Source organism: Papio anubis, chromosome 10, assembly GCF_008728515.1.
Source record: "Papio anubis isolate 15944 chromosome 10, Panubis1.0, whole genome shotgun sequence".
Classification (NCBI taxonomy): domain Eukaryota; kingdom Metazoa; phylum Chordata; class Mammalia; order Primates; family Cercopithecidae; genus Papio; species Papio anubis.
Window position 1 is genome coordinate 84,634,107 of NC_044985.1, and position 576,716 is coordinate 85,210,822.

General features: G+C 40.9%; 11 protein-coding genes, 3 non-coding genes and 4 pseudogenes across 78 annotated transcripts in view; 8 read left to right on the plus strand and 10 right to left on the minus strand.

Annotated features, from left to right (window-relative positions):
• Nucleotides 1–864: 864 nt before the first annotated feature.
• PPIL3 (peptidylprolyl isomerase like 3) lies at nucleotides 865–20,423 on the minus strand. 3 transcript variants are annotated; one of them, XM_003907792.4, is made up of 7 exons: nucleotides 20,311–20,423; nucleotides 18,453–18,527; nucleotides 16,549–16,623; nucleotides 12,698–12,791; nucleotides 11,779–11,846; nucleotides 6,949–7,067; nucleotides 865–1,444 (listed from the first exon to the last, which is right to left on the minus strand). In XM_003907792.4, exons 2-7 carry the CDS (start codon nucleotides 18,453–18,455, stop codon nucleotides 1,318–1,320), a joined length of 486 nt encoding a protein of 161 aa, XP_003907841.1. In that variant the 5' UTR covers nucleotides 18,456–18,527; nucleotides 20,311–20,423; the 3' UTR covers nucleotides 865–1,317. The 3 variants fall into 3 exon arrangements, with proteins under 3 accessions (XP_003907841.1, XP_009181001.1, XP_009181000.1); XM_009182737.4 differs by lacking the exon at nucleotides 20,311–20,423 and adding an exon at nucleotides 19,984–20,132; XM_009182736.3 differs by lacking the exon at nucleotides 20,311–20,423 and adding an exon at nucleotides 19,728–19,841.
• Nucleotides 12,071–12,177, minus strand: LOC116269376. The gene has a single exon (XR_004176837.1). It is a non-coding gene; the product is annotated as a U6 spliceosomal RNA (small nuclear RNA).
• On the plus strand, nucleotides 20,351–78,571 carry NIF3L1 (NGG1 interacting factor 3 like 1). 14 transcript variants are annotated; one of them, XR_002516225.2, is made up of 9 exons: nucleotides 20,465–23,419; nucleotides 24,285–24,447; nucleotides 27,452–27,578; nucleotides 29,227–29,365; nucleotides 31,599–31,682; nucleotides 42,670–42,754; nucleotides 61,054–61,182; nucleotides 66,795–66,903; nucleotides 78,515–78,571. XR_002516225.2 is itself a non-coding variant. In XM_009182724.3 (7 exons), the coding sequence occupies exons 2-7, from the start codon at nucleotides 22,984–22,986 to the stop codon at nucleotides 35,902–35,904; spliced, it is 1,134 nt and encodes a 377-aa protein (XP_009180988.1). In that variant the 5' UTR covers nucleotides 20,351–20,458; nucleotides 22,958–22,983; the 3' UTR covers nucleotides 35,905–36,047. The 14 variants fall into 14 exon arrangements, 10 of the variants coding, with proteins under 10 accessions (XP_009180988.1, XP_009180989.1, XP_021779555.1 ...); XR_004176709.1 differs by lacking the exon at nucleotides 61,054–61,182; XM_009182724.3 differs by lacking the exons at nucleotides 42,670–42,754; nucleotides 61,054–61,182; nucleotides 66,795–66,903; nucleotides 78,515–78,571 and adding exons at nucleotides 20,351–20,458; nucleotides 35,720–36,047 and having other exon boundaries at nucleotides 22,958–23,419.
• On the plus strand, nucleotides 31,234–31,335 carry LOC116269274. Its single transcript, XR_004176754.1, has one exon. It is a non-coding gene; the product is annotated as a U6 spliceosomal RNA (small nuclear RNA).
• On the minus strand, nucleotides 42,571–103,400 carry ORC2 (origin recognition complex subunit 2). 6 transcript variants are annotated; one of them, XM_021923854.2, is made up of 19 exons: nucleotides 102,869–103,398; nucleotides 101,540–101,578; nucleotides 98,707–98,755; nucleotides 97,320–97,423; nucleotides 96,676–96,819; nucleotides 82,728–82,817; nucleotides 73,946–74,038; nucleotides 72,535–72,566; nucleotides 68,693–68,753; nucleotides 66,198–66,391; nucleotides 64,398–64,496; nucleotides 61,853–61,962; nucleotides 57,396–57,528; nucleotides 56,466–56,562; nucleotides 52,851–52,997; nucleotides 52,086–52,257; nucleotides 46,397–46,458; nucleotides 45,759–45,877; nucleotides 42,571–43,865 (listed from the first exon to the last, which is right to left on the minus strand). In XM_021923854.2, the coding sequence occupies exons 4-19, from the start codon at nucleotides 97,411–97,413 to the stop codon at nucleotides 43,779–43,781; spliced, it is 1,734 nt and encodes a 577-aa protein (XP_021779546.1). In that variant the 5' UTR covers nucleotides 97,414–97,423; nucleotides 98,707–98,755; nucleotides 101,540–101,578; nucleotides 102,869–103,398; the 3' UTR covers nucleotides 42,571–43,778. The 6 variants fall into 6 exon arrangements, with proteins under 6 accessions (XP_021779546.1, XP_021779545.1, XP_021779548.1 ...); XM_021923853.2 differs by lacking the exon at nucleotides 101,540–101,578; XM_021923856.2 differs by lacking the exon at nucleotides 101,540–101,578 and having other exon boundaries at nucleotides 102,597–102,869.
• A 15,494-nt stretch (nucleotides 103,401–118,894) lies between these two features.
• Nucleotides 118,895–202,910, minus strand: FAM126B (family with sequence similarity 126 member B). Of its 12 annotated transcripts, none has more exons than XM_009182751.4 (14): nucleotides 202,834–202,910; nucleotides 181,212–181,309; nucleotides 165,309–165,389; nucleotides 164,204–164,305; nucleotides 163,439–163,494; nucleotides 157,718–157,897; nucleotides 152,161–152,241; nucleotides 149,456–149,571; nucleotides 137,541–137,636; nucleotides 132,967–133,083; nucleotides 132,366–132,453; nucleotides 128,046–128,205; nucleotides 127,158–127,325; nucleotides 118,895–121,690 (listed from the first exon to the last, which is right to left on the minus strand). In XM_009182751.4, the coding sequence occupies exons 6-14, from the start codon at nucleotides 157,802–157,804 to the stop codon at nucleotides 121,089–121,091; spliced, it is 1,515 nt and encodes a 504-aa protein (XP_009181015.3). In that variant the 5' UTR covers nucleotides 157,805–157,897; nucleotides 163,439–163,494; nucleotides 164,204–164,305; nucleotides 165,309–165,389; nucleotides 181,212–181,309; nucleotides 202,834–202,910; the 3' UTR covers nucleotides 118,895–121,088. The 12 variants fall into 12 exon arrangements, with proteins under 12 accessions (XP_009181015.3, XP_009181014.3, XP_031507745.1 ...); XM_009182750.4 differs by having other exon boundaries at nucleotides 202,678–202,876; XM_031651885.1 differs by lacking the exon at nucleotides 202,834–202,910 and adding an exon at nucleotides 186,868–186,967.
• A 57-nt stretch (nucleotides 202,911–202,967) lies between these two features.
• On the plus strand, nucleotides 202,968–216,142 carry NDUFB3 (NADH:ubiquinone oxidoreductase subunit B3). 3 transcript variants are annotated; one of them, XM_031651886.1, is made up of 4 exons: nucleotides 202,973–203,283; nucleotides 204,340–204,383; nucleotides 210,075–210,216; nucleotides 215,861–216,142. In XM_031651886.1, the coding sequence occupies exons 3-4, from the start codon at nucleotides 210,077–210,079 to the stop codon at nucleotides 216,015–216,017; spliced, it is 297 nt and encodes a 98-aa protein (XP_031507746.1). In that variant the 5' UTR covers nucleotides 202,973–203,283; nucleotides 204,340–204,383; nucleotides 210,075–210,076; the 3' UTR covers nucleotides 216,018–216,142. The 3 variants fall into 3 exon arrangements, with proteins under 3 accessions (XP_009181017.1, XP_031507746.1, XP_021779561.1); XM_009182753.2 differs by lacking the exon at nucleotides 204,340–204,383 and having other exon boundaries at nucleotides 202,968–203,283; XM_021923869.2 differs by lacking the exon at nucleotides 202,973–203,283 and having other exon boundaries at nucleotides 204,325–204,383.
• Nucleotides 216,143–244,186: 28,044 nt separating this feature from the next.
• CFLAR (CASP8 and FADD like apoptosis regulator) lies at nucleotides 244,187–308,765 on the plus strand. 12 transcript variants are annotated; one of them, XM_003907797.5, is made up of 10 exons: nucleotides 244,193–244,608; nucleotides 257,716–258,139; nucleotides 260,984–261,089; nucleotides 263,881–264,016; nucleotides 267,280–267,362; nucleotides 272,948–273,002; nucleotides 276,688–276,737; nucleotides 277,447–277,528; nucleotides 287,906–288,416; nucleotides 291,318–292,070. In XM_003907797.5, exons 2-10 carry the CDS (start codon nucleotides 257,859–257,861, stop codon nucleotides 291,454–291,456), a joined length of 1,443 nt encoding a protein of 480 aa, XP_003907846.1. In that variant the 5' UTR covers nucleotides 244,193–244,608; nucleotides 257,716–257,858; the 3' UTR covers nucleotides 291,457–292,070. The 12 variants fall into 12 exon arrangements, with proteins under 12 accessions (XP_021779563.1, XP_003907846.1, XP_009181018.1 ...); XM_009182754.4 differs by having other exon boundaries at nucleotides 244,193–244,375; XM_009182755.3 differs by lacking the exon at nucleotides 244,193–244,608 and adding an exon at nucleotides 244,698–245,807.
• On the minus strand, nucleotides 265,149–266,948 carry LOC103876442 (annotated as a pseudogene).
• On the plus strand, nucleotides 268,805–268,867 carry LOC116269279. The gene has a single exon (XR_004176759.1). It is a non-coding gene; the product is annotated as a U7 small nuclear RNA (small nuclear RNA).
• LOC103876443 lies at nucleotides 289,964–290,151 on the minus strand (annotated as a pseudogene).
• A 1,792-nt stretch (nucleotides 308,766–310,557) lies between the features above and the next one.
• CASP10 (caspase 10) lies at nucleotides 310,558–349,712 on the plus strand. 3 transcript variants are annotated; one of them, XM_017946777.3, is made up of 10 exons: nucleotides 310,563–311,078; nucleotides 313,113–313,454; nucleotides 315,064–315,157; nucleotides 321,024–321,159; nucleotides 325,455–325,564; nucleotides 333,466–333,505; nucleotides 335,596–335,687; nucleotides 337,668–337,776; nucleotides 338,671–339,163; nucleotides 347,160–349,712. In XM_017946777.3, the coding sequence occupies exons 2-10, from the start codon at nucleotides 313,120–313,122 to the stop codon at nucleotides 347,311–347,313; spliced, it is 1,563 nt and encodes a 520-aa protein (XP_017802266.2). In that variant the 5' UTR covers nucleotides 310,563–311,078; nucleotides 313,113–313,119; the 3' UTR covers nucleotides 347,314–349,712. The 3 variants fall into 3 exon arrangements, with proteins under 3 accessions (XP_021779566.1, XP_021779567.1, XP_017802266.2); XM_021923874.2 differs by lacking the exons at nucleotides 335,596–335,687; nucleotides 347,160–349,712 and having other exon boundaries at nucleotides 310,558–311,078; nucleotides 338,671–338,783; XM_021923875.2 differs by lacking the exons at nucleotides 335,596–335,687; nucleotides 337,668–337,776; nucleotides 338,671–339,163; nucleotides 347,160–349,712 and adding an exon at nucleotides 334,849–334,977 and having other exon boundaries at nucleotides 310,558–311,078.
• Nucleotides 349,713–363,686: 13,974 nt separating this feature from the next.
• CASP8 (caspase 8) lies at nucleotides 363,687–422,178 on the plus strand. Of its 11 annotated transcripts, none has more exons than XM_009182771.1 (10): nucleotides 363,687–363,798; nucleotides 364,260–364,356; nucleotides 403,870–404,200; nucleotides 408,929–409,034; nucleotides 410,135–410,273; nucleotides 410,395–410,439; nucleotides 412,419–412,483; nucleotides 414,349–414,490; nucleotides 419,967–420,468; nucleotides 421,612–422,178. In XM_009182771.1, exons 3-10 carry the CDS (start codon nucleotides 403,896–403,898, stop codon nucleotides 421,745–421,747), a joined length of 1,440 nt encoding a protein of 479 aa, XP_009181035.1. In that variant the 5' UTR covers nucleotides 363,687–363,798; nucleotides 364,260–364,356; nucleotides 403,870–403,895; the 3' UTR covers nucleotides 421,748–422,178. The 11 variants fall into 11 exon arrangements, 8 of the variants coding, with proteins under 8 accessions (XP_009181035.1, XP_009181036.1, XP_017802268.1 ...); XM_009182772.2 differs by having other exon boundaries at nucleotides 363,715–363,866; XM_017946779.3 differs by having other exon boundaries at nucleotides 363,743–363,987.
• LOC110740926 lies at nucleotides 388,298–389,287 on the minus strand (annotated as a pseudogene). Its single transcript, XR_002516234.2, has one exon. The product of XR_002516234.2 is annotated as a protein shisa-5 pseudogene (transcript).
• A 788-nt stretch (nucleotides 422,179–422,966) lies between the features above and the next one.
• FLACC1 (flagellum associated containing coiled-coil domains 1) lies at nucleotides 422,967–482,285 on the minus strand. 5 transcript variants are annotated; one of them, XM_009182776.4, is made up of 15 exons: nucleotides 481,376–482,247; nucleotides 475,669–475,828; nucleotides 475,089–475,160; nucleotides 472,677–472,725; nucleotides 471,100–471,233; nucleotides 468,756–468,849; nucleotides 468,164–468,225; nucleotides 456,065–456,162; nucleotides 455,799–455,851; nucleotides 438,535–438,670; nucleotides 436,841–436,944; nucleotides 428,552–428,614; nucleotides 424,824–424,913; nucleotides 424,586–424,695; nucleotides 422,967–423,948 (listed from the first exon to the last, which is right to left on the minus strand). In XM_009182776.4, the coding sequence occupies exons 2-15, from the start codon at nucleotides 475,779–475,781 to the stop codon at nucleotides 423,822–423,824; spliced, it is 1,305 nt and encodes a 434-aa protein (XP_009181040.1). In that variant the 5' UTR covers nucleotides 475,782–475,828; nucleotides 481,376–482,247; the 3' UTR covers nucleotides 422,967–423,821. The 5 variants fall into 5 exon arrangements, with proteins under 5 accessions (XP_009181040.1, XP_003907852.1, XP_017802269.1 ...); XM_003907803.5 differs by having other exon boundaries at nucleotides 438,535–438,634; nucleotides 481,376–482,234; XM_017946780.3 differs by having other exon boundaries at nucleotides 423,860–423,948; nucleotides 424,526–424,695; nucleotides 481,376–482,284.
• A 15,448-nt stretch (nucleotides 482,286–497,733) lies between these two features.
• On the minus strand, nucleotides 497,734–575,043 carry TRAK2 (trafficking kinesin protein 2). Of its 4 annotated transcripts, none has more exons than XM_017946782.3 (17): nucleotides 574,787–575,043; nucleotides 544,712–545,001; nucleotides 531,174–531,368; nucleotides 523,642–523,718; nucleotides 522,007–522,123; nucleotides 520,463–520,672; nucleotides 519,857–519,935; nucleotides 517,666–517,796; nucleotides 516,839–516,913; nucleotides 515,007–515,144; nucleotides 511,600–511,679; nucleotides 510,132–510,335; nucleotides 508,231–508,529; nucleotides 506,736–507,002; nucleotides 506,128–506,205; nucleotides 504,621–504,726; nucleotides 497,734–501,751 (listed from the first exon to the last, which is right to left on the minus strand). In XM_017946782.3, exons 2-17 carry the CDS (start codon nucleotides 544,800–544,802, stop codon nucleotides 501,076–501,078), a joined length of 2,823 nt encoding a protein of 940 aa, XP_017802271.1. In that variant the 5' UTR covers nucleotides 544,803–545,001; nucleotides 574,787–575,043; the 3' UTR covers nucleotides 497,734–501,075. The 4 variants fall into 4 exon arrangements, with proteins under 4 accessions (XP_017802271.1, XP_017802272.1, XP_003907855.1 ...); XM_017946783.3 differs by lacking the exon at nucleotides 574,787–575,043 and adding an exon at nucleotides 557,287–558,636; XM_003907806.4 differs by lacking the exon at nucleotides 506,128–506,205.
• On the minus strand, nucleotides 534,499–539,587 carry LOC103876444 (annotated as a pseudogene).
• A 58-nt stretch (nucleotides 575,044–575,101) lies between the features above and the next one.
• STRADB (STE20 related adaptor beta) overlaps nucleotides 575,102–576,716 on the plus strand; it is a 29,541-nt gene continuing 27,926 nt past the window's right edge. Inside the window, exon 1 of the mRNA XM_003907807.4 lies at nucleotides 575,102–575,375. The gene's annotated coding sequence lies outside the window, so the exon portion shown is untranslated. The remainder of the gene's footprint in view (nucleotides 575,376–576,716) is intronic.

Genomic DNA, 576,716 nt, shown 5'->3' on the forward strand with positions numbered 1-576,716 from the left:
ACTGTCGCCCAGGCTGGAGTGCAATGGCTCGATCTCAGCTCACTGCAACCTCTGCATCCCAGGTTCAAGCGATTCTCCTGCCTCAGCCTCCCAAGTAGCTGGGATTACAGGCGCCCACCACCACGCCCAGCTAATTTTTTATATTTTCAGTAGAGACAGGGTTTCACCGTGTTAGCCAGGATGGTCTTGATCTCCCGACCTTGTGATCCACCCATCTTGGCCTCCCAAAGTGTTGGGATTACAGGTGTCAGCCACCGCACTCGGCCTCCAGGACTTCTTAGAGAGCCTTTACTGTAAATCCAAAGATCACACCTGTAATCCCAGCACTTTGGGAGGCCAAGGTGGGCAGATCACAAGGTCAAGAGATCAAGACCTTCCTGGCCAAAATGGTCTCTGTAAACCCTGTCTCTACTGGAAAAAAATACAAAAAGTAGCTGGGTGTGGTGGCGTGCACCTGTAGTCCCAGCTACTTGGGAGGCTGAGGCAGGAGAATCGCTTGAACCTGGGAGGCAGGTGTTGCAGCGAGCGAGACTGCGCCACTGCACTCCAGCCTAGGTAAAAGAGCAGACTCCGTCTCAAAAAGGAAAAAAAAAAAATCACAGAAAATAGCAGACGAATTGGCTGGCCTTTCCAGACTAACTTTTTATCCTGTCCCTCCTCTTTCTGACTGTATCAAGTGAATAATTAATGGCAGAGCTCTTACCATTGGTATCAGTTTCAGGAATACCCAAATTTTCAGATTTGGGGATACTTGCATATACATAGTAAGATATCTTGGAGATGAGACCCAAATTTAAACATGAAGTTCATTTACGTTTCATATATACCTTATAGCCTGAAGGTAATTTTACACAATACTTTAAATTAATTTGTCCTCCAATTTAATTCCTTAAAACATTTTTAATTTTATTATAAAGTAACACTTCCAGGATATGGACTTGCTGTGGTAGGAATACGTAATCAGGCCGCTCAAAAATGCCTGCACTTGAGGCTCAGCATTTAAAAATGAATGTTTATATGTAACAAAAATTAAATGATGTATTTTTTGTATTAAAATTAAAGAAATATGTTGGATAATCGTTACAATAAAGACTATGCTCTAAGAATGGGGATAAAAGCTGTTGGGTGCCCCTTGGTATCATCATTTCGTAGAAGATCATAGTTGTAAACAAGCAGAAGGATGATGTAATCTCTGAAAAATTTAGAGATGAATCTCTAAAAAATTTTTAGATTCAGGGGGTACATAATTAAAACCGGGTAAACCACAATAAGTGTGTTCCAGCAATTTGTCAAGTTATTTGTCCAGGTCTATTACAGCTACTGAGCAAATGGGTTGGCATGAATAGTTATGTCCTTAATGTGTACATCATTAAGAGGTCGATAAGTCTTCTCATTTACTGGCAACTTCTCCAACTCATCTAGAGTTTCCAGACCATCTATTACCCTGAAAGAGAAACAATATAACATATGAAAATTTCCTTAAATTGAAACATGATATCCATATCTATGACAATTACAGTCTCCTTAAAAGAAATCAAGTCTTACAGATCTCTGAATTCTCTAGTTGAATGTACAACAAAATATTGATTTTCCATCATAGATACGGATCAAAATTCAGAAATAATTTACTTTTATGCCCTTAATTAACAATACAAAAGGTAGGAATATTTCCACCATAGTACCTAAAAGTATATTCTACCCCATTCATACACTGACACAGAACAGCTACCAATGGGACTAATATAACCAGTGAAAGGGACAACAAACTGTTTTTCTACACTTTCACACTTCCAACACCAAATGTGTGGGTTTTCCCAATTCTCCAATTCTCTGGGTATCCCACAACTTAATTATTTTTTCAAAATTTTATTTATTTTTTTAAAGACAGGGTCTCACTGGGACTACAAGTGCATGCCCCCACACCTGGCCCTACAATTTAATCGTGACACTAACTACAAAGAGTGAACAGAGACGCCGGTTAATCCCACAAGACAGCCCCTACTACTTCGGATGCCAGTTCCAAGTCCCGGTTGTGATCTGTACTATCTGACTAACCAGATATGCTTTGGGATTTTTCATGCCCCCCGGCTCTGTTCAACAATTTTCTAAAATGGCTCATAGAACTTAGGAAAGCACTTTATTTATTATCGGCTATTATACAGGTTACAACTCAGGAACAACCAAATGGAGGAGATGCATAGGGCAAAGTCTGAGAGGGGGACACAGCGCTTCCATGCTCTTCTCAGGGTGTGTTACCCTCTCAGTATCTACTTGTGTTCACCAACCTGGAAGCTCTGAAACCCTGTTTAGGGTTTTTACGGAGGGCACATTAGGTAGGCACGATTAATTAAATCACTGGCCACTGGTGACTGGAACTCAATCTCCAGCCCTTCTCTCCTTCCCAGAGGTCAAGAATAGGAGGTCACTGAATGTTCCAGCCCTCTAAAAATACATGGCTGATTCCTCTGGCAACCAGCCCTCCATTCTGAAGCTATCCAGAACCCCACCAAGAGTCACCTCATTAGCATAAACTCAGGTATGGTTGAATGGGGCTTATTATGAACAATAAAATATTCCTTTCACTCCTGTCACTCAGGAAATTGCAAGGTTTTTAAAAGAACCATGCTAGAAACAAGGGATGAAGTCCAAATATGTATTTCTTATTACAACACACTAGTCATAAAGATTTCTGTGTTACAGGAAATAGCTGGAGAAAGCTAGTAGATGACACTATTATCAATATTGCCCTACAATGAGAGTCCTGAAGTAGGTGACCACTCCACTTTGTCCTTGTTTTTGTTTTTATTTTTTATTTTTTGTGAGATGAAGTCTCACTCTTGTACCCCAGACTGGAGTGCAATGGCGTGATCTCGGCTCACTGCAACCTCCGCCTCCCGGTTTCAAGCGATTCTCCTGCCTCAGCCTCCCGAGTAGCTGGGATTACAGGAGCCTGCCACCATGCTCGGCTAATTTTTGTATTTTTAGTAGAGATGGGGTTTCAGCATGTTGGCCAGGCTGGTCTTGAGCTCCTGACCTCAGGTGATCCGCCCACCTTGGCCTCCCAAAGTGTTGGGATTATAGGCGTGAGCCACCGCGCCCGGCAGTTAATTGTTTATTTATAGTATTTCTTTCTTTTTTTTTCCGGAGATGGAGTCGCACTCCCCTTGCCCAGATTGGAGTGCAGTGGTACTATCTCGACTCATTGTAGCCTCTTCCTCCAGGTTCGAGCAATTCTGCATCAGCCTCCCAAGCAGCTGGCACTACAGGCACATGCCCCCATGCCCAGCTAATTTTTGTATTTTTAGTAGAGATGGGATTTCACCACGTTGGCCAGGGTGGTCTCAAACTCTTGACCTCAAGTGATCTGCCCACTTCAGCCTCCCAAAGTGCTGGGGTTATAAGCATGAGCCACCGTGCCTGGCCTGATTATGGTATTTCTACTTTTTGCTTCTGGGTAACAATAAGAAGTAATAAAAATAGGAGAAGAGAAGACTAACAGTTAACTCAGCCTCTAGCAATCCCACTTCATGTTACCACCAAGAAAAAATATATTGAGAGCTATTCTTCAAATACAAGTTCTGGAAATTTCAGTCTAAAACATTTACTAAGAAAGAGTGGCTTTTGGCCAGGCACGGTGGCTCACGCCTGTAATCCTAGCACTTTGGGAGGCCAAGGCGGGTGGATCACAAGGTCAGGAGATTGAGACCATCCTGGCTAACACGGTGAAACTCCGTCTCTACTAAAAATATAATAATAAAAATTAGCCAGGCATGTGGTGGTGGGCGCCTGTAGTCCCAGCTACTTGGAAGGCTGAGGCAGGAGAATGGCGTGAACCCAGGAGGCGGAGCTTGCAGTGAGCCAAGATCACACCACTGCACTCCAGCCTGGATGACAGAGCGAGACTCTGTCTCAAAAAAAAAAAAAAAAAAAAAAATTAACAGATTTGCATTTTATCTTGCATTTTCACAAAAAGGGCACTTCAACCAAAACATTTTGATTTTACCCCTAAATGTAGACATTTAAGTCTTTAAATTATAAGTCCTTAAAAGCTTTCTCACCTTCTGTGTCAGTAAGAGAAACAGAGAATATAGAAAACATAGGTTTCAGGTAAAAAGTTAAAAAAACCCGGCAGGTAGAACTGAGGCAGTTTAAGTAGAGTCAAGTATCTGGGAAACGGACCCCTTGGAGAACTAGAGGAAAGTTACTGGATCATCTTCCCAGAAAAATCTGTGTGCATCTGTATACAACAAACAAGGAATTAATGAACCTAAGGTTAATCTTTGTTCTAAACTCTACAGTTTTGTCACAAATCCAGTAAAATGAGTCCTGGTAATAACTGAACAATAATTTTTTTTTTTTTTTTTTTTTTGAGACAGAGTCTGGCTCTGTCACCCAGGCTGGAGTCCAGTGGCCGGATCTCAGCTCACTGCAAGCTCCGCCTCCCGGGTTTACGCCATTCTCCTGCCTCAGCCTCCCGAGTAGCTGGGACTACAGGCACCCGCCACCTCGCCCGGCTAGTTTTTTTGTATTTTTTAGTAGAGACGGGGTTTCACCGTGTTAGCCAGGATGGTCTCGATCTCCTGACCTTGTGATCCGCCCGTCTCGGCCTCCCAAAGTGCTGGGATTACAGGCTTGAGCCACCGCGCCCGGCTTGAACAATAATTTTGAATGATGGGTTAAGGGATAAAATAAGAGGGAAACTGGGTTATTTACAAACAAAAAAAACAAACTACTAGGTGTTGTAATATTTTTTTCCTTGATTATTATTGTGTAAATTAGACACATGTATATGGAATGAAAAAGAAAAGATCTGTCTAGATCTCACTGCAGCCTTGACTCCCTGAGCTCAAGCAATCCTCCCACTTCAGCCTCCCAAGTAGCTGGGAACATAGGTGTGAGCCACCACACCTGGATAATTTTTAAACTTTTTTGTGGAGACTGGGTTTTGCTGTGTTGCCTAGGCTGGGAGTCCTCTATTTTTAATTAACCTAACTTGGCATCCAAACTATTAAATAGAACAAACTCTAGAATTGTGCCTTGGTTTATTAAGCATGATAATTATTTGTTGAATGAACAGACAAATTGACTTCCCACTGATTTATAAAAGGAACTCCCATATATAGTACTTTTAACAGATACCCTGGCAGAAAGTGCAAAACACCTTCCTAGGAGCCATTCTTCTTACTCAGAGAAATCTAATTTTAGTAAGGGTGGCAATGTGGCTGAAATACATTTTCTACCCTCCACTGTAGGTAAGGAGTGGTCACATTACTAAGTTCTGGGTCTTCCGGGAAAGTTCTTTTTTTTTTTTTTTTTTTTTTTTTGGAGACAGAGTCTCACTCTGTCACCAGGCTGGAGTGCAGTGGCGCAATCTTGGCTCACTGCAATCTCCGCCTCCGGGTGCAAGCCATTCTCCTGCCTCAGCTTCCTGAGTAGCTGGGATTATAGGCGCACGCCACCGCACCCAGTTAATTTTTGTATTTTTAGTAGAGACGGAGTTTCACCATGTTGGCCAGGATGGTCTCGATCTCCTGACCTCATGATCCACCCTCCTTGGCCTCCCAAAGTGCTGGGATTACAGGCGTGCGCCACTGCACCGGATTTTTTTTTTTTTTTTTTTTAAGAGATAGGGTATCATTCTGTTGCCCACGCTGGAGTACAGTGGTGTGATCTCAGCTCATGCAGCCTTAAATTCCTGGGCTCCAGTGATTCTCCCACCTCAGCCTCCTGAGTAGTTGGGATTACAGTTGTCTGTCACCACACCTGGCTAATTTTTAAACTGTTTTATAGAGATGGGTTCTCATTACGTTGCACAGGCTGGTCTTGAACTCCTGACCTCAAGTGATCCTCCTGTCTCAGCCTCCCAGAGCACTGGGATTACAGGCCTGGGAAAGTTCTGTTAATTAAAAAAGCTGAATCAGCTAGCAAGCACCTTTTGTCTTTCCTCCTCTTTCCTGCCTGATACACAGAAGTTTTGGTAAGAGCTGTGCTGCCAATATTATGACAGAGGAGACTAGAACACTGGTAACAAAATGGAACCACCATGCTAGTCCATCTTGTTTAAGCCACTATTTTTCAGATCTGTTAGTTGCTGTGAAATGCTATTATTAATGAAAATAGACCAGCCTGGGCAACACCGTGAGATCCTGTCTCTACAAAAAAGCGTGTTTTTTTTTGTTTTTTTTTAAAGTAGCTGTGCATGATGGTACACATTTGTGGTTCCAGTTACTAAGGAGGCTAAGGTGGGAGGATCACTTGAGACCGGGAGGTTGAGGCTGCAATGAGCCATGATTGTGCTACTGCACCACACTCCAGCCTGGCAAGAGAGCCTTTCGTCTCAAAAAGAAAAAGAAAAAGAAAATAGATATACTATGTTAATTTGCATAACAATGTTGAAAAAATTACTGGCCTCTTTTATAAAAATAAGGAAAATAAGGCTCAGGGAGATTATAACTTTCCCAAGGCCACAGGGTTGCTAAGCAGTACACTTAAACTCCAGGTACATTTAGCTCTCACACTCTCACACCACTCTTCTTTTTTTTCTTTTCTTTTTCTTTCTTTTTTTTTTTTTGAGGCAGTCTTACTCTGTCACCCAGGCTGGAGTGCCACGGCATGATCGTGGCTTACTATAATTTCCGTCTCCCAGGTTCAAGCAATTCTCCTGCCTCAGCCTCCTGAGTAGCTGGGCTACAGGTGTATGCCACCACACCCGACTAATTTTTTAAAAATATTTTTAGTAGAGATGGAGTTTCGCCACATTGGCCAGGCTGGTCTCGAACTCCTGACCTCAGACAATCTGCCCACCTTGGCCTCCCAAAGTGCTGGGATTACAGGTGTGAGACATTGCGCTCTGCGTCACTCTTTTCAATATTAGTTATGCTACTATCACAGCTGAGCATATGCACCTGCGTTTAAATGCTAAAAGAAAACCATAATCAGAATACTCACTTCCCAAATACGGTGTATTTCATGTCCAAATGTGGCTGTTTGCCATAGGTGATGAAGAACTGAGATCCATTGGTGTTCGGGCCATTATTAGCCATAGATACAACACCTCTAACACTGTGCTGAAAAAGACACATCAAAGTATTAACTGTGCTTTTATATAACCATCCCAAATATAGTATTGAAAGAAGACAGGCACACCTTTGTTTTCTTTTTTAAAAATATTTTGAGATGGGGGTCTCACTATGTTGCTCAGGCTGGTCTCTAACTCCTAGGCTCAAGTGATCCGCCTGCCTTAGCTTCCAAAGTGTTGGGATTACAGGTGTGAATCGCCACTCCAGCCAAGACATTCACTCTTTGCCTTCACAATATTTAAGGGAGCAAGAAAACATTTAACCAACTTTTATTAGGGGTAATCCAAATGTTCCCTTTCTACTTTTTCTGTATACTTGAAAACTTGTATGTAAAAGGTTAATATATCAAATCATATTTCTCAATTAATTTCATTTTCACTTTGAAGAAATACAGCCATGGACGCTTTTTGCAACACCAACAAATAATATAAATAATCCTTACATTTATATTAAGGAATAGTGTGCTGGAATGAAACGATGAGGTAGGCAACAAAACCAATTTGCCCACAATCTCTTCTCACATATAATGGACTCTTGCTAGTTTCTTTATCTGTAAAACAAGGGAGGTTGGACTAGTTCAAGGGTCTATTCATAATTCAGATGCTCACAAGGGTCAAGCAGATAAACTGACAATTGGGAAGAATGTAAACATTAAAGAGAGATGAAGTCTGGCAAAATGAATAGGCTATCTCTTAACTAATGGCATTAAATATATTTTTTTAAACTAATGGGCCATAGAAAATGCATCTGTGGGCGTTCCACTCATGGGCAGTCAGTTTATAACCCCAGGACTGAACAATCTAAGAAAGGTCTCACCTAGCTCTACTATCATATTTGTTTACCAGAGACTGTGTAGAGAAATTAAAAGGACCTTACTGATAAGAATGAAGATATAACTGTGAACTATGTTACAGGGAGGTGCCTGTAATACACTACAAGTAACTCCACCAATTACTCTAGCTTTAGCTATTCATTGGGTGATGCTAGTAAGTCATAGAGATGCACCTATATAAAAATATTAATGCTTGTTTCCCTAAAAGGTGTTTACCACTCAAATGTAATATTTAATACATATACATGTAATATTTAATACATACACATGTAATACTTAACACATACACAAAAATATAGTTAATAAAAATATAAGTTAATAAAATAAGCACCCATTAACGTATTTCCCAGCTTTCAGAGTTAAAATTTACCAATTCATTGGATAATGGGAGCTCAAGAAAAAATAAAAGTTACCAATTAATTACATATATCTATGTGCTCCTCTCCATCTATTACCTCAGCCTCTACAAGAGGTAACCACTATTCTAATACTTTTTTTTTCATTTTTTCATTTTTTTTTTTTTAGAGACAGGGTCTCGCTCTGTCACCCAGGTTAGAGTACAGTGGTGCAATCACAGCTCACTGTAGCCTTGACCTCCTAGGCTCAAGCAATCCTTCCACCTTAGCCTCCTGAGTAGCTGAGACTACAGATGTACACCACCATACCTGGCTAATTTTTTGACTTTTAGTAGAGACAAGGGCTCAATATGTTGCCCAGGCTGATCTCAAGCTCCTGGCCTCAAGTGGTCCTCTCACCTGGGCCCCCTAAAGTGCTGGGATTATAGGAGTGAACCACTGTGCCCAGCCCTAACACATTACACATGCCTAAACAACACATTCTTTCCTTTTCCTTCTGAATATAATTACATCCTAACATTTTAGTCTCCTGGGAAATGCTCTCTACAAATAACACTGTTACAGTTCTAAGGTCATACATGTACACATAGCCATAGTTTATTACTGATTTTTTACTGATATTTCACTGATGAATGTACTGCAATTTATCCACAATCTACATGGTGATTTATCTACAATCAAGGGACATTTGGGTTGTTTCTAGACTTTTGCTATTACAAACACTATATCAGAACACTCCTGTACACATCTCTTGGTGCATACTTACAAGTTTCCCTTGAGTAAACATTTGGGAATGGATTCCTGGGTCAGAAGATATGAACAGTCAATACATATCTATAACCTTGGTGTATAAGGTGTATAATACATAATGGTTCTTTTTTTTTTTTTTAGACAGAGTCTTGGTCTGTCGCCCAGGCTGGAGTGCAGCAGCACGATCTCGGCTCAGTGCAAGCGTTGCCTCCCGGGTTCATGCCATTCTCCTGCTTCAGCCTCCCAAGTAGCTGGGACTACAGGCACCCACCACCACACCCGGCTAATTTTTTGTATTTTTTGCTAGAGATGGGGTTTCACTGTGTTAGCCAAGATGGTCTTGATTCCTGACCTCGTGATCTGCCCACCTCAGCCTCCCAAAGTGCTGGGATTACAGGCGAGCCACTGCACCAGGCATGTAATGGTCGTTAACTCTGCCTGCAAAAGAATCATCTAGGAACCTTAAAATATAGTCTCAGTCCTAACCAGCCCTACTGACTGTTTATTTTTAGGAGGGCAAGGCTGTGATCTGTTATACTTTTAAAACTTCCAGCCAATTGCAGTGGCTCATTCCTGGAATCCCAACAGTTTGGGAGGCCAAGACATGAGGATCATCTGAGTCCAGGAGTTTCAGACCAGACTGGGCAACAGAGCGAGACCTCGTCTCTACAAAAAAATCAGAAATTAGCTGGGCATGGTGGTGCACTCATGTGGTCCAGCTACTTGAGAGGCTGATGCAGGAGAAACTGCTTGAGCTCAGGAGGTCAAGGCTGCAGTGAACCGTGATCAGGCCACTGCACTCAGCTTAGGCAACAGAGTGAGACTCAGTCTCAAAAACAAACAACAAAGTTTCACAGGTGATTCTGTCATAGCCAGTCTCTGGTTTTCAACTGGTATATGGAAGCAGTCATTAATGTAGTAATTAATACCTAAAAAATTGTTTAGTTATTCATTCAGGAAAAAGTTGACTTTTCAAAAAGTTTATCACCTCCCAGCCTCAACTCCTGTAACAAAACTAATATATTTCCTTACAATAGAAAAGTAAAAGAAACCAGCTTGGGCAACATAGTGAGACACCATCTGTACAAAAAATACAAACATTAGCTGGGCATGGTGGCATGCACCTGTAGTCCCAGCTATTCTGGGGGCTGAGGTGGGAAGATCATCCGAGCCCAGAAAATTTAGGCTGCAGTGAGCCAAGACTGCATCACTACACTCCAGCCTGGGGGACAGAGTAAGACCCTGCCTCTAAAAAAAGGTTTTAAAAAAAGCAAAATGAAAAGAAATTATTCCTAGTCTCATCATCCAGAGATAAACACTGCAATGAATTTTTTTTCAGAATTTTTGTGGGTACATTTTAATGTAATGTAAATATAATAATACACTTAAGCTGCATATTTTGATTGAATAGACTTTTTTTTTTGAGACGGGGTCTTGTTCTGTGCATGATCTTGGCTCACTGCAGCCTTCATCTCCTGGGCTCAAGCAATCCCCACACCTCAGCCTCTTGAGTAGCTGGGACTGCAGGCACATGCCATTACAACAGGCTAATATTTGTATTTTTTTTGTAGAGATGGGGGTCTCACTATGTTGCACTGGCTGGTTTCAAACTCTTGGCCCCAAATAATCCTCCTTACTGGGCCTCTCAAAGTGCTGGGATTACTGTACCCGGCCCTGATTGAGGATACTTCATCGCTCTTTTTCTAGTCGTAAAGTTGTCATTCTATGGAGATACAAAGTTTGAAAGACCACATAGTAAGTCATCAGCTGAAGGCATCTCTGGGAAGTGGAATTGATTTTTAAAACTAGGCATGCACTAGTTTTTTATTTTAGACAAAAAAAAAAAAAAAAAAAAAATGACTCCACAGAGGTTTGAAAAACACACAAAAATATAACAAAGAAAATTAAAAATCCCTAATTTTACCATGGTAAAGACTATTTATATGCACTTCTCTTTAACCTAGTTGTGATCTACCACAGGTATTAAGTCAGATTAATACAGGGATATTCAAACATCTAACAGAAGATGATAAAAGCTGGGTACTGATAATGGGCAACATTGCAACCAGAAGTTTGATAGTCTTTCCTCCCCACTCTCAAAAAAGGCCACTGTTTCATGTCATTCAATATGAATTTTATGGTGAGATATTAAGCCTCTTTGGTACACTACTAGTTAAACTCAGGTTAGATTCAAAGATGAACTCAATATCAAGAGCCATGTGGTAGTGGGATTCCATTATACGTCAGGCTAGGACCACCATTTATCAAGTCTCCCCGACATCATTTGTCAAATGTACAAAAACTATAAAAAAGTCTACTCATTTTGCAATGATGTTAACTTGTATTACTATAACACGTGTATCAAAGTTTCCATGCATAACCAAGGCATGAAAAAACAGATTTTTGGTCGGGTGTGGTGGCTCACACCTGTAATCCCAGCACTTTGGGAGGCCAAGGCAGGCGGATCACCTGAGGTCAGGAGTTTGAGACCAGTCTGACCAACATGGTGAAACCCCATCCCTACTAAAAATACAAAAAAAATTAGCCAGGTGTTGTGGCATATGCCTGTAATCCCAGCTGCTCGGGAGGCTGAGGCAGAAGAATCACTTGAACCCGGGAGGCAGAGGTTGCAGTGAGCCGAGATCTCGCCACTGCACTCCAGCCTAGGCGACAAGAGTGAAACTCCGTCTCAAAAAAAAAAAAAAAATTTTTTTTCAAAAATATTTTCAAAAAATAGATTTTTAAAGCATTGAGGATTTACCTTAAGATATTCACTGTATTCATCCTCAAACTTCTTGCCCCATATACTGCTGCCGCCTCTTCCAGTTCCTATATTACAAGAGAAGCAAATCGAAAGAAGTATTTAATTAAAATTGATAACAAGTTCATTTCCCAAAACTTAAGGAATAGAGTTTGACTGCTTAAATATAAACACAATTTGATATGGCCTCTCCTAATTCCCCAAATTTAACTTCACAGACCTGAAGATTAAAACAGACCTACAAAAAACAAAACAGAATAACCCTTCTTGTAAATATTGTTCATACATATATTGTAGCATGAAAAGCTTCACAAATTTGCGTCTTATCCTTGTGCAGGGGCCACGCTAATCTTCTCGGTATTGTTCAAATTTTAGTATATGTGCTGCCAAAGTGAGCACAATATTGTTCATATTTTAGGTGTAGGTGCTAATAATTTCTGCTTTAAAATTACACCATGGAATACTATGCAGCCGTAAAAAGGAATGAGATAATGTCCTTCGTAGGGACATGGATGCAGCTGGAAGCCATCATTCTTAGCAAATTAACACGGGAACAGAAAACCAAACACCGCATGATCTCACTCATAAGTGGGAGTTGATCAATGAGATCACATGGACACAAGGAGGGGAACAACACACAGCGGGGCTAGTTTGGGGGTGGGGAGCAAGGGGAAGGAGAGCATTAGGACGAATAGCTAATGCATGCTGGGCTTAAAACCTAGATGACAGGCTGATAGGTGCAGCAAACCACCATAGCACACATATACCTATATAACAAACCTACATGTTCTGCACTTGTAGAACAGAACTTATTAAACAAAACAAAACAAAAACTCCACGTTTTTAATTCCTCTTCTTTTACCCAGTTCTTCATACTATACGTTCAGTTCCTTAGATCTTAGTTAATGGAATAACTTACCTGTTGGATCTCCTGTTTGAACCATGAAACCCTTGATATTCCTATGAAATATACATCCATTGTAGTAATTACTGGCACAAAGAGCCAAGAAATTCTGAAAAGAGTAAAAATAATGATTGAGAAATGATGCAGCAGAAACCTAGTTAAGACAAAGAACCAATCATATTTACTGAAAACCTGATAGCAGCATATTTAAACTATGACTTTTGGCATTACTTTGGATGTCATTTCCCTGCCTAGAACACTTCAATAGCTTCCTTCTCCTTTTGGAATAAAATACAAAATCTTCGGCCAGGCATGGTGGCTCACTCCTGTAATCCCAGCACTTTGGGAGGCCGAGGTGGGTGGATTACCAGGTTAGAAGATCGAGACCATCCTGGCTGCGGTGAAACCCCGTCTCTACTAAAAATACAAAAAAATTAGCTGGGTGTGGTGGCAGGCGCCTATAGTCCCAGCTACTCTGGAGGCTGAGGCAGGAGAATGGCGTGAACCCGGGAGGCGGAGGTTGCAGTGAGCCGAGATCACACCACTGCACTCCAGCCTGGGCGACAAAAACAAAACAAAACAAAACAAAATCATCAGCAGGGCCTAACAAGCCCTGCAGTACCTGGCTTATCTCCTCATCACATATACTAAGAACTGCTTTCTTATTGTTTACTACCTAAACCCCATCAGCATTCTGACAATTAATCCAAAAGGGGCAGCTTTTCTTTTTTTTTTTTTTTTTTTTTTTTTTTTTTTACGGGGGGTTTCCTCTTTTCCAGGTGGGAGTGCAGTGGCCAGATCTCAGCTCACTGCAAGCTCCGCCTCCCGGGTTCCCGCTATTCTCCTGCCTCAGCCTCCCGAGTAGCTGGGACCACAGGCGCCGCCACCTCGCCCGGCTAATTTTTTGTGTTTTTAGTAGAGACGGGGTTTCGCCGTGTTAGCCAGGATGGTCTCGATGTCCTGACCTTGTGATCCGCCCATCTCGGCCTCCCAAAGTGCTGGGATTACAGGCTTGAGCCACCGCGCCCGGCCTAGGGCAGCTTTTCTTACCTGGGGGACTTTATACCTGATATTTCTATACCTGGAATGTTCTTTTTTTTTTTTTTGTACAGACAATGTCTCTCTATGTTGCCCAGGTTGGTCTTGAACTCCCGGGCTCAAATGATCCTCCTGCCTCAGCCACCCAAAAAGTTGGAATTACAGGTGTGAGCCACTGTGCCTCACCTTGGAATTTTTTAAAATTTTATTTCACAACCTTTTCTGAATCTGAATAGCTGGAATATTATTTTTATACCTCTTTCCAGAGATGCCCTCATACCTTTGCATTTAGTTTAAGTATTAGTTTATTGGCTACGTCTGCCCTCACCTTCTTCCTTTCCCATTAATCTCTATCTTAACACTTAATTTTTTTCAAGGCATTATCACCTTTTAGAATTACTTAATTTTAGGCCAGGCACAGCAGCTCACACCTGTAATCCCAGTACTCTGGGAGGCGGGAAGATCACCTGAGTCCAGGAGTTCAAGACCAGCCTGGGCAACATAGTAAGACCTCATCTCTATCTTTAAAATAAATAAATAAATAAAAATAATTTCTTAAAAATATAATTACTTAATTTTCCTGCCCTGCTTATTTTCACAACTAAAATATTGGCTCCATGAGGGTAAGGAACGTCTGTTGCTCATCACTGTATCTCCAGACTCTGGGGTAAGATAGCCTTTCACAAATAATGGTTTTTTTGTTTTGTTTTGAGACAGGGTCTTGCTCTGTCACGTAGGCTGGAGTGTAGCCATGTGATCAGAGCTCACTATAGCCTTGACCTCCTAGGCTTAAGCAATCCTCCCACCTTGGCCTCCCTTGTAGCTGGGATAACAGGCTCATACCACCATACCTGGCTAATTTTTGTATTTTTTTTAGAGATGGGGGTCTCACTGTGTTGCCTAGGTAGGTCTAGAACTTCTGAGCTTACCTTAGCCTCCCGAAGTGCTGAAATTATAGATGTGAGCCACCATGCCCAGCCATAAATAATCGTTGAATAAATGAATATATACAGGTGACTCTTCTTCCTTCCATCCTTGTCATTTAAACAGGTGAAACAGGCCGGGCGCGGTGGCTCATGCCTGTAAACCCAGCACTTTGGGCAGCCAAGACGGGTGGATCACCTGAGTTCAGGAGTTTGAGACCAGCCTGATCAACATGGTGAAACCCCATTGCTACTAAAAATACAAAATTAGCCGGGCATGGTGGCTGGCACCTATAGTCCCAGCTACTCAGGAGGATGAGGCAGGAGAATCCCTTGGACCTGGGAGGCGGAGGTTGCAGTGACCCGAGACTGTGCCACTGCACTCCAGCCTGGGCAACAAGAGCAGAACTCTGTCTCAAAAATAAATAAATAAATAAATATATATAAACAAACAGGCAAAATAATGTATAGAACAGGTTAGGCATGGTGGCTCACGCCTGTAAGCCCAACGCTTCAGGAAGCTGAGGTGGGGAGGATGGCTGGAGATCAGGAGTTCGAGACTAGCTTGGGCAACATAGTGAGACCTCATCTCTATAAAAAATTAAAAAAAATTAGCCTGGCATGGTGGCACACACCTGTAGTCCTATCTACTTGGGAGGCCAAGGTGGGAGGATTGCTTGAGACCAGGAGGTTGAGACTGCAATGAGCCGTGATTGCACCACTGCATTCCAGTCTGGGCGACACAGCAAGACCCTGTCTCAAAAAATATATATATATACAACAATTCTTTAATATAATATTCTGCCGGGCACAGAGGCTCATGCCTATAATCCCAGCACTTTTGGGAGGCTGAGGCAGGCAGATTACCTGAGGTCAGAAGTTTGAGACCAGTCTGGTCAACATGGTGAAACCCCGTCTCTACTAAAAAAATACAAAAATGGCCAGGCGCGGTGGCTCACGCCTGTAATCCCAGCACTTTGGGAGGCCGAGGCAGGCGAATGGCGTGAACCCGGGAGGCGGAGCTTGCAGTGAGCCGAGATCGCGCCACTGCACTCCAGCCTGGGCGACTAAGCGAGACTCTGTCTCAAAAAAAAAAAATAAAAAAAAATAAAAAAATAAAAATAAAAATAAAAAAATACAAAAATTAGCTGGGCATGGTGGTGGGTGCCTGTAATCCCAGGTACTTGGGAGGCTGAGGCAGGAGAATTGTTTGAACTCCAGAGGCGGAGGTTGCAGTGAGCCAAGATCATGCCACTGTACTCCAGCCTGGGCGACAGAGCCAGACTCTGTCTTGAAAAAATAGAAAAAAGGCCGGGTGCGGTGGCTCATGCCTGTAATCCCAGCACTTTAGGAGGCTGAGGTGCATGGATCACCTGAGGTCAGAAGTTTGAGACCAGCCTGGCCAACATGGTGAAATCCTGTCTCTACTAAAAATACAAAAATTAGCCAGGCATGGTGGTGCACGCCTGTAATCCCACTTACTTGGGAGGCTGAGGCAGAAGAATTGCTTGAACCTGGGAGGCGGAGGTTGCAGTGAGCCGAGATCGCACCATTGTACTCCAGCCTGGGGGACACAGCAAGACTTTGTCTCAAAAATAAATAAATAAATAAAAAATAAAGAAAGAAAAAAAGTAATATAATGTCCTAATGATTATGTTTCCCGAGGAAAATCAGTCAAAAGAAAAAGATACTGGCTACTCTTATCGTTACCGAAAAATTATCTACCTTCTCTTTGATCCACATTTGAACAAACAAGTGGAAATCAGGCCAGAAGTTATGATGGCTGGTTTTCCTTAACAATGGTTTTACAGAAAGTTTTGTTGTTGTTATTTAGGTTAGATTATTCAATTCCAAAGTGGTTATCTTGTTGTATTAACTGAAGTTGAATATGTAAATGGTACTTACCTCACATGTTTTGGGTGTCCTCTCACAGAAGACTTCAATTTTAATATCACCTACATCTGTATGCAGTGTCACAGACTAAAAAGGAGAGAAAATGTGAGAACAAATGAAATTTCTTTAGGTGACTTTATGCATTGTTTATTTCCCTATGTGGATATTCAAGATGATAATCTGAATAAAAACAGACAGAAATACTGCTTCAGAGATGACTCGTCCACAAAGCAGCTCTTAGAGCTAAGTTGTATTTTTTCCTCAAAATTGATCTCAACATAGAGAAAAAACTCCAGAATATAAATGTTAGGGTTAAGTAGTATCCATGATAAAAATTTGGAAGTAAATATTTTGATGGAAAGATTTTAACTTTGAATTTTATCAAGAAAAATAAAAACAATTGTTATGTATTATTGATGTACATGGCAATTCACCAACATCCTTATTTATAGAAAAATGATGAGAAAATGATCTTTCAAAACATAATTTCCACCATTTTCCTTAGGTAATTTAATTCTGAGAAATAAGGTTAAAAAATAATTCCTTTCTCGACTAACAAAAATATAACAAGTGTCAGTGTTCCTAAAATCCTAAATGCTCAGAGATAACCACAGTGCTTTCTTGCTTGCTTTTTGTTTTTGTTGTACCTGTTTTTCTGTAACCTGTATACCCCTTGATGTAATACTGTATTCCAGAGAGGGAGAAAACAATTTGGAGGGTTCCTTTTTCATTTCTCCATTTTTTTTTTTTTTTTGAGATGGAGTCTTGCTCTGTCACCCACGCTGGAGTGCAGTGGTGTGATCTCTGCTCACTACAATTTCTACCTCCTGGGTTCAAGCAATTCTCTTGCCTCAGCCTCCCAAGTAGCTGGGATTACTGGCATATGCCACAACACCCAGCTAATTTTTGTATTTTTAGTAGAGACAGGGTTTCACCATGTTGGTCAGGCTGGTCTCGAACTTCTGACCTCAAGTGATCCACCTGCCTAGGCCTCCCAAAGTGCTGGGATTACAGGTGTGAGCCACTGCGCCCAGCCTTCTTCTTCTTAAATAGTATGTAGCAGTTAGAGAATATGACCAGGTTAAAGATGTGTGAGGGAGAAGCAGGGCACTATTCTCATTGCTTTTTCTACTTCAGGTTCTAGTTGCCCACTTTATTTTATTTTTTTAAAGTAGAGACAGGGTTCTCACTATGTTGCTCAAACTGGTGTTGAACTCCTGGGATCAAGCAATCATCTCACCTCAGCCTCCCAAAGTGCTGGGATCACAGGTGTGAGCCACTGCGCCCAGCTTACTTGCCCACTTTAGATCTAGAGCAAAATAATCCAATTAAAATTGTCAGACCTGTCTATTCTCTTCTGCTCCTTCAACTCTCCCTTTCCATTTCTATCTATCTTGTAATCAGCCTTTCTCCATAAAAGGTAAATTCTGGCCGGGCGTGGTGGCTCACGCCTGTAATCCCAACACTTTGGGAGGCCAAGGCGGGCAGATCATTTGAGGTCAGGAGTTCGAGACCAGCTTGCCCAACATGGCGAAACCCTGTCTCTACTAAAAATACAAAAAATTAGCTGGGCGTGCTGGCAGGTGCCTGTAATCTCAGCTACTCGGGAGGCTGAGGCAGGAGAATCACTTTAACCCAGGGGGCAGAGGCTGCAGTGAGCCGAGATTACGCCACTGCACTCCAGCCTGGGCAACAAGAGCGAAACTAAATTCTGTGCATTTTAAGTGACAATATTAAAGAATTTTAAAGTAATTTTGTGTATTTTTTAAAAGAATTATTCCATATTAAGTGGAATAATGGTATACAATTTCTCTATCTTGCCACTGCAATTTCCACTGCACTTTTATTGCCCTTGACTGAATTTCTAAAAATTACTTACAATGAAAGACATTTCATAAAAATTGTTCAAAACTTACCATTTTTCCTCTTAGTGATTTCAGGAAGGACTACGTAATTTCTCAGAGCCTTACAGCCAGTTTAAAAATAAGTCTCTAGTCCCAAAAGAAAAAAAGAATTATGCTCATTTTTCTGTCTTAACTCACACACGCTCATCTTTACTGCACATTTTAAATAAAAATCCTCGCCGGGCGCGGTGGCTCACGCCTATAATTCTAACACTTTGGGAGGCCGAGGCGGGTGGATCACCTGAGGTCAGGAGTTCGATACCAGCCTGGCCAACATAGCGAAACCCCATCTCTACTAAAAACACAAAAATTAGCCAGGTGTGGTGGCACACACCTGTAGTCCCAGATACTCGGGAGGCTGAGGCAGGAGAATCACTTGAACCCGGGAGGCGGAGGCTGCAGTGAGCCAAGATTGTGCCACTGCACTCCAGTCTGGGTGACAGAGCGAGACTCCGTCAAAAAAATAAAAAATAAAAATAAAACAAATACTCTAATGGCAACCTCTACGTAATAAAAACCCAGCTACAGAAGTAATGACGAGAGATCCTACCCGATTCAAGCCTCCCCATCTCCTACTTGCCCTGCTTGCTCTTCTTCAAGAGCCTCCTTGCAAGTCCCCCAATAACCCAGATACTCTTAGGGTCTAGGCATTGGGTGTCCCTTTTGCCTGGAATTCTTACACTCGAACATCTCTACGGCTGATTTCCTCACCTCCACATTTCTGGTTAAATGTCAAGTTTAACTGACCTGATAATCCTACATAAAACTGCGTTAGCCCTTTAGCCCTAGGACATTCCTATTTCCTTCTCCCACAGCACTTATCACTAATATACTACGAACTTCTTCTTTTTTTTTTTTTTTTTCATTTTGAGACGGACTCTCGCTCTGTCGCCAGGCTGGAGTGCACTGTGGCACGATCTCGGCTCACTGCAACCTCCGCCTCCGCCTCCCGGGTTCAAGTGATTGTCGTGCCCCAGCCTCCCGAGTAGGTGGGACTACAGGCGCACACTACCACGCACGACTAATTTTTGTATTTTTAGTACAGACAGGGTTTCGCCGTGTTGGCCAGGCTGGTCTCGAACTCCTGACCTTAAGTGATCCTCCCGCCTCGGCCTCCCAAAGTACTGGGATTACAGGCGTGAGCCACCATGCAGGGCCCTTCTTTTAACAACAGCCTCGCCGCCCAACTGTTCACTCGCAGTATTCCAAGAACTAAACCAGTAGCAACACAAAACTCAGCAAGCATTCGAATAAGTGAATGAAAAAATTAATGACGTTACTCCATACTTGGGCTTCACCACTTTGTCTAGCACAGCCGTTGTTTTTTTGTTGTTGTTGTTGAGACGGAGTCTCGCTCTGTCCCCCAGGCTGGAGTGCAGTGGCGCGATCTTGGCTCACTGCAAGCTCCGCCTCCCGGGTTCACGCCATTCTCCTGCCTCAGCCTCCAGAGTAGCTGGGACAACAGGCGCCCGCGACAGCGCCCGGCTAATTTTTTGTATTTTTTAGTAGAGACGGGGTTTCACCGTGGTCTCGATCTCCTGACCTTGTGATCCGCCCGCCTCAGCCTTCCAAAGTGCTGGGATTACAGGCGTGAGCCACCGCGCCCGGCACAGCCGTTGTTAAAACAGGAAAAATGTAATCGCAGATGCCAGCATAGGTCTGTTAGTTCAAAATCATAGTTTCTTTGGGCCAGCGGAAGTTGGGCGCGGGACCCAAGAGAGAGAACGCCCCTTACCGCCTCACCTCCTCCTTCCCCTCTCCTTCCTATCTCAAACCAAAACGACAATGTAATTTATCCCCAACTGGAAATTTGAAAGTGAAACGGAGCTCTACTAATGCACGGGGAAGAGAAATGTAAGGCGAGAACTACCTGGCCAACCTCAAGCAATACTTTACACTCGGCTGCCAAACGGAAAGGACCACTTCCGCCCAGCTCTCTCGCTACGGGGAGCCCATTGCCACAGCGCCCGGAGCGCCAACGCAGGACCGGAAGTGACGCAGCGAAGTTTCCGGGACTGGTGAGTAGTGGGCGATTTAAAAACCCGCGAGTGTAGTTGTGACCGTCGCGGTAGGTGCCGGTTGGGGTCGGCTGTGATTGTTGTGTTGGTGCTGCAGAGCAGAAGAGGTTGGGTCAGAAAACTGCCCTGCCGCACGAGAGCACAGCGCACTAGTGGGTCAGGGGTCCTGACTCAGACTTACTGGCTGTGTCTCGTGGTTTTTCACTGCCCTGGAAAAGGCCTGAAGTGGCGCTGAAATGAGGCATAGATGAGGTAACGTTGAGGGAGCGGTTTGCAACTTGCAAAGGGGCCCTACTGATGCTACTTAGTAGTAAACAGTGCTTACTTTAGGACAGGAGCTGTTTGCAGCTTTACATATAAATCTCGCGATATTGTGGCCTGGGCACTACTTCCTTTTAGGAGGAAAATGCATAGGTAAGTCATTTACCTGTTGTTGCACAGCTCTGGCTCTCGGATTCAGACTGGCTTCAGAGTCGGTGCTCTTAACCACCATACTATCCTGCCTCCTGTTGTCGTTGTTGACTGTGGCCATGTAGCCTCGCAGTTTCCTCATCTGTTGCAGTAAATAACTCAAAACCTGAATGGTGGCCCACTAGGGTTTCACTTTCGAGCTTGCCAGATGTAGAAGATGCTGGAGAACGGAGTACTATGAGGACCATTAGAAGATCTTCCAAGGCCGGACGCGGTGACTCACGCCTGTAATCCCAGCACTCTTGGAGGCCGAGGCAGGTGGATCACTTGAGTGCAGGAGTTTGAGACCAGCCTGGGCAACATCGTGAATCTCTATCTCTACTAAAAATACAAAAATTAGCCAGGTGTGGTGTTCCGCGCCAGTAGTCCGAGCTACTCAGGAGGCTGAGGTGGGAGGATCTGCTTGAGCTCAGGAAGTCGAGGCTGCAGTGAGCAGAGATCACGCCCCTGCACTGCAGCCTAGTCAACTAGTGAAACCCTGTCTCAAAAAGAAAACAAAAACAAACTTACAAGACCTCGAGTGGTTTTTGGAGACCCCGTATCACTTCAAATAATGTATTAAATAAGCATCCTCATCTCATTAAATAGAAACGTTGAAAAATTGCTTTTGGAATAATTGGCTTATGGATATTTCATCAAATTTACAGTTGGCTATGCTTTCTTATTGTGCATACTATGAAATGCTTTTCTTCAAACAGTTTATAAGTGGTAGGTTTAAGAATGGGGTTGACAGCATTATCTTTTGTGGTTATTTGATTAAACATTTACTAATTGTGCATATTTTGGAGCCAGCAGTTTTTTTCTACCTTTCCATTGCCCTCCCACCTTTCCTCTTTTGCCAGCCTTTTCAGTTCCTTGTTGGATGTAGATATTTAGAAGGCTTACAGGCTACATGGGAAAAGTACCCTATACCTTACCCTCTTCCACCTCTTGAGCCTGGCCTTTGTGTAGCAAATGTTGCTTAAGGGGCAGTGGCTTCTCCCTTCTTCTGCCTTGACCCTGCCCATTTGTAGAGTGACCTGCCTGTGTATTCCTTGATTCTTGATTCTGATAAAGCACTTGACATTTTAAACATTCTTTTTTTTTTGAGACGGAGTCTCACTCTGTTGCCCAGGCCATAGTGCTGTGGCACGATCTTGGCTCACTGCAACCTCCACCTCCCCGGTTCAAGCGATTCTCCTGCCTCAGCCTCCCAAGTAGCTGGTACTACAGGTGCATACCACCATGCCCAGCTAATTTTTGTATTTTTAGTAGAGACGGGGTTTCACCATGTTGGCCAGGATGGTCTTTATCTCTTGATCTCGTGATCCTCCTGCCTTGGCCTCCCAAAGTGCTGGGATTACAGGCGCCCCGCCACATTATTCTGTTTTTTGGTAAAGCACATTGTAATGTCAGTATATACCACCCCAACTCCAAATTCTGTTGCAATCAGGGGAGGTGAGCAGTGTCATTCTATGCAGTAAGCAGTTAGTGCTGGCTTATATTAGCGATACTGAGATTTATTAAAGATAGTTCCTATTCCATAGTAGCTTTAGCATAATGGGCACACACAATAATGAGAATACTGAGGGGTTGGGAGCCTTGGGAAGGATGCTGAAAAGGGAGGTCAAGAAAAGTTTTATTTAAGAAGTTGAAGGGGGTTTGGGAAAAGGAAGGGTAATATTTAGAGAAATGGATTAGGGAGGAGGTTGGTTGAAGCAAGGGTAGGGAGAATAAGAACAAGGGTGTGTGAGGCAGGAGATGGGATGGACGTTTGTGTATTATGTACCAGGCTTTGCTAGGTTACACAATTCATTTGCTCCTCTGGATGGCCTGTGAGGTGGGCTATAGTATCTCCGTTTCGTAGGTGAGAAAACAAGATTGGAGAGGTTAAATGGTTTACCTAAGTTACTGTGTGCTGGTAAGTGGCAGAGCCACTATTTGAACCCAGATCTCTATGATGACAGTTCTTTTGCCCATATGCTTTGATACCTCAAAGATCCAGGCCTAAAGTGTACCTGTGTACCATTTTCTTTGTTTTGACTTCAGAAACTTGAACTTTACCTGATTTCTGTATGTTGTCATCTTGTGTACGCCCGGTCCCCACGACAGTCCGGTTTGTAGATTCTCTGATCTGCGGTTCTTCCCGTTCCTTCATGGATTTGAAGGCTCTCCTTTCTTCCTTGAATGACTTTGCATCCCTCTCCTTTGCTGAGAGTTGGGACAATGTTGGATTACTGGTGGAACCAAGCCCACCACATACTGTAAATACGCTCTTCCTGACCAATGACCTGACTGAGGAAGTGATGGAGGAGGGGCTGCAAAAGAAGGCAGACCTCATTCTCTCCTACCATCCGCCTATCTTCCGACCCATGAAGCGCATAACCTGGAACACCTGGAAGGAGCGCCTGGTGATCCAGGCTCTGGAGAACAGAGTCGGTATCTACTCTCCTCACACAGCCTATGATGCCGCACCCCAGGGCGTCAACAACTGGTTGGCTAAAGGGCTTGGTGAGAAGCTTCTTTCATATTTGATATTTTCCCTGCAAATACTTTGAAACCTTAGAATGTCTTTCCAGTAAAGTTTTAACTGCTTTAGGGTTGGGGAGGGTATGATTCCATTTTTGTATAATACATTTAAAATAATGTTGCTGAAATTTGGCAGTTAAATTGCGTTTGAAAAAGGAAACATTTTTAATTCTTATGGAGTTAGGAGAGCAGAAGTCTTCCTTACTGGGCTGAACTTCGTGACTCCTCACTTTTGTGGCACAATGCCTGTCACCCGGGCACTTGAAACATGCTTGTTGAATTGAAAGCTCAGGTCTCTCCAGAATACACTTGATTGATAAATCAGGCAAATAGACATCTGGGTTTTAGTGAATGTTTTTAGTGAATGTTTACTTATGCCTAGGGAATGATGTATGGATTTTAGCTTTACTTTAGTAAGTCTTTTGTTTACTCATTTTGGGCTGAAGCTTTTATGATGATATCTGGATTAATGTGGTCAAATAAAGTATGAGCATTTGCAACCTGAATGATGGTTTACATGTGTAGATTTACCAAACAGTAGACCATTCTGTGTATTATCTGAAAATGTATGAATCAGTCTTTCTTGTCCAAGTTTTTCAGAGATTTAAGAATCTTTTGGAAAATAATTCTGAAATAATTTGATTTTGTACATCCATACCAAAGCCCTAGGGGACTGGTGATGTATATCTAAAGGATATATGTATGTGTGTGTATGTCATATAAGCATGAGAATGAATCTTTTTAAAAAGTCATTTCTTAGAAATTTTGCCTATAGTAGTTTATCTTACTTTTAAATGTTAACCTCTAACCCCCCAAAACTCCCATTTTCCCACAATATTTTCTCTAGGAGCTTGTACCTCCAGGCCCATACATCCTTCCAAAGCTCCCAACTACCCTACAGAGGGAAACCACCGAGTAGAATTCAACGTTAGCCACACCCAAGCCCTGGACAAAGTCATGTCTGCAGTGAAAGGAATTGATGATGTTTCTGTCACTTCTTTTTCTGCTAGGTACAATTTATTTTTCTCTTTTTTTTGTGTGTATTTATTTGTAAGCATCTTCCTTACAAAGTCTGTAACCCTGGTATTTAGGCTTGAAACAAATAATTTTCTCTGGAGTTGGTTTACAAAGCAGCATACTCCTCATTTGTCTGTGGGTCCTGGAGACCTATGGAATTTTTTCAAAACAATAAAAACAATAAGTAACACTTATTAAGTATTTTCTATGTCAGGGGACTATACTATGCATTTTATATACAGTATTTCTAATCCTGGTGATGTTCAAAGATAGTTGTTTTCACTTTAGAGAACACAGATAGATCCTAGTGATGTGGTGATGAGGCTTTTATTGGTTCCCAGCAAATCAGTGATTTCCAAGCACTTTCTTTTTTATATTTATCTTTACATTTTAAATATATATTTTCATAAATCAGTTTTTTAATTTAACATCATGGGAAATACTTTTCTGAATAATCTTTGTTTGTTTGTTTTAAGAGACTCCCAGGCTGGGCGCAGTGGCTCACACCTATAATCCCAGCACTTTGGGAGGCCAAGGCTGGTGGATCACCTGAGGTCAGGAGTTCGAGACCAGCCTGACCAACATGGAGAAACCCCGTCTCTACTAAAAATACAAAATTAGCTGGGTTTGGTGGCGCATGCCTGTAATCCCAGCTACTCGGGAGGCTGAGGCAGGCGAATCACTTGAACCCAGGAGGCGGAGGTTGCAGCGAGCCGAGATCACTCCATTGCACTCCAGCCTGGGCAACAAGAGTGAGACTCCATCTCAAAAAAAAAAAAAAAAAAAGCGATTCCCATGCTGGAGTGCAGTGGTATGATCGTAGCTTGCCATGGCTTTAAGCTGCTGGTCTCAAGCAGTCTTCCCACCTCAGCCTCTTAATTAGCTGGGACTATAGGTGCCAAGCACTTCAAGTGAAAAATACATTAAGTGCCTCTTTATAAGGTCAATCATTATTTAGGGCAGATATAGGAGTTTTTTTGGTTTGTTTATTATTTATTATTATTTTTGAGATGAAGTCTAGGTCTGTCACCCAGGTTGGAGTGCAGTGGCACAATCTTGGCTCACTGCAACCTCCGCCTCCCTGGTTCAAGCGCCCGCCACCATGCCTGGCTAATTTTTTTTTGTATTTTTGGTAGAGATGGGGTTTCATCATGTTGGGTGGGTTGGTCTTGAACTCCTGACCTCGTGATCTGCCTGCCTCAGCCTCCCAAAGTGCTGGGATTATAGGCGTGAGCCATGGTGCCCAGCTGTTTTTTTATTTTTTATTTTTGAGAGACAAGGTCTCACTTCATCACCCAGGCTGCAGTGCAGTGGCATGATCACAGCCCATTGCAGCCTTGACCTCACAGGCTCAAGCCATCCTCCCACCTCAGCCTCCCTAATAGCTGGGACTATAGTTATAACTTGCCACCATGCCTGGCTAATTTTTGTATCTTTTGTAGAGACAGGGTTTTGACTTGTTGTCTAGGCTGGTGTCAAACTCCTGGGCTCAAGCCATGTGTCCACCTTGATTTCCCAAAGTGCTGGGATTACAGGCATGAGCCACTGCCCCCAGCCTAACCTCTCATTATTTTTAATTGCTTGTAGTGTTTCTTATTATGGATGAACGATAGTTTCTTTAAGCATTCCTCTTCCTACTGATGGACTTTTTAGTTCGATTCCAGTTTTTCCATATTGTAGATAATATCTGAGTTTTACCACTAGATAGGGACCAAGGCATTGGTTTTCTTTCTTTTTTAAAAATTTCACAGATGATTGCAGAGTTTATAATTAATGCTTCCAGATTATCTTTAAAGGTGTCCTTTAGTTCTAGAATTTTATGATTATATTTAGAATTTATGGTTAAATGTGAAACTTTCTTGATGCCAATAATTTTGGAGAGGCTCTGGAGGGTGATCCAAGGACCCCCTGCATGATTGTTAATGAGGTGCTTATTTAAAATGCAGATTTTTGTATTCATCTCAGATCTTGTAATTAGAATGGAGTTTGCCTGAGAATCTGTCCAAGACATTCTCAAATTCAGTGTTTTAAAATTATCTCTAAGGCTTTAAAAAAATTCAGTTTGCCCCAGCCCCATTCGTAGATGTTCTCTTTCACTGGTTCTGTGGAAGGATCCAGCACCTGTTATTTTAAGAAGCTAGAAGGAATTTTTTTTTTTTTTTTAAGACAGTGTCTTACTCTGTTGCCCAGATTGGAGTGCAGTGGCGTAATCTCGGCTCACTGTAACCTCTGCCTCCCAGGTCCAAGTGATTCTCCTGCCTCAGCCACTGGGGAGTGGCTGGGACTACAGGCACCCCCCACCACGCCCAGCTAATTTTTTTTTTGTATTTTTGGTGGAGATGGGGTTTCACCATGTTGGCCAGGCTGGTCTTGAACTCCTGATCTCAGGTGATCCACCTACCTCGGCCTCCCAAAGTGCTGGGATTACAGGTGTGAACCACTGTGCCTGGCTTTTTTTTTTTTTTACCTTTAATTTTTTAATAAAAAAATAAAATGGGGTCCTGCTATGTTGCCCAGGCTGGTCTTGAACTCCTGGGCTCAAGTGATCCGCCCACCTTGGCCTCCCAAAATGCTGGGATTACAGGTGTGAGCCACCGCGCCCGGCCAGGAAATTTCTGATGCACAATCGGGATTGAGAACAGTTCTTGAACAGTGGTTTCAAAGTGAGGTCTCTGGAACAGCAATATCAGCATCACCTGGAACTTGTTAGAAAGGTAAACTCTCAGACCCCCACTTAGATATAATGAATCAGAAACTCCAGGGGTAGGACCCAGCAATCTGTGTTTTAATAATCCTCCAGGTGATTCTGATGCATAGTAGACTTAGAGAAATGCTATTCTAGAAAATGCATTAGTTTCAGATTAAATGGGTTCTGTTGGTTAAATCCTTAGTTCTACATAAATCTAATCTCCTATTATAGTAAGTTTGTAAACTGTGGATTATGTAAAATACATTTTGGCTATATTTGGCCTAAATGGAGTGATTTTTCCCCCCTAGGATTGATAATGAGGAACAAACACGGATTAGTCTGAATTGTACTCAGAAGGCTTTGATGCAGGTGGTAGATTTTCTTTCTCAGAACAAACAACTTTATCAGAAGACAGAAATTCTGTCGCTGGAGAAGGTAATAAAAATATTTTGTGTTTGATCTTAAAATACTGTGCATTTTCAGCTTTATTGAAGTATAACTGATATACTCAGAATTGTACATATTTGATGTGTACAGTTTGATAAGTATCATTACTTTGTATTTTTCTTCAGCAAATTCATTTGTAAATTATTAGATCAACAGGCCATTCACTGTTACCTAAAGTACAAAATGGCAATGAGAGCATAATATTCTCTAGGAAGTAATTGAGAAAGGGAGACATTCCAGGAATAGGAAAATAGTGGTACTTCTTCAGGGTTACAGATTTGGTTACAGGTTTGCTCTCTCTTTATTTTATACCCTCTGCCTGGACCATGTCATTCACTCTTTCACTTGATAGCCATTTGTATGATGATGATTCCTATCTTTACTTTTTGGCTTAGAATGCTTTCTTAAGGGAAAAAATGACAAGAATCCATATTTTCAACTACTTTCTGGATGTTTTGCCCTTACAGAGCCCACAAGTATTTCAAATTCAATATATCCAAATACTTTATCCCTGTGCCACCCCCCCTTTTTTTTAATATATATTTCATATTTCAGTATCATTATCTACTTTAGTTTCCAAGTTTTCGTACTCCTCCTTGACTCCAAGCCCTGCTGATTCTGGCCTCATATCTATACAGTGTTTCTCCTCTGTATTGGCTCTGCCACCACAGGAGTTGAAACTCTCATTTTCTGTGATGAGAGTTGTCTCACCGAGCACCTAGGAGGCAGTCCAGGCTCTTTAGCATGGTGTCGGAAGCCCTTAATGATCTGCTACAGCCTGGGCCTCCAGCCTCCTCTCCTTCCACAGCACGTGCTCTGCACAGTAGCCATACTGTCTTCGTTTGGATCTACCCCCACAGTGTGTTCTCTCAAGTCTTTGGCACCTTTGTCCATGTTCTCTCTGTTTAGAGTGCCTTTCTTCATCTCATCGTACCTCTGTCCTGCCACACTGCACTTGACATCACCGCCCTTTCAAACTTTTTTATTTCCCCCTTTTTAACTCTTTTAGGGTTTTCTCTAAGACCTGAGTCCTTCCTCCAAGTACTCCCCAAGCCTCCCAAGTCACAGCTCATTTAGTTTGTCATTCCTTGTGCTGCTGCAACTGTAGAACCTACCTTGAATTTAAACAGTTTTATTATTTTGTTTAATTAATTAATTTATTTTTGAGGCAGGGTCTGGCTCTGTCCCCAGGCTGGAGTGTGGTGGTATAATCTCAGCTCACCTCTGCCTCTTGGGTAGCTCAAGCCCACTTCCCATTCAGCCTCCCAAGAAGCTGGGAGTGCGGGTGCACGCCACCATGCCTGGCTAATTTTTGGATTTTTTAATGGAGATGAAGTCTCACTATGTTGCCCAGGCTGGTCTCAAACTCCTGAGCTCAAACAATCCACCCACCTCAGCCTCCCAAAGTGCTAGGATTATAGGCATGAGCCATCGTGCCTGGCCTGATTATTGATTTAAACATCTGCCTTCCTAGGAAACTGTGAGCTCCTAGAAGAATGATTTTGTCAGGTTTGTGTCCCCACATTTAGCCTGGAGCTTGCTGTAGTAACCTCACAGTGTGCATACTGATTGATTTTAGCATTTGTTGTTTTAGGACTGACAGTGGACACCGTTTCTAACTTCTGTTTCTCCTCAGCCTTTGCTTCTACATACTGGAATGGGACGCTTATGCACACTGGATGAATCTGTCTCCCTGGCAACCATGATTGATCGAATCAAAAGACACCTAAAACTATCTCATATTCGCTTAGCCCTTGGGGTGGGGAGAACCTTAGGTAAATATTGCTCCTTCATTTATCCAGTATGCCTACTGTTAACATTGGACAAAGGTTGAAACTCTTGATTGTATTAATATGTGATAGAGAATGTGTTAGCAGCTCATAGGAGATCATTGGTTTACTTTATTGATTAGGGTAGGCCAGGTCCTGCTGTGGAATACATCTCATTGGCCTAATAAATGAGATTTATTTCTCTGTCATGCTATGTGTTCATTTCAAGTTGGTTATTTTAGGAAGTCTGGCCATTGTAGACTGGTGGTTGTTGCAGAGGGAGAGAGTTTTGCAGGGTCTTAAACCATCAGTTCAAAATTCCAGGAAACATGTTCATTTCTGCTCAACTTATTTTCCAGAATTAGTCATGTTATCCAATACAACCAAGGGAGGCATAAAGTGCAGTCTTACCATATGTCAGGAGGAGAGCTGGAATCACGATTGCTACAATTACAACATAAATTTTGCACTTACAAGACTGGTAATATTTTCTAGTGAGGTGCCACTGAGTGATCTGATCCATTGCAGTTTCTAAGTCTTGCATTTTTTCTTCTGGCCTTTCCCCGTACTTTTGAGAACAAAAAGAGTGAACAGACATTTGTTCAACACCTGCAGTGAACCTAGCACTGTACTGATTGTCTGTCCTGAGTGTGTGAGCTCCCACTGGCAAAAGCAGTGGGGCACAGTGGTTATAGGTATAGATTCTGAGCTCAGACAACCTGGCTTCAGATTTGTCTGTCCTGTGTGTTTGCTGCATGTCTTTGACAAGTTGTTTATGCCCTCTGTGTCCCAGTAGTCTCATTGGTAAAAACTGCATTAATAATAAAACCTAACTCAGAGGGTGGTAGTATAATCCATGTGACATGGCACAGTGACTGGCTCACATTAAGTATAGTTAAAGTGCTAGCTGTTGTTAGCTTTGTGGTTGGTACTATTTCTCCTATGTCATAGGTGAACAGTTTTGGTTCAGAGAGATAAGTAACTGTATTAGTTCGTTCTCACACTGTGAAGAAATGCCCAAGTCTGGGTAATTTATAAAGAAAAGAGGTTTAATTGACTCTTTAATTTATAAAGAAAAGAGGTTTAATTTATAAAGAAAAGAGGTTTAATTGTTCTGCATGGCTCGGGAGGCCACAGAAAACTTACAATCATGGTGGAAGGCACCTCTTCTCAGGGTGGCAGAAGAGAGAATGAGTGCAAGTGAGGGAAATGCCAGACGCTTATGAAACCATCACATCTCATAAGACTCACGCGTTATCACGAGAACAGCATGGGGGAACTGCCCCCATGACCCAATTACCTCCACCTGGTCCTGCCCTGGACCCGTGGGAATTATGGGGATTACTGTTCAAGGTAAGGTTTGGATGGGGACACAGAGCCAAACCATATGAGTAACTTATGCAAAAGTCCAGTTAGATCAAACAACCCAAGGGAGTTAAGTGTCCAAAGAAAATGGATAGCAGAGGTGGGATTTGACTTCCAAAATAACTCCAAAGCCCCATCTTTGAGATACCATGCTGCTGAACTGGAGTGACCACTGAAGAAGTGTCCATTTTAGAAACCCAAGTGCTAAATACTTGGATTTTGGTTCAAAAGTTGCGGTTATTTCACTTTTCAGAGGATGCTTTTTGAGAATAAATAGTATATTTAAAAATATGTGCCAACTCCATTCGTAGCATTCCTCTTTCTCACTAGTCCTTTTAGTTCCTTAACTTCCTCCCCTGAGAATAGAGATAGTACTTGCCTACCTCTCACTGTTGTCTGAAGACCCAGGTGAGATTACTTTACCCAGCAACGTTGCAGTACTGCCTGGAGCTGCACCATTAGTACTATTCAGTGGTTTGTGAGTGTGCAGCCATGTCAAAGGAATAACGGTACTCCCTTCAGCAGCACATATACTAAAAATTGGATGATATAGATTAGCATGGCGCCTATGCAAAGATTACACGCAAATTTGTGCATTGTTCCATATTTTGTGCAATTCACAAAGGTTGTTAGTTAAAAAAAAAAAAAGGAATAATAACTGTACCTTGGGTTAGCTATGCAATATCAAAAGAATGACCTGTTTGCTTATATTAAAACATGTTTTTTTTTTTTACATGCAGAAAGGACAATTCGTATACTCGTGATGAGACCAGGAGTAAAATCTGTATTATGTTTAGGATTCTTGGTATAAATTATAATAGTAAAAAGAAAGGGAATTGTAAAGTATTGGTCTCTTGTTTCCTTTGTCTTGAAGAGTCTCAAGTCAAAGTTGTGGCCCTGTGTGCTGGTTCTGGGAGCAGCGTTCTGCAGGGTGTCAAGGCTGACCTTTACCTCACAGGTAGGACAGACTTTGGATCTCTCTTGGTTTATTTTTTGCAAAATCAAAAATGGCAGATTTTAGGACAGTACCTGGCACATAGATGATACCTAATTAATGTTTTGTAAACTTGAACTAAACAGAAACTACAACAGAACTGGGACATACTGCGTTCTTTGTGGAGGGATGAAATCATTGAACAATTTATTATCTCAAAAATTAATGGTCAGCATTTATTTTACCTACATTCTTCCTAAACTGTCCCAAACCTCTCAGATTTCACATCAGTGGGATACTTTCTACCCTGTCACCTTAGCTAGGAAATGGTTCCTCTTAGCCTAAAGCCAATCATCAATTCCTATCAATTCAAGCTCCCAAATCTTTCTAGAATCTTCCCCCTTATCTGTCCAGGCAGTGTCTCCTACTTGAAGTACAGCATCAACCCTCTAATGTTATCTTCCATATATTCTCCTGAAATTAACTTTTCACAGTGCGTATTTGATGGTCTTGACTAAAAAGACTTCAGTGATTTCCTTCATCTGTCTGGTAGAGCCTGAACATTGCATCCTCTTTCTTGTACCCTTTGCATATGCTGTTTTCTTTGGTTAGAATGCCTTTTCCTTGTTCTCCTCATGATAAGTGAGCACCCCCTCTGAGAAGCCTTCTCTGACACTGTCCTGCTTCTGCCTCTTGTGGGTCCCTATCACTTTGTCCTTGATCTCCAGTGTGCACTTCTGTTGGACAGTAATTGGCTCCTGGGCCTTACACTCTCTCCTTAAGGATACTACCTAATAGGTCCTGGCTAATTTTTATTGAAAGAATTACTTCACGCAGTTACTACTCAGGAATGTGACCAAACATGGCCCATTATACCTGCAAAGGATTTGAAGACATTTTAATGGGTTGCCAGTTTGTTTACCTCCTCCTTCTTAGGGTTAGGAGAGAATGAGTTAAAGAATTACTTTTCCACTTCGAGGACCAGGCTCTAGACTCTTAGCCCTCTGGCCATTCCTTTGGCTACTTCCATGCTTCCCTTGCCTCCCACACCCATGCCTTGTTGTGTAGCACACTCTCTTACAAAGGCTGCTGCACTGAAAGCATTGTCACATCCCGAAGTACCAAGGAGCAGCATCTGAGAAAGCCTGATGGAACTGCTCTAAACCAATAAATTGATTTAAAAAAAAAAAAACATGTATGTGACTATTACCTGTTTTCCATTCTTCTGAAGATAAAAGATTTTTTTAAGTCCTTAAATTTCTACCAGATTAAAGTGAAATTTCAATATGAATATCTTACAGCATTGTGTCTGGCTATTTTAAAATTCATTTTAGCATTTTACTTAGAAGGAATTTCAGACCTATGCAAAAGTTGTAAGAATAGTCCAATGAACTCCTATATGCTCTTCACCTTGGTTACTAATGGTTATATTCTGCCATATTTGTACATTCTTTATGTACATATTATATATGTGTCTGTATACATTTGTGTGTGCATATATAGATATATAATATACAAGTTAAAAATTTTTTATATATATATATATATATATATAGATGTATTTCCCCCAGGACCATTTTAGAAATCGATTGCAGACATGACAATTTCTTTACCTCTCAATACTTCAGTGTATAGTCTTCTAAGAACAAAGACATTCTAAGTCTATAGAACAATTATCAAATGAGGGAATTTAATATTGTTAAAACATTTACTTGATATACAGTCCATATTCACATTTTTCCAGTTGATAAAAGTTTATAGCATTTCTTTTTCTGATCCATATCCAGCCCATGATCTCACATTGCATTTAGTTGTTGTTAGTCCCCTTCAGTCTGGAATAGTTCCTCAGCTTTGTCTTCATAACATTGACATTTTTAAAAGAGTATAGGCTCTTTGTTTTATGCTTCTCGCTCAATTTGGGGTATCTATTTCCTCATAAATACTTTTTTAAAAACTAGTTTTTAAAAAAAGTGATAAAATATAATGATATGTTCATAAAATAAATTCAGGCAGTTCCAAAATGTTAAAATGTCCTTCCTATCTCGCTGTGGGGAGAAATAGAAAATATTACCTGGCTAGCATTAGATGTCTCTGGTCTGTGAGGCATTGCTTTTGAGTGTAACTTCAGAGATGCGAAGCCCCTCCTAAAGGACCTCTGCTGAACTTCATCACGCTTCCTGTGAGCCTGAGGCCGTGTTCTCGTTGTATTAGGTTGTTAAGGGTAACACCCTGTAAGACCAGCAGATGGGGAGCCTGCTCCTTGCAAATGTAAGTTCTCTCATTTGTCGTTTCATTCTCCATTTGCTTTTCCTTTCCCAAGCTGCCATCCTGGGCCAAGCTTTTCTTTCCATTGGCTTCAGCAATTATTGCAGGGTCTTCACAGATTTCCCCCCTTTCATGCCTTCTCCGGCCAATGAGTTTGTCACAGTACAGGCAGCCAGACTTATCTTTCCTAAAACAAGGCTTCCAACTGGGTCATCTTAGTGTCTTTTTCTTGCTTTTTACTTTTACTATTATAGATTAAGATGTTTTAAAAGGTGCTTGAATAAAAACTATTCCTTATAATGAGATGACACTTATTAGAAGAGTGTGGGGAACTGAAAAATTCTGGAATTAAGAAAACTTATTTTTTACCTACAGATGTTTTCTTGTGGGAAAATTAGAGAAAAAACTCAATTTTTTTTCTAAGAACCTTTTTTTTCTTAAATTTGTATGCCCTTCTGTCTCTAAATACAGTTCAAAATTGTACTTTCTAAAGAACAAACCAAATTGTACACAGTGCAGTTTTGCTCTTAAATTACAAGTCATCAAATTCACAAACTGCATTTTTAAAAATTCAGAATATTAGGCTGGACACGGTGGCTCACACCTGTAATCCCAGCACTTTGGGAGGCCGAGGCGGGCAGATCACTTGAGCCCAGGAGTTCGAGACCAGCCTGGCCAACATGGCAAAACCCCGTCTCTACTAAAAATACAAAAATTAGCCAGGCTTGGTGGTGGGTGCCTGTAATTCCAGCTGCTCGAGAGGCTGAGGCAGGAGAATCACTTGAACCCAGGAGGCAGAGGTTGCAGTGAGCTGAGATTATGCTATTGCACTCCAGCCTGGGCGATAGAGCAAAACTCCATCTAAAAAAATAAATACAAATATAAATAAATTAAAAATTCAGAATATTTGAGTTTTCCCCAAATCTTTTCACAACAGATGAGATTCCCTCCAGAGTTTCTAGGGATTTTGCTTAAGTCAAAGAAAAATACTTTGTTTTAATCTGGAAATAATCTTAAATTCATTTCATCCTTGTATATTAGACTAAGTTGACGACAGAAATACAGGTGCTTACAAAGCCTAAGTCTGCTGGGCAGTATACACAGAATGTCCTCCAGAGGTATTTATTACATAAGAGGCAGATTTTCTGAAGGCCTCATTTTACTTGGCAGTGGTCATTCTTTTTACGGTGGAAACACAGTAAAATGGGTGTTTACAGATCTGGTTCTGGCCAGATATGTTGGATTGGACAATTGCCTTGGGGTCTGCCAAGGAAAAAGAAGTTGAAATTCTCAATGGGATGGCTTTTATTTTTATTTTATTATATTTTCAAGACAGAGTCTTGCTCTGTCACCCAGGTTGAAGTGCAGTGGTGCAATCTCGGCTCACTGCAACCTCCAGCCCCCATACTGAAGCAATTCACCCGCCTCAGCCTCCTGAGTAGCTGGGATTACAGGCGCACGCCAGCACACCCAGCTAATTTTTGTGTTTTTAGTACAGATGGAGTTTCACCATGTTGGCTAGGCTGGTCTGGAACTCCTTAGCTCAGGTGACCCCCCTGCCTAGGCTTCCCAAAGTGCTGGGATTACAGGCGTGAACCACCGTGCCCAGACTTTTCTCTGTTTTTAAGTTGGAGGACATAAAAGAAAACTGTACAGTACTTTCTAGATTTATAACAGTTCTGCTGTATTACATTCACTTTATATAGAATATAAACTTGGTATTTCTGCTTTTGTGTTTCCTCATTCCACAGATTCCATATCTAGCATTTAAGAATTTGCTGTTTCCTTTTTGGTAGGTGAGATGTCCCATCATGATATTTTGGATGCTGCTTCCCAAGGAATAAATGTCATCCTCTGTGAACATAGCAACACTGAACGAGGCTTTCTTTCTGACCTTCGAGATATGCTGGGTTCTCACTTGGAGAATAAGATAAATATTATCCTATCAGAGACTGACAGGGACCCTCTTCAGGTGGTATAATTGCAGAAACATCAGGATAACACATTGTACAAATTAGTTGGATGCCAACTTGAATTTGTAACATGAGTCAGTGGGACTAGTGTGCTTCTAGAAGAGTGTCTTAGAGGGTATGATCATTTCCGGTTTGTTAATCTGATTCACCATTCTTTTTTTTTCCTTTTTTTTTTTTTGAGATGGAGTCTCGCTCTGTCACCAGGCTGGAGTGCAGTGGCGCGATCTTGGTTCATTGCAACCTCTGCCTCCCAGGTTCAAGCAGTTCTTCTGCCTCAGCCTCCTGAGCAGCTGGGACTACAGGTGTGTGCCACCGCACCCAGCTAATTTTTGTATTTTTAGTAGAGACGGGGTTTCACCATGTTGGTCAGGATGGTCTGGATCTCTTGACCTCGTGATCCACCCGCCTCGGCCACCCGAAGTGCTGGGATTACAGGCGTGAGCCACCACGCCCGGCAGATTCACTAAATGTTCTATCGCTCATACAGTAAAACTGTAATGTAACTACCACATTAAATAACAAGTATTCATATAAAATCTAGGAAAGATTGAATAAAATCTGTTTACTTAACATTCTTTGGAAGGAGCTCAAGTGATTCTCTCCTTAGTTTAATTGTAGATGGGATGGGATGGATCCATTTGGGTATCTTTGCCCTTGCTTAGTTTAACATTATGCTTGAAAAACTTGGGCTTGAATACTTCTTTCTAGGTAGTAGCCTCTTTGCAATGATAAGGTCTGTTTGTCCCTGTTCCTAGTTCTGCCTACGATCTAGTCTCTCACCTAAATTTCAGAATCAGAATGAGATTTATCAGGATGTTGTTTTAAAAATATATATACACAATCATTATTCATATTACTATTACTTTATTGCTTTTTAGATGACTTACTTGTAATTTTTTTTTTCTTCCACAGTCCTTTGTTCCCAATTTCTGCTCTGTCACTTCCCTCTCTTGGCAATGAACTTGGCTGACACAGGCAGGGGGCAGGGCCAGGGAGTGAAATTCCAGAGCAGAAAGAACGAAGTCAGATATCTCAAAATAATCATCCTGCCCCATTTAATCTGGGCCCTTTCTCCATGTGGATGCCCTTTTCTAAACAGCGCCCGCACTGGGCTGCGAGGCCCCTGCCTGCCTCCACTGGTTGGGCAGGGCAGATACACCTTTCTCCACCCGTTTTCAGATAATCTGGCTAAAGCAATATTCCCTCCAGTTTAGGCATTCTTGGATTGCCTTTATGATTTGTGCTGTTTTACCATACCACATATAATTTTTACTTCATGCTTTTGTGTAAAGCAACTTTTTCTCTTTTTATTTTTTATTGTGGTAAAATTCACATAACATAAAATTCACCATTTTCCTGCCCCTCCCCCCAATTCACCATTTTATTTAAAGTATATAATTCCGTAGCTTTTAGTACATTTACAGTGTTGTGGTACCGTTACCACTACAGTTCCAAAACATTTTTCATCACCACAAAGGGAAGCCCCATTAAGTAATAACTCCCTCCTCCCATCCCCTGAATCCTATTTCTATGGAGTTGTCTATTCTGGATATTTTCTATAAGTGGAATCATAAACACGTGGTCCCTTGTGTCCGGCATCTTTCACTTATGTTTTCTCCATTACTGCCGCCTTTTGTGTTTTTTCCCTTGTATTTTGACTCCCTTATTTCCTTATATATATATATTCTTACCTATCTTTAAAGGAAATTTTATGTCACATCCATTATAACTTAAATATTTACTTAATCTGTATTAAATACAGGATTATTAAAATACAAAGGAACATTGCTCAAAAGAAATGTCATTTTTAAAAAAATATCTTTTTTTTTTTTTTTGGAGACATAGTCTCACTCTGTTGCCCAGGCTGGAGAGCAGTGGCATGATTACAGCTCCCTGCAACCTCTGCCTCCTGGGTTCAAGCGATTCTCCTGCCTCAACATTCCAAGTAGCTGGGATTACAGGCACCCGTCAGCATTCCCAGCTAATTTTTGTATTTTTAGTAGAGACAAGGTTTCATCGTGTTGGTCAGGCTGGTCTCCAACTGCTAGGCTCAAGTGATCCGCCCACCTCAGCCTCCCAAAGTGCTGGGATTACAGGTGTGAGCCACTGTGCCTGGCCTGAAATGCCATTTTTTTTTTTTTATTGAGACAGAGTCTTGCTCTGTCGCCCAGGCTGGAGTGCTGTGGCCGGATCTCAGCTCACTGCAAGCTCCGCCTCCCGGGTTCCCGCCATTCTCCTGCCTCAGCCTCCCGAGTAGCTGGGACTACAGGCGCCCGCCACCTCGCCCGGCTAGTTTTTTGTATTTTTTAGTAGAGACGGGGTTTCACCATGTTAGCCAGGATGGTCTCGATCTCCTGACCTCGTGATCCGCCCGTCTCGGCCTCCCAAAGTGCTGGGATTACAGGCTTGAGCCACCGCGCCCGGCCCTCTGAAATGCCATTTTTAAGCTTAGTGTCTAATGACATGTTTTGTGCTGTTTTGCTGATTTAATAAATAAGGCCACATACTGACATGAAATAGTGGTTTAGTAATCCCTTGTCTACTCCTGAAAGCTGAAGGCTGAGGAAGGACATGCACATTCTCTCACAGGCGTCACATGAAAAATCTTCCCCATCCTGTAGGACTTACAAGGTCGCTTTGGATGCCCAAATGGATGGTACATTCCAGGTGGAAGGTTGCAGATTGTAGGGAACAGTGTCATCACCTTTGTTGTGCATCCACGACACCTTATATAATCTTTTGTGCACATGTATTGGAGGGTGCTGCATACCAATCTAGATCAGGATCCAAATCAGACACTAGCGCAGGAAAGCAGCAGCTGGCCAGGAGGTGGCAGCAACAGTTCAGCTCAAGGCAACTGCTGCTGAGCAGAATGAAGGTCCAGCGTGGCCAAGTCTTCCTGATCTTTCAGGGGCACAGGAAATCTGGATTTTTAATGTGTGGTGGTAAAATATACATATATTATCATATATAAAACATACATATATAGGTGTTTCTGTACAGTTCCTGGCTTACAACTCCCCTAGCCCTTGTTACAGTCTTTTGGGTGTGTTAAGCCTCAGGGGCAGGCCTCAGGAAACAATCTCTCAGAGTTCTCCTGCCCTTCCTTCACCCCCAAGGCAAAATCCTAATCTTCTCCCTCCCTTTTCTTTTTTAGAGACAGGGTCTTGCTCTGTCACCCAGGCTGGAGTTCAGTGGTGTGATCATAGCTCACTGCAGCTCCGAACTCCTGGGCTCAAGTGACCCTCCCTCAGTTTCCTGGGTAACTGGGACTATAGGCACCTGCCACCACCCATCCCCTACTAATTTTTTCAAATTAAAATTTTTACTTTTGTAAAGACAGGGTTTTGCTACACTGCTTAGGCTGGTCTTGAGCTCCTGAGCTCAGGGAATCCTCCTGCCTTGGCCTCCCAAAGTGCTGGGATTACAGGCGTGAGCCACTGAGCGTGGCTTTTTTTTTTTTTTTTTTTTTTTGAGACAAGAGTTTCACTCTTGTTGCCCAGGCTGGAGTGCAATGGCGTGATCTCGGCTCACCACAACCTCCGCCTCCTAGGTTCAAGTGATTTTCGTGCCTTAGCCTCCTGAGTAGCTGGGATATTAGGCCCAGCTAATTTTGCATTTTTAGTAGAGATAGGGTTTCTCCATGTTGGGCAGGCTGGTTTCGAACTCCTGACCTCAGGTGATCCGCCCACCTCAGCCTCCCTAAGTGCTGAGATTACAGGCGTGAGCCACCGCACCTGGCCTTATTTTTATTTTTTTGAGACAAGAGTCTCACTCTGTCACCCAGGCTGGAGTGCAGTGGCACGATCTCTGCTCACTACAACCTCTGCCTCCCAGGTTGAAGCAATTCTCCAGCCTCAGCCTCCCAAGTAGCTGGGATTACAGGCGCTCGCCACAATGCCCAGCTAATTTTGTATTTTTAGTAGAGACAGGGTTTTACCATGTTGGCCAGGGTAGTCTAGAACTCCTGACCTCAAGTGATCCACCTGCCTCAGCCTCCCAAAGTGCTGGGATTACAGGAATGAGCCACCGTGCCATGCAAATGCTGCCATTTTAAGGCCTACACTTTGGGTAGCAAAAGTAAAGATGTTGACCCTAAATACTTGAGAGGCCTGGGGCCAGTGATAAATATAAAAATGGTTACAAAAGTTTAGGAATGAGCTTTGTATTGTACTATGTTTAAAGTTATCCATAGCATCAGTCTTTTGAAATTTGCTTTATTCAACACATTAAGGATGCTATAACTTATGCTATTAAAACCTCATAGGCTGGGTGAGGTGGCTCACATCTGTTAATCCCAGCACTTTGGGAGACCCGAGTGGGTGGATCACTTGAGCCCAGAAGTTCAAGAGCAGCCTAAGTAACATGGTGAAACCCCATCTCTACAGAAAAAGAAAAGAAAAAAAAAAGCTGGGTGTGGTGTGTGCCTCCTGTAGTACCAGCTGCTCGGGAGGATAAGGTGGGTGGATCACTTGAGCCCAGGAGGTCAAGGCTGCAGTGAGCTGAGACGGCACCACTGCACTCTAGCCTGGATGACAAGAGACCCTGTCAAAAACAAACACTTAACAGACATTTCATATTTCATCTTCATATCCTCACAACTACTGCCTTTTGTGTAGTAAGTGTTCAAATTTAGGCTATTCAGGATTATGCTGGAAGAGTAATTTCACCTCACAGAATGTAAAAAGTACATTCTGAACAATGCTACTGCCTCCACATTTGAATTAGCTGGAACAAAAAGAGTGAACTTCTAAAGTTAGTCATTTTGTTTAAAAGTTAGGCAAAATCTATTAATCAGCCCCCAAACCAACTGATCTTTTATTTTGAGACAGGGTCTCACTCTGTTACCCACCAGGCTGGAATGCAGTGGCATGATCACAGCTCACTGCAGCCTCAGCTTTCCTGGGCTCAGATGATCGAGCCACCTAAGCCTTCTGAGTAGCTGGGATCACATGGTGGGTGCCACCACGCCCGGCTAATTTTTTGTATTTTTAGTAGAGAGAGGGTTTCGCCATGTTAACCAGGCTGGTCTTGAACTCCTGGTCTCGAGATTGGCCTGCCTTGGCCTCCCAAAGTGCTGTGAGCTACTGCACCTGTTTACACTGATCTTTTATATGAGTGAAGTGATCATGTATTAAAATAACAAATGATGCTAAGAAAGTCTAGTTTCAGGACTACTGTGAGGACTAATTTAGCAGTCCTTTCACAATAAATTCAGCACTGTGGTAAACTTATAAACAATAAATGTTTGACATCTCCTGTGCCTTTTTTTTTTTTGGTAATTTTATTAAGAGTACCCAGAAAACCTTTCAAGGTTTCAGTAGGTCTGTTCAATCTTGCCAGAAGCAAGTTAACACAGTAGAAGAAATTAGAGCCTTAGCAGTCAAGACATAACTGCTAGAGCCTGAGGGACACCGATGCGGACACAAGTCAACAAACAGCATACAATAATATGCCAAGATCTTCACCAGATCTGTAAGATGCACTCATAAAACTTCTTTTGAAGAACTTACAAATATTCTTAGTAAAAAAGTAGCACTACAAATTTACAAAGTGATTCTATCCAAATTGGCTTTTTATTTATTAATAATAAAGTCTACTGACAGATACTGCTTGCAAATAGTATAGACACAAAAATTATAAAAATAAACCAGTAGATATTTAGGGCAGATGCAAAAATTTGCACATTAGATCATTATAAACTAGATAGCTTAAGCAAAAAAAGCAAGGTGCAAACCAGCAAGTATATTACCAATTGTGTTTTTAAAAGGAGAGAGACAGATACTTTTACATATGCATAGGCTATATCTGGAAGAATACTTAAGAAAATGCTATTAGTGGTTGCCTAAAGAACTGGGTGGATCAGGGAGTGGGCAGGAAACTCACTTTCACTGAATATCCTGTGGTACTATTAAAACAATTTTTAAAATCACATTCATGTACACATTTGTTTAAACATTTTGACTAGAGGTTATATTTAAGACTAAGCCCTTGGCCAGGCGCAGTGGCTCACCCCTGATCCCAGCACTTTGGGAGGCCGAGGTGGGATCACTTGAGATCAGAAATTCGAGACCAGCTTGGCCAATATGGTGAAACCCCATCTCTGCTAAAAATACAAAAATTAGCCAGGCATGGTGGCGTGTGCCTATAGTCCTAGCTAAGGAGGCTGAGGCACAAGAATCGCTTGAACCTGGGAGGCAGAGGCTGCAGTGAGCTTAGATCACACCACTGCACTCTAGACTGGGCGACAGTGCAATTCCATCTTAAAAAAAAAAAAAAAAAAAAAAAGACTAAGCCCATGGACTTAACATAAAATTACTTTTTAAAAAAATGCCTTTAAAAAAATAAAAGTAAAAAAAGACAAGGTCTTGCTCTGCCACCCGTACTGGAGTGCAATGGCACAATCATAGCTCACTGTGATCTTGAACCCCTGGGTTCAAGCGATCCTCCTGCCTCAGCCTCCACAGCAGCTAGGACAACAGGCATGGGCCACCATGCCCGGATGATGTTTTAAATTTTTTGTAGAGACAAGGTCTCACTATGTTGTCCAGGCTGTTCTTAAACTTCTGGGCTCCAGAGATCCTCCTGCCTTGGCCTCCTAAAGTGTTGGGATTACAGGCATAAGCCATTATGCCTAGCCAAAATTACTTAAGTATAAACCACAAGAAAAATTATTTTAAAATTCCAAGGATTTTTGGAAATATTTTAATGAAAGAGGTTTACAAGATAAGAAATGAGTGAGAAATGCTGATGTAGTACATATTTTATTGCAGTGATATTTTCAGGAAGAACTTCATTTCCAAGTGTCGGATATTTCAGGGGGTATGTGACGACTGTAAGCTGACAACAGTAGCCAAGGTGAGCCTTTTCTTCTTTCCTAAGAAAAAAGTCTCGTGCAAATATTTAGGAGGCTTGAAATCATCATTTTAAGGAAAAAACTGAAATATCTTACAGTGAGTTTTAGGTCTACTTGACAGAGGAATCAAGATTAAATTTACAGCCAGCCATTAATATGCTACTCACCTGCATGTTATTCAGGAAAAGAAAAATATGTCAATATACAAGAATAATGAAATGTTTTATTTTTTGTGTCTTGAAAACAATTACTAAAATGTAATTCAGGATTTTATTTCTCTAGCCTGGCTTCTCACTGGTATCATGAAGGTCATGGCACAGACATTAACTGTTCCAAATATATGACGTATTGTTCTGTGCTTTCTAGGCTGGGTAGATACCCTATATACTCTTTGTTTTTCCCACTATCCCAACTGAATAGTAGTATAATATATTCCCTCCCCTGCCCCCACCAAGTACATAGCCTCAATCCAAAAGGAGAAAGCTGGATCACCCACCTCTTCCCAATCTATACCTTTTAAGTTGTTTTAGAAACAGTAAGAGATGACCTGCCTTCTCCATTACACTCGTTGGTTCTGACACACAGAATAGCAAACAAAGCCAATTTACGTGATGCCCATGTCTTGATACTTCCACACTCTGGAACAAACACACTTGCAAACAATCAGCTCGGGGAGTGTTAAAAGGCCCTCAAAAAATTCAGAATATCTCTAAGTATAAAATATTTCAAAAACATCCAGTTCCAAATAGTCCCTGAGCACACTGTTCATTCCAGCAAGAAGTCTCCAGAGAGGTAATGAATGAAAGGCACATTTTCTCCAACTTGAGGACCGCTGCATAGTACTAGACGGTACCAGCCAGGCCGATCAAAAGTTCTAATTGAGGACATCCCCCACCCCTTCCCAAATTTAAATCTTGTACGCTGGAAAAATAATTTAATGTCAGATGTAAACACAACACTTTCAACTAGAGGAGTGGCAGCTGGGGTACAACCCTTCCATGGGAGGTTCAAGAATAAAGGAAAGCTTCAAGCCTCCTCTTCTTCCTTTTCCAAGAAATCAGTCAATGTTCCATTATCAACAGGAATTAATAAATACTCTACTCCATCAGTTCCCTGAAAGATTTAAGAATACCTGTACGTTAGTCATTCATAAGAGGTATATGAACTCTTCTACTGTAAAGGCTAAAGAAAAAATGAATTTATTTCTTTGATGTAATATTTTAAATATATAAGTATAAAAATTAAAGCAAAAGGGCACACAGTCATATATACTTAAATATATGGAGTTACAGTTAAACAGCCTTATAGTGGAAAAGACAACTAATTAGAGGGTGGGTATTGTGCTTTAGATCATTTTTCACTTTCCTGCCCTGTCCGGAATCTAACACTATTGATGTCTCTATCCTTTCTTCCTCCTTTCAACAAGATCCTTCCCTTTGGCTTTTCAATATTTAATACATTTAAGTATGTCCAATTTTTCAGTAACCCTCACTAGACATCTTCATTCCTCTCCATCTATCACATTATCTCTGCACTTCTCCAGGCAAGTTGGCTATGATGGCAGTCTCCATTTCCACACCTCATTCAACACAGTTCAACTGAGCTACTGCTCCCATTATCACATCGTTTGCTTAGACCATCAGGAATTTTATATTCCTAAATCTCACAGACATTCTCAGTCTTCATCTTTTTGGCCTCTCAGCAGCATCTGACACTGCTGACTATTTTCTCTGCATTAAAACATGCTTCTGTTGGCTTCTGTGACATCACATCCTGGTTTTCTTCCTAGTTCTCTGGCTGTTTCTCTCACCTTATCCTTTACTTGGCTTGTTAAATGTCAGACTTCTGGTCTTACCTCCTAGCTCTCTATTCTCACTAAATGTCCTCCCTTTAGGTAGTACCCCCAATGCCTGGTTTCAGTTATAATCTAAATACATAAGAATCATAATCTTCTCTCTCCAACCCAGATCTTTCCTCTGGTTTCTTGTCCTAGGTATCCAACTGCATAGTTGACATTTCCATCTGGAAATCTCAAAGGAACCTCAAACAGAGTTGTCTAAACTGATTAAGATCATGAACTCATCATCTGTCTCCCTAAAATGCCGCTCTTTCTCTGTGTGTGTGTTGTTCTTTTTGAAATAGGGTTTCACTCTTGCCCAAGCTGGAGTGCAGTGGTGTGATCATGGCTTACTGCAGCCTTCATCTCCCAGGCTCAAGTGATCCTCCTACCTCAGCCTCTTGGGCAGCTGGGATTACAGGTGTGTGCCATCACAACCAGCTCTTTTTTTTTTTTTTCCCCCCCCCGTAGACAGGGTCTCGCTGTGTTGCCAGGCTGGTCTCGAACTCCTGGGCTCAAATGATCTACCCACCTTGGCCTCCCAAAGTGCTGGGATCACAGGCGTGAGCCACCACGTCTGGCCTCCTAGTCTTCCTTTAGATCTCAGCTCAGTGGTCTCTTCTGATATCTATCCATAAATAGGTCAAATCCACCTATTTAAATAAACTCTTTCAGAACTGTACTTTCTAATCATAGGACTTCCTTACAGTTAAAATTTTATGTATGTGATTACTTGACTAATGTCCATCTCCCCCATTAGACTTTAAGCTCCATAAGAAAAGCAATCAGGTTTTTGCTTACTACTGTATCCTAATACTTAGTACAATATCTATGCAGTTAATACTCAATAAATATAGACCAAATTAATGAATGAGCAATAGGGAAAAAACCAAAGAACAGAATTATTTGACTCATACCATGTTTCTAATTGCCTATTACTCTGGACTAGAACATATGAGGAGTTTTCTGCTCTGCTCTGCTCTGCTCTGAAGCAGGGTACTTCTACCACGGCTCTTTCTACAAACTCAAATGGCATATCCCCTAAATGAATCTGCGACCCAACATGGGACGTCAGTTTCAAAATCAGGTCTGAGTCAAAGGTATACTTGTCCTTAAGTAAATGATATAGACTATTCCTGGCATACAATGCTACAACAGTGGAGTCTTACCTTCTTTGTTCTTATAAGCTTGTGGTCCCTAAATTCAGTTAACTGGGCCCGGAGTGTCAGCTCACTATTGACGAGGAATGCCTCCCGACACTGCTGGTAAAAATCTTGAAAAGAAAGGCCTGGCAAGTTCAAAAGGATATGAACATAAGTCAGCACTTAAGACATGACCCAATATACAAACACCCATACAAAAGAACACAGAATAAAAGTGCTATTTGCATGTTATCCCAGAGCAGTGAACAAGTATTGATAGGACTTTTAAAGAAGGAACAAGTCAGTCATGAGAGCAGAACAATTATTAAAATGTTTGTTGAAATCATTTCTGCCAAAGGGGAAGACAATCTCCTAAGATGCCTAGAATATGAAAAATATGTAATTGGCAGATACACATCCATAGTTAGCACAGAACATTTTTAAAGTAAGCTGGGTTTGTCTTTCAATTTGTGTTGGCAAACACCTTGCTCAGCAGTGGATCTGTAGAGCTGCTTGAAAATTTGCTCTGTGGCAGACATACCCATCATGAGTGACCACTTACTCACTGCTGTGAAAAACTGCACTTCTGTCATTAAATTCCAGAGAAAGGAAATGTATGGGGTAAAACAAAAATTACACAATTGAATGTCATAAATATTGGATACCAGTGTAAGAAGGGTTATCCTGGTTGTCCAGCTGGTACTTTATTAGTAGCCTGAAAATTCCCCTAAAAACAAAAAATAAGAATTTAAATCCAAAACGTTAACATCAAAAGGTAACATACTAATACCAAAATACACAAAGAAAATGTCAAATACTTGGCCTATCTGCATTATCTTCTGTTCCTCCAAGGAATATCATATCCTTGCCTACTTAAACAGAAAGCTTTTTTATTTCTTCTAAAGAAAAATATAGGCTGAGTGTGGTGCCTCACACCTATAATCTCAGCACTTTGGGAGACGGAGGTGGGAGAACTGCTTGAGCCCAGGAGTTTGAGACCACCCTGGGCAACACAGTGAGACTCTGTCTCTATAAAAAATTTAAAAATCAGCCAGGCATAGTGGTATGCGCCCATGGTCTCAGCTACTCGGGAGGCTGAGGTGCAAAGATCACTTGAGCCTGGGAGCTTGAGGCTGTACTTGAGCGACAGACACCCTGTCTCAAAACAAATATGAAAATATTTTTTTCTTACTTTTTAGGTTAGCCTTGGTAGAAAAGTTGGAATACAGAATAACATCTGAAGAGAAAAATATCAATCCAATATCCATTAACACTTGGTATTGAGATCATATGGGGTATGCTGTTGTCTCAAATCTTTGTGGAATGAAGCGGGTGGAAACAACATAAATTCATACATTTATATACTGCATATAGCACTTTATACCTTGCTGCTTCACTTTTTGATTTTTCCCACGTCTTTAAAACTTCTCCTAAACAAGTTTTTCTTTTTTTTTGGCCATATGTAAGAAGAACTTAAGGAAGTTTTAACAGCTGCTTATCTACCATGTACCATAAACTTACCATTTCCCTATTGGTTTGGATGTTTACATTATTTCTAATTTTAGATTAAAAATAACTCTTAATGGATGACTGGATACAGAAGAAATAATTCTGCACTAAATAAAACTGTACCTATTTCTTCATATTCTGAATTATTTCCATAGGAGAGTGAACCAGGTAGAATTATGGGATTGGAAGCAGTGTTACACAAACGAAGACTCCCATCAGTCCTTGAGTATGCCAAAAATTCAAAACTTATATGCATTTTCATTTTTATGCAGGTCCAGAAAACAATGACTATAGTCATATTTTGGATCGTCTCAATGAACACTTTTTTTTTTTTGAGACAGGATCTCGCTCTGTTGCCCAGGTTGGAGTGCAGTGGTGCAATCTTGGCTCACTGCCATCTTGGCCTCCCAGGTTCAAGCGATTTTCATGCCTCAGACTCCTGAGTAGTTGGGATTACAGGTGGACACCACCACACCCAGCTAAATTTTTATACTTTTAGTAGAGATGAGGTTTTACCATGTTGGCCAGGCTGGTCTTAAACTCCTGGCCTCCAGTGATCCGCCTACTTCAGCCTCCCAAAGTGCTAGGATTATAGGAGTGAGCCACCGCATCCCGCCCTCAATGACTACTTTTTAACTAGGTACTACTACTAACTCCAGAGCTGAATTTTGGTTAAAATTTTTATTCAATCACATACCAAGTAAAGTCTAAATGATACTGGTGTTTGCAGAATCAAGCAAAATTTCAAAATAGTTCAAATAAGAAAATGCTGAGGTCAGCACACAGACACTGAGGCATGCCAAACTAAAAAATACTTGCATTAGACTGGGCATGGTGGCTCATGCCTGTAATCCCAGCACTTTGGGGGTCAAGGTGGGTGGATCACTTGAGGTCAAGAGTTCAAGACCAGCCTGCCCAACATGGTGAAACTCCATCTCTACTAAAAATACAAAAGTTAGCCAGGTGTGGTGGTGCATACCTCTAGTCCCAGCTACTTGTAGGACGCTGAGGCATGAAAATGCCTTAAAACCTGGAGAGGGAGGTTGCAATGAGCTGAGATCTCGCCACTGCACTCCAGCTTTGGCGACACCATGAGACTCCATCTCAAAAAAAAGCTTGCATTAGAGTAGCCATTGCCATATTTAATGTTGTGAGTTCTCACAATGCATGGACCCTCAACTTTACACACAATAACTTCCAACAGTCCTTCAGCAATTAAGGACTTTTATTATTAGTAATAACAAAACTGAATGAAGACTTTGTCCCCAATTCCATCAAAAAATTTCATTAGATAACCATTTAATGCCTATTTCAATTTTTATTTTATTTTTTTGAGACGGAGTCTCGCTCTGTCACCCAGGCTGGAGTGCAGTGGTGCGATTTCGGCTCACTGCAAGCTCCGCCTCCCGGGTTCACGCCATTCTCCTGCGTCAGCCTCCCAAGTAGCTGGGACCACAGGTGCCCACCACCACGCCTGGCTAATTTTTTGGTAGAGACGGGGTTTCACCGTGTTAGCCAAGATGGTCTTGATCTCCTGACCTCGTGATCCACCCACGTCGGCCTCCCAGAGTGCTGGGATTACAGGTGTGGGCCACCGCGCCCGGCCTTTTTTTTTTTTTTTTTTTAAAGACAGAGTCTCACTCTGTTGCACAGGCTGGAGTGCAGTGGTGTGATCTTAGCTCAGTGCAACCTTTACCTCCTGGGTTCAAGCGATTCTCCCTCCTCAGCCTCCCAAGTAGTTGGGTTACAGGCATGCACCACCATGCCGGGCTAATTTTTGTATTTTTAGTAGAGACGGGGTGTCACCATGTTGGCCAGGCTGATCTCGAACTCCTGACCTCAAATGATCTGCCTGCTTCAGCGTCTCAAAGTGCTGAGATTACACACATGAGCCACCGCACCCAGCCTGCATATTTCAATATTAATGCAAGGCTTTATTTTTATTTTTTGTAGAGATGGGGTCTCACTATGTTGCCCAGGTTTGTCTCAAACTCCTGGCCTCATGCAATCTTCCCTCCTCAGGCTCCCAAAGTAGTAAAATTATGGGGTGAGCCACTATGCCCGGCCGAGTTCAATGCTAATCTTATCTTCAGTGTTCAAATCAGCTTTATAGAGTAACAACATTCATTAAAATTAGCATTTGAGGGTCAACATTTGAGTCTTGTGGTGATGGTACAGCTGTATACATGAAGGTAGTTATACAAGGCTACAGGTAACAAAACTGCACAGAAATTTATACACACACACACACACACACATGTGCAGCATGTATAATAGCAAAATCCAAATAAGCTTGATGGATGGGATTACAATAATGTCAGTTTCTTGGTTCTGATACTGTACTGTGGTTATATGAGATGGTGGTGGTTGGTGGAAGTTGGTGCTTTGGGAGGAGGGTACATGAGACTTCCCAGCATGTATTTTTGTAGCTTCTTCTGAATCTATAATCATCTCACAACAAAAAGTTAATCCCCCCACCACAAACACACAAGTAAAAGAAAAATAAATTGCGGGGAGGGTTAAAGAAAAAGATATCCCCAAAGTTCCTGTGTACACCATCCTCTATCTATTCCCCTTTATTCTTCTCCAGGGTTAGTACCTAATTTTTTTTAATCATTTTTAGTACCTAAAAATACCTAATTATTCTGAATTAGGTATTTTTCATTTCCATGCACATTTAAAACTTTTATTCATATTGATATATACATTTGAACACTATATGTTTTATATGGTTTTATTTCTACACCGAACATCTGTTCAGTTCAGCATTTGTCCTAAATGAAAATATCTGGTTTAGGCAATATATATCATCACACTACTATCATCCCATATAAGTCAAAATCCTGGCTGCCAATGCCGCTTCTAAACCTAGAATGCAGCTGTGCTGTGGCTTCAACTCTGCTCACTGATTTATCATTCTGTTGCATTGAGATGTTTCTATTTTTGAGCCAGGGTATTTATTTTTAAATTTTGTCTATTATGCTGTGTGTTTGGAACAAGAGGGGATGAAAGGAAAGAGTGAAAAGTATTATGCCATCTTGACCACAAGTGTCCCTTTGTTGCTCTTTAAAAACAAAAAAAGAAATTGTCTCTGCTAGACTTGCTTGTTTCTTCTTCTTTTTTTTTTTGAGACAGAGGCTCACTCTGTCACCCAGGCTGGAGTGCAGTGGTGCCATCTTGGCTCACCACAACCTCTGCCTCCTGGGTTTAAGCGATTCTCCTGCTTCAGTCTCCCAAGTAGCTGGGATTACAGGTGTGCGCCACTAAGTCTGGCTAATTTTTGTGTTTTTAGTAGAGGCAGGGTTTCACCATGTTGACCAGGCTGGTCTCGAGTTCTTGACTTCAAGTGATCCACCCGCTTCGGCCTCCCAAAGTGCTGGGATTACAGGTGTGAGCTACCACACCCAGCCGACTGTTTATTCTTTAGGAAACTAAATTTTCTTTCAAATTTAAAATAAAAAAATTCATTTACATTTTGATTAATTTATAGATCTAATACCTATTTTTTGGAGACAGGGTCTTGCTCTGTCACCCAGGCTAGAGTGCAATGGCGTGATGTTGGCTCCCTTCAGCCTCCCCAGCTGAGACTATGGGTGTACACCACCACACTCAATTAATTTTTAAAACTTTTTGTGGAGATGGAGTGTCCCTATGTTGCCCAGGCTGGTCTCAGGCTCCCAGCTGGAGCAATCCTCCTGCCTTAGCCTCCCATAGTGTTGGGATTACAGGCTTGAGCCACTGTGCCTGGCAAGTCTAACACATTTCTAACATGGAAAGAATTTCTACTCTTATAATAGTTAATCTGTCCACCCAAGAACACAATATTTCTTTTCGTCTATCCAGCTCTTAATTATCTATTCTCAGCAAGAATTATCTATTCTCAGTGTTGTTATTTTTCAACACTTCATCTTGTTAAATATAATTCTATAATTTTATGCTTTTGTCAGGGGGTAAAGTTTGTTACTAAAAGCTTCTTTCAACAGGCTAATTATGCAATTTCTTTCTTTATTATTTTTTTGAGACAGAGTCTCACTCTGTTGCCCAGGCTGGAGTGCAGTTGTGCAATCTCAGCTCACTGCCACCTCTGTCTCCTGGGTTCAAGCAATTCTCCGGCCTCAGTCTCTTGAGTAGCTGGGACTACAGGTGCGTGCCACCACACCTGGCTAATTTTTATATTTTTGGTAGAGATGGGGTTTCACCACGTCAGCCAGGCTGGTCTCGAACTCCTAACCTCAAGTGACTTGCCTGCCTTGGCCTCCCAAAGTGCTGGTATTACAGGCATGGGCCACTAAGTCCAGCTAATTATGCAATTTACTTTTTGCTGGCTTATGCTATAATCAGCTTGTGTTTATTAATTCAGATATGCCTCTTGGTTAGGCTGCTGTAAGGGCTTGACTGGAGACATCATACAGTGATGTTTTGGAGCTGACATATCTGGATCAAAGTCTTTGTGCTACTGACTATCCACCTTAGGATCAAATGTGGTATTGCATATAAAGTACTCAGTGTCTGGATCAGAATATTCAATATGTAATGAAAAATAACCATAAAATTTAAGTAAAAGTCATGAAAAGTCTGCTTTTTCTCCATTATGACCACTCAGGTGCTCATATTCCGAAATATATTAAGAAATAAAGTTGGTACTCTCACTTTATTACTGAGCAATATGACAGACTGCTGTTGACTTATCTGCCTACCCCATAATCCAGTACTGGTAACTATTATTACTATAATTTCTCTTAATCCTTCAAACTAACTAGGGACTTCAGTATCACCATTAAAACCTAGTAGTACATATCTTAAAATGTATAGTTTTTAAAAAAGAAATATGGTTTTCATCCTTACCTTGCATTAGGGGTAAGGCTTCGTAAGACATGAGTAAGGGAGCTAAGTGGCAGGGATCCAGACTGCTTCACCAGAAGAGAGTTCTCATAGGAGGTTTCTTCAGTATAAGGACTATATGTGGTAGTTTCATACCAGAGCCAGTTAAAAAGACTCTGCTTTGCATGATCCCACACTAGCACATGATCAAAGAAAACAAGAATTACAAATTATTTTCATATTGTCATGATACTAGATTCTACTTTACAAAAGAATGAGAAAGGATTAAATAAAAATGAATCCCCAAGTTTTTCATTTTTGCCACTTCCATATCTAAATCAGTAACTCACAATCTAATTTCATTTTCAACCAACATCTGAACCTTTATTTTTATATTAAGCATAAATTAAAAGCATTGCCAATGCATTCTTTTTAAAAAATTAGAAATGTTTTAACATTTTCTTCTACAGGATTATCAGAAAGTCTATACATTAAGTTCATAAAATAAATGCTGCAATATTACAAGAAGAGAAGGAGACCAAAATAATAGTTGGGTCTTTTCTCTCCATTTAACTTTAGACTAAAACATCCTTATTTAGTATCTGAATTTTTATTTCCAAAAAATATGTTCTAAATTAGATTGAGAACACATTTTTGGCAACCTGTGTTTTTAAACATGTAAAAGGGGGAAAAGCATTCTAAAAACAGTAAAAATTTTCTGATTTACATTAATACTATGTTTTGTAAGACTGATATCTCTAGAAGGAAAAATAGTAACACTTAACTTACTGAGAGGAGCGTTGAGGTGGTCAATGGATGCTATAAGGTAAATGTTATGCAAAGATGACAACTGACCAATGATTTGCTGGCTCTTCTCTCCTCTCAACATCTGGCTATCCAAATTGTGGATGAGAAGGAAGAGTTCTAAAGAAGAATCTAAAAAGAAAAGAAATCCAATTATTATTATTATTTTTAGAGGGTCTCACTCTGTTGCCTAGGCTAGAGTGCAGTGGTACAATCATAGCTCACTGCAGCCTCCAACTCCTGGGCTCAAGCAATCCTCCCACCTCAGCCTCCCGAGTACCTGGAACTACAGGCGCACACCACCATGCCTGGCTAATTGTTTTTTTGGTAGAGACGGGGTCTCACTAAGTTGCCCAGGTTGGTCTTGAACTCCTGGACTCAATTTGGCTTCCCAAAGTGCTAGGATCACAGACGTGAGCCGCCATGTCCAGCCGCAATTGTTATTTTTAGTGATATTTCAGTGATTATTTCCTCTACCACACACAATGCCTAGGTATTAAAAAATATATTAAAGTAGTATAGGATAAAATAATGATTGCTTAGGGGTATGTAATTTATTTGAGAAGATATGTCATTTACTCATAAAATAGACAAGACATGATTAGCACTGAAGTCAGGCCCTACAGAAAGCAGCTTTTTGTGTGTGTGTGTTTTTTGAGACAAGTTCTGGCTCTGCTGTCCAGGCTAGAGTGCAGTGGCAAGATCCCAACTCACTGCAACCTCGACATTCCAGGGCTCAAGCCATCCTCCCACCTTAGCCTCTCGAGTAGCTGGGACTATAGGCGTGTACCACCACACCTAGCTGATTTTTATATTTTTTGTTGAGATGAGGTTTCACCATGTTGCCCAGGCTGGTCTGAAACTCGTGACCTCAAGTGATCTGCCCGCTTCGGCCTCCCAAAGTGCTGGGATTACATGTTTAAAGGCAATTTTATTTTTATTTATTTATTTTTTTGGAGACAGAGTCTCGCTCTGTTGCCCAGGCTGGAGTGTAGTGGTGTGATCTTGGCTCACTGCAACCTCCAACTCCCAGGTTCAAGCGATTCTCCTACCTCAGCTTCCTGACTAGCTGGGATTACAGATGCACACCACCAGGACTGACTAATTTTTTGTATTTTTTGTTGAGACAGGGTTTCGCCATGTTGCCCAGGCTGGTCTCAAACTCCTAACCTCAAGTGATCCACCTGCCTCGGCCTCCCAAAGTGCTGGGATTACAGGTGTGAGCCACCGCGCCTGGCTTTTAAGGGCAACTTTATTTTTAAGGTACACTGTTGATCCATTAACACGGAACCCACAGTCAAGAACACTATAACTCGTAACTGAAGGAAGTTTATATACACAGGCATTTTTTCCCCAAGGCACATCACAGCCTTCTTGTGCTTGGGAACACTAGATAGCATTCTAACACTATGCTTGGGGGCCATTTTAAACAGCCAAATCACCGACACAAAAGCAGAAAAATGTGAAAAACATAGCACTGAACGGACTGCGAAAAGGATGCTTGTTTATAGTATGAGAGTTGAAACAAGACGGCAAAGCATTGCCTTGTTTGACCTCTGCTTAGAATGTGTACATTGGGCAATGCAAACTTTTTGCCACTCTGTGCATGTTTCACTTTGCAAAAGTGCCAAGAGTATTGATTTTGGGATTATAAATAAATGTTAGCAAGCAGGAAAATTTGTTATTATAGAATTTGTGAATAATGAGAATCAACTCTACCTGTTTTCAAATGTGTACAGTTGGTATAAAAATGTATATTGTCTGGCTGGGCTCATGTCTGTTAATCCCAGCACTTTGGAAGGCCCAGACAGGCGGATCCCTTGAGGCCTAGGAGTTTGAGACCAGCCTGGGCAACACAGTGAGACTCCATCTCTACAAAAAATTTTAACAATAGCCAGGCAGATGGTGTGTGCCTGTAGTCCCAGCTAATGGGGAGGCTGAGTTGGGAGGATCACTTGGGCCCAGGAGGTTTAGGATGTAGTGAAATGTGTTTGTGCCACTGGATCCCAGCCTGGGTGAGAGAGAAAGACTGTGTTAAAAAAAAACCAAAAACAAAAAAGTATACTGTACATTTCTATAAAGAACTGTGGGTAAAATGGGTGTAGAAGTGTGAAAGGAAATTTGGGACAGAAAGCTTTTCAGGTTGGAAACAAAATGAAGACAAAACTAAAGAGCATGCTAGAATATTGACAAGATAAAAGTACTATGGAAACAGAGCTAGGATTATTGACATTATCAATAAAATTATCCATCAAAGCAGTTAGGCATTCTCACGTACTTCTCTTAATTTAGTCATTATTAAATGGCAATTAACTATCAGAGACTATATAATGCTATTTCCAATTTTCTGACATACTCACATAACCAAAACATTCACACCAAAAGAATCAGAGATCTTAGTATATAAAATTATCCCAATGTAATGATATATACACAGAATAAAGAAATAATGTTTTATTTATTTATTTATTTTTAGATAGAGTCTCACTCTATTGCCCAGGCTGGAGTGCAGTGGTATGATCTTGGCTCACTGCAACCTCTGCCTCCCAGGCTCAAGCACTTCTCCTGCCTCAGCCTCCCAAGTAGCTGGGACTACAGGCACGTGCTACCATGCCTGGCTAATTTTTTTTGTATTTTTGTAGAGACGGGGTTTCACCATATTGGCCAGGCTGGTCTTGAACTCCTGACCTCAGGTGACCCACCCAGCTTGGCCTCCCAAAGTGCTGGGATTACAGGCGTCAGCCACTGTGTCCAGCCAAGAAATAATGTTTTATAAAAACATTAAACAATATAAAAATATCAGACAAAGATGTAACGCTCAAGTGGAGGCACTTTACACAAGCAAAACAAAACCTGAAAATTATTCTGAAATAAATTAGCTGGGCTTGGTGGTGCACGCCTGTAATCCCAGCTACTTGGGAGGCTGAGGCAGGAGAATTGCTTAAACCCGGGAGGCGGAGGTTGCAGTGAGCCAAAATTGCGCCACTGCACTTCTGGGGTGTTTTATAAACAGAAAAAGGCTTTTGGATATACAAACTTAAGAAAGTGGGACTAACATTTTTCTTCCCTGTTAAGTTCACAGAAAAGGTTCATAGAAAAAGGTCAAATTATTTTAGAGCACCAAGATAAGTGCCATTATTAAAATAATCTTTTTGGGCCAGGTGTGGTGGCTCACACCTATAATCTCAGCCCTTTGGGAGGCCAAGACAGGAGGACTGCTTGAGCCCAGAAGTTCCAGACTATCCTGGGCAACATAGCGAGACCTCATCTCTACAAATAATACAAAATTAGCTGAAAACAGTGGCACACGCCTGTGATCTCAGCTACCTGGGAGGCTGAGGTGGGAGAACTGCTTGAGCCCAGAAGGTCAAGGCTGCAGTGGGCCATGATGGTGCCACTACACTCCAGCCTGGGCAACAGAGAGACTGTCTCAAAAAATATATATATATAAAATAATAATAATAATACTGTATGTGTATGTATGTATATAATACATATAATATGTATGTATAACTGTACTGTATGTATATAAATACATGAATAAGTAGAAGTATATGCTTAACTTTACCCTAAAACTACAGAGCATCTACTTCATGTTACCTTCTTTAAATCTCTTTACTATCCAGTCTAGCTGATCCAGTATACTGCGGAAAGTACCCATATGATCGAGGACTTCTTCTGTTATAGAATTCAGGACCTATATCATGAATGTGCAAGAGGTGCCACATTAATTACAATTTATTGTCATATACAACTAGAAAATCAAACCTTTTTTATAAATTAATAATGAATTTGGATTTCCCAAAAGTTTTAAAAAATCACTTTTAAAAATTCTACTGGTACTCGATGAATTATATCTAATTCATTGTTTTTTGCCTAAGTTGTGGCTAAAAGAAAATAGAAAAGAATAGCAAAGATATCAACGTAATAGGTAATATAAGAGGGCAGCAAAAACAAATGAAAAAGCTCCCAAGAACATGAGAAACATTAGAAAACTACAGTTCTATCAAAGGAAACAGGACACAAACACTATAGACACTTTTAAAAAGGAATACTACATGACTCAATATCCAGCACCCAAAAGATTTCATGTTCAAATGAGGAAGAGATATTAAGCATTTGAAATAAAAATGATCTATGATAAATGTATTGTAAAACTATAGTCTTCACATCCTGTTGCATTTTAAAGCATTTTCACAGCATGTAGTTTTTGCCTAATAAAGCATTTTCATAGTTTATAACAAAACTGAAGACCCCATAATTCCCTTCTTCAGAAGTACCACTGATACTCAGTGTAGTAAACAAAACTAACATATTTTCCTAGGTTTTAATACATGTCAGTTACAACGTAGGACATTCAAAGATGATTTCAAAGCTAGATTCTTCTGAGTCCGAACACATGGTATTAAGCACTATACAATCCTACTACCGTGAAGACTAAAACAAAATTCTTTAATACTCCATCCTCATTTATATGGAGGCATGAATTGGCAGAGGATATGTTTTTCCCTTTAACATTTTGAAACTTACTGATTTCACACTGATTCCGGGAAAGAAGCCATTGATGACAACGTGAATGGAATCTTGCAGCATAGTGGTTCGAAACCTTTCTAGTAAATCTCTCTTAGAACCCAAACCATAAAGCACAATGTTGAACCCAAGGCTGTTAGGAAAGACAGTATTCATGCAATTAAACTTCAATACCTCTTATTACCAATTTTATTATCAACCAGTTTCCTTAAATTAAGCTTATAAAAAATACAGGAAAGGGGTAAGGCACATTGGCTCAAGCCTGTAATCCCAGAATTTTGGGAAGGCAAATGCAAAAAAGTTTTTCATATATGTATATATACTTTTTTTTTTTTTTTTGAGACAGATCACTCTGTCACCCAGACTGGAGTCCAGTGGCACTCTTGGCTCACTGCAACCTCAGCCTCCCAGGTTGAAGTGACTCTTCTGAGTCAGTCTCCCAAGAAACTGGGGCTATAGCTGTGCTCCACCACACCTGGCTAATTTTTGTATTTTTAGTAGAGATGGGTTTTTGTCATATTGCCCAGGCTGGTCTTGAACTCCTGGGCTCAAGTAATCCACCCGCCTTGGCCCCCAAAATTGCTGGGACTACAGGTATAAGCCACCACGTCTGGTCAAAAATATTTTTATTTAAAAAAAAAACAATTAAAAAATTATCTGGGTGTGGTGGCAGGTGCCTATAGTTCCAGCTACTCAGGAGGTTGAGCTGGGAGGATCACTTAAGCCAAGGAGTTTGAGGCTGCACTGAGCTATGATGGTGACACTGCACTCCTGCCAGGGCAACAGAGCAAGACAGTGTCTGTAAAAAAAAAATTAACTAAAATTTTTTTTCAAGATGGAGTCTCGCTCTGTTGCCCAGGCTGGCGTGTAATGGCACCATCACAGCTCACTGCAACCTCCGCCTCCCGGGTTCAAGTGATTCTCCTGCCTCAGCCGCCCCAGCAGCTGGATTACAGGCACCTGCCACCAGGCCCAGCTATTTTTTATATTTTTAGTCGAGACGGGGTTTCACCATGTTGGTCTCGAACTCTTGACCTCAGGTGATCTGCCTGCCTTGGCCTCTCAAAATGCTGGGATTACAGGCATGAGCCACCGTGCAAGGCCAGGAATCAATATTTAGTGATTTAGCTATCCCAGTTCTTCCTCTTCCTTCCTAAAAAAAAAAAAAGTATTCTTTTCAAAAATTATTATTGGCCGGGCATGATGGCTCACGCCTGTAATCCCAGCACTTTGGGAGGTCGAGGCCGGTGGATCACTTGAGGCCAGGAGTTCGAGACCAGCCTGGCCAACATGGTGAAACCCCGTCTCTACTAAAAATACAAAAATTAGCCTGGCTTGGTGGCAGGCACCTGTAATTCCAGCTACTTGGGAGGCTGAGGGAGAAGAATTGCTTAAACCTGGGAGGTGGAGGTTGCAGTGAGCTGAGATCGCATCACTGCACTCCAGCCTGGGCAACAGAGTGAGACTCCATCTTAAATAATAAATATTTTTTCCAAACTCATACAAGGTAAAGGCACAATTTTATTATCTGTATACCAATTTGTTCAGTAGCTTCACTGTAGCTTCTATTACTTTTCAGATGACAGATGACTGGAGGCAAGGGAGACCATTGCCAATAAAAGCCCTAAAAAGGCCGGGCACGGTGGCTCACGCCTGTAATTCCAGCACTTTGGGAGGCTGAGGTGGGCAGATCACGAGGTCAGGAGATCGAGACCACCCTGGCTAACACGGTGAAACCCCATCTCTACTAAAAATACAAAAAATTTAGCTGGGCATGGTGGTGGGTGCCTGTAGTCCCAGCTAATTGGGAGGCTGAGGCAGGAGGATGGCGTGAACTCGGGAGGCGGAGCCTGCAGTGAGCCGAGATCACACCACTGCACTCCAGCCTGGGCGACACAGCGAGACTGTCTCAAAAAAAAAAAAAAGTCCTAAAAATTTTACAGGCTGAAGCAGAGTTGAAATTGATAGATTAAATTGAAAAGGTAAGCAGAGGTCAAGTAACAAAGGCCTTGTTAAGTCATACTAAACCATTAATTCACTAATTCCAAGGAGAATGAGCATTTATTTATTTTGAGATGAAGTCCTGCTCTATTACCCAGGCTGGAGTGCAGTGGCGTGATTTTGGCTCACTGCAACCTCCGCCTCCTGGGTTCAAGCAATTCTCCTGCCTCACCTTCCCAAGTAGCTGAGATTACAGGTGTGCACCACCAAGCCTGGCTAATTTTGTATTTTTAGTAGAGACGGGATTTCACTATGTTGGTCAGGCTGGTCTCGAACTCCTGACCTCAGGTGATCCGCCCACCTTGGCCTCCCAAAGTGCTGGGATTACATAGATGTGAGCCACCGTGCCCGGCCAAGAATGAGCATTTAAAAGTAACTAATGAGGGGTTAACAGAAAGGTTTTAAGTAAGAAAGTAACATGTTCTTTTCAGAAAGATCACATTGGCTATGTTTGGGGAATGGATAGGAAGGAACAAAACTGGAAGATTAATTTAGCTGTCATGGAGAAAAATGTAAACATGTCAAGAACTTTATAGTCAAGCCAATAAGATTTGGAGACTGATTAGATGTGGAGACTGAGTAAAAGAATACTTAAGAATGGCTCAGTGCTGGGCGCGGTGGCTCATGCCTGTAATCCCAGCAGTTTTAGAAGCCAAGGCAGGAGAACTGCTTGTGCCCAGGAGTTTGAGACCAGCCTAGGCAAGATGGTGAGAGATGGTGAGACCTCATCTCTACACAATAAAAAATTTAAAAAATGAGCCCAGGTATGGTGGCGCACGTCTGTGGACCCAGCTATTCAGGAGGCTGAGATGGGAGGATTGCTTGAGCCCAGGAGGTTGGGGCTCCTTGAGCTGTGTTCACACCATTCTGGGTGACAGAGTGAGACTCTGTCTCTTAAAATGAAAAAAAAAAAAAAAAAAAAAAGAAGAATGATTCAGTTTTCTGCCATAGGCAACTACACAAATGGAGTGACTAACATTCACTCATTCACTCTGCTGGATAGCAGGGGCAGGTGGGAACAGTGGACTTCAGATGAGCTTAATTTTATGTATGTTGAATTATTTACAGGACATCCAAGTAGAAACTGCTAATATACATTCAGATATCCAGGTCTGCTACTGAGAGTGAGGTATGGGTTGGAGGTTAACTGTTACATGAGTCATTCATATACAGAAACCAACTGAAGCCAGAAGAGTGAATGAGCCCACCCAGAACACCAAGCACTAGAGGTCAAGCTAAAGTCCAACTCCATGACTGTTTACGAAGGTCAAGCAGAAACAGTATTTATGTGATGCTCTCTGGCAATGCAGGATAACCTAGAAATGGAAGAACAGAAAAGAGGTAACCTCCAAAGGTAGAGATTACAAGGTCAAAGCACAAAAATAAAGAGGCAAGGAATTCAGAGAGCTAGCAGTTCCAATGAACTTGCTGACTATAAGGTCTCACCTGAGAAGCAAAGCAAATTAAGTTATCTTAAGTTGACATACTGGGAGAAAAAAATAATGATGGGCTAGAGATGGGATTAGAGTGAAGAGCTTACAAATTTATAATGCACAGATCCATAATTAGTTATTGAGAGAAGCCGAGGTTCTTGCAGAAAAGTTAATCATTCCCTTCCTAGCATAACTTTTTTTTTTTTTTTTTTTTTTTGAGACAGAGTCTCTCAAACCCCCGGGCTCAAGCAATCCTCCTGCCTTGGCCTCCCAAAGCACTGGGATTATGGGTATGGGTCACAGTGCCTGGCCCATGGATCTACCTTCTTATTTACCTCAGTGACAATGTAACTGTGAGTGTGCATGTATATTCACATTCATGTACATTTTAAGCACTTCCTTATGTTCAAGTCTTTTTAACTGCAAGGATAAAAGTAATTATCATAAAAAGAAAATACTATGTTTTGATTTCACTCATTCTTCTAGGCATTTTAATGGAAATTTAAAATTTAATCTGAGGTGTGTGAAAATAATAAAAGTGAAAAAATATTCTAGGAAATAATGTTAAAATAGTAAATTAATGCTTATAGAACAAATCTGCTCATAAAATTCTGAAAGTCTGTAGTACACAAACATAAGATTAAAGTAAATATTATCCTTTCATTTAAAGAACTATGCTGTGGAAAACTGGATTAAAATCTAATTGGTATATTTATTAATCTTGACAAATTAAATATACAGGTTTTTTAAATCAGTAACATAATTCTAAGAAATGCTATTTATCTTATCAATGGCTGTCAAGTCTGATAAACACAAATTTCTTAAAAACTGTAGAATTTCTGGGAAGAGTCATACAATAAAGTGACATTTCTATATGAGTCATAATGTCTATTTTTACATTTATTTTTATATATGACTAAATATATCAAACTCATTGTAAAAAGAAAAATGTTAACTTACTTTAACATATTCATGTAAATATGTATTATTCTTTATTTTACAAGAGTTTGTAATAATACTTACTGTAATTGCAGCATCCATTTATGAAATAATTTTTCATACTGTTGATTTAGTTGTTTAAGTTCGGCAGAAAAGGAAGGGGAAACCTTGCTCAATAAGTTACGCAATGTTTGCTTTAAAAAAAGGAGGAGGGGAAAAAAGTCATTCTCAAACCACAGATAGCAGATCAATCCAAACAATTTCCTTAGAAGTCGAGCTTAGAAGAAGCCAATTGGGATATTACTTTAATCTGGTTTGGCAATGAGTGTATCAACTGATAAACACAATTCTTAAAAAATAATTTGTTTTCTTAAAACTGTTAACATTCTTTTTAGTAATAACAGCAAAGAATTTGGTAAGTTTTGTCCAGAACCATTTAAATGATTATAAACTCCAAGAATAAGGTTTTAATTTAATTCTCAGAAAACATTAAAGGTTCTTTATAATTTATTTACCATTATCATTAGTAAAATAAATCTGTATCACTGCTCCTCTTCCAAAAGCTGTTTCTAACAAATCCTTTATCTTTGATAAGTATTGCAAATTTTTAAAAACAATAACATAAATAAACTGAGGAAAGTGCATTGCCCTGTACCCCAAACTTGGAAAGTCATGCTGATGAATTAGAGATCATTTTTTGAAATGAAAACTCCAGCAAAAAGCTGCACATGGGTCTTCACTCTGGCACTACCATGTTTTCATGATTCCACCACCTTTCAAGTAAAATATTCTTTAAATACTGAAGATTAGAGTTGCGATAAATATTTCAGGTACTCTGGCTTGTACAGTGTTTATTTAGTCACAGTTAAAGCAAAACAGGACTACCTTTAAGTAAAATTGTTAACTAGGTTGCTAAAAAAAAAAAAAAAAAAAAAACTCTCTTATCTCTTCTGAGTTCAGAGCCCTGAAAAAGCAGAGAAAGCACTAGTATCTTTTCCAGCAGTCATTTACACTGGATTATCTGATCATATTCACACTTGAGTGTGAACTCTAGAATGTTATCTCATGTATGTACTTTCATTTCAAACTTTTTTTTTTTTTGAGACAGAGTCTTGCTCTGTCACCCAGCCTGGAGTACAGTGGCACTCCAGGAGGTTGCTCACTGCAACCTCCACCTCCCAGGTTCAAGTGATTCTCCTGCCTCAGCCTCCTGAGTAGCTGGGATTACAGGTACATGCCACCATGCCTGGCTAATTTTTGTAGTTTTAGTAGAGATGGGGTTTCGCCATGTTGGGCAGGCTGGTCTCAAACTCCTGACCTCGTGATCCTCCCGCCTTGGCCTCCCAAAGTGCTGGTATTATAGACGTGAGCCTCCGTGCCCGGCCTCATTTCAAACTTTAATTAATATTCATGGAAAACTGCACTTTTGACCCCAATATCCAGCTGTACTAGAATGAGGCAGAACTGGCAATCTAGTTTTGAGCCTGGGCTTTAACAGACTGTTTTCCCACTTTTTCTCTTATGCCTCTGCCATTGTCATGAGGATAACATGCCTCAGCTAGCCTGCTGGTCCAATGAGGAAGAGAAACATGGAGCAAATCCTAGATCAGCCAACCTCTGACTGACTTGCAGACATGAAAAATAAATGCTTATTGTCACATGCTACTGAAGACTGTATTGATTAGCTATGCTATGTTTATGATCAATGAAAGGCTTTCCTCTCCCTCACTGACAGGTGTTTCTTTCATCCCCCTAGAGATCTTTTTGCCTCTAAGTATGATGAAGTCCTATTGTGAGCCTAGACTCATGTGTCCTTCTCCCACGTTGCTTATATTCTCTGATCCGAGTCTCAATACCAATGAGCCAGGACTTAGATTATCAATTGAAATTACTACTGGCAAAGACTTTCTCACTCAGATGGTTCTGTCTCCTCTCTTAGAGAAGTAAAACCCCAGCAAATATAACTGTATGGTTTTTTTTTTTTTTTTTTTTTTTTGTAAAATGAGCTACTGGAACCATAGTACATGGTATGTAGTACATGGTAATCTTGTTACCACACTGGGCAGGTTTTCCATAATATCCTCAAGTAGAATATCCTCTACTTTTTGCAAAGTTTGTAACTGAGAGAAAGTCAGGTTGCAGTCACTGTTTTATGACCAGTGTGAGGTTTAGTAAATACATATAGGTTAAATGAATAACAGAGATTAATGGCAAATGGATATCAAGGACTATGACCCTGATGATTATCATAGATCCTGAAGAAATAATAAACAAATAAGAGGGGGAAAATGCATAATTACAGTCCAATCCAGTAAATTATTTATTTATTTATTTAAATTTTAGTAACAACGAGGTCTCCCTATGTTGCCCAGGCTGGTCTCAAACTCCTGTGTTCACATAATCCTCCTCCCTTGGCCTCCCAAGGTGCTGAGATTACAGGTGTGAGCCATGTGTGCCCAGCCTATTTACTATTTGTATAACAAAAGAAGTAATAATCACATTAACTTGTGTTTCATTTGATCAGGACAATAATTCTACTTGTGTATACTTTTCAAATCTATTGCTTATGTAGCATATTTTTCAGGACAGAGTAAAAAAAAATTTAGAAGTAACATTCCTTGCAACATACCTGATCCAGTTTAGCTCTCCTTAGCTTCTGCAGTGTTCTATCTGAGGTTAAAACTTTTGAACTGCTGTGAGCTTCAAAATACTCTTCCACTAAGTCACTCTGAAAGTGAACAGAGTAGTCAGTCCTTAGTAGCTTCAGATATCTGTCTTATATCAAAATTAGACAGTAATATTAATGTAAAATAGGACATGTGAAATTCTTTACTTGGTAGTCTTTTTAAAGCAACAGTACCAGTTAAGGCCAAGCATATTTAATTTCAATAATAAAACTGAGTAATTACTAGGATCATATAAGTTAAAGAAATGACTAGATGAAGTAGTAGTCTGTTCCTAAAAATGATTCCTAAGTTACAATATGTAATTTCCATTTAGACTAAAAAAAGAGAGATGATTTTACATATCAAGATCTTTCTTTCTCCTCAAGTAAATCTTTTTTTTTTTTTTTTCCTTTCTTTATTGAGGAAGGGTCTCACTCTGTCACCCAGGCTGGAGTGTAGCGGTGCAAATACGGCTCACTGTACCCCCAACCTCCTGGGCACAAGGGATCCTCCCACCTCAGCCTTCCAAGTAGATGGGAAGGCAGGCATGCACCACTACACCTGACTAATTTAAAAAAATTTTTTTTTTTGCAGAGACAGGGTCTTACGTTATCCAGGCTGGTTTCAAACTCCTGGCCTCAAGCAATCCTCCCACCTTGCTCTCCCCAAGTGCTGGGAAACAGGCATGATGCCTGGCCTCAAATAGTCTTAGCAAATTCTTTAATATTAGTATAGCTGAAGTACTGTGAAAATGAGGAGGAAATCAACTGCAAGGTAATAAAAGAAAAAAACCACAAACAAACCAAAAAACTTGCCTACTATTCCAGTCAAGTGGAATTTTCTTCTCACACTATTTGTTCTTCTTATTTTGGGCAGGACTAAACTCTAGGGTGGTAAGGAAGGGACAGAAAGCTATTTAAGCAGTAGGCTCCTCAATTGCTCTGAACCTTTAGATGCAGCACCAGGATAATTAGCCTTTTCTAAAACCAGGGTGCCTGCAGTATTCTTCCAAATGACTCAGCATGGGTCCCTAGCCACATCATTCATTACACTGACTTAAATACATCAACAATGGTACAAAAACAAGATACACTGAGAACTCATGACTCCAACTGTCCAATCAATATTTACTTAAAAGTTCAGTTTTTTCTTTTTGTTATTTTTCATTCTAATCCTATAGCATATTTTAAAAATTATTTATTTATTTATTTTTGAGACAGAGTTTCACTCTCGTTGCCCAGGCTAGAGTGCAATGGCATGATCTCGGCTCACTGCAACCTCCGCCTCCTGGGTTCCAGCAATTCTCCTGCCTCAGCCTCCCAGGTAGCTGGGATTACAGGCACACACCACCACACCTGGCTAATTTTTGTGTTTTCAGTAGAGATGGGGTTTCACCATGTTGGCCAGGCTGGTCTCGAACTCCTGACCTCAGGTGATCCACCCGCCTTGGCCTCCCAAAGTGCTGGGATTACAGGCATGAGCCACCGTGCCTGGCCTAAAAAGTTCATTTTTATACAACATGTCACTTTTAAGATGTACTATTTAGCATATACTATGGTATTAATTCATGAATATGTAGACAGGCCAGAACAGAAAGTCAAGAAGTAGAAACTGATATATGTGGGAATTTATGTGGAAGGCTGAGAAAATATAGAAAAGTGAAGAAAAAATATTATTTTGAGAGATGTGGATCTCTTAGGGTAGCCTATCTTTGAGATATTACACAATTTTTCTTTAAGGTTAAAGTCTCTCTCTTCACTTACTGTTTTATCTCTTTTCATTCTCTTAGAAGGTGTTTCTTTGCACACAGGAGCTGAAACTACTCTATTCTGAGCTGGAATCTTTTGGCTGAATATGACTGCATTAGTGTCCTCTTCATGTTCCTGTGCAACCCCTTCATCATCCTCTGAGTTGGAAGCAGAATATTCGCTTTCACTGTCAGAATGAGACCTTGGAACTGTGGGGGGAAAAATAGCAATTTGGACAATTTCATGGTTTGACAAGAGAGGCATTGTGGGGTAAAGGAAAGAGTGGGGGCTCTGAAGTAAGAGTCTGAATTCTGGTTTTGTCATTACCTGCTCATGATTTCACCAGAGCTAATTAATAAATTCTCTCAGTACTGGTTTACTTATCAAATTAACAGTACATAATTTTAATAAACCATTAGGAAGATTACACTGAAATGTATATAAAGCCACTAATAATGCCTGACACTCAGGAACTGTGATAGAAATTGTTAATCATACCTAACACCATTCTCCTTCCCTCTTCCTTGCTAACAGAGCTCTAATTTTACAAAATATGGCAATGTGCCCCATCCTAGGGGATGATTCATGGTAACTGCATTTTTCTTCTTCTAGGTACCTGCTTTCCCAGCCTCTGCTCCAACTATGGTTGACTATGTGACCCCTGGACCAATGAATTGAGGGAAAATAGCTGGCAGTTCTGAGAAAGATTTTCATCAATTATGTAAGAAAAACCCCTATTTATACCCATCGTTTAAAGCTATGAAAGCCATTTTGCAACATGAAGTATCAAACCTAAAGATGAAAAATGCTGGTGGCAGAGTAAAAAGATAGGAACAATCTGGGTCCTTAATGACACTGTTGAGTCACATCAACCATGGAACTTGCATCTCCATATTTGTTTTGATGTGAGATACCTAAATGTCTATGGCTTAAACTACTATTATAGAATTTTCTGTTGCTGCCTATTGACAATGTCATTCTAACTAATATAGCACTCAATAAATGGTACTTATGATTATAATTATTACTAATACATATACATACACCATCCCAGAGTTGATTCAAGAATCATCTTTTTAGACAAACCACAACCTCACCTGTACAACTCCCCAGAAATAATATAGCTAGTTTTACACTTATTAAATAAGAATAAAGCCAGTTTCACAATCAACAGGCATAAAACTGGTTTTAAAAGCTAACTTCCAAAATATGAGTGAAAAAACTTTTTTTTTTTTTTTTTTTTTGAGACGGAGTCTTGCTCTGTGCCCCAGGCTGGAGTGCAGTGGCGCGATCTCGGCTCACTGCAAGCTCCGCCCCCCCGGGTTCACGCCATTCTCCTGCCTCAGCCTCCCAAGTAGCTGGGACTACAGGCGCCCACCACCTCGCCCAGCTAATTTTCTTGTATTTTTAGTAGAGACGGGGTTTCACCGTGTTAGCCAGGATGGTCTCGATCTCCTGACCTCGTGATCCGCCCGTCTCGGCCTCCCAAAGTGCTGGGATTACAGGCTTGAGCCACCGCGCCCGGCCGAGTGAAAAAACTTTATACTGCAGAGGATTATCCCAAGTCAGAATGTAACAAACGTAAATATTAAAAAAAAAAAAAAAAAAAAGGCTTAATTTTGTAAGCACATATAGCTTAGCAGATTCAAATGTGCACTGACTGCTGCTCATGGTATATGCACAGCTTAGAAGTGGTGGCAGGTAGCAGAAAGTGTCTCTACCTTCTTTACATGTATGCTTCCTCCATGTAGGTATATATGTTTTGTGGTGATTAAGAAGGAAGAGGGAAGTTCACCTTCTCTCTAAAAAACAACCCATCTTTGGGATAAGGAGAAAACACAAGACATGGGATATAGTTGACATGAAATAACAATCACAACTATACAGACCTTTTACTGCTTTAATATACCAAATCATTTAGCATTACCAATTTTATGGTGATTAAAAATACAGTTTTAACAATTCTATGAAATCCGTACCTTGAAAAGAAAGGGCTATGAAGTTATAAAGCCCTGATGTTAGGCTGAATTTAACAATGTTGGCTAATACTACTCTTGTCAAGGATCAGCATTATGAAAGGTATTGACATTTTCCTGATATATAAAGGTCCAGTCATTTGCCCCAAAGTTAAATATTCAAAAATCTGAAACGATTTTTAATTTCCTAGAAGGCAGGAGCCATGTCTGTTCACTTGATTTTGTTTAGCATTCAGTACAACTATGAATATTTAATATTATTTCATTATAAAATTTCCAAATAAATCAATAGAATAATTTCCAAACTGTCTCAAAACTGTCTTAAAAGGCATGTTATTTCTTTGGAAAGACCTTTTAGCTGACTTCAATATACACTGACTACAATGTGAAAGACATGGTGCTAAGCGTTGCAGCTAAAAGCCAAAGATTCAAAACACCAAGCAGTCTAAGTCTAGAACCTATATACTTAACTACCATTGCCTGTTGTTTAGATGTTGCTTTTTATAAAAATGTCATTTAAAAAGAAATACGTACCTATTAATCTTTTTCTTAGACTACGAGGTGCTGTTGACAGAAATTCACTTTTGTCATTGTTCTGTTTAAAAACAGGAAAAGCATTAAATAACAACATAGAAGTTAATGACTGATCTGAGTGAAAGAGGCTAGAAAAGAAAAATATTTTGCTTTCAATAGACTGCATTAGAGCTAGATGAGCTTACTTCCTAGAACTAGAAGATAATGACAAATGAATTATTTGGAACAAAACAAGGGTATAACAAAAGAAACAAATTCCAAAGGATTACTAGAGTGATTCTAGAAATTGAATTCTATATTATTTGTAAAGTATATATATACTTCTATTATGTACAGAAAAAATATGAGTATATCAGCCTTTTGAACTACTTTCACCTATCAGATTAGTAGAACATATATACACACACACACACACACACACACACACACACACACACACACTTTTTTCTGAGACAGAGTCTTGCTGCATCACCCAAGCTGGAGTGTAGTGGCGTGATTTCGGCTCACTCCACCTCACTGCAACCTCTGCCTCCCGGGTTCAAACCATTCTCCTGCCTCAGACTCCCAAGTAGCTGTGATTATAGGCATGTGCCACCACGCCCAACTAATTTTCGTATTTTTAGCAGAGACAGGGTTTCACCATATTGGCCAGGCTGGTCTCAAAACTCCTGAACTCAAGTGAACTGCCCACATTAGCCTCCCAAAGTACTGGGATTATGGGCATGAGCCACTGTGCCCAGCCCAATAGAGTATTTTTTTAAAAGATAGTATTATGTAGCAATCGTAAGTATGAAAGGGAATGGGCACTCCTATGTATATGGCAATGGGTCTTTTAATGTGCTAGAAATTTACTGGTGTTAAAGTATTACATTCTTTAAGGAGAGAAATAGAGATTTACACTTTCTTACTTTCTGTAAGAAATTTAAAAATTGTAATTTTTAATTTAACAGAAATAAATAAATTTGTTACGATTAAAAAATTGTAACTTTTTATAGAAGTACAAAGAATTGTTTTATAGAATACTTTACTACCATAAGTTGTTAGCACATTAAAATATCCACTGTTATATACATGTAAATTTCTAACAGTATTGATAAAAAAGTTAAGGTACCCTGTGATTTTATCAACATGAAAATATGACAAAAAAAATTTAAGTTTATTGTGTTGTGATAGATTGTTGGTGTCATTAAAATCTGATTTGGGATATTAAGAAATGTACTCTAGGCCAGGCGCAGTGGCTCATCCCAGCACTTTGGGAGGCAGAGGCGGGCAGATCACCTGAGGTCGGGAGTTCGAGACCAGCCTGACCAACATGGAGAAATCCCGTCTCTACTAAAAATACAAAATTAGCCGGGCATGCTGGTGCATACCTGTAATCCCAGCTACTTGGGAGGCTGAGGCAGGACAGCTGCTTGAACCTGGGAGGTGGAGGTTGTGTTGAGCCGAGGTCATGCCATTGGACTCCAACCTGGGCAACAGAGTAAAACTCTGCCTCAGGAAAAAAAAAAAAAAAAAAAGAATAGTAATCTAATAACTGAGCTAATCCCTTACCGATGGAATTACAGTATGTCTCAAACTTTTTTGATCAAGATCCTCAAAAATTTTTACATTTTGTCATCTTGACCCAGTACATGTATATATATAAACCAAAAAAATTATAAAACAGAGATTTAAAATTCTGTTCTACTTCATTTGTTAAAAATGCAGTTTATGTCTTATTAAACTGATTTCATGATTGAGTATTGAGATAACTTATATAATATATACACAGCTTAAGTCTGAGAATTCACAACACCAGTGTCAAAATAACCATTGCAGAAAATTCCTGCTCAAAAAGACAAGACTAATAAATAATTTCCCTACTTGCTATAGAAAATTTCTGCAAACTAATCTCTCTTGACGGTTTGCTCATTTGGGCAAACTGTTCTCCTTTCAGGACAACAGATTACTCCCAGGACAAATAGCTTATCTTATCAACAGTTTAGTTATCAAGATACACTTTAAGACACGATCTTCACTGTGTCTACCAATCCTAAAATATCATGTTCCCAATTCTGCCCAATACCAATCAGTTTACCATCTTGAAAAACCTGCCTTAAGCCACTTAAGCCCAGGATCCCCAAGCCCTATACATATTTTCTCTTGAACTTGCTTTTCTAAGACAGTACACTAAGATTCTGTCACAACGATGTTGTCTCTTATTGTAATAGGTAGCTCTGTTTCATCAACAGGTTTTTCTGGTCTTTTGGGAGAGTTGACAATATCTACTAATGGGTTATAATCTATAACTTGAGAAAGAATAATCTAAATTCTTGATTGGATTATGGCAATGAGCTTTTTTTCCTTTTATAGTGATACAACACACAAGACATAATATAGGAAAAAAGCATTATTAAAGACAATTGAAATTCTGGCATGTCTAATCCCATACACAGACTTGTCTAAATAGGACATTCCTGCACAGGCCATAAGCATGGCCTTAAATGACGCATAAGAAGCACTTGAACCTGGGAGGTGGAGGTTTCAGTGAGCTGAGATCGCTACCACTGTACTCCAGCCTGTACTCTATACTGACTGTGGAGGCAAAAGTGACTCCATCTTGGATGCTAATCCATCATGTTAACTTCTGATTAGCCCCAGACTCATGAATGCCTCCTGATTCCTACTTTATTTACTGTCTTCTGTGAAAGAACATGTCAACCTTGATATTATCACACAAATTACTGGCTACAATGCATATAGCATTCTTGCCGTCTTGACAATTAAAGAGGGTTGCCTTTAATTATCTTGCTGGAACATGTATACCCTTTCCTTATGCTATGTAAGCCATGGCTCTGGGGAGTAACAGTGAAGAGAGCTACCCTGTCTTGTGGCTGCCCAAGACCATGCTCCTGTCTCTAATAAAATACCCTTTACTGACAAACTAAACTTGTCTGCCTTCTCCTTTGGTTTCTTGGCTCCTTTGGCATTTGGGGGATGCTTTGCATATATGGCCCTTTCATGGAACACTCAACACTCGAAAAGGCATAATGAGAAAATTATACCACAAAAACACAAAGGAGGCCAGGCGTGGTGGATCACTTGAGGTCAGGAGTTCAAGACCAGCCTGGCCAACATGGTGAAGCCTTGCCTCTACTAAAAATACAAAAATTAGCTGGGTGTGGTGGTTCGCACTTGTAATCCCAGCTACTCAGAAGCCTGACGCATAAGAATCACTTGAACCCGGGAGGTGGAGGTTTCAGTGAGCCGAGATTGCCACCACTGTACTCCGGCCTAGGTGACAGAGTAGGACTCCGTCTCAAAAACAAACAAACAAACAAAGAAAAAACCCCACAAAGGAGGAGATAAAAATTGTCAATTCCTTTTAATTACTCTGGAATGGATTTGCCTAAGCCAGCCTAAGTTTTCAAATGTAAATTATAAAAGGATAGAATAATGGATCTAATGTATCTTGGGATCAAACTGCACAACACTGCCCCCTTCCCCCTGCAAATGAAATAGAACATGACATATAAAAGCAAAACCCCCAAAATTTTCAGGCCCGCTACACACAGCAGAAAAAGCACAACAGTTGGGTCTGGGAGGCCTGGCTTCATTTTCTAGCTGTTCTCCTTCCAGTCAACTGAACTCACACAAGTCACTTCACCTCTCTGAACCTCCAATTCTCCATCTATAAGTTAGATATTTAACTGCCAAATATCTGTAAATTACAAAGCACTATATAAATTAAGAGATCAATTTTTTCATTGAATTTCTGATAATTTTTCATCGAATTTCTGACGATTTTTCATCATGTCTTACTTTGTAACACTAAGGCTTTTGCTTTTTAGTCAATCACTTACCTTCGGCTGAACCTTGTCTGAAGCAGAATGGCCTAAAGAATGAAACAAAAAGCCATGACTTACTACGGACACTTTACTTTTCATTGTGGTCTAGTTTCATCAAAAGTAGTTTCCAGGCATGGTGGCTCACACCTGTAATCCCAGCACTTTGGGAGGCAAGGCAGGAAGATTGCTTGAGGCTAGGAGTTCAAAACCAGCCTGGGCAACATAGCGTGATCCTGTGTCTATTCAAAAAATTAAAAATTAAAAAAAAAAAAAAAAAAAGCAAAGCTGCAGCTTCTACATAGAAGCCACCACATTATTACTGAATTATAAATTAATTCCCTCTCCACTGGAGGATTATCACTATTCATTTCATGATCACTCACATTATTAACAGCTACTTCCTGCATTTCTGTAGCATTCTAACAAGAAAAATGGAGCCCTTTTAAATTTTGATTATTGAAAGGTACAACTGTCCAGGAGCAGTGGCTCACGCCTATAATCCCAGCACTTTGGGAGGCCAAGGCAGGAGGATCGCTTGAGGTCAGGAGTTAGAAAACAGCCTGACCTACAGGGTGAAACCTCATTTCTACTAAAAATACAAAAATTAGCTGGGTGTGGTGGCAGGTGCCTGTAATCCCAGCTACTCGGGAGTATGAGGCAGGAGAATTGCTTGAACCCGGAAGGCAGAGGCTGCAATGAGCCAAGATCACACCACTGCACTCCAGCCTAGGTGACAGAGTGAGACTCCTTCTCAAAAAAAAAAAAAAGTACAATAGAGCCAGACACAATGGTGCTTATAGGCCCTGTTACACGAGAGGCTGAGGCTAGAGGATCACTTGAGCCCAGGAGTTCAAGGCTTTAATAGTGTGCTTTAATTGTGCCCGTGAATAGCCAATGCACTTCAGCCTGGGCAACATAGCGAGATGCCATCTCTAAAATATGAAAAAATAGAAATATCAGCAAGTGACATTGGTGTTCAAAAACCAAAAGAAAAATATAAATAAAGAGAAACACAATGTATACTTTTTAATCTAGTTAGAAGGGATCATTCAAAAATAGCCGCTCCACAATCTGTAAGACTTCCAAACTCCAAACGCCTTATTTCATATAGTATTTCCCAAAGTCAAATCTTCTATAAATAATTGGCTAACTCAAGCAAATGACAACAGGATTTAAAGACTATTTCTGGTTAGCCCTGTCAATTTGCACAACTTCAGTTAGCACAGATATTTTTCCCTCTTATTGACTGCTAAACATGAGTATACTAAGTTACATGAGTTGAAATATTAATTGCATTTTGTTGAATGAATTTTCAGAATAGAAAAGAAGAAAATATATAAAAATGCACAAACAAGGGAAAAAGTAACATGCTCTATCTTGAAGCAACTATGAAAACTCTTTTCAAAGAACTAATGTAGTGTCTTACCCTTGCTACTTTGAGGAACGTTTATCATAATCTCAGGATCATTCTTCAAACTGAATGAAACACTTTTTTTTGGTGTTTTTGCTAGTTCTGAAGCTGTAAACAAAGAAATATATAAAAACCTTTTAAAGGACAACAGTAGATAAAGAGGGAAATAAACTTATTTCGCTTACAAAAGTTCTTTAAAAACCTTTGCTACTTTTTTTTTTTTTTTTTTTTTTTTGAGACTGAGTCTGGCTCTGTCGCCCAGGCTGGAGTGCGGTGGCCGGATCTCAGCTCACTGCAAGCTCCGCCTCCCGGGTTCACGCCATTCTCCTGCCTCAGCCTCCCGAGTAGCTGGGACCACAGGCGCCCGCCACTTCGCCCGGCTAGTTTTTTGTATTTTTTAGTAGAGACGGGGTTTCACCGTGTTAGCCAGGATGGTCTCGATCTCCTGACCTCGTGATCCGCCCGTCTCGGCCTCCCAAAGTGCTGGGATTACAGGCTTGAGCCACCGCGCCCGGCCACCTTTGCTACTTTTATCAGAAAAATAATCCTGTCCATATTAGTAGTACTAATTTCACCTTTATTAGCTGTCTTCCCAGCATCTTCAAATTTTCCTTCATATTACCCACAGATTTCTTAAAAAAAAAAAACAAAAAAACAAATAACTTTGACCTTGCTGCTTTCTCTAATTACCATACTCTCCTCTCCATCAACCACTTATGTTCCTTTCACTTCTTACCATATATAGTTGAGGCACATCTTTGATGGGGGGTGAGAAAGAAGGGCCAGAAAGTGAGATCTAAACTCAAGGGAAAACTGTGCAGAGTTAAAATTATACTTTAAAATCTTTTAAATCTTCCATAAAGTGTGGAACAGTTTATTTTGTGCCAAAAATTCTATAATACGTATAAATAATGCATAAAATAGAGTGTTGAACAGATGGCCATTTCTTCAACTGAGAATAAATGAAATAGTGGTCTTTTGTTTAGGGGCCATTTTATTTTTACTTTAACAATTTTCTGGCCGGGCGCGGTGGCTCAAGCCTGTAATCCCAGCACTTTGGGAGGCCGAGACGGGCGGATCACGAGGTCAGGAGATCAAGACCATCCTGGCTGACACGGTGAAACCCCGTCTCTACTAAAAAATACAAAAAACTAGCCGGGCGAGGTGGCGGGTGCCTGTAGTCCCAGCTACTCGGGAGGCTGAGGCAGGAGAATGGCGTAAACCCGGGAGGCGGAGCTTGCAGCGAGCTGAGATCCGGCCACTGCACTCCAGCCTGAGCGGCAAAGCGAGACTCCATCTCAAAAAAAAAAACAAACAAAAAAACAAAAAAACAATTTTCTTTCCCTCATTTTTTTTTTTTTTTCTAAAGACCAAAGACCAAATCGCTTGTAATAGGGGCCATTTAAAATAAAAAAATATAATCGTTATCTTTAATGATGCTCTCACACTCACACCATGAGAGGCATGTGGAAAATGAACCCAAATAAAGAAATAGATTTACATTTTCCAAGTTAACTCTCACACTGGGACACTGTTCACTGAGAAAAAGGGCACATACCAAATTAACTGCTTTTTTTCTTTTTTCTCTAAATGGAGAAGGTGTAGTTAAATTTGTACAAGTGAAAGCCATTTTACTGGCTCCTAAACCTTTCTAACCTGCCCCCATTTTTATCCTCCAATCTTGAAACTGACCCAAGTCATAACAATCTCTACAAATGAATTGGCTGCTTCTTTTTTCTTAATCTCTTTGGCATTCTATATGATTCACTAGGTTTTGTTGTTGTTGTTGTTTTGCTTTTTTTTTTTTTTAAATCTCCCTTGGTATTATTCCTCCATTTGAGTCTTAGGACATTATCCTGGTTCCCAAGCTACCGGTGGCGGTTAGTCCATCTCTTCTTCACTGTCCTCAGCCTCCTCAACATTCTAGGCATACTTAAGGCTCAGTCCTTGCTCTTCTCTTTATGTCATTTTTGGATTAAAGGCTGATTCACAGGATAGGGAAAAAACTTCATATGAAAAGAAGCAACAAAAGCAACTTAGCTGAGATCATTCTGGTTTTATACTGAAACATAAAAATGCTCCACCTGATTTTAAATAACTATAAAACTACAAAGGAGTCAGGGAGAAAAGAAGAAAAAGAAAGAATTGAAGAGGAATAAGAACAAGATAGTCTTTTTTTTTTTTTTTCTTTGAGATAGAGTCTTGCTCTGTTGCCCAGGCTGGAGTACAGTGGTGCGATCTCAGCTCACTGCAACCTCTGCCTCCCAGATTCAAGCAATTCTCCAGCCTCAGCCTCCCAAGTAGCTGGGATTACAGGTGTGCACCACCATGCCCAGCTAATTTCCTGTATTTTTAGTAGAGACAGGTTTTCACCATGCTGGCCAGGCTAGTCGCAAACTCCTGACCTCATGATCCGCCTGCCTTGGCCTCACAAAGTGCTGGGATAACAGGTGTGAGCCACGATGCCCGGCCAAGATAGTCATTTTTGTGAGTACACAGAGATAGGCAGACATTCCAACACCTCTTGGATGACTCAACATGTCTAATAAGCACCAGGCACAATGCCTAGTACAACTACCTGTCACCCAGGAGTGCAGTGGTGTGATCATGGCTCACTGCAGCCTTGACCTCCTGGGCCCAAGCCATCCTCCCACCTCAAACTCCCAAATAGCTGGGACCACAGGGGTGCACCACCATGCCTATCTAATTTTTAAATTTTTGTAGAGACAGGGTCTTCCTATGTTGCTCAGGCTGGTCTCAAACTCCTGGCCTCAAGTGCTCCTCCCACCTCGGCCTCTCAAAGTGTTAAGATTACAAGCATGAGTCATCACGCCCAGCGGTGAACCACTATTTAACACATAACTTTTTGTTTAGTTATGACTGTGAATGGCAAAAAGTTACAGTGTTTCTTTACGTCAGGGGTCAGCAAGCTATAAGTCTATGGGCCAAACCCAGACTTTCCACTTGTTTTAAGTACAGTTTTATTGGAACATAGCCACACCATCCATATGTATTGTTTGTGGCTGCTTTTCAGCTATAACAGCCAAGTTCAGTAGTCACAACAGAGACTGTCTAGCTCACAGAGCTGAAAATATTTACTGTCTGGCCCTTTACAGAAAAAGCTGGCTGACTTTTGCTCTGTATTAATCATCTGCATGCACACTTTCAATGCGTGTGTACAGTTTTTATCATTCTTTTCTTGCTCCTGTGTCATATTTGTTTTCGATGATATTAAATGAAATGTAATGGCATGGCTGTTGACTCTATTAATACAAAATTAGGCCTGGACATGGTGGCTCAAGCCTATAATCCCAGCACTTTGGAAGACAGAGGTGGGTGGATCACTTGAGTCTAGGAGTTCGAGACCAGACTGGACAACATGAAGAAACCCTGTCTCTACAAAAGAACAGAAAAATTAGCCAGGTGTGGTGGCGTGTGACTTTAGTCCAAGTTACTTGGGAAGCTGAGGTAGGAAGATTGCTTGAGTCCAGCACATGGAAGTTGCAGCGAGCCAAGATTACACCACACATTCCAGCCTGGGCAATATAGAGAGACCCTTAAAAAAAAATGATGTTACTTGTGGGCTTGTAAAAAAAAAAAAATAGGGCATAAATTTTGTATCTTTATATTCATTATTCTAATAATTCATCTATATTGTCTTTTACACAATAAACTGGTCTCTAATGATAGCTTTAGATCAGTCTGTTATCTGGTCCTATCTAACCAATCCATTTTCTTCTTTTTTTAAAAAAGATACTTATTTTCTTTTACCTCATTTATATTTATCTGCTCATCTGTTGATGAACATATAGGTTGATTCCATATCCTGGGTATTGTGAAATAATACTGCAATGAACACGGGCGTGCAGATATCTCTTCGACATACTGATTTCATACCCTTTGGGTATATATCCAGTAGTGGGATTGCTGGATCTCAAACTATTTTTAATTTTCCCATTTACTTCTCCAGCCTGATTGAACTCCTCACTTTCTTCTCTACCTGGTAATTCTACTTTTGCTCTTTTGTTTACATTTATTTTCTTACCCTAGATACATTCTCTGTATTTTACAAAGCCTTCCTATCTAACCTATAGTCTATTTCTAGCCCTATATCTTGGTTAGCCCAATTATATGAAAATCTTTTTCTTTTTTTAAATTTTTTTTATAGAGATAAGGTCTCACTATGTTGCGCAGGCTAGTCTCAAACTCCTGGGCTTAAGTGATCCTCTTGCCTTGTCCTCTCAAAGTGTTGTGATTATAGGCGTGAGCCACTATACCTGGTCAAAATAATCATTTATACTCAGAATAACATGATTTTCTGGCAGATCATGTTATTTATTAAATATTAAGGCATTCTATTTTACTGATATATTTAGATGTAAACACAATTAGCAACAATACTTAATGAGTCAATGAAATTCATTAAAGAGCATCGTAACTAAACATGGGTTGTAACTAAACAAAGATTTTAGAAGTCTGATCAGTCTGTCAAACTGTGTTCCTGAAATTTCATGGTCATAATAATAAAAACTAAATATCTATAAAATTATCTTCTCATGACTTTAAAATGTGTATTTGTTTCAGATGTGATGACAGAAATGCACAGAATGAAGACAATATTCCAGTTTTAAGCAGCGCTTACAAATACAACACATTATCATCTTTAAGTTATGAGCATGCTGATTCTCCAAATGGAGAACTACTACTTGATTACTCCTGTGAGTTCTATTTCACTTCACAATAATAATTCTCCTCTTTCTCCAGTGGTATTTTTTTGTCCTGCACCATTGTTCTAGGGTTTCATTTTGGTCTTGGTGTCTATTTTATCTTTCTTCTAATAATTACATCAGCATTTCTCTGGTTTCTCAGTGCTCCTATACAGGATTCAGTCATTTTTATAGATTTAAACAACCTTCATGTTCTGGGTTCAAGTGATTCTCCTGCCTCAGCCTCCCAGGTAGCCAGAATTACAGGTGCGCACCACCACATCCAGCTCATTTTTGTATTTTTAGTAGAGATGAGTTTCACCATGTGGGCCAGGCTGGTTTTGAACTCCCGATCTCAAGTGATCCACCTACCTCGGCCTCCCAAAGTGCTGGGATTATAGGAGTGAGCCACTGCGCCCAACCAAAAAAACTTAATTTCTTGATGTAGATAAATATATACTAAGAAACACATCAATTAATGTAAATTATTGTATGTACCATGTTATGTTCAAAATCAGTAATGTATTTAATGTTACAACTTTTAGAAAAACTAAACTGATTTTGTCAATTGATTAACTTATATTCAGAAATACAGGTTTTATAATTACTTCTCATATATTCCTCATCAGTGTCAACATTTAACATATTTCATTTTTACTTGACCCTGAATGTTTACATGTGTCATTGGCTACAGTGATTGAATAAAAACAAACCACTGAAGAAATATCCATAGGTGTTTTATACTTATACATTGTAAGCCCTCTTTTTCAACTATTAGATTTACCAGGTGGATAATAATTATTCTCTTGTTCCTGACTTTTTGGTATTTCCAAACCTTATATTTATATACCTTTATAATTTTCAAAGTACTTTCACATATATTACTTTCCTTCCTTACTGCTTTCAAAAATGATGACCCCCTCATACCACAAGATCGAAATACAGTGCCATCTGATTCTTTTGTTTGTTTTTGTTTTTTTGAGACAGGGTTTCACTCTGTCACCCAGGCTGGAGTGTAGTGGTGTGATCGTGGCTCACCGTAACCTTGAACCCCTAGGCTCAAGCGATCCTCCTGCTTCAGCCTCCCAAGAAGCTGGGATTACAGGAATGCACCACCATGCCTGGCTAATTTTTTAATTTTCTGTAGAGACAGGGTTTCGCTATGTTGCCCAGGCTGGTATTGAACTACTGACCTCAAGCTATCCTCCTGGCTTGGCCACCCAAAGTGCTGGGATTACAGGTGTGAGCTACCACGCCTGGCCTGAATTTTAAAAAATAATTGACAGTTTAATTTTAAGGTTATATGTAATTTATTATAGCTTAGTTCTCTGAAAATCAGCAATTGAAGTGTAATTGGTATAGGCGGTAACTCAAGTAAGAAAAATGTTAGAAGACTATTCCTAATAATTTTATGTAAGCATTTTTCTGTAATATAAACAACATTTTTCCATATACAGGGTAAAACTCTGTGGGTTTTTTTTGGTTTTTTTTTTTTTGAGATGGAGTCTTGCTCTGTCACCCAGGCTGGCATGCAGTGGCACAATCTCGGCTCACTGCAAGCTCTGCCTCCCAGGTTCAAGTGATTCTCCTGCCTCAGCTGCCTGGATAGCTGGGACTATAGGCACGCACCACCATGTAGAGATGGGGTTTTACCATGTTGGCCAGGCTGGTCTCAAACTCTTGACCTCAAGGGATCTGCCTGCTTCCTGCCTCAGCCTCCCAAAGTGCTAGGATTGTCCAGCAAAACTCTTATTTAATCATTAATTCAGAATAGCTCTATGTGACTCTCACTTGTTACTTCAAAAAAGTTTGTGAAGAGACTAAGCTATGGCTGGGCATGGTGGCTCATGCTTGTAATCCTAGCACTTTGGGAGGTTGAGGCGGGTGAATCACTTGAGGTTGGGAGTTTGATACCAACCTGGTCAACATGGTGAAACCCCTTCTCTACTAAAAATACAAAAAAATTGGGATTGGGTGCCAAGATGGCCAAATAGGAACAGCTCCAGCCTTCAGCTCCCAGCGTGAGTGACACTGAAGACAGGTGATTTCTGCATTTTCAACTGAGGTACCAGGTTCATCTCACTGGGGCGTGTTGAACAGTCAGTACAGGACAGTGGGTGCAGCCCAATGAGTGAGAGCAGAAGCAGGGCGAGACATCGCCTCACCCGGGAAGCACAAAGGGGAAGGGAATTCCTTTCCCTAGCCAAGGGAAACTGTGACACACAACACCTGGAAAATCGGGTCACTCCCACCCTAATATTGCGCTTTACCAAGGGTCTTAGCAAATGGCACACCAGGAGATTGTATCCTGCGCCTGGCTCTGAGGGTCGCATGCCCAGAGAGCCTCCCTTATTGCTAGCGCAGCAGTCTGAGATCTAACTGCAAGGTGGCAGCGAGGGTGGGGGAGGGGTGCCCGCCATTGCTGAGGCTTGAGTAGGTAAACAAAGGGGCCTGGAAGCTCGAACTGGGTGGAGCCCACCACAGCTCAAGGAGGCCTTCCTGCCTCTGTAGACTCCACCTCTGGGTTCAGGGCACAGCTAAACAAAAAGCAGCAGAAACCTCTGCAGATGTAAATGTCCCTGTCTGACAGCTTTGAAGAGAGTAGTGATTCTCCCTGCGTGGAGTCTGAGATCTGAGAACGGACAGACTGCTTGCTCAAGTGAGTCCCTGACCCCCAAGTAGCCTAACTGCGAGACACCCCCAACTAGGGGCAGACTGACACCTAACACCTCACACGGCTGGGTATACCTCTGAGACGAAGCATCCAGAGGAACAATCAGACAGCAACACTTGCTGTTCAGCAATATTCACTCTTCTGCAGCCTCCGCTGCTGATACCCAGGCAAACAGGGTCTGAAGTGGACCTCAAGCAAACTCCAACAGACCTGCAGCTGAGGGTCCTGACTGTTAGAGGGAAAACTAACAGACAGAAAGGACATCCACACCAAAACCCCATCTGTACATCACCATCATCAAAGACCAAAGGTAGATAAAACCACAAAGATGGGGAAAAAGCAGTGCAGAAAAGCTGAAAATTCAAAAAATCAGAGCACCTCTCCCCCTCCAAAGGAACACAGCTACTTGCCAGCAACGGAACAAAGCTGGACGGAGAATGACTTTGACAAGTTGAGAGATGAAGGCTTCAGACGATCAAACTTCTCAGAGCTAAATGAGGAACTATGAACCCAGCACAAAGAAACTAAAAACCTTGAAAAAAGATTTGACAAATGGATAACTAGAATAACCAATGCAGAGAAGTCCACAAACGACCTGATAGAGATGAAAACCATGACACGAGAACTACGTGACAAATGCACAAGCTTCAGTAATTGACTCGATCAACTGGAAGAAAGGGTATCAGTGATTGAAGATCAAATGAATGAAATGAAGTGAGAAGAGAAGTTTAGAGAAAAAAGAATAAAAAGAAATGAACAAAGCCTCCAAGAAATATGGGATTATGTGAAAAGACCAAAAGCATTAGGAGATATACCTAATGTAAATAACAAGTTAATGGGTGCAGCACACCAACATGGCACATGTATACATATGAAACAAACCTACACGTTGTGCACATGTACCCTAGAACATAAAGTATAATAAAAAAAAAATACAAAAAAGTTAGCCAGGTGTGGTGGCACACACCTGTAGTCTCAGCTACTTAGAAGGCTGAGGCAGGAGAATCACTTGAACCTGGGAGGTGGAGGTTGCAGTGAGCCGAGATTGCACCACTGCACTCCAGCTTGGGCAACAGAGTGAGACTCCACCTTTGAAAAAAAAAAAAAAAAAGAAAGAAAAAGAAACTAAGCTACATATTTTGGAGAGGACTAAAGAAAAACAGACTGTGCTCATACTACAAGAAGCTTATAATCTAGCTGAAAACAGAAGACATCTGAGCATGTAAAAAACCAAATGAACTTAATTGTGCTTAATATAACATCCTTCTTTTAGGGAATGTCTCATTATTCCCTAAACCATAGGGAATCTGTCTTCATTCCTATAGGAAATACAGTAGTATGATAATCATGGGGAATGTGGTTAAATCTACCTTAGGAAAGATGAATAATAGTTACAGAAATCAGAAAAGCAACATACCTAATTTAGCCATCTTTTCAGAGTGTTTTCTATTCTGAAAAGAATAAACTTTATTTCCACCACCTGTAGCAGAGCCATTTTTCAATGATTCTGAAAGAAAAAATGCAACATACATTTAGGAAAAAAGAACAAAATTAACAGAAAAAAAATTTTTGACAAAAAACTAAAGATCTGTACCCCTCACAGCCTTGCATAAAGGTTTAACTATATTTATATATAAAATATTTAGAAATACACTGTAAAGAAAACAGGCTATGGAACTGTTTTTATAGGTTTTAACATGCTATTCAAAGATACACAGACATCTATGTAAAAATACAAAAACATGGCAAAACCCCAGATTAGAGGGATATGCATTCAATTCATAACAACAGTTGCCCCTGGGGAGGGAGGACTAAAAGGACTTTATTGGTTATATTTATTTTCTGAAGCAAAGATGAAAAGTACAATTGTTGAGGTTGAGATTTAAACAGCTGTTTTATGGTAGAAGCTTTCTTGGCCGGGCCCGGTGGCTCACACCTATAATCCCAGCACTTTGGGAGGCTGAGCCAGGTGACCATGAGGTCAGGAGATCGAGAACATCCTGGCTAACACGGTGAAACCCCGTCTCTACTAAAAATACAAAAAATTCAGCTGGGCATGGGGGCACACGCCTGCAGTCCCAGCTACTCAGGAGGCTGAGGCAGGAGAACTGCTTGAACCCAGGAGGCGGAGGTTGCGGTGAGCAGAGATTATGCCACTGCACTCTAGCCTGGGCGATAAAGTGAGACTCCAACAAAAAAAAAAAAAAAAAAAAAAAAGCTTTCTTAACAGATGCTGACTTAACTGACATTCTTCAGTCTCCTCTTTAAATATCAACTGCTACCTACAACACAGTGAACATTCATTTCTAGTATCCTACTCCCTAACACAGCAATTTCCAACATGTGGCCTGAGGGTTGCTAGGATCCCTGAGGTCAAAATTACTTCTTAATAATACTAAGACATTAATTACCTTTTGATTCTCAATCAAGAGTGTACAGTGAGGTATGCCAGAGACAACATGACGTGATAACAAGTTATCATATTGACTAATGGAATGTGTGAAGCAGGTAAGAAAATCCAGTTGCCTTCAGTGAAGCCAGAAATTAAAAATATAAAACAATGCCCTCCTCATTACGTTTTTGAAACCGTTGTTTTTCATTTAAATATGTGATGTATTATCAATACTTAATTAATTTATTAGAAAATAGTGTCAAACTTTCCAAAATGTGTGCTCATCCTCCTTATTGCTTAAGCTTTCCTAGTGATCTATATTCCTACTAACTTGGTTTTATCCAAATTCCTTAATCTTTGTCAAACAATGGGTATAAACTGAATCTCATGAAAAGAGGTGTCTTAATTTGTGTTTCCTTAATCATTACTGACACAGAACATTTTTTTACAGGTATCTTCTCAGAAAAAAAACCTTCTTTACACTGTGGCTTGTCTTTACACTCTTTTTATGGTGTCATTTGAAGGAAAGTGCTGGTTTCTTATAAAATAGACTTTACACTAGTCTTTTTACTGTCACCATAGTTTTGCATTTTCCAGAATGTCATATAGTTGGAATCATACAGTATGTAGCCTTTTCAGACTGGCTTCTTTCACTTAGTAACATACTTTTAAGGTCTTTTCATGTCTTGTTCATAGCTTGATAGCTTTTTCATTTAAGTGCTGAATACTCCATGCTCAGGATGTGCCAGTTTGTTCATTCATTCATCTACTGAACGACCTCTTTGTTGCTTCCAAGTTTTGGCCATTATGAATGAAATTGCTATAAAGGTCCACCTGCAGGTTTTTGTGTGGACATGTTTTCAACTCATTTGGGTAAATACTAAGGAGCATAACTGCTGAATTATATGGTTAGAGTATGTTGAATTTTGTAAGCAGCAGCACAGCTGTTTTTCCTGGGGCTGTACCATTTTGCATTAACTACAGATAAATGAGTTCTTGTTGCTCCACATCCTAACCAGTATTTGGTGGTATTGGTGCTTTGGATTTTGGCTATTCTAATAGGTGTATAGTGGTATCTCATTTTGTTTAAATTTGCAATTCCTTAATGATATGATATTGAGCATATTTTCATATGCTTATTGGCCATCTGTTTATTTTCCTTGATAATAAAGAATAAAAATAGATGGCAAATACACATATAGTATCTGTTCAAATACCTATTTGCCTATTTTTAATTGTTTTCTTATTGCTGAATTTTAAGAACTCTTTGTATATTTTGGATTAAAAGTCCTTTATCAGACATGTCTTTTGCAACATTTTGTTCTAGTCTGTAGTCTTCTCATTTTCTTGAGAAACAATGAATGGTAATTAGTTGATTTTGTCAATCTTTTCTTTTGATTACATATTTTGTAAGAAAACTTTCTATAATCAAGACCAAAACCACATTCTATTTTCATCTAAAAGCATTTACAATTTGCTTTTCATGTTTAAATAATCAAGGTATTTAATCTGTTTATAAAGGGAGGTAGAGGGTCTTTTTTTTAAAAGGGAATATACAATTGTCCCATCACCATTTACTGACCAAGTTCATCCCTACCCCAGTGATCTGCAATGCTACTCCTATAGCATATCTAGTTTTCATATATGCACAAGTCTATTTATGGAGAACTTGTTACTACAATTATAGAACTACAACTAGAATATATAATTAGAATACAGAATGTATAACTATATTTATATTATTTATTTTTTTATGTATTATACTTTATGTTCTAGGGTACATGTGCACAACGTGCAGGTTTGTTACATGTGTATACATGTGCCATGTTGGTATGCTGCACCGATTTACTCATCATTTACATTAGGTGTATCTCCTAATGTTATCCCACCCCACTCCCCACACCCCACAACAGGCCCCGGTGTGTGATGTTCCCCTTCCTGTGTCCAAGTGTTCTCATTGTTCAGTTCCCACCTATGAGTGAGAACATGCGGTGCTTGGTTTTCTGTTTTTGTGATAGTTTTTGAGAATGATGGTTTCCAGCTGCATCCATGTCCCTACAAAGGACATGAACTCATCCTTTTTTATGGTTACATAGTATTCCATGGTGTATATGTGCCACATTTTCTTAATCCAGTCTGTCATTGATGGACATGTGGGTTGGTTCCAAGTCTTTGCTATTGTGAATAGTGCCTCAATAAATATAAGTGTACATGTGTCTTTATAGCAGCATGATTTATAATCCTTTGGGTATATACCCAGTAATGGGATGGCTGGGTCAAATGGTATTTCTAGTTCTAGATCCTTGAGAAATTGCCACACTGTCTTCCACAATGGTTGAACTAGTTTACAGTCCCACCAACAGTGTCAAAGTGTTCCTCTTTCTCCACATCCTCTCCAGCACCTGTTGTTTCCTGACATTTTAATGATCACCATTCTAACTGGTATGAGATGGTATCTCATTGTGGTTTTGATTTGCATTTCTCTGATGGCTAGTGATGATGAGCATTTTTTCATGTGTCTGTTGGCTGCATAAATGTCTTCTTTTGAGAAGTGTCTGTTCATATTCTTTGCCCACTTTTTGATGGGGTTGGTTTTTTTCTTGTAAATTTGTTTGAGTTCTTTGTAGGTTCTGGATATTAGCCCTTTGTCAGATGAGTAGATTGCAAAAATTTTCTCCCATTCTGTAGGTTGCCTGTTCACTCTGATGGTAGTTTCTTTTGCTGTGCAGAAGCTCTTTAATTAGATCCCATTTGTCAATTTTGGCTTTTGATGCCATTGCTTTTGGTGTTTCAGACATGAAGTCCTTGCCCATGCCTATGTCCTGAATGGTATTGCCTAGGTTTTCTTCTAGGGTTTTTATGATTTTAGGTCTAATATTTAAGTCTCTAATCCATTTTGAATTAATTTTTGTATAAGGTGTAATGAAGGGATCCTGTTTCAGCTTTCTACTTAAGGCTAGCTAGTTTTCCCAGCACCATTTATTAAATAGGGAATCCTTTCCCCATTTCTTGTTTTTGTCAGGTTTGTCAAAGATCAGATGGTTGCAGATGTGTGGTATTATTTCTGAGCGCTCTGTTCTGTTCCATTGGTCTACGTCTCTGTTTCGGTACCAGTACCATGCTGTTTTGGTTACTGTAGCCTTGTAGTATAGTGTGAAGTCAGGTGGCGTGATGCCTCCAGCTTTGTTCTTTTGGCTTAGGATTGTCTTGGCAATGCGGGCTCTTTTTTGGTTCCATATGAACTTTAAAGCAGTTTTTTCCAATTCTGTGAAGAAAGTCATTGGTAGCTTGATGGGGATGGCATTGAATCTATAATACCTTGGGCAGTATGGCCATTTTCACGATACTGATTCTTCCTATCCATGAGCATGGAATGTTCTTCCATTTGTTTGTGTCCTCTTTTATTTCGTTGAGCAGTGGTTTGTAGTTCTCCTTAAAGAGGTCCTTCACATACCTTGTAAGTTGGATTCCTAGGTATTTTATTTTCTTTGAAGAAATTGTAAATGGGAGTTCACTCATGATTTGGCTGTCTGTTTGTCTGTTATTGGTGTATAGGAATGCTTGTGATTTTTGCACATTGATTTTGTATGCTGAGACTTCGCTGAAGTTGCTTATCAGCTTAAGGAGATTTTGGTCTGAGACGATGGGGTTTTCTAAATATACAATCATGTCATCTGCAAACAGGGACAATCTGACTTCATTGTTTCCTAACTGAATACCCTTTATTTCTTTCTCTTGCTTGATTGCCCTGGCCAGAACTTCCAACACTATGTTGAATAGGAGTGGTGAGAGAGGGCATCCCTGTCTTGTGCCAGTTTTCAAAGGGAATGCTTCCAGGTTTTGCCCATACAGTATGATATTGGCTGTGGGTTTGTCATAAATAGCTCTTATTATTTTGAGATACGTTCCATCAATACCGAATTTATTGAGAGTTTTTAGCATGAAGGGCTGTTGAATTTTGTCAAAGGTCTTTTCTGCATCTATTGAGATAATCATGTGGTTTTTGTCTTTGGTTCTGTTTATATGCTGGATTACGTGTATTGATTTGCGTATATTGAACCAGCCTTGCATCCCAGGGATGAAGCCCACTTACTCATGGTGGTAAGCTTTTTGATGTGCTGTTGGATTCAGTGTGCCAGTATTTCATTGAGGATTTTTGCATCGATGTTCATCAGGGATATTGGTCTAAAATTCTCTTTTTTTGTTGTGTCTCTGCCAGGCTTTGGTATCAGGATGATGTTGGCCTCATGAAATGAGTTAGGGAGGATTCCTTCTTTTTCTATTGATTGGAATAGTTTCAGAAGGAATGGTACCAGCTCCTCTTTGTACCTCTGGTAGAATTCGGCTGTGAATCCGTCTGGTCCTGGACTTTTTTTGGTTGGTAGGCTCTTAATTATTGCCTCAATTTCAGGGCCTGTTATTGGTCTATTCAGGGATTCAACTTCTTCCTGGTTTAGTCTTGGGAGAGTGTATGTGTCCAGGAATGTATCCATTTCTTCTAGGTTTTCTAGTTTATTTACATAGAGGTGTTTATAGTATTCTCTGATGGTAGTTTATATTTCTGTGGGGTCGGTGGTGATATCCCCTTTATCATTTTTTATTGCATCTATTTGATTCTTTTCTATTTTCTTCTGTATTAGTCTTGCTAGCGGTCTATCAATTTTGTTGATCTTTTCAAAAAACCAGCTCCTGGATTCACCGATTTTTTGAAGGGTTCTTTGTGTCTCTATCTCCTCCAGTTCTGCTCTGATCTTAGTTATTTCTTGCCTTCTGATAGCTTTTGAATGTGTTTGCTCCTGCTTCTCTAGTTCTTTTAATTGTGATGTTAGGGTGTCAATTTTAGATCTTTCCTGCTTTCTCTTGTGGGCATTTAGTGCTATAAATTTCCCTCTACACACTACTTTAAATCTGTCCCAGGGATGCTGGTATGTTGTCTTTGTTCTCATTGGTTTCAAAGAACATCTTTATTTCTGCCTTCATTTCGTTATGTACCCAGTAGTCACTCAGGAGCAGGTTGTTCAGTTTCCATGTAGTTGAGTGGTTTTGAGTGAGTTTCTTAATCCTGAGTTCTAGTTTGATTGCACTGTGGTCTGAGAGACAGTTTGTTATAATTTGTGTTCTTGTACATTTGCTGAGGAGTGCTTTACTTCCAACTATGTGGTCAATTTTGGAATAAGTGCGATGTGGTTCTGAGAAGAATGTATATTCTGTTGATTTGGGGTGGAGAGTTCTCTAGATGTCTATTAGGTCCGCTTGGTGCAGAGCTGAGTTCAATTCCTGGATATGCTTGTTAACTTTCTGTCTTGTTGATCTGTCTAATGTTGACAGTGGGGTGTTAAAGTCTCCCATTATTATTGTATGGGAGTCTAAGTCTCTTTGTACGTCTCTAAGGACTTGCTTTATGAATCTGGGTGTTTCTGTAATGGCTGCATATATATTTAGGTTAGCTCTTCTTGTTGAATTGACCCCTTTACCATTATGTAATGGCCTTCTTTGTCTCTTTTGATCTTTGTTGGTTTAAAATCTGTTTTATCAGAGACTAGGATTGCAACCCCTGCCTTTTTTCGTTTTTCATTTGCTTGGTAGATCTTCCTCCATCCCTTTATTTTGAGCCTATGTATGTCTCTGCACGTGAGATGGGGTCTCTGAATACAGCACACTGATGCATCTTGACTCTTTATCCAATTTGCCAGTCTTTGTCTTTTAATTGAAGCATTTAGCCCATTTACATTTAAGGTTAATATTGTTATCTGTAAACTCGATCCTGTCATTATGATGACAAATGACATTATTTGTCATTATTACAAAATAACCTGTTAGCTGGTTATTTTGTTCATTAGTTGATGCAGTTTCTTCCTAGCATCAATGGTCTTTACATTTTGGCATGTTTTTGCAGTGGCTGGTACCGGTTGTTCCTTTCCGTGTTTAGCGCTTCCTTCAGGAGCTCTTGTAGGGCAGGCCTGGTGGTGACAAAAAATCTCTCAGCATTTGCTTGTCTGTAAAGGATTTTATTTCTCCTTCACTTATGAAACTTAGTTTGGCTGGACATGAATTTCTGGGTTGAAAATTCTTTAAGGATGTTGAATAGTGGCCCCCACTCTCTTCTGGCTTGTAGAGTTTCTGCCAAGAGATCTGCTGGTAGTCTGATGGGCTTCCCTTTATGGGTAACCCGAGCTTTCTCTCTGGCTGCCCTTAACATTTTTCCTTCATTTCAACTTTGGTGAATCTGACAATTATGTGTCTTGGAGTTGCTCTTCTCGAGGAGTATTTTTGTGGCGTTCTCTGTATTTCCTGAATTTGAATGTTGGCCTGACTTGCTAGGTTGGGGAAGTTCTCCTGGATAATATCCTGCAGAATGTTTTCCAAATTGGTTCCATTCTCCCTGTCACTTCCAGAAACACCAATCAGACATATATTTGGTCTTTTCACATAGTCCCATATTTCTTGGAGGGTTTGTTCGTTTTTTACTCTTTTTTCTCTAAACTTCTCTTCTCGCTTCATTTCATTCATTTGATCTTCAATCACTGATACCCTTTCTTCCAGTTGATCAAATTGGTTACTGAAGCTTGTGCATTTGTCATGTAGTTCTCATGCCATGGTTTTCAGCTCTATCAGGTCATTTAAGGACTTCTCTACATTGGTTATTCTAGTTAGCTATTCATCTAATCTTTTTTCAAGGTTTTTAGCTTCTTTGCGATGGGTTCAAACTTCCTCCTTTAGCTCGGAGAAATTTGATTGTCTGAAGCCTTCTTCTCTCAACTCGTTAAAGTCATTCTCCATCCAGCTTTGTTTCAGCTTTGTTCTATTGCTGGCGAAGAGCTGCATTCCTTTGGAGGGGGAGAGGCGCTCTGATTTTTTGAATTTTCAGCTTTTCTGCTCTGTTTTTTCCCCATCTTTGTGGTTTTATCTACCCTTGGTCTTTGATGATGGTGACATACAGATGGGGTTTTGGTGTGGATGTCCTTTCTGTTTGTTAGTTTTCCTTCTAACAGTCAGGACCCTCAGCTGGAGGGTTGGAGTTTGCTGGAGTTCCACTCCAGATCCTGTTTGCCTTGGTATCCGCAGTGGAGGCTGCAGAAGAGTGAATATTGCTGAACAGCAAATGTTGCTGCCTGGTCGTTCCTCTGGAAGCTTCATCTCAGAGGGGTACCCGGCTGTGTGAGGTATGAGGTGTCAGTCTGCCCCTAGTAGGGGGTGCCTCCCAGTTAGGCTATTCAGGGGTCAGGGACCCACTTGAGCAGGCAGTCTGTCCGTTCTCAGATCTCAAACTCCATGCTAGGAGAACTACTACTCTCTTCAAAGCTGACAGACAGGGACATTTAAATCTGCAGAGGTTTCTGCTGCCTGTTGTTTGGCTATGCCTTGTCCCCAGAGGTGGAGTCTACAGAGGCAGAAAGGCCTCCTTGAGCTGCGGTGGGCTCCACCCAGTCTGAACTTCCCAGCTGCTCTGTTTACCTACTCAAGCCTCAGCAATGGCGGGCGCCCCTCCCCCAGCCTTGCTGCTGCCTTGCAGTTAGATCTCAGACTCCTGCGCTAGCAATGAGGGAGGCTCCATGGGTGTGCGACCCTTGGAGCCAGGTGTGGGATATAATCTCCCGGTGTGTTGTTTGCTAAAACCCTTGGTAAAGTGCAGTATTAGGGTGGGAGTAACCCGATTTTCCAGGTGTTGTGTCACAGTTTCACTTGGCTAGGAAAGGGAATTTCCTTCCCCCTTGCACTTCCTGGGCGATGCCTCACCCGGCTTCAGTTCTTGCTTGGTGGACTGCACCCACTGTCCTGCACCGACTGTTCGACACGCCCCAGTGAGATGAACCCAGTACCTCAATTGGAAATGCAGAAATCACCTGTCTTCTGTGTCGCTCATGCTGGGAGCTGGAGGCTGGAGCTGTTACTATTCGGCCATCTTGGAAGCACCCTTCTTATTATTTTTGAGACAGAGTCTCACTCACTCTGTCGCCCAGGCTGGAGTACAATGGCACGATCTAGGCTCACTGCAAGCTCCGCCTCCTAGATTCATGCCATTCTCCTGCCTCAGCCTCCTGAGTAGCTGGGACCACAGGCGCCCACCACCATACCCAGCTAATTTTTTTTTTGTATTTTTAGTAGAGACGGGGTTTCACCATGTTAGCCAGGATGGTCTCGATCTCCTAACCTCATGATCTGCCCACCTCGTCCTCCCAAAGTGCTGGAATTACAGGCGTGAGCCACCGCGCCTGGCCTATATAATTTATTTTTGTCTCTATGTCAAATATAGACAAAATATAAACTTGAAAAAGTTATTAACTAAAACGACTGGTTTTAAGGTACGAATGAGAAACTAAAAGATTTAAGAGAAAATTTGAGAAACATGAAAGCCTACTACACTCAGATAGCATTAAAAGTATCATTAAGTTATCAGTTTATTGGAGGAAAATGAAACTGGAAAATTCCAGTTGATGCATTATGGATATGCTATCTTAAAAATTAAAAAAAAAAAAAAAAAAAAAAAAGCAGGCTGGGCGTAATGGCTCACGCCTGCAATCTCAGCACGTTGGATAGGCCAAGGCTGGCAGATCACTTGAGCCCAGGAGTTTGAGACCAGCCTGGTCAACATGGTGAGACTCCACCTCTACAAAATATACAAAAACTAGCCAGGCACGGTGGTGCGCACCTGTAGTTGCAGCTACTCAGGAGGCTTAGGTGGGAGGATCACCTGAGCCCAGGGAGACTAAAGTTGTAGTGAGCCTTGATTGTGCCACTGCACTCCAGCCTAGGTGACACAGTGAGACCCTGTCTCAAAAAAAAAAAAAAAAAAAGGCAATACTGTTCAACCAGGTGATCTCCAGCAAACTTACATTCAAAGACTCAAGTCTGACATCAAAATCAATCACTACTGCATTAGTTACACTAATAAAAAGTTAGAAACAATCCAAAAGTATAATATAGAAAACCCTATATTGTTTATATATTAGAATGCAATACTACTAGCTATTACAGTTCTTTTTGTCTGAAGACTTATCTCTGAGAATTTCAAAATATGTTAAATTTAAAAGAAAATAAAATCATTGCCTCATATCCATTAAAAGGGCTACTTTTTTGTTGGTAAGAATGTGGAGAAATTGAAACCCTTGTACACTGTAGGTTGATATGTAAAATGGTGCAGCTACTGTGCAAAAAGTGTGGTGGTTCCTTAAAAAATTAAAAATAGAATTAGTACATGATCCAGCATTTCCACTTACGGGTATATACCCAAAAGAATTGAATGCAGGGTCCCAAAGAGGTATTTGTACACCCATGTTCACAGCTAGCATTATTCGCAATACCCAAAAGGTGGAAGCAACCCAACTGACCATCTACAGATGAATACATTTCACTTTTGTACAATGAGAAAAATTTGGGAGATTGGTTACAAACAGTGTGAATGTACCTAATGCCACTGAACCATACACTTAAAAATGGTTCAGATGCTAAACGTTTTTGTGTGTGTATGAGACAAATTCTTGCTGTCACCCACGCTAGAGTGCAATGGTGTGACTGTGGCTCACTGCAGCCTCACCCTCCTGGGCTCAAGTCATCCTCCCACTTCAGTCTTCTGAGCAGCTAGGACTACAGGCGCATGCCACCACACACAGCTAATTTTTGTATTTTTTTGTAGAGACGGGATTTGGGATTTCTTTTTTTTTTGTTTTGAGACAGATTTTCACTCTTTTTGCCCAGGCTGGAGTGCAATGGCGTCATCTTGGCTCATTGCAACCTCCGCCTCCCGGGTTCAAGCGATTCTCCTGCCTCTGCCTCCCAAGTAAATGAGACTACAGGTGCCCACCACCACGCCCAGCTAATTTTTTGTATTTTTAGTAAAGATGGGGTTTTGCCATGTTGGCCAGGCTGGTTTTGAACTCCCGTCCTCAGGCGATCCAACCTCCTTGGCCTCCCAAAGTGCTGGGATTACAGGCGTGAGCCACTGCACCTGGCCAAAACCAAGTCTTTAGGAAGATGTAACTATGATTAAATAGTGTAATCTGTATAAACTTTAGGAGGATATTTGGCAATATATTTCAAAACTCTTATTGTGGAAGAATGTCTAATGACAGAGTAATGTATATATGATACATTATTAACCGCAAAAAGCCTATTTATAAATAAACATAATGGTGCAAGCTTATGTGTGCCCATGCATGTATGAACAGACAGAAGATACACACTGAAATGTTAACGGTTCCATGTTCTGTAAAGCAGGCATTCTTGACAGGTACAATACTTCTCCCAATTGGGTAAAACTGGATCTTGGTACAGGGGGGAGTGTGGAAAAAAGACTTTGACATTATTAATATAATAGTCTGCGGCCCTCCAAAGGGTCACAGTAGATAAACAAATATACAGCATATATATAGTACTGAAATTTTACGGGTGGGAAAAAGTGATTAGGAGAAAATGTCTAAAAAGGCTAATTAAGGGACAATAATTTTAAAAAGGTTGAAAAACACAGGGCATGATGCCAAAAAATAAGGCAAAGCTCCCCAATCAGTGTGAGGAATGAATGAATGAATAAATAAGCAAATAAATAAATAAATAAAAGGTATGGATTTCATATGTGCTGAGTACTGATTCTCTCAGGCCTTTGAGGATGCCAGTCAAGGCCAGTAGCAGGGGTAGGACCCTGGGGTATTTGTCCTTGGTCTGTAGCATCCTCCTCTATTTATTCCATTGTGCCTCCAAATATCATTTGCTGTGAGTGCTGTTATGTGAGAAAGGTTCGTAAGCACTGAATTTCTACATCTAACATACCGCTTTTTAAAGAAATGATATTTATGGTAAAAGTTTCATTTTTGGAATACTGTTTCAATCTCTTCTTAGGCCTGGCATAATAGGGAGTCAAGAACACCAAGTTTTATTTAGAATATCCTCAAAAAATGTCAACTGTCTAGCTGTGGATAGTTGATAGGAGACCCTACCCAGCCCACTAAATCTGTTGAGGAGCAGTGGTCATTTTTTGTGTAACTCTATACAGGGAGTATATGATTCTACCCCCATAGTTAATGAACTAAGTAATAGGCACAGATAACTCAACTATGATTCATCTGTGGATATTCCAATTATATGCTATTTCTATGTCGAGATTTTAAAAATGAATTGAGCTAAATCGACTCTTGAGAATCTAGAATGAGAGAACTGAAAAACCAAATTATTTAACACTGGGAACTTGATGTACATTTATAAGTATGCGAGAATAAAGCACATGTACATGAAGAAAGTAAGTGGCATAGAGAAATCAGAACAGATGTACAGAGATGACACAGGGAGACCCGGAGACTCATGAAAGCACAGTTCCTCAGTTTTTAACACTGTCCCAGTTCCAACTCTCCTAGTGCCCAACAATATTGATTTCTTTCCTTGTCATTATTTTTTTAAGCTAGGTTGTGGGGATCTGTGTTCCCTGTACCCAGGAAAAACCTAACTAAAATATAATTCAAGCCTAAAAAATGTTTTATGTTAAGAATAATCTTGCAGGAATCTGGCTTCGATATAAAAATTAAAGCCACACACACAATACCAGCATCCCTGGGTTAGAACACTACTTCTTGAAATGCTCCTCCTAGTTCTGTAAAGATCAAGGTAAAAATAAAGTAACTTGCTTTAGAAAGTTATTTTAAATAAGTTAGAAACATATTTTTTTATTTTGTTTTGACCTAGGATCTTGATTTGTCACCCAAGCTGAGTATAGTGGTGCAATCACAGCTCACTGTAGCCTCAACCTCCTGGGCTCAAGCAATCCTGTGCCTTAGCCTCCCAAGTAACTGGGACTATAGAGACACACCACCATGCTCAGATAATTTTTTTTTTTTTTGAGACAGGGTCTCACTTGCCCACACTGGAGTGCAGTGGTATGATCACGGCTCACTGCTGCCTCAACCTCCCAGGCTCAAGTGATCCGCCCACCTCAGCCTCCCTGGTAGCTGGGACCACAGGTGTGTGCCACCACGCCAGGCTAGTCTCAAACCCTTGTACTCAAGCGATCAGTCTGCTTTGGCCTCCCAATTGTGCTGAGATTACAGACATAAGCCACCACACATCCAGCTTCCAGCTAATTAAAAACATTTTTTTTTTTTTTTGTAGAAACGGGATCTTACTATGTTGCCCAGGATGGTTACAAACTCCTGGGGCCCAAGCAGTCCTCCTGCCACAGTCTCCCAATGTGCTGGGAGTACAGGCGTGAGCCACCAAGCCGGGCCATAAATAAATAAATATCTTAAAAATAGTACTAGCTACTCAGGTGGCTAAGCTGGGAGATCTCTTGAACCCAGAAGTTGGAGGCTACAGTGAGCTGTTTTTGCCATGGCATCACGACAGAGACCCTGTCTCATAAATAAATAAATAAATATCCTGAAAATCACTTTAGGAGTACTATGCAGCCATAAAAAGGAATGAGATCATATCCTTTGCAGGGACATGGATGAAGCTGGAAGCCATCATCCTCAGCAGACTAACACAGGAACATAAAACCAAACACTGCATGTTCTCACTCATAAGTGGGAGTTGAAAAATGAGAACACATGGACACAGGAGGGGAACACACGCCACAGCCTGTGAGTGGGTGGAGGGAGGGAGAGCATCAGGACAGACAGCTAATGCATGTAAGGCTGAAAACTTAAATGACGGGTTGAAAGGTGCAGCAAACCACCATGGCACATGTATACCTATTTAACAAACCTGCACATTCTGCACATGTATCCCGGCAAAATTCAAAAAATAAAGTAAAAAGAAAATAACTTTAGAAAGGTTGGTCTATAGATTCCTTCTTACTGAAAACTATGTGCAGGACTGGTTGTTAAAAAAAAAAAAAGAACTGTGGAGAAATTGAAGCAAATGCTTTTTAAATGCGAAACACGATAATATAGAACACCACTGTTTAACCTACCAGACTACTTTTGTGTATCCTATAAAGCAATTTTGCTACTAGCAGAAACATGAATGCATATTTCACCCCCTCAAATACCTTGAACATCTCTTCCCATAATTTCCACATAGTTCTGATCTTTTAAGACCTCCTGGTCATCTTCCTCCAAATCATATTCTGGCTTCTTTATTATTTTTTTGGGGTTGACCAAAAGCTGAGCTCGCTCCTTCTTTAATTTAGCTCCTATAAGAACATCCAAAGAATTAGAGCCTGACAGGTATAAATTCTTTCTAAACATTACATTTAAATAAGTAAAGAAATTATAATATTTATATTGTCATTACTTAAAAGCTGGGAAAAAAGTTTTCTCTTTGATTAAAACTGACCACTCTTCCACAGTTTATACAGTTAAAAAAACAAAAAACAAAAACAAAAAAACCCCCACAATCTCGAAAGTGTGTATTTTTAGGGTTCAAAATAAGCACATATTTTAAATTACAATGGGTAGTTATCAATGACTACCACTACTGAGCATTTCATTTTAGATTAGGCTTTATTGAACATTTTCAATTAAAGTTTGAAAGAATTAAACTAAAAATTAAAGCAGTTTTTATTTAGTTTTACTAACCAGATCAATCCTTTGTGCTATATTTTCAAAATAAAATGTTAAAAGTTTTAAAAGTGAAATAATCCTTAAACATTATATAATAAGCATCTCTTCAAATTGTACAATCACTTAGTACCTCCTTCTCTATCAAGAATGTGATTAAGAACATCATCATCTCCCACAAAATGAACCTCCAGCATCTTGTCTTCCTTTAATTCTGGTTTACTCATTGTTGCCAACCTAAACAAAAACAGTAAGTTACTCAAAAGTGATGAAGAATTCATGTCAACCACCAAATTAAACATTCACATAATGAATACATGTCTTTATCTAGTATTTTTAAAGTCTTTTTAAGTATAAAAAATATATTATGCATTACTATATTACTATATATTCGACTGTTGGTAACTCAATTCTTTATCTAAAAAATTGGGGAGGGAAAGAGATGTCTGAGATTTGAGAAGAGCTAAATCCTATCAAGGTAGCTAAAATATACTCAGAAAAAAATAAAATATACTCAGAAAAACAATTCAAGTTTTAATGAATGCTCCAACCAATCTAGATAAGCACATTAACAGAAATGGGGTGGTTAATACATGAGTGTTTAGAAAAGTGATAGCCAAACAAAGAATAACGGTTTGGTGGATTATATTATCTGTTCACTAGAAAGCTATAGTCAATTGTGGGGAGACTGTTAAAATTCATTTATGTCCTAAACCTGGATTAAAAACCCTCAAGCACCTCCCTTTACTTTTATGGAATGCTTACCAAATAACTTTACAAATATGAATATGGCTTTCTAGGTATCTTGGTAACTAAATAGTAAACACAAATCTTTTGAACACTTAACACTCAGTTCCTCACTGAACAAACCTCCAGAGTTTGGCAAGCAAAAGTTTGATCAACTGTGACTAGTCTGACAAAATGTACTTTCAGAACTTATTATGCTACTGACCTGAAAATAACTAATGATGATTTTAACTGTTGCCAGCTAATCAGTTTACCCAAAAAATGTAAACTAAGATTCAGTGTTCTTGGTGTCTTAGTGATTTATTTTCTCTTTTCTCTTTCTTACAATCTTGTTTTCACCTTTTCTTTTGGCAGGAGAAACTATTGACTGTGTCTCTCTTTCCTCCCTCCCTCCCTCCCTTTCTTTTTTTTTTTTTTTGAGACAGGGTCTCACTGTGTTGCCTTAGTCTCAACTACTTGGGCTCAAGCAATCCTCCTATCTCAACCTCTGAAGTAGCTGCGATTATAGGCACATGCCACCATGCTAGGCAGGTTTTCCTCTTTTTGTAGAGACAGAGTCTCACTATGTTGCCCAGGCTGGTTTTGAGCTCTTGGAATTAAGCAATCTTCCCACCTCACCCTCCCAAACTGCTGGGATTACAGGCACGGGCCACCACAACTAGCCATTTATCTCTTCTGAGTTCATTATCTGCAGGAAGAGAACTAATTCAATGTTACCAAGTTTTATTTTGACAAGCAACATGCTTAAATGACTTGTTTCACTTTTCATTTACCTTTTAAGGTACTACACATTCTGCAGCTGCAAAATTCAGATAGAGTCACCTGTAATTGGAAAAAGAACTCAGTCAGGGTCAGCTAACAGAAAAATGAAAGCAATGGGGCAAAAACAAGTTCCACAAGTTTTGACAAGCATGATAAATAGATAACATGTAGACCTTACAAAGCTAAAGCTGTTGTAATGGTATAGTAAAGGACAAAAAGACCATTACCAATTTGGCCAGGAAGTCCTAGATACTGAGAACATCTGGATGGAGTGGGAAGATAGGAGGACAAAATTTGAGTACTTACAATGTGCTAGACATAGTTTTGAGTACTCCATATGTATTCTCATTTAATCTGCACAACTCTATGAGGTTCATACTTTGTGTACAAAGATAATAAATACTGGGCTGGGTGCAGTGGCTCATGCCTATAATCTCTGCTTTGGGAGGCTGAGGCCAGGAGCTGAAGACAAGCCTGGTAACATAGTAAGGCCCTGCCTCTATCAAAAAAAAACAAAAAAAAAAAACAATTAGCTGGGAGTGGTGGCATGTGCCTATAGTCTACTTGGAGGCTGAAGTGGGAGGATTCCTTGAGCCCCAGAGTTCGAGATTACATTGAGCTACGATCACATTGCTGCACTCGAGCTTGGACGACAGAGTAAGACCCTGTCTCTAATTTTTTTTTTCTTTTTTTTGAGACAGGGTCCGGGCTCTGCCACCTAGAGCAGTGGTACGCTCTTGGCTCACCACAACTCCGACCTGGGCTCAGGTGATCTGTCCACCTCAGCCTCCCATATAGCTGGGCCTACCGGCTTGTGCCACCACACCCCCGGCTAACTTCTGTGTTTTTTGTAGAAATGAGGTTTCACCATGTTGCCTAGGCTTGTCTCAAACCTCTGGGCTCAAGCGGTCTACCTACCTCTACCTCCCAAAGTGCTGGAATGATAGGAGTGAGCCACCACACCAGGTCAAAAAAATTTGTTTAAACAAAAAATAAAAAATTGTGGACTTAGCTATGATATGAAGGAAAAATTTTAGACATAAAAATAAAAAATAAAGATAATAAATACTTCATCTATAACTTATGACCACTGCTTGTAAAACATGTCCTCTTGGGCCTTCTTTCTAGTCATGATACTGCTTCCTATTATGGGGAATCTGGGTATATTAGAGAAAAAGTTTAATCCATTTACATATTTGTATAAAATAAACAGGTTTTTTGAGGGCACTGTTTGTGAGGCACTGTATTAGGCACATTTATGTACACCAGCTCATTAAATCCTCAGATTCTCTCACATAGGTATTTTGCATCTCTCTCTTTATATATATAATGTCCCCAATTTACAAATGAGTAGACTGAGGCTAACTCATTAAATATTAATAACTCATTAAATTATTAATGCCAATACACACAATTATAAAGTCTATTAGGGTTGAAATCCAGGTCTGACTGATCCTAACTTCTTCTTTTTTTTCCTTCTTTTTTTTTTTTTTTAAGACAGAGTCTTGCTGTGTCCCAGGCTGGAGTGCAGAGGCTCAATCTCAGCTCACTGCAACCTCCGCCTCCCGGGTTCAAGAGATTCTCCTGCCTCAGCCTCCCGAGTAGCTGGGACTACAGGTGTACACCACCACACCCAGCTAATTTTTGCACTTTTAGTAGAGATGGGGTTTCACCATGTTGGCCAGGATGGTCTCGATCTCTTGACCTCATGATCGGCCCGCCTTGGCCTCCCAAAGTGTTGGGATTACAGGTGTAAGCCACTGTACCTGGCAGATTACTAACTTCCTGACCACTCTATTACACCACATACCTCTCCTGCCATCAAATAAAAATGTTATCCTAAATGCTTGGTTTTTTTGTTGTTCTGGGTTGTTTTTGTGGGGGGTTTTTTGTTTGTTTTTTGAAACAGGGTCATTCATCTCTGTCACCCAGGCTGGAGTGCAGTGGTGTGATCTCAGCTCACTGCAACACCTCACCTCAGCCTCCTGAGTAGGTGGGACTACAGGTGTGCAATGCCAAGCCTCGCTAATTTTTGTATTTTTTTGTAGAGACGGGGTTTCCCCATGTTGCCCAGGGTGGCCTGAGCTCAAGCGATCTGCCCACCTCAGCCTCCCCAAGTGCTGGGACTGCAGGTGTGAACTACTGTGCTGAATGCTAAATGCTTGTTTTGACCTCTGAAAACCATTCATAATAGGTCTAGTTATTTCTCTACATGTCAGTTAGGGTTAGGGTATTCTATAGCCCGTAACTATAGAATGTCCAAAGAATTCTATAGTTTCTCTAACTTTCCAGTTCATTGGGTGAAACATTACTAGTTCTATCAAGCATACTTCAAAGAGCATGGCCAGAGTCAGCATAATCCACATTATTTTACTTAATTATATGCTGCCATGTACTACAAAGGATTTGAAGCAATGACAAGGATCAAATGTGATAAAACAAATTATAAATTATAAATGCTAATAGGGAGTCTGCATCAGAAAAAATATAAAGGAAAGCAGAAAATAAAATCACAAAACGAATTTTTGGCTCTGAGCTTCCTGGTAATTAAAGGAAAAAGCAAGTAAAGGTCTGTTACATAATTCTTATTGGCCAAAGTTTAGTTGTTCTTGGGGATGGGGGGGACGAGATTTTCCAGGAAAATTTAAAAACAAATATTCTAGGCAACTGAGTATTGTCCTAGGCAATTTCCCTATGGTATTCTATATAAGAATTGCCTGGACAGAGGCAGCCTCAGTCTTGTTTGTAGCCAAGTGCATTTATACAAACATTTCCTTTTCTAATTTTGGAGCATCTTACTAAATAGTACAAAATCACCAAATTAAAGAAAATGTCCACAAAGACCTCATGAGAAACGTTTCCTTCTTTCCTTTCCAACAGTTCCTGAAAAACAAACAAACAAAAAACCTAACAATCACACAATAAAATGCAATATTTAGTGACCATTATGACCCTTCAAGGCATTGCCTTGGTGCTCACTGGTCAACCCCTCTCAAGGAGTTAACTTCAAGGCAATTCAGCAGCACCAAGTGTTAGCAACACACTCTCCTTTGAAAGCAAATGAAAGATTTGCTGTAATTTTAAAAAACATAATCCTTTGAAAAAGGTTGGATAGATTAGTGGTTAAGCACCAATTTTAATATCAGAGAAACATGAGTTCCAATCTCCACTCCATACTTTATAACTGTGTGACTTTGTCCAAAGTCCTGACGATTAAATGAAATTATGTGCCTGATGTATAAAAGAGCATCACTGAATGCTCCCAATTATCGGTAATTTTTTCTTTAACCTTTTTCTTTTTTAGCTCCTTACTGCAGTACACACAGATATTTTTACTTTAAACTTCAACTTCACTATGCAGATCTCTTGTACCTAACTCATTCAACATCTAACAGAAAAACTGCTCAATAAGTGATAATGCCCGTTTAACGTGCAGTGCCCTTATATAACGGTGTAGGACCGTGCTATTTTTCTTCAGATTGCAATTTAACTGGGGAAAAGTGTAACGATTCTATTAGGATTTCAATTGTAAAATGAAAAGTAACGTCTCAACATCTTTTTGATTAAAAAGCTCTACCAAAAGGGCCTGGCTTATCAACATTTTACAGCCAAGCGTGGCTCCAAGGTGACCGATCAGTTAGTTAGCAGGACACATGGGTGCCTCCAGGCTGGGATGACATCAAAGGTTCTAGCTACAGTGGTTCTGGGACGCGATCTCTTCCTCTTCATATCTCACAGGGCACTTTACCACTTTCGTTACAGATCTTCACAGTTCTCCTTTTCCAACCAGAGGGCTTCGTAAGCTGGGAATCAGGTATGTTAATATTAGGCGTCCCGTTCACAAAAGGCTTTTAACTGCTGGGCAGACTAACGAAAGGTCCTCCCAGAGCGAGCCTCTCACCTCAAGTATTAAAGGACTTTGGCCTGCGCCTCCAACCTCTGGCCAGTTGGCTGCGCTCCACCAGCAAAGGGTTCTCGAGCCCCCGGGCAGCCTGCGGGGGGCAGCGAGGCGCAGAGACCATGCCCCGAGTGCCGAGGGAAAGCCCTGAGATGCGCGACGTGGGACGCTGGGGGCCAAGCTCCGACGCGGGGCTGTCTGCACCTGGACGCGCCTCACAAGCCGCGAGCTAAGCAGAAAAGGGAGGCAGGCTGCCCCGACACCCCACTACTCACCGCTAGGTTTCCGCCTGGCGCAGATCCGGCCGGCGTGGAACGACACCCCGCTGAGTCGCCGCCGCAGGGAAAGCACCTTCGGCACCAACGGGAGAAGCCAATTTCTAGTAATTCGCGCCCGACGACGGCGGAGGTAAGGAGCCCTGCAGGCCAGCTGGGGGATGGGAAGCCTGCGTGCGGCACACCGAATCTCCCGCCCTGTTCAGGGGGCGGTGCCCGGGGAAGCCAATAGGAAGAGGAGTCGGCCAAGAGCGACGGCTCTGCCGGCCAGTCGGCGCCGGCCACTCGGCCCCGCCCATCAGGAAACCTGAGGAAAACGGATCCTTAGGCCCTGAGTTGTGGGCCTTATCTTTCCTTTCCTCTTTCCGTTTCCGGGGAAGGGAGAAGGAAGTGTTGTGTGGATGCGAGGAAGTTTGCGGAATAGCTGGCTGAGTGGTGGCTGTGTACTTGGGGTCGGGCGCAGTGGCTCACGCCTCTAATCCCAGCACTTTGGGAGGTCGAGGCGGGCGAATCACCTGAAGTCAGGAGCTCGAGACCAGTCCGACTGACATGGAGAAACCCCGTCTCTAGTGAAAATACAAAATTAGCCGGGCGAGGTGGCGGGCGCCTGTAATCCCAGCTACTCGGGAGGCTGAGGCAGGAGAATCGCTTGAACCCGGGAGGCAGAGGTTGCAGTGAGCCGAGATCGCGCCATTGCACTCCAGCCTGGGCAACAAGAGCGAAACTCCGTCTCAAAAAAAAAGTGTTCGTTGGTTTCGCCAGGTACCTTTTGAAGAAAAAGGTAATGGAAATTGATTCGTGTTTCTTTTTTAAATATTTTCTTCATTTGGCGTGAAAGGTAGGATCTTGTACATCTCCAGGGTTTGGAGTAGGGAAAAGAGACGTTAGGAGAAGCACTGAATTATGGAGATGGGATCGGACGGCTAGTGGGATGAAGAGGCTGGGGAAATAGAATGAATAGACAGAGAAAATGATTGACTTCAACTATCCAAAATATAAAAAAGGCAAGACAGAGAAAATGAGGAAGAAAAGGAATGAACCTGGATGGGATCCATACAGTATTAAGAACAGGGTACTATTTCATTTGGATTCACTGACTCAAAACAAAACAAAACTACAGAGTACTCTGCGAATCAGAAGATAAGGATTCAGTATCTAGCGAGACACCTACAATCTCTGCATTCACTATAGTTACCTAGCACGTGAAGATATTGAACGGACAATATTGAGAAAAATGCTATTATATGGGAAGTGCATTGGAGCGCATGGTAGGAGTATCTAATTAAAAGTCCAGAAGGAGTCAGGAACAATTTTCTTGGAGGAAGGGATGTTTAAACTGAAACCTGAGTGTTGAATAGATTTAAAACTGGTCAAGAGGGGTGACATTTTCCAGGTAGAAGGTCCAAATCCGTGTAACAGCTGTGTAAAATGCCAAGCGTTGGGTCTGTTATTATGAAGGGCTTAGTTGGCCGTTAGGGCACTGGTCAGATTTGTATTGAAAGATCTTTGGATAAAGGAGGTAGGATTGGGAGGGAAGATATAGAGTCACGAGATTTGGAAGCTGTTTAGGAAATCCAGTTGAGAAAGAAATGATCGTAGCCTTGATACCTCATTATTCTATTTTGGCTAGGTGGAGTTAAGAAAACAGAAGAGAAAGGCAATTTTTTGTGCATTGTAAATAAAAAGAATTTGGGGAGTGACTAGAGACAGAAGATAAAGAGAACATAGCTTAACAGTTAACAACGATGTGCTTGAAGAGTGTTTAGAAATGTGAAGATGACTATCTAGCCCAGCATACACACCTGTAATCCCAGCTACTTGTGAGGCTGAGAAAAAGAAGATTGTTTGCATCCCAGAATTCCAGGATGCAGCGAGCAGTGATCTTACCTGTGACTAGCCACTGCACTCCAGCCTGGGCAACACATTGAGACCCCATTTCTCAAAAAAGAAAAATTTGAAAAAAAAGATGAAGATCTAGGAATGTTGAATAGATATGTTCTACTTATGTGTCTTTTATATATATATAATTTTTTTTTTTTTTTTTGAGATGCGGTCTCCCTCTGCCTGCCCAGGCTGGAGTGCAGTGGCTACGTCACAGTTCACTGCAGCCTGGACTATCTATTCTCTTTTTTTTTTTTTTTTTTTTTTTTTGAGACAGAGTCTTGCGCTGTGTCACCCAGGCTGGAGTGCAGTGGCGCGATCTCGGCTCACTGCAAGCTCCGCCTCTCAGGTTCACGCCATTCTCCTGCCTCAGCCTCCGAGTAGCTGGGACTACAGGCGCCCGCCACCACGCCCGGCTAGTTTTTTGTATTTTTAGTAGAGACGGGGTTTCACCATGTTAGCCAGGATGGTCTCGATCTCCTGACCTCGTGATCCACCCGCCTCGGCCTCCCAAAGTGCTGGGATTACAGGCTTGAGCCACCGCGCCCGGCCAGGACTATCTATTCTCAACCAGACCTCCCACCTCAGCTTCCTGAGTAGCTGTGACTGCAGGCACACGCCACCATGTCCGGCTAATTTTTGTATTTTTTGTAGAGAGGGGGTTTCACCATATTGCCCTGGTTGGTCTCCAACTCCAGAGCTCAAGTAATCCACCCTCCTGGGCTTCCCAAAGTTTTGGGATTACAGGAGTAAGCCACTGCACCTGGCTGTTTTTTTGTATTTCTATGATGTCAGTAAACTCCCCTTCATTCCTCTTCTTTCCACATCTTGAAAAAAGGCTTCTACAGACCACAGAGGCCTTGGTGTGAGTGGTGGGTTTGGATGTAGTTTTTATGGTATATGTGTGGAAAATAGAGGGAAGGAGCTGAGTTTTGCATTTAGATTGATACTAAGATAAAAACAAAGAGCCATACCTTCAGAATGGAGACACAGGATTTAGGAGCAGCAGGAAGTTGAAGTCAGAGGGGACCATAAAATGGCAACTCACCATGTATTCATGGAAATTTTGCATAGGGCAGTAGACTGTTCCAAAGGGGGAAATAGAAGCTCAATATTGTAAGGGGTAGAGGCACAAGCAGTTAATTGGGTAATAGTTTGAAATTTAGGGACTGGCTTTAAAAAATCTCTAATCTATGAAACAGGGTGAAGACCTTCTAAATACCACTAAAATAACAATCAGAATTTTTTATTGAAGTATAAACATAAAATTAACAAACTAGAAAAACAGGTTAACGTAAGTTGGTTAGCTGGAATCCAGGCCTGCAGAGGGGGAAGCCAGTAATAAGCCTATTCGTGTCACAGAACTGCAGGTGGTAGTCTCAACAGCATGGGTCTGGTTCAGTGGCTCATGCCTGTAATCCCAGCACTTTAGGAGGCCAAGGCAGGTGGATCACTTGAGGTCAGGAGTGCAAGACCAACCTGACCAACATGGTGAAACTCCGTTTCTACTAAAAATAGAAAATTAGCCAGGTGTGGTGGTGCATGCCTGTAATCTCAGTTACTTGGGAGGCTGAGGCAGGAGAATCGCTTGAACCTGGGAGGCAGAGGTTGCAGTGAGCCGAGATCGTGCCATTGCACTCCAGCCTGGGCAACTAGAGCGAAACTCTGTCTCAAAAAAAAAAATAAATAAAATAAAAAAAAGCATGAAGCTGAGACTGGAGGATTGGTTGGGGGAAAAAAAAAAGGAGTATGAAGCTGAGACTGGAAGATCGGTTGGAAGTCTTGAAACAGTTAGATGCTAGATCTCCTGTCATACTTTGTGGAGGACCAGGAGATTACTAGGTGAACCGACAGGATCTAGACTCTACCACTAGGCACAACTGAGAGTAGAAATGAGGTCATACTGAAATGGGGAGGACAAGCTTAGGACCTTGTCTTACTTGGCTCCCAGAACGCTGGCAATGAGTCATATATCCCCTGAGCATTAAATTTAAAGACTTTTTCAGGCAAGCTAATCAGAAAAGACAGGAGGCCCCAACTGAAAAAGCCAGTTTATCAATATAGACCTACACTGACACCTACTAGCTGATAAGCCCTGCCCCTGCACGCTGAGCTTCTGATCAATTTTAGCATTACCAAACTTTGGGATAAAGTCTCAGCTCTGAAAAAGAAAAAAATAAAGTAGGAGCAAACATTCTATGTAGAACCCAGAAGAAAATTTACTCAAAATTGTAATAAACTCTTGACGTTTTATATCTATTAAAAAAGGAATGTAAAAAGGAATGTGAGTCATCAAATTTAGATTCTTTAAGGAGAAAATAATTCTTAAAGTTTTAATTTTTACATAGACTGCAGAATCAAGATGGTATCAGCTTATATTTTTTCTTCACCAGTGATCTCATCTGTCAGCACACTGAAGAAAATCAGAATCTTTATATTCTTCTTCAAGATGACTGAGTTAAAAAATGAAATCTTTTTTTAAGTTCATTTTTATGTTCAAACAAGGTTTTTTACCCAAACCATATTTTACTTGATCAAATTCAAGAATATGATCTCAGTTCATATCTTCCAAATGGAAATATAACCTAAATAGCTGTATAGGTATCAGTGAGAGATCTAGATTAAGCAACCAGAACCAAGCAGGTCTTATGAACAACTTAAGATACATTTATATTGGTCCCTAAGTTTGGGAAACTCAGTTAACTTTTGTCTTTGCCAGTATTGTGAAAAGCATTATATTGATGCTATTGCTCCTTGAAAAAATCCATTTTCTCCCTGGGTCTTTAAATAGTTTACTTAATAAAATTTTTGAGCCCCTAACTCTACCAGGGGCATAATGCCCAGGTATGGCCCTTACCCTTAAGGAATTTAGATTTTAGTTCAGTAGAAAGAATCAGGTAATTTCGACACAAAAGGGTGTAGGCTGGGCCCAGTGGCTGACACCTGTAGTCCCAACACCGTGGGAGGGTGAGGTGAGAGGATCATTGGAGCCCAGGAGTTCGAGGTCACTCTGAGCACATAGGGAGACCCCATCTGTACCAAAAAAAAAAAAAAAAATTCAAAAAGGTGTACTAAGAACTACAAGGACAACGGCCATTTAGCTTAATTTAGGGGTTGGGTTGGGGGATAGCAGAGGAACAGCCAATCCAATTTCAAAAGACAAGTAGACTTAAGCAAAAGAGAAAGTACTAGAGAAGACATTTCAGTAAGGGTACAAACTGGGTGTAGTAGTACAAAGGACAAAGGATGTGATTGTACAAATGAGTGTGGTAGTACAAAGGACTTTGTTGTTACTTAAGAATGATAGGAGATGGGGTAGAAGTAGGCCACAGGGCCTTGTATGCAGGCTAAATAACATGGAATTTATCCCCTATATTGGAACCACTGGATAATTTTAACCAGGGTACTGATAAGCATTTAATATCCATCACTAAGGAGGATAAATTTACAGGCAAGGAGTCTAGTTAGGAGGCTATTGAAGCAGTCGATATGAAGAGGATATGAGTCTGTGCTTTAGTAGTAAAGGTGGGAAGGATTAATTTGTAAGAAAAAAGGGGGCAGTCAGCAGGATTTGGGGACTGGATAATAGAGGTGAGGGAGAGAGGAGATATAATTCTCAGGTTTCTGGCTTGGTTGCCTGGGTTAGTTCATTGGTGTGATGTGAGAGATAGATTACTGATAGAGGAAAAAGGTAGATGAGTTTAGTTTGAGGCATCTTAACTTTGAAGTGCCCAAGAGATATCCAGCTATCCAGCAGCCAGTTGGATTTAAAAGTCGAACATTCAAGAGGTCTAGGCCTAGAGATACAGATCTAGGGTCATCCGTATATAGATTTAAGCCAAGTGGTGAAAATGAGAACTGCAGGGACTGAGAAAAATAAGAAATGTGAGATATCTCTCATCTGAGACAGGCAGCAAGGGGATAAGGATAGTTGCAGACATAGTTCAGAACTTTGAAGTGGTAGTGGGAAATAGGAAATAAAGAACATTCATTCTAGCATCATGGCCTCCATTTCATAGAAAAAGAGTTGAGGCTGCTGAGAAAGTGATACTTTATGTGCCGAAGCTGTGGAATAGAAACTAAAGGGAATGAGAAAGGGGACAGGCCAAGAAGTGCAAGGGGCCAATGAAGATGTATTAACACCTACAGTGTTCAGTGGCCTGAGTTAGGGAATAGAGAAGGCAGACTAAAGCATTGATAGGGATGGATCTATTCTTTGGGGTGGAGGTATATTTATGTAATGGGTTAATAATACTTCTTTCTTATATTGTCAGTTACTATACTAGGTATTTCTCTAGGAAAATTTTATTATTGAGTCAGGTTCTGGACGGAAGAGAGAAAGCTTACCTATGCCAAAGATTGGTATAGCATTAAAGAGAATTTTCAATCCTGATTGCACATGAGAATTAGCTGGGGATCTTTGAAAACTATGTGATGCCAGATCCTACTCCCTGAGAGTCTGCGTGGGGCCAGGTCATCAGAATTGTTTTAAAAAATTACCCAGATGATTTTATTTATTTTTTTTGAGACAGACTTTCACTCTGCTGCCCAGGCTGGAGTGCAGTGGTGCGATCTCGGCTCACTGCAGCCTCCGCCTCCTGGGTTCAAGTGATTCTCTTGCCTTAGCCTCCAGAGTAGCTGGGACTATAGGCGCCCACCACCACACCCAGCTAATTCTTTTGTATTTTTAATAGAGATGGGGTTTCACCATGTTGACCAGGCTGGTCTCAAACTCTTCACCTCAGGTGATCACCTACCTCGGCCTCCCAAACTGCAGGGATTACAGGCTTGAGACACCGCGCCCAGTCTGCCAGATGATTTTAATGTGAAGCCAGGGCTGAGAACCAGTGAGCTAGAGAGAATTAAAAATTGGCAATAAAAATTTTTGTGAGATATGCAGTGGCCTAGATCCTGTATGTTAAACACACACTTGATAAAGGTTCAATAGATCTAATATGTCAGTGACACATGCCTCAGCAAATAACTTCTACCCTGAAATTTTTTTATATGTCAATTTGATTTCAGTCATGCTCGGGAAAAGTGATTATATCTAAGTATCTAGGAATAAAAGAGAATATGGCAGCCAAAACCTCCAAGATATTTTTTTTTGTACCAGGGATGGTGAAGCAGTCAGTGAGGACACATGAGATGACATCATCAAGTAAGTAGTGAAAGATTTGACACGGTAATCCTTAAAAATGTACACAGATGGGCCGGGCGCGGTGGCTCACGCCTGTAATCCCAGCACTTTGGGAGGCCGAGAGGGGTGGATCACGAAGTCAGGAGATTGAGACCATCCTGGCTAACACGGTGAAACCCCGTCTCTACTAAAAATACAAAAAATTAGCCAGGTGTGGTGGTGGGTGCCTGTAGTCCCAGCTACTGGGGAGGCTGAGGCAGGAGAATGGCATGAACCCGGGAGGTGGAGCTTGCAGTGAGCCGAGATTGCACCACTGCACTCCAGCCTGGGCGACAGAGCAAGACTCTGTCTCAAAAAAAAAAAAAAAAAAGTACACAGATGGCTGGGTGTGGTGGCTCACACCTGTAATCACAGCACTTTGGGAGGCCGAGGTGGGTGTGAATCACCTAAGGTCAGGAGTTTGAGATCAACCTGGTCAACATAGTGAAACCCCGTCTCTACTAAAAATATAAAAATTAGCTGGGCATGGTGGTGGGCGCCTGTAATCCCAACTACTTGGGAGGTGGAGGCAGGAGCATTGCTTGAACCCAGGAGGCAGAGGTTGCAGTGAGCCAAGACCACACCATTGCACTGCAGCCTGGGCAATAAGAGTGAAATTCCGTATCAAAAAAAAAAAAAAAAAAAAGTACACAGAGTAATTACAATAATGGGCAATTAGTTTTTGAAAACAATTCTGAGTTGGTCAGGCGCGGTGGCTCACGCCTGTAATCCCAGCACTTTAGGAGGCTGAGGCGGGCGGATCATGAAGTCAGGAGATCGAGACTATCCTGGCTAACACGGTGAAACCCCATCTCAACTAAAAAACGGAAAAAAAAAAATTAGCCGGGCGTGGTGGTGGTGGGCACCTGTAGTCCCAGCTACTTGGGAGGCTGAGGCAGGAGAATGGCGTGAACCCGGAAGGCGGAGCTTGCATTGAGCCAAGATCGCACCACTGCACTCCAGCCTGGGCAACAGAGCGAGGCTCCGTTTCAAAAAAAAAACACAAAAAACAATTCTGAGTTTTACAGTGTGTATAAAGTCAATATAACGTTTGTAAATAAAGGAAATATATATAGATTTCTTAACATTCTGTAATTTTACTTGGAGGAAGTGAAGAAAGCCTATTTTGGGGAGTATGTTTGGGGAATTCCCTACTGAATATTGGAGAGAATAAAATAAAAAGCTTATTGAATATAAGAGGATAAGAATGTTTTGTTTTGAGACTATTAGCATTGTTTCAGTTTTTTTTTTTTTTTTTTTGAGAGAGGGTCTCACTCTGTCACCCAGGCTGGAGTGCAATGGTGCGATCTTGGCTCACTGCAACCTCCGCCTCCCAGGTTCGAGCGATTCTCGTGCCTCAGCATAGGTAGGATCACAAGGGTGCAATACCACACCCAGCTAATTTTAGTAGAGGCAGGGTTTCGCCATATTGCCCAGGCTGGTCTCAAACTCCTGACTTCAGATGATCTGCCCGCCTTGGCCTCCCAAAGTGCTGGGATTACAGACATGAACCACTGCGCCCAGCCTATTATCACAGATTATATCTATCGCATTTGGATTATCACCCAGGGCCAGATAAAGACCTTTACGTATCCTAAACACAAAAGACTATTCTTCTCCCCTCTCTCATGTACTTAAAAATTTAACATTAAATCATAACATAGTCATCAGCCTAACAAAGTTCTGTTTTCCTCCCATGCTACCTGGCAGTTTTTTTGTGTGGATGGGAAGGGTCATAGAAAAAACTTAAAAACATATATTTTTAAGTTTTATATTTTGGCAGTCTCTTCTGCTTTATTATGCTGTAAAATAGCTTTTCTCAACTGAGCTTCCTTATGTGAACCACAAAAAGACTATTTTCTCATTTTCCCTCAGGATGGTACACAAGAACCATTGTATATAAATAGGAAAGAAGTTAACTTATAACTATGGATACTTAGGATGTTAGGGCTTCTTTCATGGATTTAGTTTGCCTATTAGCAATCTAGCTCTGTTGAGCTCCAACCCCTCCCTTTCTTCCCATCCCTCACAGAGGGACTGGCTTTCTGGGGTAGATGTTTTGGCAAGTGTAGTAATAGTTGAGAACAATCAATGCAATTAAGCAGTATATCACGATGTTTAAGTTCACAAGTACATTTGCCTGAGTGTCTGTGTTCAGTGTTAGCTCTTCCACTTACTAGCTCTGTGACTTTGGACAGCTGTACTTTACTTTTTTCATAAAAGAAGAATAGTACTTATCTAATGCTGTTGTACTGAGTATTAAATGAACTACTGCATTTTCTTTAAAGTGTTTAGAATAGTGCCTGGCACATCCTGAGCACCCAATAATGTTAGTTATTGTTTAATTCACATGGGAAGAATCTTTGTACCATAAAACACTATGACTTACCTGGACAAGAGTTGTATGTGTAGGGATAGTGTGTGTGTGTGTGCGTATATAAAGTGCCACTATTCTATTAATATCACAATTATATTACAATACCTTAAAGGAAAATATTACTTTTCCCGTTGTACTTTTTCTGTATTTTCTTTTGTTTTTGAAATGGAATGGCGCGATCTTGGCTCACTGCAACCTTCACCCCCAGGTTCAAGTGATTCTCCTGCCTCAACTTTCCTAGTAGCTGCGATTACAGGTGCCTACCACCCTGCCTGGCTAATTTTTGTACTTTTAGTAGAGACAGGGTTTCACCATGTTGGCCAGGCTGATTTCGAACTCCTGACCTCAGGTGATCCACCCACCTCGGCCTCCCAAAGTGTTGGGATTACAGGCGTGAGCCACCACACCCGGCCCTTTTTCTGTATTTTGTAAATGAACAACCATTACATTTCTAATAAAGGGAAAAAATTGTAACTGTCAGTTTGTGAATCTCATCCTTACTAATGCAGATCCAGAGTCAAAGAGAAAAACACAGTCTTGGTTCTGGATCTGACAATCTTTGGATTAAGGGATAATAAATATCAAAAAGATAATGTACTTTGTTTGCTTGAATCTGAAATAAAATGGAGAATAAAGCTTTCACTCAGCAAGGAATAACAATCATAAAGCAAAAAGGCACAGAAGAGATTTTCCCAGAAAATGCATGTAAAGAAAGGGAAAGGACAAAGGGCCTAGGGCTTAACCCTTGATTAAACCCATGTTCCAAGCAAAGGCTAAAGTATCTTTAGGAAAGACAATGTGGGAAAGGCCAAAAAGTTTAATGATGAGAGAACTAACTGCAAATAAGGGTGTGAAGAAACAAGCACCTTCATAAATTGTATTGTTAATTGTATCGTAATAATGTTGGTTCCTCTTTACAAGGACCCAGGAAAGAAAATATTTTAACATTAGAAATAGTTGTGCTTCACCTGAGAAACTTGTTGAATCTTAAGGATATCTGAAATTATGTAATTAATCTTACTTCTGTCTTTACATTTGGCTGCTTTAACGTTCAGTGCTAAATCTGTACCCCTACAATTAACTACAGAAATATATGGCACATGTTTTATGCATTAATTTCACACCTGCCTTTGTCTTGTTTCTCATTTTGTGGTGTTATATATAATTTTATATACTGCCTTAATGTTGTAGGGTATGATATAAGGGTTCAGATATACATAATTAAAATGGTACACTTTGAAAAAATATGAAAAGACCCTTTTAAGGTATAACATTTAGGTAACATAAAATCAACTCAGGGAAATCCAGGTAAAAGCCAAATAGAGCTGTATTTTTATACTGTACAAAAAAATTTACACTCTTAATGTAACTAGATACATCTAAGGGTAAATTACACATCTCTCAAACACAGTATTTTAACATCTAAGATATGTTTCTGCATTGCAGACTGATACTGAATTTTATACATCTTTATTTACAATAACTTAAAATATTTTTTCATCTCTGGCAGATATTTACAAGGTCAACAATGACTACATTTCACATTTCAACATCAACAGCATTAATCGGTTCAGTAAGACAGGATAATGGCTTACATGCACCAATAAATACGATCTTAAATTCACGGTTTTTTCTTCAGCTCTGAAAAAATGAAGGTTGTCACTAGTCCTAGGTTGAAAGGACATCACTCAGTACAAGTTGTAATTTCTATATGCCTATTCTATTTAAATTTTCACCAGCACTATTCTCTAAATACTTGGGAAGTTTATACCAAGTTATAGGTTGATGCTGGTAAAAAAAAAAAAAAAAAAAGGCTGATGTGTACATTCCATATCCTTTTATGAAGCAAACATATGAAAGTGAGATATTTTTTATTTACTTGTCCAGTGTGAAAGAGATCAGATTACATAATGCCAAAGTAGTAAAAATCCTTCAGAAATTATAGCTCAGGAGACCCAAATTATCAGGAGAAAACCAGTGGGAAAATAATTTTTGCACCCTAAAAACTGTTTCACTTAACCAGTTAAACTGAATGTAAGGCCAGAATAATTTTAGAATAAGAATAAAAAAGATTCAATGTCAAGTAGATGAACTTATTACAAATATTTTTAAACATGGAGCATCTCTCTCTATTCAGTATGGATGATAAAACTTACAAACAAACCCCCCGCCCTACCGCCAAACCCAGACCTGTATCAGTGATTGTTAGAAAGCCAATTCTCTCTTTCCAAGACAGCAATCAGTATATTCATTACTTTTTAACTACTCCCTGCTATAAAAAACAATACATAAAACCTGTTTGGAATATTAATATGCAAATACATTTCATGATTTCCAAAAAAAAATTATTTAACTTTTGAAATAAATTATTTAGTTCTTATTGGGCTATACATTTTAAAAAATGAGTGTTTTAGCTTTTCTTAATCCAATCCTGTTTTTCTGCAAAGAAAAAAACACTCAGAATGATCATGGACATATTTAACAAACTTTACCAGTTTAACCAGTATTATACTTACAATAATTGCCACTGCCCTTTAAAATAGGTACATTTCCATAATGTCCCCCTAAATTTTACTTAAATGACCCACAATATTACACAATATCCCAATTTTAGGAGTTTCCCCCTTTTTATTCAATCCTGATGAGTAGGATTCTTAATTTAAGGAGACAAGAAACTGTGCTATGAGGAATAATGTTTCGACTTAGTCTTTAACGAGTATTTTTGCTGGAAGTGTGAAATATTGACATTTATTGACATAAGAAAACCTAAAATGGAATCTTATAGCTACTGTAAATCTATTTTCCAGGTCAGAGAATATTTTTAAGATACTTTATATGTTAAAGAGGCTTCATTCCTTAACAAGTACTTTAAAAAATTATATTTGGTAGATACATTTTCTTTGGTAAATTTTGTAATCAATGAAGATGTAAAGAACTTCCTTTGATGTAATTAACACTGAGCTGTTTATACTCAAATACAGCAAACCATATTGGTATGAATTCTGTAATTGGGGATGAGTTGTCCAATTAAGTTCATTTCTTTGAAAATAAAAGGATTTCTTTATTAGACCTACTTCCAGATACACATTTTTAAAGAGACTCATTTATACTTTAAGCTACACCTAATTCTATTTTTTATAAAATCAATATTAAACATAATAGCAGACATCTGAATATGCCTTAATTTGTAAACATGATTAACACAATTTCTAAAAATCCAGAAGCAAAACATATACCCTACATTTCTGTACTATGCTGCCAGTTATTTCACATCATTCCCAGCTTTCTGCCAATTTCTATCCTGAATTGTTTACTCTTACATATATTTCTCATAGGACTATGGCTAAGATTACAAAAATACTGAAAAGACTGAAGTTACCAAAATGTTGTACTTGTGTGGTCAAGTTCAGAAGAAATATGCCTACATGGGCAAGGAGGTTGGGTGGTGATGACTCCTCCATGAATATTCTATATATGCTCAGTACCAGTATGATATACCTATTAGGTACACATAATGCAAGTAATACTAAAATTTGTCTTACATTATCAATATGACCACCTTGGCATGGAAAACTGTACCAATGTGATGACTCATAATTTTATTAGCATTGTTAACAGTTTTACACTGCATTCCATCTTCTCATAACCAGGCAAATATTCTAATTTCTAATTAGTTTTCAAACAACTTGTTTCTAAAAACACTTTAAAAAAATTAAAGTATTACAAGTAAGTGTCTCAACCAACTTAGTGGTAAAACGATGACAATAATCATTCAACTTGAAAGATAAAAAGTCTCATGTTCAGACTGTTTAACATAGCTGTACGTAGAAAAATTGCTCTAAAATCTTACAGATTTTCTGATCATTGGCATGACCTGTTAAACTTTTTAAAGCTGAAAACAAATATGTAACTGAAATACTGATTAAAAAAGAAAAACCCAAAACATACTTTGTAATCCAAGGTCAGAAATGGAGAGATATTCCTTGCCAGTGTTTGTAATAAATAGGGGACTACCCCTAAAGACAGGTACTACATTTTTTATTTACAAATGAACATGCAGAGATTTAAACGAGACAACTGATTGTCAACAACTGAAGTACTAAAAAATTGACTCCATTTCATTAAAATATTCACAAAAGTAGTGCAAACAAAACAATCTGAAGTTATCCTCAGTATTCCAGTGTCTAATAAACAATTTTAATTAATTTAAAGCTACTACGTGGAATTTGAGAATACAGACTGGAAATACTGAGCTTATATAGCTGAGACTACTGCATTTAAGACATTTTATACGGTATATACACACTTTAAATGACATCATGGTCACTGTTCCATTATGGAATCATAAGCTTCACACTATAAAACCTTTTTCAATCATATAAGGAAATATTGCTTGCATTTGCTCTAAGCATAAGTAAGACTCAGTCTCTTTCTACATTAAAAATTAATGGAATCAAATTTATTTAATCTTTACTTTGCAATACTCTATTGTGCAATATAATTAGCTTGCCACACTGGTGACTGAAAGCTGGCTGACTCAAAAATTACTTTAAAATAACTAGAAAACACTGATCAAAGCCGTTTCATTGGGTTTATTTTACATTTAAATAAATCCCAACAAATGTATTCAACTATAAAATGGCAGCATACAACTGTTATGTGGCAGAAAATATGCATAAATTAGAATAATGTGTTGATCCTTACATCTGTAGATATACTTAACATTTCCAACACTTCCCCATCTAGATTACTGTACATTTGGATTTAACACTTTTCTTAATGTGCTGTATTCACCAACTACTAGACCAGAACTATAAAGAAACTGCAAAAATGGAGTTAACAACGCACTGCCTCCCCAAACCCATGGGAGACTGCGTTTGATTCTGGCTCTGCTTTAGTTATATGACCTTGATCATACCACAACCTCTGAGCTTCCGTTTCTTGAGGATGAATGTTGGGGTGAGGGAGTGGGAGACTAGCTAGATTATCCCTAGGGTTTCTTAGCACAGTTCTGATTCTATCATAAGCAGACAAAGAAAAGTGAATTGGAAAGGAATGGGAATGGTAAGGGGTAAAGGTAAGGGGATCAGGATTTTAAAATAACAATTTTCCCCTTAGCTTCTTAAAATATTTTCACATTTAAAAGTCTTCAAGCCAGGTGTGGTAGTTATGTCTGTAATCCTAGCACTTCTGGGATGCCAGGTGGGTGGATCTCTTAAACCCAGGAGTTCAAGACCAGCCTGGGCAACATGGCAAAACCTCGTCTCTACTAAAAATACAAAAATTAGCCAGGCATGGTGGGGCATGTCTGGAGTTCCAGCTACCCCAGAGGCTGAGGTGGGAGGATCACCTGAGCCCAGGGAGGTCGAGGCTGCAGTGAGCCGTGATAGTGCCACTGCACTCCAGCCTGGAGGACAGAGTGAGACCCTGTCTCAAAAAATCAAATCTTCTGAGTTAACTATTCACTTTGCATTTTAGTTTGCTTTCCAGTAATTAATGTCAGAGCAGAGCTCCCAAGCCTTCAGCTATTTCTTTGTATTCTTTTATCCAACTTGGCATACATGGCACCAACCTATTTGTTTTATTACAGAAAACAAGTATTTTCTCCCTAAATATCTTTTTCATAGATGGTTAGACTTATAGAAATTAGAAAATATACAACAAAAGCTTGTTAAAAAAGTATAAATATTGCTGGCATATATCTGTAACAGCTGTTGTATATCTGAAACAAACTATTTTAAATTAAATGCCAAAAATAATGCATGTTAAAATGCATAGTTAAAAAGTTAGAAAATCTGACTCTCAGTTTGTTAAACTAACGCCTTCCATTTTAACTAATAATAATTCTTACACAAGAAATCTGTTGTAAGACCCTGAATACAAGGTTTAGACTAAATGAAATGTTTCTTCACTGAGGTCAACTCACATCACCTAAAAGAATAGAAAACAAATGTTACAGGGTCATAAAATGTTAATGTGTGTATGTATACATACAAGCATATATGTATATATATACAGATAAATAAAATCCTCTAAGATGAACTTTTTTTTTTTTTTTTTTTTTTTTGGAGACGGAGTCTTGCACTGTCACCCAGGCTGAAATGCAGTGTCGCGTTTTCAGCTCACTGCAACCTCCACCTCCCGGGTTCAAGCGATTCTCCTGCCTCAGCCTCCCGAGTAGCTGGGATTATAGGCGCCTGCCACCATGCCCCGCTCATTTTTTGTATTTTTAGTAGAGACAGGGTTTCGCCAGGCTGGTCTCGAACTCCTGACCTTGTGATTCGCCCACCTCAGCCTCCCAGAGTGCTGGGATTACAGGTGTGAGCCACCGTGCCTGGCCATGATGAACATTTTTTAAAACCAATTTTTCAGTTATAACATAAGATTTCTAGCCAAAGGAAAATTTTGTTGTATTTATTGTAACTTTTGCTGTAATTTGGTATTGTGTAGTATTTCTTTTGTGCTTTAAGTAAAATCATGCTAGATTTAGATGCCAATAAATGCACAATTTGAATTGAAAACAGTCTTTGTACCTCTCAAATAAAACCATAATTTATGCCATAAAGTGACTGACCTCCAGCCATAGCCAAGATCTCACTTTCTAGGTGAGTATAATGCTCCTTTCCTTACATACCTGAAACTGCCTTTTTTAGTATGTTATAGACCTTTACAGCTCATTTATTTTGGCTATTTTTAAACTCCTTTCATTTATTTGACATCCCTTAAATTAAAAGAAAGGATATTTAAAATACAACTTTGTGATATATACATATACACACCATATATATATACACACACACACACACACACATAAATCAATAAATTGTCTATTTATCAACTTTTAGCTTTACCCCGGACTTTGGCAATGTTGTAGATACTAGTTCAGGTTCTAGTTTTCCATTTTCACATGAGCTGGAAAATGTTACAGACTACCAAATTCAAACAAGCATCTCATATATAAAGAGTCTAACAGAAAGTCTCTTAGGGAGAAAAGAAAGTTCTTACAATAAAAACGGGAGCATTGCTAGGTGTGAAAAAAAAAACCATTTTTTTCTGTTATTTATCAAAATCTATTGTAATTTTAATGGTAGGGAAATTTTAACTTTTGTTAATTAGGAGAATACTTGCTTTCTATAAATTCAGTATTTTTTTTTAAACAATAATCAAGTAAAAACATCTAAATGTACAAAGCACTAATAGCTCTGATGTATTCTGTGGAAGGATAACTTATAACAGTTTAAGTCACAATACACTGATTTTTTAAAACCCAATATATTCCCTTCTTTTTCAAACATCAGAGCCTGAGACCCAGAAGAGGTTATGATAAAATCTTATCCAACCAGATCAGAACTAAGAAAATTTTTTTTACCAATAATGTTTTTGTGACCTCTTAGCAGTTACCAAATGCTACTTACATACATTCAACATCTAGCTTACTGGCATGATTTCAAAGTTTTATAAAAATGAGAAACTGCAGATATATGATTAGAAGGTACACAAATTGCATTACATTAAACACAAAGGCAGTGTGGTCCTTATAGGAGAAATCAAGGTCAGTACCCCCTGGTAGAAATGTTCTATAAAAATGTGTCACATTGAAGTATCAGTGTTTTCAGCCAATTGTCTGTCCCTGATATATTTCCTTGGAGTATGTAATGTATCAGGACTTTAGATTTCTTAATCCAAAATACCTGACTGAATTTAGGTACATCTAGAAAGCAGCTGAAAGGGTTTCTCTTATAGTCTGACATAACAGAAAGTAGATTGAGAAATCCCTCTCTTTACCTGAAGATGTACTGTTATACTTCAGCCATCAGCTCACAAAGGAAAAGAAAAAAAAGAAGAATCAAAATCTCCTCTCACACACACAATCTCCACACAAGCTAAACAAAAACCACCCCTCCCCCCACAAAACCCCAGCACCAAAGTGTCAATCATTCCTGGGAAATAGAACATGCCCCTCAGAATCTGATTTGTTAGTTGGCCAAACTTGAAGGACAGAAATGACCTTATATGTCCTTGTGGGGAAGAGGGAAGACATGTTAATAATGACTATACAGCCATTGAGAAAGTGCATTATCAATTACACAATCAACTTAGAGCCCTGTCCTCCAATGGAGGTGGTCACAACTTGATTTAAATGCCTCCGTAATTGAACATTTATGTCTTCGGGATAAACGAGATGGGGGGTGGAGAAAGAGCTACCCTCATTTTAATGAAAAAGTGCAGCAGTCTACCACCTTTCCCCATGCTTCTCCAGAAAATGATTGCACAGACTCAGAGAAGTCCAAAGTCATAGCAGAATCTCTGAGGCACTCCTGGTTAAGAGAAAAAAATATGATCCAGTAATCTTCATAGTTCTCTAGATTATGAGAACAAACCCGTTTTGTTTTGTTTTGTTTTTAAACAAAAGCCAAAGAATCGTTTCATAGGGATCATATACACCATTTCCTCTAACGTATCCTCAGTCTCACAGTGTTGAAATGGGACCGATCAGCCTACGATGGATTGCACATCACCCAAGGAGAAAGGAAGGCATGGAAAAGGCAAACATTTTATACTGCTTCACAAACACATTTACAAGGAATACGTGTAGATGTAGGAAAGAGGGATAAAGAAAACCTTATTGCTGTTTTGATACAAAATACAGTATGAAGATACCTAAACTAAATGAAATCTGGTAACAGTGACCAATATTTTCACAATGTGGGATGAAGTGTCTTCTTGCACAATGAAATGTTCAGTTTAAAAGGTAAGCAGAAAGATGAGGGAGGATGTCAAAACTACACCTGGGATATTAGCTGCATATTGAAACTTGGGGATCGAGACTGCTTGGTTAAGGGGGCTCCTGGGCTGAGAAGCTCTTTACCTTCGCCAGCTTGACCTAGCCGGTCTTCCTGCAGACTGACAGTTGAGTATCGATTAGCATTGTTAGCTGCTAAATTAGTACCTCCCTCAGTGCCAACCCCAATGCTGGTACTTGCTTGACTGCCATTTACATAGTCAAATGATTTACTTGAGGAAGCACTGGCTGTCCGGATTAAACTTAAGCTATTGGTTTTTGGCACCACCTGGCCAGCAGGCAGGCTCAGGTGTTTCTTCATTGGTGTCAGCTCAACTGAATCTACACTAAGATCAGTTGGTTGCTGTACATACTGCTTGCGAACTACTGAATCTCGAGGGCTCTCACTGGATTTGATGGCAGAGGCTGTTTCTTTATCCTTGGCTGAACGCCCAGTTGCTACTTTCCTTAAGCTTCCCCTCTGAGAAGAGGAGGATGGTTTGGTCCCAATTGGCTGACTGCTGAGGGAAGCCCCTGATGAAAATCCTTCATCTGCATCATTCAGGTTTACAGACTCCTCTCCTCCATTTACACCCTCAGCACCTAAGAAAACAAATCAGACAGACTCAGCAACAGCTAAATTAAGTAAGAAGCAGCTGTGAATAACAATACTGACCTTATCTCTTGGGTAATGCTTGCTATAGGTTGTCAATAGCCCTACTATCAACACTTCCCCTAAATAATTTAGGGGAAATCTTAATCTACACAGAGTTCTACTATGCTCAAACATGTTAATTTAGCTTTATTTAGTCCAGTTTTTGTAAAACTATCCACAAACATATCTAGTATATTGTCAATATTTAGGCAGGTAAAACAACTAGGTAAAATACAACAGTTAACATAAATTTTTATAATGCACTCTATCATTCTTCTGAAATGACTATATCTACCTACTGGAAAAAAAAAAAAAAAACTTTGCCCCTCATACCTTCTTTAACCCACCATAAGATGTGCAAGAGACCCTCTTCTAATTCCGGTTACCCAGAATTATACCAAAAACTCATTTATGCTTACAGGCCAAACTCTTTTTAACTATAATAAAATTTATATTTACTCAGTGGTTGGTTAACTGCTTCTATATGGCTTTAGAACCTTTAACATGGAACTAGCAATTTTTTAAAATAACTCAAAACTATATTGCTTCTGTAACTTCACAGTCATATTTTGTCTTATGGCCTTTTCTACTCACTGGTTTCCATATTTTGATCAATTAATGTGAAGAAAATATTATCAGAGAGCAGTGGTAGGGAACCAGCAGGGGTATTTAAGAAGGATTTATATTTTCTATATGGTATGTTTTGATAATATTTTATGTAATTATTTCTGTAATATTTTAGATTCTTAGTATTGAGATGTCATAATCACAAAATACTATAGTGTCCCATCACATTTCATTTCATGCAGAAACTGCAGTTAACAAAATAATTTTTTTTTTTTTTTTTTTTTGAGACAGAGTCTCACTCCGTCACCCAGACTGGAGTACAGTGGCACGATCTTCAGCTCACTGCAACCTCTGCCTCCCTGGTTCAAGTAATTCTCCTGCCTTACCCTCCCGAGCAGCTGGGATTACAGGCATGCACCACCATGCCCAGCTAATTTTTGTATTTTTAGTAGAGATGGGGTTTCACCATGTTGGCCAGGCTGGTCTCCAACTCCTGACCTCAAGTGATCTGCCCACTTCAGCCTCCCAAAGTGCTGGGATTACAGGCGTGAGCCATCTCTCCCGGCCAACAACAGAATTCATATCTTGGGTTTTTGTGGGAGGAAGAGAAGAATATATAATATATTGAGCTTGCAGTTTACAGAAAGCCACTTCTCTTACTGAGAGTATGATCAACATTCTCTTAGAAAGTAATACATTTGCTTCTTTCAAGAACTCATATTGGCTTGCTACCTCATTAAATACATTTTCCAGACTGCCATAAAGTTTAATCTGAATCTACAAAACAGATATCAACATTACAGGTAAGGTAAAAATGTTAGGAAAGAATCTAAACAAATATTAGAGATACAAGTTACCTAAGCAAAATATATACAAAATATTTAAACACAATCTTTTATTTAACATAGTACCTGGAAAAATATTTACTTAGCTACATTTACTCATATGGATTATTTTCTTCCTTCTAAAGAACGAAATAAGCTATCCTTAAAGCAAAAGGCACCTTATTATATCCAGCAGTTTAATAATCTTTAATCATCATGCAAAGCCATATGAAAATGCATTTACTAAGAACAGTAGCAGCTGACACCACTTCTCTCAACCTCTTCAAAAGAACTGTATATAATGTACTTTTATAATATACCTCAAAATAAAAACTTTATATTCATATGATACATTTTAGTAATTTACTTACAATTAGTATAAAGAACTCCAAAATGCCCAAGAAAGGATAGTTATTGGGTCAGAATTGATATTAGTGATATAAAACTGGGAGTGAACAGAAATGTATCATTAGGTATATTTATTAGGAAAGGAGACTGAGAGACTTAGTGCTAGCTTCTGAATCTTGCTACATGCAGATCTCATGTCCAAGCAATATGGCCATAAAAAAGATGGTAACATAAAAGCCATCATGCAAGAGAATCTATTGATATTTTATATACTAAGAAATGCTTAGTATATATAATGGAATACTGATTATACTTTAATCACAGGTATTGTCTTCAGTTTAGTAATAATTTTTAAAAACATTTGTTTATTTATTTTTATTATATATTTTTTGAGACAAGGTCTCACTCTGTTGCACAGGCTGGAGTGCAGTGGCACAATCACAGCCCACTGTAGCCTCAACCTCCCAGGCTCAAGTGATCCTCCCACCTCAGCCTCTCAAGTAGCTGGGACTACAGGCATGTGCCACCATGCTTGGCTAATTTTTGTATATTTTGTAGAGACGGGGTTTTGCCATGTTGCCCAGGCTGGTCTCAAACTCCTGGGCTCAAGCAATCCACCTGCCTGGGCCTCCCAAAGTGCTGGGATTATAGGCATGAGCCATCATGCCTGGCCAGTTTAGTAATAATCTTAACTCCAGCTTTAAAAGTCACAAATAGAATGTACTCGACATCAGGAGAAAAGTAGGTAATGGGCTTATATTGTCTCTTCAATTTCAACATGTAATAAACCCAATTTTAATTGTAAAATTATTTAAAACCATCATAGCAGAAAACTAGTCAATAATCTATGTCAATCCAAAAGCTTCAGCAGAGTTCAGAATTACCAAAACTTTTCATAGGTTTTAGTAATTTCCTTTCTTCTGTTTGGTGGGGTATGGTGGCTCACGCCTGTAATCCCAACATTTTGGGAAGCCAAAACAGATCCTTTGAGTTGAGGAGTTTGAGACCAGCCTGGGCAAATAGCAAGATCCTATCTCCAGAAAGTTAAAAAATTAGCCAGATGTGATGGCACCTACCTATAGTCCCAGCTACTGAGGAGGCAGAGGTGGGAGGATCACTTAAGTCCAGGAATTCGAGGTGGTAGTGAGCTACGAATCTTAAGGAGGCTGGGTGCAGTGCGTCACACCTGGGAGGCCAAGACGGGAGGAGTGCTTGAGCCTGGGAGTTCAAGACTAGCCCGGACAACATAGCAAGACCCCATCTCTACAAACAATTTAAAAATTAACTGGGCATGGTGACATGCCTGTTGTCCTAGCTACTGAGAAGGGTGATGCCAGAGGTTTGCTGGAGCCCAGGAGCTTGAGGTTACAGTGAGCTATGACTGTGCGACTACACTCCAGCCTGGGCAACAGAGTGAGACCATCTGGGGGTTGAGAAAAAACCCTCAAGAAAGAAAAAGGCAACAGTGTCTCAAAACATTTTTCCTTTGTAATTTGCTCCAAAGGTGATAACAATACATCTGGTCCGAAGAGGAGACATCTGAAATTGATTTTTTTTCTTTTTTTTTTTTTTATTCCTTTTTGTATTTACACTGAACCCCAAGAAGCTATGAAATGGATTTTTAATGAACATTTCTATTCATGGCTGACTTTACCTATACATTTGGCTTCTGTTAATATTGATTTAAAACTACAAATAGGCCGGGGTGGTGGCTCATGCCTGTAATCTCAGCACCCTGGGAGGCTGAGGTGGGCAGACTGCTTGAGTCCAGGAGTTTGAGACCAGCCTAGGCAACATGGCAAAACCACATCTCTACTAAAAATACAAAAAACTAGCCGGCTGTGGTGGCGTGCCTGTAGTACTAGCTATTCCAGAGGCTGAGGGAAGATCACTTCAGCCCAGGAAGCTGAGGCTACAGTGAGCCTTGATTGTGTCACTGTACTCCTGCCTGGGTGATGTGAGTGAGATCCTGCCTCAAAAAAATAAATAAATAAGACTACAAACAATCTGGATTAAAAGGTAAAATAAGGAAACATTTCTCTTTCCTTGTGGCTACACCTTCTTCCTCCCTCCCCCAAATTGAAATTTTACCAGTGATAGATATTAAAATAGGATATTTTAATATTTTATAGGATATTAAAAAGGAACTACTATTTTGGTTCATTTGTTTCAAAGTGTATGACTTGATGTATTTGAAGGAATGCTTCAACTTAATCCTACACTTTCTGGAATTTGAGCAACTGTTGATTAACATGGTACTATATTTAGCATAAATACTTCCAATATTCTAGCAATAGTAGTAGATAAATATCAAGTGGCTCAGTCATTCAAAAATGTTCAGTTTAGGCCAACTCTGGGTTCCACATCTATTCATCTTCTTATTGTTACATGTTTATACAAGATAAAACTTACTCCTAGGGATAACGTAATAAGATACAGGGAATAAAGGGAAGGCTGCATCTTTCAGAGCCATTTAAAGGATCTCTCAAACAGCACCAACTTTTTTGGGTCCCTAGGTCATGCACATGCAACACTGTTAAATGAAATAAGGTCAATCTGGGTAAATGGGCAAGGGAACAGAAGGTAGATTTAGATTCTTACTGAGCATGCTCAAATTTCTAATGCACCAAAGAGCAAGAGAGTTCCCTATGGTGGAAATTAACTGCTTTATGTATGTTTGGTCTTTAAGTAAAAATATATAACCTCATTTAAAGCTACTTGTTTGATTTAATAAGTATAAAGGATCCACAGTAGCAATACATTAAATAACTTTTTAAAAACTGGCTACAGTTCCCTCCTTTACAAAGCTAATTCCTATGGCATTACATGCAAAACAGCAAGTAAATACTTTCCCAACAAAGAGAAGCACTCTTTTGCAGATGGGGGTTCAAGGGAAGGGTATTAAAAAACCCCTCCATGTTGTGATACTTACATTATAGAAATAAGGCTCTACTAGGATATCTGACCTCTAAATATAATAATACATTTTAATTCCATTGAATTTAATACCACCATTATTTACAGTAAATTGTAAAATGTACTGTGCATCAGGATAGCACATTTATAGAAGGTGTCAGTAGTTTACTAGTTAGACCTAAGCAACTTAATCTACAGATGATAAAGCCAATGAACATCAGCGTACTTGGTCAAAGAGCTAAGAAATTCTTCATTGAACACCACAGAATTACACATAAACCAGCTGGCTCCACTTCAATATCTTAAAGATAATATGCTAATGTTTTAAAACTCTCTTCAAAAATTTTAAAGAATAAATTATTGTATAATTAAAATCATTCATGTTGATGAATAAGGCTCATGTCCACTGGGTACATTTTTCTTTCCTAATGTTAGAATAAACATGCTCAGTAATAAAAAAAATTCCAAGCATTTGCAGACCTTTTGGAGACAGGACCCTGCCTTGTTAGTAGCCATGCCAAGCTGTTCCTTGATTACACAGGATGCAGACTTCAGACCAGCACAAATGGTAACTAAAGATTGCACCTGACCCGGTGCTATGCATATGAGGAGGGAGGGTGCTTTGCAAGGAGAAGCTAATACACCCTGGGGTACTGGAAACACACATTAGAATGGAAAGATGCTCTGCTTGGGGATAGAGAGCCAGGATCCTTCTCCAGCAACTGCCTCACTGACTTCTGCCTCCTCATCTCTGTCCTACCCTCTGTTGTGGCTGTTGCTGAGTTGGGCTCGGGTGAGCCATGCTCAGGGGTCCTGCGCACCAGCACCTCCCCCTCTTGCACACGTTTGATCCCTAGGTCAGTGGAGCCGTGTTGGATCGGGGAGCCAGGAATACTTGAGTCAGCCTCGTTTGAGAAGTCAAAGCCATCTGGGATTCAACATATAAAATTTTAGTGCTTTTATGCTGCTCTATTATTTTCTGAGCATTTTGACCCAGGCAGATAAGAAAATGTATATATGGATATGATATAAACACAAACACTATTTATATAGTTACATGTGTGTGCACAGCATGCACACACATAAGGCAGCAGATGAACAATGTGAGGTTTGCAAATGAATTAAGACAGAAAAATCAGGATCATTAAAATGGCAATATCTCTTAGGCAAGACAGCTTGACTATTCAAGTACCATGTGTATGAAATACTGCTGGATTCAGCACTTACAAAAAAAGGAAAGGCAAAGATAAAAATCCAAAATCAAGAATAAATCATTTTATGAATAGCTTGCATTATACTGTTAGTTTGGCCAGTTATATAGTTTTTCCCACAGTGCTCATACGTGCACCTTTTTTTTTCCAGTATGGTAACAAGGTTAAAGCAACTTCTTTCCTATTTTTCTTATTTAGTTCAAAAAAAGACAAAAATTAACCTCATCTTATTTTGTTTTAATCTTCATACAGCAATCTAAACATCTATTTTATAAATACATATTAAAATAACTTTAGACATTTAGTCACATTTCTAGTGATAAACAAAAAAATTTACTTTACACAGGGTCTTTTAATATCATGTGCTAAGACAGTCTGTAAAAACAGTGATAAATTTACTTGACTCCATGTGTGGACTATGGGGATTTTGTACTCACCTTCTCTTCTCCATCTATGACGACGGATTGAAGCTGTTGTAATTGCAGTCCGAGAAATCCTCGGCACTGTTGGAGTGACTTCAACTTTAAGGACTTTCTGGCCTTCTTGTGTAGAATCAGGAGCATCAAATGGTAATGAGTTTTTCATGGCATTGGCAACCTAAAATGATAATATAAGTCTATACAAGTTTACAATCAATATGCAGTTTTTGTTTATACTACATGTGTCCATAACTTTTGAATATGTATTTAAAATTTGTATTATAATGTTTAATAAATGTATCTTTCTTGTTCTGTATTCTTTTAAGCAGGCTTTTCAAATGAGAATTTCTAAAATATGAGTCACATACCCCAATGATGCCTTAAAATTGTTGACTTTCAAAGAGAAAAAGCATGCCAAAGAAAGAATTAACATATAAACTCTGATTATGAGACAATTTAGAATTGTCTGATTCTTCAGATAAATAACATGCAAAATTTAATCTCTAATAAAACATTAGGATGTTCTCTGCTTTTCTGTTTACATGAGGAGAAATGTTCCTTAAATACTTCTGACATTTTGTCCTACCATTTTCTGCTCCCTGAAGAGGAAAGTGACATACCTGGTAATTGCCATTTAACTGATCCATGTTTCCTAACTGGGCTGTACTAATCTAGCAAAAATCTTGAGCTAAAGGATTGTCTTGCTCCTTCCCTCTCCACTTGGACAAGCCCACATGGAATTAAGCAGCCTGGATGGGTGTGCCTGATCTCACTCAAACGTTCTTGCCAGTGGGCTGTTCCAAGGTCTAGATGTGAAGGAAAGTCTTTCAATTTAGCTTTTAACAGTAATGAAAATACTTGTTCCCCATATACCAACTATTTTTCTGTTTATCATATGGCTCTAGATTTGAACAGGGAAAGAGGGTATTATTATTGTGTCCCTCAGAGACCACGGACAATAAAGGAATATTGTAACTAGAGTTACTAATCTCTTTACCTGTATTGCCTTGGAAATGCCACCTCTACTTAATTTACAAGATTGTTGAAAGGATCAACTATTAAAGAGTTTCATAAGTTCAAGGTACTACTCTGATGATGTAATTTTTAAATCTTTTTATCCATTTGTTTTAATATAACTCTTAGGGTAAGATTAGGAAACAAATGGGAATTCAAATGGAGAATTACTGCAAATGCTACCTTGATAAATTTATATTTAGCTTAAATATTTTAAAAATGATATAAATAAAATGGCTTTTAAAAAGCTGAGCCAGGCATGGTGGCTCATGCCTGTAATCCCACCACTTTGAGAGGCTGAAGCAGGCAGATCACTTGAGTCTGGGAATTTGAGATCAGCCTGGGCAACAAGGTGAGACCTTGTCTCCACAAAAAAATACAAAAATTTGCCAGGTGTGCCGGTATGCACCTGTAGTCCCAGCGACTCAGGAGGCTGAGGCAGGAGGATCACTTGAGCCCAGAAGGTGGAGGTTACAGTGAACTGTCATCACACCACTGCACTCCAGCATAAGTGACAGAGTGAGACCCTGTCTCAAAAAATAATAGTGATTTTTTGAAACAGTGAAATAAAAAGCTGTATTCTTACAATACTGCAAGTAGAAAATAGTATTTTAAGAATACTGTTATCAAAATACTACAAAAAGCTTAGGAAATTGGAAAGGAATAAAAATTCACAGTTAAATCACCTAGACAACTATTATAGCATTTTATATGTTTCCTCTGTCCTGTCTAGATCTAAAAAATAGTTGTATACTGTTTTTCTACCTCATACAAGCTAGCACTTCCCTTTAATATAAAACCTCATATATATAATCTCATCAAGTAAATATTATATAACTTAAATCATTTTCTGCTGTGGGACATTTAGACTGTTTTTATTCCTTTGCAAGTAGAAATAAAACTGCAATGTGGTGCTTATAATACATTGTCTTTGGTATTTATAATTTTGGTATTAAATTTAAGTTTAGTTTCCTGGAATACATTGCTAGACATGGGATAGAGGGCCAAAGAAATAAACACACATTACCAAACTGCTTCTTCAGGGGATATTCAGAGTTGTTTCACACTACCACTGTAACATAAAGAATGCCTTCCTCACTCCACTACTGGATATTTACATTCGTTGTTTTGTTTTGTTTTTGAAACAAGGTATTGCTCTGTCACCCAGGCTAGAGTGCAGCAGCACAATCTCAGCCCATTGTAACCTCTGCCTCCCAGGTTCAAGCAATTCTCATGCCTCAGCCTCCCAAGCAGCTGGAATTACAGGCATGCGCCACCACACCCAGCTAATGTTGTTTTTGTTTGTTTTTTTTTTTTCACATGGGGTCTCACTCTGTCGCCCAGGCTGGAGAGCAGTGGCACAATCTTGGCTCACTGCAACCTCCACCTCCCAGGTTTAAGCAATTCTCTGCCTCAGCCTCCCGATTAGCTGGGATTACAGGCGCCCACTACCACGCCCAGCTAATGTTTTTAATTTTTTGTAGAGATGGGGTTTTACCATCTTGGACAGTCTGGTCTTAAACTGCTGACCTCGTGATCCATCCATCTTGGCCTCCCCAAAGTGCTGGGATTACAGGTGTGAGCCACAGGGCCTGGCCTTAAATTTTGTATTTTTTTGTAGAGACAGAGTTTTGCCACGCTGGCCAGGCTGGTCTTGAACTTGTGGCCTCAGATGATCCACCCGCCTCAGCCTCCCAAAGTGCTGTGATTACAGGTGTGAGCCACCGCACCTAGCCTTACATTTGTTTTTCAATTGATCACTTACCATTTGGAGATTTGTTTATTTTGTGGGAGAGTACAAAATCTTTTTACATAGAATGAAATATTAATTTGCTTATTCGTATCATGACTGCTGAAAATGTTTCTCAGTTTGTGCCCTGCATATATTAATTTTGCTTTTAAAAACCTGATGGGCCGGGCGCGGTGGCTCAAGCCTGTAATCCCAGCACTTTGGGAGGCCAAGACGGGCGGATCACGAGGTCAGGAGATCGAGACCATCCTGGCTAACACGGTGAAACCCCGTCTCTACTAAAAATACAAAAACTTAGCCGGGCGTGGCAGCGGGCGCCTGTAGTCCCAGCTACTCGGGAGGCTGAGGCAGGAGAATGGCGGGAACCCGGGAGGCGGAGCTTGCAGTGAGCTGAGATCCGGCCACTGCACTCCAGCCTGGGTGACAGAGCGAGACTCCGTCTCAAAAAAAAAAAAAAAAAAAAAAAAAACCTGATGGAGGCCAGGCGTGGTGGCTCACACCTGTAATCCCAGCATTCTGGGAGGCCAAGGCAGGCAGATCACTTGAGATCAGGATTTCAAGACCAGCCTGGCCAACACAGTGAAACTCTGTCTCTACTAAAAATACAAAAATTCACTTTGGGAGGCCAAGGTGGGTGGATCACGAGGTCAAGAGATTGAGACCATCCTGGCTAATACAGTGAAACCCTATCTCTACTAAAAATATAAAAAGTTAGCCAGGTGTGGTGGCACGCACCTGTAGTCCCAGCTACTCGGGAGGCTGAGATAGGAGAATTGCTTGAACCCAGGAGGCAGAGGTTGCAGTGAGCTGAGATCGCGCAAATGCACTCCAGCATAGGTGACAGAGTGAGACTCTGTCTCAAAAAAAAAAAAAAAAAAAAAATCACCTGGGCATGGTGGTGCCTACAATCCCAGCTACTTGGGAGGCTGAGATGGAAGGATCACTTGAACCCATAAGGCAGAGGTTGCAGTAAGCCAAGATCGCGCCACTGCACTCCAGTCTGGGTGGCAGAGACAGACTTCATATCAAAAACAAAATAAAAATAAAAATAAAAAATAAATTTAAAAAAACTGATAGAATAGGCTGGGTGTGGTGTCACACATCTTTAATCCCAGCACTCTGGGAGGCTGGGGCCAGCCTTGGCCACACAGAAAGACCCTGTCTCTACAAAAAATACAAAACAAGAAACAAAAAAAACCCAAAAACCTAACGGCTTAGAATTCAAGTGTTTATGTGGGGGCTGGAGGGTGGGGATCAAACTTATTTTAGTGACTTGTCCTATCATTTATGCTTAGAAAGTAATCCCTTCTGTAGAAATCTGAATATTTAGAACCTTTTCTTCTCTCTTTTCTTAATGGATTTCAAAACATTTAATTATTCACTTTATCTGAACTTTATTTTGGTACTGGAAGGTGGAAAGGACCTAAACCTATTTTGTTTTCTCTCTAACAGTTAACCAACTGTTATCATGGAATAAAATTTTTCCCCTAATTATTTGGATTGTCTTACTTTTTTAACCTAGTACCTTTTTTAGGTACAAGTATATTTAATAAAGAGTAAAGATAATAACTTACCAATAGTGGTTGAGAAAAAAGCTCTAGCTGGGCTCTATAAATGATATCATCAAGAACTTCCTGGCCAAGGTCCCACTGTCCATTATACCTATGAAGAAGAAGATCATTTACTCTCCTGAGCAAATATCTAATCTTCAGCACAACTTTTTAAATTGTTCCAAATCCTGCTATTTTGGTTGTGAAGCAAAACTTTCATACCAAGTGTTATGTCATTTCATTTGTGAACTATCCCACTTTTGGTTATAAAAACAAAACAGATTTTAAATACTATGTTTACAAATGTTTCTTCACATAAATTGGTTTTTATTACATGCTGATATTTAATCTATTTAATGCATTCATGAAAACCTGGGTTATGAACTATGTAGAGATAGTCTTCCATACAGAAAATCTGACAATTTCTAGACTCCAATTTTAATGACTAGTTATGTTATATTTTGGCTATTTTAAAAGTACTAAAAGGAAACCATATTAGAAAAAGAAGATAAGCCCATCATGGAACAAAAGATTCAGTACTGTGTCTGATAAGGAAGAAAGAGAAATTTTCAAAGTTTCTAAACATTAGGAAGAATTCATACAATTTTATATTCCACCTACTTACATGGCATAATACACCCCTGTGAGAAGCTGCACCATAAATTCAGGATCCAATACTATTCGACCACAGAGTTCTTTCCAATGTTTTTCATGTTGCCGTGGAAACCCACTCACACAAACCCTAGGAAAATACACTATTTAACATGTGATTTCCAGATTCCTTAAATAAAATAGTTTTTGTTTTCCTAAGTTCATTTATTCAATTTATTCATTCCTCAAGTATTTATTGAGTGCCTGTTATGTACCAGTCATTGTTCTGGGCCTAGGCATACAGTTGTGAACAGGTGAAAGATAAAAAATAAAAATGAAATCTGTGCTCTCATAAAGCACTCATTCTAGTGGACTGCACATAAAAGCAACTTTTCTAAAATAGCTAACCATCTCTTTCACAATCATCCTTCTTTCTCTTCACACACATACACACACAAATGTCTAACTTTCACTCAACCCAAATTGTATCAGGGTGAATTAATGGGAAGTATAGAAATCTCAAAACAAAAGGACATTTCAAAATACTGTTGTCTGTGAGGCCATTTTTAAACAAAGAACTATAAACAACTCCCTAACATCCATTCCATCTCATTAAGTGATGCTTCCAAAAAAAGTTATGCTTGATAATGATCAACAGTTGTAATATACTACATTAGTTAATCAATTAATTTAGTAAAATAATTGTAATAGTAAATCCAGAAGACATTTTTTAGTGTTTAGTGCCTTATGGTCTTGGGAAATTTTTTTTTAAATTCTGTTTATATATTTTTTGTAGCAGAGATATACAATAAAAGACTTGCTATTTAAAAACAGCATTATATGGCCAGGCGCGGTGGCTCATGCCTATAATCCCTGCACTTTGGGAGGCCGAGCCAGGTGGATCACGAGGTCAGGAGATCGAGACCATCCTGGCTAACACGGTGAAACCCCATCTCTACTAAAAATATTTTTAAAAAATTAGCCGGGCATGGTGGCAGGCACCTGTAGTCCCAGCTACTCAGGAGGCTGAGGCAGGAGAATGGCGTGAACCTGGGAGGTGGAGCTTGCAATGAGCCAAGATCGCGCCACTTCACTGCAGCCTGGGCAACAGAGCAAGACACCATCTCAAAAAAATAAAAATAAAAAATAAAATAAAATAAAAATAGCATTATATTAAGATAAAACTATGTGGCGAAAGGGGAATGGAAATTTCTCCTTTAATTTCAAGGAGAAAAAGGAATAAATGTAATATTAGACCATTAAAGAAAAGTTTCTTCATTTATTCCTCAAATGGATGATGGTATCACATCATTATGGTATTTACATTACATACATTTAAAACAGTGACCCAACAGTTATTTTTTTAATTATGTCGATACTTACATACTAGAAATTATATCATTTCCTTTTTCCTTTTTTTTTTGAGATGGAGTCTCGCTCTGCCGCCCAGGCTGGAGTACAGTGGCCTGATCTCGGCTCACTGCAAGCTCTGCCTCCCAGGTTCAAGTGATTCACCTGCCTCAGCCTCCCAAGTAGCTGGGACTACAGGCATGTGCCACCACTCCCGGCTAATTTTTGTAGTTTTAGTAGAGACAGGGTTTCATTATGTTGGCCAGGATGGTCTCAAACTCGTGACCTCAGGTGATCTGCCCACCTCAGCCTCCTGAAGTGCTGGAATTACAGACATGAGCCACCGCGCCTGGCCTAGAAATTATATAATTTCTACCTACTTAAGATAGGATGAAAAACCTTTAATGTCAACAACGTACAAGGAGTACATAGTTTTTCAAAATTCTGTAGAGGATATATGAACAAAAGAACAAAAGTTTGAGGACCACTAAACTCCGCCATCATCTTTGTTATTAAGAAATTCTATTAGGCTGAGTGTGGTGACTCATGCCTATAATTCCAGTACTTTGGGAGACCAAGGTAGGAAGATCACTTGAGGCCAGGAGTTCAAGACCAGCTTGGACAACACAGTGAGACCCCATCTCTATAACAAATTTAAAAATTAGCCAAATATGGTGGCACATCCCTATAGTCATAGCTACTAAAGAGACTGAGGTGGAAGGACTGCTTGAGCCTACGAGTTCGAGGCTGCAGTGAGCTATGTATAATGATTGTGCCACTGCACTCTAGCCTGGGTGACAGAGGAAGACTCTATCTCAAAAAAAAAAAAAAAAAGAAAAAAGAAATTCTATTGAAGGCCACAATAATGTTGTCAGTGAGAGAGCAGGCAGTTTTCTTTTAATGAACCTCAAGTAATGAATTATAAATAAATTTATCTGCAGATAGGCAGTAAGTGCTTAAGCAGCATCTAAATTAGAGACAAGAATTTTGTTAGACATTAATCACGTTATTACAGTTAAGAGAAACAAATATTTTTAAGTAATCTGTAAAATCAAAGTAACAGCTAATTTAGATGGGAAAAATTAGTAAGTTTTGTTTAAGCAGGATCTCTTCCCAGTAACACAATAGCATGTCACCTTAAGCAAAGCACTTGTGGTGGACAGACTCTTGGACAGCCATGATCCCTATGATCTTTCTGGTATTCACACTGTGTCATGCCCTTCCCCTTCAGCAAGGGTAGGATCTACAGCTTGCTTCTAACCAATAGAATAAGGCAAAGGTGATGGGATTCCATGATTATGTGTACATGAGTACGTTACATAAGGTAACAGGTCTTGATGGAGTCTCACTCCTCCTATGTTGAAGAAGTAAGCTGCCATGTTGTAGGCTGCCTGTGTTGGGAGGCCAATGTGGCAAGGAGCGAAGGATGGCCTCCAGCACACAGCCACAAAAAACTGAAGCCCTCAGTCCTACAGCCACAGGAACTCAATTCTGCCAACAAAACTTTTGAGCCTCAGATGAGACTGCAACTCCAGCTAATATCTTAACTGCCGCCTTGTAAGACGCTAAGCAGAGTACCCCAGCTAAGCCATCTGGATTCCTGACCCACAAAAGCTGTGAAATAATAAATGTGTGATGTTTTAACCTGCTCAATTTGTGGCAATTTATTACGCAGTAATAGAAAACGAACACAACATTTAACCTTTTTGGGGGATTGATATCCTCAAGTAAAAATCATTTTGAAAGGCTGAATTCAGAATTCCTTCTATAACTGAACTTCTGTGACTCTAAACATCCATTGTCTCCAAACTAATTTATATCACTTAAATTTTTTTCTTTTTTTTTTTTTTTTTTTTGAGACAAGTTCTCACTCTGTCGCCCAGGCTGTAGTATAGTGGCACGATCTCGGATCACTGCAACCCTGCCTCCCAGGTTCAAGTCATCCACATGCCTCAGCCTCCCAAGTAGCTGGGATTATAGGCATGCACTACCACGCCCAGCTAATTTTTGTATTTTTAGTAGAGACAGGGTTTCACCATGTTGGCCAGGCTGGTCTCAAACTCCTGACCTCAGGTGATCTGCCTGCCTTGGCCTCCCAACGTGATGGAATTACAGGCGTGAACCACTGCACCTGGCCTATATTTTTTCCACAGTAGAAATTTAAGGCCAGGTACAGTGTCTCACACCTGTAATCCTAGCATGTTGGGAGGCCAGGGCAGGCAGATCACTTAATCCTAGGAGTTTGTGACCTGCCTATGCAACACCATGAAACCCGGTCTCTATTTAAAAAAAAAAAAAAGCCCAGCACAGTGGTGGGCACCTGTAGACCCAGCTACTCAGGAGACTGAGGTGAGAAGATCGCTTAAACCTGAGAGGCAAAGATTGAATAAGCTGATATGGCACCACTGCACTCCAGCCTGGGTGACAGAACAAGATTTCAGCCTAGGTCTGTCCAAATTATTAGAAATTCTGATTTAGTAAAGATTATAATCCATGAGATACAGAATATCCACCCCCGACATACAAATGAGACACATACATCATTGGTACTGTTGCTAATCACTTTCTCCAACACAGAGACAGTTATTTATGAAATGTATGGGAAGAGGTTCACATTCCTTAAGACTTTCCCATATATATAGCACTATTTTTTTCAAAGATCTCAAAGTGATTTACAAAAACTGGCAACCAGGGAATGATAAGATATGTCACTAAACAACCTTAGATTTGGATGTCTTGGTACAACTCTATGTTCAGCTAGAAAATATTTCTTTAATGCTGAAAACATTTTCATAATGCACAAGGCCAGGCATGGTGGCTCACACCTGTACTCGCAAGCACTTTGGGAGGCTGATGTGGCAAGAATGCTTGAGGCCAGAACTTCAAAACAAACCTGGGCAACATAGCAAGACCCTGTCTCTACAAAAATTAGCTGACTGTCGTGGTGTACACCTGTGGTCCCAGTTACTTGGGAGGCCCAGGCGGGAGGATTCCTTGAGCCAAGGAGGCCGAGGGCACAGTGAGCTATGATTCAGCCACTGTACTCCAGCCTGGGTGACAGAGAGAAATCCTATCTCATAAAAAAGCAACAACAAAAAAACAGCCTCATGAGGATACGGACTCCTACAGGAATGTAAGCTCCCTGAGTTTTGTTTACTGCTGTATTACCAGAAGTTAGAAGAGTGCCTGGCTTAGAGAATGTGTTCAATAAATATCTGTCAAATAAATATGAAGATCAGTAATAATCACTCTTCTCACCTGGAACCCATCCGACAAAGAGATTGATAAGATGAGGCAGGCATATATACAATAGCAGAATTATAACACAGCATGAGAAAACTCAGGACTTCAAACCTAAAAACAACAAATGCAAGGTTAAAAGGATTACAAACAATTACTTCTACTAGCAACTGGTTATCACAATGCCTTAATATTGACCTTTATGATTTCTTAATCAGATCAACATAGCATCTTTCTCAAAGGTTTCCCTGTTTATATTATCCTTATTACAAGTCATATCCCTTGCTGTCATCTTGTCATCTATGTTTCTGTTTTTAAAAAATAAATGAGGCCAGGCACGGTGGCTCACACCTGTAATCCCAGCACTTTGGGAGGCCAAGGTGGGTAGATCACAAGGTCAAGAGATCGAGACCATCCTGGCTAACACGGTGAAACCCTGTCTCTACTAAAAATACAAAAATTAGGCAGGCATAGTGGCACAAGCCTGTTTTTCAGCTACTCAAGAGGCTGAGGCAGGAGAATTGCTTGAACCCGGGAGGCAGAGCTTACAGTGAGCCGAGATCACGCCACTGCACTCCAGCCTGGGCAACAGAGTGAGACTCCATCTCAAAAAATCAATCAATCAATCATGCTTGAACAGATGACTCCCCTATAAATAAGTCTACCATCTTCCTACTGACTTCATAATAAAATCCAAACTTATCACAAGGTCCTTTAAAATCAAAGTCCTTATTACAAGGTACTTTAAAATCCACCTTCATCCTTCCTCTCCAGCTTTACTTCCCTCCATTACCAACCACATATACCACACTGTATCAGTCTTCTTACCCTTCCAACAATATGCTGTAACCAATCAGAATTCCTTGCTTTAATGCTCACTGCTCCTTCTTAATAGAATATACTTTTTCACTTGGGTGATTCCTGATAAGATTTCAAGTCCTAGATCAAATTTTTACTTTAGCCATAAAGCCCTTCTTATTTCTCTCTGCTAAAGTAAACCAGTCCCTTACCTGTGTAGCTCTAATATAGCATTTATCCCACTGAATTGTAATTTTATTCCTTTATGTCTCTTTCTCCCATTTAGTAATAAGCAACTTTAGAATAAAGACCCTGATTTATTCATCTCTATCATTAGTGTCCAGCCAGTGTCTAATACATTATTGTTTAATAAATACTTGTTGAATGAATAAACGCTTTCCTAACATTTATAATGTCTAAGAAAGTGGCTCCTAAATCTGGATGCACATTAGTTATTTAAAGACCTTTTTAAAAACATACACTTCTATGCCTTAACCCAGTTGACCTACTTAAAACCTCGGGTAGGAACCAGGGAAGTTGTACCTCTAAAAAGCTTCCCACAGATGAATGGCGAAGGGTTTATGGAAGCACTTTGTACTATTTTAACAATGTTTTTTGTAAGTCTGAAGTTATTTCAAAATGAAAAGTTAAAAATCAAGCTGAAAGTCTGATCTGGAAGCAGCCATACTTTCAGATCCCTTCACTTTCTCCATACATCTAGGTAAAACAATGGAGATTTATTCTCTGAAAGGATAAAAAATAATTTCTACCTGGGAGCCCCAACGGTGATGGGGGTGGATGCCAAATTGAAAATAGGAAGATTAAGTGAAGTGAAATACAACTGACTAGATATTGCCACTTGGCCACCAAAATACTAGCAACAAGATCTCTAGTTAAGATACCAGAAGAGTTGTTTCCAGGGAATTTGACCACTCTAAGAGGAAAGACTTAAAGATATGGATTTGGGAAAATTTCCAAATGAATGGCCTAGTGGGATCCTATGGTGAAGTTTATATTTATAGTCAGTTACTAGGTTGGTGCAAAAATTAATTTTTTTTAAATGGCAAAACCACAATAACTTTTGTACCAATACTAGCTCAAATCAGCCATATACTAACATGGTCAGAGCTTCTCATTTTTTATTCCCCCCCAACTTTTTTTTTTTTTTTGAGACAGAGTCTCGGTCCTCTCATCCAGGCTGAAGTATAATGGCACGATCTCGGCTCACTGCAACCTCTGCCTCCCGTGTTCAAGCTATTCTTTTGCCTCAGCCTCCCAAGTAGCTGGGATTACAGGTGTCCACCACCACACTCGGCCAATTTTTTTTTGTATTTTTAGTAGAGATGGGGTTTCACCATTTTGGCCAGGCTGGTCTCGAACTCCCGACCTCAGGTGATCTGCCCGCCTCAGCCTCCCAAAGTGCTGGGATTAAAGGCATAAACCACCGCACCCAGCCTATTCCCCTATTCTTAAACACGAGGGAAAAAAGATTGCCAGACATCTAAGGAACTTACTAGGATGAAAAAGAGACTATAAAGAAACAGAAGGGCTGGGCGCAGTGGCTCACATCTGTAATCCCAACACATTGGGAGGCCGAGGTGGGTGGATCATAAGATCAGGAGTTCGTGACCAGCCTGGCCAACATAGTGAAACCCCATCTCTACTAAAAATAAAAAAATTAGCTGGGCATGGTGGCACGCGCCTGTAGTCTCAGTTACTCAGGAAGTCGAGGCAGGAAAATCACTTGAACCCGGGAGGCGGAGGTTGTGGTGAGCTGAGATCACGCCACTCACTGCATTCCAGCCTGGGCAACAGAGCAAGACTCTGTCTCAAAAAAAAAAAAAAAAAAAGGAAATAGAAGGCTGGGTCCAGTAGGTCATTCCTGAAATCCCAGCACTTTGGGAGGCTGAGATGGGGAGGATTGCTTGAGCTCACGTGTTTAAGAGCAGCCTGGGCAACATATTGAGACCCCGTTGCTACAATTTTTTTTCTTTTTTTTTTAATTAGCAGGACATGGTGGTAGTCCCAGCTACTCAGGAGGCTGAGGCAGGAGAAGCACTTGAGCTCAGGAGGAGCACCTGAGCTCAGGGGTTCTAGGCAGCAGGCTGCAGTAAGCCATGATCATGCCACTACACACCAGCCTGGGCAACAAAGCAAGACCCTGTCTTAACAAAAAAAGAAAAAAAAGAAAGAAAGAAAAATATGCAGAGCTAAAGCATATTTGGCTTCGGGGGAAAAAATGTATGTGTATTCCTGATAAAGTTGGCTATATAAAAAACTAAAACATACAGCAAAAACAAATAAATACCAGAATGCCATATCACTCTTTATACCCATTAAGATGACTACAATCAAAAAGATGGAAAATAAGTGTGAGAATGTAGAGAAACTGGTATCCTCATACACTGTTGTAGAAACGTAACATGGTACATCCACTCTGGAAAGAAGCATGACAGTTCCTCAAGAAGTTAAGTGTTGAATTACCATATGACCTAGCAATTCTATTCCTAAGTATATACTAAAAAGAACTGAACATGTACATTCACACAAAAATTTGTGAATGCATGTTCAAAACAGCTGTTGTGGTCTAAAATTCATGTTGAAACTTAATCTTCAATATGGTGGTATTAACAGGGGAGGCCTTTGCAGCTGGGCGAGGTGGCTCACGCCTGTAATCCCAGTACTTTGGGAGGCCGAGGCACGTGGATCACCTGAGATCAGGAGTTCAAGACCAGCCTGGCCAACACAGTGAAACCCTGTCTCTACAAAAAAAAAAATTAGCCAGGCATGGTGTTGCGCACCTGTAATACCAACTATTCAAGTGGCTGAGGCAGGAGAATCACTTGAACCCAGGAGGCAGAGGGTGCAGTGAGCCGAGATCGTGACACGGCACTCCAGCCTGAGTGACAGAGCTAGACTCTGTCAAAAAAAAAAAAAAAAAGAGATGGGGCCTTTGGGAAATGATTAGGTCATGACAGCTCTGCCCTCCTGAATTTGATTAGCTAGAAGGTGCCATCTATGAGGCAGAGACTATGAGCCCTTACTAGACACTGAGTCTGCTGGCACTTTAAGCTTGTACTTTCCAATCTGCAGAACTGTGAGCAATACATTTCTATTGTTTATATATTACCCAGTCTAAGGTATTTTGTTATAGCAGCCCAAATAGACTAAAGAGAGCAGAGTTATTCATAATAGCCAAAAAAGAAAAAATAGAAATAACTCGAATGTCCACCCATTGATGAATGGATAAATAAAATGTGGTATATCTACACAATGAAATATTATTTAATTATAAAAAGAAAGTACTGATACATGCTACCACAGAAACAAACCTTGTAAACATGCTAAGTGAAAGAAGCCATACACAAAAGGCAACATATTGTATGGATCCACTCATGTAAAATGTCTAGTAATAAAAACCACTCAATTGTATGCTTTAAAGGGGTAAATTTTATTTTTAATTTTTATTTTTTTGAGACAGAGGCTCGCTCTGTCGCCAGGCTTGAGTGCAGTGGCGCAATCTCATTTCACTGCACCCAGCCTCCTCCCAGGGTTCAGTAATTTCTCTGCCTCAGCCTCCCCAAGTTGCTGAGACTACATCAAGCCCAACACACCATACCCATTTGTTTTTTTTATTTTTAGTAGAGATATAGGGTTTTTTTTTTTTTCATCATGTTAGTCAGGATGGTCTCAATCTATTGACAGCGTGATCCACCCACCTTGGCAAAGTGCTGGGGATTACAGGCGTGAGCCACCGCGCCCTGGCCACTTTTGAGACAGAGTCTCCCACTCTGTCCTGGGTTGAAGTGCAGAGGTGCAATCTTGGCTCACTGCAACCTCTGCCTCCCAGATTCAAGTGATTCTCCTGCCTCAGCTACCCAGTAGTTGGGATTACAGGCATGCGCCACCACACCTGGCTAATTTTTGTATTTTTAGTAGAGACAGGGTCTCACCATGTTGGCTAAGCTGGCCTCAAACTCCTGGCCTCCAGTAATCCACCTGCCTCAGCTTCCCAAAGCGCTGGGATTACAGGCATGAGCCACCGCGCCTGGCTCCCTAAAGGGGTAAATTTTATGGTATGTGAATTATATCTCAATTCAAAAAATAAATGTAAAGTCAATAATTAACTGAAAACATGCAACATGAAAAACCAGTGTCAATTCCTCAATATTCAAAGAACTATTGCAAGTCACTAAGAAAAAAAAAAATACACAGCTCAATAAGAAAAATGGGGCTGGGGCACAGTGCCTCACATCTATAATCCCAGCACTTTGGGAGATCGAGGTGGGAGGATTGCTTGAGCCCAGGAATTTGAGACCAGTCTGGGCAATACAGTAAAACAAACCTCTCCCACTAATCGGCCAAAAAAAAAAAAGGACACAGGACATGAATACGCAGTTCACAGGTAAAGAAAAACAATAATGAATAACAATGTGACACCAGTTTTTAACTATCAGATTAGTCAAGATTAAAAACTTTGAAAATAGTATTGGCAGTTAGTAGGAGGAAAAACTCTCAAACTACTAGTAGGACATTCAATTGGTATAGTTGTTTTGGAAAGGGTAATTTGACAATATCTACTCAAACTAAAAAAGCAGACATTCTTTTTTTTTTTTTTTGGAGATGGAGTCTTGCTCTGTCACCCAGGCTGAAGTGCAGTGGCGCGATCTCAGCTCACTGCAACCTCCACCTCCCGGGTTCAAGAGATTCTCCTACCTCAGCCTCCCAAGTAGCTGAGATTACAGGCACCTGCCACCACGCCCAGCTAATTTTTGTATTTTTAGTAGAGACGAGTTCCACCATGTTGGCCAGGCTGGTCTCGAACACCTGACCTCATGATCCACCCACCTCGGCGTCCCAAAGTGCTGGGATTACAAGCATGAGCCACCGTGCCCGGCCACAGATATTCTTTAGCATAACAATTTCACTGCTAGGAATTTATCCTACAGATACTTTTTGTGCTCTCACCCAAATATATGTACAAAAAATGTGTTCCCAGCAATATTGTTTAAAATAGCAAAAAACTGAAAACAATCTAAATTTACGCAATAAGAGATTGGCTAAAAATTGATGATACATAAATAAAACGGAATAATAACTCATCATTAAAAAGAATAAGATATCTATGTGCTGCTAGAGAAAGAAATACAATTTTTTTTTTTTTTAGGAGATGGGGTCTCGCTTTGTTGCCCAGGTTGGAGTGCAGTGGTGCAATCATAGCTTACTGCAGCCTCAAACTCCTGGGCTTGATCCTCCAACCTCAGCCTCCAGAGCACCTAGGACCATAGGCATGTACCACCACACTCAGTTTCTTTTTTAAAGAGATTGGGTCTTGCAATACTGTCCAGGCTGTTCTTGAAGTCCTGGCCTCAAGTGATCCTCCAACCTCAATCTATGCACTAGGATTATAGGCATGAGCCACTGTGTCCAGCCCAAGATTTATTCTTTAAAAAGCTGGGCTGGGAAGCTGAGGCAGGAAAATCGCTTGAACTAGGGAGGTGAAGGTTGCAGTGAGCTGAGATCACGCCATTGCACTCCAGCCTGGGTGACAGAGCAAGACTCCGTCTCAAAAAAAAAAAAAAAGAAAAAAAAAAAAGTCTGGGCATGTACGCCTGTAATCCGAGCACTTTGGGAGGCCAAGGAGGGCGAATCACAAGGTCAGGGGTTCGAGACCAGCCTGACCAAAATGGTAAAACCCCATCTCTACTAAAAATACAAAAATTAGCTGGGCATGGTGGCGTGCGCCTGTAATCCCAGCTACTCAGGAGACTGAGGCAGGAGAATCGCTTGAACTTGGGAGGCAGAGGTTGCAGTGAGCAGTGATCATGCCACTGCACCCCAGCCTAGGCGACAGAGCAAGACTCCGTCTCAAAAAAAAAAAGTGAAAACTTACCAGCTTGGCAGGTTGGCTGAATTGCATGCAGTTTGCTACTATGTTTGTTTTGTTGTTGTTGTTGTTGTTGTTGTTTTTGAGATGGAGTTTCGCTCTTGTTGCCCAGGCTGCAGTACAGTGGTGCGATCTCAGTTCACTGCAACCTCTGCCTCCTGGGTTCAAGTGATTCTCCTGCCTCAGCCTCCCGAGTAGCTAGGATTACAGGTGCCCACCATCATGCCCGGCTAATTTTTTGTTATTTTTAGTGAGACAGGGTTTCACCATGTTGGTCAGGCTGGTCTCAAACTCCTCACCTCAGGTGATCCACCCACCTCAGCCTCCCAAAGTGCTGGGATTATAGGCATGAGCCACCATGCCTGACCTGTTTGGGTTTTTATCAGCTCATAAGTGGTGGCCAGTAGCCTGGCCATGTGATCAGGCAGAAACGTAATATAAAACTGGCCTATTAAAGGGGTGTCTGTATGGAAAAAAACAGACATATGGAAACCACTATGGGAATCTGAAGACTGCATAAGTAGGATATGTCAATGCACATCAGGAGAACCTCCTTCTAGAATCAGGTGACTGGCACTTATGGGCAAATATCCCTGTGTTGTCACCTGGTGTGATCACTTGGGTCCATGAAATGAGTGGACATGGTGGTACTGCAGCAATGCAGAGATGGGTTGAATTTAGACATATTCTTTTTGTACCTTCTGAGGCATAAAATGCCAATAACACAGACAAAGACTGCAGATGGCTATGGGGCACATTCCTCTAGGGGAAGGCCCTGCACATAGCTGGCAAGCTGAACAGATGCCAGCAGTCTCTGGAGGCCACAAATGGGTCCTGACAGGAACAGACACTCTGCATTAGGTTTTGCTTATCAGACTGTGGATCAAATGCTCAGAGTACTGTAAGAGGACCAGAAGATACTGTACCCATATGGACTGCTTAGTTACATTTTTGGAGCAAGAAACACACTTTAAAGACCAAAAGTCGGCCGGGCGCGGTGGCTCAAGCCTGTAATCCCAGCACTTTGGGAGGCCGAGATGGGCGGATCACGAGGTCAGGAGATCAAGACCATCCTGGCTAACACGGTGAAACCCCGTCTCTACTAAGAAATACAAAAAATAGCCGGGCGAGGTGGCGGGCGCCTGTAGTCCCAGCTACTCGGGAGGCTGAGGCAGGAGAATGGCGTGAACCCGGGAGGCGGAGCTTGCAGTGAGCTGAGATCCGGCCACTGCACTCCACCCTGGGCTACAGAGCGAGACTCCGTCTCAAAAAAAAAAAAAAAAAAAAAAAAAAGACCAAAAGTCCAACAATGGGCAAAGAGACATCCTCAGGGTAATGGAACAAGCAATTGCATGGAATGAAAGCAATTGAAAAAGAAAATAATTGGAACAATCAAATGAGATATTTTTGGTCTAAAAGGCGGGGGTGAGATACAGGCATGAAGGGCTGGCTTATGAGCCTTCATGACTGTGTACTTAACCTGAGCGGGGCCAAGGGAGGGCCAATTATCACTGGAGAGATTCCTCTGTTTTTCTGGGGGATGTGGGAGGAGGCAGTGGAGAGATGATGCTGGGATAGTCATCATCACTATTCTGTTCTTCTCATAGTGACAGAAGGTGGTGGTATTACTATACTTTTTTCCCTTCTTTTCCACATCACCTCAACATTTTTTTTCCCCCACCTAAAGCAGTGGTTGCAGTACCAGTGCTGCAACTGTGGGTGCAAGGAGCAGAGATGATTCCTAAGCAAAAAAACTGGAACTACACCTTCAGATCTTTATGTCAGAATTCCTAAAGGCCTGATGGGCTAGGCTGTACCTTCATTCCATCTGGCAAAATTAGGATTGACAGAGAATGTATATTTATCGCCTAGTTGTGATAGCATATTAATTCTTTATATAAATCTACCCTACATCCTTGGGAGTGAATTGATGGGGAGGCACTTGCTAGTCAGTTTTGCTGCCAGAAATAGAGACCAACACGATGGCCAAACCTAACCTCTCTCCAAGGGAGGAGAGTTTGAGTATAAATGAAGAAAGAAATAGTAGCTGAGATTTTTTATTTTTTATTTTATTTATTTATTTATTTATTTATTTTTCTTTTTTTTTTTCTGAGATGGAGTTTCACTCTGTCGCCAAGGCTGGAGTGCAATGGCGTGATCTCGGCTCACTGCAACCTCTGCCTCCCAGGTTCAAGCGATTCTCCTGCCTCAGCCTCCTGAGTAGCTGGGATTACAGGCATGCGCCACCATGCCCGGCTAACTTTTGTATTTTCAGTAGAGACAGGGTTTCACCATCTGGTCTCAAACTCCTGACCTCGTGATCCACCTGCCTCAGCCTCCCAAAGTGCTGGGATTACAGGCGTGAGCCACCGCACTCGACTATTTTTTTTTTTTTGAGATGGAGTCTCACTCTGTCACCCAGGTTGGAGTGCAATGGCGTGATCTCAGCTCACTGCAACCTCTGCCTCCTGGGTTCAGGCTACTCTCCCTGTCTCAGCCTCTTGAGTAGCTGGGATTACAGGCGCCCACCACCGCACCTGGTTAATTTTTTTTTTTTTTTTTTTTTTTTTTTGTATTTTTAGTAGAGATGAGGTTTCACCATGTTGGCCAGGCTGGTTTTGAACTCCTGACCTCAGGTGATCCACCCACCTCGGCCTCCCAAAGTGCTGGGATTACAGGCATGAGCCACTGTGCCTGGCTGAGATTTTTTAAAATGAATAAATGAGTTGTGCAATGTGGGAAATACATCAGCACCCTGGAAGAGGCTCAGAGCAAGAGATGATACTATTAGCTCAATTATACTAGCTGCCTGAAAGAGTAAAAGTCATAAGTTTGTGAGACCACTCCTGCTTTTAGAACTTAATAAGGTTGAACAGAAGTCTGTAAACTTGAGTGACTTCTCTCTGGGAGATATTTTGGTCATATATGATGATGAACTGGGGTAGCTGTTAATGACTGACTGGTACTCTATGAATGTGCCAGTATCTTTGGCTCTTATTTTTCAGGTTTCATTTACTGCCATCCTGTGACATGGTATAATATTGGCATTGTTGGTAAGGTTATAATATTGGTCATATGTATTGGAAATTGAATTGAAGCCTCCTTCGAATGATTACTAATAGAACATGACTTGCCTGAGGAGGAAGTAGATTTAGCTAATCAATAGCTAATTTCTACAACAAATAGTTCTGCACAAGTTTACCATGAGGTAGGTCAAGAAGAGAGGTGAGGTAATCATATTTGTGCAAAAATATGAAAATATATGCAAACATTAAAGGACGAATTATTTATTTAAATCTATCTGTAACCTACACTGGTTCCTCCAAATGTTAGGCATATTCATAATGATAGTATCTGTCATATAAATGCGATACTAAATGTAAATGCCCAGATAAACAAGATCATTTTTGAGCCTTGGCCAAAGACCAGGAGACAGCCTATATAATAAATATAGGTGTTTCTCGACCTATGATGGAATTGCATACCAATAAACCCATTGTAAATCGAGAATATCATAAGTAAAAAATGCATTTAATACATCTACTCTACTGAACATCATAGCATAGTCCAGCCTACCTTAAATGTGCTCAGAACACTTACATTAGCCCTACAGTTGGGCAAAAATCATCTAACACAAAGCCTATTTTATATTTATCATAAAATTGAGTATCTCATGTAATTTACTGACCGCTGTACTGAAAGTAAAAATGAGAAGGGTTGCATAGCTACTTGAAGTACAGTTTCTACTGAATGCATATTGCTTTCATACCATTGTAAAGTTGGAAAACCTTAAGTTGAACCATAATAATTCATGGGCCATCTATAAACTGGCCTTCCCCAAAGAGAGGTCTGGCATTTGCTCCTAAGAAGTTAATCTGTGTCATATCTGATAAAGAGTCTTTGTTTAGGGCAGGGACTGGTAACACCAGAACTTAGGGCTGGACTGACCACATCTGACTTTCTTAGGTAGGAGTTGGCCATGACAGAAAGAACTACCATGTCGATTTAAGGTGGTAGCTCTGGGTCACACTGCATCAGTCCACATGGAGGCTGAGATCAACAGTGGGCAATCAACCTAATCAATCATGCCTACATAATGATGCCTCAATAAAAAAACTCTGGAAACCAGAGCTTAAATGAGCCTCCCCCATTACCAGTACTTTGTGTTTACTGTCATACACTGATGCCAGGAGGTTGTAATGTATCCTGACTTCAGGGGAAAGAACAATAGATGCTTTGTGTTTTAAACACTTCATATTCTACTACATGTGTCTCTTTTGGCTGATTTTAATCTGTATTCTTTCCTTGTAATAAACCATAACTGTGAGTATAATGGCTTTCAGTGAATTCTGTGAGTCCGTCTAGCAAATTATCAAACAAGAGTTTAGTTTTGGGAACTCCCAAAACTTTCAATTTAGTCAGAAGTGAGGGCAATTTTGGAACCTGTCCCTGAAACTCTAACTTCAGGAACGAATCCCATTCTACAACCAAGAAAGCAAGGTATACAGAGTAGATAAACTGCCTGAGGGAAAAATTTCTAAATTGCAGTACTAGAAATATGAATCCTGATTTGACTGACTGCACGTTCACTTTTTAAACTGCTTTATACAAGATGACCATAACATAATACCAAACGTTAGAAAATGGGTATTTCATGACTATGATGTATTTACCTTTTGGACTCTTCTCATACCAAACTTGAATTGAAGTAATTATAGTTAACTACTAAGCATAAGTTAACAATTGTTAGCTGAGTGCAGTGGTGCATGCCTGTAATCCCAGCTACTCACGAATCTAAGGTGGGAGGATCATGTTGAGGCCAGGAGATCAAGACCAGCCTGGGCAACATAACTAGACTCTGTCTCTAAATATATAAATAAATGGGCCAGGTGCAGTGGCTCATGCCTATAATCTCAGCACTTTGTGAGGCTGAGGCAGGAGAAGTGCTTGAGGCTAGGAGTTCGAGACCAGCCTGGGCAACATAGCAAGACCTTTCTCTACAAAAAATTTAAAAAAAAAAAAAAATTGGCCAGGCATGGTGGTGCATACCCGTAGTCCTAGCTACTTGGAAAGCTGAGGTGGGAAGATCACTTAAGCCTGGGAGGTCCAGGCTGCAGTAAGCCATGTTTGTGCCACTACACTCCAGCCTGGGTGACAGAGTGAGACTCTGTCATTCATTCATTCATTCATTCATATATTCATGCATACATACATACAAGTTGGTACTATATACAGTTTTGACCATTACCGGTTCTGTGCCGTGAATGTTTCCCTCTGAGGATGAAGATCACTATAAACAACTCTGATGAGATCATGCTGACACAATGCCCCTTCTGTCAAAGCCATGGATCCAATTGTTGAAGGCTACAAAAATAAGGTACAGTATGAGACAGTGTCTCTACCATGAAGTAAAAATCTGTATCATGTAATAATATTTAATTTTCTTTTCCACAAAAGGCAGTTTTAGATCATTTATTCTTCTCATTCTTCACAGAAAACATTCAGAATCTTTCAATTCTCAATTACATAAATTATATAGCTTCTTTTGGAAATTGTCTGTAAAATATAAAACTAAAAATATTTTTAAAAGGTTATGTAATAAATCTATATTTAAAGGAGTAAGAAAAGTTGCTGAAAAAACTAAAGGTTAAAAATACATCCATTTTGATGTCTATATTTCAGAACAGAGTACAACTGCTTATAATTATACAAACAATATTAAATACTATAATCAAATATCTATCTTTTCTTTTGAAACACAGTCTCGCTCTGTCGCCCAGGATGGAGTGCAGTAACACGATTTTGGCTCACTGAAACCTCCGCCTTTTGGGTTCCAGCGATCCCTGTGCCTTAGACACCCAAGTAGCTGGGATTACAGGTACCCTCTACCACGTCCAGCTAATTTTTGTACTTTCAGTAGAGACAGGGTTTCGCCATGTTGTTGGCCAGGCTGGTCTCAAACTTCTGACCTCAAGTGATCCACCCACCTCAGCCTCCCAAAGTGCTGGAATTACAAGCATGAGCCACCATACCCAGCCCAGATGTCTCTTTAATACTAACATCATTGAGTTCGTGTTTCTAAAGTTAGAAGAACGATCCAGGCTGGGCGCGGTGGCTCATGCCTGTAATCCCAGCACTCTGGGAGGCCGAGGCGGGCAGATCAAGAGGTCAGGAGATCGAGACCATCAAGGCTAACATGGTGAAACCCAATCTCTACTAAAAATACAAAAAAATTAGCCGGGCTTGTGGCACGCACCTATAGTCCCAGCTACTCGGGAGGCTGAGGCAGGAGAATCGCTTGAACCCAGGAGGCAGAGGTGGCAGTGAGCTGAGATCGCGCCACTGAACTCCATCCTGGGTGACAGAGCGAGACTCTGTCTCAAAAAAAAAAAAAAAAAAAAAAAAAAAAGAAGAACCATCCATTCATTAATACTTTACTACTCTCCATTTTACTTTATAACATGATACACAGAACTTAATTAAAATCTATTACTCAGAAATACATTGTGCTAAAATGATTCCTGGCTAAATGGGAGACATTCTATTTTAAACACAAAACAAAGTCCCAGGGAATTAATTAAGCAAATTAATAGTGCAAAGAGCTATGAGATGGTCAGGATACTGTGTGTTGACAGGAAAATAGAATATAATTTTTAGACTACTAGTAAAGTTTCTCTAAATGTTATCCTCACAACTTAGTGTAGCAACAATAAAGGCCACTGCAGATCAGAAGTTTGATTCATAACAGTTTCTTATTGGATTTTACTTAAAGACAGAAAGCAGAAAAAGTTCAGCTCAACAGGCATCATTTACCTACATGATTATCAGTGTTCTCGAATTCTTCAACCAAATAAATATAAGCTAAAAAGTATAATGTACTGAACATCTAGAATGCAACAATTAGATTCCTTTAAACTGAAATATAACAGTGTCAACATTCTTTTAAGTAGTTATTTTCCTAGAATAATAAAGAATAACAAAAACAAATCAATCTAAGGTGATTTCTAAGTAGTACAGAAGACTTTAAAAATTAAAGAATATTTTTAAGGCTTACGATTTTAAAAATTAAAAATACAAATATAAAAAAATTAATGAATTTTTAAAAAATTCATAAAAGATTAATGAAAGTAAAAAATGATACTGGTAGAGCCGGATGCGGTGGCTCACGCCTATAATCCCAGCACTTTGGGAGGCCAAGGTGGGCGGATCACAAGGTCAGGTGTTCGAGATAAGCCTGGCCAACACGGTGAAATCCCATCTCTACTAAAAATAAAAAAATTAACGGGCATGGTGGTGCACGTCTGCAGTCCCTGCTACTGGGGAGGCCAAGGCAGGAGAATTGCTTGAACCCAGGAGGCAGAGGTTGCAGTGAGCCAAGACTGCACTACTGCACTCCAGCCTGAGGGACAGTGCAAGAGTTTGTCTTCAAAAAGATACAGAAGAATAAAAAAACAAAAAGAACTAGAGAAAATGTTTCATTATTTTCTGCCTCTCTTGTCACAGCTCAGTCTTGTAATAACAAACATCCACTTTTTTGTTTGTTTTTTGAGAAAGAGTCTCGCTCTGTAACCCAGGCTGGAGTGCAGTGGCGCAATCTTGGCTCACTGCAAGCTCTGTCTCCCGGGTTCACGCCATTCTCCCGCCTTAGCCTCCCGAGTAGCTGGGACTACAGGCCCCCGCCACCACGCCCGGCTAATTTTTTGTGTTTTTAGTAGACATGGGGTTTCACCGGGTTAGCCAGGATGGTCTCGATCTCCTGACCTCGTGATCCTCCCGCCCCGGCCTCCCAAAGTGCTGGGATTACAGGTGTGAGCCACTGCACCCAGCACATCCACTTTTAAGAAGTAAATCAGTAAAGATATTTTAGGAATATTTATCTCTGATAAGAAACTGACTTTTTGATTTGTTACTCAATATAATTTAAAATAATTCCACCTTTCCAATGTTACTTACTTCATGGTATATTGAAGGCTTGGATAAGGAGGGGATAGTGAAAGACAGAACTTTATTGTTCCCATCTTTATCAGCAATTTCCTATAGCCAAAAAAATACAAAGATAATGAAATAATCACAGATCTACAAGAAATAATAATTACTTTCTTAATTTACAGACTATATGACTGGCAGTAGGAAGATTTTTCAGAAATAGTAATGGATAAAAATATTACCACCCTAGTTTATATTTTCTAACTTATTAGCAAATTTGTACACTTTGGTAGTAGAGTTATAATCCACAGAATCCACAGAGAGATAGATATTGAGTACAATTCTATACAAAATCAAATAAAATATGACAGCAAAGACATGAGGCAGGCAAACAAATGAATTTGATGTTAAATTTACATACAGGATGGGAAGATTACAAGTGATTAGATCTTTTAGTAAAAACACGGCTATGCTAAAGAGATTAAAATGAAAAAACCAAGAGATCCACACTTATGAAAACAAGAAAAACACATTAATTTAATACAGAATGAATTTTTTCCAGCTTTACTGAGGTATAATTGACAAATGAACATTATATATTTGTGGCATAAAACATGATGTTTTGATATATGTATACACTGTGAAATGATTAAAATAATCAAGCTAATTAACAAACACAACACCTCAGTTATCCTTTTTTTAAAAATGGTGAGAACATTTATCAATGAATCTTGAATAAAAGATTCTTACAATCATTTAGCAATAAACGAATGACCTGAAATAAGCCACAATTAATAATTATATTGGGCCAGGTGTGGTGGCTCAGGCCTGCAATCCCATCACTTTGGGAGGCCAAGGCAGTCAGATTGCTTGAGCTCAGGAGTTCAAGACCAAAAAAATACAAAAAAATACAAAAAAATATTTTTTCTACAAAAAAAATACAAAAATTAGCTGGGCATGGTATTGCAGGCCTGTAGTCCCAGCTACTCAGGAGGCTGAGGTGGGAGGATCCCTTGAGCCTGGGAGGTGGAGGTTGCAGTGAGCTGAGATCACCCAATGCACTCCAGCATGAGTGACAGCATGACACCCTGTCTCAAAAACAAACAAACAAAATGATTATTAGTCTAAGTCATTAAAAATAAATTCATATTTAGGTAATTTTTACTAAGCTACAAGAAAGTTCTTGTGATTTTATTTAAAACACTTTCTTTTCATAAAAAAGACAATGGACAATGGTATCCTTCATTTCTCCATCTCCGGCACCTCCAAAATTCCTGTTATAAATAAATATGTGTGGCCAGGCGCGGTGGCTCACGCCTGTAATCCCAGCACTTTGGGAGGCAGAGGCGGGCGGATCACCTGAGGTCAGGAGTTCGAGACCAGCCTGGCCAACATGGTGAAACCCCGTCTCTACTAAAAATACAAAAATTAGCCAGGCACGGTGGCAGGCACCTGTAATCCCAGTTACTCAGGAGGCTGAGGCAGGAGAACCCAGGAGGCAGAGGTTGCAGTGAGCCGAGATCACGCCATTGCACTCTAGCCTGGGGGACAAGAGTGAGATGTCGTTTCAAAAAAAAAAAAAATATATATATATATACACACACACACACACACACACACATGCCTACAGACGACGACAATCAGAGGAGTGAAAACTGCAGCAATCCTTTTCCCCACTGTCTTATTTTTGTCTATTTCCCTTACAACTCATGTTAGCATACATCACTGGCATAAAATCCATAGAGAGAAGACTGCCCTTACTAGACCTACATGGCAGTAGTCAGAGACTGAGTAGTTGCATGGCCTAAAAAGAAGATACATCAGGCTGGGCACAGTGGCTCACGCCTGTAATCCCAGCACTTTGGGAGGCCGAGGCGGGTATCACTTGAGGTCAGGAGTTCGAGACTAGCCTAGCCAACAAAGCAAAACCCAATCTCTACTAAAAATACAAAAATTAGCTGGGCATGGTGGCACATGCCTATAATCCCAGCTACGTGGGAGGCTGAGGCAGGAGAATCACTTGAACCCCAGAGGCAAACGTTGCAGAGAGCTGAGACTGCCAGTGCACTTCAGCCTAGGCGACAGCTGAGACTGTGCCACTGCACTCCATTTCAAAAAAAAAAAGAAGAAACAATAACAGCAGCAATAATCCTCATCACCAAACACAAACCCCAAAGAACTTCTGTATAGGACTCATTTCTGAGTTTATGATGTCACATAAGAGTACCAATTACATGTGAATAATGACCATACCTCTAATTACGGTAGGAAAATAGGTCTGAAAAGTTCCTTGAGGATATAACTTCTTTGTAGTCAAACCAGGTCCCACCACATTTGGGCCACTGTGCTTCAGAGAAAGTCTATGCTAAGATGAATGGGCCTGATTTAAGTTAGACAAAAATGTTTTAATTTTATTGTTAAATTTCAAATTAAGCCTAATACTTTTGATTTATCTTTGCAGGTATTTGTGAAAAGGATATGCTAAATTTTGTTTAAGGGAAATATAAAACTTCCCCTGGGGCTATTTGAAACAAAGAAGTGCTGGGGAGGGAAAGAAGGAAAAACAGAAAAGAATATATGGACGACTCCCAGTGTGATTAAGAAAAACTGAGAACCACAGAAAAGGAAGAATACAGATATCAAGGGAATTAAAAGGAGTCCAAAGCCTAGGGTTACACTTCTGACATATAACTGAGCAAAAAATTTTTCTATAGTATACTAATTTTGCATTGTCAAACAGCACCAACAAGTTATGTCAACAATTTGTCCAACATGACACTTTGCAAAATGTTTCATGTGTCTCATTATTGAATTTTATTACACTAAACACATTAATGAAAATGATAGCTTAATGCTAAGCGTAGTCTAAAACACCAAGTTCCATCATTAAATCAACAAACATTTACTAAGTATCTGCTGGTAAGCACTATAGGAAACACAGTGGTAAATAAAACAGACTTCCTACTTGAAAAGAAAAAACAATCAGGCAAGTTAGGAAAGTAGAGAATTTTATTCCTAGATCAATTTTCATTGTTTTTAAATTTTAATTTTGATGAACATTTATAAACACCTTAGGCAACATAATGAATTCTTCAAGTTGTTTTTAATCCTACTAACAATGTTTTCTTTTTTACAGATGAGGCAACTGAAGTCAAGATATTAAGTAACTTGTCCCAATTTAAAACAGCCAATAAGTGGCAGGGCATGGTTCTGAACTGAATACAAGTCATGCTAAAGCCCTTGCTCCTTCCTTCAGACTTCTAGCGATGGAAATGTTTGCTAATGATTTTTTAAAGTAACTAATACTTAGAGGAGTGAGCACTGGTACAGAAGAATATTTACCATGAGATTCAATTTTCTTGTACTTTATTACCTTTCAGTTATAAAACTAAACTTTTATTATGTGGAGTATTTGTTTACAATGTATACTAAATACACAAAATATTAAGACTTCAAGGCGCAGAAATTTCAATACCAATGGTCCTTAACTGGACATCATGAGAAAAAAATAGAATAATAATGTTTACGGTACTTAATTCCTTAGAAGAAAAGAGTTTTATAAACAATGTACTATCAAATACATGATATATTATCAAATAACTATTAACAAATTTACAACTTTTATGACAAATAACACTTTGGTTTCTCAATTGCTACCCCACTCAATGACTCCAAGATACATTCATAAAATTCACGATTCTTTATTGATGAGTTCAGGTAACTGCCCAATTTTGTAGAGGCACATGGGAATGGAAATATGATGCTGTGCTATTTTGTTTCCCTGAATTGCACAAGAAAAGGTGCCTTGTGCTGCCCAAATCTTCAGAAAAGTGCTACGCAGATGATCCCATGTTCCTAAACTCTCCCTCACCTTTTCACCTTGCTTCCTACAGTCTTTGTAACCTTTCTAGCATACCCTCCCCATCTTGCAGAAGTGATCAACTCTCAATCTTTGAGTTCTATGTAAAGCCCCTAGTATCTCAGAAATGTTTATGGTTTCTTTCCTCCCCCTAGTTTCCACTGTGTTCTTACTAAGATTTTAAAAATCCTACCATGCTATAATACTACATGAACTTTTTTCCTGAAACTGATGTCCTCCCCTCAGAGAAACAGAAATCTCATGTCCATTTGCCTCACTCTTCTCAATTATGTATATAGCCTTTAATATATAAGAAGTGGTGACTAAATTCAATTTATAATTCAAAAGTCTCTCTGCATACCACCACAAGATTCATCTTCCTAATATATAATACAATTCTTCTGTTCAAAACCCTCTAATTGCTTTGAAGAGAACCTAAACCTAAACTCTTCACTTTAAAAAGACTCTCCAAAACTGACACAAAATTGTCTTTTCCAGCTTGCATATATACTCTGTGCTTCAAACAGAATTACTTTCTATTTCCAGGACGTGACCTGACTCTCCTGCCTCCCTGCTTATGTTCAATTGATAGCTGCTTCCTGAAACCTCACCTGCTCCTTATCTCAATGGGCCAAAACTATACCTCTTCATAAGGCCCAGCTTAGATGCCATCGCCTCAATAAAGCCTGCCATGATAACTTCAGCTAACATCTGAGTTTCTCTCTAAAATCCTCTTATTATACAAACCGCATTATTAGTTATCTGTAAACATGTCTTTTCAAACACAGCAGGAGTTTCCTAAAAGTAGGTGCCACACATGTAATTCTCCATATTTTCAGTGTCCAACTCAATGCCATACATCCAAAAACATTTATAAATATTGGTCAAATAAAATAATTTGAAGAAATAAATATTAATAATGCTATCAATTATAGTAGTTTTACATACTTTGTAAAATATATTATCAAAAAATGCATTATCAGTATTTACCCCTGTACTCAACCTAATTAGTTCAAACAAGTTACATTTATAGACATTTGAATTGTTTTTTGTTTTTTTGAGATGTGGTCCTGCTCTCTTGTCCAGGCTTGAGCACAGTGGCATGATCATGGCTCACTACAGCCTTGACTTCCTGGGCTCCAGAAATCTTCCCATCTCAGCCTCCTAAGTAGCTGGGACTACAGATATATGCCACCATGCCCAGCTAATTTTTTATAGAGACAAGATTTGGTTAAGCTGCCCAGGCTGGTCTCAAACTCCTGGGCTCAAGTGCTCCTCAGACCTTGGCCTCCCAAAGTGCTGGAATTATAGGCATGAGTCACTACATCTGGCCTCAATTTATTTATCTATTATTTTTAATTTTTTTTTTGAGACAGAGTCTCAGTCCTTTCACCCAGGCTGGAGTGCAGTGGTACAATCTTGGCTCACTGCAACCTCCAACTCCCCAGTTCCAGCGATTCTCCTGCCTCAGCCTCCCGAGTAGCTGAGATTACAAGAATACACCGCCATGTTTGTCTAATTTTTGTATTTTTAGTAGAGACAAAGTCTCACCATGTTGGCCAGGCTGGTCTCAAACTCCTGACCTCAAGTGATATGCCTGCCTCGGCCTCCCAAAATGCTGGGATTACAGGCATGAGCCTGGCCGATTCATTTTTCTCTAAACATTCCTTAAGTATTTCAGAGGACCTTACAAAATACTTAAAATTTCTGTCACCTTCAACTTACCAAATTGTATATTCCTAACAGAAGTGCTTCAATGCAACCATTACTCTGTCTGTCTCGGCTAACTGTAAGCCGTAAATAAACCCACATCAATTCTGGCAAGAACTGCAGTGTGAACCTCTTAAGTCGAACCTCTGAGCTACGATAGAGCTCAAACAGCTGATGGCAGACAGGCTCCAGGAGCTAAAAGGAAAATAAAGTGCACTGGTCATTTCAATTCTTTTGGTTGTAATTCTTTTTTGTTTTTTCTTTTAAAGGCACCTATATCTGTATAAAACTTTTAAAATAGTCTTAATATTAACTTCTCCATATTTTGAGTTAATTTAACCAAAACCTTTGTGTAAAGAGACCACATATTAAACTGATCAATCCACTAACTATAAGAAGTATTTTGTGCCCATATATCAATGTACCTTTCAGTATACTGTACTACTAAATTTACTAGATTATTAGTCCTTTAGCCAATGTACTACATTTATATTTAAGAAGAATTTTCCTTTCTAGTCTTATCAACTCTTACTATCCTCCATTTCAAAAACTTTCCACTGAAATAAGATAATTTTGCATAATATTGTTGGGAATAAACTTAAAATCTCAACTGAGACTATGATTTGAACAAATTATATACCACTCTTACTGAAAAATGTGTATTGATACAGAATTTTCTAAGAGTCATGTTGTTGTGCAAAGCAATTCTTTTTTTCAACCACTGCTAATCAGTTTCTGTACAGTCAAAAATTCTGTACATATTTTGGAAACTGAAGAATCCTATGTAAATCATTTGTTACTTAAATCTGTGAAAAACATGCTTCTTTGGAGGAAAATGTATGCATTTGTAAGTGTTCTGTGGAATCAGTTTTCACTGTATTGATGTCATTGTCTCTAAGTACTCAGTGTCTTCACTGCAATATGAAATTCATTAAAGCATCCACATTCCACGTAAAAAAAAGTTATATACCACTCAGTAGAAGGGATTTTGCAATAAATATTTGTGCATCCAAAATTCTAGCTAATATTTAAAATACACACAAGTGAAGCAAACCATTTTAAAACTGATTTAAATTTTACTTATTGTATTTATGTGAAAGATTTTAACAGAAATAGCTTTTTCAGTGTTCGATTGGCTAATTTTTCATACGATATCACACAATATGACTTATGAGGAACTTCACAATCTAGAAAACTGAAGAAAATGAACAGTTAAAATAAACTTTCCCACTTTTCCCTAAATATGTACTGCCAATTTAGAATGGGTTTGCTGGAGTAACTGTAGGCTGCACAAAACTGGGCTATGACTTTAAAATTCATATAAAATATTGACAAGAAACTATAAAATAAATTTTAAAGTTTAACACTAACTCTTTAAAAAAAAGAATAATAGTTCAGTAATTTCATGTGCTTTCCTCTATTCTGAATGATTAAAATAATGGATATAACTTTGGAAATCTGCTTGAATATAGTTATATACATCTGTAATAATCTAACACTCTACAATAAAAAGTCACTGTCATGATAAAAAGTTAACAAATCCATGTCAATTATATAGTTAATATATTTAGAAGAGTTAGGATTAGCTCTGGAAGAATTCTAAAGTTTAAAAAATTTACATACATACACATCCTAGTCTAGTAAATACTAAGCCCTTTATGTTAAATCACTATCAGAACAGTTTTTTAAATCTTAAAAAATTTTCCAGAGGCTGGGTGTGGAGGTACACATCTGTAGCTCCAGCTATTCACAAGGTTGAAGAGGGTGGATAGCTTCAGCCCTGGAGTTTGAGGCTGCATTGAACCATGATAGCATTACTGCACTCCAGCCTGGGTAACAGAGCAAGACTGATACAAAAGTAAAATATTGCAACTCTTCCCTTACATTGAAGTCTAAACCAATCAGATAATTTGTCTAAAGTCGTTGAAGTTAATGGTGAAATAAGACACTAAATTCAGGTCTTCTGACATCAAGTTGATGTTTCCACTCTACCACATTTCTTATATTAGAATGGAGGTATAGATTGTTTAATCACAAACAGTGTATTCCATGTAGTGCCAATAATGAACAAGTAATAAACTTCTGGAAACTGTCAGTTGCTGGCATCTTTCTTAAATACTGAGAGCAATATTCAGTTCTTTGGGAGAAGTAAAAAACTGTTGCTCTCACAAATTTTGTTTACTAAAAATTTATACTCATGTTTCAAACTCAATCTCCTCTTTAGTAAAAAAAACTCTCCAAAGATTGCCTTCTCTAAACTTCAAGGGCCATGGTACAATTATGATGAATTTCTTCTGTGAAGACCTTAAACTCCTGTTTCTCAGTAGCAACAGGTACACTGGCATGTGGGACACTATAATTTAACTAAGCACAGTGAAGTAATACAGGGTTACCAACATTATTACTCTGTTTTATTTTAAGCGAATGGGGGGTAGATGTTGGCAATCCAGTAACTTTTAATCAGATACTACTACAAAGTAAGACTGTTAAAAACTTGCTGGTCAGGCACAATAGCTCATGCCTGTAATCCCGGCAATTTGGGAGGCCAAGGCAGGCTGATGGCTCGAGCCCAGGAGTTTCAGACCAGCCTGTGCAATGTGGCAAAACCTCACCTCTACAAAAAATACAAAAATTAGCCAGGTGTGGTGGCACACGCCTGGGTAATCCTAGCTATTTTGGGGGGCTGAGGCAGAAGAATTGCTTGAGCCCAGGAGGTTCAGGCTATAGTAAGCTGTGTTCAAGTCACTGCACTCCAGCCTGGGTGACAAAGTGAGGCCCTGTCTTAAAAAGAAAAGAAAAGAAAAGAAAAATTGCCAATGCTATGTGTTAAAATCTTTAATTGTGGCCAGGCTCAATAGCTCATGCCTGTAGTCCCAGCACTTTGGGAGGCCAAGGTGGGAGGATCGCTTGAGCCCAGGCATTCAAGGCCAGCCTTGGTAACAAATGAGACTCTGTCTTTAGAAAATAAAAAATAAAATTAGCAGGGTGTGGTAGCATGTGCCCATAGCTAATTGAGAAGCTGGGTTTGGAGGATCACGAGTCCAGGAGTTTGCGGTTACAGTGAGCTACAATGGTGTCACTGCACTCCAGCATAGAAGAGAGAGTGAGACCATGGCTCAGAAAAAAACAAAAAAACAACAAAAAAGGCCGGGCGCGGTGGCTCAAGCCTGTAATCCCAGCACTTTGGGAGGCCGAGACGGGCGGATCACGAGGTCAGGAGATCGAGACCATCCTGGCTAACACAGTGAAACCCCGTCTCTACTAAAAAAATACAAAAAACTAGCCGGGCGAGGTGGTGGGCGCCTAGTAGTCCCAGCTACTCGGGAGGCTGAGGCAGGAGAATGGCGTAAACCCAGGAGGCGGAGCTTGCAGTGAGCTGAGATCCGGCCACTGCACTCCAGCCTGGGCGACAGAGTGAGACTCCGTCTCAAAAAAAAAACAAAAAACAAACAAACAAAAAAAAAACAAAAAAAAAAACTTTAACTTGAAGCATATGTCTCATAGCACCATGTTCTCAAATTCTTAATATAAATGATTCTGACCTCCCTTAAATGGCACCACCACCCACATCAAAAAGTATTAAAAATCATTATCCTTGGGTTAGAAAAAATCATAACTGACACCTTTCCCAAATTTAGCAAACACTGTTTTGACATGATAATTACTAAGAGACATGCTATTTGATGAACACACTGAGTATTTTGATGGAATAATGAAGATGAAGCCTAACTTGAGTGGGTTAAAGAATATGAGGTGAAGAAAAGGAGACAAGTAGACAGAGGCTATGAATAAGCAATATTTTATGAAGTTCATCTGTGAATAGGGACAGAGAAATGGGGTAGATAATAGCAGATAAGCTCAAATAAAGTTTTTTAAAAATAGAATAAGGTTGTTTATCATATTCCACTCATCAGGGAAAGAAAAAAAGATCAGTGATGGAAGAGAGAAGGAATAATTGCAGGACCCGAGTCCTTAAGGTAGCTAGAGAAGACAGGATCCAGGCCTAAGCAGAAGAGATGGCTTTTGATACAACCTGAGATACTTCACCCACTGAACACCAGAAAAGGCAAGAGAGTGCTGTGGAGTGGTAGATTTGAATCAGAAAATATGAAAGTTTCCAAATATTTTCTTTTCTTTTTTTTGAGACGGAGTCTCGCTTTGTCACCAGGCTGGAGTGCATTGGTGCAATCTCGGCTCACTGCAACTTACGCCTCCCAAGTTCAAGCGATTCTCCTGTCTCAGCCTCCCAAGTAACTGGGACTACAGGCTTGCACCACCAGGCTCAGCTAATTTTTGGTATTTTTAGTAGAGACAGGGTTTCATCACGTTGGCCAGGATGGTCTCGATCTCTTGACCTCATGATCCACCCCCGCCCCGCCTCCCAAAGTGCTGAGATTACAGGCGTAAGCCACTGCGCCGACAACTATTGTAAGTTCTAATTCATATTAAATATGGCACATGACAATTTTCTAAAATAATTTCTTGTAACCTAAATAGTACATTTGTTTCTTTCAGAATATAACAAAATCAGGATTAAAAGGGACCTCCTTCTATGACTAAAGTCCATAATTGTTTTGAAATTCTATCGAATTTATCATTCTGTTTTTCTGAAGTCTGAATACATGGTTAAAGCCTTGTAACCTGACAGGAGACAGGAGAGAAACTCAAACCTCCTCTAGCAACTGGTTGATTATAATGAATGCTGGATCTTGAGCTCACATCCCTCGAGTTGTAATTTTTCCATTTCTAGCCATGAGACCCCCAAAGTCCCACACATTAATATTATGAAATATGACAACAGAAAGTAATGAGAGTAGCTTTTTTAATGTAAAAGCTTCCAAAGTATTAAACAAAAAAATAGGAAAAGGTTACTTCTTATACACTTCTGAGCCCTAATGAAAATGTCATTTTATTTTTTTTTTTTTTTTTTTTTTTTTTTTGAGACGGAGTCTCGCTCTGTCGCCCAGGTTGGAGTGCAGTGGCCGGATCTCAGCTCACTGCAAGCTCCGCCTCCCGGGTTCACGCCATTCTCCGGCCTCAGACTCCCGAGTAGCTGGGACTACAGGCGCCCGCCACTGCGCCCGGCTAGTTTTTTGTATTTTTTAGTAGAGACGGGGTTTCACCGTGTTAGCCAGGATGGTCTCGATCTCCTGACCTTGTGATCCGCCCGTCTCGGCCTCCCAAAGTGCTGGGATTACAGGCTTGAGCCACCGCGCCCGGCGAAAATGTCATTTTAGAATCTCATTTTGTACTTCACTGTTCTTCCAATCAATATTATTCTATGTTTGTTATGTACATGATAAAATACTAGATTCTAGAGAAGTCACAAATATAGAATATCTGACCACTGCCCATGAAGAGCTTACAATCTAGAGAGAAAGCATTAAAACAAATACATTTTAATAAGCAAAGCTTAAATGTTAAGATAGCGCAAAACAAGGGGTAGGGAATACACACATTCATTATTCAAAGAATTCTGAAAACTCTTGACCATATGGATATGCATATACGTACATTACGCATACCCAGAGTTATAAAACATTCAGAAATACACTGCAAGAGAAAAAGCAAATGAATCCTGCAATTGCTGCTACAAAAAGCAACAGATGCAAGTCTAACTGAGAGCCAATCGCAATTTAGGAGACAGGAAAGAAGGAGGTCAATAAGCAAGCTTTTAGTGATAGGACAAAAATGAAGATGCACTTTAAGTTAAGCTGCTGGTTAGGAGGGGATTACCTGAACTTCTTCAAACTCACTCCAGTACACAGCAGAGGCACTCTTGGAGGTTGTATCTGGGAAGATAAGAAGCTACTTTCCTGTGTGTTCCTTTCATTTTCATTTTAAGCATACATGAATCCAGTGGTGATAAAACTGTATGTCACACTATTGTGTTAATGGAAAGATAATGTGTGTATTTTGCATAAGTTAACATACAGATTCAATAACTGCACTTTTTCCTTCTATCACAAGGTTAAATAATACAAAACTCTTACTCTAAGTTTATCGATCTTGACTACTTAGACTAAAAAGTGCTTCCTCTGATCCTTTTCAAGCTAAATTGACTAGCAGCATCATTTTGTGTTATCAGTTTGATTTTAGAGTGATTATACCTAATTATATATTCTCAGAAAAATAACTGTAAAAATACTTAAGATAAATAAAGTTGGATCAGTATACAGTTAAAATATGGCTTCCAGAGTAGGAAACATTCCAGAACAGGCAACAGAAAAGTTTCAAATAAATAATCCACTGAGATGATGGTCACTAAAATCAACAATCAAAACATACTGCACACTCAACAGGAAAAAATTTGACCAAAACATTTCAAAATATGGAAAGGCAGGGAATAGGGAAAGCCAAAGCAACTATCAGAATGAAAAATAGCAGAAAGAAAATTTTCCAGATTCACAAGAAGAGAAAACTATAAAACTTAAATTTACATGTTTTGGTAAACATATTTCATTTCACTATGTAGAAATTATTTTTCTTGAGCTCTCCTACCTCATTATTCGAATCCTGAATAACTTTATAGAGGGCTGGTACAAGTGTTTTTTTCCGGTGTAAAGTTGCTGCATAACTGGTGATCTGAGTGTCAGGTAATGCCTAAAAGAAACCACCAAAGGAAAACAAAAGTGAACATTTGAGAAGTGAGGAACTTTATTTTACACAAGTAGTTCTTGAACAGATTTATAACAAACTCAAGTAAGAAAAGTAAAAATAATTAATATAAAGAAATAGGCTGGGCACAGTGGCTTATGCCTGGAATCCCAGCAGTTTGGGAAGTCAAGGTGAGCGTATCACTTGTGGTCAGGAGTTCAAGACCAGCCTGGCCAACATGGTGAAACCTGTCTCTACTAAAAATACCAAAAATTAGCCAGGCATGGTGGTGGGCTCCTGTAATCCCAGCTACTCAGGAGGTTGATGCAGAAGAATCACTCGAACCTGGGAGGTGGAGGTTGCAGTGAGCCGAGATAGCGCCACTGCACCCCAGCCTAGGCGACAGAGTGAGACTCCAACTCAACAAAAAAAAAAAAAAAAAAAGAACGAACCATCAGAGTGCAAACAAATTAAGTTAGGATGTTATAGTATAGAATCCTTCTAACTACTCAACCATAAATACTGATTAGAAATCACACATTATACCAAGATTTCCTGAAATGGGCCATCTTAAATTAATCTAACCTTTTAAAAAATGTAGGATGTTTCAATTCTTGCATTTATATTTTGCCGAAACATTTACAATTCCACAGTATTCATAAATTACATAGTTTTCCATCAGGACTATTTGACTTTTAATTACAGGATAGAAAAACGTAATTTTTGTGCCTTATTAAAGCTTGGTGGATCTTCTCTTTTACTGAATATATTTTAAAATATCATCTCATCAATCTTAACAACTATTTTCATTTTTACATATCCCCTTCTAGTCATTATTCATATTAGTACCATTTTTAAGAACTACAATTACAGAAGCACGTTATTTTGTATTTTGCCATTTTCACTTCCTACCATATTTTTATACGTTTCTCCATAGAGCACATATTCACTGTTTGAATTACTGACATACAGAATAATATAATACATTCTGATCTCCAATCCAATTTACCTTGAATTCTGATAACCATTCTTCCACCACACAACGGTCAGTTCCCAGCATTTTCTTTTACCTTCTAATCCTCTTTTATCTCTAAAAGAAAAAAGCATTGAAACTGAGGACAGTAGTACTTATAGAAACAACTAGAAATAAATGATATGTGCCTTTCACCAAGAGAAATTAATCTAGTATACATTTTAGATAAGGTGACTTGTTTTAGTTTGGAGCAAAATTAAAAGAAAATTTTCAGAAGTAAGTTCTGGCTGGGCGTGGTGGCTCACACCTGAATCTCAACACTTTGGAAAGCCGAGGTAGGAAAAATCACTTGAGCTCAGAGTTCAAGACCAGCCTGGCAACACAGTGAGACCTTGTCTCTACTAAAAATCAAGAAAATTAGCCAGGCGTGGTGGCGTGCACATCCAGTCCTAGTTACTTGGTATGAAAAGGTCGGAGGATAACTTGACCACAGGAGATAGAGGCTGCAGTGAGCTATGATCGTGCCACTGCATTCCAGCCTGGGCGACAGGGCCAGACTCTGCCTCAAAAATAAAATAAAAGTAAGTGTTATGTTTAATGATACATTTGAAACCTATTATCCTAATGCTTTCATATTTTCTCCAGCAAATTATACTTCAAAGTAGCAAAGACAAGTGTCCTGAGTAAAATCAAGTTGCACATTATCCAGACAAATGCACAGTCTACAGTTTTATCAAATACATTACCAGAATAAGCTACATATCATAAAACGAACCGAGAGAGTATAAATGACAAAGCCAGATAAACCAGAAAGCAAAGGTTACATATTCAGCAAACTGATTATAAACATATATGCACCATACAAAATAAGGCCTCTGAAGAAAATAGATCCATAAATCTTCTAAAATGGAGAAATAGCTGGGCACAGTGGCTCATGCCTGTAATCCCAGCACTTTCGGAGGCTGACACAGGACTGAGCCCAAGGGTTCCAGACCAGCCTGGGCAACATGGTGAGACCCCATCTCTACAAAAAATTAAAAAAAACTTAGTCGGATAGAGTGGTGTGCACCTGTAGTCTCAGCTACTCAGGAGGCTGAGGCAGGAGGATCCCTTGAGCCCAGGAGGAAGGCTACAGTGAGCCATGTTCACGCCACTGCACTCTAGCCTAGGCAACAGAGTGAGACCCTGTCTCAAAAATAAATTAATAAATAAATGAACTGGAAAAATGCCCAAGTAGGAAAAGCAAGCTGTAGGATGTAAACTGTAATTCCATTTAAATGCTAAGGGAGTCACCCCTGGAAGTTTATCAGCACCCAAGTAGGCAGCTGCCGAAAAAGCTAAAAAGGGATTCAGTAAGAATTGATTGATTCATTCCATAAATATTTCTTAAGCATTAACTATATGGCAGCCATTATGCTAGGATCTGGAAATATAATAATAAACAAATCCAGATGTACACCCACTTTAATGAACCAGTTATCCAGTGGAGGAGACCAAACATATTTTTGCAAAAAGATGAAGGGTAAGACAGAAAGAAAGAAAGACACACAAAAGTATAAAACAAAGGAGCCAAATATTGACTAAGGAATCAAAAGAGCTTCTCTGAGGTACTGCTTAAGTTGAGATATCAAGGATCCACAGAGTTAAGGGGAGTAGAAAGAGAACATTCTAGGAAGAGGAAACCACTTATACAAAAGGTCCTGTGGCAAGAAAAAGCACAGAAAGTTATAGAATCTAAAAGAAGATCCAAGTGGTTTGGAGTACAGAGCACAAAGGGCAAGAATTGAGGGTGGACAGGCAGGCACGGTCCAATGGCATAGGAAGTTTGAGGGCCAGGCATGGTGACTCACACCTGCAGTCCTAGCACTTTGGGAGGCTGAGGTGAGAGGATTGCTTGAGGCCAGAAGCTTGAGACCAGCCTGGGAAACATAGCATGACACTCCCATCTCTACAAAAAAATTTTTAAAAATTAGCTGGATTTGCTAACATCATAATGTTAGGATCAGATTCATACATAACAATATTAACCTTAAATGTAAATGGGCTAAACGCCCCAATTAAAAGACACAGACTGGCAAATTGGATAACAAGTTAAGACCCATAAGTATGCTGTATTCAGGAGACCTATCTCACATGCAAAGACACACATAGGCTCAAAGTAAAGGGATGGAGGAAGATCTACCAAGCAAATGGAAATTTAAAAAAACCAGGGATTGCAACCCTACTCTCTGATAAAACAGACTTTAAACCAACAAAGATCAAAAGAGACAAAGAAGGCCATTACATGATGGTAAAGGGATCAATGCAACAAGAAGAGCTAACTATCCTAAATACATAGGCACCCAATATAGGAGCACCCAGATTCATAAAGCAAGTCCTTAGAGACCTACAAAGAGATTTAGACTCCCATACAGTAATAATGGGAGACTTTAACACCCCACTGTCAATATTAGACAGATCAACGAGACAGAAAGTTAACAAGGATATCCAGAACTTGAGCTCAGCTCTGCACCAAGCAGACCTAATAAGACCTCTACAGAACTCTCCACCCCAAGTCAACAGAATATACATTCTTCTCAGCACCACATTGCACTTATTCCAAAATTGACCACATAGTTGGAAGTAAAGCACTCCCTCCTCAGCAAAAGTAAAAGAACACAAATTATAACAAATTGTCTCTCAGACCACAGTGCAATCAAACTAGAACTCAGGACTAAGAAACTCACTCAAAACCACACAACTACACGGAAACTGAACAACCTGCTCCTGAATGACTACTGGATACATAACGAAATGAAGGCAGAAATAAAGATATCCTTTGAAACCAATGAGAACAAAGACACAACATATCAGAATCTCTGGGACACATGTAAAGTAGTGTGTAGAGGGAAATTTATAGCACTAAATGCCTACAAGAGAAAGTAGGAAAGATCTAAAATTGACACCCTAACATCACAATGGAAAGATCTAGAGAAGCAAGAGCAAACAAATTCAAAAGCTAGTAGAAGGCAAGAAATAACTAAGATCAGAGCAGAACTGAAGGAGATAGAGACGCAACAAGACCTTCAAAAAATCCATGAATCCAGGAGCTGGTTTTTTGAAAAGACCAACAAAATTGATAGACTGCTAGCAAGACTAATAAAGAAGAAAAGAGAGAAGAATCAAATAGACACAATAAAAAATGATAAAGGGGATATCATCACCGATTCCACAGAAATACAAACTACCATCAGAGAATACTATAAACACCTCTACGGAAATAAACTAGAAAATCTAGAAGAAATGGATAAATTTCAGGACACACACACCCTGCCAAGACTAAACCAGAAAGAAGTTGAATCACTGAATAGACCAATAACAGGCGTTGAAACTGAGGCAATAATCAATAGCCTACCAACCAAAAAAAGTCCAGGACCAGATGGATTCACAGCTGAATTCTACCAGAGGTACAAAGAGGAGCTGGTACCACTCCTTCTGAAACTATTCCAATCAACAGAAAAAGAAGGAATCCTCCCTAACTCATTTTATGAGGCCAGCAGCATCCTGATACCAAACCCTGGCAGAGACACAAGTAAAAAAGAGAATTTTAGACCAACATCCCTGATGAACATCGATGTAAAAATCCTCAATAAAATACCGGCAAACTGAATCCAGCAGCACATCAAAAAGTTTATCCACCAAGATCAAATCGGCTTCATCCCTGGGATGCAAGGCTGGTTCAACATACGCAAATCAAAACGTAATCCATCACATAAACAGAACAAAGACAAAAACCACATGATTATCTCAATAGATGCAGAAAAGGCCTTCAACAAAATTCAACAGTCCTTCATGCTAAAAACTGTCAATAAACTAGGTATTGATGGAATGTATCTCAAAATTATAAAAGCTATTTATGACAAACCCACAGCCAATATCATACTGTATGGGCAAAAACTGGAAGCATTCCCTTTGAACAAGATAGGGATGCCCTCTCTCACCACTCCTATTCAACACAGTGTTGGAAGTTCTGGCCAGGGCAATCAGGCAAGAGAAAGAAATAAAGGGTATTCAATTAGGAAAAGAAGGAGTCAAATCGTCCCTGTTTGCAGATGACATAATTGTATATTTAGAAAACCCCATTGCCTCAGCCCAAAATCTCCTTAAGCTGATAAGCAACTACAGCAAAGTCTCAGGAGACAAAACCAACATGCAAAAATCCTAAGCATTCCTATACACCAATAACAGACAAACAGAGAGCCAAATTATGAGTGAACTACCATTCACAATTGCTACAAACAGAATAAAATGCCTAGGAATCCAACTTATAAGGCATGTGAAGGACCTCTTCAAGGAGAACTACAAACCACTGTCCAACGAAATAAAAGAGGGCACAAACAAATGGAAAAACATTCCATGTTCATGGATAGGAAGAATCAGTATCATGAAAATGGCCATACTACCCAAGGTAGTTTATAGATTCAATACCATCCCCATCAGGCTACCAATGACTTTCTTCACAGAATTGGAAAAAAACTACTTTAAAGTTCATATGGAACCAAAAAAGAGACTGCATTGCCAAGACAATCCTAAGCCAAAAGAACAAAGCTGGAGGCATCACGCTACCTGACTTCAAATTATACTACGAGGCTACAGTAACCAAAACAGCATGGTACTGGTACCAAAACAGAGATATAGACCAATGGAACAGAACAGAGGCCTCAGAAATAACACCACACATCTACAACCGTCTGATCTTTGACAAACCTGACAAAAACAAGAAATGGGGAAAGAATTCCCTATTTAATAAATGATGCGGGGAAATCTGGCTAGCCAAATGTAGAAAGCTGAAACTGGATCCCTTCCTTACACCTTATACAAAAATTAATTCAAGATGGATTAAAGACTTAAACGTTAGACCTAAAACCATAAAAACCCTAGAAGAAAACCTAGGCAATACCATTCAGGACACAGGCATGGGCAAGGACTTCATGACTAAAACACCAAAAGCAATGGCAACAAAAGCCAAAATTGACAAATGGGATCTAATTAAACTAAAGAGCTTCTGCACAGCAAAAGAAACGACCGTCAGAGTGAACAGGCAACCTACAGAATGGGAGAAAATTGTTGCAATCTACCCATCTGACAAAGGGCTAATATCCAGAATCTAAAAAGAACTTAAACAAATTTACAAGAAAAAATCAAACAACCCCATCAAAAAGTGGGCAAAGGACATGAATAGACACTTCTCAAAAGAAGACATTTATGCAGCCAAAAGACACATGAAAAAATGCTCATCATCACTGGTCATCGGAGAAATACAAATCAAAACCATAATGAGATAGCATCTCACACCAGTTACAATGGCAATCATTAGAAAGTCAGGAAACAACAGATGCTGGAGAAATAGGAATGCTTTTACACTACTGGTAGGAGTGTAAACTACTTCAACTATTGTGGAAGACAGTGTGGCAATTCCTCAAGGATCCAGAACTAGAAATACCATATGACCCAGCAGTCCCATTACTGAGTATATACCCAAAAGATTATAAATCATGCTATTATAAAGACACATGCACATGTATGTTTATTGCAGCACTATTCACAATAGCAAACAGTTGGAACCAACCCAAATGTCCATCAATGATAGACTGGATTAAAAATATGTGGCACATATACACCATGGAATACTATGCAGCCATAAAAAAGGATGAGTTCATGTCCTTTGTAGGGACAGAGATGAAGCTGAAAACCATCATTCTGAGCAAACTATCAAGAGGACAGAAAACCAAACACCACATGTTCTCACTCATAGGTGGGAACTGAACAATGACAACACTTGGACACAGGGTGGGGAACATCGCACACCGGGGCCTGTCATGAGGTGGGGGGAGCAGGGAGGGATAGCATTAGGAGAAATACCTATGTAAATGAGGAGTTAATGGGTGCAGCAAACCAACATGGCACATGTATACCTATGTAAAAAACCTGCACGTTGTGCACATGTACCCTAGACCTTAAAGTATATATTTTAAAAAATTAGCTGGATGTAGTCATGCACACCTGTAGTCCTAGCTACTGAGGAGGCTGAGGTGGGAGGAACGCTTGATCTCAAGAGTTCAAGGCTGCAGTGGGCTATGACCATGCCGGTGTACTTCAGTCTGAGCAATACAGTGAGACCTTGTCTCAAAAAAAAAAAAAAAAAGTTCGGAAATCTCATTGTAGTGGTGACAAAAAGGACATATTTCCCAAAATAAACAAAATTGGAACTTTAAACAACTCCCTTATCTCTATTGCTAGTTATTAAATTACTGACCTTTGTTTTTTTTTACTGGAAAATTAAAAAGCCATACCTGCTCTGTATCTCAACTATTACCTCTGTAGTTTTACAATCTAGCTATAAATACATATTTAGTTGATATTAAATTTTTAAATAATTTTAAAATATCATAGATGCCTGTAAAAAAAAATGGAACTTAGCCCAACCACCTATTCCATCCACAAACACTGTCAACCATTCTTCCAGATCTGTATTTATATATATATATGTATTTATAACATATATGTATGTAAATATATGTTATTTAAATACAGTCATGTGTTCACATCATATATAGTGCTCTACAGTATGCTTTTTACATTTGTTAAAAATATATCACTGGGCACGGTTGCTCACACCTGTAATCCCAGCACTTTGGGAGGCCAAGATGGGTGGATCACGAGGTCAGGAGATTGAGACCATCCTGGCTAACACAGTGAAACCCCATCTCTACTAAAAATACAAAAAATTAGCCGGGCATGGTGGTGGGTGCCTGTAGTCCCAGCTACTCGTGAGGCTGAGGCAGGAGAATGGCATGAACCCGGGAGGCGGAGGTTGCAGTGAGCCAAGATCGCACCACTGCACTCCAGCCTGGGCGACAGAGTGAGACTCCATCTCAAAAAAATAAATACATACATACATACATACATACATATAAAGATTTAGATGTTAGACCTAAAACCATAAAAACTCTAGAAGAAAACCTAGGCAATACCATTCAGGATATAGGCATGGGTAAGGAATTCATGACTAAAACACCAAAAGCAATGGCAACAAAAGTCAAAATTGACAAATGGGATCTAATTAAACTAAAGAGCTTCTGCACAGCAAAAGAAACTACCATCAGAGTGAACAGGCAGCCTACAGAATGGTTATACTAGATATATAGATATATATACACACACACATATATATTCTAGAACTTTTTTTTTTTTTTTTTTTTTTTTTTTGAGTTGGAGTCTCACCCTATTGCCCAGACTGAAGTACAGCAGCAAGATCTCGGCTCACTGCAACCTCCGACTCCTGGGTTCAAGGGATTCTCCTGCCTCAGCCTCGTGAGTAGCTGGGATTACAGGTGTGCGCCACCACACCCAGCTAATTTTTGTATTTTCAGTAGAAACGGGTTTCACCACGTTGGCCAGGCTGGTCTTAAACTCCTGACCTCAGGTGATCTGCCTACATTGGCCTCCTAAAGTGCTGGGATTACAGGTGTGAGCCACTGTGCCCAGCTTATCTCATTCTTTTGAACAGCCACAGAACTGTAAGCACAAACCCTTATCTGTCCAATAACTTACTGATGGACACGGACTGTTTTCAATTTTCTTATATTACCAAAAACTTGTTGCAATCAACACCCTTCTACATATTTGTGCATTTGTGTTGTTCTCTTCCATAGTATAAATTCTAAAAATTGTACTTGAAAATTTAAGGTTATAAGATATAAACATTGGCCGGGCGCGGTGGCTCAAGCCTGTAATCCCAGCACTTTGGGAGGCCGAGGCGGGCGGATCACAAGGTCAGGAGATCGAGACCATCCTGGCTAACACGGTGAAACCCCGTCTCTATTAAGTAATACAAAAAACTAGCCGGGCGAGGTGGCGGGCGCCTGTAGTCCCAGCTACTCGGGAGGCTGAGGCTGGAGAATGGCGTGAACCCGGGAGGCGGAGCTTGCAGTGAGCTCAGATCCGGCCACTGCAGTCCAGCCTGGGTGACAGAGCGAGACTCCGTCTCAAAAAAAAAAAAAAAAAAAAAAGATATAGACATTATTGATAGCATATTCAAATCTACTCTCAAAACTATAATCTTTCAGATTTTTAAGAAGCATATGGCTGTTACATATACAGAATAATTTCTTCCTGCTCTGTTTATAAAGCTACTACCATAGCATAGAAACCTAAATTAACCTAAATATAAAACCATCAATTTGACTGCATTTATTAACATATAAGACTTTTAAAACTAGCACAATGAAAATTGGAATCAGAACACTCTACAACAAAAAAGAAATCACAATATATATTACTGTATTTTAAAAATCAGCCAGGCATGGTGACTCATGCCTATAACCCCAGCATTTTGGGAGGCAGAGGAGGGGAGATCACCTGAGGTTGGAAGTTCGAGACCAGCCTCACCAACATGGAGAAACCCCATTTCTACTAAAAATACAAAATTAACCAGGTGTGGTGGCACATGCCTGTAATCCCAGCTACTTGGGATGCTGAGGCAGGAGAATCACTTCAACCTGGGAAGCAGAGGTTGTGGTGAGCTGAGATAGTGTCATTGCACTCTAGCATGGGCAACAAAAGCAAAACTTTGTCTCAAAAAAAAAACAAAAAAACAAAAAAAAACACCTTGCTTGCTTAGTTAAGGCTTCACTCTTCTAAAATTAAAAACCACATTCATGGTTTACTCTTTAAACAATCTGGAAGTTATTTTAGAATATGATATGAGATTAAAATCTAACAATTATTTTTCCAATTGTTCTAATATATTGTTCGCATGCCTTTTGTTGTTTCTGTTTTTGCAGAGACTTGAAATACTACTAAAGTCTTACATATATTTGAAACTACTTCCCAGCTACATTTCGCAGTAGTTCTGCACAAGGACTGCAATCATTTATTTACTATCATTTTATTTTATTTTATTTTATTTATTTTTTGAGACAGAGTCTCACTCTGTGGCCCAGGCTGGAATATAGTGGCACGATCTCGGCTCACTGAAACCTCCACCTCCCGGGTTCAAGCGATTCTCCTGCCTCAGCCTTCCAAGTATCTGGGTTACAGGTGTGTGCCACCATGCCCAGCTAATTTTTTGTATTTTTGGTAGAGATGGGGTTTCACCATGTTGCCCAAGCTGGTCTCGAACTCCTGGCTTCAAGTGGTCAATCCGCCCTGGCCTCCCACAGTGCTGGGATTACAGGTGTGAGCCACCACGCCCAGCCTATTTACTGTCATTTTATAATATACTTTAATACATAGCAGTACAAGCCTTATCCTAATTCATTTTTTCTAAAAATATATTTCATCGTTATTGCCTGCCTTATTCTTGCACATGAATATTAAGACTTTTGATAATAAATTCCTTCCCCACATCCTATCCTCAGGAGAATGTATAAATTAATTCCAAATGACAGCTTCACAATACTGAGTTATTCCACAGAGGAGCATAGCACTGCTCTTTCTTGAAAATCCTCTATGTCTTAGCATAAATTTTTATTTTCTTCATGGAGGTCAACACAATTTCCAATTAATTCTTAGGTGGTTTTTATACTTTGATGCAATTACGATTGGGATTCGCTTCCATTATCTTTTCTAACTAGTTATTGTTACACGAAAATTATGAAAACATTGTTTTTTTAGAGACAGGTCTCTGTCACCTTGGCTAGACTGCAGTGGTGCAATCATAGCTCACTGTAGTCTCAAACTCCTTGGCTCAAGTGATCCTCCTGCCTCAGCCTCCTGAATAGCTGAGATTATACACATGTACCACCACACCTGGCTAATTTTTTATAATTTTGTTTTTTGTAGAGACAGGGTCTCACTATGTTGCCCAGGCTACAAAAACATTTTTTAAACATCAAAATTAAAAGCTTTTTAGATAATTACAATCATTTAAAACATTGAAAATGGTTTAAATCAAGATGTCTGTGTTTTAGGAGAAATGTATAAACAAGTCATCTTTTAGCTAACTATAAGGAATTTTTTTTTTTTTTTAAATATATACTACTACTTTACCGAAAAGGGCAAGAAAAAAAACTACAATTAATCAATTTTTTTTTAAATGTTCTCTGAAGAACATAAAATGCCTTTAGAAGTCAAAAAGAAAGTTGTTTTTTTGTGTGTGTGATCTCTCTGTCTCCCAGCCTGGAGTGCAGTGACACAATCAGGGCTCACTGCAGCCTCACAGCCTTGACCTTCCAGGCTCAAGCAATCTTCACACCTCAGCACCCTAAGTAGCTGGTACTATGCATGTGCCACCATGTTTGGCTATTTTATTTTATTTTATTTTATTTTATTTCATTTTATTTTTTGAGATGGAGTCTTGCTCTGTTGCCCAAGCTAGAGTGTAGTCGTGCGATCTTGGCTCACTGCAAGCTCCGCCTCCCAGGTTCGCACCATTCTCCTGCCTCAGCCTCCTAAGCAGCTGGGACTACAGGCACCCACCACCATGCCCGGCTAATTTTTTTTGTATTTTTAGTAGAGACGGGGTTTCACCGTGTTAGCCAGAATGGTCTCGATCTCCTGAATGGTCTCGATCTCCTGACCTTGTGATCCGCCCGCTTTGGCCTCCCAAAGTGCTGGAATTACAGGTGTAAGCCACCGCGCCCAGCCTAATTTTTTTTATTGTATAGAGAAAGGGTTTTCCTATGTTGCCCAGACTGGTCTCACTTCTGGGTTCAAGCAATCTTCCCATTTCGGCCTCTCAAAGTGCTGAAATTACAAACATGAACTACTGCACCTAGCCAAGCCAAACACTTTTTAAAAAGCAACACAAATCTTTTGATACGTACTTTTATCAGAATCCCTGTCTGATATAGGGTCCAGAATATTTATTTTGGAAAAGCCCCCCAAGTAATCCTGATGACCATCCTCCAGTTTTAAAAAAACAAAAACAAAAAAAGTATCACCTCCAGGCTAAATTACTATTTTAAATTCCTATTTGATCTTTCCTATAACCACAAATTCAGCACATTAAACCTCTATTGTTTCCACCCATACCATTTTAAAAATGACTAAAAATGAAATACCTTTAAATAGAGAAATATAGTGGTATTAATAATAATAATAATCATAACACATATTTCCCAACTCTATAAAACTACTACTAGTTTTAAGACAGTAATTTAATAAGTACTTTAAAATAAAATACGAAATAATACTTTATCAAAAAGAAAACAAAAAGCTTAACTAAGACAAGAGTATAAGGTCCCTCATATAATCACATGCCACTTTTTAAAAATTACCCTTTATGTTTCTGGCCACCTTTGGTCTTTGTACCTGCCACCTGGCATTCTCTCCCAGCTCTGTACATGGCTGGAGTAGACTCAGTTCATGTATTACCTCCTTAGAGAACCTTTCCCTATATACTTTAATCAGCCCCACCCCTACCTTCCTCCTCCCTCCAACCTCATCACTCTGCCCATTTTCTTCATAGCATTTAGCACAATCTGTAATTATCATTTATTTGTTTACTTAATGTCTGCCTTTTCTACTAAAATCTGTACTTTACAGAGACAGGCACTGTATCCCAAATGACAGGCATATAGCAGGCATTCAATCATCTGTTGATTTTGAGCACCTTCAGCGCTGACATTGTTATTTTTGGCCATAACAAAACTTGAGATTTCTGTTTTCTTAGTTAAACTTGATAATTTTACTTGGAAAACTAAATACCAAATGGAAGTTAAATACCTTCTTCATATATCGTCCAGAAATTTGTGACAAGTAAATGTTGTCCCAGATGCATGAATTAGTAACACCAACCTTGCCAAGGTTTGATATAAGAGACTGAATAATTTGGCGATTTTGTTGTCTTTGAATTAACTGACATATGTCAGGCAATCTTCTACTGAGATAATTGTTCATTTCAAAGCTGTATCTTACAGTGATATATAGCAGACATTTTAAACAACAATTAGGGACACAAATCCAATTAATATTTCAACCCCATGTGGTGCCACTAATATCAACTGAAATAACTGAATAAAAGAATACACAAAGCTAAATTCTAGAAATACTAAGTATAAACGACTACTACTACTTCACAATTTACTTGGCTGGCTGCTGAAAAGTTTCTTCAGACAAGTCACACCTTGATTTCTAAAAATATCAAAATGTGGAAAAAAATGTGTCTTAAAAGTGAGGAAATAAGTTACCAGTGAGCCTATTAAGTAGAAACATGATACCAGGTGTTTCCTATATTTTATCTGATTTAATAACAGGTGGCAGAATTTAGTGGTATACAGCACCAGTTCTCAGCTTTTTTTGGTTTCAGAATTTCTTTCACTAAAAACGTTCATTTATTAATTAATTTTTTGAAAAGCCTATTACATGTTAACATTTTAAAGCAAAAATTATATTCTTCTAAAGCAAAAGCAAACTGAGAATAGCGTTTTTTTGTTGTTGTTCTGTTTTTTTGTGAATCTCATAATTGGTTTTTTTGTTTGTTCGTTTTTTCAAGAGACAGTCTCTTGTTGCCCAGGCTGAAGTGCAGTGGCACAATCTCAGCTCACTGCAACCTCCACCTCCTGGATTCAAGCAATTCTCCTGCCTCAGCCTCCAAGTAGCTGGAATCACAGGCACGCCCCACCATATCCGGCTAATTTTTTTATTTTTAGTAGAGATGGGGTTTCGCCATGTTGACCAGGCTGGTCTCAGACTCCTGACCTCCAGTGATCCCAAATTGCTGTGATTACAGGCGTGAGCCACTGTGCCCAGCCTCATAATTGCTTCTGCATTCAATCTGTTGCAGAAAAACCTCACTGTATATTTATGACAGAATGACAGTGAAGATGGCAAATACTCTTTATATTAATATGAAAAATAGTTTTGACCCCATGGACCCCCTTAAAGGATCCTGAGGATCACAGTTTGATCACAAACTCTGTAGCAAGGTTGCCTAAGGTTAACGTTACTTATTAGCTATGTTTAAACCCTTGTACCCTCTTACTAGCTATACTCAAACCTTCTGTCCCTCATTTCTCTCATTTCAAAACTGGGAATAATAGTGGTACCTACTTCATACAGTTTTTGTATACTTAGAACAGTTCTTATCACAAGATAAACATTACATAAGTGTTTGCTATAAGCATTATATAATCTTCATGATATTATGTACTATGAAGTAGCTTGTTATTCTCATCTAATAGATAAGAAAATTAAAGTGTAAATGGGTGTGTGACCTATACAAGGTAACACAGTTTAAGTGGCAGAACTCAGATTTGAATCTAACGCTATAATTTTGAAATCTATGATTGAAAAAGGCACTATGTAATCTGGCCCCTATCTTATGGTTCATACTACTCTCCCCACAGCTTTCTATGTTCTGGCCATACTCTTCTTTCAACTTCTCTATAGCTTTAGGTGCACCTTACCTCCAGCACATCTGTGCAGGCTGTTCCAGCCTGGAATGCTGCCCTGCTCCTGCTATTTAAGTGGCTGGCTCTTTCTGATCTTGTCAGTCTCAGCAGCCTTTCCGAACCACTTTACGTAACTAGCAGCTCTTTTTCTATTCCCCAGTATTTTCCATTCCAACACAATATTTATTTCCTGCCTAGAACTTTGTGTTTTGTAATTTGTTTATCAGACCCCATTACTTATTGATTATCCATCTCCCCACTGGATTGTAAATTCCAAGAGAACAGGGTATATTTCTGCATTGCTCACTACTATGCATTCAAAGCTAACAAACATACTATGATTTCTGGATGTAAGACAGGTACTTAAAATATATATACATATATATATATATATATAGTCAGTGAACCATACTGTTTATATGTCCTCAGACAACTCATTTAAACCCTTTGGGCTTCAGTTTCCTAAAATGAATAGTTATTTTCTAACTCTAAAATCCTAAAAATAGATTTTAGTACCTTCATTTGAAAAATAGAATAGTACTGGTTACAGAGAAATTCTGTAAACATATATTTTCCTTTTTTTTTTTTTGAGACGGAGTCTCGCTCTGTCGCCCAGGCTGGAGTGCAGTGGTGCGATCTCAGCTCACTGCAAGCTCCGCCTCCCGGGTTCACACCAATCTCCTGCCTCAGCCTCCTAAGTAGCTGGGACTACAGGCGCCCACCACCACGCCCGGCTAATTTTCTGTATTTTTAGTAGAGACAGGGTTTCACTGTGTTAGCCAGGATGGTCTTGATCTCCTGACGTCATGATCCACCCGCCTCGGCCTCCCAAAGTGCTAAGATTACAGGTGTGAGCCACCGCGCCTGGCCAAACATGTATTTTCTAACTAGGCACAGCACTATTAGTACATAGAGATATCTACAGAGCACAGCTATAAGTAGACTGCAAGGTATCTTTTATTTTTTGAGATAGGGGTCTTGCTATCTTGCCTCAGCTGGTCTTGAACTCCTGGGCTCAAACAATCCTCCCACCTCAGCCTCCTGAATAGCTAGGATTACAGCATACGCTACGGTGCCTGGCCTTGCAAGCTTTCTGTTTCTCTAACCATAGAATATAAAATTCTGCAGATCATTTCTTCTACTGTATATTACATCTATCCCATCACACGGTAAAAACTATACTTAAAAGAACTCAAGCTGATATTCCAGCATGCAGTTTAATTCAGATCCATACTGCCTTAGTTCCAGAATGTATAACTAAGAGGCTATCACAGAAAATGACTATCTTTTTGATAACTATGACAATGACGACCTTTTTATTATTAATAGTACTACCATTATTTACAGACGAGTTCTTGCTACGTTGCCCAGGCTGGTTTTGAACTCCTGGCCCCAAGCAATCCTCCCGCCTTGGGATTAGAGCTAGGATTACATGTGTGCACCACTGTACCAGAGATGGTAATGGCAACCTTTATTAGGGAACCCTAACTACAACATAATGAACAAAATAATAAGCTGCTGGAATGTGATCTGAAGAAGGTCAAGAACTACTTGCCGGGAAGAAAACTCACAGTATTTGTCCAAGGTCTCTAAGTACAATAATATGTGTCCTTGGGAAAGTTACTTAACTACTCTCTGTCTTCAAATTCCTCACTTATAAAATGAGAATACATACCTATAACAAAGGTTTATTTTTAAAGATTTAATAAATCAACACACATAAGGTCTTACTTAGAACAGTGACTGTACAACATAAGTCTTCAATGGATGCTTGCTACTATTATTATTATAGAAATATTATTAATATAATCATTTAATTTTTGAACAATTTAGGAGGCATTTTTTTCCTGTAAAGTACAGAGATTATTCATCCATTCTTTCAACTAATATGCACTGTGAATACCAATTACATGCTAGGTACCAAGTAAAATGTTAAAGATACAACAGTGAGCAAAACTAACTGTGGTAAGCGCTCTCAAAGGTTTCTTGTGGATCAAAATTACGGGATAAACCAAGCTACACAATTATCAAGACAACATATGAAATAGCCAGTGATGGTTTTGCTACTGCTAATTTTCAAACTTGATCAACAACTATGAAGATACTTCAAGGTGTAAGTCTAAAACTTAGGCATTTAAGACATACTGTTAGCATAATCACCAAATTTCCTAAGGAAAAGCCCAGAGCTGCACTGTCTAACACAGGAAGCTACTTGTGGCTACAGTGTCCTATATTGGACTGCAAAGATATAGAATATAGCCATCATCAAAGAAGTTCTATTGGACAGCATTGATCTAGATGTAGCCAGATAATACAGTTATGCTGAGTAAATTCAATTCTTCAATAAAGTTTAGATAACAGAAAGGTTTTTTAAAAACACATTTATAAAAGGGAAAAACTTTCAAAAATAGAATTCAAAGGCAATAATTAAGATGTCATTATGTTAAGTAAAACTGCTTAATAAATAGAAGCTATCCAGCAAAGGTTACCAAAAATGCTAACATGTCTAACGATATAGAAAATTCATTCTTTATCCTTTAAAAAGTTAAAGTCTTAATTTTACCTGTATTAAGATCAGTTTTCTAAAGGAGGAGGTGGCACAGGAATTCGGCAGAGTTCAAGTGGGGAATTCATTTGTTAAGAGTTAAATATTTTCCAATTCTATAAAAAATACAAATAGAAAACTGAAATATTGAAGAAATAGTCTCAAGAATGTAATACAAAGAACAGTTTTGATAGGCATTTACAATACAGCTTATCTAATTTTAAGAAATAATCATAGATCCAAAAATTTCTGTAACAACTAGCATACTTGCATACCTTTATCAAACCTAATTAAAATGCATTATTTTGAAGACAGAAAGTCTGAATTTTAATTTCAAATTTGCCATTAATTATCTATAAGACCTTGAGTAGATTACTTAAATTATCTGGTGCCTCACTTGCATTATCTGTAATATTAAGTCCCTTCCAGACAAAAATTATATGACTCTTTTGAAACATGTTATAGTGGTTTTTCTTTCTCTCTCTCTCATACACACACACACACAAACACACAATCATTTTAAAAATACCCTCATTAAAATCATAATATGCAGTATAAAACCAAGCTTAAATAATAAGTATCATAAGCTACAAAATTATTTTGGTTGAGTTTCACATAACTGAAAAACTTACCTTTTTTAGAAAAGAACACAAAAAATGCTATTATGCTGAATTTTTGGCAGAAAAACACATTAAAAGATTGTCAGAATCATTTTCAAATTGCTAAAATGGAGACTTTTCTTAGAAAGTAATAACTATTTTCATGTGTTTGCTGACTACATTATGCTCTCCTTTCTTTGATACAAAGAATACTGTGATAAAATTCTCTTAGAATTATATTAACTGAAGATGTGTCAGGACCCCCTACTCCACTACAGCAGCTGACACTTTATCTCATATACTGGGCTTTCACATGTGAGTTTTGTTTTATGAGAAGGTTCTGCAGTAGAGGGAAGAACTTGAACAGGACTAAGGGAGTATTTCTGGAAAGACACAAAAGAGACTGGTAGTACTTTAAGAAGGGGCACTTGATGGAAATAGGGTGTACCTTGGGAATTTTGAACCACAACCACCAAGACAATTGCCAAATTGAAGCAGTCTGTAGGCAGAATGGCTATGTGGGGAACCTCTACAGAGACAAATCTCCCATAGTCTTCCAGGGCCAAGGAGATAGATACTCAGTAGACTCTCAATTTAAAAAGTAACAAACAAAAAGGCCAAATGATAAGAACAATGAGTTTTATTAAACTTTAAGACAACCCTAAAATAGCTCAATCTCTGTCTGGTTGAAGGTAATTAGGTCCTTACCAATTTGTGCAACAGAGAAAAATGTGATCCCTACTGGGAACACTGTATAGCACCTCTATGGTTCTTTCATATACAAAGTCTGGCACACAATTTAAAAATTACTAAAAATACAAAGGGATAAAAAAAAGACCAATAATTAAGAGAAAACTAGACAAGAGAATCAGACTCACAGACATTTTAAAAATGAAGTTAATACACAAGGACAATTATTTAAAGTAATCCTGATTAATAGAAAACAGAAGGGGAAATGTACAAAACTGCTGAAGATGCAACATTTCACTAAAGGATTAGGAACTACAAAAATAATTAAATAAGCACTCTAGAACCGAAAAACACAATATATGAAACTAAGAACTCAATATAGAGCCCTCTCAGCATAGCCGGCAGCACATCAGTCTTATAATCTGAAGAATTTAATATATTGATCTTAGAGCAAATGAGACACAGCGGAAAACAGGATGAGTTAACTAGAAGACAAATCAATAAAAAATACCCGAACCGAAGCATAAAGAGAAAAGAATGGAAGACAGAGGAAGGGGAAAGGGAAAGTAGTGAAAGGAGGAGGGAGAAGTTTAAGACAAATGTGACACACACTCACAATGTCTAATGTGTGTGTGTGTGTATCACATTTCTCATATATATATATAAAACAGAAGTCCTAGAAAAGAAGAGAAACTGATAAATGTAATATTCTAACAAAGAATAACTGGGAGTTTTCAAAAACTGATGAAAGAAATCAATATAGAGATTCAGAATGCTTTGCCAACACCAAGCAGGATATATTAAAAGGAAATTCTACCTAGGATGCCATAAACTAGGGAAGGAAGGGAAGAAGTAAGGGGGGGGAGATCATAAAAGCAGCCATAGGAAAAAAAAAGAGTTGCTCTTCGCAAAACAGTAAGACTCACATATTTCTCAACAGAAATAACAGAAGTCAGAATATAATAGAACAACACTGTTAAAGGGTCAAAGAGAAAACAACTGCCAATCTAGAATACTATGCCCAGCAAAACTATCCTTCAAAAATAAAGGTGAAATTTTAAAATTTGCAAAAAAAAAGATTCTCACCTTCTCACCTACAAGCCTGCACTAAAAGAGAATTAAAAGGAATTATTCAGGCAGAAGGAAATTATCCTAAATCATAAACATGGAAACGTAGGAATAAATAAACAATATCATCTGCTCAGTTCTGGGGCATAAAAATATATATATATCAGGGTAAATAGTGTAAGGAAATGTTAATAGTGACAGTTCAAAACAGTAACTGAAATGCCTTGTAAGGTTTAAAGGTTCTAAGATTTTTAGCAGTTGTGTGACACTAGTAATAGTAATAATTTGTATTATACTGTAAAAGTTAAAGAAGGAAGTTGTAATTTTTAGGATAACCATTACAATAAAATTATATATATATAAAACAAGTTAGAAGGAAAATATAACATTTAATCTAAAAGCAAGCAAGAAATTTAAAAAAAAAAACAAAACAGATGGGCCAAATAGCAAATGACAGTAAGATTATACATATAAACCCAACTATATTAATAATTATATTACAGTATATAGACCAAGATTGTCCAACTCACAGCCCAGGGCGGGCTTTGAATGTGGCCCAACACAAATTTGTAAACTTTCTTAAAACACAATGCGATTTTTTTTTTTTTCAGCTCATCAGCTATCATTAGTGTTAGTGTATTTTATGTGTGGCCCAAGACAATTCTTCTGCTTCCAATATGACCCAGGGAGGCCAAAAGAGTGGATAACCCGATATAGAAAAAATTCTTCTAGTAAAAGACAAATTTTGTCAGACTGGATTAAACAAACAAAGAAGCACAGTCCTTAAAAAAGACACACTAATTTCAGAGAAAGATTTAGAATATATGGCAAGAATGATTATTAGAGATTAAAGTAGTATTAATGAAGGGATCGATCCAACAGGAAGGTACCACAATCATAAACTTATATGTACCCAGTAACCTCAAAATACATAAAGCAGCAGGGCATGGTGGCTCAAGCCTATGATTACAGCACATTGGGAAGCTTGAGCTCAGGAGTTCAAAACCAGTCTGGGCAACATGGCGAAACCCATTATCTAGAAAACAAACAAACAAACAAAACCAGCGTGTGGTGGTATATGCCTGTAGTCCCAGCTACTTGGGAGGTTGGAAGGATCACTTGAGCCCAGGAGGTCAAGGCTGCAGTGAGCCACGATCACACCACTGTACTCCCGCCTTAGCAACAGAGCAAGACTCTGTCTTAAAAAAAAAAAAAGAAAAAAAACACATAAAGCAAAAATTTGCAGAATTAAAAGGAGAAAAAGACAAAGCCATAATAATAGTTGGAGACCCACATCTCTCTCAGCAAACTGACAGAAAAGGCAACCAAAACTCAGTAAGATCTGAATGGTGCAATTAACAAACAACCAAAATGACTAATATAGAACACTGTACCGAGCAACAACACAATTTGAATTATCTTCTTTTTTTTTGAGACGGAGTCTCACTCTGTCTCCCAGGCTGGAGTGCAGTGGCGCAATCTTGGCTCACTGCAACCTCTGCCTCCTGGGTTCAAACGAATCTCCTGCCTCAGCGCCCAGAGTAGCTGAGATTACAGGTGCTTGCCACCACCCCTGGCTAATTTTTTTGTTTGCTTGTTTTTTTGTATTTTTAGTAGAGATGGGGTTTCACCACATTGGCCAGGGTAGTCTCAATCCTCTGACCTCGTGATCCACCCACCTTGGCCTTCCAAAGTGCTGAGATTACAGGCATGAGCCACTGCACCTGGCCTAAAATTACATTCCTAAATTATCTATAGGTCAAAGAAGAAATCTCTACAAAAATTTAAAAAATAAGCTGGGTGTGGTGATGCACACCTGTGGTTCCAGCTACTCAAGAGGCTATAAGGTGGGAGCATTGCTTGAGCCCATGAGTTTAAGGCTGCAGTGAGCCGTAACTGTGCCACGGCACTCCAGCCTGGGCAACAAAGTGAGACCCTGTCTCAAAAAAAAAAAAATTCCCCCAAAACAAAACAAAGAGAAAACCATGTCAGTATAAAATGGACACATTTCTTAAAAAATATAAATTACTAATGCTGAAAGAAACAGAATATCCAAACAGCCCCAAAGCAAATAAAGAAATGGAATGTATTATTAAAAATCTTTCCTTAAGGAAAATCTCAAGTAAAGATGTTTTCACCAGTGAATTATTCCAGTTACGGGAGAAACCACACCAAGATTATAAAAGTCATCCCGAGAATAGAAAATAATAAATATGCAGAGGAGGGAGAATCTCTTGAAACCGGTAGGCAGAGGTTACAGTGAGCCAAGATCGCGCCACTGCACTCCAGCCTGCATGATACCCTGTCTCGAAAAAGGAAAAAAAAAAAAAAAGAATGAAGACTTCCTAACTATTTTTAAGAACCAGTATAATATCCAGGTGCAGTGGCCCACGCCTACAATCCCAGTACTTTGGGAGGCTGAGGCAGGCAGATCACTTAAGGTCAGGAGTTCAAGACTAGCCTGGCCAACATGGTGAAACCCCATCTCTACTAAAAATACAAAAATTAGCCAAGTGTGGTGGTAGGTGCCTGTAATCACAGTTATTTGGGAGGCTGAGGCAGGAGAATCACCCGAAGCCAGGAGGCAGAGGTTGCAGTGAGCCGAGATCGCACCATTGCACTCCAGCCTGGGGGACAGAGCAAGACTCAGTTTCTGAATACAAGGTTAATTAATACAAAAAAAATCAATTGTGTTTCTATAAACCAAACACAAATTTTTAAAAATGCATCTTACAACAGCATTAAAAAAATAAGACTAGAAATAAATCTAACAAAAGATGTATAAGAAAACAAGAAAACATTTTTTAGAGAAAATAAAGATGGTTTAAATAAAGCAGAGGATATACCATGTTCATGAGTTGGGAAGACTCATAAAGATGTCAGTTCTCCCTCAATTAATCACTCCCTTAGTATTAAGCATATGTATTGCCTAATCTGTCATTGTGTGGGGTGGGGGCAGGAAAACTGTAAGATCCTGGCACAAAAACCAGCCCAAAACTGAGATTGGACCAAGACCATAGAGAACACCCCAATCCTCAATCATAAGCCTAATACTAGGGAAGGAGAAAAGTGTGAGGAGAGAAGGGCCTTCCATTTCTCAATAAGATAGAGTGACAGAAAGTCAACTTACCTTCTTGCCTGAATTTAAGACATGGAAGAAAGCCGGGCATGGTGGTTCATGCCTGTAATCCTAGCACTTTTGGAGGGCAAGGAGGGTGGACCACTTGAACTCAGGAGTTCAAAACTAATTTGTGCAATATGGTGAAACCCCATCTCCACTAAAACTACAAAAGCTAGCCCAGCACAGTGGCACACACCTGTAGTCCCAGCTACTCAGGAGGCGGAGGCAGGAGAATCACTTGAGCCCAGGAGGCGAGGCTGCAGTGAGCCGAGATCATGCCACTGCACTACAGCCTGGGCAACAGGAGTGGGGGAAAAGAAAAAACACAGAAGAAAATATGAAACAAAGGTAGGTCACAGTGGCTTACACTTGTTATCCCAGCACTCTGGGAGGCCAAGGCAGGAGGACAGACTGAGCCCAGGAGTTTGAGACCAGCCTGGCCAATACAGTGAAACCTCATTTCTGCAAAAAAAAATTATTTTAAATTAGCCAGGCACGGGGGCACATGCCTGTAGTTGCAGCTACTCAGGAGACTGAGGTGGGAGGAACACTTGAACTTGGGAGGTGGAGGCTGCAGTGAGAAGTGACTGTGCCACTGCACTGCAGCCTAGGCAACAGAGTGAGACTCTATCTCAAAAGAAAAAGAAAAAAATAAAGAAAATACATGAAACACAAGTTTTCATGACACTGGACGCAGACAATGAAGAACAATGAAGTTGCCTCAACTTCCTTCCTCAAGACTTTCCAGGCTGCAGGGTAAGGAAGAGAAAGGCAAGTGAAAACTCGTAGACTCTCTGAGTTAAGGAGGCAGAGCCAAGAGTACAGGTAGACCAAAGTGTTAGAGGACAGGGTAACGCGGAGAGCTGTACTGAGAACGAACCCTGGAGATCTGCAAAGGATCCCTCTCTAGTAGTCAAACGAAAACTGATCAGCACACTGTATGTGTGAGGAAACTACTAGAAACCAGGAAAAGAAGCACCAGATTAGAGGTAGCAGTGTCCAGAACTTACACAGGGCCAGAAATAGTGCCACTTCTCACCAATTCCATTGAGGATGGGGTCAAGTACACATAAGAGTTCTTCCTAAGTAATGGGGACTTACCAGCCCTACAGCGAACACAGATCCAGTACTCTCTATTAAATCTTAAAATCTTTTTTTTGTTTGTTTGTTTGTTTGTTTTTTTGAGACAGAATTTCGCTCTTGTCAACCAGGCTGGAGTACAATAGCACGATTTCCAGTCACCGCAACCTCCGCCTCCTGAGTTCAAGTAATTCTCCAGCCTGGGCCACCCAAGTAGCTGGGATTATAGGTGCCCGCCACCATGCCCAGCTAATGTTTGTATTTTTAGTACAGACAGGGTTTTACCATATTGGCCAGGCTGGTCTCAAACTCCTGACCTCAGATGATCTGTAAAATCAAAATCTGGAACTATTTTCAAATAAATGTAACTGCATCCCAGAGCAGAGTTCGAAAACATTTATAGGAACGCAAAACTATCCCACATAATGCAAAGGTTTAAAAAGTGCTTGCACACTGGCGTTTGCCCTTCTTTCTACTTTTAAAATCTAGCAGCCATGTGAAGAAGCCAGAGCTAGCTTAATGAATAGACATAGGCCGGCCAACCGCCAGCACTATCCAACAAATGTGTGAGTGAAGCCATCTTAAATAACAGTCCCAGTGAAATGACATGAGTAATCTCAGGGAAGATCAAAAAAAGAACTGCCCAAGCCAGGCGCGGTGGCTCATGCCTGTAATCCCAGCACTTTGGGAGGCCAAGGCAGGTGAATCATGAGGTCAGGAGATCGAGACCATCCTGACTAACATGGTGAAACCTTGTCTCTACTAAAAATAGAAAAAAAATAGCCAGGCATGGTGGCAGGCACCTGTAATCCCAGCTACTCAGGAGGCTGAAGAAGGAGAACCATTTGAACCCAGGAGGCAGAGGCTGCAGTGAGCCAAGATCGTGCCGCTGACCCATAGAATTGTGAGCAAATAAAATAGTTGTCATGTTAAGCTACTAAATTTTGGGGCTATACAATAAAGGGTAACAAATACATATGTTAAAGAGGGGAGTTGAAAATCATGCATAAATCTACTATAAAGGACATTAAAAAGTGTTCATCACTAGATAATTTTCAAAACAGATCTTATTAACTGAGTCCCTACCAAGACATTCTGAGAGACACTAAATGCCAGGAACTAGAAACCAGCTCTTAGTTCAAAATGACACAGGTTTGTATTAGCATTAGAACTCAATGCAGCATCCCTTCCTGGTCCCCAGGCTGCAGGGGAGTTAGCCTACTGAAGAAAGTAATGAAAACAGTGATCTAACAAAAATCATAGTTGTCCACTTATAGGTCCTGGATATCAATACTTTTAAATTATCCATATAAATTTAGTGATGTCAATTATCTTCGTCCTTTTTTGGATATCTGCCTGCTCTAGCCACATGGGCTTTCTTAATGTTTCTTGAACATGCCAAACTCGTTCTTGCCTAAGAGGCTTTGTGCTTCTATTCCCTTTGCTGCCCAGCTGCATGCATTAGTTTCCTTCTTACTTCATCCAGGTCTCTGCTCAATCCAAAAAAAAAAAAAAACCCACTACCCATCACCAGTCACAATCACTCTCTATCCCATGATCTGCTTTACTATTCTCCACATTTACTAGTACTTGTTTACTGCCTATTTTCTCCTACTGGAATACATAAACACATAGGAGGTTGTCTTCTTATTCACCACTAAATCCACAGTCCCTATTTCAGTGGCTAGACAAAGCAGGTAGTCACTAGATGTACAGGGAAGCAAGAAAAGATCCCTATTCACCTAAGTGTTATTGGGGTCATGGCAGAGTAATGACCTCAGAAAATCCTCTCCTCCATAAAAGCAACAAGACACTGGTAAAAAGTGTCAGAATGAACTTTTTCAGAACTTTGGAAATTAGGCAAAAGGTTAACGCAATCTGGGAAGTGTTTATTCAAGAAAAGTAGCTGAATCTCTAAGTAGCTGAGACTACAGGATGTACCCACTGTGCCCAGCCGTCAAGGAGTTTTAACTTGCCCTATTCCCATTCCACCTCCCCAGCTCCACAGTAGCCTTGAAAACAAAAAGACCACAATCACACTAAGAGCCAGCAGACTGGCAGCCACTAAAGGTGACAGAATGGTCTGCAATGCCTTCAAAGCCTCATTCTTGAAAAACTAATTATTTGACCCGTCTGATAGTTCCTGGAAGACCCTGATATGGTTCGGCTATGTCCCCACCCAAATCTCATCTTGAATTGTAACTCCCACAATTCCCACATGTCGTGGGAGATGATTAAATTATGGGGTGGATCATTCCTGCTCTGTTCTCATGAATGAGTCTCATGAGATCGGATGGTTTTAAAAATGGGAATTTCCCTGCACAAGCTCTCCCTTTGCCTGCTGCCATCCATGTAAGATGTGACTTGCTTCTCCTTGCTTTCTGCCATGATTGTGAGGCTTCCCCAGCCATGAGGAACTGTAAATCCATTAAACCTATTTTTCTTCCCAGTCTCGGGTATGTCTTTATCAGCAGTGTGAAAATGGACTAATACAGACCCCATTTGCAAGGATGTCTTTAATTTGACTTGAAGATCAACCAGTGCAAAGTCTTTTCCCTAGGGGTATTTGTCTAAAACAGGAGCAGTTATTTAATATCCCGGCTGCCTAAGGCAGTGGATACAGTTAGGGCAAACAACAGGCCAGTCAAAAAGCCTAAAAAGAAAAGCTGGGAGCCAGGCACGGTGGCTCATGCCTGTGCACTTTGGGAGGCCAAGGCTGGTGGATGACTTGCGATCAGGAGTTCGAGACCAGTCTGGTCAACATGGTGAAACCCCACCTCTACTAAAAACACAAAAATTAGCTGGACATGGAGGCACACACCTATAGTACCAGCTATTCAGGAGCCTGAGGCAGCAGAACTGCTTAAACCCGGAAGCAGGAAGTTGTGGTGAGCCAAGATCACACCACTGCCCTCCAGCCTAGGCAACAGAGTGAGACCCTACCTCAAAAACAAACAAAAAACCCAGAAAAGAGAAGCTGGGGAATGAGATGTCCAAAAAGGACTCTGAAAAGCTCCAACAACTTCCCGGGAATCCAGAAGGTCATATTCATGCAAAGGGATGTGTACTCAGAGCTATATGCATGCTCAGGAATAGTCTGAGAAGCCCTTAAAATCTCATTAGGGGCTAACCTGAGGCTCTGCACACAAGTCACTACTGGAAAATTAATGGCATCTTTTGCAACTCTACTGGGAGAGGATTCTTGCAAGCTTGAGCTTGGTTTCTTCCAGACTTCATTCCATTTGCCTTTTGCTTTGCTGATTTGCCTTCTATCATCTCATTGTAATAAACTATAACTGTAAATAAAATATTGAGTTCTAAGAGTCAATCTTGGAAATCATGAAATGTGGGAATGGTCTTGAGGGACCCTCTACAAAGCTCCTAAGCCCTTTTGACATAAACCTAGTTAATGAAGATAACCTCCTAGCTTCCTGCCAGGACAAGAAGTTCCAGCCTTACCTTGCACAAATCCTGCCTTCAGCCTAGAATCAGACATTTCTCCAAGGAACTCCTTTCAGTAGGAAACAATACTTTAAAGACTACACTATGGGTGCTAAAGCTTGGGCATATCTTAAATACAATTTACTCCCAATTAAGTGACATAGGGGTAGAGAGAGGAAAGGATCCATTCCTTGTGTTTCTAGTAAAAAAAATTTTTCCCCCATAAAAAGTAGTATCCAACTCTGAAGAACCTAAAAACATGTTGGATATACAACCTGTTTAGGTATGTAGGCACAAAATTAAAGTAGAAAAATAAATTCCAAGAAAATATGTTGAATTTTTTTTATTTTAATTTTATTTTAATTTTAATTTTCAGAGATGAGTTCTTGCTGTGTTGCCCAGGCTGGTCTTGAACTCCGGGCATCAAGCAATCCTCCTGACTTGGCCTCCCAAAGTGCTGGGATTACAGGCATGAGCCACTGCACCTGGCCTATGTTGAATTTTAGAATAAACCTTTCAAATACTGAATAAATAAATGTTGGTTTAAACTTTACTTAATTAACTGACACAGTTCATAATAAGTTCTTCCTAAAGGCAAAAATATTTGAAATATTGGCATCTTTTTTTCTTTTGTGTTTTCTTTTGTGTTTTTTCCCAATTTTTTTTTATTGTGGTAAAACACACTTAACAAAAAATTTACCATCTTAACCATTTTTAATGTACATTTCAGTGGTATTAAATATATTCTTAATGTTGTCCAACCATCACCATACTCTTTTTTTTTTTTTTTTAATTTTTATTTATTTATTTATTTATTTATTTTTTTTTTTTTTTTTTTTTTTTTTTTTTTTTTTTTTTTTGAGACGGAGTCTCGCTGTGCTCCCAGGCTGGAGTGCAGTGGCCTGATCTCGGCTCACTGCAAGCTCCGCCTCCCGGGTTCACGCCATTCTCCCGCCTCAGCCTCCCAAGTAGCTGAGACTACAGGCGCCCGCCACCACGCCCGGCTAGTTTTTTGTATTTTCAGTAGAGACGGGGTTTCACCATGTTAGCCAGGATAGTCTCGATCTCCTGACCTCGTGATCCACCCGCCTCGGCCTCCCAAAGTGCTGGGATTACAGGCTTGAGCCACCGCGCCCGGCCCACCATACTCTTTTCATCTTGTAAAACTAAAACTCACGGTGAGCCGAGATCGCACCATTGCCTGAGCAACAAGAGCGGAGAAAAAAAAAAACACTAAAACTCTAAGCTAGGCGTAGGGGCTCACACCTGTAATCCCAGCCCTTCGGGAGGCCAAGGAAGGCAGATTATTTGAGCCCAGAAGTTTGAGACCAGTCTAGGCAACATGGCAAAACCCTGTCTCTATAAAAAATACAAAAATTAACCGGCCATGGTAGTGTGCACCTATAGTTCCAGCTACTCCAGGACTGAGGTGAGAGGAACACTTGAGCCCAGAGTTTGAGGTTACAGTGAGCTACGATCATGCCACTGCACCCCAGCATGGGTGACAGAGTGAAACCCTGTCTCTAAAAAAAAACATAAAAATAAAAATGAAGGACAAGTTATCATAGCTCAGTCTGCCACCACCACTTAGAAAGAAGCACAGTGCTGGGAGCAGTGGCTTATGCCTGTAATCCTAACTACTCGGGTGGCTGATGTGGGAGGATTACTTGAGGCCAGTAGTTCGAGACCAGCTTGGGCAACATAGAAAGACCCTATCTCTAAAATTAAAATAAAATAAAGAGGCCAGGCGCGGTGGCTCAAGCCTGTAATCCCAGCACTTTGGGAGGCCGAGACAGGTGGATCACGAGGTCAGGAGATCAAGACCATCCCGGCTAACACGGTGAAACCCCGTCTCTACTAAAAAATACAAAAAACTAGCCGGGCGAGGTGGCAGGCGCCTGTAGTCCCAGCTACTCAGGAGGCTGAGGCAGGAGAATTGCTTGAACCCGGGAGGTGGAGGTTGTGGTGAGCAGAGACCACACCATTGCACTCCAGTCTGGGTAACAAGAGCGAAACTCCATCTCAAAAAAAAAAAAAAGATGTTCTGCCATTTGGGCCTTAAGATCCAGCAAATTCAGTGGTATTCAAAGTGTCTGTGGTAGATGATAAAGTAGCTGTATAAAGCTACCAGTAGGCCCTAATAGGAGAATCACAACAAGGCACAGAAGTCCATCTAAAGCAGGATTTCTTAACCTTGGCACTATTGGCACTTTAGTCACCCTTGACATTGTGAATGGCTTTTACGTGATAGGATGTTTAGCAGCATCCCTGCCCTCTTCCTACTAGATGCCAATAGCACTGCCCTGAATTGTGACCAGCAAAATGTCTCTAAACATTGTCAAGTGTCCCCCTGGATGAGAACTACTGCTTCTGAAGAGAGTTATGCCCTCTCTGCAGATGACTGCTCTTCTTTTGAGAAATAGCTCCTTGCTTGACTTTTGAGCCCCAGCAGTGACTGACCATGTGACCTGACATACTCTCAAGAAGTGAGTGTTCCAATCCACCAAGCCATAAAGCTATATGTGCTGGCAGTGTTCCATCATTAAATGGAAGTGATATCGTGTGTCAAATGTGAACTTTCAAGGGAACATGGGAGGACTATATTTTTCTATCCTCTTTAAGTCAAATGTGACCTTACGACTTTTTTTTTTTTACCAAACAGCAGAAATCATTTCTGCAGAAACATTTATGTGCCAGTACGCAATTCTCCAGCCCGTTCTTCTCTTGTCACTATGATAATAGAAGCAGAGATAAATATAGATACGCAATGCTGACCCATCAAATGAAGAACAGCTGCCTGGAATCACCCAACTTGCAGCAGATTTTACATGAGAAGAAATAAATCTCTCTTTTTCACATTTTAAGCCTTTATTTGAAGGTTGGTTATTACCACTACATAACCAACTAATCCTGACTACAATGGTTGTAATGAGGTTAGAGCAGGCTCCAAAAGCACAAGTAAGCTAAAAGAACAAATGGCTCAGACACCCATGGCACTTACTTCTACTAATCAACTCTTCCTTAATCTATGGCCCTGTAGAGTTCCCTAAGATCAAATGAAAGAAGAAAAAAAAAACTTAGACCTGGTTTACACATGGTTGCATACAATATGCTGGCAGTGGCCTTACAGAGAAGTAGCCCTACAAGACAGGAGAAAGGGAATTCCCAGTAGGCAGAACTTCAAACAGTATCTCTTTGTTCACTATACCTGAAGAAACCGAAGATATGGATCTATTGGTTTGGCTAAATGGCCTTTGTAAACAGTATTTGCTCAACAGACTCATGAACAAAATGGTCTTGTCAGCAAGAATAGAAATTATACCCTGGCTCAACACAGACTTCCCCTCATCAATGTTGATCTACAATTTCACAATATGCCAGGCTATCTCACACTTCACACATTTTCTTATGCTACACTCCTCTCTGGAATGCCTTTCAACTACCCTCTATCCTAACTGCCCTCCCCTTCTTCCAACACTCAGACCAACAGTTGCCTCCTCTATGAAGCTTTTGCATAGCATACAATCCTGCATCAATTCAAAGCCCTCTCCTTCCTGTTCACACAGCAGTTCTCAACATAGGGTCCACAGACCCCCAGGGATCTATAATAAAACTCAAACTTTGATAAGAAGAAAATTGTATCATACTTTTTACCAATCTCTAACTAAAATTTATAATGTCATTAGATTGTGAGTATAGGCAAAACAATAAAACAAACAACCATAATATTTTTACGATTTGGTCACCAATAGAAATCACAGGTATTAGGCCAGGCACGATGGCTCACGCCTATAATTCCAGTACTTTGGGAAGCCAACACGGGTGGATCACTTGAGGTCAGGAGACCACCCTGGCCAACATGGTGAAACCCCGCCTCTACGAAAAATACAAAAATTAGCCAGGCGTCATGGCGCATGCCTGTAGTCCCAGCTACCCAGGAAGCTGAAGCATGAGAATCACTTGAACCTGGGAGGTGGAGGTTGCAGTAATCTGAGATCGCACCATTGCACTCCAGCCTGGGAAACAGGGCCAGACTTCATCTCAAGAAAAAAAGAGAAATCACAGAAATTTTCATATCAACTTACATTTGTTTCTTACCACTATGTCATGACACTTTTTTCTGGTCAGAGAGCTTCCATTCTACCCTGGATAAAAATGTTTCCAATCTCATCTGCCCAGATATTTAGCTAAACATTTTTCTAGGTGTTTCCATATGAGATTAACATTTAAATCTATAGACTGAGTAAAGCAGATTGCCCTTCCTAATGTGGGTGGATGTCATTTAATCAGTGGAAAGCCTGAATAGACAAAAAGGCTAAGCCTCCCCCAAGTAGAGAGAGTCAGTTTCTTCTGCCTAAGGACATTGACTTTCTCCTGCCTTCAAACTCAAACTGAAACATTAGCTCTTCAGAGTCTCAAGCCTGAGTGACTGCTACTATGTTATCTCTGGTTCTCAGGCATTTGGACTGTGTCTGACTGGAACTATACCATCAGCTCTCCTGAGTCTCCAGCTTGCCAACTACCCTGCAGGCGTGGTAGCAAGCACCTGTGATCCCAGCTACTCAAGATGCAGAGACGGGAAGATCATCTGAGTTCAGGAGGTAGAGGCTGCAGTGAGCTGTAATTGCACCACTGCACTCCAGCCTGGGCAACAGAGTGAGACCTTGTCTCCAAATATGATAATAATTATTAAATATATTAATTAGATTTATATATATAATTTATATATATATGGCAACTGTTGAAATGGTCCTAGTGAGCCGCCCAGTGAGAGGTTAGAGGCCTGAACAACTACTACTGCTGCTATTACTATTAATAGCAGCTAATATTTATTGTGCACCAAGTACTATAATAAAAATATTCTGTGTATCTGCTCATTTAATCCTAACAACTCTTCTTAAAAACTTTTAATTTTGAAATTATAGACTCATGGGAAGTTGAAAAAAAATTGCCAGCAGGTCTCATGTACCCTTTGCCCATTTTCCCTCAATGGGAACACCTTGAATAACTACAGTAAAATATCAAGACCAGGAAATTGACATTGCTACAGTCTACAAAGTTTATTCAGATCTAACTAGTTTTACAAGCACTCATGTATATGTGTGTGTATAGCTCTATGCAATTTTATCACATATGTAGACTCATGTAATTACCACCACAATCAAGATACAGAACTGTTCTGTCACCAAGACACTCTTGTAGTCCCACCCACTCCCCTCTCCTTGATAACTAAACCATGGCAACCATGAATCTGTTCTCCATCTCTTTATTTTTAGTATTCAAGAATGTTATATAAATGGAATCATGGAATATGCAATTTTCACATTTTTTTCACTTGAGACCCATTCAAGTTGTTACATATCAAACAGTCCATTCCTTTTTATTGCTGCATAGCAGTCCATGATACAGATGCACTATAGTCTATTTAACCTGTTGAAGAACATTTATGTTTCCAGTTTTTGGCTATTAGGAATAAAGATGCTATGAGAATTCACACAAATTTTTATATGAATGTAAGTTTCAGTTTCTCTCGAACAAATGCCCAAGACTGCAATTGTTGGCTTGTATAACTCTATTTCTAAAGATAAGGACACTGAGATGTAAATAGTGGAGCTGGGATTCTAATCTAGACAGTTGCCTCCAGGCCCTAACTCTTCATAATATTTCTAGCCGCTATAGAAATTGAGAGAAGTACATGGAATCAAAAAAAGAGTAAGAAGGTAAAGTCAACAGAACCTAGCATTGCTCAGATGAGGGGTAAGTGTTAAAGATAGACAACATCAGGGTTCCAGCTCCAGCAGGTTAGAAAGATGATAAAAGGGAAAACATGAATTCACTTTTAAACATATTATATTTGAAGGACCTGTAGATCATCTTCATCCAGCAGGCAATTACATGTATAGAATAGGAACTAAAGTTCAAGGGAAAGCTCTGGATTAGAGACACAGATTTGAGAACCATCATATTTGGATGCTAATTAAATAAAAAAGATCACAGAGTAACAAAGTATAAAATGAGAGAAGATTCAGAACCTTAAGGAACAGAAACATTTAAGTCTTAAATTTTATATTCATTTCCCCTAGTATTTTCCATAAACAGTAGATACTGTAAAATACTGCAAATTCAAATTAACTTTAGATTTTTTAAAAGTCCTTCATGTTTTCTTGCCTTTTTTTTTTTTTTGGAGACACAGTCTCACTTCATCACCCAGGCTGTAGTGCAGTGGCACAATCTTGGCTCACTGCAACCTCCACTTCCTAGGTTCAAGCAATTTTCCTGCCTCAGCCACTCGAGTAGCTGGCACTACAGGTGTGCACCACCATGCCCAGCTAACTTTTGTATTTTTAGTAAAGACAGGGTTTCACCATGCTGGCCAGGCTGATCTTGAAATCCTGACCTCAAGTGATCTACCCACCTCGGCCTCCCAAGATGCTGGGATTACAGGCATAAGCCACTGTGCCCAGCCATTATGTTTTCTATTTGAGTCTTACAGTTACCCTATAATGTAGACAGGACAGTAGTATATTCTCTCCCATCCCCACACCCTTTTTCATTTAAAAAGTATAAACTAATAAATAAATTTTAAAAAGAATGAATGCACAGATTAAAAAGCCTCAATAGAAAAGAATATGGAAAAAGTATAACTTTCAGTCCCTGCTCAGTATCTAACTTGTCTCTCTCATCCATATATATATATATGGAAAGGAATTTAAGGAGGTTAATTGGCAAGTCTTAGTAGCTAACAAAAGTCTATATTAATTAAGAATCAGGGAGACTCTTTTCACAAGATAGTGCCAAAGGCGAAGAAGGAAGCTCCTACCCCCTCTTAAAGCAGAAGCCAAAGCAAAGGCTTTGAAGGCCAAGAAAGCAGTGCTGAAAGGTGTCCACAACCACATACACAAAAAAAGAAGATCCACAAGTCACCCATGTCCCAGTGGCCCAAGGCAGCCCCAGAGGTAGCCCAAATATCCTTATAAGATAGCAGGATACGAGGAGAAAGAAGCTTCACCACTATGCCATCATCAGGTTCCTGCTGATCACTGAGGCTACCATGAAGAAGATACAAGACAACAACATACTTGTGTTCATTGTGGATGTTAAAGTCAACAGGCACCAGGTCAAACAGGCTCTAAAGAAGCTCTTTACCATCGATAAGGCCAAGGTCAAGACCCTAATCAGACCTGATGAAGAGAAGAAGGCATATGTTTGACTGGCTCCTGATTATGATGCTTTGGAGGTTGCCAACAAAATTGGGATCATCTAAACTGAGTTCGGCTGGCTAATTCTAAGTATATATCTTAATATCTTTTCACCAGAAAAAAAAAAAAGAATCAAGCACTATCAACAGTTAAGTATTCATAATGACAAAGGTGATGGATAAATTGGATTCTAACACTTTTTGAAGTTTCATGTGTTAAAATAGGACAAAATAGATATTCTGTAACCCATGCTTTGCCATTCAATAAATTGATGCCATTTACCATATTTTATGACTACTTTTTTGGCAGTTATATTTCAAACCTAGAAAGTACTATAATTCTATAAATAATCAAAGTCACACCTCTTAATATATTACATAATTGGGTTTTTACGCTTTTCTCTAAAATTAAAGTCTACTCATACTTTTCCTCAGATTTGTCTCCATGGCAGCCAGATACCCAAACAGAAAGTCTAGAATTCACAAAGATGAACTGTAAGTTTCTAAACTGGACCCAAGTCAAGGTAAACACATTTGCAATGCCAATTTTTAGTATATATTACTGAGTGGAATGTTTATGCAAAGATTAATGCAAATGTTCATCATAGATCACTATCAGAAAACGACCTTGAATTACTCCAACTCTTATTTTCCAATTTTAGTTTAATTCTAGAACTAGATAGCTTTCAGGGACAGTAAGAGAATAGGATATAAATGTCTATACAAATTAGCACAGGTCTGAATCATGAAAGAAATTAGTTTGATTTATGGAAAGCAGATAAGTGCCAAGTAAGAACTAATCCAAACCAAAACATTCAGCACAATTTTCATTTCTCGCAACTCCAGCTCCTGGCTAGAAAAACTATCCTAGCTATGACAGGCTGGGTGCGGTGGCTCACGCCTGTAATCCCAGCACTTTGGGAGGCCGAGACAGGTGGATCACCTGAGGTCGGGAGTTCAAGACCAGCCTGACCAACTAGTAGAAACCCCGTCTCTACTAAAAAAATACAAAATTAGCCGGGCGTGGTGGCACATGCCTGTAATTCCAGCTACTTCGGAGGCTGAGGCAGGAGAATGGCTTGAACCTGGGAGGCGGAGGTTGCTGTGAGCCAAGATCGTGCCACTGCACTCCAGCCAGGGCAACAAGAGCGAAACTCTGTCTCAAAAAAAAAAAAGAAAGAAAAAAAAAAGCTATCCTAGCTATGACATGAAATGACAATTTATTGAGCTATAAAAATACTAGCAAATTAGTAGATTTGGCAGCCCTTTCTCTAAACTGAAACTACTACTGCTTCATACCACAAGTGTCAGAGTCTTTGAATTAGATCAAGGCACTTCCACTCTGAAGTGGAAACCAGTGGTGAATCAAATAATCAAGGGAATTTGTTTCCAAAATACATCTACCCCCTTCACACTCCTCTCATCTGTAAGATTCTGAAGGGAAGTGGAGATGATATAAGTGATATGTGTATGCCTTTTTAAAAACTCCTAAATTGTTTTGAGGTATCTATTTCCAACTCCATGAAGAATTCTTAAATTAGTTCCAAACTTTTTAAAAACACTGTATCAATCACAGGCTTGAGGAGCAGAGCTAACAAGTGACAAGGGCTCAACAGAAGGCTAGAAAGGTAAGGAGCTGTACTCAGAACAGATGTAAGCTACTTTCAGAGCTTTCTGTGCTGGCTCCCTCCAGAATCCACTACATTTTAGTCAGTGATAAATGTTCAGTTCAACATCCCGAGAAAAGCACATAGTCTAAGCAGATAAAAATGTAAAAAGAAACAACTCTGGAAATCAAAAGAAATAAGAAGCCACAGACAATGACAGACAAAAAAATCTTCTGTTCTGGCCTTAAAAGAACCGGAACAAGGATCTCTAAGGGGGAAAAAAAAGAACAATACAAAGTACGATTGTGATAACTAGTTTTGAAACTTCTGCCCATATTTTATCAGTTTTTCATTATGTAGCATTGGTTTTTCTATAAGATTCAAGCTGAAAATCTCAATCATTCTAGAACTTAATAAACTATTACACGACGCCAAAACTGTGTATTACAAATAATCAAACTTAAATCTGAATCACATGTCAAGATAGTTTAAGGGCTGGGCTAAAAAACACACTTTCAAGGTCTATTTTATGGCAAACAAACTCCTTTACAATCATTGTTTCAAATTCCTTATAAACAGCTTCAATACTGAAATGTTTCATAAGAGAGAACTTCTATAACGTATAAATAACCATCTAACCACACTATATGCTAATTTGGACTAGTGTTTCTTTAACTACTTGTTAATTTCCTACTCGATGCTCAACTTACTGCATTCTACAATGACACCTACTGGCCATTCAAAATCAGCCATCAGTTCTCTAAGACAGCTCTAGTAGGCTGGTTACATAAGAAACACACACACACACACACACACGCATAAAAGCAAAGATTTAACTGGTACTCAAAACACTACAGAATTGCACCTAAAATAGAACCAGAAATTTCCTTTGTGACTGAGATTGCATTATTCTTGGAAAAAGAGAAAAGTCAAAGAACAAAACACCAAACGTCAATTAAAATTTTTATCTAAAGCATTCTCAAATATTTCAGTACTGAGAACATCTAGGAACAAACAAACTTTAATGATGCACCTCTTTCCCAATTAAAATTTTGAGAAAAAAACGAAATTTTGACTTAGGTTCATATACAGGAATATAAATTATCATTAATAGAAAAAAATCACATCTTATAAAGTTTTTCTGACATGCACTACTGAAATAAATTTAGGAAAATTATAGAGTTGCTGATACTACATTAGACCTTATCTCCTAAGCTAAAGACAATATTTCAAACACCTTACATTTTAGAAATTTATAACGCTTCCTTTAAAATTATTTTCCAGTGCTTCTTTGAAAATTGTTTTTCAATGAGCTATAAAATCAAGTTTTTATATCGTTTGCCCTTCCATAACACATACTGAATAGAATTCCTATTTTAATTCTACATTTTATTGTGGAAACAATGAATTATAAAACTTTTTAAAAATAAGATAATTTAGTTAATTATATCTATAAATATATTTTGCCTCTGCCCGAGAGGTTCAGAGTCCACTTTTTAAACCTAATAATTCATAACTAGCTTATCAGACTTGTTTACAGAACAAACTACTTAAAAGTTGACTTTTTTCGGCCAAGCGCGGTGGCTCACGCCTGTAATCCTAGCACTTTGGGAGGCCGAGGCAGGCGGATCACCTGAGGTCCGGAATTCGAGACCAGCCTGACCAACATGGAGAAATCCCGTCTCTACTAAAAATACAAAATTAGCCGGGCGTGGTGGCGCATGCCTGTAATCCCAGCTACTTCGGAGGCTGAGGCAGGAGAATGGCTTGAATTCGGGAGGCGGAGGTTGCTGTGAGCCGAGATCGCGCCATTGCACTCCAGCCTGGGCAACAAGAGCGAAACTCCGTCTCAAAAAAAAAAAAAAAAAAATTGACTTTTTTGCCCAAATTCAGACCACCACCTTATTTGCACAGTTCCTAACTTCCACAATATCCTGGGGGGAGGAAGGGATCTGCCAACTAATTTTCTACTCATTTTCCAACTTACACTTAGCTCCCACTGTAAATTTTTTAAGGATCCCCACTTTCCTGAAGATTTTTTTTAAATGTTGTCAGCCTTGACCCTCAAATAAATTCACAAACTACAAAACATGAACCTGCAAACTACAAAACATGAACCACATTCATCGCAACCTAGTATCTGTCAAGTCAAGTCCATATTTGGGATAAGCTCTTCGTGACTACTCTATCCTCCATGCTACCACCCTTCGCCTACAGAACCTGCCAAGGTAAAAGACACTCAAGCCAAAGAAAAAAGTGTTCTAATACATTAATAGGTTGAAAGACCTTCTCTCCCAGGAGGGGCAACCTAGTTGTTTGGGTAAATAACAGCCAAAGATTACATAATGTACAGCAATAATGAGTTTTCAGGATCTGACCGCCCGTAAATATTTTTCTTCTCCGCTCCCCCTCACCACCCCCAGGAAATAGCCCCAAGAAGCAATCACTGGGATTTCTCTTAGCTGTCTTCAATGCCGTGTCCTTTTCTCGCCTAGGGCTTTGTGCAAGGAATCCCTTCAGCCCTCACTACACCGCCTTGCTCCCGCCTCTCTCCTCCCTCTCTGCTGGCGCCAGCGCAGCCCCCACGCCCTAGGTGGGCCCCCACGTCGCCCCACAGGGCTCGGCTTCCACCCGCCTCGGCTGCAGCCTTCTCCTCCTCAGGACCCTCCCAAGATGTTACCTGGTTTACGAGAGGTTCTGGGACCACCAACACACCAGCTACCGCCTTTCCAGACCACCCTCGCCAGCTACCCTCTGCAGTTTCCGCGGCCGAAGGAGAAGAAAAACCCTCTTCACCTAGCACTTTGCGTCCCCCAAAGACAGCACCACCGCCTACCTGTCACCCTGCTGTCTCCGGCTTCCTACTGCCACCGCCTCCCGCAGCAGCCTGCCAACTGCAGCGCAACAACCAACCCTTTCATTGGGTGAGAGCACGCGCTCAACAACAGCCTCCCTGATTGGCTGCAGTATGTCCGCGGCCCTGCCCCCTGTGCGGTGTCTAAGGGTTCCGTCCCCAAGCAAGAAGAACATGTTCTCTTCCCCGCCCTTTTCTCTTCTACAGTATCTGTTACCTCAGTCAAATTGAAGATGCACATATGTGGGGAAGATAATCGACTTCCAGCCTCCTTCATGTAATCTCTTCCTGATTTAGGAATCTCTAACCCAGTACCGGAACGTTAAGCGGCTTCTCCGCTTTCCTGCCGTGAGAAACTCGAGGTGACAACCTCCGCTTCCGGTTGGTTCCGGTTGCAGAGTTGAGTGTCCTGAGAGGTCAGATTGAATTCAGGTAAATTAGGGAGTTGGTGGGAGACCCGTTGATTAGGATTAAGAGCTAGATTCTATTCTGGGGAGTGTAGAAAAGGAGAGACTAAATAAATGGAGAAGGATGGGAGGCTGGAAGGGAGATCAAAGAACTAGCAGGCGAGAACTAATGAAGTCTAAGTTTAAGTTGGGGTAGGGAGGGGTGGTTGGAGGATTCAGTGAGCATTACTGTAGTTGTTACATAGAAGTGCTTTTTCCCGCCTTTGCCACACGCAAAATTGTCTTTGTTTGGCTTTGAATAGAACAAAGGCAGAAGAACAGCATCACTAAAAGTAAAACAGTTCATTTGTTATTTCCTAATATTCATATAATCACAGTTTTTTAAATACGAGGAAGTTAAGCTATATACTTGATAGTCTTCGGTAAACTAAAATTGCACGTAGTGGAAGTGGCATTATCTTCTTATTTCTTTCTTAGGGAAAGGATACCAGCGCACATCTTCTTAAAGCCAGCTTCCTTTAGTGGAAGTTGATCTTCATCAGACTTTTAGATTCACTTCAGACACAGATAGATAGCTTTTTAAATTTTTGGTTGCATGTTTTTTTCTTTATTTAATTAATTTCCTTACTGTTATTTGAGCTGCTCTGAAACGGAAATAACCACCATTTTTCAGTCCTCAGCACAATTTAAGTCAATTTTTCTAATTTTATTTTTTATTGTCAAGTATACATACAGAAGGGTGTATAAAACATACATTTTTTAAAATTATAACTAACAGAAGCAGACACTCCCGTAACCACCTCTTAAATTAGAAAATAAAGCATTGCCAATACCTTAGAACATGCATTCTTAACAGGGGTGATTTTACATTTCGGGGGGTGAAAATTGGTGGGGCTGGGGTAGTAGGTCTTAGTTACTACAATGAGTTGTGTCCCTCCAAAGGGCCACAGTATATAAACATATATAGTGTGTATGTAGTGTTAAATTTTCATGGTGGGAGGGTCGTGATTAGGAATAAAATGTCTAGAAAGGTTCCTTACAGGGACAATAATTAAAAATTGGTTGAAAAACACTGCCTTAGAAGCTGCCTGCATGTTTCTGTGATTCCATCTCCTCCACCAAGAGGTAACCATTATCCTGACTTGTGCTAAGCACTCACTTGTTTTACTTTAATTTTTCCATCTATGATGAATTCCTAAAAAATGAATTGTTAGGCGTTTGAATTTATATAAATGGGATCCGAGTGCATGTGTATTTTTTTTCTGACTCACCCCTTGCTCATTATTATATTTGTGAAGATTCAATCATACTTTTGCATGTAGTTTTTGGTTGTATAATATATAGTGTGACTATACCATAATCGCTTCTGTTGTAATTGGACATTTGGGTTGTTTACAGTTGGGAGATAGAATAAACAATGTGGCTATAAAGATTCTTTTAAAAACATTTTCCTTAGGCTGGGCATGGTGGCTTACATCTGTAATCCAACACTTTGGGTGGATAATTAGGTCTGGAGATCAAGACCATCCTGACCAACATGGTGAAACCCTGTCTCTACTAAAAGTACAAAAAATTAGCCGGTTGTGGTAGCGCATGCCTGTAATCCCAGCTACTCGGGAGGCTGAGGCAGGAGAATCACTAGAACCCAGGAGGCGGAGGTTGCAGTGAGCCGAGATCACACCACCCATTGCACTCCAGCCTGGTGACAGAGTGAGGCTATCTCAAAAAAAAATTTTTCTTTTGTTTTTTTAGAGACAAGAGTCTTGATGTCTCTAAGAAAGTATTTTAAATATATTTTTTATATTCCATAAATGGAAACCTTTGATCTGTGATCATAAGATTTACAGTTGATAAAGTAAATTCATATATCCAAATTGTTCCAAGGACACTTTATTTTATTTACTTATTTTTTTTATTTTTATTTATTTATTTATTTATTTTGAGACAGAGTCTCACTCTGTTGCCCAGGCTGGAGTGCAGTGGTGTAATCTCAGCACAGTGCAACCTTCACCTCCCAGGTTCAAGTGATTCTCCTGTCTCACCCTCCCTAGTAGCTGGAACTACTGGCATACACTACCATGCCCAACTAATTTTTTTATTTTTAGTAGAGATGGGGTTTTGCCATGTTGGTTAGGCTTTTCTTGAACTCCTGACCTCAGGTGTTCCACCTGCCTCAGCCTCCCAAAGTGCTGGGATTACAGGCGTGAGCCACTGCGCCTGGCCTCCAAAGACACTTTAGTATTTTCTAATAACAATTTGATCATCTGTTTTGGGATTAAATTAATTAAAATTAAATTAAAATTCCCAGTTCCCAATTGTACCAGCCACATTTCAAGTGCTAGTGGCTACCATATTGGACGGTGTCTATCTGGAATATATGTACTAGGAGTGGAATTGATGGCCATAAGGTATTCGTATGTTCAGCTTTTCTTTTTTCTTTTTTTTGAGATAGAGTCTTACTCTGTCACCCAGGCTGGAGTGCGGTGGTGCAGTCTTGGCTCACTGCAACCGCCACCTCCTGGTTTCAAGTGATTCTCCTGCCTCAGCCTGCCTCAGCCTCCTGAGTAGCTGGGACTACAGGTGTGTGCCACCACACCTGGCTAATTTTTGTATTTTTAGTAGAGACGGGGTTTCCCCATGTTGGCCAGGCTGGTCTCAACCCCTGGCCTCAAGTGATTCGCCTGCCTCGACCTCCCAAAGTGCTGGGATTACAGGCATGTGCCACTGCGCCCGGCCATGTTCAGCTTTTCTAGGTCATGCCAGTTTTTCAGAATGGTTGTGCTCAGTTGCATTCTCACCACCTAAGTGTGAAAGTAGAAGGTACATCACAATGTGTTTTCCTCAGCTCTCAACAATCTTGCAAGGTAGGTTTTATCCTCATGTTATATGAAGAAACTGAAGTTCGGGGAAATTAAGCGATTTGCCTTGGATTTTACTTTTACTAGTGCAAAGTAGGAGAATTTCAAGCTCTTACTTTACATGATCACGATATCATTGTTTGATTTATGGCTATTTGGAAATAGAAATAAGTTTAAAAAGAAAATGGGCCAGGTGCCATGGCTCACGCCTGTAATCCCAATATTTTAGGAGGCCAAGGAGGGAGGAATGCTTGAGGCCAGGAGTTCAACAGCAGCCTGGGCAACATAGGAAGATCCTGTCTGTAAAAAAAACTGAAAAAGAAAAAAGAAAATGAAAGGTTTCCTAGAGATAGTGTTTTCAACTTTCTGCTCTTTTTGAAAAGTCATTTAAATTTATATCTAGTAAATTCCTATGAAAAAGATACTTCTGAAATAATTAGGTAGAAGAGAAAATACATTGAATGTATATATAAATAAATTTGTATAGGAGAAATGAGGGTATGTATACTTTCATGTTTTCTTTCAAAGATTTATCTTTCAAATTACTTAATAGTTTAAGCACAGTAGTATTGTAATTTCAAAATAGTCTTTATACCATGGTAATGTTTCAACTTTTATTTTCAAAAACTATTTTATCAAAATTCTTGATCCTTTGTTTTATACTCTCTTCCAAATACATTGATCCTCAGGTTAATATTCTAGAAGTGACATTTGCCAAAATAAGGGTTTGTCTTGTAATCTCTTTAAGCATTTTTAAAATGAAGCCTTATTTTAAAAAAGATTTTTTGAAAACATGGTATGCAGAAACCAAGACATTATCATTCTAAATAAACACTCGTAATGGTCTTCTTTTGTAATAAATGTATTCAGTCTCAAAAGTCAGTCTGAAATCTGACACCATAATTTTTTCTTTCATTTTATTGAATCTACCAAGTAATAATGGGTTAAATGTTTCAATCAGAGTTGTGTTGTAGTTTTAACTTGTGTTTGAGAGTATTGATTTTCATTTTCATTTAAATGTGAAAATCCTCCTGGGCATGGTTGTAACCCCACTGTAATCCCAGCATTTTGGGAGGCCTATGCCAGAGGATCGAGGATCATTTGAGGCCAGGAGTTTGAGACCATCCTGGACAACATAGGGAGGTTCCATCGCTATAAAACATTTAAAAATTAGCCAGACATTGTGCACGCTCCTGTAGTCCTAGCTACTCAGGAGGCTGAGGCAGGACAATCACTTGAGCCCAGGAGTTTGAGACTGCAGTGAGCTATGATCCAGAGCAAGACCCTCTATCTTTAAAAAAAAAAAATATATATATATATATATATATAATTAAATGTGAAAATCATCAACATAATGTTTTTTTAGTATCTTAACATGTTTACAAATAATAAGTGTTGGTTTTTCACAGTTAGTATGTACAAGTTTTTCCTCATATCTTGGAACTATTTATTTTTTGAGACAGAGTCTCGCTCTGTTGCCCAGGCCTGAGTGCAGTGGGACCATCTTGGCTCACCGTAACCTCTGCCTCCTGGGTTCACTCGATTCTCATCCCTCAGCCTCCCAATAATGTGTCTTTAATATACACTTTCTAATAATTACCTCTATCTTGTAAGATGCAATATAAGAAATCCTACCAGGCCGGGCGCAGTGGCTCATGCCTATAATCCCAGCACTTTGGGAGGCCGAGGCAGTCACATCACCTGAAGTCGGGAGTTCAAGACCAGCCTGACCAACATGGGGAAACCCCGTCTCTATTAAAAATACAAAATTAGCCGGGCGCGGTGACGCATGCCTGTAATCCCAGCTACTCAGAAGGCTGAGGCAAGAGAATCGCTTGAACGCGGGAGATGGAGGTTGCTGTGAGCCAAGATCGCACCATTGCACTCCAGCCTGGGCAAAAAGAGCAAAACTCTGTCTCAAAAAAAAAAAAGAAATCCTACCTTATTGGGCCTGTTCATAGTTATAAATATGGACATAATGGTAATAGTTACTTGATTTTACTTCTGGAAAAGCAGTGATTATAGAATTGCTACTGTTTGCCAAGTAATTAGAATTTGGGGAAAAAAAAAAAAAAAAGAATTGCTACTGCCAACCTTATACAAATTATAGTATAGTGTTATTAAACCATACCCATTAATTTGAATTAGCAATTTAAATGAAGACTGAGCTGGTTTATTTTTATATTATATTATATATTTAAATAACACTAGTAAAACTGAAGTATTTATATAACCATTGAGGACATGTTTTATTTAAAGAAGCAAGTTTATTGATTAAAAAGGAGTCCTGGCCGGGCGCGGTGGCTCAAGCCTGTAATCCCAGCACTTTGGGAGGCCGAGGCGGGTGGATCGCGAGGTCAGGAGATCGAGACCATCCGGGCTAACATGGTGAAACCCCGTCTCTACTAAAAATACAAAAAACTAGCCGGGCGTGGTGGCGGGCGCCTGTAGTCCCAGCTACTCGGAGGCTGAGGCAGGAGAATGGCGTGAACCTGGGAGGCGGAGCTTGCAGTGAGCCGAGATCGCGCCACTGCACTCCAGCCTGGGTGACACAGCGCGAGACTCCGTCTCAAAAAAAAAAAAAAAAAAAAAAAAAAAGGAGTCCTAAGGTCTCTGTTGGCCCAGTTCAGGGATCGGCAAACTGCAGCCTGTGGACCAAATCCAGCCCAGTGCCTATTTTTGTAAGAATGGTTTTTACAAATGAACATTTGTAATCACTCTGATGCTAAGGATCACTAACTTTGAGCCCCAGTTAAGCAAAATGTTACCCCTCAAAATGGGAGTCCCATTTTTTTTGTCAGTAGACCGGTATTACAACAAAATTGTACTCAGTTACATATTATATTTTGAATTTTATCAATAAGGTATTTCTGGAAGTGTGTTTTCCTATAAATGTACCTACATGATTGCCTCGATTTTACCTCTTTTACCCACAAAGCCTAAAATAATACTATCTGTCTCTTTAAAGAAACTCTTCATGTAATCATATGTATTTAAAAGCATTACTGCATTTTAAAAGAATAATCTAAAGAAAAAATTTTAAAACAGTATGTATAACCTTTTTGTTATATATATTTATGCATTATGAAAGGATTCAAAAGGAAAACAATATTGCTTAGAAGTTAGGAGCAGGAGGCCGGGCGTGGTGACTCACACCTGTAATCCCAACACTTTGGGAGGCCAAGGTGGGCAGATCACGAGGTCAGGAGATCGAGACCATCCTGGCTAACACGGTGAAACCCTGTCTTCACTAAAAATACAAAAAATTAGCCGGGCGTGGTGGCAGGCGCCTGTAGTCCCAGCTACTCGGGAGGCTGAGGCAGGAGAATGGCGTGAACTCGGGAGGCAGAGCTTGCAGTGAGCCGAGATCCACCACTGCATTCCAGCCTGAGCGACAGAGCAAGACTCCGTCTCAAAAAAAAGTAATAATAAGAAGAAGAAGTTAGGAGCAGGGTTCTGAAACTAAACTGCAAGGTTCTAATCCCAGCTGTACCATTACTATTGTTGTTACCTTTGGAAAGTTACTTAACTGCTTGGAGTCTCATTGTCCTTATCTGTAAAATGGGGAACTCATAATTTAAGTTCAAAGAGTTGTTTTAGAAGTAATGGAGTTAATACACATAAAGCATTTTAGCATAGTACACCTGGCACATAGGACTCCATAAATGTTTACTATTGTTATAATGAAGAAAAGAACCAGATAGTAAGTGGTTATCTCTGAGTGGTGGGATTGCCAATTATTTTTCTTTTTTATATTTTGTGTATGTGTATTTCCTAACTGAACGTGGTTGTGGAATAAGACACTTTTATAAAATCTTTTAACTGAAATTTACAAGTATTTATATTGGCTTTTTTTTTTAAATATTAAATGCTTCACCTTAAAACATAAACAATAAATTTGGGTATTTGATATCTACAATTTGCATATATCTCACTTGTGTTAATATTTTCCTTATAGACATGGCCCATGGACATGGACATGAACATGGACACCATAAAATGGAACTTCCAGATTATAGACAATGGAAGATAGAAGGGACACCATTAGAAGATATCCAGAAAAAGCTGGCTGCAAAAGGGCTAAGGGATCCATGGGGCCGGTAAGATGAGTTAAGCAATTTAGATAGAATGTATCCTAGAGAATTAAGTGTCTATGTTGCTTTTCAATGTATTCTCCTCAGAGAATCATGAAAAATGGCTTTTTGCTTTGAGCCCCAGTTAAGCAAAATGTTACCCCCCAAAATGGGAGTTCCATTTTATTCGTCAGTAGACCTGTATTACAAAAAAATTGTACTGAGTTACTTACTATATTTTGAATTTTATTAATAAGGTATTTGTGGAAGTGTGTTTTCCTATAAATGTACCTACATAATTGCTTCAATTTTACCTCTTTTACCCACAAAGCCTAAAATATTTACTGGTTTGTTTTTGTTTTTGTTTTTGTTTTTGAGATGGAGTTTTGCTGTGTTGCCAGGCTGGAGTGCAGTGGTGCGATCTAGGCTCACTGCAACCTCCGCCACCGGGGTTCAGGCGATTCTCTTGCCTCAGCCTCCTGAGTAGCTCTGATTACAGGCACACTACCCACCATGCCCAGCTAATTTTTGTATTTTTAGTAGGGACGGGGTTTCACCGTGTTAGCCAAGATGGTCTCGATCTCTTGACCTCGTGATCTGCCTGCCTGGGCCTCCCAAAGTGCTGGGATTACAGGCATGAGTTACCACGCCCAGCTACTTTAAAGTTTTGTGTTTGTTTTGAGACAGGGTCTCACTCTGTCACCCAGACTGGAGTGCAGCGGTGTGCTCACAGCAACCTCCATCTCCCAGCTAGAGCGATCCTCCCACTCCAACCTCCCTAGTAGCTGGGACTACAGGTACGGCCACCATGCCCAGCTAATTTTTGTATTTTTAGTAGAGACAGGGTTTCGCCATGTTGCCCAGGCTGGTCTCAAACTCCTGAGCTGAAGCGATCTGCCCACCTTGGCCTCCCAAAGTGTTACGATTACAGGTGTGAACCACTATACCCAGCCACATTAAAATTTTTAAATCAGCTTTATTGAGATATCATTTATGTATAGTAAAATTCACCTGTTGTTTTTTTTTTTTTTTTTTTTTTTGAGACGGAGTCTCGCTCTGTCGCCCAAGCTGGAGTGCAGTGGCGCGATCCTGGCTCACTGCAAGCTCTGCCTCCTGGGTTCAGGCCATTCTCCTGCCTCAGCCTCCCGAGTAGCTGGAACTACAGGCGCCCGCCACCGCGCCCGGCTCATTTTTTGTATTTTTAGTAGAGACGGGGTTTCACCATGGTCTCGATCTCCTGACCTTGTGATCCGCCCGCCTCGGCCTCCCAAAGTGCTGGGGTTACAGGCGTGAGCCACCGCGCCCGGCCAAATTCACCTGTTTTAAGTGTAAGTCCTTTATCAGATAAAAGTTTTGTGGTGCTTGCTTCAGAAACATGTATACTACAGTTGTAATACAGAGAAGTTAGTATGACCCTGTGCAAGGATATTTTTTTAATTTTTTTTTTTTAATTTGCAAATGTTTTTTCTCACAGTGTGGCTTATCTTTTTATTTTCTTAATAATGTCTTTCAGAGAGTTTTAAATTTTGATGAATTCACAATTTAGCAATTTTTTTTATTTTACAATGTATGCTTTTTGCACCCTAAGATTATCTTCTATGTTTTCTTCTAGAAGCTTTTATAGTTCTTCTTACATTCTATGATCTGTTTTGAGTTCATTTTTGTGTCATATGAAGTAAGGATGAAGGTTAGTATTTTTACATATATACATCCAGTTGCTCCAGCACCATTTATTAAAAGACTATTGTACCTCCATTGAATTACCTTAAGAATGTTGTCAAAAATCCACTGAGTGATTTTTGACACTCAATGAGGGTGGTGGCTCGCACCTGTAATTCCAGCACATGGGGAGGCCAAGGCAGGCGGATCGCTTGAGCCCAGGATTTTGAAACCAGCCTGGGCAGTACGTGGAGACTTTGTCTCTACAAAAAATTTTAAGAATTGCCAGGTGTGGTGACACACACATGTAGTCCCAGCTACTCAGGAGGCTTAGGTGGGCAGATCATTTGAGCCCAGTATGTCCAGGTGGCAGTGAGCCAAGATCTGGCCACTGCACTGCAGCCTGGGCAACAGAGAGAGACCTTGTCTCAAGAATATAAAAAAATCAATTGACTGTATCTATGGGATCTATGTCTGGACTCTATTCTGTTACCCTGATTAATATGTCCACCCTTATGCCAATACCACATTGTCTTTAAATCACATAGCATAAGATCTCCAAATTTTTTTTTTTTTTTTTTTTTTTGAGATGGAGTCTTGCTCTGTCGCCCAGGCTAGAGTGCAGTGGCGCAGTCTCAGCTCACTGCCAGCTCCGCCTCCCGGGTTCACGCCATTCTCCTGCCTCAGCCTCCCGAGTAGCTGGGCCTATAGGCGCCCGCCACCACGCCCGGCTAATTTTTTGTATTTTTTAGTAGAGATGGGGTTTCACCATGTTAGCCAGGATGGTCTCAATATCCTGACCTCATGATCCGCCCGCCTCGGCCTCCCAAAGTGCTGGAATTACAGGCATGAGCCACCACACCAGGCCTAATTTTTGTATTTTTTTAGTAGAGATGGGGTTTCACCATGTTGGCCAGGCTGGTCTTGAACTCCTGACAAGTGATCCACTCGCCTCGGCTTCCCAAAGTTCTAGGATTACAGATGTGAGCCATCATGCCTGGTTTTGTTTGTTTGTTTGTTTGGGAGACAGAGTCTCTGTCACCCAGGATGGAGGGCAGTGGTGCAGTTTTGGCTCATTGCAGCCTCTACCTCCTGGGCTGAAATCGTCCTCCCACCTCAGCCTCCCGAGTAGCTGGGACTACAGGTGTGTGCCACCATGCCCAGCTAATTTTTGTATTTTTTGTTGAGACAAGGTTTTCCTGTGTTGCCCAGGCTGGTCTCAAAATCCTCAGCTCACGTGATTTGACCACCTCAGCCTCTCAGAGTGCTGGAATTACAGATCTGAGCTACAGCACCCAGCCTGAATTATTTTATTTTTTGATGATATTGTAAATAGTATTTTAAAATCTCAACTTCCTGGCCGGGCGCGGTGGCTCAAGCCTGTAATCCTAGCACTTTGGGAGGCCGAGACGGGCGGATCACGGGGTCAGGAGATCGAGACCACCCTGGCTAACACGGTGAAACCCCATCTCTACTAAAAAATACAAAAAACTAGCCGGGCGAGGTGGCGGGCGCCTGTAGTCCCAGCTACTCGGGAGGCTGAGGCGGGAGAATGGCGTAAACCCGGGAGGCGGAGCTTGCAGTGAGCTGAGATCCGGTCACTGCACTCCAGCCTGGGGGACAGAGCGAAACGCCGTCTCAAAAAAAATAAAATAAAATAAAATAAAATCTCAACTTCCAGTTGTTCATTGCTAATACTTGTAAACACAGTTGACTTTTATACGTTGATTTTATATCTCATTACCTTGCTAAATTCACTTTTTAGTTCAAGTAGATTTTTTTTACAGATTTGTTAGAATGTTCTTCATAAACAATGATTCTGTCTACAAATACATTGTTACTTCTTCCTTTTCAATTTGTAAACTTTTTATTTCTTTTTCTTCCATTTTTGTACTGGCTAACACCACTAGTATAATGTTGAATGAAAGTGGTGGACGTCCTTGCCTTATTCCCAACTGGCAGAAAACATTTGGTGGGTCACTACTTAGTATGATATTTCTTGTAGTGATCTCCTAGGTGCCTTTTATCAAGATGAGGAATTTCTTTCTATTTCTAGATTACTAAGCGTTTTATTGTTTATTATTACTTTTTTTTTTTTTTTTTGAGATGGAGTTTTGCTCTTGTTTCCCAGGCTGGAATGCAATGGCGAGATCTTGGCTCACCACAATCTCCGCCTGCTAGGTTCAAGCAATTCTCCTGCCTCAGCCTCCCGAGTAGCTGGAATTACAGGCATGTACCACCACACCCAGCTAATCTTGTTTTTTTAGTAGAGACTGAAATGTTGGCCAGGCTGGTCTCGAGCTCCCGACCTCAGGTGATCCACACGCCTCGACCTCCCAAAGTGCTAGGATTACAGGCATGAGCCACCACGCCTATCCTGTTATCACCATTAATAGATATTGGATTTTGTTAAATGCTTTTTCTGCGTCTATTGAGATGTTCATAGTTTTTTCTTTTTTATTCTGTTAATATGGCGAATTACTTCTATTAATTTTCAAATATAAGCCAATCTTGCATTCCTGGAGTGAACCCTACTTCATTATGATGTATTACCATTTTTATATCCTGCTGGATTCAATTTTCTAAAATTTTGTTAAGAATATATGTGCCAGGTGTGGTGGCTCATGCGTGTAATCTCAGCACTTTGGGAAGCCAAGGCAGGCGGATCACTTGAGGCTGGAAGTTTGAGACCAGCCTGGCCAACATGGCGAAACCCCATCTCTACTAAAATTACAAAAATGGGCCGGGCACAGTGGGTTATGCCTGTAATCCCAGCACTTTGGGAGGCCAGGGCAGGTGGATCACGAGGTCAGGAGTTTGAGACCAGCCTGGCCAATACGGTGAAACCCCATCTCTACTAAAAAAAAAAAAAAAAAAAAAAAAGACCGGGTGCTGTGGCTCATGCCTGTAATCCCAGCACTTTGGGTGCTGTGGCTCATGCCTGTAATCCCAGCACTTTGGGAGGCCAAGGTGGGCGAATCACGAGGTCCGGAGTTCGAAACCAGTCTGGCCAATATAGTGAAACCCCATCTCTACTAAAAATACAAAAAATTAGCCAGATGTGGTGGTGTGCACCTGTAATCCCAGCTACTGGGGAGGCTGAGGTGGTTGAATCACTTGAATCCAGGAGGTGGAGGTTGCAGTGAGCTGAGATTGTGCCACTGCTCTCCAGCCTCAGTGACAGAGCAAGACTCCATCCTAAAAAGAAAAAAAGAATATTTGCATCTATGTTCATGAGGGATATTATTCTGTAGCTGCTTTTCTTCTAACATCTTTGTCTGGTTTTGGTATCTCAATTAGATTTAATTAGCTTTCGTATTTCCTAAGTCATATTTCTAGAGTTAAATGGTTTTTGTTTTTCATAACGTGATTTTTTCACTGGTTTGTGCTTATCAGAGCAGGATGTCAGTCATCTAAAATTCAGGCTGCTATGGTAGGGAGAAGCAGAGATCCTTTTGAATAGTAGCAATAAAGTCAAGTGTTACATACTCCATACTCCTCTGCCAAAATATATCATGCATGGGCCTGTTTAGTCTTTATGATATTATAAAGGAGATAATAATCATCATTGAATAGAACAGGAAGCAGACCATGACAGGCTGAGTATCTTGCCCAGCCTACAAGATTTTGAATCTAATATAAGTGGCATACCAAAGATAAATACCAAGTCTCTAACATCATCTTTCCGTGATGTTATAATGACTAGTGTGGGCAGAGTCCATCTGACCTGTGACAGATAAGCTGAAGTGAGTCTTGCATTTGAGGGTTTTGTAAAATCCTGAGGCATGTGACTATTAAATGTGAAACCATCAAGTGTTCATTCTTCTATTTTATATGTGAAACTTGGGCATATACTTAATTATCCTATGCCACAGAAAGATTCCTATTGCGATTCACTTAGATGATCTTCTGTAGGGTAGCATTTAAGTCAATTAGAAAGATGAAAATTAAATGTATTCAATGTATATACACACAATTGTGTATGATTATAATTTTTTCCTTTTTTTTCTAGCAATGAAGCTTGGAGATACATGGGCGGCTTTGCAAAGAGTGTTTCCTTTTTTGATGTATTCTTTAAAGGATTCAAATGGGGATTTGCTGCATTTGTGGTAGCTGTAGGAGCTGAATATTACCTGAATTCCCTGAATAAAGATAAGAAGCATCACTGAAGATAATACCTGGAAGTATAGTGGTTTCTTAAGTCTCCAAAATAAAATTTCTTCACTATAACCTACTCGTCTGGTTTGTCCCTTACAGAATATTAGTAAGATTTAATAAAGTAAAATAAAATATATATATGCCAATCTGTTTTTGTCATTCTTTAAAAAAAAAAAGTCTCAAGCCATATCAGGTTTGGTTTAGGATACATAGGGGGTTGGAGAACAGCAGTAGTGCATTCTATGTAACAGGCAGGCATCATATATTTGAGCAAATGGACATGTTCTAAGAAGTTTGTTTTAATCTTTTTTTTTTTAACTAGTCCTGACCTAACTGGCACTAACAAGTTTTTAAATGGGAGTTGGCCTTGCTGCTTTTATCGTCCTCTTCAGATGGTTTAGAGGAAGCCAGATTCTACTGTAAATACTCACTGCCCTGTTCTGGTTGACACATCCATGTATCATGTTCATTTTTCTTAATTGTGGTAATTGTGGTATTTTCTACTTGCTTAGTCTTCATTCTTCCTATGTCATGAAAAACCTTACTTTCTTCTTCTTCTTTTTTTTTTTTTTTTTTTTTTTTGGGAGATAGGGTTTTGCTCTGTCACCCAGACTGGAGTGCAATGATCTTGGCTCACTGCAGCCTCAGCCTCCCTGGGGTCAAGGGATCCTTCCACCACACCAGGCTATCTTTTTGTACTTTTAGTAGAGCTGGGGTTTCGCCTTGTTACCCAAGCTGGTCTCAAACTCCTGGGCTCAAATGATCTACTTGCCTTGGCCTCCCAAAGTGCTGGGATTACATGACCCACTGCGCCTGACCTTTTTCTGTATTTCTAACAATAAACTAGATATTCTCCCAACATCATTGACTTTTTAAAATTTATATCCCTAATTAAAGATTTGGTTAGGTGCAGTGGCTCATGCCTGTAATCCCAACACTTTGGGAGGCCAAGGCAGGCAGATCACTTGATCTCAAGAATTGGAGACCAGCCTGGCCAACATGGTGAAACCCCAACTCTACTAAAAAAACAAAAATTTAGCCAGTCATGGTGGTGGGCACCTGTAATCCCAAGTACTTGGGAGGCTGAGGTGGGAGAATCACTTGATCCCAGTAGGCAGAGGTTCCAGTGAGCCAAGATCACGCTACTGCACTCCAGCCTGAGCGACAGAGCAAGACTGTCTCCGAAAAAACAAAAATAGATTTAACACTCGTTGAGGAGGGGTGATAATTTTGTTTAAATAATGAAACAGAAAATCCCAAGGTGAATTTTTTTCTTTTCTTTTTTTTTTTTGTTTGTTTGAGAATGAGTCTTCCTCCCAACCTAGAGGGGTGGGCAGTGGTACAATCTCAGCTCACTGCAACCTCTAACTTCTGGGTTCAAGTGATTCTGCCTCAGCCTCCCAGGTAGCTGAGATTTCAGGCGCCCACCACCACGCCCAGCAAATTTTTGCATTTTTAGAAGAGATGGGTTTTGTCATGTTGGCCAGGCTAGTCTTGAACTCCTGACCTCATGTGATCCACCTGCCTTGGCCTCCCAAAGTGCTGGGATTACAGGTGTAAGCCACTATGCCCAAGGTGACTTTTTCTTTGTAAATTTCTTGTTTTTAAATGTAAAGCAATGCTAAAGTGAGACAAATTTCTAATAAACTGATAGTGGTAAATAGAATATGGTAACATGAAACATAAAAAAGACTCCATGCAAAAAAAGGAAAGCATTTATTTTTTAATTTAGATACAATTTAATACATACTTTCTTCTCTGTTTTTTGTTTGTTTGTTGAGATGGGGTCTCACTCTGTTGCCCAGGATAGAGTGCAGTAGCTCACTGTAACCTCCGCCTCCGAGGCTCAAGCAATCCTCCCACAGCCTCTCAAGTAGCTGGGACTACAGGCAAGTGCCACCACAACCAGCTAATTTTTTGTATTTTTGGTAGAGACTGGATTTCGCCATATTGCCCAGGCTGTCTCAAACTCCTGAGCTCAAGTGATCCACCTGCCTCAGCCTCTCAAAGTGCTGGGATTACAGGTGTGAGCCACCATGCTCCTAATTTTTTTTTTTTTTTTTGAGACAGAGTCTTACTCTGTCACCCAGGCTGGAGTGCAGTGGCGAGATCTCACCTCACTGCAGCATCCACCTCCCAAGTTCAAGCAATTCTCCTGTTTCAGCCTCCCAAGTAGCTGTGATTACAGGCACTTGCCACCTGCCCAGCTAATTTTTGTATTTTTAGTAGAGACGGGGTTTTACCATGTTGGTCAGGCTGGTCTCAAACTCCTGACCTCAGATGATCCACACACCTCACACCTCAGCCTCCCAAAGTGCAGGATTACAGGCGTGAGCCACCACACCCAGCCCACTCTAAAACATTTCAGTTAAGAGATGGCCGGGCATGGTAGCTCAGGCATGTAATCCCAGCACTTTGGGAGGCCCAGGTGGGTGGATCACTTGGGCTCAGGAGTTCAAAACCAGACCAGACAACATGGCAAAACCCCGTCTCTACAAAAAATACAAAAATTATATGGGTGTGGTGGTGCACGCCTGTGGTCCCAGCTACTTGAGAGGCTGAGGTGGGAGGATGGCATGAGCCCAGGAGGCAGAGGTTGCTGTGATCCAAGATAATGCCACTGCACTACAGCCTGGGAGATAACCTAACCCTGTCTCATAAATGAATGCATGAATGACAGAGATGATCAACTTTGGCAAAAAACAAGACCCAACTCTAAACTGCCCATATGAAAACCCCAGTGAAAAGAATGTTGAAATATATTAATATCAAAGTGATTTTAGAATGAAGAACTACCTGTGAGAGAGACATTTCATAATAATGAAGGGGTCAGTTCATTAAGGGGATCTAAGGAATCTTAAGTGTTTATGCACAGGGCTTCAAAATACGTAAAGCAAAAACAAAGAAAACTTAGAGACAAAACACAATTATGATGTGTTTGGAGATTTCAACACTTCTTTCTCAGTAATTGATAGAAAATTAAAAATAGGCAAGTTATGGTGGCCCACATCTGTAATCCCAGCACTTTGGAAGGCTGAGGTGGGAGGATCGCTTGAACTCAGGAATTCAAGACGAGCCTAGGCAACAGGACAAGACTCTATCTCTAAAAAACAAAAAAGTTAAAAAAATTAGCCAGGCGTGGTGGTGTGCACCTGTAGTCCCAGCTACTCAGGAAGCTGAGGCAGGAGGATTGCTTGGGCCCAGGAGGTCGAGACTAGAGTGACCTGTGATCATGCCACTGCACTCCATCCAACCTGGGCAACAGAGTGAGGGCCTGTCTCAAAAAATAATTAATAATTTTAAAAAATTTAAAAATTATGAATCACTCACTTTCTAACAAAACCCAGGGAATGTACAAGACTATCCCTTGGGGTAAAAGGAGAAAGTATTTAAACCTCTGTTTTTATTTTCATGTTTAATGAAAATGAATTGGTGGCCGGGCGCAGTGGCTCACACCTGTAATCCCAGCACTTTGGGAAGCTGAGATGGGCGGATCACGAGGTCAGGAGATCGAGACCATCCTGGCTAACCCGGTGAAACCCCGTCTCTACTAAAAAATACAAAAAACTAGCCAGGCGAGGTGGCGGGCGCCTGTAGTCCCAGCTACTCGGGAGGCCGAGGCAGGAGAATGGCGTGAACCCGGGAGGCGGAGCTTGCAGTGAGCTGAGATCCGGCCACTGCACTCCACCCTGGGCGACAGAGCGAGACTCCGTCTCAAAAAATAAAAATAAAAATAAAAAAACAAATTAGCTGGGCATGGTGGCTCGCGCCTATAGTCCCAGATACTCAGGAAGCTGAGCCAGGAGAATTGCTTGAACCCAGGAGGTGGAGGTTGCAGTGAGCCAAGATTGCACCACTGCGCTCCAGCCTGGTGATAAAGCGAGACTCCGTCTAAAAAAAAAAAAAAAAAAAAAAAGAATTAACTGTTGTTAATGTTTAATAGATTCACAGTGAAGTTTGCTCTCACATGGCGGATACCTAAGCAGTCACACAGAATTAGTGATAAGTCATCCTGAAGTGAAAGTAAGAGTTCTACCCTCCAAAGGAGAGAACAAAAGGAGTTTTCAGCAAATTGCTACAGACTGTACTTTATACATCCTCAGTTTTGGAATTTATTATCTGCTAATTACTGTTTTCTTGTTTTTCATTTTTTGTGGGGTTTTTTCATTTTCTTTTTTTTTTTTTCTTTTTTTTGAGATGGAGTCTTGCTCTGTCACCCAGGCTGGAGGGCAGTGGTGCGATCTTGGCTCACTGCAACCTCTGCCTCCCGGGTTCAAGAGATTCTCCTGCCTCAGCCTCCTGAATAGCTGGGATTACAAGCACAAGCCACCATGCCCAGCTAATTTTTTGTATTTTTAGTAGAGACGGGGTTTCACCATGTTGGCCAGGCTGGTCTCGAACTCCTGGCCTCAAATGATCCAACCATCTCAGCTTCCCAAAGTGCTGGGATTACAAGCGTGAGCCACCACGCCCCACTTTTTTGTGGGTTTTTTTGAGGCGGGATCTCACCGTGTTGCCCAGGCTGGGTGCAGTGGTGCAAGCGCAGCTCACTGCAGCCTGGACCTCGTGGGATCAAGTGATCCTCTGCAGCCTCATAAGTAGCTGGGACTGCAGGCACATACCACCATGCCCGGCTAATTTTTTTTTATTTTTGTAGAGACAGGGAGCTCACCATGTTGCCCAAGCTGGTCTCAAATTCCTGGGCTCAAGGAATCCTCCCACCTTGACCTCCCAAGTACTGAGATTAGAGGTGTGAACCACTGCACCCAGCTTTGTCTACTAGTTTTAACTAAACCTTCATGAAGTAGATAAGTGGCTTAAAAAGATTTTTTACAAAGAAACTGCTGATTGAAGCTAATACTAATAACCCAAGAACAAGTAAACAAGGATAAAAGAGAAGAGCTATGAACTCTGTCAGCAACATTACCAGTAAATAGGATGATCTCATCACCAGAAGAGTCAACCAAAAAAAAAAAATTTAAAAATTTAAAGATTAAATTATTAATGCCATATACTGTATTAGACTGAATTATTTTTGATATATATAAACAATTTAAAACTGCTTTAGAAGTCACAAAGGAAAGGACAAAATCCCCTTGTCTCAAGGTCTGTATATTTTTCTGTTTAATATCATATGCAACAAAATGAAGTAACTCAAGCCCCAAATTACAAAACTAACTGGAAAGAATTTTGACTTGGTTGTTGCTAAACACCTGTTTCTGAGAACGCATTACAAAATAAGAACATTGCAAAATAAGAACACTCATACTTATAATGTAAATCAGAAGGTTGTGTGCAATTTGAAAAATTCACACATTTTGTAGTTTTTCTTTTTCGTGTTTTTTTTTTCAGATGGAGTTTCGCTCTTTGTTGCCCAGGCTGGAGTGCAGTGGCACATCTCGGCTCACTGCAACTCCGCCTTCCGGGTTCAAGCGATTCTCCTGCCTCAGCCTCCCGAATAGCTGGGACTACAGGTGCCCGCCACCACGCCCGGCTAATATTTGTATTTTTAGTGGAGACGAGGAGGCTGAAGCAAGAGAATCGCTTGAACCCGGGAGACGGAGGTTATGGTGAGCCGAGATGGCGCCATTGCACTCCAGCCTGGGCAACAAGAGCGAAACTCCGTCTCAAAAAAAGAAAGAAAAGGAAAAAACATTTATTACTCCCTGCAAATGTTGTACTCACTCTCATTTTAATTAATTCCCAAGATGAATTTGGAAAAACAGCATTTAACATACATTTTTCTGCTGATTTAGTAACTAATCAAATATCGTTCTAAATTTACTTTCATATTTTTATTTTATTTTATTTTATTTCTTTGTTTTTTGTGTGTGTGTGTGTGTGTGTGTTTTCTGTTTTTTTTTTTTTTGAGTCTCATTCTGTCGCCCAGGCTGGAGTGCAGTGGCACGATCTGGGCTCACTGCAAGCTCCGCCTCCCGGGTTCACACCATTCTCCTGCCTCAGCCTCCCGAGAAGCTGGGACCACAGGCACCCGCCACCACGCCTGGCTAATTTTTTGTATTTTTAGTAGACACAGGGTTTCGCATTACAGCAGCCAGGCAGTGATCTCCTGACCTCGTGATCCGCCCGCTCGGCCTCAAAGCACTGGGATTGGCGTGAGCCTCCGCGCGTACCCCTCCTGCAGTGGTTGTTTTACCTTACTATAGAAAGCGAAGCTTTTTTAATATTTGCATTGGCCGGGCACGTTGGCTCACACCTGTAATTCCAGCACTTTGGGGCCGGGCGGGCGAATCGAGGTCAGGGGAGATCAAGACCATTCTGGCTAACGGTGAAATGCCAGATCTCACTAAAAATACAAAAAATTAGCCTGGCGTGGTGGTGGGCACCTGTAGTCCCAGCTACTCAGGAGACTGAGGCAGGAGAATGACGTGAACCCAGGAGGTGGAGGTTGCAGGGAGCTGAGATAGCGCCACTGCACTCCAGCCTGGGCGATAAAGCGAGACTCTGTCTCAAAAAAAAAAAAAAATCGCATTATACTTTCAAATGAATTACACATTTAAGTGAATGTTTTGTGAGTATTGTGCTACATATATTTTTTATTTCATTTATTTTACTGCTTCAAAATTACCGTGGGAAATAAAGAACAGTCAGAGAACAGGAGACATAGTACTGAGGGCCAACTCTGGTTCACAGTAACCATAGCAATAACTGTCCTAAAAATAAAGAGTGTCTTCCTCAGCACAGATGGGATCATCTTACTGAGGAAGAATCAGGTTCACAGGCAGTAGTATCACCTGGACCTTGGAATCCCATGTGGTAGTAACATAATACAATAGCATGAGAGATTGATACAGATATAAAGGCTTAAAATTAGATTTTATATTCTGACAATACTTTCTAGTGAAACATAATTAGAAATTAAAGCTATGCCTATAGATGATAATTTCCAACAAGGAAACATCACAATTCATATAGTTAACAATCTAGAGATTTAACTCAAGTTATTTAATTTTATTTATTTATTTATTTATTTTGAGACGGAGTCTCACTCTGTCACCTAGGCTAGAGTGCAGTGGCACGATCTCGGCTCACTGCAAGCTCCGCCTCCCGGGTTCACGCCATTCTCCTGCCTCAGCCTCCTGAGTAGCTGGGACTACAGGCGCCTGCCACCACACCTGGCTAATTTTTGTATTTTTAGTAAAGACAGGGTTTAACAATGTTGGCTAGGATGGTCTTGATCTCCTGACCTCATGATCCATCTGCCTCAGCCTCCCAAAGTGCTGGGATTATACGCATGAGCCACCATGCCCAGCCCCAGAAAACATTATTAATAAAAGGTCTTTGGCAGTGTCTGGGACACAGATTCCAGAATTGGAAGGCACTTCCTCAATCCCAAGGCAAGAAGATTAGAAGTAAACTAGGCCTGGCCGGGCGCGGTGGCTTGCACCTGTAATCCCAGCACTTTGGCAGGCTGAGGCGGGTGGATCACGAGGTCAGGAGATTGAGACCATCTTGGCTAACATGGTGAAACTCCACCTCTACTAAAAATACAAAAAATTAGCCGGCATGGTGGTGGGTGCCTGTAATACCAGCTACTCAGGAGGCTGAGGCAGGAGAATGGCGTGAACCCGGGAGGCAGAGCTTGTATTGAGCCGAGATCTCGCCACTGCACTCCAGACTGGGCAACAGAACGAGACTCCGTCTCAAAAAAAAAAAAAAAAGAAGAAGTAAACTAGGCCTAAGCATTCTGACGCATACTATATAATCTTCTCCTACTTGTTAATGAGTTGGTGATAAAAAATACTGACCATGAAGAGTCAAGATCAATTTGTGCTACATGCAACCAGTTACTCCATGGTCATTGCATGCAATTTCTCCTTTAACACATTGGTCATTTTAGTTTTTTGTTTTGTTTTTGCAGAATTATAAGGAATAGAACCCCTGCCTGCAAATAATGGGGCATGCTAAATAGTGGGGCATGCTGACCCAACCGTCCTCCAATGTCAAGGAAGCTCCATGGAAGTGTCTAGAACAGTGGCAGACCTCTTAGTTCCTTTTCTATGAATTGTATTTATTCACTTAACAAATATATATTGTGCACATCCTATGTACCAGTAATATTCATGGTAGTTTATAATACATCAATGAACAAAACAAATTTATCTTTTCTTGGTACTTACATTTCAGTATAGGATTACTATTTTTTCCCAGATGCTGACTAACGATGCAGCTTCTCACTACCTGGTGGGCACCAGAGACATTTTGTCCACGTGCAATATATTTTATGAACCAAACTTTTTTTCCTGGAAACATACATTTATTTGTTTATTTGTATTTTTAAAAATTTAGAGATAGGAGCTCTAAAATTTTGTATGTAGTGCAGGCCGGACTCAAATTTCTGGCCTCAAATGATTCTCCAGCCTCAGCCTTTCAAGTAGCTTGGACTACACCAGCATGCCTGGCTAAACAAATTTAAAACTGTGGTTTGAATCAGTGAGATTTGATTCTTGATAATGATTTTTTTCTCTTCTAAATTGCCCATGCAACCATTGATAAAAGAACAAGATTTTGTCTTTTGTGGGAACATGGATGGAGCGGGAGGCTATTATCCTCAGCAAACTAACAGAGGAACAGAAAATCAAAAGCCGCATGTTCTCCCTTATAAGTGGGAGTGAAATGATGAAAACTCACGAATGTAAAGAAGGGAACAACAGACACTGGGATCTACTTGAAGGTGGAGGATGGGCGGAGGGAGAGGATCAGAAAAAATAACTATTGGGTACTAAGCTTAATACACCTGGGTGGGTGATGAAACGTATGACAAATCCCCAAGACATGAGTTTGCCTATATAACAAACCTTCACACGTACCGCCGAACCTAAAATAAAAGTTAAAAAAAAAAAAAAGAAATAAAAAATGAAACCGACTGGGCGCGGTGGCTCACGTCTGTAATCCCAGCACTTTAGGAGGTTGAGGTGTGCGGATAATCTGAGGTCAAGAGTTCGAGATGAGCATGGCCAACATGGTGAAACCCCGTCTCTACTAAAAATACAAAAAAATTAGCCGGGCGTGGTGGTGGTGGGCGCCTGTATAATCCCAGCAACTCAGGAGGTCAAGGCAGGAGAATCACTTGAACCCGGGAGGCAGAGGTTGCAGTGAGCTGAGATCACACCACTGCACTCCGGCCTGGGCAACAAGGTCCAGACTCTGTCTCAAAAAAAAAAAGAAACCAAATTGTCATTACACTTTAAAAAATTGCACAGAACTTTGTACTCTCCTAATAAAACATATCTTGCTTTACCTTGTAACTCAGATTTTTTTTGTTTTTTTTTGGACAGAGTTTCGCCCTGTTGCCCAGGCTGGAATACAATGGTGTGATCTCCGCTCACTGCAACCTCCGCCTCCCGGGTTCAAGCTATTCTCGTGCCTCGGCCTCCTGAGTAGCTGAGATTACAGGCACAAGCCATCACGCCTGGCTAATTTTTACATTTTTAGTAGAGACGGGGTTTCACCATGTTGCCCAGGCTGGTCTTGAACTCCTGACCTCAGGTGACCCACCCTCCTCGGCCTCCCAAAGTGCTGGGATTACAGGCATGAGCCACCACACCCGCCCTGTAACTCAGATATTTTTATACTTGCCTTATTCTCTACCAGATTAAAAATCTTGCAAATCTTGCCTTATTTATCCTGTCTCCTACACAGTGCCTTGCACATAGGAAACATTCACAAATGTTTAATTTGAACTTAATTCCAGACAGCATCTTGCTATGTTGCCCAGGCTAGAGTACAGCGGCTACTGACATGTGTGATTATTGCACACTACAGCCCTGAACTCCTAGGCTCAAGAGATCCTTCTACCTCAGTCTCCCAAGTAGCTGGAACTACAGGCACACACACACCACTTTGCCTGGCAATTTCTTTCTTTTCTTTCTTTTTCAGAGTTTCACTCTTGTTGCCTAGGCTAGAGTGCAATGACATGATCTGGGCTCACTGCAACCTCCGCCTCCTGGGTTCAAGTGATTCTCCTGCCTCAGCCACCCAAGAAGCTGAGATTACAGGTGCACACCACCATGCCTAGCTAATTTTGTATTTTTAGTAAAGACAGGGTTTCACCATGTTGGCCAGGCTGGTCTCGAACTCCTGACCTCAGGTGATCCATCCGTGTTGGCCTCCCAAAGTGCTGGGATTACAGGTGTGAGGCACCACACCCGGACCTGGCTAATTTCATTTTTAAATGCATACTTCATCATCATTCTTTTATTTTTATAGTGGGCATGCACCACTATACCCACTAAATTTTAAAATTCATATAGAGATGGAGTCTCCCTATGTTGCCTAAGCTTGTCTTAAACTCCTGGGCTCAAATGATCCTCCCACCTTAGCCTCCCAAAGCTCTGGGATCACAGGCCTGAGCCATGGTGCCCAGCCAATAATTCTTATAATGAATATAAATTCTCATTTAAACTACTTACACATAGTTACACTATTTTTCTTTCACAGTGCTGTGTGAAGAGTAAACTCTTGGCCGGGTGTGGTGGCTCAGACCTGTAACCCCAGCACTTTGGGAGGCCAAGGCAGGCGGATTACCTAAGGTCAGGAGTTCGAGACCAGCCTGGCCAACATAGTGAAACCTCATCTCTACAAAAAATACAAAAATTAGCTGAGCTTGGTGATACATGCCTGTAATCCCAGCTACTAGGGAGGCTGAGGCAGAAGAATCACTTGAACCTGGGAGGCAGAGGTTGCAGTGAGCCGAGATCACACCACTACACTCCAGTCTGGGCGACAGAGAAAGACTCCCTCTCAAATTAAAAAAAAAAAAAAGTAAACTCTCAATAAGCATTTTCTGAATTGAATTGAAAATGTTTAAAGTCATTTTATTTATTCTTTGATTTTTAAATCAATTTTTATGGAGCAATAAATTCCCCTTTTAGTTGACCATCTAAGGTCGATCTTAATGGGCTCAGTGGCACATGACTGTAATCCCAGTTACTTGGGAACCTGAGACAGAAGAATCACTTGAACCCAAGAGGCAGAGGTTGCGGGAGCCGAGATCACACCACTGCACTCCAGCCTGGGCGACAGAGCGAGACTCCATTTCAAACAAACAAACAAACAAACAAAAACACTGGTGACCTCCAGGGAGCGGGGACCACCAGGTTGCTCAAGGAAGGATGAACCTGGTGGGTGAACTGACCCAGATCAGAAATAGAGCAGGTCAAAAACTCTTGTGCTGATCAGTAGTGGGATCTGCTTGTGAATAGCCACTGCACTGTAGCCTGGGCAACATAGTGAGACCTTGTCTATTTAAAAGAATAAATAAATAAAGATTAATAAATAAAGTCAATCCTTTAAAAAAGAAAGAAACACGGCCGGGTGTGGTGGTTCACACCTGTAATCCCAGCACTTTAGGAGGCCAAAGTGGGCGGATCACGAGGTCAGTAGATTGAGACCATCCTGGCTAACATGGTGAAACCCTGTCTCTACTAAAAATCCAAATATTAGCTGGGCATGGTGGCAGGCGCCTGTAATCCCAGCTATTCTGGAGGCTGAGACAGGAGAATTGCTTGAAACTGGGAGGTGGAGGTTGCAGTGAGCCGATATCGTGCCACTGCACTCCAGCCTGGGTCACAGAGTAAGATTCCATCAGAAGGAAGGAGGGAGGGAGGGAGGGAGAGAAGGAATGGAGGGAGGGAGTGAGGGAGCCCAGGCACAGACAGTGGTTCACGCCTGTAATCCCAGCACTTTGGGAGGCCGAGATGAGAGGAGCATTTGAGTCCAGGAGTTCAAGGTTTCAAGGTTATAGCGAGCCAACACTGCACTTCAGCCTGGGTGACAGAATAGGACTCTGTCTCTTAAAAAAAAAAAGAAAAAAGAAAAGTCAGATAAAGAGTAACTGAGAAAATAAAAGCACAACAGGTTTTGAAAGAGTTTTATAATATGTATCTTTTCCATCCATGCACACCACCCTTTTTTTTTTTTTTTTTTTTTTTTGAGATGGAGTCTCGCTCTGTCACCCAGGCTGGAGTGCAGTGGCACATATGGGCTCACTTCAAGCTCTGCCTCCTGGGTTCACGCCATTCTCCTGCCTCAGCCTCCCGAGTAGCTGGGACTACAGGTACCTGCCACCACGCCTGGCTAATTTTTTGCACGGGGTTTCACTGTGTTAGCCAGGATGGTCTTGATCTCCTGACCTCATGATCTGCCTGCCTCAGCCTCCCAAAGTGCTGGGATTACAGGTGTGAGCCCCCATACCCAGCACCCCCCTCACTGTTTTTTTTTGTTTTGTTTTGTTTTTTTGAGATGGAGTCTTGCTCTCTCGCCCAGGCTGGAGTGCAGTGGCACGATCTTGGCTCACTGCAACCTTCCCCTCCCAGGTTCAAGCTATTCTCCTGCCTCAGCCTCCTGAGCAGCTGGGACTACAGGTGCGCCCCACCATGCCCAGCTAATTTTTGTACTTTTTTTAGTAGAGACAGGGCTTCACCACGTGGGCCAGGCTGGTCTTGAACTCCTGACCTTGTGATCTGCCCCCCTCAGCCTCCCAAAGTGCTGGGATTACAGTTGTGAGCCACCGCGCCTGGCCACTTACTAGAATTTTTAAACAAGGAGGAGTCAGGTGCATGCCTGTAATCCCGGCACTTTGAGAGGCGGAGCTGGGACGATTACCTGGGGTCAGGAGTTTGAGATCAGCCTGACCAATACGGTGAAATGCGGTCTCTACTAAAAACAAAAAGTTAGCGGGGCGTGGTGGCACACGCCTGTAATCCTAACTACTTGGGAGGCTGAGGCAGGAGAATCGATTGAATCTGGGAGGCAGAGATTGTCGTGAGCTGAGATTGTGCCATTGCACTCCAGCCAGGGCAAGAAAAGTGAAAACTCCGTCTCAAAAAAACAAAGAAAGAATTTTTAAGTAAGGAGAATTACTATTTCAATTTCGCATCTTGGCTATATTTTGATAAAGGAGATGCCTGTAAGAGTATAGCAATACAGCAACAATCTCCTGTCCCAAGCCAGGAATCGATCAGTGTTCCCCTCCCCATCTCCACCCCAATCTCAAGAGCCTTTTACTTCCCAACTAAACAACACAATTGGCAAATGAAGCCTGTGTGAAACTGTATCAAAAACCAATAAGAGAGTCTGCAGTGAACCAGTGTGTTATGCAGCCACTCTCATAAATGATTACTTGGCCTCTCATAGACTTCTCAGCAGAAGATGGACCTTTATATCCTGGTGGAAAAACTAATTTAATATTTCTGAGCATGCTCCACATTACATCATTATTTTCTGCCTTCCACTATCCTTTAAGGGCAATTAATTATTCTTGCTAAGGGGAATAAATAGCATAACAAAATGTATAATTCCAAAAAGTGACAAAAGCTAAAACAAAGCGGTTTTGCCTATGCAGCCTTGGTTGAGATTGTAGTGGGTTGATTGGCCACATGATGAGAAATTTATTTCTGGAAAATTTTCACAGAAAAATGGGTAGGAATGGTGGTGGGGTCCATGTGGTATAGGTCCTGAGGTCTGGGGCAGAGAACATTTACCAAATAATGTCTAAAGAGAGTGCTAACAGCCAAACCCAGAAAATCCTGTCCAAATGGGTTATGCAAGTAAGATGGAGCAAGGACAAGAGCATAGATTCTAATTCAAGGGGATCATCAAGCCAGGCAGGCAAAGAAGAGAAATGGAACAACTCTGGACAGTAACTGGTAGGCCATCTGGGATGAAAGCTGGTGACAGCTGCTATTGTCTAGGACTGAATCCCTTGTGTTAGGGCTGGTCTGATTCATTTAAAAAGTCTTAGCCAGGCATGGTGGCTCACACCTGTAATCTCAGGACTTTGGGAGACCAAGGCCAGAGGACTGCATGAGTCCTGGAGTCCAAGACCAGCCTGGGCAACATAGGGAGACCTTGTCTCTACAAAAAAATTAAAAATTAGCCAGGTATGATGGCATGTACCTTTAGTACTAGCTACTTAGGAAGCTGAGGTGGGAGGATTGCTTGAGCCCAGGAGGTCGAGGCTGCAGTGAGCCATGTTTGCACCACTACACTTGAACCTGGGCAACAGAACAAGACCCCATCTCAAAAAAGAAAAAAAAATCTGGAATGGAGCAGACACTAAACTTCATATCCTGGCAAAATTCCAGAGATACTGTGTCTTTAGCTTAGTCCTTTCCTGTTCAAAGAGAAAGTTATGGGACAGATTGATAGGTCATTCATATCCAGGGCATATCATTGGTTTTAAGCAATTTGATTATCATGTTTGTTGGTGTAATTTTATTCATGTTTCTTGTACTTGGGGTTCATCAAGCTTCTTTTTTTATTATTTCAATAAGTTTTTGGGGAACAAGTGGTGTTTGGTTACATGAACAAGTTCTTTAGTGGTGATTTCTGAGATTTTGGTGCACCTATCACCTTAGCAGGGCACGCTGTACCCAACACGTAGTCTTTTATCCCTCACCTCCCTCTCACTCTTTTCCCCAAGTCCCCACAGTCCATTGTATCATTCTTATGCCTTTGTGTCCTCATAGCTTAGTTCCCACCTTTTTTTTTTTTTTTTTTTTTTTTGAGAAAAAGTCTCATTTGCTCTGTCACTCAGGCTGGAGTGCAGTGGTTCGATCTTGGCTCACTGCAACCCCCTCTCCCAAGTTCAAGTGATTCTCCTCCCTCAGCCTCCCCGGTAGCTGGGATTACAGGTGAGCACCACACACCCAGCTAATTTTTGTATTTTTAGTAGAGACTAGGTTTCGCCATGTTGGCCAGACTGGTCTCAAATTCCTGGCCTCAAGCGATCCGCCTGCCTTAACCTCCCAAAGTGCTGGGATTACAGGCATGAGCCGCTGTGCCCAGCCGCTTAGCTCCTACTTGTAAGTGAGAACATAATGACATTTGGTTTTCCATTCCTGCACTACTTCACTTAGAATAATGGTTTCCAAATGCAAACTGTTTTTTTTTTTTTCCTGAGACTCACGTGCTGTTACCCAGGCTGGAGTGCAGTGGCATGATCTAGGCTCACTGCAACCCCTGCCTCTTGAGTTCAAGCGATTCTCCTGCCTCAGATTCCTGAGCAGCTGGGATTACAGGCGCACACCACCATGTCCAGCTAATTTTTGTATTTCAGTAGAGACAGAGTTTCACCAAGTTGGCCAGGCTGGTCTTGAACTCCTGACCTCAAGTGATCCACCTGCCTCGGCCTCCCAAAGTGCTGGGATTGCAGGCATGAGCTACTGCACCTGGCTGCAAACTTTTATTAGCATTTGTTTTATTCTGAATTTATTCCCATGCCACGAGTTTTTGTTTTTGTTTCTTCAGTTTCTTTGAGATACCTTTTTCTTCAATTCAACTTCCTCTTCCGGTTAAAGAATAATTTGTTCTGGGCCGGGCGCGGTGGCTCAAGCCTGTAATCCCAGCACTTTGGGAGGCCCAGACGGGCGGATCACGAGGTCAGGAGATCGAGACCATCGTCGCTAACACAGTGAAACCCCGTCTCTACCAAAAAATACAAAAAAACTAGCCGGGTGAGGTGGCGGGGGCCTATAGTCCCAGCTACTCGGGAGGCTGAGGCAGGAGAATGGTGTAAATCCGGGAGGCGGAGCTTGCAGTGAGCTGAGATCCGGCCACTGCACTCCAGCCTGGGCGACACAGCGAGACTCCGTCTCAAAAAAAAAAAAAAAGAAAGAAAAAAAGAATAATTTGTTCTGGTCAGGTGCGGCAGCTCATGCCTGTAATCCCAACACTTTGGGAGGCCAAGGTGGGCGGATCACTTGAGGTCAGGAGTTCGAGACCAGCCTGGCCAACATGCTGAAAGCTCGTCTCTGCTAAAAACACAAAAATTAACCGGGCATGGTGGCACTGGCCTGTAATCCCAGCTACTCAGGAGGCTGAGGAAGGAGAATCGCTTGAACCTGGGAGGCAGAGGTTGCAGTGAGCCGAGATGGCACCGTTGCACTCCAGTCTGGGTGACAGAGCAAGACTCTGTCTCAAAAAAAAAAAAAAAAAAAAAAAAAAGAAGAAGAAGAATTTGTTCTTTTCAGTAAGGATCATCTCGATGTGGCAGGCAGAGGTCACATATGGGTTTTTCTGACCATGAGCTCTGTAAGTCCAGCAGTGCATCTTGGGTGCTTTGTTCACCTGGATAGGCTCAATGATCAGAGAATCTATATCCAAAACCAAAATTCAGCATTACCCTGCATTTTTAAGCATGTGCAGCAAAAATTCAGCACTCTTTTTGGGTCAGCAACCCTGTGTCTAGCCCCACTGTTTGGCCTGGGCACACCTACCAACTCCACCATTGTAACGTGGCTTCTACACGGTATTTTTATAAAGTGACATCTTTCAGATACTTGGTGGCTTCTCGTGTATGCCTACCCTTGATGGCCCAGATAATTTCACCCATATTCTTAAAAAAAACAAAGATTTGAACCCTTTGATTTGCATGATTTTGTGAAGTTTTCTAGGGCAAATGAATAGTGAACCATTTCTGGAGATCACCTCAAGCTGCTTAGAGGAAGCAAGCTCATTAAGTTTCTTTGATCAATGGGTTTGTTTTTGTCTAATTTGGAATTTTTCAGCCATTATTTCTTCAAGAATTTTTTCTTTTCTTTTTTTTCCTTTGAGACAGAGTCTTGCTGTGTTGCCCAAGCTGGAGTGTAGTGGCGCAATCTGGGCTCAATGCAACCTCTGCCTCCCAGGTTCAAGTGATTCTCCTGCCTCAGCCTCCTGAGTAGCTGGGATTACAGGCACCCGCCACCACATTCAGCTAATTTTTGTTATTTTTAAAATAGAGACAGGGTTTCTCCATGTTGGCCAGGCTGGTCTCAAACTCCTGACCTCAGGTGATCCACCCGTCTTGGCCTCCCAAAGTGCTGGGATTACAGGCATGAATGAGCCATAGCACCCAGCCTCTTCAAGTATTTTTTCTATCTCCCATCCCCTCCTTCAGCGAATTTAATTACACATATATTAGCCTCCCTAATACTGTGTTATGGTTTCACTGATACTCTTTATTTTTCTCTTTCAGTTTTTTTTTTGTTTTTCATTTTACTATTTTTTTTTTTAGACGGAGTCTCGCTCTGTCGCTCAGGCTGGAGTGCAATGTCACAATCTTGGCTCACTGGAACCTCCACCTCTCAGGTTCAAGCGATTCTCCTGCCAGCCTCCTGAGTAGCTGGGTTTACAGGCGACCACCACCACACTGGGCTAATTTTTGTATTTTTAGTAGAGATGGGGTTTCGCCATGTTGGGCAGGCTGGTCTAGAACTCCTGACCTCAAGTGATCTGCCCACCTCAGCTTCCCAAAATGCTGGGATTACAGACGTGAGCCACCATGCATGGTCTCTGTATTTCATTTTAGATAATTTATATTGTGTGTCTTCATGGTCACTAATTTTTTCTTCAGTATCTAATCTGCTTTTAACCTCATGCAATGTATTCTTCACCTCAGACATTGTAGTTTGCATCTAGAAGTTTTTTTGTATGTGTTTTTTGGTGGTGGTTTGTTTTTGTAGAGATGAGTGTCTTGCCATGTTGCCCAGGCTGGTCTTGAACTCCTGGCCTCAAGTGATTCCTGTCTTAGCCTCCCAAAGTGCTGGGGTTCCAGGCATGAGCCACCACATCTGGCCCATCTAGAGCTTTTTTTCTTTTTCAGAGACAGCGTCTCACTCTGTCACCCAGGCTGGAGTGGTGCAATGGCACAATCATAGCTCACTGTAGCCTTGAATTCCTGGCCTCAAGGAGTCCTTCTGTTTCAACCTCTTGAGTAGCTGAGAGTGTGTGCCACCGTGCCCAGTTAATTTTTTTATTTTCTAAAGATGAGGTCTCTGTTTATTGCCCAGGTTGATCTCAAACTCCTGGCCTCAAGCAATCCTCCCACGTTGGCCTCTCAAAGTGCTGGGATTACAGGCGTGAGCCACTGCATCTGGCCCCATCTATAGTTTTAATATGAGTCTTTATAGCTTCCGTATCTGAACTTAACATGCTCAGTCTTTCCTCTATCTTATTGAAATATGGCTATAGAATCTGTTTTAGTATCCCTATGTACTAATTATTTTGCTTGTTTGTTTTTGTTTGTTTGTTTGTTTGACCTCACCTCAAAAGCCAAGGCAAATATACTAATTCTATTACCTATGGCATTTCTGGGTATAATTCTATTGATTGATTGATTGTTATTTTTCTCATAGGAGTGATCTTTTCCTGGTTCTTTGTTCTTTTGTAATTTTTTTTAAGAGATGGAGTCTTGCTACTTGCCCACGGTAGAATGCAGGTAGATATTTTGTCTACGCGGTTTTTTAATTGTTTCAGGCAGGAGGGTACTCCAGTCCCTGTTACTCCAGCTACCAGAGCAGAACATGTAAACTCACTAGAACCACAAATAGTTGTGTATACTTTATTTAGGCTTTTCCACATTCTTAGATTTACATGGCCTTACATGTGCAAAGAATAAAGCAGTCAGAGTGCAGTGGCTCACACCTGTAATCCCAGCACTTTGGGAGGCCAAGGCAGGAGGATTGCTTGAGCCCAGGAATCCAAGACCAGCCTGGGCAACATAGTGAGACCCTGTCTCTACAAATAACAAAAAATTAGTTGGGCATGGTGGCACGTGCCTGTAGCCCCATCTACTGAGGATTGCTTGAGCCTGGGAGGTCTAGGTGTCAGTGAGCCATGATCATGCTACTACACTCTAGCCTGAGCAACAGTGGGAGCCCCTGTCTCAAAAAACAAACAAACAAAATAGATTAATCAGGGGGATAAAAATAAAAAGTAAAAAAAAATTAATATACAATCCCATAGGAGGTGCAAAGCACCTCCCTGATAAATGTCTTCCAAGTAGAATGTATGTTAATTTTTATTGAACATCAGAGAATATATTTTTCTCTGGATATGGTATTTTTGACTAATATTTGCACAGAAATTGTTCATATTTCTGCCCCCCAAAAAAACCTCAAGATAGTATTTTTAAGTAAAATTATGTGCTTGAAAAGTCTTACATTGTGTCCCAAATACAATTGGTGGAATACAGAATCATGTGTAGATATTTTTCCAACTTTTTATTTTCAAACCTGAAAACCAGGCTGGGTGTGGTGGCTCATGCCTCTAATCCCAGGACTTTGATAGTCTTAGGTGAGCAGATCACACGAGGCCAGGAGTTCAAGACCAGCCTGGCCAACATGGCAAAATCTTGTCTCTACTAAAAATACAAAAATTAGCTGGGCATGGTAGTGCACGCCTGTAGTCCCAGCTACTCCGGAGACTGAGGCATGAGAATTGCTTGAACCCGGGAGGTGGAGGTTGCAGTCAGCTGATATGCCAATGCATTCCAACCTGGGTGACAGAGAGACTTTGTCTCAAACAAAACAAAACTCAAACAAGACAAAACAAAACCTGAAAACCAAAAAATTTAAAGAATACACATATACCCTTTACCTACAGACACCAATTGTTAACATTTAGCCACAAGTACTTTATCTCTCTAGACACACACACACACACACTTTGCTGAATCATTGACAGTAATGTGCAGACACCATGATATTTTACCCCTAGATTCTTCAGTGTGTGTTTTCCATGAACAAAGACATTCTCCTACATGATCACAATATCACTATCATACCTGCAGTAGACTGAATGTTTCCCCCTGAAACTCATGTTGAAACCTAATCCCCAGTGTGATGGCATTTGGAGGTGAGGCCTTTGGGAGGCGAATAGGTCATGAGGGTGGAATCCTCATGAATGGGATTAGTGCCCTTATAAAAGAGATCATAGAGAGCTCCCTTGTCCCTTCTACCATATGAGGGCACAGTGAGAAGATGACCACATCTATGAACCAGAAATCAGGCCCTCACCACACTCTGAATCTGCCAGTGATCTTGGATTTCCCAGCTCCAGAAGTGTGAGAGATAAATTTCTGTTGTTTATAAGCTACCCAGTCTATGTTATTTTATCATATCAGCCCAAATGAATTAAGACAATATCCATGAAATTTAACATACACAATAGTATCTAATGTATGGGCTATACCAAAATTCCCATTTACCTGTAACTGACATTTATCCTCTTATCTCCAAAATAACTCTTCTCTGCCAGTCATGGTGGCTCATGCCTATAATCCCAGCACTTTGGGAGGCTGAGGCGGCTGGATCACTTTGAGGTCAGGAGTTCGAGACAAGCCTGGCCAACATGAAGAAACTCCATCTCTACTACAAATACAAAAAATTAGCCAGACGTGGTGGCAGGTGCCTGTAATCTCAGCTACTTGGGAGTCTGAGGCAGGAGAAACACTTGAACCCGAGAGGTGGAGGTTGCAGTGAGCTGAGTATGTGCCACTGCACTCTAGCCTGGGCAACAAGAGCCTGGGCAACAAGAGCGAAACCCCATCTCAAAAACAAAAACAAAACCCTCTTCTTCCTTTTATGCCCCTAATAGTTATGGGCCCTCCCCAAAGCTAAACCAATGCTCTCACCAAAGCAAAGCATGCCCAATTCTTCATAAACTTGACCTACCATCACTACACATAGTATTCCATTTATCCTTACACAAGAAGGTCTTCACTATCTCTATTATAAGAAAAATTAGGTTCAGAGAGATTCATTAACTTGGCTACAGTCACACAGATATTTATTAAGTCTCAGAGTCAAAATTTGAACTCAGATCTCTGACTTCACAGCCCATGTTCTTTCTGCTACACCACACTGTCTACTGTATTAAATCTATATTACTTTTTTTTTTTCTGAGACAGTGTCTCGCTCTGTCTTTCGGGCTGGAGTGTAGTGATGCAATCACAGCTCACTGTAGCCTTGATCTTCCGAGCTCAGGCGATCTTCCCAGCTCAACCTCCCAAGTAGCTAGGACGACAGGCTCATGCCACTATGCCCAGCCAAATCTATGTTACTCTGACTAATGGAGATCCCAAGGCTTTTGTTTTATTTAAATGAGACTTTCATTTATTTTATTTTATTTTATTTTATTTTTTTTGAGACAGAGTCTCGCTCTGTTGCCCAGGCTGAAGTGCAATGACTGAATCTCAGCTCACTGCAAGCTCTGCCTCCCGGGTTCATGCCATTCTCCTGCCTCAGCCTCCCAAGTAGCTGAGACTACAGGCGCCCGCCACCTTGCCCAGCTAGTTTTTTGTATTTTTTAGTAGAGACGGGGTTTCACCGTGTTAGCCAGGATGGTCTCGATCTCCTGACCTCGTGATCCGCCCGTCTCGGCCTCCCAAAGTGCTGGGATTATAGGCTTGAGCCACCGCGCCCAGCCAAGACTTGCATTTATTACTTACACAGTGATTAATAAGCATACAAGTTTTAGTGTTTTCTCTGTTAATTCTTAGTAGTCTACATTCTAGGATCAGTTTGAGGGTACAGCTAGTTTTGTTCTTAGAGACACCCTCAGAACCTAGAATGACGCCTGACACTTAGTAAGTACTCAACGAATGTCTACTGGATAAATGCGTGAATTAGACTAAGTACACATAGACTCAAAAGAAATATACAAAATATGTTTTCAAACTGATTTTCTAACCCAGCAAGGGCTGTAAACATTCATTGTAAGAAGTTGATCAAACAGGAATTTACTCTGCTGCACTTTTTTTTTTTTTTGAGACAGGGTCTCATTGTGTTGCCCAGGCAGGAGTGCAGTGGTGCAATCATGGCTCACTGCAGCCCCAACCTCCCGGGCTCAGGTGATTCTCCCACCTCAGCCTCCCAAGTAGCTGGAACCACACGCTCGAGCCACCACACCTGACTAATTTTTGTAATTTTTGTAGAGACAGAGTCTTGCCATTTTACCCAGGCTATTCTGCTGCATTTTTAACATTTTCAACTTCATTTAGACCATCACCTCCTCTTACTCAATCTTGCCATTACGCTTTTGCTCAATTTTCAGACCCAGCATTACTCTCAAATCCTCCTTCTGCAATTCCAGCTTGAAGTCTTCCTTTTGCTCTCATCTTTAACCTATAAGCAACATTTTTATTATACATTATATTTTACATTGTTCTTATTGCAGAATTTATTATTTTGCATAAATAATGATCAAAGGCAATATTTTCCCAGTTATTTGGTATCATCATTTAAGTGAATCTTCCAGATAACTCAAGTCTATAAGAATTAAACGTTTTAAAAATTTGAATCTTCTTTCACAAAAAGCCTTCTAAAATGCATTAAATATTTTTCTCCCTCTTAAAACAGCATGCACAGAACATTTTAAACCTTTTTCTGACTCAACCTCTGACCAAAAGCATCTGTGATCGCACTGGTCCATGGCAGAGAGATGCCATGACAGAAAATGATTTTTCTGTCATTTTCATCACATATTATTTTGCTTCATTCATCACCAGCGGCCACTTCTTATTCCTGATCCAGCTCTGGAAGCTCCTTCCTAATTCTCAGCTCATTATAATGTAGGAAACCAGCCAAAGGAACTTGTTAACATTTGTGATGAAAATAACTAGACCCCAAGGATCTTCCAAACAAACTGAGTTAGTTTAGTGACACCTTTTTTGTACATGCAAATGCCTCTTTTTCTTTTTTTTTCTTTTTTTTTGATGGAGTCTTGCTCTTGTCGCCCAGGCTGGATTGCGATGGCGCCATCTTGGCTCACTGAAATCTCTGCCGCCTGGGTTCAAGCGATTTTCCTGCCTCAGCCTCCCGAGTAGCTGGGATTACAGGCGCACATCACCATGCCTGGCTAATTTTTTATATTTTTAATAGAGACAGGGATTCACCATGTTGGCCAGGCTGGTCTCAAACTCCCAATCTTAGGTGATCCACCCGCCTCAGCCTCCCCAAGTGCTGTGATTACAGGCACCTCTTTTTCTTAATAATCCCTAATTCTTGGCTAGGTTGTTGGGTAAAAATTATCTCCTGATAAACAAGGCATTACCTTTTATATATTATCAATAAAATTATATGTATAAATACATGGAAATGCATGCATAGTATTGCATTATTCAATAAGGGTTTTACAGCTCAATGTCCCTTTTAGGAATTCCTTGAGGACAAAGACTCTATTTCGTTTTTATCTTTTTCTTTTCTTTTCTTTTCTTTTCTTTTCTTTTTTTTTTGAGCCAGTCTCCCAGGCCAGTGCGATCTTAGCTCACTGCAACCTCCACCTCCCAGGTTCAAGCAATTCTTCTGCCTCAGCCTCTGGAGTAGCTGGGAATACAGGCATGCACCACCACATTCAGCTAATTTTTCTATTTTTAGTAGATGGTTTCGCCGTGTTGGCCAGGCTGGTCTCAAATTCCTGACCTGAAGTGATCTGCCCGCCTTGGCCTCCCACAGTGTTGGGATTACAGGCGTGAGCCACTGCATCTGGCCTCTATTTCTTTGTGTAATACTTGGCACATAGTAGGAGCTCAAAAATGTTTGCCAATGAATGGATATTATAGCGTAGCCTTCTGGTGTGACATAAGTTATTTTTTAAATTTATTTGCTAGATTATGCAACAAAGCAAGACCCTTTCTCTACAAAAATTAAAAATATTAGCCAAACACCATAGCATATCCCTGTAGTCCCAGGTTCTCAGAAGGCTGAGACAGGAGGATTGCTTGAGGCCAGAAGTTTGAGGCTGCAGTGAGGTATGATCATACCACTGCACTCCAGCTTGGGTGACACAGTAAGACTCCATCTCTGAAAAATAAAAATGAATAAATGGCGGGGCATGGTGGCTCATGCTTGTAATCTCAGCACTTTGGGAGGCTGAGGTGGGTAGATCACCTGAGGTCAGGAGTTCAAGATCAGCCTGACCAACATGGTGAAACACTATCTCTACTAAAAATACAAAAAGTTAGCTGGACATGGTGGTGGAGGCTGAGGCAGCAGAATTGCTTGAACCCAAGAGGTGGAGGTTGCAGTGAGCAGAGATTGTGCCATTGCACTCCAGCCTTGGCAACGGGAGCAAAACTCCGTCTCAAAAATAAATACATAATAAAAATAAAATAGGCCGGGCGCGGTGGCTCAAGCCTGTAATCCCAGCACTTTGGGAGGCCGAGGCGGGCGGATCACGAGGTCAGGAGATCGAGACCATCCTGGCTAACACAGTGAAACCCCGTCTCTACTAAAAATACAAAAACTTAGCCGGGCGAGGTGGCAGGCGCCTGTAGTCCCAGCTACTCGGGAGGCTGAGGCAGGAGAATGGCGTGAACCCGGGAGGTGGAGCTTGCAGTGAGCTGAGATCCGGCCACTGCACTCCAGCCTGGGTGACAGAGCGAGACTCCGTCTCAAAAAATAAAATAAAATAAAATAAAATAAAATAAAGTATTTGCTCACTTGCACTTAACCATGGGGGAAAAGTTTTGGGAAAAGGTGAAATGGAAGTTGTCAACATAACTTCTAAGCTCCAAGTGTAGGACCTTTGCTTTTTCCTTCCACTATATTCCCAGAGGCTAGATCAATGCCTAGTACATAGTATTTAATTTATTTAGCACCTACTATATGCCAGGCATCTTATTCAGAGACAGGGTCTCACTCTGTTACCCAGGCTGGAGTGCAGTAGTGTGATCACAGCTTACTGCAGCCTTGAACTCCCCGGCTCAAGCAATATGCTCGCCTTGGCCTCCCGGACTACAGGTGCTTACTACCACACTGAGCTGATTTTTAAAAAGTATGTTTGTGGAGACAAGGCCTCATTATGTTGCCCAGACTGGTCTTGAACTCTTGGCCTTAAGTGTTCCTCCCACCTCAGCCTCCCAAAGTGCTGGGATTACAGGCATAAGCCACCTTGCCTGGCCATGCCAGGCATATGCTAAAGATTAATTTGTGTACTCATTCTATGAGGTTGGGACTATTACTGTCATTCCCTTTTTACAGATGAGAAAATTGAGGCACAAAGAGGAAACTTACCGAGAAGTTCACTCTGCTAGTGAGAGGTAGAGCTGGAATGCAAACCCAGAACTAGTTCCAGAGGCAGTACTATTAATTCTTATGTAATAGTGCCAGTTATATTTCTGGAAATGACTTAGTTAACTAATTTCTGCATCTTGCTTTGCTTGTGAAGTCTGTTGCTACAAATCTACAGTTGACTATTTCTATACAAACCCAGCTGTCTTAGTCTGTTTTGTGTTGCTATAAAAGAATACCTGAGACTGGGTAGTTCATAAAGTAAAGAGGTTTATTTCGCTTGTGGTTCTGCAGGCTGTACAAGAAGCATGGCACTGGCATCTGCTTGACTTCTGGTGAAAGCTTCAGGTTGCTTCCACCCATGGTGGAAGGCAAAAGCCTTCTCTCATGGTGAGAGAAGAAGAAACAGAGAAAAAGGGGAAAGTGCCAGGCTCTGTTTAACAAGCAGCTCTTATGGGAATTAATAGAAGAAAAACTCCCTCACCGCTAAGGGAAGGCATTAATCTATTCATGAGGTATCCGCCCCCATGACCCAAATACCTCCCATGAGGCCCACCTCCAACACTGGGGATCAAATTTCAACATGAAGTTTAGAGGGGACAAATATCCAAACCATAGCACCAGCATATTAGAATTAGGTGTTTATTTATTCTTCTCAAGCATGCATTTTTTTTTTTTTTTTTATTGAGACCGTGCTGGCCAACATGGTGAAACCCTGTCTCTACTAAAAATATAAAAATTATGGCTGGGCGCGGTGGCTCACGCCTGTAATCCCAGCACTTTGGGAGGCCGAGGTGGGTGAATCACAAGGTTAGGAGTTCAAGACAAGCCTGGCCAACATGGTGAAACCCCGTCTCTACTAAAAATACAAAAAATTAGCTGAGTGTAGTGGCAGGTGCCTGTAATTCCAGCTACTAGGGAGGCTGAGGCAGGAGAATCGCTTGAACCCAGGAGGCAGAGATTGCAGTGAGCTGAGATCACGCCACTGCATTCCAGCCTGGGTAAAAAAGTCAGACTGTCTCAGAAAAAAAAAAAATTAGCTGGGCATGCTGGCACGCGCCTGTAGTCCCAGCTACTCAGGAGGCTGAGGCAGGAGAATTGCTTGAACCTGGGAGGCGGAGGTTGCAGTGAGCTGAGATCATGCCACTGCAATCCAGCCTGGCGACAAAGTGAGACTCCATCCAAAAAAAAAAAAAGAATGTATTCTTTTTAAACTAAGTTTATTTATTTATTTATATATATTTTTTGAGACAGGGTTTCACTCTGTCATCGAAGCTGGAGTGCAGTTCTGTGCTCATGGTTTACTGCAACCTCAACCTCCCTGGCTCAAGTGATCCTCCCACTTCAGCCTCTTGAGTAGCTGGGACCACATACATGCATCACTACACCTGGCTAATTTTTAAATTTTTTTGTAGAGACAGGCTCTCCCTATATTGCCTCGGCTGATCTTGAACACCTGGGTTCAAGTGTTCCTTCTGCCTTGGCTTCCCAAAGTGCTGGGATTATAGGCATGAGCCACCATGCCCAGCCAAGAATATATTCTCACAGAATGTCAGAGGAGTTGAGGCGGGATGTGTGACTAAGAGAGTAGATATAAAGTCATTGCTGTGGCTATTAATTCTCTACTTCCCAAGTCACCCACTGTGATATAAGGAAAAGCATTAGATAAATTCTTGGCATCCTGTCCTAGTTCTGTCACTAGCTAGTTGTGAGATTTCTCAATTTATTAACTCACTTTAAGCCTCAGATACAGGAGGCTGAGGCAGAAGGATCCCTTGAACTCAGGAGGCAGGAGGTTAAGGCTGCAGTGAGCTGTGAGCGGGTCACTGCACTCCAGCCTGGAGTGAGACCCTTTCTCAAAAAACAAACAAAAAACCAAACTTGGATAACTGACAAACAGTTTAGTATTTAATTACATGGAAAAACCAACAAAACAAGACAATTATTAACTCCAGAAAAAACTAAAGGTTGTGTGGGAAAGGAAAAGTAATCATAGTTTGGTACATAACTTGGCTGTGACTACCGTTTACATGATTATAATAGCATATGTACTGAAGATTAATCAAAATCAGAATGTAACTATCTTGGGAAGATGGAGAGATTAAAAAAAAAAAAAGGTTGAGGGTGAATATGGGGTGAAAGTAATGGAGAAAAAGAGTTAAAGTCTCCTCTTGTGTCTCAGCACTCCACCCAAGGTAGAGCCTCTGAATGGAAGAAGGACTTTGCCACCTCTCCACCACACTTCCCCAGGATTTAGCTTCAGCATCAGGTAGCTAGGGGCAAGATGAGAAATGCTGACATGCTGGTCTCTGACTGGGAGCTGTGGGAAGAGAGAGGTTCTTAGTTGCAGCCGTCTGGAGTGGAGTCTGTCTTGCTGAACAAAGGGAGAGGTTTGGTTTAAATACCACAAACTCTCACATTCTGATGCAAGAGTTTTTATAGATTTTTTGGAATACATGTTTCTTCATTTGCTGTTTGCCCTTAGGACCATTTCAGAGGCTTAAAATAGTTAATGGTTGTTTGTTGTTTTAAATAATTTTCAGTTTCACTAGGGGTGAATCCTGAGCTCTTCATGCCGTCCTGCAGTTAGTCTCTCTTGGTATTATTCTTCACCTTCCCTGTGAGTTTAAAATTATTTCAAGAAAAGTTAAAGCTTTTTAAGAATCACAATAAAGTAGATAGATAATAGGAATAAATAAAAACTTAGCGGGGCGCGGTGACTGACGCCTGTAATCCCAGCACTTTGGGAGGCCGAGGCAGGCGAGGATCACTTGAGGCCAGGAGTTGGAGACCAGCCTGGCCAACATGGTGAAACCCTAAAATTAGTCGGGCATGATGGCCTGCGCCTGTGGTCCCAGCTACTCGGGTGGCTGAGGGGGTTGGATGGCTTGGGCGCGGGAAGTCCAGGCTGCAGTGAGCCGTGATGGCGCCACTGCCTTCTAGCCTCGGCGACAGTGCGAGACCCTGTCTCAAGAAGGAAAACAAAAAACAAAAACATACACACAAAAAAACCACAAAGTGCGTTCACGTTTGCTATGACTCCCAGACATCAAATCATAAACACTCGCGCCGAGCGCGGTGGCTCACGCCTGTAATCCCAGCACTTTGGGAGGCCGAGGCGAGCGGATCACAAGGTCAGGAGTTCGAGACCATCCTGGCCAACAGTGAAACCCCGTCTCTAATAAACACAAAAATTAGCGGGGCGTGGTGGTGCGCGCCTGTAGTTCCAGCTACTCGGGGGGCTGAGGCAAGAGAATAGCTTGAACTAGGGAGGCGGATGTTGCAGTGAGCTGAAATTGCGCCACTGCACTCCAGCCTGGGCCGCAGAGTGAGACTCCGTCTCAAAAAAGAAAGAAGAAAGAAAGAAAGCAAAAAAAAAAAAAAAAAAAAAAAACCCAAAAAACCTCGCAGTGTTTACTCCTAACGCGTGGAACTTGTGTCGACATCCACCCTCGGTTACTGCATACTCAGTCACACAAGCCTAAGCAGGAAACAGCGAGCTGGCAGCCTCACCGACGAGTCTCAACTAACAAGGACTCCCGGAGCTAGGGATGGGGACTCGGCCTAACACAGTGAGTGCCGGCTATTGGACTTTTGTCCAGTGACAGCTGAGGCAAAGCCCAGGGCTATCCAAAGACCACGGGAGGGGGTGTGGGAGAGAAGCGCTGCGAACAGCCATCGCCCAGCACCGAGTCCGCTTCCAGGCTTTCGGTTTCTTTGCCTCCATCTTGCGTGCGCCTTTCGGGCGTCTAGGGGAGCTAAGGCTGAGGTGTCAGCGGCAGGAGAGTCCGGCCGCGACAGGACGGTACGTGCCCCACGCTCTACCCCCCGCCGGCGGCGCCGGAGCTGTCCCAGACCCCAAGCCCCGACGCCCGGCCCTGAGTCAGCGTTGCAGCAGGCCCTGCGCCGCCGCGCGCCCGCGTCCCACTCCTGCCGCTCCTCACAGCCCTGCGCTCCGGGAAACTGCAGGTGGCCGGCAGTGGCCAGGGGATGGCGGGGGCGCTTCTGGAACCTGACTCAGTTTTGTAGATTTCTTATCTCGGTTGTTTACCGCGGGCTGAGCGGAATGCCCCCGCTTCCGTTTCCGCCCCGCTCCGAAACCCCGAACCCCTTCTACTGGCAACTCCGCCCCGGATTCCCAAAAAGGGGCGACCTGGGCCACTGCGGTCCAAGCTTCACCCCGATGGACCTGTGAGACCGGAAGTAAAGCTTGGCTAACTCTAGCCGCCCCCTGCAGCCGCAACCGCAGAGGCCCACCCGCGAGCTTCAGTGGCGGGTCCTCAGCGTTGTGTGAACTTTGCTTAAAATGATCTTGAGAGTTCAATTCTTGGAGTGAACTGTTGAGAAGATCTGGCACTTTTCCTTTCGAAAGTTGTTGGGAACGTGGACTTTCCCAACAGTTGTGTGTGCGTTCGACCTCACTCAGTGGGAGCCGCCGCCCTGTAGGGAATTTAACAATAGCCTAGTCAGGGCTGTTATTTTCCAGAGCAGTTTAATATCTATTTTGCCCAAGTGCAAGGAAAGCTTGCCTTGGAAAAGCTGGGAATGCCTGACTGAAGAAACGTTTTTAGAGCCTTTTAAAATGAACCTGTTTCTGCCATTTTTCCACCGCTTCAAAAGGACTGGGAAATGTAAAATGACTTCAAGATGTTCTTACTTGAGAGTGTCCGGATTTGGACAGAAGGCCATGTTCTTTTAATATTAACAGTGGCACGCAGTAGAACAAAGGCCACTGAAATTCAGAATCAGTTTTTGGTTCCACGGAGTAGGAAGTAAATTCAAGGACGCCAGAGGTCTTGCGAATGTCTTAATTGGTTGACATTTGAAATTTGTTCTTAAGCAATGAGGGGTGAAACCAGTAGGGGGTTAGCATATAGCATAAGTAAAGCGTTTTGAATATCAACAAACTGCAATAATCTAGAACTGAGAGCGGGCTCTGGAAGGTTTGACCTGCTTTAGAGAGAGATTTCAGATAAGAAGAACGGAGTTTTTGGACCTTTTCGGGTTGGTGATTCCCCTAAATAACCTTACAAAAGTTTTGTTTAACAAAAAACCTGGCTCGAGCTCCAAGATCTTTTTTTTTTTTTGAGACAGAGTTTCACTGTTGTTACCCAGGCTGGAGTGCAATGGCACGGATCTCTGCTCACCGCAACCTCCGCCTCTCGGGTTCAAGAATTCTCCTGCCTCAGCCTCTCAAGTTGCTGAGATTACAGGGATGCACCACCATGCCCTTAATTTTGTATTTTTAGTAGAGACGGGGTTTCTCCATGTTGATCAGGCTGGTCTCGAACTCCCGACCTCAGGTGATCCGCCCGTCTCGGCCACCCAAAGTGCTAGGATTACAGGCGTGAGCCACCGCGCCCGGCCCAACTCCAAGATCTAAACAAAAAAGACTGGGTCGAAAGGGAGTTTTGAGTGTTTACTGTTTGCTTTACATACATTTAATGTTTGTAAATGTTTGCTTTACATACATTTTCTTGTTTTGTTAATACTTGTTTTACTTACAGCTTTTGGGTCAAATGTCCTCGTTAAAATGGCTTTCTCTAGCGACTTTATGTTTTACGTTTCTGTTTGTAACTGACATTTAACCTCCTTACTTGCTTCCTTATACCGGTTACTGGTTTCCTTATACTTGCTTGCTTCCTTGTACCGGTTTCCAAGGTGAAGCCATTTGCGGGGTCGCTGGGTTTCCCCCTCCCCCCGAAAGTCTTGCATGACCCAGGGTGGGCGGGATTATGTGCAGTTTTTTGAGCCTTGGGCTGGGGGCCTCAAGGAAGCTGAAGCGGAAATTGCCTAGGCCCCTGGGGCATCGGAGGTCCTACCGCAGCTCCTAGTAGGTGGTGGGGGCGCACCGGCGGTCCCCACTCAGTCCTGGTGGGGCCGCACCTAACTGTCCTGAGATATGCATAAGCCCTTTGACCACGCATGGAGAATATCACCACCCAGAGACACGCGAGTGGCCCTGTGCAAGTTTCAACTGCGCGGGGGCGGGGAATTCCGCAGACAGGATTCGAGAATTTATGTCTTGTGTGGTAACATTTCAGCCGGTGGGCGGCGGGGATTAGGCGTGAAGCGGTTCAGTAGGCAGAGGTTTTCGGACGCCCTCCGGCGAAGCCACCTGTTGATATATTTGACTTTCTGTCCTTGTTCCTCGTCCCATCTGGAGCATTTCCAATTCTGCTTTTGCGGAGCAGCAGGTCTGAGCTTGTCCGGCGAGGGTGGGAGTTGGTCCCGGCGGAGATCCAGTGGGAAGAGCCGACGGCTGCCCGGGCGTGAGTAGATCGAGAATCCTGCCCGATCCCCGCCCCTGGGCTGGTGTCGCCCTGGGCTCCTGAGACGTTGGGGCACTGTCCCCCGATACTGGCAGAAAAGGATTGAGTCCTCGCTTTTGGCCCTAGGTCTCCTCCTTGAGCCTCCAGTGGACTCACAACACTCCGAGGCATATTGCTCTTTCAAATACCAGGAATGGACTCTGGGGAATGGGGCACCCTTGAAGTCTGATTATTTCTTCCCTGTAGAGCCCCAGGGGCTAATTAAACTCGTGTTTATGGACTCCAATGCCTCCTTACCTTTAATTCAGTATAATCCTACCAACATTTATTGAGCTTCTCTGGGCCAGGTAGAGTTCTGGGTGCCGAGGACATAGAAATGGATCTAAACTTGGTTCTTGTCCCCATAACCTCACAATATGGTTGAGGAAGACTCAACAGTTACCTAAACACAGGTAACTTCGAGTCAAGGCAGTTTAGACAAGATCCACTGACAGCCTGCCTGGAGGAAGCCTGTGAGCCATGGTGGGGCAGTTATGACACCATGGGTTCTTTTTGTTTATTTGTTTGTTTGTTTTGTATTTTCTTTTAGTATGCCCAGGTAACTTGCAGAACCCAATCGTTCTTTCTTACTATAGATCGGTGAGGTGAAAAGCACTATCATTATTGGAATGCCCTGTATCTCCCTTATACTCTCCTCCTGGCATCTCCCCTCAGAAGACTTGACACCCCACCCTGGTGCCCTTTCTCTGTACTTTCATATGCTCAGCGGCTGTCTTTGCACTTGCTTCAGGATTGTACCTAACATTCTGTACTGCATTTTCTTCAGACACTCTTCAGTCAAGTTGTGTTACAATTACCTGGGTTAAAATACATGCAAAGTAAATAGAGAAAACCCCCAGGGGTTCATTCCCTAGAGATAACCAAAGGTTTCAGTGTAATGTTTTGTTTTGTTTTGTTTTTTTTACCACATTTGTGCTCTCAAATACAGTCTTTTACATATTTTTTTTAAAAAAACACTCATAATATTTTTGTTTTCTAGTTTGCAAAATATTTCATTTTTTAAAATTGTGTTTATTTACAACCTGCTTTTTTCTAAAAAAGATTCAAGGTGGGGCCTTTTTTTTTTTTTTTTTTTTTTTTTTTAGGTGAGATCTTGCTTGTTGCTCGGGCTGGAGTGCAGTGGTGATCATAGCTCACTTCAGCCTCTAACTCTGGGCTCAAGCAATCATCTCACATCAGCCTCTGGAGCAGCTGGAACTACAGGTGTGCACCACCACACCCAGCTACTTTTTTTTTTTTTTTTTTTTTGAGACAGTGTCACTCTGTCGCCCAGGCTGGAGTGCAGTGGTGCTATCTCTGTTCGCTGCAGCCTCTGCCTCCTGGATTCAAGTGATTCTACTTCAAAAATTGCTTACTTTTCTACACTTGTTCTGTATTTTGGTCTCCACTTCTAGCCACTTTCTTTTTTTGGTGATTTAGGTTTTTGGCCCAAATAGATAAACATCTTCTACATTATTTTTCTCTTATTCTCGATACTGAGTTGCCATCTTTGTTGATTTAGTACTTGTTATGAAAGAGAGAAGCTACACACCACTTGATACTACTTTCATCTGCATACTCAAGATAATTTGTATCTTCTGCAGTGAACTCTTCAGTTGAAGAAGTGAATCATTTATATGTATATTTATATACTTTAAAAAATGTAATTGAAAAATCCTCTCATAGTTACTTACTCCAAGGTTTAAAATATTTCCCAGGGTAATGAGTTTCTTTAGTCATGTGACTTTAGAAATGGGAACCAAAGCTACCTTACCTACTTGTGAAATTCTTGAGTTTTCTCCTTGAACTTCCTTTGTATCTTCCCTTTGGCTTATATAGCTGTGTTTTTTGTTTGTTTTTACTTGCAGCTTTCAAAAGTAGTTTTCTTTTTTTTTTTTTTTTGAGACGGAGTCTTGCTCTGTAGCCCGGGCTAGAGTGCAGTGGCCGGATCTCAGCTCACTGCAAGCTCCGCCTCCCGGGTTTACGCCATTCTCCTGTCTCAGCCTCCGGAGTAGCTGGGACTACAGGCGCCCGCCACCTCGCCCGGCTAGTTTTTTGTATTTTTAGTAGAGACGGGGTTTCACCGCGTTAGCCAGGATGGTCTCGATCTCCCGACCTCGTGATCCGCCCGTCTCGGCCTCCCAAAGTGCTGGGATTACAGGCTTGAGCCACCGCGCCCGGCCCAAAAGTAGTTTTCAAAGTCAATGAGATTGTTTAAAAGAGTAGGTACCTGACAGTCTCTTGCTTGAATACTATCTGGTGAGTAAACCAAATTCCCTGCAACAATAACCACAACTTTGAATCAAGAGTTAAATGAAAAAAGTAACTCCTTCACCGTTTACTGAGCACCTACTGGGGCTAAGGAATGGGAGCACGTAGATCTCTCTCTGCTACCTGGAGCTCCCTTTCTGGTTGGAAAACAGAAGCAGCACAAAAGTTTCGCTCAAAACCTTGGCCATGGTATGCTATTGAAACCCCATAGTTCAGATTTTATACTTGACTTGAGTTCTATTCTAAGCCATGGCTGGATTATTTTAATCTGGCAAATAATCATAAGGCTGGATTATTTTAATCTGGTAAGTAATTATAAGGTTGTGCTCCGTGATGGAGCTGTTAATAAAATATGTGGTAGCACAGGCAAGTTATATATAGCACAAAGCTATACCCCCAGAGGAGACACTATATCAGTTGCTGTCTGCCTAGGCTTTCTGTAAATGTGCTGGCTATCATTCAGCCTAAATGTAGAATGAGTCTATCCCTTTAACCTGGGTAGTCACCAGGAATGTCAAGGAACCTAGAACAAGGAACCAGGCAAGAGATGAGAAACTAGGGGGACGGATGTGTAGGTACCAGGGATGGTGATGAGACTGAAGCAAGTGGGGAATTTTTATTTTTAATTTTATTAAATTTATTAAATTTAATTTTTAATTTTTATTTTTATTTTCTTCTCTACTTTTCTCTATTTTCCAGATTTTCTTAGAGCAAAAAGCAGGTAGTGCTTTTTATAGAAAATGAATGCTATATAAAAGTAATTTTAAGAACTTTATATTCCTAGTATCATGTGCAATTTCTGACTTTGAACAGAGCTATCTCCCAAAGGGCAAAGTTTGGCCCTTTAGTTACAATGGAGAATCTGTTGTGTAAACTGAGCAAATATACCTGCCAAGTTGAAATTTAATTTAAGCTAATTGTGTCTAGATTAACTTAAGAGAATGTCTCCTAAATATTTTATTGCAGTAATGTAGCATAATTGATAGTATGCTATTCTCTTGAATAGGTGGGATTGTTTCTTGAGCCACTTTTTATTCCTTTGGTCAAAACCTTGAGGAGAAGGAATGCCTGTTTTCCTGACTGCTGTTGCATGAAGTTAGACATCCAGTTCCTCTAAAGGTGACATCAGATGGTTTAGATACCTAAAAAGAAGTGAGGCTAAGCCATAGGTCTTCTTCATACTACCTGAAGTTGAAACCTGGTCTCTGAACTCAGTCTTTGCCAAAGCATTAAAATCTGACATCTTGCTTAAACTCAGGCAGCTTGACCTGTTGTTCACTTTTCTCTGTCAAATAAATTGAAGCCTGGTAATAAATTGATGATGAGTTCCAAACATCCCCTTGGTTGGAGACATTGTATTCTCCCCACTCACAATGAGGTCCTGCCAGTGTCCAGGAAGTTTTGCATGGGGACTTACCCATCCTCTTAGAATTACACTGCAAGTCACTCTAAAGCAATAGCATTGTTAACGCATGTAGTTGCAAAAGCTTCCTTTCACGAACTCACTCTTCTGAATCCAACAACTAGATTCCAAGTATGGTATCTTAACTACACCACCGGCTCCATCTTGCTTCATTGTATGTTATGAAGGGATGAGTAAGCATTACACATGGGCTGCAATGGTCCAATGATGACCAGTCTGTTCAAGACCCAAGAGGGCTGAGCTTGGCAGCCCTGGCCATTGTTTACCATAGTCTAATGAAGATGAGTAAAAGCCTATCTATCCCCAAGGACCTCCACATATGACAGTACTCAACTCAGTCTCACATAGGATAGAATAAGATAAAATGCTGGAAGAGAACACAAACAGTGCTACGAAGCAGGAAGAGATGACTTGATTTGGGGATCAAGACAAGCTTATAGAAGAGCTATCTTGAGAGATAAGATATAATTTCAGGCAGAGACTGAGAGGAGGGAAGGGGCTTTCCAAATGGAGGCAAATGCTTGAGTGAAGGTGCTGGGACAGAAAAATACTGTCCAGGGACCATTGAGATATTTGTTGGTTTGGAGTTAGATTATGGGTTGGGCTGAAGTGGGGATGATACTCAGTGCTTGAGCTATGTATCAGAAGTTTGTCCCTAGTGTGATGCACAATTTCTGATTTTGAACAGAGCTATCTCCTGCAGGGCCACTCTTGGACCTTTAGTTACAGTGGGCAATCTGTTGTGTAAGCTGAGCAAATATACCTGCCAAAGTGAAAATTTAAATTTAGTTAAGGGCACTACATCAACTGATTTACCTCCGTTGCTCCTGGTGACTTTGCCATGTTTCTGTATCCAATTAGATGATGATTTATGATCTTTTGATCTAGATGCTTTCTCATTTCTGATTCATTCTCGTTTTCTGCAGCCTACATGTAATTGTTAGGAACCAAGGAAGTTATTGGAGATACTGTCTGGTTGGAATTTGTGGGAGCTTCCCTGAGAGTCATGAAAAGTCTGTTCTGTCTTAGTCTGTTGTGTGCTGCTATAACAAAATACCCACAACCACGGTAATTTATAAAAACAGAAATTTATTTCTCACAGTCTGGAGGCTGGGAAGTCTAAGATCAAGGTGCTGACATCTGGTGAGGGCTGCTCCCCACTTCCAATCTGGTGCCTTGAACACTGCATTCTGCAGAGGGGAAGAATGCTGTGTCTTAACATGGCAAAAGGTGGAAGGGCAAAAAAAAAAGAAATAAACTCCCTTTATCAACCCCCTTTATAAGGTCATCTAATCCCATTCAGAAGGGAGGCGCCTCCAGGGAATGATCACCTCTTAAAGGCCCCACCTCTTAATCCTATCGTATTGGCAACACCTGAACTTTGGAGGGGACACATTCAAACCATAGCAGCCTCATAAAGAATTTTATAAAATATAACTTCTAATTTTATGTCATTTTAAAATTGGGATCATCTGTTGTTCTGCACACCAATAGAGTAGGAAGGTGAATTTTGTTATGTTCAGGATGAATGCACAAAACTTCTGTGAGATGGCCACATTCTACTTTACCCAGAATTGTGCAACCTCTTCTCCTTTTAGAAACTTCTGGATGACACTTTGTTTCATGTTCTCGACACTTTGTTTCATGTTCTCATCTCCACTGGGGCTTCCCAGACACCTGAAAGTTCAGGTTTGCATGCTGCTTTCTGCAGCTGGCAAGACAGGTTTCTCCATTGCCGCCCAGTTTGTGGGGTTGCTTAGAAATTACATTTGCATTCACGCCATAGCTTATTGGACATGACATTGCTTTCATGCCATACAATGACCTTGCTTCACATAGAGAAGCAGTAGAAAGAAGGGAATGTTAAGTACGTCTTTGGATGGCTTAGCTGGTCCTGCTGCATGCTTTGCTACTGATTACAGGGAACAATATGTGCCTTTGATGGAGGTAGCGTTGGTGTTCTGTGAGAAAGGTTGAGAAGCCTGACTGAACTTAACTGCATTTGCTGACACCTGGTTAGGGCTAATGTGGGTACCAGGGAAGTGTGTTAAGTGCTTCAATAGAGGTATTTTATTTTGTTTTGTTTTTTTGAGACAGAGTTTCACTCTTGTTGCCCAGGCTGGAGTGCAGTGGCGCCATCTCAGCTCACTGGCAACCTCCATCTCCCAGGCTGAAGAGATTCTTGTGCCTCAGCCACCCGTTTTTGTATTTTTAGTAGAGACAGGGTTTTGCCATGTTGGCCAGGCTGGTCTTGAACTCCTGGCCTCAAGTGATCCGTCTGCCTTGGCCTCTCAAAGTGCTGGTATTACAGGTGTGAGCCCCTGTGCCTGGCCAGTTCAGGCATGAATTTTAGAAAGTTCACTTAGATGGAAGGTAGATTTGGAGAGGGTAAGGTCGGAAGCAGGGGAACAGAATGACTAGGGGAATGAGTTTGGATGAGAGATGGATGGTAGGCACCAGCACTTAAGGGACAGGTGCAGAAAGAGTATGCTGAGGAGTAGGAGAAGGTTAGAGAAGGGTCTGTGTAGAATATAGTGGTGTGAGCTCAGCCAAGGGAGAAGAGTTTCAAGGAGGGATTAATTAACAGTGTCAGCTGGAGTTGAGCAGTCAGTTGAAAGAGGACCAAGTTTTTGGATGTGGCAGCCAGGAGGTCACCAGGGCCTCAACAAGAGCTGTGTCATCAGGGCTGGGATATTAGCAGGGGCAAACAAGGCACTCGCTTCAGGACAACATGTAAGGGGGTGCTCAAAAAGTCAGTCATCAACATAGATAATATTTTAATGCAATATTTTAAAAAACAGACATAAATGCCAAAAATCTATGATGAACAAAATACCAAAAATTTAAATAAAGACAGCATCAGTATTGCTGATTGTCCCTTTTGCGTCATATTCCAGTAAGGCTCAGGACTGAGTGTGGCTGTGTAGAGGAGATGGTGGGGTGAGGCGATCCAGGTGGAGGCCTGTTGAGGAGTGAATTGTGGTTGAAGAAACTGAAGCAGGCCGGGCGCGGTGGCTCAAGCCTGTAATCCCAGCACTTTGGGAGGCCGAGACGGGCGGATCACGAGGTCAGGAGATCGAGACCATCCTGGCTAGCACGGTGAAACCCCGTCTCTACTAAAAAATACAAAAAACTAGCCGGGCATGGTGGCGGCGCCTGTAGTCCCAGCTACTCGGGAGGCTGAGGCAGGAGAATGGCGGGAACCCGGGCGGCGGAGCTTGCAGTGAGCTGAGATCCGGCCACTGCACTCCAACCTGGGCGACAGAGCGAGACTCCGTCTCAAAAAAAAAAAAAAAAAAAAGAAACTGAAGCACTGAGTACAGACTGTTCCTTCACGAGGTCCCAGCTTTATGTGAAAGGGAATAAAGTGAAAGGATGGTCGGTCTAGGGGACCCTCAGGCTTTTTTGAGGGTTTTGGCTTTATTTTTTAAGATGGAAGAGACTTGCACATGTTTATGAGCTGGGAGGAGCTGTCTCTGGAGGTAGAGAGAGGATCATGAGAGTAGACATAGGGGCTTAGTAGAGACAGGAGGGCACACAGGGAGGCTTAGCCCTAGGCAAGCAGAGGGACAGCAGGGACCGGCTGGGGCAGTGGAAGGGTAGAAGGTGGCAGGAGTTTGTGCCTGATACATGGATGAGAAATGGCATTGGAGGTGGTGTTGGGATGGAAGAGTGGTGCAGGTTGGAGCACTCCTTGAAGGGTGTGGGAAAGGAACTGACCAGAGACTTCTTGTAAATGAAACTGTTGAGCAGCCATAGGGCCCGGCTCAGGAAACCAGCAGGGTGTGGTGGTAGGTAGTTTTCAGATTGTGTTATCTCTTCTCCCTTCCTTCGGAACTACTTGCTACTCGAGTTGTAGGAGTGTTAGAGGCTTACTCATTAAGGCAGGGGTGCTGGAGTGATCAACCATCCCTGTTTGCCTGCGACTGAGGGGTTTCCTGGGACTCGGTCACCCTGGATGCTGCAGGGCTGGCAGGCAGGAGTGAAAAAGGCGAGATAGTTGGAAATGCTGGCCAGAGTTTGTAGCATGCGCCCTCTGATCTCTGGGTCTCCACTGTCAGAGGGTCTTTGAGCTCAGTTCTAGTGGCAGCCTCCTGATCCTCACTTCCCTGGCTGAGGCAAGGTTGTTCCAGCAGCCCCAGGAGTCTTTGTTAGAATCCCACCTCAGAGCCCCTTCCTCCAGTCCTCTCAGCAGTTTTGTTAGTTCCAGTATTAAGTGTAATTTCTATAAAAAAATGCCTGGAGTATTTCTGTTTCCAAAACCGGATGCTCCTGTTAGCTAGTGTGTGAAAGATAACTCTGACTTGCCTAAGCTTTGTTGGCGTTTTGCATAATAATTGGCGATAGTCTCATGACTTCTGCAAGAGAAATGAAACAGAAATTGGTCTCAGGTTTTATTTGCTCTTGTTGTGAAGGTCGGGGACAGTTTGTCCCAGGGTGTGGGTGTGGAAAAGAAGGGGAGATATAGTCATTAAATTAGAATATGCCTGTGAGGGGAGTTAAGGGGAATTCCTTTAAAATTCTAGAAAATACACACGGTTGCCAATTTTGTCTAACTGGGGAAAGTGAACTGCTGAAAACACTGCGGGGAGAAGTGAAACTAATAGAATCTTGATCAGTTAGGAGGATTGGGTATTTGAAAGCCGGGAAGAAAAATAATTGGGCTTGGATATTCCTTTTGCCCTTCATCTGAGTAAGGTGAAGGCAAGTGAGTCTTCAGAAGAAGTGAATGGGACACTGAGTCCGACAGCTCAGGCTGGGTGGAGCTGGTAACTGATGGGCGCAAGTCCTTTTACTGGGCTCTAAAGAACTCACTCATCTGGGTGTGGTGGCTCACACCTGTAGCCTCAGCATTTTGGAAGGTTGAGGCAGGAGAATCACTTGAGCCCAGGAGTTCGAGACCAGCCTGAGCAACACAGTGGGACCCTGTCTCTACAAAAAACTGAAGACCTTATGAGCTTCCCTAGTCTAAGGGTAATTTTTATGTTAGTTTCTTGGCTTGGGCTTAAAAGAAACCGCAACAAAGTGGTGATTATTCGGACCCCAGCCCTACCTCTCCCTAGTATGCTTTCCTTTCTCAAGTGCCCAGCACCTCTAGCCACAGTGAACTGCCTCCAGCATACACACACGCTGATATTTTGCTGCATCTGAGTGGGCTGGCTCCACACGGGATCTGTAGTTTCCTTTTGATATTTTCTTTCAATGTGCCAGATGCTACCACTGAGTAATCTAGATTTTGCTGCCAAACTCTACCCCCATGAGCACAGAGGGAAGACAGTATGCCAGTGCTCTTGTTGAGTGTGTGTGACTGGGTGTGATGGTTGGAAGAAACAAACTGAGCAGATCACGTTTTTTAAAATGATTATCTAATTTTGTTAACTCTTGGTGGCATTGTTATATTGTTGATATTTATGAATTACAGAAGTTAGATGACTGTGAAAAAATAGAGAATTAGAGATTAAAGCACTGTTGGCCTGCGAGTGGAGTATAGATTTGGGCTTTCCAGAGCACATAAAATTTGTATTTATCTTTCTGAGTGCCAATTTTTCCACTTTCATTGAGCAAATTTATTTTAGTAAATTTAACTTAGCAAATTTAATTTCTCCAGTTATTTACAAATAATCATATTAAGTGAAGTTTGGATGAATGGGCACGCCCATTTCAAATTTCTAACATAATTTTTTCCCCTTGTTCTCATATAAAATTTTCTATTTATGTGTTTTTATTTAAGATAGCTCAAATCTTTTGTGGACTGATATTGTATGTTAATAAATAAATGGATTCAGTGCTTCTTTCACTCAATACAGCTAGATAAATATATAAATATACTTGAACACAAATACAAAGCAACCATTGGCAATTTAGAGTTGGGTTGTGTTTCCACTTATTTTTTGTTAATAAATTTGGTTTTAACCTGAAATACTGTCTTGTAGGAACAGATAAAGAACACAAGAGGTGATTTAACATAAGTTTTAGCTGTGAAACTTAGAGTAGATTGGTTAGCAACTTAAATTTTGCAAGAAAATAGGATGTTTCAATGGAAGAAGTTAAGAACACACCCATTGCATGAGCTCCTTACCCCTCCCACCCAGCCCCATCCCCGGAGTGAGATCTTTCCCCAGATCCTCTGTAACTTCCTGATGTTCACTGAGAACATCAGAAGTACTGATGGCAATTGCTGCCATGTAGCAGTGCATTGAGAGTCAGGGCCTCTGGCACCTCCATGGGGCTCAGGGTCTGAAGACATGATCCAAACCCGACAACTTGGTGGCAGGTTCTGTAAGCATTCGTGATGAAGTTGTGAAAAGGGCTTGGGGTCTAGGAGGATGGCAGCAGAGGTTTCTGCCTCCAGGTGTGAGTGAGGGGCTTTTGAAGTAGGAGAGCAACTAGAAAAAAGGAGTGGCATAAGGACAGAAACTTCTTTTCCCCATTGTTTGTTCAAGGCCACGTGGGTGGAGTCATTGAAGTGGAGATTTAACCCTGTGAGGCAAGTTTCCCTAGTTTAGTCAGGCTGTTTGTCATTGGGCTTTTCCCTCTTCCTCCTACTACATACTTCTTCCCTATTCCTCCTACTGAGGCCATTCACCCCTTAGTTGTAATTTTCCCTGGAACATGTTTTACATTCTGATGAATTCTGAAAAAGAATGTGGGGTTTCCTAGGAGATGATTTCATCTGTTGTTTCATTTCCTTTACAATGTAGGTTTTCTTCTCTGTCTCTTTGGATTAGTCTGACGTTTTGGCTCTGTCTACCAAGGATCCCTTTCTATAGACTTCTATAGATCCCCTTCTATAGAAGTTAATCTACTTAGGTCAGGGAGACCACCAAGAAAGAAAGAGCCCATACTTTCAATCTTAGGCGTAAGGTAGCTTGATAAGATTTTCAGAAAAATTCCCTTTTAACCACAGAACTCCCCCACTGGAAAGGATTCTGAAAGAAATGAAGTCAGCCCTCAGAAATGAAGTTGACTGCCTGCCTGCTGGCTTTCTGTTGACTGCCCCGGAGCTGTACTTCTGCAGACCCTTGTGAGCTTCTGTAGTCTAAGAGTAGGATGTCTGCTGAGGTCATCCATCAGGTCGAAGAAGCACTTGACACAGATGAGAAGGAGATGCTGCTCTTTTTGTGCCGGGATGTTGCTGTAGATGTGGTTCCACCTAATGTCAGGGACCTTCTGGATATTTTACGTGAAAGAGGTAAGCTGTCTGTCGGGGACTTGGCTGAACTGCTCTACAGAGTGAGGCGATTTGACCTGCTCAAACGGATCTTGAAGACGGACAGAAAAGCTGTGGAGACCCACCTGCTCAGGAACCCTCACCTTATTTCGGACTATAGGTAATTCATCACCTCTTCCTGAGGCTGGATAGGTGGGAGGGATTGAAGTGTCTCAGACTCTACTGAATGGCGGAAACGAGGATAATAAGAAGTGCAGCCACTTTACTGTCTCTGCCCACTTATCCAACTGCCAGATGACGTCACTTCATTCCTGTGAACCCTTTAAATTCTTGAAACTTTCTCTCTCTTCCTTTCTCTTCTCTTCTCTTCTCTTTTGACAGAGTCTCACTCTGTTGCCCAGGCTGGAGTGCAGTGGCGTGATCTTGGCTCACGGCAACCTCCGCCTTCTGGGTTCAAGCGATTCTTCAGCCTCACCCTCCCAGGTAGTTGGGACTACAGGCGTGCGCCACCATGCCTGGCTAATTTTTTTTTTTTTTTTGTATTTTTAGTAGAGACGGGGTTTCACCATGTTGGCCAGGCTGGTCTTGAACTCTTGACCTTAAGTGATCCACCTGCCTTGGCTTCCCAGAGTGCTGGGATTACAGGCATGAACCATTGCCCCTGGCTGAAACATGCTTTCTCAAAGGAATTGGGATCATATGCAAGTAGAAGGGACAGATGGTATGTGTTTGCCTGAAGGATAGAATGACAAGACATGAAGAAAGATAGGAATGACTAAGAGCTAGTCATTCTTGCCAGCCTCTGACAGTGTGAGATCTGTGGTGGTGTTTACTAGTTCATTTTCTGTGAAGTCAGTCCTTGATAATTTCTGGTACAAAGAAAGGAAATAACAAGTCTGACAGCAATCTTCCTACCTTTGTAGAAACTCCATCATCCCTTCTGAATCCCCGTTGGCCCTACCCCTGCTGAGGAAGTTTATCAGGGTGGGCTCCTTTCCTATGCTTCCTGCCCTTGGAGACGTTGGAGAGCCCGAATTGAAAATCTTTTCAGTTAACCACATCTTAGCCCCGTCAGTCCGAAGAGGAAACGGCCACTGGAGTCTGCTTTAGTTCCCACAAGCTTTGGGTTGCTCCTTCCTCCTGCTCACATGTTAATGTCTTTTAGAGGTTCAGAGGGGCATGGAAGTTACTGACAGACTGAGTTCCTGGGGAAAGGAAGATAACTTGTAACTTTAAGTTGGTGTTTTCTTTTTTTTGAGACAAAGTCTCGCTCTGTAGCCCAGGCTGGAGTGCAGTGGTGCGATCTTGGCTCACTGTAACCTCTGTCTCTGGGTTCAAGTGATTCTCCCGCCTCAGCCTCCTGAGTAGCTGGGATTACAGGCATGCACCACTATGTCTGGCTAATTTTTGTATTTTTACTAGAAACAGGGTTTTGCCATGTTGGCCAGGCTGGTCTTGAATTCCCAGCCTCAAGTGATCTGCCCTCTTCGGCCTCTCAAAGTGTTGGGATTATAGGCGTGAGCCACTGTGCCCAGCTGGTGTTTTTTCTCTCGACCTTTTATTATGTTGATAATGTGTATTTGGAGATGATATATATTATCAAGAACTATACCAAAAAGAGCTGAAAGCAGTGTGGGCTCTGGGAAGTATATGAGATTTGACCTTGGAAAGCCTGTTTTTTTTTTTTTTTTTGAGACAGGGTCTTGCTCTGTCACCCAGGCTGGAGTGCAGTGGCGTGATCATAGCTCACTGTAGCTGGAAGACCTGTTTCAAGCCTCAGATCTACCAGTTACGGCCAGGCAGCCTGGGCCAATCACTAACCTTGTTGGGCCTTTGTTTTCCTACTTGTAAAGCGAAAAATAATAATACCCGACTTTACAAGGTTGTTGTGAGCATCAGCTATAATAATTTACTATGTGAAGTACTTTTTAAACTGTGAAGCACTCTACAGATACAAGGGATTATTATCATTGTTGTTATTGTTTTTTTAAATCTTTCACCTATTCAGCCATCAGTTTTAATGTCAGTAGTCTTCAAACTTTCTGGGAGGTGCCAACTGAGTTTCAGTGAGTAAATTAGGGCAATCTCTCCTTTTCCCATTTCCTTGCTATGATGAGTGGAGATTCTTCAGGCCCTCTGGGAAGAGAAGGGGGCCAGTAGAAGGGGAGTGCTAGATTTATTTATTCATCTGGTGAGTGGGCTTCATTGTGTATTGGCATATGCTAAGTGTTTTGATAAGCTCTAGGACAAAATGAAAAATCTGTCATCCTCGAGAATCTGAGAGGCTGACTGGGAAAATGGCCTGATGACAATGTCATGATAACAATACTAACCACAAGTTGTCCTTAGGAGCCCCCAGTAAAATGCAGTTACTGGTTCTCAAAGTCTATTTCCTGGAAAAAAAAAATTATACATATGTATATATAGCGTTAGCTCCAGCCACCACTGAGTCAGGAGAGGCTTTGTAGGCAAAGACATCTAAGTTCAGAATCCCCGTGATCCAGATGCCTGTACCCTTTAAGTTCAGAAGTGGGCTGGGATATGTCAGGTATTTCTTTCCTTTAGCATCTTGCAATTCAAAATATGGTCCTTGAATCAATATCACCTGAGAGCTTGTTAAATAGAGACGACAAGGCTCCTTCAAATTCTATTTCTGCCTTTTATGTTAGTCATTTGGGTTCTTAAGTCATTTCACTATAACCTCTGGGGGAGCTAGGGGATTCTTTAGGGAAGTTTCCATTCTCTGAGTTGTTTTCAGAAGCTGTTAGTTGGCAAAGGAGGTACCATCTCCTATTAAATGGGCAAAGACAAGATCCCTTTTTTGAGTTCCCTTAAGATCTCTTCCTGGGGTGATCCAGGCTTGCTGTTTTATGAGGGAGGGACACATTTACACAGGGGCAAGAACTAGTCTTTCAATCCATTGTTGCATAGGGGAGGCGTGGGCACTTCGAGTTGTCTTAGGACTTGTGTCTGAATTAACTAAATGAACTTTTCTGGTTTGCAGAGTGCTGATGGCAGAGATCGGTGAGGATTTGGATAAATCTGACGTATCCTCATTAATTTTCCTCATGAAGGATTACATGGGCCGAGGCAAGATAAGCAAGGAGAAGGTGAGTTTTCTTCTTTTTGGTTCATGGTCCCAAGAGCCTATCAGAAGTGGGAGCTACTATTTTTGATACAGAGAGAGGGAAGCAGGCAGTCTGCTGCCACTGTAGTGGGAGTCAGACATCTCAGGTGGTTTTAAAATAACATGAATGGGAAGAGAATTGGTTTATGAATTGAAGAAATAGGATAATAATATCTTCTGGTGTGGCCTTGGATGTTTCTTTTATCCTTGGATTTTATCCTTATTTCTGTAAAATTCATAGGCCTGGCTCATATGTGTTTCCCTCCCTGGTTTGACGGGGGTGTGGGGAGGACATCCCATCTGCTTGTGCTGGGTGGAAACAGGAAGGAGGTGCTAGTCCATTATGGTATTGCTCTCCTACTGCCATCTATTTCTCCTCAGCTGACTCAAGGTCAGTGTGGGGTCTAGGCTGCACGTAGGAGTGGGGTGGGGGGAGGTTCTTGTGACTGATGTATCTGGGAAATGGTAAAAGTAGAGATTTAGAGTTGAAAACCAGGAGGCCGGATGCGGTGGCTCACGCCTGTAATCCCAGCACTTTGGGAGGCCGATGCAGGTGGATCACGAGGTCAGGAGATCGAGACCAACCTGGCTAACACGGTGAAACCCTATCTCTACTAAAAATACAAAAAAAGTAGCTGGGCGTGGTGGCGGGCGCCTGTAGTCCCAGCTACTTGGGAGGCTGAGGTAGGAGAATGGCATGAACCCGGGAGGCAGAGCTTGCAGTGAGCCAAGATCACGCCGCTGCACTCCAGTCTGGGTGACAGAGCAAAACTCTGTCTCAAAAAAAAAAAAGAAAAGAAAACCAGGTAGTGGTGAAGATCTAGGGGATGTGTCATGATTACTAGAAAAATATTTAAAATCCATGGCCAGGCATGGTGGCTCATGCCTGTAATCCTAGCACTTTGAGAGACAGAGGTGGGTGGATCACCTGAGGTCAGGAGTTTGAGACCAGCCTGGCCAACCTGGTGAAACTCCGTCTCTACTAAAAATACAAAAAATTAGCTGGCGTGGTGGTAGGCGCCTATAATCCCAGCTACAGGAGGCGGAGGCAGGAGAATCACTTGAACCCAGGAGGCGGAGGTTGCAGTGAGCCGAGATTGCACCATTGCACTACAGCCTGGGCGACAGAGCAAGACTCCGTCTCAAAAAAACAACAACAAAAAAGAAAAATATTTAAACTCCAGTTGGCCTAGCACAGTGGCTCATGCCTCTAATCCCAGCACTTTGGGAGGCCAAGCCGGGCAGATCACTTGAGGTCAGGAGTTCAAGACCAGCCTGGCCAACATGGCAAAACCTCATTGCTACTAAAAATATAAAAATTAGCTGGGCATGGTGGTGGGCGCCTGTAATCCCAGCTACTTGGGAGGCTGAGGCATGAGAATTGCTTGAACTCAGGAGGCAGAGGTTGCAGTAAGCCAAGATTGTGCTATTGCACTCCAGCCTGGGCTACAGAGCGAGACTCCATCTCAAAAAAATAAATAAATAAAATAAAACAACATTCCGGTTGGCCCTACGTGGTACTGTTGACCTAAGGATAGGCCAGGAAATGTTTGAGAACCTATTGTTTCTAAAATATGACAATAGGTCCTCAAAATAGGCAGGCCAGTGCCTGCCTCTGACGATTCAGATAAGTCATTGCTTGAGAATTTCCTCATGTTCCTAATGATTTTAGTTTTGTTTCTTAAGTCCCATTAAACGCAAAATGGGAAGGAAAATGAAACTAGAACTCCCTTTTTGGTTTCTGCTAGTAATTGTCTCTCCCAGTCATTTATATATATTTAAATTATGATTATTATTTTCAAAAATAAAGATAGCACTTCAGTAACCAAATGTTAAATGCAAAGGAAATAGATCCCAAAGCAATGCCTGTTTTTGAACTATAGTTTGTTCATAATCACTGTGGCCCAAGGTAAATGAATAGCAGAACACTCAAACCTTGTTGTAATTTCACTTTTTTATAACCCCCTGAGTCAGAAGGTCAGAATGAGTTGGAAGGTCCAGCATTGATTCAAATATTTTGGAAACTTTAAAACCATATCATGTGATTTTTCTCAAAGTCTTTCCCCAGCTACCTTCCTTCTCCCTTTTTCAGAGAAGCCCTTAGAATTTTTCACTATGAGACCAGCCTGGCCTTTTGGAAAATAATAAACTCAGGAGGGTTCTCGTTTCAGCCCTGCTCTTTCATGGTCCTTCTCAATGACACAACATGGCACACGTGTCTGTCTGCAACCAAAGAGCAGATTGATGACCAAAAAACTTATACCACCACCTCTGTTCTGAGTAAAAATCAGGAGTCTAAGTTGCTCATGACAGAGATATCTGGTTTAAGATCACTGAAGGTCACTGAAAGGGCTCATCTTGTCACGTCTTCTTACTGCTATAAATCACATGGACTGAGGTTTGCATGTGGGGCTTATTAGTCAGCTCTATTTTTTTTTTTTTATTTGGAGACAGGGTCTCACTCTGCTGCCTAGGCTGGAGTGCCATGGCACAATCATGGCTCACTACAGCCTTGACCTCTGGGTTCAAGTGATCCTCCACCTCTGCCTCCTGAGTAGCTGGGACCACAGATGTGTACCACTGCACTCAGCTTATTTTTTAATTTTTTTGTAGAGATGGAGGTCTCGCTGTTTTGCTCAGGCTGGTCTCGAACTCTTGGGCTCAAGCAGTCTTCCCGCCTCAGCCTCCCAAAGTGCTGGGATTACAGGCATGGGCTACTGCACCTGGTCTAGCTAGCTCTATTGACGTTTGTTTTTTGTTGGTGGTTCTCTTAGAGTTTCTTGGACCTTGTGGTTGAGTTGGAGAAACTAAATCTGGTTGCCCCAGATCAACTGGATTTATTAGAAAAATGCCTAAAGAACATCCACAGAATAGACCTGAAGACAAAAATCCAGAAATACAAGCAGTCTGGTAAGAATTTTGGCATCTCAGTGGCCTAGAGGAAGTACTCTGTGCATGGGGCAGGGCGTGACTGGTAAAGATTCATTTGTTGGATAGGTGGATGGAATGGAACCCGGATGACCAAAGCCCCCTTTAGCTTGTGGCTAGAAATCACGCCCCTTTATATTCTTCATATCTCAGATCTGCCAACTCCATTGCCCTGTATATTCATGATCTCTGCAAAATGCTGCCAAGCAGTTCTTAACATTTCAGTCTTCAAGAAAGAATCTGGGATCTGCACAGGCTGGCAGAGCTATGGACATTCAGGAGTTTTGCATGTATGCTGAACCCTACTGCCTTGCTCTGGTATTTGGCCTCACAACCACTATCCAACTTCGGGTGATGTCACTTGGGTCTCATACTTTCCTTGCATGTGTCCCAAATTTCACAAAACTTCCTTACGGAAAAGAGCACATTTGATTTTTTCCTTGATAAAAAGGACCAGACTCACATTGGCCTTCTCCCTTACTTGCATCCCTCATTGTCTTTTAGACTCAGCCTCAGCTTTGGCTCTGTTAGCAAGTTCACTGCCACCATAGCATCACAGCCTAAAGGGCATGGCTGAGACTCATTGATCTATAGAGCACTCTTCCACCCCAACACACTCTAAATTTGTCTGATCAAAGATCGAGAACAGAAGCAGCATTTATACTCCATTCTTTTTGTTTGTTTGTTTTTTGAGACCTACTTGATTTATTCCGATTATTTAACACACAGTGACTCGACAGTGATCCCAAAGTGTGCAAAGTTAAAGCCTTCAACTGCAGCTGAGGAGAGGGCAGGAATGGTACACCTGGGGACGGTGGGGAGTCAGGAATAACAGGCAGGCAGCCATGACCAGGGCGGCCTCCTCCCCAGGGCCAGGGACTGGGGAGTGGCCTGAGGAGCAGAACCCAAGGGTAGCCCAGGGCCAGGGAAGGGGGCAGAGACCTCCCCTTGGCCTAGGTCAGGAGCTCAGAAGTGCCACATGGCTGAGGGGGCAGCAGCCCGGGAAGGGCCAGAGGCAGGGCCAGGAGAGCACCATTTCCTGGGGGACTGGGGACAGGGAGGTGCCCTACAGGAGAAGCCAGGAGGAGCCTCCTGCCCCTGGGGTGGGGGCTGGGCTGGAGCAGGCTGCAGCAAGAAAGACCTGAGGCAGGTGCAGGGCCTGAGAGCCTGGCTGGCTGGATTCAGGGGGTATCCCAGGGCAGCCTAACCCAGGGAGCAGTCCTGACTCTGCAGGGGATGCTCAGCGAGGGTGGCCGCAGACCCCTCAGAGCCTCCCCTCCTCTCTCCCTGGAAAGGAGCTGGGGAACCTGTAGTGCAAATCTGTGGACTCAGTGATGGAGGGAGGCTGTGCCCAAAGGTGGACACTGGGGTACACTCCCTCCACCACCTCGCCCTGCACCGCTGTCCTCAGTACAGTCGCTTCTCGTAAGAGTGCAGGCCATGGACGCCACCCTCGATCTGGGCCGACATGGTCCGCTTCTCAAACTTGAGCTCCGCTGAGCACATCATGGACCGAAGGACAGACAGGCTGCAGGCCCCGATATCCTGGCAGCCATGCTGGATGCCCATTATGAGGTAGGGCATGAACTTCTGAATGGCCCCTTGGTCCTGGATGGAGCCCGAGACACCCTGTGTGATCTTCACCTTATCCCTGTCATTGAAGTATTGTTTCTGGCTGCTGCTGCTCTTCTGCATGGCATCCAGTGAGCCCATGCCCCGATACTTCTTGAGGTGCATTCTGTCTGAGAAGTACTCGCCAGCCTCCGTGGTGGCGGCCAGCAAGGAGCCCATCATCACTGTGGAGGCTCCAAGGGCCAGGGCTTTGACCACATGCCCCACGGTCTGGATGCTGCCACTGGCTATGATGGGCACACCAAAGCGCTGGGCATGCTTGGCCACCTTGTACACAGCAGTGCCTTGGGGCCGACCGAAGACCATCACTTCCTGGGTGATGTAGATGGAGCCGCAGCCCATGCCCATGCGCAGCCTGTCCACACCAGTGTCAATAAGGTTGTTGGCCTGGGCTGCTGTCACCAACGTTCTCTCCAGTCACCTGGAGGTGGGGGTACTTCTGTTTGATGTAATGCACCATGGCAGTCTGATACACTGAGTTCCCTTGGGACGAGTTCAAGACTATGATGTCGACGCCTACCTGGGTGGGCAGGTCCAGGCAGTATTTGTCATCCTCACGGGTGCCCACAGCCGCTTATGGGAATCCTCGGAAGCCGCAGGGTAGTCTCGGTTCTTCTTCAGGTGGGTGTCGGTGATAATGGCCACCAGCTCATCTTGATCATTGACGGTAGGCAGCTTCCCTTTCTTGCTAAGCTGTGGGATCTCATTTGCCTCTTTCAACATCACACCTGCTGGAACCACCACTAGTTCGATCCTTGGCGTCATTGCCTCACTGAGGAGGGTGGTGTGGTCCTTCTCAGCAAGAAAATCGATGTCTCGGGAGGCGACGATGCTCACCAACTTGCTGCCCATGGTGCCTGTCTCCGTGATGGGGATGCCAGGGAAGCCATGCCGCATCTTGGCCTCCAGCACATCACCCACAGTGTGCGAGGAACTTAGCACCACCGGGTCCGTGTTGAAGTCCTATTCAAACTTCTTGACCTTCTGCACCTCACTGGCCTGAAACTCTGGAGTGAGTTGTGGTGAATGAAACTAATACCTCCTATCAGAGCCATGGCGATGGCTATGTCAGCCTCTGTCACACTGTCCATGGGGGAGGAGACCAGTGGCATCTTCAGCGTGACCATCGGGTCAGGGCTGAGGTCAGGTCCACCTCATCAGCTATGAAGTCTATGAATCCTGGGAGAATCAAGAAGTTGTTGTAGGTGAGTCCCTGGTCGCTGGCAAAGAGCTGCTGTGCGGTGAGCCCGTCCTGGAGCATGTAGCTGGTGCTGCCGCTGATCAGGTACCGCCATGCTGCTGCGAGGCCCCGTGGGACCCGACATAAACGCTGCCGCTGCTGCTGCCGCCTACACCGCGCCGCTGCCACCCTGCAGCCATGGGCCGGGTGGGCCGGGGGCGGGGGCTGCGGCGGGGCGGGCCAGGGCGCCCTATACTCCATCCTTAATGATGTTTGGTCGAAGAGTCATCTGAAATTTTGAATTCAGTAAGGTGGCTGGAAAGTTTAGGGTATTTTGAAAGCTGATGGTTGACCTTGGACTGAACCACTGTTGAAGATTTATTTGATAATAATTTATAAGTTTTAACTCAGTACCTCTCTTCTGCTTTTATAGCTCAAGGAGCAGGGACAGGTTATAAGAATGTTCTCCAAGCAGCAATCCAAAAGAGTCTCAAGGACCCTTCAAATAACTTCAGGGTGAGTCTGGAGCAAACATATGGAATCCCAGCATGAAACCATTTCAGAGTTCTAATAAAAATATACATATTCTCACAGCATGTACTTTATTTAATATCTGAGAAAATTGTGATAGAAATGTGTATTTGTTTTAAAAACGTGTAACTTCTTATAATTTCAAAGCTAATACATGTTCATTGAGATATTTGGAGAATATAGAGAAAGATAAAAGAAAATAAATCACATATTCCACTATTCAAAGACAACCACTGTTAATATTTTGGTATATTTCCTTCTAGACTCTTTTTTGTGGGTGTGCATTTGTATCTGTATATATATATACAGTTGGACAATTGGACTTTTTTTTTTACTGTTCATTTATTCACTTGAAATTGTAACTTAAAAAAAGAAAATGTAACTTTAAAAATGGAAATAGATGCACCATACCTATGGAAAAAAATTTTAAATGTACTACAAGAAGTTTTAAAAGTATATTTTTGCCCGGGTGCGGTGGCTCACGCGTGAAATCCCAGCACTTTGGGAGGCTGAGCCAGAAAGATCACCTGAAGTCAGGAGTTCGAGACTGGCCTGGCCAACATGGTGAAACTCCATCTCTACTAAAAATACAAAAATTAGCCAGGTGTGGTGGTGGGCGCCTGTAATCCCAGCTACTTGGGAGGCTGAGGCAGAAGAATCGCTTGAACCCAGGAGGCAGAGGTTGCAGTAGCCAGATCGCACCATTGCACTCCAGCCTGGGTGACAAAAGTAAAACTCTGCCTCAGAAAAAAAAAAAAGTATGTTTTCTTCCTACCCCTATAATACTGACCTCCAATTATTTTTCCTAAAGGCAGCTGTTGTGAACTAGTTCATTCTGTAACTATCCAGAGATAGTCTACACATATATTTCATTTTTGCTTTTTTCTCTTTTGCAGATGATAGCACCCTATGTCCATTGTCCTGACTTGTAAATTCTTGGAAATTGTTCCATATGATTAACATGGAACTGCCTGTACTTAATCATTATTTTGAACGATTAAATAGTTTCATTTTCTAAATGTGTTATAATGTGTTTAGCCCTTTCTTGTTGCTGTATGTTTAGATGCTTTCCAATCTTTTGTTACTACTAATAATGCTATAAAATAAATACCCTTGTACTTCTTTGTGCATTTGCTTTTTTACTGAGCTAATTTTAATGATTTCAGCAAAAGTTATTTTGTTATTGAGTGATGAAACAAAAGATTTTTGAGGGTATTCACGAGCATAAGTATCACATAGTCACTTATGGTTGTTGTGTTCGTAGTACTTAGTACAAGGTATCAGAATTGTTCTTCAGTTAATCTTTTATCTTGAGAAGTTAAATCTTGGTGTAATCTTATCCTCATGTTCATATAAAGGTATGTGGAGTTTGTAGTGAGGACTTAGACCCGGGTACAATTTCCTCGTTAAATTAGAAATGCTTTTGGCAGTGTTAACAGCTCTTTTAGAATTTGTCTAGCAGGCTTTTCAGTTTTTGCCAGAAAGCCCCTAAAAAAAAAAGAAGGAAAAAAAATGCTTTTGTCTGGGTGTGGTGGCTCATGCCTGTAATCCCAGCACTCTGGGAGGCTGAGGCAGGCGGATTGCTTGAGCCTAGGAGTTCGAGACAAACCTGGGTAATATGTCAAAACCCCATTTCTTCCAAAAATACAAAAATTAGCTGGGCATGATGGTGTGCCTCTAGTCTCAGCTACTTGGGAGGCTAAGGTGGGAGAAATTGCTTGAACCTGGGAGGTTGAGGCTGTAGTGAGCTGTGAGTGTGCCACTGCACTCCAGCCTCAGTGACAGAGTGAGACCTTGTCTCTAAAAAGAAAAGAAAAGAAAAGAAATATATGTATGTATGTATATATATATATGTAAATGCTTTTGTAAAAGGATGTAATGAAAACATTAACCACTCTTGTAATATAAATGGTTTCATGGCGAATATGTCTGTAAGATACACTACTGAGCAGTACAATTTCAGAGCTAAAATGGATTTACGGATTATATTATCCAATCCCCTTAATGAACAAAATAAGGAAACTTAGCCCTAAAGAACATTAAGTGATTGTGTACCTCTAACTACTAGCAGAGCTGGGCCCAGCCCATACTCCTTCCACTGCACTGTGATGTATATAATAAACTGTATACTTGTCATGCCATAGCTTAGATATGGCATACTTTTTGTTTATTTTGAGACGGAGTTTCATTCTTGTTGCCCAGGCTGGAGTGCAATGGCATGATCTCGGCTCACTGCAACCTCTGCCTCCTGGGTTCAAGCGATTCTCTGACCTCAGCCTCCCAAGTAGCTGGGATTACAGGCATGTGCCACCATGCCTGGGTAACTTTGTATTTTTAGTAGAGACAGGGTTTCACCATGTTGGTCAGGCTGGTCTTGAACTCCCAACCTCAGGTGATCTGCCCACCTCAGCCTCCCAAAGTGCTGGGATTACAGGCGTGAGCCACTGCGCTTGGCCTAGCGTACATTTTTTAAAAGAATGAAATGTGCTTTCTTTTGTCCTTCTGAGTCTCTGTAATACCAAATAATGAGAAAAAGCAGATTTAGGATTCAGATCCAGGTTTCTGAGCTTTCTCTGCTATTGTCTGTCTAATATAAATTATATTGTCATTCTCAGTTGAAAACCTGTCATATTTTTACTATTGTGTTTCTATTTTGTAAATGAGGCATATTCATTGCTATGTAGCCTGTTGTGAGCCCATATGCTTTGCATATTAGTTTCTCCTTAAATTTTCTATATTTAATATGTCACCCTAAGGCTGGGCACAGTGGCTCACACCTGTAATCCTAGCACATTGGGAGGCCAAGGCAGGCGGATCACCTGAGGTTGGGAGTTCGAGACCAACATGGAGAAACCCTGTCTCTACTAAAAATACAAAATTATCTGTGTGTGGTGGTGCATGCCTATAATCCCAGCTACTTGGGAGGCTGAGGCAGGAGAATCACTTGAACCCGAGAGGCAGAGGTTGCGGTGAGCCGAGATTGTGTCATTGCACTCCAGTCTGGGCAACAAGAGTGAAACTCCATCTAAAAAAAAAGTGACCCTGATTATTCATTCATTAATTTAGTAAGCAGGCACTATGGCATATGAATGCAGTGACTTCCTTAAGAGGTTTAGGAGCTGAATACCTAGAAGTTAACTCATATGAGTCTGCAGAAGTGCTTCAAAAATTACTGTGTGATTAAATGCCACAGGATACCACAAGATACTATAGAATTAAGAAATTATGGCCGGGCGCGGTGGCTCACGCCTGTAATCCCAGCACTTTGGGAGGCTAAGGCGGGTGGATCACGAGGTCAGGAGTTCAAGACTAGCCTGGCCAAGGTGGTGAAACCTTGTGTCTACTAAAACTACAAAAATTAACCAGGCGCAGTGGCAGGCGCCGGTAATCCAAGCTACTCTGGAGGCTGAGGCAGGAGAATCACTTGAACCCGGGCGGCAGAGGTTGCAGGCGCCACTGCACTCCAGCCTGGGCGACCGGGTGAGACTGTCTCAAAAAAAAAAAAAAAAAAAAAAAAAATTTAAAAATTATATGGCTACAATACAATGCTTTTAAAATCCATCTTTGATGTGATATGTTACCTCTCTCTAATTGTATAAGTGAATACACATCTATGCACGGGGCCAGTTTCTATCTGATATGATCAACCTCTGACTAAGTTACTAATTATTAGTAAAAAAGGCAACTTACTTTTTTTTTTTTTTTTTTGAGACAGAGTCTTGCTCTGTTGCCCAGGCTGGAGTGCAGTGGTGCGATCTCGGCTCACTGCAAGCTCCGCCTCCTGGGCTCATGCCATTCTCCTGCCTCAACCTCCCGAGTAGCTGGGACTATAGGCACCGGCCACCACACCCGGCTAATTTTTTGTATTTTTAGTAGAGACGAGGTTTCACCATGTTAATCAGGATGGTCTTGATCTCCTGACCTCGTGATCCGACAGCCGCGGCCTCCCAAAGTGCTGAGATTACAGGCGTGAGCCACTGCCCCCGGCCGGCAACTTACATGTTTTTAATTTAGAAACACAGACTTAGCTACTGACACAGCTTAACAGATAGTGCACTTCTCTCTTTTGGCTAGGTTAGCTTCAGAGAAGAACTGTCATTTGAAAGCTGAGTGTCTCAGATGGGTTGACAGCATGTGGTATGTGTATCTTACATAGGACCTATCGTCTGAGAAGAGAAAGGGTTGGTTTAATCTTTCATTCTCTGATTACTCTTACTCTAGCCCTCAGAAGTGGTTTATGAAGAATATTTGATTATCAAGAATCAGAACCATATGTTGCTTATGTGTAGCTAGGCAATGATAGAAAAGCAATAACTGGACATTTATGGTGTACTTCCGTGTGTTTGGCACTGTGCTGAGCGCTTCGTATGCATTAATCTTCATACAAAATCTGTAAGGTATCTATTATTATTATCCTCATTTAGCATATGAAGAGACACACATACGGAAGTTAAATAACTTGCTCAAGATTACATAGCTAATAAGTGGCAGAATCAGGATTCCTAGCCAGGTCTGTCTGGGCTAGAAATCCAACTCTTAACCATGCTGTACTTTGCCCCATGTTGAAGGAACAGGTGGAATGTGAATCTCATGTTCTAACAGCTTATCCTAACCTGGAGCTATGCTAGCAACTATACTATACTGTAACATCAGCTTTTATTGGGCTGTTTTGAAACATTCTACTATGCTAGCTTAGCTTTTTTTTTTTTTTTTTTTTTTTTTTTTTTTTGAGACGGAGTCTCGCTCTGTCACCCAGGCTGGAGTGCAGTGGCTGGATCTCAGCTCACTGCAAGCTCCGCCTCCCGGGTTTACACCATTCTCCTGCCTCAGCCTCCCGAGTAGCTGGGACTACAGGCGCCCGCCACCACGCCCGGCTAGTTTTTTGTATTTTTTAGTAGAGACGGGGTTTCACCGTGTTAGCCAGGATGGTCTCGATCTCCTGACCTTGTGATCCGCCCGTCTCGGCCTCCCAAAGTGCTGGGATTACAGGCGTGAGCCACCGCGCCCGGCCAGCATATTTTTATTTTATTATTTTTTTTTTATGTTTGTGACAGAGTTTCACTTTTCACTCTCTTCGCCCAGGTTGGAGTGCAATGGCGCCATCTCAGCTCACTGCAACCTCTGCCTCCCTGGTTTAAGCGATTCTCCTGCCTCAGCCTCCTGAGAAGCTGGGATTACAGGGGCACCCACACCATGCCCAGCAAATTTTTGTATTTTTAGTAGAGGTGGGGTTTTACCATGTTGGCCAGGCTGGTCTGGTCTGGAACTCCTGACCTCAGATGATCCAACCACCTTGGCATCCCAAGGTGTTGGGATTATAGGTGTCAGCCACCACTCCTGGCCTATTTTCATTTTTTAAAAGCAGAATTTCCCTGTTCTTTGGTAATATGATATGGGATTTATGGAGTTAACAGCTCTTGCTATTCTTTAGATAATTTAACTGTGGAGATGATATTTTTATTTTTTTCCTGGGTTAAGAATCCTATTGAGACATTTAAAGAGGTGTAATGTATAATGTACCTCTGAAATAACAAACAGGAAGTGTGACCTTTTATTCTTTGTATTTGAAGCTCCACAATGGGAGAAGTAAAGAACAAAGACTTAAGGAGCAACTTGGCACTCAACGTAAGACCACCTTTTTTAAATATTCATTCTTTATAAATGCTTGATAATTTTAGTACAACTGTTGCATTTTTAGAGTTGGCAATTTCCTTTATCTACATAATCTAAGTAAGCTCTCAAAATAAAAACCGGTTAAGCTCTTACGATAGACTCATTGGCATTTCTAGTTGTCTATTGAATTAGCTTATCTAAGTTTGAACACCATCATACTCCATCAGCTTCGTCATCTTGGCTATATTTTAAGAGATGTGACGTTTATAACTGAAATGGAATGGAGCTCTAACCAGGCCATGTTAAACATTCATCCAACCATGATAATGAACCATGTTAAACCAAATATCTAGCAGCAGGAAGAGGAAAGGTAAATAAGTTCTTGTCTTATAGCCCATTTAATAAATCTGGATATTCTACAGATGATATCCCCCCTTTCCTAACAAAGAAAGAAAACGTGCAATTTAAAGACAGGTCAATTTCAACCCGCATGATCTATTTTCTCTCTTAAAACATTAGCACTTGATCCCATAGATCATTTTTTAAAAGATTACTTCTTTTTTTTTGTTTGGAGATGGAGTCTTACTCTGTCACCCAGGCTGAAGTGCAGTGGTGCACTCTCGGCTCACTGCAGCCTCCACCTTCTGAGTTCAAGTAATTCTCATGCCTCAGCCTCCTGAGTAGCTGGGATTAAACGCATGCACCACCACACCCAGCTAATTTTTTTTTTTTTTTTTTTTTTTTGAGACACAGTCTCGCTCTGTCACTCAGGCTGGCGTGCAGTGGTACGATCTCAGCTCACTGCAGCCTCCGCCTCCTGGGTTCAGGTGATTCTTATGCCTCAGCCTCCGAGTAGCTGGGATTACAGGCTTGCGCCACCACACCCAGATTATTTTTGTGTTTTTTGTAGAGATAGGGTTTCACTCTGTTGCCCAGGCTGGTCTCAAACTTCTGACCTCAGGTGATACACCCGCCTTGGCCTCCCAAAGTGCTGGGATTACAAGGATGAGCCACAGCACCCAGCCTAATTTTTGTATTTTTAGCAGAGACAACATTTCACCATGTTGGTCAGGCTGGTCTCAAACTGCTGACCTCAAGTAATCCACCTGCCTTGGCCTCCCAAAGTGCTGGGATTACAGGCGTGAGCCACTGTACCCAGCAAAAGTTTACTTCTTTTGCTTGAGTCCTCCTTGAAGTGAGAGCTGAGACTCTGTCTTACACTGATGAAGCACATGGTTGTGGTTCCGAACTCCAGGAAGCAGGGATTGATGGGCTGTGATGGAGGGCTTCAGTCTTATCCAAGGGGCTTGGAATCTGTCCTGTGTGTGGTGGGACATCATGAATGTTTTGAGTGGGGCAGTGGCCTAATAGAAGCCCTCTTTGTGTGGCAGTCCCCTTACAGATACCTTATGACTCAGTCTTTGTGCTGTGTGTACCTGAAAACTTACTTTGGCCTGGATTAGTCAGATGGTGTAGCTCATGCCTGTCATTCTCTACCTGATACTGTGCTTTTCAGCAAAAACTACTGAGAAGCGAATTAATTCCTGAAATAACAGCATGTTTCTTAAAACACTGGTGAGGTGATGAGAATTAGTATTCCGAAGGCTGTTTAAAGGGAAAATAGGAGAACTAGTAGATTTGCATAGGAATTAATCCCAATATCTCTGTGATCCTATTAGGAGAGCTGCTTACTTGTTCTTGCTTGGACTTGGTTTATTTGCTAATAAAGAAAAAGGTTTCTGGGCTGGACATGGTAGCTTATGCCTGTAATCCCAACACTTTGAGAGGTCGAGGTGGGTGGATCACCTGAGGTCAGCAGTTCGAGACCAACCTGGGCAACATGGTGAAACCCCGTCTCTACTAAAAATACAAAAATTATCTGGGCGTGGTGGTGCACGCCTGTAGTCCCGGATACTCGGGAGGCTGAGGCAGGAGAATTGATTGAACCTGGGAGGTGCAGGCTGCAGTGAGCCGAGATCTTGCCACTGCACTCTAGCCTGGGCGACAGAGCAAGACTCTGTCCCCCCGCTAAAAGCTTTCTAATAACTTGGACTTAATTTAATAGAGGTTTAAAATGGTCAGCCAGGCATGGTGGCTAACACCTGTAATCCCAACACTTTGGGAGGCCAAGGTGGGTGGATCACGAGGTCAGGAGTTTGAGACCAGCCTGACCAACATGGTGAAATCCCGTCTCTACTGAAAATATAAAAATTAACCAGGTGTGGTGGCACGCACCTGTAATCCCAGCTACTCAGGAGGCTGAGGCAGGAGAATCGCTTCAACCCGGGAGGCAGAGATTGCAGTGAGCCTAGATCGTGCCATTGCACTCCAGCCTGGATGACAGAGCGAGATTCCATCCAAATAAATAATAATCATCAAACCAAATATTTATATTAATTTGGACTTCCAAATAAATTTCAACTATTCAGCCATCATTGAATTTGATGAGGATGGTGATAACTTCAATTTAGTAAGTTCTTGCTAAATGCCTTAAACTGAGATAGATATATCACATAGATTATTTTGCGGGTTTTCTTTGTTTGTGTTCTGTTAATATATAATTGCTAAAATACAAAAAATATAAAGTGAAATTTCCTCTTTGAAGTATCAGAAATAGCTGCTATTAATGTTTGATTTTTATACCTCTAGATTCTTTTATATTTAAGCATATATTAATACATGTGTAAGTATATGTACACAAATAGATATTTTTAAGTACACAGAATCAATATTATACATATTATTTAATAATCTATTTTTCACTTAATATATCCTGTGTATCTTTTTTTAAAATTTATTATTATTTTTTTTGGAGACAGAGTCTCGCTCTGTTGCCCAGGTTGGAGTGCAGTGGCACAATTTTGGCTCAAAACTGGTCGTTCATTCACCTCCCTGACCTAATCAAGTCATTTTTTTCTAGCAAATTAGCTTTAGGCTCATCTGCATTTGCCAGGCTCACTGCCCCCGTTGTCACTGTCTTGCCATTGACATTTTATTTTATGATCTCCCAGTATCACTGGACTATGAAAACAGTGCCATCTGTTTTATAGCTAGCAAACACATATAAGCTTTCCCTGCTCTGCACTCTCTAAGGCTGTTCCCTTTAGGTATTGTCAACAGTTTCAGCACATATAGGAAAGCTATCAGTATTGTTGGGTGGTGAGGTTGTTAGATTCTCCTATCAAGTTAAAAACTCACCAGCCACCTGTTCCTCACCTAGAGTGAGGTAGGGGAGAGCCTTCTTCACTTGCTGTTTAAGCAACTTTTCCAGATAGCCCCTGGTAGCACTGGGACTTGTGTTTTCTTTTTTCTTTTTTTTTTTTTTTGAGACGGAGTCTGGCTCTGTCGCCGGGGCTGGAGTGCAGTGGCCGGATCTCAGCTCACTGCAAGCTCCGCCTCCCGGGTTCACGCCATTCTCCTGCCTCAGCCTCCCGAGTAGCTGGGACTACAGGCGCCCGCCACCTCGCCCGGCTAGTTTTTTGTATTTTTTAGTAGAGACACGGGGACTTGTGTTTTCTTATGTCACTTTCTTCAATGTGAGGTTGGAACCTCACGGCCAAGTATAGCTGGGGAAAGAAGAGATAATTGAAGAAAATAGGAAGGGAGAACAGTTGTGATACAAAGAAACTAAGACAGTGTGGGGGTGGACTTAGCTCTCCTTCAGCTTTGTAAATGATCTCTCTCTCTCATCCCCTAGAAGAACCAGTGAAGACATCCATTCAGGAATCAGAAGCTTTTTTGCCTCAGGTACAGAATAAATGGTCTGATTTGGTATTATATGTACATAGCTGTGGAGAACCCTGACTTCTTTAAAAATATCTGTCCATTAAGAATTCTTTGAGACAATGGGAGGCTGAGAGTGTTGTTCTCCTGAGAACTTCCATACAAGGGAACTCTGAATAACAAAGAGAAAGTTGTTAAAGGGAGGATTGCATTAGTGAACTTTGGAATGCAGGGAAGTTCCAAAGTAGCACCCCTTGTCTGGACTCAGTGACTGCTGAACATGTAAGTCAGCAGTGATACTTCCCTGAACTTTGACTTGTTCTGGCTTTTTATTAGGTTGACACTTCTTTGTAAGCAGAAGCAATAGAAGGGCTCCCTTTGTACTTGGGAAGATACCGCTTATATAACTTCAGGTTACTGTGGAGACAAATGACTCATGTTTTCTCTGTTTTTCAAATTATCTTTATTCCACAAAGCCAATAAAGAGAATGGGATTTTCATTAAAATTAAATAAAAATAAAATAATTTGTCTTGAGCACATTACCCTGTTATCAAATAGAGGAAAAATTTGGTATTAATGGGAAACATTTGCCATAATGGGAAACTTCAGGCTGTGTCTGTTGAGTGATTCACCTGTCAAAGGAAATCCAAAAGAAGAGATGGTATATGAGTGGAACCTCATAGAAACCGAGCAATATCCAGAGTCTTTAGCAATTCTTGCCTTCCTTTCCAGAGCATACCTGAAGAGAGATACAAGATGAAGAGCAAGCCCCTAGGAATCTGCCTGATAATCGATTGCATTGGCAATGAGACAGGTAGGTGTGGAAGCTGCAGATTAACCGGTGCCCTCAGATTGAGATCATGGCACAGGCAAGCTGTATTCATTAGAGTGATCAGCACCAGTTGCCATGACAAACCAGTTCAATAATCTGTGCTTCAGGCTGGGTGTGATTGCTCATGCCTGGAATTCCAGCATTTTGTGAGGCTGAGATGGGAGGATCGCTTGAGCCCAGTTAAAAATTAGCTAGTGTGGACCAGGCACGGTGACTCACACTTGTAATCCCAGCACTTTGGGAGGTGGACGTAGGTGGATCATGAGGTCAGGAGTTCAAGACCAGCCTGGCCAAAATGGTGAAACCCCGTCTCTACTAAAAATACAAAAATTAGCTGAGCATGATGGCGCATGCCTGTAGTCCCAGCTACTTGGGAGGCTGAGACAGAAGAATTGTTTGAACCTGGGAAGCAGAGGTTGCAGTGAGCCGAGATTGCACCACTGCACTCCATCGTGGGTGACAGAGTGAGATTCTGTCTTAAAAAAAAAAAAACGTTAGCTGGTGTGGTGGTGCACACTTGTAGTCCCAGCTACACAGGAGGCTGAAGCAGGAGGATCACTTGAACCTAAGGAGGTCAAGGCTGCAGTGAGCCAGGATTGTGCCACAGCACTCCAGCATGAGTGATAGAGCAAGACCCTGTCTCAAAAAAAGAAAAAATGAATATGTGGTTCAACATAACAGAGACTTGTTTCTCATTCATGTCACAGGCTAGTGTGGATCGGGCTGGGGGGGGGGCTTTGTTCATGTGGCCATTCAGTGGCTCCATCATCTTCTGAGGTCTTTGGTTTTCTGCAGAGTCCTTTGTATCTGGCTAGCAGATAAGGGAAGAGAGAATGTGTGGAAGATCTTATAAGAGATTTTAGGGACCAGGCCTAAAAATGATAATATGCATCATTTTCACCTCATTAGATTGGTCAGAACTCAGTCATGTGGCTCCATCTAACTGTAGTAGACATGGAGAAATTAGTCTAGCTGCGTGTCAGGAGGAAAATGAAATGGATTTGGGGAACACGTAACAGTGTCTCTGACACAAAGACATCATTTACGGTAGTTGGTGAGCTTCAGTCTTGCCTTTTCATTTGGATGCTATAGCAGGGAGGAGTCCTGGAACCCAGAGGGACATTAATATTAATGGAAGGCATTCTGGCTTCAGATACTATCACATGCCCCATCATTTCACCTAGATAGATGACAAAAACTTTCCTGGGAACATTAAAGACATGATAAATGTGAGCTCACTTACAGAGCTTTGGATATTTTCTGAGCAATGTGTCAGTTCTGCTGTCCTTTGCTTTGGTTGTTGGCCTCACAGTCTCTTCTATCTGTGAGTCACCATTGCTTTTGCTCAGTTGTTGTTGGATGTCTGACTCAAACTGAATCACTGGTGCTGCATCAAAAGAGAATGAGAACAGCATAGATAAGTGGAATGACTTTCTGTTTAATTATTTAGCTCTTCCTTAAGAGGATCGATCATTATATTTCCAGTTTTAGAGCTTCTCAACATTCTCTTAAAATGAGTCAGAACTATCTTTTAGGCTCACTTAAAATGTTACCATGGGGAGTTTTATAGGAAGAGAGGTTAAGAGAAGGTCAAATATAAGACTAAATTTTCCAGGATTTCAGATATGATCCTGCTTGGTCATGTCCTGTTTTTGGTTAGATGTGAGAAAGATAAGTGTCTTCTCCTTTTTAGCCATTAGTACCCATATAAGAATGAGAAAATATTTTCTTAATGAGTCACTTCCTGTTTTAAGAGATTATGTAATTGTCCTGTACTTCTGGTTTTGGTCAGTGTTATTTCATTCATCAGCAGATGTTGTACATATATCTGTTGTATGAAGAGAATCATAAAAAAAAAAAGCCATGACCTGCTGTGAATTGAAAAACCAAGTTTTTTGGCTAAAACTCAATGTCTGTGCTTGCTTCTGTTGCTGCGTTGTGGGCCTCTTGTGGGCAGGGGCTGAATGTATATTCGTATTTTTCTGCATTATAGGAGCATGATCAGAGTTGAGAAATGGAATACGACAGTGTGGGTTTGAATCATGGCTATGCCATGTTCTGGCTTGTGACCTTGGGCAATGTCCCTGGCCTCTTTTTTATTTTTTATTTTTTATTTTTTTCTTTCTTGAGAGAGAGTCTCACTCTTGTTGCCCACACTGGAGTGCAGTGATGTGATCTTGGCTCACTGCAACCTCTTCCTCCTGGGTTCAAGCAATTCTCCTGCCTCAGCCTCCTGAGTACATCCCTCCCGGGATTACAGGCGTGTGCCACCGTGCCCGGCTTCTAATTTTTTTTTAATTTAAATTTTATTTTTATTTTTCCTGTAATGCTGAGTTCTCGGCCTCCTTAAGTCCCAGTTTTTCTTTTGTAAAGTGGGTTAATAATGGACCTACCTCACAGGGAGGTTGGGCAGAATGAATGAGTTCATACTTGGAAAGGGCTTAGAATAGTGCCTGGCACAGTATGAGCCTGTACTAGATGCCAACTTGCATTATTTCCTCATTTGCTTGTTTAATTCTAGCCATAAACCACCTAAGCAAGAGCTCACCATGGCTCTTTGCACTTGGTACATAGAATCTGATCTCAGACAAGTGAGAGACCAGGGCACTGAGGCCCGCTCTAGGCCCAAGGGGATGCATGAGTGGGATACATCCCCGTAGGCTGTGGTGCACTGGAATGGAGGCCATAACCTGAGAGGGGACAACCTCTTGGATAAACACTCAAGTGGAAAGCTGAGCACAACACTCCTACCAGTCACAGTCTGAATGGGCTTGGCAAAGGAGAATCTAAGTACAAAGTACAGGAGGGCAGAGACCTGATAAGGGAGAAAGATGGAAGAGGACGGTAGAATTGGAGGCAGAGCCTGGGGCATCATGCTTTTGGCTGCAGGTATGAGTAGGTATTGGTGTTGACTGCATTAGCACATCTGTTTCCTGCCCCATGGCTGCTGATGTGTCTGTATATGAGCTCCAAGAATCAGAATGGCAACTCTAGACAGCAGGTCCCTCCTGGTCAGACGTAGGCCTTTAAAGTTCAACATCTTGGTGGTATATTGCTGGACAAGAGTAGGCCTAGGCCATTAGAGGGTACCCTGGATGCTCAGTGCTGCCTTTCCCCTGAGAATCAGGGTGATTTGACTCAAGCCTTCCCTGCCTCTGGGAACAAAATCAATAATTGGGCTTGAGGCCTCTTATAAACCCCCCTGGGCTCAGGTGGCTAATTAGCAGGTAAGAAACAAGGCAGCACATTTTTATTCTTCTTGTGCTATGGTTTTCATCAGCTGCGAGGTCACGAATCCACTTACATGCACAGACTCAGAGCAGCAGGAGAACATTAATTATTATGAAGTGGAAAGGCAGAGTCTCCTCTCCTCACATCATCTCTCTAGGCCTCCAGCTCTTCATTTTCCTCCTCCCCTCCTGGTGATTTGTCACTGAAGATTCTAGGCCCAGAATCCTGCCTTGGTTGAAAATGGTTGTTATTAGTGCAGCACCCTTCATCTCTTTTCATCTAATCTGCAGTTAGGGGGCTTCATCTAGAGTAATTATGTGGATTTCTTCTGTCTAGTTAACTTTGCCACCTGGTTAACATTGAACACTTGGGAGGAGTGCAGGAGTCCTACAAGCGGGTAAGGTAATTGCCAGCTGAAATAAGGGCTCTGAAAGAAACAAACAGGAACATGATAGGACTAACCTGGGCATAGCTGTGCTCAGAGTACATAATTTATTAAAAATCTACTACGTGCCAGGTATTATGCTAATTGTTTTACATGGATTCGTGCTTAATCCTCATAAATACCATAATATAGGTGCTGTTCTCTCCATTAAATTTTTTTTTGTTCTACTTAGAACTAATTTACTAGGAATATTCTTTCTATGTTCTCTTCTTTTCTTTTCTTTTTTTTTTTTTGAGACGGAGTCTTGCTCTGTTGTCAGACTAGAGTTCAGTGGTGCAGTCTCAGCTCACTGCAACCTCTCCCTCCCAAGTTCAAGCGATTCTCCTGCTTCAGCCTCCTGAGTAGCTGGTATTACAGGCATGTGCCACCACGCCCAGCTAATTTTTCTTTTTTCTTTTTTTTAAATTTATTTTTAAGACGGAGTTTCATTCATGTTGCCCAGGCTGGAGTGCAATGGCGTGATCTCAGCTCACCGCAACTGCCGCCTCCCAGATTCAAGCGATTCTCCTGCCTCAGCCTCCTGAGTAGCTGGGATTACAGGCTCATGCCACCATGCCCGGCTAATTTCGTATTTTTAGTAGAGACGAGGTTTCACCATGTTGGCCAGGCTGGTCTCGATCTCCTGACCTCGTGATCCGCCCACCTCAGCTTCCCAAAGTGCTGGGATTACAGGCGTGAGCCACCGCGCCCGGCCTATTCTCTCTCTTTTCAAGGTGAGGAAGCTAAGCAGTGAACTACACTCCTACCTTCTCTAGTACTGATTGAGCTGGGATCAAAAGCTGGACTCCAAAGCCTATGCTTTTAATTACTTTGCCTCAATATAATTTCCATGAAGGTGGGGGAGTTTATCCATCCCTCTTACTATGGGTCTCCAGGACCTGGAACAATCCCTGGTACCTAGGTGTTCAATAAATATTTGTTGGGTGAATGAATGAAGGAATAAGCTCTCCCAGTGTCAGTGTGTTTATAAAAGCCAATCCTTTTTATCTTTAGAGTTTAGCAGACTCTCTTCTACCTGTCTTCACTTCTGTCCTCAAAAAACCAAACTTTTATTCAGAGAGCATGCACGTCTCCCAAGTATTTATAGCTTTATTTCTTTGTCCGGTAAATGTTTGTTGAGGGCCTACTATGTGCAAAGCACCATGCTTGGCCCTGTGTGAAGCAAATATTAAGGCAATGAGGTGGAATCTGTTCTCAGAGCTGTGTTATGCATGAAATAAGGTTATTCTTTGGTAGTTCATTCTTGAGAAGAATCCTTATGGAGTTCAGTAACCTCTTCTTGAGGCAGAAGTAAATGCTTAGGGATTTGGGGGCTAATTATCTCAGTTTGGTAGAATTGAAAAATAAGTCTTTGGTGTTGTGTCATCTGTGTCAGTGATAGCAAAGCTGGATCTGTGCTAGGCCCTGGTGGGTCATCTTTAAACACTGGACTTTTTAATTCTGTTGGGAATATAGAAGCAAACGTCTCACATCTCTGACATATGGGCTTTACGGCTTGGCCTGAAGCTCTGGTTGTTTTTAAGTCCCCTGAATAAAAATAAAAGACGATGTTTGCAAATTTTAAGAGGAAGTTTTTTTGTTTTTGTTTTTGTTTTGAGACAGAGTCTCGCTCTGTTGCCCAGGCTGCAGGAGTGCAATGGCGTTATCTTGGCTCACTGTAACCTGTCTTCCGGGTTCAAGCGATTCTCCACCTCAGCCTCATGAGTAGTTGGGATTACAGGTACCCGCCATCATGCCCGGCTAATTTTTGTATTTTTGTAGAGACAGGGTTCACCATGTTGGACAGGCTGGTCTTGAACTCCTGACCTCAAGTGATCCACCCGCCTCGGCCTCCCAAAGTGCTGGGATTACAGGGATGAGCCATCGCACCTGGCCAAGAGGAAGTATTTTTTTTTCTACCCTGTTCTTTCTGAAAAGCTTGAACATTTTTCTGTACTTTCCTTTTCTTTTTTGAGACAGGGTCTTGCTCTATCACCCAGAATGGAGCACAGTGAAACAATCACGGCTCACTGCAGCCTTAACCTCCCAGGCTCAAGCGATCCTCCACCTCACCCTCCCAAGTAGCTGGAACTACACACAGGCACCACCACATCCATCTAATTTTTAAAATATTCTGTAGAGACAGGGTTTCACTATGTTGTCCAGACTGGTCTCAAACTTCTGGGCTCGAGCAATCCTGCCACTTCAGCCTCCTGAGTCCCTAGTACTACATGCTAACATGTCTGGCTAACTTATTTTTGTTTTTTGTAGAGACAGGGTTTTTTGCTGTATTGCCCAGGGCGGTCTTGAACTCCTGACTTCAAGTGATCTTCCTGCCTTGGCCTCCCAAATCACGGGATTATGGTCATGAGCCACCACGTAATCTTTGTTTTATGTGCATTTATAAGCTTTGCTTCCCCAACAAGATTATAAGCTCTTTGATTTAAGTACATCATATATTTGATATGTATTCTCTTGTCCAAGTATTTCTGTAGGCGATAAGGGGAACTTTGTAAAACAAGAGTTTTCTGGTCAAGTAAATTTGAGAAGTGCTGCCTAATCTCTTCCCCCTCAGATATTTGCAATGCATATTGACCTATTAAAGGCTCTGAGAATTCTTCCTGCGAATAAACCTATTTTAGCCTTGTCTACCTTGCATTTCCCAAACACATTTGACCTCAGAACTCCCTTTTTCACTAAGAATGTTTTGCCCATCTTATGTTTTGCCCATGTGCTCTATAGCAATTAACACTGGGCTTATTAAAGGTACACAGTAAGTGATTGTAAATTAACCGGTGAAGCATTCCCTCATTCTCGTTTATTTTATACATTTATTTAATGAAGCCCTTTTCATAGAAATTGTCAAGATAAATGCACCCTCATTTAGATCAAAACAAATTCTAAATTAATGAAGTCATGACATTTTACTGTATTTTGGTTTTTTTGGTTTATCTGTGAAGTCCTCAAACCTGTGAGTAGTGCTGACCCTGACCTTGAATGAACAGCCCTGTACTAACTGCAAGGCCAGAAGAACCCCCACCCTTCCCCTCTCTACCTCCCCCATATCATTTCAAGAAGTTCTAAAGAACCGTTGGAATTTTTGGAGGTCAGACTGGGTTGGGTGTGGGTTTTCCAGGGTGGGTTCTAGAAGGAGAAGTGGGACTTCTGTAGTTTGTTGAAGTTTTATTTTCCAAACCCAGCCCCCAAGTTTTTCTTCCTCTATTTATGTGCAAGGACAAAACAGTTACTGTTCTGCCTACATAGGACTTGGACTTTGTCCGCTCTGAGCCCATTTTAGTTCAGAATATAGAGACCTCCCTCCAGGTCCTAAGAGAGAGATTCCATGAGAGATGTGCAACACCATAAGATTGGTGATTTGTACTTTGAAATGGCTTGCTTTGTTTCCTTTAAAGTCAATATCTTATATCTGAATAAACACAGTTTGCAAAGCATCTTTACAGAAATCTCACTGGATCCTCACGGTCACCTTTTTCACCTTTTTTTTGAGACAGAGTCTCACTCTTTCACCCAGGCTGGAGTGCAGTGGGGCGATCTTGGCTCCTCCACTTCCTGGGCTCAAGTGATCCTCCTCAGCCTCCCAAGTAGCTAGGACCACAGATGCGTGCCACCATGCCCGGCCAATTTTTGTATTTTTGGTAGAGATGGGGTTTCGCCATGTTGCCCAGGCTGGTCTTGAACTCTGCAGCTCAAGCGATCCACCCACCTTGCCTCCCAAAGTGCTGGGACTACAGGTATGAACCACTGTACCCTGCCCTCACAGTCACCTTTTGAAGAACCTCCTGCTCAAGAGTTCCTCCTGCCTCAGCCTCCTGAGTAGCTGTGATGACTACAGGCATGCACTACCATGCCTGGCTAATTTTTTATTTTTTGTAGAGATGGGATTTCCCTGTGACTCCCAGGATGGTCTCAAACTCCTGAGCTCAAGCCATCCTCCCACCTTAGCCTCCCAAAGTGCTGGGATTATACGTGTGAGCCACTGCACCTGGCCAAGCATTCGTTTTAATCCTGTTTTATAGATGAATAAACTGGGGCTGACTCAAACTGACTCAGAGTCACACTGTCATTACCTTTTTGATCCTATACATTAGACTGGACTGTATGCATGTTCTTGCTGGCCCAGTAAAGTTGCAAGTGCCAGCTAACAACCCTTCCCACTCCACCTCACCATCTCATAGAGGAAAATTGTGACATTAATGGGAAATGTCAGTGGTGATGTCTTCAGGCTGGGCCTATGGAGTGACTGCCTTGCCACACATTTAAGCAATGCTCTGTCTTGTCTGAGGCTCAGACCTGCTGTTCTTTTTGGCATTTGGGACCTGCATGGTTTTTGGCTTCACCTCCAGCTTTAGCCATTTTTCTTCTGTTCTTTTAGGTAAGGATTTTCTGCCCCAGACCTCAGATTCCCATTCCCTTCCTAGCTTGTCTGCTGTTGTAGCCCAGTCCTCTTCCAAGACCATGCAAGATTCAGACCCTAGTAAGAGGAGATGGAGGAACTAGGACTTAAACCCACATCTTGTGATTGCAAGGCTGGTTCCTCTTTTGCCCTGCACCACGCGACTGTCTGCTTACGGTCATGTGACAGGGGCTTCCCCAGCCAGAACCTCCAGGGAGCACAAATAAAGGAAAGAGCTGGAAGGCACAGTATAGCATTTGTTCTGTCCAAGCCTCACATATCAGCATGGGAAGGGAGAACGAGGTGAAGCTTTCTTTCAAGGACTTTGATAAGGAAGGACATTTATCAGTGACGAGAGGTTTTGAGGGAAGTGAACCAATCTTGAGATAAGTAAACAAAAGAGCTTTGAGTCTGGTGTTTCCCTGTTTGCTTCTGCCCCCTGGGGGAACAAATACTCTATGATTAGAGACGTGTAAGTCCTTTGGAATAGAATAGCAGTGATGGAACTGGAGTCCTAGTCCAGGTTCTCTCCTTGTTCATCCTGGATTCAGTACTGGGTATTGAAACTCGCCTGCACCCTCAGAGGAGATGACTAGGGGACAGTGCGTCCAGGCCTCTTCTACCACACAGAGTTTTCTTTTTTTATAAAGCGTATACACATTTAAAATTTAATGATACTCCCAAATTGCTCTTCAAAAAGGCTGTACAAAATTACAGTCCTGATAACAGCTGCCCAGAGATCCTGTGAAGGCATTTACCCTCATTATTATTATTATTATTATTAGAGATGGAGTCCTGCTCTGTTGCCCAGGGTGGAGTACAGTGGCGCAGTGTTCGCTCACTGCAACCTCTGCCTCCCGGGTTCAAGCGATTCTCCTGTCTCAGCCTCCCAAGTAGCTGGGATTACAGGTGAGCACCACCACGCCTGACTAATTTTTGTATTTTTAGTAGAGACAGGGTTTCACCATGTTGACCAGACTGGTCTCGAACTCCTGACCTCAGGTGATCTGCCTGCCTTGGCCTCCCAAAGTGCTAGGATTACAGGCGTGAGCCACTGGGGCCTGGCTGCCCTCACTATTTAATGGGTTATTTGCAACCTGTGAATCATGTCTCCTATTTCCTTGTTAATGATGCTGATTGATTATAGACTTAGAAATATCAGCACTTCCTTTGTATCTCTTCATTATTACATGATACAATAATTCATTTTCTTTTTTTTTTTTTTGAGACAGAGTCTCACTCTGTTGCCCAGGCTGGAGTGTAGTGTTGCAATGTTGTCTCACTGCAACCTCCACCTCCTGGGTTCAAGTGATTCTCCTGCCTCAGCCTCCTGAGTAGCTAGGACTACAGGGGCGTGCCACTACACCTGACTAATTTTTGTATTTTTAGTAGAGACGGGGTTTCGCCATTTTGGCCAGGCTGGGCTTGAACTCCTGACCGCCTCAGCCTCCCAAAGTGCTGGGATTACAGGTGTGAGCCACTGAGCCCAGCCAATGATTCATTGTTTAATCCTTAGTTGTGGGCCAAGCAAAGGAGAAAAGTAAGAAGCCTTTTCCTTTTACTGATAGGAAAGGTCAAAGGACTTACCTAGTGAATTATTTACCTAAAAATGTATACAAATCACTCCAAAATTTAGTGGCAAAAACAACAGTACTAATTTAATTGTATCTTCACCTGTGGGTGAGGAATGTAGGAGCAGCTTAGCTGGGCTGTTCTGGCCCAGAGTCTAGTGAAGTTGTGGTCAGTTGTCAGCTGGGTCATCTGAATGCTTGATTGGGATTAGAGGATCCACTTCTAAGGTGGTCACTCACATGACTGGGAAGTTGGTGCTAGCTGTTGACGGGAAGCCTGTTCTTCATGTGGGCCTCTCTGAGGGACTGCCTGAGTACTTTCATGATGTGGTGGTGGGCTTCCCCCAGAGTGAGCCACTCAGAAGAGAGAAAGATTGTGAGGTCTGGACTTCAGTAAGAAGGTCGTTGAAGAAAGAAAGGTTTTGTCCTCCCCTTGGTTTGATTGGACTAGAGTGGGCTCAGTCTGTGCCTGTGGCTGGCATCAGGCAGGAACAGTGGTATAGCAGGGTATAGACCATATTTAGGGACCTAAAGTCACGTCTTTCATGATTCAGATGGTTCCTGTTCCAACTGCCCAGGACTCGAGCCCGTCAAAATATGACACAAAAGCAGAAGCTTTTCATAATGGAGATTAGACCATGGCTAGGATTCCTACCCAGTCCTCTTGAACTCTCCTCACTCCAGTGTTGTTTTCCATGTTTGTTTTGTGTTTTCCCCAGAGCTTCTTCAAGACACCTTCACTTCCCTGGGCTATGAAGTCCAGAAATTCTTGCATCTCAGTGTGAATGGTATATCCCAGATTCTTGGCCAATTTGCCTGTATGCCTGAGCACCGAGACTACGATAGCTTTGTATGTGTCCTGGTGAGCCGAGGAGGCTCCCAGAGCTTGTATGGTGTGGATCAGACTCACTCAGGACTCCCCCTGCATCACATCAGGAGGATGTTCATGGGAGATTCATGCCCTTATCTAGCAGGGAAGCCAAAGGTGTTTTTTATTCAGAACTATGTAGTGTCAGAGGGCCAGCTGGAGGACAGCAGCCTCTTGGAGGTGGATGGGCCAGCAATGAAGAATGTGGAGTTCAAGGCTCAGCAGCGAGGGCTGAGCACAGTTCACCGAGAAGCTGACTTCTTCTGGAGCCTGTGCACTGCGGATGTGTCCCTGCTGGAGCGGTCCTGCAGCTCACCATCCCTGTACCTGCAGTGCCTCTCCCAGAAACTGAGACAAGAAAGGTGAGCCCCCAGGAGGTGGTCAGTTCTGGACCACCTGCTTATTTTCGTGCCACAGGATAGGAATTACCACTGTGCCACGTTTGCTGCCCTTCTCTTCTGGGAGGAAAAGAGATTTTCCCTCCTGCTTTGGGGTTGCCGTAGGACTACAGTATAGACCCGGCACGATTTATAAATACTTTGTAGTTAGTTAGTTTGTAGTTTGAATACTTTTCTTCAAAATTAAGAAATTTTCAGCCTGGGCAACAAAGTGAGACCTTACTCTATAAAAAAATTAAAAATTAGTTGGGTGCAGTGGTGTGTGCTTGTAGTCCCAACTGCTTGGGAGGCTAAGATAGGAGGATCGCTTGAGCCCAGGAGTTTGAGGCTGCAGTGAGCCATGATTGCACTACTGTACTGCAGCCTTGGAGTACAGTATTGGAGACCTTGTCTCCAATAAATACATAAATACATACAAATAACAAATTTTTATTTTTTTATTTTTTAATTTTTTTTTGAGATGGAGTCTTGCTGTTTGCCTAGGCTGGAGTGCAGCAGGACAAACTTGGCTCACTGTAACGTCCGCCTCCCAGGTTCAAGCAGTTCTCCTGCCTCACCCTCCCAAGTAGCTGGGATTACGGGCGTGTGCCACCACGCCCCGGCTAATTTTTGTAATTTTAGTAGAGACTGGGTTTCACCATGTTGACCAGGCCAGTCTTGAACTCCTGACCTCAGGTGTTCTGCCTGCCTCGGCATCCCAAGGCATCCCAAGGGGCTAGGATTACAAGCGTGAGCCACTGTGCCTGGCCACAAATTTTTATTTTTAATTCTTTTTTTTGAGACAGAGTTGCACTCTTGTTACCCAGGCTGGGAGTGCAGTGGCATGATCTTGGCTCACTGCAACCTCCACCTCCTGGGTTCCAGTGATTCTCCTGCCTCAGCTTCCCGAGTAGCTGGGATTACAGGCACCTGCCATCACATCTGGCTAATTTTTGTATTTTTAGTAGAGACAGGGTTTTCATCATGTTGGCCAGGCTGGTCTGGAACTCCTGGCCTCAAGTGATCCACACACCTCGGCCTCCCAAAGTGCTGAGATTACAGGCATGAGCCACCACACCTGGCCACCTTCCAGATCTTTTTTTATTTGATACCCACACAGTCATATAGAAGTATATCTTTTTTGTTTGTTTTTTGAGGTGAAGTCTTGCTCTGTTGCCCAGGCTGGAGTGCAGTGGCACATCTCGGCTTACTGCAACCTCCACCTCCTGGGTTCAAGCAATTCTTCTGCCTCAGCCTCCTGAATAGCTGGGACTACAGGCGCGCACCACCACACTCTGCTAATTTTTGTATTTTTAATAGAGACGGGGTTTCACCATGTTGACCAGGCTGGTCTTGAACTCCTGACCGCAAGTGATCCTCCTGCCTCGGCCTCCCAAAGTGCTAGGATTACAGACGTGAGCCACCGCACCCAGCCCAGAAGTATGTTTGTAAGCCCAGATGGAATCATCATCTATTATTTATTTATTTTTAATTAAAAAAATTTTAATACAGTTCAAATCAGCATGTCTGGCTCATTTCAGCTCCTTTACTGCTAAAGCAGGGGACAAGGGCTGCTTCAGTTTCTTTGCCTTCTCTTTCTCTGAAGGTATCTGCTGCATCGAACTTGAAAGTTCACATTATCCTTATTTTTCTTGATCTTGACAGATTTGTCATCTTTTCACCAGGCTGTGAGCAGAAAGTCTTTGATTTCCTTAATTTTTCAAGGCCTGGCGATGAGGCACACAGGGAGAGGGCAAGGACCCACATCCCTCTAGCCCGTGTATTGCCCGAAAGACACTCACAGCCTGCCACCACTTTATAACCTGCTTTTAGTTTGTTTAACACTAGATCAAAAACATTTTTGTATGTCAGTAGTCACATTTCTATAGCATCAGTTTAATGTGTGCACGACAGCCCATAATATGGCCATAGCTTAATTTACTTGATCAGTCTTTAGTTGTTGCCTAGTGTTTGCTTTCATACAAAGTAAGAAACATCCTTGCAGCTTAGTATTTGTTCTTATCCTTAATTGTTTTCTAGGGGGACAATTCCCAGAAGTGGAATTACTGAGTCAAAGGACATGCATTTTTCAAGCCTTGGATGCATCTTACTAGATGTCCTATAGGATGGTCATATCAGCTTTATAGGAGAGTAGCTGTGTCCCTGAATTCTCCCTGACACTGCATGCTCTTATATTTCCCCAAGTTTTGACAATTTGATAGGTGAAAAGTGGTATCTGACTGTTCAGATCTGGAAGGCTTTGTTATGTAAACATTTTTTTAAATGTTTATTGGCAAGAATACTTTTCTAAGAGAAGCATCAGTGTCCTGGTTTCTGTTTAAGCTGAATGAAGCCACAATGTACCTCAAGTATAAGATTAACTGGCCTTTTTCAGTTGCACCCTAATTAACGATTTAGAATGATGTTTCTGAGCCACCTGTCAAAATGCATTTTGGGCTGTACCTCTGCATACCCCAGGAATAAATCTCATGGCCTTCTTTACCTGGCCTCCTTAGTGGTGGCCCAGCAGGAAGCGGGGGTTAGAGCAGGAGCCACTCAGCCTTCCAAGATAGATACTCCATGGGCCAGTGGTATTACTGGCCTTTTGAGCCCATCCCTGTTTGCATAGGTGATCCACGTGGGTTATCATCTGGCTGGTATGTTCCCAGAGTGAAACTCAGCAGCCCCTTGATGGAGGGGATGGTGGCCACTAAGCCAGAGTGCTGCAAGTTAGTTTGGATCATTTGCTAAGCAGCTTGTGGTGCATTTAGAAGGGAACAGTTTCAAATAACTTTCACATCTGTTGGCTCATTTCGCCCTAAGGACAATCTGTCTTCTCTTTGATATTTGCATGGCATTAAATTTTGCCTTTCTTGTTTTCTCCAGAAAACGCCCACTCCTGGATCTCCACATTGAACTCAATGGCCACATGTATGATTGGAACAGCAGAGTTTCTGCCAAGGAGAAATATTATGTCTGGCTGCAGCACACTCTGAGGAAGAAACTTATCCTCTCCTACACATAAGAAATCAAAAGGCCAGGCGCAGTGGCTCATGCCTGTAATCCCAGCACTTTGGGAGGCCAAAGAGGGCAGATCACTTCAGGTCAGGAGTTTGAGACCAGCCTGGCCAACATGGTAAACGCTAATAAAAATACAAAAATTAGCCGGATGTGGGGGTGGGTACCTGTGTTCCCAGTTACTTGGGAGGCTGAGGCAGGAGGATCTTTTGAACCCAGGAGTTCAGGGTCATAGCATGCTATGATTGTGCCTACAAATAACCACCACGTAGCAACCTGGGCAATATAGCAAGACCCCATCTCTTAAAAGAAAAAAATGGGACAGGAACTATCTTAGTCCATGTATTAGTCATGTTTCTCTAGAGAGACAGAACTAATAGGATAGATGTATATATAAAGGGGAGTTTATTAAGGAGTATTGACTCACGTGATCACAAGGTTAGGTCCCGCAATAGACCATCTGCAAGCAAGGAAGCCAATTCAAGTCCCAAAGCTAAAGAACTTGGAGTCTGATGTTTGAAGGCAGGAAGCATTCAGCATGAGAGAAAGATGGAGGCCAGAAGACTACACCAGTCTGATCTTTCCGTGTTTTGCTTGCTTTTATTCTGGCAGTGCTGACAGCTGATTAGATGGTGCCCACCCAGATTGAGGATGGTCTGCCTTTCCCAGTCCACTGACTAAATTTTTTTTTTTTTTTTGAGACGGAGTCTCGCTCTGTCGCCCAGGCTGGAGTGCAGTGGCGCGATCTCGGCTCACTGCAAGCTCCGCCTCCCGGGTTCACGCCATTCTCCTGCCTCAGCCTCCCGAGTAGCTGGGACTATAGGCGCCCGCCACCACGCCCAGTTAATTTTTTGTGCTTTTTAGTAGAGACAGGGTTTCACCGTGTTAGCCAGGATGGTCTCGATCTCCTGACTTTGTGATCTGCCCGCCTTGGCCTCAAATGACTCAAATGTTAATCTCCTTTGGCAGCACCCTCACAGATGTACCCGGGAACAGTACTTTGCATCCTTCTATTCAATCAAGTTGATACTCAGTATTAACCATCACAGTCCATTTGGGCAACTATACCAAATTACCATAGACCAGGTGACTTAAACAGTAGTTATTTCTCACAGTTCGGAGGCTGAAATCCAGCATCTAGGTGGCAGCATATCTGGTGTCTGGTAAGGCATGCTTTCAAATCTTACCAGATGTCAGTCTTTTCATGTGCTCACATGGTAGAAAAAGAGGATGCAAGCTCTCATGTGTATCTTCTTTAAGGGCACGAATCCCATTCATGAGGGCTCTACCCTCATGACCTAATTACCTCCCAAAGGCCCCACCTTCTGATACTGTCACATTGGGGATACTGTCTCCCCTTTGAATTCTGTGGGGGATACAAACATTCAGTTTGTAACAATAGCCTTATGATTTAGAGGTTACTTGTTCATTCACCTAGACCTCAAATTGCATTTTACAGCTAATCAAGTCTATCTTTCTCTGATTTGATAGTGTGACCTAAAAGGGGACCATTGTTTGAAATATCACTGGAGTTGCATTATTATTATTATTATTGAGACAGAGTTTCATTCTGCTGCCCAGGCTGGAGTGCAGTGGCATGATCTTGGCTCATTGCAACCTCTGCCTTCTGGGTTCAAGCGATTCTCCTGCCTCAGCCTCCCGAGTAGTTGGGATTATAGGTGCCTGCCACCACACCCGGCTAATTTTTGTATTTTTAGTAGAGACAGGGTTTCACCATGTTGGCCAGGGTGGTCTTGAACTCCTGACCTCAGGTGATCCACCAGCCTTGGCCTCCCAAAGTGGTGGAGTGGCTCAACTGTATGTGGCCTATTATTATTTTTTACATTTTTAAAAATTGCTGAACAGGGGTACCTCTGGGCAGTGTGCCAGAATGCCACTTTTTAAATAATTATTTTATGATTTATTTATTTTTCTAGAAGTTAGTTTTAACTGATGTGTATCTGTATGTCTATTTGTGTATATTTTGTCACGATCATGTGACAGAGGCTGAAAAGTGTGGAAGAGACAGTTTTCAGGGACAACAAGCAATTATTCCTACTTTCCAAGTTATTTTGACGCCATGGTGGCTCACACCTGTGATCTGAGTACTTTGGGAGGCTGAGGTGGACGGATCACTTGAGCCCAGGAGTTTGAGACCAGCCTAGGCAACATAGCAAGACTCCATCTCTACAAAAAAAATACAAAATTTAACTGGGCATGGTGGTGTGTTCCTGTAGTCCCAGCTACTTGGGAGGCTGAAGTGGGAGGATCCCCTGAGCCCAGAGAGGTCAAGGTTGTGGTGAGCTATGATCACACCACTGCACTTCAGCATGGGAGACAGTGAAACCCTGTCTCAGAAAAAATAAATAAATAAAACCACCAGCACCACAAACAACAACAAAAAGTTATTTTGCACTGGTTTTGAGCACAGGACTCCTGCGGTGTCTTTGCATTTAATATTGTATAGGGATGCCAGTGGCAAGTGATGTGTATGCTTGGCCTCATGAACTAAAACCCCGTGTTAATTATGACAGAAGGAAAGTGTGTGAGAGGGACCTTAACTACTTAGCAGCTCTAGCTGCCATCTTGAACCGTGAAGATAAGGGCCACACTTAGGGGTAGCTGGGTGGTGAGCAGCAAGAAGCCTTGTTGGATGAGGGCATGAAGGAGCAGAATCACTGTGGAATCACTGTGCCACCCCTAATTACCTACCTCTGGACTTTTATGTGCAGGAAAAAAATTGAGAGTTTATATGTATCTCAACCTAGTTAATACAACTGATGCATTCTTTGGTGATTAAAATGTTTGGAGGCCAGGCGCGGTGGCTCACACCTGTAATCCCAGCACTTTGGGAGTCTGAGGCCAGTGGATCACAAGGTCAGGAGATCGAGACCATCCTGGCTAACATGGTGAAACCCCCTCTCTACTAAAAATGCAAAAAATTAGCCGGGCGTTGTGGCGGGCGCCTGTAGTCCCAGCTACTCGGGAGGCCAAGGCAGAAGAATGGCATGAACCCGGGAGGTGGAACTTGTAGTGAGCTGTGATCTTGCCACTGTACTCCAGCCTGGGCGACAGTGCGAAACTCTCAAAAAACATAAAAAATAAATAAAATGTTTGGAATGTTGGCTTCATCCCTGGGATGCAAGACTGGTTGAACGTACACAAATCAAGAAACATTAATCACATAAACAGAACTAAAGACAAAAACCACATGATTATCTCAATAGATGCAGAAAAGGCCTTCAATAAAATTCAACATTTCTTCATGTTAAAAACTCTCAATAAACTAGGTATTGATGGAAAATATATCAAAATAATAAGAACCATTTATGACAAACCCACAGCCAATATCATACTGAATGGGCAAAAGCTGGAAGAATTCCCCTTGAAAACTGGCACAGGACAAGGATGACTTCTCTCCTATTTAACATAGTATTAAAAAGTTCTGGCCAGGGCAATCAGGCAAGAGAAAGAAAGAAAGGGTATTCAAATAGGAAGAGAGGAAGTAAAACTATCTGTTTGCAGATGACATGATCCTGTATCTAGAAAACCCCATTATCTCAGCCCAAAAGCTCCTTAAGCTGATAAGCAACTTCAGCAAAGTCTCAGGATACAAAATCAATGTGCAAAAATCACAAGCATTCTATACACCAACAGTAGACAAGCAGAGAGCCAAATCATGCCCATTCACAGTTGCTACAAAGAGAATAAAAGACCTAGGAATACAAGTAATAAGAGATGTGAAGGACCTGTTCAACAAGAACTATAAACCACTGCTCAAGAAAATAAGAGAGGACACAAACAGATGAAAAAACATTCCATTCTCATGGATAGGAAGAATCAATATCATGAAAATGGCCATACTACCCAAAGTAATTTATAGGTTCAATGCTGTTCCCATTAAACTACCATTGACATTCTTCACAGAATTAGAAAAAAACTACTTTAAAATTCAAATGGAACCAAAAAAGAGCCCATATAACCAAGACAACAATAAGCAAAAAGAACAAAGCTGGAGGCATCACACTACCCAACTTCAAAGTATATTGCAAGGCTACAGTAGCCAAAACAGCATGGTACTGGTACAAAAACAGACACATAGACCAATGGAACAGAATAGAGACCAGAGAAAGAAGACCACACGTCTACAGCCATTTGATTGTTGACAAACCTGACAAAAACAAGCAATGGGGAATAGATTCCCTATTTAATAAATGGTGCTGGGAAAACTGGCTAGCCATATGCCGTAAATTGAAACTGGACCCCTTCCTTACACCTTATACAAGAATTAACTCAAGATTAAAGACTTAATGTAAAACCTAAAACTATAAAAACCCTAGAAGAAAATCTAGTTAATACCATTCAAGACATAGGCACAAGCAAAGGTTTCATGACAAAAACATCAAAAGCAATTGCAACAAAAGCAAAAATTACAAATGGGATCTAATTAAACTAAAGAGCTCCTGTACAGCAAAAGAAACTATCATTAGAGTGAACAGGCTACCTACAGAATGGGAGAAAATTTTTGCAATCTATTCATCTGACAAAGATCTAATATCCAGAACCTACAAGGAACTTAAAACAAATTTACAAGGAAAAAAACAACCCCATCAAAAAGTGGGCAAAGGACATGAACGGACACTTCTCAAAAGAAGATATTTATGTGACCAACAAACATATTTTAAAAAGCTCAACATTACTGATCATCAGAGAAATGCAAATGAAAACCACCATGAGATACCATCTCATGCCAGTCAGAATAGTGATTATTAAAAAGTCAAAAAACACCAGATGCTGGTGAGGCTGTGGAGAAATAGGAACACTTTTACATTGTTGGTGGGAATGTAAATTAGTTCAACCATTGTGGAAGCATGTGATGATTCCTCAAAGATCCAGAACTAGAAATACCATTTGTCCCAGCAATTCCATTACTGGGTATATACCCAAAGGAATATAAACCATTTTATTGTAAAGATCCAGGCACATGTATGTTCATTGCAGCACTCTTCACAATAGCAAAGACACAATAGCAAATGCCCATCAGTGATAGACTGGATAAAGAAAACTTGGTACATATACACCATGGAATACTGTGCAGTGCAGCTGTTAGAGCTTTTGGTGATACAGTGAATCAGATTTTTCATTAATTCTTTTAATTGGTTATTGTTTGGATGAGGGAGAAGGGACAAGATGGAGGAAGGTGAACAAGAAGGCATAATCCATGTTGCTTCCGGGTTCTTCCTCACCAACTTTCCCGCGCACGGGAAAATGCAGCCCGCCCCGGGAAGATGCAGATCAACCGAGCATGCACCAGGTGATGTCAATCCGAAGAGATCGAAACTTACTCGGCCACGCCTATGGAGACGCCCCTATCACGCCCTTATCCCGCCCACTGCCCTCCCCCTTCCAGTACCAATGCATAAAAGTCTGCCACTGGCAGGAGCCAGTGTGACTTCTTCAGCCTCCGCATTCGTGGACCAGAGAACATCACCTGAGAGCGCTGGCGCGACTTCCCTGGCCCCCCACACCTGAGGATCAGAGAACCTCGCCCGAGAGTGTGTGCATATTTGCAATAAAAGACTGCCACTTTCTTTCTTTTTTTTTTTTTTTGAGACGGAGTCTCGCTGTGTCGCCCAGGCTGGAGTGCAGTGGCCGGATCTCAGCTCATTGCTTACATACTTTGGCCTCATGTTTAATTATTTAGCTCTCCTAAATTAAATTAAATTAAATTAAAACAGTTATTATTGAACATGATACAGTCTGTTGAACATGGTACATGAACCTGAACAGTACTATTTCATGTGAATCTCCTCCAAGGCTTCTTTTCATTTTACATCTCACGCTGTAATTCTTGGAGAGTATGTATGCTGTAGCTTGAGTGCAGAATTCTCATCAGTTTTATCTTGGTATCTCTCCTAAACACTTTACCGGATGAAGAGCCTGGCACACACATAAATATATATTGAATGAATCAGTGATGGAATGAAAGGAGAAATGATGGCTCTCCTAAATTTTAACTTTTGTAAAATATTTTGATATATTCATGACCTTACTTTAGCAAGCAATGTACTGAACATGATGTAATCTTTGTGTTGAAATCTTGAGTCTGGCCATGTTTCTATTTTAAATTCATAAAGAATTCTAACAGAAGAGGAATTCAAAGAATGTCATAAATCGATGTTTCTCCATGGATGAAGGAACTATTTTATTCACTTGCTGATAATTCAGCCTAATCCAGTTTGACATCATATAAATAAGTAGTTGAATTATGGATTTAAAATACATATTCTTTTCTAACTACAAAGGTCATACTTATTTAGATGGTTTTGAAAATACAGAAAGGCACAAATTTTTAAAAAGTCTATTATTCACCACCACGCAGTCTATCATCTGTCTCTCCATTCATTCATCCATTTGTTTATACCTGTTAATCTTTGTTAATGTGTAGCTTTTACATGATTGGAATCATAATGCATGGTCCATTTTGAAGTCTGCTTTTTTTTTTACACAAAAATATGTTGTGAATATTTTCCTGTATTATTAAATATCATTAACTGAACTTTTAGAATTGACTGCATGTCTTGGTATCATTTAGATGTAGTTTAAGATACTTAGAAGTTATGTGTCTTTGCCACTATGGATGAATCTTCTTTACTCAATGTTAATTACTTAAAAATAACCTCACCTAAACACTACTTAGCCATAAAAAGGAATGAATTAATGACATTCACAGCAACCTGGAGACTATTATTCTAAAGGAAGTTACTCAGGAATGGAAAACCAAACATTGTATGCTCTGACTCATAAGTGGGAGATAAGCTATGAGGATGCAAAGGCATAAGAAGGATACAGTGGACTTCAGGGACTCAGGGGAAAGGGTAGGAGCGGGGTGAGGGATAAAAGAATACAAATTGGGTTCAGTGTATACTGCTCAGGTGATGTGTGCACCAAAATCTCACAAATAACCACTGAAATGCTTATGCATGTAACCAAATACCACCTGTGTGGGGAAAAGAAAAAGAGATCAGCCTGTTACTGTGTCTATATAGAAAGAAGTAGACATAAGAGACTCCATTTTGTTCTGTATTTGAGATGCTGTTAATCTGTGACCCTACCCCCAACCTTGTCCTTGCAAGAGACATGTGCTGCGGTGACTCAAGGTTTAATGGATTTTGGGCTGTGCAGGATGTGTCTTTGTTAAACAAGTGCCTGAAGGCAGCTTGCTGGTTAAAAGTCATCACCATTCTCTTAATTTCAACTACCCAGGGACACTTACACGGCCAAAGGTCGCAGGGACCTCTGCCTAGGAAAGCTAGGTATTGTCCAAGGTTTCTCCCCATGTGATAGGCTGAAATAATGCTAAAAGGTTTATGGAGATGTTTGCATATGCATCTCAAGGCACAGCATTTTCCTTTAAACTTATCCATGTCACAGAGGTTTTTGTTCATATGTCTTACTGCCGATTTCCTCCCTACAATGATCCTATTGTCCTGCCATTCCCTTATCTTTAAGATGGTAAAGATAATTATCAATAAATACTAAGGAAACTAGGAGACCGGTGCCGGCGTGGGTCCTCTGTAAGCTGAGCGCCGGTCCCCTGGGCCCACTTTTTCTTTCTCTATACTTTGTCTCTGTGTCTCATTTCTTTTCTCAAGTCTCTCATTCCACCTAACGAGAAACACCCACAGGTGTGGAGGGGCAGGCCACCCCTTCACACCTGTTCCCCAAAAACCTATGGAAATAAAATTTTTTTTTTAAAGGAATGAGATCATGTCCTTTACAGGGACATGGATGAAGCTGGAAGCCATTGTCCTCAGCAAACTAACACAGGAGCAGGAAATCAAACACCACATGTTCTCACTTGTAAGCGGAAGCTGAACAATGAGAACACATGGACACAGGAATGAGATCAACACACACTGGGGCCTATTGTGGGGGCTGTAGGAAGGAGAGCATCAGGATAACTAGCTAATGCATGTGGGGCTTAATACCTAGGTGATGAGTTGATAGGTGCAGCAAACCACCATGGCACTCGTTTACCAATATAACAAACCCGCACATCCTGCACTTGTATCCAGAACTTACAATTAAAATAAAATGTTTTAAAAATCTGTAGGGAATATGAAAAAAAAAAAAAAAGATTCTGAAATGCGTACACAATAAAATTGCAGTTCAGTCAAACATTTGAAGTCTTTTTTTTTTTAAATTTATTTATTATTATTATACTTTAAGTTGTAGGGTATGAAGTCTTTAACTGTCTAGTTGGTATCTTCATTTTCATCTTGTTCAAGATCCCACTCCAAACACCTGTTAGGCTCAGCCAAATTGAACAGCTCATAGTTCCTACCCCTGAATCTTTGGTTCTGGTGATTGTATATTTCTGGACCATTTGGAACCCCAGCATATTACCCTACCCCACATCTCCACATCCCCAAAATATAACTATACTTCAAGGGCAGTTCAAACACTGTCTCCTTCTATCCTCCATGAAGTCATTATCTCTTCCACTGGAATTATCGCCCCTTCTCCTGAACAGTACTATTTCATGTGAATCTCCTCCAAGGCTTCTTTTCACTTTACATCTCACGCTGTAATTCTTGGAGTGTATGCTGTAGCTCGAGTGCAGAATTCTCATCAGTTTTATCTTTGTATCTCTCCTAAACACTTTACCGGGTGAAGAGCCTGGCACACACATAAATATATATTGAATGAATCAGTGATGGAGTGAAAAGAGAAATGATGGATCTCCTAAATTTTAACTTTTATAAAATATTTTTATATATTCATGACCTTACTTTAGCAAGCAATGTACTGAACATGATGTAAACTATTGTTGATGTAGTGCTTATATTGGAAGTGTAAGTAGTTTGTGGCATGGGATTGTGACATATCCTAGGTTTCCTCATCTTCTTTTTATTGAAATGTCATTCACATGCCATAAAATCTGCCCTTTTAAAGTATATGATGCTGTGGATTTTAGTATATTTACAGAGTTGTGCAATCATCACCACTATCTAATTCCAGGAACATTTCCATCTACCTAGAAAGAAGCTCCATACCAGTGAGCTGCCACTCTAATCCTCCTCTAGAAACAAATAATCCATTTTCTGTCTCTTATGATTTGCCTATTCTGAATAGTTTATAAAAATAAACATGTGGCCTTTCATGTCTGACTTCCTTCACTTAGCATGTTTTCAAGGTTCATCTATGCTGTAGAGTGTACCAGTACTTCATTACATTTTATGGCTGAATGATACTCTATTGTGTGGATATACCACATTTTATTCATCAGTTGATCGAAATTTAGATTGTTTCACTTTTTTGCTATTTAGATGATGCTATGAATATTTGTATATGAATTTTCATATGGATATATGTTTTCAGTTCTTCTGGGTATATACCTTAGAAGTGAGAGTGCTCATCATATAGTAACTCTATGTTTAGCCTTTTGAGGAACTGCCAAACTGCTTTTCAAAGTAGTGGCATCATTTTATATTCCCACCAGCAATGTGTGAGGTTTTTTTGTTTGTTTTTGAGACGAAGTCTCACTCTGTCGCCCAGGGTGGAGTGCAGTGGCATTATCTTGATTCACTGTAACCTCTGCCTTCTGGGTTCAAGCAATTCTCCTGTCTCAGCCTCCCTAGTAGTTGGGAGTAGCTGGGATTACAGGAGTCTGCCACCACGCCCAGGTAATTTTTGTATTTTTAGTAGAGATGGCGTTTCACCATATTGGCCAGGCTGGTCTCGAACTCCTGACCTCAGATGATCTGACTGCGTTGGCCTCCCAAAATGCTGGGATTACAGGCATGAGCTACTGTGCCCGGCCTCAAATCCTTTCTCATCTTAAAATTGGGTTATTTATTTTTTATCTATTTATTTTTCTGAGATGGAGTCTCGCTCTGTCACCCAGGTTGGAGTGCAGTTGTGCAATGTTGGCTCACTGCAACCTCCACCTCCTGAGTTCAAGCGATTCTCCTGCCTCGACTTCCCTAGTAGCTGGGATTACAGGCACCCACCACCATGCCCGGTTAATTTTTGTATTTCTAAAAGAGACAGGGTTTCACCATGTTGGCCAGGCTGGTCTTGGAACTCCTGACCTCAGGTGATCTGCCTGCCTCAGCCTCCCAAAGTGTTAGGATTACAGGCGTGAGCCACCACACCCGGTGGGTTGTTTTTATTGTTGAGTTGTAAGCATTCTTTTTAATATTCTGCATACTAGTTTCTTATCAGGTACAATCTTTGCGAATATATTCTCCCATTCTATGGATTGTCTTCTCACTTTCTAGATACTATGCTTTACAGTACAAGTTTTACATTTTGATGAAGTTCACTTGATTTCGGTTTTTTATGTTATTGCTTATGCTTTTGGTATCATACCTAAAAAACCATTGTCTAAATCAATTGCCTATGAGGTATTACACCTATGTTTTCTTCTAAAGTTTTATGATTTTAGCTCTTTGACCCATTTTGAGTTATTTTTGTGTATGCAGTGTGAGATAAAGGTCCAGCCTCATTCTTTTGCACATAAATGTTCACTTGTCTCAGCATTACTTATTGAAAATACTATTTTTTCTCTATAGAATTATTTTATACTTATCACAAATCAACAAGCTATAAGGGTTTATTTCGGGACTCAATTCTGTTGCTTTTTCCTATGCTAGTACCACACTGTCTTGATTATTGTAACTTTGTAGTAAGTTTTGGAATCCAGAAATGTGGTCCTCCAACTTTGTTCTTCTTCTTCTTCCTTGTTTTTTTTAATTTAATTTAATTTAATTTTTTTTTTTTTTGTAGAGATGAGGTCTTGCTATGTTGCCTAGGCTGGTCTCAAACTCCTGGCCTCAAACAATCCTCCCACCTCTGCCTCCCAGAGTGCTGAGGGGTTAGCCACTGCACCTGGCCTGTTCTTTTTCAAAATTGTTAGGGTCGTATTGGGTTTACCTTTCCCTAAATTTTCATGTAACTGTTAGGATTTGCTTGCAAATTTATGCAAAAAGGGCCTCTGGCATTTTGATAGTGTTTACGCTGAATGAGAGGAGTTTGGCAGGACTAGTTTTCCAAAACGTAAGCCACAAGACCCTGCTGATAAGACAGGGTGTAGTAGAAAGGCCAACCCAAACCAGCCAAAACCCTGATGGTGAAAGAAGGGACCTCTGATTACCTTTGCTGCTCATTCTATGGTAATTATAATACATTAGCACACTAAAAGAAAGTCCTTCCAGCACCATGATAGTTTACAAATGCCATAGTAACTTTCAGAAGTTACCCTGTATGGTCTGAAAGGTCCAGACCTCCCCACCTCTTTCCTGGAAAACTCATGAATAATCCACCTCTTGTTTAGCATATAGTCAAGAAGCAACTATAAATATAGACAGTCAGCAGCCCATCAGGGCTACTTTGCCTAGGGTCGCCATTCTTTTATTCCTTTAGTTTCTTAATGAACTTGCTTTCACTTTATTTTGTCAGCATGCTCTTGAATTTTTTCCTGAACCCACTTGGCCTCCTGGGCTGAGCCTCAACCTTGGGGTACTTTTGCCTGTAACAAACATATAAAGATAAGTTTGGCTGGGCGCAGTGGCTCATGCCTGTAATCCCAGCACTTTGGGAGGCTGAGGATGGTGGAGCGCTTGAGCCAAGGAACTTGAGACCACCTTGGGCAACACAGCAAAAACCTGTCTCTACTAAAAATATAAAAATTAGCTGGGTATGGTAGCATGCGCCTGTAGTACCAGCTACTCGGAAGGCTGAGGTGGGAGGATCGCTTAAGCCCGGGAGATGGAGGTTTCAGTGAGCTGAGATCGTGCCGCTGTACTCCAGCCTGGGGAACAGAATGAGACCCTGTCTCAAAATAAAATACATTTGAGGTGTATTGCCATCTTAACGGAAGTTGTTACTGGTGGATGGTATCCAAGTTACTGGTGGCAAATCTGCAGCAACCTCAATTCTTCCCTCCTCAGAAGAAAGAATTTGACTGAGGAGCATAAGGCGGAAGGAGGGACTGAGGCAAGTTTCAGAGCAGGAGTGAAAGTTTATTACGCTTTAGGCTGGGCACGGTGGCTCATGCCTGTAATCACAGCATTTGGGAGGCCTAGGAGGGTGGATTACTTGAGGTCAGGAATTCGAGACCATCCTGGCCAACATGATGATGAAACCTCGTCTCTACTAAAAATACAAAAATACAAAATTAATTAATACAAAAATTAACCGGGCATGGTGGTGCACATCTGCAGTCCCAGCTACTCGGGAGGCTGAGGCAGGCGAATCACTTGAACCTGGGAGGCAGAGGTTGCAGTGAGCTGAAAAAGTTTATTAAGCTTTAGAACAGTAAGAAAGGAAAGAAATGAGGGCCAAGTGGGTGACCTGAGAAACCAAGTGCAGGGCTTGCCCCCTTGACTTGGGGTTTTATATGCTGGCATACTTCCAGGATCTTTCCTTACTTCTCCCCACTCCTGAGATCTTTTTGGGAAGCTGATGATCAGTTTCAGGTGTTTTCTATTGGAATGGGGGGGGTCTGCCGGTCCCTGGCACCACCTGTGACCAATTATTACTTTACAGAAACATTTAACAACTGCCTGACCATCACCTGATGGTGGCCCAACACTCTTGGTGTGTGTCAGGGGAGCCCTCTCCTGCCTTGCTCAGACCTGACTCTACCCACTGTAACAAACCCCTTCTTTGTAAACGTTGATTTGGTGACATTTTTTGTCACTTGCCTCATTGTGAATTTTTATAGATGTGGCTAAGTCATATTTTTCTTTCTGAAAAATGTCAAATACTAGCAGTTTCTCGCTGTTTTTTTGTCCTAGAAACAACAAACTAAATTCGAAGTGAAAGGCCTTTCTGCCTTTATCTTTTTTATATTTTTTGAGCAGCATTAAAACTGTTTTACTCAGGCCAAGTGCCATGGCTCATGCCTGTAATCCCAGCACTTTGGGATGTTGAGGTGGGAGGATTGCTTGAGCCCAGGAGCTCGAGATCAGGCTGGGCAACAAAGTGAGAGCCAGTTTCTACAAAAACATTTTAAAAAATTTGCTGGGCATAGTGGGACATGCCTTTAGTTCCAGCTACTCTGGAGGCTGAAGTGGGAGGATCACTTGAGCCCTGGAGGTTGAGGCTGCAGTGAACTATGATCTTACCACTGCACTCCAGCCTCGGTGACAGAGCAAGACCCTGTCTCAAGAAAACCCCACAAGTATATAAACATATATAGTGGTTTCTTATATACCACATTTTAAATTTATTGATACATAAAAAATGTATTTTAAATTTATATACTATACAATCTATGTTATATAAAATTATTTTTGTAATTTATATAACAATTTAAATATATTTATAAATATATTTTATATATATAAATAAATATAGTACACATTACTCAATTTTTCTTTCTCTCTCTTTTTTTTTTTTTTGAGAAGGAGTTTCACTCTCATTGCCCAGATTGGAGTGCAATGGCATGATCTTGGCCCACTGCAACCTCCGCCTCCCAGGTTCAAGAGATTCTCCTGCCTCAGCCTCCTGAGTAGCTGGGATTACAGGCACCCACCACCACGCCTGGCTAATTTTTTTGTATTTTTAGTAGAGACAGGGTTTCATCATTTGGCCAGGCTAGTCTCAAACTCCTAACCTTAGGTGATCCACCTGCATCGTCCTCCCAAAGTGCTGGGATTACAGGCATAAGCCACCACATCCGGCCCACATTATTCAATTTAACCACGTCTACCTAGTTCCCTAGACAACCTATTCCTAATTTAACTTTTAGGAACTAATGCCATCTTGTGGAACTTTGAGGTTTTGCCACCCCAGAATTTCCCAGCTGCTTTGTTCTTCTATTATGTAGCATAGCGAGCACAAAATGGGTCACCTTTTTTTGGAGATGGGATCTTGCTATGTTGCCCAGGCTGGTCTCCAGCTCCTAGGCTCAAGTGATCTTCCCACCTCAGCCTTCGCAGTAGCTGGGACTACAGGAGACAGTGCCACACTGCCCGGGCCTGGTTGCATTTTACTTGTCTAGCTATTGTCTCCTTCCTGTTGACTATCTGGAAATCTCTGACGGGATCTTTAACAGAAAAAGTCTACACCTTCAGACCTTAGTTTCATGCCCATATACCACATACAACAGCTCTGGGAAGGTCTGGAATGTGTGGATAAAGGTGATGGCAGTGGCTGCTGCCATCACGCTGGCTGCAGCAGGGAGGCACGACTCAGGCTGCACACGCCATGGAGCTGGTGGGTGCCCCCCGCCTTCTGAGTTGGAGGTGGGAGCTCCTCGGGTGCTGCTGCAGCTGCCACACCCAGACTGCAGCTGTGGATCTGAGCCTCCCTGTGCTCTTGGAGGAGGGCTGGGAGCAGGCAGGATCTGCCTTCCTGGGTGCTGAGACCACCTTGGTCATGGAAACCCTAATCCAGTGGCACTAGAGGAATTAAAGACACACACACAGAAATATAGAGTGTGGAGTGGGAAATCGGGACTGACAACCTTTAGAGCTGAGAGCCCCGAACAGAGATTTACCCACATATTTATTGACAGCAAGCCAGTGATAAACATTGTTTCTATAGATTATAGATTAATTAAAAGTATTCCTTACAGGAAACAAAGGGATGGGCTCTGGCTAGTTATCTGCAGCAGGAACATGTCCTTAAGGCACAGATCACTCATGCTATTGTTTGTGGTTTAGGAATGCCTCTTTGCGGTTTTCCGCCCTGGGTGGGCCAGGTGTTCCTTGCCCTCATTCCAGTAAAACAACAACCTTCAGCGTGGGCGTCATGGCCATCAAGAACATGTCACGGTGCTGCAGAGCGTCATGGCCATCAAGAACATGTCACGGTGCTGCAGAGATTTTGTTTATGGCCAGTTTTGGGGCTAGTTAATGGCCAGATTTGGGGGCCTCTTCCCAACACTGGGGTGTGGGTGCAGCCACCCTCCTAGGTGCAGGACCTGGGCAAATATGCAGCCTGCACCTTCAGGGCCTGAAGAAGGACTCCCTCCCACCCCGTCCCTGCAGTCTTGTGGGTGTCTGCTCCCACTGCCTGGCCTCTTTTCACTCCTGGCACCTGCTCCATTCTTGAAGTGGGGTTGGGGCCAAGCCCTGGGGCCTTGAATGGCAATGGGAGGCAGACAGAGTCCTGGGTGGAAAGGGGGCAGGTCCCCAGCAAGGCCCGCCTTCAGACCAGGGAGGGCCTGAAGGCTGGGGGTGGGGCTGCCAGTCCTGTGAACTGGAATAGGGACTCATGGTGCCTCTTCTGGGTGCCAGTGACCAACTGGCAGCCACTTCCTTCCCTCTGAGGTTCATAAAAGCCCTGGGCTCAGCCAGAGAGGGCAGAGGATGGCCAGAGGACGAAGAGGGCAGAGAGGTGGCAGGATGACCAGCTGCAGAGAGGAGTACTCACTGCTGATAGCTGGAGACAACAGGATGGCTGGCTCCAGAGAAGAGCTACCTTCTCCACTGAGAGCTGCAGAGACGACCTGCCAGCACAGAGGAGCCACCCTCTTCAGGGCCTCCTCTCCACTGAGAACTGAGCACTGGACAGACGACCTGCCTGCGGAGAAGAGCTACCCACTGTGGGCCTCCTCTGAGCTGTTCTAGCACTAAATAAAGCTCTTCTTCATCTTGTTCACCCCTCACTTATCTGCATACCTCATTCTTCCTAGACGCAGGCCAGAACTTGGGCAAAGCTGCTGCAGTCAGAGAAGCTTCTGGCCAGAAAATTGACACCTGTAACAAAGGTATGGAGCAAAGTGGGCATAAGGGGGTCCTGGAGGTTGGGGGTGTCAAATCTAGAGGACTTTTTACTTCAAGACCTTCTGAGGACCCTCATAGGCTGGGGTGGAGGTTTCAGTGCTCTGAGCTCTTCTCTAGCCAGTATATCCCTTCCTCCTCCCTCATTGCTATGCCTATCCTTTAGTAGTCATTATTCTTTTTTTTTTTTTTTTTTTGACAGAGTTTCACTCTTGTTTAGCAGGCTAGAGTGCAATGGCGCGATCTCGGCTCACCACAACCTCTGCCTCTCGGGTTCAAGCGATTCTCCTGCCTCAGCCTCCTGAGTAGCTGGGATTACAGGCATGCACCACCATGCCCGGCTAATTTTGTATTTTTATTAGAGACAAGGTTTCTCCGTGTTGGTCAGGCTGGTCTCAAACTCCCGACCTCAGGTGATTCACCCGCCTTGGCCTCACAAAGCGCTGAGATTACAGGTGTGAGCCACCGTGCCCAGTCAGGAGTCATTACTCTTTAAAGTCTACCCAAACAGAGGGTGGGGAAATTGGACCAGAGATTGGATGTAAAGGAAAGCCAACCACTGCTACCACTACCCCCTACTAATGTGGAACTAAAGCAGTCGTTGACATCCACATCTACAAAAGGCCATCAAGGTTTTGATTGGCCCTTCCCATGGACTCAGTAGACTGCAACCAATCAGGAAAGAGATTGTAAGACGTGTTTATTCTACCACCATTACCATGCCTTCAGTAACTGTGTGTAGGAGGAAGTAGAAAATGCTGAGTACAAACATCTGCACTGCACACCATCTCCCCTCTGTAACCTGATTCAGATGTTTCCCTGGAGTACTAGGATAAAAGTTTCAGTTTTACTTCCTGGGTCTTTATTCTACCTTTACCTTCCAGGCCTAGATCAAATACTTCCTCCTCCAAGGAATGTCTGACTGGATTGTCCCTTCTTAAAGCCCATGTGGCACCGAGGTGAAGACTCGCTGCGGCATCCCCACCCCTTGCCCACAGTTACAGATACTACACGATGTCATACTGAGATTCGGGCAGTGGTAGCCCGGGGATCAAGAGCGAAGGGCTTGGAGTCAGAGAGACCCACGTTTGAACCCTGAATTCTTGTTTGTAGCTTTGGGATGGTGGCAAGATTCCTTGCCTCTCTGAATCTGGGTTTCCTCATCTGTTGAATGTGGATAATAATGCCAACTAAGGTTGGGAGTTTTTATGAGTTCATCAAAGAATTTTAGAAATGGTAGTACCTGCCGTCAGTTATTATGGAAAGCAGGTCACTTTGCTTTCCAATTGTGCCCAATTCAGGGCTTTCAATTGCCTGCTAAATATTTAATATTATTGAATCAACGTTGAAAGAGTTAATATACTTTATGAACAGGATGAGAGAAAGTGATAGTTTCAATAAATTGCCTCCCTAAATGGCCCAATAAATGTAATATTTATAATAAAACAGCTAAATAGAAGACCAATACTTATGGCTTGTCTTTCTTTCTTTTTAAGTTATTTTCTAGAAAATAATATTTATATTTTAAATTAAAGTAACTGCAAATTGGAAACCACAGGGGGAGCCCCAGGCTGGGACAAATAGACTAGCCTGGTCCTAACAGAACAGGCAGAGAAGGTGATCCCTACACGCTTTACAGTCAGCTGGGGCCCCCTCCTCACTGTGCTGCAGCATTCTAGGATCAGGGCCCCACCTTCCCTGGGACTGGGGTAGTGAGTAACCCAGCTTGCTGTGCTCCAGCCCCTCCTTTCCCAAGAAGGGTATTTTTTGTTTTGTTTTGTTTTTTTGAGACAGAGTCTTGCTCTGTCGCTCAGGCTGAAGTGCAATGGCATGATTTTGGCTCACTGCAACCTTTGCCTCCCAGGTTCAAGCAATTCTCCAGCCTCAGCTTCCTGAGTAGCTGGGATTACAGGTGTGCACCACCAAGCCTAACAAATTTTATGTTTTTAGTAGAGATGGCGTTTCACCATGGTGGCCAGGCTGGTCTTGAACTCCTGACCTCAAGCAATCTGCCCACCTCAGCCTCCCAAAGTGCTGGGATTACAGGTGTGAGCTGCTGTGCCTGGCCAGGACTTGTCTTTCTTCTTCTTCTTTTTTTTTTTTTGAGACAGAGTCTTGTTCTGTAGCCCAGGCTGGAGTGCAATGGTGTGATCTCCGTTCACCACAACCTCCACCTCCTGGGTTCAAGCTATTCTCCAGCCTCAACCTCCGGAGTAGCTGGGATTATGGGCGTGCCCCACCACGCCCAGCTAATTTTTTTTTTGTATTTGTAGTAGAGACAGGGTTTCACCATGTTGGCTAGGTTGGTCTCATGATCTGCCCACCTCAACATCCCAAAGTGCTGGGATTACAGGCATGAGCCACTGCACCTGGCCCCAGGACTTGTCTTTCTTAAGCACAGAAGTTCTCTGAATGATGCCTAGGACATGGAAAGGACATTTTAATACATTTGTAATCAAAGCATCGTAAGTCTTGCTTTTTTTCTCATAGAAAAAACATCTTTCTAAGACTCTGTACCTCTTTCCAGAGTGCTGCACATTTGAGTTAGCTTAATTATAGTGTGGTGACTTTGATCCAAACTTGCTGGTTTACATCTTGGCTCTTCCAGCCACTCACTGTGTGACATTGGGCAAATTACTTAACCTTTCTGTGCCTTAGTTTTCACATGTTAAAGCAGCGGTCATAGTAACAGAATTTATCTTAGAGTGTTGTTGGGATGGTGAAATGAGTAAATATTTGTAAATGCCCTGTACCTGACACACGGTAGTTGCAATATTAGTGTGCAGTATTGTTTTTATTATTAGCAATAATGTCTTCAAAGTCTCACTTTCCTGCTGGTTTGAATGTGCTGTGAGAACACATACTGTCAGTTTTGTCTGCCACAAATTGGTTGAGTCTCTTGCAGGTACCTCTAAATGGGCTTGTAATTCACCATCCCCACTTTTCTTTCTTTTTCCTTTCTTTTTCTTTTTATTTCTTATTTTCTCCCACAAAGTCTGAAAGTGAATCCCCACTTTTCTTTTATCTTTTAAAAATTCTATTTGTGGGCCGGGCACGGTGGCTCCACGCCTGTAATCCCAGCACTTTGGGAAGCCGAGGCAGGTGGATCACAAGGTCAGGAGTTTGAGACCAGCCTGGTCAACACGGTGAAACCCCATCTCTACTAAAAATACAAAAAATTAGCCAGGCGTGGTGGCGCATGCCTGAAATCCCAGCTACTCAGGAGGCTGAGGCAGGAGAATCACTTGAACCCAGGAGGCAGAGGTTGCAGTGAGTGGAGATGGCTCCATTGCACTCCAGCCTGGGCGCCAGAGCAAGACTCCATCTCAAAAAAAAAAAAAAAAAAGTAATTTGTTTATTTGCATGTGGACATAAGAAAGGGTTAACACGACCGACAACTATTTCATGAGCTTTTTGGCTTTATTTGAAAAGTGAAGTGTGTTTGGGGAAGGAGATGGTTAGGAAAATAGATGCTCCTGTGTTTGACTTACCAAGGAAACGGAGATCAGAGCACTTCCTGGCTTCCATGGGTTCCTTTCTAGGAAGCTTTTGCTTTACCTGGGGAAACCCCAAGCTCTACAGTGAGAAAGTTGTAAATTAGCCTTTAGGAGACGCTGTTTGTCAAAGTTATCTTAACCCTGGAAAAGGGGAGGGAAAAAGGCAGATAAGCAATGATGACATCAGCAGGAAATTAATATCAGGCTACCCAGTCCTGAAGATCCAGTTTTCACTTAACGATCAGCAAATCTTGAAGTCTCTTCCCAAGCAAATGGGAGCTTCCTTGGACCTTGGAGCACACAGAGGATTCTACTTTCTTTAAAACTTTGTTTTCAGGAAATTTCCCTGAGAATCGTTTACCTCCAGAGGATTGGTGGAGCTTGATCTGAAGGTATGTAATTAACGACCCTTCTTACCCCAGAGTCTCATGCTTGGATCTTTTCCTTTGCTTCATGGCTTCATGTTGTAGAAACTTGCAAAAACTTGTCAGCAATGGCACTATTTTTTCTTAGATTTCTTTGTCATGCCTGGGAAAACAAAAGTTAAAAAATCCGGAAGCCTCCAACATAACCTTTTACTGGGGCAGAAATATGTTAGCTCACAGAGACAAAGTTTGGTAGACTCACTAAAACTAAAGATCGGAATTGTCAAGAAACCACAAGGCAAATGCAAGATGTGGTAGAATAGAAAGGTGTCTCCAATAAACCACTCATTTGACCTCAGGGCTAGTAGCAGGGAAGACCCCCTGGATTATCACAATTAAAAATGACATTTTTTGTGTGTTTTTTTTGTTTCTTTTAACACCAAAAGTAATGTGTGTTCACATATGCATAAAATTTGAGAAATTCAGTTGGAAGCCCAGAAGGAAATGTGTATTATCTATAGTTATGTCACCTCGATATAACGACTCTTTGTTATGGAGGTTTTGATTTTTGCTATGTCTTCCTTCCTTCCTTCCTTCCTTCCTTTATTTATTTATTTAAGATGGAGTCTCGTTCTTTCACCTTCCAGTACTCAGGCTGGAGTGCAGAGTGCAGTGGCGCAATCTTGGCTTACTGCAACTTCTGCCTCCCAGGTTCAAGCCATCCTCCCATCTCAGCTTCTGGTATAGTTGGGACCATAGGCGTGCACCACCATGCCTGGCTAATTTTTGTATTTTTTGTAGAGATAGGGTTTTACTATGCCCAGTCTGGTCCCGAACTCCTGGCCTCAATTGATCCACCCGCCTTGGCTTCCCAAAGTGCTGGGATTATATAGTCATGAACCACGGCACCCCACCTGTTCCTTCCTTTATAAAGTATTTTCTTATTTCTAAAAATAGCCAAGTTCTGCATAATAACTATATACCTCAAATGCTTATAGAATAAGTAATATTACAATGAAAATTTTATCACTGCATTGCTCCTCTGATTATGATGAAATTTAGTATAGAGAATAGTGTAGTTTATAAACTGGTCAGATGGAAACATTGACTTGTGTAATTTGTATTTTTTTAGTGAAAACAAGTTTATTAGAGAAGCAATGAAACAAAAGAATGGCTACTCCATAGACAGAGCAGCCAACTCATGTAATTTGTAACTTCCTACACTGATTTGAGCAACTCTTGTCTAAAGCCACCCTTTCCTGCTGAAGTCTAGGATATTTTATTTATTTTTTTTCTTTTTGAAACAGTGTCTCACTCTGTCACCAGGGTGGAGTGCAGTGGCATGATCATGGCTCCCTGCAACCTCTGCCCTCCAGCCTCAAATGATCCTTCCACTTCGGCCTCCTGAGTAGTTGGGACCACAGACACGTACCACCGTGCCCTGATGATTTTTTGTATTTTTAGTAGAGACCAGGTCTCGCCATGTTGCTCAGGCTTGAGGTCTAGGATTACGCCTTCCCTTTCTGTAAGATAAAGGCCTGCCCTCTTACAGGTAGCAGTCTGAAGTAAAGATGTAACACACATACTTCATGGTACCTCGCTGTCTTTGGGTTGATAGATCATAAGGATAACACTGCCTCCCCCAGATTGCTTTGTGTCTAAAACTTAAAGCATAGATCCAAGTGCTATTTCTGCCACTTGTTGGAAATGAATGTAAGGGCTCCAATCAGGCTACCAGGCTTGAGGGAAATTGTGCTGTGTCCCTCCATCTTAACTTTCTTCCTCTGGGAACATGCTGATTTGGGGAAAAATCAAGGTGATTTGAGTTCCAATATAAGCACCCTCCAAGCTTCCTAAAAAGTAACTTGCAAGTGTTGGGGGAAAAGTTTTCTGGGCTGTTGGTTTTTGAAGTAGCCTCGCAGTAATTTTTATTTGTCAGCACTTCCAGGAAAGTCTAATGCCCGGAACGGAGGAGGCTGTGGTGAGGGGAGGGCCTGGGAAGTCAGGGGGCTATATGTCCTCACTCTCTAATGCCCTGCCCCACCTCTCTGTCCCTTTCAGGCTGGCCATGAAATCTCAAGGTTCCAGTTCAGATAAAAACTGTAAAGTGAGCTTTCGTAAGAAGCTTCTGATTATTGATTCAGACTTGGGGGTCGAAGATGTGGAGCGCCTCAAGTTTCTCTGCATAGGATTGGTTCCCAACAAGAAGCTGGAGAAATCCAGCTCGGCCTCAGATGTTTTTGAACATCTCTTGGCAGAGGATCTGCTGAGTGAGGGAGACTCTTTCTTCCTGGCGGAACTCCTATATATCATAGGGCAGAAGAAGCTGCTGCAGTACCTCAACTATACCGAAGAGAAAGTGGAGCAATTGCTACCTATCCAAGGAAAGGTCTCTCTATTTAGGTGAGGATGGGTCTATGGTGGAGATGGGAGGATCTCCCATCTAGTGTTCGGTCTGGCCATTGGGCTTTGAAAGGAAGCTGCAGTTAAGATCTTTTGGTTATCTACCTCCTTGGATGATAAACCGGGAGATTCTAAACCTCCTTCTCAGCCTCTGATGCTAATGAGCTGGGAGTTGGGAGGTCAGCAAAACTTCAAGACCAAACTCTGGGCCTAGAGGTGGCTTCCCTTTGTTTTACTTCTCACTGGCAGTGAAGCCCACCTCAGTGTGGCAGAGCCTGCGTTTTCCCTGGTTACCAGCCGCCACACGTGCAGATCTTCTCCCTCCTGGGATCCACTAGTCTGTCTACGTGTTTCCTGGGGTCTTGAGAAGAGAGTAATGCATACTTGGAGCAAAATAAGCAAGATGAAAAAAGAGATGAGTTTCTGGGGTAGAGAGGGATGTCATTTATGCCATGTCTAGCATGTCTAGTTATAGAAATTTCTATATTTTTGGGTGGAAATCCAGAGAGGTAAAAACAGGCATTTTGCCCAAAGAGGTAAAATTTAGGCATTGGTCTTATCATGGATGACAGCGTTTTATTTTTATTTTTATTTTGAGACGGTGTCTCGCTCTGTCACTCAGGCTGGTGTGAAGTGGCACCATCTCGGCTCACTGCAACCTCCGCTTCCTGGGTTCGAGTGATTCTCCTGCCTCAGCCTCCTGAGTAGCTGGGACTACAGGCACCCACCACCACACCCAGCTAATTTTTGTATTTTTAGTAGAGACGGGATTTCCAACATGTTGGCCAAGTTGGTCTGGAACTCCTGGCCTCAAGTGATCTACACACCTTGGCCTCCCAAAGTGCTGGGATTACAGGTGTGAGCCACTGCATCAGGCTGATGACAGTGTTTAAAATTGTTCACTGACATAGTGTCCACATCAGAGAACCTCAGGAAGAGGAGCCTTTGGAGGGTGTTTTATGGTCTGTGCGATTAGAACACATTAAGCCTTAGCGGTGGAGCTGGCTCCCAGAACCTGAGTTGCCCTTGAGTCAGTGGAAGGAATGATGAATTCCAGAAATCCATATTTCTGTTCTTCTGGCTAAACATCTGAGGGACAGTCTCTGACACATAGGGGTGTTAGTATGTGGATGAAATCCTCACTTTTTCTGGTTTTGGATTATATGACTATCTCGAAGCTGGGATAGTTTTCTTCCCTTTTCAATATACAGTCGACTATACCTTGGCTGGCCTGGGATCCTCTCTACTAAGGGCCTGTAAAGTAAGCCTGAATTTCTAGATGGAATCAGGAGATGGGAGGGCATGTCAGAACTGTGTTTTATGCCTTTTTTTTTTTTTTTTTTAAATATGCCTTCTTAGTGTGGTGAAAAACTGCACTAGACTTGGAGTCAGAAGGCCTGCTTCTACTACTTACTGTGTTATCTTTATCTAAACAAGTTACTTAGAAACTGAAAGTTTTAATTTTTTGAATCTATAAATGGGATTAATAATTGTCTACACATAGAGTTGATCATTCAACTGACAGAAAACATTTATGAAAGCACTTGATTGATTATGGTGTCCTCTGCAAGTGTAAGGCTTTATTTGTCATTTTGGGTATGTGTCTTAGAAACCTGCTCTACGAACTGTCACAAGGCATTGACTCAGAGGACTTAAAGAACATGATCTTCCTTCTGAACGACTCTCTTCCCAAAACCGAAATGGTGAGTGGGTCATACAGAATGGGTCTGTGTGAGCACTGTCTTAATCAATGATTAGAAAGATGCTGGAAAGGGTTTTTAGGGAGATTTATTTTTTGTGGGAGACAGTATCATACAATGGTTAGGAACATTGGCTTTGGTGCTGGATGAGCCTAGATTCTGGTCCTGATTCTAATTCTAAACCTGTGCTGTGAGGCCAATGATTGAATTTTTCTAGTCTCTATTTCCTTAGATGTAAAATTGTGGGCAATTTTAGATTGATTTTAGATTGTGGGCAATTTTAGAAAGATTTCCTTCTAGGACTTTTGGGAGAATTGGCTGAAACAATGTGTATGAAGCATTAGCACGAGGCCAGTATCTGGTATAGCATGCAGTAAATGCTCACTTCTGTTGGCATCTGCTGTGTTATTTATTTATTTATTTATTTTGAAACAAAGTCTTTTTTTTTTTTTAATTTATTTATTATTATTATACTTTAAGTTGTAGGGTACATGTGCATAACGTGCAGGTTTGTTACATATGTATACTTGTGCCATGTTGGTGTGCTGCACCCATCAACTCGTCATTTACATCAGGTATAACTCCCAATGCAATCCCTCCCCCCTCCCCCCTCCCCATGATAGGCCCCGGTGTGTGATGTTCCCCTTCCTGAGTCCAAGTGATCTCATTGTTCAGTTCCCACCTATAAGTGAGAACATGCGGTTTTTGGTTTTCTGTTCTTGTGATAGTTTGCTAAGAATGATGGTTTCCAGCTGCATCCATGTCCCTACAAAGGACACAAACTCATCCTTTTTTATGGCTGCATAGTATTCCATGGTGTATATGTGCCACATTTTCTTAATCCAATCTGTCACTGATGGACATTTGGGTTGATTCCAAGTCTTTGCTATTGTGAATAGTGCTGCAATAAACATATGTGTGCATGTGTCTTTATAGCAGCATAATTTGTAATCCTTTGGGTATATACCCAGTAATGGGATGGCTGGGTCATATAGTTCTAGATCCTTGAGGAATCGCCATACTGTTTTCCATAATGGTTGAACTAGTTTACAATCCCACCAACAGTGTAAAAGTGTTGAAACAAAGTCTTGCTTTGTCGCCCAGGCTGGAGTACAGTGGCACGATCTCAGCTCACTGCAACCTCTGCCTCCTGGATTCAGGCCATTCTCCTGCCTCAGCCTCCCCAGTAGCTGGGATTACAGGCATGTACCACTATACCCAGCTAATTTTTATATTTTTAGTAGAGACAGGGTTTCACCCAGGCTGGTCTAGAACTCCTGACCTCAAGTGATCTGCCTGCCTTGGCTTCCCAAAGTGTTGGGATTACAGGTGTGAGCCACTGTGCCTGGCCTTGTCCAGTTTTTCTTTCAAGTGCCTTTTAATCTATAGGTTAGATTTCCTCCCTGCCCCCAAATCTCTTTCTTTTTCTTAAAATGTATCTGTTGAAGAATCTCTGGGTGGTTGGCCTATGGAGTTTCTCACAGGTTGGGTTTTGCGAATTGCACACTCGTGGTGCAGTTTGGCATGTTCCTCTGTCCTCTGCATTTCCTGCAGACTGGCAGTTGAATCCAGAGGCTTCATCAGACTCAGGTCAGATCCGTTTGGCAGGACTATAGGTAGTGTTATTTTTTCATCAGGAGGTACCTGATTTTCTCTCTCTTTATCTTTGATATTAGCAACTGTTGATGTTCAACCAGTTTATATATTGAATTTTGAGGGGTTGCAAAAATGGAGATATTAGAATTTTTTTTTTTTTTTTGTGATGGACTCTCACTCTTGTCACCTAGGCTGGAGTGCAATGGCACGATCTCAGCTCACTACAACCTCTGCCTCCTGGATTCAAGCGATTCTCCTGCCTCAGCCTCCCAAGTAGCTGGGATTACAGGAGCCTGCCACCACACCCGGCTAACTTTTTGTATTTTTAGTAGAGATGGGGTTTCACCATATTGGCTAAGCTGGTCTGGAACTCCTGACCTTACGTGATCCATCCGCCTCAGCCTCCCAAAGTACTGGGATTACAAGTGTGAGCCACTGCACCTGGCCAGTTATTAGAATTCTATCATTTCATTTTCCTCTCATCCATTATTTGGTTACCCAGTGATACAGCTTATAGGTAAATCCCTGATTCTTTTTGTTTAGTTATCTAGTTTTTTTTTTTTTTTTTTCCTGAGATGGAGTCTCTCTTGGTCACCCAGGTTGGAGTGCAGTGGTGTGATCTTGGCTCACTGCAACCTCTGCCTCCCAGATTCAGGTGATTCTCCTGCCGCAGCCTCCTGAATATCTGGGATTACAAACATGCACCACCATACCTGTCTAATTTTTGAATTTTTAGTAGAGATGGGGTTTCATTTGGCCAGGCTGGTGTCAAACTCTTGACCTCAAGTGATCTACCTGCCTCAGCCTCCCAAAGTGCTGGGGATTACAGGCGTGAACCACTGTGCTCTGCCTAGTTATCCAGTTTTTAAGTTAATTGGTTTCTTATCATTCTCCGCAGGTGACCCATTACAAAATATATATAAATTTAAACTCATGGATTTAAACATATGTGAGATATTTCAACCTATTGCAATTATTATCCTTACTGAAGTTCATACTGAGGCTCGACATGGTGGCTCATGCCTGTAATCCCAGCACTTTGGGAGGTGGAGGTGGACAGGTCACTTGAGCCTCAGGCGTTTGAGACTAGACTGGGCAACATGACAAAACCCGGTCTCTACAAAAAATACAAAAATTAGCTGGGCGTGGTGGTGTGCACCTGTAGTCCCAGCTCCTCAGGAGGCTGACATGGGAGGATCACTTGAGCCCAGAGAATTCAAGGCTGCAGTGAGCAATGGTTGTGCCATTGCACTCCAGCCTGGACAACAGAGTGAGACCCTGTCTCAAAAAAAAAAAAAAAGAAAAAAAAGTTCAGTTGTCCCATTTTTTCCCCAGGGGATGCGTCTTCAGTTTGGTTCCTAAGTCATTTTGACATGACCTTAGTAGTCTTTGATGGCTTCTTTACTATCTGGCAAAAATATCCCAGGTTCTTCTTGTATATTTTCTGCCCAGTCCTGGAATCTCTCATTTCTCCCAAAAGCCCTGGCTTCTTTTAATGACAGATGTCATGGCAAGACCATAAACTAGATGCTGGCAGGCTCATTGCTCTTGGGTAAATATATATACACACACTACATATATACACATGTGTTTACAAATACGCACATACACACACAACCTAAAGGTTTAGTAATTCTTGGAGAATTTAAAAAATCAGGCGGTTTTGTTTTAGGGAATTATTTTTATAAAGCAGTGTAAGGATATTCTGCTTTTGCCATAAAATTTCAGTGCCCACGTTTGCAGTGGTGCAAAGCAATTACTTGCTAACATGGTAGCATTATACCTTAAATACAGAATTTCTCAAAGTCAGAGGAGATTCCTGTAGTTTGACAAGTGCTCCAGGTGGTTTTGATAACATTCTCTCCCAAGTCAAGGCATCCACTCACACATTTTCCAGTGTTTAGGTTTACACATAAAATGAGATCACTTTTTATTGTTATACCCCGTCCTATGTTAGGGACTCTCTGAACAATATGAGGTGGGGGATGAGGGATGAGAGAAAGGTCATTTGTTAAAGCAATCTCTGATATTCGAAACACTGAGTATTAGTTTTCAAACAAGAAAAGCTGGAAAATGTTTTTTTTTGTCTCTTTTGCTTGCAGAGGTTCTAGAACTCTACTTGAATACATCTGTGGCTACAGAATTATTATTATTGTCATTATGTTTAGACAGACTTTCACTCTTGTTGCCCAGTCTGGAGTGCAATGGTGCCATCTCGGCTCACTGCAACCTCTGCCTCCTGGGTTCAAGCGATCCTCCTGCCTCAGCCTCCCAAGTAGCTGGGATTACAGGCACCCACCACCACACCTAGCTAATTTTTGTATTTTTAGTAGAGGTGGGGTTTCACCATGTTAGCCAGGCTGGTCTCGAACTCCTAACCTCAAGTGATCCACCTGCCTCAGCCTCCCAAATTGCTAGGATTACAGGCGTGAGCCACTGCGCCCGGCCAGAATTATTTTTATGGTTAGTAGCATTCCAAACATCTTTCCCCTACTAAAATAGCTTTTAAATAATCAAATGCACATGCTCAGGTGGCCAGTTGATTTTGTTTTTCTCAGTACTAGTAAAAGGAAACATAACTGTTTTGCTTAGCTGTGGCATGGAACTGTGATGTTACCAGGTCAAATTCAGGAAAACCTCATTTCCTCTTTGGATTCCAAATGATCTCAGCTTTTTTGTTGTTGTTGTTTGGGGGGTGGGGAGATCTCATTCTTCATGTCAAAATTTTGGCTGAGTTACACACCTCAGATAATTCAGGTTGATCTGTATTGGATTTTGCAATTAGGCCAGCCATTGGAAGTGTGTAAAGGACAGTCTTTAAGCAACACAGATGTTTCCACACCAGGGCTCAGTGAGGCTGCATTATCTGCAACTGCAATTGCAAAAGACCTTATCACAGAAATAAATTACTTACCTGCCATTGGAAAAGGGCCTGAACACCTCTCAGCCAAAACGGAAAGGTTCTAAATTCATACGGTCTCTCTGGGGGAGCACAAATAACCTTGCCTTTGAGGGACGTTCTTGGCTTTCTCTTTGATAGCTTTCATAGAAATGTAAGCAGTATAGCTGGCCTACACATGTCCTGAGAGATCTCACAACTGTCAGGAAATCCGTTCTCAGCACAGCAATCAGCATAGAACGTTGAGTCTAAAGGAAACCACACCCGAACTTACTCTTTAGCAAACAAGCAAAAAAAGAGCTTTCAGATGTTTGCTGCTAGTGTTCACCAGAGTGGTGTTAAGCTAATGTCCAGGTCCCATTTAAGTGTGTGTGTGTGTGTGTGTGTGATGTACTAAATATCTAATAAACTTTTAGAAAGTATAATGAATTTCCATCATTGCTTCTGTAATCACATCCTAGCCCTTTATTCCTCCTGGTAGGATGTTGTCAAGATACGAGTTTCTGGCCTGGCAGGTGGCTCATGCCTGTAATCCCAGCACTTTGGGAGGCCAAGGCGAGCAGATCACCTGAGGTCAGGAGTTCAAGACCAGCCTGGCCAACATGTTGAAACCCTGTCTCTGTTAAAAATACAAAAATTAGCCAGGTGTGGTGGCATGAGCCTGTAATCCCAGATACTCAGGAGGCTGAGGCAGGAGAATGGTTTGAATGGAGGTGGAGGTTGCAGTGAGCCAAGATTTTACTACTGCACTCTAGCCTGGGAGACAGAGTGAGACTCCGTCTCGAAAAATAATAATAATAATAATAATAATAATACTAGCCAAATTGTGATTTTTTGTTTCAGAAAATTCTTTTTCTTTTAAAATACCAAATATAAAATTCTTTCAAAACATTTTCCCCTCATTTCTTTGGTGTCCCTCTTTTGCTGGTTTCCTAATCAGTATCACTTAAAGCTGTGACTTAGAGTTCAGTGGTTAATAAAATAGACTTTGGCATCAGATTGTACCAGCTCTGCCATTAATTAGCTTTGTGACCTTGGGCAAGTTACTGGAACTTCTTTGTGCTTCAATTATTTCATCTTTAAAATGGGGAATATAATAGTATCTACTCAATCAGTTGTTGTGCTGTTAATATACAGCAAGCACTGTCCCTGTTGCATAGAGTTATATATATTTGGTATCTGGTATTAATATAGATTGTATACAGATTTGCTTGGTAACGCCTCTTCCCCTACACCCCTGAGCAACTTGAGGGCAGATGCTGTTATATCTTATTTATCAGTGCAAAACCTAGTGCCTACTGGCCATGCAGGTAACATCTGAGTGAGTGGATAATCAGTAGGCAAGTAAATGTAACTCTATTGATTCTCTTGTAGACCTCCCTAAGTTTCCTGGCACTTCTAGAGAAACAAGATAAAATAGATGAAGATAATCTGACATGCTTGGAGGACCTCTGCAAAATGGTTGTACCTAAACTTTTGAGAAACATAGAGAAATACAAAAGAGAGAAAGGTAAGTAGCTTGTGCTTGCTAACTTGGACCAGACCATGGAAAATCTTTTTTTTTTTTTTTTTTTTTGAGACGGAGTCTCGCTCTGTCGCCCAGGCTGGAGTGCAGTGGCCGGATCTCAGCTCACTGCAAGCTCCGCCTCCCGGGTTCACGCCATTCTCCTGCCTCAGCCTCCCAAGTAGCTGGGACTACAGGTGCCCGCCACCTCGCCTGGCTAGTTTTTTGCATTTTTTAGTAGAGATGGGGGTTTCACCGTGTTAGCCAGGCTGGTCTTGAACTCCTGACCTCAAGTGATCCACCCACCTCGGCCTTTCAAAATGCTGGGATTACAGGTGTGAGCCACCGCTCCTGGCCCGTGTGTGATATTTACTCATCATTCCGATAATATTCTGCTAGGAAAGCCAGAAATCTCCCCCTTTGTTCTTTCAACACATATTGGTTGAGTTCATATGTTGTACTAGGCACTGCTTTAGAAGTTGGGGGTATAGCAAAGTACAGAACAAAGCTCCTGCCCTCTTGGAACTTATATTTCAGTGCAGGGAAGTAGTTTTAGACAAATGTCTTTTTCTGATTCTAATATGGGAGTGAGAGTATAGGGAATTTTGTTTTAACTGAAATAACATGAAAAAGAAGGCAGGATAGCATGGGGTGAGTGGAGTCTATGGAGTCGGATGGCCAGGACTCCGCTGACTAGTGGTGCAGTGGTACTTTTTTGGCTTTTCTATGTCTCACTTTCCCCATCTGTAAAGTGGGCATAATAATAGTACCAACCTCCTAGGTTTTTGTGAGGTTTGAAGGAGATAGTTTCTGTAAAATGCATGTCTGGCGTGGAGTAAGCATTCAATACATGTGGCTACTATGACTCTCTCAGAGAGAAAAGTCAGGAAGACCTCACATTCTCAGAAACTACTATCAAAGAAGAACTTTATTTTCTTGTGGGTTTCTTTTTTTTTTCAAGTCTGTCTGATAAAGATAGTTCTGCTGTGATATTTTATACAGGTAGAAGCACAGGGCAGAAGTCAAACCTGGCTGCCTCACCACGTGTCAATACGCTAAATATCTGTGTTTTTCTGAGTCAATTTCTCCACTGTTAAACAAGAGCTATACATAAAAAGGCATGAGTATATTCATGAAACTTTTATGCCACACCCTTAATTTAGTTCAGTGAGTGACTCTAGTGTGCAGATTTCTTTGGTTGAAAATGAAACTAGCTAAGAGGAAACGTCTCTCTAAGAATTTGGTTAACACAGAATGAGTTGAGGAGCAAAATATACTGTTGTCAAATTGATAAAATCTCAAGCAATAAAATGATGAATAAATGCATAATTTAAGTTATGAAGAATAAAAACAGTTCTTTCTATCATCAGATTATCAAATGAGAAAGCAGAAGGTTGATATGGAAAGAACATTTCAAATCCTCACATGAGCTCTGAGTTTTTTTCTAAACACATTGTCATTTTTCTGTAATGTCATATCCCATATGAAGTAAACAAAGGGCAAGTGGTCATATTATTTTGGATACTTAAATTCTAAAGAAGACACACTAGCTTCTATGTAGTTGATTACATTTGCCTCAGTGAGTCTTGAAGACTGAAATTTGTTGTTTTATTTTTATTTTTTGAGACGGAGTCTCGCTCTGTCACCCAGTCTGGAGTGCAGTGGCGTGATCTCAGCTCACTGCAAGCTCCGCCTCCCGCGTTCACACCATTCTCCTGCCTCAGCCTCCTGAGTAGCTGGGACTGCAGGCACTCGCCAACACGCCCGGCTAATTTTTGTATTTTTAGTAGAGATGGGGTTTCACCGAGTTAGCGAGGATGGTCTCAATCTCCTGACCTCGTGATCCGCCCACCTCGGCCTCCCAAAGTGCTGGGATTACACGCGTGAGCCACCGTGCCTGGCCTGAGCTTTGTTATTTTTATTTTTATTTTTATTTGAGATGGAGTCTTGCTCTGTCACCAGGCTGGAGTGCAGTGGCATGATTTTGGCTCACTGAAACCTCCGCCTCCCAAGTTCAAGCGATTCTTCTGCCTCAGCCTCCTGAGTAGCTGGGATTACAGATGCCTGCCACCATGCCCAGCTAATTTTTGCATTTTTAATGGAGACAGGGTTTCACCATGTTGGCCAGGCTGGTCTTGAACTCTTGACCTCAAGTGATCTGTGCTGGAATTATAGGCGTGAGCCACTGAGCCTGGCCCAGGACTGAGCTTTATATCAGCAGAATTCTAATTTTGATTTTTCTTTTCTATAACCTACCTGTGTGTGATCTCTTTTGGGTGTCAATCATTATTGATATTTTAATATTGACTTTCTTTAGTTCTAAGAGTTTGAGCCTAGTTCTGCTGTTAAGATGAAAGTCTAAAGGACTGAAAAGAGTAGGTGTGCAGAGTTTAGACTTTCCTGTAAGTGTGTGTGATCCAAAGTCCAAGCGAGGACACTGGCTTTGTTTAAGGACCACCTGGCTAACTTTCTAAGTTATCTTGAGCCTTGGTGTTTGCTTTGGTATTTTCTTGAGACAGACTCTTACTCTCCCCAGGCTGCGGTGCAGTAAGACGGTCTTAGCTCACTGCAACCTCCCCATCCCAGGTTTAAGCAATTCTTCTCCTGCCTCAGCCTCCCGAGTAGCTGGGATTACAGGCATGCACCACCACACCCAGTTAATTTTTGTATTTTTAGTAGAGACGAGGTTTCACCATGTTGGCCACGCTGATCTCAAACTACTGACCTCGTGATCTACCCGCCTTGGCCTCCTAAAGTCCTGAGATTACAGGCATGAGCCACCTCGCCCAGCCTAGTATTTTTAATTTATTATTAAAATAAGGTACATAATTATAATAAAATTAAATAAAAATTCAAATAATTAAAGCAACATAGAGTGTAGAAGGTAAAAGTCTTTCTCCTTTTCTTCTTTTTCTATTACTAACCCATTTCCCAAAGATAACCACTGTTTGGAATATATACTTATTGATTTCCTTCTATATAGAAACAATTATAAGTGTACAGAGATATTACATACACACACAGAGAGAGACACGTATATTTTTAACAAAGACCATGCTAATCATATTCTAAAACTTGCTTTTCCCCCCACATAATATAGCTGACTTTTTTTTTTTTTGAGATGAAGTTTCGCTCTTGTTGCCCAGGCTGGAGTGCAATGGCACGATCTCAGCTCACCACAACCTCTGCCTCCTAGGTTCAAGCGATTCTTCTGTCTTAGCCTCCTGAGTAGCTGAGATTACAGGTGTCTCTGCCACCACGCCAAGCTAATTTTTGTATTTTTAGTAGAGACAGAGTCTTGCCATGTTGGCCAGGATGGTCTTGAACTCCTGACCTCCAGTGATCCACCCACCTCGGCCTCCCAAGTGCTGGGATTACAAGCATGAGCCACCATGCCCGGCCATAGCTGATATTTTCATGAATATATTAATAATACAGATATAGATCGTTTTTATTAATGGTCCCTTAGAAATCATTTTATGGCTATAACAATTTTTATATAATTACCACTTTTAAATGGATTTTCTTTTTTCTTACATTCTTTTTACCCTCCTTTCCTTCTTTCTTTGTTCGCTATTATAGCCTGAATTCTGGTATTATTTCTTGAGACAATGCTTTTGAAATCTCTACTTGGCAATTATCTGGTACATTAAGCACTATAACTTTTTTTTTTTAGCAGCTTAAAACAACAATAAGTTTTGAAATACGATTTAGTAAATATATAGTAATTTTAAGGAACTAATAAAATTATAAAATAACAAAAACAATAGAAAAGAAAATAAAACAATACAAGGAATAAAAATAATTTATAAATTTACACATTTTTTTTTCTGGGTATATATGTAGGCTTCCATAAGCAAATGCAATGAGAAATTTACAATTCTCAGACTGGGCGCAGTGGCTCACGCCTGTAATCCCAGCACTTTGGGAGGCCGAGGCGGGTGGATCACCTGAGGTCAGGAGTTCGAGACCAGCTTGGCTAACATGGTGAAACCACATTTCTACTAAAAATACAAAAAATTAGCCGGGCATGGTGGCGTGCCTGTAATTGCAGCTACTCAGGAAGCTGAGGCAGGAGAATTGGTTGAACCTGGGAGGCAGAGGTTGCAGTGAGCCGAGATCATGCCATTGCACTCCAGCTTGGGCAACAGGAGCGAAACCCTGACTCAAAAAAAAAAAAAAAAATTTACAATTCTCTTCAAAATAATTATTTTTGATGGCTGCTTTTGATGGCTGGTTATTTTGGATTGCTACTAGTCAGAAGATAATTTTTATTTTCCTGTCTGTGATTTTATTTTCAGCTGCCCAGATAGTGACACCTCCTGTAGACAAGGAAGCCGAGTCATTGTATCAAGGAGAGGAAGAACTAGTTTCCCAAACAGACATTAAAACATTCTTGGAAGCCTTACCGGTAGGTTCAGTGGTGTGCTGGTCAATGTTTAACAACCGGCTCCACCCTCCAACCCCCCCCCCCCAACCCCCCAAAAAGAAAGAGAGATTGGCTCCGGTTTGTACCATTTACTGTAAATGCTCTCGCCATGGTGATTGCAAGTAAACAACATGATATCAACCAGAGTGCACATTTTCTGAAAATTTAACAATTGACTGACACTAGCTGACTAGTGAGAGCTAGTTAGTTTGAGCTCTCACTAGTTAGTCTGAACTGACTCCACACACCCTTGAGTTGCTCTGAAATGGTTCCTCTGTTCTTATCTGTGGGATGCAATTAGAGCCAGCTTTAGGGACATATAATCTATGGAGTACAGGGCGCCTGATAGTAATTCCAGAGTTCAAGTACAGAGCTTTGTTTAATGTTCTGCTGTTACTGTTTTGAAATTCTTACTGTATTGAACAAGAGGTTTGCCAAGCATGTAGCTGGACAACCCAGAGGGCAAGGGTTTCTGGTTTCTGTGGTGCTCCGCTCTGAAAGGACGGGTGGAAGGGGAAACATTGGGAGAATTTGCAGTCTGTTCCTCACAATGTGATCATGATCCTTGGGAGATATGTGACAGTCTTCCCTGGGATCTGTGGTTCCTCCAGCAGACTTGGGTAATTTCTTTGCCAACATCTGTCAGCATCAATGAGTTAGCTTGGTCTGGGAAATTTTTTGTTTTTTGTTTTCAATTGTGGTAAAATACACGTAACAAAATTTACCATCTTAATCAATTTTAAGTATACAGTTCAGTAATGTTAAACACCTTCACATTGTTGTGCAGACATTACCACCATCCATCCCAGAACTTTTTCATCATCTTTTAGTAAAACTTTGTACCCATTAAACAATAACTTTTCATTTTCTCCTTCCCTCCAACCCCTGGAAACCACGGTTCTACTTTCTCTGTCTATAAATTTGACTTTTCAGGGTACCTCATATAAGTAGAATCATACAGTATTTGTTCTTTTGTGACTAGCTTATTTCACTTAGTGTAAAGTCTTCAGGGTTCATCCAAGTTGTAGCATATCTCAGAATTTCCTTCCTTTTTAAAGGCTGAATAATATTCCACTGTGTGTATATACAGTAAGTCCTCACAAGGTTGATAGATTTTTGGAAACTGACTTTAAGTGATAGCATACTGTATAATGTATTTATTTTTATTTTAAATTTTTTTGTAGAGGTGGGGTTTCGCTTTGTTGTCCAGGCTGATCTCAAACTCTTGGGCTCAAGCAATCCTCCCGCCTTACCCTCCCAAAGTGCTGAGATTACAGCCATGTACCACCACGCCCAGCCACATACCACATAAGAAACCAATTTTACCATAGGCTAATTGATATAATCAAGAGTTGGCCAGTCATGGTGACCCATACCTCCAATCCCAGCACTTTGAGAGGCCAAGGCAGGCCGCTTACTTGAGGCCAGGAGTTCGAGACTAGCCTGGCCAACATTGTGAAACCCCATCTCTACTAAAAATACAAAAATTAACCGGGCGTGGTGGCGCACACCTGTAATCCCAGCTACTTGGGAGACTGAGGCACAAGAATAGCTTGAACCTGGGAGGTGGAGGTTGCAGTGAGCTGAGATTGCATCACTGCACTCCAGCTTGGGTGACAAAGGGAGACCCTGTTTCAAAAAACGATAACAAAAAACCCTAAGAGTTAAGTTTCTATAGCATACAGTTCATTGTTTCACTTAAAGTCGGAGTTACCAAGAACCTACTGATGACTCTAAGTGAGGACTTACTGTACTCCATTTTGTTATCCACTCATCCATTGATGGACTCTTGGGCTGCTGCCACCTTTTGACTATTTTTAATAATGCTGCTATGAATGTCGGTGTAAAAATATCTCTTTGAGATGCTGCTTTCAATTCTTTTGTGTTTGTACCCATAAGTGGAAATGGTGGATTATATAGTCATTCTATTTTCAATTTTTTGAGGAACCTTCATTCTATTTTCCACAGTGACTGTACCATTTTACATTTCCACCAACTGTGCACACATCATCAGCAACACTTCCTCACCAAGACGTATTATTTTCTTTCATTTTTGATAGTAGGCATCCTAATGGAAGTGAGGCCTTATTTCCTTGTGGTTTTGATTTGCTTTCCTTAATGACTAGGGCTGTCGAGCATCTTCTCATGTGCTTTTTGGCCATTTGTATATCTTCTTTAGAGAAATGTCTAAGTCCTTTGTTCATTTTCTAATTCAGTTGTTTGTAGAAGTTTTATTTTTAATTCTTTTTTTTTTTTTTTTTGAGACAGAGTCTCACGCGTCATCCAGGCTGGAGTGCAGTGGCGGGATCATGGCTCACTGCAACCTCTAACTCCCAGGTTCAAGCGATTCTCCTGCCTCAGCCTCCCAAGTAGCTGGGATTACAGGCACACACCAGCACACCTGGCTAATTTTTGTATTTTTAATAGAGACAGGGTTTCACTGTGTTAGCCAGGCTGGTCTCGAACTCCTGACCTCAAGTGATCTGCCCACCTCGGCCTCCCAAAGTGCTGGGATTACAGGTGTCAGCCACCGTGCCTGGCCTTTATTTTTTATTCTTAAAAATTATTTTATGGCTTCTTTACTACTGTCATGGTCTGATATTTTTACAGTTATAATTTTTAGATTTAAAAATAATTTCAATTTTATAGAAAAGTTGCAAGAATGTGAATAATACAAAGAATACCTATGTACTGTTTTCCTAGATTTACCTACCTGTTGTTGGTGTTTTACCCCATTTACTTTATTATTTTTGTGCATTCACTCACACTTGCTCTCTCTTTCTCCCTCTCTCTCCACACACACATAATTTTTTTCTGAATTTTTGAGAGTAAGTTGCATACATTCTGAACTTTTTGAGAGTAAGCGTAAGTGGCCTTTTACTCCTAAATTTTTTTTTTTTTTGAGATGGAGTCTTCGCTCTGTCTCCCAGGCTGGGGTGCAGTGGCGTGATCTTGGCTCACTGCAAGCTCCGCCTCCTGGGTTCACGCCATTCTCCTGCCTTAGCCTCCTGAGTAGCTAAGACTACAGGCGACCGCCACCATGCCCAGCTAATTTTTTGTATTTTTTAGTAAAGACAGGGTTTCACTGTGTTAGCCAGGATGGTCTTGATCTCCTGACCTCATGATCCACCTGCCTCAGTTTCCCAAAGTACTGGGATTACAGGCATGAGTTACCACGCCCAGCCTACTCCTAAATATTTTGGTGTGTATTTCCTAATAATAAGGATATTCTTTTACAGAGCTATAACACAATTATCAATGCCAGTAAAGTTATGTTAATATGATACTTTTATCAAATCAATGGTCCATATTCCAATTTTGTCTGTTGAACCCAATAATATCCTTAACAGTTTTAAAACCATCTAGTACAAAATTCCACATAGGATCCTATATAAATACAACACAAGGCTGGGTGTGGTGGCTCACACCTGTAATCCCAGCACTTTGGGAGGCCGAGGTGGGAGGACCACTTGAGGCCAGGAGTTCAAGGTGAGCCTGGGCAACATAGTGAGACCCTCTCTAAAAGAAAATAATAAAAATTAAAAATGCAATATAATGCAATACAATATTGTATTTAGTTGTCATGATCCTTTAGTCTCCTTTAATCTTTTTTTTTTTTTGCAACTGAGTCTCACTCTGTCACCCAGGCTGAAGTACAGTGGCATGATCTCGGCTCACTATAACCTCCACCTCCCAGGTTAAAGCAATTCTTATGCCTCAGCCTCCCAAGTATCTGAGATTACAGGTGTGCACCACCACGTTCGGCTAATTTTTGTATTTTTAATAGAGATGGGGTTTCACCATGTTAGCCAGGCTGGTCTCGTACTCCTGACCGAAATAATCTGCCTGCCTCAGCCTCCCAAAGTGCTGGGATTACATGCGTGATCCACCATGCCCGGCCTAGTCTCCTTTAATCTTGAACATTTCCACAGCTGTTATGACATTTAATTTCCTCTTTTATGCCATCAAGACTTTTGAAAAATGCAGTCACTCCTCCCACCTTTCATTAAATAGAATTTTCCTTATCTTTGGTACATGTGGTGTTTCCTCATAATTAGATTCAAGCTGTACATTCTGGCCAGAATATCACCGAAGTGATGTTTGTGTCTTTCTCAGGGCATCCCATCTGGAGATATATCATGTCCATCTGCCCCCCTATTCGTGGTGCTAATTTTGATTATTTGGTCAAGATATTTTCTGAATATCATCACTCTGTAGTTAATTTTATATAATTACTATTTTTTCCCCACACAATTAATAAGCAAATGCTGGAAAGACATTTTAAGATTCTGTAAATATCCTGCTGCACATGAAAAGTTTCCCCCTAGATTGAGCGTCCGCTGATGATTCTTGTGTGATCCAGCGTTTACCATGTTGGTTGTAAAACAATGCTTTTCTGACTCCAGTATTCTCTCCACATTCGTACGTTGGCTATCAGCATTCTACTATAAAGAAGGACCCTCCTTTCTCCCCAGGAAGGTGTTTTTGTTTTTTTAAATGAAGGAGGCAGTGGAAACTGGCCAGATGACCTGTAGCTCCTGGAGTTTGGCAAAGGCTGGGCAAATGCCCACCTGAAGACTATGCAGGCAATCAGGACGTGACATAGCCGGGAGAGGCCTGCTCTGTGGCTCTGCCCTGAACCCCATTTGGCAGGTGGAGGTATTTAGCCATTTGAGGGACTCTCAGCTTTGGGAGGGCACTTTGTAAGTGATCTTCAGAGATTAAGTACATCCTTAATTAAAAGAAACGGTAACACCTCCGCCTGCTTGCTGTGAGTTTGTTCATTTGAATTCCCCATCTCCCCCAATGGGAAATAAGACAGAATTGCAATTATTTATAAAATCTTAAACTGATTTCTTTTCTCTAGGAAAATAGCCCTTGATTAAATTAATTCCAATCCTAGAAAAGCGCTTAGATATCTGATTGAGGTATTGAGGGAGAGAGGCTGCTCCCCTTGATTCTTTTACTGTAATCCAATTAAACCAACATTTATGGGCCAACTCCTTGGCCATGGGCATAGCTTCGTTTAGAGAGTTGCAAACCCCTTCCCACCTCCCCACTCCCCCAGAAGCTCTTTATTATTTTAATTAATTAATTAATTAATTTTTTTGAGATGGAGTCTCGCTCTGTCACTCAGGCTGGAGTGCAATCTTGGCTCAATGCAACCTTAGCCTCCCGGGTTCAAATGATTCTCATGCCTCAACTTCCCTAGTAGCTGGGATTACAGGTACCCGCCACCATGCCTGGCTAATTTGTTTTGTATTTTTAGTAGAGACAGGATTTCACCATGTTGACTTCAGGTGATCCACCCTCCCGAGTCTCCCAAAGTGCTGGAATTACAGGCATGAGCTGCTGTGCCTGGCCATCCCAGAAGCTCTTTAAAATGTGGTTTTCCAGCACTGACATTTTAGGATTCCCGAATTCTAAGTTAAATTGTCTGCTAAATGTAACTCTTCCCACCCACTTTTTCAACTAGTTTTGTGCTCTGATACTGACATGCATGTAGAAACACACACACACACACACACACACACACACACACGATTCTGCTTGTTGACTGAGAAATTCAGTGGTTTCTAAAGGGGCGTGGCTCAGCTGTGGCCTCTGAAGCGCTGTGGTTCTGCTGACGTGGGATGATGACTTGGCCACGGCCACATGCAGTTGGGGGATAGTTGTGGCGGTACTAGAAGTGCCGGGGGACTGGGGCACAGCACCTCATGTGTTTTCATAGACTTTTAGGGTTGGAAGCTGTCTTAAAAGTTATCTGGGCAGCCCTTTCCCTCTCCATCAAGTGATGAATAAAATAAAACTTGGTGAAATGTCTCATGTTTCTTAAGCACCTGAGGATTTTTTTTTAATTTAAAAAAACACTGCCAATAATTAGGCTCAGTGAGAAGAAACTCTCATTGAATTTTAAGCAACATCTCCTAATATGTTTAAAAATTGAACTGATTTTTTTCTCGGCCCCCTGCAACCTCTGCCTCCCAAGTTCAAGTGATTTTCCTGCCTCAGCCTCCCAAGTAGCTGGGATTACAGGCACGTACCACCAGACCCAGCTAATTTTTTGTAGTTTTAGTAGAGATGGGGTTTCACCATGTTGGCCAGGCTGGTCTCGAACTCCTGACCTCAGGCGATCCACCTGCCTCGGCCCCCAAAGTGCTGGGATTACAGGCGTGAGCCACCGTGCCCGGCCAAATCAGTTTTTTTCTGAGTGTGGCATAACGTTTTCCTAAGGAGAGGCATGTCTCTTTATGGAGGAGACCTAACACCTGCTTCTTTATAAGGCCCTATTGGACTCCTCTTGAAAACAATCAAAAGAAGTTGAAAGATGATTGAGTGTGGCCAGGCTGTGGGACATTCACTCATTCATTCATTCATTCATTCCTCTCTGACATAGAGACTTGAGAGGTGTCAACAGAGGATGCAACATTCTCAGGAGAAGAAACGCAGATTAGACCTTAAATCTTTTTTCTAGTCCGTGTTCTGGCTGACTTTATCAGCCAAGGGAAGAACAAATCAAGGAAAGCCAGGGCCTGGAGGGGCTGGGCAGAGCCTGCTGCTGTGTCTGCATTGCCCCTCGTCCCAGAAGACTCACTCAACTGCTGGACAAAACCAGAAGGCAGTCTGGCCAGGTCCTTGTCTGCCGCTTAGAAGAAATCTAGGATTATGCAGGAAGGGAACAGTGGCTTATGAAAAGAAAGGCAGGAAGCCTTTTGGAAAGTGAAGCTAAGTCTCCTTTGCATTTGTTCCCCCAGAGCTGGGGGAGCAAATGACAGTATTGTGCAGCTCCGAAACCTGGGGGCTTGAGCAGGGAGGCATCCGCAGGAACTTGGGGGTGACTTGTCAGTCCCCTCACACAGGTCAGGGGCAGCCCTTCCCCCACACCTTGGTCAGGTCCCCTTGGGGGCTTTCTGCTGCAGGCTGACGACTGAGAGTCATAGGGGGAAGGGGGTAATGGTGAATGGGGAGGAGGGTGCAGAAAAGACAGGGTCTTAGACTTTGTTTTAACTTTGTATTAAATTATATAAAACATTAACATATGCCCAAAGTAGTGCATCCTTGCCTCTCCTCCCCGCCTCGATTACCATTTTTATTTGTTTTTTGATTTATCTTATTGTTACTTTTGAAAAAAATCCAACCCATATCTTCCCTTTATTACAAAAGAGGTAGTGTACTCAAATACCATTTCATTTTGCTTTCTCCATATGACAGCTTCCCCTGCAGAAGGGTATAGAGGCTGTCCTTGGCATCTTACTCCACTATGTGGACATACCACGGTTTTTCAACCACTTCCTATTAGTGGACATTAGGCTATTTCCAGTCCTTAGTGCAAATAATGCTGCAATGAATAAGTACCCTTGAGTGTATGTCACACTGTATTTTTGCCAGTGCGTCTTTGTGAACCTTCTCCTTTGGATGGAGAGAGTTGGTTCTCTTCCCATTTCCTGCCAAAGAACTTTTCTTTTTTTTCTTTTGAGACAGAGTCTTGCTCTGTCACCCAGGCTGGAGTGCAGTGGCGCCATCTCGGCTCACTGCAACCTCTGCCTCCTGGGTTCAAGCGATTCTCCTGCCTCAGCCTCCTGAGTAGCTGGGATTACTGGTGTTCGCTACCACACTCAGCTAATTTTTGTATTTTTAGTAGAGGTAGAGTTTCACCATGTTGGTCAGGCTGGTCTCAAACTCCTGACCTCAGGTGATCCACCTGCCTTGGCCTCCCAAAATGCTGGGATTACAGGCAGGAGCCACCGCAACTGGCCCAATGACCTTTTCTATGACTGTGGATTAGATATCTGTGCTTCCCTGCATCAAGTCTAGTTTTTGTTCCTCATGCTAACTGTGTGAATTTCCTACGTTTTATGCCTTTTTTTTTTTTTTTTTCTCAGCAGGAGGAGTCCTGGCAAGATAAGCGTGCAAGGAGTAATGGTAGGTGTTTCTAATATACTTTTTACAACTTAGATCAGTATGGCAGGGATAGACATATTTGATATATACCAAGGAATTCAAGGTGACTTGGAAGAGAGACTTTACAAATAATGAATAATTCATTTTTTATTCCAATTCAGGGCAAGACATTGAATGCATGGATTATACTAGGCTTTTCTATGGCAGTATGGAGAGGGCTGGGTGGTTTCTGCTCTGAATGCCTAGTATAGCAGATTCTAGAGACTGCAGGCGGCTGTTCTCCCTCCACCGTTCAGAATTACATCACCCTCTGTGCAGCAGAAACAGTCCCCAGCAGGGCTGAAGCCTTCAGACCAGTAGTGACAGCAGAATGTGCAGTCTGGGCGCGTGTCCTCTATGGAGTGGTTCCACATGTTGCTTCAGAGGGAGAGAAGAAGCAAGAGGAGGGACTTGAGGATAGTGTGTTTAGTTCCCTGAATCCCTGCCCAGAAACCATAACCTTAGGAATATATTCCAGAATCTGCCATCAGGTTAAACTGCTTATGAACAAACAGGCTTTGGCGAAGTCTTTCTGCGGTATCGAAAGTTTGTCACAGACCATTCCTTATTTATTTATTTTTCTGGAAAATTATCCTTCAGAGTCCAATACACACAGCTTTGCTAGCAATTTCTCTTTTTGCCTAACATGGAGGTTGTGTGCTATGATGTTGATAACATTGACCAGGTTAAGCACTTGTCACGTACTAGGCACTGTTCAGAGAGATTCCAGGGATTATGTCATTCAGTCCTCCAATCACTGGAGGTAGGTACTACTGTTATTCTCACTAATGATGAGGAAACTGAGACCCGTAAAATCTAGTGCTTTGCACTGCAGCTAAAAGGCACTGCAGCTAAAAAGAAGCGAAGCTGGGATTTGAACCCAGCAGTCTGATTCCAGAGCTTACTCTCCTAAGACTAGGCTCTCCCACTGTCTATTTATGTGAGCTCAGGTGACTGCTTCACCCCTCTGAAGAATAAGGCAGTTTCTTTCAGCTTTACAATTCTGCGGTTCCAAAATTTAGACGTGACTTCCCCTGGAGCGTTACCTCCTTCCATGGTAAGGAGGAATTTATAGGTGCTCTGAGCCACTGAAGCTTGGATCCCTTTTGCTGTGTTTTCTGGTCTGGGGAATATGGACTTGCTCAGCCTGAGGACTGACCCTTAGCAGTAGTTAATAACCAACTCATGCCCCAGAGACAAGGACAGAGTTTGGTGGATTCTACTACAAATTTTCTGCGAATGAAAAAAGAAAACTGTTTGATGTTACATTTTCCTGTTAGTGTCATGTGACAAATAACCCATTGCTGACTTTCTCTCTGTGACAGAATCAAGATGAATCAGGGAGCTGGCAGGAACACTTCAAAGCAGTGTGATCCTCAGCTGATGCCCAGCTGGAACTTTCTTTTTCCCTTTTTTCCTTTTTTTTTTTTTTTTTTTTTTTTTGAGGCAGGGTCTCACTCTGTTGCCCAGGCTATGGTGCAGTGGTGCCATCATAGCTCACGGCAGCCTTGACCTCTTAGGTGATCCTCCCACCTCAACGTCCCAGGAAGCTGGGACTACAGGTGTGTGTCCCCATGCCCAGCTAATTTTTTGTATTTTTTTTTTCTAGAGATTGGGGAGGGTCTCACTAAGTTGTCCAGGCTGGTCTCGAACTCCTGGGCTCAAGCGATCTGCCCGTCTTGGCCTCCCAAAGTGCTGGGATTACAGGCATGAGCCACCATGCCCAGTCTCCCTCTTTTTTCTTCTCGAGGTCCACCTAGCCTCTTTATATCCAGTGACATAAATGCTGACTCAACCCAACCATACTTGACCTGGAACCCTTGAGCTGATCCATGCGATCTTAATCAATTCCCCACCCAATCCCTGCCAGCAGCATAGTTTCCAACCCAGACAAAGCAAAAAGGAATGCGAAGACACATCAGTCTCTCCTATCAGGAAAGGCATGGTGGCTGAATTGTCTCAGGAGGGCCTTGAGAGAAGCATAATTCTCCAGAATTAGATGCGAAAATTATCAGTAAAGAAATCTAAGTGCTTGGGGAAGATATTTGGAGTCTGAGTACCTCTCTTTCTAGGTAACAGAGCCACAGATGGTGCACCAAGCCTGGTCTCCAGGGGGTTGCAAGGAGCATCTGCTAACACTCTAAACTCTGAAACCAGCACAAAGGTCTGGATGGTTTCTTTTTTCTCTGTTTTTAATAAAAAACTTTTTTTTTTCCAAATTCAATCAAAAGGACGGTTTCTTTAGGGGCTCTCTCCCTAGGTTCTGGCCTTTGATGACTTTAAGGGCTCCAAGCTGTTTGTTTCCAACTTGTTTCTCCCTCTCTCTATAATGATCTCTGTTCTTCCCACCTTTTTCTTATCAATCAGAAGTGATTGATCCCTTTGACTATGGAGGAAATGCTGTTGCACTTTGAGTCATGCATACCCTTTGGGTTATTTCTGGAGAGGGGTAGTTTCTTTTCTTATCCATTGAAGCCACTTATTTTCTGCTTGGATAAAGATGTACCATGATTTCAAGGATGATTTTAGCTGCACAGAGGCTCTGCTAAAGCAGCTCAGCTAATTTGCCATCACATGCTGTTTACAATAGTCTTCAAAAATAATTGCACATATTTTAAAATTCCTACTGTGAATTTATATATTGAATTTTTATATTTATATATTGAATTTTTACAATTGAATATACAGCCATCTTTATATATATATGAATATATATCAGCCATTTTTATATATAAGAATATATACATTTATATATATACTTTATATATAAGTATACTTTATATATACTTGTATATTAAGTATATAGATATATATACACACACATATATATATTCATATATCTTTAAAGATGGTGGTCTCGCTATATTGCCCAGGCTTGTCCTGAACTCTCAAGCTCAAGGAATTTTCCTGCCTCAGCCACCCGAGTACCATCATGCCAGCTTGTATATTATTTTTATACTCAGAAATAAAATTACAAAAGAGATTTCCCTTTTTTTGAAGGCATCAGATCACTCCAGAAGTGAACCATCTGAAAAAAATCTTTGATATTTATGTTGTCTCACGAAATCCTTGCATATGCTTTCTTCATTCGTGTTGCTAATATGAAAATGAAGATACTTTTGCATAAACCCTGGGTTTGACAATATTAATATACATATTCCATTTTCTTAACTTTCATGATTGCGCTTCTCCAGCCAAACCAGGTGAAGTCTGAATTGTAATCAGGACCTGGTATTTCCCCTTGAAATTAATTAGCTAATTCCACACTAGGGCCAGGATCTTGAGGACTCTCTGCCTCTGATACTGGGAGTGGCATCCTGAAAGAAAGGAAGTGTCTGATCTTCAGTGCAAATGAGATTTATCCTTTGTCCTGGGCTCTAGGACTTAACAAAGAATCTTTGAAATTTTATTCAGATCACAATTATGCAGTAAAAGTGAGTTGCAGAGTGGTCAGAATCCCCAGTCTTTCAAATGTCTCTACTAAAAATACAAAAATTAGCTGGGCGCAGTGGCGGGCGCCTGTAGTCCCAGCTACTCCGGAGTCTGAGGCAGGAGAATGGCGTGAACCTGGGAGGCGGAGCTTGCAGTGAGCCGAGATCGCGCCACTGCACTCCTGCCTGGGCGACAGAGCGAGTCTCCCGTCTCAAAAAAAAAGAAAAAGTGACTTTGGAAATAATGTGGCATAAATATTCCAAGGGGTTTAGACTAGAGTATAAAAACATGGTTTTGGACAGGCATGGTGGCTCACGCCTGTAATCCCAGCACTTTGGGAGGCTGAGGTGGGCAGATCACTTGAGGTCAGGAGTTCAAGACCAGCCTGGCCAACATGGTGAAACCCTACTTCTACCAAAAATAAAAAATTATCTGGGGGTGTTGGTGGGCACCTGAGGCAGGTGGATTCCTTGAATCTGGGAGCAGAGGTTGCAGTGAGTCGAGATCGTGTCACTGCACTCCAGCCTGGGCAATAAGAGTGAGACTCTGTCGCAAAACAACAACAACAACAACAACAAACATGGTTTAAACAACTGGCATGGAGAGATACATCCTGCTCTTCCTCACAGTGGACCCATTGGTATGGTTAGTTAGAAACATTTAAGGCCCTAAGATGAGGATTCCTACTAAGTGGCTCTATCTGTTCTTCAAGTGGGCACCTACGTACAGGATGAATCGGAACCACAGAGGCCTCTGTGTCATTGTCAACAACCACAGCTTTATCTCCCTGCGGGACAGACGAGGAACCCATAAAGATGCTGGTAAGAAAGTCTATAATAGTTTATCAAGTGCAAATTGGGGATCTTAAAATTATTTTTTATTTTCACATTTTTTTCTGTGACTTTTATTTTCCACATATGTGTAAGGATGATTATTATGTTTCTGAGCCTCTTGTATATCCCTGGGGCATCACCCAGTCTGCTAAAGAGTAGCAAGAGTCTTTGACTATTCACAATTCTGAATAGAGGAGAGCGTGTACTGGGGGAGAGTATGTTGGACTGGCACGAGACAACCTGGGTGTGAGCTCCAACTCCACCACTAACTAGGTGTGTGATCATGGGAGAGTCAAGAGACCTCAGCTTCTTCAACTGTGAAACAGATGAAATGAAACACTGGCCACTGCCAATTCTCAGGACTGTTGTGGCAACACTGGGTATTACATGATAGGAGATTCATTGTAAGATTTTACGGTTATGAAAATAAAAATAATCCAAAGCTTTAGGCTATTTGCTGTGCAATTTTTGTAACTATTAGCATCATTTCATTTCATTTTTTTTGAGACATAGTCTTGCTCTGTTGCCCAGGCTGGAGTGCAGTGGTGTAGTTGCAGCTCACTGCAACCACTGCCTCCCAGGCTCAAGCCATTCTCATGCCTTAGCCTCCCGAGTAGCAGGGATTACAGGCGTGAGCCACCACACCTGGCTAATTTTTGTATTTTTAGTAGAGATGGTGTTTTGCTATGTTGGCCAGACTGGTCTCAAACTCCTGACCTCAAGTGATCCACCTGCCTCGGCCTTCCAAAGTGCTGAGATTACAGGTGTAAGCCACTGCACCTGGCCTTGTTTAAGTTCTTCATTTTGTTTTGCATCATTTTATTATTTCCCCTTTCTCTCTCTCTCTCTCTCTCTTCTTTTTTTTTTTTCTTTTTTAAACAGAGATCCTGAAGGGTGTGTTCCAGTGGCTTGGGTTCACAGTGCATACATACAATGATGTGACGAAAGGGGAAATGGAGGAGGTCCTGCAGAAGGAGAAGTGCAATCCAGCCCATGCCGACGGGGACTGCTTCGTGTTCTGTATTCTGACCCATGGGGAAGATGGAGCTGTCTACTCTTCGGATGAGGCCCTCATTCCCATTCGGGAAATCATGTCTCACTTCACAGCCCTGCAGTGCCCTGGACTGGCTGAAAAACCTAAACTCTTTTTCATCCAGGCCTGCCAAGGTGAAAAGATACAGCTTTCCAAATCCATCGAAGCAGATGCTCTGAACCCTGAGCAGGCACCCACTTCCCTGCAGGACAGTATTCCCGTCGAGGCTGACTTCCTACTTGGTCTGGCCACTGTCCCAGGCTATGTATCCTTTCGGCATGTGGAGGAAGGCAGCTGGTATATTCAGTCTCTGTGTAATCATCTGAAGGTCTTGGTCCCAAGGTGAGGACTGCTGCTTTCTTTTAATTAATTAGTTTTATTTATTTTTTATTGTACTCTCATTCAACACCTTTGGTAAGGGTGAGAGTTCTAAATAGTTCTGTCCATGTACCTGTTCATCCATCTGCCTACCTTTCTGTTTATCTATTTATCCATCTATCCATCTATCCATCCATCCATCCATCCATCCATCCATCCATCCATCCATCCATCCATCCATCCATCCAGCAACCTTGTATTGAGTACCAGCCTGGACCTGGAAAGGAAGATAAAGTTAAAAAAAAGACAGGGTCATTGCCCTCAGGTTGCTTACAAGCTAGAGGATAGACAAACAGACGGGGAAGGGCATCCCCAGCTGGTAAGTGCACATTGTGAAGTATAGGTGTTATGGGAACATGCAGAATGACTACCTTGCCCAGATTTGAAGGATCAGAGGAGGCTTCTAGAAATGACAAATAGATGTTAGGTAAAGAATCAGGTGAAAGATATGCTGGGCAGAGGGAGTAGTGTGAACAAAAGCATGGGGGCCTTTTATTTGTTCCTTTGTTTATTTATCACTCACTCCTATTTCCTGAGCACTTATGTGCTATCTTTGGCATTCTATTTGCCACTGCTCTGACAGCTTGCCTTCTGTCTTTGCCACATGCTCTCCTCTTGGCAGCTTTAGCTATATCTAGAGGCCATGGGCACCTCCATGAAAACGTCTCCAAAGTTGCCATCTCTGGCCCACTCATCTCTGAATTCCTGGGGGGCAGAGACCCTGTTTCATTTAACTTTATATCCTCAGCCCCTGACCTGATATATTGTGAGCTTGTTAAACATTTGCTGGGCCAGTGAATGACTTGCTTGAGCCCATCTCATTAACAGCCCGCTAGATATCCTACCTCTGTTTAGCCCTTGGACCTCACATTCAGCATACATGTTTCTGAGCTCATCTTCCCAGACTTCTCCAGGAGCTCCTGAATTTCCATTTGAAGGAATGGCCGTAGTGCTCTTCTGGGAATTCAGGATTGGAGTCTTGAGTCAACTTTGCTTTTCTCTCTTCTTTACCAGCCCCTCCATCCTCATCACAGACATCAGAGGCTAATGTCTATGGCTTCAGTAACAAGGCAATATTTATTGAGGTCATACTATGTGCTTACTGTACTGGGTACCGAACTGGGGGCTGGAGGTGCAGCTGTGTACAAGAGAGACAAAATCTGCTCTCCAGGGAGCTAAAAGTCCAGTAAAGGAAGGACAGATAATAAAAATATGTGAATATTTAAATTATTATTATTTTAAAAATTCAACAATATTAAAAGTAGACAGTATACATGCATAATTAAACAATGTCTGGGTTTTTTTTGGTACTCCAGAAATTTCTTTGTTATTTTTAATTAATACTTCATAACTACATATTTCAGGGTTATAATTTGATATTTCAATACATGTATGTGTTGTATAATGATCAAATCAGGGTAGTGTATCCATCACCTCATGCATTTATCATTTCTTTGTGGTGAGAACCTCTAAAAGCCTCTCTTCTAGCTATTTTGTAATATACAACACCTTACTGATTGATCAATTGATTTAAATATGGGATCTCACCATGTTGCCCAGGCTGGTCTTGAACTTCTGAGCTCAAGCAATCCTCCTGCCTTAGCCTTATAAGTAGCTAGGATTGTAGGCTCAAGCCACAGTGCCCAACTCAGAATGCCTTACTGTTAACCATAGTCACCCCACTGTGCAATAGAACACTAGAGATTATTCCTCCTATCTAATTGTAACTTTGTACCCACTGACTAACCTCTCCTCATCTTCCCTTCCCTCCTTCCCTCTCATCTCCATAATTGCTGTTTCACTCACTGCTTCTACGATATCAACTTTTTAAGCAAAGATTCCACATGAGTGAGAACATGCAGATTTTTTTGTGAGTCTTGCTTATTTCATTTAACATGATGTTCTCTGGGCTCATTCATGTTGTCAGACATGTCAGAATTTTCTTCTTTTTTATGGCTGAATGGTATTCTGTCGCTTATAAATATCACATTTTCTTTATCCATATATCCATTTTTGGACACTTAGGTTGATTCCATATCTTGGCTATTATAAATAATGCTGCAGTAAATAGGGAGTGCAGATATCTTTGACATATTGATTGCATTTTCTTTGTCTGTATACTTAGTATGGGGATTGCTGGATCATATAGTATTTTTTATTTGTAATTTTATGAGGAACTGGCATACTATTTTCCATAATGACTGTACTAATTTAAATACCACCAACAGTGCATAAGTGTTCCCTTTTCTCCAGATCCTTGCCAACATGTGTTTTCTTTTGTTTCTTTGATAATAGCCATTCTAACTTGAGTGAAGTGGCATCTCACTGTGGGTTTTTGTTTTGTTTGTTTTTTAGACAACATCTCGCTCTGTCAGGCTGGAGTGCAGTGGTGCAATCTCAGCTCACTGCAGCCTCTGCCTCCCAGGTTCAAGCAGTTCTTCTGCCTCAGTCTCCCGAGTAGCTGGGATTACAGGCATGTGCCACCACACCTGGCTAATTTTTGTATTTTTAGTAGAGACAGGGTTTTACCACGTTGGCCAGATTGATCTGGAACTCCTGATCTCAAGTAATCCACCCACCTCAGCCTCCCAAAGTGCTGGTATTACAGGCCTGAGCCACCGCGCCCAGCTGTCATTGTGGTTTTGATTTGCATTTCCATGATGATTAGTGATGTTGAGGGGTGGAAGCGGATAAGTAGGAAAACTCCCACCACAACTATAGTGCTAGAGTCAGGCAGGACTGAGACTGGGGTTGAGCCTTCCACAGCGGAAGGAAGTCAGGGGTGGAGGCCAAGTTGGGCTGATTTTCCTGCTGCTGCTAAGAGAAAACCAATTAATGGAAGAAGGTTGGGGGTAGGGTTAAGGATAAGTATTTGTTGAGGCTCTCATGTATTGGAGGATGAGAGGAATCATGCTATAGCTAAAATTAAAGCCAATGTCACCAATGCGATTGTATAGAATTGCTTGGACGCTGCTGTGTTAGCATCTGCTTGGCCATGTCATCAGCCAATTAGTAGAAAAGATATAATTCCTATGCCCTCTCATCTGATAAAAAGTTGGAAAAGGTTGTTGGCGGTAGCTAGAATTAATATTGTGGTGAGGAAATAAGTAGGTATTTGAAAAACTGATAAATGTTCAGATCTGACTTTATGTATCATATTGAGAATTCCATAATAGATCAAGTGATTAATAGTGCTACTAGAATAAACATTATGGAGAAGTAGTCTAGTTTGAAACTTAATGAGACTTTTAGGGTTTGGATTGTTGTTCAATATCAGTTTGAGATGATGGCTTCTAGGTCTGTACACACGAATGTTGTGGGAATGAGGCTAATGGTGAAAATGCATGTGATAGCTGTTTTTACTTAGTATAGATATGAGTTCTTTTTGCGAGGGTTGATAAAGGTAATAATAATTGGTAAGGTTAAGGAGATTAGGTTATTATAGTAATGGAAAAATACATGATTATTACTTTTATTTGGAGTTGCACCAATATTTTTGGTTCCTAAGATCAATGGATAACTCTCATCGTCTAAACGTTGAGAACGCCATGTTGTTAGGCATGGGGGCATGAGTTAGCAGTTCTTGCATACTTTCTCGGTAAATAAGAAGTTGCGGACTTCTGTTATTAGACCCAAAATCTAACGTTTTGATTAAACTATATTTACAAGGTGTAAGTCCTATGATAATTTTAGGAATTAGAGATAGTAGGAGAATTGGTGAAAGGTGTGTAAATATTAGTATGTTTTCTAGTGTAAAGGAAGGTTTAATGCTGTTAATATAGTATGTTAGTGTTCCTTGTTGTGTTGTGACAAGTATATAGAGGGAATAAAGGGCTGTGATTAATATACTAAGTCCTATGAGCATGACAGTAATGTTTGATCAGGAGAATGAAGCCATTGTTACAAGGAGTTCTCCTTCTAGATTAGTAGTGGCAGGTAGGGCAAGGTTGGTGAGATTTGCTGTGAGTCATCAAAAGGTTATTCGTGGAAGTAATGTTTGACGTCTTCGAGAGAGTAATATGATTCAGCAGTGGATTCGCTTGTAGTTTGAATTTGCTAGGCAGAATAGTAGGGACGAAGTAAGTCCATGGGTAATTATGAGGATAATTGCACCGGTAACACTTCAGGGGGTTTGAATGAGGATAGCTACAACAACAAGTGCCATGTGGCTTACGGAGGAATATGCAATAAGTGACTGACTTTAGATCAGTTTGTCGTAGACAGATAGAGCTTGTCACAGTTATGCCTCATAAGGATAATATCAGGAAAGGATAGGCTATATGTTCTGTCAGAGGGCTGAGGATGAGGGTAAGTCGCATTATGCCATAGCCGCCCAATTTTAGGAGCGCTGCTGCAAGTACTGTTGAGCCGGCAATAGGGGCTTATACATGGGTTTTGGGAAGTCATAGGCGAAGTTGGTATAGGGGTGTTTTTACTATGAAGGCCATTATTCATGCCAATCATATGAGATTGTTGGATCTAGAGATTGGTAGTTCTTGAGTACTAAATGTTATTATTATCATGCTCAGTGAGCCTGGGATATTTTGGGCATAAGTAAGTAACATAAGTAGGGGGAGGGATCCCACTAGTGTGTAAAATAAGAAATATGTACCTGCATTGAGGTGTTTTGGTTGGTTACCCCATCGGGTGGTAATAATTAAGGTAGGGATGAGTGTAGCTTCAAAGAGAATATAAAATACAATTAGTTCTGTGGCTGTAAATGCTATGATTAGAAAAATTTGTAGGGAACTCAATATGGAAATACAGTTTTTTCCATAGGGGTGATTCACTGGAGAGGTGGTACTGGCTTGCTATAGTTATAAGAGGTAGTAGTCAGGCTGTTAACATTAGAAGGGGTGATATTAGCGGATCAGAGGAGAAAGTTAATGAGAAGTTGAATAGATTATCATTGAACTGGTTAAAGAATAATAGGGCGATGAAGCTGATGATTAGGCTGTGGGTAGCCATATTGATTCAGATTATATAATTTTTAGAGAGTCATGTTATTGGTAGTAGTATAATTCTAGGATTAATTATTTTTAGCATTGAAGTAAATTTAGGTTATGTACATAGCCTAAACCATATGTGTTGGAAATTGAAACTAGTGAAGCAAGGCCTACTGTGGCTTCACAGGCAGCAAATACTGGTAGAGTAATGGGTATGATATTTGCTAGGATGAAGTGTATATTTAAAACGATAAGGGTATTTATGATGAATAATGATAATATTATTCCTTCTAGGCATAGGAGGGATGATATTAGGTGGGATTGATAGATTAATACCCCCGGAAGTGATATGATAAATGCTCGTATGATATTTATGTAAATAGAGGGCATTTGGTAAGTATGTTCTATCATAATCTAATGAGTCGAAATCATTTATTTTGGCTTAAACTATTTACTTTTTTCTTATACCTGTCGACCATTTGCATGTCTTCTTTTGAGAAATGTCTGTTAAAGTCTTTTGCCCATTTTTAAATGGGGTTATTTGGTTTTTTTGCTGTTGAGTTGTTTAAGTTCCTTATGTATTCTAGATATTAACCCCTTGTGAGATGTATAGTTTGCAAATATTTTTTCCCATTTGTAGATTGTCTCTTCATTCTGTTTTTTTTTTCTGTGCAAAAGGGTTTTAATTTGATGTAATCTCATTTGTCTGATTTTGCTTTTTTGTCTGTGCTTTTGAGGTCTTATTTTAAAAATCCTTGCCCAACCCAATGTCGTGATATGTTTGCCCCATGTTTTCTTGCAGTAGCTTCATAGTTTCAGGTTTTACATTTAAGTCTCATACATTTTGAGTTGGTTTTTGTATGTGGTGAGAGATAAGTGGTCAGTCTTACTTTTTCCGCATGTGGATACCCAATTTTCCCAGCATTGTTTTTTGAAGAGATTTTCTTTTACCTATTGTATGTTCTGGGCACCTTTGTCATAAATCAGTTGGCTGTAGGTGTGTGAATTTATTTATGGGCTCTATATTCTGTTCCATTGATCTATGTGTCTGTTTTTGTGCCAGTACCATGCTGTTTTGGTAACTCTAGATTTGTAGTATATTTTGAAGTCAGGTGGTGTGATGCCTCTAGCTTTGTTCTTTTTGCTCAGCATTGTTTTCACTATTTGGGGTCTTTTGTGGTTCCATATACATTTTAGGATTTTTTTTCCTGTTTATGTGAAGAATGTAATTTTTTTTGTTTGTTTTTGTTTTGTCTTGTTGTAGAGATAGGGTCTTGCTATGTTGTCCAGGCTAGACTTGAACTCCTGGGCTCAAGCAATCCTCCCACCTCAGACTCCCGAGTAGCTAGGACTACAGGCATTTGCCACTGCACTTGGCTTGTCACTGGTATTTTGATAGAGACTGCATTAAATCTGTAGGTCACCTTGGGTAGTATGGTCATTTTAACAAGATTAATTCTTCCAACCCATGAACATGAGATATCTTTCCATTTATTTGTGTTCTCTTCACTTTCTTTCATCAATGTTTTATAGTTTTCAGTGTTTAATATTTAAATTAGTAATATTTTAATTGTTTAATATTTATTTAATAGTTTTATTCAATTATTATTTAATATTAATATAAATAATATTTAAATTAGTAAGAAAAAAATTAGCGAGGTGTGGTGGCATGCACCTGTAGTCCTAGCTATTAGGGAGTCTGAAGTAGGAGGATTGCTTAAGCCCAGAAGTTTGAGGCTGTAGTGAGCTACAATTGCATTACTGCAGTCTAGCCTGGGCAACAGAGCAAGATCCTGTCTCTAACAAAAAGAGACAATTTCAGGAAGTGATCCCTGCCATGAACAAATTAAAACAGGATAATGATAGCTTCTTGGTGCAGGTAGTATTTCAGGTGAGACTAAGTGGTAAGAAGAAAACAGACACAGGAAGATTTGGGAATAGAGAGCAGGTGCAAAGCAAGATGCAGGGATTGAGAGCAGGTAGGGGCCTGTATCCCTTCCCTGAAAAATAGTGAGGATAAGGATGAGGGGATGAGGGTAGTCATACTAATACTAAAAATGATGATCAGCAGAACAGTGTAGCCAGTGTTCTAAGTGCTTGACCCAATATACATCCTTTGATGCTCTCAGCAACCCCTAAGATGGGGACTGTTACGGTTCCTCTTTTAGAGCTGGGAAAACCGAGGTATGCAGCAGTGAGTAACCAGCCTAAGAGCACACAATGAATGAGTGATGGAGCCACAATTTAAAACTGAATCTGTTTTCAGAACCTGTGCTTGCTTCCAGTGATATGCATTGCCCGCCCTGAGAACGTTCTGCTAAATGCTATATGTCCTGCAAGTGCAGGCTCAAATGCTACCACCTGCATGAAGCCTTTTCTCTCCCTCCCAACTAGGAGTGCATTCTCCTCTGAACTTGCAGCGGAACCTTGACCTTTCATTTGGTGTCGACCACATTCTGCCTTGTGTTATGAATATTGTGTATATGCCATCCTTGGTAAATGTTTTATATCTGCATTCTAAGTGTTTAACTTCAGGAATTGTGTCATGTTTATCTTTGTATCTCTCCCAAGGCTACAGATAGAGAGGGCATTGTTGGTATCTGTGGCATCTGCTGCATATTTGTTGATCTAAGACCTGGTACATGGTACCTGGTGTCTTTTCTAAGACCTGGTGTGTGGTTTCTACCTCCTGATTGAAAAAAGTTTCTTCTCTGGGCCAGGCACAGTGGCTCATGCCTGTAATCCCAGCACTTTGGGAGGCTGAGGTGGGCGGATCACCTGAGGTCAGGGGTTTGAGACCAGCCAGGGCAAGCAATATGGTGAAACCCTGTCTTTACTAATTAGCCGAGTGTGGTGGCAGGCACCTGTAATCCCAGCTACTTGGGAGGCTGAGGCATGAGAATCACTTGAATTCAAGTGGAGGCTGCAGTGAGCTGAGATTGTTCCACTGCACTCCAGCCTGGGTGACAGAGTGAGACTCTGTTAAAAAAAAATTGTTTTCTTTTTTGTTGCAGAGAGGAAGACATCTTATCCATCCTCACTGCTGTCAACGATGATGTGAGTCGACGAGTGGACAAACAGGGAACAAAGAAACAGATGCCCCAGCCTGCTTTCACACTAAGGAAAAAACTAGTATTCCCTGTGCCCCTGGATGCACTTTCATTATAGCAGAGAGTTTTTGTTGGTTCTTAGACTTCAAATGAATCATTGTCTGTATCCTCCAGCCTCCTGCCCAGCACAGGAATCAGTGGTCTCCACTTGGCATTCTAGAAACAGGAAACACCCTATTTTCTGACACAGTCAATTCCAATTTTCTTTTTCTTTTGACAAGTCTAAATGTTAGAAAACACTCTTTTTTTTGGAGACAGTCTCATTCTGTCACCCAGACTGGAGTGCAGGGGGGCAATCTCGGCTCTCTGTAGTCTCGACCTCCCGGGCTCAAGCTATCCTCCCTCCTCAGCTTCCCAAGTAGCTGGGACCACAGGTGTGTACCACCATGCCTGGATATTTTTTATTCTTTATTTTTTGTAGAGACGGAGGGATCTCACTTTGTTGCACAGGCTGGTCTCAAACTCCTGGACTCAAGTGATCCTCCCACCTCTGTCCGCAAAATACTGGGATTATAGGCACGAGCCACCACGCCTGGCCAGAAAACTTTCCTTATTGAAGACTTGGACTGTAGCCTTGGTTTTGGATGTGTACCCTGAAGAGAGAGTAATTGACCTTGGTTTGTGCAGGTACTTTTTTTTTTTTTGAGACAGAGTCGCTCCGTCACCTGGGCTGGAGTGCAGTGGTGGGATCACTGTTCACTGCAGCCTTGACCTCCCAGGTTCAAGCGATCCTCCCACCTCAGCCTCCCAAGTAGCTGAGACTACAGGTGTGTGTCCATGCACAGCTAACTTTTGTATTTTAATGTAGAGATGGGGTTTCACTATGTTGTCCAAGCTGGTCTCAAACTCCTGGGCTCAAGTGATCCTCCCACCTCAGCTTCTCAAAGTTCTGGGACTATACGTGTGAAATACTGTGTCTGACCTGGGGACCAGGGACATTTTAAGATTCCCTGGTGTTCAAAGAACCACGTTCTTAGGCTAGACTGAGCTTAGATTGCCTCTCTAGACAACTACCCCTTAGTTATAATTCTGTGTCCCCTCTGCATGGCCTTGAACATTGGACAATGAGGTTACAGTCCAGCCACCCTCTCTCTACTCTCCCCCTTCCTAAGACTTCTCTTCTGCATATCTAGTGAGGTGAACATTTGGTCTATGCCAGGCCCATTTCCTGCTTTTGTGTAAGGAAGGTGCTCACATAGGAAGTTTTTATTTGGTTAGAGACAGGTTTCCCTGTAGGAAGATGATGGCTCATTTACACTCAGCTGCTCTGCAAGCAGAAACTTTATAACCTGATGTCATATTCCATGTTGGACTGGGTGCGGTGGCTCATGCCTGTAATCCCAGTACTTTGGGAGGCTGAGGCAGGCAGATCACTTGAGGTCAGGAGTTCAATACCAGCCTGGCCAATACGGCGAAACCTCTTCACTACTAAAAACACAAAAATTAGCCAGGCGTGGTGGCGGGCACCTGTAATCCCAGCTACTTGGGAGGCTGAGGCAAGAGAATCTCTTGAATCTGGGAGGCAGAGGCTGCGGTGAGCCAAGATCACACAACTGCACTCCAGCTTGAGCAACAGGGCGAGACCTTGTTTAAAAAAAAAAAAAAAATCAATGTTGGGGTTTCAGGTGCCATTGACAGAACACCCAATTCAAATTGACTGAAGCAAAGAAGGGAATTTATTGCCTCTTTCACATGGAAACCCAGGAGTGGATAACACTGGCTTCAGGCAAAGCTTGAATCAGGACTCAATCTACAGGCCAGCATCTTTCTGTTGGCCGGATGTCCTCAGGGTTGGCAACTGCAGTGTAGACTGCAGTGGACAGTCCCCACCTTGTCACTACTACTACACTTTGCTCCTCTGGCCTGAGGGATGAGGAGAGACGCTGTGTCAGAGACTGAAGCTGTTCTCAGGATCACTGGGCTCTTCTTGGCAGAGGGGATGTCTGGCTTGCCTGAAGGGAGTGGCTCTGTAAGGACGCCTTGATGCTTTCTTCATTGAGATTTTGAATATTTTTATGTACTTGAGTTTTTTTTTTTCAATTTCTAGAGGAAGTTTTCTTTGTTAATTCCTGGAACTGTATTTTGAACCCTTGAAGGTGAGCCCTCATAGGGAGATCCAAAGTCCTGTGGTTAACGCCTTTGTTTATAGACGAGGCAGCTAAGTCCTGGGGATGTGAACAACCTGCTGGCAGACCTCATTTACTGGATTTTCCTTCAGCCAGGTGAACTGGAATGGCTTGGGGCGTGGAAGGGCATTAGGAGTGTTTCATTTGATATGTGAATGCTCATAAAAAAATGTCAAGGAATGAAGAAAAACAATTCTCAGTGGTGCCTGCATTTATAATTATTTATGTGAAAGTCAAATTCATGTACAGTACATTTGTTATAAGAATATTCACAAGAACACTGTTCTGATGTCTCTGATTGTCACGTGGATTTGAATGTAGCTTGACAGAGGGAATGTCTAATCCATATTGACAGGGCAGGAGCACCGTCATCTCATCTCAGACAAACACCGCCACTTTAAGTTCCAGTTCCCTTTCTAGCCTCATGCATTTCAAGGAAATCACTTCCCTTCCAACAGCAAGCAGCCAGAAAGAGAAGAGAGTAAAATACAGATAAGACAGCTCTGGCACAGAGGGAGGTTAGGGGGTGGGGGAAGTCTCTTGGGTAACTGCCAAACTTTGCCCTTATACAATAGGTTCCAGTAAAACAATGGGCCTTAATAAGCACATTCCTTTTCCTTCAGGTACACTAAGATAGGGAAGCTAAAAGCAGACTGGAGGGGGGCAGGGTATACCTACAGCTGCAGAAAGATTGTATGGGAACGGACACACTCTTCCTCCCAGATAAGCACAACAAAGAGATACAAAAACAATCCAAGCCTCTGATAAACTCTCCCACCCTAAATCCTTAAAAACTCTTAGTCTGTAAGTGAGTGGGCTCTGACCTAACTCTGCCAGAAGCCCCTTTCAAATTTGCTTTCTCTAAAATAAACCTGTCCTTGACTGTCAAGCCACCTTTCATGTTTCTTTCCTCTTTCTTTAATTCTTACACATGTGTCAGGATGATCTCCCAAAACCGTGTTCATAACAGTCAGGGCTAAAAGCTAGTGGTCACAGTCTTTGTCCATTTGGCAGAACTGACATGTGAAGGCAAGCGAAGGATGGTGAGGTACTGAGGAAAGAGCAAAGGATCTGGAGATCAAAGCCCTGTATTTCCATATTGTCCTGTGATTCCTTTGCTCAGAGACACTAACTAAATCAAGCTAGCTTTTTTCAGCCTTGTCTGTAAAGTAGAGAAAAACATTAGCTGTTGAGAAGACGAAAAAGAATGTGTATGTGTGCATCTATTCAAATCTAACTGTGATGAGGTGCATATAAAGGCCTTTAGGTGGTAGTCTTCTAGTTGTAACTGCAACAGAAATAGCAGGACTTAAGTTCCTTTGTGCATAATTCCAGCTGACTTTATTAGCAGCAACTCAGCTCTAGCAGTACCCCTGACATACTCTGAGTAAGACCTAATTCTTCCCTCACTGGCTCGTGATGTCCACAGCAGAAGGTGGCCAGCTCTTGGCTGTGAGTTCAGTTGAACAAAACGCTGTTGATAAAACTTCCTATCAGGCCCCTGAGCCCAAGTTAAGCCATCATATCCCTTGTGACCTGCACGTATACATCCAGGTGGCCTGAAGTAACTGAAGAATCACAAAAGAAGTGAAAATGGCCTGTTCCTGCCTTAACTGATGAGATTACCTTGTGAAATTCCTTCTCCTGGTTCTTCCTGGCTCAAAAACTCGCCCGTTGAGCACCTTCTGACCCCCACCCCTGCCAGCCAAAGAACAACCCCCTTTGACTGTAATCTTCCACTACCTACCCAAATCCTATAAAATGGCCCCACCCCTATCTCCTTTTGCTGACTCTCTCTTCGGACTCAGCCCGCCTGCACCCAGGTGATTAAAAAGCTTTATTGCTCACACAAAGCCTATTTGGCGGTCTCTTCACACGGACGTGAGTGAAACCTCCTTCATCAGGAACATTTGGGGTTTGATGTTTAAGTTTTGAGCCTCTGGTGTATTTCCTATTTCTGTTTTGCTAGAACTTAGTGCTTGTGTAAGGTTAAATTCTAGAATCAGGAAACGTTGTTTTTAGAGGCCTCCAGCAAGCACTTCAGAGGTCCCTGGGCGTTTACAGCTGTGAGTCGTCGATCTATCCAGACACCAGAACATAGTCATCCTTGGCTCATTCCTCCTCAGTGGGAGGTGTGCACAGTTGGTAGAGTGTTACCTCCAAGATTTTGTGAAACATTATGCTTGTCTGTATTTGTGTGTGCATGTCTGTGTGAATTTTGAGTTCAGGAATAACAGGTGATTTGATCACAGCTATTTGACAGTGGTGATAGTCATTGTATGCCAAGACGTTTATGAAGGGAATAGGTAGATTGAGTGAGGTTCCTATATATTTTGCCTAGTTGTACTCACCTACAAGAGCTGTAATTAAATGTTTCTCTCTTTCCCCTTCTTCCTCTCTTTTATTCATTTTTATTTATTTATTTATTTTTTTTACGAAGTCTTGCTCTCTCACCCAGGCTAGAGTGTGGTGGCACGATCTTGGCTCACTGCAACCTTCGTCTCCTGGGTTCAAGCGATTCTCCTGCCTCAGCCTCCTGAGTAGCTGGGATTACAGGTGTGCACCATCACACCTGGCTAATTTTCATATTTCTAGTAGAAACAGAGTTTTGTCATGTTGGCCAGGCTGGTCTCGAACTCCTGACCTCAAGTGATCTGCCCGCTTTGGCCTCCCAACGGAATGAGCCATCATGTCTGGCCTCATTTATTCTTTCTTTCATAGAAGTTTGGATACTGCCAAACAAAATTAAAGACATGAAAAACCAATTGTTATTACAAATGTTACAATTATTTAACCACTGGTGTTTATTTTTATTAGAGCCATAGCACCTACTGGCCTCTGCTTCAGGGATTCACAATGGTGGTGGGCAGGTTGGATATCACAGGGCTTACCCCTAGCAATGCATTCTATTCCGCCTATGCCCAGGTGGTGTTAAACATGTAAGCATCCAGTACACTGCGGTACCGACCCATCAGAACAGACGCTGACTGGTACAACACAATGGTGAATGTTGCTGAATAGCAACCCTTAATCAATAATGATCAAATCTCCATGGAGGTAAACTAAACTAGAGGTTTACCTCAAACAGGTAATTTTTGTGCCATACATGATTCACAGAACCTTCCAGATCTGATGCTTTCTGAGTGACCTGGTCAACTTGTTCTCAACCTGGAATTCTTGGACCCTTAGATGTTTGTAAATTTGTTCTCAGAGCCTCTGAGCTCTCCACCTTCATTTTTAAGTGCTTTAATTTTTTTTTGGTGATAATCTTTAAAACTTCACAGATGTGTGTCCTGGCTCTTCCGGGCGACTGCTTCATATTTGAGTACTGCCACACAATGACTGCTCATGTTCTGGGGCCTGCCTACAGAAAGGGACGAACTTTACCTTGGACTTTTTAATGTAGTGTGGATGTGCGTCTGTAGCTAGAGGTCTTCAGGTGCCAGTGGTTAATCTGTTTGAAGCTTGCTTTATTCCAACCTCTCATTCCATAACAGACTCCTCCTCCACCATCCCTCACCTCTGCTGAACCCTTCTAGCAGAGGGAACTCACCACAAGTGGGGACATGGATTTGGGAGCTTGAAAGGACCCCAGTGACCCTGCAGTCCAGCCCTTAGAGTGCTAAGTGACTTACTGAAGCCTCGAAGCCATTCCTGGAGGATTTGCAATTCTTTTTATTTTTATTTTTATTTTTATTTTTTTATACTTTAAGTTCTAGGGTACATGTGCATAATGTGCAGGTTTGTTACATATGTATACGTGTTCCACGTTGGCATGCTGCACCCATCAACTCCTCAGCACCCATCAACTCGTCATTTACATCAGGTATACATCAGGTATAACTCCCAATGCAATCCCTCCCCCCTCCCCCCTCCCCTTGATAGGCCCTGGTGTATGATGTTCCCCTTCCCGAGTCCAAGTGATCTCATTGTTCAGTTCCCACCTATGAGTGAGAACATGCGGTGTTTGGTTTTCTCTTCTTGTGATAGTTTGCTGAGAATGATGGTTTCCAGCTGCATCCATGTCCCTACAAAGGACACAAACTCATCCCTTTTTATGGCTGCATAGTATTCCATGGTGTATATGTGCCACATTTTCTTAATCCAGTCTGTCACTGATGGACATTTGGGTTGATTCCAAGTCTTTACTATTGTGAATAGTGCCGCAATAAACATACGTGTGCATGTGTCTTTATAGCAGCATGATTAAGAACTCAAACAAATTTACAAGAAAAAAAAAAAAACAACCCCATCAAAAAGTGGGCAAAGGATATGAACAGACATTTCTCAAAAGAAGACATTCATACAGCCAACAGACACATGAAAAAATGCTCATCATCACTGGCCGTCAGAGAAATGCAAATCAAAACCACAATGAGATACCATCTCACACCAGTTAGAATGGCAATCATTAAAAAGTCAGGAAACAACAGGTGCTGGAGAGGATGTGGAGAAATAGGAACACTTTTACACTGTTGGTGGGATTGTAAACTAATTCAACCATTATGGAAAACAGTATGGAGATTCCTCAAGGATCTAGAACTAGAAGTACCATATGACCCAGCCATCCCATTACTGGGTATATACCCAAAGGATTTGCAATTCTTCGTATCTCTGGATTTGCCGCCCTGTCCCTCCAAGTCACTTGGTTTCACTTTGGACAGCTTTAATTATTCTCTTCTCTGTTCTCTGTTTCTGCCTCCTTAGAAGCTATTTAAAACCACTCGTTTTCATTCTAAACTCCGGAGCCACACCAAACAAGTGTAACTGTCCCCTGGTGAGATTTGCATTGTATGTGACAAATCATTTAACTTCTTTCTGGTAGGGTTTCAGTTTTGTCGGAAGTCTGCAGTTTGCTCTTAAGGATGTGATAAGAATGTAGCAACACATTTGTATCTTTGAATTTTGAATAGGAACCAAATTTTAAAATTTAGTTTAGTTTAGTTTAGTTTTGTTTGAGACACAGTCTCACTGTGTCACCCAGGCTGGAGTGCAGTGATACCATGTTGGCTAACTGCAACCTCTGCCTCCTGTGCTCAGGTGATCCTCCCCCCTGAACCTCCTGAGTAGCAGCTGGGGCTACAGGCAGGTGTTTTTTAAAAATGGAATTCTTTTTTTTTTTTTTTTGAGACGGAGTCTCGCTCTGTCACCCAGGCTGGAGTGCGGTGGCCGGATCTCTGCTCACTGCAAGCTCCGCCTCCCGGGTTTATGCCATTCTCCTGGCTCAGCCTCCCGAGTAGCTGGGACTACAGGCGCTCGCCACCTCGCCCGGCTAGTTTTTTGTACTTTTTAGTAGAGACGGAGTTTCACCGTGTTAGCCAGGATGGTCTCGATCTCCTGACCTCGTGATCCGCCGGTCTCGGCCTCCCAAAGTGCTGGGATTACAGGCTTGAGCCACCGTGCCCGGCCAAAAATGGAATTCTTAATACATTAAAAAAATGAAATCCCTTTAAAAAAGCACTAGAGGAAATTCTGTGTTTAAAGATTTACTTACTTGGTAATGCAAACAGCTGTTTATTTCCTAACATAACTTTTGCAAATCTGAATTTTTATAAAAAGATTTTTAAATTAAAAATTTTAAATTATACTAAGTTTTACTTTTTAAGTAATTTTGAGTAGGTAATATTTTTATAAAGACATTTGTATGGTTCGAAGATAAGAAAATATATGAAAGGTGTTCAAGAAGAGTTTTGCCCCCAATTCTGTCCACTGTATACCCAGTCCTCCCCACTTCTACATACATATTTCAGATAGGTATTTCTCAAAAGAAAGAACTTATGCTGTGAAACTTATATGTCTACTTAGGTCTCATTTTAAGTGATTCTGTAAAATGGCTGGGAGATACTGGTGAAATTCTAGAATGGAAATAACTTTGTGAGATTTTGAGCTGAGTACTTGTAAATAGTAGAAATGGACTTACTAATAAATAAAGGAATTTTATTTTATAACTTTTTTCTGATTACATAGTAATGTATGTTCATTATGAAATATTTGGGAAATACAAAAACACATAAAGAAAAGAGGATATTTATTTATAATTCCATTTTGCTATGTATTTTCCCATTATTCACTCTGCGTTTGTCCCAGGTTTTCCCCGCGCTGTTTCAATGAGTGTATCCTCCATGTCCCCGCAATCATGCATCCAGTAAACTCCGCCATTACTACCATCTGTACTTTCACTCACGGTTCAGTTCCAAGCATCTCCCTCTCTGACATCCACCTCACATCATTCCATCTTGCTTCTTCTGGGACCTTCCCTTCAAGGATCTTCAGTGCCACCGGGGCTTCCAGTTAGGTTGATTGACCCTATCTATCGTCTTCCCGATATCAGCACCACCCCCCACTCACTCTTCACGCAGCTTAGAGTCCACATGTCTTTGTTAAAGTCTCCTGTACGCACCAGCACCCTTGCCTTTCCCTCAGTTCCACTGAGGTGGCAGAATCCCAACTCTGGCTAATCGCATAAATCTGTGTCCTCCAAATTTGTACTGGAATTCCAGGATGTGGCTGGGGTAAAAACCTTCCATGTTGCAGACAGGTCTTGTTTCAAACCAATGACCACAAATCTCCAATGAGCTTTCAGGAGTTTCGGCAATGCTGTGACATTTCCCTGGTTGTATCACCCTTTTGCACTCTCTGTCTGTTTTACTGATCATAGAATTCTCTATGATCTCAACCTAAAGGGTTAGAGATATTTCCCGAGAAGCCCCACCTTTTCCCTTGATAACCCACTATGGGAACTGTCATTTGTGAATTTAAGAAGAAACACTTGCTTCTTGACTTTTAAAACACCAAAAACAATATTAAAAAATTGAAGGATGAGGCTGGGGTGCGGTGGCTCATGCCTGTAATCCCAGCACTTTGGGAGGCTGAGGCGGGCGGATCACTTGAGGTCAGGAGTTCAAGACTAGTCTGGTCAACTTGGTGAAACCTGTCTCTACTAAAAAAAATTAGCTGGGCATGGTGGCACGCACCTGTGATGTTAGCTACACGGGAGGCTGGGGCATGAGAATTACTTGACTCTGGGAGGTGGAGGTTGCAGTGAGCCAATATCATGCCACTGCACTCCAGCCTGGGTGACAGAACGAGACTTTGTCTCAAAACAAAAACAAAAACAAAACCTGAGGGATGAGCCACAAACTGGGAAATGATATCTGCCATGTTGTATAACTTATAAAGGAGATGTGCATACGTATACTATATATATAATCTTCTACCAATCCATAACATATTAAACAATCCAATCTAGATGGGTAAACATATAAACTAGTTCAAAGATGAGCAAAAAATATGAACCAGTAATTAAAAGGAAATACCAATGAGCAATAAACATCTGAAAACATAACCATTCTCTTTGGTCATCAGAGAATTTGAAAAATACAGCCACAGTGAGATAGCATTTTATGTCCATCATATTATCAATATTTAAAACTCTGTCAGTACTAAGTATGGGTGAAGATATGGAGTGAAGGGAACTCTGTTACATAGATCTAGGAAATGTAAATTGACACAATCATTTTAGAGAGCAATTTGCAATATTTATAAATGTTGGAAATTTGCACACAGTAAAATCTAGCAAATCTATTTTTGGATCTATGTCCCAAAATAAACTTAAAAACATTGTTTTGTAGAGACAGGGTCTTGTTACATTGTGCAGGAAGGTCTTGAACTGGCCTCAAGCAATCTTCCTGTCTCAGCCTCCCAAAGTATTGAAATTATAGGCGTGAGCCACCACGCCTGGCCCCAAAAGAAATTTTGCACATGTACCAGGAGATAAGGAGGAGTGTTAGTTTTCTGAGCAACACTGTAAGAGCACAAAGAAATAAAATAAAAAGAAGCAACACATACAATCTATAGATTCATCAGGAGCATAGATAAATTGTGGTATAGTCGTATAAAGGAATACTATCAAGTAGTGAAACAAAATTAGCTAGAATTATTAGGTTGAACCGTATGAAATTGCCATTCTTATAGATCAGAAACAACCAAATATTGGCATTTCATACAGTTTAAATATATGTATCAGTAACATAATGATGAGCAAATAATATATATAATAAGATGATTTATAGAATGTTAAAACACACATAAGAGTCTTTTATGTTGCTTATAAATTCATATGTATATTGTACAAATATACAGATGCATGGGGGTGATGAGGAGTTTAGAGTAGTAGTTGTCTGGGATGGGCTTGGGGCTTGGGGAGAGAGGGAGGAACATGCCAATGGGGAGGAATTACAGGGGCTTCAAATGCATCAGTCATGTTTTATATCTTCAACTGAGTGCTGGATGTGGGGGCTATTCTCTTTTTTCTTTAATCCTTTTTGCATTTCAGTGCTGATTAATGGAATTTAGCCACCACATTGGGTGATTTTTTGGCTTGTTGAATACTTGGCCAGGTTTGCAGGGAAGCTTTGCCCTCTTGGGCAGAGTATGTTTTTCCAATCTAGTACCCGTCTGTGTTTTTGGTGGTGATTTCTGTGGCTATAATTAATATAATCAGTGTGGCCAAAGCAAGGATAAGGGGTATTGACTCACTTTTTATTGCCCTGAGCCATCCCTGTTGCAAAATAATGATCTGGATATATTCTCCAGAACAGGAAGCAAACTGCAGATGGGAAACATGGGAAACTCCCTTAAGACACTTCTTTTTTTTTTTTTTTTGAGACAGAGTCTGGCTCTGTTGCCCAGGCTGGAGTGCAGTGGCACGATCTCAGCTCACTGCAAGCTCCACCTTCCGGGTTCACGCCATTCTCCTGCCTCAGCCTCCCAAGTAGCTGGGACTACAGGCACCGGCCACTACGCCAGGCTAATTTTTTTTTTTTTTTTTTGTATTTTTAGTAGAGACGGAGTTTCACCGTATTAGCCAGGATGGTCTCTATCTCCTCACCTCGTGATCCGCCCGCCTCGGCCTCCCAAAGTGTCGGGATTACAGGCTTGAGTCACCGTGCCCGGCCCCTAAACCGGTATCTAACAAATCAGTGTAAGTCAAGGGGTTCATCTACAGAGTCAGTCATCTTCACCATGACACCCACAACGCACACATTGCTGCTGGCATTCCTCCACTCAGAATGTACAATTAGACGCTCAGCACTCTATTGGATCAGGCTGCTATTTCACCATTTGAAGAACCTTCAAAAAGATCTTTAGAGGCAGGGCATGGTGGCTCACACCTGTAATCCCAGCACTTTGGAAGGCTGAGGCAGGCAGATTACTTGAGGCCAGGAGTATGAGACCAGTCTGGCCAACACGGTGAAACCCTGTCTCTACTAAAAATACAAAAATTAGCCAGGTGTGGTGATGTACACCTGTAGTCCTAGCCACTTGGGAGGCTGAGGCACAAGAATTGTTTGAACCTGAAAGGTGGAGGTTGCAGTGAGCCGAGGTTGTGCCAGTGACACTACACTCCAATCTGGGTGACATGGCGAGACTCCCTCTAAAAAAAAAAAAATCCATAGAAACTTCAGAAGGATCCTTCCACTAGGGCAGAAGGGATCAGAGAGTGAGAATCTTCACCCCTACCACTCATGCCTTTCTGAAGGCTCAGTCTGGCCACACTGCAAGGGGACAGTGAGCCAGTTTTGGCCTGGGGCTTCTTGCTGCTGCCAAATTAACAACTCCAGCCCTTGGGTTTAGCCACCTGCTGCTGCTAAAAATGATGATGAGAGTGACGGAGAGGTGTTTTAGTTCCCATTTTAGAGATCAGAAAATCAAGGCCCAGAGAAGCTAAGTAGCTTTGGAGATACGAGCCACAGTCTCTCCACTTGAGTTACCATCTTGAAACATCAAGGATAAGTCAACTTTATCAACAGTTTCAGGCCTGTGAGAAATGGGCTTGGTTTATCTTGAAGATTGTAAACAAATAAAAAAATAGACTACTCCATTACTGATGAGAAATGTGAGTCATTCTGCCAGGAATTGAAAGTACAGCTGCCCATAAAAAAGTTATGCCGGTGTTCAGACTCTTCAGGTCCCTGCGTGTGACAAACCACTCAATCAGAGTTCCCCTTTTATTTCTCTTTGTGCTCAGTAGGATGTTGAAATTTCTGGAAAAGACAATGGAAATCAGGGGCAGGAAGAGAACAGTGTGGGGTGCTAAACAGACTCAGATCTCAGCAACCTTCCTGCCCACTGCCATCTCTGCACAGACACCTCGACCCCCACGCACAGGTGGAGCAGCATTTCCTAGTTCTTTCCAGAGGCTTCCTTCTGCCTGCCCTCCAGCCACATCGCCTGAGATTGACCACGCCCTACAGCAAGACGGAAACTTCCCTTCACAGCACCACCTTGTGATACTGGAGCAACAAAGTTGAGACTTCTGAATTTAGCACTCTTCTGCTCCCCTACTGTTTCACGTATACCTGTGTCATCTTTCTTGTTTCATTGTAAACATACTTATAAAATTCCCATTTTCTTTATTTAGAAATAGAACTACAACTAGATGGTTAAACAATTTAAACAGTACAAAACGGTCCATGGGGAAAAGTGAATTTCACACTGTCCCCCAAACCTTCAGTTCCTTTTATGGAGATAATTATTGTTTCTAATGTTTTGAATATTCTTTCAGAGATATTTTATTCTTATATAAGCATACGTGTATGTGTGTCCTTCCCTCATTTTTCCCCCACGAATACTAGCAGACTGTTTTGCACCTTGGTTAGCTCATTTAACATATCTTGGAGACTGTTCTGTATCAGAACATATAGAGCTGCTTGATCCTTTTCATGACTGCTACAGCGCCATTGAATGTATGGATCATGAGTGCTCTAAGTAGCGCCTTAGTGATGGGCATTTAGGGATCACAAACTTCATAAGGGCAGAAACAATATCTTACCCATTCTCTGTTTCTGATATGGTTTGGATGTGTGGTGCTGCCCAAATCACATGTCAAGGTGATCCCCAGTGTCAGAGGTGGAGCCTGGTGGAGGTGATTGGATCATGGGGATGGATCCTTCATGAATGGGTGAGCACCATCCCTTTGGTGCTGTTCTTGTGATAGAGTTCTCATGAGATCTGGTTTTTTAAAAGTGTGTGGCACCTCCGCACTCTCTTGGTCCTGCTCCTGCCATGTAAGATGCCTGCCCTTGCTTTGCCTTCTGCCATGAATAAAAGCTCTCTGAGGCTTCCCCAGAAGCAGATGCCACTATGCTTCCTATACAGCCTGTGGAACTGTGAGCCAATTAAACCTCTTTTCTTTATAAATTATCCAGTCTTCGGTATTTCTTTATAACAGTGTGAGGATGAGCTAATACAGTTTCCTACATGTAACCTAAGGCAATGCTTTGCACAAAGGGATGAGCCAGATTGCTTAGTAATTAAAATGCAAATACAAACCACAAGCATATCCATTCATGAATTGGGGGACAGCTTTTATTTGATTCTGAGTTCTGATAGCTGCTGCTTTGCTTCGTTAAAAATGTGCTAGTTCTCATTCAACTTCCTATCAGTCACACCACCAACCAACATGTACAATATGTACTACTTGCCAGGTTGGAAGGAAACTTACGGATGCAAGAAATGTCCCTCCCTTCTAGGAAATGATAATCTGCTTTGGGAGAGAAGGCAGGTACTTTTTGGCAAAAGTGACACAATAAAATAATAAAAAAAAAAAGATGGATTTTTTTTTTCTTTTTTGAGATAGAGTCTCGCTCTGTCACCCAGGCTGGAGTGCAGTGGCGTGATATTGACTCACTGCAATCCCTGTCTCCCCGGTTCAAGCGATTCTCCTGCCTCAGCCTCCTGAGTAGCTGGGACTACAGGTGCACGTCACCACACCAGGCTAATTTTTTGTATTTTTAGTAGAGATGGGGTTTCACTGTGTTAGCCAGGATGGTCTCCATCTCCTGACCTCATGATCTGCCTGCCTAGGCCTCCCAAAGTGCTGGGATTACAGGCGTGAGCCACTGAACCGAGCGAAAAGATAATTTTTAAAAAAGGTATTAGGATAATCAGGTCCTCCCACAAGAAAGTAAAGTTAGAAGCCCACCTCAGACCATGCATACCAGCACAAAAAAGCCAAATGGCTTAAAGATATAAACGTTAAAACAAGACTAGAAAGGCATTAAAAGAACATATAGAAAATACAGCACCAGCAAAAATTTCCCTACGCAAGATGTAAAAGCCAGAAGTCATAAAGGAAAAGGTTGATAAATTAGAATAGATAAAAATGTAAAACTTTTGTATAATATAAGACACGAAGAATGCATTTAAAGACATACAATGAAGGTTAGGAAGATGAAGATGTTTTGGAGATGAGTGCCGGTTACACATCAGTATTAATGTACTTAATGTTACTGAACTGTACACTTAAGGTGATGAAAATGGTAACTTTTATGTTATGCATATTTTATCACATAAAAAAAGACATGAAATGAATCAGGGGAAAACGTTTGCTACATAACTAAGAACGAAGGCCCTTAATAAAATCTGTAAAACTACACATACTTTTAGGAATGAATCAACAAAGAATTTCTATGAATTATAAAAAAGTGACAATCCAACTAAAAAATGAATAAGGGATATGAGCAAGTGTTGTACAGAAGAAATAAAAATAGGCAACAAAGTTATGAAAAAATATTCAATCTCCTTAGTAACTGCACAAAATAAACTAAAACAATGAGACGCTACCCCTAAGATTAATACATGTTAAAGAAAAATGGTTGGTGAGGGTGTGGGGAAGTGGGCACTTTCACCTACTTTTGGAAATATAAATTGGTGCAACCTTATAGGGAGAGCAATTTCACAACATTTTTCAAAGACTTAAATGCACAACCCTATGGCAGAACGATTTATTCCTCTTCCAGGAGTTTTTTTCTTTCAAAAACAGTCATGTGGATGAAAAACACATGTTCATTACTGCACAGTGTGTAACAGTCGAACACTGGAAACTGTAATACTCACTTTCCCTTCAATAGGGGAATGGTTAAATAAATTTTGCAAGCTATCTGATAGATACTCAGCATGAGCTAAAGTTAGGGTCCAGTTAGAGATGGAAACCACACCAGTAATTTGAAAGGGAAAATGTAATAGGAAGAATTATTAACTAGTGAAAGGAGGCTAACTGCTAAAGGTACAAGAGCACTCAAGCTGTCTGCAGTCAGCAAGCCCCGGCTGGTGAGCAGGAAGCTGCCCGCTGGGAGGCTGCCAAAGTTCCCTGAAGGTGAGCACCACTGGGTGTTGTTCTACAAGCTGCTGGCAGTCATGGCATTAAGAGCAGGAAGAAAAGCACCAGAACCCGGAAGAGAAACCCAGTCCTCTGCTAGGCCTTGCACCGTCCCTCTGGTGCCCTCTACTGACAAAGCCTAAAATTGTGCCACCTGGCAAAGGAGATCTTTTTATGGGATGTAGCTCGGTGTCACCAAACAGAACAGGGTGGACTTGGAGCTCAGATGCGACACAATGATTGATACTGGCACAGTATACTTACCCTGCTTTTGTAAACAAAATGGTATATGTGATGTCTTTCTTTCTCTCTATATATGTAAAACAATATTCGTTCCTAGTTATTATGTATTTATGTCTTTACTCTGCATGCCAGGAGCTAAGTATTTTGCATGTATTAACTCATTTCGTTCTCATAATAACCTTCACATGCAGGAATCACTATAGCTACTTTATGAATGAGTCGAGGAAGGCACTGAGACGTTAAGTAACTTGCCCAAGGTCATGCAGCTAGTAAGTGGCGGAGCAAGAATTACTATGGCTTTATAAGCCTAGAAAAAAGTCTGAAAGAATAAAAATGTCAACAGTGGGGACCTCAAGGAGGCATTGAAGAGGCCATGAGAGAGGTTTTCACTTTGTAAAAAATCAGTCCTTCAAATAAATAAATACAGTGAGGCTTCCCCAGAAGCAGATGTCACTATGCTTCCTGTACAGCCTGTGAAACTGTGAGCCAGTTAAACCTCTTCTCTTTATAAATTATCCAGTCTTCGGTATTTCTTTATAACAGTGTGAGGATGAGCTAATACAGTTTCCTACACTGCAACCTAAGGCAATGCTTTGCACAAAGGGATGAACCAGATTGCTTAGTAATTAAAACGCAAATACAAACCACAAGCATATCCATTCATGAATTGGGGGACTGCTTTGTGTGTATGGATAAGGTATTTTTTTTTAAAAATTATTTTTCAAAGAAGACAATAAACTAGTTAATAAACGACAACTCACAGTGCCAGGCAGTGAGAAACAAGTGTCTGATAAACAGTGGAGAATGTGAGCACTCTCTGCAGTGGGTGGGAGGAGATGGGGAGGGCGTTCTCTGGGGAGTGGCAGTGGCTGGAGCAAAGGTTTGGAGGAGGTAAGTCATGTACTCTGAGCTTTCGGTTTCTGTTTCACCTTGTGTCTGAGCTGATCTGAAGTCGGGTTGTTCAGACTGAGCTTCCTGCCTGCCCGTACCCCTCCAACAGCTTCAGAAGAAGGTGACTGGTGGCTGCCTGAGGAATACCAGTGGGCAAGAGAATGAGCATTTCTGGAGCATGTGCTGTCTGTGAGATTAAGCACTACGTATATTGCTTTACTCACTCCCCACAGCAACCTTACCAAGCAGTTCTTTTCCACATGAAAAGATGGAGGCTGAGTGAAACAAAAGGAGTTGTTTAGATTCCTCAGTAAGTGAGAGGCAGAGCTGGGATTTGAATCCAGATCTGTCTGATATTGAAGTCTAGGCGGGTTCCACCTCTCCAGACTGCTTTCCAGGGAGTAAAGGACAGATCCTTTACCTTAGCTGGCTGCTTCTAGAAGTCTGACCCTGCTGGCTCAAAACGACTTTAGTTCCTTGCCCAGAGGCTGTGGACTGCAGGTCAAGACATCAGTAGAAGGAGGGCCCAGCTAGAGCGGCTGACACTGGCTTCTACTCACCGTCATTTCTCCTTCCTTCCAGGAGCAACCCCTGGGTGCGTCCACTTTCCGGGCACGTGAGGTTGGGCCTCGGCAGCCTGAGCCCTTGAGTTGGTCACTTGAACCTTGGGAATATTGAGGTAAGCCTGGAATTTCCAGAGGAGGTTTGGGGGAAAGAGAAGTGGTGAACACTATTACTGTGCCCTGTCTAGACACCAGTGGGCCGAGTGGAGCAGATGCCAGTTGGGACCTACCTGCCCTCTCTTTGGTTATTAATCCATTAATCCATTATTGTTCCCTGTACACTGGTATGAGTGGAAGGGGGAAATATTTAGCCAAGTTTTTGAGACCTGTACTCTGAGCTAAAATGCATTGTCTTCCTGTAGGGCGGGACCCCACAACTGTGGAGGAGCTGCAGGGGATACTGGGGAGTATGCAGACATTATGCACTAAACAAAAATGGCTCACATAGTGAAAAGTTATTCTTTTTTTTTTTTTTTTCTGAGAGGCGGTCTGCTCTATCGCCCAGCCAGAAGTGCAGTGGCGAGATCTCAGCTCACTGCAATCTCCGCCTCCTGGGTTTGAGTAATTCTCCCACCTCAGCTTCCTGAGTAGCTGGGACAACAGGCGTGTGCCACCGTGCCTGGCTAATTTTTGTATTTTTAGTAGAGACGGGGTTTCACCGTGTTAGCCAGGATGGTTTCGATTTCCTGACCTCATGATCCGCCCGCCTCGGCTTCCCAAAGTGCTGGGATTACAGGCGTGAGCCACCGCACCTGGCCAGTTATTCTTTATGATTCCCTTACCTTTTTTTTTTTTTTTTTTTGAGATGGAGTTTTGCTGTTGTTGCCCAGGCTGGAGTGCAATGGCAGGATCTTGGCTCACCGCAACCTCTGCTTCCCAGGTTAAAGCAATTCTGCTTCAATCTCCTGAGTAGCTGGGATTACAGGCATGCACCACCATGCCTGGCTAATTTTGGATTTTTAGTAGAGATGGGGTTTCTCCATGTTGGTCAAGCTGGTCTCAAACTCCAGACCTCAGGTGATCCGCCCACCTCGGCCTCCCAAAGTGCTGGAATTACAGGTGTGAGCCACCGCACCAGCCATTTTTTTTTCTTTTCTTCTTTTTTTTTTTTTTTTTTTTGAGATGGTGTCTTGCCCTGTCGCCCAGGCTGGAGTGCAGTGGCACGATCTTGGCTCACTGCAACCTCCGCCTCCTGGGTTCAAGCGATTCTCCTGCCTCAAACTCCTGAGTAGCTGGAATCACAGGTGCATGCCACCACACGCAGCTAATTTTTTGTATTTTTAGTAGAGACTGGGTTTCACCATGATGGCCAAGCTGGTTTGGAACTCCTGATCTCAAGTGATCCACCCTACTTGGCCTCCCAAAGTGCTAGGATTACAAGCATGAGCCACCATGCTTGGCCAGGGCTAACATATCTTATCATGTCTCAAAACATGCTAATTTCCCTTTTTGACAAAAGAGTAAGCAATAGTATCTAGCTGGAATTTAGTAATGGTGTTACATTCTTATTTTATTTATTTTTTATAGTTCCTCTTTTGTAGCAAATGCAGTGCTTTTCCATTTGTGGTAGTGATATAAAATGTTCATTTAAAAAACTTTGTTCATGTAAATTTTTATTTCAGTAAAGAGAGCCAATTAAAAATACAGGAAATTAAAGAACCAGTAATAAGGAATATGACAAATATTGTCAAAGTCATTTAGGAATGACTGAAGTGGGCAATGTGGTGACATTTGTGTTGAAGGCCAGGATGCCCTGAGAGACAGCATCTGAGGTGCCCAGTGCTGATTCAACTATGAAAGCTCAAAACTTTAGGGAAAGTTTAGGGAAAGTTCTAAAACGAGCCCTGGTTAGCAATCAGTGATTTTAGTATAATATAAAGGAACTCTTTTTAATCTGAGTCTGTGCTTTAATCTGCACATGTGCTTTTCTGTCTGGGAACATTGGGAAGGGAATGGAGCAGACTATAAATGATTGGCCGGAAGTCAGTGATTTCCTAGTTGGCGCAAGGAATAGGTATTACCAGATACTCCTGACTGAGAAAGAGAAGGAGACGGCAGCATTCATTCAGCAGTGGGAGATCTCACTACTCCCCACTTCCCAGTTCCTCTCCCTGTGGTACCATTTTGAACATTTAAAGCTGTCTCTTCTGCTATTTAATTCTTTTTTTTTTTTTTTGACAGAGTCTCACTCTGTCACACAGCCTGGAATGCAATGGTGCCATCTCGGCTCACTGCAACCTCTGCCTCCCGGGTTCAAGTGATTCTCGTGTCTCAGCCTCCTGAGGAGCTGGGATTACAGGCACCCACCTCCATGCCTGGTTAATTTTTTTTCATATTTTTAATAGAGATGGGGATCTCACCATGTTGGCCAGGCTGGTCTCAAACTTCTGGCCCCAAGTGATCTACCCACCTTGGCCTCCCAAAGTGCTGGGATTATAGGCCTGAGCCACCATGCCTGGTTAATTTCACATTTTTAGGTAATGTGACCACATAATAAAAATTTATGCATTTTTATGTAATGTGTCTACTATATGAAAGCAATATACTTATGCTTTTATTTCTCAGTTAAGTTTCTAATTATTATAAATTTACTCTGCATGCCAGGAGCTGTTCTAAGAATTTGCATGTATTAACTCATTTGATTCTCATAATAACCTTCGCATGCAGGAATTATTATTATTATTTTTATTATACTTTCAGTTCTAGGGTACATGTGCACAACCTACAGGTTTGTTACATATGTATACATGTATCATGTTGGTGTGCTGCACCCATTAACTCATCATTTACATTAGGTATATCTCCTAATGCTATCCCTCCCTCCTCCCTCCACACCACAACAGGCCCTGGTGTGCGATGTTCCCTATCCTGTGTCCAAGTGTTCTCATTGTTCAATTCCCACCTATGAGTGAGAACATGCGGTGTTTGGTTTTCTGTCCTTGCGATAGTTTGCTGAGAATGATGGTGTCCAGCTTCATCCATGTCCCTACAAAGGACATGAACTCATCCTTTTTTATGGCTGCATAGTATTTCATGGTGTATATGTGCCATGCTTTCTTAATCCAGTCTATAATTAATGGACATTTGGGTTGGTTCCAAGTCTTTGCTATTGTGAATAGTGCTGCAATAAACATACGTGTGCATGTGTCTTTATAGCAGCATGATTTATAATCCTTTGGGTGTATACCCAGTAATGGGATGGCTGGGTCAAATGGTATTTCTAGCTCTAGATCCTTGAGGAATCGCCACACTGTCTTCCACAATGGTTGGACTAATTTACAGTCCCACCAACAGTGTAAAAGTGTTCCTATTTCTCCACATCCTCTCCAGCACCTATTGTTTCCTGACTTTTTAATGATCGCCATTCTAACTGGTGTGAGATGGTATCTCATTGTGGTTTTGATTTGCATTTCTCTGATGGCCAGTGATGATGAGCTTTTTATCATGTGTCTGTTGACTGCATAAATGTCTTCTTTTGAGAAATGTCTGTTCATATTCTTTGCCCACTTTTTGATGGGGTTGATTTTTTCCTGTACATTTGTTTAAGTTCTTTGTAGATTCTGGATATTAGCCCTTTGTCAGATGGGTAGATTGTAAAAATTTTCTCCTATTCTGCAGGATGCCTATTCACTCTGATGGTAGTTTCTTTTTCTGTGCAGAAGCTCTTTAGTTTACTTAGATCCCATTTGTCAATTTTGGTTTTTGTTGCCATTGCTTTTCATGTTTTAGACAGGAAGTCCTTGCCCATGCCTATGGCCTGAATGGTGTCACCTAGGTTTTCTTCTAGGGTTTTTATGGTTTTAGGTCTAACATTTAAGTCTTTAATCCACCTTGAATTAATTTTTATATAAGGTGTAAGGAAGGGATCCACTTTCAGCTTTCTATATATGGCTAGCCAGTTTTCCCAGCACCATTTATTAAATAGGGAATCCTTTCCCCATTTCTTGTTTTTGTCAGGTTTGTCAAAGATCAGATGGTTGTAGATGTGTGGTATTATTTCTGAGGGCTCTGTTCTGTTCCATTGGCCTATATCTCTGTTTTGGTACCAGTACCATGCTGTTTTGGTTACTGTAGCCTTGTAGTATAGTTTGAAGTCAGGTAGCATGATGCCTCCAGCTTTGTTCTTTTGGCTTAGGATTGTCTTGGCAATGCAGTCTCTTTTTTGTTTCCATATGAACTTTAAAGTAGTTTTTTCCAATTCTGTGAAGAAAGTCATTGGTAGTTTGATGGGGATGGCATTGAATCTATAAATTAACTTGGGCAGTACGGTCATTTTTGTGATATTGATTCTTCCTATCCGTGAGCATGGAATATTCTTCCATTTGTTTGCGTCCTCTTTTATTTCGTTGAGCAGTGGTTTGTAGTTCTCCTTGAAGAGGTCCTTCACATCCCTTGTAAGTTGGATTCCTAGGTATTTTATTCTCTTTGAAGCAATTGTAAATGGGAGTTCACTCATGATTTGGCTCTCTGTTTGTTATTGGTGTACAGGAATGCCTGTGATTTTTGCACATTGATTTCGTATGCTGAAACTTTGCTGAAGTTGCTTACCAGCTTAAGGAGCTTTTGGTCTGAGATGATGGGGTTTTCTAAATATACAATCATGTCATCTGCAAACGGGGACAGTTTGATTTCATCTTTTCCTAATTGAATACCCTTTATTTCTTCCTCCTGCCTGATTGCCCTGGCCAGAACTTCCAACATTATGTTGAATAGGAGTGGTGAGAGAGGGCATCCCTGTCTTGTGCCAGTTTTCAAAGGGAATACTTCCAGTTTTGCCCATTCAGTATGATATTGGCTGTGGGTTTGTCATAAATAGCTCTTATTATTTTGAGATACATCCCATCAATACCTAATTTATTGAGAGTTTTTAGCATGAAGTGCTGTTGAATTTTGTCGAAGGCCTTTTCTGCATCTATTGAGATAATCATGTAGTTTTTGTCTTTGGTTCTGTTTATATGATGGATTACATTTATTGATTTGCATATATTGAACCAACCTTGCATCCCAGGGATGAAACCAACTTGATCATGGTAGATAAGCTTTTTGATGTGCTGCTGGATTCAGTGTGCTAGTATTTTATTGAGGATTTTTGCATCAATGTTCATCAGGGATGTTGGTCTAAAATTCTCTTTTTTTCTTGTGTCTCTGCCAGGGTTTGGTATCAGGATGCTGCTGGCCTCATAAAATGGTTTAGGGAGGATTCCCTCTTTTTCTGTTGATTGGAATAGTTTCAGAAGGAATAGTACCAGCTCTTCTTTGTACCTCTGGTAGAATTCGGCTGTGAATCCGTCTGGTCCTGGAATTTTTTTTGGTTGATAGGCTCTTAATTATTGCCTCAATTTCAGGGCCTGTTATTGGTCTATTCAGGGATTCAACTTCTTTCTGGTTTAGTCTTGGGAGGATGTATATGTCCAGGAATTTATCCATTTCTTCTAGATTTTCTAGTTTATTTGCGTAGAGGTGTTTATAGTATTCTCTGATGGTAGTTTGCATTTCTGTGGGATTGGTGGTGATATCCCCTTTATCATTTTTTATTTCATCTATTTGATTCTTCTCTCTTTTCTTCTTTATTGGTCTTGCTAGTGGTCTATCAATTTTGTTGATCTTCAAAAAACTAGCTCCTGGATTTGTTGATTTTTTGAAGGGTTTGTGTATCTCTATCTCCTTCCGTTCTGCTCTGATCTTAGTTATTTCTTATCTTCTGCTAGCTTTTGAATGTGTTTGCTCTTGCTTCTCTAGATCTTTCCATTGTGATGTTAGGGTGTCAATTTTAGATCTTTCCTGCTTTCTCTTGTGGGCATTTAGTGCTATAAATTTCCCTCTACACACTGCTTTAAATGTGTGCCAGAGATTCTGATATGTTGTGTCTTTGTTCTCATTGGTTTAAAAGAACATCTTTATTTCTGCCTTCATTTTGTTATGTACCCAGTAGTCGTTCAGGAGCAGGTTGTTCAGTTTCCATGTAGTTGAGCAGTTTTGAGTGAGTTTCTTAGTCCTGAGTTCTAGTTTGATTGCACTGTGGTCTGAGAGACAGTTTGTTATAAGTTGTGTTCTTTTACATTTGCTGAGGACTGCTTTACTTCCAACTATGTGGTCAATTTTGGAATAAGTGCGATGTGGTGCTGAGAAGAATAAATATTCTGTTGATTTGGGGTGGAGAGTTCTGTAGATGTCTATTAGGTGTGCTTGGTGCAGAACTGAGTTCAATTCCTAGATATCCTGTTAACTTTCTGTCTCATTGATCTGTCTAATGTTGACAGTGGGGTGTTAAAGTCTCCCATTATTATTGTGTGGGAGTCTAAGTCTCTTTGTAGGTCTCTAAGGACTTGCTTTATGAATCTGGGTGCTCCTGTATTGGGTGCATATATATTTAGGATAGTTAGCTCTTCTTGTTGAATTGATCCCTTTACCATTAAGTAATGGCCTTCTTTGTCTCTTTTGATCTTTGTTGGTTTAAAGTCTGTTTTATCAGAGACTAGGATTGCAACCCGTGCCTTTTTTTGTTTTCCATTTGCTTGGTAGATCTTCCTCCATCCCTTTATTTTGAGCCTATGTGTGTCTCTGCACGTGAGATGGGTCTCTTGAAAGCAGTACACTGATGGGTCTTGACTCTTTATCCAATTTGCCAGTCTGTGTCTTTTAATTGGAGCATTTAGCCCATTTACATTTAAGGTTAATATTGTTATATGTGAATTTGATCCTCTGATTATGATATTAGCTGGTTATTTTGCTCGTTACTTGATGCAGTTTGTTCCTAGCATCGACGGTCTTTACAATTTGGCATGTTTTTGCAGTGGCTGGTACCGGTTGTTCCTTTCCAGGTTTAGTGGTCCTTCAGGAGCTCTTGTAAGGCAGGCCTGGTGGTGACAGAATCTCTCAGCATTTGCTTGTCTGTAAAGGATTTTATTTCTCCTTCACTTATGAAGCTTAGTTTGGCTGGATATGAAATTATGGGTTGAAAATTATTTTCTTTAAGAATATTGAATGTTGGCCCCCACTCTCTTCTGGCTTGTAGAGTTTCTGCGAGAGATCCGCTGTTAGTCTCATGGGCTTCCCTTTGTGGGTAACCCGATCTTTCTCTCTGGCTGCCCTTAACATTTTTTCCTTCATTTCAACTTTGGCGAATCTGACAATTACGTGTCTTGGAGTTGCTCTTCTCGAGGAGTATCTTTGTGGCGTTCTCTGTATTTCCCGAATTTGAATGTTGGCCTGCCTTTCTCGGTTGGGGAAGTTCTCCTGTATAGTATCTGAAGAGTGTTTTCCAACTTGGTTCCATTCTCCCCATCACTTTTAGGTACAGCAATCAGATGTAGATTTGGTCTTTTCACATAGTATCATATTTCTTGAAGGCTTTGTTTGTTTCTTTTTACTTTTTTTCTCTAAACTTCTCTTCTTGCTTCATTTCATTCATTTGATCTTCAATCACTGATACACTTTCTTCCACTTGATCAAATCAGCTACTGAAACTTGTGCATTTATCACATAGTTCTTGTGCCATGGTTTTCAGCTCCATCTGGTCATTTAAGGTCTTCTCTCTGCTGTTTATTCTAGTTAGCCATTCGTCTAAACTTTTTTCAAGGGTTTTAGCTTCTTTGTGTTGTGTTCAAATAACCTCCTTTGGCTCAGAGAAGTTTGTTATTATCGATCATGTTAAGCCTTCTTCTCTCAACTTGTCAAAGTCATTCTCCATCCAACTTTGTTCCGTTGCTGGTGGGAGATGTGTTCCTCTGGAGGAGAAGAGGCGCTCTGATTTTTAGAATTTTCAGCTTTTCTTCTCTGGTTTCTCCTCATCTTTGTGGTTTTATCTACCTTTGGTCTTTGATGATGGTGATATACAGATGGGGTTTTGGTGTGGATGTCTTTTCTGTTTGTTAGTTTTCCTTCTAATAGTCAGGACCCTCAGCTGCAGGTCTGTTGGAGTTTGCTGGAGGTCCACTCCAGACTCTGTTTGCCTGGCTGTCACCAGCAGAGGCTGCAGAACAGCAAATATTGCAGAATGGCAAATATTGCTTCCTGTTCCTCTGGAAGCTTCGTCTCAGAGAGGCACCTGGCCGTATGAGGTGGCAGTTGGCCGCTATTGGGAGGGACCCACTTGAGGAGGCAGTCTGTCCATTCTCAGATCTCAAAATTCCATGCTGGGAGAACCACTACTCTCTTCAAAGCTGTCAGTCAGGGATGTTTAAGTCTGCAGAAGTTTCTATTGCCTTTTGTTCAGCTATGCCCTGCCCCCAGAGGTAGAGTCTACAGAGGCAGGCAGGCCTCTTTGAGCTGCGGTGGGCTCCACCCATTTTGAGCTTCCTGGCCTCTTTGTTTACCTACTCAATCCTCAGCAATGGCGGACACTCCCCCGCAGCCTTGCAGTTCGATCTCAGACTGCTGTGCTAGCAGTGAGCAAGGCTCCGTGGGTGTGGGACCCTCTAAGCCAGGTGCGGGATATAATGTCCTGGTGTGCCCTTTGCTAAGACCCTCGGAAAAGTGCAGTATTAGGGTGGGAGTGTCCCGATTTTCCAGGTGCCATCTGTCACGGCTTCCCTTGGCTAGCAAAGGGAATTCCCCAACCCCTTGTGCTTCCCAGGTGAGGCGATCCTGCCTTGCTTTAGCTCACGCTCTGTGGGCTGCACCCACTGTCCGACAAGACCCAGTGAGATGAACCCGGTACCTCAGTTGGAAATGCAGAAATCACCCATCTTCTGCATTGCTCATGCTGGGAGTTGTAGACTGGAGCTGTTTCTATTTGGCCATCTTGGGACTTTGCCAGCAGGAATCATTATGGTAGTGACTTTATGAATGAGGAAAGAAAGGCACTAACATAATTGATTTTATGTTATTTGGGTCAAGATTTTATGTTATTTAGGTCAAAGTTAATTGTGTTGTTCAAATCTTGTATAACTCTACTGCTTGTCCGTCTTTCTTACCCATTATCAAGAAAGGAACATAAAAATCTTATACTATGACTGTGGATTGTCAATTTCTCATTTTAAATTCATATCATTTTTCCTTTATGTCTGCCTTATGTGATATTAGTATAATGACATCAGTTGGTACATCTTTTTCCATCCTTATACTGTCAGTGTTTCCATGTTCTTATGCTTGAAATATGTCTGCTGTAAGTGGTATATTGTTCAGGTTTTTCTTTTATTTTAGAAAAATGTATTCTGGAAAGCACTTTTCTTATAGTATTTAGTCCATTTTCATTTAATGTAATTATCAATATAATTGGGCTAAAATCTACTATATTTCCAGTTGTTTTCTATTTGTGACATCAGTTCTCTTTACTTTCTTCATTTCTTTTAGATGGATTAAGTAATTTTAGAAAGTTCACCTTACCCCTTTATTAGCTTGTTAATTATATATGCTTTTAGTATTGTCTTAGTAATTGCACTTGAGTTGTACTGACTAATAGTGCAGCCACGTGCTGTTTAAAACAGCTTTACTTAGATATGATTGATATACAACAAATGGCATATAAAGTATATAATTTGATAAATTTTGACATATGTATGACACATATATACAGTCATATAGACACACTCATATATTCAAGTGCCATTTCAGTCAATGACAGACGACATATATGATGGTGGTCTCATAAGGTTATAATACTATATTTTTACTGTACCGTTTCTATGTTTGGACATATTTAGATATGCAAATACTTACCATTGTGTTACAGTTGCCTACAATATTCAATACAGTAACATGCTCTGTAGGTTTGCATCTTAGGAGTAATAGTCTAGGCCATATAGCCTAGGTGTGTAGTAGGCTATACCATTTAGGTTTTGCGTAAGTACATTCTATGATGTTGGCATAAAGACGAAATCACTGATGATGCATTTCTCAGAACTTACGTCCGTCATTGAGTGCCATATGACTGTATATATATGGGTGGAACTATCGCTGCAGACAGGATAGTGAACATATATATTATCTCCAAAATATTTCGTATGCCCTCTTGAATCCTGTTCTCCTGCCCTTCCCCGCCTCTGCTCCTTTTAGGCATTTAGTTCTGTAAATTTTCCCTAGCTTTGCTTTAGCAGCATTTTGATATTTTGTTTTGATTTTAATTTAATTCAATACTTCATAATTTACTTTTGATTTATTTTTTGACCCATGGATTATTTAGAGTTGTGTTATTTCATTTCCAAATATTTGGGGATTTTCCAGATATGTTTCTGTTGTCCAGGCCAATAACAAATTCCTGACTCCGTGAAGTCAAAGATCTGACTTCCCAGGGGGAGAGTTATGCCCAAGAACCATCGGTATTTTATGTTAATGGTCATTGCCAGAGTGAATCCCACAGTGTTTGTGATAAACCCTAATAAACCCACCAGAGGGCAGCAAGCCAACATGAAAATTCTACTAAAACGTCTCTTTTTTTCAGAGACAGAGTTTGGCTCTGTCGCCCAGGCTGGAGTGCAATTGTGTGACTTTGGCTCACTGCACCCTTGCCCCACTGCAGACTCAACCTCCCAGGCTCAAGTGATTCTCCCACCTCAGCTCCCCATCCCCTAGTAGCTGGACTAAAGGTGTGCACCACCACACCTGGTTAATCTGCACTTTTTGTAGAGATGGAGTTTCATCATGTTTCCCAGGCTTGTCTTGAACTCCTGGGCTCAAGCTATCCAACTGCCTCGGCTGTCCAAAGTGCTGCGATGACAGGCGTGAGCCACTGTGCCTGGTCAGACAGAAGTTTTCAAGTAAAGAATACATTTAGCTGAAAAGCAGTGCCAAGTTATTTCTATCCTCACCCCTCTGAATTAAATCTTCATAGTCTCCGATTCTCTGTCATATTATTAACCATCTGGATTCTTTTCAGTGTGTCTGTGTTTGTTCCTTTTCCCCAGTATGACCCTTTTCTCTCTCTCTCTTTTTTTTTTTTGACAGAGTTTTGCTCTGTCGCCCAGGCTGGAGTGCAGTGCAAAGTTCTTGGCTCACTGCAAACTCCACCTCCCAGGTTCAAAAGATTCTCCCACTTCAGCCTCCTGAGTAGTTGGGATTACAGACGCTTGCCACCATGCCCAGCTAATTTTTGTATTTTCAGTAGAGATGGGGTTTCAACATGTTGGCCAGGCTGGTCTCAAACTTTTGACCTCAAGTGATCTGCCCGCCTCGGCTTCCCAAAGTGCTGGGATTATAGGCATGAACCACCTTGTCCAGACCCTTTTCTTTATCTTTATGAAAACATCTCTCCAGCAGATCTTCAGAGAAAAAAAAAAAAAAAAAAAGAAAAAGAAAAAGAAAAGAAAACATCCAGCAAAGTCCTGGAAGAAAAATAGAAAATTAGAAGACCGGAGTGAGTCATGTTGATTTTCTGATGTAAAATTTGTGTTGAAACCTTACATAAATACTGAAGAATTCACAAGTTGTAAATGTACAGCTTGGTGAATCATTTTGATACCCAGACAGTTTTTTTCCCACTCGCACACACTCCCTGCAAGAATGCATGCTGGTTTGTAAAGTCATTAATTTACTGGTGCATCAGTGGATGGCTCTGTGTCTTCTGGTTATCTTGGCCCAGAAAGACAGGAATTAACGTTGAGCCTAGTAGTCTTTGGTCTTTGTGCCAAAGCAGTCTGTGGGCCAGCCTTGTGTAATGATCAAGCAGTAGGTTTAGATGTCAGGCATGACATGGGTTAAAAAACCAGCTAGGGGAAAATGGGAAGTGGCATTTTGCGATCTCATCAAGCAACCTTGGTATAAACTTAGAAAACAACCTCTTGGCAAATGGAGAGCAGCTATAGGTTTCTGACTGAATGTGCAAGAACGTGAAAGAGATATACTAGGTGGGAGCAGTCCGGGTGGACTTCCTGGAGGAAGTGGACAGTGTTGTGTGGATTCACACTTTGGAGATATCAAAGAGGAAAGAGTATTCCAAGCCGGGGTAACAAATAACAAGGGAGGCAAAAGAGAAAAGTATGACAGAACAACATGATGTTGTCAGGAAACTAAGGCTGAGCTGAAATCCAGATGACCCAGAGGAGCCTTGAGAAGGCTTGGGGCATCTTGTGGGGCAAGTGGGGAACTTGCTGTGTTTGAGAAGATATGCCTGGAATATATGGGATATCATTCAAATTTTCTAAAGGTTACCTACAAGAAAATTTCAGAGAATATTCGCTCCCACCTCAGCGTAGGAAACAATAAAACACTAGAACATTTATTTATTTATTTTTCTTGCTTTTTTTCTTTCTTTCTTTCCTTTCTTTTTCCTTTCTTTCCTTTCTTTTTCCTTTCTTTCCTTTCTTTCTCCCTTTCTTTCTTTCCTTCTTTCTTTCTTTTTCTTTTTTTTTTTCTTGAGAAGGCATCTTACTCTGTGACTCAGGCTGGAGTGTAGTGGCATTATTTCGGCTCACTGCAACCTCCGCCACGTGGGTTCAAGCAATTCTCCTGCCTCAGCCTCCCGAGTAGCTGGGACTATAGGCATTTGCCACTATGCCTGGCTAATTTTTTGTATTTTTATTAGAGATGGGGTTTCACCATGTTGACCAGACTGGTTTCGAACTCCTGGCCTCAAATAATCCGCCCACCTTTAGCTTCTTAAGTGCTGGAATTACAGGTGTGAGCCACTGCACCCAGTTGTTTCCTTACTTCTTAAAAATGCATTTGTCTTCCACTATTGGATATCTTCATCTAATATCCAGTGGTTTTTTTTGGTTGTTGTTGGCTGATTTGATTTTTACTTTTTGGTTTATAACAAACCTTTTAAGGAGTTACGTAGACACTTACCAGTTTACTTTTCTAATTTGTTTTCTCCTGGATTCTCAGTTACCTTGGATTGATTGTGCTTTGGGTTCATGTTGCTTTTTCTTAGTGGCTACTTCTTTCAGTTTCCTTCATCTCCAGTTTGGCAGTTTTCTCCCTTTTCAAGCAAGGAGCTCCTCCCTGTTGAGGCGTCACAGGTGGCGGGCAATCCTTACCCGGCTCCTCCCAGAGCTTGCTCTCGGGAAGCTCACACTGCAGCGTGATTGTGAAACTTTTGATATTGTCCCTGGTGGCTTCCGATGCGAGCTGGGACAGCATTTGTCTGTTGATAAGTGAAACCAGGTTCCTGAGGTCTGGCTCTCTTTTGCCCTTCTTTCTGATACCAGCAAGGCCCTAGTTTCAGAGCATTCTGGGGACTTATGATCCCTTCTAGTTACCTCTGCATCTGTGCCCCTTTTCTCCTCAAATTAGTCACAGAGACTTTTGAAGCACCCATGTTACTCAAATAGACCCATTTTTAGCATGTGGGAGGTAAGGCCTAGATGTGAATGCCTCATAAACCAGGCAGATCAAACTGTGTGTATGCATGCAGATTTGGCCCAGGAACACTCTTCTCCTTCAGGGTCCATTGTCTGCAAGGACAGAAAAGAATTCTTAAGGTCATTCACTGTCTTACAATTTCTGTTATTTTTGTCTTTTCCTATTCCCCCTACCCACAGAGAAGCATTAGAATCATTCCCCTTTAGAAGAGCAGAACTATGATGCCTACTTCAACACTGTACTTTAAATAATGGGTAAAACATTCAGACAGAAGATTAATAAAGAAAAAGGGGACTTAAACAACATCATAGACCAAATGGACTGAACAGAAATACACAGAACGTTCCACCCTACAGCAGCAGAACACACATTCTCCTCAAATGCACATGGAACTTTTTCCAAGGTAGATCACATATTGGGTCACAAAACAAGTCTTTGAAAATTTAAGAGATTGAAATCATACCATGTATCTTTTCTGACCATGATGGAATGAAACTAAAAATCAATGGCAGAAGGAAACATAGAAAGTTCACAAATATGTGGAAATTAAACAACGTACTTTTGAACAACAATTAGGCCAAAAAAATCAAAACAGAAATTAGGAAACATCTTGAGATAAATAAAAAGAAAAACACAACATACCCAAACTTACAGGATAAAAGCAGTACTAAGCAAAGCAGCACTAAGAGGGACTTTCTTGCAATACACATCTGCAGTGAAAAAGAAGATAGATCTCAAGTAAACAGTCTAACTTTGTGCCTCAAGGAGAGGAGAAGAAGATGAAGAAGAGGAAGAAGAGGAACTAAGCCCAAAATTAGTAGAAGGAAATAACAAAGATTAGAGTAGAAACTAAGAAAATACAGAATAGAAAAGCAATAGAAAAAAAATCAACAAATTTTTTGAAAAGAACAACAAAAGAATTGTTTTTTTGAAAAGATAAACAAAATCAACAAATCCTGTTAGACTAAGTAAGAAAGAAGACTCAAATAAACAATATCAGAAATGAAAGAGGAGACATTACAACTGATGCCACAGAAATAAAAAGGATCATGAGGCTACAATGAACAATTCTATGCCAACAAATTGGATAATCTAGAAGAAATGAATAAATTCATAAAACCTTCCAATCTATGATGACTGAATCATGAAGAAATACAAAGTCTGAACAGACCTGTAACTAATGTGGAGGTTTAGTCAGTAATCAAAAACGTTCCCAAAACGAAGAAGTCCAGGACCAGATGGCTTCACAGGTGAATTCTTCCAAACATCTCAGGAAGAATTAATGCCAGTTCTTCTTAAACTATTTTTAAAAATTGAAGAAGAGGGCACACTTCCAAATTCATTTTATGCAGCCAACATTAACCCGACACCAATACCAAACAAAGACACCACAAGAAAAGAAAACTGCAGGTTAATATCCTTGATGAATATATGAATATAGATATAAAAACTCATAACAAAATACTAGCAAATCAAATTCAACTGTGCATTTAAATAATCATACATCATGACCGAGTGGGATTTATCTCTAGGATGCAAGTATGGATCAATATGCAAAAATAAATCAATGTGAAATGATATATTAACAGGGTAAAGGATATAAAGATCACATGATCATCTCAATAGATGCAGAGAAAGCATTTGACAAAATTTAATACCCTTTCATGATTAAAAAAAAAACTTTCAACAAATTGGAAATAGAAAGAAAGAGTCTCAACATCATTAAGACCATATATAAGAAAATTTTCGCTGTTGAGTATGATGTTAGATGTGAGCTTTTCATATATGGGATTCATAATATGTTTCAAATATATTACAAAGCTATAGTAATTGAAACAGCATGGGAATAGCATAAAAACAAACATGTAGGCCATCAGAAGAGAAGAGAGAGATCAGAAATAAATCCATGCATATATAGTGCCTTAGTTCATTCAGCCTGCTAAAACAGAATACCATAGACTGGCGACTTACAAAACACAGAAACTTATTTTTCACAGTTCTGGAGGCTAGGAAATTCAAGATCAAGTAGCTAGCAGATTTGCTATCTAGTGACGGCCTGCTTTTTAGTTCATAAATGGCCATCTTCTCCATGTGTCCTCATGGAATTAGGGTGATGGAACGTGCTGGGATTTCTTTTATAAGACACTAGTCCCATTCATAAGTGCTCTACCTTCATGACCTAATCACCTCCCAAAGGTCCCACCTCCAAATACCAACACATTGGGGATTAGGTTTCAACATGTGAGTTTTAGGGAAAACAAACATCAGTCTATTGCATATACTACCTAAAGCAATCTACAAATTTGGTGTGATCTCTATTAAAATCCCAATGGATTTTTTTTAACAGAAAAAAACCTCTAAAGTATAAAAAGGCCCACAAATAGCTAAATCAGTTTTGAGGAAGAACAAAGCTAGAAGCACCATACTTCTTGATTTCTAAATATGTTATACTCCCATGGTCATAGCAGCACTATTTATAGTAGCCAAGATGTGCAAACAACCTAAATATCCATGGACACATGAATGGGGAAAGAAAACGTGGTATTCACATAAAATGGAATATTATTCAGTCTTATAAAAGAGGGAAATTCTATAATATGTGACAACATGGATGAATCTTGAAGACGTTATGCTAAGTGAAATAAGCCAGTCACCGAAAGACAAATACTGTGTGATTCTACTTACATGTGGTATCTAAAGTAGTCAAATTTATAGAATCAAAGAGTAGAATGGTGGTTTTGCCAGGGGCTGGGGAGGGGGAAATGAGGAGTTGCCTGTCAACAAGCATAAAGTTTTAGTTAAGCAAGATGAGTAAGTTCTAGAGATCTGCTGCACATTGTACCTATAGTCAACAATACTGTATTGTACACTTAAAAATTTGCTAAGAGGGTAGATCTTGCTTAAATGTTCTTACTACAATAAAATATAATTGATAAAGCAATAGAAAAGGATTCCTATACATAAAAAGGTCGATTTCCTAATTTCCATTTAATTAAAAGCAATTAACAATTTACACGCAAGAAAATTTCTGTTATTGAGGCAGCTATAGGATACAGAAGAAATTTCCCAACTCACTTTGCGAAGTGCACATAGCCTTGAATCTGCACACATAATGTAAATAATTTACTTTTAAGAAACTGAGACAGAAAAATTCTATAATCATCTCAAAAGATCCTGACATTTCTTTTTGATAATTTAATACCCCTTTCTGATTTTTATCAACTGCTAGGAAGCTAATAGGTAAGGAAAAGTCCCTAACTTGATAAAACTACCTACCAGAAACCCAAATCAAAAATCATACTAATTAGGAAATTTTGGAGAGCTTCTCATTAAACTCAGAACATGATAATATCATTCTTAATGTATTGTTCCACACTGTTTTGGAGGGCCTGGCCAATTGAACAAGTTAGGTGATTTGATAAGTTAGTTTAATACGCCTAACAGCATGGCTGTCCCGAGGCATGCAGGAGGCGATGGGCTGAGTGCTGACTCAGCTCCCTCAAGGACCTGCCATGCATGGATTATGCACCAAGTCTGTTCAAGTCTGTGGAGGGAGTGAGGGGTCCGGGGGCAGCAATCCCCTGTTTGGCCTACCAGGTGAAGCCTTTGTAATTCCCAATGGCTGGGCCTGACAGATTACACATAGGATTTTAGCCTGGAGCCCAAATAATTCCTCAACTCCATCCTTTGATTTTTTTTCAGAGCCCAAGCGAGAAACATAGGCTACCCCATCACGGACCTGAATGGGTTGGATTTTGATGGTCTGTGTTAGGAGCCAGGTTATTAGTCTGCAGTTACAACGGACCATGGTCAGGATCAAGACCACTCCTAGCAGGATGATCAGGCCTGCCTGCAATATAGAACACAACCATGAGCCCCAGTGTGACCATTTGTTCCCATAGCCCATTGAGTCTACTTTAGAGAGACAGGCTTTTTTCCCAAGCCTGACAATGAACTGTTCTACTTTGCCAGTCTCGCTGATCAAGACGCAGCATGAAGTGTTGCCAGTTGCATGGGCCTCTGCTTGGCCAGCAGTATGTCAAGGACTATGTACTTATTCAACACTCGTTAGGCCTGGGAATTGAGGCTTGCCCATCGTGCCTCCAAAGCTGAAACAGCAGCATTCATGACCTCAGTGAGGGTCAAAGACAGGTTGTGCACAGTGTTTTCTAGTTAAATGACTGAACAATGGGAATTGTCTGGAGTCCATCTTTTTTTTTTTTTTTTGAGATAGAGTTCCGCTCTGTCGCCCAGGCTGGAGTGCAATGGCGTGATCTTGGTTCACCTGCAACCTCCGCCTCCTGGGTTCAAGCGATTCTCCTGCCTCAGCATCCCGAGTAGCTGGGATTACAGGCGCTCACCACCACGCCCGGCGAATTTTTGTATTTTTTTTAGTGGAGACGGAGTTTCACCATGTTAGCCAGGTTGGTCTTAAACTCCTGACCTCAAGCGATTCACCTGCCTCAGCTCCCAAAGTGGTGGGATTACAGGCGTGAGCCACTGCACCTGGCCAGGCATGCTTTTGGTACAGGAAGTAACACTGCAAGGGAACACATATAGTGCTGAGAGTGTAAATGTCATAAATTACCACAGGGGTCAACCAGGCAGAAGTCCCTCCTCTTTGGCAAAATCCTTAAGTGGAATTGAAAAGTCCATGTAAGATGGGAGCAAATGTCTCCACTAATGAGGCCATAATAGCCCTGATGGTGGATTCCAGTCCCCTTTTCCCAGATGTTCCAGTTGCCTTCAACTTGGGCAGGAGCAAGCTGACGTCTCAGAATGCGTTCTGCTCCTGCAGTGTCAGAGTCCAGTCACAGCATTGCATCGTGTGCAGATTAATATGGTTGGGGTAGCTTAGGTAAATCCATGTTTACAGAAATGTTTGTTTGCAGCATCCAGAGGCACAGGAACAAAATATTTAGTTGTGGGGACACATCCATCATTTTGTCAAATTCAGTGGGGAACTGCCTGGGCAGGCATATCAATGAATTTAGTGACTTGGAAGTCACACAGTCTATTCTGTAGGAGAGAGAGAAGGAAGGTTAGATTCCCACTTCTCCCTCCTCTGTACCCTGGCTCATGGGTTCATAGGCGCTCAGGTCCTGTCAGTTGGGGGAATTTTCCCCACCCACTGTGACATGGGTGAGGGTAGCATCTTCCGACTATCCTCCAGGGAGGTGGGCTGTAATCTGGCCTGGATCCTCTGATGACTAAAAAAAAAAAAAAGTTTCTCTTCTATACATTGATATTCATCCCTTGAAAATAGCCAGGCAAAGCAACAAAGCCACTTTATGGAAAATGTTGAATTAGAAGCCTCAAGTTGATAGTGATTATTTTTTGCAGGCAAAAAAATCCATGCTTAGCACCAAAGGGATGACTGATGAAGAGGGTTACTGTCTCGCACGCCTTGTTTATTAATAGCTATTCTAATCTCTCACCTATCTGAGTCTTTAGAAAGGAATTGAAGGGGAAGGGGGACCCTTGGAGGGTTCCCCAGAGAAACTGAGGCTGTGCAATAGAAGGAAGCAGGTAGACAGTCTGATCAAATATGCAGTGCAAATGGACTGCCCCTTCGAGGAATTGCCACACTGGGACCCCAGACTGTTACCCTGAGATGCATAGTCCAGGCAGAGGTTCTTTTATTCCCTCCTGTCAGTCACTTAACCCTGTCCTTTAATTGTCTACTAAAACACTCAATCATCCCTGCCGCTTGGAGGTGATAGAGAGCATAGGGCGTCCATCATATATGCCCCATGCTTGGGCCCATTGATGTGTGGCTTGGGCCACAAATCTGGGGCCATTATCAGATGCATTCTATGCCTGGGAATCCACCATCTAAGATCTGAATTATGTCACCAACTGATTGACCTGACCTCAAAAGGAGGTTATTTATTTATTTATTTATTTATTTTTGAGACAGAGTCTTACTCTGTCACCCAGCTTGGAGTGCAGTGGCTCGATCTCACTGCTACCTCCACCTGCCGGGTTCAAGTGATTCTTATGCCTCAGCCTCCCGAGTAGCTGGAATTACAGGCATGTACCACCACGTCTGGCTAATTTTTGTATTTTTAGTACAGACAGGGTTTCACCATGTTGGCTAGCCTGGTCTTGAACTCCTAACTTCAAGTGATCCGCCCACCTCGGCCTCCCAAAGTGTTGGGATTACAGGCAAGAGCCTCCGTGCCCGGCCATGAGGAGGTTTAGTTGGACTTGATAACCATCCGGAGTATCACGAACAAAGCTAGAAATCTGAGTCTGGTTGCAACCTCATCATCTGCTGCTTCCACTTCCTCATCATAGACCCAGGGGAACACCACAGTAGCCTGCCACGGCTCCAGGTTTGGAGTGAGGCATGGGTTCCAGGCAGCTCCTGCTGACCCTGCTGCTGCAGGCCAGGTCAGCTGTCCTTGCCCAGGCGTGAATCATGGGCATGTATCTCCCTGCTGGGTTTCCGCTTTGCTGCCCTTTCCTGGCCCTTTGGCCAGAGAGAGCAGGCTTTTCTTTTTGTTGCTTTTCCTTATTTGTTCTTTTTTTTTTTTTTGAGACGGCGTTTCGCTCTTGTTGCCCAGGCTGGAGTGCAATGGCGCAATCTCGGCTCACCACAACCTCCGCCTCCCAGGTTCAAGCAATTCTCCTGCCTCAGCCTCCTGAGTAGCTGGGATTACAGGCATGCACCACGACGCCCGGCTAATTTTGTATTTTTAGTAGAGACAGGGTTTCTCCATGTTGAGGCTGGTCTCGAACTCCCAACCTCAGGTGATCCGCCCGCCTCGGCTTCCCAAAGTGTCGGGGTTACAGGCATGAGCCACTGGGCCCGGCCATTTGTTCTTTTTAATTTAGGCCTGTTGGTGGTTCTGGATTGCAGGCCTCTTTCGTTTTCAGTCTGGCATGTGTGGGAATAAAAAGACAGCCCAGGGCACACAGTGTTATTCCTGCCTCTGGGTCCTCAGCCAGTCTGCCTCTACTTTCCGCTTCTTAGGGTTGTGGTGTGATTGTCTGTTGATTTATTCCCAGGGTATTTAGGTGTACTTAGAGGTGAGAAGCAGGGGAAAGTGAATCTATGCCATCGTGTCTCAGAACAGGAAGACCACCCCAACCCCACACACACTGAAACTGCAGAAGAAAAACAAGATGATAATTTGAATGAAAAAAACATATTATTATGCAATCATCAAATGTTTGGACGGAAAGTGTTCTTAGACATCCTCTCGTCTAATTTCTCACATTTGGAAATGTTGAAGTGGGACTAAGAGCTGAATCGACCAGCCTCACCCCCAGTTCAGCTGCCTGACTCCCCAGCCTGTGTTCTCGCCGTTGCACACCAGGGTCTGTCCTGCAGCTTTGAAAAAATGTGAACTTCACGTTCTGCTCAGATCCCAGCCCTCCCACACCAGTTTGCTAAGAGTCTGTTCTGGCTGCAGAAATTGCAAAAGTTGTGTCAACTGGAACGCTGGCAAAATGTTCTTCATTTGACTTTCATTGTTTTTTGGAATTTTGGGGGGCCAGGGAGGGGCAAGAAAGGAGCTGCAATTGCCCTTGGGTAAGATTTGCTTAGAATTTTAGGAAGAAGTCAGTTGGGCGCGGCGGCTCACGCCTGTATCCCAGCACTTTGGGAGGCCGAGGTGGGTGGATCACGAGACCAGGAGTTCAAGACCAGCCTGGCCAAGATGGTGAAACCCCATCTCTACTAAAAATACAAAAATTAGCCAGGCGCAGTGGCAGGCGCCTGTAATCCCAACTGCTCCGGAGGCTGAGGCAGGAGAATTGCTTGAACTGGCGGGGTGGAGGTTGCAGTGAGCCGAGATCATGCCACTGCACTCCAGCCTGGGCAGCAGAGTGAGACTCCGTTTCAAAAAGAAGAATTTTAGGAAGAAATCTATCTGATTGTAGAATTATCTAGGCTGTTGAGAATATGTGTCTGGTGGCCACTGGGACATCAGGGCGAGACTTTTCTTTTAACTGCGTGTATGTGAATTAGGTTGCTTCTGGAGCCTACTGAGAGCTCGCTGGGTCCCTGTAGCATCCAGGCTGAAGGCTCCTTCCTTCTGTTTGTGACCTTGACCCTCAGCTCCACATTTCCCCAGGGCCTACAGGATTTCTCTGAGAATCCTCATTAGCACAACCTATTTTTTTTTTGAAACAGAGCCTCACTCTGTTGCCCAATGCAGTGGTGTGATCTTGGCTCACTGCAACTTTTGCCTCCCAGATTCAAGTGATTCTTATACTTCAATCTCCCAATTAGCTGGGACTACAGACACATGCCACCATTCCTGGCTAATTCTTGTGTTTTTTTTTTTTTTTTTTTTTTTTGAGATGGAGTCTCGCTCTGTTGCCCAGGCTGGAGTACAGTGGCACGATCTCGGCTCACTGCAACCTCCACCTCTTGAGTTCAAGCAATTCTCCTGCCTCAGCCTCCCGAGTAGCTGGGACTACAGGCGCCTGCCACCACACCTGGCTAATTTTTTATATTTTTACTAGAGACAGGGTTTCACTGTTTTAGCCAGGATGGTCTCAATCTCCTGACCTCGTGATCTGCCCACCTCGGCCTCCCAAAGTGCTGGGATTACAGGTGTGAACCACTGCGCCTGGCCAATTTTTGTATTTTTAGTAGAGATGGGGGTCTCACTATGTTGGCCAGGCTGGTCTTGGACTCCTGGCCTCAAGTGATCCACCTGCCTCAGCCTCCCAAATTGGTGGGATTACAGGTGTGAGTTGCTGTGCCTGGACAGCACAACCTATTAATGAATGACAGCCTTGAGTTTTGAGGATAAAACATTCCATTTCCTTAGTATAGTAATTAAAATCTCTCTCTTTTTCTACTATTTTGGTAATTAAGCAGGTAAAGAAAAATATCCAGAACAATATAATAGAGAGCAGAGAAAGAAAATCCTGAGGAACCACGCCCTGTGGGTGGATCGAGTGCGGGGGTCCTTGAGTGTTGCTGGTTGCAGGAAGGCCCCGGCAGAAGGGGGCTTTGATGAGCATCCACCTTGCATGCTGAGTGAATGTCTATCCAGATGAGGTGCGGATGCAGCTGACAATGGAGGTGATTGTAATGGACTATCCCAAGTAGCAACATCATCAATTTAGGTTTTCAGCCGGAGTGAGACTTTCAGTTAATACTCAACTTAAAACAAGATGCACATTTTCCTTCAGAAATTCATTGACAGTGTTTTCACTTTGGCACTATTGATCTATGATATTAAAAGGCTGAGATGCAGAGGAGACACTGTTGTGTAATTTCTAGTGGCTGCTCTTTTTGTCCGTATCTGTTCATTGTTCTATCCATGCTGTTCTGCCACGCCCCTTTTTCACTTACCAACACATTGGAGATTACTCCCTATCATAGCATTTCCTTTGCTATTCTCTAGCCTGCCTCATCACTCTCTTAATGGTATCATTTTTCTGAAAAGAAGCTCTTAATTCTAAAATGGTCCTGTTGATGTTTTTTTTCCCTTAGGGTCAGCACTTTTTGTGTCCTTTTTGAGTTTTTGTCTACTCCAATATCATAAAGCCATTCTCTTAGAATTGCTCATAAAGTTTTATTGCTTTCTCTTTTTTTGAGACAGAGTCTTACTCTGTTGCCCAGGCTGGAGTGCAGTGGTGTGATCTTGGCTCACTACAACCTCTGCCTCCTGGGTTCAAGTGATGCTCATGCCTCAGTCTCATGAGTAGCTGGGACTACAGGTGCCCCCCCACCACGCCCAGCTAAGTTTTGTATTTTTAGTAGAGATGGGCGTTTTGCCATGTTGGTCAGGGTGGTCTTGAACTCCTGACCTCAGGTGATCCGCCCACCTTGGCCTCCCAAAGTGCTGGGATTACAGGCGTGAGCCACTGCGCCTGGTCAATTGCTTCCTTTTTATATTTAGATTGACTATCCACCTGGATTTGAATTTTGTGTGGGTAGGAAATCAAGGTTCATTTTATTTTTATATGGCTATCTTGTTGATCTGTCATTATTTATTATAAAGACCATCTTTTTTTCACTTCACCTCAGTATCACCTTTACTCATGTATCAAGTGAGAATACAGTGTGAGACTTTAAAAAATTAATAGGTTATTTTAATTTTATTTTTTCCAAACGATTGCATTTATTATAAACAAGGGTACAGATCCTAGACTCAGAAACACAACAGATTTGAAGCTAAGACAGCTCTGGTGAAACAGTAATAGAGGGAAGAGGAACACCGAGGAATTCATATCTGGGCCAGAGCTGCCATCCAGGGCCCCATACCCCACCTTTGGTCCAGATGGCCCCTTGGCCCAGGTGTCCCTGCTGCCAGAGCACCCTGGACTGGGGTACAGGAGTTGCATATTCCATGAGGCTGGTGTCAGGGGAAGCAGGGACTCAAAGTTACCAGGTTGTCCGTCTCTCTGAGCCAATTTCCCTCCACAACCCTGGGGTTTCAGTCTCATATCAACTAATCATGTTTTAAAACAGAAAACAGGCAACATGTTTGGCTAAAATAAAATGAAAACACTGCAGGGAAGAGACCTGAGCGTGCTGGTGGACAGGAGCCCTGCTCACCTGTGGGAAGGGCAGGGCCAGCAAGGGCAGCAGAGCTCCCTGTGGACAGCTAGGCTGTGTGTGGATGTGGCCCTCTGGGTGGTCCCAGGGAAGATGCAGGGACAGGGGACAGTCCAGGCAGACAGCTATCAGGTGAGGAGGGCTCTGCCTGAGGTGTTCTGGCATCAGGCGGCTGCCTGACCCCCAACAGGCACGACACAGGCTCCAGGGAGCAATGGGACATCTGCCTAAAGGATCAAAGCCCAACTTGGTTAGATCCCAAGTTTCGCCTGCATCACCAGGCGATGCACCAGAGCAGCAGCTGGCTACGCTGCCGAAACCAGGACACATCTGCATCATACAGAAAGCTGCGCCATTCTGGTGTGACAGGCCATACTTGGTCACCCTAGGGTAAGCTGGAGAAGAACTCCAGATGTGCTCTGGAGAATCCCCCACCTCTCAGGGGCCACCTCACAGGGTGCCCCCACCACCCCATTCTTTGAGTTTGGCTTGAGATTTTAGGAAGCATAATTTCAGGTGAGGAAGAAAACAGAGTCTGGTCCCAGCCCACTCTGGCAAGGATCGTTCCCCACCTCGTCAGCATCAGAGGAAGCCACATATACAGGCAGGACACACACAGCACGCATGGGCCGTAAGGAACCGTGCCTGCACACCACTCACACACACACAACATAACCAAGTGGCAGCCAGAGAGGCTGGGGGATGCTCAGAGGGGCGCCTTGGGGGCATCCATGTAGCCTGGGTTGTAAGGAGGCTGGCTGGCAGGGTAGGGCGCGGCTGCTCCTCCAGCCAGGGTCTTGTGGTAGGCCGGTGGGCCCATGAGCTGGGCCGGGTAAGGTGGTGGGTACTGCATTGGGTAGGTGCTGCTGGCATCCCTGACTGAGGCGGCATGGTGTGGTAGCCCTGGTAGCTTGGTCCAGGGTAGCTGGGCGGCACACTTGGAGGGACGTGGTCGGTGGCACGTCTTGTACAGAAAGCAGCAGGAGCAGGTGAAGCAGATGATGATAGTGACGACAGACAGCACAAAGATGGTCAGGCCAACGGCCAAGGTTGCTTTGAACCCCATGTTAGGCTCTGCCTTCACCCAGAGGCCTCCTGTACCCCTGGGCTTCCCCTCTTCCCATCGTGGGCCACTCAGTTTCAACTTTCTCCCCTTTTGGAGAAAAGGAAAGCAAATCTCCTCCAGATGATGTTGGCCACAGGAAGCACCAATAGATTATTTTTTAATAACAGTTTTAGGTTTAGAGAAAAAATAGAGCAGATTAGCTGGGCATGGTGGTGTGCACCTGTCGTCCTAGCTTATTCATATGCTTATTTGCCATCTGCATATCTTTTTGTGAGGTGTCTGTTCAGATCTCTTGCCCACTTTTCAGTTGGGTTGTTTTCTTATTGTTGAGTCTTAATCAGATTGACTTCGGGAGGCTGAGGCGAGAGGATCGCTTGAGCGCAGGAGGCGGAGGTTGCAGTGAGTTGAGATCACACCACTGCACTCTAGCCTAGGTGACAGAGAGAGACCCTGTCTCAGAAAGAAAAAAAAAAAAAGAAAGAGCAGAAAGTAGAGAGTTCCCATATACCCTCCGCCTCCCACCCTTCTCCCCTCCCCACACTTTCCCGTTATTAACATCTTGCATTAGTGTGGTACATTTGTTACAAGTGATGGACCAATATTGATATTGTAGGGGAGGACAAATCTGTTTTCCTTCTATCCTTCTAAGTTCATGGCTGAGAACCCTATAACAGAAGACAGATTAATAGGAGAAAAGTGCATAAACATATTTAATATAAGTTGTATGTGACATGGAAGCCTTTATAAGGAAATGAAGACTCCAAGAAGCAGTTACAGTTTGATGTAGGTTTGATAAAGGGTGGACAGTTGTGAAGAATATGGTAGAGCAAAGAGTTTGAAGTAAGTGTAGTCCGCTGGGGGAAGCTTATCAAGGCCTGTTTGTTTAGTTAGATTCCTCTCTGTGTCCCTTCATCTTCAGAGATACGGACGCTCCTTTCCACCAGGTATAGGGAGGGCATCTCTCACCCGAGGGTCTTATGACCTGGCTTCAGGGGAAGGTCAGAAAACCCTTCCTGCACATGCTGCTTTTGCAAATTCCTTCAGCTTAAAATATTCAATATATCATTGTGTTAGTCTGTTCTTGCATTGCTATAAAGAAATACCCGAGGCTGGGTAATCTATAAAGAAACGAGTTTTAATTGGCTCATGGTTCCACAGACTGTATAGGAAGCATGATGCTGGCATCTACGTGGCTTCTGGGGAGGCCTCAGGAAACTTACAATTGTGGTGGAAGACAAAGGGGGAGCGAGACATCTCGTGGCTGGAGCAGGGGAAGCGAGAGAGCAGGGAGGTGGCACATATTTTTAAACAACCAGATATCATGAGAATTCTGTCATGCAAACGGCACTATGGGGATGGTGCTAAACTCTTAGAAATTAAACTATTAGAAACCACCCCCAAGATCCAATCACCTCCCACCAGGCCCCGCCTCCAACATTAGGAATTACAATTGGACAGGAGTTTGGGTGAGGACACAAATCCAAACCATGTCAGTCATGGTGCCATATTTTGTGGTAGCATGTCCTGAATCCCATCAATAAATTATTCTGAACTAAAGTTCCGTAGTTTCCATTAGGGTTCACTTTTGGTGTTGTACATCCTAGTGGTTTTACCAAATGAATAATGCCATGTAGAACCATTACAATATTGTACAGAATAATTTCACTTCCCTAAAAATTCCTTGTGTTGAACCTACTTACCCTTCCTCCCCTGACAACTCCCTGGCAACCACTGTCTCTATAGTTTTTTTCAGAATGTCACAGTTGGAATCATACAGGAGGTGGACTCTCCAGATTGGCTTCTTTCACATAGTAATATTCATTTAAGGCTCTTCCATGCCTTTTCATGGTTTGATAGCTCATTTCTTTTTCTTTTTTTTTTTTTTTTGAGAAGGAGTCTCGCTCTGTCGCCCAGGCTGGAGTGCAGTGGCCGGATCTCAGCTCACTTCAAGCTCCGCCTCCCGGGTTCACGCCATTCTCCTGCTTCAGCCTCCCAAGTAGCTGGGACTACAGGCGCCTGCCACCTCGCCTGGCTAGTTTTTTGTATTTTTAGTAGAGACGGGGTTTCACCGTGTTAGCCAGGATGGTCTCGATCTCCTGACCTCGTGATCCACCCGTCTCAGCCTCCCAAAGTGCTGGGATTACAGGCTTGAGCCACTGCGCCCGGCCGATAGCTCATTTCTTTTTGTTGCTGAATAATAATCTATGGTATGGATGTGCCACAGTTTATCCATTCATTTACTGAGGGACATCTTGGTTGCTTCCAACTTTTGGCAGTCATGAATTACAAATAAAGCTGGTATAAACATTCATGTTCAGGTTTTTGCGTGGACATAAGTTTTCAACTAATTTGGGCAAATATCTAGAAACGTGATTGCTGGATCCTGCGGTAAGCATATGCTTTGGCCAGGTGCGGTGGCTCATGCCTGTAATCCCAGCACTTTGGGAGGCTGAGGTGGGATCACCTGAGATCAGGAGTTTAAGACCAGCCTGGCTGATACAGTGAAACCCCATCTCTGCTAAAAAAAAAAATACAAAAATTAGCTGGGCGTGGTGGCGTGTGCCTGTAATACCAGCTACTCAGGAAACTGAGGCAGGAGAATTGCTTGAACCTGGGAGGCGGAGGTTGCATTGAGCCAAGATGGCGCCACTGCACTCCAGCCTGGGCAATAGAGTGAGACTCTGTCTCAAAAAAAAAAAAATAAAATAAAAAATGGCCGAGATCCCACCACTGCATTCTAGCCTGGGCAACAAGAGCAAAACTCCATCTCAAAAGAAAAAAAAAAAAGAAAAGAAAATTCTGGAAAAGCTAGTTCAGTGACATGAATATTGGAATGAGAGCCTAACAAACTCAATTTCTTCCTTTCTAAATCCGTAGTATGGATTCTTGTCTGCAGTAGTTTTTTTGAGAAAGCAGAAGGGGTGGGTATTGGCAATCAACAAGCTGCAGAATATACCGATTGAGGTCAGTAATTGTAAACGCCCATGACCGTTTGATCATTTCAATACCAAAAGAAAAAATTAAAATCCCAACTGCTAAAACCTTTGTCTTAGACAACTGTTTGAGCCTCTCCCTATAAGGCCCAGAAAGGAATTAGATACATGTGAATGCAATCTGTTTTCCCTTCCTTTGCGGCGCTCTGGAGGAGGAGTCTAGGACAGTAGTCAAGGCCAGCTGCCAGAGAGTCAAGGAAGGGGGAGCAGCCCCATGGAATCCAGAAACCATACCACCCTGGCCCATGGGTTAGTTGTATACAACCTCCCAAGTTGGCAACAAACAAAGGGCATGCACATTCGGGGGGTTTTGGTTTCACTGTCAGTGTTTATCTTTGAAGGGTGTCACATCCAGATGAATGGGAAGGGTGTGTTGCAGTTAAGCTGAGGTTTGGTCTTTCTTGACTTTTTTAGGGACACTTACTTACAGGTCCAAACCTGCTTTCAGCCGGCTGGTGGGCATGGTAGGAGACACAGTAGTCTCAGGACCAGGCTTTCAGGTGGGAGCTGAGATTCGAGAGGGTGGAAACCACTTGAGATTGAATCGAAGCAGACCTGTCCTCATTCTGTGCTGGGCAGGAGCCAGCTCTCCATGTCCCTGCAGCTCCGGCAACACCTCCGATCTTTCAGCTTCCCTGGGACTAAGGACCATGCACATTATTAATTCCGATATAAATAGTCACACAGACACATGTCTCAAGATGAGGGTGAGAAGTTGGTTACAGCAAATGAAGTAATAATGATCTCTGTGCTTCACAATAGGGATTCAACCAAACTGAGGTTTATAATTCACTTATTAACTCTTTTTATTTTTATTTTTTGTTGAGATGGAGTGTCCCTCTGTTACCCATGCTGGAGTGCAATGGTGTCAGTTTGGCTCACTGCAACCTCCTGGGCTCAAGTGAGTCTCATGCCTTGAGTGGCTGAGACTACAGGCACATGCCACCATGCCCAACTAAATTTTTTGTATTTTTAGTAGAGATGGGGTTTTGCCATGTTGGCAAGGCTGGTCTCAAACTCCTGGCCTCAAGTGATCCGCCCACCTCAATCTCTTCAAGCGCTGAGATTACAGGGGTAAGCCACTGTGCCTGGCCATAATTCACTTATCGGCCTTTTATATTTATATATGACATGACTGGGAGAATCTAGGGTCAGTGCCTTACAAATGGCACAAGTCAAAGCCCTGAGACTCTCACTCCCACCCTGCTCCCCCCATTCTCAGTACTGCCCCTCAGAGGACTCCAGCAGCTCATCCATTTCTGCTAGACTGGGCCTGGGTACATGCAGGGAGATATGTACAGGGGCTAAGAGCAGAAACTCTCGAGTGAGACACTCCTGAGTTCATGCATTGGCCCTGCCATTTGTCAGCTAATTGACGTTGTATTTAATTGTATCATCTGTATGTAAGCCTAATAATTTGTAGCCATCTTAGAGATGTTGTGAGCTTAAACAACATGGTAGTGAATATTTATTTATTTATTTAATGTATTTATTTGTTTTTGAGACAGAGTCTTGCTTTGTCACCCAGGCTGGAGTGCAGTGGCGTGATCTTGGCTCACTGCAGCCTTGACCTCCCACACTCAAGTTATCCTCTCACCTCAGCCTCCTGAGTAGCTTGAGACAACAGATGCATGCCACCATACCTGACTAGTTTTTAAAATTTTTCTGCAGAGACAGTGTCTCCCTATGTTGTCCAGGCTGGCCTCAATCTGTTGGGCTCAGGCGATCCTCCTGCCTTGGTCTTCCAGAGTCCTGGGATTACTGGTGTGAGCTACTGCACCCACAGCCTATTTACTGAGAACTGTGGAAGGCCCAGGCACTATTCTAAGAGCTCCAGCTGTTTTATCTCCCACATTTTTGCTCAGGTAGGAGTTCCAAAGCTGGAGCTTGAAGACTCATATTTTTAGAAATTTTGCAGTGAATTCTGAGGTGGGTCAGATTGAGATTCATGGCTATGCATTCATGTTTAGGCGGTGACTAACTACTCAGGGTTTTAGAGACAAACAGACCTCATTCTGTCACTCACTGACTGAGCGGGGCCAAGTCTTTCAACCTCTCTAAGCCTCAGTGTCCTCATCTATAAAATGGGACCAATCATAGCATCCACTTCTGAGAACTGTTCAGAAGTGGAATGGAAATGAGCCAGTTTAGGTGGCTGTGTCTGGCATACACCAATGGTTTGATAAGTATTAGCTTGTGCCTTTATTGGGCCAACTCCTTTTTGTTAGGTGACTGAGAAACCAAGGACCTTCTGATCTTTATTCATCGTTCACTATTAGTTTAAATTTGTTGCTCTTCCATCCACATGATTCATTCCAAATCCTAAGTGTTGCAGAAAGGGAGTTAGTGTGTCATAGAAAAATCTCTGTTTTGGCCCAGCAGGACTGAGTTTGACTCCATGTAACTGTTTGAGCCTTAGTTTCTTCATCCATAACATGGGAGAACAATACCCTGAATTGCTGCAAGAATTAGAGATAGTTCATGTCAAGGTGTAACATATAGGTAATATGTTATTGCTGGTGTTCTGGTTATAAAATGTACAAGATGTGCAAGCAAAAGGGCAGAAAACCCTTTTTAAAAATTCATGGCTGGGTGTGGTGGCTCACACCTGTAATCCCAGAACTTTGGGAGGCCGAGGTGGGTGGATCACCTGAGGTTGTGAGTTTGAGACCAGCCTGACCAACATGGAGAAACCCTGTCTCTACTAAAAATACAAAATTAGCTAGGCATGGTGGTGCATGCCTGTAATCCCAGCTACCCAGGAGGCTGAGGCAGGAGAATCAGTTGAACCCGGGAGGCGGAGGTTGCTGTGAGCCGAGATGGCGCCATTGCACTCCAGCCTGGGCAACAAGAGCGAAAATCCATCCCAAAAAAAAGAAAAAAAAATTCACATGGGAAACAGAGGCGGATGGCAGAGAACAGGGGAGTGGCTGGGCACGGTGGCTCATGCCTGTAATCCTAGCACTTTGGGAGGCCAAGGTGGGTGAATTCCTTGAGGTCAGGAGTTCGAGACCAGTCTGACCAATATAGTGAAAACCCGTCTCTACTGAAAATACAAAAATTAGCCAGGCGTGGTGGTGGGTGCCTGTAGTCCCAGCTACTTGGGAGGCTGAGAGGCAGGAGAATCACTTCAACCCAGGAGGTGGAGGTTGCAGTGAGCCAAGACCGCACCACTGTACTGTTACATGGACAACAGACTGAGACTCCATCTCAAAAAAAAAAAAAAAAAAAAAAAAAGAGAACAAGGGAGGGTCTGGGGTTCAGAGCTTTGGGGAACAGACCTCAGTAGCACCAACACTCCAGGATCAATGCTACAAAGACACGGGTTACAACTAAACTGGAGAACATGGCCAAAGAAGGGAACTGAAGTGTCCTGGCTCAGCCCTGTTTAGGGCTGTTTAGCCCTGTTTAGGGCTGAGCCAAGTAGGGCTGAGTCAGAACACTTCCTCCTTTTTTTGTGAACGGTCTACCTACATTTCAGCTACAGGGGTGGCTTCACCCAGTCCGTAGGGAGGGAGGAGAGGGCTGGTCTGTGACTTCAGTGCTGAGGTTTGGATCAAGGCAGAGGGAAACTTCCTCTTCCCAGACCCTTTGCAAGGAAGAATGGCATATTACTTGTCACCGACAGGGGTTATGATTACTAAATGGAGTCAGTATAAATGCTTTCCAATAAAGCACGTCCAGCGCTCGGGGTTTTAGTGTTGCATGTCCATGAAATGTCTGCCACCTCCCTCTTCTGAATGGTTGGAAACTGGGCATCTGTTCCTTTAAATAGGAAACATTTCTTGTTCGGGTGAGTCATCTCTGTTCTGCTTTAGGAGTAAAATTTACCCTGCAGTTCATTCTGCTGTGAAGTTTTCTCTTTCTCTCGGAGACCAGGTTCTGCCCTTCTGCTGGAGGGAAGTGTTTTCACAGGTTCTCCTCCTTTTATCTCTTGTGTTTTTTTTTCAAGCCTCCTGAATTTGCTAGTCAACTCAACAGGAAGTGAGGCGGTGGAGGGAGGCAGAAGAGCCAGGGTGGTTATTGAAAGTAAAAGAAACTTCTTCCTGGGAGCCTGTCCCACCCCCTTCCCCACCGAGCACGTGGAGTTAGGCAGGTTAGGGGGCTCAGAGACTGCGATGGTGCCAGGAAAGGGTGGAGCGGGTGAGTGCCTGTTGCCGAGGTGGCCTCTTCAACAGGAAACCACATATTTTTGTTTCTTGACTTGCTCTAGAAACAGGGCTGTGGGGGCGGGGAAGAAGCTTGGATCTGCCCTGCTGAGGACACCTCTGGGTGCTGCCTGGCCAGGTCTCCTGTGGGGTTTCTCTCTGAGCCGTTGCCTCTGATCTTGCTACTTTTTCACTCTGAGCAGTCTCCATTTCCTCTGCTGCCTTTTTGTCCTCCCAGCTTCCCTACTGCCTGGAATACAGATACACGGTCTCCCTCCTGTGAACCCGTTTGGAGAGTCCAGAAAACTTTATCAATCCACTTTTTTTTCTTTTTCATTTGGCTCTGGGGCCGAGGGTTAAGTTCTTTATTCTGTCGAATCACGATGCCCTGAGGTGCACAGCCCGCTTACCCCTCTTCCGTGTCTTAAGGGTTTCCTTTTATGTCTCCACCCCCACCCCTGCCCTCCTGCCCTCTCTCTTGCTCCCCAAAGATAATTCTCTAATGTTTTGATGTGGATTCGTGAATTTATCTGTATCTTTGCAAAATGTATTTTTCTTTTGTATATGTACACTGTTTTTTAACTATGCGATCTCAGGCAAGTAAGTAATTCCTCTGTACCTCTGTTATCTCATTGTTAAATGGGATTAATAAGGCCTCGAGAGGTGACTGTGAGGCTTGAAGGAGATAATACGCATACATCACTTACTACATGAGTTAGCAATTATTATTGCATATTAATACTATTGGCATTTTATTTTACTCATTCTGTTTCTATTTCTTTTTTATTTATTTATTTTTTGAGACAAGATCTTGCTTTGTCACCCAAGGCTGGAGTGCAGTGGTGCAATCACGGCTCACTGCAGCCTCGACATCCTGGGATCAAGCAATGTTCCCATCTCAGCCTTCAGATTAACTGGGACCACAGTCGTGTGCTACCACACCTGGCTAATTCAAAAATTTTTCTTCATAGAGATGGTGTCTCACTATGTTGCCCAGGCTGGTCTCAAACTCCTACGCTCAAGGGATCCTCCCGCCTTGGCCTCCCAAAGTGCTAGGATTACAGGCATGAGCCACTGTGGCCATCCAGGCATTGATGTTATCAGGCCACCTTGACCTAGCCCTCTCTGGTGAAGAGTCCTTTTCAGATACTTCATTCAGTCTTCTCAGCTATGAGTCCCTGCCCTCTGAAAGCTTATATTCTATTTGGGGAAAGACAAAAGGCAGTTTCAAAGAAGAGAGGTGCTTGATTTTCTTTTCCTACTTTTAACATCAGAAAACATTTCGTCTAACTCTCAGTATGAAGGCAATCTTTTGTTTACTGATCTATCCCTAGAGCCCAACATGGTGAGGGCCCCAGGATTTGCCTCTTTGATAAGATGGTAAACCCATCTTGTGGCTGACTTCGTGGTGTCCCCAGCTACACTCATATACAAGGATCACCTTTGGTAAGATAGGTTTACCATCTTACCAAAGAGATTTGCATTTTAGAGGTTTTTCTTTTTAGATTTTTTTCATTTTAGAATTTTTTTATTTCAGAGTTTTTTTCTTTTTAGAGGTTTTTCATTTTAGAGTTTTTTCTTTTTTAGAGTTTTTTTTTTTTTTTTTTTAGAGTTTTTTAGGCAGCTGAGAGTGGAATCTGGTGACTTGGGGCCACAGAGATGCTCCTTGGCTAAACCAGGGGCTTTAGCTCTGAACGTTCACAGTCACCCTGAGAACCAAGATGAGGGCTCTGCGATGTCCAATCTCAAGACTTCTCCGAGGTGCTCCATCAAGATTCATTGAATGAAAAAATTAAAGTCTTAATGATGAACCCAGAAAAATCTTTAAATCCTAAATATGAAATGAAAGTGTTCTTAGTTACAATCCAGTCCAACGTCCTCGTTTTGGAATGTGGAAATGAGGCCCCAAAGGTAAAATGGCCCATCATAGCCAGGGGCCAGTGCTCAGGTGGCCAGATGCCCCGCCCCACCCTGCAGGCAGTCTCCTGGACCATCAGGCCTTTTTCCTCCAGCTTTAGAAGCTTTAGAAGGTGCTCTGTTCACTCAGGGGCAAGTGGTAAGCGTTCCCTCCCCTCTAGTGTTTGCGACTTAGGAGTTTCGAAACAGGAAGTACAGCTGGCTGTGCCCTTCATCCTTCATTAGACGTTTGCTCTTGTCTTAGATGCTCAGATGGCAGTGGAGAGGCCTGTGACAAAGGTGTTACCATCGTGAGAGTAAGGTAAGGATTTGCCCCTTTGTTAAGGTCAGAGGGGCCTTTTGGGAGGAAGGCCTTTGATTCTGGAGTTTTTTAGGCTGCTGAGAGTGAGGTTGGGTGGCCCTGGGGCTATGGAGGTGATCCTCGTATGTGAGTGTGGATGGGAAACCATGAAGTTAGTGGAAGAGGTAGCAGTCCCTCTGAGAGCCTTGCCGAGGGCCGTGCAGTTTCTAGATCTTGAGGCCAGTCTGGCTTAGACTGATTAAGTGCTAGGAGTTTCTGAAATGCTGCCATTTACCTCCTTGTATAAAGGCTTCATCCTGATCCCAGCTAAATTTGTGAAACAAAGAGTAGAAGCCAAAATTTAAATCTCAACTAACTTTGCTGCTACAGCTATCCTCCCACCAACACACATACCCACCAACATACACATTTGCCAACATAAACACACACACACACACACACACATACACACACCCATGTGGTCCTACTAATTCAATTATTTATGTTTTAAAGAAATTTAAAAAGGCTGGGCGCAGTGGCTCACACCTGTAATCCCAGCACTTTGGGAGGCCGAGGCAGGTGAATCACCTGAGGTCAGGAGTTTGAGACTAGCCTGACCAACATGGAGAAACCCTGTCTCTACTAAAAATACAAAATTAGCCGGATATGGTGGCGCAGGCCTGTAATCCCAGCTACTCGGGAGGCTGAGGCAGGAGAATCGCTTGAACCTGGGAGACAGAAGTTGTGGTGAGCCGAGATTGTGCCATTGCACTCCAGCCTGGGCAACAAGAGCAAAACTCCGTCTCAAAAAAAAAAAAAAAGAGAAAAGAAAGAGAAATTAAAAAGATACAGAACAGTTCAAAAAACAATATAATGGGAAGACTAGATGAACAAAATCGGAGACCTGTACTTGTGGGGTTAAGCATTTACGGGTGAAGTTGCAAGTTTCATTCTGTTTGACAATGATGGGATTATGTGTTTTGTTGAGGTTCGGACACCTTTGCTGGATTGTTAGAACGCCGTGGCTGCAGTGCCCTGTTATGGACACCATGTGCATGCAGAATGGATGTCTGTCAGGTTCGGGGGCAGCCCACAGTGTGAGGCAGGCAGCCTGGACCCGAAGGAGTGGCAATACTACCTCCTGGTTAGGGGTTTGGGCCTGAGAGCGAGTGGCTTTCAGGTTCTCTCAAGCTTCGGATGAGATGCAGTTTCTGTTTCCGACGGTGAATGCATGTTTTGCTTTTTCCCCACCTGTGGGGTAGTTATCACTGCAAGAGCTAGGACGCTACTAGAATATTACTGGAGTGATTGTGATGAGATGGAATGTATTTGCAGTTTAATTGTGGCATGTAATACAGTGGTAGAATGGGACTCTGGAATGAGATACTGGGGCCTAGATTCTAGCACTTCCTTTGTGAGGCTCTGACCCCCTCTCTCCTATAGTGGATTTGTTAAGAACTTCTGTTTTTGTGGTTTTGTTGTTATATATATTTTTGAAATGTTATTCTCCAAAAATGTTATGATTTTATGTTTTTCTTCATGAGATTCTTTCACCGCCTTCCAGCTGCAAGTAGAATGGCGTCTAAATCTTTGCGATCTGTCATTGAAGCCCTTGAGTGAGATACTTAAATCTGGCTGTGGCTCTCTCTCTTACTAGCTTATTTCCGAGCCGTGATTTTTCACAACAGAAAAATGGGGACAATAATGGTAGTTTCTTCAGAGGCTTTTAGTGAAATGAGGTTAAAAAATATTTTTATGTTTATGTGGATATATAGGTTATAAACATTTATATATCCTTTATATGATTATTATAAATACATATTTATATTTAAATATTTTGGGGCATAAATATATAAAATAATTATACTTATGTAATACAAATAGACTTATAATATACATTTACTATTTAGCAGAGATTATATAAAATATATGTATTACATGGCAAAATATTCAAATTTACATATGTTATAAATACATGTGGAAAAAAATTGGTCACACAAAATGTGACCAAAGAATTACTTCCAAATGGCAAGTTTTTAAGTAATTTTTATTTTCTTTTTACACTTCTTTGTACTTTCTCTATGAAACAAGTGTTACTTTTACTATTTTTAGGAACCAAAAAGACAAGTACATTATTTTAAAAATACTAGCTTAACAAAGCTGCTAGCCCATAAGCTAGTGCAGAACATCTAGGTCCCATAAAACAAGAACCGCCATGTGATGCCTCTCCCCGTGCAGTGCTGGATGGCCCGTTGTTAATGGTGTCGTAAATCCTTTGCCAGTGACTGTTTTCTAGGTACCGTGACTAGAGGGATGTGTAACTTAAGCAAAAAGCAAAAAACAGAAAAGGCTGACTATCATCCGACAGTGTATCCTGGAATACCTGGGCCAGGGAAGAAGCCATGTTAGCACTTTCCCTTCTAAATATCAGTTATGATTGGATGGGGAAACCACTTAAAAAGCATTGCCACGTTGTTGGAGAGGTAATGAAATGAGTGAGATGAGGTGGCTATGGAGGATGGAGCTATGCGCCAATCTTATTATATCCAAATTCATGTCATCTCAGCCTTGGATTGTATTGATTTTTATTATATACTGTCAGAAAATGCTATTGAATATGTAACAAGAGACTCAAAAAGGTTTATTCCTTTTGACCCAATAATACTACTTTTAGGAAATTATTCTAAGAAAATAATTAGAGGTATACTTAAAGATTTGCATTTCGAGGTCATCCTAAATGTAATCAGAAACTGGCTATGTAAATTGTCACCCATCTCTAAGATTAAATGCTTTACAGATATTAAAACCCATGCTGTAGAAGAAAAACTAAAGACATCAGGAAAGTACTTACAATATGAGATGTACCTATCAGTGGAAAAATCCACTTATACTACAGAAATATGATGTGTTCAAATATAAGGAAAAATGTGTATGCATAAAATATTTGGTAGGAAAGAGTAAAATATTATTGGGCATTTATCTTTGGATGGTGGAATTATACATAATTTTAATTTTCCTTTTTATCTTTTCTGTATTTTCTAAAATGACTACACTAAGTGTTTTTATCCTCAGAAAAAAATAATTGAGGGACGGGGGAAAGGAAGTCCTGCTTTCATTTGATTCTTTGACTGGTTTTATTCTGTAAGATGAGATTTCAATACAGGTTAGAATGCATTAAAAATTTTAAAGACAGTTGAACTAAGGGCATTAAACAGGGTTAGATCTAGTTTAGATCTCTTCCAGCATATAAATAAGAATGGATCTTTAAAGATTTTAACTAGGTATATTTTTGGAATAAGTAATACATGTACATGGTAAAAATTCAAACAGTACAAACTATGCAGCGAGGTATGGGAAGTAAAGCAACTCTCACTGTCACCTCCACCCATCGGCCTTCCCACACCGCACAGCCACGTCTGTGTGTAATTCTGCTTTTCTTTAACATTACTGAAGGAACTTCCTGTGTGTTTTTTGTTAGAGCTCTTCTGTGAATACACAAAATATGTACTTATCAATACATTATGTAGATCACACATGCTCAACCACACTGATCTTCCTATTCTCTCTAGTAGCCAAATAGAGTTCCCTGGAATATGATTAATAGCTTACCTAAATCTTCTAATACTGATAAACAGTTGTTTCTGCTCTTTTGTTATTTCAAGGAATGCTACCATGAATCGCCTTGTATATGGTTTTGAGTATACTTATGTCTAAGTGAATGTAGGAAGAACTCTTGGAAGTTAAATTGTGGGCCAAAGTTGGTGTGAATTTTATATTTTGACGGAGATGGCTAAATGACCCACCTGTTTTTTTGTTTTGTTTTGGTTTTGCTTTTGCTCTTTTTTTTTTAAGAGTTGGGGTCTTGCTACCTGGGGTCTTGCCCAGGGTAGACCTGAACTCCTGGGCCACGTTGGTTTATTTTACTGCATTCCCAGTGCCTAGAGCAACAATTGACATGTACCAGCAATATCTATTGGAAATTCTGACACCTTGAGGAAGTGCCAGCGTCACAGCCGGGCTTGATCTAAGCTCTTAACCACGGCACTGCTGCCCTCCCCCACAGTGACTGTCGCCCTTGTTAGGAGAGCCATGCCTCAGTCTTGTTCCTATGAAGAATGGAGCACAAACACCACTCTGAGGGTTTTTTTTTTTTTTTTTTGCTATGGACAGGGGCCGTCAGAGCAGGGAAGGTGGTGGAGCCTGGGGCTCAAGGGAAAACCCCTGATGTCAGGTCGCTGGCATGATAATTATCTGGAGTGTGCTGAAACACGGCCCTCTCCTTTAGAAACATTGTGTGAAAATACCACATAACCTGACTTAGAGACTGTGTAGGTTGAAAGGGCTGTCAGGGGTGACTGGTTCAGTTTCCAGTCTTGAGTTCCTGACCAGCTGTAGGCACTGGTCCTTGGGACCTTCGGGGACCTTGCTGCCCCATGTCCTTCTTCCACTGTTGTTTCAATCAGACCCCATCACTCCCGCCCTCCAGTACTGAAATGCCTCCTCCTAATAGGTCCCAGTAGGTCCCCTCCCCTGCCTCCAAGTCTTCCAGTCTATCCTTTGCACTTTAAGTGTTAATCCCAACTGGGTGACATCATTCCCATTTTCACAGTCGTTTCTTAGTTCCTCATCACCTCCAGGACAAAGCCTAAACCCCTTGCCCCATGGTAATGAGGCCCCTTTGTGACATGATACCTGGCTAGAGCTTCATCCCTTTGTCCCATCACTCTCCATCCCAGACCCTTTGTAGTTACTTTATTGAGCTCCTAGTGCCTGCCTGAATGGACTTGAAAGTTCCTACCTCCATCTTTTACATTAATTGTTTCCTGTAAGAATTGTGCTTTCTCACATTCTCCCCAGAATCCCTTCCCCATAGGAAGCTCTTCTCCCAGGCTGAGTTAAGGATTCTTCCTCTACATCCCTACCACACTCTGGTCACAACCCTCTAACCATTGGCTTGTTTTTTTTTGTTTTTTTGTTTTTTTTTTTTTTGTGAGACGGAGTCTTGCTCTGTCACCCAGGCTGGAGTGCGGTGGTGCGATCTCCGCTCACTGCAATCTCCACCTCCCGGGTTCAAGCGATTCTCCTACCCCAGCCTCCCGAGTAGCTGGGATTATAGGCATGCGCCACCATACCTGGCTAATTTTGTATTTTTTTAGTAGAGATAAGTTTTCTCCATGTTGGTCAGGCTGGTCTCTAACTCCCAATCTCAGATGATCCACCCACCTTGGCCTCCCAAAGTGTTGCGATTACAGGCATGAGCCACCGTGCCCAGCCCATGGGCTTGTTTGTATATCTACCTTCCTAAACAGTAAGAGGGAACTTGTCTGCTGTTCTTTTTCTCTCTCCTGTGCTCACAGCACAATGACCAGTATCTAGTAGATGCAGTAGCCTTTGATGAACAAGCCAGCAAATGGTACTTTTCTTCCTTATCTGAATATACCATTATATTTTGACTTAGATTATATTCTGCTGCCTTTTGAAGAGATGGACTTCAACAGAAATCTTTATGATATTGGGGAACAACTGGACAGTGAAGAGCTGGCCTCCCTCAAGTTCCTGAGCCTGGACTGCATTCCACAAAGGAAGCAAGAACCCATCAAGGATGCCTTGATGTTATTCCAGAGACTCCAGGAAAAGAGAATGTTGGAGGAAAACAATCTGTCCTTCCTGAAGGAGCTGCTCTTCCGAATTAATAGACTGGATTTGCTCACTACTTACCTAAACACTAGAAAGGAGGAGATGGAAAGGGAACTTCAGGCACCAGGCAGGGCTCAGATTTCTGCCTACAGGTGGGTAGAAACTCCCAGCGTGGGGACTGGGAGGTGTGGGTTGAATAGACAACTTCTGTGGGCAGGGCTGACTGGGGCTTGTCTTTGTGGTGCCCTGCCTATGGAGCCTGGGAGCCCAGCTATGCTACAATTCTAAGCTTCTACAGACAGACAGTGGTGCCTTGGGTGGTCCTGCTAAAGGCTGTAAAACTTAGCTTCTCCCCACCCTAGAGAGAGTGGGTAAACAAAGGCGTGAGAGAGAAACCACATTCAGTATCGCTTGGGAGGCTTTGGGAAGATGTCCCACTGGAGCTAGATTAAGAAATTTAGGGGCCTTATGTATAATTCTGTAAAAATGCTAAGACCATAAAATACAAATTTATTTTTCAAAGTGAAATATTACTTAGAGGTATGCTGAAGTTGTAATAGAGTTCTTCTAAATGTTCTCATTTTTTTCCTCTCTTATCTTGGTGCCTCTTGATATCCAGATTGTGTGCTTACTTTGTCCATACATTGAGTAAAGCATCACGGCTTCCCACCTTGAAATCCCCCTCCCATCTGCTTGTGGATGGCTATGGAAATTTTCAATGAGATTTAAGGGTTTTTTGCCACACTTAAAGACTCGAATGACAAAGTTCATTACAGAGCTGTAAGCCGCTGGCCTGGCACATACAGCTAGGCAGTCCCCACCGAGGCTGTCCAGCTCCTGTGAGCCTGGCTGTATGACAATTCTAAGCTTTGTAGGACGACAGTGGCACCTTGGGTCATCTTGCCAAAGGCTGTACAACTCAGCTTCTCCCCACCCTAGGGAGAGTGGGTAACCAAAGGTGTGAGAGAGAAACCCCATTCAGTTACAACTTCATGATGCTGTGACAATGTGTTAAAACCAGAAACACATTGTCACCTACTCTCTTTCTACATCTCCTATTATCGGACACTACTTAAAGCAATTTTAGCTTTGCTTTCAGGAAGCTTCTACTGAAGCCTTCGCTCTCGGCCCATTTCATTGTCTCTGTTTGCTTGTCGATAACTATGGCATGTGAGATGGAAAGGGTTCACAGCCAGGGCTGACAGCTGCTGCCCTCTGATGGCCCAGCCCATGAACGCCCTGGTCTTTCTATTCTCAGAGACTGTTTTTTGTTTTGAGGCTTGACTACTTTTTGTTTTGTTTTGTTTTTGAGACGGAGTCTTGCTCCGTCACCCAGGCTAGAGTGCAGTGGCATGATCTCGGCTCACTGCAACCTCTACCTCCAGGGTTCAAGTGATTCTCCTGCCTCAGCCTCCTGAGTAGCTGGGATTACAAGTGCGTGCCACCATGCCCAGCTAATTTTTGTATTTTTAGTAGAGACGGAGTTTCACCATGTTGGCCAGGCTGGTCTCAAACTCCTGACTTTAAGTCATCCACCTGTCTTGACCTCTCAAAGTGCTGAAATTATAGGCGTGAGCCACCGTGCCCAGCCAAGGCTTGACTATTTTGATTTTAAATGACAAAAGAGATATTCTGGGCCAGGCAAGGTGGCTCAGGCCTGTAATCCCAGCACTTTGGGAGGCCGAGGCGGGCGGATCACCTGAGGTCAGGAGTTTGAGACCAGCCTGGCCAACATGGTGAAACCCCATCTCTACTAAAAATACAAAAATTAGTTGGGTATGGTGGCTCACGCCTGTAATCCCAGCTACTTGGGGGGCTGAGGCAGGAGAATCACTTGAATCCAGGAGGCAGAGGTTGCAGTGAGCTGAGATCCTGCCATTGCACTCCAGCCTGGGCAACAAGAGTGAAACTCTGTCTCAAAAAAAACAAAACAAAGCAAAAAAACAACAAAAAAAGAGATATTCTGGGTGTGTAAGTTTCCTAGGGCTGCGGTAGCAAAGTAACACAAACTAGCAGGTTTAAAACAGTTTTTAAAATTTATTCTCATAGTTCTGGAGGCCTAAGTCAGAAATCAAGATGTCAACAGGGTTGGTTCCTTTTAAGAGGCTCCAAGGAAGAATCTGTTTCACACCTTTCCCTGCTTCTGGTGGGTGCAGGAATCCTCGGTGCTCCCTGTTTGTACATGCAGCACAGCAGTCTCTGCCTATGTTCCCTTCTCTGTGTCTAAATCTCCTTCTTATAAGGAGACAGTCACTGGATTAGGAATTAGGGCCCACCCTAATCCAATGTGGCCTTATCTTTTTGTACGTGTGTGTGAGACAGTGTCTCACTACATCACCCAAGCTGGAGTGCAGTGGCACGATCTTGGCTCACTGCAACCTCTGCCTCCTGGGTTCAAGCAATCTTCCCACCTCAGCCTCCCAAGTAGCTGAGACTACAGGCACCCGCCACCATGTCGGGCTGATTTTTGTATGTTTTGTAGAGATGGGGTTTCGAAATGTTGCCCAGGCTAGTCTTGAACTCCTGGGCTTATGCGATCTGCCCACCTCGGCCTCCCAAGTTCTGGGATTACAGGCGTGAGCAACTGCGCCTGGCCAGCATGACCTCATCTTAATGAAATTTTATCTGCAAATGTCCTGTGTCCAAATAAGGTCACATTCTCATATTCCAGTTAGACATGAATTTTGGGGAAGAAGGGAGAACACTATTCAACCAGTACACTAGATAGCTCTGGTTTACTAGAATTGTGAAGTCTTTATATGGAACTTATTCATTAAGGCACCAGCTAGTTCTAAAAACCCACAGCCCCAGAACTAGGAAAGCCAAGGGGGTCTCATCCTGTGCCCAACATCTTGGTCCTTTGAAGGTTCCACTTCTGCCGCATGAGCTGGGCTGAAGCAAACACCCAGTGCCAGACATAGTCCGTACCTTTCTGGTGGAGGATTGATCATCTACTAATAAGGCAGGATCTGTCTGTTAAAATCTTTCATGTATTGGCTTAGAGATAAAAGGGTCAGTGCAATCCTGACTTACTGCTTGTTCATTATCATTGAATACTAGCCAGGAGCTAATAAATATGCTAGGGTGGCCACTTACCATTATAAGAAAACACTAGACATTTTATTTTCCAGTTATAATTGCTACCTATAAAATAAGTATCTTATAAACTATTCAGGTTCATTACTAAACAATGATGGTACAAGAAAGCCTGTAGGCTTCAATAATGAGGAAAGCAAAAGGGTAAATACATTGTAATAAAGGCGAAAGAGTCAGAATAGCTTTTTGGATTAGATCCAATTTTGGCCAAACCGAAAGCTTTAGATAAACACTTTTAGGGTAGAGAGTCCACGAGAAGGAGGATAAGGTAGATGGTAATACTGAGTAATTTCTGTTTCTATGCCATTTTTATTTTCAGAATTTTAATTTTCTAATTAAATTTTCAAGTCAACATGTTTTGTATTAAAATTATTTTCCTTTACACCATAGTGTTGAAAGGTTTGCTGACTTCTAAAACATTCCTGTGTTCACCTATTTGGCAAGCATATTCCAAGAGCCTAAATGTCCCAGCCTAAATGTGCCTATCACATACATGTGATAGGCATAGATTAGGAAATAGTAACACCTATCACTCATTGAACACTTAGTGTGTTGCCAAAGATTGGTTTAAGTGCTTCACATAAACTTATTTGTGTAACCCTCGACACCCTCCTATGATGTGGTTACGGATAATTATCTTCAGTCTATGGGCGAGCAAAAAATGTGTAACATGTCTGAAGTTAATGCTGCTCAAAGATGGTGGAATCAAGGCTCCAACACCAATAGCCGGGGTCCTCTGCATGCAAACATTGCACCTCATAACCCTCTGGGTTTATGAAAATAAAAAGGGTACAGACCTGGTCATTAGGGGACTTGAACAGTTTCTAAACAGACAATTATTTTTTGTTTTTATTTTTAGTGTGATGGCATGATCACAGCTCACTGCAGCCTCAACCTCTTGGGCTCAAATGATCCTCTCACCTCAGCCTCTGGAGTAGCTGGGACCACAGGTGCATGCCACCACACCCGGCTAATTTTTAAATATTTTTGGTAGAGAGGGGGTGTTGCTATGTTGCCCAGGCTGGTCTCAAACCCCTGGGCTCAAGTGATCCTCCTCCTGCCTTGGCCTCCTAATGCGCTGGAATTAGAGGCGTGAACCACTGCACCAGGCCAACAGACAATTATGTGTGTTATCCTTTTGGGGTTCCTAAGTCGTAGTGGAGTGAATGCAGCTTTGCGGATGCCCAGGCAATGCTTGAGCTGATTGTTCGTGGATGCGCGTCTGCAGATAGACAAGGGATGGGGTGTAGGGGCACGGCGGAAAGGGGTGAGGGCAGGGCAGCTGGGTGTGTTTGGGGCTTCAGGTCCTTTAGTGTTTGCAGTCTGGTCTGCAATGGCGATGTATTCAGAGACTTTGTATTCCAGAACCAAATGCTTGGCCTTCTTACTGAAGATAATGACTGGGAGATTACTGACCGGTTTTGATTAGGGAAGTCATGAGCCACTGTGCATTTTGAAAAGCATAATTTCCAAAAGGCAAAGCTTTTTGCTATTGCAACAAAATCTTGATTTTATAGAAAAAAAAAAAAGCAAGATTTACTTAACTGAAATAAACGGAAAGAAAAGTTGATAGAACTTTAAATTGTTAAGGGTGGGAAAGTCGGGGAAGAGCCAGCAGACTTCTGTGTCACAACCTCTTTCCAAGGACTCAACTCATAAACCACGCCATTAACTGGCTTCACGTTGAAGGGAGGCCTTTGGAATCAAGCCCACTGTGACTCCATATATCAAATGGGAAATTATTTGGGAAAAGGTTTCTAAAGTGTCTCCATTTCCCACCACAGGGTCATGCTCTATCAGATTTCAGAAGAAGTGGGCAGATCAGAATTGAGGTCTTTTAAGTTTCTTCTGCAAGAGGAGATCTCCAAATGCAAACTGGATGATGACATGGTAAGACCTGGTATCTTACTGAGATTTAGTCCTGAGACTTGGTTAGCCAGGGGGCATTTCTGAGACCAAAGAGAGGGGGTATTTTGGTAAAAGCAACCTGGATTCTCACTTTTTGACCAGAAGAAGAAAGTTGTCAGCACGAGTGTTACAGATGTGATTCCTCTATACTGAAGTGCTGCTCATGTTAATTACTGGGAGCAAGACGGAGTCAGGGGCCAGGAGAAGGAGGCTGGTTGTGCAGATGCAGCCCAGCCTGAGACCCGGCAGAGCTGGGAAAGACAGCGGTGAGTCTGAGGCATTTCCTCCACTTCCGCAGTCCCCGAAACGACCTGGGACCTGGAACTCTGTGTGTATATTGTGTTTGTGTGTGGTGTGTCTGTGTTTTGTGTCTCTGTGTGTTGTGTGTCTCTGTGTGTGTTTTGCATGTCTGTGTGTTGTATGTGCATCTCTGTGTCTGTGCGTGCCTTTCTCTGTGTATAGTGTGTGTCTGTATTTGTGTGTGATATGTGTATCTCTGTGTGTCTCTGTATAAGTGGTATGTGTGTCTGTGTATCTCCGTGTCTGTGTGTGTGTGTTCTTTTGTGGTATGTGTCTGTGTGTGTGTTGTGTAGTGTGTATTGTATTTATGCCCCTATGTGTGTATCACTGAGTATAGTCTGTGTGTGTTGTGTGTATCTGTGTGTGTGTGCATGTGCATGTGTGTATGTATGTGTCTGTGTGTCTGTATGTACTCAGGTCTGGAGAGGCAATGCTGGGGGTGAGGCCGTCCCCAGGGCATCACCATGGTGACCGGGCTGCTCAGGCTGTTTTACAGTCCTCAAATAATGCATTCACAGATTTGAGCACAGGGCCTGGGGACTGGGTGACATCTGACATGGCTTCTCCTTTATCCTCTCATTTCTGTCTTTCTGGGCCAGAAAACATGGAATCGCTTCCCTAGTAGCCTGCTGGCTGTGAGAGACCAGCAGAAGCTGTCAGAAACTTGGGAAGCAAGGGCAGGTCCTTGGTTGGAGAAAGTGGAAGTTAAAAAAAAAAAAAATCTAATCTAAAAACCAGCAGGGCTCAATCCAGATTCCCAACTTTATTTCTCTTCCTCTTAGAACCTGCTGGATATTTTCATAGAGATGGAGAAGAGGGTCATCCTGGGAGAAGGCAAGTTGGACATCCTGAAGAGAGTCTGTGCCCAAGTCAACAAGAGCCTGCTGAAGATAATCAATGACTATGAAGAATTCAGCAGAGGTAGAAACAACCTGACAGCCAGGAATTGGCAAAACCTACTCTAAAATTGAAACTGACAAATCTGTCCATGTCACAGTCGTTTCTAATCAAATATTGTTGGGGGTTTCCTCTTTTAATTCAGGGAGAACAAGGAGCCTTGAAGGAAGTCCTGAGGAAGGTTCAAATGGTAATGCTTGGAGATACATTTTCAAGATTTAGTTAATTTACTCTCTGGTACCTGCGTGTGTCCTCCCCACAGCCTTCTACCACATGCACGTCCTAATGTGCCTGCTCTACTTTTTTTTTTTTTTTTGAGACAGAGTCTTACTTTGTTGCCCAGGCTGGAGAGCAGTGGCACCATCTTGGCTCACTGCAACCTCCACCTCCTGGATTCAAGCAATTCTCCTGCCTCAGCCTCCTGAGAAGCTGGAATTACAGGTGCGCACCACTACGCCCAGCTAATTTTGTGTTTTTATTAGAGATGGGGTTTCACCATGTTGGCCTGGCTGGTCTCAAACTCCTGACCTCAGGTGATCTGCCCGCCTTGGCCTCCCAAAGTGCTGGGATTACAGGCGTGAGCCACCGCGCTCGGCCGCACCTGCTCTCCTAAGACCTGCAGCCCAGGCTGGCAAGTTTGAAACAGGTGCAGAGTGAGTCAGTCATAAGTAATTTAACATCATTTTTTCTATGTGACTTTTTTTTTCTCCTTGATGTGCTGCTCATGTTATTCCTTGATGTGCTGCTCATGTTATGCACTGAGTAGCTGGATTTAAATTATGTTTCATAATTTCCTTGGTTAAGTTACTTCCTCTGTCAACACCTTCTACACTAAACAACTCCTTTCAACTTCCTTTCACTTTTTCTACCTGGGTAAGCGAGGCTGAACCAAGAGAGAGAACTCTCAATGATCTCCTCCGAAATTTTGATTAATCAAATATTCTTTTGTTGTTGTTGTTGTTTTTTTGAGACAGTGTCCCACTTTGTCCCCCAGGCTGGAATGCAGTGGCGCAATCTTGGCTCACCACAGCCTCTACCTCCTGGACTCAAACAATCCTCTTGCCTCAACCCCCTGAGTAGCTGGGACCACAGCACAAGCCACCATGCCTGGCTAATTTTTGTATTCTTGTAGAGATGGGGTTTCGCTATGTTGCCCAGGCTGGTCTTAAACTCCTGAACTCAAGCCATCCGCCTACCTGGGCCTCCTAAAGTGCTGGGACTATAGGCAATTAATAAAGTATTCTTTCTGATTAGAAAAATTATATATACTCATTGAAGATGATTTTAAATTCAGATAAATTTTTGTAAGTCCAAGAACGCCATCGCTCCATTAATATTGATTATATTTTTATTGTATTTTTACCTTGGCTCTTTGTGGTGTGTGTGTATAAAATACATTTTGGATCATTCAAATGTATTTTAAAGATTAATGTCCACGCAGGCTGTCCTTCCCTTTCCTCCCTGCCTGCTGAGCCCAAGCTTTACTCCTTAAGAATACTTTAAGGAGTAAAGTACTAAATCATTAATTCATCCTGAGCTAGTGGCTTTATTAATGAGTATCTCACAAATACCACAAAAATTCAACCTGGCCATGTGGAGCAATATAAATTACGGCATTTCTTGGTATGTTTTTCTCTTTGGCGAGGAGACAATTTGATCTTATATTTCCAGAAGCATGTTAATTGCCCTGCTTGCAGAATCTCTCTGGGTTGAAAGGAGATTATATTTATGGCCGTCTGTGAATTTTCATTTCATTTCATTTATTTATTTGAGACAGAGTCTCACTTTGTCGCCCAGGCTGGAGTGCAGTGGTGGTGTGATCTCAGCTCACTGCAACCTCCACCTCCCTAGTTCAAGTGATTCTCCTGCCTCAGCCTCCTGAGCAGCTGGGACTACAGGTGCCTACCACCATGCCCGGCTAATTTTTTTGTATTTTTAGTAGAGACAGGGTTTCACCATGTTGGCCAGGCTGGTCTCAAACTCCTGATCTCAAGTTATCTTCCCATCTTGGCCTCCCAAAGTGCTGGGATTACAGGCATGAGCCACTGTGCCCAGCTTGAATTTTCATCTGAAAAAAGACCTTATGTTGTCCTATGTGCTACATATTTCATTACCAGTGTACCTTTCCTGCCATGTCTCATTCTACATGTGTCTCTTTGTTATTTGCAGGGGAGGAGTTGTGTGGGCTAATGACAATCTCGGACTCTCCAAGAGAACAGGATAGTGAATCACAGGTAGATGGAAACCTCCAAATCCTTTTTCTTTTTACATTACAGATTCTAGTTACTTAATTTGTTAGCTTTTTTTTTTTTTTAGCTGCCAGATAAACCGATAAGAGGCAGAAACTTACTGAAAATTTTGAGAACTGTAGAAAAAATTCACACAAAAAAAGTTAAAAATATGACTTAATTTTTAAAACGTGACTCCTTCAGTTTTCTATGCATTCAAATTTTATTTTAAGACCCAAGATGAAGATACTGGAATAGTTGGAGGGTGGAGGGGGTAAGAAGCCTCCTACCAAATCTTCTAGCAGCCGTGCCAGCCTGGATGGGGGAGTGGTTTGGAGAGTCTAGCAGGAATGGAAAAAGCAAAGCCTTTTCGTTTGACTTAACATTTCAAAAATGCTTCTCCTTTGTGATTAGGTGTAAGCAGCAAACTCTCATAACCTAGCCATCTTTGTGTTTTCATCTCAGTGAACCAGCAGAAACATGTACTTTTTAGGCATCATAACTTCTCTTTATGTAACCAACCATCCACCAAATACATCCCGACTTATTAGCCCATTTGCTCGTCCTCATGGTAAGAAGAAGAGGAAATCCTGAATATCTGAAGTAGGCTTGGGAGAGCCTGGTATGGGCTTCTGAGAAAATTACCAGACCTCTTTCATCTGAAAGTCAAGGATTAACCCAAGTAATGTGGTACTTTCTAAGCAAAATAGCATGCTGCAAGCATTGTCCCCACTGAACAGCTAAAAACACTGTCTTAGTATCTTAGTAAATCTTAGTATCTTTTTCCTTTTTTAATGTTTTATTGAGACAGGGGTCTTGCTACGTTGCCAAGCCAGGTCTCGAACTCCTAGCCTCAAGCAGTTCTCCTGCCTTGGCCTCCCAAAGTCTGGGATTATAGGTGCTAGCCACCATGCCTGGTCAAATCTTAGTGTCTTAATATCTCAGTAAATACACTTAATATGCTTAATAAATACTTAGCACACTTAATAGTAAATAATACAAACTTAACACATTTGGTACAAACTTAATCAAATATTTAATATCTTAGAGTTAATATATTAAGATAACAGGTTACTTGCCCAAAGTCATAAGGTGAAGTAGAGGCAGGAACTGGGCTTCCTAGCCTGGAGCCCTTTTCTCTACCTCAAGGGGCTACGTGAAGCTCCAACTAAATGCTGAGTATCTCAGCACTGAAACAGCCCTAGGAGAATGAATAGGACACAGGGCCATCCCTGGCAGGTACTGTCAGATACTACAATTTGGATACCATAACCTACAGTGTAGCCAGGACCTGCCTGACCAGCCCGTCTCTTCCCAGCAGCCACCATGGTCCTGAGAGCTGGGTTAAGCCATCACCTTTAAAATCCTGGGACCACACTGTGCAATGCATGAATGGGAGACCCTCGACTGTTAGCCACGAAGCACAGATGAGTTCAGTAGACAGCCAAGAGAATCACAAGGTTATGGCGTGGGGGCAACCAAAGACATTCATTGAGTAACTCTTGATTGAGCTCTCGTAAGTTAATACACCGTAGTCCCTGGCACAGATGTTATCGACCTCAAGGAGTTTTCTGTATAGTATGGGAAGCAGAAATGAGAACAAACAATAATACAATATGATGACAACAATATTAACATATGTGCAAAGTGCTCAGGAGGCCCAGGTATTGGGAAACTGACTTTACAATGATGGGGCAGAAGTCTGAGGGGTCCTGTGTGAAGGAAATAGGTAGAAACTAGTTCTTCAAGGAAACGACCCCAAGTTGGGGTGGTGCAATGGAAAGCAAGTCCTCTTACTAGGGAGTTGTTTGTTTACATCTCTAGTGTTTGACCCACAGAGTCAGCTCCTGGGTTGGGTTTTTGTTTTCCAGACTTTGGACAAAGTTTACCAAATGAAAAGCAAACCTCGGGGATACTGTCTAATCATCAACAATTACGATTTTACGAAAGCACGGGAGAAAGTGCCCAAACTTCACAGCATTAGGGACAGGAATGGAACACACTTGGATGCAGGTACAGTAGAACCCAAAAGAGAAAAGTGAAATATTTCTTATGCCTATTTTTTTTTTAAATCAAAAGGCAGAGAACAAAAGCTATACCAAAAGGGTCATGTTTCAAGAAAATGGATTTAAACGTATTTCCCTGTGGAGGTAAAGAACATTCTTATACATTTGTCAGTTTCCTGCTTTTTAAAAAATTAATCTTTTAAATAGAAGCAATGTATGTATAAATATGAAATATCAAATCTTACTAAAAGACACAATGAAAAGCAGTAATAAGCTTTGTTTTTAATTCAGCTAACTGCATAGTGCTTCTGTGGAATGCATTAAGCGATGAAACTGCCGTGGTATCAAAGCTCTTATAGAGGCTGCATGTTTACAGATTGGGCTGTTAAGTGCAGCAGAAATTGTGGGTTCTTAACAGAAACAGCATTTTCAAGTATTAAATATTAAACTGGTTAGCAGTTCTTTTACTCAGCCTATTTAAGCTAAGATCAAGAACCTACAAGTTAAATGAAAAAACAATTTGTAGTATGTGAATATAAAAAGTGACTACAACAACAAAAAATAAAAATCATCCATCACCATTGAGATATTAATAATTTTGATTTGATCAAAGAACTTTTGAAAATAATGTTCATCAGGCATAACATCAATTATTGATTTGTTTTGCAAATGGAGGTAAGTTTAGAAAATTAATGTAGACTGATTATAATCATCAGGACTCTGTAATGGTCCCTAGTAACATTTTTTTTTTTTTTTTTTTGAGACAGAGTCTCACTCTGTTGCCCAGGCTGGAGTGCAGTGGTGCTATCTCGGCTCACTGCAGCCTTCACTTCACCAGTTCAAGTGATTCTCCTGCCGCAGCCTCCCAAGTAGCTGGGACTACAGGCACACACCACCACACCCGGCTAATTTTTGTATTTTTAGTAGAGATGGGGTTTTGCCATATTGGCCAGGCTGGTCTTGAACTCCTGACCTCAAGTGATCCTCCTGCCTCGGCCTCCCAAAGTGCTGGGATTACAGGTGTGAGCCACCGCACCTGGCCCATGTTAACATTTGATTTGTTTATTTAAGCAAATCTAAGCCTTTAAAAAGGCACAGAGATTAAGTGCATTGATGACATCATTCGTCATTATGTGCTTGGTGTTTAAAAAAACATTTCGAGCCTTTGATTTGTATTATTTTAAAATTAAAACATTTCTATTAAAATAACACTTGCTTCTATTTCTGGCAGTTCATTTTCTTATAACTGGCCCATAATTGACTAGTCTCTGGTAGGCATTCGAGTCTGTGTGTCCTGCTTTTTCTGTTCCTGTTCTTATGTTTTATGCTAAATGAGTAAAAGTAGGAGACCCCACTGCAGAAGTCATTTCTCCTGAGAGACTCCCTTCTGTCCTGCTTCAGTGCCTTGACACTCACTTTACAGTCATTTTTTAAATCAACATTCCACATTTCCAAAGGATCCGAACTTTTTCACAGAACCAACACACTGTATTAGTCTTGCCAGAGTGCTTCCAAATCAACAATTGCATTTCAGTTTTTGTTTGTTCTATTCCTAATGCTAGACTGACTTTTTTTGTTTTAGACAGAGTCTCACTCTATTGCCCAGGCTGGAGTACAATACCATGATCTTGGCTCACCACAACCTCTGCCTCCCAGGTTCAAGCAATTCTCCTGCCTCAGTCTGCCAAGTAGCTGGGATTATAGGCATGTGCGCCACACCCACACCCAGTTAATTGTATTCAGTAGAGATGGCTTTTATCATGTTGGTCAGGCTGGTCTCGAACTCCTGACTTCAGGTGATCCACTCGCCTTGGCCTCCCAAGGTGCTGGGATTATAGGTGTGAGCCACTGCACCTGGCTGAGACTGTCTTTTGACTGATGGCTTATGTTTAGCTCTGATGTGCTGACAGGGACAAAATGCTGGAGAAGGAATAAAAAAGGAATAATCCAACAAGGATCAAGAGAACGAGAATGGAGACGATAGCTAATGAAAGGTTTCCAACAATTTGGGGGAGTTGAAACAAAAGAGTAGAGGTAATCGACTTAACAGAGAAAGCTACAACCTAACTGATTACAGAGGGGAACACAGAAAAGAGGCAAGCCTATTTACCCCACAGAATCCTGGAAAAATTCAGCAATTGGAGGTACAAAGTGTAGGTGAGGCAATGAGCAGAAAACAGGAAGATTCTTTAAAGCCTATACAATCCTCAGATTCATACCTCCCTCTCATAGAGGCAGCAACTATTCTTATTCTACCATCATAAGGAACAGGAAGTTTGTTTTCTCATAAAATTGAACCAGAGAAACTCTACACTTGGGTGTACCAGGCCCAGCAAAGGAAGCAATGAAGCATTTTACTGAACACAGACAGACTGAAGAAAACCTACTGGTGGCGTGGAGTCAGATCTCTAAACCAACTTGGTTCCAAGAACACTGGCAGCAGATACAGATTTACCTCTGGAGCAGCTGAAAGCTCTAGCTAAAATGCATAGAGATAATGACATCTGGAGGTTTCCTAATGCAATGATCAGGTCTCCAACCATCATCTTGCTATGAAGTCCATCAGTGAACAAACCACATCCACAAACACAGAGCTTTCAGTTGACTTTTTAATGGACTAATTAGTCAATTTATGAATGGACAACCAAAGGTCAGCAGGCGTTTAAGAAAGCCTCTAATACAAAAGAGAGGCAGCTGGGTACGGTGGCTCACGCCTGTAATCCCAGCACTTTGGGAGGCCGAGGCAGGCGAATCGCCTGAGGTCAGGAGTTCAAGACCAGCCTGACCAACATGGTGAAACCCCATCTCTCCTAAAAATACAAAAATTAGCCAGGTGTGATGGCAGGTGCCTGTAATCCCAGCTACTACAGAGGCTGAGGCAAAAGAATTGCTTGAACCTGGGAGGTGGAGGTTGCAGTGAGCCGAGATCGCACCACGCCGAGATTGCACCACTGCACTCCAGCCTGGGTGATAGAGCAAGACTCTGTCTCAAATAAATAAATAAATAAATAAATAAATAAGAGGCAATGAAAACAACAAGAAAAATATGAAACAATATGAATGAAACAAAGACAATGTTGAGAAAAAAGCAAGCTTTTTTTATTGCTTAATATTGGTATTTAATGTTCTTAGAGAGTTAAAGTTCCATAAAAGAACAAGATGTTATGAAACAGGGACAGAACAAGAAAGACTCCTTGAAAATTAAAAATATGAGCACCAAAATGAAAAATTTAATAAAGTAGAAGACAAAGTCTCAGAAAGTAGGATAAAAAGACAAAAATAGAAAATAGGAGCAAAAGATAAGAAAATTTGAAGCTGAATCAAGGATGTCCAATTTTTGACAATAAGAGTTCCAGAAAGAAAGGACAGAGAAAGAGGAAATGGAACTTTCCAAGAACGAAATGACACAATCTCCAGATTGAAAGGGTATAATGGATTAAGAATCACTTCCAAACATATCATACCCTAGAAGCTTCTGGAAAGAGAAAAAAGTAAGCCAAATATGTGAAGTATCAGGAATGAAAAGGTCTTCTCTCTAGCAACACTGAAAGCTGAGATTGTGAAGAAAAGCGTTCAGAATTCTGAGGAAAAATGCTTTTGGAAATAGAACTCTATGAAGTAAAGACTCATACAAGGGCTCAAAAAATGTACTCCTCGTGGTTATGCTCCAGCAAAGGAAACTAATAAGAAAGAGGAAGTCATCGATGGTGGAAACAGATAATCTACTATGGAAGAGACAGAGAGATGTCCCAGGAGAAGATAAATTCATCTGGCCTACAGAACAGCCAGTTGGTATTACAGCAGAAGGATGCAGTGCTCTGGATGGAAAGTTTTCGAGGAAGAAATAAAAATGAGTCAGACAAGTAGCCTGAAAATGTTGAAAGATTTTGGCCAGATCCATTAGAGCACTTGGAGAAAAAATAGTGTTAGGCATATAGGAAACAAAATAGATGAAAAAATAATACAATTACTAATTCCAGGAAAGGCAAAAAGGTTAAGAAGGAAACATAATGAAAGAACATTATGTTTACATAGTCTTAATAATAGAAATATTACTATGGGCTGGAGGTGGTGGCTCATGCCTACAATTCCAGCACTTTGGGAGGCCATGGTGGGTGGGTCACTTGAGGCTAGGAGTTCGTGACCAGCCTGGCCAACACGGTGAAACCCTGTCTCTACTAAAAATACAAAAATCAGCTGGGTATGGTGGTGCATGCCTGTAGTCCCACCTACTCGGGAGGCTGAGGCAGGAGAATTGCTTGAACCTGGGAGGCAGAAGTTGCAGTGAGCTGAGATTGTGCCACTGCACTCTAGCCTGGGTGACAGAGTGAGATCTTTTCTTAAAAAAAAAAAAAAATTAAAAAAATAAAAATATTACTATGGATTCAACCAAAATTCTAAATAATTGTGTAAGAGCACCAAATGCTTATTCTCGATAATAAGAACTCAATGTGAAAGTCTAAAATTTATAAATGAGTAATTAGCAGTGTACCCAAATTCATTACAAAATGGAGGTTAATGTGAAAAAAGAGTGGTTAAAAACTGAAAGTGGTTGCCTTCATGGAATGTGACTAGGTAATAGTGAGGGATAGAGAGGGGATAACCTATTGTAAAAGGTCTTTTAGTTCTATTTTATTAATTCATGTATTTTATTTTGCTAAACATAAATAATTTTGAGAAGGTTTAGGATAAAATAAGTTGGATCTTCTATTCAAAAATTGTTTTGTTTTTCCTGATTATGTAAATAATATAGTCATTTTAAAAATTGGTTCAGTAGTAAGCCTAAATGATAACTTACTCATCTTGTAAACTAGTTTAGTAGAGAAAACAGACCAACAGTAACTCTCTGCTTTCTCATTTGCCCCAGGGTTTGAGAATGTTTTTAGCTGATGGCAATAAATATTCGAAGCCTGCAGAATCCAGCTACAAACATAGAGGGTTTTGCTCTTGAATTTCTGGTTCAAATCCTTTATTTATTTATTTATTTATTTATTTTTTTACTTTAAGTTCTAGGGTACATGTGCACAACGTGCAGGTTTGTTACATATGTATACATGTGTCATGTTGGTATGCTGCACCCATTAACTCGTCATTTATATTAGGTATATCTCCTAATGCTATCCCTTCCCCCTCCCCAACCCCACAACAGGCCCCGGTGTGCGATGTTCCCCTTCCTGTGTCCAAGTGTTCTCATTGTTCAATTCCCACCTATGAGTGAGAACATGCAGTGTTTGGTTTTCTGTCCTTGTGATAGTTTGCTGAGAATGATGGTTTCCAGCTTCATCCATGTCCCTACAAAGGACATGAACTCATCCTTTTTTATGGCTGCATAGTATTCCATGGTGTATATGTGCCACATTTTCTTAATCCAGTCTATCATTGATGGACATTTCTTATCTATCAATGTTATGCCCACTGTGCTCTCCAGCTCTGGTCTGTGAATTACTGTGGTATAACGTGACTGTTCAAATTTCACTTTTCAGAGGCTTTGACCGCGACCTTTGAAGAGCTTCATTTTGAGATCCAGCACCACAATGACTGCACAGTAGAGAAAATCTATAAGATTTTGAAAACCTACCAACTCATGGACCACAGTAACAAGGATTGCTTCATCTGCTGTATCCTCTCCCATGGAGACAAGGGCATCATCTATGGCACTGATGGACAGGAGGCCCCCATCTATGAGCTGACATCTCAGTTCACTGGTTTGAAGTGCCCTTCCCTTGCTGGAAAACCCAAAGTGTTTTTTATTCAGGCTTGTCAGGGGGATAACTACCAGAAGGGTATACCTGTTGAGACTGATTCAGAGGAGCAACCCTATTTGGAAATGGATTTATCATCACCTCAAACGAGATATATCCCGGATGAGGCTGACTTTCTGCTGGGGATGGCCACTGTGAATAACTGTGTTTCCTACCGAAACCCTGCAGAGGGAACCTGGTACATCCAGTCACTTTGCCAGAGCCTGAGAGAACGATGTCCTCGGTAAGTTTTGCCTACTCAGCCCACCTCACTGTTACACTACCTTCCCCTCCTACTCCATCACCACTACTATCTACTCACATTCAGAGACTATTAGAAAGTGATATGTGGTTTAGATGACATCAACAGGTCAGAGAACTGTGCAAGGGGAATGGTTTCCATTCATCTCTAGATGTCTAGCTGTGGATCACATAGCTGCACTTCCCAGGTCAGTTACAAAGTGGGAGAGTGGCAAGTGTTAACATCCTTAGTTTATAGATGGAAAAGCTGAGATGTTTTATTCCTTTATTCAGCACCTCAAAGGACAATCAGGGTGTCACAGAGCAGGAAAGACGGGTAAAGTCATATAGTCCAGCTCTCTGTCTTTAGGCCAAAACATGAGTGAGCCAATTCAACTAGTTTTGGAAATCTTCCAAAGAAGGCAGTAACCCAATTCAATGTTTAACATCCTCCAACTCTGTCAAAAGTTCTATAACAGCAAACCATCCTTAAAACCTCTTGGTGCATTATGGGAAATAAACAGCAGGTTCCTTTTAGCCCTGTATTTCAAGTTTTGAGTATATGAAGAGTGAGAATTTCCCACAACTTAGATCATGAATCTAACTTAGATTTTGTAACTTAGATCATGAATCCTGCAAGGTTTCCAGGGCTAGCTCCGAGGTAGAAGAAGAGGTTGCCTAACAAAAACACTAAGAGATCCTGGTGAGAAGAAGGTAGGAGTAGCTGCAGGAGACATTGTACTTTCACTTGCCTTAAGTTTAATTGCATCAAAGATGAATCCACAGATGCAATGTCAATTTGAGGCAGAGAGTATTGGGGGGCATTGAAGCAACTGTGGGAGCCAAGTAACATGGAGAAGAGTGAGATATGCACAGGTCAGGAGAGAAAGAAATCAACTCTAATACTGACACTGAGGTTTCTGACGGTCAAAAGAGTTCCTGAATAAACCAAAAGTAAGTTATTAAGCTCTGAGACAACGCATTTACCAGGAAAGCTGGGGTAGGTCTTGGTTTAGCAACTTATTGTTTCAAATGACTGATATTTTGAGAGAAAGAACTACAGAACTATCTCTGAGCACAGCAGAGGAGACAGTTCATCAGTTGCTTTCCCCCACAGATAGTCACAATGTTATGTGATGTCTTTCAGAGGCGATGATATTCTCACCATCCTGACTGAAGTGAACTATGAAGTAAGCAACAAGGATGACAAGAAAAACATGGGGAAACAGATGCCACAGCCAACTTTCACACTAAGAAAAAAACTTGTCTTCCCTTCTGATTGATAGTGCTATTTAGATATATAACACTATGTTTATTTACTAATTTTCTAAGTAGTTAATTTATTAGCTTTTTTGCACTTTTTTGTAAGAGCTAAAGTTAATAGGATATTAACAACAATAACACTGTTTCCTTTCGCTCATGCCTAGGGCTTTGGGAATGTTTTTACCTGGTGGCAATAAATACCAGATGCCTGCAAAATCCAGCTACGAATATATCTGGATTTTGATTCAAATTATTATCAACATTAAGCCCACTGTTAATATTCTATTAACTTTAATTCTTTCTTAAAGTAAAATTCCACACTACCACATCAAAAAATATTAGAAAATAGCCACCTATGGTGGCTCATGTCTATAATCCCAGCACTTTGGGAGGTTGAGGTGGGGGGATTACTTGAACCCAAGAGGTCAAGGCTGCAGTGAGCCATATTCACACCACTGCACTCCAGCCTGGGTGACAGAGTAAGACCCCGTCTCAGCCTGGGTGACAGAGTGAGACCCCGTCTTGAAAAAAATTTTTTTTTTTTTGAGACAGAGTCTCACTCTGTCGCCTAGGGTGGAGTGCAGTGGCGCGATTTCAGCTCACTGCAAGCTCCGCCTCCCGGGTTCACGCCATTCTCCTGCCTTAGCCTCCCGAGTAGCTGGGACTACAAGCACCCACCACCACGCCTGGCTAATTTTTTGTATTTTTCAGTAGAGACGGGGTTTCACCATGTTAGCCAGGATGGTCTCGATCTCCTGACCTCATGATCTGCCCACCTTGGCCTCCCAAAGTGCTGGGATTACAGATGTGAGCCACCATACCCAGCCAAAATTTTTTTTTTTTAATAAAACAAAATTTCATTGAAATCTTTTAAAAATTCAAATTATTTTACAAGTTTTACATAATTTATCCCCAAACTTGCTTTTTGCCTTCTTTTACTTTCATGATATATATATGCTTGGCTAACTATATTTGCTTTTTGCTAACAATGCTGTGGGTCTTTTTATGCATTTGCATTTGCTCTTTCATCTCTGCTTGGATTATTTTAAATCATTAGGAATTAAGTTATCTTTAAAATTTAAGTATCTTTTTTCAAAAATACTTTTTAATAGAATAAAGTATGATTTGATCTTATTGCTCCTTGGAGATTTTTTTGTGTTTGATTTTGGTTTCTGCCAATGACATCTCACAGGTGGAAAACATCTGGACCACAGACATGTTCTACTTGAGTCTCCCATGATTGGCACACACAGTTGTATTTTTAAAATTTGTTGTCAACGTTTAAAAATTAGGAGATATCACATAAAAACCAGGATACCTTCTTTGAAAAAATCATAATATCTGACAATATTGACCTCATGCTTTTGCATGGCAAAGATCTGAGAAGCACCTTCCTCAGATGGGACAGTGCTCTGCAGGTCATTCTTCTCCACCCGTTGTGCCCCAGCCCTGCCCAAGCCCCTCTACTGAGGCTGCTGTCAGTTGTCACTTACCACTGTGCTTATGCAATTGTTTTCCTTGTGTCTAGCCCACTTCACTTATTTATGTTGCCTGCCCTGTGGGTGTCTGAATTCTGGTGATGGTCCAGAGAAGGTGGTAAGAATAATCAGAAACCCTTCCTAAGTCATAGGTCAGGGAACATGATTGAGAGGTAGGGAAGTAGGGGGCATGGGTATGAGAGAAAAAGGTTTTAGATAAAATCAACACATCATCTTTTTTTGCTACCTAAATGCCCCAGGGGACAAAGGTACACCCCCCCAAATATAGTAAAAGTTCAATAGGAAGAAGGCTTTCAAATCTATTTCTTTCCTATGAAATACATAAAGGTGGAAGAAAAATAGTACAAAACTCAGAGAAAGCTCAGCTCCCAGTACGGAGAGCATCATTTTTCAATGAAGCATCCGTGATAAGTTGTGAAATTCAGATGAGAATTCAAACATTTTCAGCCACTCAGAATAGAGCAAAAATAGAGTCAGAGCAACCCAAGAACTAAACTCATTATACACATGTTCTGAAGAAAACCCTGCTGGGAGTTTCCGGGGCCTACAGAAATGGTGTGCCGACCATCTTCAATAATGGAGAGCGACTTTATGTTTATGATTCTTGTCTTTTCTTGCTACCATCTTCCACAGTGTCAGAATCATCCTTAGAAACAGTAATAGAGGCCAATCTCCCAGAATATTCTTCATACATTTCTTCATTCTTAGAAAGTACCTTTTGCCTGTAAAAAGAAAGGAAAGATGTATCAATGTCAACTCAAAAGCTAGAAAGGGTATAGGATATTTGGGGTGCGGGGAGAGCAATGTGCCTTCGTTCCTTCACCACAGCACTCTCAATCATTACTTCCAGTGGTTTTGAATTTAGTGAGGTATGGTGTTCAGGTGACTGAAGTCCTGTATGAGGAATTTTCTACTAAATCAATGCAATAAATAACTTTCCTCTATTAAAGTATTGACCAAAATTTATTTTAATGATCTAAGATGCAGCTTCAGGTAACAGTACACCTTCTGATCCAAAGCTGATTTCCATAGGAACCAGAAGCAGCTGCATGTAATGGTAAGACCATCAGTCATAGAACTGAGCAAACTCAGAAACTGGGAGATAAATTTCCTGTGTTGTTTTGCACAGAAACAAGGACACAGGTGAATGGGAGAAGCGTAGACACATCTCCACTCCACCTCAAGTGAACTATCTGGCTTTGTGTCGCTGGCCTGCAGTGACACACCTCCCTCCTGAAAATGCCTGTGCCTTGACATAACTAGGGAGCACTTGGTCTATCTTCCTAACCCATTCCTCACTCAAACTCCTTCCCACTCCTAAAGAGAACTCAGCCATGTCTTTTTCAGCAGCAGCCGCACTTCAGATGAATGTTCTCTTCCATCAGGATCTGTATGGTGTACTTATACTTTTCTTCAGTTTCAGCACACTTGGTTTGAAGCATTTTCTCCAGATTTCCCACTATAGCTTTCTGAAAGACAAATATTTTAAAGCCATCTTCCCCAACCCAGAGCCATCCAGGGCAGAGCTATACGGCAGAGCTGGACAGAGACCTAGGTTCTTCCCCCAACCCCCATCCCCACTCTAGCAGGGACTCACCTCTTTTTGGAGTTCCACCTGGGTATAGTAGAGGTTTGCGTTAAGTGACTCTAGGACGAGGGCTTGTGCATGCAATTCTTCCTCCATGACCTGCATAAGAAGAATTTGTTGCAGGACATCATGCCGATGTCTATTTATTTAGTTTCTTCTCCAGGGCACCTGGACTGTAATGCAAGGGAGCAACTTGAGCTACTTTTGCATCACTCATGGCCACTCACACCCTGTCAGTCCTACCTCCTCCTTGTCTCACTCATGTATATCCTTCTCTTCAGCCTCACCAGAGCTCACATGAATGGTTACAATGGCAATCAGTTATTCATTCACTAAGCAAGTTTTTATTAAATACCTACTACTAATTGCAACTATACGACACTCTGGAAAAGGCAAAACTATAGAGACAGAAAAAAGATTAGTGGTTTCTAGGGATTTGGAGGGCAAGGGAGGGATGAATAGGTGGGGGAGAGGGCACTTTTAGAGCAGTGAAACTATTCTGTATGACACTATAATGGTGGCTACATGACATGATATATTAGGCAAAACCCACAGAATGTACAACACAAAGAGCCCTAATGTAAACTACGGACTTTAGTTAATAAGAATGCATCCACAGTGCTCATCAACTGCAACTAATGTGGCACCCCAATGTAAGATACTACTAATAAAGGAAACTAGTGGTGGGGTGGGGTGGGGTAGTATATGGGAACTCTCTGTACTTTCTGCTCAATTTTTCTGTAAACCTAAAACTGCTCTAAAAAGCAGCTTCTTGAAACAAACACACAAACAAACTTCCACTAAAGAATGAATAGAGGCCGGGTGCGGTGGCTCAAGCCTGTAATCCCAGCACTTTGGGAGGCCGAGGCGGGTGGATCACGAGGTCAGGAGATCGAGACTATCCTGGCTAACACGGTGAAACCCCGTCTCTACTAAAAATACAAAAAATTAGCCGGGCGTGGTAGCGGGCGCCTGTAGTCCCAGCTACTTGGGAGGCTGAGGCGGGAGAATGGCGTGAACCCAGGGGGCGGAGCTTGCAGTGAGCCGAGATCGCGCCACTGCACTCCAGCCTGGGAGACACAGCGAGACTCCGTCTCAAAAAAAAAAAAAAAAAAAAAAAAAAAAAAAAAAAGAATGAATAGAAGCCTGTGCAAAGGTCCTTAGAATGCAAAATGCTCATTGTGTTTGAGGACCCAAAGGAACACCAATATGGGTGGAATAGAGACAGTAAGGATAGAGGGCCATGGTGAGGAAATACAGGGGAGCCTGGTGGCACCTGAGAGGACAAGGTAACCTAAGAACAATGGGGACCCATTGAAGGGTGTTAAGCAGAGAAGTGAATGCACGTATCTCACTTGCTTATATTATGCTCCAGGGGATGGACTGGAGGGGCAAGAGGGAAAGCAACAGAACTAAGGAGGAGAATACTACAGTCATGTAGCTGAGAAATAACGGACTAGGGTAAGGTGACAACAGAGTTGGAGGGACGTGGATGAATGTGGAATATGTTATAGAGGATTGGCTGAGGCTGCTGGGTTGAATTTGGGAGAGTGAAAGGAAAGAAGAAATCAAGGATGACTTCAGGTCTAGGCTTAGAACAGCTGAGGGAGTTGACAATTTGGGGGCTAAATCTCTGGTGGATAATTGAGTGTGGAGCTGGGCATGTTAATTTTGAGGTGCCTGTATGTCACCTATGCTGAAATGTCAAATGGGCAGTTGGATGTACAAGCCTGGAGCTCAGGAGAGAGGCAAAGCTGGAGGTATCAACCCAAGTTATCAGCACAGAGATGGCTTTTACATCTGTGTGAACAGATGAGCTCTCCAAAGGAAAAACGGGAGATAAAGAAGAGAAGGGGGCCTGGGAACCAGCCTCAAAATACTCCAGGACTTAGAAATTAGGTGGGAGAACAATGGGGTGCCATTGAAGGGTTTTAAGCAGAGTTCTAGTTCTAGTAAAGAAGATTGAGAAGGTGTGACCAATGAGGTGAAGGAAACGCCAGAAGCCCATGAAAGTTAAGAGAGGTGAATGTTGCAAGGAGAGAGTGATCAATTGAACCTGATACTGCTCATGTCAAGTGAGGTGAAGCATTCTTTGGATTTGGAAACTCAGAAGTTACTTGTGATTTTAACAAGAGCAGTTTCCATGGCTGGGATGGCAGCAGAAGTCAGGTTGAGGTGTAAATGGGAGATGACCCTTCTAACAGGTTCTGCCTCCTGTCATTTTGATTCTTCAGATTCTCCTTCACATTGCTGCCACAGTTGTTTCCCCAAATAATACTCTCCTACTCAAAAATCTCCAGTGGCATCCCATTTAGAGAAAAGCAAGTGTTGGGGCAGGGAGCGGAGCCCTTAAATAGGGTGGCATCTGAGATGGTGGCATTTGAATAAAGACCAGGAGGAGGAAAGGAAGAAAGTCATGTGGATATCTGGGAAAGAACTTTTCAGGAAGAGAGAATATCAAAGCCCCCAAGGTAGGAGCATCCTGGCCTGTTAAGGAAACAGCAAGGAGGCAAGTGCCTCTGGGGTGGAGTGATGGAGGGAAGAAATAGAAAGAGATGTGGTTAGAGGAAGGAACCACAAGCAAGGAGCAGGTAGAACAATCCCCAGAGCCAACACCGGGCTGGGAATAGTTCATGGTCCCACCAGGCAGAGTAGAAAATCCTTCTCATACAGAGGGTGTGGTGTCGAGTACTCAGAGGGTATTACCTCAACAGTGGGGGAAAATTAGTTCCACACTAAACACTGCTTTAGTTCTGCCCAACAAAGCTTAAAAAGCAAGGCTCAAAAGGATCAAACTGTTTCCAAGCAACTTAACTACATCCCAGGGCAAAGCTCAAGATTATCTAAAGGAATATAAAAATATTCAGCACCCAACAAGGTAAACACCACAATGGCTGACATCCAAGCCAAACTTAACCAGGCATGCAAACAAGGAAGTATGACCATAAATGAGGAGAAAAATCAATGAAGAGAAACAGACTCAGACATGATATAAATGACAGAATTAGTAGACAAGCTCATTAAAATAGTTATTATAATACACTGGGTATATCTTCCTCCAAAACCCATTTCTTGAACTTGTAGGACAGCATAGTCTGTTTACCTTTCAATGATGCTGAAGCCCTGCCTGGGCTCTAAGATAGAATTCATTTATAATGCCTTTATAATGACTAATAAATTTTCTCAAACATGTCCATTCTGGATCCAAGTCAAATTCTCAGTGATGGAAGAATCACACATCACCTTGTGGATTTGAACAGCTCCTCTTCAGTTGTCTCCCACAGACTGCCATAAATTTGTCCCAGAATAGAGTCTCTGAGGAAGTCATCGTGTGTGAGGTACACTCAGAGTTTAAGGAGGGGCTTGGTGACAGAATTCCAAAGGAGACAGTTTTATACTTTTCAGAGCTCAAAGGGAAGAACTTGGTGTTTTATAACTGAAAGATCATTTGTGGTTTGAACCTTGCTAGAAATGAAAGTCATTCAACATTGAAGATCACATAGTATATTGCTGATCTATTTGTTCAAATCAGACTTTAAAAAGGCGCACTGGCTTTATTTTACAGATAATTTCAAAAATTCTTTTTAACTTACTGAATCCAGTAAACTCAGCTTTAGGTCTTCCATTTCTTATTGGTTTTGGAGAAATTACCATCGATTCCATTATACTGACAGCCTGTTATTTTACTGGTGTATTTGTAACATACCAAGTCCACAGGAAAGGAAGAAAAAGCTTACCTCTTTGGTTTTTCTCAGCTCTTCTAATTGCAAGGTATCACTTTGATGTTGTTTCAAGAGCTCCTAAAAGCAATTTTATTAGGAAAAGGTTAGCACTGTGGTTCTGGTACATCTTCTAGGGAGTTAAGAAAGTCAGGCTAGGATTCAGGAATATAATATTCACCAAAGCTTAGACACTACTATAATGAAGAACACATTATAAACTAATGACATGATATGTTGAAGTTAATGAAAATCTTACTTAAGTTAAACCTCATCACACTGACAAATACTAAAAGAAATTATATTTTCATCAAAAGCTTTTGTTAAGTCAGTGTATAGATTTGATACTCTTAAGAATTCATCTCTCCACAGATTGATCTTTATATTCAATGAAATCCCAGTCAAAATATCAGCAAGTTTCCTTGATAAGCTAATTCTAAATTGACAAGCTAGTTCTAACATTTATGTAAAAATACAAAGAATGCAGAAAGGCAAAATAATCTTGAAAAACAATAGCAAAACTAGATAACCTTTGCTACCCGATTTCAAACTTCAGTAGTCAAGACAATGTGTTGTTAACCTAAGTACAGAAAAATACTCTAACAGAATGGAGAGTCCTATACCCCCAAATACAACAAAGACACTATTAGTCTGATCTCATATTTCTATGAAGAACTACCTGAGAGACTGGGTAATTTTAAAAGAAAAGAGGTTTAGGGTAGAGGTTCCAAGATGGCCAAACAGGAACAGCTCCAGTCTACAGCTCCCAGCGTGAGTGACACAGAAGACGGGGGATTTCTGCATTTCCAACTGAGGTACCGGGTTCATCTCACTGGGGCTTGTTGGACAGTGGGTGCAGGACAGTGGGTGCAGCCCACGGACTGGGAGCCAAAGCAGCGCCAGGCATCACCTCACCTGGGAAGCGCAAGGGGTCAGGGAATTCCCTTTCCTAGCCAAGGGAAGCTGTGACAGACAGCACCTGGAAAATAGGGTCACTCCTACCCTAATACTGCACTTTTCCAATGGTCTTAGCAACAGCACACCAGGAGATTATATCCCGCACCTGGCTGGGAGGGTCCCATGCCCACGGAGCCTTGCTCACTGCTAGCATAGCGGTCTGAGATCGAGCTGCAAGGCGGCAGCGAGACTGGGGGAGGGGTGCCCACCATTGCTGAGGCTTGTGTAGGTAAACAAAGCAGTTGGTAAGCTTGAACTAGGTGGAGCCCACCAGAGCTCAAGGAGGCCTGCCTGCCTCTGTAGACTCTACCTCTGGGGGCAGGGCATAGCTGAACAAAAGGCAGTAGAAACTTCTGCACACTTAAATGTCCCTGTCTGACAGCTTTGAAGAGAGTAGTGGTTCTCTCAGCATGAAATTTTGAGATCTGAGAACGGACAGACTGCCTCCTCAAGTGGGTCCCTGACCCCCGGGTAGCCTAACTGGGAGGCACCTCCCAGTAGGGGCTGACTGAGACCTCATACAGCCGGCTGCCCCTCTGAGATGAAGCTTCTAGAGGAACCGTCAGGCAGCAACATTTGCCATTCTGCAATATCTGTAGTTCTACAGCCTCTGCTGGTGATACCCAGGCAAACAGGGTCTGGAGTGGACCTCCAGCAAACTCCAACAGACCTTCAGCAGAGGGTCCTGACTGTTAGAAGGAAAACTAACAAACAGAAAGGACATCCACACCAAAACCTTATCTGTACATCACCATCATCAAAGACCAAAGGTAGATAAAACCACAAAGACGGGGAGAAACCAGAGAAGAAAAGCTAAAAATTCTAAAAATCAGAGCACCTCTTCTCCTCCAAAGGAATGCAGCTCCTTGCCAGCAACAGAACAAAGCTGGAAGAAGAATGACTTTGACGAGTTGAGAGAAGAAGGCTTCAGATGATCAGTAATAACAAACTTCTATGAGCTAAAGGAGGATGTTCAAACCCATCACAAACAAGCTAAAAACCTTGAAAAAAGATGGAAAGAATAGCTAACTAGTATAAACAGTGGAGAGAAGACCTTAAATGACCTGATGGAGATGAAAACCATGGCATGAGAACTACATGATGCATGCACAAGCTTCAGTAGCTGATTTGATCAACTGGAAGAAAGGGTATCAGTGATTGAAGATCAAATGAATGAAAGGAAGTGAGAAGAGAAGTTTAGAGAGAAAAGAGTAAAAAGAAATGAACAAAGCCTCCAAGAAATATGGGACCAGGTGAAAAGACTAAATCTGCGTCTGATTGGTGTATCTGAAAGTGATGGGGAGAATGGAACCAAGATGGAAAACACTCTTCAGGATATTATCCAGGAGAACTTTCCCAACCTAGCAAGGCAGGCCAATATTCAAATTCAGGAAATACAGAGTACACCACAAAGATACTCCTCGAGAAGAGCAGCTCTAAGACACAAAATTGTCAGATTCACCAAAGTTGAAATGAGGGAAAAAATGTTAAGGGCAGCCAGAGAGAAAGGTCGAGTTACCCACAAAGGGAAGCCCATCAGACTAATGGCGGATCTCTCAGCAGAAACCCTGCAAGCCAGAAGAGAGTGGGTGCCAATATTCAACATTCTTAAAGAAAAGAATTTTCAACCCAGAATTTCATATCCAGCCAAACTAAGCTTTATAAGTAAAGGAGAAATAAAATTGTTTATAGACAAGCAAATGCTGAGAGATTTTGTCACCACCAAGCCTGCCTTATAAGAGCTCCTGAAGGAACCACTAAACATGGAAAGGAACAACTGGTACCAGCCACTGCAAAAACATGCCAAATTGTAAAGACCATTGATGCTAGGAAGAAACTGCATCAACTAACGAGCAAAATAAGCAGCTAACATCATAACGACAGGATCAAATTCATACATAACAATATTAACCTTAAATGTAAATGGGCTAAATGCTCCAATTAAAAGACACAGACTGGCAAATTGGATAGAGTCAAGACCCCTCAGTGTGCTGCTTTCAAGAGACCCATCTCACGTGCAGAGACACACATAGACTCAAAATAAAGGGATGGAGGAAGATCTACCAAGCAAATGGAAAACAAAAAAAGGCAGGGGTTGCAATCCTAGTCTCTGATAAAACAGACTTTAAACCAACAAAGATCAAAAGAGACAAAGAAGGCCATTACTTAATGGTAAAGGGATCAATTCAACAAGAAGAGCTAACTATCCTAAATATATATACACCCAATACAGGAGCACCCAGATTCATAAAGCAAGTCCTTAGAGACCTACAAAGAGACTTAGACTCCCACACAATAATAATGGGAGACTTTAACACCCCACTGTCAACATTAGACAGATCAATGAGACAGAAAGTTAACAGGATATCCAGGAATTGAACTCAGCTCTGCACCAAGCACACCTAATAGACATCTACAGAACTCTCCACCCCAAATCAACAGAATATTTATTCTTCTCAGAACCACATTGCACTTATTCCAAAATTGACCACATAGTTGGAAGTAAAGCAGTCCTCAGCAAATGTAAAAGAACACAACTTATAACAAACTGTCTCTCAGACCACAGTGCAATCAAATTAGAACTCAGGATTAAGAAACTCACTCAAAACCGCTCAACTACATGGAAACTGAACAACCTGCTCCTGAGTGACTACTGGGTACATAACAAAATGAAGGCAGAAATAAAGATGTTCTTTGAAACCAATGAGAACAAAGACACAACATACCAGAATCTCTGGGACACATTTAAAGCAGTGTGTAGAGGGAAATTTACAGCACTAAATGCCCACAAGAGAAAGCAGGAAAGGTCTAAAATTGACACCCTAACATCACAATGAAAAGATCTAGAGAAGCAAGAGCAAACACATTCAAAAGCTAGCAGAAGGCAAGAAATAACTAAGATCAGAGCAGAATGGAAGGAGAGAGAGAGACACACACACAAAAAAATTCAAAAAATCAATGAATCCAGGAGCTGGTTTTTTGAAAAGATCAACAAAATTGATAGACTACTAGCAAGACTACTAGCAAGAGAAGAGAGAAGAATCAAATAGAGGCAATTAAAAATGATAAAGGGGATATCATCACCGATCCAACAGAGATACAAACTACCATCAGAGAATACTATAAACACCTCTACGCAAATAAACTAGAAAATCTAGAAGAAATGGATAAATTCCTGGACACATACACCCTTCCAAGACTAAACAAGGAAGAAGTTGAATCCCTGAATAGACCAACAACAGGCCCTGAAATTAAGGAAATAATTAAGAGCCTGCCACCCAAAAAAAGTCCAGGACCAGACAGATTCACAGCCGAATTCTACCAGAGGTACAAAGAGGAACTGGTACCATTCCTTCTAAAACTATTCCAATCAATAGAAAAAGAGGGAATCCTCCCTAACTCATTTTATGGGGCCAATACATTCCTGATACCAAACCCTGGCAGAGACACAAGAAAAAAAGAGGATTTTAGACCAATATCCCTGATTAACATCGATGCAAAAATCCTCAACAAAATACTGGCAAACTGAATCCAGCAGCACTTCAAAAAGCTTATCTACCATGATCAAGTGGGCTTCATCCCTGGGATGCAAGGCTGGTTCAACATACACAAATCAATAAATGTAATCCATCATATAAACAGAATCAAAGACAAAAACCACATGATTATCTCAATAGATGCAGAAAAGGTCTTTGACAAAATTCAACAGCACTTCATGCTAAAAACTCTCAATAAATTAGGTATTGATGGGATGTATCTCAAAATAATGGGGGCTATTTATGACAAACCCACAGCCAATATCATACTGAATGGGCAAAAACTGGAAACATTCCCTTTGAAAACTGGCACAAGACAGGGATGCCCTCTCTCACCACTCCTAGTCAACACAGTGTTGGAAGTTCTGGCCAGGGCAATCAGGCAGGAGAAAGAAATAAAGGGTATTCAATTAGGAGAAGATGAAGTCAAACTGTCCCTGTTTGCAGATGACATGATTGTATATTTAGACAACTCCATCGTCTCAGCCCCAAATCTCCTTAAGCTGATAAGCAACTTCAGCAAAGTCTCAGCATACAAAATCAATGTGCAAAAATCATAAGCATTCCTATACAACAATAACAGACAAACAGAGAGCCAAATCATGAGTGAATTCCCATTCACAACTGCTTCAAAGAAAGTAAAATACCTAGGAATCCAACTTACAAGGGATGTGAAGGACCTCTTCAAGGAGAACTACAAACCACTGCTCAACGAAATAAAAAAGGGCACAAGCAAATGGAAGAATATTCCATGCTCATGGATAAGAAGAATCAATACTGTGAAAATGGCCATACTGCCCAAGGTAATTTATGGATTCAATGTCATCCCCATCAAGCTACCAATGACTTTCTTCACAGAATGGCAAAAAACTACTGTAAGTTCATATGGAATCAAAAAAGAGCCCACATTGCCAAGACAATCTTAAGCCAAAAGAACAAAGCTGGAGGCATCACGCTACCTGACATCAAACTATACTACAAGGCTACAGTAACCAAAACAGCATGGTACTGATAACAAAACAGAGATATAGACCAATGGAACAGAATAGAGCCCTCAGAAATAATACCACACATCTACAACCATCTGATCTTTGACAAACCTGACAAGAACAAGAAATGGGGAAAGGATTTCCTATTTAATAAATGGTGCTGGGAAAAGTGGCTAGTCATATGTAGAAAACTGAAACTGGATCCCTTCTTCACACCTTATACAAAAATTAATTCAAGATGGATTAAAGACTTAAATGTCAGACCTAAAACCATAAAAACCCTAGAAGAAAACCTAGGCAATACCGTTCAGGCCACAGGCATGGGCAAGGACTTCATGTCTAAAACACCAAAAGCAATGGCAACAAAAGCCAAAATTGAAAAATGGGATCTAATTAAACTAAAGACCTTCTGCAAAGCACAAGAAACTACCATCAGAGTGAACAGGCAACCTACAGAATGGGAGAAAATTTTTGCAATCTACTCATCTGACAAAGGGCTAATATCCAGAATCTATAAAGAACTTAAACAAATTTACAAGAAAAAAATCAAACAATCTCATCAAAAAGTGGGCAAAGGATATGAACAGACACTTCTCAAAAGAAGACATTTATGCAGCCAACAGGCACATGGCACATGAAAAAATGCTCATCAACACTGGCCATGAGAGAAATGCAAACCAAAACCACAATGAGAGACTATCTCATACTAGTTAGAATGGTGATCATTAAAAAGTCAGGAAACAACAGGTGCTGGAGAGGATGTGGAGAAATATGAACACTTTTATACTGTTGGTGGGACTGTAAACTAGTTCAACCATTGTGGAAGACAGTGTGGCCATTCCTCAAGAATCTAGAACTAGAAATACCATTTGACTCAGCCATCCCATTACTGGGTATATACCCAAAGGATTATAAATCATGCTGCTATAAAGACACATGCACAGGTATGTTTATTGTGGCACTATTCACAATAGCAAAACTTGGAACCAACCCAAATGTCCATCAATGATAGACTGGATTAAGAAAATGTGGCACATATACACCATGGAATACTATGCAGCCATAAGAAAGGATGAGTTTATGTCCTTTGTAGACACATGGATGAAGCTGGAAACCATCACTCTGAGCAAACTATCGTAAGGACAGAAAACCAAACACCACATGTTCTCACTCATAGGTGGGAACTGAACAATGAGAACACTTGGATACAGGGTGGGGAACACCACACACCAGGGCCAGTCGTGCGGTGGGGGTAGGGGGAAGGATAGCATTAGGAGATATACCTAATGTAAATGAGGAGTTAATGGGTGCAGCACACCAACATGGCAGATGTATACATATGTAACAAACCTGCACATTGTGCACATGTACCCTAGAACTTAAAGTATAATAAATAAAAAAAAATTAATAATAATAAAAAGAAGAAAGAAAAGAAGTTTAATTGGCTCACATTTCTGCAAGCATGGCTGGGGAGGCCTCAGGGATATTACAATCATGGCAGAAGGTAAAGAGGAAGGAGGCCTGTCTTGCATAGCTGGAGCAAAATAAAGAGAGAGAAGGGGGAGGTGCTACAATCTGATCTTTTGAGAACTCACTCACTATCATGAAAACAGAAAGGGGGAGAATCTGCCCCCATCATTCCATCACTTCCCACCAGGCCCCTTCTCCAACAATGGAGATTACAATTTGACACGAATTTGGGCAGGGACACAAATCCAAACTGTATCAGACACTAAGGCAACTCAATGGCGAAAGGAAAGTATTTTTAAAGAATGATGCCGGGTCAACTGAATATCCATAAGACAAAAATGACCCATGACTCTTACACTTCACTTCCTACACAAAAATTATTCAAAATGGATCATAGAATCATAAAAGCTAAAATTTTAAGGCTTCTAAAAAAATAGAATATCTTCATGACGTTGGAATAGGCAACGATTTTATAGACAGGACACAAAAATCTGTAACCATAAAAGTAAAAAAAAGATCATTGCCTTTCATCAAAATTTAAAGCTTCTCTATATCAAAATATATCATTAACAAAATGAAGAGGCAAACCATAGGCTGAGAGACAATATTTACAAAATGTATATCTGACAAAAAAAGTTGTATCCACAATATAAAAAGTACTCCTACATATCAAAAATAAAAATATAAGCACCTCCTACTTTTTCAAATGGGAAAAGACTTGAGCAGGCACTTTATGGAAGAAGATATTTGAATGGACCAATAAGCATATGAGAAAATGCCCAACATAGTCATCAGGGAAACGAAAACCATAATGAAGTACCACTTCATGCCCACTGGAATGGCCAAAATTAAAAGACTGGCAAAACTAATTGTTGTGAAGGATGTAGAGCAACTAGAATTCCAATTTATTTAAGATGCTAGAATAAAATGGTACAACTACTTTGGAAAATAGTTTTGGCAAGTTCCTATAAAGTTAAACCTGTACCTGTCCTAGAGCCCAGTAATAGCACTAGAGCTATAATAGCTACAGTGAAGAATGAAAAGGATATTCAGAGATGGAATTTTGGCAAAATAAGGATTTTCAGTTTCTGCATGTTTAGCATTCTGTTATTTCCAGTTAATTATAATTTTTGTTCTAAGAACCCTTTGATAAGACTGTCTAGCCTGTGGGAAGATTGTCTAGCTAAAGGACAGCAAGACTGTCAGTCTGTTTGCATACATTTCCAGAAAGCTGGGAGAGGAGGATTATGCCCAGAAAGACAAAAAGATCACCTAATTATGGAGGCACACCTGGGGATTTGGATGTATCACCTGGACTACACAGTCAGTCACCAAGGTGGTTTGGGCTGAGTTACCTCCTTCTCTTGAATGAAGTTCTCAAAGACAGTGCCGCAGGATTCATTTATTTTCTTCTCTTCTTCTCCTGACTCCAATTCGAATTTTTTGGTCATCTTTTTTTCTGTGGAAGTGACAGGAAAGCACATATATGTATAAAGATGGGAAAAGCAGGTACAATGAGAAACCCAGAATATCTACAGAGAAAAGCAATTCCAGACTCAAGGTCATTGCAGCCTGTTGTTCAGCCTCTAACACTCACCTGGAGGTGCTTGAGGGTGAGGTGAGCATGGTGGTTGTCCTCAATCACATTAGTCATATGGGATTTACCACCAACATCTCTGGTTCTTTTGTGTGTAGTTTATTTTGAATCTGTTGCTTTTTATTTTGTCCATTCCCTCTGCTGACATAACCACTATGCTATCATGGATATCCTTATCTTAAAGTAAAGCTCTTGGCTAACATTACTTTGCCAGCAATAAAATTCATCCTGTACTTAGTGCTGGGGTAGAGGTAGGCTTCAACTTAGTGTTCAGACACTAAGGCAACTCAATGGGGAAAGGAAAGTATTTTTAAAGAATGATGCCGGGACAACTGCAAGGAAACCTGCTAGTAGAGCCCCAGTATCAAACAGGAGGAAGGAGGGGCGAAGGGAAACAGATTTCTTCAGTGTTGCAATTCTGGGGAAGGACAGGGAGTGTCTGGTCTGACAGGGTAAGCCTCTGACTGAGCTGGATGGTGAGCAGCTAAATTCTGGTCTTCCAAAACTGGTGGTTACATCTTTACTTAGACTTTGGCAACATGGGAAGAGAGTCGTTATGAGTAGCTAGAATCTGGGATATGACTTGGGTTCTATTGCACTAAAATTCTAGGTAAAGCCCCAAACAGAAGCAGCTCCCCATCCCGTTCCCCAGCCTTACTCCAGGGTCTTCATATTACTTTCTGGCAGTCCAGAGTGCCTACCAGAATGTGAATTAATTTTCCCATGTAGTATCTGCATTTAAATGAGTAATTTGTTAAAATCAACTAAATCTGAAATGAATGTGGTTGGCGTGGAATGCAGAATAGGTCTGTAGAGGTCCCACTCCTACCTCGACTAGTCTTCTAGGCCTGGAGTAGTCTCCACAAATTCTCTTCTTTTTTCCTTTTATGAACAAGTTCAATGGAGATCGGGGGTACACCTATAGAGTACTTTGTATGATGCAAGCTCTGTGTTGTTGGAAATATTAAAAATATTTACCAAGTGTGAATTCCTTCTGGAAGATGTGGGAATATAGAAGCTCTTAGTATAATGGATTGTGTTGTTCCTATCTGCCCCCCACCCACATGCGAGTGAACATTTCACATTCTAATTAAAGAACTCTTGGAACTTTGAGTTCATCTGTTTCTAGATAATAAGTCTGCACTCCCTACAGGGATTCTAGCATTTGTTCCAGCCATCATGGGCAAACTTGGACCTAATGAGTTTCAGAAGGTATAGGCTTAGACTCTCTTAGATCAGATGCCTGAACTTCAAAAAAGACCCTACCCTTGTTGTCATTTTGCTTTCATGAAAACTCTGGGCACCTTCCATTCAGGTATCTAGCATGTGGCCCATCATCCTTGGTAAGCCCAAGGCCACCTTCCTCAAGTCAAGACCAGACTTCATGGCAGTTTTTTAATACATTTGTCATTAAAAAAAAAAAAAAAAAAAAGCTAGAGTTTCTGTACTCACTTTGCTGTAGCAGGATATTTTCTCGCTCCAACTTCTCATCCTTCTTCCATTTTGCCTTCTGTTTTGACCACTTCTCTTCCATTTCATCATAAATACTGTCCTGGGGAGGTACAAAGGCATCATGAAGAAAAGAGTCCTAAAATGAAGGTATAAATAAAAGGCATTCAAATAGGAAAAGAAGAAGTCAAATTTTTTTTCTGTTCACTGATAATATAATTCCATACCTAGAAAACTCCAAAGAATCTGTCAAAATGCTCCTGGAACTGAAAACAAGTTCAGTAAAGTTTCAGGATACAAAATCAATGAACAAAAAATCAATAGCATTTCTATACACCAATAATGTCCAAGCTGAGAGTCAAATCAAGAATGTAATCCCATTCAAAATAGACACAAAAAGAATAAAATACCTAAAAATACAGCTAACCAAGGAGGTAAAAGGAGAACTACAAAATGCTGCTGAAAGAAATCAGAGACAACACAAACAAATGGAAAAACATTCCATGCTGACTTTAGGAAACAATGGATGCACTTATAGAAATTCAAAATGCTCTGGAAAATCTCAGCAATAGAATTGAACAAGCAGAAAAAAGAAATTCAGAGCCTGAAGACAAGGTTTTTGAATTAACCCCATCCAACAAAGGCAAAGAAAAAACAATACTAAAATATGAACAAAGCCTCCAAGAAGTCTGGGATTATGTTAAATGAGCAAACCTAAAAATAATTGGTGTTCCTGAGGAAGAAGAGAAATCTAAAAGTTTGGAAACATATTTGGGCAATAATTGAGGGAAACTACCCCACCCTTGTTAGAGACCTAGATATCCAAATACAAGAAGCTCAAAGAACACCTGGGAAATTCATCACAAAAAGATCATAGCCTAGGCGCATTGTCATCAGATTATCTAAAGTTAAGACGAAGGAAAGAATCTTAAGAGCTGGGAGGCAAAAGCACCAGGTAACCTGTAAAGGAAAACCTATCAGACTAACAGCAGATTTCTCAGCAGAAACCTTATAAGCAAGAAAGGATTGGGGCCCTATCTTCAATCTCCTTAAACAAAACAATTACCAGCCAAGAATTTTGTATCCAGCAAAACTAAGCTTCATAAATGAAGGAAAGATACAGTCTTTTTCAGACAAGCAAATGCTAAAAGAATTTGCCACTACCAAAGCAACACTACAAAAGCTGCTAAAAGGAGCTCCAAATCTTGAAACAAATCCTGGAAACACACCAAAACAGAACCTCTTTAAAGCATAAATCTCACAGGACCTATAATATAAAAACAAACAAACAAACAAAAAACACCAAAAAAAAAAAAAAAACCACAAAAACAAAATTAAAAAAACCATACACACAGAAAACCAAGGTATACAGGCAACAAATATTACAATGAATGGAATGGTACCTCACGTCTCAATACTAACATTGAATATAAATGGCCTAAATGCTCTACTTCAAAGCTACAGAACTGCTGAATGGGTAAGAATTCACCAATCAACTATCTGCTGCCTTCAGGAGACTCACCTAGCACATAAGAACTCACATAAACTTAAGGTAAAGGGGTGGAAAAAGACATTCCACGCAAATGGACACCAAAAGTGAGCAGGAGTAGCTATTCTTATGTCAGACAAAACAAACTTTAAAGCAACAGCAGTCAAAAAAGACAAAGAGGGACATTATATAACGGTAAAAGGCCTTGTCCAACAGGAAAATATCACAGTCCTAAATATATATGCACCTAACACTGGAGCTCCCAAATTTATAAAACAATTACTCCTAGACCTAAAAAATGAGATAGACAGCAACACAATAATAGTGGGGGACTTCATTACTCCACTGACAGCACTAGACAGATCAACAAGACAAAGTTAACAAATAAACAATGGATTTAAAATATACCCTGGAACAAATGGACTTAAGAGATATTTATAGAACATTCTATCCAACAACCACAGAATATACATTCTATTCAACAGCACATGCAACTTTCTCCAAGATAGACCATATGATAGGCCACAAAACAACCCTCAATAAATTTAAAATTGAAATTATTTCAAGCACTCTCTCAGACCACAGTGGAATAAAACTGGCAATCAACTTCAAAAGGAATGTTCAAAACCATGCAAATACATGGAAATTAAGTAACTTGCTCCTGAATGAGTATTGGGTCAACAATGAAACCAATAAGGAAATTTAAAAAAATTCTTCAAACTGAAAGACAACAGTGACATAAAACCTATCAAAACCTCTGGGATACAGCAAAGGCAGTGCAAAGAGGAAAACTAATAGTCCTAAACACTTATATCAAAAAGTCTGAAAGAGCAAAAAGAGACAACCTAAAGTCACACCTCAAGGAACTAGAGAAGCAGGAACAAACCAAACACAAACCCAACAGAAGAAAGGAAATAACCAAGATCAGAGCAGAACTGAATGAAATCAAACAAACTAACAAACAAATAAAAAATACAAAAGATACATGAAACAAAAAGCTGGTTCTTTGAAAAGATAAATAAAATTGATAGATCATTAGCAAGATTAACCAAGAAGAGAAAAAAATCCACATAAGCTTAATTAGAAATGAAAAGGGAGATATTACAACTGACACCACAAAGTACAAGAGATCATTCAAGGATACTATGAACACCTTTATGCACATAAACTAGAAAACCTAGAGGAGATGGATAAATTCCTGGAAAGATACAACCCTCCTAGCTTAAATCAGGAAGAATTAGATACTCTGAACAGACCAATAACAAGCAGTGAGATTGGAATGATAATAAAAAAATTACCAACAAAAAAAAAGTACAGAACCAATAGATTCAAGCAGAATTCCACCAGACATTCAAAGAAGGATTGGTACTAATCCCATTGACACTATTCCACAAAACAGAGAAAGAGGAAATCTTCCCTAAATCATTCTATGAAGCCAGTATCATACTAAAACCAGGAAAAGACATAACCAAAAAAGAAAACTACAGACCAATATCCTTGATGAACATAGATGCAAAAATCCTTAACAAAATACTGGCTAACTGAATCCAACAACCTATCAAAAAGACAATCCACCACAATCAAGTGGGTTTCATACCAGGGATTTAAGCTTAATATACTCAAGTCAATAAATGTGATACACAACATAAAAAGAATGAAAAATCACATGATCATTTCAATAGATGCAGAAAAAGCATTTGACAAAATTCAGCATTGCTTTATGATTAAAACTCTCAGCAAAATTGGCACATGAGGGCCATACCTTGTAATAAAAGCCATCTATGACAAACCCACAGCCAACACCATACTGAATGGGGAAAAGTTGGAAGCATTCCCACTGAGGACTGGAACAAGACAAGGATGCCCACTCTCACCGCTCCTCTTCAACATAGTACTGGAAGTCCTAGCCAGAGCAATCAGACAAGAGAAATAAAGGGCACCCAAATCAGTAAAGAGGAAGTCAAACTGTTGCTGTTTGCTGATGATATAATTGTATACCTACAAAACCCTAAAGGTTCCTCCAAAAAGCTCCTAGAACTGATAAAAGAATTCAGTAAAGTTTCCAGATACAAAATTAATATGCACAAATCAGTAGCTCTGCTATACACTGACAGTGACTAAGTTGAAAATCAAATCAAGAACTCAACCCCTTTTACAATAGCTGCAACAGAAAAATAAAATTTTTAGGAATATACCTAACCAAGGAGGTGCAAGACCTCTACAAGGAAAACTATAAAACATTGCTGAAAGAAATCATAGATGACACAAACAAATGGAAACACATCTCCTGCACACTGATGGGTAGAATCAATATTGTGAAAAAGATCATACTGCCAAAAGCAATCTACAAATTTAACGCAATGCCCATCAAAATACCACCATTGTTTTTCACAGAACTAGAAAAAAAAATCCTAAAATTCATATGGAACCAAAAAAAGAGCCCACATAGCCAAAGCAAGATGAAGCAAAGCAAAACAAAACAAACAAACAAAAAATCAAAAAACAAAAAACCCAGCAAATCTGGAGACATCACATTACCTGATTTCAAACTATATTATACGGCCATAGTCACCAAAACAGCATGGTACTACTATAAATAAAAGCACATAGACCAATGGAATAGAATAGTGAACTCAGAAATAAACCCAAATACTTACAGCCAACTGATCTTTGACTAAGCAAACAAAAATATAAAGTGGGGAAAGGACACCTTATTCAACAAATGGTGCTGGGATAATTGGCTAGCCACATGTAGAAGAATGAAACTGGATTCTCATCTCTCACCTTACACAAAAATCAATGCAAGATGGATCAAGGACTTAAATCTAAGACCTGAAAATATAAACATTCTAGAAGATAACATCAGAAAAACCCTTCTAGACATTGGCTTAGGCAAGGATTTTGTGACCAAGAACCCAAAAGCAAATGCAATAAAAGCAAAGATAAATGGCTGGGACTTAATTAAACTAAAGAGCTTTTGCATGGCAAAAGGAACAGTCAACAGGGCAAACAGACAACCCACAGAGTGGGAGAAAATCTTCACAATCTATACATCTGACAAAGGACTAACATCCAGAATCTACTAAAACAAATTAGCAAGAAAAAAACCAAATAACCCATCAAAAAGTGGGCTAAGGACATGAATAGACAATTCTGAAAAGAAGATATACAATTAGCCAACAAACATATGAAAAAGTGCTCAACATCACTAATGATCAGGGAAATACAAATCAAAACCACAATGACATACCACCTTACTCCTACAAGAATGGCCATAATAAAAAAAAAAAATAGATGTTGGCATGGATGTGTACATAGTAGTTGTACTATGGAAAGCAACATAGAGATTCCTTAAAGAACTAAAAGTAGAACTACCATTTGATCCAGCTATTCCACTACTGGGTATCTACCCAGAGGAAAAGAAGTCATTACATGAAAAAGATACTTACACACACATGTTTATAGCAGCATAATTCACAATAACAAAAATGTGGAACCAACCCAAATGTCCATCGATCAATGAGTGAATAAAAGAACTGTGGTGTGTGTGCATGTGTGTGTGTGTATATATATATATATATATATATATAAAAAATGGAATACTACTCAGCCATAAAAAAGGAATGAATTAATGCCATTCAACACAACTTGGATGAGATTGGAGACTTATTCTAAGTGAAGTAACTCAGGAATGGAAAACCAAACATCGTATGTTCTCACTCATAAGTGAGAACTAAGCTATGAGGATGCAAAGGCATAAGAATAACACAATGGATTTTGAGGACTCAGGGGAAAGAGTGGGAAGGGGGTGAGGGCTAAACGACTACAAATTGAGTGCAGTGTATACTGCTCGGGTGATGGGTGCACCAAAATCTCTCAAATCACCACTAAAGTACTTACTCATGTAACCAAACACCACCTGCTCCCCAATAACCTATGGAAATAAAAAAAAATTGAAAAAAAAAATAAGGCTACAGTAACCTTATTGGTACTGATACAAAGACAGATACATAGACCAATGGAATAGAATAGCAAACTCAGAAATAAAGCTGCACACCTACAACCATCTGATCTTCAACAAAGTAGACAAAAACAAGTGGTGGGGAAAGAGTTCCCTATTCATAAATCATGCTGGGATAGCTGACTAGCCATATGCAGAACAATAAAACTGGACCCCTACCTTTCACCATATACAAAAATCAACTCAAGATGGATTAAAGATTTAAACGTAAGACCTCAAACTCTAAGAATCCTAGAAGAAAACCTAGGAAACACCATTCTGGACATTGGCCTTGGGAAAGAATTTATGACTAAGTCCTCAAAGCAACTGCAACAAAAACAAAAATTGACAAGTGGGACCTAATTAAACTAAAGAGCTTCTGCACAGTAAAAAAAAAAAAACAAAAAAAAAACAAAAAAAAACAAACAAACCCAAAACTATCAACAAAGTAAACAGACAATCTACAAAGAAGGAGAAAATATTCACAAACTATGCATCTGACAAATGTCTAATATCCAGAATCTATAAGTAACTTAAACACTTGAACAAGCAAAAAACAACCCCATTAAAAAGTGGGCAAAAGACATGAACAGACACTTCTCAAAAGAAGACAGAAGTTTGTTTGTGTTTTTCCAAAATGGCAGATTAGAGGCATTGCTAGCATACTTCTCCCACTTGGAAAAACAAAATAGTTGTAGAGATTCACACTGAACTTTTTTCAAGAAGCAATGCAGAAACTGAATAGGAAAACCAAAGGAATCTACAGACCCTTTGAAGGAAGCAGAAGGCTGCAGGTTACACTGTGATTCAGGTGAAGGACTGTGAGTTCCCAGAGTGTGAAAGGGAAGACTCACTCTGCATTACTCCTGGAATACACACCCCCACTGGGGACCCTGAAAGTCCAGACCATGGGAGAAAGCCCTAACCCTACTCAGCACAGGAACTGACTTGGGGAGGGATGTGGAATATAAAAGTGGGAGCAGTGGCAGGAAGATTCTTGCATGCACTCCCAGATTCCAGCATGGACAGAGGTAAGCCATTTCTTACTGATCCTCACAGGGAACCCTGTGGAGGACAACTAAAAAGTTTGGGCAATGGTTGCAGGTTGAAAGAAGTCTCCAACTGGGGTTCATGATATAACCTTAGGTGGGGATGAACTCCCTTGGCCAGGGCCAGGGTGGAGGAGAGTGAAAAGTGGGCTGCAGCCATGAGTGCAAGAGCTGCCAGTGTAGAACAAGGTGCCTGGCTTTGCAGTGGACAGGGAGGGGCTTGGCCTGAAAGCTATGGTTGCTATCTCTGCAGGGAACGTATATGACTCGGGACAGTTGCAAGTTCTGAGTGCAGGCTAACTGGAACTTAGCTTGCTGCTGCCAGTGGAACACTGTGGGAGTGCATCTGTCTTTCCAAGTGCATGGGATCTGTGTGGGGCTCACAGCCACCTGCTTCTCCCCACTCCGCACAAACTCTTCTGTGCGGCAAATGCAGCAACACTGCCTTTTGGAACATTAACCCAGTGGCCTGAGAACCACTCCTGCCCCTTGACACCCACAGGGGCTGCTGCTTGCCCTGCACAGGGAGACTCAGAGCACAAACCCACCTGAACCAACCCTCATCTGGCTTTGCCCTGTCACCTGCCCTGATAGTTTAACACAAAGGACAGAAACTCTTGGGAGCTTTATAGCCCCACTCATTGCCTGAGAAACCAGAGTAACCCCTCTGGACAACATAAAGCAAGCAAAAATCCTATTGCTACTATTGCAGCTGGTTCTCTTTTGCAAGCCATTATAGCATCTCCTGGTAGAATAACAATGTGCCCAGGAAGAAGATGGCTGTGTAATCTCAGCTATCACCACTGCCTGCACCACTCTGGCTAACCAGGAGGTCCTGAGTTTGTCCACAGGACCAGTTCATTACTACTAAAACCAGTGTTCGAGAAAGCCAGCACACTAAGGCTATCAATAACCAAGGACTCTCACAGAGTCTATTACCCTGCCACACCCATTAGAGCTGGTGCTGCTACCCACTGTTGGGAGACTTGAGGAGAGGTTACATCACTGGATCCCTTGCAGATATTCCCTAGCACCAGCTCAGAGTGTGGTACCTTCACTGGGCAGCTAGATCCAGAGACCCTGTTCCCTTAGGAGTGGGATCCCCCTGATCCTAGGGGAACAGGGAGTGCACCCCATCAAGAGAACACCCTGTGGGACAAAATAATCCAGATAGCAGGACTTGAGAACCAGATCTTTCTACTGGTGGGAAGTTTTCTTCAGCTGAGCTGGGCTTAGCAGGAAAAGTCTTCAGCTCTAACCCAACAGACAGACAACCCTGGTGTGTGTGAAGGGTTCTGGAGAAGGGGATATATCTCCCCAACCCATTGTCTACCACTGCAGGCACAGTTGGGGCTTCTCCCATAGGAGCTCAGTGTGAGTGCCACTATAGACAGCCTTTCTGGAAGACATCAGGGTGACTGCATCCCCATAGGAGAGGCACCCTCCAGGTTCAGGCTTGTATGAGAGACGGTCACAATTTCTCTCTATTTGGAACATCAAAATTCCTGCATGATGAAAAGAGGTGCCTACCTGATTGGAAAAGCTGAGCACTGAAACAGGAGTGTTTCTGAGAGGGAGAACTTTCCTGCTAACCTGGCAGGGGAGCTGAGGTGGCTCCAATCCTCACTCCCAGTAAGACCTCAGTGCAACTCACTCCTCCAGCTACCTCTGTCAAGGCTGAGACCTCTGCCCATCATTGGGTATTGCATTTACCCACGTGCTTTAGCCACAGCTGATTCCTACCCAGGGACACCTCCCCTACCGGCCTGAAGCTGGAACCATCAAACTAGCAAATAAAATACTGGAGAAAAGTTCGGGCGCAGTGGCTCATGCCTGTAATCCTAACACTTTGGGAGGCTGAGGCGGGTGGATCACTTGAGGTCAAGGGTTCGAGACCAGCCTGGCCAACATGGTGAAACCCTGTCTCTACTAAAAATACAAAAATTAGCTGGGTGTGGTGGTGGGTGCCTATAATCCCAGCTACTCGGGAGGCTGAGGCACAAGAATTGCTTGAACCCAGGAGGCAGAGATTGCAGTGAGATCATGTCATTGCACTCTAGTCTGGGCGACAGAGTGAGACTCAGCCTCAAAAACAAAAAACAAACAAACAAACAAAAAACTGTCAAAAATAAATAAATGAAGTGCATGCCATGGGGGAATGAGATAAACTTTAAGACACCTCTATCATTATAGCCCCATAGGAGACAGTGATCTTGCTAATATACCAGGCACAATGCTACTACAACCAGCATCTGAGAAAGCCACACGTAAAAACTCTCTCTAACCAAGGAAATATTATAGAGTCTTCACCCCCGAAAGCACCAAGAACCAAATTAGGCATTAATATGATAAACATTAAAGTCACATCCTTAAGTGGAAAAAAGAAATTGAAAAACAAACAAAAAAAGAAACACAGTCAAATCAAACATAAATTCAAGGATAATTAGAAGACATAATCTACCCAAATGAGGAGGAACCAGAAAGGTAACTCTGGTAATATGACAAAACAAGGTTCTATAACACCCCTAAAAGATAACACTAGCTCTCCAGCAATGGATCCAAAGCAAGATGAACTCTTTAAAATACCAGATAAAGAATTCAGAAGATCAATTATTAAGCTACTCAAGGAGATTTCAGAGAAAGGTGAAAACTATTATAAAGATTTTAAAAAGTGGTTCAGGATATGAATGAAAATTTTTCTAGAGAGATAGATATTAGTAAGAAAAATCAATAAGAATTTCTGGAAATGAAAGACACATTTAGGGAATTACAAAATGCAGTAGAAAGCTTTAACAATAGACTAGAACAAGTAGAAGAAATAATTTCAGAGCTTGAAGACAAGGTTTTTAAATTAACCCAATCAGAAAAAAATAAAGAAAAAAGAATCAAAAGAAATGAACAAAGTCTCTAAGAAATATGGGATTATGTTAAACAGCCAAACCTAAGAATAATTGGTGTTCCAGAGGGAGAAGAGAAAATAATAAGTCTGGAAAACTTTTGTGAGGGAATAATTGAGGAAAACCTTCTGGCCTGGCTAGAGATCTAGAAATCCAAATCCAAGAAGCTCAAAGAACTCCTGGGAAATTAATTGCAAAAAGATCTTCACTAAGGCATATAGTCATCAGGCTCTCTAAAGTCAACGTGAAGGAAATAATTCTAAGAGCAGCAAGACAAAAGCATCAGGTAAGCTATAAAGGAAAAGCTATCAGAACAACAGCAGACTTCTCAGCAGAAACCTTACAAGCCAGAAGGTATCAGGGTCTTATCTTCAATCTCCTTAAACAGAAAAACTGTCAGTCAAGAATTTTGTATCCTGTAAAACTAGGTTTTATAATGAAGGAGAAATAAAATCATTTTCAGATAAACAAATGCTGAGGGAATTTGTCACTAGCAAACCAACACTACGAGAAATGCTACCAGCCTGGCCACATGGCGAAATCCTGTCTCTACTAAAAAATACAAAAAAAAAAAAAACCTCGGGAGGCTGAGGCATGAAAATCTCTTTAACCCAGGGGGCAGAGGTTGCAGTGAGCCAAGATTGCACCATTGCACTCCAGCCTGGGCAACAGAGCCAGACTCTGTCAGAAAAAAAAGAAAAGAAAAGAAAAGAAAAGAAAAGAAAAGAAAAAGAAAGAGAGAGAGAGAGAGAGAAAGAAAGAAAGAAAGAAAGAAAGAAAGAAAGAAAGAAAGAAAGAAAGAAAGGAGGGAGGGAGGGAGGGAGGGAAGGAAAGGAAAGGAAAGGAAAGGAAGGTAGGCAGGCTAAAAGGAGTTTTAAACATTGAAACAAAAGCCCAATATGCACCAAAATAGAACCTCTTGAAAGCTTAAAACTCATAAAGTCTATAAAACAATAAAGGAATGAAAAAAGAAAAATCATATACATAACAATTAACATGATGAAGAGAACAGTACTTCACATCTCAATATTAATTTTGAATGTAAATGGCCTAAGTGCTCCACTTAAAAAATACAGTATGGCGTGGCTCACGCCTGTAATCTCAGCACTTTGGAAGGTCGAGGTGGGCAGATCACAAGGTCAGGAGATCAAGACCACGGTGAAACCCCATCTCTACTAAAATACAAAAAAATTAGCTGGGCGCGGTGGCAGGCACCTGCAGTCCCAGCTACTTGGGAGGCTGAGGCAGGAGAATGGCGTGAACCTGAGAGGTGGAGTTTGCAGTGAGCTAAGATGGTGCCACTGCACTCCAGCCTGGGCAACGGAGTGAGACTCTGTCTCAAAAAAAAAAAAAAAAAAAATACAGAATGGCAAAATGGGTAACAAAAATCACAATCCAAATATCTGCTGTCTTCAAGAGACTCACCTAACATGAAAGGATTCAAATAAACTCAAGGTAAAAGGGTGGAAAAAGATATTCCATGCAAATGGACACCAAAAGCAAGCAGGAGTAGTTATTCTTATATCAGACAAAACAAACTTCAAAGCAACAACCGTAAAACAAAACAAAGTCAGTCAATATAATGATAAAAGGATCAATCCAACAAGAAGGTATTACAATCCTAAATTTACATGCATCTAACACTGGAGCTTGCAGATTCATAAAACAGTTACTATTAGACCTAAGAAATGAGATAGACTGCAACACGGTAATGGTAGAGTACTTTAATGTACCACTGACAGCACTAGACAAATCTTTGAGACAGAAAGTCAACAGAGAAATAATGGACTTAAATAACATGCTAGAACAAATGGATATAACAGCTATTTACAGAACATTCTACCCAAGAACTATAGAATATATATTCTTCTCATCAGCACATAGAACAGTCTCTAAGATAGGCCATATGATAGGTCACAAAACAAGTCTCAATAAATTTTTAAAAATTGAAATCATATGAAGTATCTTCTCAGGTCATGGCAGAATAAAATTAAAAATCAACTTCAAAGGGATTCTTCAAAACTATACAGATACATGGAAATAAAATAATCTGTTCCTGAATGTTATCTGGGGTAAACAATGAAATCAAGATGGAAATTTTTTAAAAATTTTGAATTGAATTTTAATGACACAAGTTATCAAAACCTTTGGGATAGGTGGGGTGCGGTGGCTCACACCTGTAATTCTAGCACTTTGGGAGGCCAAACGGGGATCACTTGAGACCAGGAGTTTGAAACAAGCCTGGCCAACATGGTGAAACTCCATCCTTACTAAAAATACAAAAAATAGCTGGATGTGGTAGTATGTGCCTGTAGTCTCAGTCTCAGCTACTTGGGAGGCTGAGGCACTAAAATTACTTGAACCTGGGAGGCAGAGTTGCAGTGAGCCAAGATGGTGCCACTGCACTCCAGCGTGGTTGACAGAGTGAGGCTCTGTCTCAAAACTAAAAACTGAAAAAACCTCTGGGATACAGCAAAAACAGTATTAGGAAAGTTTATAGTGCTAAACGCCTGCATCAAAAAGTCTGAAAGAGCACAAATTGACAACTTAATGTCACACTGCAAGGAACTCGAGAAACAAACAAACAAACAAACAAAAACAAAACTAAGCCCTAAAATAGAAGAAGAAAGGAAATAACAAAGATCAGAGCAGCACTAACTGAAATTCAAACAAAAAATACAAAGATCAATGAAACAAAAAGCTGGTTCTTTGAAAAAATAAAATAGATAGACTAAATTAGCCAAGATAAGAAGAAAACATTAACCAAATAAAGAGGGGAGAGAAGATGTAAATAAGCACAATTAGAAATGAAATTGGAGACAACCCACAGAACCACAGAAATACAAAAGATCACTTGAGGCTACTATGAACACCTTTTTGCATACAAACTAGAAAATCTACAGGAAATAGACAAATTCCTGGAAAGTTACAACTCTCCTGTATTAAACCAGGAAGAAACAGAAACCCTGGACAGATGAATACAAGCAGTGAGATTGAATCAGTAATTTAAAAATTGCCAACAACAACAACAACAACAACAACAACAACAACAACAAAAGCCCAGGACTAGATAGATTCACAGCTGAATTCCACCAGATGTTCAAAGAATTGGTACCAATCCTACCGAAACGATTCCAAAAGATTGAGAAAGAGGGAATCCTCCCTAAATCATTCTATGCAGCCAGTATCACCCTGATACTCAAACCAGGAAAGGACACAACAAATAAAAAAACCTACACACCAATTTCACTGATGTTGAACATACATGCAAAAATTCTCAAGAAAATACTAGCTATCCAAACCCAATAGCACATCAAAAAGAAAATTCAAGAGGATTTTGTCCCAGGGATACAGGGATGGTTTAACATACACAAGTCAATAAATGTGATACATAAACAGAACTGAAAACAAAAAACATATGATCATCTCAATAGATTCAGAAAAAGCATTTAATAAAATCCAGCATCCTTTATAATTAAAACTCTCAACAATCTAGGCATAGAAGGAACCTACCTCAAAATAATAAAAGCCATATATGACAAACCCACAGCCAACATCATACTGAATGGAAAAAAGTTGAAAGCATTGCCCTTGAGAACTGGAACAAGACAAGATGTCCACTTTCACCACTCTCATTCAACATAGTTCTGGAAGTCCTAGCTAGAGCAATTAGAAAGGAGAAAGAAAAAGGGCATCCGAATTGGAAAACAGGAAGTCAAACTATTGCTGTTTGAAGATTATATAATTGTATACCTAGAAAATCCTAAAGACTCCTCCAAAGACTCTAAGATTTGATAAACGAATTCAGTAAAGTCTCAGCTTACAAAATCAGTGTACATATATTGGTAGCACTGCTATACATTAACAATGACCAAGCTGAGAATCAAGTAAGGAACTGATACCCTTTTACAACAGCTACAAAAAAAATAAAATACTTAGGAATGTACTTAACCAAAGAGGTGAAAGATCTCTACAAGGAGAACTATAAAACACAGCTGAAAGAAGTAATAGAGTATACAAACAAATGGAAATGCATTCCATGCTCATGGATTGGAAGAATCAATATTGTGAAAATGACCATACTGTCCAAAGAAATCTTGCATTACAGATCCAATGCAATTCCCATCAAAATACCAACATCATTTTTCACAGAATTAGAAAAACAAATTCTAAAATTCATATGGAATCAAAAAAGAGCCAGAATAGCCAAAGCAATACTAAGCAAAAAGAACAAATCTGGAGGCATCACATTATCAGACTTCAGATTATACTACAAGGCTATAGTTACCAAAACAGCATGGTACTGGTATGAAAGTAGGTACATAGGCCAAGGAAACAAAATAGAGAACCCAGAAATAAAGCCAAATATGTACAGCCACTTTATCTTTGACAAAGTAAACAAAAACATAAATTGGGGAATGATACTTTTTTAAATAAGTAGTGCTGGGAGAATGGGCAAGCCACATGTGGAAAAATGCAACTGGATCCATATTTCTCGCCTTATAGAAAAATCAACTCAAGATGAATCAAAGACTTAAATATAAGACCTGAAACTATAAAAATTCTAGAAGACATTAGAAAAACTCTTTTAGTTATTGGCTTAGGCAGATAATTCATGACTAAGACCCCAAAAGCAAATGCAACAAAACCAAAAATAAATAAATAGAACCTAATTAAACTAAAAAGCTTCTGTATAGCAAAAGAAATAATAAACAAACAACCCACAGAATGGGAGAAAATATTTGCAAACTATGCATCTGACAAAGGACTAGTTATCAAAATCTACAAGGAATTCAAACAAATCAGCAAGAAAAAAACAAATAATCCCATTAAAAATTGGCAAATGACATGAATAGATATTTCTCAAAAGAAGATATACAAATGGCCAACAAACATGAAAAAGTGCTCAACACCACTAATTGTCAGGGAAATGCAAATTAAAGCCACAATGAGATACCACCTTATTTCTGCAAGAATGGTCATTATTACAAAGTAAAAAAGAAATGTATTTTGGTGTGGATGTGGGGAAAAGGGAACACTTATATACTGCTGGTGGGAATGTAAATTAGTACAACTTTTACGGAAAACAGTATGGAGATTTCTTAAAGAGCTGAAAGTAGATTTAACATTCAATCCAGCAATCCCACTACTGGATCTCTATCGAAAGGAAAATGAGTCATTACATGAAAAAGACACTTGCACATGTATGTTTATAGCAGCACAATTCACAGTTGAAAGATATGGAACCAACCTAAGCGCCCATTGACTAATGAGTGGTTAAATAAAACGCAGCATATACACATCATAGACTGCTACTCAGTCATTAAAAGGAATGAAATGTCTTTTGCAGCAACTTGGATGGAGTTGGAGGCCATTATTCTAAGCGAAGTAACACAGGAGTGGAAAACAAAAAACTGTATGATGTCACTTATAAGTGGGAGTTAAGCCATGACTATGCAAAGGCATATTCATTAATGAATTTTAGAGACTCAGAAGGGGGAGGTGGGAGAGCGGCTTGTGATTAAAAAAACCTACACATTAGGTACAATGTACACTACTCAGGTGATAGGTGCACTAAAGTCTCAGGAATCACCACTATATAATTCATCCAGGTAACAAAAAAACCATTTGTACCCCCACAGCTATTGAAAAAAACCTTTTTTTTAAACCCCAAAGTAAAAAAAAGTTGGAACAATTTTCTTTTCTTTTATATAATTTTTACATGTGTTAGCTTTAGGGTCAAATTTATTTCTTTTTTATTTATTTGTATATATTTTTTGAGATAGAGTCTTGCTCTGTTGCCCAGGCTGGAGTGCAGTGGCATGATCTCGGCTCACTGTAACCTCTGCCTCCCAGGTTCAAGCGATTCTCTGGCCCCATTTTCCTGAGTAGCTGGGATTACAGGTGTGTGCTACCATGCCTGACTAATTTTTGTATTTTTAGTAGAGACAGGGTTTTGCCATGTTGGCCAGGCTGGTCTCAAACTCCTAACCTCAGGTGATCTGCCTGCCTCAGCCTCCCAAAGTGCTGCGATTACAGGTGTGAGCCACAGTGCTTGGCCTATGGTCAAATTTAAATGAGCTGTTTTGAAATATAAACTTTGAATTTCTGAATAAAGATTTGATAAGTTAAAAATGGGCTGAAAACTTGTATTTTGAAATAAATTATAGAAATCCAGAATTCTAGAACTAAATCTACAGTTTTGCAATATTCTAAATGGAATTTCTTCTTTTTCATTTCTTTTTTTAATGTTATTTTAATTGAGTAAGATGTGCCCTTGTTCAGTATACATTTAATGTGTTTGACAAATGGATAGTTATGTAACTACCACTACATCATCTCCAGTAATCCCCTTCCATTTCTTTGTAGTCAACCCCTCCCCCAATCCCAGTCCAGCCCATGGTAAATACTAATCTGCTTTTTGTCCCTAAATTTTTACCTTTTCTAATCATGTACATATTTCTTGTCATAAATAGAATTTTATAGTGTGTAAAAAACAAAAGGACATGCAAGTGATCAGAAAACTTAAAAAATGCTTCATGTCACTAATCATCAGAGAAGTGCAAATCAAAAACCACAATGAGATACCAGCCCACACACATTAGAATGGTTGTTATTTAAAAAGTCAAAAAACAACAGATGCGGGTGAGGTTGGAGGAAAAAGGGAATGCTTATACACCATTGGTAGGAATGTAAATTAGTTTAGTCACGGTGGAAAACAGCTTTGAGATTCTCAAAGAACTTAAAACAGAACTACCATTTGACCCAGCAATCCCATTACTGGGTATATATCCAAAAGAAAATAAATTTTGCTACCAAAAAGACACCTTCACTTGTATGTTCATCACAGACAATTCACAATAGCAAAGACATAGAATCAACCTAGGTGCCCACCGACAGTGGACTGGCTAAACAAAATGTGGTACATACACCATGGAATACTATGCAGCCATAAAAAACAAAATCACGCCTTCATAGAAACATGGATGGCCCTAGAGGCTATTATCCTAAGCCAATTAACACAGGAACAGAAAACCAAATGTCACGTGTTCTCGTAGACACTGGGAGCTATTGGGAGATAACAAGAGAGGGAAGGGTTGAATAACTATTGGGTACTATGCTCACTACCTGGGTAATGAGATCATTCATATCCCAAACCTCAGCATCACACAATAACTTGTACATGTATCCCCTGAATCTAAAATAAAAGTTGACTTTTTTTTTTTAAAGTTCATTCCTTTTGACCAAGCACTCTACTTCTAAAATCAAAGATATTCAAAGTGGTATTATCTGTTACAGCAAGCAATTGGAAACAACTCAAATGCCCAATAATAGGGGAACAGTAAAATTTTAGAACCCAATGGCAATTTCATTATGATAATATCAAGTCATTATAAAGGAGGGAAAAGTTTCTTATATGCTTGATAAAGAAGACATAAAAATACATATAGATGTTATACAATATACAATATGATCTCAACTGCAGGTCCAACAAAGTACAAATATTAACAGGGGTTGTCTTTGGATGGTAATATTTCTTTTTGTTGTTATTGTTGGTTTTTGCAGTTCCATTAAAAAAATGAGAAGCTGTTACTTTTGTAATCACAAACATATTTTTCAGTAGTGCTCGTCAGGATTTGGGTGCCTGACTTGTCATGCATGGAAGCCATCGGGTTCATCCTCCCCCTGGGTGCAGCTAGTGCCACTTAGGTCCAAGGATGCTGGGAATCTCAGGACATTATTTTCTGGACAAGAGCTCTAGATTTATCCCAGTGTTAGCCAGGAATGAGCTTTGTTTCTCTTGTAATCCAACAGGGAGCTCTGTATCTCACCTGATATGTACGAAACATATTCTTCAAATACTTGTATTCTTTTCCCATCTCCTCTGGATAAAAGGAAAACAACAGGGTCATCTTTAGTCTTCTGATACGCACATTTTGAAATTCAAACGTGAGCTCTTCTGCACACTTTCCCCACCCCAAATTCATCACCAAGGTAGTAAAACCTTTGTGTGCCCCAGAAATCACCCTAGAAGCTTATTAGAAATGCCATTGCCTGGACCTTCATCCAGGATCATTCTCCCAGGTCCCAGCAGTACCTAGCTTCTCTTGGGCAGCCAACTTCTCCGCCTTCAAGGCTGTTTTGTAGTTGTTCTCCAACTCACTGAGTTCTGCTTCATGGGCCTCTTTAAGCTCCCTGTGGGACCCCAGAAGAAGGCCACAATCATTAGTAAAAAGAAGTCCAGAGCTGAGCTGTTACCCTGATCTGATCCTACCCTCCACCTTCCCACAGGAAGTGAAGTTCTCACTTTTTTATTTTTAAACAATTTTAAATCTTTTTTTTTTTTTGAGTCAGGGTCTCACTCAGTTGCCCAGAGTGAGTGTGGTGGCATGGTCACAGCTCACTGCAGCCTCAACCTCCCAGGCTCAAGTGATCTTCCCACCTCAGCCTCCCAAGTAGTTGGGAACACAGGCATGTGCCACCATGCCCACCTAATTTTTAAATTTTTTGTAGGGACAGGGTCTTGCTATGTTGTCCAGGCTGGTTTCGAAGTACTCCTGGACTCAAGCAATCCTCCTGTGTTGGACTCCCAAAGTGCTGGGATTACAGGCGTGAGCTACCATACTCAGCCTGGGGCCCTCACTTCCTGAAGCATTATCCTGGCATCTATCCAGAAAGGGTGAGGGGACCCTTTTCTACAACCATTGTTTTGAATGGAGCCAGCATGACCACAGATTGCTCTCTAATAGCACAATCTTGTCTATAGCTTGCTTGGGAAACTATGGGCTGCATTAGCACCCAGGATAATTTTAGAACCCAAATTCTCTCTAGCCTCCATCCCAGGAAGAGATGTTGGCAGTGTTTATGATGAGTGTTAAAATGAGTCCATATGAGCTATCAAGCTATTGATGAAAAGACATGGAGGAACCTTAAAAGCATATTACTAAGTGAAGGAAGCCAATTTAAAAAGGCTACATAGGGTATCATTCCAACTATATGACATTCTGAAAAAGGTCAAACTATGGAGACAGTAAAGAGATCACTGTTTACCGAGGTTAGGGGTAGGAGGTGGGATGAATAGGCAGAGTGCAGCAGATTTTTAGGGTAGTGAAACTATTCTGTATGACACTAGAATGGTGGATACATGTCATTACACATTTGTCCAAACTCATTGAATGTATAACACCAAGAGTGAGCTCTAATACCAGCTATGGACTTTGGGTGATAATGATGTGTCAATACAGGTTCATTGATTATAACAAATGTTACCACTTTTGGGGAGGGATATTGATAATGGGGGAAGCTGTGTGTGAGGGGGCAGTAAGCATATGGGAAATCTTTTATACTTTCCTCTCAATGTTGCTGTAAACCCAAACTACTCTAAAAAATAAAGTTTATAAATAAATGAATAAATACATAAAAGTTTACGGCTCAGCTAAGAGTGCTGCCTCTCCACCAGGATTTCTTTTTTTACTTGTAAATTGGTAACTTATAATTATATATATTTATGGGGTAAAAAGTGATGTTATGATTTATGAATACAATGTGGAATAATTAAACCAAACTAGTTAACATAACCATCATCACCTGAGATACTTACAAGTTTTTTCTTTTTTTTCTTTTTTTTGAGATGGAGTCTCTGGCTTTGTCCCTCAGGCTGGAGTACAATGGCGCAATATCGGCTCACTGCAACCTTTGCCTCCTGGGCTCAAGCGATTCTCCCACCTCAGCCTCCCGAGTAGCTGGGATTACAGGCACCCGCCATCATGTCTGACTAATTTTTATATTTTTGTAGAGATGGGTTTTCACCATGTTGGCCAGGCTGGTCTTGAACTGGTGACCTCAGGTGATCCACCCGCCTCGGCCTCCCAAAGTGCTGAGATTACAGGCATGAGCCACTGCGCCCAGCCTAAAAGTTTTTTCAATGAGAATATTTGAAATTTATTCTTAGCAATTTTGAAATGTCCAATACTCTGTTATTAACTATATTTACTACTCTCTGCAATAGATCTAAGAAAACCCCATATTTCCCCTGCCTAATTGAGATTTTGTACCCTTTGACCATCATCTCCCTATACCCCCCATCCCCTGGCCTCTTTAACCATTTTACTCTCTTTTTCTATGAGTTTGATTATTTCAGACCCCACATATAAGTGAGAACATGTGGTATTTGTCTTCCTGTGCCTGGTTTATTTTATGTAGCATAATGCTCTCCAGTTCCATCCAGGTTGTCACAAATGCCAGAATTTCCTTATTTTCAAAGGCTGAATAGTATTCCATTATATGTATATACCACATTTTCTTTATCCATTTATCAACTGATGGACACTTAAGTTGATTCCATAACTTAGATATTGTTAATAGTGCTGAATTGAACATGGGAATACAGACATATCAATAAACTGATTTCAAATATTTTGGGCAAGTACCCAGAAGTGGGATTGCTTGATCATATGGCATTTCTATTTTTAGTTTTTTGAGCAACCTCCATACAATTTTCCATAATGGCCATACTAATTTAAATCCCAATAACACTTTGTTAAGTGTTCCCTTTTTTCCACATCTTCAACACTTGTTATTTTTCATCTTCTTGATAATAGCTATTCTGACAGATGTGAGATAATAACACTATGGTTTTAATTTGCATTTCCCTAATGATTAGCAACATTGAGCATTTTTTCATGTCTGTTGGCCATTTGTATGTCTTCTTTTGAGAAACGTCTATTCAGGTCTCTTGCTCATTTTTTAATTGGATTTTTTGTTTTCTTGATATCAAATTGTTTGAGCTCCTTTTATATTTTGGATATTAATATCTTTTCAGACACATGGCTTTCAAATATTTTCTTCCAAACTGTAGGTTATCTCTGCACACTGTAAATTATTTCCTTTGCTGTGCAGAAATTTTTAGTTTGATGTAATCCCATTTGTCTATTTTTGCTTTTGTTGCCTGTGTTTTTGGGGTCAAATCAAAAAAATCATTGCCCAGATAAATGTAATAAAGTTTTTCCCCCTTTTTTTCCTAGTAGCTTTACAATTTCTATTCTTATTTTTAAGTCTTTAATCCATTTTGAGTTGATTTTTGTATATCATATGAGATAAGGGTCCAATTTCATTCTTCTGCATGCAGATGTCCAGTTTTCCCAACACCATTTATTAACAGACTATCCTTTTTCTATTGTGTATTCTTGTCACCTTTGCTGAAAATTAATTGACCTCACATACATGTGTGGGTTGGTTTCTGGGCTCTTTGTTTGGATTCATTGGTCAATGTGTTTATTTATTTTTGCCAGCACTATGCTATTTTAATTACCATAGCTTCATAGTATAGTTTGAAATCAGGTAGTGTAATGTCTCTAGCTTTGTTCTTTTGGCTCCTAATCACACTGCCTGCTGGGCTTTTGTGTGTGTGTGTGTGGTTCCATAAGAATTTTTAAATTGTTGTTTCTATTTCTATGAAACATGCCACTGGAATTTTGATAGAGATCGCATTGAATCTGTAGATCACTTTGGGTAGTGTGGGTATTTTAACAATATTAATTCTTCTGAATCATAAACTTGGGTTATCTTTCCATTTATTTGTGTTTTCTTTATTTCATCAGTGTTTCCTAGTCTTCAGTGTACAGGTCTTTTATCAACTTGGTTAAATTTATGCCTACTTTTTTTGTGTGTGTGTAGCTATTGTAAATAAGATTGTTCTCTAGATTTCCTTTTTGGACAATTTGTTGTTAGTATGTAGAAATACTACTGTTTTTTGTGTGTTGGTTTTGTACCCTGAAACTTTACTGTATTTCGCTATTAGTTCTAAGAGTTTATTGGTGAAGACTGTAGGGTTTTCTATATGTAAGATCATGTCAGCAAACAGTGGCAATTTCACTTCCTTCTCTCTTGTTTGGATGCCTTTTATTTCTTTTTCTTGCATAATTGCTCTTGCAAGGACTTCTAGTACTATGCTGAATACAAGTGGTGAGAGTGGGCATCCTTGTGTTCTTCTCATATATGGCCTTTATTGAGTTGAGGTATATTCTTTCTATACTAAATTGGTGAGAGTTTTTATCATAAAAGGATGCTGAATTTTGTCAAATGCTTTTTCTGCATCTAATGAGATGATCATATGGTTTTGTCCTTCATTCTATTAATGTGAGGTACCACATTTATTGATTTGTATATGTTCAACCATTCTTGCATCCCAGGGGATAAATCTCACTGGATCATGGTGGATGATCCTTTTAATATGTTGTTGAATTCTGTTTGCTAATATTTAATTAAGGATTTTTGTATCTATGTTCATTAAGGATTTTGGCCTGTAATTTTATTTTCTCATAATGTTCTTGTCTGATTTTGTATCAGTGTAATGCTGGCCTTATAAAAATAGTGTGAAAGGGTCAGGCATGGTGGTTCATGCTTGTAATCCCAGCGCTTTGGGAGGCCGAGGCAGGCAGATCACCTGAGGTTGGGAGTTCAAGACCAACGCAACCAACATGGAGAAACACCGTCTCTACTAAAAATACAAAATTAGCCAGGCGTGGTGGTGCATGCCTGCAATTCCAGCTACTCAGGAGGCTGAGGCAGGAGAATCGCTTGAACCCAGGAGGTGGTGGTTGTGGTGAGCTGAGATAGTGCCATTGCACTCCAGCCTGGGCAACAAGAGCAAAACTCTGTCTTTAAAACAAACAAACAAACAAAAAAGTCATGTGAAAGTCCTTCCACCTCTTCAATTTTTTGGAAGAATTTGAGAAGAATTGATGTTAGTTCTTTTTTAAATGGCAGGTAGAATTAAGCAGTAAAGGCACCAGGTCCGGGTTTTTTGGATGGTAGGCTTTTTATTACTTATTCAATATCATCATTATTGGTCTGTTCAGATTTTCTATTGTTTTTATGATTAAGTCTTGGTAGGTTGTATGTTTCTAGAAATTTATCAGTTTCTTCTAGGTTATCCAGTTCATTGCCATATAAATGTTCACAGTAGTCTCTTATGATCCTTTGCATTTGTCATATCAGTTGTAATGTCTTCTCTTTCATTTCTGATTTTATTTATTTGAGTCTTCTCTATTTTTTCTTAGTTTAGCTAAAGGTTTGTTGCTTTTATCTTTTCAAAAAACAACTTTTAGTTTCATTAATTTTTATGTTGTTTTTCTAGTCTCTATTTCATTTATTTCTGCTTTGATCTTTATTATTTTCTTTCTTCAGCGTACTTTGGGCTTATTTTGTTCTTCTTTCCTAGTTTTGTGAGGTGTAATATTAGTTTCTTTGAGATCTCTCTTCATTTTATCTACTTCTTTTAATTTGACTAAAAGCCATTTATTGAAAAGGCTATCTTTTTCCCAGTGTGTGCTCTTGGCACTTTTGTCAAAAATCAGTTGGCTATGGGTGTATACATTTATTTACAGGCCTCTGTTCTGTTCCATTGGTCTACGCGTCTGTTTTTTTATGCCAGTATCATGCTGTTTGGGTTACTATAGCTTTGTAGTATAATTTAAAGTCAGGTGCCTTTAGCTTTGTTATTTTTGCTCAGGATTGTTTTGGCTATTTGCGGACTTTGTAGTTCCATATGAATTTTAAGATTATTTCTTCTCTTTTTGTGAAGAACATTTTCGGTATTTTGATAGTGATTGCATTAACTCTGTGTAATGCTTTTGGTAGTATGATCATTTAAACAATATTAATTCTTCCAATCCATGAACATGGAATATCTTTCCATTTATTTGCTGCTTCTTCAATTTCTTTTATCGATGTTTCATAATTTTCAGTGTAGAAATCTTTCACTTCCTTGGTTAAATTTATTCCTAGGTATCTTATTTTTTAAGCTGGTATAAATAGAATTGTTTTCTTAATTTCATTTTTAGATCATTAACTATTAGTGTTTAGAAATGCTACTAATTTTTTTCTTTTTCCATTTTTATTTTAGGTTTAGGGGTATGTGTACATGTATATATTCGTTGCCCAGGTAAATTGTATGTCACTGGGGTTTGGTGTACAAATGATTTCATTGCCCAGGTAGTGAGCATAGTACCTGATAGGTTGTTTTTGAACCCTCACTCTCCTCCCAACCTCCACCTTCAAGTAGGCCCCACCATCTATTGCTCCCTTCTTTGTACCCATCTGTACACAATGTTTAGCTCCCACTTATAAGTGAAAATATGCAGCATTTGGTTTTCTGTTCCTGTGGTAATTTGCTTAGGATAATGGCCTTCAGCTGCATCCATACTGCTGCAAAGAACATGATTTTGTTCTTTTTTATGGCTGTGTAGTATTCCACGGTGTTACATGGAACCACATTTTCTTTATCCAATCCACCACTGATGGGCATCTAGGTTGATTCCATATCTTTATTACTGTGAATAGTGATGTGATGAACATACACATGCATGTGTCTTTTTGGTAGAATGATTTATATTCCTTTGCATATAATACACCCAATAATGGGATCACTGGGTCAAATGGTAATTCTGTCTCAAGTTCTTTGAGAAATCTCCAAACCACTTTCCACAGTGGCTGAACTAATTAACATCCCCACCAATAGTGTATAGCATTTCGTGTTCTCCACAATCTTTGAAGAAATATCCAGTAGTTGAATTGCTGGCTCATATTTTTAATTTTTTGAGAAATCTCTATACTGTTTTCCATAATGGCTGTACTAATTTACATTTCCACCAACAGTATGTAAGAGTTCGCTTTTCTCCACATCTTCGTCAACATGTGTTATTTTTTGTCTTCTTATAATAGCCATTCTCACTGGTGTAAGATGATATCTTGTGTTTTTGCTCTACATTTCCCTGATGATTAGTGATGTTGAACACATACTTGTTGGCTATTTGTACGTCTTCCTTTAATAAATGTCTACTGATGTCCTTTGCCCATTTTTAATGAATTTGTGTTTGTTTTACTGTTGGATTGTTTGAGTCATCTGTCAAATGAGTAGTTTGCAAATATTTTCTCCCATTTAAGAGAATGTCTCTTCACTCTGTTGGTGGTTTCTTTTGCTGTGTAGAAGCTTTTTAATTTAATATAGTCCATTTGTCTTTTTTTGTTTTTGTTGCCTGTGCTTTCAAAGTCTTAGTCATAAAATGTTTGCCTAGACCAATGTAATGAAGACTTCTCCCTATGTTTTATTCTAGTAGTTTTATAGCTTTGGATCTTACATTTAAGGCTTTAATCCATCTTGAGTTCATTTTTGTATATGACGAGAGATAGGAGTCTAGTTTCACTCTTCTGCATATGGTTATTCAGTTTTCCCAGTATCATTTATTGAAGAGGGTGCCCTGTTCCCAGTGTATGTTCTTGACAGCATTGTCAAAGATCAGTTGGCTGTAATTATATGAATTTATTTCTGGATTCTCTATTCTGTTCCATGCTTTATGTTTATGTGTCTATTTTTATACTAATACCATGCCATTTCAGTTATGATAGCCTTGATCTATATCAATGAGTACAGTTGGAGTGCAGTGGCATGATCATAGCTCACTGCAGCCTTGACCATCTGGGCTCAAGTGATCCTCCCACCTCAGCCTCCCAAGTAGCTAGGACTCCAGGCACATTCCATAGTAACTGGCTAATTTTTAATCTTTTGTGTAGATGGTGTCTTGCTATGTTGTGCAGGTTAGTCTGAAACTCTTGGACACAAGCCATCCTCTCGCCTTGGCCTCCCAAAGTGCTGGGATTACAGGCGTGAGTCACCATGCCTGGTCTTGTAATATATTTTGATGTCAGGTAATGTGATAACTCCAGATTTTTTTTCCCCCCACGGGATTGCTTTGGCTATTCTGGCTCATTTTTTGTTCCATATGAACTTTAGAATTATTTTTTCTGTTTCTGTGAAAAGTGACATTGGTGATTTAGGGATTGCATCGAGTCTGTACTGCATTGGGCAGCATGGCCATTTTGGTGACATTAATTCTTCCAGTCCATGAGCACGGATGAAATATCTTTCCATTTGTTTGTGTCATCTTCAGTTTCTTATATCTGTGTTTTGTAGTCTTCCTTCTAAAGGTCTTTCACCTTTTTGGTTAAATTTATTCCTAGATATTTTACTTTATGCTTTGTAGTCACTGTAAATGTTATTGCCTGATTGATTTCTCTTTTGGCTATTCCATTGTTGGTGCACAGAAATGCAACTGATATTTGTATGTTGATTTTATATTCTGCAACTTTACTGAATTTGTTTATTAGTTCTAAGAGTTTTTTTGATGGAGTTTTTTGTGATTTTCATATATAAGATCATGCTTTTCTGCAAAGAGAGATCATTTGGTTTCCTCTTTTCCAATTTGGATGCCTTTTCTTTCTTTCTATTGCAGGATTGCTCTGGCTAGGACTTCCAGTACTATATTGAATAAGAGCGGTAAAAGTGGGCATCCTTATCTTGTTCCAATTCTTAGAGGAAAAGTTTTCAGCTTTTCCCTATTCAGTATGATGATAGCTGCATATTTGTCATATATAGCCTTTGTTATGTTGAGGTATGTTTCTTCTATGTCTAGCTTGTTGAAAGGTTTTTTTTTTTTTTTAATCATGAAGCAATGTTGACTATTATGAAATGCCTTTTCTGCATCTATTGGGATGATCACATGATTTTTGTCCTTCATTCCGTTGATGTTGATATCATGTTTATTGATTTTCATATGCTGAACTATCCTTGCATTTCTGTTATAAGTACCACTTGGTCATGGTATATTATATTTTTGATATATTGTTGGATTTGGTTTGCTAGTATTTCATTGAAGATTTTTGCATCTGTGTTCATCAGAGATATTGATCCGTAGTTTTCTTTTGGCTGTTGTTGTATTGTCATCTGACTTTGGTATTAAGGTAATGCTGGCCTCACAGAATAAGTAAGGGAGAATTCCCTCCTCTTCATTTTTTTTTGAATAGTTTGAGGAGGATTGCTATTAGTTCTCCTTTGTGTGTTTGGTAGAATTTGTCAGTGAATCCATCTAGTCCTGGGCTTTTCTTTGTTGGGAGAGTTTTTATTACTGATTCAACCTTGCTACTCATTATTGGTCTTGAATAATTTTCAATTTCTTCCTGCTTCATCTTGGTAGATTTTACGTTTTCAGGAATTTATCTCTTTTTGCTAAGTTTTTTAGTTTGTTAGTGTTATAGTTGTTCATAATAGTCTCTGACGATTTCTTGTATTTCTGTGGCATCAGCTGTAATGTCTCTTTTTTCATTTCTGATTTTATTTGGGTCTTCTCTTGTCTTTTTTTGGCTAGTCTAGCTAGTGGTTTATCAATTTCATTCATCTTTTTAAAGAACTTTTTTTTTTTGCTGACCCTTTGTATTGTTTTTGTAGTTTCTATTTCATTTAGTTCTGGTCTGATCTTACTACTTCTTTTCTTCTACTAATTTTGGGCTTGGTTTTCAATTCCTTCAGGTGCATTGTTAGACTATTTATTTGAAATCTTTCTACTTTTTTGATGTAGGTGTTTATTGCTATAAACTTCTGTCTTAGCACTGCTTTTGCTGTATCTCACAGGCTTTGGTATGTTGTATTTCAATTTTTTTTGTTTCAAGAAATTTTTTTTATTTCCATCTTAATTTCTTCATTGTTCTATTGGTCATTCAGGAGAATGCTGTTTAATTTCCATGCATTTGTATAGTTTCCAAAGTTTTTCTTGTTATTGATTTCTAGTTTTATTCTAGTTTTATAAGTGTGCCTATCTTTGGGCCCCAGGGTGGCATAAGCTGGCATTAAGTATTAGTGAGTTCAGGCAGGCCAATTCTTGGGCCTTTAGTGGCTTTTTCAGGTGTCAGAAATGGCAGCTATGGGCTAGGCAGGTAGGTAGGTTCACAGACCCATTGGCAATGGGTGTGTTGTGGCTGATGGCAGTAGCAATAGTGAGACAACCCTCTGGGACCCAAGTGGTACTCACTGGTGTTGGCAGTGGCTATGAGAAGTTGGGTGGTCCTGTCCTCAGGCCCATAGGTGGTGCATGCAGGTAGGTGCCAGCAATGGTGGTAGCGGAAGGTTTAGTGGGTTTACTCTCAGACCCTGGGAGGGGTGCTCATGTGCCTTACAGGTGACATGAGTCTCTTGTAGGCAGCATATAGTTGGTTCTTGTTTTCAAAAACTCCATTCACCCATTCTATTTTTTTTAATCAGAGAATTTAATCCATTTACATTCAAGGTAATTATTAATAGGTAAGGACTTACTACTGCTATTTTGTTAATTTTTGTTTTGTTGTTTTGTAGATTCTTTCTACCTCTCTTGCTCTCTTCTTTTGTGGTTTGATATTTTTTGTAGTGTATGCTTTGAATCCTGCTAAAGATTTTTTTCTTTGTGGTTACCATGACACTTAGTTAGAATATCTTGCTCTTGTAATAAGCTATTTCAAGCTGATAACAAGTTTAATTGCATACAATGACTCAACAGTTTTACTTCCTCCCTAACATGTTGTTTTTGATATCAGAATTGATATCATTTTATAATGTATATCCTTGAAAATTTATTTTGGCTATAGTTATTAACAGTTTTGTATTTTTACCCTCATGTTGGGATAAAATTGTCTTACATCCCATCATCACAGTCCTAAAATATTCTGAGTATGATTCTATTTTGGTTATACTATTGAGTGTTGTGCTTTCATATGTTTCATGTTATTAGTCAGCAGCTTTCTGTTTCAGTTTTTAAAACTTCCTTTTGCAATTTCTGTAAGGCAGGCATAGTGGTAATGAACTCCCTTAATTTTTGTTTGGGAAAGTTTCTATTTCTTCCTCAACTGGGGAAGACAGCTTTGCTGTCTTTGCTTGGTAGGCAGTTTTTTCCTTCAGCGCTTTAATACATCATCACACTGACTCCTGGCCTGCAGGGTTTCTGTTCAGAAATTACAATTGTATGGCACTCTTTTGTGTGTGATGTGTTTCTTACCTTCTGGAGCTCTCAGAATTTTTGCTTTGTCTTTGATTTTTGATAGTTCGATTATTATGTGTCTTGGTGTACTCATCTTTGAGTTTAATTTGATTGAATTTGATTAGGAACGGGTGCACAGGAACTCTCTGTACTTTCTCCTCATTTTTCCTGTAAACCTAAAACTACTCTAACAGGTAAAGTCTATAGATAAATAAATGTATAAATGGCTATGATTCAACTAAGAGTGCTATCTCTCCACCAGGATTTCTAAGGCTGCTCTGGTGTGCAGCAAGTAGCCTGAAAGGGGATGTTAAGATTATCTTCACCCATACACATAATAAAACTCTTTTAAAAAGTAAATCGTATTGTGTATATTTAAGGTATACAACATGATGTCATAAGATTCATCTATATATGTCATATATATATGCATCTCTACTATAGTAACCATCTTACTGTATCTATATACTACACATAATTTTTACTATATATATATACACACACACTACACAAGCATATATATATGTAGAGTTTATATGTGTGTGTGTGTATATATATACACAAATGGTTACAATAATGGAGGTTACTACGAACATATAGTTAAAGGTTACTATAGTGGAACAAATTAACGTATTCATCAGCTCACTTAGTTAACCATTTTCCCCCTGTGGTGAGAACAGCTATAAACTCATTTAGCAACATTCTTAATATCATACATTAACTATAGCTCTCATCTTTTTACATTATATTTTTGGACTTATTCACCCTACATATTTGCAACATTGTATCATTTGATTAATATCTCCCCATTTTATTCCTCCTGCCCGACTATGGTAACCATGTTCTATTCTCTATCTCTCTATATTTGGACTCCCTTTAATTTTCTCGTGATTTGACTTTGCTCCTGACTCTCTCATACTTTCTTCCTATTTTGCTGAGTCCCTGACCTAGCAGCCAGGGAGAGTAGATGTGAGAAAAAGAAAAAGAGGAGGAGGAAGAGAAGAACGAGGAGATGGTGGAGGAGGAGACTTGGCTGAGAACAACAGTTATTTATCACAGAAATCTCATAGAGAACAAAAATGACTCTTCTCAGTAACTAACAAAAAGGGAGATTATAATTGAAATGAAAGGATTGGATGATAAAATGCAAAAGCAGTAATAACTTTCTTTGTGGTTTATTTTAGTGGCTTTGAATCAAGCCATCCTGCTCTTCAAAGACATGTGTCTTATTCATCTCCCTCACCCCTCATCCCCCAAACTCCATTTGGAACTATCTGAAGACCCAGTGAAATCCTGCAAAGGATGCAGGAGCCTTAGAGCCATCAGCACACAAGGGTCCATGCCAGAAAGTGTACCTGTTCTTGTTTTCAAAGTTCTGCTTCATCTCAGCACAGCGGAGGTCCATTTCATTGGAGAGCTGGAAATAAAATCAGCATCAACAACACAAGACTGAGGACCCCGTCCCATTCTGATCTGCACCTTCTGAAAAACCTTCCAATTCATGGGGCACGGCCCCCTTCCCACCCCTCTTCCACTGTGCTCTGCAGTGCCAGAGAGCACATTATTAATAAGGGAACAGAACAATTTGTGCCTTGCTCTATGTTGTTTTCTACTTATTCAGTTCATAATGTTGGTGCATCTCTTTCACTGACTGGTTTTTTTGGGTAGGTCTGGTCTCCGGTGCTAGACCATCATCTCTGTTACATCATGGCCTTCAGATTTTTGGATATGTAATTCAATTGAGCAATCATTTATTGAACAAAGGGCTTGGCTTGGAAGAGCCAAAGAGGACTAAGACTCAGATCTTGCCTTCAAGGAACTTAAAATCTAGTGTTAATCCTTGTTGACAGTATAATTCCATTCAAGCAGGCAGGATTTGCTCACTTTCAGGTGAAACATTAATTTTATCTTGCCCATGAAGATGTTAGCTAATGTAAAGTCACTCACCAATTTCTGGGCAGACTGGTGGTCTCTGTTCATTTGTTCAATTATTGCTGTCAGTTCTGAAATTTGCTCTTGTAGGTCAGAAATGATGTTGGTCCTGTAGGAGAAGTAATTCTTCTATCACCCACAAAGCTTACCATTCCATGCCACTCAGACCCCTGAGCATGACTGACTCTGGCCTGGTGAGAGCTGGCCATGTCCTGCACCTGCTCCATCATTATGAGGTGGGGGTGGAGGGATAGGGACAGTCTTAGAGAAGGCATTTGGCAATAAGGCAGTTGAGGCTCAGATCTGACTCTTTTGGGTAAGCTCACTAGACTTGAACAGGATGGTTTGGTGCCCTACTGAGTAGAAGGAAAATAAGAATATGTCAGAAATTTATTAGAGTTTGACCTTGATTTGGTGATGAGGGTTGAAACAAAGGATGAAGTTCAGGGGATTAGGAAATTAGAAGATGTGCAATAGGATTGATGCTGACTGTGAACCACATACAAGGACTGGGCCAGAGATGGGACTAAGAGGGGATTTAAGAGAGTGGCTTTCAGCACAGGTCATAGTTTTCTGTGTTTCTGGGTCTAAGGCTGCCATGATATCTGTAAATTATTTAACTCTGGTTGGGCTACAGTGACAAGGCAGCAGGTGGTGCCATGTGCAGTGGAGCTGACAGGAAGTCCTCAATGCAAGATGCTTTGACCTCTTTGGTCAACCACCTCCCATGTCTAACTGAGCACAGAGAGAATGTGGGCTGACAAAACAAGAGAGGGGATACAGGAGGAGACAGTTCTAGGGTATGAGAAAGAAAAGGCATGAGAAAGTTGAATAAAAGGGAGCCCCTATCTTTTGAACACGATCCTCACTATAAACAACACTCACAGCTTTACCAGTGAATACAACAAGCACACGTTTTCATGTTTTATTGTGCACAACGGGTGACAACTTCCTTGTGAGGCCAAGAGGTGGGCTGTCGTGCTAGCTTGACTATAGGCGCATGCCCCATTCTCTTCCTGCAGAGGGCTATGGATAAGCAGGGAAAAGAAAGCAGAGGCTGAATGCCCCTGGGTGGGAAGACAAGAACTTGGGTCCAGCCCCTCTGGGCCAGGTCAGATCAGAGACTCCATGGCATGGCATCATTCGACTTGAGGGTCCTTCAGACTCACCCTCAATCTGAATCCCTTCCCAGATGTAACCACTGCTAACAGTTTGGTTGAATTCTGCCAATACACTAGCAGATAGGTAGACGATTGTGTGTGTGTGTGTGTATGTGTGTGTATGTTTTCTATTGTTGGTCTTTTAGACTTGTGTGTTGAAAAAATAATTCTTACAGCAAAATAAGCCTGAGGGAAGAGGCACTTGGAGAGCCATCAGTAGTGCAGTTAAGAAGTAAGATGCCTGAACATGGGCAGGATATCGGGGAAGCAGAAGATATGAATAAGAGATTAAAGGGTAGAATGAAAAGATGTAGAGATGAATCTGCATCTGTTAATGAAAAAAGAAAGACATGGAGATATACTTGATATGGCATTGGAGGACAGAGAGTGGGTGGGGCCTGAAGACAGACAGGATGGCTGTGCTAACGGGATGAAGTCAGGCCGGAACCTTCCACACTTCATCTCCCAGGGGCATGAGCTGAGTAGTATTTTTGGACATAATGAAAAAGAGGCTGGGCGCGGTGGCTCATGCCTATAATCCCAGCACTTTGGGAGGCTGAGGCCAGAGGATTACTACCTGAGGTCAGGAGTTAGAGACCAGCCTGGCTAACATGGTGAAATCCCATCTCTACTAAAACTATAAAAATTAGCTGGATGTGGTAGTGCAAGCCTGTAATCCTAGCTACTCGAGAGGCTAAGGCATGAGAATTGCTTAAACCTGGGAGGCAGAGGTTGCAGTGAGCCGAGATCGTGCCACTAAACTCCAGCCTGGGTGACAGAGAGAGACTCTGTCTCAAAAAAACAAAAAAAAAACAAAAAAAAACCGTGTACATTCCAGCCTCCCAGAAACCCTCACTTTACTTAATTTGCATGCCCCAAATTCAGACTAATTTATGGCTCTTCTATCTATTCCTCACCCCAGGAACAATTGCTGTCCTTTGGGATCAATCACATAACTCCCAATCAATCTTCATCCTGCCCCTTGGATCTGCTCACGGATGGGATCAGAGGAAAGAGAGGCAGATGTGGAGAGATGCATCATCAGGAAGCAGGGGTGAGGAGGGGGGTGCCCTTGTGGCCCCTCCAGAGCAGGCACCAGTGGCCTGGGTGTGGGCATAGTGGCTTTGGCTTATCCCTGAGGCCAGGCTGAGCTGGTGGGAGTAGCCCCAAGCAGCTGAATGTTGGTTCAACAGCATTACCTGGAAAATCTGTCTTTGTTCGGGATCTCCGATTCCCACCGCTTTTTCCCATCAAACATCTCATCCCCTAAGGTGACAGAAATCTGTTCCCGATTCCGAACAAGTTGATAGCCAGGTGACACGTTGATCACTTCCTAGGCATCAAGGGAAAGTAGGATAAAATGGCAGACTTGGAGTGCTGAGATTTCTCCAAATCTTCTCCTATTGCCTCACTCACATCTTAAAAACAGGGACCTGGGACTCCAGAGCCCACGCCCTTCTGGGCCCTTCACCCATTGTAGCTCATCCTCACATCTCTGAGACTCAAACCTGACGCTTCGTAGGCTCCTGGGTGTCCCTAGGGGCCTCTCAAGCTCTGTGCCACACCAAGCCATTGATGCCCCTGCCCCCCAACTTGTGTTCATCCTTGTGGCTGGAGGTGGGCATGCGGCAACTGCTCAGGTTTTGGAATCACAGAGGCCTGAGTAAATCTTGGCTCTGCCACCAGACAATAGCCATCCAGCATCTCTGTGCCTCAGTTTTCTCATCAGAAAGTGGGGTTAATAACTCCTTCTCAAATGGCTTTTGTGAGGGAAAAACAAAACAACATATGAGAAAATGACTAGGATCGTTGCAAACAAAATGTCATTTCCTCCTCCTTCTCCCATTAGATGCCAAGTCAGAAACCTGGGCAGGGCCTCCGCTGGCCTGGACCAGGGCAAGCCCTGGGGCTCTGAGAGCTGCACAGCACACGCTGCAGCCCCTTGAGCCCTGCTGTTGTCACCCCTTCATGTCTCTCTGAATCACCCTCCTCTCTCCACACCCCTGCCTGACAGCCCCAGGCCACCACCATCTTTCTCTTGGACTCTGGCTTCTCTGCCTTCACTCTTGCTCCCCAACAGTTCATCCTCTCCACCTAGAAGGCAATTATATTTTTGCTTGTACATTTTTTCCCTAACCATTAAAGGACTGCATGGTATTTAAAAACAAAGAAACAAACAAAAAAAACTAGATAAACACAGAATACAGTAAAATGTATCAATTATATCCCACCAGAGACTGCTTCTTCTGAAATGTAACTCTTACTTGGTCCTGTGCCTGTGTCAGACCAGTAAAGGCTCCCAGACACCAGAAGGGTCAGGCCCACATTCCCAGGTAGGCACCAAGATCCTTAGAGTTTGGTTCCCATCACCTTCTCTAGTGCCCTCCCGCCCCTGCTCCCCTGAAGGGTCCCGGCTGCCTCTCCCCAGCATTCGTGACTTCCCAAGGTCAGCAGAGGGCTTCCTGCATCTGGGCATGAGCTGTTCACTGGCCTGGACTAGCTGTCATGTCCAATTTCCCTGGGACACTCTGTTTGCCTTGTGCAAGCAGGAGAGAGTGGCAATTAAATGCCCACTCTGGAATCTGGCTGAGCTGAGTTCAAGTCGTGGTTCTTCCACTTACCTGCCATGCACAATATGCAATAATAACAGCACCTCCTCCCAGGATCTTTGTGAAGATTCAACAAGGTAAGTATAAAATTGTAAAAGGCCCACGCTTGCACATGGTAGGCGCTCAATACATTTTAGTCCCACCGCCCTCTTTCTGCCTTTACTCACATAAAATGATTTATTGCTCTCTTCTTGCCTTGCTGCATGGATTTTCTTTCTGCAAGAGAAAGACATGCTCAGAAAGCAACCAGACAGCAAAGAGAAGTTCAAAGCTTAGGAGCTGAACCCTGAGGCCGCCACCATCTGACTTCTGCTCTCTGACCTGACCTTCTTAGGGGATCCCTAGGATAGTTGGGGAACTCACTGAAGCCGGGCTCCTGAGGGCCCCAAAGTGGGAGCGCTCATGAAAAGGTCCTGCCCAAGGAGGCAAAAGAGTTGTCCTATGATGTTGGGGCAACTTCTGTTTTGGAGGAGCATAAACCAGCTAGAGGGACCCTTACATATTCTCCCTGAGTCAAGGCTCTGTGAGTCAGGTGACACCCCTCGCCACCCGCTTACACACACACGGGCACACACACACTCAGTACAGGGAACTGTAAGGAACTCTCTTTATGAAATGAATCCCATTAAGATACAAACGTTGAAGTTAAACTTGTTTTTCATTCAAATCTTTATATGTACTATATAAAAAATGAATACCATATATGTGTATATGTTCACGGTGACCTTTCCCTCCATCTCCAAAGCCAGCAGCAATTGCATCGCTCTGACCTCTGCTTCTGTTGTCACAGCTCCTTCTCTGACTCTGACACGCTGACCTCCTCTTTCACGTACAAAGAAGGACCTTTGTGATTACATGGGGTCTGGGATAATCCAGGATAATCTCTCCAACTCAAGGTCAGCTGATTAGCAACCTTAATTCCATCTGCAGCCTTAATTCCTCTTTGGCAAGTAACAACATATTTGCAGTCTCTGGGTGTTAGGGTGTAGACGTCCTTGGGAGGGGGTCACTGTCCTGCCCACCACACCCATCACCTCGTTATCTGCTTTGAGCTCATCTCCCACCACTCCCTGCTCACTTGCTCCACTCATGCCACACTGGCCTCTGCCTTCCTGGAAGAGGTCAGACATGCCAAGCAAGTTCCCACCCCAGGACCTTTGGACTTGCTGGTCCCTCTGCCAAGAGTGCTTGCCCCAGGCATCATCAAGGCTCCTTCTGTCCCCTTTACACAGGGACTCGCCCGACCTCCCTACATAAAGTATCCCCACCCTCACAGCCCCTCCCACTTTGCCTGCATTGTTTTTCTATGTAGCACTTGCCAACCTCAGATGTAATAACTAGTTTATGGTCCTCTTCCCCTCCCTCACTAGAAGATAAGTGCCAGGAGAGTGGAGACTTTATTGTGTTTCTGGCTGTTTTCCCAGCACCTGAAACAGTGCCTAATAAATAATAGGTGTTCAATAAATATTTTCCAAAAATTAATGGAATACAAAGATTCATACAAAGACCTAAAACTAAGATACATTTCTAAGCTTGTAAAATGTGAGTAAAAATTTTAATTTGTGATTAAAACCAAGATGCAACCCACAGAAAATCTTAGACACAGGAAAGTAATCAGCTAAAGAGTGGGTCACCACCCTAAATGCATGGGAGGGTCAAGGCTCTGTGACAACAGGGCGCATCAAGCTTTGGGCTCGAGGGCAGAAAAGAGCTATTGAGGGCACCCCTGTGGAGAGCAGTTGATACAGTGACTTTGAATCAAATGATGCAATGACTTTGGAAGCTGTGGATGCAGAGGACCCCAAAATCTACATGTAGGATCTGAGGTTTGCGAGAAGTCAAGGTGGATTCAGGCAATTCTCTAACATCCCTGGCATTAATTAGTTCAAGTCAGGCCAGGTGGGAGGGAGATTATTTTATTCACATGCCTTAAACCATTTCTGCCTCACGGACATACAAATACTTAAGGCCAGGAGCAGTGGCTCACGACTGTAATCCCAGCAATTTGAAGGTCGAGGAGGGCTGATCACTTAAGGTCAGGAGTTCAAGACCAGCCTGGCCAACACAGTGAAACCCCGTTGTTACCACAAATACAAAAATTACCTGGGCATGGTGATGGGTGCCTGTAATCCCAGCTACTCAGGAGGCTAAGGCAGGAGAATCGTTTGAACCAGGGAGGCGGAGGTTGGATTGAGCCAAGATGGCACCACTGTGGTCCAGCCTGGGTGACACAGCAAGACTCCATCTCAAACAAACAAACTGCTGGGAGCAGTGGCTCACGCCTGTAATCCCAATACTTTGGGAGGCCGAGGCGGGTGGATCGCTTGAGTTCAGGAGTTCAAGACCACCCTAGGCAGCGTGGCGAAACCCCGTCTCTATTAAAATACAAAAAAGTAGCTGGGCATGGTGACTCGCACACCTGTAGTCCCAGCTAGTCGAGACACAGAGGCAGGAGAATCTCTTGAGACTGGGAAGTGGAGGTTGCAGTGAGCCACTGAGGTTGCGCCACTGCACTCCAGCCTGGGCAACAGAGTGAAACTCCATCTCAAAAACAGAAAACAAAACAAAACAATACTTACTTTGGGGAAACAACAGGTTTTGTTGGTTGGAGGTAATTGTGATTTTTTGGAGCTGGTAGAAGAGGAGTTAGCCTGAAAGTGAAAAACAATAATTAAAACAAAAAAGTTGGAAATTCGGAAACCCTTTTTAACACTCCCAGATTAAGTACATCCTTATAGTGACCCAAAATTGGAATGCATGATCTGACAGCTGGAATCTTTAAAATCTGAGGCCTTTAAAACTCAGGCCCAAGGCCCTGGCAGTTGTTCACTGTCCCAGGAAGAGTTTGTCCCCCAGTTCCCAAAGCTCTTTATCCCACATGGAGGGGGCAGCTGCCATCAAGGCCCTTTGGTTGGAAGCCGTACTTTGCCTTTGCACCAACACTGAGACTTCCTCATTTAAAATGGCACAAACCCCAGGCAGGGCTGGCAAGATGAGGGTGCAGCCAACCAGCTGGCAGGGAAGCTGGAGAAAGCAAGGCTTTCTGGCCCACCTGGGATTTTGCTGCCACACTTGCTGTTTTAGAAATCTTGTGAAAGAAATGAGGCTACAAATGGATCCCAAGGTCCCTGTGCCTACCCCATCCCAGATAATTCTTACTTGGACCTCCCTGTGGAGTTCTTGTGTGGTAGTTGAGGGGTCTTGATTAGCTTCCGTGGTCCCAAGTTCCAGGGGTCCCAGCAGGTGCAATAGATGAGAGGGTTGGGGTACATGGCCAAAGGTCAGCGGCAGTCTTGGCTGCTAGATCAGGAGGCTCTTGCTGAAATCGAAAAACAACAGCAGAAAGTTAAACCATTTAGAATCAAAGCAAAAATACAGACAAATTGGGAAGAACCCAGGGAGGACCCAAAGAACAATGGTAGACTCCAGAAGCTGTTGATCTGGTGCAGGGTCTTGGCTATAGGTTAACAGCTCATCCCTTTCAACTCAGTAGACTTGACTTGAAAGCAATTTAAACTTTGCCATAACTGGCCAGGCACGGTGGCTCATGCCTGTAATCCCAGCACTTTGGGGGGGCCGAGGTGGATGGATCACTTGAGGTCAGGAGTTTGAGACCAGCCTGGCCAACATGGTGAAACCCCATCTCTACTAATAATACAAAAATTAGCTGGGCATGGTGGTACACACCTATAATCCCAGCCACTCAGGAGGCTGAGGTGGGAGGATTGCTTGAACCTGGGAGGCAGAGGTTGCAGTGAGCCAAGACTGTGCCACTGCACTCCAGCCTGGGTGGAGAGTGAGACTTCCTCGCAAAAAATAAGATAAAAATAAAATAAAACAAAAATAAAATAAAATAAAATAAAATAAAATAAAATAAAATAAAATAAAATTTGCCATAACTGAGTCCTTGCTGTGACCCAGGTAAAACCGCTCAATTATTGTTATGCTGATACTACAGATAAGGCTACCGAGACTCAGAGAAGTCACAGTGGCAGGAAGTTGCAGAGCTGGAAACAAACACAAATCTCCTTGACTCCCAAGCTCCTTCCTTTCCAGCAGGCCACGCCAGTTCTCACTGAAGGGAAGAGAAATTCCCACAGCAAGTTCGGCACAGAACTTCCTGGAAAATCAGTTCTGCTGCCTGAGCTACAATGCAACTGAATCTCCTCATTTCTCCTTCCTGGTCACCTCTTTGAATTACAGAATGGAAACTCCTTCCCTGGCTCCATGAAAACAAAACCTCTATTATGAGAGTCTTGATGAAAGACAACTAACTATCAGATAAACATGGTGGCTTGACCACACTGGCTTATCTTTCTTTTCCAGAATCCAACTAAAATTAGAGTACAGCATTAAAAGAGATTTAATTCCATAAGAGCAAGAAAATGGGAGAGGAGAGAAGATTGCACAAGGGATGTCCCTACATGTTTGGCATCATAACTAGGGCTCTCACCATAGCTCACTACAGCCTATGTGCCTGCAAAGACAGAGTATGAACAAGATGGAGCCAATTCACTCATCAGAGGTCCCAGAGGGTGCAGGACTTGGAACTGGTAGATTACCTGACGATATTGACAGGCAGCTGATAGATCTGTAGGAGCACATGGTAGGATGAATACTGTCCCTTTCCCTACACCGCATGTCCTAATCTCTGGAAAGTGTGACTATGTTACCTTACATGGCAAAAGCAGCTGTGGTTAAATGAAAGATCTTGAGATACAGAGATTAACCTGAATTATCAGTCAGAGAAGATGTGATAATGGAGGAAGAGGTAGGAGTGATTGAGGAAAAGGTCTGGGAGCCAAGGAATTGGGGCAGCGTCTAGATGCTGGAAAAGGCAAGGAACAAAATTCCTCCCTGGAGCCTCCGGAAGGAATGCAGCTCTGCTGACCTCTTGATTTTAGCTCATTGAGACTCATTTTGGGCTTTGACTTTCAGAACTGTAAGATAATAAATTGGTGTTGTTTGAAGCCACTAAATTTGTGGTAACTTCGTTACAGAGCAATCAGAACCAGAGCATTTGGGAGTGTAGGTGCGGGATTGGCAATACAAACATAGAAACCTAAGAAAATAAAATGTGCAATTACTCCAAGCTAAAAAATATTGAACGACAAAGTAAACATAATCATAGTATGGCACACACTCATATGTATCAAATGTAAATACTTAACATTGACTTAGCCAAAAAGTGAATTGTGACTACACGGGAAGAATGAGTGGAATGGGGATGTGTAAGAGCCAAATCCTCATCTGATGTACCAGAAAGAAAAATTAACATATGGAGCACAGACAAATTATTTGCAAGTATGAGGTAAAATTCCAAAGAAATAGATAACAGAGTTGAAAATAATTGCCTCTAGGAACACATTGAGAAGTAGAACTGAAAGGTTGGGGGTGGGGCAGAAATTGAGACTTTTCCTTAATGAATTTTTAACATTATTTGATTTTTAAATGATGTCAGTGGATATTTCTTTTCTCTTTTCTTTTCTTCTTTTCTTTTTTCTTTTCAGAGTCTCGCTCTGTCACCCAGGCTGGAGTGCAGTGGTGCAATCTTGGCTCACTACAACCTCTGCTTCCTGGGTTCAAGTGATTCTCCTGCCTCAACCTCCTGCAGGTGGAGGCCTCCAGCCTCCTACAAGTGCCCACCAGTATGCCTGGCCAATTTTTGTATTTTTAGTAGAGACTGGGTTTTGCCATGTTGGCCAGGCTGATCTCGAACTCCTGGCCTCAAGTGATCCTCCTGCCTTGGCCTCCCAAGTGCTGGGATTACAGGCATGAGCCACTGTGCCCGGCCATGTCAGTGGATATTTCATTAGTAATAAAAACAAATGCCAAAAATGTTATAAGAATCAATAGCCCAACAGAAGCATTAAAATGATAACAGATTTAACTCAAATTTCTAAGTCTATGATTAGTTTTCAATATTATACTGGAATACATTTGCTTAAGAACCAGTCAAAAAAATGAAATCAACCTTTTTCTCCAACATGACTGATGCTTGAGAAATCCACTGATGGTGTCTAATGACCTTAAGAGCTAGAGAGGACCTTAAGGTTGAATCTGTTTTCCATATGAAGATACTAAAACTCAAAGAAATGAAGTGACTACTCACCCACTGGTAACTGCTCCTTTAACAGCACAAATCTTTAGAGCCTCGTGCTGTGAGTACTGTGCTAGATGCTGGCTGGATTTTGCCCTCAGGGAGCTTGCAGTCAGTAGAGGAGTCGGCAGAAAGAGAGCTAAGTGAGCAGTGGAGTGAAGGCAACAGACCTGGCCTTGGAATAAAGGCAGAGTGTGCAGGGGTTGGCTGGGTCAGAGGCCTGGGACTAGGGGATCTTCTGCAATAGATGTCAGGGCTAGAAAGGAGTCCAGGAGACTGGCTGAACAGCGAAGGCCTAAAGAGCAGGTGACAGGGCTGCCATTTATAACTGTCCACACTCCACTGTGTTTGGGGGCCTGTCAGGGCCAAGTCAAGGAGAGGAGGTCAGAGAAGCAGATGGGATTGAGTGCCCAGGTAGGAAGATGATGCTACAAGGGGCTAGAATTCAGGTGAGAGTCTGATGGGAGGCTGCCACAGTAGCAAAAAAGAAGCTCTGCTTCTGCTTCGAACCTTCTATCTGCTTCCTGTAGGAAAGGGGCCAACCCCGAACTTAGGAGATTTAGCAGGAGTCCATGGGGCAGGAAGTGAGAGGTTAAGGCAGGCCCACTTCTAGCAACTGCCTTCTCTCTTCTTGAAGGCCAGGACTCCACCCTGGAGAGCTCTTTGTGCCTCAATACCTCCACTAAGCCTTGCGAAGTGGCTTGTCCACAATGGGCATTTGATGCATATTTCTTACCTGACTAGTAAACTTGATGGTTGTAATCAGCTCATCACGGTGGTTGGAGCCAGCTCAACAAAGAGGAAAAAGACAGTGCGGTGGCTCATGCCTGTAATTCCAGCACTTTGGGAGGCCAAGGCAAGCGGATCACTTGAGGCCAGGAGTTCAAGACCAGCCTAGCCAACATGGCGAAACCCTGTCTCTACTAAAAACACAAAAATTAGCCGGGTGTGGTGGCACACGCCTGTAATCCCAGCTACTCGGGAGGCTGAGGCAGGAGAATCACTTGAACCCATGAGGTGGAGGTTGCAGTGAGCCGAGATCTTGCCACTGCACTCCAGCCTGGGTGACAGAACAAGACTCTGTCTCAATAAATAAATAAATAGAACAAAAAACAAAAACAAAGAGAAAAGAGATTCACAGATGAAACTGCCAAAATGTTGTAATCATCATTACCATATTATAAATAATATCAAACGTTTGCATTCAAAAGCCAGAAAGCAGAGGTAAATTGTATGGGTGATACAATCACTCAGTGGAGTTTTACATAGATTTTCAATGATCTTTGATGAATGTGTGGTTGTTTCCTTTTCTTCTTCCCCATGATAAATGATGTCTTGGTATCTATTCTTTTGCTCTTAAGAAAAAAAAAATGGCCTCACAGGTGTGGTGGCACATGTCTGTAATCCCAACACTTTGGGAGACTGAGGTGCGAGAGTCGCTTGAGGTTAGGAGCTTGAGACCTGCCTGGGCAACATATTGAGACTCTGTATCTACAAAAAATTTTAAAAATAGCTTAGTGTGGTGGAGTGTGCCTGTAGTCCCAGCAACTTGGCAGATGGCGTGGGAGGATCACTTAAGGCCAGGAGTTTGAGGTTGCAGTGAGCTATGATCACACCACTGCGTTTCAGCCTGGGTGACAGCACAAGACCCTGTCTCTAAAAAAATAAATAAATAAAATAAAAATAAAGGCCTTTCTCTTTGAACACCCATAGGAGTGATACTCAAAATATTTAACAACCAGTACGACAAGGCTATTGAATAATCAACCAGGGTTGGAACAGGGTCCTGGGGGATCTCACTCCCACCTCTGTGCCGTGCATTATGTCCTTAGCTGCTCAATCATGAGGTGGTCTGGGGGTGCCAGGGAGGAGTTGGGACAACCAAGGTGGCAAGGAGGACATGCAAGGGGCTTGGACAATGGTCATCTACCAATCAATATGGCAGTATTTTATTTATTATTATTATTTTGAGACAGAGTTTTGCTCTTGTTGCCTAGGCTGGAGTGCAATGGCAGGTTCTCGGCTCACTGCAACCTCTACCTCCGAGGTTCAAGCGATTCTCCTACCTCAGCTTCCCCAGTAGCTGGGATTACAGGCACCCGCCACCACGCCTGGCTAATTTTTGTATTTTTGTAAAGATGGGGTTTCACCATATTGGCCAGGCTGGTCTCAAACTCCTGACTTCAGGTGATCCACCCACCTCGACCTCCCAAAGTGCTGGGATTACAGGTGTGAGCCACCATTCCCAGCCTGTATGGCAGTATTTTAATATTTCAGTAGCTAAAATCAGTCCTTGACTTCTCATAGCTTCTTAAGTGGGAACCACTTCTAACAGATTTTGGGGGCATCCTTCCAGAAATGCATATAATCTTACATGTCTTGCATATAGAACTTAACCTGTAGAGAAGCATAATAGATTTTTAAAAAATGATTTGCCTAAATGAGAGCATACTTTGCACATGATGTTGCATCTTGTTCTTTTTATGTAACAGGATATCTAGTAGATATTTCCACGTCATCACGGATAGATCTGCGTTTACAGTGGCTTGACATCGAATAGCTCTAATCATCGAGGGATGTGTGAGTGTGTGTAAGGATTCTTTCTCCCTCTTTTTTTCCTTTCTTGCACTTCTCCCTGATGATTTTACCTGAGGCTCGCCCTAACAATAGTCACCAGTGAGCCGGCAGAGGCTTCAGAGAAGTTACTGGTTAGTATTAATAATCAGTAGAAAAAATAATATAAAACATCTTTTCCAAAGAGCTTACCTTGGACTGCCCAAAGATCTGTTATTCTCATGTGGCCCGAGTCAAGCATCTTAAAGAAATCACAATGTTAGAGAGAAATGGTTCCCCATCAACACAGAATCAGAGTTTACTTTAGATCAAATCCAGAGGTTCCAGAACTCAAGACTTTAGTGGCCATTCCAAGTGGTTGAAATGCCGAAGCAGAAAATTCACAGTATATGTAGTGTGGGAAGACAGACTTCTAGTGAATCCAATCAAAGGCTTTTACAAAGGCTGGCCTGGCACAAACATGAATTTCCCTTCTAAAGACAAAACAGTTCACGTTTCTCAGTATTGCAATGAAATTAAACTAGAGGAGGAGGTCACCCCTCCATTCAGATTCCAGTGACTTGGGCCTGAGTTGTGAGGTTTGCCCTTGGGAGATGGCAGGCCAAAGTTTGTTTATATTGTTGCTATGGACACAGAACAATAGCTCCTCATTGGCTCAGGGCTCTTTTCTTCAAGAGAGAAGGTTGGGAGAAGCAGCCAATTAAATTCTCCAATACCTAAATCAGTGACCACCCTCAACAGCAAAGAGTTCATACTTATAACACTGGATTTCCACTTTCGTCATCAGCCATGGGACAAAAAAGCTTAAGATATATCTTCAGAGGAAATAGAATTCAACAGCACTTTTAGGTTTCATTGGTCTGTGGCAATAGTTACCAGGCAGGATCTGTGATGGATTTTTAATTCCTCTGTCATCTACTTACAGAAACCTAAAACTCTAGACACATTTTTCCCTTGAGTTTAAGGCTTTGAAATCTGTGAAAGTAAAAATCCCCCAAGGCAGGGGGATTTTTCAGTCACAAGGTTTTCAGATTTTTTTTTTTTTTTTTAAATAAAGCTGCTTTTTCTTACTATAGAAAAAAGTACTTGCTTATTATAACCCAGTGGCTTTCATTTTAGTTTTACTGCCACTCATTATAAGAAATATATTTTACAAATTTTGTAATAAAAAATTTCATGAAATAATATTCTTATTATTTGCTATTCTCATCTATTTCTTTTTCTTCTTTAAATTAAAGCTGATTATAATCCACTAGACTGAGTTCATGGTCCAGGTGGGTCACAACCCCCAGCTTTCAAAATGTTCTTCTAAATTAATCTATTCACTCAATGTCACATTTGTTGTCTATCGTGTGCCAGGCACTGTTGCTAGGTGTGGGGATATACTTCAGTTCCTATACTCAATACAATTTAGAGATCAATGAGAAAACAGACAATAAAAAAGCTCAATAAAAGCATAATTAGTTTTTTTTTCCTTTGAGACAGTGTCTCACTCTGTTACCCAGGCTGCAGTGCAGTAGCATGATCATAGCTCACTGCAGCCTCGACCTCCTGGACTCAAGCGATCCTTCTGCCTCAGACTCCCGAGTAGATGGGACTACAGGTGTGCAGCACCATTCCCAGCTAATTTTTTTGACTTTTAGTATACATGAGGCCTTGCTATGTCACCCAGGCTGGTCTTGTACTCCTGAGCTCAAGCGATCCTCCTGCTTCAGCCTCCCAAAGTGCTGGGATTATAGGTGTAAGCCACCATGCAGCCACAATGACTCATACTAAGGGACTCGCCAGAAGCAGTGGGAGTTCATAGCAGGAGTTATCTTCTAGTCCAGTGAGTCAGGTAGCAGTGTTAAACAGAGAAGAGATCTGACTAGATCTACATATCAGAAAGATCATTCTGACTGCAATATAGGGAAGCAATTGGAAGGGCCCAGGAAACCAGGTAAGTCTGTGGCAGTGGTCCTCATGGGACCTAACGATGGCCCTGACCGAGGAGCAGCAGTGGGGATGGAGAGAAGACATGATAGGACTTGGTGATTGACTGGATGCTGGGGTGAGGGAAAAGGAGAAGGTGACGATGATTCCTGGCTCTCTAGCTCGAGCAACTGAGTTGAGCGTGGTGCCATTTATTGAGACAGGAAAGTCTGGGGGATAAACGGGTTCTGGGGAGCAGATTATTAGTTCAGTTTTGGATATGTTAAAGTGCAGGGAGACTAATAGACAAGTGGTGACGTCTGTTAAAGTTTCTTATATATTTTAGAAGTTCAGAAGATTCTGGCCTAGAAGCAAGATTTAGGGGTCTTCAGAGTGGATAATATTCCAAGCCAAGGGAGTGAGTGAGATCACATATATAGAGTATTGCATAAGGAGAGAAGAGGGTCTAGAACAGAGCTCCGAGGACACCAGTATTTACGACAGGATTTTTCAAAGTGTGGGCGATGTGTAGTTAAAATGCATAGACCTGTTGCCTTGATTGCAAGTGACTTACATCAAAGAGGTTTATTAACCTCATGAAATACAGTCTAGAAGTAGTGCTATCAGAGTTGGTGCAAAGATTCAGCAATGTCCTTGGAGAAGTGGGCTCTTTCCATCTCTCTGTTATGGCAGCCTCAGTGTGTTGATGGAGGGAAGCCTCTTGGTTGCACTACGGCTGCTTCAACTCCGAGCACCAGGAACAGGCTAGATGAAGAGAGACTTTCAAAGATTAAAAGGAGGGAAAGAACTTAGAGAACAGTTGATAGACTCTATTAGTCATCTAGACAATCTGTCTCCATCCAGAGATTGAATATTTACTTTGAGTGTGTTTAGTGTATAAAATTTTATATTTAAATCCTTTCTTATGATTAAAAAAAAAGCAGCAGGATTTGGGTCTTGACTGAAGCGTGGCTAAAAACAGAGATACAAAGGAAGCAAGTGCTGAAGGAAAACCCCAGCCACTCAACTTGGTGAAGGCTCAGCACTAATTACTACTGCTTTGGGTCTCCCCACTCCCCTTTCATCTTTTTGGACATGAGTAAAGCTTTGCCAAGTCCAAAACAGCAGAGCAGAAGGAAATGAAGGCGTTTAGGGGTTAAGTGTTAAGGGCTCTTCTCTTTGATGAAATTGGCAAAGCACTGGCATCCTCAGTATCTTCCCCTAAAGCAAAGTGTCTTACTATTTGGAAAAGAGGTGGAGGAGGCCAGAATACCAATAGTAAAACAAAGTATAAGTTGAATAAATGAATGAGAGAAACTGCAACTTAATTCAGACAGTTAACATTATCAAAATTGGTCTGCACAGGGCTTGGGGAAATAGACATCCTCTTGTGCTATGTTGCAGTGTTCATGAAGTGGCAAATATGGTCAGCTGGGAGCATTTGGAGGTTTTCCATCTGTGGAGTGCTATGTGCGGCTCTATGAGAATACTCCCAGTGTGGAAAAGACAGTGTTCTCTTAAGAGGCTTGTAATTATCTCCAACTTGCTCACTTGCTCAACTCTCTTTGATCCTTGTCTTTCAACATCTGACTTTAGAGTGGTGTTAGGCTAACTCCTATGGATCATCCTGAACAGCCCCAACCAGGTAGCCACAGGAATCCTGTGAAAGCCTGCAGTGCTACCCTTGCACCTAGAAAGAGGGGCCACTGTTCTGAGCCCTGGGTTTCAGAGGACTCTGCATAGGACAGGCACACACAGAAACCTACATTTGTTCAAGAACACGTGGGCCCGGGCTGGGTGCAGTGGCTCACACCTGTAATTCCAGCACTTTAAGAGGCCAAGGTGGGTGGATCAACTGAGGTCAGGAGTTTAAGAACAACCTGGCCAACATGGTGAAACCCCGTCTCTACTGAAAATACAAATATTAGCTGGGTGTGGTGGTGTGCGCCTGTAGTGCCAGCTACTCGGGAGGTTCAGGTGGGAGAATTGCTCGGACTCAGGAGGCAGAGGTTGCAGTGAGCCAAGATCATGCCACTGCATTCAAGCCTCGATGACAGAGCGAGACTCTATCTCAGAAGATGAAGAAGAAGAAAACAACCACAACAACAACAAAAAGCAAAACACGTGGGCCCTTGATCTGGAGCTCAGCTCTGAAACAGCAGGAACCATAACCCTAAAGACTCACTATCATCATTAACCACATTCAGGTCTCAGGGAATGCTTTACCACATCTTTTACCCTTTATCTTCAAAACAAAAGAGGACTGTGCCCAAATGCTATAAAGGTTTGTGGGTCATGCTGCTGCTGAGATCAGACACAGACACTGCTTTGGAGTGCAGGAAAGACTGGTGCAGCAGCAGTAAGGTAAGAGGAAAGGTAACTTGTCAAAACCTCTCAGCATGAATGCAAGGTTTGTGCATAATGAAATATATTCTCCAGTGGTGCTGAGCACCCATTTTTTACTTCTTTTAATGCCTTAATTTGTAATTCCACAGGTATTCGTATACAGGAATGGTATTTGCAAGAGCTACATATGGTGGCTGAAGAACATTGTGCAATATGAATCCTGACTACCCTTAAATTTATATATATGTAGATCTAGATGGAACACGAAGCGTGATACCAACTCTTCATATTACTGGATAGATCTAGAGATTGTTTCAGAGGCGGTAAAAACAGCCATAGAAGTGGTAGTGAATTATATGAAATTAAAATACTCCATAGCATTTTCTGGCCCATGATAATGTTTGAATGTGATGTGAAAATCTTGCTTTTGAATAACTGAAGGGATTTTGCTGAGAAGGCAAGACAATCAATTTTGTGAAACAATACTTTGATTTTTATATATTTGGGTTTTCTGTATTTTTCATCATCTCATAACACCTTAGGGGTGCTTTCTTCATAACTTCTTAAACTAAGGAACAAAATACTTCATGCTATTGCTGGCAACATGACCTGCCAGCCAACATTTGTATTTTGGCATCTTTTCCGAATTTGCACAGTAATATTTGCTCATTTGAAAATTTTGTGGCATTTTGGTCCTTAACTCATAAAAACTAATGAAAAACAGAAAAATAAAACTTACTATTAACATAACTCAAATTGAATATAGTGAAACTAGCAATGGAAGCCAACAGGATGCTCAAAGCCCCAAATCTTAACCCTCATCAGAAGGTTTCTGGACTTAAACACATCCACTAGTAGTCATTTGTGAAAGAAAACCACAATTAAAGATGATAGCACTAAATTTCATATCAAAGTAGAGTCTCAAACTTCATTTCTCACAAGATGGTCGTAATTCTAAATGGATACTGAGTTTAAAAAAAAAATAGTTTCTGTTTTATTTCCAAGATGGCAGATTAGAGTCTTTTAGTGTGCCTTGGCCCCTTGGAAATAGCAAGATAGTGTGTAAAGATCATCTCTGTGGGTTTTTATTCAAAAAGGAAAATGGGAATCCACTACAATTGTGAAGGACACCCCAGATGCCAGGGAGGAGAATGTGGACAAACAGCCCCAGTGATGGCATGCAGCTGATAAAAATGAGTGAAGCCCCAGTACATGGGAGAGGCAGAGAGCCTCCCTCTATGACTCACCTTTCCACCTGGGATCCAAGCAACCCAGGCTGAGGGAGAGCACTTTGTTTCTCACAAGTGCTGGAGCTAACTTGGGGAAGCAGCTTAGAAACACTGTGAGAAAAAGACAAAGAGAAAAGCTGCAAACATTTTCCTAGACTCGGGACTGAAGGCAGGGTGCCATTTTTAATCCAGGCGTGGACAGTCAGTCATTCTCTGGTGACCTAGCAGTGTGGCCACACAGGCATTTTAGTCTTGGGTCAGCAATTGGAGCACCTGCTCTGGCTTAGGGTAAGGGTCTCCACAGCCAGAACTGTGCAAAGAGCCTCAGCAGTAGGTGCTGGGATTGTGCTCTCCCCCTTTGCAGGCCTGAGGTGGGAAGAGAGCTGCTACAGCTGCAGTTTCTCCTGTGTGATGAGACTTGCAGCCAGGGCTAGCTTAGTGACCTGGAACTAGTCTGCATATGTCACTGCAGGGTGACCCAGCCAGCTCCCCTGAGATTGTGGTGCAGCAGAACCCTCTCTGCTCCACCCTCAGGCAGAAATCCAGGCATTTGGAGCACTTGCTTGTCGGTACCAGCAGCCTGAGCTGCCCCACCCTTCATGGACATAGATTGTGGTACAGCATGGCTCTCTTTGCTCCACACCCAGGCAGATCTCCAGGTGTCTGGAGCACCCCCTTCCTTGGATCAGCAGCCTGAGTTGTCCTACCTTTCCTGTATATAGATTGTGGTGCAAGGGTGCCCTCTCCACTCCACCTCTAGGCACATCTCCAGGCATTTGGAGCACCTGCTCACATGGACTAGCAGCCTGAGTGCCCTACCCTTCCTGTGCAGAGATCTGGGTGTGGGGAGGCACTCTCCGTTTTGCACCCCAGCAGATCTCCAGGCATCAGGTGTACTTGCTCATCTGGTTCAGCAGCCTGAGCTGCTGCCCCTCCCATTCCAAGACATAGATGATGGTGCAGCAAGGCCCTCTCCACTCCATGACCAGGCAGATCATCAGGCATTCAGAGCACCCATTTGCCTTGATCAGCAGCCTGAGTCACCCAAACCCTCCTGTGCAGAGGTCTTGGTACAGGGGGCCCTCTCTCCTCCATGCTCAGGCAGATCTCCAGGCATTCAGAGCACTTGCTTGCCTGGAACAGCAGCCTGAGCACCCCACCCTTCCTGTGCATAGATCCTGGTGTAGTGGGGCTCCATGCCTAGACAGATCTCCAGGTATCTGGATCAGTGACTCTACTGGATTAGTCTAGGCCGCCCCCATTCCTGAGCAGGGAACTTGGGGTCAAGGAAATTTCCCAAGCATCTCTAGGTGCTTAGTAGTGGCTACCCACTGCATTCCCCCTTGGTGCTGGTGCTTGTACCTGCCATCAGGGGACCTATATTTGGACCTGCCCAGTCCAGCTCTGCCCATTTTGGCCCCTACCTCCCTGTGTCTGAGCAGGGAGCTCAGACCACTATGGACCTCATGAATTAGCTCATTGCCTGAGGTAACAGAGCTATTCCCCATAAACAAGGATCAAGTATACACCCAGTCAAATTGGCCAGAGCAGGCTCTTACCTATAAGCACCATCTACTGACTTGTAGGTTGAACTGCACAGCCCAATATAAAACCTGCTGACAGAAGTGAAAAGGGTTATAGAAGCAAAGCCAAAAGACCCTACCCAGCATTCTTAATAGTCACATTCCCTAGAGAGGGGGGAAAAGGGAAAGGGAAAGAAAAAAAAAAAAAAAACCAACAATATTATAGGGAAAGAAGGAAAAATAAATAATCCTACCCACATGAAAATCACTATAAAATTAAAATGCCAGCATCTCCAGATGAGAAGGAATCAGTGCGAGAATTCTGGCACCACAAAAAATCTGAATATAATGACACCACCAAAGGATCAAACTTGCTCTCCAGCAATGGTCTATACCCAAAATAGCAACTCAGAAAGAACAGTTACATAATTCAAAGCATGGATTACAAGGAAGATCAATGAGACCCAAGTCAAAGTTAAAAATCAACAACACAAAACTTCTAAAGCAATCCAGGAAATGAAGGAAGAGATAAATATGGTTAAAAAGAAATCAGTCAGAGCTTCTGGAGTTGAAAAACTCACTCAGGGAATTTCAAAATACAATTGAAAGCTTTATCAATAGACTGGACTGAGCAGAAGAAAGAATTTCAGAGCTTGAAGACTGATCTTTTGAGCTAACTCAGTTACATAAAATAAGGAAAAAATAATTTTTAAAGGTGAACAAAGGCTTTGAGAAATATGGGATTATGTAAAACAACTAAACCTATGAATTACTGGCATTCCTGAGAAGGAAAAACATATTTGAGGGAATAATTCAAGAAAGTTTCCTTAATCTTGCTAGAGGTAGACATCCAGATACAAGAAATTCAGAGAACACCTGCAAGATACTATACAAAATGAGCATCACCAAGGCATACAGTCACCAGACTGTCCAAGGTCAATGCTAAATAAAATACTTTTTTTTTCCAAGATGGAGTCTCACCGTCACCCAGGCTGGAGTGCAGTGGCATTATCTTGGCTCACTGCAGACTCCTCCTCCGGGGCTCAAACAATTCTCATAACTCAGCTTCCTGAGTAGCTGCAACTACAGGCGCACACCACCATGGTCAGCTAATTTTTATATTTTTAGTAGAGACCGGGTTTTGCCATGTTGGCCAGGTTGGTCTTGAACTCCTGGCCTCAAGTGATCTGCTGACCTTGGCCTCCCAAAGTGCTGGGATTACAGGTGTGAGCCACCAAGCCCAGCAGAAAACATCTTAAAGGCAGCTAGAGAAAAAGGTCGGATTGTGTACAAAGGGAATGCATCAGGCTAACAATGAACTTCTCAGCAGAAACCTTACATGCCAGGGGAGATTGGAAGTCTTTTTTCAGCATTCTTAAAGACAAGAAATTCCAACCAAGAATGTCATATCCCTCCAAATTAAGCTTCATAAGCAAAGGAGAAAGAAAATATTTTCTAGATAAGCAAGAGCTAAGGGAATATGTTACCACCAGATCAGCTGTACAAAAGATTCTTAAAGGAGTTCAAAACACGGAAATGATAGAATGATATCTGCTATCACAGAAACACACTTTTAAGAACATAGCCTATAGATCCTATAAAGCAACCACACCATAGAAATTACAAAACAACTGCTAACAATCTCATGATAGGATCAAACCCTTGCACATCAATATTAACCTTGAATGTAAATGGTCTGAACACCTCACTTAAAAGGCACAAGGTGGCAAGTTCGATAAAAAACAAGAGCCATCCACTTGCTACCTTCAAGTGACCATTCTCACACATTAATGACATCCATAGGCTCAAAGTAAAGGGTTGGAAAAAGATTTACCACGCAAATAGAAAACAAAAAATGGGTAGGGGTTGCTATTCATATATCAGATAAAACAGACTTTCAACCAACAAGAGTAAAAAAATGACAAAGAAGGGCATTACATAGGATAAAGAGTTAATTCAACAAGAAGACTTAACTACCCTAAATATATACACAGCCAACATTAGAGCAACCAGATTCATAAAACAGGTACTTCTACAAAAAGACTTAGCCACACAATAGTAGTGGGGGACTTCAACACCACATTGACAGCATTAGAGAGATCACTGAGGCAGAAAATGACAAAGAAATTCCAGACTTAACTTCAACACTTGACCAACTGGGCCTAATAGACATCTACAGAATATTCCACCCATCAACCACAGAATATACATTCCTCTCATCTGCACACAGAACAGACTCCAAGATTGACCACATGCTTGGCCATAAAGTAAGTTTTAACAAATTAAAAAAAAAAAATCAAAATCATAGCAACCATACTCTCAGACCATAGTGGAATAAAAATAGAAATCAGTATCACGAAGATGCTCAAAACCACATAAGTACATGGAAAATAAATAACTTGCTCCTGAATCACTTTTGGATAAACAATGAAATTAAGGTAGAAATAAAAAAATTCTTTGAAATTAATGAAAACAGAAACAACATATCAAAATCTCTGGGATACAGCAAAAGCAGCATTAAGAGGAAAGTTTATAGCAGTAAATACCTACCTCAAAAAGGTAGATAGATCTTAAATTAATGATCTAACATCACCAATAGAGGAAATAGGAAAAGAACAAACTAATCCCAAAGCCAGCAAAGAAAAGAAATAACTAAAGTCAGAGCAGCACTGAATGAAATTGAGACCCCAAAATCCATACAAAGAATCAATGAAACCAAAAGTTGGTCCTTTGAAAAAAATAAACAAGACTGATAGATGGCTAGCTAGATTAACAAAGAAAAGATCCAAGTAAGCCTAATCAGAAAGGACAGAGGTGACATTATGACTGACAGAAATACAAAAGATCCTCAGAGATTATCATGAACACCTCTATGCACAAAAACTAGAAACCTAGAGGACATGCATAAATTCCCAGAAACACACAACTTCCCAAGATTAAATCAAGAAGAAATCAAAAACCTGAATAGTCCAACATTGAGTTCCAAAATTGAATCAGTAATAAAAAACTTAACAACCAAAAAAAAAAAAAAAAAAAAAAAAGGCCCAGTCCATAAGAATTCACAGTCAAATTCCACGAGATGTACAAAGAAGAGCTGGTACCAATCCTACTGAAACTATTAAAAAAAACTGAGAAGGAAGGACTTCTCCCTAACTCATTGTATGAAGCCAGTTTTGGGATCAGAATGATCCCAAAACTGGGCAAAGACACAGACACAATGAAAAAACAAAACTGAAGGCCAGTATCCCTATGAACATAGACACGAAAATCCTGAACAAAATACTAATAAACTGAATCCAACAGCACATCAAAAATCTAATCCACCATAATCAAGTAGGCTTCATTCTTGGAATGCAAGGTTGGTTAAACATATGCAAATCAACAAATGTGATTCACCATATAAACAGAATTGAATTAAAAACAAAAATCTGGCCAGGTGCAGTGGCTCATGCCTGTAATCCCAGCACTTTGGGAAGCTGAGGCAGGTGGATCACCTGAGGTCAGGAGTTTGAAACCAGCTTGGACAACATGGTGAAACCCTGTCTCTACTAAAAATACAAAAATTAGCTGGGTGTGGTGGCACACACCTGCAATCCCAGCTACTCAGGAGGCTGAGGCAGGAAAATCATTTGAACTCTAGAGGCGGAGGTTGCAGTGAACCGAGATTGCATCACTGCACTCCAGCCTGGGTGATAGAGTGAGACTCTGTCTCAAAAAATAATAATAATATGATCATCTCAATAGATGTAGAAAAGGCTTTTGATAAAATCCAACATCCCTTCCTGATAAAATATCTCAAGATACTAGGCATCACAGGAAATTATCTCAAAATAATGAGAGCGATCTATGACAAATCCATGACCAACATCATAATGAACAGGCAAATATAGGAAGCATTTCCATTGAGAACGGGAACAAGACAAAGATGCCCATTTTTACCACTCCTATTCAACATAGTACTGGCAGATTTTGCCAGAGCAATCAGGCAAGAGAAAGAAACAAAAGGCATTCAAATAGGAAAAGAAGCTAAACTATTTCTCTTTGCTGATGGTATGATTGTATACCTAGAAAACCCTAGACTCTGCCAAAAGTCTCCTGGAACTGATAAACAACTTCAGTAAGTTTCAGGATACAAAAATCAGTAGCATTTCTATATAGCAATAACATTCAAGCTGAGAGCAGAATCAAGAACTCAATTCCACTTACAACAGCCACACAAACATACACACAATAGCTAGGAACACATCTAATCAGGGAGGTGAAAGACAGCTATAAGAAGAACTGTAAAACACTGCTGAAATAAATCACAGATGACACAAATGGAAACATATTTTATGATAATGGATAGGAATACTCAATATCATTACAATGGCCATACTGCCCCAAACAATGTACAGAGTGAACACTATTCCTATGAAACTACCAATATCATTTGCCACAGAACTAGAAAAAAAGCATTCTAAAATTCATATGGAACCAAAAGGAGCCTAAAGAGCCAAAGCAATCCTAAGCAAAAAGAGAAAAGCTGGAGGCATCTCATTACCTGACTTCAAACTACACTACAAAGCTACAGTAACCAAAATAGCATTGTATTGGTACAAAAACATAGATCAATGAAACAGAATACCAAATCCAGAAATAAAGCCAAACACCTACAGCCATTTGATCTTTGACAAAGTCAACAAAAATAAGCAGTGGGAAAAGGACTCCCTATTCAATAAATGGTGTTGGGTTAGCTGGCCAGCCATATGCAGAAGAATGAAACTAGACCCTTACCTTTCACCATATATAAAAATCAAAGATGGATTAATGATTTAAATATAAGACCTCAAACTATAAGAATCCTAGAAGAAACCTAGGAAACACTATTTTGGACATGGGCCTTGGGAAAGAATTTATGACTAAGCCCTCAACAGTAAATAGACAACCTATATAATATGAGAAGAATATTTGCAAACTATGCATCTGACAAAGGTCTAATATCCAGGATCTATAGGGAACTTAAACAACTGAATGGGCAAAAGCTAAATAAACCCATTTAAAAATGGTCAAAACACGTGAACAAACACTTCTCAAAAGAAAACATGCAAGTGGACAACAAACATGAAAAAATGCTTACCATCACTAATCATAACAGAAATGCAAATCAAAACCACTGTGAATATAAGATCTCACACCAGTCAGAAGGGCTATCATTAAAAAGTCAGAAAAATAAGGTATGTGGGAGCCCTGGGCAAGATGGCCGAATAGGAACAGCTCTGGTCTACAGCTCCCAGTGAGATCAATGCAGAAGGCGGGTGATTTCCGCATTTCCAACTGAGGTACCTGGTTCATCTCATTGGGACTGGTTGGACAGTAGGCGCAGGCCAAGGAGGGTGAGTTGAAGCAGGGTAGGGCGTTGCCTCTTCTGGGAAGCCCAAAGGGTTGGGGAACTCCCTCTCCTAGCCAAGGGAAGCCATGCACTGCAGCTCAGATACCGTGCTTTTCCCATGCTCTTCACAACCCACAGACAAGGAGATTCCCTCCGGTGCCTATGCCACCAGGGCCTTGGGTTTCCAGCACAAATCTGGGTGGCCGTTTGGGCAGACACTGAGCTAGCTGTAGTTTTTTTTTTTTTTTTTCATACTCCAGTGGTGCCTGGAACACCAGTGAGAGAGAACAGCTCACTTTCTGGAAAGCGGGCTGAAGCCAGGGAGCCAAGTGGTCTGGCTTGGCGGGTCCCACCCCCAAAGAGCCCTGCAAGCTAAGATCCATAGGCTTGAAATTCTTGCTGCCCGCTCAGCAGTCTGAGATCGATCTGGGACACTTGAGCCGAAATAATGAGTTATTTATGACAAAGCCGTAGCCAATATCATACTGAATGGGCAAAAACTTGAAGCATTCCCTTTGAAAACTGGCACAAGACAGGGATGCCCTCTCTCACCATTCCTATTCAACATAGTGTTGGAAATTCTGGCCAGGGCAATCAGGCAGGAGAAAGAAATTAAGGGTATTCAATTAGGAAAAGAGAAAGTCAAACTGTCCCTGTTTGCAGATGACATGATTGTCTATTTAGAAAACCCCATTGTCTCAGCCCCAAATCTCCTTAAGCTGATAAGCAACTTCAGCAAAGTCTCAGCATACAAAATCAATGTGCAAAAATCACAAGCATTCCTATACACCAATAACAGACAGAGAGCCAAATTATGAGTGAACTCCCATTCACAATTGCTTCAAAGAGAATAAAATATCTAGGAATCCAACTTACAAGGGATGTGAAGACCTCTTCAAGGAGAACTACAAACCACTGCTCAATGAAATAAAAGAGGACATAAACAAATGGAAGAATATTCCATGCTCATGGATAGGAAAAATCAATATAGTGAAAATGGCCATATTGCGCAAGGTAATTTATATATTCAATTCCATCCCCATTAAGCTACCAATGACTTTCTTCACAGAATTGGAAAAAACTACTTTAAAGTTCATATGGAACCAAAAAAAAGCCCGCATTGCCAAGACAATCCTAAGCCAAAAGAATAAAGCTGGAGGCATCATGCTACCTGACTTCAAACTCTACTACAAGGCTACAGTAACCAAAACAGCATGGTACTGGTACCAAAACAGAGATATAGACTAATGGAACTGAACCGAGCCCTCAGAAATAATACCACGCATCTACAACCATCTGATCTTTGACAAACCTGACAAAAACAAGAAATGGGGAAAGGATTCCCTAGTTAATAAATAGTGCTGGGAAAACTGGCTAGCCATTATGTAGAAAGCTAAAATCGGATCCCTTCCTTACACCTTATACAAAAATTAATTCAAGATGGATTAGAGACTTAAATGTTAGACCTACATCCATAAAAACCCTAGAAGAAAACCTAGGTAATATCACTCAGGACATAGGCATGGGCAAGGACTTCATGTCTAAAACACCAAAAGCAATGGCAACAAAAGCCGAAATTGACAATTGGGATCTAATTAAACTAAAGAGCCTCTGCAGAGCAAAAGAAACTACCATCAGAGTGAAGAGGCAACCTACAGAATGGGAGAAAAATTTTGCAATCTACTCATCTGACAAAGGGCTAATATCCAGAATCTACAAAGAACTCAAACAAATGTACAAGGAAAAAACAAACAACTCAATCAAAAAGTGGGTGAAGGATATGAAAAGACACTTCTCAAAAGACATTTATGCAGCCAACAGACACACGAAAAAATGCTCGTCATCACTGGCCATCAAAGAAATGCAAATCAAAACCACAATGAGATACCATCTCACACTAGTCAGAATGGCGATCATTAAAAAGTCAGGAAGCAACAGGTGGAAAGGATGTGGAGAAATAGGAAAACTTTTACACTGTTGGTGGGACTGTAAACTAGTTCAACCATTGTGGAAAACAGTGTGGTGATTCCTCGAGGATCTAGAAGTAGAGATACCATTTCACCCAGCCATCCCATTACTGGGTATATACCCAAAGGATTATAAATGATGCTGCTATAAAGACACATGCACACGTATGTGTACTGCGGCACTATTCACGATAGCAAAGACTTGGAACCAATCCAAATGTCCATCAATGACAGACTGGATTAAGAAAATGTGGCACATATACACCATGGAATACTATGCGGCCATAAAAAAGGATGAGCTCTTATCTTTTGTAGGGACATGGATGCAGCTGGGAACCATCATTCTCAGCAAACTATCACAAGAACAGAAAACCAAATACTGCATGTTCTCACTCATAGGTGGGAACTGAACAATGAGAACACTTGGACACAGGAAGGGGAGCATCACACACCGGGGCCTGTTGTGGGGTGGGGGGAGGGGGAGAGATAGCATTAGGAGAAATACCTAATGTAAATGACGAGTTAATGGGTGCAGCACACCAACATGGCACATGTATACATATGTAACAAACCTGCACTTTGTGCACATGTACTCTAGACCTTAAATAATAAAAAAAAAAACAATAAAAAATAAGATGTAAAAATGATGATGAAGAGATCTGTTATTACTGGTTAAAAATATGCATTAATCATAACTTCTTATCCATCTGTTAACTATTCTTCTTAGGAATTAGAGACAGAATAAGCATTAGCTAGACCTGAAAAAAAGAGGTATAATAATAATAATAAAATACGTGCCAGGTGCAGTGGCTCATGTCTGTAATCCCAGCACTTTCAGAGGCCAATGTGGGAGAATCGCTTGAGTTCATGAATTTGAGACTAGCCTGGGCAGCATGGTGAGTCCCTATCTCTGCAAAAAATACAAAAATTAACTGGACGTTGTGGCACACACCGGTAGTTCCAGCTACTTGGGAAGTTGAGGTGGGAGGATCAATTGACCCCAGGAGGTTGAGATTGCAGTGAGCCATGATGGCACAACTGCACTCAAGCCTGGGTGGCAGAGCGAGACTCTGTCTCAAAACAAACAAAAAACAGATACTAGCGAGGCTGTGGAGAAAAGGGAATGCTCATACACTGTTGGTGGGAATGTAAATTAGCTCAGCCACTTTGGAAGGCAGTTTGGAGATTTCTTGAAGAAATTAAAACAGAACTACCATTCAACCCAGTAATTCCACTATTGGGTATATATCCAAAAGAAAATAAATCATTCTACAAAAAGATACATGCGTTCATGTTCATCGCAGCATAATTCACAATAGCAAAGACATGGAATCAACCTAAGTGTTCATCAACGGTGGACTGGATAAGGAAAATGTGGTGTATATACAGCATGTAAGAGTATGCAGCCATAAAAATCCCTGAAATCATGTCTTCATGGCAACATGCATGTAAGTAGAGGCCATTATCCCAAGCAAATTAACACAGAAACAGAAAACCAAATACTGCATGTTCTCACTTACAAGTGGGAGGTAAACACTGGCTACTCAAGGACACAAAGATGGCAACAATAGAAACTGGGGACTATTACAGCAGGGAAGGAGCAGGGAAAGGGTTGAAAAACTACGTATTGGATGCTATACTCTGTATCTGGGTAACAGGATCAACCATACTCTAAGCCTCAGCTTCATGAAATATATCCAGGTAACAAACCTGCACATGTACCCTGGAATCTAAAACAAAAATGGAAATTATCAAAAAAAAACCAAAACAGAAATTAAATTGTGAAGGAGATTGAGTATCAAAGGACCTTTTCTGTTAGTGTCAAATTTAGTTTCTTGGAAACAATTTTTAAATAGCTAAGAGCGTCAACAGAAAACTGTAGGCTACAGGAAAAGAACTGCTTCACACTTCCTGAATCTTCTCAAACTTGGTATCTGCATATCAATGACTTTAGATTTTATTTTTATGTTGCTGTTACTTTTGCTAAGGAAGTATGATGGTATACATAGATACTGTCTATTCTATTTTTAAAAAATCTAGGAAAATACATTAAGATCTGTTTATTATTACTATTAGTGGTTTCTTGTGTATGTGTTGGTTTGACAAGTAGAGGTTGTTTTCTAACCAAAAACATAACACAAAAGAAAGATTTAGTACAGGATTACCTGTGCAAACAGCTGGGACAAAAACACAGGGAGACAAATGAAAATTTAAGCTACTCATGTTTATTAACTGATTTACATTTGACAAAACAAAGATAGGTGCACAAAGAGCTGTCTGACAAAGTCAAATCCCAGGTATCGAACAATAGTATTCCCCTGGCTGCCCTAGTTGCCCACTCTGCGGGGGATGTGCTTTGCCATGCCACCACTCGGTTATCACACTGCGCTGCTGTTGGGCTGCATGTGGAGTACAGGTCTGCATGCATCTGACATCAGAGAAGTGGCCCACTCAACACTAACAGCCCCAGTTCGAGATGTCGCAAGTCGATGTTAGTAACCACCAAGTACTAATTCTGTACTAAAATGGTCAGAAAAGATAACAAGCTTTGAGTACTGTGTAAAATTATACCTTTTATCGAGAATAGGCTCTTGTAAGCTGCCTTGTAACTTATTTCCTCTCTTGCCAAACTCTATCCATTTATGTCAAATCAAGAACATACACCACAAAATTTTCTAAAAAAGTACTTTAACAATGGTCATTAACTTCTCCCTAAGGACCCGTGCCTAAGGTTATTTACATAAGATTTGGGATCTTCATAATTTAGGAGAACTTTAAATTCTGAGCTCAGGAAGATACTTTTCCTACTAGATAATAGGACACTCAGAAATACCTGAGGTATAATCACTGAAAACCTTCTTAAAGGAAAAAAAAAAAAAAAGAAGATTGAGGTTTCCTATACTGGCATGAAAGTATACATACAATTTTTATCAAAGAAAAAACTAAAATGTGAATAGTACCAAAACATAACAGATAAATTGGGAGGAACCAGCTATTAGGCTCCAATTCTTCTTACTATATTTTGCAGAAAATGCTAGTATTATAGAGATTATCAGGATATACCAAAAATGATTTTAGGTAGAAACTTCAAAAAACAGCAAAACCCAGTTTTAAGACAGGATTCATTTCTAGAGACATTACACATCAGTATACAATTAAGGTGTTTCCGGTGGAACATCAACATCAGTGTACTTTAAAAAAATCTAAGTCTGGTTCTTTTTAATCAGATGTCCTTATTTGGCTGCTAACACACCCCCACCACCCTGCCTTCAAAATGATCATTTAGTCATTAATTATAAAAAAGTATACAAATTATACTCAGTACAGAGCACGGCAAAATCTAGTTCAATTTATAGCTTTATGTAATACACATAAATCGGACAATTTAACTTTGTACTACTCTCTGGCCCTACAGTTTCCTACTTCCTGATGTTTCTTGGAAACTGTAACTGTTCAGGCAACAGAAACACTAATTACTTTCTTAGGGAACAAATAAAAAATTTTAAGAATTGGCTAAAGTAAGCACCCCAGAGTCACTCTATGAAACACAAATTCAAATGGTATTTTTAAAAAGTGAATTGGAATATGTGGGAAATTTAAACAGCAGGGATTCTTCTATTTAATGCCTGCCCCATTCAGGGACACTTATATTCACATATAAACCTGCTGGAATCCTTTCTGAATGTGTACGCTCTATTGACCTCAGCACAACTGAGTGAAGGGGAACGAAAGGGAGAGACCATCTTCATCCTTTGTTTTTGCAGAATTTATTTAGAAAAATTTTATTAAGAGATTCTAAAAAGTAATAAGAAACGAACACATTTTTACCACTGCATTCATGTTGGCTTTTTTGAGCACATAGCTCTAAGTGGGGGGGTGGCGGGGATGCCTCAAAAGGGGAGAGGAAGGACTCTCCTTGGCCTGGGAATAGGTGTGCCTACGGGAACCACAGGAGCAAGAGTCAAGAGTTCTTCAGAAAATAGCCTTTAAGTCAGGACAAAGGAACAATACATTGGCAAATTAAGCACCAAAAAGATTAAGTAATTTACTTGCCATTTTCATAAACAAAATAATTAGTCCACTGTCTCATCTTTTCTGTATCATGTCTTTTGTATAAAGACATTTCTTTCTGAGCTGCGTGTTGTCTAGACAAAGCCACGTCATCTGATGAGCAGCAGACTTTGCTCAGCAACATTGAGAAAAAACAGATCTACTTCTTTCCATTTCTTAGCCTGTGTCAACTGCTGAATGCTGAAACCTAACCCCAGAGCCTCACTTTGCCATTTCATACAGTTTGAATTAAAAAAAAAAAAAGAACCTTAGAGAAAAAGAAAAAGCTTTGACTCCCCCATTAAAAAGTTTATTCTCTAATTCTATAAATATCAAGAAGGCAGATGTGTTTTATTTTATTTGACATTAGGAAAAAAAAAACACAATCTCAAAGCAAGCACCTGGGTTTTACTTCAGTTTATAATAATTTAATGTGCCTGAGAATTTTTGTGCAAATACATGTCATCTTTCATTAAAAATATGCATAGCGCACTTTGGAAAAAGTTGGTTTAGTTGCAACCAACTTTTCTCACAAAAAATTTTACATATATAAATATAAAACATTCCCTAATTCCTATTGATTGCACTTCTGGCTTAACCCCTTCCAGCCTCCAAGGAATTTTTAAAAACATGCAATTAAGTTTGTATTCCTTGGCTACTGCACTTATTCAGAAGAAATATTCTAAAAACAAGTTTTCTTGGTTCCAATTTACTCACATTTTGCTTCTTAAAAGTAAATCCCTCCCATGCTCTACCCAGTTTTTTTTTTTTTTTTTTTGGAGGTTGTATAAAAATACAAATTTAAAAAATGAACTTTTATTAATCATAAATACAAAATAATTGAGTGGTATTTGGGCTCCCAGGGGCTCAAAGGCCTGAAAACAGAAAGGAAAATAGGAGTCTCCACCTATGATTCAATGAAAAAGATGAAACTCCTAATTTTGCTAATGCTGCGAGCATATCATTTAATGGATGTATAATTTAACCAGATATTAACAGGGGAAACATATAAGCCATCTCACTATTGTCTCAGTAATAGACTGAGCTTACCCCACCAACCCTTCAGAATGGCTTTCTGTAAGCAATAAAGCTACTCCTTTTCTCTTCCCATCCTTCTAACCTGGGTTCTCTCTGCTTTATGCTTACCAGAAGTAAATGTGCCAGGAAGTTCAGTATCTCTGTATGTTTTAGTATTACTAAATTTATTTTTATTCACTTTTTATTTTCAAGACAAGAAAACTCAACTGAAGGAGTATATTAAACCTTTCTTTCCTGCCTCTGAACACTCATGGCCCATTCATTTATACTTTCAATTTGCCCGACTTCCTCCATTAGGGCTCATCCCAATTTTATTTCCATTCCTCCATTCCCCCTTTCACATTCACAACCCTTGTGCAACATTCCTTTTCTCTCAAGTCAGACCAGACTACATGTTTCAGTGCGTATCTATCCCTCATGTGCTAATTTGTATAAGAGGTCAGTTAACTGCTGAACCTCAGTCCTCCTTCAGGACACCCATTTTGGGTGAGGATGTGCAAACTGGGGCAGCAAAGCTACCCATTATGACTGGGAGACTCTGATTCCTCCTTAGTCCACCTAATAAACTGCTACCTGAATTTAAATAAACAGCAGAATCTGGTTTTTGAAGACCAATTTCTGCCTCCTGGCATCTTCCATTCTCTTGGGCACCAGGGTTCTTGACCACTCTGGCTATCCCCAGTCTCTTCAGCCTGTCCACTAAATTCATCTTCAACTGGCCAACATCAGGAGGGTTCCGGGAGGGTCTCAAGCCATACATCTCCTGGAGAAATGTCTCAGCTGGTCGAGAGGCCAAAAAATTTTCAGAGAGATGCACTCGAGGCTCAAAGGGCAAAGGAGAAGGGCAAGGTGAGTGAGATGGTGAATTTGGTGGTGTGGAAGGGATAGCCAGGGATTTAGGGAGAGGCTGGAGGGGGTTCTCTGAAATTGGGCTGTGGTACACTTTGGCAGAGATGCCTCGTTCTTGTAGAAGTTTGGCCAAGCTCATGGTGCTACTGAAGGTTGTAGTGGAATCTCGTCGGTTGGTGATGGACTCACCAATGCTGAGTCTATAGGACAAGGCAGGAGAATTCACAGCCGTGTTGGATGAACTGCTACCACTACTTCCACAGGATAATGAAGGGAACCCAGAGCTTAAAAAAACAGTAAGTGGGAGACAGTGTTTAAGAATAAAAAGCAAGCCCCAAGCTGGCATTTAAAGTAATTATAGTAGTTATCCTTGGTAAATATAAAGTAACAGGCAACAAACACATCTGTAACTGTATGCTGTGGAACAGATCTGGGAAATGAAAATTTGACATGATACTTGAATGATTAATTATTTGTAATTTGTAACTTAGTAATTAACTTATTAAAAGATATTTTCAGTAGGATACGAAAGGTATTGCTGTACTCTTAGATAACTTTACTCTTAAATTTTAACTCTAAAATGTACATCTGTAGAAATACAATTAAATTTTATGACAGAAAGCAAAGAAATTTGAAGATTAAGGAAAGTAATCTTTAGAATGTTTATTTATATATCCATTCCATAAAGTGAGATACATTGAGACAATAATCCATAACAGTTTACCAACTTTTAAAAAAATTAAACATGAAATGCTCTTCTAGGAGAAGTTTCCTTCTTTTTAATCTTTTAATTTTATTTTATTGTGAAATAATAAACTTCTAATTGTTAAATTTTATTTTCTCAAGAAATGTTAATTTCAAACAATGATAATATAAAAATATCCATAGAATGAATTTTTCTCAACCTTGACTTGAAACATGTGTTTTTAGGAAATTAAAAATAACTAATAGCTTCAACATCTATTCAGTAATACTTCTTCAGCATTACTTCAGTATTCAGTAATACTACTGAACATATAGAAGTGAAGGTAAGCTTGTGCAGAGGACTGGCCCTGTAAATCTTGCAGTTTGGCTAACTCCGGGTATATAGCCCCAGCTGCGTTATTTATTAGTTGTCTGCCCTAGGACCAGTGACCTCAACCTTCCATGCCTCAGTTTACTTTACACAATACATACTCAGTTGCCCTGCCCACTTTTATAATAATCAAATGAGAAAATTCTTATTTTATGCTTAGTCAAAAAGAAAAACTAACCAATCATGTACTTAAGGAAACGGTAATGGAATGGAGATGGTACTTCTTTAGCCAATTTCCCCGCAAAACAAATGTTACCAGTGTTTAATAGATCAACTTTCACTTCAACACAAAATACTCAATACATTAAACATCAGGATATCAAAAATTTTAAAGATTATGAACAAAACACAAGCTTACAATTAACAAACTTTCTAAAGCACCAACTTGTATAGAAGCAGCAAAATTCAAGTAAGTTTGACTCCGTAGTCAAACCAGTCCAACTAAAAGCCTCTGATCCGGAATAGTCTATATATTGTATTCCCAGTCTCTAATCTCCCTATTTCTACTAGACTCTAGAACTGTCTGTCCTTACCCAAATTGTACACTTCATATAATGGCATCAACCTGTATTAAGAGTCTCCTCAAGAACCAATTTTGTAAAACTTGTTATCTTGATGACTATAAGAACAATGTAGAAAAAAATGCAGATTTTTTTTTGTTACAGACTTTATTGGGATCTTTAGTGGATATCATCCAAATGCTTCCCTAAATAATTCGTTTCTATTTTATAGACATGGTGAATCATAATCTTATTTCCCTCCACACTTGCAGCTAGAAAGTTAAGACTCAAATACGTGGCTAACCTTAGCAAGCTAACATGGCTAACATAAGACTTTATGGTACAATTTGCACACTAGATTTATTCTTTTACCCATTTTATATCCTTACTCTTGATTCCCCTTTGCAACATCTTTTTTTTCTACTTCTAGTTAACATTATTCTTTAATGAATTTAAAGTAATTATGGTAGTTATCCTTGGTAAATATAAAGGGACAGGCAACAAACACATCAGTAACTGTGCACTGTTACACGTTCTACATATCTTTAAAAGCCACCTTAGACCCTTTTGGGAATTGTTAGGATGGAAATGGCATCAATATGGCTTAATAAGGGACTACATATTGGAATATTCAAGTTTTAGCCTACGTAGTAAATAATTTGGCCTTGCCCAGAGAGGTCTGGCCTTTGCCCTCCGCTCCTTGGAGGCAATCTATGTCACAATAGGAGTGTCTTTGGCTAGAGTGGAGGCTGATCACACTAAATCTTAGGGTGGGCCAGGCCACACCCAACAGTCTTAGGGTGAGGAATGGCCATGCCAAAAAGACCAACCATGTGATTTAGGGTAGGGCTTTTGAGTCATGCAGTATCAGTTGGCCAGAAGGCTGAGTTCAACTCTGTTGAACTGAGTTCAGTCAATCATACCTACACAACAAAGCCTCAATACAGACAGACTGTAAACACTAATACTTGGGTGAACTTACCTGGTTGGTAATATTCTGTGTGTACCGTCACATATCAATACTAGGAGAGTAATGAATCCTAAGGACACATGTAGAATCCTCTAAGACTCTGCCCTATGCCTTTCTTCCTTTGGACAATTTTAACCTGTATTCTTCCCTTGTAATACAGTAGCCAGAAGTATAACAACTTGCTGTGAGTTCTGTGAGATCTTCTAGCAAATTACTGAACCTGAAAGTGGTTTTGGGAACCCTCTGCACTTGTAGGTGTTGTCAGAAGTGAAGGTGAGCTTGTGCAGAGGACGGGCCCTGTAAATCTTGCAGTTTGGCTAACTCTGGGTATATAGCCCCAGCTGGGTTATTTATTAGTTGCCTGCCCTAGAACCAGTGACCTCAACCTTCCATGCCTCAGTTTACTTTACACAATACATACTCAGTTGCCCTGCCCACTTTTATAATAATCAAATTAGAAAATGCAATGTGAAAATATTCTAAAGACACATTATCACAGAACATTAATTAACATTCTAGAAATTAAAATGAAGGTAATTTTTAAAAGAAATTCATGAAAATATAGCTGAGGAAAGAAGTGAGGCCCCAGATTTCCCAGGCACTCTTACCTGGGGGTAACCTGAGTGATGTCAGAGGGATGTAATATTCTACAGGTGGTGAAAGTGAATGTTGAGTTTGTGCATGACAGGCACTTTCCTGGATTGGCGGTTGCAACTGAAATAGATTTTTAGGGAGCAAATACAAGATGGAAAGACTAGATTAATAATGTAAAAAGCTCATCATTATTTATTAATAATATAGCATTTATCAAGTACCTTTTGTACTAAAAATCCCCAAATCTGGAAATGAAATAAATATACATAAAGATTGTACTAGTATTAACTGGTTAGTATATAGGTGAATCCAATACTTTAAAACTGTAAAGCAAAAGGCATAAACAAAGCTTAGAAATGAGAAAAGAAAACTGAAAAAATACATTAAAAAAATCAAGATCTAGTTATCCAAGTGATTCAGTCAAATTTAACTACTCTGGTGGTTCTCAAAGTGTGGTCTGAAGACTCTGTGGGAGTCTACAGGTCAAAGCTACTTTCACAGTAATGTTAAGACAGAGGCCTTTTCTTTGTGACTGGGTTTACATTTGCACTGCTGGTGCAAAAGCAATGGAAGGCAAAACTCCTAGCTCCTCAGCACAAATCAAGGCAATATCACCAAGTTGTCCTAGTCTTCTTAATTGTTATGCACTTGGTATTTCTTAAAAAGCCATATTCACTTAAGAATGTCCTTGAAGTAGCAGTAAAAATTATCCATTAAATTTTGAATCTTGGCCCTTGAGTCGCTTTCCTGTTCTGTGCGATGAAATGGGAAAGATGTATTAAGCATTCTTGCTGCACACTGAGATACAGTGGTTATCCAGAGGAAAACACTTGTGCAACTGATTTGAAATTTTGTCATGGAATACCATTTTTACTTTAAAGAACTAACAGACAAACTATAGTTATCCAGATTTGGGTGTTAAGAGAGACATGTTAAAAATGAATGAAGTGAGCCTGTCCCTTCAGGAAAAACAGCTAACAAAACGTGAGCTTTCAAGAAAAAGTTAGTTTTAGAAAACTTGTATCTACCACTGAAAGCATGAACATCCTTAAAGACTTTTCTGATGAGATAGGTGGTGATATTAATATGATTTTAATATTTTTATGTAATAAAATGTGCCAACATTTGGAAAATCTGCATAACTCCATGAACCAATCAACATTTTCTAAATGATCAATGCATGATGTTAAAAATCAAGCATGGGTGAAAGATATATTCAAAATGTAGGATATGACCATTGCATTTTATTTAATTTTAATTTTAATTTTTTGTTAGTAGAGACAGGGTTTCACCATGTTGGCCAGGCTGGTTTCAAACTCCTGATCTCAGGTGATTGCCCACCTCGGTCTCCCAAAGTGCTGGGATTACAGGTGTGAGCTACCAGCCTGACCAATGCATTTTAACGTTAACAAAGTAATGAAAAGTTAATTGTTAGGGTTTCAGATCTCACATTGCTACAAATGTTCAAGAAACTACTACTTACCTAGTTTTAGTGTAATGTCAAAAAATAGCTACAAATACCTGAAAAGACTATTAAAATACTCTTTCCTTTTCCAACTGCATGTTTGTGCCTGGCTGCATTTCCTTCATATTGTTCAACTGAAACAACATATTGCAACAGACTGAAGGTAGACGCTGATAATGAGAATAAAGCTATTTTGTATTAAGTCAAAAATGAGAGACTTGCACAACTGTTTTTCTCACTATGAAAAAAATAGCTATTTTTCATAAAACATATTTGTGTACAATTATTTTAAATGAGTTAATACACATTTTTATAGTTTCTCAGTTTTGATTTATGATATATTAAATGTCAATAGATATAACCTACACAGATAGGCTCTCTGGAATTCTCAGTGATTTTTAAGAGTGTAAAGAGTTCCTGAGCCCAAAAGGTTTGTGAACCACTGACCTGAATTCATCCAGCTCTCTACCTAATCTACTAATGCAGGCTGGCTAAGATAAAGTGGAGGGGATTAGGAATGCCACTAATGCTATAGATTTTCATTATCTGATATCCAAGATTGAGCACCCTCCAGTGAGCAGAATTAGCCAGCTGACTATCTAATAAGTCAGAATGCAAAGTACTTCTGGTTACTATACCACATTTGACCAGACACTCTTCTCACCTGTAACTGGTCCACCTGCTGAAGTAATGGGTGGTAGGAAGATCCCCGTTACTGGCTTGGATGTTGACAGTTTCTCTTCCACTTGAAGAGGTTGCTGAACCTGAAAAGTGATACCCTCCTCTTCATCCTCTTCTAAATCTGAGATGTGATAAATGGTATCCCTGGGCAACTGGGTAAAGCCTTTAGTAATGACACCTGGTCGTGGATCAAGGATGGTTCCCAAGTTTGGCTGAGCAAGCTGCTGCCAGTGATACAGAGTTTGTGATCCTGAATACGCAAAACAAAGGAGGGGGAAAAGGCATGTTTACATTTCCCACAAATCTTAAAACAGAAACTAAAATTATATGTGTAGTAACAATAATGACAGCAATAAAACTATTTATTTAGTGTTAATAATTTGGTCAAAGCTGCAAATTAGTTTTCAGTGGAAGATGACAAGATGTCAAAGGTATGAGTAATAATCTGTTTTAACAGTTAACTTTGAGAAGGACATTTAAAGGGGTGAAAAAAACCCCAAGGAGACACCCTGAATAGGAAAGGAGCTTAGCTGCTGAGGCAGTGATGGAAGACAGGTGCCTAAGAGGTGAGCTGTATTTTCCCAGGTGACAAAAAAGTCAAATACTTCTCTGGCCTGGAACTATGCCTATGAAGTTGAAAGTCAAAAGCCAGGCTCCCAGGGAGAACAGGAAAATGAAGAAGATAATGAAAAAGAGGATACGTTCTACTAGTTCCAGACTATAGAACCGTGGTGAATGATCACCCCAAGCAACCGCACCAGATGCGATGTCTAATTATGTCACTGTAGTAATTTCATCCTAAAAATGGCAACTCCAGCAAATATCTGCACTGATCATTAATGAATACAACTAAGTTATAAAATCTTTGAGTTTGAGGGGTCTTTATAGGTTACATACTCAAAATTTTATTTAATGCAGAACTCTTTTTAGGATGATATAAGAGAATCATTCAATGATTGTCATTATTCCAGAAAACAAAGGAATTTATTTTGAATTCAAGTTTTTTCTTAGGAGAGACTAGAAACTGAACTGAAAAAAGGAAAAATACAGGCACACACACCTCTAAGTCAATTATACTTTTGGGTAAAAAACTCTTTTGAAAAGGAAGGTGGAGATGAATTATTATCTCTAGATCATTATCATTTATCATATCTTATTCATCTAACCATGGAAACTGCTGTCGATGATATTCCTTAGCAAAGGACAGAAAAAGATTACTCCTCCTCCCTGCTCAGGTTTATATTAAAAAACATCAGTAGAAGAGAACTGCTGGCTGATGATTCAGAGACTGCAACTCTCTTCATTCATTAATTTTCCACAAAGTACTACAAAGTCTTGCCACCCAAACAGCAAGGTTAAGGGATAAAAAAAGATCATCTGCACATAATGCTCCTAAAATTAAGACACAAATCTCAATTCCAGGGAAAGGAACTTCCAGTAAGTCACGTGGCTTAGTAAGGGCGCTACTGATTTATTACCTTCAAGGGGCTTGACAATTTGTAATTTTTCTGGCATAAAACCTCGAAGGCAACTGGCACTGCTGAGGTCTGTGATCTCTGACTGGTTGGTGCAGAGAGAGACAAGGCTCTCTGTCGGGGTGACACAGCCACTAACCCCTTCCTTCTGGTCAGCCAGAACCTGGATCTTCCGCTGCCATTCTTCAGCGAAGAACTGCTTCTCACTTAAATAGTTCTGTCGACGCAAGTTAAGGCGATGCAGTGCTGTAGCCAAATCACTGTCTCCAGAAGGTCCTGGTTGGCCCATCTTCTGGGAGCTCCTATAGGAAAATTGCGTTCACTGATTAGATCTTGAGGATCATCAGCACGACCCAGACCTCTCCCTTCTATAATGGAGAGCATTCAAGAGACTGATCTTAAAAACATGGTATTTTCCTAGATACCTGGAATATAGAAGTAATAACAACAAACCAAAATTACCAACAACACTATACATCATTTTTACAGATCATTTCAAATGACTTGAAAGGCAAGATAATACTTTATTGATATTCTGTGCTTTCTGAATTTTCTATTTCATTTAATTTATGAAACTACACATTCAACCATCTATAAATTCTTATTAGGTGGTCACAAAAGTAAATATTATATTTTGCTGAATTTGTATCATGGATTGCAAGAGGTACTATTATTTTATGTATCATAAAGAAGGAAAAAAATGCTACCCATTAAGCTAAGGCATACTATTAGTTACAAAAGATAACCATTTAAAAAATATTAAAATATGAAAAAAATTTTCTTTGGGCTACAGAATCACCCATCAACACTGCAGAACATTTAAAAGAAAACAACAAAATTTGTACATAATACTGCATTTTTATAGTTCACTGATGCCCATTTTTTCACTTCAACACTTTTGAAACTGGAAGCTATCTTATAATTGATATCAAATGGAAGACTGGCAAGCTGAGTTGTGGGTACTCTGGGCTACTTGGGTATAAATCCACATAAATGTGTTTAAGATCTTCTCCTAAGATAATTGTGTAACAGTGAGGCAGTAGGACACAAAGCTACTGTGGGTGCAGAACACTGCCCAGAACAGACCAGGCAATGCAACTGAAACCTAGTGTGATGAATTCCCATGTTAGGAAACATTTCCCTTTGGTGCCAAACATCTATCTTTCAAAGCTTTCAGCTCACTTTTCAGTAAAGTTGTTTACCATCTAGCTATATAGAATTCAGTGTATTAATAAAAAGAATGAAAAAAAAATCTGGCCGGGCGCGGTGGCTCAAGCCTGTAATCCCAGCACTTTGGGAGGCCGAGACAGGCGGATCACGAGGTCAGGAGATCGAGACCATCCTGGCTGACACGGTGAAACCCCGTCTCTACTAAAAAATACAAAAAACTAGCCGGGCGAGGTGGCGGGCGCCTGTAGTCCCAGCTACTCGGGAGGCTGGGGCAGGAGAATGGCATGAACCCGGGAGGCGGAGCTTGCAGTGAGCTGAGATCTGGCCACTGCACTCCAGCCTGGGCCACAGAGCGAGACTCTGTCTCAAAAAAAAAAAAAAAGAAAAAAAAATCTAAGTTTAAATAAACAGAAAATCGACAGCACCTTGATGGTCCTCAAGATGTATTCAAACTTACATTTATCCTGAAAATCACCAAAATGGTTGAGATTATGAGCATGGATTATGAGAAGGTGTCATCCGATGTATTCATGCTAGTGACCAAATAGATAAAAAAAATTTGACTTTGGCGTGATCTGTCCCACAAATAATAATACAAGGCATCATAAGTGAAGGAAAACTGACAGTTCCAGAACCTTCTTGGGACAGTAGAGTAATGCTGGAATGTGCGTTTGTGAATCTGGTGAGGCAATGTGAAAAGAAATGCAGAATCACTGTTATCATCGGATTCCTACCCTGCAACTTCCTCTGAGCTGCTCCCCTGGTTCAGGAGTGATTTGTCCTCTGTTTGCTGAAGACCAGACTCAAAAGGTTTTGCTGTCATGATGACACTTGAACGGTTGGAGCCTGGAATGGGTAACAGAGCTGGGAAAGAGATAGAGCGGCCCCGTGTGTCATTGGCAATCCTGACGGTATCAAACACCCGCTTCTGTTGGGCTCTGTCAAAAAAGGAAGTGTTCATTATTATCACTGCTAGCCACTAAAGCATCTAGAGAAGAGGCATGGATGTGCAGTCCATCAGAAATAAAGCCACCCTGAGGAGTTTCTATAGTTTAGGAGAAATCATCAGAAAATAAGCTTTCAGCTGCATAAATGTTTTCTTTTGAGAAGTGTCTGTTGATAACCTTGGCCCACTTTTTGATGGAGTTGTTTTTTTCTTGTAAATTTGTTTGAGCTCTTTGTAGATTCTGGATATTAGCCCTTTGTCAGACGAGTAGATTGCAAAAATTTTCTCCCATTCTGTAGGTGGCCTGTTCACTCTGATGGTAGCTTCTCTGCTGTGCAGAGAAATGCAAATCAAAACCACAATGACATACCATCACACAACAGTTAGAACGGTGATCATTAAAAAGTCAGGAAACAACAGGTGCTGGAGAGGATGTGGAGAAATAGGAACACTTTTACACTGTTGGTGGGACTGTAAACTAGTTCAAACATTGGGGAAGACAGTGTGGCGACTCCTCAAGGATCTAGAACTAGAAATACCAATTGACCTAGCCATCCCATTACCGGGTATATACCCAAAGGATTATAAATCATGCTGCTAAAAAGACACATGCACATGCACACGTATGTTTACTGTGGCACTATTCACAATAGCAAAGACTTGGAACCAACCCGAATGTCCATCAGTGACAGACTGGATTAAGAAAATGTGGCACATACACACCATGGAATACTATGCAGCCACAAACAAGGATGAACTCATGTCCTTTGTAGGGACATGGATGAAGCTGGAAACCATCATTCTCAGCAAACTATCGCAAGGACAAAAAAACCAAACCCTGCATGTTCTTACTCATAGCTGGGAACTGAACAATGAGAACACATGGACACAGGAAGGGGAACATCACACACCAGGGCCTGTGGGGTGGGGGAAGGGCAAGGGATAGCATTAGGAGATATACCTAATGTAAATGACGAGTTAATGGGTGCAGCACACCAACATGGCACATATATACATATGTAACAAACCTGCACGTTGTGCACATGTACCCTAGAACTTAAAGTATAATAAAAAAAAAAAAAAAGAAGAAAAGAAGCTTTCAAACAAGAGAACTCTCTCACAAATGAGGACACTGTGAGGAAAACACTGAACAGTAAGCGAATTACTACTGAATCTCATAATACCACTTTGGATTGTGGCTTCTTTTTAATTTCTATTCCAATAATTGAGTAACAACACATGTGATCTGTACTTACTTTTGTTTAAAGAGAGAAGATTCCTCATCCAAACTCAGCTTTTTACGCATAGTCCCCTCAATTTCAGCTGCCAAGGATTCCTAAGAAAAAGAGTTTGAGATTTCTAAAGTGATTGTTGCCCTTAAATGAACCGTCTCTACAACCCTATACTTTGGTGTTATAATAAAATACAAGGAAATAGTCAAGGCTAACATTCAGGGGAAAAAAGACATTCTGGAAATATAACTTTTAAATAAGACTCAACTACCTTTTCATAATTTTTTCAAATAGGAAAGTAGTGGAAAAGCTAATATGATAAATAGAAAATATATGTGCAGGCACAAAAAAACAAAAAGTCTGAAAGGCTGTAAACCCAGTGTTGACAGTGATTCTATAGAGGGTGGGATTTAATGGTATTTAACAATTTCTTTTTGCTTTTCTGTAATTTCTAGCTTTTCTATAATAAACATGTATAGCTGGCTGGGCACCGTGGCTCATGCCTGTAATCCCAGCACTTTGGGAGGCCGAGGCGGGCGGATCACGAGGTCAGGAGATCAAGACCATCCTGGCTAACACGGTGAAACCCCATCTCTACTAAAAATACAGAAAAAAAAAAAAAGAAAAAATTAGCCAGGCGTGGTAGTGGGCGCTTGTAGTCCCAGCTACTAAGGAGGCTGAGGCAGGAGAATGGCGTGAACAGGAAGGCGGAGCTTACAGTTAGCCGAGATGGCACCACTGCACTCCAGTCTGGGCGACAGAGCGAGACTCCGTCTCAAAAAAACCAAAACCAAAAGCAAAAACAATAAAACCAACAAAAACATGTATAGCTTTTATAATGTTAAACATGCATAGCTTTTATAATATTAAAAAATAACTTAAAAAAGCAAGCAAGCTTCCTCTTCCCCCGGTCAGGGATGAGGACTAAATCCAGTGTTGACAGTGATTCTGTGGAGGGTGGGATTTAATGGGATTTAACAATTCCTTTTTGCTTTTCTGTAATTTCCAACTTTTCTGTAATAAATATGTATAGCTTTTATAATATTCAAAAATCATTTAAAAAAATAAGCAAGCTTCCTCTTCCCCTGGTCAGGGATGAGGATTCAACTAATATGAGTGACATGGCTCAGTGGGGCTAAGCTGAGGATGACTGGAATTGGAGGCAATGGTGTGAACTCATGATTTTATATATACACATATGGATGAAAACATATATATATAGTATAGGTATAGGTATGAAATACATATATTTCCTAGTTCTATCTGTTGAGAGGACCTAGAAGCCACAATACTCTAGTGGCAATCAATGGGCACACCTAGCACCCAGATCTTGGATTCAAAATACCATTCTTCAATAAAAGCAACCAGAGCTCTTTGGAGAAATGGCTGATTCCAGGGCTGGGACAAAAGTACAAGATGAGCTTAAAGGAGACCCTACTGACCATATCTAGGACAATCTGAATATCAAAATAGATAATAATAATCATAGCTTGTAATCTATTGAATAAAATAGAAATCCTTAAGTCCATGACATACCTAAGTGAACAAATGAACAAATAAATGGAACAGAAATGCGCTAACTTACAAAAGAAAAATGTCAATTAATAAATGTTGAAAAATGATGAAATTTGAAAATCACCGTTTGGCAGTCATCACTGCAATAACTCTGCCAGATAAGAACCATCAATGGGTGCTAAAACTAGTGGGTAATAGCTTGATGAGGAATAGGACACTTAGTCTCAAATTATCTCTCATAAAATGTTTACTTTGATCACTTGGTTGGGGTAGTATCTGCCAATTTTCATCACTACACGGTGAATTAGTAGTGTTAATTTAATTAACTGTTAATTACCATTAACTTTACAGTGGAAAAAACCAGCAGATTACCTTAGCCAAGAGACCAAAGTTAATTAATACCACCTGTAATGGGCTAAACAGCCATTATGCACCTCTTGAAACCATGCTCTGAGAATATGGCATTATTTCTGCCAAGAATGCATTACCGGAATCTAATCATGAGGATGCATCAGACAATCCTAAACTGAGGACATCCTACAAAGGCCATGAAAGAGAAATAAAGACAGAAGAACTGTCCCAGATGGAAACAACAAAATTCAAAGTATCCTTTAAAGGACAATAGTGAGACAACTGGAAAAATTCGAATGGGCTCTGTGGATTAGATGATACTACTGGATAAACACCAACTTCCTGAAGCTGATGGTTGTAGTGTGTTTATGTAGGACAGTGTCCTTAAGAGTGTCCAAATGTCCTTGTTTTTAGTAAATACACACTTAAGTACTATGGGGTAATAGGGTATATCAGCAACTTACTGTTAAAATAGCCCAGTGGGAAAAGAAAGAGAGAGAGAGATTGAATGATATGGAAAAAGCAATAACATGTTAAAAGCTGAAGAATCGATGTGAGGGATATACAAAAGTTCTTTATACTATTCTTGGAACTTTATTCTAACTTTAAAATTATTTCAAACGTAAAAAACAAAATTATGCCTCCCTATTTTTAAGAAAATCTACTAAAATTTATAGTTTCAGTCTTTTGAAAAAGTTCACAGGATTGCACAGAAGAATCAGATTGTTAAAATAACTCTTTTGAACTAACATTACAAATTCTAACATAAACTCAGAAGTTTTTATTAATATTCTTAATCCAAAAAATACCGCTTATAAATGAATTAAACAAAAATGAATCTTGTTCTCATAAAGCCTACATTCTAACAAGTTAAAAATATCAGGAGACGGCCAGGCATGGTGGCTCATGCCTGTAATCCCAGCACTTTAGGAGGCCAAGGCAGGCGGATCACGACGTCAGGAGATCGAGACCATCCTGGCTAACACAGTGAAACCCCATCTCTACTAAAAATACAAAAATTAGCTGGGCGAGGTGGCGGGTGCCTGTAGTCCCAGCTACTCGGGAGGCTGAGGCAGGAGAATGGCGTGAACCTGGGAGGCGGAGCTTGCAGTGAGCCGGGATCATGCCACTGCACTCCAGCCTGGGTGACAGAGTGAGACTCCAACTCAAAAAAAAAAAATCAGGAGACTCAAGATTTATTGAAAGAGGTTTTAGATATTCAAAGCACCATTTAAGTAAGCAGCAGGTCATGGGCATAGGGTAGGATGATCCAAGTTTAACTAGTTCTATGGTACACAGCCGTAAACTGAATTTCGTTAGGGCTCATCTTATGTATTATTGATACAATATATCTGTAAAGTCACCGGTTAGAATAAATAAGAGTATTAAGGAAGATGTCAATATACAAATTAGGACCTAAATCAATAATTGGAGTCCAGAAACAAGGACAAACCACATAATCTCTTCTCAAGATGCTTTATGTCATCATAAACCATATCACTTTTAGGACAAACTAATCTTAAACAAATTTCATTAAATACGTAGCATCTTTCTTAGTCGCTTACCCCAGTAAAAGCTCCATATGATTGGGAGAAGTAGAGATGAGCAGCAGGGCCAGATCTACTACGAAGTTCCTTTATTTCTTCTTGAGATTCATGTAACATTCCTAGACACTCCATATTCCTGTCTTGTAACTCGTGCAGCTAAAAGAAAGGATGGTAGTGTACTTTATTGCCTTCCCAAAACAACAATAGGGAAAAAACCCCCAAAACCTTTTGGGATAAGGATTAATTTTATCCAGAGGGCTAGCTAACTTTATGAATATAACTTCAATACAAAGACTAAAACAAACTAAGCAAGAAGAGTATATATATTTTGAGCTACCAGAATTAGGGAGGGGTGTCTTGGCCAAAATTACACATGAATGTGACTTCCTGAAAGTCTGAAACGTAGCTAGACTACCAGAACTGTTAATTTAATATTGAATGCTTCATACCCTTAACAGAGGAAGTATAACAGCTGTAGTCAAGTTAGGTTTAATATAATACTAATCTTTTTTAAAAAATCACTCTGAAGTCTGTAAGTGACAAGATCAAGAGTCTACAAAGTATTATATACAATGTCAGGGTCCTCAATACTCCTAAACAAGTAGTTTTCAACCCTGGTTTCAGAATCTTCTTTACAACTAGACATACATATCTGATAAAAGAGTACATAATTTTCAGAGTATATTTTAACTGTAAAATTTCTTCAAGTGCAGTATATGCCCCAGCTCATCAGAATCACCAGGGTTGAAGATGCTTACTAAAAAATGCAGATTCTAGGCTCTCACACCAGACCACTTGAAGTAGAAGCTCCTGGGATGGTGCCTGGAAATCGCCATTTAAAACTTGCTCTCCCAGGTGATTGTCTCCCCTTCCCTCCTACAAGGTATCACTCTGCTGCCCAGGGTTGAGTGCAGTGGTGTGATTATGGCTCACTGCAGCCTCAGTCTTCTGGGCTTAAGCGATCCTTCTACCTCAGTCTCTCAAACAGCGGGGACCACAGGCATGCACCACTACACCTAGCTAATTTTTAAATTTTTTTGTAGAGACAAGGTTTCCTTATGTTGGACAGGCTGGTCTCAAATTCCTGGGCTCAAGCCATCCTCCCACCTTGGCCTCCCAAAGTGCTGGGATTACAGGCATGAGCTACTGTGCCTGGCCCCAGGTGATACTAATGCATGCTAAAGAATCACTAAGTTATATTTAATAAATAAAATTTTATGTAGATAGAAAGTAAGAGATTTTTTTGCTACTTCTCCTGACATACTTGCAAAAAGATTTACTACTAGAAATTATCTTATTTTAAAAACTGTTGAGCTAGTTTAGGTCGACAGGTAAAAGAGTGATATACTCCTAAAGAATCTTATAAAGTTGAAGTTTTCCCTATTAATCAAGAAGAATGTTGCCACGTTACTAGTTTTAGAGACAGGACTTTTAAAATGCTTTATTTATTTATTTAGATGAAGTCTTGCTTTGTTCCACTGCAATCTCTACCTCCTAGGTTCCAGGATTCTCCTGCCTCAGCCTCCTGGGTAGCTGGGATTACAGAGGCCTGCCACAGCTGATTTTTGTATTTTTAGTAGCAACAGGGTTTCACCATGTTGGCCAGGCTGGTCTTGAACTCCTGACCTCAAGTGATCCACCCACCTCGGCCTCCCAAAGTGCTGAGATTACAGGTGTGAGCCACCACACCCAGCCAAAATGTTTTGTCTTAGATCTCATAATTTCATCTTAAACTTTTGCTGTTGCTTTTTAAATTTGGTAATTCCCCTTTAATAATTCTTATTCATGAAGATGAAAGAAACTAGTCATTCTTTCCCCTCCTGAATTATACAAGATAAAGATTTCATTACCTCCATTGTCAGCTGTCGTTGGGCATCTTTGGAAGCTTGCAGGTGAAGTTTTAGTTCTTCCTTCTCAATCACATGCTAACAACACATTAAAAAAGACATGTGAAGCCTTTCCAAGTAAAATATAGTTACTTTCTTTTTCTTTTTTTTTGAGACAGAGTCTCGCTCTGTCACCCAGGCTGGAGTGCAGTGGTGTGATCTCGGCTCACTGCAAGCTCCGCTGCCTCCCAGGTTCACGCCATTGTCTTGCCTCAGCCTCCCAAGAAGCTGGGACTACAGGCGCCCGTCACCATGCCTGGCTAATTTCTTTGTATTTTTAGTAGAGACGGGGTTTCACCGTGTTCCCCAGGATGGTCTCGATCTCCTGACCTTGTGATCCGCCTGCCTCGGCCTCCCAAAGTGCTGGGATTATAGGCGTGAGCCACCGCACCTGGCCAAATATAGCTATTTTCTTTCTTATAAAGACATGTGAAGAATTTCTCTCTGGGGTATCATCTTAGAGCCTATAAAAAGCTAACTTTTCAAAAGCTAAATAAGATGGGCATTCAAATACAAAGCCTATGAAGGTGTTCAGAGGACAATGGGCATGAGTCAATAATTTATACCACTTTCTGAGGAAGCGCTAACCCCATTTTACAAAGAGAAATAGTGACTTGAAAGTACTTATTCATGATATATTGTATGACGTAAAGATGATTAAAACAGCAATCAGGGCATTTTAAAAGGGCAGGGACCATGTTTATTTTGCTTACCATATCTAGCACTTAGTATGGTGTAAGATACTATGTCAGTGCTTAACAAATATCTGTTGAATGAATGAATAAACCTACTTCTTTAAGTTTATGCTGAAGGTCTACAATCTGCGACAAAAGAGAGGAAATCTCTTCTTGGTATCGAATCAACTCATCACTCTTCCCTGACAATTCTTCAGTCATTCTGGACATCTGAGCATTTGTTTCACCTTGGAAGCAAAAAATATTTTTTAATTAATATAAATGCAGAGAAGGAGTTGGCAAACTATGACTTGTGAGCTAAATCTTGTTTTATAACAAGCACTGAACTGTTGTGAATAGATTTTTCTTTAACATAAAAAAAAAAAAAATCCAGAGAAACCAATAGAGAAAAATAAAGGTTCTTCTGAAACAGGCTAATGCTGGGAATCGAATAGGAGTCAATGAAGCTAAAAAGAGAGATGACTTATAAAGGCAAGCAGGCTAAAGGTTTTGCTTCAATCCTTTTCTTTATGAAAACGATATTTGCTCAATCTTTTTCTTTATGGAGGAAAGAGGGCTGAAAGGAGAGCAAGTGCAAAGAGATAATCTCATTCATTTCTTTGAGAACTCTTTAGGGACATAAAATCCCACAAGCAATGAAAATTCATCTTAACAAATCTAACAAAGGAACATTTCCAGAATGGAACAGTCACAATCTATGACAGAATGTGATAAAGCTATGGAAATGCTTCTGTAGGAGACAGACTTTCAGGCATACCCCTTTCAGGGATACATGGCAAACTGAGTAAAGCCTCTAGAGCAATTATTATAGCCTGGCCTTCTTACATGCACATAAAATAGAGCCTTTAAAATTCCACTAGGAATTTATTCACTCTCTATTTCATATGAAAAATTTGATATGTAAATACAAGCAGAAAAGCTACTTCTCAGTGTCATATAAAGCTATTTAAAAATTGACAGACAGCCTCTAACATTTCAAAGGATGGCAATACGGAGGCAGGAGATCTGGATCTGAGAGCTCTTGGGCAAGTCATTTCCTGTATTTTAAGGTGTAAAAGGAGGATAGTGGATTCATGGTGGAGGAGAAAATTCAATTTATATTCCCTCTGGTTCTCTAATATTCTGCTATTCTAAGATATCACATTTTGAAGCCCATAGCCCAAATGAATTGATGATATTATCTATCATATCATTGCTTTCAACGTAAAAGGCTATATACAGTAGTCCCCTCTTATCTGTAGGGAATACATTCCAGGACCAGCAGTGGATACCTGAAACCACAGATAGTACTGAACTCTACACTATATATATTATGTGTTTTCCTAGAAATAAATAACTATGATAAAGCTTAATTTATAAATTAGGCACAGTAAGAGGTTAATAACTAGTAATAAAACAATTATAACAATATTCCAGCACCCTTTGGGGCCATTACTAAGTATAATAAGGGTTACCTGAACACAAGCACTGCAATATTGCGATAATTGACCTGGTAACTGACGGCTACTAAGAGATGGTTACTAAGTGACTGACAGGCAGGTAGTATATACGGCGTGGAGATGTTGGACAAATGGATGATTCATATCCTGGGAAGTATGGACTAGGATGGCACAACATTTCATCATGCTACTCAGAATGGCTCACGATTTAAAACTCATGAATTGTTTATTTCTGGAATGTCTGATTTAATATTTTCAGACTGCAGTCCGGGCCATGGTTAATGGAAACGATGAGAAGTAAAACTGCAGGTAAGGGATGACTGTTGTATTTACGGAGAAATTAAATATCTTTCTCCAGTGAAGCCAATCTTTTTCCAACTGATGTTTTAAAAAATTAGTTAACATTACCTCAAACTAAAACATACTCCTTTAAAGAAACATAACTGGCACTTTATACTCATTGATTGATAGGTTTTATGCCATCATTTAAGCCCTGGCTCTGCCACTTATCAGTTTTCTGACTTTGGCAAATCATCTTCCTCTATAGGACTATTTCCTCGTGAACAACATGAGAGCTTTGGTTCCTTTCACTCTAACATGCTATAACTTACTTATGAAACATAGGTCTGTAATGATAACTGCAATTTGAAACAAATATATTTCTTAAAAATACATATGGTATCTTATTTAGGGTTGTAGGCTCAATGTGATATTCCAAGATTTTCAGTAACCATTTAAAATTGTTTCTTGAGATGCTTCTACTGAAACCAGTGATCTAACTTCTGAGGTAGAGATACCCTACCAAAGAATTATCCAAAAGGTACAAAAGAGAGTGTGTTAATACTCACGAAGTTCTTTAACACAGTCGCTGACAAGTTGTTGTTCCTTTTCTTCATAGGTAACAGTTTCTGTCTTTATGTGACAAGCCTTCAAGAAAAAAAATCAGTATGTGACAATACCTCCTACTGATTTTACAGAAATAACTACAAAAACCTTTAATTCTCATTTGAAGACTAAATTTCATCACTTACAAAGGAAAAAACCCAACAACCTGTTCATACATCTCTACCTGGCTAATCCCTGGCCTTGGCTAAAATGATCCTTGCTTAAGTAGGACTTCCTCGATGCCCATACTATACAAGTTCACAGAATCTTATAAATTTCTGACATAGCTCTTACCACAGTTGTAACTACTTAGTTACTTGTGTAAACTCCACAAGATACATTTTCTATCCTGTGACTTTCACTATTGTACTGTCAACCTGCTACTAACCACTTTTCAGTGGGATATAAGAACAATGGAAGGCAAGGCAAATACAGCTCCTTGTCCACGATGCTCTAATTGGAGTGCCAATAGCGAATCCTTACTTATGCCGTATTTCACCTCAATAGTACCTGGACGTGAACTTTATAGCCTTTAAAGCAAAGGAAAATGGGAATTAGGTTCAACGTACCTTGGATCGAAGAGCCATATTCTCTTCTTCCAGTTCCTTGAGCTTTTCTTGCAGCATTTCCAACTGCAGCAACCCTTGAGATAAGCTAAAGGACTCATTGAACCGAAGAGGTGTAGAACAGCTGGAATCAGTTTCACTTTCTTCAGAGGCAATGGAGACAATTCGAAGTAACTCATCTTTCTTGGATAGCTCATGCTGCAGCTGATTAACCTGTCCATATAAAATGCTTGATTTTCATGTTCTTTATTTTGCATTATTTACAGCAATATAGCTTCTAATTCATGGAACAATTATTTTTCATCATAAAACAAAATCACAAAATCAGCTGCTCGGTTTTACTAATGCAACAAGTACTAAAAAGAGAGTAATAAACCCCAGATATCTCCTAAGTTACAATTTTAGAGCATTAGTTCAATAGTATAGCTTTTTTTCTACCCTAGGTGAGAAGAAAAGCCAATTTTCATATTGTATATATGATAGGAATATAGGAGAAAAATTCACCTAAGATAATAATACAGTCATAGTTGAAAACACGACAAAACTGAAAAACCTTCAAAATATCAGAATAGATCCCTACTTCAAATTGTTATCATAAGGGCTTGTAATTTTAAGATGTATATCACTGTGCATGTCTTCCTAGTACTGATTTTAGTTCTAGGAACAAATAGTTTCAATCTAAAGGCTCGAATGTTATAATCCATAATGCATTCATAAAATGCAAATGAAACCAGATAAAAATAACAAGTTACAGAAAATTTGAAATGTAACCATTCGGCCGGGCGCGGTGGCTCACGCCTGTAATCTCTGCACTTTGGGAGGCCGAGGCGGGCGGATCACGAGGTCAGGAGATCGAGACCATCCTGGCTAACAAGGTGAAACCCCGTCTCTACTAAAATACAAAAAAAAAATTAGCCGGGCGCGGTGGCGGGCGCCTGTAGTCCCAGCTACTCGGGAGGCTGAGGCAGGAGAATGGCGCGAACCCGGGAGGCAGAGCTTGCAGTGAGCCGAGATGGTGCCACTGCACTCCAGCCTGGGGGACAGAGTGAAGACTCCGCCTCAAAAAAAAAAAAAAAAAAAAGAAATGTAACCATTCGAGTTAATAATAAATCAGTTCTTACTATAGAGGTTTATTGCTATGGAATAAATATATTTTCAAAGTTTCTTTTTCCTTTCTTCCTTTGTTTGATTTTTGAATAAAGATGCCAAGATATTTGGGTAACTATTTTTTAAAAATAAATTTCAGATAAGATCACACACAAAGTCTACACAAAAGGGTATGGACAATTTTAATATCTAAGCAGGGTGCCACAGGTATTACAGATACTTAATATAGACTTTAAGTTGACCAAGGTAGTCATGTGAGTTCTCCTCTGTACAATTAACACTTAATTTCTCTACTGATTAGTTTAATGGACACCGACAAACTCAACAAGTACTGGTGCTATTTATCTATTGCCATCGTCTCAGGGACACCTAGGAAAATAAATTTTCAACTGCATAAAACCTAATTATTTCATGCTGCAGATATTTGATCAAAGGCTTACTTGATCAAAGGCTTGTCCCAATTGCTCCTCCAGGGATTCATTCTGCTCAGATAAGACATGGTTCCGCTTTAAGAGAGCTTGTCCAATTCGAGCAGCGAGTTCCAGATCACGATCTCTCTGTTAAAATACCAAATACACCTTTTCTTTGAGTATAAACAAGATTACATGGCAGTTCAGAAATGCTGTGGTCAGTTTTGGTAAAATCAAAAGCAATGTTCTAAAAAGCATCAAGATTCATTTTAATGCCCGGATACCACAAATAAACACAGGCTCTGGCACACAGGTAGTGCTTTAAACGTTGGTCAAATGGATGACCATCACTGTTCTAAATGAAAGAGGACATCCCTTTTCTTGATATGAGGTGAGATTTATTGATCATCCTAGTAAATTAAGAGTCTAGCAACCCAAACTTTAAACTTACAATTTTTGGGAATTGGAAAATGAACATGGTCTTTAAAAATGAGGATGGGGTCTGTACAGTAAAAGCTCAACAAATATTTGTTGAATGCAATTGTGTATCAAGCATGGTAATGATACAGAATTAGGTATTTAAGATACGGATCAGGTGGGTATGTAAAAAAAGAGTTCCATTTAGGGCAAAGCTATGTGCATTCAGCAGCTTAGAGGAAAGTGCAGCCAAGAGCTCTGTTGCCAACTGGTTCAAGAGTGATGATATGAAATAAAATAGGAGGTAAAAGACTGCAAATTTTGAGGCCACAGGATTCTGCCTAGAGTACAGAGAAGAAAGAAGTCTAAAGAAGCTGGTGGTAATCATGCAGGGAAGTCTGTAGAAAAGTCAAGCAATAGGCTTCCACCCAGAGTTATTATTTCTGGACAGATAGTGATACTTGGCAAGGGCATCGGAATTCCATCTGCGTGGTAGTGGTGAAGACTGTATTCTGTAGGAGAGAAAACTGTCAATATACATCTCACTGCCTTGTATGTGATCTACTTACAGTAATTATTATATAAATAAAATTGAGCTTCTATCCTTTCTCTCCATAGGCATATGAAAATTGAGGGATTATCTCCACATTTTTAAGGCTCATTTTAAATATACACTAAGCGGCATACATAGAAATCATTCTGGAGAGCTGGGGGTAGGGGGAGAAGGATATGTTAGAGAAAGACTGTCTTCAATAAGATCAACTGAAACAGGTACAAAGGGAGACCTCTACTGATTGCCAAATAGAGGATATACACTATATATCAAAAATGCCATAGACAAAGTGAGCTCAAATCATAGCCCAAACTAAAAGTAAAAAGGGGAGATATTCCAAACCGTAGGTATTGATTTGCAATGATAATGATACTGCTTTCTGAATGAGCAGCTCTGCTGTAGGGTAAGTAACAGCAGGGGTTATTTTAAAATGATTATTTTTTTTTAAAGATTAATGCTTTTCTAGGAAGGGGAGGCCAGCCAACACCATTAAATAAATAATTAACTATAAATCCTCTATAGCATCATCACAATAATAAACTTCAGGAAACATTCTACTTTGAAATGTCAGTTGTTCCAGTAGTAACAACCTTATACAAAATAACCCAGAGCACATACAACATTTTCCATTTGATGTGCAAATTTGATCCTCAAGTTTTACCTTTTTGTACTGGAGAAAGAAAAGATATTCCTACCTCTGCCAGGAGATGTGTAACCATGTCGATGTCATTGTAAGTTTTGGTCATCTGCTCCACCCTGTCTGTGCCTAGAACTAATATAGTTAAAAACAACTATTTATAGGCTTTAGCAATAATGGAAAAATTTAAATATTAATAAGAATTGAGAGATAACAACAACAAAAACCTCAGGTTTTTACAAAAAGTCATTCAGGAGAATAAAAATATATGTGAAAAAAAGAAATGTTTCATGTATTAGACACTCAAGAAATAGTCCAATCATTACAAACAAAGTGCATATCATACAATAATTAAGAAAGTATCAAATGATCATAAGGCAGTCACATCTTGACTATCTCCTACTTCCCTGGTAAGACAGGAAGTTTGGGACACTCACTTATGAGAATGATGGCTGGGAGAATGGATTGTTACTGATAGATTTACAGTCTAATCTAAATTAAAGTTACTAACAGGTATTAGTGAGGGGTTATGCTGTCACAAAGGAATTTAATTGGAATTCTGCTGTGATTATCTTAACCATCTATGATCATCTACCACATGAGCTAATGTAAACAAGGAACAGGACTTGTAGGACTTTTTCTGGTTCTGTTATGAACCATTATTCCTTTAAGCTTAATTAAAAACCCTTTATCTGTATAAAAATCTTTCTCCCATCCAGGTCTCAGCTATAAAATAAATTGCATGCTACATTATCAGTTGTATAATCCAAGCCCTGTATTTCTACACTTCACAAATTCAGGAATTGTCAATATACCTGGATAATTTTGTTCAAAAGAGAAGGGCAAATATGACTCCAATGATTCCAGTCACACTAAACAGTATCTTAAAGTTAATAATGCATAACAAAAGAGGGCTCTTTTGACTTTGAACATGATATGTTACTGCAGAACATAAATCTGTGTTTGACTTAGACTGCTTTTATTACAACTAGTTTGCCTTGAAGTGTGAAAAGGACAGGGGCTTTGGAGTAGAAAAGCTGAATTCATAAATTTTAGGGAGCTGGAACAAGTCATTTAACCCTTCTGAGATTCAGATAATAAATATGGAGGCGATAACACATCTCATGAGGTTATTAAGAAGATCAAATATGATAATCTACTGAGCAATAAATTATTCGGTAAACTGCTAAGTATCATATAACTGTTTATAATTACTACTCCTAAACAGAACTGGTAGGTATGAAATGATCCTGACTTTATATTCTTTGAGTTGGCAGTAATTCGTAGTTCCATAGTCCCATCTTAACACTTTAGGGTATCCAAAAGACTGAGTATGAAGGGATATCATTAGATATGTTTTACTTTTATCTGAGCTTTTTATTTTCTCCCTAGCACCACTGACTAAAATGAATCTGGGAATTACCTATAGCTTAATTATTAATAACAGCCTTATTCCTAGTTAAAAGTAAAACAAAGTGCTGGCTTGATGGTAATGAGGAGATAACTAAAAAAGATTTAAACTGAAAATAAAAAAACTTTTCTTAAAACCTAGAAATAAACATTTGTACTCCAAAATAATTTATATTTACAAATAGAGAAACTAACACAATTATTTTGCCACAGTGATAAGGGAAACAGACTTTTGGGCCTAAGGAATAGACACAGTATAATTTGGTAGCATAGCGGGAACAAAGGATTAAATAATTAAGGCAAATACTTACAGTGAATGGTCTCCTCTACTTCTGGTCTCAATAACAAAATTAGGAGAAAAATATAAAATCAACATATCCATGCTCTAAACTAATTACAGAAAACCAGACAATGGTTGTAAACCCAAATGTAGTATAGAGCAATGGCTCTTAACTCCAGATTCTGATTTAATTAATTTCAGGGAGCCCTATGGCGCTGGTAGTATGTAGAAGATTCCCGGGTGTTGAAAATGACATGGAGCCAGGAATTAAAATCACCAATCTAGGGTTAACACCCAAAGCAAAAATCAGGCATCCTATAGACTCAGTTAAAACCAGTTTTTATACAACTAGTTTAAAAAACACACGACATGATTGACCAGAGTTAAAGATGAAGTGGCAGATTTAACTTGGAGTAAGACTAGTAAGTTAAGGATATAAAAAACAACTGTGAACCACAAGTCATATATGATGAAAGGGGAATAAAAAAATGAAGGACACAGTAACACAGTAAAGAAATGTTTAGAATAAAATATGTTTTAGTAAGGAGGAATGAAAATATATTTCCTATAAATGCTTACCATCTGTTACAGCATAAAAATTTAAAGCTGAACCTTAAGAAGTTATCTAGTTTAATGATCTTACTTTCCTGTATGAGGAATCTTCTCTGAGAGAAATTATGTGGCACGTTCAAGACCGCGAAGAAAGTTATTAGTGGCAAAGCTAGGATTTTACTATGGAGATGATGAGATGATAATAACGCTCATCTCACAAGGTCATTAGAAAAAACTCAGATGATTTAAGAGTCCAGTAATGAGCTCTTTCCACTTTGCTGCTGTTTCTGCCGCAGCCCCACTAAGAACATAAAAGAGTCCTTGTCGAATGAAATACCAGCATATACATCTGTGAATGCATGTTATATAATAAAACAGCATAGATCCCAATTTTGCTTTTTAAAGTGTGAGCATATCTATAAATATCTATATTGAAGAGAGCCTGGAAGGATATACATTAAAACGTTAATGTAGTTATCTCTGGGTAAGGATTATGGCTGATCTGTTTTCTTTTCAGTGTTTTGCCAATTTTCCATAAAGAACAAATGTTATCTTTCCAAACAGAAAAAAACCCAGAAAACAAAAAACAAACAAAAAAAACTCCACAAAAACCCAGCAACCCTTGTTAAAAAGTTTCAAAAAGCAAAAATGAACTTTAAAATGCCTAAGTATTTGTTATGGCAAAGAAGTTATATAGTGCAATCAGAATTTTCAAATTCTTACATTGTATGCGCAGCCTAGATACTACCAACTCACAAAAGCTGGGCCTCTTCAATCGCACAGAAAGATGTCAGGCACAAAACAGAAAGGAACACAATGGATTTTTCTCTCTGCAGTGGAATCAGTTTTGTCTTCTCTTCCTTAACAGGACACTCCTGATAAAGACATGCTGCTTGGAACGATTCCAAAAGTACTCAGGGCAAAACTCTTAAGTGTTTAATGTCTTGGCTTTTAGACATTGTAATTAAATGCTTCAAAAACCACAGACTAGTTCTTCATCATAATTCTGTAACCAAGAATGTAGAGATAGCCAAGCAGGTTGTCTTTGTTAAAATCAATCCTATCAAAACATATTTTCCCTTCAGTTTTCAGTTGTTGAAAATATGTTAAATGATACAGAAATTAGCAACGATCCTTGCTTATTTCCAGACACGCACTTTCCTAACTCTCTAAAAAAGTATTTATACATCAGGGAGATGATAGATATTTTTACAGAACAATTTTGCAACTTGTTTCCAGAGGTTGTTAATTAATGTGCAATATTTTTGGTGTAATATTTGGAGAATCTAATGTTCCTGAAAATATGGGGTGGGAGTTTAACATACACAAGCACTTCACTAATCCTTACTTTATGTTCTAGCCCTGCATAATTTCACAGTAACCGGCTCAATCTCAGATTATTTTCAGGATGGGAAACACCGTTGATAATCCATTCTAGTATCTGCCATTTACATGAGATGGTGCTTGATAGTTCTCTCATATGTCCCTTTTCAAGATCTAAAGTTTTTACCCCAATTATTGAATTCCAAAAAGAATTCTAATCCTGCAGCACTCTCCAACGTTCTCACACCAAAACCAACAAAACCAACAACAAAAAAATAGAAATGAAACACAAACAGTGCCCACATGGCATAGTAAAAGCTACAATAGCTCCTGACAACTACAGACCGGTCCTGAGGTTTTAACCCTAAAGAAGCGACCACAGCCATTGCTGCTACGATACAGCAAACATTTCTGCCTTCAAAATGACTGAGAGAAACTGATGATACACACCATCTAGGGCAGTCTTTCTCAACAGGATTCCAGGGCAGAATCAGGCCCTACAGACCATTTGAATGACAATTTTCTCAATTCTCCCAAGGACTGTACAAAGCTAGTACCTGATGCATGGATGATAAGGCAATCCATTGTATAAACGCTAAGTGTCTTAGAGTATATAGCTTAATTCTCTTGTGGAACCGAAGGAGAGAGCTTATCTAGGGGAAAAATAAATCTGCTAACCTCTGTGACTGGGCTTATGGTTAACACTTCCTGAACTTCATCTGTCATACGTCCTTTTCTGCCAGTACAGGTTAATAATTTTTGAGGGCAGAGCCTGAGGAAAAGTATACCTACTAACTGGAAGTAATGACTTCTATGACCATATTTGTCTGCAAAATTATACAGTCTCCCCAATTCCTTAATTCTCCTATTAATGTCACTGTGAAATGGCCATTTACTTTGGTTGGCAATGCTTTGTATCAGTGGTTCTCAAACTTGAGTGTGCATCAGTATCACCAGGAAGACTCTTTAAAACGCAGACAGCTAGGACTGTCTCACTCCCAGAGTCTCTGATTTTGTAGGTGGAGTAGGGGGCCCAAGTATATGAATTTCTAACAATTTCTCAAGTGACATTGATTGCAGGGGTCCACACTTTGAGAACCACTGCCTAAAATAAAACTTAGATAATCAATCATTTTTCCCCCTCTTATGCCTTAGGAAGTGGTAAAGGTGATGATCCTCTATTACCAAATAAAACCCCCTGAAAGAATCATGTTTCTAACATTAGCCTTTAAACGAATAAATGGTACAGTCTGTAACGTGTTCTGATTGCACGGCTCCCCCACAGCTCACTCTGGGACTCAGTCTTAATAAAATCAAGAAAACCCTGGGGTGGCCTGTTCCGCAGGTAAAACGCTTTTTGACCATCTTAAACTTTACATGTGTGTGGCAGGGACTGGGATGGATTGATTGATTTTTTTGCCCACTCATTGCTCTCCCAATGTTCTATCTTAAAAGTAAACAATCTCTTTCTGGATTGGGTGACTTCAGAGAACTACCCACTCTTCCCCATTTCTTGTGAGATAGGCTCCGAAGCTCAAATGCTGGCTACGTTTCCTTCCAAATCACTATCTTCTCACAGCTCTTTCAATTTCTTTGTGTTATATAAGAAAGAAAGTGCCTTTGCCTGTGCCGCCTTTTTACTACGTGTTAAAATTCATTTTAATAGGCACAAGTATCCACTGGCATGTGAGAAGAAGAGATATGCCCAAAGTAACCCAGGGAGCTGAGCTCTAGGATGGTCTGCCAGGGTACATCGTAATTATTCAAAACCACAAATCTCGAAATCTCAGAGGGATAGAAAACTGTGGGAAAGGGTGAGAGAATGTGTTGTATCTTCCTTTTTAAACTTTGGTCAATTTGCTAAATAAAATAAATCATTTAGCTTTTACATTCACAAGGTGTAAATGCATAATGAAGTTTATATGTGATTTAACCATTAACCTTTAAAATAACAGTGGAATTTAAAGTACAGTGCAAAGGTAAATTATCAGTATCATCCTAGCTTATTTGCTTCACGATCTTAGGTATATCATGTATAGTTCAATTTTCAAACTGTTGAAGTGAAAATAGTACCATTACACTAAAGAAATAGGATAGTTTTCCAGAACCCTGAAGTATGGGTCAGTATCATCCTATTAATCTCAAGTTTTAGATTGCTCCCTTGGACACTATCATTTTGTAAAAAGTCTTGGAAAGTATTTTAAATTTTGCCTTTTATTTTCTAGGCTTTTTACTTATAATTCATCCTAAAAGTTAACTCCATTAAATCATGATCTAAGACTACTTTCTAGCTATAGTTCTGCCGCTCAGTAGCTGAGAGGACAAAGAACAAATAAACTGAAGGGCACTTTCTGTGACACTTTATCAAAATAATGACAAACTAAATTTATCGAGATGAAATTTCAGTTTGAAAGTTCTTGGTAATTTAGGCCGGGTGTGGTGGCTCACACCTGTAATCTCACCACTCTGGGAGGCCGAGGCGGGCGGATCACAAGGTCGGGAGTTCAAGACCAGCCTGACCAACATGGTGAAACCTCGTCTCTACTAAAAATACAAAAATTAGCTGGCATGGTGGGGTGCGCCTGTAATCCCAGCTACTCAGGAGGCTGTGGCAGGAGAATCGCTTGAACCTGGGGGGCAGAGGTTGCAGTGAGGTGAGATCGTGCCACTGTACCCCAGCCTGGGCAACAGAGCGAGACTCTGTCTCAAAAAAAAAGAAAAGAAAGTTCTCAGAAATTTAAACACTCAAGGAACAAAGGGAACCAGAAATAAGAAACACTGTTCCTTCTAAAAACGATTTTCCAGAAAAATCTCAAGCAAGCAAATTCTCAAACTAAAATGTCAAGAAAACCTTTGGAGCCTTAATTTAACTTAATTTAGCTATTTAAAAGAAATATTAAGGACAAAAACACAATTGTATTTGGGCTTCTTGATATTTCAGTTTCTGAAATAATGTTTATACATTATTTATATTTATACATCAAAAACAATCTGGCATTAAAACACTACAACACTCACTGGGCTTCTTGATATTTCAGTTTCAGCTGAAACAATGTTTATAATTTTTTTTGAGTAGTAATAAGTTCTAAGAAACGACTAGAAAAAAATTCTAGGAAACTAGTGCTAAAAACAAGTTAATGATTATGATGAAAATGAGTATTGCACAATAGTCATTCTCCAACAACAATCTGGCATTAAACACTGAAGCACTCACTGGGAAAATGTCTAGGATCTGATGCAATCACCTACTTAATTCTAATTAAAGGAATTTCACAAACATATCAATATTGAACTCATAAGATTTTATTATATATCCTAATAGCTACTGTGCACAAAACATTTTTTACCAAATGAATTTTTAGAAAAGTAATTTCAGCCTTAATGCAGATTTTTGGGATAAAATCAAATGCAAAAAGGTCTCCATACCTCGAAGTTCAAAAATTTCCTTGTCTTTTCTAATAGCTTGGTGTAAAACAGACCTATTTTTAGGACAAATCTGGCTCAGTCTCTCACTTAGGAATCCTTAAATAATAAATACTACTATATTATTTATTTATCCTGGCATTATTAAAACTTCTTATGTATCTAAGAACTATGCTTAATTATGCTGACATAATTCTTGTGACTGTGTTTAATAAAGATATTAATAAAGATAAAAGTCAAAAGCTGATAGCTTAGGATACCAAACTACTGGGATAATAAATGTTGACAGTTATAAAGGAATATTAAAATTTTAAATCACTTCGCTTTTTAAAAAGTTCCCTTTTCTACTCAGTCTGAGGAAAATATCAAGTCATGAAAACATCTAAGTATGTTTGCAACACTGGACACTGAGAGTCCTAAGGATGACAAACTTTCTGCATTCAGATGTAACACAGAATTATCTCTTCCTGTGAAATCAGTTCACATGAAAGTAGGTATACACTGAACAATGGCTATTAAACATCAATGCTTTAAAAATCGATAGCAAGATACCCATGATCATTACTTCAATGCACAGACTAAAAGAGTAAAAAAATACTCACTCATATAGCGGAAAGTCTCTTCAGCAAGGACTGGAGAGAGGGCATCAGATGCATGTTGCTGCTGGTGTGGAGACTGAGTCCAGTCTTGATTTTCATATAGAAAGAGAGTGTCTACTTTTAGCCTATACTGTGGTAGTTGTTCTTCTAGCAGACTCACCAGCTCAACTTCAGGGAGATCCTCATTGGAGCAGACATCTGAAGAGGAGAGTCTATGTAAATGAATCCAATATATTTCAACTTTTACTAGGCTACAAATTATGAAAATTAGTTTTTCTAAAGTAGGACAACCAAAGATATACTAGACAAGATCATTTCTCCACTGATTTTTATTAGTATATCCTAGTAGTATAGTTTTTTTTTCTTTTAGTAAGAGAACTTCTAAAATAAAAATGATGGCATACATTTTTTTAACAGTAATTTTTAAAAAGTATTTTTAATTGACACAAAATAATTGGATATATTTATGGGGTACATGTGATATTTTGACACCTGTATACAATGTATAATGATCAAATCAAGGTAATTAGCACATTCCTTACCTCAAGCATTTATCATTTCTTTGCATTGAGGACATTCAAAATCCTACCTTTTATCTGTTTGAAAATATACAACAAATTATTGCCAAGTATAGCCACCCTATGGTGCTAAAGAACACTGGAACTTATTCCACCTATCCAGCTGTAATTTTGTATCTGTTAACCAACATCTCCTGATCCCTCCTTCCTGCTACCCTTCCTAGCCTCTAGTAATCACTATTCTACTCTCTACTTCTAGATCAACTTTGTCAGCTTCCACATGAGTGAGAACATGCAGATATCACAAATCTGAATTATATACTATCTAAATATATTGCTTAGTGACTATAACTATGTTTTTTTTATTTTTAATTTTTTAATTTTTAAATTTTAGGTTCAGGAGTACATGTGCAGGTTTGTTATATAGGTAAACTCATGTCATGGGGGTTTGTTGTACAGATTATTTTGTCACCCAGGTACTAGGCCTAGTAACCCAACAGTTGTTTTTTCTGATCCTCTCCCTCTTCCCACCCTCATCCCTCACATACGCCCGTCTGTTGTTCCTGTCTTTATAACTATGCTTTTAAAGTTTAGAATTAATTTGTAGAAATTTCATATTTTCTTCCTATCAACCTATTTAGTACTGTTTAAAAGAGGTCTATGACTCTGAAGCAGAGGCAGGCTGCTTAATTTTTAAACAGTATTTTTAACTGACACAAAATAATTGGATATATACTTTCTAAAAACAAAGTGAAAGGGGTCTGATCTCAACTTACATGCTTGGGGGAAAAAGCAATACAAAGCAACCAGCAGAAAATAGTTTCAAAGGGATAAAATGATATGCTCTTTAATAACAAAATTTGAATTCTGTGGATGATTTCTTCAAAATCTGGAAAAATTACATTTTAGTATATTCTCATAGTCACTAAATGTTTTTAAAAATTGCATTAAATTTTACTGAGCACTGGCACTGAAATAAGTACTTTATCATTTTTATTTTAAAGAAATGGTACATCTAAATCTCAAAACATGTGAGGTGAAGAAAATCGGAAAGGGGAGGGAAAAAAAAGTTTCCTCTAAAAAATCTCTATCCTTCACATAACATAAATTTAATATGGTATAGCGATAGTTCTGGTCTGAGTCCTGACTCTACACATACCACAATGTGACACTGGGTAAGTTACCTCAATTCTAACCCTCAGTTTCCTCATCTGTAAAATGGAGAAGGTACTTACCTCCTAGGTTATATGAATTAAATGAGACAAATGCATGAAAAATACTAGTATTTAGTACAATGCCTTGCACACTGTGGAGGCACTCTATCAATGTCAGCTTCTTTTTTTTTTTATTTTTAGAGAAGTAAAGTTTAATACATTTGAAACAATACAGCAGAAATCTCAAAAGTTTACCCATTAAATACAGTTTAATTCTTACAAATCTCCTTTTGAAAATGCAATTCACCGTGTTAGCCAGAAACTAGCCGGGCGAGGTGGCGGGCGCCTGTAGCCCCAGCTACTCCGGAGGCTGAGGCAGGAGAATGGCATAAACCCGGGAGGCGGAGCTTGCAGTGAGCTGAGATTAGGCCACTGCACTCCAGCCTGGGCGACAGAGCGAGACTCTGTCTCAACAACAACAACAACAACAACAACAAAAAGAAAATGCAATTCATATATGCTGCAACCTCAGAAGTTTGAATTTGAAATGAAATATGAAGTTAGTAGTCAGGGAAGTCACATCAGAGTGCTTTGTCAAATATCCAAACAAATCAGCATATACCAAAGTGATTCTAAATATATCCAAGTGAATGCAGAAAAATACATTATCATTTGAGGCAGACCATGCTAAAATATAATTTACAATGATTAGTTTACATTTAAGATGGTTAGCCAATGAAATGTAGGTTAAGTTAAATTTTGTAGTATTTGCTCAGTCTCTTTGTACTAAACATTAGTTCATCTGAAAAGTAAGTTTGGAAAAAGCAAATAACCTGATCTCTTTATGCTTATCATTTTCTCACTGTCATCTTAAATGGAAGCAAATCAATACAGCATCAAGATTTTTCACATATTAAAATGAACACTAACGACTTGTGAAGGTAGACTGTGTACCATGTAGTACTTAATAGATGAGCTTGCAATGACCATCAACTCAATTTTTTAAATAACACAAAGATTCACAAGCCAAAATAAACATCTGATTAAAAAATTCAGCTACTCAAGATAACTCAGTTGTCCTTTTTCTCTTTGAGATTGGGAATGGTTGGGTCTTTAAAAACCTGAAGAGGAGTCGGTAAGAGAAAAAAATCCTCAATGCTTTAAAAAAACTCAACTGGGCCGGGCGCGGTGGCTCAAGCCTGTAATCCCAGCACTTTGGGAGGCCGAGACGGCGGATCACGAGGTCAGAAGATCGAGACCATCCTGGCTAACACGGTGGAACCCCGTCTCTACTAAAAAATACAAAAAATTAGCCGGGCGTGGTGCCGGGCACCTGTAGTCCCAGCTACTCGGGAGGCTGAGGCAGGAGAATGGCGTAAACCTGGGAGGTGGAGCTTGCAGTGAGCTGAGATCCGGCCACTGCACTCCAGCCTGGGCGACACAGCAAGACTCCGTCTCAAAAAAAAAAAAAAAACTCAACTGGTTAGAAGTCCATACAACTACTATGCTGGCATAGTATCTGTGACAGATGTTTTCTGTCACAGAATGATTCACTTTCCCATAGAAGTAGTTCCTCCAAGCCAACTATATAAAGATGTAAATCAGTTCACCCATGAATAAAACTGAAATAATCCTTCACGATAGAAGGAAGACACCTTACCCAAAAAGATCTTTTAAATCACTGCTAGCTGAACTGCTATTGGTCATAGTAGTTGGTGGCTATGCAAAGTTCCGTGGGTTGAAGAAAGGATTACTCTGCGTACCAAAGGCAGATTGTCCTATCATGTTCATCTGTGTTCCCATTACTGAATGCCCATAGCTGCAGAACCTTGAGGAGATACAAACTGATTGAGCCACTGATTTGGTTTCTGTTGTGATAACTGGTTCATGCTAACTTTGGGTTTCTGAGGGCCAAAGAGATTATTAAGGGCAGACATATCTGTGGGTCTTTGTTGGGTCGGCTTTGCACCAGCAGGAGGAATACTCAAAGCACTGAAGTTTGGCAAAGTGGGAGGTGTTCCAGAGTCATCTTGGTCACTCCAACTGTGCTTGGACTACTGTAGAAGTTCTGGTTTGTAGTAACAGGCATGTTGAATCCTGAAGTCTGAAAGCCCATATTGGCATTTAGGCCACTTGTCAAATTTTTCTTTGTATTATCAACTGGTATACAAAACATCATGCCAATGCCCATGGAAGGAAGAGAAGTGAAAGTACTTGAAGCAGAAGGTTTAGGGGTACTAACAGAAAGGCTAGTCGAAGATGACATATTATCCATCAATGTGCCTGTCAAGTCATTACTCTGTTTAACAGTAGCAATAGGTGTATGCATTGGGGTTTAAGAGGCTGCTGGCTTTTCAACTTCTGTGCCTGCTCTTGTTCTTTTGCTAATTTTTGTTTTTCTTCAAATGTAAGTGATGCTGTTTTACGTTTATTCTGTAACCCATCCTCTTTATTTTTGGAATCACTGCCAGTCAGAAGGTCTGCTCTAATGTGGTTAACAACCTTGTCAATTTGCTGATTCAAAATATTTGTAACTTTTGTCTCCCCAGAAACATTAATTTGATTTCCTAAGTCCAAAGATTTCTGCTGTTCTTGCATTATATGAAGTTGTTCCAGCTTAGTCTTATGTTCAGACTCCAATCTATTAAGCATCTCTTTTATGATGGAAATGAAATAATTGAACTGATTAAGATTGTTTTCAATACTCAGGGGAATAAGATGAGGCAATACTTATCCAGCCAGCTGCTCTTTGGTGATTCCCAACTTATGAGTAAAAGTACATTTGTAAATGCCTAAAATACCCATGAAGACTGCAGATTCTTTGGATGAAATTTGTTGTAAGAAGGGTAGGATATCATCAAGTACAAACCACTTATCCAAGTATTCCAAAATCTTTCATAAGCACACTAATGAATTTACACAAACAGCAAGGGAAGACATTTGTAGACAGGCATTTTAATTCTTGGTATCAAAGTACATTTCATGGATGGGTAGTCTATAAGATTTGCAGAGGCTGGAATGATGTTTAGACAGAGCTCCTGGGTCTGAATGGAAGGAGCTTCTAGTGCTCTGTAAACCATGGGTAGAACACTGTTCTTTATCTCATCGGGAGGGGTTTTGGTTAGTAGCAAATCCATTTTTTGTCGGAAAATTACCAAAATCTGGATTGGCTCCTGCTGCTTAAACACAGGACCAAGTTCAGGTGGAATTAATTTGACATATTCTTCTTTGGTGCATTCCTCAATGATCAGTAGAACACTGGGCAAAACAAAAGGTACCATGTCAGGGTTTACAAATTCTGAAGTCAAACAAGTCAAAATTCTCTGCACAATGACATGCTTAGGCAGTAGAACCTTTGACAGTCTGTTGAAAAACTGTGATTTCCGAAGATAATCTTTGGAATAAGGTATTAAAACATTGCAGTGTTATTGCACCAACATCATCAAAGAAGGGAATCTGTCATTTGATGCACATCTGGTCTTACAGTTGGAGTTACATTTAACAGTAGCTTTACATGTTCACGAACTTTCTCAGGTATATTTGTAAGTGAACTAGATCCTAAATAACTCAACTGATCCAACTGCCTACTGAAACTCTTGTAAATATCTTGCTTATTGACTTCAAATATAGGTTTCCTTTTATTAAATACAGCATACATAACAGTTCCTAAAGAATACAAATCACTGGCTGTTTCACAGTTCACATAAAGTATGTATTCAGGAGCCAAATATTCAGGATTTGGAAGATACAATGAAGGTAAATTTGGGTCCCATTCTTTACAAGAAAATTTAGGCTCTTGTTCAGAAGGATTAGTTGATGATACACAAAAATCAAAACTCATTATTTTCCAGGCTCCACTTTTATTCACAATTGTATTTTCAGGAGTAATATTTCCATGTACCATTTTCACACTGCTATGCAAGAATGACAAGCCTTCTGAAGCAAACCACATTTGGTTTCTACATCATAAAGTTTATAATCCTTAATGTCTGGAGACATAGGGAAAGGTAGATTTTCCCAGTTACCAAGAACACTGGCTACACTGGCAAAAACTGGTTCTGTACAAAATGCCAAAGAATCCCTGGATTCTTCTAAAGGATGCTGGACGGTAAGAAGTCGAGGGTGTTGAAGTCGAGTTAAGTGTTGGACTCCTCGTTTTAGAGAATCGATGATTTGATCCTTTTCAAATTTTTGATATTTGTCAATCATTTTTTATCAAAGACAAAAACAGCCACTACTTTGTTGACTTTTTTGTGCCATTAAAAATCTCCCAAGCTAGCCCACTGCCACCACTGGCAATGTGTCGACCAACATCAAATTCTCTAGTGACAGGATTTCCCATTACAGCACTAGTGATATCAGCTGTTACTTTTGTAACAGTACGCTTCAATTTATTACCACATGGACTCCATGGCTGCAATATTGGGCAGTCATAGTTACCTTTTCCCTCTCCTTCCAGGAGGGGCAGAGCTGGGGCTCTTTTTCCCCACCCCCCTAAACACAGGCGGTTCCTGCTCTGCTTTCGCACCTGGCAGCTGCCTCCTGCTTACTCCATCGCCTCCACCACCCCCACGGGCACAAACAGAGCACAAACATGAGAGAATGAGATGAGATGAGAGATGAGCTGGATGAGAGAAAGGGATAGGGAGGGGAGGGACTGGGGACAGAGACTAAGGGAGGGCGAAAAAGACTGAAAGACCTATTGTCAGCTACTTTTATTACTGTATTACTATTGAGTTTTTAGACCTAGAGATCAAATCAAGATTGCTAAAATAAGGTTGCTATAGTATCTAAATAATTACAGAGTATTAAAGGTAGAAGGTACTTTCAGAAACCATCCAATCCTGCCTCCTAGATAAGGAAACTGAGACTTAAAGATGGGTAACTTGCCGAGTTACAGAACCACCAGACGTGTGTCTTGACTTCCTATCCAGCACTGTACCCATTCTTGTTGCTATCTGCCATTTACAGGACAGGCTGACAACTTGTCCTAGAAAGCAAGTTCCTACACATCATGTCTCCAACATACAGTATTAGTCCTACATATCTCCTAATTCCTCCAGGTGTCTAATCTACTTATTGTCTTATTTTTCATTCTTAATATTAGAAAGATCCTGGGTTTTGGCATCAGGCGTAGCTTCTGAATGTGACTCCTCTACTAATTAAGTTAGACACACGATTTATCCTTTCAGAGCCTTAATTTCTCTCATTTGTAAAATAAAGATCATTTATCACTCACAACAGTAGTAAGAAGTAACTAAAATAAGCAATTAAGGCACCCAGGGTATCTGGCAGATCATAGGTACTCACTGAATACTATTTACATCACTACTCTCTCACTTGCACACCTACAACACCCACCCCCCATCTCTGAACAAAACTGGGCTTTTGTGTCTTTATGTATCTGCCACTATCTTCCTGTTCCCAGTACTGCCCATCATTTAACACCTCCCAAACTTAGCTGTTTACAAAAAAGGAGAGTTACTCCTGTTAACATGCTTAAAATACTAGGGCTTAAAATAGAGAAAATACAGGATGTCATGTCAGCCCTCTCACTTTTAAAGAGATGTGGTATTTCCTTTGTGGGTAGTATAATGAAACATGCTCTAGCTCTGGCAAAGAACAACAAAGTACTGGTTAAGAACACAAATCCTTAAGAGAGTAAATTCCTACTACTTGACCTTGACTTAACAATGACATTTTAATAAGTTAAATACAAGGAGGCTGGCAATATCAGACATCCCTATTCACCCAGAAGGAGAAGCAGTGGCTTGATCATCACAATGAGACAGAGATGAGGTAGATTTAAAACCTTAAATATGGTTCTAAATAAGCTCTCAATCCTTACAGAGCTCTTAAATAAGAGACCTGAACATATATCCAAATTCTATTATTACAAGTTCCATGTGATTATCCGAATTTTTCCTGCTGCACATATATTACATATAGATTGTCATTTTAATACTCAGGAAGAGAAGTTGACTATAAATACATGCAGCGCTAAAAACAGACTATTAGGTATTCAAGGGTATAGTGGAAATGAAGAACAAAAGTGACATTCATTACAAGAGATACTAGTCCCTAGACTTTTTCTTCAAATAGGTATTAATGAAATCCTGTGAAAATTCAAGGTCATGAATTCCCTACTTCCAAAATGTAATATTAAAAATGAGTGTACAATCCAGGCTTAGTAGATTAAGCTAAATATTCTTTAGACTAGCTCTTTCACCTTGCTTCCATATTCTGATAATGTTCCATTTATTACTCTTGCCCAGGCTTGACAACTCCTTCTCTACCATTTTATCCTCCAAATGTCTCTTCCATATGTCCATTTTTTTCCAGTCATGCCTACTGGTAAGAGAATTAAATCAGTGCTAGAATCAAGCATACCAGAGCATGGTCTACAGTATGATCTTTAGACCCACATAGCAAAGATTAAAAACAAGCCTCAAAGGGTTAACCTTATCAGCAAATAACTTAAAGACCTGCCAAAACAAATTTTAACACTTTTCCAAGGAAGACAACAAAATCCAAACACTTAACAATGTAACATTCATAATGTTCACCAGTCCATAAAAAATTACTAGATATGCAAAAATAAATAAAATGTAATCCATAACCAGGAGGGAAATGAGTCAACAGAAACAGACCCGTCACGAGGTCAGGAGATTGAGACCATCCTGGCTAACACAATGAAACCCCGTCTCTACTAAAAATACAAAAAATTAGCCAGGCGTGGTGGCGGCGCCTGTAGTCCCAGCTACTAGGGAGGCTGAGGCAGGAGAATGGCGGGAACCCGGGAGGCGGAGCTTGCAGTGAGCCGAGATCGCGCCACCGCACTCCAGCCTGGGCGAGAGAGCGAGACTCCGCCTCAAAAAAAAAAAAAAAAAAAAAGAAATAACAGAATTAGTAAGCAGCATTTAAACACAGCTATTTTTTAATATGCTCAAAAATTTAAAAGGAAAACAGTAACTTAATGAGAAGAGAAACAGAAGATATACCTGTATTTTAAAAACTCAAATAGAACTAAAGTACAGCATCTAAAATAAAAAATTCACTAGATAAGATAAACAGATTAGAGAGTCTCCAGAAGAAAAGAACAGTAAACTTGAAGGTATAGCAGTAGAAATTATCTAAAATGAAGCACAGAGAAAAAAAAGATTAGGGGTAAAAAACTGAACAGAACATCAGTGGCTGTGTCATATTAAGCAGTCTGCAGTCCCAGAAGAAAAAAGAGGCAAGAACAGAAAAAATATTTGAAAAAGTGGCGGCCAAATTCTTCCAAGTTTAATTAAAACAATTAAGCCTATAGTTAACAGAATTTCAACTCCATGCAGGATAAATACAAAGAAAACCACACCAAAGTAAAATTGCTAAAAACCAGTGACAAAGAAAAAAATCCTACAAGCAGAGAGATAGGAAAAAAAAAAGACACATTACATTTAAGGGAACAAAGAGTGAATGCAAACTATTCATTTCAAGATAGATGGATGACAGTGGAACAGCATCATTAAAACACATGGACAAAAAGCCAATTTAGAATCTTGTGCTAGTGAAAAATATCTTTCAAAAAAGGTGAAATAGGCCAGGCGTGGTAGCTCACTCCTGTAATCCCAGCTCTTTGGGAGGTCAAAGTGAAAGGACTGCGTGAGCCCAGGATTTCAAGACCAGCTTGGCAACATAGTGAAACCCTGACTCTACATTAAAAAAATAAAAACATAAAAAAAAAAAAAGAAAGAAAAAATTAGCTGGGTTTGATGGCGCATGCCTGTGGTCCAAGCTACTCAGGAGGCTGAGATGGGAGGATCACTTGAGCCCAGGAGGTGCAGGCTGCAGTGAGCCATGATCATGTCACTGTACTCCAGCCTGGGGAACAGAATGAGATCCATTCTCAAGAAAAAAAAAAAAAAGAAATTTTATTTCTTACACAAGCAGAAACCTAAGGCTATTCATTGCCAGCCAACCCATAGCCCAGGAAATGTTAAAGTTATTCAGGCAAAAAGCATATTGGATGGGAACTTCAATCTATCAAAGAAATAACAGAATGGTAAATCTGTGGGTAATACATAAGCCTTTTATTTTCATAATTTATTTAATTCATAATTAGCAATTTAAAGCAAAAGTAATAACGTATTATGTATATGACATATGTAGATGTAAAAGGCATAATAATAATATGTAGAATGGTAGAGGGAAATGGAAGAATACTGTTTTAAGAGTGTCACTGTATTAAATATAATGTTATTTGAAGATGGGCTTTGGTAAGTTAAAGGTGCGTATTGCAACCTAGAGAAAACACTGAGAAAAATAAGAGGTATAGCTAATATGTCAACAGTAGAATTAAAATAAAAAAATAAATTTAAAAAAAGAAAATGAGAAAAAAACGGAAGATGGAACAAATAGAAAAACAGAAAATAGGAGTACAGTAGACTCAACTAAAGTGATAACTACATTAAAATTAAATGGTCCAAATACTGCGAATAGAAAGTACAGATGATCAGACTGGATTTTCTTTTTAGAAAAGACCCAACTATAAGTTATCTGTGGAGATGCCCTTTAAATGTAAAGATTTAGATTAGCTTAAAAAGTAAAAACATGAAAAATAATGTGATGCCAATTCCACACAAACTTTTTCCAAACACAGAGGAAGGCATACTTCACAACTCATTTTACAAGGCCAGTATTACCTCAATATCAAAATAAAGCAAAGACATTGCAAAAAAAAAAAAAAAAGAAGAAAAAAGTACAAATCAATAATCCTTATTAATGGAACTAGGAAGGACACAGACACACACACACTCCCTAACAAAACACTAGTAAATAAAACCTGTCATATATAAAAAAGATAATATATCATAACCAAGTAGTTTTTTCTAGGAATGCAAGTCTGGTTTAAAATTCAAAACTAAACCAACAGAATTCACCACACTAATAGACAAAGGTAGAAAAACCATATGAATATTTCAACAGATGCAAAATAGCCATTTGACAAAATTCATGCTAAAAACTTTTCATCCAATTTGGAAGAGAAGGATATCTTCTCAATTTAATATATGGTATTCTCAAGAGACTTAATGGTCAAATACTGTAACTTTTCTCCTCAGACTGGAAATATGTCAAGAATGTTTATTATTACCATTTTATTCAACAATATACTGAGATCGTGTCTCATTCAATAAGGCAAGAAAAATAAATAAAAGGCATCCAGATTGAAAAAGAATATGCAAAACTGTCTCTATTTGCAGACATTATGGTGTATGTAGAAAACTCTAAGAAATCTACCAAAAAGTTACTAAAACTAGTAAGTTAAGCAAAGTTGCAGAATGCACGGTCAACATTAAAAAAACCAATTTCATTTCTTTATAGTAGTAACACACAGTAGGAGAATGAAATTAAATAAACAGTGCCATTTAAAAAATACTTAAGACTAAATTTAATAAATATGTGCAAGACGTATGCAATAAAAACTATAAAATATTGTTAAGAGAAATTAAAGAGGACCTAACTAAGTAAATGGAGAGATATATCAAGTTTATGGATTAGGAGACTCACTATTCTCAAATTATCAATTCTCTACAGAGTATATGTAATTCCATTCAAAAGTCCAGCATTCTTTTTTGAAAGAAAATGACAAGCTGGTTATTATTATTAGGGACAGGGTCTCTCATTCTGTTATTCAGGCTGGAGTGCAATGGCACAATCATAGCTCACTGCAGCCTTAATCTCCTAGGCTCAAGTTATCCTCCTGCCTCAGCTTCCCTAGTAGCTGGGACTACAGGTGCATGCCACCACGCCCAGCTAGTTGTCCAGGCTGCTCTTGAACTCCTGGGCTCAAGTGTTGACAAGCAGATTAAACAATTTATATAAAAAATGTGAAAAATCTTAAATGGCCAAAATAATTTTTGAAAAAGAGTAAAGTTGGAGAATTTGTATTATCTGATTTCAAGATTTACTATAGAATTACAGTAAATAAGACAACGTGGTATTTCTGTAAAGATAGACTTAGGGATTAAAGGAACAGGATAGAGTTCAGAAACAGAAACCATACATATATGACTAGGTGATTTTCAGTGAAATTATCAAGGTATTTCAATAAGGGTAAAGAGACCATTTTTAACAAATGGTAAAGAAACAATGAAATATCCAATTGGAAAGCAAAAAACAAAAATTTGGACCCTAATCTAATTCCATACTCAAAAAAGTAGACTACTGACTTAAAAGTAGAGGTAAAAACAGTCAAACTTTTTCTTTTATGCGAAGATTTCTTAGAAACGACACAAAAATACGAATTATAGTAGCAAAAACTGATAAACTCCATCAAAATTTAAAATAGGTCTTCAAAAGACACCAGTAAGAAGATGAAAAGGCAAGCCAAAGTCTGGGAGAAAATACGGTCCATTTATCTAACAAAGGACTTACATCTAGAACATGTAAAGAACACTTACAATTCAACATTTACATTTCAATAGTAAGATAAAATTTTAGTGGGCAAATGATTTGAATAAACAACTCAAAATAAAATCTAGGTATGGCTAATAAGCACATGAAAAGGTGCTCAACATCATGAGTCATCAGGAAAATATAAATTAAAATCTCAGAGATACCAGTACACACCTACTAGAATGGCTAAAATCAAAACCACTGACATTACCAAGTGTTGATGATGTACAGCAGAGGTCAGCAAACGACAGCCCGCAGGCCAACTTCAGCTTGCTGCCCCTGCCTGGTTTTGTAAATCAACTTTTATTGAAACACAGTCACATTCATTTTTTCATGTACTGTCCATGGCTGCTTTTCTGCTACAATAGCAGAGATGAGTTAAGTTCCAGCTTAGCAATAAAAAGAATAAACTTCTGATACTTATCACAAGTGGATAAATCTCAAAAACATTTTGCTGTACAAAAGAAGGCAGACACAAAAGAGACACATTCAATTTATATGAAATTCTAGAACAAGCAAATTTAATTTAAAGTGGCAGAAAGCAGATTAGTGGTTGTTTGGAACCGGAGGTGAGGGGTGGGGAGATCTGTATACAAGGGAACTTTCTCTGGGATGATAAAAACTTCTCGAACTTGTTTGTACTGGTGGTTACACTGAGTGGATATTTTTGTCAAAACTCAAACTGTACACTTAAAATGAGTGTATTTTCTTGTATCTTAATAAACATACCTCAATGAGGATAAATTAAAAAAAACTTTGGGTTTTGACGGGTTTCAGAATTCAGAATTTTTCAGATTTTTAGAAAAGTGGCACTGTACATTAACTGCATGTTATATAACATCCCCAGCTGGTTTTGTGGCAGCACCTCATATTTAAATACATAAATAAATCTTCGGCAAATATAAGTATTCAAACTAAATGAGTTAAGTCCAGAAACAGCCAAAGTCTGGTTTCATGGGCAAATGAGTGTTTGAATAAAAGTATAGAAAAAAACTTTGAGTGCTCAGAGTTTTTTGATTTAGTCTTACAGATAAGGTGTTATGGGCCTATATGTATGTTTGTTATATGCTGTACGCCCCAAGAGTCTTGTGTGCCAGGCATTGCTGTTAGGTACCTGCAGGGTATACAAACACGGGTAACTCTGTCCTTGCCCTGTGGAGATCAGATGGATATGATGCAGCTACTACTCACCAGGTGTTCACAGGGTACAGGGGAGTCCGACATAGACAAGAAACAACATGAAAGACAGATTGCTGTTAATGTGTCAGGAGACACAGGGGATGCGAGATTAATTCAGTCTTTCCCTGAGGACATCAGACTAGAAAGGCAGGCTTGGGTTTCATCATGATAGGTCATATATGCTGGACTGAGGCATTTGCATTTTCTCCCGTAAGCGACAGCACTTCAATATTTATTAAACTGGACTTACCAGTGATGCTCTCCGAGTCTCTGTGACTGCTATTCATGAGGTTTTCTTCACCTGTTGGTGATGTAAAAATTGCATTCTGGGATTGACTCATGCAGGATCCTTTCTTGCTTTGGTTGAGAAGGACAGCTTTGGTATGAATCAGAGTAAAGGAAATCCATCAAGCCATTCAATAATGAAATGGATTTGGTCACATGGATATTTTCTTTTGGACAGATTTTCTCTGATAAATCAAAAGACATCCGTAGCAATGAGCACTCTCATGTGATTATCATACTTTGGAGAGTCATGACCTAAAACAAAAATATATCAAGTGACTAGAACAACATGCTCTTTAACAACAGGAATCTAATTAATTGAAATATCTGTCATGAAAAATGTTTTTCTAATGATACATACAACATGGATAAATCTCATAATTATGCTGGAAGAAAGTCAGACAAAAAAAGAGTACACAGTTTATAACTTCATTTATATAAAATTCTAGAAAATGTCCACTTATCTATAGTGACAGCACATCAGTGGCTGCCTGGAGTTAAGGGAGGAATTACTAAGGGGCAGGAGAAAAGTTTTTGGAATGATGAATATGTTCATTATTTTGACTGTGGTGATGGTTTTACAAATGCATATCAAAAGTGGTTAAATTGTACACTTGAAATGTGTAATTTGATGCATGCTAATTATATTTAAACAAAGCTGTTTAATTTTTTTAAAAGATAACTGTTTAAAGTAATACACTAATAACGTATTGTAGAGTCTATAACATAAGTAGAAGTAGAATGTTTTGCAGTAGCACGAAGGCCAGGAGTAGCGGAATGGGCATACACTGGTGTAAGGCTTTTGTATTACACATGAAATAGTAACATATGGCTTGAAGATATACTGTGATAAGTTAAAGAAGTATACTATAAACCTGAAACCAACCAATTAAAAAACTCAAGAATTACAGATAATAAACCAATGAAGAAGATGAAATGGAATAATACAAAACAGGGTTTTTTAATCCTGGAAAATTAACATTTTGGGCCAGTTATTGCTTCGTCGTGTGCATTGTAGGATCTTTTACCCACTAAGTGCCAGTGGAATCCCTTCCCCAGACCCTCTCCAGTTTTATCCAAAATGTCTCCAGACATTGCCAGATGCCCCCAGCAGGCTGGGGGGAGGGGGTGCAAAAATCATCCCTGGTTGAGAACCACTGATACAACAGATGCTCAACTTCACTCATAATTAAAACAAAAATATAAACAAAAAAAAGTTCACCACTAGATTAGCAAACATCAAGTTTTATTATATTCTTTGCTGGAGATGGTGTAGAGAAAGAAGCACTCTTAAACCCTGTTGATAAAAGTGCAAATTGGAGCTGCGCATGGTGACTCACGCCTGTAATCTCAGCACCTTGGGAGGCTGAGGCGGGCGATCACTTGAGGTCAGGGGTTCCAGACCAACCTGGCCAACATGGTGAAACCTCGTCTCTACTACAAATACAAAAATTAGCTGGGTGTGGTGGCAGGTGCCTGTAATCCCAGCTACTTGGGAGGCTGAAGCAGGAGAATTGCTTGAGCCTGGGAGGCGGAGGTTGCAGTGAGCCGAGATTGCGCCACTGCACTCCAGCCTGGGTGACAGAGCAAGACTCTGTCTCAAAAAAAAAAAAGGTACGAAGGGTACAAGCTTTCAGAAGGCTATTTGGCAATGTCTACCAAACTTTTAAATGCACACATGTTGTAACTTAGCAGCTCTACCACCAGGAATTTACACAATGGATATACTCACGAAGTGTGCCAAGATGTAGGGATACGGATGGATGCCCATACAGTATTGGTTTGGGGGGAAAAAAAAGCACACACCACACAACTGGAACTAAACATCTATAAATAAATAGTTTAATAACAGTGGAACATACAAAGGAATGTAATGTACTAAATATATGTGCATACTTAAAAAAATCAGGAACTGTCATCAGTAAAACTGTTCAATTCTACTTATTTGGTTTCTATCAAGACAGTCTCTGGTTGGCAACGTGTGGCTTCCATGTATAGTTAATTCATTCTCATGTCTACTCTTCACAGGCATCATAAATATTCAATGTTTTACAAGAGAGTTATCCTCAAGAAGTAGAAAGGAATAAAGTAAATAAAGGAGACTGAAAATGGTTACTGTGGCAGAATAGAGAAGCGCTTTGAGCAAATCCTAGGGAGGAGAGTTTCAGAGATAGAATGTGAACGGAATTAAACATTATACAAAAGTCAAAGGGAAAATTTGGTTTATTAAAAAAGGGGTAAGGGACCATAAAATCAATGATAACTTTCCTGAAACCAGTTCAGCCAAGAGACTGGATCCAAAGATAGGCTGCAAGGTGTCAGGAAGTAAGATGGTAAGAGTGGCGTTCAGTGAGTACAGACCAGGATTTCCCAACACCTAGACTTTCAGATCTCCACAGATTAGTAAAATTTCAAACATTTCTGTGGTTATTGGCATGGGTTTTCCATTTCTTACCAATTTCTATTACTTGGTAAATGATAAAACATTTTACTAAAAAAAAAAAAAAAAAAAGAGATATAATAAATAGCAGTCCTTCCCAAAAAAGGAGTTTAGTAGAGATGGGGTTTAACCATGTTGGCCGAGTTGGTCTTGAACTCCTAACCTCAGGTGATCCACCTGTCTCGGCCTCCCAAAGTGCTGGGATTACAGGCGTGAGCCACTGTGCCCCACTCCAGAAAGCATTTTTTTTTTTTTAAGTAATAAGTTATATATTTGTTTGTGAAGAGAGAGAGACTGAAAAGGAATAGGATAAAAGCAAAGTATCTCTCATACTGGTCCACACTAATTCTCAAACAGAACTGCGGTTCTTTTAATCATATTATTGTTCCATGAAATTTTGTGGAATCATATTCCACGAAACCAGTCTTTGGTGGCAGAAAGGTTGGGGACCTCTGTTCTAGAAAACTGCTTTGCAAATTAACTTTGGAGGTTTTGTTAATGGTTTAGTCTTAATTCTTGCATACCAGAATAGAGAAAACCAAGTTGAACTAAGAACTAAGTCCATCTAAAGAGTCATGCAGGAAAAACGCTGACTTCCAGGGTAATTCAGGAACCTGTCCAGCCTGCAGACTGTGCACTAGATCAAGGGTGATCTGGCAATGGTATGCTCTTCCTGGGGACTTTTTAGATCTAAATAAGCCCTTTGAACATGCCCTGTCTACATCTGAGCTCCTCAGAAAGATCAGCTTGGAGCAGTACTGAACATAGTACCGTGGATGTGGCCTGACATTAGACAAGTCTGAATTTTAACCTTACTTACTGCTTTTCTGACCTTGGGACCATTATTTAACATTTCTGAGTCTCATTCCTCATTTTCAAGGTGGGGATATTAATAACTACCCTTTATAAGAAGGGTCAGACATGAGAACTAAATAAAAATGACAAATTCCTAGTTTGGTACCCAACATACAGTACACACTCAAATGCGCCCTCCTATTAGTTTCCCCCTAGCTATCAGCCCTGAGAAAAAGATGATGTCTTCTGTCTAATACTACTTTTTATTATTATTATACTTTAAGTTCTAGGGTACATGTGCACAATGTGCAGCCTTGTTACATATGTATACATGAGCCATGTTGGTGTGCTGCACCCATTAACACGTCATTTACATTAAGTATTTCTCCTAATGTTATCCCTCTCTCCTCTCCCACCCCATGACAGGTCCTGGTGTGTGGTGTTCCCCACCCTGTATCCAAGTGTTCTCATTGTTCAATTCCCAACTATGAGTGAGAACATGCGGTGTTTGGTTTTCTGTCCTTGCGATAGTTTGCTCAGAATGATGGTTTCCAGCTTCATCCATGTCCCTACAAAGGACATGAACTCATCCTTTTTTAGGGCTGCACAGTATTCCATAGTGTATATGTGCCATATTTTCTTAATCCAGTCTATCATTGATGGACATTTGGGTTGGTTCCAAGTCTTTGCTATTGTGAATAGTGCCACAATAAACATACATGTGCATGTGTCTTTATAGCAGCATGATATATAATCCTTTGGATTTATGCCCAGTAAAGGGATGGCTGGGTCAAATGGTATTTCTAGTTCTAGATCCTTGAGGAATCACCACACAGTCTTCCACAATGGTTGAACTAGTTTACAGTCCCACCACCAGTGTAAAAGTGTTCCTATTTCTCCATATCCTCTCCAGCACCTGTTGTTTCCTGACTTTTTAATGATCGCCATTCTAACTGGTGTGAGATGGTATCTCATTGTGGTTTGCATTTCTCTGATGGCCAGTGATGATGAGCATTTTTTCATGTGTCTGTTGGCTGCATAAGTGTCTTCTTTTGAGAAGTATCTGTTCATATCCTTTGCCCACTTTTTGATGGGGTTGTTTGATTTTTTTCTTGTAAATTTGTTTAAGTTCTTTGTGGATTCTGGATATTAGCCCTTTGTCAGATGAGTAGATTGCAAAAATTTTCTCCCATTCAGTAGGTTGCCTGTTCACTCTGATGGTAGTTTCGTTTGCTGTGCAGAAGCTCTTTAGTTTAATTAGATCCCATTTGTCTATTTTGGCTTTTGTTGCCATTGCTTTCGGTATTTTAGTCCTGAGGTCCTTGCCCATGCCTATGTCCTGAATAGTATTACCTAGGTTTTTTTCTAGGGGTTTTACGGTTTTAGGTCTAACATTTAAGTCTTTAATCCATCTTGAATTAATTTTTGTATAAGATGTAAGGAAGGGATCCAACTTTAGCTTTCTACATATGGCTAGCCAGTTTTCCCAGCACCATTATTAACTTTCCCCATTTCTTGTTCTTGTCAGGTTTGTCAAAGATCAGATGGTTGTAGATGTGTGGTATTATTTCTGAGGGCTCTGTTCTGTTCCATTGGTCTATATCTCTGTTTTGGTACCAGTACCATGCTGTTTTGGTTACTGTAGCCTTATGTATAGTTTGAAGTCAGGTAGCGTGATGCTTCCAGCTTTGTTATTTTGGCTTAGGATTATCTTGGCAATGTGGGCTCTTTTTTGTTTCCATATGAACTTTAAAGTAGTTTTTTCCAATTCTGTGAAGAAAGTCATTGGTAGCTTGATGGGGATGGCATTGAATCTATAAATTACCTTGGGCAGTGTGGCCATTTTCACATTATTGATTCTTCCTATCCATGAGCATGGAATGTTTTTCCATTTGTGTCCTCTTTTATTTCACTGAGCAGTGATTTGCAGTTCTCCTTGAAGAGGTCCTTCACATCCCTTGTAAGTTGGATTCCTAGGTATTTTATTCTCTTTGAAGCAATTGTGAATGGGAGTTCACTAATGATTTGGCTCTCTGTCTGTTATTGGTGTATAGGAATGTTTGTGATTTTTGCACATTGATTTTGTATCCTGAGACTTTGCTGAAGTTGCTTATCAGCTTAAGATTTTGAACTGAGACAATGGGGTTTTCTAAATATGCAATCATGTCATCTGCAAAGAGGGACAGTTTGACTTCATCTTTTCCTAATTGAATACCCTTTATTTATTTCTCCTGTCTGATTGCCCTGGCCAGAACTTCCAACACTATGTTGAATAGGAGTGGTGAGAGAGGACATCCCTGTCTTGTGCCAGTTTTCAAAGGGAATGCATCCAGTTTTTGCCCATTCAGTAGGATATTGCCTGTGTGTTTGTCATAAATAGTTCTTATTATTTTGAGATACGTCCCATCAATACGTAGTTTATTGAGAGTTTTTAGCAAGAGGGGCTGTTGAATTTTGTCAAAGGCCTTTTCTGCATCTATTGAGATAATCATGTGGTTTTTGTCTTTGGTTCTGTTTATATGATGGATTACGCTTATTGATTTGCATATGTTGAACCAGCCTTGCATCCCAGGGATGAAGCCCACTTGATCATGGTGGATAAGCTTTTTGATGTGCTGCTGGATTCGGTTTGCCAGTATTTTTTTGAGGATTTTTGCATCAATGTTCATCAGGGGTATTGGTCTAAAATTCTCTTTTTTTGTTGTGTCTCTGCCAGGCTTTGGTATCAGAATGATGCTGGCCTCGTAAAAAGAGTTAGGGAAGATTCTCTCTTTTTCTGTTGATTGGAATAGTTTCAGAAGGAATGGTACCAGCTCCTCTTTGTACCTCTGGTAGAATCTGAATCCATCTGGTCCTGGACTTTTTTTGGTTGGTATGCTATTAATTATTGCCTCAATTTCAGAGCCTGTTATTGGTCTATTCAGGGATTCAGCTTCTTCCTGGTTTAGTCTTGGCAGGGTGTATGTGTCCAGGAATTTATCCATTTTTTCTGGATTTTCTGGTTTATTTGCATAGAGGTGTTTATAGTATTCTCTGATGGTAGTTTGTATTTCTGTGGGGTCGGTGGTGATATCCCCTTTATCATTTTTTATTGTATCTATTTGATTCTTCTCTCTTTTCTTCTTTATCAGTCTTGCTAGCAGTCTATTTTGTTGATCTTTTTTAAAAACTAGCTCCTGGATTCATTGATTTTTTGAAGAGTTTTTTGTGTCTCTATCTCCTTCAGTTCTGCTGTGATCTTAGTTATTTCTTGCCTTCTGCTAGCTTTTGAATGTGTTTGCTCTTGCTTCTCTAGTTCTTTTAATTGTGATGTTAGGGTGTCAATTTTAGATCTTTCCTGCTTTCTCTTGTGGGCATTTAGTGCCATAAATTTCCCTCTACACACTGCTTTAAATGTGTCCCAGAGATTCTGGTATGTTGTGTCTTTGTTCTCATTGGTTTCAAAGAATATCTTTATTTCCGCCTTCATTTTGTTATTTACCCAGTAGTCATTCAGGAGCAGGTTGTTCAGTTTCCATGTAGTTGTGTGGTTCTGAGTGACTTTCTTAAGCCTGAGTTCTAATTTGATTGCATTGTGGTCTGAGAGACAGTTTGTTATAGTTTCTGTTTTTTTGTTTGTTTTGAGACGGAGTCTCACTCTGTCGCCCAGCCTGGAGTGCAGTAGTGCGATCTCCAATCACCGCAAGCTCTGCCTCCTGGGTTCATGTCATTCTCCTGCCTCAGCCTCCCGAGTAGCTGGGACTACAGCCGCCCACCACCACACCTGGGTAATTTTTTTTACTTTTAGTAGAGATGGGGTTTCACCGTGTTAGCCAGGATGGTCTTGATCTCCTGACCTCGTGATCCATCTGCCTCGGCCTCCCAAAGTGCTGGGATTATGGGTGTGAGCCTCCACACCTGGCCTAGTTTCTGTTTTTTTTTTTTTTTACATTTGCTGAGGAGTCCTTTACTTCCAACTATGTGGTCAATTTTTGAATAAGTGCGATGTGGTGCTGAGAAGAATAAATATTCTGTTGTTTTGGGGTGGAGAGTTTTGTAGATGTCTATTAGGTCTGCTTGGTGCAGAGCTGAAATCAATTCCTGGATATCCTTGTTAACTTTCTGTCTCGTTGATCTGTCTGTTGTTGACAGTGGGGTCTTAAAGTCTCCCATTTTTATTGTGTGGGAGTCTAAATCTCTTTGTAGGTCCCTAAGGACTTGCTTTATGAATCTGGGTGCTCCTGTATTAGGTGCATATATACTTAGGATAGTTAGCTCTTCTGGTTGAATTGATCCCTTTACCATTATGTAATGGCCTTCTTTGTCTCTTTTGTTCTTTGTTGGTTTAAAGTCTGTTTTATCAGAGAGTAGATTGCAACCCCTGCTTTTTGTTGTTTTCCATTTGCTTGGTAGATCTTCCTCCATCCCTTTATTTTGAGCCTATGTGTGTTTCTGCACGTGAGATGGGTCTCCTGAATACAACAGACTGATAGGTCTTGACTCTTTATCCAATTTGCCAGTCTGTCTTTTAATTGGAGCATTTAGCCCATTTACATTTAAGGTTAATATTGTTATGTGTGAATTTGATCCTTTCATTATGATGTTAGCTAGTTTCTTTGCTTGTTAGTTGGTGCAGTTTCTTCCTAGCATCAATGGTCTTTACAATTTGGCATGTTTTTGCAGTGGCTGGTACCAGTTGTTCCTTTCCATGTTTAGTGCTTCCTTCAGGAGTTCTTGTAAGGCAGGCCTGGTGGTGACAAAATCTCTCAGCATTTGCTTGTCTGTAAACGATTTTATTTCTCCTTCAATTATGAAACTGAGTTTGGCTAGATATGAAATGCTGGGTTTAAAATTATTTTTCTTAAGAATGTTGAATATTGGCCCCCAGTCTCTTCTGGCTTGTAGAGTTTCTGCTGAGAGATCCGCTTTTAGTCTGTTGGGCTTCCCTTTGTGGGTAACCTGAACTTTCTCTCTGGCTGCCCTTAACATTTTTTCCTTCATTTCAACTTTGGTGAATCTGACAATTATGTGTCTTGGAGTTGCTCTTCTTGAGGAGTATCTTTGTGGCGTTCTCTGTATTTCCTGGAGTTGAATGCTGGCCTGCCTTGCTAGGTTGGGGAAGTTCTCCTGGATAATATCCTGAAGAGTGTTTTCCAACTTGGTTCCATTTTCCGCGTCACTTTCAGGTACACCAATTAGACGTAAATTTGGTCTTTTCACATAGTCCCATATTTTCTGGAGGCTTTGTTCATTTCTTTTTACTGTTTTTTCTCTAAACTTCTCTTCTTGCTTAATTTCATTCATTTGATCTTCAATCAGTGATACCCTTTCTTCCACTTGATCGAATTGGCTACTGAAGCTTGTGCATGCATCACATAGTTTTAATGCCATGGTTTTCAGCTCCATCAGGTCATTTAAGGTTTTCTCTATGCTGTTTATTCTAGTTAGCCATTTGTCTAATCTTTTTTCAAGGTTTTTAACTTCTTTTCAATGGTTCAAACATCTTCCTTTAGCTCAGAGAAGTTTGTTATTACTGATCTTCTGAGGCCTACTTCTGTCAACTTGTCAGTCATTCTCCGTCCAGCTTTGTTCTTTTTTTTTTTTTGAGACGGAGTCTCGCTCTGTCGCCCAGGCTGGAGTGCAGTGGCCGGATCTCAGCTCACTGCAAGCTCTGCCTCCTGGGTTTACGCCATTCTCCTGCCTCAGCCTCCGTTCTGTTGCTGGCGAGGAGCTGCGTTCCTTTGGAGGAGAAGAGGTGCTGTGATTTTTGGAATTTTCAGCTTTTCTGCTCTGGTTTCTCCCCATCTTTGTGGTTTTATCTACCTTTGGTCTTTGATGATGGTTAACTAGAGATGGGGTTTTGGTGTGGATGACCTCTATGTTTGTTAGTTTTCCTTCTAACAGTCAGGACCCTCAGCTGCAGGTCTGTTGGAGTTTGCTGGAGGTCCACTCCAGACCCTATTTGCCTGGGTATTACCAGCAGAGGCTGCAGAACAGCAAATATTGCAGAACAACAAATGTTGCTGCCTGATCCTTCTTCTGGAAGCTTCGTCTCAGAGGGGCACCTGGCTGTATGAGGTGTCAGTCAGCCCCTACTGGGAGGTGTCTCCCAGTTAGGCTACTCAGGGGTCAGGGATCCACTTGAGGAGGCAGTCTGTCTGTTTTCAGATCTCAAAGTCCGTGCTGGGAGAACCACTATTCTCTTCAAAGCTGTTGGACAGGGACGTTTAAGTCTGCAGAAGTTTCTGCTGCCTTTTGTTCAGCTATGCCCTGCCCCCAGAGGTGGAGTCTGCAGAGGCAGGCAGGCCTCCTTGAGCTGCGGTGGGATCCACCCAGTTTGGGCTTCTGGGCTGCTTTGCTTACCTATTCAAGCCTCAGCAATGGCGGACGCCCCTCCCCAAGCCTTGCTGCCACCTTGCAGTTCGATCTTGGACTGCTGTGGTAGCAGTGAGCAAGGCTCCGTGGGCGTGGGACCCTCTGAGCCAGGCGCGGGATATAATGTCCTGGTGTGCCCTTTGCTAAGAGTGTTGGAAAAGGGCAGTATTAGGGTGGGAGTTTCCCAATTTTCCAGGTACCGTCTGTCACAGCTTCCCTTGGCTAGGAAACGGAATTCCTCAACCCCTTGCACTTCCCAGGTAAGGTGATGCCCCGCCCTGCTTTGGCTTACCCTCCGTAGGCTGCACCCACTGTCCAACAAGCCTTAGTGAGATGAACCTGGTACCTCAGTTGGAAATGCAGAAATCACCTCTCTTCTGCATCGCTCTTGCTGGGAGCTATAGACCGGAGCTGTTCCTATTTGGCCATTTTGGAACCCTTCCCTGTCTAATATTTCTTAAATTTCTGGCTCAACAGCCAACTGTGTATCCAGAATGACTACCACATTTGAGTATAGAGTAGATGTAGACTGAAGATTATCTCTGAGTAATCTTCACATAGAAGGACATAAAGCCTAAGAAACTATGCTCCTGCTAATAAAGTTTCAAGTGCCATAAAGCTGGGATTATCAAGAGTGATAATTACTGAAGCTCATTCCTTCATGGGTCTGAGGAAGGTTTGCTAATAACAAAAAAGTCTTAACTATACCCAGCATCTTTCTCCATAGCAGTGTGGCTACACATTTCCTGTTGGTGCTACAACAAATTACCATAAACTTAGTGGCTTAAAACAACATCAATTTATGATCTTACAGTACTGGAGGTCAGAAAAATGAAAAGGTTTCAATGGACCAAAACCAAGGTGTTAGAAAGTTTATGACCCCTCCCTCTGGAGGCTCCAGGGAAAAATCATTTCCTTGCCTTTTCTAGCTTTTAGAGTTGTATTACTTGGCTCAGGGTCTCTTCTACGATCTTCTATGACAGCAGCATAGCATCTTCAAGTCTCTCTCTGCTTCTACTATCATACTGTCTTCTTCTGCTGTCAGGTCTCCTTTGCCTCACTCCTATAAGGACACCTGTGATGACATTTAAGGTCAAACTGGATAATCCAGCATAATCTTCCATCTCAAGATCCTTAATGTAGCCATGTCTGCAAAGTCCTTTTCGTATATAAGGTAATATTCACAGGATCCAGGGGATCAAGATCTAGATATCTTTGAGGGCCAGTATTAAGCCTACTTCAGTGGTTAAGAATGTGGATTCTGGAACTAGAGTGCCTAAATTTGAACTTCAGCACCATCACTTACTGGTTGGGTAATCTTGGACAAATTACTTGACCTCATTTTTTCATCAGTTAAGTGGGCCTAATAACAGGGTCTACTTTATGGGGATTAAGTGAATTATGAGAGGATAATAGTAGCAGCTACCTCAGAGGGTTATTGAGAAATAACATGAGTTAGTACACATAAAGGTCTTAGAATAATGTCTTAGAATACAGTAAATGCTATGCAAGTACTGGTTATTATTAATATTTCTATCACCAAAGTACAATTTTATAATAATTATTATTATTGTTATTGCACCTTACACAATGTTGGGTACAATCTAAGGCCTACTCTCAATTGCTTGATAGCATCTTCTTTCAACCTAAGAAAGAATTTACTTCCTGCTTTCTGATGAGTGACGTTAGCTTAGTGTGATTAATCATTCTCTTCCTGTCTCTCGGATGCATGAATAAACCAAAAGCTTATACAGAGTCCTAAATGCAGTAGAAACTAAACTTTGGCAAACACAAATGACGCATTTTCAGTGCCTTTCCTAATCTGTGCACACGTATTCTGTGCACTTTTTTCAGGGCCATCTACTTTCTTTGCCGGATCTTTATTCAGTCTTTTTAGGAACAACTTCACTGCTTTTCTTTATAAAACCACCAATCAGGCATGTATTATTTAACAAGAAGCCAGCCTTTGTAATCCATGCACATTAAGAAGAAAATAAAGCAAAATAACTAAGTAACTTATTTTAAGAAGCATGAGACTTAAAAAGAACAACCAAAACATGTCATTGACATAAATATTGCTGGCAGGACACAACATGGCTAATGACTTAGATAGTTTAGCCCAGCCATGGAACTAATTGGTCAACAGTGAATGCCTAAATATAGGCCTTGTGCCTAAAAAATATCTCGCTACTTCCTTAAAATAGGATACTCTGGCCAAAACAGCCTTATTGAGAAGGCTAAAACAACTCTGGGAAAGTTCACCTCTGCTGGGCGTAAAGCCTGGGATTGCAAAAAATGCAATTATTTAGTGAAACAGTTACACTGGAAATATATTCAAAATTTTTATTTTATAAGCAATGATTTGGGGATTAATTAAAAAACACGTGGGCTGCTGAAATGCATGCAGGAACAGTGCCAATCACCAATTCAGCAATAGTTCTCTTAGGCAGTGGCAACCTAATCCAGACAAAAGATAAGCTAATTTTAAAAATGGTAATTTACCATGTCCTTATATAAAATAATATATTTTTGACAAAGACAGAGACTCACTAATTTTAATGTATCTGGCTACACTACAGATAAAGTTTACAAAAAAACCACAGTAATTTAAAAACCAGATATTAAACCACTTAAAGACTCCATCATGGCTTCAGTGCTAAGAGCTGAAAAAAAAAGGCGGGAGGAGCACCACCAGCAAAACCCAGCCTGGACCGTGAGCAGCAGACCTCAGGAAGGCAGAGGCCACATATCACTATCCAGCTGCACCAACGCGGCGGGAAAGCTAGACTGGCTACATTCAGCACAGCCGTTCTATCAGCAATTGTAAAGTTCACCCTGAGGAAATAGGATTTGTGACCAGCAAATATTTTGTCCCTCTTTTTAATTGTTATTTGACTTAAAGATAAGTAGGGTGTTCAGAATATGAAATATATGGAGGTCGCTCTACTTACAAACAGGCTGAATTCCAAAAGGCTGTTAAATCCATTAGTTTAAACGTCCAAAACCATGTGTGAGATTTAGTTTTATGGGGTCAGTATTTCCTCCTAGTTGAATATTTTGGGCATTTTAAAAACTGCCCTGTTTGTTTATAATGAATATCTGCTGAGGCAGGCAACCCCTCCCTGACACAATCTTCACCAACAGGAGAAGGGAGGTAACCTCTGGCAGCTAAGGAATCCCTATCAGAGCTTCACCTGCAGATTAGAAAAGGCCTTGAACCCATGGTGCCAAAAACCCATGGTGGTTTTTGATAAGTTTCCACAGCAGCACTTTAATTCACCATGCTTAAAGTTCTTGAAATCCTAACCTTCACCTTTGACTAAACAGGCATTCCACTTTAACCACAGTCCTCTGCCAAAACCATTTCAGTCAGTCACATGTCTTCACCTCTGGCTGACTGTCAACTGCATGGGTACATCTTTTGTCACACATCATGGACTGTCCGTCATAATCATTCTTATCTTCCAATGATATACCTAATCAGTGTAAGTTTCTCACTTTCAAATTTTTACACAATTTCTACTTTTGTGCCCATTAATCTATCACTAGCATTGCTTTCAGGGACAAAAATGGGATTTTTAATACAGAATACCTCAAAACAATGCACTACAACAAACATGCTATAAATAATAATAATGGCCGAGTTGAAAGTATTCCTCTGTTGGTGACCAGCACAGTTAAATCCCTTGCTCTGGAGTATACTTTGTCCCTATCCATAAAGTTCATAAGTTACAAGTTTTAAGCAGAAGAGTTTCAAAGGATTTATGAGAAAGTTAATCTACCATGCAAAGACTTTCTGTCCTATAGATTTATACCCCAAAATCATAATATTTTTGGATTATAGAATAAAAGAACACCAAACTCTTAAAGAAATTGCATAAGCAACTGAATAAGCAATATCAAGATGTTTTCAAACTACACTTCTGGACAGGAATTCTATCTTTTGCTTGATGTCGCAGAGTGACATTATCAAAGGACATAGGAGATATATAAAAATGCTTAATACAGCATTGGTTAATATTTATACATCCCTAGTTTTATGCTTTGTCCCATCATCCATTTGTTTTCAAATTCACTGTTTCTATGAAAGGTCATGATTGGCTTAGAAATCTGAATAACAAAGCAAATTATTATTTGCCAGTCAAAAATAATTTAGCAATGGTCATATGTAGTTTAGTCAAAGGAAATAAGATAGCTCAATAATACTAAAAGGAAACCTCAAACAGGTAGACTTCAGTCTCACATTTCATAACGCATTCTTGATTTCTTTCTTTTTTTTAAATTTGAGACAGGGTCTTACTCTGTTGCCCAGGTTGGAGTGCAGTGGCATGATCTCCACTCACTGCAACACTCGCCTCCTGGGTTCAAGGGATCCTCCCACCTCAGCCTTCCAAGTAGCCTGGACTACAGGCACCTGCCACCATGCTCAGCTAATTTTTGTATGTCTTTGTAGAGATGGGGTTATACCATGTTGTCCAGGCTGATCTCGAACTCCTAAACTCAAGTGATCTGCCTGCCTTGGTCTCCCAAAATGCTGGGTTTATAGGCATGAGCTACCATGCCTGGCCTTAATTTATTTCTTTAAAAGAAAGAGCAACTTGACATAAACTCTACCTGAAATTCTGTAGTCTCTTAAGTGAGCAATATCTTCTCTCTGCCATTTGGCATAAAAGCTACTCAATGCTATATAATAATATTCAAATCTAACATTGCAAAAGCCTTTTCAAGATAGATTTTCTTATAACTTTTCAAGAATGGAGACTGAGTTTAGTAGGCATTATTCAAATATTTGAAAGTTAGATTAACGGAGAAAATAAGTGTTACTTAAAGGGTTATTATTACCAAATCATACCTAACAAAGTACACATTTTATTATCTTAACATCTGACAACAGTGCTTCTTATAGGAAAGAAATACTTTTTGTTTGGGAAAAGACTTGGAAAAGTCTCTTAAGGTAGAAGGTAAGGTTTCATAGCATCAAAAAGAAGGCTAAAAACTGCTCTGCACAAGACAGGGAAATAACTTTTTTCTTTCTCCTAAAAGGGAGAGGGAAGAGCGAGAGGTCTCATGGAGATGGCAGGAGCTCAGAGAGAAGATCAGGAATCTGCAGAAATCACAGGGAGGGTTTTGGCTTCCCCATATGAAACCTTCACATGCAACTGAAGGTTTACGGCAACTATTTCACTCTTGAAGGGTCTGGACACTCAGCTGACTCTTGGGTTAGACATATTAAAATATTACTTCACAACGGCAGTTGCTGTCAATAATTTATATTCCAGGATATTAATAAAATATCCTAGTTACTATATTTTTTATTATTTTCAACAGAAAATTATGTCCTTTTGACTAAAGTAATGATTGAAAAAGAAAAAAAAAAGTATAGGTCTTCAAAATGAGTAATGCAGAGTAAATGGCATTACAGAGTTCATGGATTTCCTGTTCTCTTAACCAAAAATGGGGGAAAACATCTCAAGCAGAGGCATTTTATACAATAGAATCTGTGGGTACTAAAACATGTACTATACTTCTAGAACCAAATAAATCCTTCCTGAACAAGTCAGAAAGAATTTTCTTTCAATGATAACTGGCAAAATTTAGGCACTAGTTTCAATAAAAAGATACCATTGACCGAAAACTTGGAAATACTTAACAGAAGATTAGAAACAGACTGAATAGATAACAATTGTGCTAACAGATTTAAGAATATTTCTGTATAATCTGCTCTTCAGAATTTATCCTCGAATAGCTAGGAAGACCCCTTGAAACAGCACTTTCACACAGCAATAAGGAAAACACAAATTTTAAAAAAAGCAACAAGTCAAGAAGAGGTAGAAAATCTATGGCCTTATTTCTCTTTGTCCTCTCTAACAACAAAACACAAATTTGCTTTTGGTGGCTTAAGATGATTCTAAATCCTTCAGTTATTTAAAAATTATAGTCCTTAATGCCTTCAGAAACAGAAGTCCCCATATGATCAGTGTCAAAAGGAAAACTATAGGCAATATAGCTCTTCAAGTCAACGAAGTAATCAGTGGCACCAGGACATACAATCTTACATGACCAGAACAGAGGGTAACTTAAAATGGCGGTGAGTGATGGTCAGGATGGAGGAATATTATAAACACATATAATTCTAGATTTATTCTAGAATTATCTGCATATTAAAGACATAACCATTTTAGTAATGTAATTTTACTAGGCTACAGACTTTCTAATTATAGTATGTTTAGACATAAGACTCATTGTTCTTCAAAACCAGTTGCCACAAACAACTCAAGGGCTTTGAAGATAAGGTTACTTTTTGAGGGAGAATTGACATTCAACAGATGCCTTTGGTTTGCCCATGAAATTCAGGGCAAATAAGAACAGGTAAATATTTTGAGATATGGCTGCTGGCTATCTGCAACCCAGGAGGTTATTAGATTCAGAGCTTGAAGGCTACAGTAAATAGGAGGCTGTGGAAATCGGGGAACTCTCTTCCTCCACCTGCCTTTAACGGCAAGTATCCCCAGTTCTTCAGGATTCTCTCATGGGCCCTCTCTCTCTCCTTTCTCTCCTCTGGAATCTCACCTACTTCAAAGGCCTCAATTTCCAACTACACTTACTCTCCAAGTCTCTATCTTCAACCCAAACTGGCATTTTGTGACTTTATACTGGAAATCTCAGTACCAATTTATAATCATTACCATAAATTCACCACATTCTAAACTGAACTCATTTTTCCTTCTCCCATTAAATGTTTTTCTTTTTCTGCTTCACTAACTAGTTGATATCACCAATTCACCTGATCAGCAGAGCCAAAAATCTAAGCATTATCCTTCCTTTCCTCAATACCTGCTTTCTATATAGTCACCAGTTCTGTCAATTTATTCTCCAAGCCTATTGCTATGGCCCTAGTTTAATCCTTCTCTGTCCCTGGCTACAGTTTCCTGCCGTGTCCTTCAGTCTTAACCCTCTCTACTCTGAGCTAATGTGGCTCTAAGAACGCTTACTGCTATTCTGCACACCCTCCCCACTCTCAGCATACCAGTCCTTATGCTTCAAATGTCCTCCACCTGTAAATACACACACAAACCTAGCAACTTGGTTTTTCATGCAGACTTTCTCATAAGGGAACAATATACTAACTCTATGGGGACCAAAATATGTAGTCCACTTGGCAGCTGTACTGTATATTAAGACCACACATCCTGGCTTATTTATCATTCTTTAATGTGTTTTATTAGTGTATCATTTTCTCAGGGCCTTATCAACTCAGTACAGTGAGAAAACTTCAGTTTCCAGACCTACACAATTGAAGAGGAGATACCACTGCCCTGTGAAACTTTTCCTGAGCAAAAGGAACCAGCTCTTTGACACTGAAAGCAAAAATCAAAACATTTTAGTGAAATTCATGACTTTACTGAACAATAAAACAAATGAAACTAGCACTCAGAAGGTTTCTAAGACGAGCCAATAATGGTAAATAATTTATGATAAAGACACAAGAGCCTTCTGTGTTTCAAATGAAATGCATATGATAAAGAAATATGTTCTCAATTCTGTTGCGAATCAATCTTCCCTAATAATAATAGTTAGCTGATAGTACTTACTAGGTGCCAGGCATCATGTTAAACGCTTTCTGTGTATGATCACCTCCTTTAATCCTCACAATTCCATGAGGTGAATGCTATTACTGTCATCATTTTACAGACAAGAAAATTAAGGCTTAGAGGTTAATTACTTGTCCATATCAAGAGCCAGGAATCGAACCCAACTATGTTTTTCCAAAGCTAGGGCCTTCACCCTCTGAGCTTTACTAGCAAGGGACTGGAGTGTGAGGATAGGGAGTGTGTGTGTAGTTTGCAAAAGTCTCAGATAATTCTACCACAATCCTATGTCTCTACTCCACTTTTTAAAAACACTTAGTGGTTACTAAATAAAGAAGAAGAAGAAAAAAACCAAGTAATCTGCTCCCCTTAACCATTTGTTCTTGAGCGATTTATATTTGCTTTTAGAAATGACTTATCTGGTTCCAAAGTTGGGTGTATTTACAAGAAGGCAGAATAATCTGTGTGTGTGCTGTATGTACATCACATGATTCTTAATAAGACAACTCCAAATCTGACTTTGGTTCTGTTTTTAAGTGGGTAATTCTACAATACCAAGAAAATAATATAGATGTATTACCATAAATTGGGAATCATTCTGCTACTTGTTTTGACCTGCTAAAAGCAGTAAATGGAACATAGATAAAAAATAAATCTCTATTCCAATAAATTAAGTCTACCTCTATCTTAGCATCTTGCAAATGACAGGCATTCAATAAATATCTGTTAAATGAATGAATCAGGCGGTAGTCAAATTACATCCTTGTAGTCTATAGTAGGGAGGAACATGAACTACATAAGAACATGAGACTGTTAGAATACATGGAAATGGAAAGCTTTCTTTTTTTTTTTTTTTTTTTTTTTTTTTGAGACGGAGTCTCGCTCTGCCGCCCAGGCTGGAGTGCAGTGGCCGGATCTCAGCTCACTGCAAGCTCCACCTCCCGGGTTCACGCCATTCTCCTGCCTCAGCCTCCCGAGTAGCTGGGACTACAGGCGCCCGCCATCTCGCCCGGCTAGTTTTTTGCATTTTTTAGTAGAGACGGGGTTTCACCGTGTTCGCCAGGATGGTCTTGATCTCCTGACCTCGTGATCCACCCGTCTCGGCCTCCCAAAGTGCTGGGATTACAGGCGTGAGCCACCGCGCCCGGCCGGAAAGCTTTCTTAGCCTAATTTACAAAAGTCTACACAGGTCTCTCATGGGTTTCAGTAAAGGTATGTGTACGTGCAGGGCTATACTAACTAAGCCCATTGGTTACTTTGAAGGTGCAAACATTCCCTAGAGATGGGATTGACAACATGGTGGCAAAAATACCACAAAATCTTTAACACTTTTCTTTTTTTGCTTTTGTCGGTATTCCATAGTTTTCTTATTTTAAAAAACATTGATGGTAAGATGTTTTCCTCCTGAAGTTAATATATGATAATGAGGAAAGTCCAATAAACTGCCATGGGAGGAAAAAAAAAGCCCTTAGATAGGCTGGACAGAAAATAATTTGATGACTCAGCATCATTACTAAGAATAGCAATTACTGTATTATAATATAATGACTACAGTGATATCCTCCAGGATTATAAACTTTTAAAGAGCCTTTTCTGGGTGATGTAGCCAAGATGGCAAAATAGAAAATGACCCGCTTTTATCTGTCCCCCAACAAGCCTGCACCCATCCACAGTTAAAGAGCTCTTTCTCCGGGTACTAAATAATCCCAAATTGCTAATTTTTTAAAAGATTTTAAGCCCATTTCTAATTTTGTTTCCTCCCTCACTGTGAGGCTATCAACTATTACACTTTACTGTGGCTAGCTTGCCTCTCCCCTTTCTAACTTGCTGTTGGCTGAGAAACCAGATAACCAGGTTATCAGAACACCCATAAGGTGCCTGTTTGACTGAACTCCAGGGCCTGTTTTTCTGCCCTTGGCTGGGTTCCCAAGTACCGCTTTCTTTCATCCCTCCAGCACCAGCGATTTAGCTGGCTTTCTCTTCCTCCTTTGGCACTGTCGGCAAGTGCTTTTCTCACCTGGTATTCTTTTACCTAGCCTAGCTGTGAATACACTCTGTCCTTTCTTAACTGTCTCCCAAGAAAAGACAGCTCTTCCTCTATTCTTTTGTGAAATTGTACTGATAACTGCTAAGGGAAATATAAGGTGGATTACAAGTACGGAAAAAAGGTTTAGGAAATCTTAACATTCCTCATCGTAATTTTTGCTCTTAACCCATTTATGCCTACTGTTGCATTATTGGAATGCTAAACTTGTGGGAGTCATATCATACTGCTCAAGGTCATCGCCAAGGTCTAATTTTTCACACACAAAAATTTGCAAACTGTGGCATAAATGGGTTAATCAGTGTTTACTGACTCCCTTTCTTGGATGATCCCAGAAGATGGCCGCCCACTAGTCATTTCTCCCTCACTACGCTGCAAGTTCCTCAAAGGAAGGGATCTTATTTTTGTATGTCCAAAACCTAACAGCAACTGACACACAGTCGTCTTGCAAAATACATACCTACTACCTAGAAGCTTAATCATTAAAAATATCAATACACTGAATTACAGAAGTAATTTAATGAACAAAGTCGATATTAATACATTTTCAATACAACATCAACTAAATGAATTGCCTTGAAAAACAGTTAAGCTAAGATTGAATATTCTAAAGAAAAACACTTATGTGCTTTATGAAAAACTTTGCATAAAAGGGTCTGGTGTTAAAAGGGTGCTTTATCATTTTTATAGCAATGACACACTATACACTTTTCTGTAATAACTAAAAAGAACTAGTTGTCAGTCTCATAGGAAAGCCAAAACTGAACATTCATTTGGCTCATTGCTTAGTTTTATCACCATTTCCACTAAGAGCATTTGCAGCTGATCATGAATGCATTTAAAATAAGCCCCACATCAAATGAGAAGTGATCAGATATCTTCTTTTAAAAACTCACAATTGCTAATAAAAGCTTCATGTGTACTCTTTCAATTTTGTAACTAAAAATAAAACAAAGGCAAATTCAGTGGTTTGGCCTAGTACTGGCTGAGAAAGTTAAGAATGGTTGAAATGTTTTTTTAGTTGTTAAATTACAGGCTTTGGGAACAGTAGTAGCATCTCAGAGGCATTTTAGTTGGTTTCTAGTCTCCTCCCCCTCCTTTCTTCCTCCAGACAGTGTGCTCTTTCTTTTTTTTACTTTTCTCCCCCGAGACAGAGTCTTGCTCTGTCGACCAGGCAGGAGTACGGAGGCGCAATCTCGGCTCACTGCAACCTCCATCTCCCGGGTTTAAGCAATTCTCCTGCCTCAGCCTTCAGAGTAGCTGGCATTACAGGCGTGCGCCACCACGCACAGCTAATTTTTGTATTTTTAGTAGAGATGGGGTTTCACCACATGTTGGCCAGGCTGGTCTCGAACTCCTGACCTCGTGATCCACCCACCTGGGCCTCCCAAAGTGCTGGGATTACAGGCGTGAGCCACCATACCCGGCCGATGGTGTGCTCTTTCTTAACCAACAAGCTTCCTTTTGCTTCAACTTATACCACTGGCCTGAATAACCCCAAAGAAGGATGCCTATGGTGGAAAGCAATAAGAGCAGAGAGCAGAGATTTGATGCTTGGACCCCAAACATGATATACTTTACAAAAATGATGAATGTTTAGCAATCAATTTTCTAAATTGACTTGCACTTTAAATATAAAGAGGCAGTTGCGTTCTTCTGAAAAGGTCACAACACCACGTGGAATAGGGATGCGCAAATTCAGTCGTCAACTGTGGGCCTCACTCCATAGGCATGCCCCCCATTATCCTCTTAAACATCCTTTCTTTCCTGAGACAATTCCATACCACATCTTTTCTCACTTATCTCTGACCCTCTATCTGTTCTTCATTTCTCTTATTCTCATTCCTCCCAACGATAAATCCATGTAATCTATAGCTAGTTTTTGCTCTAACCTGAGAATTATGGACAAACATAATCTGTTATGCACTTGAACACTTGTTGATCAGAGTGTAAATTAGTAATCCTCTTAGAGAAGGAACTGGGTGGCTGGAAGACAGAAAAGAGAGAGAAACTTACTTTTTATCATATACCTTTCAATTTTTCTACCGTGTATATGTATACCCAGTTAAAAAGTAATTAAATACAACTCAACAGTCCTCTTCCTGCCTTCTCTAAACCTTGCTCCGTTAATTATCCCTATCCTCCATCAGTTTCACCTTCTTCTTTGGCTTATTAAACAAGCTCAAGTTCTTTTATTTTATTAAAATCTACCATTAAAGAAACCCCTACGTTTCCCAAGTCTTCGAGTTCCCCTCTACCCCCTCTGTCCTTACCCAAGCTTCTTCAAATATTCTCATTTTGTCTTTCCCACCTCTCATTCATCCCTCAACCCCACTACAACCTGATTTCTTCCGAAACCACCCACCTTGGGTCATCAACAGTCCCTGCTAATCAATCCAGTTATGACGTCTTAATTGTTACCTTATATCATCTCTGGTTTATACTGTTGACTGCTCCCTATTTCAACTTCCCCTTCCTTGGCTCTCCTGGAGAGAGAGATCTTACAATGCTCATTCTCAAACTCCTCACTGGATCATCCCATTCCCTGCCCTTGATCCTTAAATTTTAGTGTTTTCCAGAGTTCCAACTGTGACCACATTTTGTATTGTTCTTGTTGTAGTTGCTCTTTCATTACCTTTTTGCCAACTAACTACTACCACAGATTAAATTATTTTTTAGTGTTAGTGACTCCCAATCTGGCTCTTCAGACAGACTTCTTGACTCCACTCAAATTTCCCACAGGCTGACTATGATCCACTGAATACTAGATTTGTCTATCCCTCATCCTGCCACATTCAATCCATTAACGAATCCTGTACACACTACCACCGATATATACCTCAAATCTACTCACTTTTCTCCATCCTCTCTTCCACCATCCTAGTTCAAACCACCATCATCTCTTAGGCTAGGAACCAACAAACCTCCTAACAGGGCTCGGCTCCATGCTTAATCATGGCCTTAAACAGGGTTCTTCTCCATTCTCTATAAGCAGCAAGAATAGTGTTTTTAAAGCTAAACTCCTTCTTAAAAAAATCCAGGGCGGGCACAGTCGCTCACGGCTGTAATCCCAGTAGTTTGGGAGGCCAAGGCAGGCAGATCACTTGAGTTCAGGAGTTCTGCCTGGACAGCATGGTAAAACCCCATCTCTACAAAAACATACAAAAAGTAGCGGGCATGGTAGCACGGGCATGTATTCACAGTTACTTGGGAGCCTGAGGCAGGAGAATCGCTTGAATCCGGGAAGCAGAGGTTGTAGTGAGCCGAGATCGCACCACTGCACTCCAGCCTGGGTGACAGAGCGAGACTGCGTCTCAATAAATAAATAAATAAATAAAATGAAATTAATTAAATAAATAAATACATAAACAAATAAAAATAAAAATAAAATAATACTTTAAAAATCCAAAGGTTCTCATAGTATCAACAATAAAACTACACCTCTCATCATAGTCTGTGAGGTCTGGCCTAGTCTGGTCCCTGCCTACTTCTCCTCCTTCATCTTGTACCAGTCTCCTCCTTGCTCATACTCAGCCACAGAGACACAGACCTTTTGTTACTTCTTTTAATTCCTCATCACACTCTGTTAACTCTGGGCCTTTGCAACTGTTGTTCACTGTACCTGGAATACTCTTTCTCTCTTGTTCTCTATATGCCAACTACTTCTCACATTTAAGTCTCAGCTTAAAGCTTACCAGTGTACTTGATCTAAAGTAGCCTCCTTTGCCCACCTTTGTTCTCTAACTCAGCATCTAGTTTGTTTCTTTCACACATATATTACAAAAATTGTAATATATTTGTAATAATATACAAAATTGTATGTGTGAAAGAAACAAATTGGATGCTGAGTTAGAGAACAAAGGTAGGCAGAGGAGGCTACTTTTTCTTGAAAGGAAAGAGAGGCTGCCATCTTCTCCCTCCTCCTTGCTGATCAGAAGAGGAATATAAAATGTCAGAAGCTCAAGCAACTCCATAAATAATTAGTGTTGAAATGAACTATTAGCTAAACTGGTGGGGGAATTCTTTCACCATTAACATGCATAATTCATCAACTCCATTGTTACACAATACAGTATAACACTCTTAAATTAGACTCTATTTAATCATTCCTTCCTTTTTTGTGCCTTGTCAAAAAGCTTTCTAAAAAGAAAGAACTCAAAGTTTGGCAAATACTGACAGATAAATATAGACAGGCTCCAAAGACCTCAAGGATCTTTACAAAATGAATTAGTTCCACTGCTATACCACCAGCAGACTTTGTACGCTCATTTTCTAGCATGAATAAACCACAATACAGGGTAAACAGGGTATCTTCAAGAGGTTATGTCAGTCAGTAGTAAAGCTAAGAATAAAGCTAGAACATTACTTATAACATATGTAAATATTAAGCAGCCAGTTGAAAAAGAAAATTTCAATACAGTGACCTCAATTAACAACTGGTCAAACAGCTGTTCATTGGCCGGGCGCGGTGGCTCACGCCTGTAATCCCAGCACTTTGGGAGGCCGAGGCGGGCGGATCACAAGGTCAGGAGATCGAGACCACGGTGAAACCCCGTCTCTATTAAAAATACAAAAAAAAAAAAAAATTAACCGGGCGTGGTGGCGGGCGCCTGTAGTCCCAGCTACTCGGGAGGCTGAGGCAGGAGAATGGCGTGAACCCGGGAGGCGGAGCTTGCAGTGAGCCGAGATTGCGCCACTGCACTCCAGCCTGGGGCACAGAGCGAGACTCTGTCTCAAAAAAAAAAAAAAAAACAAAACAAACAACAAAAAAAAAACAGCTGTTCATTGAACAGTTTTCAACAAATGCCACTTGAATTAAACCAAAAGTACTAAAAAAAGATAAACAGTAGTACACAGCAGCCTCTGCCCAAAGGGAGGTTAAAGATGTAAGAAGTTTAAGCTCCAAAAGGGAGAGCTCTAATGGTCTGGATTAGATCTAATATCCAATGAGCTAAGAAATCTAAGAAAATAAGATGCTACCAGATAATAAATATTTGATGAGTGTTACAACAGAATTGTTAGGAGAGAGCTCTTTTCTAGCTGAAGTGGTCTGGCTTCACACAGGATGTAAGATTTAAGTGGACTCCTTAAGGAGGAAAAGATTTGGATAGTTGAGGAGAGTATCTGGTAGAAGAAAATAATAATTATAATATCCAACAGCAAGTAGCAGACACAGCCAGGTTGGCAGCAGTATACGACCAATTTGAGTGGGAAGAATTATGCAGAAGGTATTTGGAGATTTAAATTTGACTAGTTGAGATTAAGAAGTCTCAACTTGATTCTGCAGGGAACACATTTCTAAATAGAAGTGACATTTGGAGAAATAAATGTAAATGCAGGATGCAGGATAAATTTTGGGAATGAAGAGATTAGAGACAAAAATAATTAGAAAATTTTATCACATTTACACATTGATTATATTAATAAAGGTATAAACTAGGTGAAAGGAAATTATAAGAAGGATTTACGGGTTTGTGAGATAGTGAAAATAGGACCTGTTGGGGCTAGATGAACTTTTTCCTTTCCTAAAAGATAACTACATCTGGCATATGCCTCAATTATTCAGGCTTGAAACCTTACAACTTCTCTTGCCCCTCACTCCCTGAGAATTCTCTTCCCCAGACATTTGCCCCTCCCTGCAAACTAGCTCTCCAGCTTCCCCAACCACACAACATATTCCAGCCAAAAGAAAGGACTGCATTTACTAGCTTCGTAGACACACCAGGAAATTCTCAGTCCTGTAACTCTGTCCATGCTATTTCTTCTAATTTTAATGTCCTCTCCCCATTATACATATGCAAATTCTAGCCATGCTTCCCATGCCAGCTCAATGCCACTTTTCCCAACAGGCCTTCGCAGAAACCCCAACTTGAAGGAGGTATTGCCTCCCAACACTTTCTGCTCTTCTCTAAAACACTTTTTAAAACCTTAGAGCTGTTCCTTATCTCCTCTGATAAACTATATACCTCTTACAGCAAACATACTTATTTTTGTATTACTCTGCCCTCTTTTCACAAATAAAGATCTAGATAAATATCATATAGCAACAGCACAGTGTAAAGACTCTGAAGACAGACTGAGTTTGAATCTTAACTCTGCTGCCTGTTAGCAACGTGATCTTGGACAAGCTACTTAACCTCTCTGTGCTTCAGTATGTTTACGTATAAAATGAATAGCAGGTATTTCAAAAGGTTGTCAGAGAATTTGGCTTACATCTGTGTCAGCACCATAAAAGTGTCTATTAAACACATAAGATCACTTTTTATGGTGGAAAAATACTGAATATTCTGATAGTTGTAGAAAGCTTTATGATCTATATAAGGAAAAGCAAAATGTCAAAATAAAGACAGCCTCTGGGTACAAACAGCTATATACAAATTCTTTCTATATCTTCTTATGTATACTCTAAGGGTTAGCTGTACCCTTTATAATCTTACATTAACAGTGGCTCTGTTTCAGTTAGACATTTCAATATTCTGGGAAAACTGTTAGTTCTGCGTCCTGTGGCACTAGCTACCTTGGTTACCTTGTCTCTAGTCTTATTACCTTTCATTTATCCTTTACAAGTCTAAGTCTTTCTAAAATGCAAATCTAATGCTTTTCCACTGCTACAAACCACCTCCATCCCATCTTCCTTAGGATAAAGTTTAAGTCCCTTGGCATCTCACGTAAAATCTTCCTAATCCAGCCCCAGCCTCATCTCCAGTTTCATTTCTCTCAACATTTATCTCCTCACCAAAAAACCTCAATCACCTAACCACAGCTTAAAGGCTTCGTGCATGTCTACCTCCATCACCTAACCACAGCTTAAAGGCTTTTTGTATGTCAATCCTTTTGCCTAGAACACCTATTTGTCAGTTTGCTAGGGGTTCCATAAAAAAATACCACAGCCTGGGTGGCTCCAACAACAGAAATTTATTTTTTCACAATTCTAGAGGCTGGAAGTCCAAAATCAAGGTATTGGCAGGTTGGTTTCTCCTGAGGCCTCTTTTCTTGGTCTTCCTAATGAACCCTCACATGGTCTTTCCTTTGTGTGTGCAACTCTGGAGTCTCTTTTTGTGTTCAGATTTCCTTCTTATAAGGAAAACTGTCAGACTGGATTAGAACCCATCCTAATGGCTTCATCTGAACTTAATCACCCCAAAGCCCTGTCTCCAAATACAGTCACATTCTGAGGTTATGGGTGTTAGGGCTTCAACATAATTTTGGGAGGACACAATTCAGCCCATAATATCCCCTTCCCCTTTTCCATGCCCAGGCTAATTCCCATTTTTTTTCCCAAAACCGGTCCAAGCCTTCCTACTCCAGGCTAACTTCAGTGTTCCTTCTCTGCACTCTCAAAGTACCTCTGCAAGCTGTGATTCTATTGCTCAACACACCATGTTAATTGTCTCTTTCCTTCTTCAAACTACATTCCTTAAGGGCAAAGACTAAATTCCTAGCATTGGCACAGTGTGTGGCACACAGAAGGTGTTTAACAAAGATTTGATCATTGAAGGGAAATGAAAGAAAGAACATGAACCTTGAAGTACGACAAACGTGGGTTCAAATCCTGGTTCCACAGTTTACTTATCTGTGACTCTGGGCAAGTCATTAAATGCTGAACTTCCATTGTAAATAAAGTAGTTATAAAGACAAATGACCTACTTATAATGAAAGCACCCAGCTGTGTAGGTGCTCAATAACTGTTAGACTACAGATTTTGATCTTGTCTGCTGTGACACTCAATACTACCATTTAGTAGCTGCATGACCTTTGGTATATTTACTATCCTCTCTTTGCTTTAGTTGCTTATGTATAAAAATACCTCAGTGCTATTGTGAGGATAACTTAATATAGGTAAAAGATTATCTAGCACATAGTATTATATGTTTCCTATTATAAGAACACTGCAGATCTTAACAGATAATGACTAAACTATGAATAATTTAGTTCCTTTAATTACTAAGTCATTTAAATGTGACTATTACCTTTTTGCCTATTTCTTACTAACTAAACAGGATGATAACTAAAGAGGTTCAAAACTGGTACAGGTGATATAATCAGAGCTCAAAATAAACATGAAATAAGACATTATCTGTCTCATTCTTTATATTGGTATTTAGCATATTTGGGGCACTAAAACAAAGAAACTTTCAGTGGAGAATAACACTTCTCCGCTCATATTTTAATTTTTTTTAGAGATGGCATCTCACTGTCACTCAAGCTGGAGTACAGTGGTGCCATAATTGCTCAAGGGATCCTTTGATCTCAGCCTCCCAGGTAGCTGGGACTACAGGCGCAAACAACCATACCCAGCTATTTTTTATTTTTATTTTTGGTAGAGATGGGGTTTTGCTATGTTGAACAGGTTGGTCTCAAGCCATCCTCCTGCCTCGGGCCCTCAAAGTGCTGGGATTACAGGTGTGAGTCACCATGCCCAGCAGGGTCATATTTTTATTTGCAGACTCACAAAACCTGTTAACTGGAAAGAACCTTTTGATAAAAGTCCAGTCTTATAATTTCTTACATAAGTGAGATGGATTTGGAATGGGCTTTTAGGGTCTTACTGAGCAGTTCAGTAAGAAATGGGAATTGTAGGCAGAGAGAATCAGTTTGCTCAAAAGTACTAAAGCAGGGGTTCAGGACTTATTCCAGATGTCCAAGGTGTGTGTTGGAACCAGTCTTAGACAATAACACTGGACAATCCTCTTTAACCACTCAACCTTTAAAGTCTGTAATTTCTGAAGTACATATTAGTTACCTGATCTGTGACTTTGAAGCAAGGCAGATCTAGATTTAAATCTCCCCTTGTTACATAAGCAAGTCTTTGAGCCTCAGATTAGTGCGATAGGTTTGTTGAAGTGATTGAGCTAAAGTATGAAGAGCTCCCACCTGGGGTGCCTGGCAGATTGCAAATACTAAAATGTTGGTTCTGTCTTTTCTTTTTTTGAGACGGAATTTCGTTCTTGTTGCCCAGGCTGGAGTGCAATGGCTCGATCTTGGCTTACCGCAACCTCTGTCTCCTGGGTTCAAGCGATTCTCCTGCCTCAGCCTCCTGAGTAGCTGGGATTGCTGGCAGGTGCCACCATGCCTGGTTAATGTTTTTTTTTTTTTTTTTTTGAGATGGAGTCTCGCTCTGACGCCTAGGCTGGAGTGCAGTGGTGCAATCTTGGCTCACTGCAACCTCCGCCCACAGGTTCAAGGAATTATTCTGCCTCAGCCTCCCGAGTAGCTGGGACTACAGGCACGTGCCACCACGCCCGGCTAATTTCTGTACTTTTAGTAGGGAAGGGGTGTCACCATATTAGCCAGACTGGTGTATTTTTTTTTTTTTTTTGGCAGTAGAGATGGGGTTTCTCCATGTTGGTCAGGCTGTTATTGAACTCCCAACCTCAGGAGATCCGCCCATCTCGGCCTCCCAAAGTGCTGGGATTACAGGCATGAGCCACCGCATCCAGCCAAATGTCGGTTATTTCTAACAAATCTCTTCCATCATATGAATAAGTCTGCAAGATAACAAAAACACTGTCTTTCACATGGTATGTGCTTGTTAAATGTCTGAGACTTGTTGGACATCACTTAATTTTAAAAATAGAAAGCTGGGGCTGGGCACGGTGGTTCACGCCTGTAATACCAGCACTTTGGGAGGCCGAGGCAGGTGGATCATGAGGTCAAGAGATCGAGACCATCCTGGCCAACATGGTAAAACCCCCTCTCTACTGAAAATACAAAAATTAACTGAGCGTGGTGGTATGCGCCTATAGTCCCAGCTACTCTGGAGGCTGAGGCAGGAGAATCGCTTGAACCCAGGACGCGGAGGTTGCAGTGAGCCGAGATCACCCCACTGCACTCAAGCCTGGAGACAGAGCGAGACTCTGTCTTAAGAAAAAAAAAATAAATAAATAAAAAGAAAAGCTGGAATAACCGCTGGGATGATAAAGTGTCTTCATCCCTGACCTTTCTCACCACCAAATGTCCTTCACAATTTGTTTTTAAGTGTCATGTCACCACCATTAACGTGCTATTTGGAGACTACTGTACCTCAGACTTCCAAGTCAACAGCAAAGATCTAAAGGTCGGGAAAATTTACGGAGACCAACAACTGAAAGTGTTCCTTTTGTTCCTATGGTCCGTTCCATCAACTTGATGAATTTCCTGTGAAGTTACTTTTTTCTTTTTTTTTTTTTTTTCTGACGTAGAAACAGCAGGTCTAAGCAAAAGGTGAATGAGCAAGTAACTGAACTTATCCCTATTATTATGACGCAGTTTTTTTTTTAAGTTGAAAGACTATTTTTGGGCTGGTACTAAAATGGACATGTGCCAAGATCTATTACTTAGGCTTCAAACGAAAGTCAGTCGTTTTTGTTTTTCAAGATATGTGGCATCTGGCTCAAAATCAATTGCAAGAAAAGCCCAACTCTATTTGACCCAGAAAGAGCTCTTTCCAATACCCTCTCCTCCCACTTACATCACAAATGGCGACTGAGGCTTAAGGTTTAATGCCCGACCCTAAAGCCACTCATCCTAAAAGACGGGGCTCCAGATGGATGCTGTCTGGCAGAGGATAAGGCGCTATGAGAAGCTGCCAAGCCTCAGATGTGCAGCTGGGCTGAATCCCGACGCCAGCGCCCAGCGCCCATCACTTTGCACCCACACTTAGGAAACAACCCACTCCTCACCGCGGGACCCGGACCCAGCCCTCCAGCACCCAGCCTCCGGCTCCGGCGTGGGCGCGTGACCTCCGGGGACCGGAGGAGCTCAAGACAAGGAGGTCCCTCCGCCTTCCGGGGAACTTGTCAAGGGCAAGTTCGGATTGTGCACGGATAGCTTACTCACTGGAGTGGCTCGGCATCCTCTGTCTTCCGCCCGCGCTTCCTCAGGAAGCCCCTAATGCAGCGGCAGCCTGAGAGCAGCCGCCGAAGTTGCCGCCGCTGCTCCCACTGCCAGCAACCGCCCGGGCGTGGCAGGGACAGGCGGGCGACTTCACAACATCATCACTCGGCGACCTAGGTTCTGCGGCGACACCAGGTCGTTGGCAACCCCTACACAATTGGGGAAGCCAAAGGAGACCCACTCTCCCAGCGGCCTCCACGGCCCCAGCGCAAGACCTGCTGGGAATTGTAGTTTCCTGCCCGCCCCGCCCCAAGCTCGAAGGCCCCGCCTTCTCGCTGCCCAGCCCCAGGGAGGGAGGCGGGGCCGCGACCCCGGGGCGGGTGGGGCGAATGCGTTCCCAGCGGGTAGCCTGGGTCTGGGGCAGAGTTCCAAGCCCACGGCCCCGGTCGCGGCCTCGCCGCCCTCCCGCGCCCCGCGCCGGGAGCGGGCCTAGAACGCTCGCCTAGCCCCTCCGCGAGCAGGGCTCTGGCGCCCGCCCCTGTCCGCACAGCTGGCAGCCTGAAGAGAGTCGCTGGCCGTGGTCGCCGCTAGGGTAACGACGGGAGGCAGGCCCGGGAAGGGAAGGTGTCGGGGCCGGTGGGGGACGTGAGGGAGTGAGCCTTGGTCCGCGCACGCCCGGGAAGCCCGAGGCCAGAACGCGCTAGCCCACCTCCAGGCCGAGCACCGGCGGCTGGCGGAGCCGTGGCAAGAATGCGGCCCGGCGTGGCGAGCGGCTACTGCGCCAGTGCAGGTCGAGCTCAGCGGGTTCCCGGGCCGCAGGTTCTCAGTCCGCCCGGTGGTCCCTGACGGGTTGGCCGTGCCAGGTGCGCGGGGCCCAGGCCGCCCGGGCGCCCTCTCCCCGCAGCCCTCACCTTTGGCCGCTCTCTTGGGCTTGGCGAGTTGCCACACCAAAGACACCCTCAGACCCCAGTTCTATCTGCCGCCTTCTGCAAGTTCGCTGCAAAGTCCCCCAAAGCAGGACTAGGAAGGAACCTTTTACAAAATCAAATACTCGAGTGTCGTTTTGTCTTCGGTTTTTCAATTCAACCCTGTGTTTTTCCCTGCTGGGTCTGTTGTCAAGTACCTTTTCCCCAAAACTTAATGAGGATGTGTAACACGGCGCCTTCCTAGCACGGTGCCTGGCACACAGTAGGCGCTCAGTAAAGATTTGTTGAAAGCATGAGTCACTAAGCTTGGAAAATTCTCCTGAGCTGTGCGTCGCTATGATCTTTGTTAAGATTTTACAGGTTCCCAAGATCACTTTGAAAATTACAGTAGTTTTAAAGCTCAACAAAGACAGTTACATCGGGTCATTTTTGCATTCCCTGTAACAGTGGCCTCTGTTGAATGCCTAAATTAACTCAAAGCCTGTGTTCTGTAAGAAGATGCGACCTTTGATTTCTACAGAAAGTGTTAATCTTTCAGATTAAAGTCTTCACATGAACGATTCTATTATGGAACAAACTGAAATTACTTATAAAGCTTTATTGTAATTAGCGTTTTAGATACAAGTGCAAGGGACTGCACTGATGTACTTGTGAATACACTCCGAAATAGAGGTCTCTTAAATATGACTTTTTTTTAAGAAAGGGTATATATTCATGTCTCGTGAAAGAGCATGCCAGAGAAAATTATAATAACAGCAAATCCCCCACCCCCACCCCTTTGCTGGGTGCAGCTGCTGCCTTGACCTCAAAATGTCTTGTAAAATTATCTCTTAGTAGTCTGGTGTATCTAAGGCAAAAATCTCCGAGATTAAACCACTCTATAGGGACAACCCTTTTATTACTAACAATTCTTACCAGATTGTGTCTGTTTCTTCTGAGCTTTTCTGAAAAAAAGAAAAAGACAACGTAATGGAGTTTCACATTATTAAGACAAAATCAGTAACAAC

Bases quoted from the DNA above. Each gene is read 5' to 3' on its own strand.
- NDUFB3 (XM_009182753.2), top strand. From the start codon at position 210,077: ATGGCCCATGGACATGGACATGAACATGGACACCATAAAATGGAACTT. The intron at 210,217-215,860 runs GTAAGATGAGTT...TTTTTTTTCTAG, and splicing joins CTAAGGGATCCATGGGGCCG to CAATGAAGCTTGGAGATACA.
- TRAK2 (XM_017946782.3), bottom strand. From the start codon at position 544,802: ATGAGTCAATCCCAGAATGCAATTTTTACATCACCAACAGGTGAAGAA. The intron at 520,673-522,006 runs GTAAGCCTTTGA...TTATATGGACAG, and splicing joins TGGGACAAGCCTTTGATCAA to GTTAATCAGCTGCAGCATGA. The intron at 511,680-515,006 runs GTAAGCGACTAA...TCTTTTTCTTAG, and splicing joins CATATGGAGCTTTTACTGGG to GAATCCTTGGCAGCTGAAAT.
- CASP8 (XM_003907804.2), top strand. From the start codon at position 396,185: ATGGTGCCAGGAAAGGGTGGAGCGG. The intron at 404,201-408,928 runs GTGGGTAGAAAC...TTCCCACCACAG, and splicing joins GCTCAGATTTCTGCCTACAG to GGTCATGCTCTATCAGATTT. The intron at 414,491-419,966 runs GTACAGTAGAAC...TTCACTTTTCAG, and splicing joins TGGAACACACTTGGATGCAG to AGGCTTTGACCGCGACCTTT.
- ORC2 (XM_021923853.2), bottom strand. From the start codon at position 97,413: ATGAGTAAACCAGAATTAAAGGAAGACAAGATGCTGGAGGTTCATTTT. The intron at 66,392-68,692 runs GTACGTATTTCT...TTCCCCCCACAG, and splicing joins TCTAAGAAAAAGATTAATAG to TTCCAAGGTCTCATTCTGAC. The intron at 45,878-46,396 runs GTATCCAATATT...TGAACTTGCCAG, and splicing joins GGATAACCCTTCTTACACTG to GCCTTTCTTTTCAAGATTTT.
- PPIL3 (XM_003907792.4), bottom strand. The intron at 11,847-12,697 runs GTAAGTTATTCC...CTTGTAATATAG, and splicing joins TCAAACAGGAGATCCAACAG to GAACTGGAAGAGGCGGCAGC. The intron at 1,445-6,948 runs GTGAGTATTCTG...TTTCTCTTTCAG, and splicing joins AAATACACCGTATTTGGGAA to GGTAATAGATGGTCTGGAAA.
- FLACC1 (XM_009182776.4), bottom strand. From the start codon at position 475,781: ATGTACCCCAACCCTCTCATCTATTGCACCTGCTGGGACCCCTGGAAC. The intron at 468,226-468,755 runs GTGAGTGACTTT...TTTTATTTCCAG, and splicing joins ACCAGTCTGCCCAGAAATTG to CTCTCCAATGAAATGGACCT. The intron at 424,696-424,823 runs GTGAGTCCCTGC...TTTGTCTTTCAG, and splicing joins AGGTGGAACTCCAAAAAGAG to AAAGCTATAGTGGGAAATCT.
- CFLAR (XM_003907797.5), top strand. From the start codon at position 257,859: ATGTCTGCTGAGGTCATCCATCAGGTCGAAGAAGCACTTGACACAGAT. The intron at 273,003-276,687 runs GTAAGACCACCT...CTCATCCCCTAG, and splicing joins GGAGCAACTTGGCACTCAAC to AAGAACCAGTGAAGACATCC. The intron at 288,417-291,317 runs GTGAGCCCCCAG...TGTTTTCTCCAG, and splicing joins CAGAAACTGAGACAAGAAAG to AAAACGCCCACTCCTGGATC.
- NIF3L1 (XM_009182724.3), top strand. From the start codon at position 22,984: ATGTTGTCATCTTGTGTACGCCCGGTCCCCACGACAGTCCGGTTTGTA. The intron at 23,420-24,284 runs GTGAGAAGCTTC...TATTTTCTCTAG, and splicing joins CTGGTTGGCTAAAGGGCTTG to GAGCTTGTACCTCCAGGCCC. The intron at 29,366-31,598 runs GTAAATATTGCT...TTTGTCTTGAAG, and splicing joins TGGGGTGGGGAGAACCTTAG to AGTCTCAAGTCAAAGTTGTG.
- CASP10 (XM_017946777.3), top strand. From the start codon at position 313,120: ATGAAATCTCAAGGTTCCAGTTCAGATAAAAACTGTAAAGTGAGCTTT. The intron at 313,455-315,063 runs GTGAGGATGGGT...TATGTGTCTTAG, and splicing joins GGAAAGGTCTCTCTATTTAG to AAACCTGCTCTACGAACTGT. The intron at 337,777-338,670 runs GTAAGAAAGTCT...TTTTTTAAACAG, and splicing joins AGGAACCCATAAAGATGCTG to AGATCCTGAAGGGTGTGTTC.
- FAM126B (XM_009182740.4), bottom strand. From the start codon at position 165,359: ATGCTGGGAACTGACCGTTGTGTGGTGGAAGAATGGTTATCAGAATTC. The intron at 157,898-164,203 runs GTAGGAGAGCTC...TTTTCCTTTTAG, and splicing joins TTCAGGATTCGAATAATGAG to CTCCTGGAGCCTGTCTGCCA. The intron at 152,242-157,717 runs GTAAGTTGAAGG...TTTTGGCTATAG, and splicing joins TGTTAGGAATATACAATTTG to GAAATTGCTGATAAAGATGG.